We start from the raw sequence: 424,433 nt of genomic DNA, 5'->3' as shown, positions 1-424,433 counted from the left end.
AATGCACAGATCCATTTGGACATTACCCTGCAGCCATGTGAACATAACTGACCCAAATGTTTTGTTTTTTCTACATTGATTGTTGATTCGTATTCCCCGCTCCATCAACTCCGCAACCTCCGTGACCGTCCTGCCTAACCCAGAAGCGGTCGCTCCTCACGCTGCTCCCTGCTAAAAGAAGTGGTATCGTAGCGCTTCTGCCAGACTGCTCACTGCCACTAATTCGAACTGCGCACTGCTCGCTCTGCTTACTGTATTTATTTATTGTGCCTGAATCGCACTGCTCGCTCTGGTTACTATATTTGTTGGACCCGGCCTCGTGGCATGGTCCTACCCCTCCCGCATGGCGGGCCCCGGACGACATCGGCCCTCCATCCAGGCCGGGTCGCCCTCGGGCACACCTCTGCACGCCCTCCAAACCACCAGATCCGCCACCCGGCGGCCCACGACCACCGACACGGCCCCCTCGGGCCGCCCCAGCAATACCGGTCCGGTGCCCACCCCGGACCCTCATTCCAGGCCCGACGCCATCTTGGGCCCATCCCGTCACAGACACGTGGTCCCGGACCAGCCGCGGCCCCAGCGAGCCCGCCATCGAGGCACCAAGAACCCTCCGGGTGGTAGAGTGGCCACTCCACCAGAGACAAGGAGAGGGGAGTTTCGATGGCTCTCCAACCATCCCCGGATGCCTGGTTTCGATCACCCTCCGGCCTCCCTGGGCTCCGGCTCCACCCCCCTGCTGGGTGTCTGGACACCATCATCCCGGCCCCTCTGACCCCCAGGCGAGAGGGTCCGGACATCAAAGGACTCCAGACCTATATCTGGGCCAGCCCCGGAGTAGGACGGCAGTTGTATCCCGGAGTCGAGAAGCCCTGCTGACGCTGTCGCGGCTGACCCTGAGACGAACTCCCCTTGCTGCTCTACCGGGAACCTGCTGGCGCTGCCGCGGTCCTTCTTCGCTGTAACCACCTTGGAACCTGCTGGCGCTGCCGCGGTCCACACTCGCTGAACCATCTCGGGACCTGCTGGCGCTGCCGCGGTCCACACTCGCTGAACCATCTTGGAGCCTGCTGGCGCTGCCGCGGTCCACATTCGCTGAACCATCTCGGAACCTGCTGGCGCTGCCGCGGTCCACACTCGCTGAACGATCTTGGAACCTGCTGGCGCTGCCGCGGTCCACACTCGCTGAGCCATCTTGGAACCTGCTGGCGCTGCCGCGGTCCATACTCGCTGAACCATCTCGGAACCTGCTGGCGCTGCCGCGATCCACACTCGCTGAGCCATCTCGGAACCTGCTGGCGCTGCCGCGGTCTGCACTCGCTGAACCATCTTGGAACCTGCTGGCGCTGCCGCGGTCCACGCTCGCTGAACCATCTGGGAACCTGCTGGCGCTGCCGCGGCCCAACCTTCCGGAACCCCCCCAGCTCGAGGATTGAGAGCTGTGCGTAGGGTCCCATTGCAACCGACCATCTATAAGACTGTCCCGCTACCTTGCCCCTTGCCACGAGACTTTCCAGATCTCTGGATCTGCTGTATATATTGGACCGATACTTATTGCCCGATAAAGATTGAGAACTCTATCTACGTGTGGTGTATATTTGTAGTGGTGTGGTTACTCTGCTGTACGATCCTAGGAGAGGGCCCTCCCGTTGGAGGCCTCTCGACACCGCTCGGTCCCTTCTCTGAAGGAGGGGTAGACCTAGGGGTGGTCAGTCAGACACCTTCTGCCTCCCCCGGGGTCGCCTTTCTAACAATATTTAATCATTGTGCCTGTATCACACTGCTCGCTCTGCTTGCTGTATTCAATTATTGTGCCTGAATCGCACCGCTCGCTCTGCCTGCTGTATTTAACTATTGTGCCTGGTGATATCGACATCGTAGCGCTGTGCTGGTAGACTGCTCCGCATTTGTTTAGGAGCTGTGCACTGTTCGCTTTACCTGCTTTGGCTGTTTGTGCCTGATTGTGCCGGTGACACTGCCCATTTCATAGCGATTTTAGGTGGTGCCCCAATCTCATCCTGTTTCGCTTTTGGGCTCACTGCCATTTTGTTGTTGTTGTTGTGCCTCCCTGCCCATCTCTCCACCCCGCTCCCGCCTCCCAGCTGCTCCTCCCTCGCCCCCACCCCCCACTTTCTACATATGACAGATGCTTTCGCGCGCAGCGTTCACGCGCAGCGGACGTGCCCCATGCGCGCCAAAGGTGCGCCAAAGGTAAGCCCGTCTATGCCTGGACCGCGCCCAGAGCCAGACCCCCTGGCCTCCGCAAAATCCACTCCGCCCGCATTACGTACGACGCCGCAACCTTCTCAGCCCTTAATCCCGGCCGCCCACCCAACTGCTACCAAGCCGTCCCAGGACACAAACATGGACCCTTCACCTGCCACTCCTGCAAGATCGACTGCATCAGAACCCACACCAAATCCACAAACTCCAAACAGAGCTCCGACACCAACCACCTAAAGTGCATCCTGCTTAACGCCCGCTCGGTCCACAGACACGCCATTGAACTCTGGAACCTACTCGACACTACATCGCCGGATGTCGCCTTCCTTACAGAAACCTGGATGAACGCCTCATCAGCGCCCGACATCGCCATAGCCATCCCGGACGGCTACAAGATCATCCGAAAGGACCGCACTAACCAAACAGGAGGAGGCATCGCCATCGTCCATAAGAACACCATCCACATCACGACCAGTTCCGACGACTACCTCGCAACCGCCGAACACCTTCACTTCCAGATCCACACCGACCCCAAGACCACACTCAGAGGCACCCTCATCTACAGACCACCAGGACCCTGCACACAATTCAGCGAAGACATCACCGATTTCATCAGCCCACACGCCCTCCCCTCCGAGGACTACATCCTACTGGGAGACCTCAACTTCCACCTGGAAAAGAAAAACGACAGCAACACTACCACCCTTCTGGACAACCTGGCCAACCTCTGACTCGAACAACTTGTCAATACCCCCACCCACTATGCCGGACACACGCTTGACCCAATCTTCACCTCCAGCAAGCACATCTCCTTCAATCACACCACAGCTCTCCACTGGACGGACCACAGCTGCGTTCATTTCAACTACAAAAAGACCTCGACCAACAACCCCCCACAACCTATTCCCCGAAGAAACTGGAACAAAATTACCACCGACCAGCTCTTCACATCGCTTCACCAAAACCCCCCCGCCAAATCATCGGACCCAAACCAAGCAGCCACCAACCTCACACAATGGATCACCCACAGCGCCGACGAACTAGCACCCTTGAAAAACCATCAAATCAAGCAAGGCAGCAAAAAAGCCCCCTAGTTCAACGATGACCTTAAGAAATCCAAGAAGCTCTGTCGTACCCTCGAGAAAGCCTGGAGAAAAAACCCAACCACTGACAACATGACCACCTGCAAGAACGCCACCCGCAAACACCACCAACTGATCCGATCCACCAAGAAATCAGCATTCAAAGATCGCCTTGACAACAACGCCCAAAACAGCAAGGAACTATTCAACTTCGTCAAAGAATTTACCAACCCCACCGCCGGCACCAACGACATCACTCCCTCCCAAGACCTCTGCAACTCCCTAGCCTCATTCTTCCACAACAAAATCGCCGACATACATAACAGCTTTAGAAGCCAGTCCGAAGATCAGTCCACTCCACCCACCTCTGAACCTAAACCACCCTTTAACATCCTTTGCGACTGGAACCCAATCACCACTGAAGACACCATCCGCCTGATGAACTCCATCCACTTGGGATCACCAACCGACCCATGCCCCCACCACATTTTCAACAAAGCAGACTCCATTATCGCACCCCATCTCCGAGACGTCATCAACTGCTCCCTCAACTCCGCCACCTTCCCGGAAAGCTGGAAACATGCCGAACTCAGCGCCCTCCTGAAGAAACCCAGAGCAGACCCCACTGAACTTAAGAACTACCGCCCCATCTCGCTCCTCCCATTCCCTGCCAAAGTCATTGAGAAAGCCGTCAACAGTCAGATCGCCGCCTTCCTCGAATCCAACAAATCCCTCGACCCCTCACAGTCCGGCTTCCGAGCCAAACACAGCACCGAAACCGCCCTCATCGCAACAACAGACGACATTCGAACACTACTGGACAACGGAGAAACAGTTGCCCTCATCCTACTTGACCTCTCCGCAGCCTTCGACACAGTCTGTCATAGCACCCTCATACAACACCTCAGCAACGTCGGAATACAAGGAAAAGCATTGGACTGGATTATCTCGTTCCTCGCCGGAAGAACACAGAGAGTCCGCCTCCCCCCTTTTAGATCAGAGGCCACCGAAGTCATCTGCGGCGTACCACAAGGATCATCACTCAGTCCCACCCTCTTCAACATATACATGAGTCCCCTCGCATCCATCGCACGCCAACACAACCTCAACATCATCACTTACGCAGACGACACCCAGCTGATCCTCTCCCTCACCAAAGACCCAAACACCGCCAAAACCAACTTACACGAAGGAATCAAAGAAGTAGCCGAGTGGATGAAGAACAGCCATTTAAAACTGAACTCTGACAAAACGGAAGTCCTCATCTTAGGTTCATCCCCCGCTGCCTGGGACAACTCATGGTGGCCATCGGCCCTGGGAACCGCACCCATACCTACGGACCACGCACGTAACCTGGGCTTCATCCTGGACTCCTCCCTCTCGATGACCAGACAAGTCAACACTGTCTCATCATCATGCTTCAACATCCTACGCATGCTCAAAAACATCTTCCGCTGGATCCCCACCGAAACAAGAAAGACGGTCACCCATGCACTGGTCACAAGCCGACTGGATTACGGAAACACCCTTTACGCCGGAACCACAGCCAAACTACAGAAAAAACTCCAACGCATCCAAAACGCCTCAGCCAGACTCATACTGGACATCCCCCGTCAAGCTCACATTTCCGGTCACCTGAAAGACCTCCACTGGCTTCCAGTCAACAAGAGAATAACGTTCCGTCTCCTCACCCACGCACACAAAGCCCTCTACGACCTAGGACCCAAATGCCTCAACACGCGACTGTCCTTCTACACCCCCACCCGCCAACTACGATCGTCCAACCAAGCCCTCGCCGCAATTCCGCGCATCCACAGATCCACCATGTAAGGCGGAGGTGGGTAGGGAATTCCCTCCCTACCCACCTCCGCCTTACACAGAACCACCTCTCCTTCAGAAAGCAACTAAAAACTTGGATATTCGATAAGTGAAGTACCCCCTCCCCCAAGCGCCTTGAGACCCTCTGGGTGAGTAGTGCGCTATACAAATTTTCGAACTTGAACTTGAACCTTCCCGGAAGACTGGAAACACGCAGAGATTTCCGCCTGCTTATAAAACACGCAACGGACCTTAAGAACTTCAGACCCATCTTGCTTCTCCCCTTCCTGACCAAGGTCATTGAGAAGGCCATCAATGCCCAAGTCTCCGAGTTCATCGCAGCAAACCACATCCTAGACCTCTCCCAATCCGGCTTCCGAAGCAACCACAGCACCAAGACCCCCCTCCTTGCCGCCACAAGGACGTCTACACCCTCCTCGACCGAGGCGAAATTGCAGCCCTCATCCTCCTGGACATCTCGGCCGCCTTTGATACCGTCTCTTACCCCACCCTATGCATAAGACTCCATGTTGCCGGCATCCGCTACAAAGTCCTGGAATGGATCCACTCCTTCCTCACCTGCCGAACACAGAGAGTCCAACTACCCCTGTTCCTCTCTGAACCCCCAGAGATCAGCTGTGGAGTGCCCCAGCTGATTTTCTCACTCACCAATGAACCAGCAGTCGTCAAGAATAACTTTCACGATGGGACGAAGGCTGTTGCCGCCTGGAGGAAATGCAGCTACCTCAAGGTCAACTCAGAGAAGACAGAAATCCTCTTCATCGGCTCCATCCCCTCTGTATGGGACGACTCCTGGTAGCCCGCAGCACTTGGAACTTCCCCCACACCCACGCACAGAACATCTGCATCATCCTGAACTCCTTGCTCACCATGAACTGCTAGAACAACTCCATCTCATCATTCTACTTCCACATGCTATGCCTGCTCCAAAAGATCTCCAACTGGATCCCCACCGAATCCAGAAAGAAGATCACCCACGCACTCATCAACAGCAGAATTGACTACGGCAACACACTATGTCAGCATCACCCAAAAACTCCTCAACAAACTGCAAAACATTCAGAACGCCGCCGCCAGACTCATCCTTCACATACCCTGCTACACCCACATCACCAGCGAGACCACCACTGGTTCCCAGCCAGCAAAAGAATCACCTTCAAGCTCCTCACACATGCCTACAAAGCCCTACATGGTGCGGGACCTGTGTACCTCAACTGCCGCCTCGCATTCCATATACCCACCATGCAGCTGCAAGACTTGTTCTTATGTTACCAAGGAGAGCGTCTGCAAAGAAAGTTCTTGCCTCCCTGCACTGGCTTCCCATTAGGGAGAGAGTGAAGTTCAAGGCCATGTGTGTAAGCCACCGGATTTTACAGAAGAACGGTCCTGTGTATTTGCACAACCTTCTTACTCCCTATGCACCTACTCTACTGCTTAGATCAAGTGGGAGAGGAATGGTGCATATCTCTAAGATTAGGAGAGTGGTCACACTCTACAAGACACTGATTGATTGAAAATATTCAACTAGTGCATTCAAGTGACGTTGGAGAACGATTTCTCTAATGTCAAAAAAGAGGAGGGCAGAGTGGGGTCACAGAGTACGTAGGAGGTCATAGGGTACGTCACAGGGGGAATAGAGTGCATCACAGAGAGGGTCACACATGGGATCACAAAGAGGGCCACATGGTGCGTCACAGAGGGGGTCATGAAGGGCGTCACAGAGGGGACTCAGAGTATGGGTCAGAGGGTGGGTCACAGAGTGCGTCACCCGCATTCTCATGGCTGCCAATGAGGCGGGCTAAACTAGAATAAGAGGAGCGACAAAGGAGAACATTGCCTCGTGCCATTTTTATCAACACCTGCCTTTTTCCAACTGGGCAGTTCTCTTTTTGCAGCAGCTGGATACATTTTAAGAGGTCTGACTAATCCCAGGTGCCTCTAGTTTGTACTGTGAAGCTGAGGTCTGACTAATCCCAGGTGCCTCTAGTTTGTACCATGAAGCAGAGGTCTGACTAATCCCAGGTGCCTCTAGTTTGTACCGTGAAGCTGAGGTCTGACTAATCCCAGGTGCCTCTAGTTTGTACCATGAAGCAGAGGTCTGACTAATCCCAGGTGCCTCTAGTTTGTACCATGAAGCAGAGGTCAGACTAATCCCAAGTGCCTCTAGTTTGTACCTTGAAGCAGAGGTCAGACTAATCCCAGGTGCCTCTAGTTTGTACCATGAAGCAGAGGTCAGACTAATCCCAAGTGCCTCTAGTTTGTACCTTGAAGCAGAGGTCTGACTAATCCCAGGTGCCTCTAGTTTGTACCGTGAAGCTGAGGTCTGACTAATCCCAGGTGCCTCTAGTTTGTACCATGAAGCAGAGGTCTGACTAATCCCAGGTGCCTCTAGTTTGTACCGTGAAGCAGAGATCGGACTAATCCCAGGTGCCTCTGGTTTGTACCATGAAGCAGAGATCTGACTAATTCCAGGTGTCTCTAGCTTTGTACTAAGAAGCAGAGGTCTGACTAATTCCAGGTGTCTCTAGTTTGTGCCATTAAGCAGATGTCTGACTAATCCCAGGTGCCTCTAGTTTGTAGCATGAAGCAGAGGTCTGACTAATTCCAGGTGTCTCTAGTTTGTACCGTGAAACAGAGGACTGACTAATCCCAGGTACCTCTAGTTTGTACTAAAAAGCTGAGGTCAGACTAATCCCAGGTGCCTCTAGTTTTTACTACTAAGAAGCAGAGGTCAGACTAATCCCAAGTGCCTCTAGTTTGTACTAAGAAGCAGAGGTCAGACTAATCCCAGGTGCCTCTAGTTTGTACCATGAAGCAGAGGTCTGACTAATCCCAGGTGCCTCTAGTTTGTACCATGAAGCAGAGGTCTGACTAATCCCAGGTGCCTCTAGTTTGTACCATGAAGCAGAGGTCAGACTAATCCCAAGTGCCTCTAGTTTGTACTAAGAAGCAGAGGTCAGACTAATCCCAAGTGCCTCTAGTTTGTACCTTGAAGCAGAGGTCTGACTAATGCCCTGTGCCTGTAGTTTGTACCTTGAAGCAGAGGTCTGACTAATCCCAGGTGCCTCTAGTTTGTACCATGAAGCAGAGGTCTGACTAATCCCAGGTGCCTCTAGTTTGTACCATGAAGCAGAGGTCTGACTAATCCCAGGTGCCTCTAGTTTGTACCATGAAGCAGAGGTCAGACTAATCCCAAGTGCCTCTAGTTTGTACCATGAAGCAGAGGTCTGACTAATTCCAGGTGTCTCTAGTTTGTACCATGAAGCAGAGGTCTGACTAATTCCAGGTGTCTCTAGTTTGTACCATGAAGCAGAAGTCAGACTAATCCCAGGTGTGTCTAGTTTGTGACATGAAGCAGATGTCTGACTAAATGTGCCTGTAGGTAGTACTATAAAGCAGAGGTCTGATTAATACCAAGTGCCTGTAGTGTATACGTGAAGAAGTGATCTGACAAATCCGAGGTGCCTGTAGATTGTACTGTGAAGTGGAGGCCTGACTAATCCCAGGTGCCTCTAGTTTGTACCGTGAAACAGAGGACTGACTAATCCCAGGTACCTCTAGTTTGTTCTAAAAAGCTGAGGTCTGACTAATCCCAAGTGCCTCTAGTTTGTACTAAGAAGCTGAGGTCTGACTAATCCCAGGTACCTGTAGTTTGTACCGTGAAGCAGAGATTTTACTAATCCCAGGTGCTTCTAGTTTGTACCATGTAGCAGAGCCCTGACTAATCCCAGGTGCCTCTAATGATTTCCATTTAGCAGATGTCTGACTAATCCCAGGTACCTCTAGTTTGTACCATGAAGCAGAGGTCTGACTAATCCTAGGTACCTCTAGTTTGTACCGTGAAGCAGAGGTCTGACTAATCCTAGGTGCCTCTAGTTTGTACCGTGAAGCAGAGATCTAACTAATCCCAGGTGCCTCTAGTTTGTACCTTGAAGCAGAGGTCTGACTAATCCCAGGTGCCTCTAGTTTGTACCATGAAGCAGAGGTCTGACTAATCCCAGGTGCCTCTAGTTTGTACCATGAAGCAGAGGTCTGACTAATCCTAGGTGCCTCTAGTTTGTACCATGAAGCAGAGCTCTGACTAATCCCAGGTGCCTCTAGTTTGTACCATGAAGCAGAGGTCTGACTAATCCTAGGTGCCTCTCGTTTGTACCGTGAAGCAGAGGTCTGACTAATCCCAGGTACCTCTAGTTTGTACCATGAAGCAGGTCTGACTAATCCCAGGTGCCTCTAGTTTGTACCGTGAAGCAGAGATTTTACTAATCCCAGGTGCTTCTAGTTTGTACCATGTAGCAGATGTCTGACTAATCCCAGGTACCTCTAGTTTGTACCATGAAGCAGAGGTCTAACTAATCCCAGGAGCCTCTAGTTTGTACCATGAAGCAGAGGTCTGACTAATCCCAGGTGCCTCTAGTTTGTACCATGAAGCAGAGGTCTGACTAATCCCAGGTGCCTCTAGTTTGTACCATGAAGCAGAGGTCTGACTAATCCTAGGTACCTCTCGTTTGTACCGTGAAGCAGAGGTCTGACTAATCCCAGGTGCCTCTAGTTTGTACCACGAAGCAGAGGTCTGACTAATCCCAGGTACCTCTAGTTTGTACCATGAAGCAGGTCTGACTAATCCCAGGTGCCTCTAGTTTGTACCGTGAAGCAGAGATTTTACTAATCCCAGGTGCTTCTAGTTTGTACCATGTAGCAGATGTCTGACTAATCCCAGGTACCTCTAGTTTGTACCATGAAGCAGAGGTCTAACTAATCCCAGGTGCCTCCAGTTTGTTCAATGAAGCGGAGGTCTGACTAATCCCAGGTGCCTCTAGTTTGTATCGTGGAGCAGGGGTCTGACTAATCCACGTCCCTCTAGTTAGTACCGTGAAGCAGAGGTCTGACTAATCCCAGGTAAATTTAGTTAGTACCGTAAAGCAGACGTCTGACTAATCCCAGGTGCCTCTAGTTTGTACTGTGAAGCAGAGTTCTGTCTAATCCCAGGTGCCTTTAGTTTGTACCTTGAAGCAGAGGACTGACTAATCCCAGGTGCCTCTAGTTTGTACCATGAAGCAGGTCTGACTAATCCCAGGTGCTTCTAGTTTGTACCGGGAAGCAGAGAGTTTACTAATCCCAGGTGCTTCTAGTTTTACCATGTAGCAGAGCTCTGACTAATCCCAGGTGCCTCTAATGATTTTCATTTAGCAGATGTCTGACTAATCCCAGGTACCTCTAGTTTGTACCATGAAGCAGAGGTCTAACTAATCCCAGGTGCCTCCAGTTTGTTCAATGAAGCGGATGTCTGACTAATCCCAGGTGCCTCTAGTTTGTACTAAGAAGCAGAGGTCAGACTAATCCCAAGTGCCTCTAGTTTGTATTTTGTGGAGCAGGGGTCTGACTAATCCACGTCCCTCTAGTTAGTACCGTGAAGCAGAGGTCTGACTAATCCCAGGTAAATTTAGTTAGTACCGTAAAGCAGACGTCTGACTAATCCCAGGTGCCTCTAGTTTGTACCATGAAGCAGAGGTCTGACTAATCCCAGGTACCTCTAGTTAGTACCGTGAAGCAGAGGTCTGACTAATCCCAGGTAAATTTAGTTAGTACCGTAAAGCAGACGTCTGACTAATCCCAGGTGCCTCTAGTTTGTACCATGAAGCAGAGGTCTGACTAATCCCAGGTACCTCTAGTTAGTACCGTGAAGCAGAGGTCTGACTAATCCCAGGTAAATTTAGTTAGTACCGTAAAGCAGAGGTCTGACTAATCCCAGGTGCCTCTAGTTTGTACCATGAAGCAGAGGTCTGGCTAATCCCAGGTGCCTCTAGTTTGTACTAAGAAGCAGATCACAGCCCCTCGCCCCCTCTGGAGTAAGGCAAGTGTGTAATCCGGCCCCATATCGGTTTAACATTTTTATTAGTATTTTTCTCTAATTTCTTAATGTAATTTAGTCAAACCCACAGTGCCTGCATTAGCAATGACCAGGAGTTGCTGTGTGCTGATGATCTCACTTCAATGGATCACACAACTAGTGATCTCCTTTCAATGGAAAACACATCTAGGGATCTCCAGTCAATAGATCACACAGCTAGGGATCTCACATCAATGGATCACACAGCTAGGGATCTCACGTCAATGGATCACAAAGCTAGGGATCTCACGTCAATGGATCACACAGCTAGGGATCTCACATCAATGGATCACACAGCTAGGGATCTCACATCAATGGATCACACAGCTAGGGATCTCCTTTCAATGGATCACACAGCTAGGGGTCTCACTTCAATGGATCACAGCTAGGGATCTCCTTTCAATTGATACCACAGCTAGGGATCTCACGTCAATGGATCACACAGCTAGGGATCTCACATCAATGGATCACACAGCTAGGGATCTCACATCAATGGATCACACAGCTAGGGATCTCACATCAATGGATCACACAGCTAGGGATCTCACATCAATGGATCACACAGCTAGGGATCTCCTTTCAATGGATCACACAGCTAGGGGTCTCACTTCAATGGATCACAGCTAGGGATCTCCTTTCAATTGATACCACAGCTAGGGATCTCACATCAATGGATCACACAGCTAGGGATCTCCTTTCAATGGATCACACAGCTAGGGGTCTCACTTCAATGGATCACAGCTAGGGATCTCCTTTCAATTGATACCACAGCTAGGGATCTCACATCAATGGATCACACAGCTAGGGATCTCCTTTCAATGGATCACACAGCTAGGGATCTCACATCAATGGATCACACAGCTAGGGATCTCCTTTCAATGGATACCACAGCTAGGGATCTCCGCTCAATAGATCACACAGCTAGGGATCTCCTTTCAATGGATACCACAGCTAGGGATCTCATCAATGGATCACACAGCTAGTGATCTCCTTTCAATGGATCACACAGCTAGGGATCTCCTTTCAATGGATACCACAGCTAGGGATCTCCACTCAATAGATCACACAGCTAGGGATCTCCTTTCAATAGATCACACAGCTAGAGATCTCACGTCAATGGATCACACAGCTAGGGATCTCACATCAATGGATCACACAGCTAGGGATCTCACATCAATGGATCACACAGCTAGGGATCTCCTTTCAATGGATACCACAGCTAGGGATCTCACATCAATGGATCACACAGCTAGGGATCTCACATCAATGGATCACACAGCTAGGGATCTCACATCAATGGATCACACAGCTAGGGATCTCACATCAATGGATCACACAGCTAGGGATCTCCTTTCAATGGATCACAAAGCTAGGGGTCTCACTTCAATGGATCACACAGCTAGGGGTCTCACTTCAATGGATCACAGCTAGGGATCTCCTTTCAATTGATACCACAGCTAGGGATCTCACATCAATGGATCACACAGCTAGGGATCTCCTTTCAATGGATCACACAGCTAGGGATCTCACATCAATGGATCACACAGCTAGGGATCTCCTTTCAATGGATACCACAGCTAGGGATCTCCGCTCAATAGATCACACAGCTAGGGATCTCCTTTCAATGGATACCACAGCTAGGGATCTCATCAATGGATCACACAGCTAGGGATCTCCTTTCAATGGATCACACAGCTAGGGATCTCACATCAATGGATCACACAGCTAGGGATCTCACATCAATGGATCACACAGCTAGGGATCTCCTTTCAATGGATCACAAAGCTAGGGGTCTCACTTCAATGGATCACGCAGCTAGGGGTCTCACTTCAATGGATCACAGCTAGGGATCTCCTTTCAATTGATACCACAGCTAGGGATCTCACATCAATGGATCACACAGCTAGGGATCTCCTTTCAATGGATACCACAGCTAGGGATCTCCGCTCAATAGATCACACAGCTAGGGATCTCCTTTCAATGGATACCACAGCTAGGGATCTCACATCAATGGATCACACAGCTAGGGATCTCACATCAATAGATCACACAGCTAGGGATCTGACATCAATGGATCACACAGCTAGGGATCTCACATCAATGGATCACACAGCTAGGGATCTCCTTTCAATGGATCACAAAGCTAGGGGTCTCACTTCAATGGATCACACAGCTAGGGGTCTCACTTCAATGGATCACACAGCTAGGGATCTGACATCAATGGATCACACAGCTAGGGATCTCACATCAATGGATCACACAGCTAGGGATCTCACATCAATGGATCACACAGCTAGGGATCTCCTTTCAATGGATCACACAGCTAGGGGTCTCACTTCAATGGATCACACAGCTAGGGATCTCACGTCAATGGATCACACAGCTAGGGATCTCCTTTCAATGGATCACAAAGCTAGGGGTCTCACTTCAATGGATCACACAGCTAGGGGTCTCACTTCAATGGATCACAGCTAGGGGTCTCACTTCAATGGATCACAGCTAGGGATCTCACATCAATGGATCACACAGCTAGGGATCTCCTTTCAATGGATCACACAGCTAGGGATCTCACATCAATGGATCACACAGCTAGGGATCTCACATCAATGGATCACACAGCTAGGGATCTCCTTTCAATGGATACCACAGCTAGGGATCTCCGCTCAATAGATCACACAGCTAGGGATCTCCTTTCAATGGATACCACAGCTAGGGATCTCACATCAATGGATCACACAGCTAGGGATCTCCTTTCAATGGATCACACAGCTAGGGATCTCACATCAATGGATCACACAGCTAGGGATCTCCTTTCAATGGATACCACAGCTAGGGATCTCACATCAATGGATCACACAGCTAGGGATCTCCTTTCAATGGATCACAAAGCTAGGGGTCTCACTTCAATGGATCACACTGCTAGGGGTCTCACATCAATGATTTATTTATTTATTTATGCAATTTATATAGCGCATAAATACCCTGGGGTGTGCCAGCGCTGTGGAATAAATCAGCTGAGTGTGGAGACTACTGGTTGAGGAGCCAGGATCACACCGCTAGGGATCTCACGTCAATGATCACACAGCTAGAGAGTTGAGGAAATTGCCTCAGGATTGTTTTGTGCAGGAAGGCGCTCTTGCAGCATGGTGCCCGCACTAAGAGAGAGAGAGAGCAGAACTGCGCCATATCTTAGTAAAGATGGCGTTATTTCTGCTCTTTCCCTTTCACACAGAAAGTAGCTGTCCATGAAATGAACATGAAATATTACTAAATCAGCGCTTTGAGCCTGGATGACAGCATTGTGTTTCATCTAAAACATATACATGTTATAGTGCCCCTCAGCTTGCGCGACTTTGATCTACACTGGCCTAATTGTAGCAACATGTTGTGGTAAAACTGTGATCTTGGGTGTTGTTACAGGTGTTGAGTGCATTTATTCTTTTCAGCTCTCCAATTTCGATACATCAGGAGCCACAACTTTAAGTTGTGAACCATATCATCTACGAACGTACTACACTACATGGATCTTTACAAAACAGCAATACGTGTTCAGCATACACTGAAATCGCATACCTCCTTTACCCTACTTATATCCCCATTGGCGCATGTTAGAGGTGAACTATCCTTCGTACTGGGTCCAGTGTAGGGATAACAATCAGTGGTGATAGCGGACAAACCTTTCCTGTACCCCCTTGCGCAGGCTAGGTGTCTGACATTGTGTGATTCGTCCTCACGATAGCTCCACTGTAGGGCAGCACGATCCATCTTATGAACATCTCGCCAAGTCTGTAACCTGTAAACTGAGTCCATGCCCATGCGCACTATCACCGAAAGAAGGAGTCACCTACCTCGTGACTGGAAAGACTTCTTTGAGGAAAAACAACTTGCAAACATCTGGACCGAACACAAGATGGCAGGAGTATGCGAAGTATGTGATTCTACAGCTCTACATGCGAATGAACAGATGCTTACAGGGTAAGTAACAATCCGGTTGAGGTATGTGTGCTGTAGATACACATTCTTTGCATAGACTATACAGCAAAACACACAAGATGGTGGACAAAATGTTGCACATTGGCAGCACACTCACCCCTAGTCACAGATCTGGGTTTAATCCATCGTTATTTTGCTCACTATGCCACCCCAGTTCAGACATGGCCATATGCAAATCAGTTTTGACCCTGTGCCTCATGGGAACAGTCCAGCTTGAACTGGCAAGCCATGCTTTCCCTGGACCAGAATCAAGCATCCTAGGACCGGTTTCTGACCGCCTTCAGCCAGGATAGCTTGACTCCATGGCAAACTGAGCAAGGGACCCACGTCTGGGCATACCCTTCCCACATACGGTGAACAGCAAAACACACAAGATGATGGAATGGTATTGCTTTGTTTGCCCCGAGTTGGCAGGGTATGCCCAGACGTGGGCCCCTTGCTCACTCTACCACTAGAATCAAGATAGCCTGGCTGATGAGGATTATGAATCCGAAACCGGTCCCAGGATGTGTCTTTGTATTAATGTTTATGTGTATTACTTAAAGGGAAACCTTGTCTTACTCTAAAACGTGTGCTTAGGAGTATTAATTGTGTTTAAAGAGCTTGTCTCTTGTTTTGTGGAGTTAGGTGGGTCTCCATACCTTAAAGCACCGTTCGAACTATTCTCAAAAACTGATACATATTATAGTGCGACTCTAACCCTAAGGCGCCTTGTACCTATACGCATAACCACTTCATTAGCATTCTGAGCTAAAGAATGGTGATGGATTAAACCCAGATCAGTTGACTGGGGGTGAGTGTTTGATTTGCTCAAACGCTCCGTCCATCATCCCCTTTTGAATAGTCATACAGTCTGGTGGTAAATTTAAATATCCAAACTCTCTGACTTCCAGAGCCAAATCGCTAAATTGTACTTGTTGAGATTTGGATGTTTAATTTCTCCATGGTTCTGAGGGAGGAGACTGGAGGTGAGATTTCCAAATTGTGTGAGACAGTCATGAGAGTTTGGAGAGAGTGTGTCCCTCCTTGTTTTTGTATGTAGTAAATTGCTGTCATATTGTCTGTGTGGAATAGAACAACTTTGCCTGTGAGATGTGACTGAAAAGCTTTCAGCGCTAGAAATACTGCTGGAAGCTCTAGAGCATGGGTACTCACAAACTTTCTCTCGGGGGCCAAATTTACAGTTTGGTTTGTGTCCGAGGGCCGCATCGGTGAGGGCGGGGTCAGTGGGGGAGGGGGCGAGGCTAGAGCAACAAAAAAAACTGACCATGATGTTGAACACAGGCCCCTGCTGCGGGCGCCTTCGTCCACTGAGCCACCAGACCCGGCATACACACATCTCTCTCTCTCTCTTTCTCTCCCTCTCTCCCTCCCTCTCTCCTGTCTTCCTCGGTCTCACTCACTCTGACAGTCTCACTCTCACTCTCTATCACTCCCTCTCTCTCCCGCTCTCCCACTGTCTCACTCGCGCTCTCTCTCTCTCTTTCCCTCCCTCTCTCTCCCTCTCTCTCCCTTTCCCTCCCTCTCACTCCCTCTCCCTCCCTTTCACTCCCTCTCACTCTCTCTCCGTCTCCCTCCCTTTCCCTCCCTCTCACTCCCTCTCCATCTCACTCCCTTTCCCTCCCTCTCACTTCCTTTCCCTCCCTTTCTCTCCCTCTCACTCTCACTCCCTTTGTCTCCCTCCCTCTCATCTCCCTCCCTTTCCCTCCTTCTCACTCCCTCTCCGTCTCCCTCCCTTTCCCTCCCTCTTCCTCCCTCCCTCCCTCTCCGTCTCCCTCTCTTTCACTCCCTCTCCCTCCATTTCCCTACCTTTCCCTCCCTCACTCCCTCCCTCTCACTCCCTCACTCCGTCTCCCTAACTTTCACTCCCTCTCCATCTCCCTCCCTTTCCCTCCTTCTCACTCACTCACTCCATTTCCATCCCTCTCACTCGCTCTCACTCCATTTCCCTCCCTCTCACTCCCTCTCCGTCTCCCTCCCTTTCCCTCCCTCTCACTCCCTCTCCATCTCACTCCCTTTCCCTCCCTCACTCCCTTTCCCTCCCTTTCTCTTCCTATCACTCCGTCTCCCTCTCACTCCCTCTCCCTCCCTTTCTCCCCCTCTCACTCTCACTCCCTCTGTCTCCCGCCCTCTCATCTCCCTCCCTTTCCCTCCTTCTCACTCCCTCTCCGTCTCCCTCTCCCTCCCTCCCTCTCCCTCCCTCTCCGTCTCCCTCTCCCTCCATTTCCCTCCCTTTCCCTCCCTCACTCCCTCCCTCTCACTCCCTCACTCCGTCTCCCTAACTTTCACTCCATCTCCCTCCCTTTCCCTCCCTCTCCATCTCCCTCCCTTTCCCTCCCTCACTCCCTTTCCCTCCCTCTCACTCACTCACTCCATTTCCCTCCCTCTCACTCCCTCTCCCTCCCTTTCCCTCCCTCTCAATCCCTTTCCCTCCCTCTCACACCCTCTCCCTCCCTTTCCCTCACTCTCCGTCTTCCTCCCTTTCCCTCCCTCTCACTCCCTCTCCCTCCCTTTCCCTCCCTCTCAATCCCTTTCCCTCCCTCTCACACCCTCTCCCTCCCTTTCCCTCACTCTCCGTCTTCCTCCCTTTCCCTCCCTCTCACTCCCTCTTACTCTCCCCCTCCCTCTCACTCCCTCTCACTCCTCCACCCTCTTACTCCCTCTCACTCCCTCTCACTCCTCCTCCCTCTTACTCCCTCTCCGTCCCCCTCCCTTTCCCTTCCACTCCCTCTGTCATCTCACCCTGCCTGTGTGCCAGCCTGGGCACACACACACTCACAGCCGCACCAGAGCACTTCACAGGTCTTTAAAAGACCATTTGCATGTTAATGAAGCGGTGTTATATTTTACCTCTTCTTAGGCCCTGCAGCTTTACTCTGGCCATCACTAGGATCGCCCGGCCCCCACAGAGCAGCAGAGTCTCTTGCGCTGCTGCAGACACTCTTAAAAAAAATATGTAAAACACGGGTGCGATGTCTCAGGGGTCCGCGACCGCCACGGAAGGCTTGCCGGGCCGCTGGAGGCCCGCGGGCCGTACTATGAGTACCTGTGCTCTAGATAGTTGATGTGGAGATGCTTGTGTTTCTCATCACAGATACCCTGAATTGTGTAATGGCGGAGATGAGCCCCCAATCTGTGAGAGATGCGTCTGCTGCTAGCAAGATTTGTGGAACAGGGTAGATGAAAGGCCGCCCTTATGATACATTTTGTGGGTTCCACCACTGCAGAGAGCAATGGGTGCGGCTGTCTACCAATACTAGATCTGTTAATTCACTTTGTGACTCATTCCACTGCCGTGCTAACCATTGTTGTAATGGGCACATGTGTAGTCTTGATTGAGGTACTATTGCAATGCATGACACTATCATTCGCAGTAGGTGCATCAAAGTCCTGGCTGGCAAGGTGTGGTTGGTTTCGAACTGCAGCAGTAAAGTTTGGATTCTGGAAATTTTGGCTGCACTGGGGAAGGCTAGAGCTGTGTGAGTGTTGAGAGTGGCTCCCAGATAAGATTGTGAAGACTGTAGGTGAGACTTTTGATTTTTGACCGTGAAACCCAGTTGGTGAAGTAGGTATAGCTTGGTCTGAGTGTCTTGTAGACACGTTTGGTGTGATCTGGCTTTGATATGACAGCCGTCTACGTAAGGGAAGACATGAGTTTGTTGTCTGCTGAGATGAGCTGCTACCACTGCTAGGCATTTTGTAAATACCCTGTATGAGAAGTTGGCCTGGTATATGATGTCTACTAGTTAAAGTGGGCACCTTGCACCAGTCCAAACAACCCTTCTCATGATTTAGGTCAAAGATAACCTTAGAAAGCTATCCAAGTGGTAGCTGTGGAGAGCAGCCTTCAGGCTTAGTCTTGAAGGAATGTTAATCGGCTTGTTTTACCAGAATGCAACCTTAATGTATTGGTTAAATGAAAGGAGAACCACACAGTAGCTATAAAAATATGTATTTATTATTATAACACACCTTAAATACCTCACAGTATTTGCTACACAAAGATAAACACAAAGCACACAATACTGTAGCACAGAAACAAATGTAAGTAGCACTAATAAACAGTGGGCTCCAGGGGGAGACCAAACCATATACTAAAATAGTGGTATAAGAACCACAACTCGAGTCAAGACAGTGTCTAGAGGATGTAGAATCGCTGGGCCCCAAAGGAACCACCCTAGGTGAGTAAGTAGGGACCCCACGGAGGACGGGTGCAGTGTGAGAACACAACCGCGTGCTACGTAACATTCAATGGGGGGTTGTGGATACAGTTTTAAAGTTTAAGGACCCGTCCCAGTGGATTATGAAGAAACCCTTTAGGACATAGTAGGTTGCAGAACCACCCCACCCGTGGATACCAAAGTACCAGAGTTACCTATCCCAGGGAAGCCGGATGCATAGGGTCGAAGTGGTATCGGAAATGAATATGCTACTTACCAGTATGCATCTGTTCTTGGCATGTAGGGCTGCTAACATTCATATCTTTTGCATTAGATCGCCGCCTAGTGTTGGGTCCGGATGATCGCACATTGTTGTCCTGGAAGAGTCTTCGAAGTATCCTGAGATAGGTGGCTCCTCCCCTGGACTACAGTGCGCATGGGCATCGGCTCCATCCCCAGATTGTTTTTAGCCATTGTGGCAGAGATGGAGTGTAAAGTATAAAGGATGTCCATGCTAATGATTGAATGCAAGAGTATGTCTGCAGCTGCGACAGGCACCGGGGAGGAGGGTGGGCGATATGAATGTTAGCAGCCCTACATGCCAAGAACAGATGCATACTGGTAAGTAGCATATTCAGTTCGAGGCATGTGGGCTGCTAAATTCATATATTTTGCATAGAATATATAGCAGTCCCTCCATTAGCGGCGGTTGCCCGTGCCAGCTGCAGAAACTTGAAAAAGTGTTTTGAGAACAGCCTGTCCTACAGCAGCTTGCTGCTTGGAATGTACATCAACACAGTAGTGTTTTGTAAAGGTATGTGGTGTAACCCACGTGGCTGCTCTACAAATGTCCTCTAAAGGAATGTTCACCCAGGAAAGCCATGGATGCCCCCAATTTGCGTGTGGAGTGCGCCCTTGGGGGTATTGTTAAGGTGCGTTTAGCCTTTTGATAGCAGATTTGGATGCACTTAACAATCCATCTGGCTATTCCTGCTTTGGAAATAGGGTTGCCCTTGTGCTGTGGCGAGAAGGCAACAAAAAGTTGTTTTGTTTTCCTAAAGTGTTGTGTCCTGTCAATGTAGTACATCAACGCCCTCCTAACGTCCAAAGTATGGAGCATTCTTTCCGCCACCGTTTGTGGGTTTTGGAAGAATGCAGGCAAGTCAATAGTTTGGTTGAGATGAAACTGTGACACCACCTTCGGAAGGAATTTGGGGTTAGTACGTAGTACAACCCTATTTGGATGAATCTGAATGAATGGCTCTTGGATTGTGAGCGCTTGCAGCTCACTGACACGTCTTAGTGACGTAATAGCTATTAGGAAAGCTACTTTCCACGTTAGGAACTGGAGTTCACACGAGTGTAGTGGCTCAAAAGGTGGTCCCATCAGCCTGGTGAGGACCACATTGAGGTTCCACACCGGAGCTGGCGGTGTTCTTGGGGGAATGACTCGTTTCAGACCTTCAAGGAATGCCTTAATGGCAGGCACTCTGAAGACAGAGAGATGCTGCCTGTTCTGAGGATAAGCTGCTATGGCGGATAGATGTATCCGAATGGAAGTGTACGCTAGATTGCACTTGTAAAGATGTAACAGATAGCAAATGATGTTAGGGATAGATGCATCTAGCGGGTTGATGCTATTGGCCGTACAGTAAATGACAAAACGCTTCCATTTTGCAGCATAGCAAGCTCTGGTAGTCGGCTTTCTTGCCTCCTTGATGATGTCCATGCATTCTGGAGGCAGGTGAAGGTAGCCAAACTCTAGGACTTCAGGAGCCAGATCGCCAGGTTGAGCTGTTGCGGATCCGGATGCTGAATGTCTCCATGGTTCTGCGTCAAAAGCCTGGGCGTGAGGCGCAGCCTTTGATGCGGTACCACCGAGAGTTCTAGAAACGTGGTGTACCATGCTTGGCGTGCCCATGTTGGAGCAACTAGGATGAGTGTCATCGAGTGCTGCCTTCGTTTTCGTGCCACAAGCGGTATCTGAGGGGCTGGTGGAAAAGCGTACGCAAATCTGCCTGACCAGTTCATCCATATCGCATTCCCCTGCGACTGTGGGTGAGGGAACCTGGCGGCAAAGTGTCGGCATTTTGCGTTTTCGTTTGTGGCAAACAGGTCTATCTCCGGATGACCCCACTGCTGGAAGTACGGGTGGAGTACTGATGGGTGTAACTCCCACTCGTGCATTTGATGGCTGTATCTGCTGAGCAGATCCGCCATCTGATTGTCCTTGCCCGGGAGGTGTTCTGCCATGAGGAAAATGTTCCTCTGAATGGCCCACTTCCACATGCCCTGAGCCAGATGAGACAGCTGTGGCGAGTGGGTGCCCCCTTGCTTTTGAATGTAGTACATCGCGGTCATGTTGTCCGTCCGGACTAACACTACCTTGTTGCACAGATGTACATTGAAGGACTTGAGCGCCATGAAGATTGCCATCAGTTCCAGATAGTTGATGTGCATCTTCTGTTGCTGCGTCGTCCATAGTCCCTGCACTGTGTAAGTGAGCAGATGAGCTCCCCATCCCTGGAGAGATGCGTCCGTTGTCAGGATAATCTGTGGCACTGGCTCTTGGAACAGTCGGCCCTTGCAAAGGTTGTGTGGATTCCACCAATGCAGAGAGTCGTACGCCCGACTGGTAACCAACACTAGGTCTGTCAATTGTCCCTGAGCCTGTGTCCACTGATTTGCTAAGCACTCCTGGAGCGGACGCATATGTAAACGTGCGTGAGGGACTATGAAGATGCAGGAGGCCATCATGCCGATCAACTGCATGAACACTCTCACTGGAAGCGAGTGTTGTGGTGTGAACTTTTGGATTAGAGACTGCATGCTGTCTATCCTGACTTGGTTTGGCTGAGCCATGGCCGTCAGGGTATTGATCGTTGCACCTAGAAACTGCCGGACATGTGCCGGCTGGAGATGCGACTTTGGGTAGTTCAACGAGAAGCCCAGGTTGTGAAGGAGGTGAATGGTAGTCGACATGTCCGCGGCGCACTGTTGTTCCGACTTGGCTTGAACGAGCCAGCCGTCTAGGTAGGGGTAGACATGGATGTTCTGCCTCCTGAGGTGCGCCGCTACTGTCGCCAGACACTTGGTAAACACTCTTGGTGCTGTGGTCACTCCGAAGGGCAGGACCTTGAACTGATAATGCTTGCCGTGGATAGTGAACCTGAGGTATTTTCTGTGGGACGGGTGGAGTGGGATGTGGAAATAAGCATCCTTGAGGTCTAAGGTTGCCAAGAAGTCCCCTTGGTTTAACAAGGGAAGAATCTGTTGCAGTGTAAGCATATGGAAATGTTCTGACAGTATATACAGGTTGAGGGGACGCAGATCTAGAATGGGTCTGAGAGATCCGTCTTTCTTTGGAATAAGGAAGTACAGGGAATATACCCCTGTGCCTTCCTCCTCCACTGGCACGAGCTCGATTGCGCCTTTTTGCAGCATCACCACTACTTCTTGCTGCAATAAGTGCAAGTGCTCTGCGGACATAGGCCGTTGCCTTGGTGGAATGTTGGGTGGAGTGGACTTTAACTCTAGACAATAACCGTACTGGACAAGTTGTCGTACCCACCTGTCTGTGGTGATGTTTGTCCAGACTGGCAGGAACTGCTGGAGTCTCCCCCCGACAGGTGTTAAATGGTCGGGGGGCAGTGACAGAGAGTCACTGTTTGTTTGGGACAGAGGAACGGGAATTGTTGTTTCCTCTGTCACGTCCTCTGGTGCTGTTTCCTCGATAACCCCTTTGTTCTGCTTGGGGTACGAGGACTGTGCTCCACCTCTAGAGAACTGTGACTGTTGACCCATCTGTCCTCTGGTGACTCCACGTGCACCTGAGCGACGAAAAGTGTTGCCCCGGAACTGTTGTGATTGTAGGGCCCCCATAGACTTAGCTGTTTCGTTGTCTTTCTTAATCTTTTCGAGGGTGGTGTCAACATCAGGACCAAACAGTCTATCAGGATTGACGGGCTGATTGAGTATGGTTGTTTGAATGTCTGGTTTAAACCCCGATATGCGGAGCCACGCTTGTCGTCTCAGCATGACGCTAGTGTTAATAGCCCTAGCTGCTGTGTCTGCTGCGTCAAGTGCACACTTTATGGCTGCGTTGGAGATTAGTTTGCGCTCCTCTATAAGCAGTTTGGTAGCCTCTTGAAACTGCGGAGGCAGGTGTTGTAAAACTTGCTCTAGGGTGTCGTAATGCGCCCTATCATAACGTGCTAATAGTGCCTGTGTATTCGCAATACGCCAGAAATTGGCAGCTTGCGCAGCTACCCTTTTGCCCCCTGCTTCCAGCACTTTTGACTCCTTGTCCGGGGGAGGAGCTTCACCCGTCGTTTGGGAGTTCGCCCTTTTGCGGGCATTTGCGACCACAAGGGAGTCAAGTGGCAACTGTCCCCGAATGTATGCAGGGTCCGCAGGTGCTGGTCTGTATTTCTTCTCGATGCGTGGATTGACCACCCTCGCCCTGGTAGGCTCTTTAAAGATGTCCGCAGCATGCTTAAGGACACCTTTGAGCATAGGCAGTGTCTTCACTGTCCTTTCAGAGACCGAAAAAGTGTCAAATAGAAAGTCTTCCTCTACTGGGTCAGCATGCATGTCCACATCATGATTAGCAGCCGCCCTTTCAATGAGTGCATGAAAACCTGCAGAGTCTTCTGTTGGGGATGCACGTGCACTGAAAGGCTGTGGGTCCTGCCCCACATTCTGGGTGCCTTGGTCACCTATGTCGTCATAGGAATCTTGCTGTGCATCGGGTTCATTGATGGGGAAAGTGTATTGTTCATCTTCTCCATATTCCTCTCCCTCAGAGTGTTCAGGGGAAGGTGTAGGGCTCCTTCTAGGAGGAGGCAGGATAGGTTCCATCAGGGCTGAAGCGTCCTGTGCAAGCTTTTTCTTCTTCAGTGGGATAACAAAGGAGTCCACTGGTTGTGAAGTGATTTTTCTTTTGTAAAGGGTCAATTTGCCCGTGCCTGCGTCGATAAAACGCTCAGAATCTTCTCCTGAGTCGAGTAGTCGACCTGAAACTGCTGCAGACGTCGATGATTCCGATGTCTTTGGCGCCGTTTTTGGCGTAAAGGCCTTCGGTGCCTCCTTTGGCGGCAGAAGGAAGAGAAGTTTACCAGCAGGCTTTGCCGGCATGTCCATCGGCTTCTGGTGCGACGGCGTCCGAGCCGACGGCGCAGAGGCCTTCTCCCGAATTCTCTGTAGTGAAGAGACGATGAGGGACGCGTCACCCACAGCGGCACAGCGGCACGACGAGGAGGCCTTCACCTTGCCTTCGGATCCGACGTCTTGTGGGCCCTTTGGAGTCTTAGACGTCGATGCTGCAGCCGTAGACACAGAGTCCTTGGACCGATGTGTTGAGCTTCCGGCCTTCGAACTGTGTGATTTAGCAGGCTCCGTCTCCACCACGCGTCCGACTAACGACGTCCCAGTCGGTACCGGAGTCTTGTCACTGGCCTTGGCGGACTTTGACGGCGTCGCACCGGTCGACCCGTGCCGGACGCCCTTCTTAGAGGACGCCTCCTCTGCCGACGACTTCGACACAGTCGAATCGACAGTTTTCTTCGACTTCTGTGGACCGGAGGCCGACGGAGTCGATGAGGCAGCAGGTTTTTGTGTTTTTGGTGGTACGGCCGCCATCTTAGGTACGCTCGAATCCGTTAGTTTCGGTTTCGTTTTCGTTTTCGGGTCGGCCATTTTAGGTGTAGTCGATACCGTTGGTCTCATCCCCTGAGCTATCTTCCGCGGCCCCATAAACTTCTTCGACGTCCCCTACCTCGTCGACGTATTCAAGGCCTTGACCCACGACTCCGTCGTCGTCTTCCGGATCCGCCTCGATCTCCGTCGCGGGCGGTGAGATTTGAAGATGATGGCTCAGGCCCTCTTTTTCTTGGTCGCCGAAGATGTTCTCTGGATCTGGGGCCGCTTGTCTGGCCTCAAGGCGCACCGCGCGCCGAAGCTTGAGCGTCTTCTTTGACCTGAATCTGGAGCAGGCCATGCAGTTGTCCTCGTTGTGGTCCGGCGAGAGGCACTTGTTACACACCGGGTGCACGTCGATATGTGGGTATTTGGACCCACAGACGGGACAGTATTTAAACGGGCTCCGCTCCATGCTGAAAAGTTGCGTCGTGTTGCGATGAGAAGGCCTCGATGTCCGAAGAGTGATACGACTCCGTAGATTCCGACTCAAAGAGACGGAAGAACTCGAGACCGTACGCAAACAATACCGACGTAAGGAAAGTAAGGCCTTTTGGCCGTAAAAAAACTAGTTTTCTCGGTTCCGACAGAGAGACGTCGAGACCGCATCCGAACCCAATGGCGGAAAAAAACAATCTGGGGATGGAGCCGATGCCCATGCGCACTGTAGTCCAGGGGAGGAGCCACCTATCTCAGGATACTTCGAAGACTCTTCCAGGACAACAATGTGCGATCATCCGGACCCAACACTAGGCGGCGATCTAATGCAAAAGATATGAATTTAGCAGCCCACATGCCTCGAACCCACCGTTATTCTCAATGGGTGTCTTAAAAGAAATGCCACTGCTGGAAAGAAGAAAAGTGCCCAGTGGAACCCACAGGTGGATTCATGATGGAAGGAACCTGAAAGCAGAGGGGACAGAGTCTGGGTCACTCAGGAGTGACCAGGAGCTCGGTAGATGAATGCCCACCAATGTTGGGTGCTTCAGGTTCGAAGATGGAGACATTGACTCTACAGCTGCAGGGACCAGGAGACTTCGAGGATGAACAGGATCCGGGTACGAACTGTCTCACGAAGGATGTCAAGTGCTGAGGGGTCGATGTCCGGCAGGAGCACCAACTAGCCTTGGCAGCGGCAAACCAAGAAGAAGGTCAAAGAAGGTTACAGTCTGAACCAGCAAGGACCAGGGGACTCCCCACAGCAAGGGAAGTCAGGGCAGCCCTGGAGCAACCAGGGGAGCCCAAGAAAAGCAGTGTTGCTCCTCAAATGGACCCACAGGCCGAAGGCACAGGAGTTGCTAGGGGACCTCTAGCAGTTTCACAAAGCACAGCTTGCAGGACACAGAGTGAGAGGAGGCAGAAGTCCTTTGTACGAAATGTGCGCAGAGGTTGAGGCTATAGATAGCTTTACTTAGTTGGGGAACGCCAACTAGCATATGCACTTGTAAAAATACACTGTGCACAGGGGTTCGGGTTATGTGGTCCCCAAGAGGGATACTGGCCTCAAACTTGGTGAGAGGGCAGCTCGATCTCAAGGAACGTAGAAACCCACCTCCTGTGTTGCTGGAGCCTTCGGAGTCTGCAGGAGCTCAGGATCAGCAGACCGGTCAGTTGCATTACGGTACCTGCGAATGTAGGGGAGTGACTCCTTCACCCCAAGGGAGATACTTCAGTTGTCCTTGATGCTCCACAGGTCCTGCACGGAAACTGTATGGTGCACGGGCACAGACAATGCTTTGGACGGAGAGGGAGACGAAGTCGGGCCCAGTCAAAGTCCAGCCAAGTCCAGAGTGTCCAGACGGTCGAAGGTCAGTGGTTTCTTGTTGAGAATCTTGCCCACGTTGAATCTAGGGTCCTACAGCCAGGTAAGTCCTTTTGTACCCTCGGGAGAAGGTTGGACATGCTCAGGGACCTTCCCAGGGGAGGGTCAGGACAGTGGGGAGGCTTCTTCCCTGTCCTTTGTCCAGTTTCACCCCAGAGCAGGAGCCAACAGCTCCCAGGACTGGTTTGAACTGGACTATGCACAGGGACACCAAATGTGCCCCTTGTGCAGACTTTCAGGCACTTTGGAAATGCACCCACCCAGCCCCAATACACTAAATCCTGTCTAGGAGATGGTCACACCTCCCTGTGACAGGATGCCTATTGTGCTTCCTTCCCCTGATCGCGCTTGGCTCAGCAGCAGGAGGGTAGAAATGTGTCTTTGGTCGGCAGCAACCATTGTGTGCTGTCCGGGTCGAGAAGGCTGGTACCGGGAAGACCAGGGACCCCACAAAGCTTGCTTCTGAAGGGTGGAATCATACCTCCCATACCGGTTACCAGTGTGGAGGTATGATTCCAAGGTGTTTGATACCAAACACGACATGGTTTGTTGCAGCCACTTTCAAGATAGCATTTTACACGAGCATATCTACAGCTGGACTCCTGAGGCGAAAAGCCGGGAGCTTGATACTTGCTTTTAAAATTTTGTGTGTAATACTATGTTTTAAAACTGCCTACTTACTTGCACTTTCTGGCTCCTCCACAAACAGCGCGCGGACGCTGCAACGAACCACCTGATCCGGGTCGCCAGTCTCGAGGGTGAGGTGTGCCACGTGACACGCCCCCTCGGTCGGCCACGCCCCCTCAAAATCCTACAAATAGTGCGCGCGGCGCCCATAGCGCGTCACTACAGCTGGACTCCTGAGGCGAAAAGCCGGGAGCTTGATACTTGCTTTTAAAATTTTGTGTGTAATACTATGTTTTAAAACTGCCTACTTACTTGCACTTTCTGGCTCCTCCACAAACAGCGCGCTGACGCTGCAACGAACCACCTGATCCGGGTCGCCAGTCTCGAGGGTGAGGTGTGCCACGTGACACGCCCCCTCGGTCGGCTACGCCCCCTCAATAAAATAACCTGACAAATTTGCATAAATTATGTGCCTTGGGAGGAAGCGCAGCGGACGAGCGCAGCGGGCGCGACGATTGCGCGCCGAAGGCGCGCCTAAGGCAAGCCCGTCTGCGCCCGTCCGCGACTGGCCGGGGCTAGGGGCATGTCACTCTGCCCCGCGTATCATCTATTCCCCGGACCAACTGCGATGTCTCCAGGGACCTTGGCCTATTATGTCCTCTACATTCTTGAGCATCTCTTCTCTTGGTCTCTCCCCCACTACCACCCCCCTTATTCTCCCTCCCGTAGTTGGGACCCCCTTCCCGCCCTGTTGCACTGTCCCCCAATCAACTCTTAAAGCCCTTAAAGTTTTCTATCTTAACACCCGGTCGGCTGTCGCCCATGCGCATGAGCTCTCGGTCCTGTTAGATCTTCATGCCCCAGATCTCCTTTTCCTTACGGAGACTTGGTTCTGCGATGACTCCCTCCCCGCCCTTTTATCCACCCTACCGGCCACTTACTACGCCCTTAGGGCGGATCGCCCTCATGGCAAAGCTGGGGGCGGTGTAGCGGTCATCGCACGTACCGACCTACCTTTCCAAAGTTTATCTTTGCCTAACATCGCGACCTCCGAATTTTTGGTGATTCGTACTACTTCCATTTTTCCTCCTCTGACCTGTTTTCTTACCTACCGTCCTCCTCAAACCCCGCTACAATTTCTCTCTGATTTTTTGGATGTTTTGGCCACAATTACAATTAATAACTCCTCTATTCTGCTTCTTGGAGATTTCAATTTCTGGCCATCTGACCCCGCAGAATGCCCATCCTCCAAGGAATTCTCTGAAACTCTCCACTCCCTTAACTTTACATCCTTTGTTCAATCACCCACCCACATCAAAGGTCACACGCTCGATCAGATCTGGTCCCTGAATTGCCCTGTGGAATCCCTCTCAATTACACCCTGCCCATGGTCTGATCATCACTTGATTTCCTTTTCCCTTCCCATTCACTCCCCTACCAAGCCCCCCTGCCCCAAAAACACCTGGGTCCGATCGTGGGGCCGAGTTAACCTAGACAGTTTCTCCTCCCTTCTTAGTTCCTCCCTTCCTTCCCTGCACGGCCTCTCCACCTCTTCCCAGGTGGATGCCATAGATAAATGGCTCTCCTCTGGCCGCGACTCCGTTGCCCCGCTCAAACGCATTACCTCCAAACGGGAGAAGGACGCCAATCGATGGTTTACCGTCGAGCTTAAAACCATCAAACTAAAAGTACGTCGCGCAGAACGGGCTTGGAGAAGAAACTATTGCCCCATTCTGAAATTGGCGTATACTGACACTCTTACCCAATATAAAAAAGCCATCTTGGAGGCTAAAACATCGTACTTCTCCTCCAAAATCCTAGCCGCGGAAAACCAGTCCAAGGAGATATTTACAATCGTTCATGGCCTGGCATTCTTGGATAGAACAACCCTCAAGCCTGCCCCGTCTGAAGAACTCTGCCTTTCCCTGAATGACTATTTTATCAACAAAATTACCACCATCAAGGCCAACATTCCCCCCCCCTCCCCTTCCTTTGTGGACCCTCAATGTCCCCCTCCCAAGGGCGAACTCACCACTCTTCCGCCCATCACTAGAGAAAGTTTGGCCGCCCAAGTGTCTTTGGTCAAGTCTGGCTCTCCTCTTGACCCTTGCCCGGCCCATATCCTCCGTCACATCTTTGTTACCTGCCCGGATCCCTCCCTCCACCTTCTAAATAGCTCCCTTGCCCAAGGTGTAGTTCCCAATTCTTTGAAATCAGCGGTAATTGTGCCCATTTTAAAAAAACCTGGGGCCGATCCTTCTGTCCCCGCCAATTTCCGCCCCATCTCCCTCTTGCCTTTTCTGGCTAAGGTACTCGAGCGTCATGTCACCCGCGCTCTGAGCTCCTTTGTGGAGACGCATGGAGTCCTTGCCCCCCGCCAGGCCGGTTTCCGCCCCGCTCACTCCACGGAGTCCGTTGTCATCTCGGTCCTGGACAACCTCAGGGAGGGTATGGACACCAATCAGTATCAGGCCCTTGTGCTCCTCGATCTTTCAGCCGCCTTTGACACGGTTGACCATACCATCTTGTTGTCCCGTGTCGAGGCGGCGGGGATCGGGGGGACTGCCCTGATCTGGTTGTCCTCTTTCCTGAGTGACCGCACCCAGGCTGTCCGTCTGGGTGATTTCACGGCGGACGTCCGGGGAGTGCAGTGCGGGGTTCCCCAGGGTTCTTCCCTCTCCCCCCTCTTGTTCAATCTCTATCTCGCCCCCCTTATCTTTTCCCTTCAACAGATGGAGGTCGCCGTATTTAATTATGCGGATGACCTCCAGCTTGTTTTCAATCTATCCTCTTCTCCCTCTTCTGTGCTAAATTTTCAATCTGTCATGCTTCATATCAGGGACTGGATGAACCACAACCACCTTAAACTCAACCCTGATAAGACCGAGTTGGTGTTGACGGGTGGTTCATCCAGCCCCTGGTCCTCTCTCTTCTGGCCCCCCTCTCTTGGCACTTCCCCTGCTCCCTCCTCCTCTGTTAAAACCCTGGGTATAAAAATCAATTCGCAACTCACCCTTCACTCCCAGGTTAGCTCCGTGGTATTTTCTTCTTTTCTTTCCCTGCGAACTATTCGCAGAGTGTCTCGCTTTTTCACCTTTTCTGCTCTTAAGCTTATAATCCTGGCCATGGTGGTGTCCCGCCTGGATTACGGCAATGCTTTATATGCCGGCATCCCCGCCTACAGCTTGCGGCGTCTACAACAGATTGAGAACCAGGCGGCCCGCCTGGTCTTCAATCTCCCTAAATTCCACCATTCTACCCCCCTCTTGAAATCTCTACACTGGCTCCCTGTGGGTGCCAGGGTCCAATTCAAGCTTGCAACCACGACCTTTCTGGCTCGACTTGGATTGGCTCCGGCCTTTATCTCGTCCGAGATCACTCCATACATTCCTACTAGGGAACTTCGCTCGTATTCTCAATCCCTCCTCACTGTTCCCCGTTTCCGGAGAAAGAAGTGGGGAGGATCTAAATTCGCCACCCTTGCCCCGACCCTTTGGAACTCCCTTCCCCTTGAACTTCGTACCATTACACAGTACCCTCAATTCCGTAGGCACCTTAAGACTTATCTGTTCAAAAAGTCTTTTGACTAATTTTCCCCCTCCCTTCTCTGCCTACTAGCTTTGGATCCAGTTAGAGTCAGCGCCAAGAAACCGCTGGTATACGTGCGCTATAGAAATAATTTTAAATCAAATCAAAATCATAATGCACCTCTACCTCTTTGTCTGGCTGCACCGACAACCCGGGAGAATGGTCTCCAAAGGCTGCAGGGGTGATCTGCTCATGAAGAGACACTATCTCACGTAAAACCCAGCACCCTGCCTTCAGGATCATTAAGGCCTGCTAGAGGGATGACTTATAGGTTTTGAGTGTAGTGACCTATAGATATAGTAAACCTTTATGTAAAGTAAGTGGTGCATGCATCATCTTACAAAGGCTGCAATTGCAGGCCTTTAGTGCCATTTTGCATGGCCTCTCATAGGTGGCATAGTACATGCTTCAGCCCATGGGAGGTCTCTGGGGTACCTATGCCCCTGGTACTTGTGTACCATATACTAGGGACTGGCAAGGGTACCCCAGTATCCAATCTGGAATGTACCTAAGTACATAACATAACAGTTTAGGGAGAAAGCAGATAGACTGGGGTCCTGATTAGCAGGATCCCAGTTAGACTAGTCAAAACAGTGTAACATCAAGTAAAAAGTGGGGGTGAACAAAAGAAGCAGATCCTACTTCCCTACACCCTCGGAGCAGTAATGACTCCGAATTGAAGTACTTTGAACTGTTGGGGTTAGCCTGCTATCACAAATCTGAAATATTTGCGATGAGCTGGATGAATGAGAATGTGAAAGTATGCGTCTTTTAAGTCCATTGTGGACAAAAAATTGCCTTGCTGTAGAAGAGGAAGAACCTGTTGAAGTGTTACATTATGGAAATGTTCCGACAGTATGTAGTAGTTTAACTCTCTGAGATTCAACATTGGTCTTAAGGGACCGTCGTTTTTGGGAATCAGAAAATAAAGAGGGTAAACTCTTGAACCTCGGTTCTGAAACAGAACTGGATCTACGGCTCCCCTTTGTAAGAGAGATTGCACCTCTTGTTTGAGTAACTGTAAATGGTCTGACGACAATTTGTGGATGCGAGGTGGATTGGAAGTGAGCTCCAGGCAATAACCCTGTTGGATAAGGTCTAGCACCCATTTGTCGGTTGTCATAGATTGCTAAATGGGGGAAAACTGTTGAAGTCTTCCCCCGACAGGTGTTAAGTGATTTGGGGGGTGGGGGGGGGAGTGTGGGCAAGTTACAGTATACTGGGGAAGGGGTGTTACGTGGTGTGGCGCCTTCACCCCTGCATTTGGATTGTTTCTTCTATATCCTCCTCTGTAGAAACCTCTAGAGGGAAAGGATTGATTGTTGCCTTTGTAAGAGGAAGCAGATGGGTCTGAGGAGGATGTTCTGGACCCTGCTCTATGAAATGAGCAGCGAAAGGAGCCTCTACGTGATGGGGACTGGAGCCCTCCTATAGATTTTACAACTTCAGTGTTCGTTCAAATTATTTCTAAGGGTTAGTCAACTACAGGACCAAACAGGTGTTCCTTACCTAAGGGGGGGTTTGAAATGGACTGTTGAACCTCAGGCTTAAACCCAGAGATCCTAAACCATGCATGCCTTCTAAAAGAATGCTGGTATTGATTCCCCTAGCTGCAGTGTCAGCCGCATCTAAAGCACATCTTATTGAGGAGTTAGAGATGAGTTTTCCCTCAAGTCAATTAGTTTATTTGTTACGGAACTCCAACGGAGGTGCACAAAAATACACCAATACAATAAAAGAAACATGCTTTATAACAAATACAAAAGTCTACCTTAAGCAATCAGCAAAACATTACACATACCAACTGAACTAAAATTCAGAAATTCTAATAAATAACCAGAAATGTTTTAAAAAATTGAAATATTCTATGGCAGATCATTTCATTAGGAGGGGACAACACAAAAGATCGGGCCTCCTCAGCGGAACGAATATTAAATTTAATAAAAGAGGGTCTCAAAAACATACGCCTTGCCCTTAAAAGTTCTGGACACACAAATAGCACATGATTGAGATCCTGTATTTAAAGCACATCTTATTGAGGAGTTAGAGATGAGTTTTCCCTCTGCACCCAACTGCTGTGCCTTATTTTAGAGTCTGTCTAGGAGATATTGGAGCAGTTGCTGCATCTTATCCCAGTGTGCCCTGTCATGCCTAGCTAGTTGGCCCTGTGTGTTTGCGATGCACATGTGGTTAACGGCTTGAACAGCCACTCGCTTTCCAGAGGCATCTATAAGTTTGGATTCTTTGTCTGGGGGAGGTGCATTTACAGATGTTTGCGAGTTAGCTCTTTTGTGAGCTTTGGACACTAGTAGGGAGTCAAAAGGGAATTGTCCCTTAAAAAACACAGGATCTTATGGTGAGGGTTTATATTTCATCTCTAGCCTCGGAGTTAAAATATGTGCTCTGACAGGGTCTTTAAAGAGATCATCTGCATGCCTCATCATGCCTTTAAGCATAGGTGTTTGACTTGACCTGTGTGTGGACTCGTGTTTCAAATAAAAAGTCCTCTTCTAATGTTTCTTAATGTAATGGCAACCCATGATACTCTGCTGCTCTGGCAATGAGCTGTTGATGAGCCATATTATCATCTGGTGGTGATGGCTTTGCTGGGTAAAGGTCTGGCTCATTGTTTACTGGAGGTCAATGGTGTAATCATTCCATGGGTCTGCAGGCAGAGTATCATCATCCCTATGATCGACATCTAGATCTGTATGTGGAGATTCCTGAGGTGTAATATGGAAGGGGTCTTCAATTACCTGTGGGGAAGAGGGTTGTGGGACAGGGCTGGTAGACATGTCCTTCTTCCTTTTAAAGGGAATCTGATCAGCAGTGTCCTCTGTAGGAATCTTGTGTGTTGCTGCAGTTTAAGCAAAAAACTGTCCAGTATCAGGATTAATATAAAGTTTTTTTCTGTTTGAGATCCAATTTGGCCTTAAAGACATCTAAAATTGGTTTTGGAGGCTCAGAACACTGTCCTTAGATTTCAGCATTGAAATTGACTTGAATTTGGTAGTGGACTGTTTCGGCTCCGAAGCGTGTTTGCGTTTCAGAGCTGAAGGTTTTGGCGCCGAAGAATGTTTGTGTTTCAATGCGAATGGTTTTGGCTCCGAACCAGATTGGTCCTTGGAGCCCGATGATTTCCGATCTGAAGGTAATTTTAGCCGACTTGATCCCGAGCCAGAAGGCTTGATGGTTTGTTTTGGTGCCGAGCTGAGAGGCGGGCGTCGGAAACATTGTTTCGGTGCCGACCTTTGCCAGTAGCCTTCTAAGTTTAGGAAGAGGATTTAGGGGGCTAGGGGTCTTTAGTACTCATGGCACCCTGTCCTGGAGGCACATCTTTGGACTCCAGATCAATTTCGAGCTCGGAAATGGACTCTGAAATGGAGAGGTCCTCTTCTGCAAAGATATCTGGACTGTGTTGGATGCTCTGTTGCTGCATCTAATGTCATCGAGCCTGATGATCGCATAGAGTCTTCTTGGATGGAAACGACTTACAAGCGTAGGAGTCTTCCTCTTGTGCTCCGAAGAGAGGCACAAGTTACAAACTTGTAGATTGTTGTGAGGGTACTTGGCGTGGCACCCCGGGCAGAATTGGAATGGAGTCAGTTTCATCGGCAGAAGGCTGGACCAACGTGGCTAGGCAAGACAGCCGCCCATTAGGTTTTCAATCAAAAATGGAGAGTTTGTTCAGTGATTCGATACTTAGAGAACAGGGAAATGCGTACGGAAACAATACCTTTGAGGGTAGAGTGGATTGCGCACGGAAGGGAACCCGAAGAACTGTTTTTGTACCGGAGCGCAGCAATACACGTCCGTTGGAGTCGATGCCCATTCGTACTATTACCGAAAGGAGGAGTCACCTTACCTCATGACTGGAAAGACTTCTTCAAAGAAAAACAACTTGCAAACATCTAGACCCAAAACTGGATGGCAGGAGTATGCAAAGCATGTGTATCTACAGCACACATGCTTCGAACCAACCATTCCACCCACTCAAATGCCTTGTAGACTTCTGGGGTAACTACACCACATAGTCTGTGTATCTTCTGTATGTTCAAGTAGACATGTACTTCTAACATTGCAGGTCGTATGTCTTGTTTCCACAAAGCCTTTTCTTCTCCCACTAGAGTATGCATGATTTTCTCCACACGAAAATCTTTCCTAGAATTTTGTCAACATTTATCTACGACAGGGAATCACAGCAGTCACACACGGGGGGCTGGTCTTTTCCTGGTTTAGGTAGTATTTCTATAGCGGCTTCCATCATAGTATGTGACGCTTATTGAATGTTATATGTGTAATTGTACATCTCAAGCAGCAGCCTGAGTGGATGCTCACCATATATTTTAAAGAATTCTTCTGAGACCTTGACTGATTTCAACTGTGTGGCTGCTCATCGAATATCTCCCACTGTAATGGGTATGTAAAACATCTCATATTGAATATGATCTATCACCCGTAGGTCCACCACATCCAGCAGAGGCATCATTTGGATTAAGTCACCGCCCTTGTGTCTTTCATATGGTTGCTGATAGTACTCTGTGAACCTGTCATTCATCAACTTCTGACCTGTTATAATTTCAGCATCCGCGTCGATCCCGTTCTCTATGAACTCCCCATGCTTGCATCCTCCGTTCCATCTACCCCTTCATATTGGATGGCTGTGTACACTTTAGTCAAGTTTCCCCAGACAACCGGGTGCCTTCATTAATCCTACGTTTTTGGCGCTAAATGTTGGGTCCATTTTGTGGACCCGCACATCCTCCACATCCAGCCCCTTTCCACATTATTATTGTCTCTTTTTATTATGTCTTAAGAGGCTAGATCTCTCCTTACACCATGTGTGATGCTGTTAGATTTACCTCTAATGGCCACCTTAAGCCCCCCAGTCTACAGAAACATTATTAATGTAAACTAATTCAAAATGCGAAACTTTAATAAATTCTACTCTGTTTTAATTTGGTTTGGGATTGTTTAAACAAAATACCACCAAAATAACAAAAATCCAATAAGGGGAACCTGAGAAATGAATCTTTAAAGTTTTAAAAAGAAATAGCATCAAAAAGCACACAACGTGCAATTTGAGGATGACGGTGATGGAGCGTGGGTCAGATACATCAACCAGGTTCATCCAGGCAAAACCTTTTACCTTCTGACTTAGGGCCGGATTAAGAGTTTGGCGGTGTGGGAGCGAGCTGCTACGCCAGCGCCTCGCTCCCACACTGCCGAGCTCGTCCGCCAGATTAAGAGTACATTCGTGTTCTGGCGGGCAGAGCTTTGGGGGTCCAAGGCGATAAGCCTTAGAAAGGCACCGCAATGGGAATGCCAAAGCCTGTTCCTGCACCGCATGTACTAGTGCAGTCCATGCCATGCAGGAACTGGGGTGCATGAACATGGGGGGGGCACAACATGTGCCCCCCTGTATGCACCCCATGGGCCTGAGGCAGTCGGTGGCCCTGTAGGGTCCCCTGTGTTTCCTCACTGCCACAGTTTCCATGGCGGGCTCATCGCCATGAAAACTGTGGCCGTGAGGAAACTCATAATATACTTGGTGGTGCCGTAGCGGCACTGCCAGCATATTGCGGGCCTCAGACTGCTGCAAGACTGCCTGGGATCTCGGATCCCTGGCAGTAGCAGCGGTCGGACCACCCAACTTGTATTAACCTCTGGTGTGGTGGTAGCCGCACTGCAACAGTGTGTTTGGTGGTCCATCAGAACGCCAAACTCATAATCAGGCCCTTAGGCTTTTAAGTCCTAGTCCAGCAAAGAAGAACACTTCTAAAGCCCCTCAGGACAAATGGGGAGAAACAGAGATTCGGAGTTTCAGGCAGAGGCCAACAGCAGGATCCAGTTGCTACTGGTCAGCTGGGTAAAACCAAGAAAAGGCCTCTTGCAGCTAGTCTTTCTGTAGCCACCACCCAGGAGGTCAGTCAACAGACTCTTGTCGTCCACTATTAACAATACAAGAGGGAGCAGGTCCAGTCCTTCAGGGCTCCTCCCATGACACAAACACCAGGTCCAGTCCTCTTCTGATCTTCCACAGGTCCAGAAAGTATTCCGAAGTGCGTTCCAAGAATAAGCTAGTTAGGGGTGGGGGGGGGGGGGACTCCTGGCTCCTCCCTTACCAATGGTGAAACGTTTCCAGGTGTGGACCTACCTAAGTCTGCAATAGCTTCTGTTAGCCTTACTGTAACAACGCCTAAAGTGCAGTGTCAGGGAATTATCAAGATTGCGAAAGCCTTCACCCACAAAAAACTTGGGGAGTGGGAGAGTGTTATATGTTAATCCTAGTGTTCAACCTCATCTAGCTCTAACCCTCAACACACACAGAGACAGAAGTCTGGTAGGACAAATGGAGGGTCCTCCAACAACCAGACAGTGGATAAACAAGAATTGTCTTTGCATCCTGTTCTATTTAAAGTGTGTCCCAAGTGTTACATGTGGATCAACAGACCTGTCAAGCAGGATTTGACACTGTGTTGTCAAAAAGGAGGGCCACGACCCCCAACCTGCATATGCTGCTGAACTCAAGAGTTGTCGTCTCTGTCTGTTCAAGTCAGCCTATTGTCTACTCTTAGGAGGCATTTCACACCTATTGAAGGCTTTTCACTGGCTGAGAGCTGACAGAGGATTATGCTAATTAGCTTTTTGACAGGTCAGGCAGGTAAAGGGGGATTTCTAAAAGTAACTTTTCCTTATATTAATTAAACATCTGACTTCTAAATTGAATTCAATTGTTCTTTTTGCACCTATTGTGTTTGCCATCCATTCTTGTTCCTGGTCCAGGGAAGACATGTGTTTGAAAAGTTTCAGCAATCCATCTATCATCCCCTTTTGTATCGCTTTGTTCACCATAAGTTGGCAGGGTATGCCCAGACGTGGGTCCCTTGCTCACTTTGCCACTGGAGTCAAGCTAGCCTGACTGAAGAGGGCTGTTAGCCCAAAACCAGTCCCAGGATGTATGTTTCCGATCCAGGGAAGACATGGCTTGGCAGTTCGGGCTGGACTGTTCCCATGAGACACCGGGTCAAGACTGATTTGCATATAGCTGCGTCTGAACTGGGGTGGCAGAGTGAGCTAAAGAATGATGATAGGTTCAACCCAGATCCGTGACTGGGGGTGAGTGTTTGAAAAGTTTCAGCGCTCCGTCCATCATCTCCTTGTGTAAACACAATAGGTGCTACAATCCTCTAGTAGCATTTAACTTCCAGACCCTCAGTACATTTTGTGTCATATATCAGATACTTAGAGACAAGTTACAAATACCAGTTCACTATATTAAATGGGGAGCCCAACCACATTTTTTACGGAATAGCAGAGGTAAGGCGCACAGAGTTCTAAAGCGAGCAAACATATAGGGTCCAGCGTGAAAAATTCAATTGACCACGCACAAAAGGTGGATTTCCTATAGTGCTTTAGCCTGCAATCTCCACATTGGATCCAATGGCGATCTCTTGCTCAGGAGTCAGGTCATCCCCAACAGAGTATGCTCTGACATGCATCTGTCTAAATTATTTTAAATATATCTATGTATGAATAAGATTAATTTTGTGGCGGGGACAGCAAGAACAAGTATCCCCTAATATTACCATCTGCAGTGTGCCCCAATACTGTTAGACTAGTTTCAGCCATTATTTCTAGAAGGGAGGGCCCTGCTTTTCCCAGCATTCTACTGACTAACACAGAACTATCCTGTGTCCTATTGAGAATGCAGTTCAATAATCTGAGAAAGTGTTAATTGTCAATATCAAAAGCATAACTGTTCATAAATAGTATCGTCTTCCCATATAGTGACCCTGCTACCTCTATATATCCCTCGACTGCATCATTGAATACGGTTTATTCTCTTTGGGACATCTCTTCTCAATTACAGAACAAATAATATAGTCGATTGACAAAACCCAGCGCTGACCTCCCCAACGGTGCCTAGCTTAACATGTTTCCTGTGTGTCTTGTTTTTCCACGTATGTAACAGCAGATCCTGCATCTCTTATCGATATCTCTTATCGATACCTTTTATTCCCTTCATGTTGCAAGATAAGTGCATTGCATAAAACTATAAAGCATCCTCTTTAGTTTCAACCTCTGACCTGTTGCCCTATAGGAATAGATTTTGATTATATAGAGTGGTATTGCTGTATTACTCAAACATTCTGCGATTCCTGCCCCATACCTGTCTTTATAACCCAAGCTCCGATTTGGTCACAACAATGTTGTGTGATCCGTCACAACAATGTTGTGTGACCCATCCCATCCCTTTTCATTTAAGGGAAAGAAAAAAAAAATAACGAAGCACAATTTTATATATTAGTAAACAAATATGTATATTTTTTCACAGTTATGAACTTGTACCTACCTTTTACAACAGGGAGACTTGGAAAGCAATATCATGACCACCTTGTTATCATAAAAGAGACCAAACCATATAAGTTATTAACCATGTATACAGTGTGATTAAGACCCCAAAACACCTTTCCATCTTTAAACACAAAGTTGATGATGGCAATCACAAGTGACCTAATGCTTTAGCTTCTATATAAAATAGTGAGTATTTTATTTGCCTCTTCTAGATGTTTGAAGAAGTGCCTTTTACCCTGTTTTTTTATGCTCAACGTAGCTGCAAAGAGTTACGCACAAGCAATATTTTTTATCTCACAGTTTATTTCACCTCGTGAAAGGCTTCAAGGCTTTTTATGTATTCCTACTCAAAAGTCAGGGTAAAAAGACTGTTGTTGCCATTGTAGGAAATATCTTTTTGCTAGTTTGTCAATATCTTCATTTTTATCTCTACAGCTCAGCAAGCAGATCATTATCATACTCTGCAACTTCCTTGGGGTGGCCTTTGTGTAGGGGTTCTGTATGCTCCATTCACCTGAATGTCGACCTAGTCCACAACGATTCTTTGCAGGAAAAGTTCCAAGAATGTTTCACACAAGTCTGATACCATGCACTCTAGTAGTCCCAGAAGTCTTACATTGTTTCTTTGTGTCCTCTCCTCTAGGTTTGCAAGTTTTTCTCCTTGTCCCAACAAGATGTAATTCACTTATTTGGTCTGTACGCATGGTAGTTGTATCCTCCAGGCAGATATTTTATGTTTTGCATTTATTCACCCGTTTCAGATCTTTTCTGTGTCTTGGCTCAAAAATGTAATTCTTATAGCCACACTATCTATTCTGTGATCTGCTTGTTGCCATCTATGATTAAATATTGCTATTCTTTTATTAGTGACATTTGGTCTGTTATCTCATTCCCCCACACAAATGCCTTGCTTCCTGAGGGTGTCCGAGTCATCCTTGCTATGCCTTCTTATATAGCATTGTGAATGTACATTTGCTTATTAGCTGGCGTTTTCACCCTCTTGACATCACAATTACACACTGTGGCAGTAAAAACATTCCTAGGTACAACAGAGTGTGTTCATGCAACTGCTAAACTAAGGGCTTCTCATAGATGTCACACATCACCACAGGCCTTAACAAATGGTTTGTCTGTCTTTAGCAGATCTTTAAAAAGAAATACACTGTTTATTTTAACAGAGTATTGAGTGTTTGTGTCAGTCCTCATTCTTTTCCTGCATTTTACTCGCCTTGATGATATTTCAGATTAAATTGCACTATGCAGAGGTTCACCTCTACATTGCACTGTTTCACTTCTGATTTGTACCAGGCCTCTGCTCTCCCCGAGTGGGCCCCAATGGGCTGTTATTGTGAACCACATAACTCCTCCAGCCTATTGCTTTACTAATCGCTGCCTCAACACAGCTTTGTGCAAGTCAAGGAACGTGACCCCATGCTGCAATCACTGCTTCAGGTAGGAAGATCTTCACTTTGCTGGTACACCACCTCCTACTGTTCTTGTCCACCTCGCCATTTTTTTGTTCAATGTGGACATCTAGGTCAGTAGGGGATATTTCTATTGCTTAAACGTAGCCAAAAGGCAGTAAAGGTAACGAGTGATAGGAGAGGTAGCTGGTTTGCTGACTGATAATGCAGTAATTTGATGGATATGGAGCTGTTCCATTTCTTGGATGGAAAAGATATGGTGCTCTGTTTTTGTTTTTATTACACTTCATTTCCAGTCAGACGGTGTCTTGACCATGACCAGATGGGGGTTTTGTGTGCCTGATCAGTGGGGGGTGCTGCTTGTGAGGGCTTTTTTAAGAATGCAGCTGGCTATGAAGACGATACAGCCGGCAAAGGGAGCCAATAGAGTTCCAGCAGGGTGGAGGTGATATGATCATACTTCTTCAGGCCCTGCATACTCTAATTCAGCATATTTAATGTGGCTGCAACCATTCTTGTGTCGTTGAATTGTATCCACAAATGTAGCCCCTTTGCTCACATTTTACTATCAAGTAACCATTCAACAGTACTGCATGTTCCATTAAATCCAGTGAATTATTTCTTAACTTGGAACCTAACATGGACTTTTCTTACCAGAGGATGAGGCTGGAAGATGGAATATAAACTTTAAGGTTTTTGCTGCAGCCCCCAATGACGCTGAAATCAAGGTGGGGTTGCAAAGGCGATCTCGTCTTCAGTAATCAGCATGCTATTGGAGTAACATTGGCCATGTCGGATAGGCACAAACAAAACTGATATCAAGGATACGAATGTGATTAGTGAGAGTGTTTGTTTCCACTGTTGACTTCACTACTCACAGCTTTAATGTGACGGACATGACTGTCATTGAGGATGCTTGTTTCCAAAATGAAAATGTCAGTGTCTGTTAGACCTGTCAGCCTTAGGGTGGTCTCCCCTACATTTTTGCCCTTTTTGCCTCCTATTTTTACCTTACATTTTGTTGGACTTAGGACTCTGGGCGCCTCACCACTGCTAAACAGTGCTGAGGTGCAGGTGCTCTTCCCTAAAACCTTGTGAGGCTGGCATATCTGCCACAAGCCACTGCTACCGCAGTAAGGTTTAATCCTCCATAGGCTAACATTGGGAACCTCCCCTTGTGGAATAACTTTTGACAGGGACCTAATAAGTCTATCATGTTTGGTCTTGTTGGACTCGGGGCGGGGAACCCTTTCCAATGATATATAGGGTTTGGGCATTACTACGCTAGGGATCCCACTTTTATAAAGGGGACTTTTTCCTGCCTACACTTAGATTAGGCTGCAGACTCCCCCCTCCCCTCTGCATACTGATAGCCTGCCTGGGTTGGGAGGTGGGAGTGGTGATTCACACCTTCTTCCCTGGGATGAGCTGTGATGGGCTGCCCACTGTAGCCTTAACGGCCTGTCTCTCGTCACTGTGACAGCTAGGTCAGGGAAGGCAGGGAACATACCAGAACTCCCTGGACTCTTTCAGAAGCCCCTGCCCCCCAGACCCTTCCAGAGATTTCTACCACTTTCTAGCCCTTAGTCTGAAAGATATATAAGGGAGGGTCCTGGCCTCACTTCTTTGTTACACTGCTGGACCTGGAAGAATCCCTGCTGGAGTGAGGACTGCTGCGCAGGAGGATTGCCACTGGGAAGGAGGCTGACTGCTCCAAGGAACTGCTGCCCCACAACCTGCTGAGCTGCCCTACTGTCTGCTGATCGTGCCCTGCAAGAGGAGACGGAAGAAAACACCACCAGAGTGTCTCCATCATATTTACAAGAACTGTCTTTTTGGGACTGTACCCTTTTTAACTTAAAGAGAACTACCTTTCTTTGGACTCATCATTTTAAGGATTGCCTTTTGGGGGAACGCAACTGCCATAAGGACTTGTCCCTGCATCTCTGTGCCTGCGGACAGCATCACTGGCCCTGGGACCTTTAAAAAGTGCCTCTGCCGCCCAGGGGGTGTGGAATCCTTTCATGTAGCACCTCCAAAGTCACCGCCGCTGCCCAGGACCGAACTGTGATACGTAGCGCTGGGGGACGATCTATAGTGCTGGGAAGAAGAGCGCTGTTCCCACCCCTGAAATCATCATCGCGCCCGTGGGGGGGAAAGTGCCTCAACCTCTGCCCTGATTGAGCTGTAAAGCGCTGCCGGGAATGCGCTGAGGAGAGCTGTGCAAAAGTAGCGCTGTGCACCGCGATTGAGGCGCTGTGGCAGAGGAAGTGTCGTGCCCCTGTGCTCATCTCTGCTGGCGTGGGTGATACGTGATTTAAATTGGCCGCTTCACCGCCGCGGGCCCGAGCCAAGTGAAACTGTTCCCCTGGTCACCGCGCGGGCCCGAGCAGAAACGCATCGGAAATTCTTTTGAAACTCCCTCCAAAATCACCGCCGCGGCTCGGGAGCTACGGGAGCCCGGGGCGCGTCATCCCCAGCACCAGGAGAAGCCGCGCTGGGATTGGTGCGACGTCAGCCCCAGGCCGCGCTGTGATTGGCCCTGAGCCTCCGGGACTCCCTGCTCGTCATAGAAGGGCCGCGCTGGGATTGGTGGTTGCCTCGAGGGCTTCCCCAGCGCCGGCCGGAAAGGGGAGAGTTGCACCGAGTCTTGGGAAGTGGCTCTGATTCCCCGGGAGTGGCCCCAACAAGAGGGGAGAACCTCTGGGCGGAGGACCGCCCCGAAGCAGACTGCAGCCGAGACCAGCACTCCCAGGTAAACGTGTGCCCCGCAGGGCCTCTGACTGTGTTGATCGGGTGAGCTGGGGTGCCGGCGAGACTGCTCAGGGTGTGAATGGGACATAGTGTGTCCGCTCTGACCACGAAGCCGGTTGGTTAAAAGACACCACCCGGTTCCTGCTGATAAGCGCCTTGGGAGTTTCAGCCCTGAAGTTAAACCAGGAATAAATAGCGCCGCAGTAGCACCACGTGCAGGACAGCCGGAACATCTTCTTTGTGCCTCACTTGTGATGTATTCCTATAGGTTCTGTATCGATCCCCCTATTCCTGACCCTATTCTGGTTAACAAACTAACAAGTTAACTAGCAGCCATCCCATGAGGCAGAAAACCCCCATGATGCAGGAACCGTTATCTGATAAAGCCACACTACGGCACAGGAACGTGTTATCTGATTAGGTCATAACGCTTGCCATCTAATTAGACAAGCGATATTCCTCCAGCCCCTGATAAGGCATACGGAGTTCTCAAAACAAATCAAACCTATGACAACCTGGGAAAAACCCTGTGGCCATTGTTTTGATTTCACCGAGAACTTCAGCAAAAGAATGTGCTAACGACCTGGTCGTATGACATCCTTATTGACGTATCTATGTCCATCCTTACGTCAATCTCGGCACCTTAAAGGTATAAATATTACCGATATTGCCCTATGCAAACACACGCGGTGGTGACGAGATCGGAGCAGCCAGACTTGCCGAAGCCCAGAGCAGAGCAGACCCCGCTGGCGCAGCCCCGCCTTTCCTGACGCGCTGAGAACGAGACGCTGCTTTCTCCTGCCGAGAAATCCAGCTCCGGCGCTTCCGGGTAGCCCTCGCAGGCAGCCTGGAATATCGAGGCCAGATACGAGAGATACCATCCCTCATCCATCCTAGACTCCAGGTACAGAACTTAATAACCCCTCACAGAGAATTCTTTAGTCAGTCACTTGGCAAAACAAACTTAACTTAAACTGTAACTTTCTATTCCCGCCCACGCATTAGACATAGGTCAGGTACACGGGGTAGGCGTAGTTAGAAACACCAGTTGAGTACGAGTAGTCAAATGTATATGTGTATGTAATATAGCTTATTCATTTTAGACCTTCATATGGCTTAGAAACCATATCAATGTTTTTACAGTATTATTTTATACTTCTGCTTTTAATGTATGCACTTTACTTAACCATAAGTATTGCAATAATATCGATCCATTTCTCTTGTATGAGAAAAGAGACTGATCAATAAATAACATCTTTTATTGAACACGCCCGTCTCTTCCTTTTCTCTACAATCTGATGAGACTAAGAATGCACGTACTGACTGAGTAAAATAAATTGCCTTTTGTTCACACGACTCTCGAGATATACTCTTGATTAGGGGAGAGCAAAGTTGTCATGTTCTATGGTTGTCAGAAACTAAATCCCTTCTTGTCTATCCAGGGAGGTTCAACTCCTCCTTGCCTATTCGAGAAAGTTTCTAGTGAACTCTGAGCTAGCTGGCAAACCCAAAACTTTAAGTCTAATATCGACAGTAGTAGACCTAGTTAACGTCTGGTCTAGGCCTATACTATTGAAGGTATTATTCCAATGCGCAGAGCCTATTGGGATAATAGGAACTACACTACATGGCGCCCAACGCGTTTGGAAGGGCGATAAAACTAACGTAAGACATTTATAGAAACTCAGTCGTGCTTTCTCACTCAGACCCCTTTTCCCATAATACTCCAAAGACGTCTGGAGTGGGTGAAAGGTAATATCCGCCAAACCTCGCAGGAGGAAACTCCTATGTATGGTACTTGGTTTAGTCAACGTTGAAGGATAAACCGTTCCAAAATATTGTGCATCTAATCTTTGTTTCCATAAGAAACCTGATCTGCAAACAAAAGGAATAACCTTCCTGTCGGTAAAATGGTAGACAGTGATGATGAAAGAGAGGCAGTTAGGATAGCAACTGAACTCGCAGCAGCTGACAATGCGCTGCAAGACGCTGACCAGGATATAATACTCATCCCGGTCATCAAAAGAAAATCTATAACTTTAAAACTTATAGAAAATGGACTGACACCTAGAGGTGGCACAGTCATATTCGTAATTGAGGCACACGAATATCGGCAGACAGAGGTATACTATTCATGGATACATTTTCCAGCAGCAAATGCTGTAACAAAGTATTTCCACTATTACAAAACAGAGGATCCTCCAAATGAGTACACTCCTTTCGAGGAGGTGGAAGTACCACTTAAATTTCAAGAGCATCTGCTCTTATTTAATGGCGCCCTAAAACATAATAATCACATCACCAGGCTCGGTCCTTTAGGTAGACCAGGAGCAACGTGGCCGGTCCTAGCCGGATACACACCACATCCAGACATCGATGGGATGTCTGCAGCAGAGCTTTTAACACAGCTAAAACAATTAATAAAATTACATAGACAATTAGTCCAATATGTGATGCGGACTTCAACAATTCAGCCAGCAATTAAAATTCCACAGCTGACCCCTCACCAGGGGAACACAAATAAAATTACACCACAGAACATACAATCCTGCCTAGGTAAAGTACCAGCTAAACGGGAACAAATACCATTCTGGTTAGCACAAAAAATCACCCAAATAGAGGCTGTGTTTCCAGACACGACCCCGTTAGAAAAACACAGGATTCTGACTATCTGTCTTCCAATGGGAATCGCACCACACATTGAGGACTGTGACACTTGGGGTACAGTCTTTGCTTCCATCTACACAAAAACGCACGGTGTTCCATCCATTTCGGTAATACCAGATGTGCTAAAACAAATTCAAGACGAATATGGTCCAGAACCCGCTTTAACTCTTGGTATGAAATTACTAAAAGACTTCAAGCAGGTCTCGGCTATATTATTAGCCAACATAAAGGGAGAAGCAGCAAACGTGGCGATCCGCCAGAGGTTAAAGGAGACAGATATAGCAGACCAACCAGCTGAAATTGCCAGAATCATAGAAAAATCCTATGAGGAACTAGGTAGAGATAGTTTAGATGGAATACCAGTAAAACCACAACTGATTGAAAGTCCTGAAAAAATATTTTTTAATAATAACTCAGCATCACAAAAAAAGAGCTGGGATGGAAACAAACAATCCAATCCTAAAGAAAAGAAATTCCAGTCCAGAGGAAGGTCTCCTAGGCGAAGAGAAAAATCTCCGAACCAACGTCACAGGTCACCCCAGAGTGACCCCTCTGGGAAAAGATATAACCTTAGAAATAGGGATAATATAAAGAAGCCTGATAGATATCAAGACATTGATACACGTCCCTCTCAATCTTTTCAGACTTCCTCGCAGAAATCGGAAAGAAGAGGACGATCAGAACAAAGAGAAGAGCACGCCAAGTCCAAAGACAAGGAACCTGCTCAGCTAAAAAAGAAATTACAATTTCCAAAAAAGAAGGTAGCCAGTATCAAGGTAGTTAACAATGCCGAGAATACTGAGGACACAACTGAAAAACAGAGAATGGGCTCAGACAATGCTAGACAGCGCAGCAGAAGTGAGCATAGCTCGCAAAGTCCTTATGAATCATCTGGAGACAGTGGACACGAATGAATATCTTCAAGTGGAAACTGCAGACACCAGAGTTAGCAAACCTCACAAAATATATGAAATAACTTTACGTATAGAGGGGGATAAGACTAGAAAAATAAGGGGACTATTTTGGGATAATCTCTCCAAGGGCTATGACATCCTTCTAGCTGAAAAAGACTGGCCACCAGAGTTTGTCAGGGATTGCCCTCATGGCGAAGAAATAATTATGCCTGCCTTCTCAAATCACATCCCAATTCATAAAAAATACACACTTGCTAGGAAGTGGGCAGTAGCCCTAGCTCCTGCTTTATATAAAAATCACGTAGGATGGGATGAGGACTCTCCTCCTCACAAAATCCAGTTAAAATCACAACCTACTGCACAGAGACAGTACCCAATTAAGCAAGAAGCAAAAAAACAGGTAAAAGAAATCCTAGATCAGCTAGAATACCAGGGGGTGATTGAAACTTGCACCTCACAAATGAACAACCCTTTGTTTCCGGTCTCCAAACCAGACAATTCATATTGTCTAGTTTTGGATTACCGACACCTTAACTCATGTTGCAAAACTTTTGCAGTGCAAAACTCGCATAGTGCTGCACTAATGAATAACATAGTGCGCAAAAAATACAAAACAACATTAGACATCTCTAATGGATTCTTTTGTCAAAACATAGCACCAGAGAGCAGATATTTGTCTGCATTCTCAATAAATGGCACTCAAAAACAATTCTGTCGGTTAGCCCAGGGGTACAAGAACAGCCCGGGAGTATTCTCAGCGAGAGTAACAGAATTACTACAAACATATGACGACGAAGCATTATCGTATGTCGACGACATATACTTAACAGATGATGACTTGGAGACTCACTTGAAGAGAGTGAACACTATAATACTTGGGTTCGCAGCAGAGGGTTACAAATTCAACTTTAAAAAATTCCAGAATTGCCCATCTGACAGTCCTGTTCTTAGGATATGAATTATCAAGTGAAGGCAAAAGCCTGGCTGACAATTTTCTAGAGAAATGTGCCGTACTCCAAGCACCTAGAACACTAAAAAACCTACAGTCAATTCTAGGCTTCCTAAATTTCGGAAGAACATACATTGCAGATTACGCAGAAAGGGTCAAACCCCTTTATGATCTGATAAAACCAGATTTTAAAAGAAGCAATTGGACTCAAATACACACAGAAATTCTGAGATCCGTACAAACAGACATGCTAATTAAAACAAAATTAGAAACACGTGATAACACACGCAATCTTGTGATTCGAGTCATCCCAGAAAGATGCGGATTCACATACCTGACCTCTAATGAGGGAGAAAAGGTGCCAATTGCATTCAAATCACACTTGTACACTAAGGCTGAAATGAAATTCAGCCCAACGGAAAAAATTCTAACTGCAACACAGACAGCTATAGCAAAAGAACGAGCCCTGGCACAAGGTAAACGAATAATAATCATGACACCGATACCAGCCCTAGAGGCGGTAACAAAGGCAAGCATTCCAAATGCTAAAGCTCTCCATCCGAGATGGATACAATGGGCTAATTCTCTTGCTGCAACAGACGTGACATACGAATTTGATCCTAACTTAAAAACACAAGAATTTCTCCAATATGAATTTGAATGTCCTCCGCCGACCGAAATTCTGCCTCTAGAACATTACGACTGTATAATATACACAGACGGATCAGCACAACCCGCAGTAGGGGGTAAACAAGCCTACAGTGCTGCGTGCGCGATCGTTAAAGGTCGCTGGCACGAAGGGAAATTTAAACCAGCTGTCACTAAAACACAATCTCTAGGAGATTGTACAGCTCAGCGAGCGGAACTACTGGCGTTCAAGATGGCGCTTGAAAATACCGATCGAGAATTCCTCACACTCATAGTGTGCGATTCGTATTATTGCGTTCAATCTTACAATGAATACTTGCAGATCTGGCTTCAGAATGGTTTCAAGGATGCGAAAGGTGGCACAATCAAGCATAAAATGCTCTGGGAACAAGTAGTTCTTTTTCAGAAAGAACTACCAAAGACTCACGTGATACATACGCTGAGTCATCAACGTGATGGCGTTCACGTTGCAGGGAATTCATTGGCTGATGAGGCAGCGAAGGCAGCTGTGCAAACGGCTTCCGTAGCTGCCATCACACGGTCAAAAACAAAAATAGACAGCGAAATATTACAGGCTGTCAGCGCTACAGAAAAGGATTCGATAGAAACACTCCCGAAAGGCTTTCCAGTAAAATACTCATACATAACTGATGCAAACAATGTTCCTTTTGCTCGAATCCCTGGAGTGGGGGATAGGGCAATTCCAAACATGGAACATAGGTTAGGACTAATAATAGCGGCACACGAAGGACTTGCTTCTGTACATGCTGGCGTCTCAGCCACAGTATCATTATTAAAACAGAGATACTGGTGGCCACAAATGAGAAGACAAACAATGAACTATGTTTTAGAATGTGAAATATGTCAAAGAATGAAAGTAGCAACGGTGAGACGCCCAGCGCAGACGCCCCTTCTAATCTCGGATAAACCATTAGCCTGTGTTTACCTAGACCACTGTGGTCCCTTACAAAGGGATGGTAACTATAAAAATATCTTGGTTGCAGTGGACTCATGTACGAGATTCATATGGATGTGGCCCCAGCGAACGGCTGACGCCAGAACTGTTATAAAAGATTTGCGAGTCTTTATCGGCACATACGCAATTGGCATGCTGCATTCGGACCATGGTCCTGCTTTTAGCTCTAGAGCTTTAAGGAGGCCATGGTCAGCATGGGCGTGACATTGCGGTACTCTTGTCCATTTCACCCTGAGGGGAACGGAATTGTTGAAAGAAAAAACCGTGACATAAAGCAATCTATAACGGCAAAGGTATTAGGTTCGGGAGCTGGGTGGGTCAAACATCTAATAAGTGTCCAACGTAGTCTAAATAACCTGCCAAGAAATTCTCTGAAGGGATTCAGTCCGTACGAATTATTATTTGGAACTAGGATGTTAATCTCTGACCTTGACAGTCAGACTTCAGTGGTAAAGGAAAAAAGCTTTGATATCAAAGATCGTTTGGCTATTTTACAGGACTTAAACGAAACAAGAAAAGACCTGAGCAACATAAAGTTGAAACAGCAGCCAACAACCACTGAAGAACCACCACCTGTCCCAGCAAGACCTGTCTGGATTCCAAAAGTCGGGGATCTAGTCAGAGAAAAGATCGCGGTAAAGAAGGAATTTGGGCCTTCTTACAGAAAAGCAGTTCCTGTCTTGTCTGTCAACGGGACAAGATCAGTAGTACCACCGCCGCTTGATGGTAAAAAGGAGAACCGAGTTGTATCCATCGACCTGGTAAAACCACAACATGTGGCCGATAACAAATAGTAGGCCAAGTGGACTCCCGAGAAGTAGTAGAACACCAAGATTTGCTACTAACACAGAGGTTCAATCTAAGAGGCTAATCACATTCGAAACGCCTACAGAACTACAACAAGGACTATGCAACAATGCAATGGAACTTAGACCTCTGAATACCCAAATAAAAACATTTAGCAGAGACACACCAACCTATAATGAAGTAACAAACGACTATGCAAGAAACAGTAATCCTGAAGCAATTGGAACAATTGACAGAACCGCATCCGGCTACTTCATAAACTTCGATGATTCCTCCGAAGGTTTCACTGAATCAAAAACACAGCCATCAACAAAAACCTTTAAAGATAAAGTTAAAGTACTTTTGAAACAACTGAAAGAAACATATCTGATTTCTCCATGGATTGAATTTTGGGTGGGTTTTGGCGCATTTATCCTCATACTTTGGCTCATCATGGTACTAACTTTGGGACGCTTCATTGAGGGAAAATATGCTAAAATGGACACAGCAAGTCAGAAAATCAACTTGATCCTCAAACCACACACATCTTCACACGTCGAGAAAAGAGAACTTTCTTCAGTCAACTTCACAGCCAATCCTATACCGGGTGGAGTGGCATGGGACAACACTGACTACGAAATCTATGGTCCGGTTGAAATCCTGAAATATCCACACCAAATGAAAATCTCATTGAGTGACTTCGTAAAACCAAGCACATTTGCTGATGATTGGGACTTTGAAAGTATAAACAATATGATGTCTGACTTAGTGATGTCTGCTAAATTTACCAAACATGATTATTTGCAGGGTTCTACAAATTATGATAGTATGTACTGTTATAACCACTATGGTAACCATTTTCTACATAGATCTGCACAACCTAGAAATGTTTTAAATTATAATCAATGGGAACATTGTGCAACCCCTCCAAAAGGAAGCTCAAGAACCGTTTATGACAAATATTCATACTTTTCAGGTTTTAACATAAGTAATGCTGAAACATTTTATTTCAAATTGTCAAATAAGACAGGGACAAAGACCATGATAACCAACACAAAATTGATATATTCAGACTCATTCTTTGAACAAATGAATACTTTTGGTTTTGATTATTGGGACAAAAATGTTGAATTGAAAAGTGTTTGGGGCACAAAAGAATGGCAAGTACAGGGTATAGAATCTTTGTTTAGAGCCTGCATGATCCCAGAACAAATTATATTTTTAAATGACACTGTTCAACAAACTACCTGTCTTGGCCTAGCCAAAATCAAAGACTTAAATAAACCGTCTATTCCAAAACCAACAATGAACAGCAATAGCTCTACAGATGAGGAGATAGACATAAACTATGTATTAAACCAAAACAGAACACATCCAGATTGGAAAAAGTGGTTGATCTGGCCCACAGATACTAATAACTGTCAAGATAGATTCCTGAACAAAACACAGGGGTTCAAAATGACCAGGCCAGACCCTAGATATCCCCAAAGACATCACCCAGGGATAATAACCACCTACAGTGTGGGCAAATTATGCCTTCAATGGTTACAAATTTCCACACTGGCAGAAATTAAGCAACACCTAACTTTACTTACTGATGGTGCTGACTTGCGTGATTTCACTATGGGACCACGCAAACAGCGTCAAAAGCGTTTCATAGCAGCCTCTGTATATGCAGCATACAATGAGGCCTGGAAGGTTACTCAAATTGAGACAGCAGAAAGGATACGGGAAATTGACCGTATTAATTTGGAAAAATCACTTTCTGTAGTGGACAATGGGTTAATGACTCTGTCCTCCAGAATTTTTTCTCTGGACAGCATTGTGTCTTCAGCAATCGACATAATATCGCAAGACTTACTGTTGTTACAACACGGTCAGTCTCAATTGCGTTCTATTGTACAGCTTGGCTGGACGTTACAAAATCTGCGTTCAGGCTATGTGCCTTGGCGTTTAATCAACACAACGTCACTTTTCAATATCTTTAACCTAACTGATAAACAAATCAGTATGGCCCAGAAGGGTGCTGATTATACAATCCTGAGCATTGAGAAACTCGAAAGATTACCAGTGACAATGTCAGAACGACCTGTCAGTGAATGGATAATACATGGGATAATTAATATTCCAATATCAACCTTCAAGTTTCAATACTGCCAAAAATATATACAGGCTGGCATGTACGAAAAATTGGGAAAAGGGTACATTAAAACAACATGGAACCTGCCCTATTCACATGCATGTGTCAGTAATAAAGGACAGAAAGTGTTTCTTAGTGGCAATAATTGTGCGATGTCACTAAGCGGTACACTTCTGTGTAATGGAATTAGTTTGCATGGAGCCTGTGAAGGGAACTCAAATAACCTTTCATGTCACCAGCTAGGCACACCTGCTACAGAGATAGAACCATTCTTTCAAAGACTCTATAATGGAAGTTACATTCTAATTGTGGACCGCAGATGCTGTAGTCTTATGCCCGGGACTCCTTATCTCGTAACTACGACTGCGAAGGTCAAGTGCTGTGGACGCTTATTGTTCCCCAGCTCCTTTCCAGACAGGGAGGCAAGGGCATGGCCCAACTTGAAAATTACTTCTATTCGAATAGATACTTTAAGCAGAATGAAAACAGTGCTTCTTCAGACGCCGACAAGGCTCACGTCATCAAAAGAAACGTATGATCTCCTAGTCGCAAGGACGACTGCAGAGATACATTCATTGTTATCGACTAATTCCCCCATACATTTCGCAGAAATCATGAATGAAATCTTAAATATTTCTGATACCAGTGGAGTCTCAAAAGTATTTAAGACAGTATTTTCGAGGGCATTAACACCATTCAAAGCCATACTAGGTATTTTTCCAGATTTCGTCCATTCGATTTTTGGCGGACTTCCCCTCATTTTAGGACTAATTGCAGGAATCCTATTCTTGGTCCTTATATTTCGTTATGGCAAACCATGTCACAGACAAAACACCTGCGACAAGGGAAGAAACAATCCTAGCCATTGGATACCGGGACCGGATATCAAAAATCCTGGGACTATCCCGGCTTAGAGACCTGAACATGACTTGGTTTCTTTCATTTCGACCAATGTGGCATCGATGTGTTTTACCTGTATTAAGGTGCCTGCTATGCGGAGAAGAATGCGTGTTAGACACCTGTCTGACGCTACAATCGGATGCGCCAATGTATGCAGAAACATTGTTGAGTCCAACAAAGGCTCATGCTTTGTGCTGCCCTCAACGGCTACCAATCCTGATGACGGCATTCGTGGAAGCTTCACCACTACGATTAAGGGGTAGTGAAGTTCAAAATGAAAGCAGCATCGATCAGGTACGACCTTCTGTCAGCAATCCAAATCAGAATGTCAATGGAGACAATCATGCGCACGAATGCATGGTTACACCTATTTCCGAGTTAGTGGAACTCTCCCAGGAAGCTGTTGACAACTTTTTCGAGAGTCTAAATGATATGATGTTCTCACCAGAGCAGAAATAGAGACTTTTGAGCAAGCTCGTACACGGCGTTCCCTGAATTTGGCCTTCAACTAGAAAAGCATAATACCATGAACATTTTTCCCTCCAGTTCACGGACAGCAATTTTTACAGCAGCCCCAAAATATTTTTGCATATTTTTCGGGACACTATCTTCTGCTTAAAGTAAGAACTATTCTTAGAGAACTAAGATTTCTACCTTTTAGATAGCTTATAGATATTAGCTGCCCGCTGGTATGTTCATAATTATTTTATTCTGTGATGGAATGGTCTCGAACTTTTTTCTGTATTAAGAGCCATTTCATGTGTAAATTCTCATATACCATTTAGCAATAATGTATACAAATGCGTGATTACTTTAGCATTATTTCACAGCTTGAGTGCATACAATACATGTAAATGCTTTTTTTTCCGTATATTTGATAATTTCAAAATGCATTTATGTATTTTGGGGTGGTAAGGTATACACGATACTCTACCGTATGTTTTCCTATGCATAGATTAGTAAATATGTCCATAGTTAGCGTGGAGTGGGTGTGATGTATTCCTATAGGTTCTGTATCGATCCCCCTATTCCTGACCCTATTCTGGTTAACAAACTAACAAGTTAACTAGCAGCCATCCCATGAGGCAGAAAACCCCCATGATGCAGGAACCGTTATCTGATAAAGCCACACTACGGCACAGGAACGTGTTATCTGATTAGGTCATAACGCTTGCCATCTAATTAGACAAGCGATATTCCTCCAGCCCCTGATAAGGCATACGGAGTTCTCAAAACAAATCAAACCTATGACAACCTGGGAAAAACCCTGTGGCCATTGTTTTGATTTCACCGAGAACTTCAGCAAAAGAATGTGCTAACGACCTGGTCGTATGACATCCTTATTGACGTATCTATGTCCATCCTTACGTCAATCTCGGCACCTTAAAGGTATAAATATTACCGATATTGCCCTATGCAAACACACGCGGTGGTGACGAGATCGGAGCAGCCAGACTTGCCGAAGCCCAGAGCAGAGCAGACCCCGCTGGCGCAGCCCCGCCTTTCCTGACGCGCTGAGAACGAGACGCTGCTTTCTCCTGCCGAGAAATCCAGCTCCGGCGCTTCCGGGTAGCCCTCGCAGGCAGCCTGGAATATCGAGGCCAGATACGAGAGATACCATCCCTCATCCATCCTAGACTCCAGGTACAGAACTGAATAACCCCTCACAGAGAATTCTTTAGTCAGTCACTTGGCAAAACAAACTTAACTTAAACTGTAACTTTCTATTCCCGCCCACGCATTAGACATAGGTCAGGTACACGGGGTAGGCGTAGTTAGAAACACCAGTTGAGTACGAGTAGTCAAATGTATATGTGTATGTAATATATCTTATTCATTTTAGACCTTCATATGGCTTAGAAACCATATCAATGTTTTTACAGTATTATTTTATACTTCTGCTTTTAATGTATGCACTTTACTTAACCATAAGTATTGCAATAATATCGATCCATTTCTCTTGTATGAGAAAAGAGACTGATCAATAAATAACATCTTTTATTGAACACGCCCGTCTCTTCCTTTTCTCTACAATCTGATGAGACTAAGAATGCACGTACTGACTGAGTAAAATAAATTGCCTTTTGTTCACACGACTCTCGAGATATACTCTTGATTAGGGGAGAGCAAAGTTGTCATGTTCTATGGTTGTCAGAAACTAAATCCCTTCTTGTCTATCCAGGGAGGTTCAACTCCTCCTTGCCTATTCGAGAAAGTTTCTAGTGAACTCTGAGCTAGCTGGCAAACCCAAAACTTTAAGTCTAATATCGACAGTAGTAGACCTAGTTAACGTCTGGTCTAGGCCTATACTATTGAAGGTATTATTCCAATGCGCAGAGCCTATTGGGATAATAGGAACTACACTACACACTGAAGGGACTGGTTTGCCTTGGGAGAACTGTGCGCCGGGAAGGTCCAGAGATTGGCTTATTGGATTGTGTTGTGACTGGGAACCCCTCCACTGTTTGGACTGTATGTTTTGGGTGCATTTTGACTACGGATTGATCTTACCTGGAGACTGCATTCATGTTTCATGATTATTGATCTTGCCTGGGAACTGGGCACATTTTTAGTTGACGATTGATCTTGCCTGATGCTTAGATAAAGATATTTTATATTTTTATACACAACTGGTGTGGTGTCCTTTTGTGAGTGTTTTTACTGCGTCCTTGTTGTTGCGTGTTGCACAAATACTTTACACAGTGCCTCTGAAGTTACGCCTTTGCTGCTCTGCGCCAAGCTACCAGGTCGGAAGTGGTGGTCCCTACTTGGACTAGGGTGCATACCCCTGCCAACTAGAGACCCCGGTTCTAACATTGGTGGCAGCGGTGGGATAGGACTTGTGCTTGTGTAACACCACGCAGCGACGCAGTGTACACCGCAACCCTACACCTGACTCTACTGAATTTTTGTCTACCCTCTCCAATTGGCATTTTTGAATTTTTTTTAAATTCTCCCTGACTGGCTGCTCTTTTTAAAAGTCCTTTTGCCTAAGTCTCATTTGGTTTTCTCTACAAACGTCTGAGGCCCCACCTAGCAACATGGAATTCAAGCTGGCCAATCTGGAAGTTTACACAGTGGCGCAATTCAAAGAGTTCTGCGAGGAGAAAGGGGTGCCCTTTAAGCTAGGCGCTAAGAAGACAGAGCTTCAGAAAGCCTTGAGGGCATGGGTAACGGCCCACCCAGAAGGAGATGGAGAAGGGGACGGGCAGGGAGCGGAGCAAGGGGCCACAGGAGAACTTGACCTACTGCCCTTGGTGGAAAATGGCAACTTGTTACCAGGTACAAGGGTACCTTCCAGGGCAGGCAGTAGTGTGTCAGTAAGGACCCTGTCCTCAGAGGAATTGGAGGACAGGAGAGAGGCGAGACAGTTTAAATTGGAACTCGCCAAATTGGAAAGGGAGCGTGAGAAAGAAAGGTGGGCCATGGAGGAGAGGAAACTTACCCATGAGCTCAACCTGAAGGAACTGGAAATTCGAGCCCTACAAGCAGGGACGAACAGCATCAAGAGTGGTGGCAGCATACCTACGGAAGCTTCACGTGAGTCCAGGGTCTTTATGCCTAAAGATGTGATGGCCAGTTTTAAGGTGGGGGATAATATTGATAAGTGGTTAGCTGCCTATGAGGTGTCACTAAGAGCCCATGGGGTCCCAGAGAGTCACTGGGGGGGTGGTCTGTACAAGTACATACCTCCGGAAGTTAGGGACACACTCCTTAGCCTAGAAAAGGAAGACCAGACCAACTATTCTGTTATGAAAGAAGCATTGCTTAAGAGGTTCGGTCTTACCCCTGAGAGGTATAGGCAGAGGTTTAGGAATAGCCACAAACTTCCCACACAGAACTGGGTAGATTTCCTGGACTACGCTAGTAAAGCTTTAGAGGGCTGGGTGCGGGGCAGCAATGTGCATGACTATGAAGGATTGTATAACTTGTTTTTAAGAGAGCACCTTCTAGAGAAATGTTTTCCAGAGCTGCGCCAACACCTGGTTGACCGCAAGTTGACCAATCCTAGGAAGCTTGCGGAGGAGGCGGACACCTGGGTCAGTACCAGGGTGTCCAACAAGGGTTCTGGGGGGGACTCCCAAAGGGGTGGTCAGGGTTCCCACCAGAAGAAAGAGGGGGGAGATAAAAAGAAAGATTTCTCCAAAGGCCCCCAAAATAATTCACAAGGGAAAGGGTCTGGGTCCCAGCCCCAATCTGGCCACCAGAAGCCCACTTATCCGGACAAAAGTCAGCAGCCCAGAATTGTCCGGTGCTATGAGTGTGGTGAACTTGGACACTACAAGGGGGATCCCAAGTGTCGCAAGAGAGCACCACAGGCCTCTGGAGGTAAAACCCCCGGGGTGGCTAGTGTAGCGCTTGGGGAGGAGCTGTCCCTAGATGATGGGAGTGAGGGGGCCGGGCTTGTCCTAGTGTCTCTGGGAGACAGTGAGATGGTTCCTAAGGTCCACGTGCCCTCCAATACTACTAAGTATAGGCAGTGGGTCACCCTCAATGGTCGGGTGGTGGAGGCCCTGAGGGACACAGGTGCCAGCATGACTATGGTAAGGAGTCAGCTGGTGTCCCCAGAGCAAATAATTCCCGATGCAGTCCATCCAGTTGTGATGGCGGACAACCGGGGGGGTCACTATCCCATAGCACAGGTTCCATTTGAGTGGGGAGGGGTTTCAGGCCTTTTAAGAGTTGCTGTGAGCCCTGCCATGCCAGTGGACTGTCTGTTAGGGAATGACCTAGAGCATACTGCCTGGAAGGAGGTAGAGCTCAAAGCGCATGTGGAGATGCTGGGGTTACCCGAGTGGATTTGTGCTACCACACGGTCTATGGCTGCCCGGAAAGGGAGTCAGCCAAGGCTGGAGCCTGGAAAAATGGCCCAGCTAGCTGCTAAGAAGGGAGGAGCCCGAGGGCGTGGGAAGCCCGCCCCGGGGCAGTCACCCCGGGAGATGGATGGGGCACCTGAGGAGGTTGCACCGGAGTCCACAGAGGGGCACGTTGCTCCCTTGGGGGACCTACCTACCCCTGCAGAGTGGCAGGTGGAAGGAGGGCCCACCAGGGAGGAGTTTTGCCAGGCACAGAAGGAGTGTCCCACCCTTGAGGGCATGAGGCGACAGGCCGAAGCCCAAGCAGCAGGCAATGCCTCCGCAAAGTATCATATTTACTGGGAGGATGGGCTCCTTTACAGTGAGCCCAAGGCTCCTGTGCATGGGGCATCAAGGGCCTTAGTGGTCCCCCAGTGCTACAGGGCCTTTCTTTTGGAACTGGCCCATGAGATCCCTTTGGCAGGACACTTGGGCCAAGACAAGACCTTTGCTAGGCTTGTCCCACATTTTTATTGGCCGCAGATGAGGGTCTCCTCAGATACATTCTGCAGGACCTGTTTGACCTGCCAAGCCAAGCTAGTGGGAAAACAGGGACTAAGCTGAAGGCTCCCCTGGAACCGCTGCCTGTCGTTAGCACCCCCTTTGAGAGGGTGGGCATCGACATTGTCGGGCCTATGGATCCACCGACTTCTTCTGGTCACAGGTTTATCCTGGTTCTGGTGGACCACGCCACCCGGTACCCAGAGGCTATTCCTCTGAGAACCATCACTGCACCTGCAGTGGCGCGGGCCCTGATGGGGATTTTTACAAGAGTGGGTTTTCCCAAAGAGGTGGTGTCCGACAGGGGTACCAATTTTATGTCTGCCTACATGCAAGCCATGTGGAAAGAGTGTGGGGTTACTTATAAGTTCTCCACCCCTTACCACCCACAGACCAATGGTCTCGTAGAGAGATTTAACAAGACCCTAAAGGGCATGATCAGGAGTCTGCCTGAGGGCCTGAGGAAAAAGTGGGACATCCTCTTGCCCTGTTTGTTGTTTTCCTACAGGGAGGTACCGCAGAAAGGAGTGGGATTCAGCCCCTTTGAGCTTTTGTACGGTCACCCTGTTAGAGGACCTCTCAGTTTAGTGAAGGATGGGTGGGAGAAGACTCCCAGGAGGCTCCCCCAAGATGTAGTGAGCTACATGCTGGCCTTCCGCAGCCAAATGGCTAAGTTGTGGAAGCAAGCTTCGGACAACTTAGAGGCCAGCCAGGCGGTGATGAAGGAATGGTACGACCAGAATTCTCACCCTGTGGAGCTGGAGCCTGGACAGAAGGTGTGGGTCATGGAGCCTGGGGAGCTTAGTGCCCTCCAGGATCGCTGGACTGGCCCTTATGAGATATTGGAAAAGAAGGGTAAGGCCACTTACCTGGTGGACCTTAAGACCCCCAGGCAGCCCCACCGGGTGCTACACGCCAACCGCCTCAAACCCCACCATGAGAGGTCTGAGCTCACCTTACTGATGGTGACTGATGGGGCAGAGGAAGAGGAAAGTGAACCTCTCCAGGACCTCTTTGCTTCCAAAGAGAAGGATGGATCGGTGGAGGGAGTGGTCCTCTCCCCATCCTTGACTCCCGAGCAACAGAGGGACTGTCGCCAGGTCCTGGGGCAGTTCGCCTCAGTGTTTTCCCTTATCCCTGGGATTACCCACCTGTGTACCCATGATGTGGACACAGGAGACAGCCCCCCTGTCAAGTCTAAATCTTACAGACTGTCAGATAAGGTGAAGGCCAGCATCCAGAGTGAAGTCGCTAAGATGCTGGAGTTGGGGGTGATAGAGCCCTCCAACAGCCCTTGGTCCAGTCCGGTGGTTCTGGTACCAAAAGCTGCTCCACCGGGCACCACACCAGAACTTAGGTTCTGTGTGGATTACAGGGGACTGAACTCTGTGACCAAGACTGATGCTCATCCTATCCCGAGGGCGGATGAGCTCATTGACAGGTTGGGGGCTGCCCGATACCTAAGTACCTTTGACTTCACGTCGGGGTACTGGCAGATCGCCCTAACAGATGGAGCTAAAGAGAGGTCCGCCTTTTCCACCCCAGAGGGCCACTACCAGTTCAGAGTGATGCCCTTTGGATTGAAAAACGCTCCTGCCACCTTCCAGCGGCTGGTGAACCGGGTCCTCTCCGGTTTAGAGGCCTTCTCTGCTGCCTACCTGGACGACATAGCTGTCTTCAGTAGCAGCTGGGAGGACCATTTGGGTCACCTCCAGGAAGTGCTTCAGGCTCTGCAGCAGGCAGGCCTGACTATCAAAGCTAGCAAATGCCAGATAGGGCAGGGGTCGGTAGTCTACCTAGGACACTTGGTAGGCGGGGGCAAGGTGCAGCCCCTACAGGCCAAGATAGAAACCATCCTGGCCTGGGAGCCTCCCAAAACACAGACTGAGGTCAGGGCATTCCTGGGCCTCACAGGTTACTACCGCAGATTTGTCAAGGGCTATGGCACCATTGTGGCCCCCTTGACTGAGCTAACCTCTAAGAAATACCCTAGGAAAGTGATCTGGACAGAGGCTTGCCAAAAAGCCTTTGACTCTCTAAAGCAGGCCATGTGCACCGCTCCTGTGCTCCGGGCCCCTGACTTCTCCAAAGAGTTCATTGTCCAAACGGACGCCTCAGAGCATGGCATAGGGGCGGTACTTTCGCAACTCAATGAGGAGGGTAGGGACCAACCAGTAGCCTTCATCTCCAGGAGGCTGCTCCCCCGAGAACAGCGGTGGAGTGCGATAGAGAGAGAAGCCTTCGCGGTGGTCTGGGCTGTAAAGAAGCTGAGGCCATATCTGTTTGGCTCCCACTTCCTGATCCAGACTGACCACCGGCCCCTCAGGTGGCTCATGCAAATGAGGGGCGAGAATCCCAAATTGTTGAGGTGGTCCATTTCTCTACAGGGGATGGACTTCAGGGTGGAACACAGACCCGGAGTAGACCACGCCAATGCTGACGGTCTCTCTCGGTTTTTCCGCCTTAGTGATGAGAACTCCCTAGAGGTTGGGTAGTTCTCCCCACTTTCAGCTGGGGGGGGACACGTGTTAGACCTGTCAGCCTTAGGGTGGTCTCCCCTAAATTTTTGCCCTTTTTGCCTCCTATTTTTACCTTACATTTTGTTGGACTTAGGACTCTGGGCGCCTCACCACTGCTAAACAGTGCTGAGGTGCAGGTGCTCTTCCCTAAAACCTTGTGAGGCTGGCATATCTGCCACAAGCCACTGCTACCGCAGTAAGGTTTAATCCTCCATAGGCTAACATTGGGAACCTCCTCTTGTGGAATAACTTTTGACAGGGACCTTATAAGTCTATCATGTTTGGTCTTGTTGGACTCGGGGCGGGGAACCCTTTCCAATGATATATAGGGTTTGGGCATTACTACGCTAGGGATCCCACTTTTATAAAGGGGACTTTTTCCTGCCTACACTTAGATTAGGCTGCAGACTCCCCCCTCCCCTCTGCATACTGATAGCCTGCCTGGGTTGGGAGGTGGGAGTGGTGATTCACACCTTCTTCCCTGGGATGAGCTGTGATGGGCTGCCCACTGTAGCCTTAACGATACAGAAAAGGGGGTGGTGATGAACAGAGTGTCTGAATTAAGCAGACCACTCTTACCCAGTCCAAAGATCAGGGCTTGATCCATCACCGTTATTTATCTCACTGCCCCATCCCAGCTCAGAACCTGGCTATATGCAAATTAGTCTGTCCCTGGCCCAGTGCATCATGGGAACAGGGTAGACCAAACTACCAAGCCAATTCTTCACCAGATAGGAGACAAGCTACCGGGGACCGGTTTCTGGCATTTCAGCCTCTTCGGCCCGGCTTGCTTGAATCCTGATGGAGCAGTGAGAAAGGGACTCATGTCTGAGTATACCCTGCCACACCTATAGTGGCCAAAAACGATACAGAAAAGGGGGTGGTGATGAACAGAGTGTCTGAATTAAGCAGACCACTCTTACCCAGTCCAAAGATCAGGGCTTGATCCATCACCGTTATTTATCTCACTGCCCCATCCCAGCTCAGAACCTGGCTATATGCAAATTAGTCTGTCCCTGGCCCAGTGCATCATGGGAACAGGGTAGACCAAACTACCAAGCCAATTCTTCACCAGATAGGAGACAAGCTACCGGGGACCGGTTTCTGGCATTTCAGCCTCTTCGGCCCGGCTTGCTTGAATCCTGATGGAGCAGTGAGAAAGGGACTCATGTCTGAGTATACCCTGCCACACCTATAGTGGCCAAAAACGATACAGAAAAGGGGGTGGTGATGAACAGAGTGTCTGAATTAAGCAGACCACTCTTACCCAGTCCAAAGATCAGGGCTTGATCCATCACCGTTATTTATCTCACTGCCCCATCCCAGCTCAGAACCTGGCTATATGCAAATTAGTCTGTCCCTGGCCCAGTGCATCATGGGAACAGGGTAGACCAAACTACCAAGCCAATTCTTCACCAGATAGGAGACAAGCTACCGGGGACCGGTTTCTGGCATTTCAGCCTCTTCGGCCCGGCTTGCTTGAATCCTGATGGAGCAGTGAGAAAGGGACTCATGTCTGAGTATACCCTGCCACACCTATAGTGGCCAAAAACGATACAGAAAAGGGGGTGGTGATGAACAGTGTCTGAATTAAGCAGACCACTCTTACCCAGTCCAAAGATCAGGGCTTGATCCATCACCGTTATTTATCTCACTGCCCCATCCCAGCTCAGAACCTGGCTATATGCAAATTATTCTGTCCCTGGCCCAGTGCATCATGGGAACAGGGTAGACCAAACTACCAAGCCAATTCTTCACCAGATAGGAGACAAGCTACCGGGGACCGGTTTCTGGCATTTCAGCCTCTTCGGCCCGGCTTGCTTGAATCCTGATGGAGCAGTGAGAAAGGGACTCATGTCTGAGTATACCCTGCCACACCTATAGTGGCCAAAAACGATACAGAAAAGGGGGTGGTGATGAACAGAGTGTCTGAATTAAGCAGACCACTCTTACCCAGTCCAAAGATCAGGGCTTGATCCATCACCGTTATTTATCTCACTGCCCCATCCCAGCTCAGAACCTGGCTATATGCAAATTAGTCTGTCCCTGGCCAGTGCATCATGGGAACAGGGTAGACCAAACTACCAAGCCAATTCTTCACCAGATAGGAGACAAGCTACCGGGGACCGGTTTCTGGCATTTCAGCCTCTTCGGCCCGGCTTGCTTGAATCCTGATGGAGCAGTGAGAAAGGGACTCATGTCTGAGTATACCCTGCCACACCTATAGTGGCCAAAAACGATACAGAAAAGGGGGTGGTGATGAACAGAGTGTCTGAATTAAGCAGACCACTCTTACCCAGTCCAAAGATCAGGGCTTGATCCATCACCGTTATTTATCTCACTGCCCCATCCCAGCTCAGAACCTGGCTATATGCAAATTAGTCTGTCCCTGGCCCAGTGCATCATGGGAACAGGGTAGACCAAACTACCAAGCCAATTCTTCACCAGATAGGAGACAAGCTACCGGGGACCGGTTTCTGGCATTTCAGCCTCTTCGGCCCGGCTTGCTTGAATCCTGATGGAGCAGTGAGAAAGGGACTCATGTCTGAGTATACCCTGCCACACCTATAGTGGCCAAAAACGATACAGAAAAGGGGGTGGTGATGAACAGAGTGTCTGAATTAAGCAGACCACTCTTACCCAGTCCAAAGATCAGGGCTTGATCCATCACCGTTATTTATCTCACTGCCCCATCCCAGCTCAGAACCTGGCTATATGCAAATTAGTCTGTCCCTGGCCCAGTGCATCATGGGAACAGGGTAGACCAAACTACCAAGCCAATTCTTCACCAGATAGGAGACAAGCTACCGGGGACCGGTTTCTGGCATTTCAGCCTCTTCGGCCCGGCTTGCTTGAATCCTGATGGAGCAGTGAGAAAGGGACTCATGTCTGAGTATACCCTGCCACACCAATAGTGGCCAAAAACGATACAGAAAAGGATTCAAGCAAGCCGGGCCGAAGAAGGCTGTAATGCCAGAAACCGGTCCCCGGAAGCTTGTTTCCTTCCCAGTGTAAGAATTGGCTTTTGTAGTCTGGTCTGCCCTGTTCCCATGATGCACTGGGCCAGGGACAGACTAATTTGCATACAGCCAGGTTCTGAAACTGGGATGGTGCAATGAGCTAAAAAACGGTGTTGGATCTAGCCCTGATCTCTTGACTGGGTGAGAGTACTCTGCTTAATTCAGAGACTCTGTCCATCACCACCCCTTGTTGTAAATAACACTGTAGCCTTAACGGCCTGTCTCTCGTCACTGTGACAGCTAGGTCAGGGAAGGCAGGGAACATACCAGAACTCCCTGGACTCTTCCAGAAGCCCCTGCCCCCCAGACCCTTCCAGAGATTTCTACCACTTTCTAGCCCTTAGTCTGAAAGATATATAAGGGAGGGTCCTGGCCTCACTTCTTTGTTACACTGCTGGACCTGGAAGAATCCCTGCTGGAGTGAGGACTGCTGCGCAGGAGGATTGCCACTGGGAAGGAGGCTGACTGCTCCAAGGAACTGCTGCCCCACAACCTGCTGAGCTGCCCTACTGTCTGCTGATCGTGCCCTGCAAGAGGAGACGGAAGAAAACACCACCAGAGTGTCTCCATCATATTTACAAGAACTGTCTTTTTGGGACTGTACCCTTTTTAACTTAAAGAGAACTACCTTTCTTTGGACTCATCATTTTAAGGATTGCCTTTTGGGGGAAAGCAACTGCCATAAGGACTTGTCCCTGCATCTCTGTGCCTGCGGACAGCATCACTGGCCCTGGGACCTTTAAAAAGTGCCTCTGCCGCCCAGGGGGTGTGGAATCCTTTCATGTAGCACCTCCAAAGTCACCGCCGCTGCCCAGGACTGAACTGTGATACGTAGCGCTGGGGGACGATCTATAGCGCTGGGAAGAAGAGCGCTGTTCCCACCCCTGAAATCATCATCGCGCCCGTGGGGGGGAAAGTGCCTCAACCTCTGCCCTGATTGAGCTGTAAAGCGCTGCCGGGAATGCGCTGAGGAGAGCTGTGCAAAAGTAGCGCTGTGCACCGCGATTGAGGCGCTGTGGCAGAGGAAGTGTCGTGCCCCTGTGCTCATCTCTGCTGGCGTGGGTGATACGTGATTTAAATTGGCCGCTTCACCGCCGCGGGCCCGAGCCAAGTGAAACTGTTCCCCTGGTCACCGCCGCGGGCCCGAGCAGAAACGCATCGGAAATTCTTTTGAAACTCCCTCCAAAAGCCGCGCTGGGATTGGTGCGACGTCAGCCCCAGGCCGCGCTGTGATTGGCCCTGAGCCTCCGGGACTCCCTGCTCGTCATAGAAGGGCCGCGCTGGGATTGGTGGTTGCCTCGAGGGCTTCCCCAGCGCCGGCCGGAAAGGGGAGAGTTGCACCGAGTCTTGGGAAGTGGCTCTGATTCCCCGGGAGTGGCCCCAACAAGAGGGGAGAACCTCTGGGCGGCGGACCGCCCCGAAGCAGACTGCAGCCGAGACCAGCACTCCCAGGTAAACGTGTGCCCCGCAGGGCCTCTGACTGTGTTGATCGGGTGAGCTGGGGTGCCGGCGAGACTGCTCAGGGTGTGAATGGGACATAGTGTGTCCGCTCTGACCACGAAGCCGGTTGGTTAAAAGACACCACCCGGTTCCTGCTGATAAGCGCCTTGGGAGTTTCAGCCCTGAAGTTAAACCAGGAATAAATAGCGCCGCAGTAGCACCACGTGCAGGACAGCCGGAACATCTTCTTTGTGCCTCACTGAAGGGACTGGTTTGCCTTGGGAGAACTGTGCGCCGGGAAGGTCCAGAGATTGGCTTATTGGATTGTGTCGTGACTGGGAACCCCTCCACTGTTTGGACTGTATGTTTTGGGTGCATTTTGACTACGGATTGATCTTACCTGGAGACTGCATTCATGTTTCATGATTATTGATCTTGCCTGGGAACTGGGCACATTTTTAGTTGACGATTGAACTTGCCTGATGCTTAGATAAAGATATTTTATATTTTTATACACAACTAGTGTGGTGTCCTTTTGTGAGTGTTTTTACTGCGTCCTTGTTGTTGCGTGTTGCACAAATACTTTACACAGTGCCTCTGAAGTTACGCCTTTGCTGCTCTGCGCCAAGCTACCAGGTCGGAAGCGGTGGTCCCTACTTGGACTAGGGTGCATACCCCTGCCAACTAGAGACCCCGGTTCTAACAGTGTCTGACACAGTGTTCTTTAAGTCAGCGATAAAAAGGTATAACAACTATGTTTTCTTCTGGCGATTTCCTCTGTTAGCAGCGGTCCTGAGATGCAGATGAATTCTGGTTGTGGTGCAAATTTCCCTCCAGCGTAAATACCTTGGGCCAAAAGGAAGCTGATGCTTTATGACTCCTGATCGCTCCTACTCAGAACCCTGTGTCTACAATAAATACGAGGCTGAAGGTTTGTCTCACCTACCCAGTCGCTTGTGTCTACACACTGGTTTTCTTTTGTTTTTACCAAGGTTTGGAGACCTGCCTCCTTTCTTGACTTTTGTTGTTTGGCCAGTGATGTGGAAAATCCATGCGATCCTGTCACATCTGCGCCTTCGGTGACCAAGAACCTCGCCTAGAACCAGTGCCCTCAAATGAATGTTGTGTGATACACAAATGCTCCACAATAAAGCAGCCACTGCAAACACCAGCTTCGGTCATTGAAATTCAGTCATATCTGCTCAAAGATAAAGCAATGATCATTGCGGTTTTAAGACAAATTTATTGCTACAAAGGTCCATTTCTAGTCTTAGTACTGAGGCACACAAACCCCAGGATGAAATCCCCATTTTAGCACATTAACATCCTTTCACTTCGATTTTTGTTCCCGAAGATCACGTCACAACAGCTTCTGAGCATGAATCCTGACCATTGGTTTCAGATTACGACGCTGGAGCTGCTATATGACCTTCTTGAATGTTGAGGGCAAACCAGCTTCTACAATGCAGGTGTAACAGAGCCGCCCATGGCTCTCGCGTTGCAAGAACCAATTCCCCCCCTTGATCAGGCCCACAGTGTGATGGTAAACCACAGTCCTTGGTCCCAGTGTGATCATACCACACAATCCGTGGACCACAGTATTACGGGGGTGCACTACAGTACGTAGACCACAGTCTGTTGGTACACTACCTACCTGGGCTGCCGCGTGGTGTTGCACACAGTACTTGGCCCACACTGTGAGGGTGCACTACAGTGTTTGGCGATCGACGCTGCATTATACCACAGTCTATGGTCAAACCTTGGCCCACGTTCGTGGGACAGCACGAAAGTGGGCGCTTCGACAGGCGGATGGTGTATAGGTCTCCTGGAAGCGCTGCAATGAAGAAGGATCTCTGCAGCAGAGCGACGCCATTTAAGATTTGGCAGCACGGCTGGTTTTCCTGTGTTCCTGAAGGCATCGCGTGGAGCAGAAGGAGAAGTCCAGGTACTCAAAGGGTACCTTCCCCAGCAGGGTCTCACCGCACTGCCAGCAGCGCCTGAGGGGGGAGAACGGATAATTATTCTCACTCTGCAAATCTCACATTTCAGAATAGAATTAGTTTGTGCAGAAAAATAATGAATTCACAGTTCAGTGTTTTTCAGAGCTACCACCTTTAGGTCATAGTTGGGATTACCACCCCCCCCCCACACCAACTGTTAACGCGGGTCGTATCATTTGTCGGCTGCTCCTGTTTTAACGTGACTGCGGTCGCCATTACCTGTCCCACACAGGTGTTAACCCACGGATTCCATTGGATAAAAGTAAGTAGCAAAAAACTGTCCGTCATCCACAGACCCTGGGGGAGGGGCTAAGAATACAGAATAGACAAACTAAGATTTAGCTTTTTACATACAGGTCTCCATAAGGCTGCTAGATCCAGGCCTAGGTAAATAAAGTGAACTCAAAGCAGAGAAAGAGAGTACAAGGAATCCCACATAAGAAGGGTCATCACAAAGAAACGTTCTGGCAACTCCTCACAACACAGCATATTTCGACACTGAGGTCTCAGTCTCTTTGTTGTAGGTAGGGTGCGGTAAAGAGTCTGGGTATAGCTTGGGTTGGGATTAGTGTTTGGAGAGCTACAATTGTAGGCGTTTGCAAGAGGAATGATCCCCACAAAAGAAGAGAAGCACTGGCTGCGGCTCTATCCCGCACGGCCCATGTTTCAATCCAGTCTAGGTTCTTCTGACCTTATAAAGGGTAAGGAGAACGTGGCCACCTCTAACGGTATCTGAACCAACATTTCCACTGATGATGACAAAAGGTATCGATACGCTAGACATTTCAACCACTTAATTACAATTTATCTGAATCGTGCCGGGCAGGGCTTTGAAGCGGAGGCGAGAAGGTGGCAATTCTTCAGAGTTTTTCTTATGTTTGTCACTACAACACTAAGAGAAGTGGCATCAGGCACCAGGATGAACAGGAGCAGAGAAATCCGTGGAGCACCACGTAGAAGCTACAGTTCAGCCATCTTGTTGGCCCGGCCCCCATCATCAAAGACCTATTTGATAGCAGAACAAATTGAGGGCTCCGACATTTGAGAAAATCAAGGAACCAACTTATAGAAATCTATGAAATTCTGCATGAAAAGATTGCAGAAGCGTGAAGCCCCCACTCTTTTTTGGGCTTTTCTTCATTTCTTAGGGACAGATTGGCAGCGGGATGTGGCCGTCGCCCGAAGAAATCTAGTAAGGTGTTACAAATGAGAGCGGGTAGAAGCATTTGTCTGGCACTTTCTAGTTCTGCCTCTGCCGTGTGCTGGACTGTGCCAGGCAGCAGGTCAGTTATACAGAGATGGGTGAGCCACTGAAAGCTCGAGCCAGATGCCCGGCTCTGGCTCAGCTCCAGGCCCTCTAGGCACCTCGAACCAAAAGCGAGCCAAGCATTCATGTGGCGTCTCCACCCCAGCCTTCCATCTCGATCACCAAGCCCCGCTCTCGCTCATCTAGTGGATGAACTGTTCACGGTGATACCAGTGTAATCCTAGGCAATTACCTTAATGCACTGTACCTCCTCTTCCTTCATTATCATATTTAAGAGCACCTTAAAATACACCAGTTAAGGAAAATGGCTGTAAAAACACATCTCTTGATTTTTTCACAATTATTTTATTACATTGGCAATGTTTAAAAATGTCTAGAATTATTCAAACATTGCAGTAAAGTTCTGTTACAGTTTAAAAAATGTAATCAAATACATGATTCCCAAACATACTATTCTGGTCAGGCAGGCCTTACTAACGTATAAAAGTATCCACATGTGATTATTAGAAGTGGGGGAGTGGAGCTTTTGACAAATACTGCCAGCTAGGATTTAAATGACGAAAGATGCTAGTGATGGCCCATTACAGAGCAGCTTACTGCCACTCATTTTCCCTGTTTAAAACAAAACCAAGCAATTATCAGCATAATGCTCCTTTTGGCCTTAGCCTGGCGCCTCCCCGGGAACACTTCTCAAGGGGTGCTTGTCCCCCAGATTCAAGACCCTGCTGTAGGCTATGCTCCATTTCTGGCCTATATGTAAAAAAGAGGAAAAACTCCACTAGCGTAACAGCAACCACATAACTCCCCAAATACCTCTTCTCACAGGCCATAAGTTGGCACTTAGCCGCCTAATCACTCGTCACAAATCCTCCTACCTCACGCTGCCTTAATGTAAACATGTGTTTGCTGGCTGGGGGAAAAATAAGCCTGAACTCCCCAGCCAATCCAAGCACTGCTCTTATAATACCATGCAGCATAAGAGCAGTTTTAGGACTGGCTGGGCTATGCAAGCACAACGCTCCAAGTAAGACTGACGGGGCTGTGTCTCTGCTCACCCAGCTCCATGGTAGCCTTGAATCTGGAAGTTTTACAGCAAACAAATGATGGACGGAATGCTGACAATGCAAACATTCTACCCCACTCAAAAGATCTGGGTTAAATCCATCATTATTTAGCCCACTCTGCCACCCCAGTTTAGACCTGGCCATATGCAAGTCAGTCTTGACCCTGTGCCCCATGGGAACAGTCCAGACCGAACTGCCAAGCCAGGTCCTCACTGGACCGGAACAAGCATCCTAGGACCGGTGCCAGGGCATGTCACTCTTATTCAGCCAGGCTAGCTTGAATCCAGCCTTGAATGTGGAAGCCAGAACTGAGCATTTCCGGCTGGCCACCGCTAAAATACAGACCAATCTGACATTTGCAGCTCAGTTAACAGCCTCAGCTGCTCATCCCACCCACCTACTGCTTTTGTGAGAGCTCCGTAGCTCCGTACCATAAGGAAGTAAAATCAATGGAGGGATGGGGCTATTGAAAATGTAAAAATACTAAGCCTAGGGAGGGAAAGAACGGCCGCTGGACTGACCTGCATAAATAGATGCAGTACCGAGTTTCTTTGCCGTCAAGCTGATGGCCGCAACTTCAGATGGAAGACAAAAGGACTCCAGCAGGAACTCTACAGAGCTCTACTTAATCTCCATTCTAACACAAAGCTGATGCAAATGTGTTTAGCAGAGAAAATGACAAAATTAACCTGTAGGGATCCTCCAGGGAACAATTCACAGCGAGTGCATGGTGCAAAACTGATGATACTTCGCGTTCTGGATCTTGGCAAAGAAATCCATTCGATTCCGCAGTCTGGAGATCATGTCCATCTCTTAAGTGTGTAGCTCAATCCTCCAGAGAGAGAGGTCTCAGAGCATCAACTCTCACCCTGTGAGAAACCTCCAAGGTGTGACTCAACTGGGAAAATCCTCCACTGCTGAGCCCACGGGTGAATTGCTTCGCAAAGTAGCGTTCATACCCACCCCATGGTCCTGTCTGTTGATGTGAAAGATGGTGGAGGTGTTGTACTATGGAATCTAAATGGTGCTCCCTGAGACTACAGGGTGGAAAGCCTTCATCGCAAGTTATGTGCAGGCACTGCTCCTATACGTACCGCAGGCCCCAAGCAGTCATATTGGCCCGCCATCCCAACAAGTAGGTAGTTGTGACAAGTGTAGCCTGCGACTCCACAGGACTAGAGGGAAACGTTGCTGAGACACACCCACTAGTGCAGATCTAAAAAGAAATGGATGTAAGCCAAGCGGCTTCCTGGATGTTGGAGCCACTGGTGTCTCAGGCAACACGGAAGGTCTCCCATCCATAGTCTGGCATGAGGCACCTACCAAAAGGATGCGTGAGGCCATGAGACACACCGGAGTAAGAAGTGTAGGACCGAAATCTGTGCTAGACAAACATCGAAATCATCTCCTGTATAGTCATAAACCTTTGAGGAGAAAAATACTTCATACGTGTTGGGTCCAGCTTCGCACCCCTATGAAGTACAGCAGCCGTGTGGGAGTGAAATGAGATTTCCGTGAGCTGATTGTGAAGCAAGTCACCCAGTATGGGAATATATAGATTCCTGATATTTGTAGGAAAGCTGCCACAACTTGCAGCACATTTGCGTGGAGCGGCCGTCATGTCCTGGTGGAGGCCGGGTCGTCCGGCATAGGGCACAGGAAGGGGAGGGCATAGACTTTGTGGATTAGGTGGATGACCCAGCTATTCATTGAATTCCGTTCCCAACTGGTGGAAAACTAGGAGTCTACGCCCCCCCACTGGGAGAAATGGCACATCTGTTGGCATGTCTGCAACAGCTACAAAGTTTGGCGCTGTCAGGATACTTGTGACCTGGAACAGCCTCAACATTTTCTACATTGATGATGAAACTGCCTTTTTGAGGAGGGTAAGTCAAGCAAGCGAGCTGTCGCTTTGCTGTTTTACGAAGTGCTCGACAGAGAGGTCAGCCTTCTCATCGAACTGCTAATCGTCATCGAAGGGCATGACCATGGGGATTGCTTGGATGTCTCCTGAGAACCCACTAGTCAAGTCAAGTCAAGTCATAACATTTATATAGCGCACTACATACCCAGAGGGTTTCAAGGCGCTTAGGGAGGGGAGGTGGATTATTTGTCAAATATCCACGTTTTAAGCTGCTTTCTGAACGCTAGGTGATTCTGGGTGAGGCGGAGGTAAGCGGGGAGTGAGTTCCATGTTTTGGCAGCCAGGTATGAGAAGGATCTGCCTCCCATGGTGGACTTGTTGATGCGAGGTACAGTGGCGAAGGCTTGGCTGGAAGAGCGAAGTTGGCGGGAGGGGGTGTAGAAGGACAGTCGAGAGTTGAGGCAATCTGGTCCGATGTCGTAGAGTGATTTGTGTGCGTGGGTAAGCAGTCGGAAAGTGATCCTCTTATTGACGGGTAGCCAGTGGAGGTCTTTAAGGTGACCAGAGATGTGTTCGTTGCGTGGGATGTCTAATATGAGCCTGGCTGAGGCGTTTTGGATTCGTTGTAGTTTCTTCTGGAGTTTAGCGGTGGTACCTGCGTAGAGGGTGTTTCCGTAGTCCAGTCGGCTCGTGACTAGAGCGTGGGTGACTGTTTTCCTTGTTTCGGAGGGGATCCAGCGAAATGTTTTTCTGAGCATGCGAAGAATGTTGAAGCAGGAGGAGGATACGGCGCTGACTTGTCTGTTCATAGAGAGTGAAGAGTCCAGGATGACGCCAAGGTTCCGTGCGTGGTCTGTCGGGATGGGTGCATTTCCGAGGGCTTCCGGCCACCAGGAGTCGTCCCATGCAGAGGGGGATTTACCTAAGATGAGGACTTCTGTTTTGTCTGAATTCAGTTTCAGACGGCTTTGTTTCATCCATTCGGCGACTTCTTTCATTCCTTCGTGTAGGTTAGTTTTAGCGGTGCTGGGGTCCTTGGTGAGAGATAGGATCAGTTGAGTGTCATCCGCGTAAGAGATGATGTTGAGGTTGTGTTGGCGGGCGATGGCCGCGAGGGGGCTCATGTATACGTTGAAGAGGGTGGGACTGAGTGAGGATCCTTGTGGTACGCCGCAGATGATTTCAGAGGCCTCGGACTTGAATGGTGGGAGGCGGACTCTCTGGGTTCTTCCGGTGAGGAACGAGGTGATCCATTCCAGTGCCTTTCCTTGGATTCCGATGTTTCTGAGGCGTTGTAAAAGGGTGCTGTGGCAGACTGTGTCGAAGGCTGCAGAGAGGTCGAGGAGGATGAGGGCGACTGTGTCTCCATTGTCCAGTAGAGTTCGAATGTCGTCTGTTGCTGCGATGAGGGCGGTCTCAGTGCTGTGTTTGGCTCGGAAGCCAGATTGTGAGGGGTCGAGTGATTTGTTGGCTTCGAGGAAGGCGGCGAGCTGGTTGTTGACAGCTTTCTCGATGACTTTGGCCGGGAATGGAAGAAGCGAGATGGGGCGGTAGTTTTTGAGTTCGGTGGGGTCTGCTGTTGTTTTTTTCAGAAGGGCGGTGAGTTCAGCGTGTTTCCAATCTTCTGGGAAGGTAGCGGAGTTGAAGGAGCAGTTGATGACGTCTCGGAGGTGCGGAGCTATGACGGAGTCTGCTTTGTTGAAGATGTGGTGGGGGCATGGGTCTGTGGGGGATCCAGAGTGGATGGAATTCATCAGGCGGATGGTGTTCTCAGTGGAGATTGGGTTCCAGGCGTTGAGGGTGTTGACGGGGGGAAGAAGGTCAGCTGATGGTAGGGTGGGTTGGCTTCCGGGTTGGTTGTCAAAGCTGTTGTGGATGTCAGCAATCTTGTTGTGGAAAAAAGAGGCTAGGGAATCGCAGAGGGTTTGAGAGGGGGTGATGTCGTTGGAGTTGGCCGAGGGGTTGGAAAATTCCTTGACGATGTTGAAAAGTTCCTTGCTGTTGTGGGCGTTGTTGTCAAGTCGATCTTTGAATGCTGTTTTCTTGGCTTTTCGGATCAGTTGGTGGTGAGTACGGATGGCGCTTTTGAAGGCGTCCTTGTTGCTGGTGGATGGGTCTTTTTTCCAGGCCTTTTCAAGGGAGCGGCATAGTTTCTTGGATTTCTTGAGGTCGTCGTTGAACCATGAAGCCTTTTTGATGCCAAGTTTGTGTTGACGTTTTTTCAGTGGTGCTAAGGTGTCGGCGGTGTTGGATAACCAAAGGGTGAGGTTGGAGGCGGCTTCGTTGGCGTTAGAAGAGAGGGCTGGGGAGGTTTGAAGGAGCGATGTGGAGATCTGTTCTGTGGTGATTTTGTTCCAGTTTCTTTGTAGAGTTGGTTGGAGGTGGATGATGGGTTTCGGCTTGTTGTAGGTGAAGTGAACGCAGCTGTGGTCAGTCCAGAGGAGATCTGTAGTGTGGCTGAAGGAGACATGGTTGCTGGAGGTGAGGATGGGGTCGAGAGTGTGACCTGCGATGTGGGTGGGGGAAGTGACCAGTTGTTTAAGTCCGAGGTTGGCGAGGTTGTCTAAGAGGGTGGCGGTGTTGCGGTCGTTGATCTTTTCAAGGTGGAAGTTGAGGTCTCCCAGAAGGATGTAGTCTTTGGAGGGGAGCGCGTGTGGGGTGATGAAGTCCGTGATGTCTTCACTGAATTTTGCGCGTGGCCCTGGTGGTCTGTAGAGGAGGGTGCCTCTGAGTGTGGTCTTGGGGTCGATGTGGATCTGGAAGTGAAGGTGTTCGGAGTTGGCGAGGTTGGCATCAGAGCTGGTTGAGATGCGGATTGTTTTCTTATGGACGATAGCGATTCCGCCTCCTGTATGGTCGGTGCGGTCCTTGCGTGTGATCTTATAGTCATCAGGGATAGCGATGGCGATGTCAGGGGCGGAGGAAGCGTTCATCCAAGTTTCCGTTAGGAAGGCGACGTCAGGAGAGATGGTGTCTAGTAGGTTCCAAAGGTCAATGGCGTGCCTGTGGACCGAGCGGGTGTTGAGAAGGATGCATTCTAGGTGGTTGGGGTGGGGAATCTGTGGTGTGGTCGTAGCGGAGATGTTGTCGGTGCCGATGAATTTGCAGGAGAAGCAGGAGAACGGTCCATGGGTGCGTCCAGGAGCGGCTTGGACGCAGTTGGGGGCGCGACCGGGGTTAAGGGCTAGGAGGGTGGCGGCATCGTAGGTAACGCGGGGGGGCTGGGCAGCGCGAGGTGCAGGGGGTCTGGCGCTGGGCGCGGTCCAGGCGCGGATGGGCGTAGACGGGCTTACCTTTGGCGCACCTTCGGCGTGTCCGAAGCGCGTGGACGCTGCGCGTGGAGGCATTGGCCATAAATGGAGGGTGGAGGGGGCGGAGCGTGGGAGGGTCAGCAGCTGGGAGGCGGTGGCGGGAGGAGGGGCGGCAACAACAACAACAACACAAAATGGAGGGTCAAAGGCGAGAGCCTTACACGCACTAGCAGCTGAATATAATTTAAATGCAAAGTAACTGCCTCAGCGACGTCGCGTTAATAATTAAATAAAAGCGACAGTGCGGCGCTGATTAAATAAGTCAAATACACAGAGCAGCACAATTAATTAAATAATTAAGTAAATCCCAACAGTGCAGCGCTATGAAGCGATCGTGCAGCGCTATAAAATGAAAGGTTATCTGAGTCAATGCAGCGCTAGTATCTCGAGGTAGGATGTCAAACGATACCAGGCTGGAGCGTGGGGGAGCAACCGGGCTGAAGGAGGGTCCAGGCGGTCACAGTGATCTCGGGAGCAAGGAAGGATTCTAATCGTGGGTGGGAGGGTCAGCAGCTGGGAGGCGGTGGCGGGAGGAGGGGCGGCAACAACAACAACAACACAAAATGGAGGGTCAAAGGCGAGAGCCTTACACGCACTAGCAGCTGAATATAATTTAAATGCAAAGTAACTGCCTCAGCGACGTCGCGTTAATAATTAAATAAAAGCGACAGTGCGGCGCTGATTAAATAAGTCAAATACACAGAGCAGCACAATTAATTAAATAATTAAGTAAATCCCAACAGTGCAGCGCTATGAAGCGATCGTGCAGCGCTATAAAATGAAAGGTTATCTGAGTCTGGGACACACTGGGACACACCCAAGCCTGGTAATGCAGCGTGACGTCAGTGCCATTGAAGCAATCCATGATGTCGACAGAATCCAGGTCACACTTCAGGATCTGTTTGGAAGCATCAAAACCATTACTGACCCGATTGATGACAGGCAATCTTTAAATATGATACAGAAGACTAACATGCAGTCATGTTTGGCCTCTCCCAGGGGGTGTGGGCATAGTAGCCTAGAAGGCTGTATGGAGAAAGAGACTGCCAGAGGCAAAGACTATTCGGTCCACAGAGTACACACGTTTTGATTCTGGGGGGGCCATGGAAAGATGTTTAGGTTCACTCTTGAAGAGGAGAGGAAGTTATGGGCCTCTGAGCAGCCAAAACCCTTAGAAGGTATTTAATTTATTGAAGTGTATTTGGAGAGCAGTAATATACACTTGCAAACAGGCTCTTGGCACGATCGTGAGAGTACAACCACAAACACCTTGATGCATGAGAATAAGAGAGACTAGGATGTTCCTGAGTCTCGAATGGTCGGTGTTAGGATAACGGCAGCAGAGCCCATTGTTGAAAGGTTCAAGTATCTTGGACATGAAAAGCTCCACATCTCCATCGCTTGTATTTTCACTTTGGAACTTAAAATAGACATTTAAAGCTGGAGCTTGGATTGCATCACGTTTAAGACATTCATTTCTGAGCAAAACATTTAGGGCCTTGACCGTAAAAGCTTCTCTGCCTGATCGAAGAGGTTCTGAAAAGGATCTAAAGGGAGCTTGTGTAGGTTTTTAGGTGCGTGGATTATTCCCATTTATTCAGTATTAGTGAACTACTAGCATCCTCTGAAGGCAGCAGCTTGGTAGAAAGGAGGCCTCGATAAACTGCATTCCCAAAGTTAATGCGTAACTCAACAAGCACAACGGTTATAGTAACACGATGTGGGAATTATACAAAAAATTTAAACTATGATGGAGTCCGCAATGATGGCAGAACAGGATCTAGCCATGGCTGTTTTATTTTTTATCAAAGGCATAGTTGGAGTCAAGTAGAATTCTGATGTTTCTGACCATCCGGGCTGTGTCTGCCGAGAGGCCAGTACCTAACATCCCTATCAGTAATTCGCTTCTGGATAACCAAGATCTAACATCCTTAAAAGCTTCTTTCCATCCAAGTGTGATTAGATCACAAGGCCTGCGATAACATGTTTTGGTCTCTATTCTCTAGATCCTGACTGACTGACTGACTGCCTGAATATTTATTAAGGGCACTATTGCTGAGGTGTCTTGGCTCTGAGGTTAGTGTAGTCTGTGTACTTCCGGGTCTAAAGTATAGAGAAAAGCCGTGTTTTTATCAGTTTTCGGAAGAGGATCCTACTGGATTGTAGTCTCAAATGAGTTCCACAATTTGGCCGCTTGGGCAGAGAATCCTTTTCCTCCCCATCTTGCTCTTCTGATCTTGGGGACATGGACCAGTCCAGTATTGGCTGCTCTGAGGCAACGTGATGGCATGTAACGGGGGAATAGAAGTTGGATGTCATCTGCAATTCCTCCGTAGAGGGATTTATGGACTAAGCAGAGAGCCGTAAATTCTATTCTCCGTCTGACAGGAAGCCAGTGGAGATGTTTTATAATTTTGGATGTCGGATGATGTCTGGGAAAATCGAGCAATACTCTAGCAGCCGCATTTTGTAGTGATTGGAGTTTGGAAAGCTGTCCTACCCCTAAGTATAGTGCATTACAGTAATCTATCCTCGACAGGACTAAGGCTGCGATTACCGTTTTCCTTAGTGAGACGGCAATAAATGGAAGGATCTAACGTAGGACTTGCAGCGTGTGGAAGCAAGCAGAAGACACCTGGTTGACTTGGGAGGCAAGTATCAGGTCCTTGTCTACCAGAAAGCCCAATTCCTGGCCTTAGGGACAGGGACAGGACATGTTCCGGCTTCTGACGGCCACTACAGTTGGCACCAAACCGATGGTTTCTGGCCGAACTCTATGACCTCAGTTTTTCCTTTGTTTAATTTCAAGAAATTCGAGTTCATCCATGTCACTAGGGCCGTTATGCAATTCTGAAACCGTTCAGCCATTAGGTCCACGCTGTGTTTGACTGACACCACTAATTGGGAGTCATCCACGTACGACACTAGCGCGAACCCATGGCTTTTTATCAATCTCGCCAGAGGAGCCACATATATGTTAAACATGGTGGGAGACAAAGCAGAGCCCTGTGGTACTCCACATGGAAGAGTGAACTTTCCCGATTGAAGTCCATTCCACTGTATTGTTTGTTCCCTGGATGTCAGATAGGATGCTAGCAGGGCTAGGTCCTTATCCTGAATACCAACCTCTTCCTGGAGATTTAAGAGTATCTGTGGCATTGCAACAGCATCAAACTTTATAAATTCTTTCTTTCATTGAGACTCAAAAAGATTTTTAGGGGGGAGAGGTACTGAGGGACATAGATTTGCACTTTGACACTGAGATCCCACGATTCCCAGCGTACACGATCTTAGGCCTACCTAACAAATTGACCTTCCCACTCAAATCCATCCGGGGGAAGCAAATGAGGCTGGCCATGGGAGCAGCGACACACCACATCCTTTCACTGTGAGGCAGCACACGCAAACCCTCCCACACGGGATGGCTCCACAAAATCTGGTTCGTAATGGGCATGGAGCGCATACAGGCCTCTCTCACGCAGACCACGGACACATTCCGAGAGATATGGGCGCCTTTGATTGCACTACTCTCCACTGAATTTCACGAATTGACATGCCCCAAATACCTTCGAGTTCTCAGACTGGTTGATGAATTTCGCGAACCTGCTACTGCACAGGGGCGGAAGAAGAACAAGCGGAAACCTAGATGATCCCACTACTTAGACATTGGCAGAACACACCCGGGGGAGAAGGGGGGGGACAAGTTGGGTATCATGGTTGTTGAGCTGGGAGGGGACCTGGGTGGGGGGGGGGGGGCGGGGAGAGGGGTTAGTTGGGGTATTGGGTTACTTGAAAATGGCTTTCACTGCACACATGGACACACGGCCCGAGGCCAGTTGCCCCTGGGGCCCTCTTCCGGGGGCCTTGGGTGGAGTTCGCAAGAAACGGTGAATTGCTTATGCCCTATCACTGTACTGTATTATGCTGTTGCCAATAAAAACATATTTGATAAAAAAAAAAGATTTTTAGGAAGACTATACAATTTTTTTTGCCTCCCTGAGAGACCTGCTCCGTACGTAGGAGCTTCTGCAATTTCATACCCCTTTCGGCGGGTATGGGGAAGTATTTTTTAATCTTTCTCACTTTTGCGCTATTCCTTAGGAGAAAATGACATATTAAATCTACTAGGTTTTTTGTATGCTGGATCTGGGAATAAGGCGATTGGACTGTGCCTGCACACCGCGAGAGGGGAGTTAGTTATCTTCTGAGATAATGTGGTTAGCATCTACTGTGGACCTCACCTCTCCATCCCCACTTCCCTCTGATCCACATACAAGTTGTCTAGACTGGCTTCCACCATTGGCACTGTTGGGGAGTCTGGTAATTTCCTGCCCAAAGGACATTTGGCTCCAACCTTTGCTGCTCATGACAGATTCTGTGCAGCACAGTGATCCAGTAGATCCAGGGTCTTTGGCCCTCCACGCTCGATCACTCCTGTTCACTGCCTGTGTTTTGCTTGTGAAACGGAAACCAGTTGGTTGCCATCTTGTTTCTGGGCAGACTGGTGTGGTGATTTCGGATGTGCGGTCTCACAGAGCGCAGCACGCTAGTGGAAATGGCTTAAGGTACACTGGCTTCAAAGGTTTTGGAGTATGCTGTACGGGGCCCGTGTGTGGTAGTGGTAAACTGGCTTTTTATTGCACTATTTCTGTACGATGCATGCGCACGACTCGGTTTACTCGAACCGCTGATTTGAGCTCAGTTCTATTTCAACTCCACAGCATACACCCAAGTCATATGGCTCACAGTATCCATCCAGGTCTTATGCTTCTCATTTTGTAACAATATCACACTAGTCGCTGTTCGACTGCATCCTAGTTGTTTAATTGTATCAAAAATAGGGGATCATCTGGAAATGCTTACAATTAAGCAATTCCGATGGGTATGCATGCATAGAACAAATCTGGGTTATCAAGCTGAATAAAGCCAGTGATCTACAGTAAAAATCTACCAGCTTGAGAATAGCAATAGAACACAAACAGTACGCTAGATTAGTCTTAGTTAAAAACAGACACAAAACGGTGCTTCAGTGACGGTAAATACCTCATGCGACATCTTGGAATCACGTGTCTGGCCAATAGTAGCTTACCGATGATGAATGCGGATGGCTACAACCCCAGGGCTTGTTATTTACTATCTGGGACCTTTCTTCTGGTTGGCTACTTTCCTCCTGCTTTCCTGAGTGGATGCCTCTATATACCAGAGGCTGCAGCTCGCAGGATCTTTGTTCATTTTCAGTCGCTCTCTTGGTTTTCCCCTGCTTTGGTTTTCCTCTTAGTGCTTCCCTGTGGTGTGGGTGTCTCGTGGATCAGTGGTCTTTGGGGTCACGTCTGTGTGGCCTAACCTTCTTTGCTCCTTATGCATGGCTCTTCATGAGCACTGCCAATGGGTTGCCCACGTTTGGCATCTCGATCAATGCACCTCTTCCTAATTGCTGTGTCCTGATGGGTGAGGAATTCTTACTGGGAGGAGACAGGGGCACTAAAAAAGATTTTGTCGAGCTGGGGAGACAAGTTGCTGTTCTGTGGTGATCCTCCGCTGTGATCTTGTGGTGATCGACAGCGACCAGCGAGTGGAAGCTAGACTGGGTTGAAGTCAAGTAATCAAAGCACTACACCCGCCTAATTCTTAAATGCCATTGATGCAGCTCCCGACCCAAGAGTGTCTCTCTTTCTTATTACTTGGAAACAGTTTTAAAATGGAGCCTCAGTGGTACTTGCAGAACGGCAAAAGGAAAACTAAGACACTTGGTTAAAAAAAAAAGGGGACAAGTAACTAAGGGTTTGCTGTATGCAGGTACTGGTCATAGTCACAAAAAGTGATTGGCAATTCCTTTCTTTTTCAACAGTATCTTATTTTGAAAACCAATCTATGAACTATAAGGTTGGTTCGCAAGATTCAGATTCAGTCTTGGCTACCGAACGAGCATTGTGACTTACTCTGATTAGCCAGAGTCAAGGGGATGCAAGAGTCAGCACACCACCATCTATGGGACTGCTTTTGAAAAATATTGTTTTTTTTTTGGTTTTAATTGTTCAAAAGTTTCAGTGGGAGCTGGCAGTGGTCCCCTTGCCCACTACCTACTCCCCCTGAAACTTGTGCATTCACATTTACAAAGGGGAAGGGGTTCAAAGTGGACTTCTTCCATTTTGTGCACACATTCCCGCCTCGGATTTGGAGTGCCACTTTTCAAAGGTTTACAGCTGGACTTCCAGTCAGAAGCCATTGATCCATCTGGCACTGAATTGTAATTTAGAAAGGACGCCCAGAATACACCTCTAGCAAATTGAGATTCAGTACACAGTCAGAATACAGTCGCAATGCCGTTTTAGGATTCGGTAAAACCTTACCACCTCTTAAAATAGGTTTTGTACTCTTTTGCGGACACAAACTCTAAATTGGAGCCTTTGCGATGGTAAAAAGGTTTAGTACATCTGGTCCAAAACTCTAAATCTGTTATACTTTGCAGATGGCTTTGGGAATAAGTTAAAAAAGCACCCTCAAACTCTGAAACCAATGCCTGTGAATGATGCGACAGGATGGGTCCATGTGGGGGCTGAGGGGCTTCTGTGCAAAGAACCAATGGGACTGAATGTGAACTAGAGGGAAGCTCTGGAGCCGGGAGACCAGGGCATGAACCTCAGCTTTAGCATCTGATTGTGAGCAGTGTTGGCAAATAACAAGCTCCACATGGCCGAATTTTCAAGGACTGAAAACTAGAGGGATTGAGTTCATGGTGTGCACGTCAAGCAACTACATTCACTCACTCATTCATTCACTGGGCACAGCACAATACCAAGCACATTTTCAAAAGACTACGGTGAAAGAAGCAATGAATCTCGTGTACCTGGTGTTTGTTATGGTCGTTCCAGTACTGGACAGCTGGGCAGCGAGTCTTTTCTCAGCAGCAAGAGCCCTCTAAGACAAAAGAAACTGTCAGCAAGGATCAGAGATGTGTCAGCAGAGTATGTGGAGGCGAGGATGTGACAGCAGAGTATGTGGAGGCGAGGATGTGACAGCAGAGTATGTGGAGGCGAGGATGCGACAGTAGAGTATGTGGAGGCGAGGATGCGACAGCAGAGTATGTGAAGGCGAGGATGCGACAGCAGAGTATGTGAAGGCGAGGATGTGACAGCAGAGTATGTGGAGGCGAGGATGTGACAGCAGAGTATGTGGAGGCGAGGATGCGACAGCAGAGTATGTGGAGGCGAGGATGCAACAGCAGAGTATGTGAAGGCGAGGATGTGACAGCAGAGTATGTGAAGGCGAGGATGTGACAGCAGAGTATGTGGAGGCGAGGATGTGACAGCAGAGTATGTGGAGGCGAGGATGTGACAGCAGAGTATGTGGAGGCGAGGATGTGACAGCAGAGTATGCGGAGGCAAGGATGCGACAGCAGAGCATGCGGAGGCGAGGATGCGACAGCAGAGCATGCGGAGGCGAGGATGCGACAGCAGAGCATGTGGAGGTGAGGATGGGACAGCAGAGTATGTGGAGACGAGGATGTGTCAGCAGAGTATGTGAAGGCGAGGATGTGACAGCAGAGTATGTGAAGGCGAGGATGTGACAGCAGAGTATGTGGAGGCGAGGATGTGACAGCAGAGTATGTGGAGGCGAGGATGTGAAAATAGAGTATGCGGAGGCGAGGATGTGACAGCAGAGTATGCGGAGGCGAGGATGTGACAGCAGAGTATGCGAGGATGTGACAGCAGAGTATGCGGAGGCGAGGATGTGACAGCAGAGTATGCGGAGGCGAGGATGCGACAGCAGAGTATGTGGAGGCGAGGATGCGACAGCAGAGCATGTGGAGGCGAGGATGTGACAGCAGAGCATGTGGAGGCGAGGATGTGACAGGTGGAGGCGAGGATGTGACAGCAGAGTATGTGGAGGTGAGGATGTGACAGCAGAGTATGTGGAGGCAAGGATGTGACTGCAGAGTATGTGGAGGTAAGGATGTGTCTGCAGAGTATGTAGAGGGGAGGAAATGTCAGCAGAGTATGTGCAGGCTAAGATGTGACAGCAGAGTATGTGGAGGTGTGGAGGCGAGGATGTGTTAGCAGAGTATGTGGAGGCGAGGATGTGTTGTAGCAGAGTATGTGGAGGCGAGGATGTGACAGCAGAGTATGTGGAGGCGAGGATGTGACAGCAGAGTATGTGGAGGCGAGAATGTGACAGCAGAGTATGTGAAGGCGAGGATGTGACAGCAGAGTATGTGGAGGCGTGGATGTGACAGCAGAGTATGTGGAGGCGAGGATGTGAAAATAGAGTATGCGGAGGCGAGGATGTGACAGCAGAGTATGCGGAGGCGAGGATGTGACAGCAGAGTATGTGGAGGTGAGGATGTGACAGCAGAGCATGTGGAGGCGAGGATGTGACAGGAGAGTATGTGGAGGCGGGGATGTGACAGCAGAGTATGTGAAGGCGAGGATGTGACAGCAGAGTATGTGAAGGCGAGGATGTGACAGCAGAGTATGTGGAGGTGAGGATGTCAAAGCAGAGTATATGAAGGCGAGGATGTGACAGCAGAGTATGTGGGGGAGAGGATGTGACAGCAGAGTATGTTGAGGAGAGGATGCTACAGCAGAGCATGTGGAGGCGAGGATGCGACAGTAGAGCATGTGGAGGCGAGGATGTGACAGCAGAGTATGTGAAGGCGAGGATGTGACAGCAGAGTATGTGGAGGCGAGGATGTGACAGCAGAGTATGTGGGGGAGAGGATGTGACAGCAGAGTATGTGGAGGGGAGGATGCGACATCAGAGCATGTGGAGGCGAGGATGTGACAGCAGAGTATGTGGAGGCGAGGATGTGACAGCAGAGTATGTGGAGGCGAGGATGTGACAGCAGAGCATGTGGAGGCGAGGACGTGACAGCAGAGTATGTGGAGGGAAGGATGTGTCAGCAGAGTATGTGGAGGCGAGGATGTGACTGCAGAGTATGTGGAGGCAAGGATGTGTCAGCAGAGTATGTAGAGGCGAGGAAATGTCAGCAGAGTATGTGGAGGCGAAGATGTGACAGCAGAGTATGTGGAGGTGTGGAGGCGAGGATGTGTCAGCAGAGTATGTGGAGGCGAGGATGTGTTGTAGCAGAGTATGTGGAGGCGAGGATGTGACAGCAGAGTATGTGGAGGCGAGGATGTGACAGCAGAGTATTTGGAGGCGAGGATGTGACAGCAGAGTATGTGAAGGCGAGGATGTGACAGCAGAGTATGTGGGGGCGAGGATGTGACAGCAGAGTATGTGGAGGCGAGGATGAGACAGCAGAGCGTGTGGATGCAAGGATGTGACAGCAGAGCATGTGGAGGCGAGGATGTGACAGCAGAGCATGTGGAGGCGAGGATGAGACAGCAGAGCATGTGAAGGCGAGGATGTGACAGCAGAGTATGTGGAGGCGAGGATGTGACAGGAGAGTATGTGGAGGTGAGGATGTGACAGCAGAGCATGTGGAGGTGAGGATGTGAGTGACAGGAGAGTATGTGGAGGCGAGGATGTGACAGCAGAGCATGTGGAGGCGAGGATGTGTCAGCAGAGTATGTGGAGGCGAGGATGTGTCAGCAGAGCATGTGGAGGCGAGGATGTGTCAGCAGAGCATGTGGAGGCGAGGATGTGACAGCAGAGTATGTGGAGGCGAGGATGTGACAGCAGAGTATGTGGAGGCGAGGATGTGACAGCAGAGTATGTGAAGGCGAGGATGTGACAGCAGAGTATGTGGAGGTGTGGATGTGACAGCAGAGTATGCGGAGGCGAGGATGTGACAGCAGAGTATGCGGAGGCGAGGATGTGACAGCAGAGTATGCGGAGGCGAGGATGTGACAGCAGAGTATGTGAAGGCAAAGATGTGACAGCAGAGTATGTGGAGGCGAGGATGCGACAGCAGAGCATGTGGAGGCGAGGATGTGACAGCAGAGTATGTGGAGGCGAGGATGTGACAGTAGAGTATGTGAAGGCGTGGATGTGACAGCAGAGTATGTGGAGGCGAGGATGTGACAGCAGAGTATGTGGAGGCGAGGATGCAACAGCAGAGTATGTGAAGGCGAGGATGTGACAGCAGAGTATGTGAAGGCGAGGATGTGACAGCAGAGTATGTGGAGGCGAGGATGTGACAGCAGAGTATGTGGAGGCGAGGATGTGACAGCAGAGTATGTGGAGGCGAGGATGTGACAGCAGAGTATGCGGAGGCAAGGATGCGACAGCAGAGCATGCGGAGGCGAGGATGCGACAGCAGAGCATGCGGAGGCGAGGATGCGACAGCAGAGCATGTGGAGGTGAGGATGGGACAGCAGAGTATGTGGAGACGAGGATGTGTCAGCAGAGTATGTGAAGGCGAGGATGTGACAGCAGAGTATGTGAAGGCGAGGATGTGACAGCAGAGTATGTGGAGGCGAGGATGTGACAGCAGAGTATGTGGAGGCGAGGATGTGAAAATAGAGTATGCGGAGGCGAGGATGTGACAGCAGAGTATGCGGAGGCGAGGATGTGACAGCAGAGTATGCGAGGATGTGACAGCAGAGTATGCGGAGGCGAGGATGTGACAGCAGAGTATGCGGAGGCGAGGATGCGACAGCAGAGTATGTGGAGGCGAGGATGCGACAGCAGAGCATGTGGAGGCGAGGATGTGACAGCAGAGCATGTGGAGGCGAGGATGTGACAGGTGGAGGCGAGGATGTGACAGCAGAGTATGTGGAGGTGAGGATGTGACAGCAGAGTATGTGGAGGCAAGGATGTGACTGCAGAGTATGTGGAGGTAAGGATGTGTCTGCAGAGTATGTAGAGGGGAGGAAATGTCAGCAGAGTATGTGCAGGCTAAGATGTGACAGCAGAGTATGTGGAGGTGTGGAGGCGAGGATGTGTTAGCAGAGTATGTGGAGGCGAGGATGTGTTGTAGCAGAGTATGTGGAGGCGAGGATGTGACAGCAGAGTATGTGGAGGCGAGGATGTGACAGCAGAGTATGTGGAGGCGAGAATGTGACAGCAGAGTATGTGAAGGCGAGGATGTGACAGCAGAGTATGTGGAGGCGTGGATGTGACAGCAGAGTATGTGGAGGCGAGGATGTGAAAATAGAGTATGCGGAGGCGAGGATGTGACAGCAGAGTATGCGGAGGCGAGGATGTGACAGCAGAGTATGTGGAGGTGAGGATGTGACAGCAGAGCATGTGGAGGCGAGGATGTGACAGGAGAGTATGTGGAGGCGGGGATGTGACAGCAGAGTATGTGAAGGCGAGGATGTGACAGCAGAGTATGTGAAGGCGAGGATGTGACAGCAGAGTATGTGGAGGTGAGGATGTCAAAGCAGAGTATATGAAGGCGAGGATGTGACAGCAGAGTATGTGGGGGAGAGGATGTGACAGCAGAGTATGTTGAGGAGAGGATGCTACAGCAGAGCATGTGGAGGCGAGGATGCGACAGTAGAGCATGTGGAGGCGAGGATGTGACAGCAGAGTATGTGAAGGCGAGGATGTGACAGCAGAGTATGTGGAGGCGAGGATGTGACAGCAGAGTATGTGGGGGAGAGGATGTGACAGCAGAGTATGTGGAGGGGAGGATGCGACATCAGAGCATGTGGAGGCGAGGATGTGACAGCAGAGTATGTGGAGGCGAGGATGTGACAGCAGAGTATGTGGAGGCGAGGATGTGACAGCAGAGCATGTGGAGGCGAGGACGTGACAGCAGAGTATGTGGAGGGAAGGATGTGTCAGCAGAGTATGTGGAGGCGAGGATGTGACTGCAGAGTATGTGGAGGCAAGGATGTGTCAGCAGAGTATGTAGAGGCGAGGAAATGTCAGCAGAGTATGTGGAGGCGAAGATGTGACAGCAGAGTATGTGGAGGTGTGGAGGCGAGGATGTGTCAGCAGAGTATGTGGAGGCGAGGATGTGTTGTAGCAGAGTATGTGGAGGCGAGGATGTGACAGCAGAGTATGTGGAGGCGAGGATGTGACAGCAGAGTATTTGGAGGCGAGGATGTGACAGCAGAGTATGTGAAGGCGAGGATGTGACAGCAGAGTATGTGGGGGCGAGGATGTGACAGCAGAGTATGTGGAGGCGAGGATGAGACAGCAGAGCGTGTGGATGCAAGGATGTGACAGCAGAGCATGTGGAGGCGAGGATGTGACAGCAGAGCATGTGGAGGCGAGGATGAGACAGCAGAGCATGTGAAGGCGAGGATGTGACAGCAGAGTATGTGGAGGCGAGGATGTGACAGGAGAGTATGTGGAGGTGAGGATGTGACAGCAGAGCATGTGGAGGTGAGGATGTGAGTGACAGGAGAGTATGTGGAGGCGAGGATGTGACAGCAGAGCATGTGGAGGCGAGGATGTGTCAGCAGAGTATGTGGAGGCGAGGATGTGTCAGCAGAGCATGTGGAGGCGAGGATGTGTCAGCAGAGCATGTGGAGGCGAGGATGTGACAGCAGAGTATGTGGAGGCGAGGATGTGACAGCAGAGTATGTGGAGGCGAGGATGTGACAGCAGAGTATGTGAAGGCGAGGATGTGACAGCAGAGTATGTGGAGGTGTGGATGTGACAGCAGAGTATGCGGAGGCGAGGATGTGACAGCAGAGTATGCGGAGGCGAGGATGTGACAGCAGAGTATGCGGAGGCGAGGATGTGACAGCAGAGTATGTGAAGGCAAAGATGTGACAGCAGAGTATGTGGAGGCGAGGATGCGACAGCAGAGCATGCGGAGGCGAGGATGCGACAGCAGAGTATGTGGAGGCGAGGATGTGACAGCAGAGTATGTGGAGGCGAGGATGTGACAGTAGAGTATGTGAAGGCGTGGATGTGACAGCAGAGTATGTGGAGGCGAGGATGTGACAGCAGAGTATGTGGAGGCGAGGATGCAACAGCAGAGTATGTGAAGGCGAGGATGTGACAGCAGAGTATGTGAAGGCGAGGATGTGACAGCAGAGTATGTGAAGGCGAGGATGTGACAGCAGAGTATGTGGAGGTGAGGATGTGACAGCAGAGTATGTGGAGGCGAGGATGTGACAGCAGAGTATGTGGAGGCGAGGATGTGAAAATAGAGTATGCGGAGGCGAGGATGTGACAGCAGAGTATGCGGAGGCGAGGATGCGACAGCAGAGTATGTGGAGGCGAGGATGCGACAGCAGAGTATGTGGAGGCGAGGATGCGACATCAGAGCATGTGGAGGCGAGGATGTGACAGCAGAGCATGTGGAGGCGAGGATGTGACAGCAGAGCATGTGGAGGCGAGGATGTGACAGCAGAGCATGTGGAGGCGAGGATGTGACAGCAGAGTATGTGGAGGTGAGGATGTGACAGCAGAGTATGTGGAGGCGAGGATGTGACTGCAGAGTATGTGGAGGTAAGGATGTGTCTGCAGAGTATGTAGAGGCGAGGAAATGTCAGCAGAGTATGTGCAGGCTAAGATGTGTGTCTGCAGAGTATGTAGAGGCGAGGAAATGTCAGCAGAGTATGTGCAGGCTAAGATGTGACAGCAGAATATGTGGAGGTGTGGAGGCGAGGATGTGTTAGCAGAGTATGTGGAGGCGAGGATGTGTTGTAGCAGAGTATGTGGAGGCGAGGATGTGACAGCAGAGTATGTGGAGGCGAGGATGTGACAGCAGAGTATGTGGAGGCGAGGATGTGACAGCAGAGTATGTGGAGGCGAGAATGTGACAGCAGAGTATGTGGAGGCGAGGATGTGACAGGTGGAGGCGAGGATGTGACAGCAGAGTATGCGGAGGCGAGGATGTGACAGCAGAGTATGCGGAGGCGAGGATGTGACAGCAGAGTATGCGGAGGCGAGGATGCGACAGCAGAGTATGTGGAGGCGAGGATGCGACAGCAGAGCATGTGGAGGCGAGGATGTGAAAATAGAGTTGTTGGACTTGGCCCGCAGGGCAGGTTCACCCCTAAACTTTTTGCCTTATGTGTGACCCTGTGTCAGTGATTTTTGGGTCTCTGCGCACTTTTCCCTGGGTCCCAGAGTGAAAGTGCGTGCGTGTAGTATGGCTGGCCTGCCCTCCCATAGGAATGCATGGGGAATGTGTGTGTCCCTGGTAGTTCCTGATGCGTGGGGAGTGCAGGCTCGAGTTTAGTATGTGTAAACTCGTGAGAGTGAATGCTGCGAGATGGTATATGCGGCATGTATGTGTCTAGAAGAGAAGTGCTACTTCTGGACATTGATGTGCGTGTGCTGTGAGGGTGCTGGAGAGTGATTGGCTGGAGCTGGCTGGCATGCCAGGCTCCAGGAAGTCTGGATGGGTCTGCCCGGTGGTGAGTGGGAGATTAGCATGAGTGATGTGTGGGAGGAGTGTACCTGTGTCCTGGATGGGCTGGGTTTTCCCCACACAATGCTGGCTCCGCCCCCCTGTGGTGTGTCTAACGACCCTAGCCTCCCCAGTGAATGAAATGGGTGGTTGGGCCATTAAGAGTGCTCCAGAGCCAGCTGAAACTGGTTTTCCCCCCACCCTGCACCTTGAAACAAAGGATTTGTTACTATAAGAAGGGGCTGTGTCCCCTTAGAAAATGTTCTGCTTTTGGATCCTGCCAGAGGGAGCTGTTGCTGCTGCTGGGGCCAGGAGGACCGCCACTTGGGGTGTCTCCCTGCCTGGAGACCCAGTGTGCTGGCTCTGGCCCAGCCTTGCCCCCCCTGCCTGCCTCCAGCCCTTGCTGGAGCCTTGTCCCGTCCTCCAGTGCTGGGGAGCACTGAGGACTCCTTGCCTGCAGCTCTGAGAGCGCTGCTCTCTGCCCTTCAGCGCTGGGGAGCGCTGAAATCGCCTGCCTAGCGCTTGAAAGCGCTTGATTTTGGCCATAGCGCTGTGAGCGCTGTATTCTGTCCTGGAGGCGCTTGGAAGCGCCTGCCCTTCGTTACTAGCGCTGCTAGCGCTGGGTGTGCACAGCCGGTGCCCACCCGGCATCTGACTGCCCCGTGTGGCGAGTTAGCGGCGCGGGTGCCACCCCGCTCATTGCCGCTTTGTGTTGCCCGTTTTTGTTGATCCACGAGGGAGCCCACTCCTCGGATCACATGGGAGCCCGCCTGCCTGCCTAAGAAGCGAGCCGCCGCGCTGCCCGCGGCGACCCGGAAGTGATTGGGAGTCCGTCCAATCACCGAGCGGCCCGGGAGAAGCCGACCGGAAGTCCCGCCTCCGTTGCCGAGCCGGGAAGAGAGAAGCTACCGGCCGGATCCCCGAGGCTCCCCGAGGGGAGAGGAGAGCCCCGGGACCAGCGGGAGAGACCCGCCTCCGCTGGAGACCAGCCGGTGAGTGTGGCCGTTCTGGAGGGAGGGGCGCCGGGACACATTGTCGGTGTCCGCCCCCCCCTGCCGCCCTCGGCAGCGCGACCTCGCGCCCACGTGTTTGGAGCCTGAGAGAGGCTCTGGGGGCATTTTCTGTTGGCAAGCCTTGCGAGGCTCGATTGCCGGCACCGCGTCCCGAGCCTAAGAGAGGCTCCAACCAGTGGGAGCGTTCCCGTTGAGCCACGAGGTGCCCCGGGGGCACCAGTAGCGTTAGAGCCCAGCGAGGCTCTTGGCCAGCATTATTGCTTTGGGTCCCCAGAGCGAGGGACCCCCCAGCCCAGCGAGGCTGTACCTTTCTGTTGCTGGAGCCCTGAGAGGCTCAGCAGCCCCCCTTGCTGGTGAGAGAGCCTAAGAGAGGCTCACCAGTGCCACAGTGGTGGTTCTTTGAGCCCAGAGAGGCTCCAACTTTGCGCTAACTTTCCCTGCTCCAGTTGCCCAGCACTTTGTGGGCAACTGCCACGTTTAGGCCCTGACATTGGGACACCGGGACAGTCACAGGTGGTGACTGGTGAGTTTGGGGAAATTGGTATTTGTTCTGCACCTCTGAATGTATTGATTATGCGTCATGTGCCTTTACACCTCTGAATGTTACGGCATCATGTGTTTTGCTTACACCTCTGAATGGGTAGATTATTCATCATGTGTTCTCTTTGTCCTTTTACACCTCTGAATGTTACGACATCATGTGTGTTGCTTTTGCACCCCTACAGGTAGTGTGACGTGTAGGTGGTTGTTTTCTCCCTAGTACAGGTGGTGCTAGTGAGGCCCTGTTACCAGTAATTACTGGTTGTATGCTATTACTGAAAGTATTGCTTTATTACTGAAAGTATTGCTTTATTACTGAAGGTATTGCTGAAGTGCTATTACTGAAAGTATTGCTTTATTACTGAAGGTATTGCTAAAGTGCTATTACTGAAAGTATTGCTTTATTACTGAAAGTATTGCTGCTAAAAGTGTTGATACCCTTGACAGTGGTTCAAGTGGCCCTGTCCTGTACAAATATCCCTTGTAAATTCCGCCCGTGCCTGTTGGCACAGTGTAACAAGATGTGTGTTTTATCTGATGTTTATTTATTATAATACAAAGGCTATTTTTATATAACCTTGTGTGGAGTTTTCCTTTGTGGTGGGCCTTTAGTTGTTGTTGCTGGGGTGCGTGCGCAAATACTTAACCTACATCGCCTCCAAGTTTAGCCTTGCTGCTCGCGCCACGTTACCTAGAGGGTGAGTAGGGGTTATCTTGGCGTGTAACTCCCTTGCCCTGACTTGGGTGTGGTGGTCTCTGACTGACTTTGGCGAAAGCCCTGGCCAGCCGGGGAACCCATTTCCAACAAGAGTATGCGGAGGCGAGGATGTGACAGCAGAGTATGCGGAGGCGAGGATGTGACAGCAGAGTATGCGGAGGCGAGGATGCGACAGCAGAGTATGTGGAGGCGAGGATGCGACAGCAGAGCATGTGGAGGCAAGGATGTGACAGCAGAGCATGTGGAGGCGAGGATGTGACAGGTGGAGGCGAGGATGTGACAGCAGAGTATGTGGAGGTGAGGATGTGACAGCAGAGTATGTGGAGGCGAGGATGTGAAAATAGAGTATGCGGAGGCGAGGATGTGACAGCAGAGTATGCGGAGGCGAGGATGTGACAGCAGAGTATGCGGAGGCGAGGATGCGACAGCAGAGTATGTGGAGGCGAGGATGCGACAGCAGAGCATGTGGAGGCAAGGATGTGACAGCAGAGCATGTGGAGGCGAGGATGTGACAGGTGGAGGCGAGGATGTGACAGCAGAGTATGTGGAGGTGAGGATGTGACAGCAGAGTATGTGGAGGCGAGGATGTGACTGCAGAGTATGTGGAGGTAAGGATGTGTCTGCAGAGTATGTAGAGGGGAGGAAATGTCAGCAGAGTATGTGCAGGCTAAGATGTGACAGCAGAGTATGTGGAGGTGTGGAGGCGAGGATGTGTTAGCAGAGTATGTGGAGGCGAGGATGTGTTGTAGCAGAGTATGTGGAGGCGAGGATGTGACAGCAGAGTATGTGGAGGCGAGGATGTGACAGCAGAGTATGTGGAGGCGAGAATGTGACAGCAGAGTATGTGAAGGCGAGGATGTGACAGCAGAGTATGTGGAGGTGTGGATGTGACAGCAGAGTATGTGGAGGCGAGGATGTGAAAATAGAGTATGCGGAGGCGAGGATGTGACAGCAGAGTATGCGGAGGCGAGGATGTGACAGCAGAGTATGCGGAGGCGAGGATGTGACAGCAGAGTATGTGGAGGTGAGGATGTGACAGCAGAGCATGTGGAGGCGAGGATGTGACAGGAGAGTATGTGGAGGCGGGGATGTGACAGCAGAGTATGTGAAGGCGAGGATGTGACAGCAGAGTATGTGAAGGCGAGGATGTGACAGCAGAGTATGTGGAGGTGAGGATGTCAAAGCAGAGTATATGAAGGCGAGGCTGTGACAGCAGAGTATGTGGGGGAGAGGATGTGACAGCAGAGTATGTTGAGGAGAGGATGTGTCAGCAGAGTATGTGGAGGCGAGGATGTGTTGTAGCAGAGTATGTGGAGGCGAGGATGTGACAGCAGAGTATGTGGAGGCGAGGATGTGACAGCAGAGTATTTGGAGGCGAGGATGTGACAGCAGAGTATGTGAAGGCGAGGATGTGACAGCAGAGTATGTGGGGGCGAGGATGTGACAGCAGAGTATGTGGAGGCGAGGATGAGACAGCAGAGCATGTGGATGCGAGGATGTGACAGCAGAGCATGTGGAGGCGAGGATGTGACAGCAGAGCATGTGGAGGCGAGGATGAGACAGCAGAGCATGTGAAGGCGAGGATGTGACAGCAGAGTATGTGGAGGCGAGGATGTGACAGGAGAGTATGTGGAGGTGAGGATGTGACAGCAGAGCATGTGGAGGTGAGGATGTGAGTGACAGGAGAGTATGTGGAGGCGAGGATGTGACAGCAGAGCATGTGGAGGCGAGGATGTGTCAGCAGAGTATGTGGAGGCGAGGATGTGTCAGCAGAGCATGTGGAGGCGAGGATGTGTCAGCAGAGCATGTGGAGGCGAGGATGTGACAGCAGAGTATGTGGAGGCGAGGATGTGACAGCAGAGCATGTGGAGGCGAGGACGTGACAGCAGAGTATGTGGAGGGAAGGATGTGTCAGCAGAGTATGTGGAGGCGAGGATGTGACTGCAGAGTATGTGGAGGCAAGGATGTGTCAGCAGAGTATGTAGAGGCGAGGAAATGTCAGCAGAGTATGTGGAGGCGAAGATGTGACAGCAGAGTATGTGGAGGTGTGGAGGCGAGGATGTGTCAGCAGAGTATGTGGAGGCGAGGATGTGTTGTAGCAGAGTATGTGGAGGCGAGGATGTGACAGCAGAGTATGTGGAGGCGAGGATGTGACAGCAGAGTATTTGGAGGCGAGGATGTGACAGCAGAGTATGTGAAGGCGAGGATGTGACAGCAGAGTATGTGGGGGCGAGGATGTGACAGCAGAGTATGTGGAGGCGAGGATGTGACAGCAGAGCATGTGGAGGCGAGGATGTGACAGCAGAGCATGTGGATGCGAGGATGTGACAGCAGAGCATGTGGAGGCGAGGATGTGACAGCAGAGCATGTGGAGGCGAGGATGAGACAGCAGAGCATGTGAAGGCGAGGATGTGACAGCAGAGTATGTGGAGGCGAGGATGTGACAGGAGAGTATGTGGAGGTGAGGATGTGACAGCAGAGCATGTGGAGGTGAGGATGTGAGTGACAGGAGAGTATGTGGAGGCGAGGATGTGACAGCAGAGCATGTGGAGGCGAGGATGTGTCAGCAGAGTATGTGGAGGCGAGGATGTGTCAGCAGAGCATGTGGAGGCGAGGATGTGTCAGCAGAGCATGTGGAGGCGAGGATGTGACAGCAGAGTATGTGGAGGCGAGGATGTGACAGCAGAGTATGTGGAGGCGAGGATGTGACAGCAGAGTATGTGGAGGCGAGGATGTGACAGCAGAGTATGTGAAGGCGAGGATGTGACAGCAGAGTATGTGGAGGTGTGGATGTGACAGCAGAGTATGTGGGGGCGAGGATGTGACAGCAGAGTATGTGGAGGCGAGGATGAGACAGCAGAGCATGTGGATGCGAGGATGTGACAGCAGAGCATGTGGAGGCGAGGATGTGACAGCAGAGCATGTGGAGGCGAGGATGAGACAGCAGAGCATGTGAAGGCGAGGATGTGACAGCAGAGTATGTGGAGGCGAGGATGTGACAGGAGAGTATGTGGAGGTGAGGATGTGACAGCAGAGCATGTGGAGGTGAGGATGTGAGTGACAGGAGAGTATGTGGAGGCGAGGATGTGACAGCAGAGCATGTGGAGGCGAGGATGTGTCAGCAGAGTATGTGGAGGCGAGGATGTGTCAGCAGAGCATGTGGAGGCGAGGATGTGTCAGCAGAGCATGTGGAGGCGAGGATGTGACAGCAGAGTATGTGGAGGCGAGGATGTGACAGCAGAGTATGTGGAGGCGAGGATGTGACAGCAGAGTATGTGGAGGCGAGGATGTGACAGCAAAGTATGTGAAGGCGAGGATGTGACAGCAGAGTATGTGGAGGTGTGGATGTGACAGCAGAGTATGCGGAGGCGAGAATGTGACAGCAGAGTATGCGGAGGCGAGGATGTGACAGCAGAGTATGCGGAGGCGAGGATGTGACAGCAGAGTATGTGAAGGCGAAGATGTGACAGCAGAGTATGTGGAGGCGAGGATGCGACAGCAGAGCATGCGGAGGCGAGGATGCAACAGCAGAGTATGCGGAGGCGAGGATGTGACAGCAGAGTATGTGGAGGCGAGGATGTGACAGCAGAGTATGTGAAGGCGTGGATGTGACAGCAGAGTATGTGGAGGCGAGGATGTGACAGCAGAGTATGTGGAGGCGAGGATGCAACAGCAGAGTATGTGAAGGCGAGGATGTGACAGCAGAGTATGTGAAGGCGAGGATGTGACAGCAGAGTATGTGGAGGCGAGGATGTGACAGCAGAGTATGTGGAGGCGAGGATGCGACATCAGAGCATGTGGAGGCGAGGATGCGACATCAGAGCATGTGGAGGCGAGGATGTGACAGCAGAGCATGTGGAGGCGAGGATGTGACAGCAGAGCATGTGGAGGCGAGGATGTGACAGCAGAGCATGTGGAGGCGAGGATGTGACAGCAGAGTATGTGGAGGTGAGGATGTGACAGCAGAGTATGTGGAGGCGAGGATGTGACTGCAGAGTATGTGGAGGTGTGGAGGCGAGGATGTGTTAGCAGAGTATGTGGAGGCGAGGATGTGTTGTAGCAGAGTATGTGGAGGCGAGGATGTGACAGCAGAGTATGTGGAGGCGAGGATGTGACAGCAGAGTATGTGGAGGCGAGGATGTGACAGCAGAGTATGTGGAGGCGAGGATGTGACAGCAGAGTATGTGAAGGCAAGGATGTGACAGCAGAGTATGTGGAGGTGTGGATGTGACAGCAGAGTATGTGGAGGTGTGGATGTGACAGCAGAGTATGCGGAGGCGAGAATGTGACAGCAGAGTATGCGGAGGCGAGGATGTGACAGCAGAGTATGCGGAGGCGAGGATGTGACAGGAGAGTATGTGGAGGTGAGGATGTGACAGCAGAGCATGTGGAGGTGAGGATGTGAGTGACAGGAGAGTATGTGGAGGCGAGGATGTGACAGCAGAGCATGTGGAGGCGAGGATGTGTCAGCAGAGTATGTGGAGGCGAGGATGTGTCAGCAGAGCATGTGGAGGCGAGGATGTGTCAGCAGAGCATGTGGAGGCGAGGATGTGACAGCAGAGTATGTGGAGGCGAGGATGTGACAGCAGAGTATGTGGAGGCGAGGATGTGACAGCAGAGTATGTGGAGGCGAGGATGTGACAGCAAAGTATGTGAAGGCGAGGATGTGACAGCAGAGTATGTGGAGGTGTGGATGTGACAGCAGAGTATGCGGAGGCGAGAATGTGACAGCAGAGTATGCGGAGGCGAGGATGTGACAGCAGAGTATGCGGAGGCGAGGATGTGACAGCAGAGTATGTGAAGGCGAAGATGTGACAGCAGAGTATGTGGAGGCGAGGATGCGACAGCAGAGCATGCGGAGGCGAGGATGCAACAGCAGAGTATGCGGAGGCGAGGATGTGACAGCAGAGTATGTGGAGGCGAGGATGTGACAGCAGAGTATGTGAAGGCGTGGATGTGACAGCAGAGTATGTGGAGGCGAGGATGTGACAGCAGAGTATGTGGAGGCGAGGATGCAACAGCAGAGTATGTGAAGGCGAGGATGTGACAGCAGAGTATGTGAAGGCGAGGATGTGACAGCAGAGTATGTGGAGGCGAGGATGTGACAGCAGAGTATGTGGAGGCGAGGATGCGACATCAGAGCATGTGGAGGCGAGGATGCGACATCAGAGCATGTGGAGGCGAGGATGTGACAGCAGAGCATGTGGAGGCGAGGATGTGACAGCAGAGCATGTGGAGGCGAGGATGTGACAGCAGAGCATGTGGAGGCGAGGATGTGACAGCAGAGTATGTGGAGGTGAGGATGTGACAGCAGAGTATGTGGAGGCGAGGATGTGACTGCAGAGTATGTGGAGGTGTGGAGGCGAGGATGTGTTAGCAGAGTATGTGGAGGCGAGGATGTGTTGTAGCAGAGTATGTGGAGGCGAGGATGTGACAGCAGAGTATGTGGAGGCGAGGATGTGACAGCAGAGTATGTGGAGGCGAGGATGTGACAGCAGAGTATGTGGAGGCGAGGATGTGACAGCAGAGTATGTGAAGGCAAGGATGTGACAGCAGAGTATGTGGAGGTGTGGATGTGACAGCAGAGTATGTAGAGGCGAGGAAATGTCAGCAGAGTATGTGGAGGCGAAGATGTGACAGCAGAGTATGTGGAGGTGTGGAGGCGAGGATGTGTCAGCAGAGTATGTGGAGGCGAGGATGTGTTGTAGCAGAGTATGTGGAGGCGAGGATGTGACAGCAGAGTATGTGGAGGCGAGGATGTGACAGCAGAGTATTTGGAGGCGAGGATGTGACAGCAGAGTATGTGAAGGCGAGGATGTGACAGCAGAGTATGTGGGGGCGAGGATGTGACAGCAGAGTATGTGGAGGCGAGGATGAGACAGCAGAGCATGTGGATGCGAGGATGTGACAGCAGAGCATGTGGAGGCGAGGATGTGACAGCAGAGCATGTGGAGGCGAGGATGAGACAGCAGAGCATGTGAAGGCGAGGATGTGACAGCAGAGCATGTGAAGGCGAGGATGTGACAGCAGAGTATGTGGAGGCGAGGATGTGACAGGAGAGTATGTGGAGGTGAGGATGTGACAGCAGAGCATGTGGAGGTGAGGATGTGAGTGACAGGAGAGTATGTGGAGGCGAGGATGTGACAGCAGAGCATGTGGAGGCGAGGATGTGTCAGCAGAGTATGTGGAGGCGAGGATGTGTCAGCAGAGCATGTGGAGGCGAGGATGTGTCAGCAGAGCATGTGGAGGCGAGGATGTGACAGCAGAGTATGTGGAGGCGAGGATGTGACAGCAGAGTATGTGGAGGCGAGGATGTGACAGCAGAGTATGTGGAGGCGAGGATGTGACAGCAAAGTATGTGAAGGCGAGGATGTGACAGCAGAGTATGTGGAGGTGTGGATGTGACAGCAGAGTATGCGGAGGCGAGAATGTGACAGCAGAGTATGCGGAGGCGAGGATGTGACAGCAGAGTATGCGGAGGCGAGGATGTGACAGCAGAGTATGTGAAGGCGAAGATGTGACAGCAGAGTATGTGGAGGCGAGGATGCGACAGCAGAGCATGCGGAGGCGAGGATGCAACAGCAGAGTATGCGGAGGCGAGGATGTGACAGCAGAGTATGTGGAGGCGAGGATGTGACAGCAGAGTATGTGAAGGCGTGGATGTGACAGCAGAGTATGTGGAGGCGAGGATGTGACAGCAGAGTATGTGGAGGCGAGGATGCAACAGCAGAGTATGTGAAGGCGAGGATGTGACAGCAGAGTATGTGAAGGCGAGGATGTGACAGCAGAGTATGTGGAGGCGAGGATGTGACAGCAGAGTATGTGGAGGCGAGGATGCGACATCAGAGCATGTGGAGGCGAGGATGCGACATCAGAGCATGTGGAGGCGAGGATGTGACAGCAGAGCATGTGGAGGCGAGGATGTGACAGCAGAGCATGTGGAGGCGAGGATGTGACAGCAGAGCATGTGGAGGCGAGGATGTGACAGCAGAGTATGTGGAGGTGAGGATGTGACAGCAGAGTATGTGGAGGCGAGGATGTGACTGCAGAGTATGTGGAGGTGTGGAGGCGAGGATGTGTTAGCAGAGTATGCGGAGGCGAGGATGTGACAGCAGAGTATGTGAAGGCGAAGATGTGACAGCAGAGTATGTGGAGGCGAGGATGCGACAGCAGAGCATGCGGAGGCGAGGATGCAACAGCAGAGTATGCGGAGGCGAGGATGTGACAGCAGAGTATGTGGAGGCGAGGATGTGACAGCAGAGTATGTGAAGGCGTGGATGTGACAGCAGAGTATGTGGAGGCGAGGATGTGACAGCAGAGTATGTGGAGGCGAGGATGCAACAGCAGAGTATGTGAAGGCGAGGATGTGACAGCAGAGTATGTGAAGGCGAGGATGTGACAGCAGAGTATGTGGAGGCGAGGATGTGACAGCAGAGTATGTGGAGGCGAGGATGCGACATCAGAGCATGTGGAGGCGAGGATGCGACATCAGAGCATGTGGAGGCGAGGATGTGACAGCAGAGCATGTGGAGGCGAGGATGTGACAGCAGAGCATGTGGAGGCGAGGATGTGACAGCAGAGCATGTGGAGGCGAGGATGTGACAGCAGAGTATGTGGAGGTGAGGATGTGACAGCAGAGTATGTGGAGGCGAGGATGTGACTGCAGAGTATGTGGAGGTGTGGAGGCGAGGATGTGTTAGCAGAGTATTTGGAGGCGAGGATGTGTTGTAGCAGAGTATGTGGAGGCGAGGATGTGACAGCAGAGTATGTGGAGGCGAGGATGTGACAGCAGAGTATGTGGAGGCGAGGATGTGACAGCAGAGTATGTGGAGGCGAGGATGTGACAGCAGAGTATGTGAAGGCAAGGATGTGACAGCAGAGTATGTGGAGGTGTGGATGTGACAGCAGAGTATGCGGAGGCGAGGATGTGACAGCAGAGTATGCGGAGGCGAGGATGTGACAGCAGAGTATGTGAAGGCGAAGATGTGACAGCAGAGTATGTGGAGGCGAGGATGTGACAGCAGAGTATGTGGAGGCGAGGATGTGAAAATAGAGTATGCGGAGGCGAGGATGTGACAGCAGAGTATGTGGAGGTGAGGATGTGACAGCAGAGCATGTGGAGGTGAGGATGTGACAGGAGAGTATGTGGAGGCGGGGATGTGACAGCAGAGTATGTGAAGGCGAGGATGTGACAGCAGAGTATGTGAAGGCGAGGATGTGACAGCAGAGTATGTGGAGGTGAGGATGTCAAAGCAGAGTATATGAAGGCGAGGATGTGACAGCAGAGTATGTGGGGGAGAGGATGTGACAGCAGAGTATGTTGAGGAGAGGATGCGACAGCAGAGCATGTGGAGGCAAGGATGCGACAGCAGAGCATGTGGAGGCGAGGATGTGACAGCAGAGTATGTGAAGGCGAGGATGTGACAGCAGAGTATGTGGAGGCGAGGATGGGACAGCAGAGTATGTGGGGGAGAGGATGTGACAGCAGAGTATGTGGAGGCGAGGATGCGACATCAGAGCATTTGGAGGCGAGGATGTGACAGCAGAGTATGTGGAGGCGAGGATGTGACAGCAGAGTATGTGGAGGCGAGGATGTGACAGCAGAGTATGTGGAGGCGAGGATGTGACAGCAGAGCATGTGGAGGCGAGGACGTGACAGCAGAGTATGTGGAGGTGAGGACGTGTCAGCAGAGTATGTAGAGGCGAGGATGTGACTGCAGAGTATGTAGAGGCAAGGATGTGTCAGCAGAGTATGTAGAGGCGAGGAAATGTCAGCAGAGTATGTGGAGGCGAAGATGTGACAGCAGAGTATGTGGAGGTGAGGATGTGTCAGCAGAGTATGTGGAGGCGAGGATGTGTTGTAGCAGAGTATGTGGAGGCGAGGATGTGACAGCAGAGTATGTGGAGGCGAGGATGTGACAGCAGAGTATGTGGAGGCGAGGATGTGACAGCAGAGTATGTGAAGGCGAGGATGTGACAGCAGAGTATGTGGGGGCGAGGATGTGACAGCAGAGTATGTGGAGGCGAGGATGAGACAGCAGAGCATGTGGATGCGAGGATGTGACAGCAGAGCATGTGGAGGCGAGGATGTGACAGCAGAGCATGTGGAGGCGAGGATGTGACAGCAGAGCATGTGGAGGCGAGGATGAGACAGCAGAGCATGTGAAGGCGAGGATGTGACAGCAGAGCATGTGGAGGCGAGGATGTGACAGCAGAGCATGTGGAGGTGAGGATGTGAGTGACAGGAGAGTATGTGGAGGCGAGGATGTGACAGCAGAGTATGTGGAGGCGAGGATGTGACAGGAGAGTATGTGGAGGCGAGGATGTGACAGCAGAGCATGTGGAGGCGAGGATGAGACAGCAGAGCATGTGAAGGCGAGGATGTGACAGCAGAGTATGTGGAGGCGAGGATGTGACAGCAGAGCATGTGGAGGTGAGGATGTGAGTGACAGGAGAGTATGTGGAGGCGAGGATGTGACAGCAGAGTATGTGGAGGCGAGGATGTGACAGCAGAGTATGTGGAGGCGAGGATGTGACAGGAGAGTATGTGGAGGCGAGGATGTGACAGCAGAGCATGTGGAGGCGAGGATGTGAGAGCAGAGTATGTGGAGGCAAGGATGTGTCAGCAGAGTATGTGGAGGCGAGGATGTGTCAGCAGAGTATGTGGAGGCGAGGATGTGACAGCAGAGTATGTGGAGACGAGGATGTGTCAGCAGAGTATGTAGAGGCGAGGCTGTGTCAGCAGAGTATGTGGAGGCGAGGATCTGACTGCAGAGTATGTAGAGGCGAGGCTGTGTCAGCAGAGTATGTGGAGGCGAGGATGTGACTGCAGAGTATTTGGAGGCGAGGATGTGTCAGCAGAGTATGTGGAGGCGAAGATATGTCAGCAGAGCATGTGGAGGCGAGGATGTGTCGGCAGAGTATGTGGAGGCGAGGATGTGTCAGCAGAGTATGTGGAGGCGAGGATGTGACGGCAGCCCACCACGATGCCTGTCCCAGAAGCCCCCGTGTATTACCAAGGTGAAACTTGAGATGGGAAAGCCTATACTCTTATGAATACTGAAGACGGAGACTCGAGGAAGAACACAGAGTAGATATTTCAGAATAGCTGAGACTCCAAGGAAGGCTGAAGGAGGGAGGAAACCATAGATATTCAGGAGCACAGAGCAGGACAGCAGGAGGGGAAGCCTTAACTGAGGTGGACTGAGGCTCAACATCCTTTCCTAGTCACGCTAAGATCTGCATGCGTTCACTTCCACCTACTGCCCACAGTGCCACTGGCATAACAATAAAGTTAGCTAAGCTTGTTACCTTGGAGAAGAGTTGTGAAGATATGACACAAACGGAAGATACAACTGCTGATTACAGCTAGGACACAGAAATGTGATATCATTGGAGTCTTTTAGTGCCAGGGCTTCCCTCCAGGATGGTCAGACGTCATAATCTGGTGCCCAGACATAAAGATTTGTATATCAGAGTTGACAAGACTGCAGCGTCTATGAAGACAATGACACCCCGAAGGAGGTCTACATGTTTGGCACGTTATGTTTCAAAGTGTTGCACTCCACCTAGTGGCAAACCTCCACCATCACCCCCACCTAACCCCCACCCCCTTTTGCTGGTTTTGAAGAATTATGACTGCATCAGTCGGGAGACTAGGGAGCACTGTGATTGGATGGCAGAGTGCCTGGCAGCCAATCACTTCAAAGAGCTCTGTCACTCTGGGCCGCCCTGAAGGCCCATGCGGGCTCCGCGTTGAGGCCCATGCTTCCTCCACTGGGTTCTCCTTTTCAGGTGTTAGTTGTCAGAAGTTAGTGGTTCTACAAAGTAACTGGTGTGGCCTTTTTAAACTGCATAAGTAAAGAAGTTGAAGCCTTTACAATACTTAAATAATGTATAATTATGATCTAGTTTAGTCTCATAGTTTATCCACTGTGAGCTCCAAGCTGTAATTCATTTTGGAATTTACATTTTAAATAAGTCAACATAAACTGCAGTCTCACCTTTTCACGGTCACTCAAGGCTGCAAACCTCTTCTTTTCCGCCTCTTCGTCCTCTTTTCGTTTCTTCTCTTCCTTTTCTGCTTTCTCGCGCTGCTTCTTCAGCAGCTTCTGAGCCCGTTTCTTCTCCTCCTTCTTGGCTTCGAGCTCCGCAGTCAGGGGTTCTGGGATCTTGAAACAGGTGGTAGAGGAGAGACATGTTTACTACCAAAAGAAGCCCGAAAGCTGAAGACAAAAAGAGGGCTGAAGAGTGAGAGCTAAAGATACATGAAGATGGAGCAGAGACTAGAAGAAGGCCTAGTCTGTTAATGGTGGTAGAAGAAGATGGTTAGTGAAATAAGCGACAGAGAGAGTCAGAGAAGTGAGAAAGGTGAGGCAATGGTGAGATACTAGTAGCAAGTAGCAAAGAGATACCCAAAGAAGGAGAGGAAATCCAGAGAACACTAGAGAATCAAGAGAAACCAAGGGGATAGAAGTCTTTCCAGCCCCACTGAAGTGTGAACTCTATAATTTGATTTTGGATGACAAACTTATAGCTCAATTTAATCTAAGACCTGAAATCACCCATTTACCATTGACCCTCTAATGCCCCACATCAGGAACAGGGAGAAATAGTTGTCGAGAGGGAGGCTTTCAGAAATGATCAAGTGTGAAACAATGCTCTTGATACTGTTATTTTCTCTTGCCAATGGTTTTAAGATAAAACCCGTATTTATTTTCTTGGTTCTTTAGTAACATGAATATATAGTGAAAAATAAATTAGACCCTTTTAATAGCCTTGGGGGCGCATACTAGATAAGCGGACCTCCATCGGGCCCACACCAGGTAGATATATCTAACCTTGAATGACAAAAGATGCACAAATTCACTCAGTCATTATTTATGCGACAAAACATCTTCCCACATCCTGAAGCCTCCTATGAAATAATGCAGCCCTTGGCTCAGTAACGGGTGGACCTCCCTGTAGCAGTAAAACCTTGAAGTAAACACAGACTGTATCACACTCGACCATTACATGGGAGGATTTGTGGCTCACCTCACCTTACAAAACTGCTTCTGCTCAGTGACGTTGGAGGGCACTTCTTTATACACAGCTTTCTTTGGGTTCTGCACTTTGACCTTTCCAAATGTGATTCTTTCTCCGCTCAACTGGGTCAGATTGACTGGTGTGTTCTGGGTCAGCGTCCTATTGCATGATCCACTTTCGGCTAAGCTTTTGCTGTAGGCAAATGGTCTCAAACTTCCTTCTAGCATGTGCTGGACTCAGCTGTTGTGAGGAGTTCAGATCCCACAGCTGCAAAGCAGGCCAGACGCATCATCCTTCCACCACTATGCCGGAGGTTGATGTGAGATTCTTATAACCATATTCAAAATGTTGTTTTTCGTCAAAAGGTGCTGCATTACAGCCAAGCACCTCCACTGGGGTTTTATCTGGCAAGAGGCCAGAAGTTGGGTTTCATCCAGGAGCTGGTTTGCAAACCTAAGCCCAAAAGCAATGTTTTTTGGTGAGAGATTCTTTCCCTGAGCTTTAATGAAAGCCGCGTCTGTTGAGTCTTTTCCTAGAATCATCAACAATAACGTTCACCTAATTGACAGAGACCGGTAGATATCGCTTTGTGTTTTTTTAAGATCTTCAGAAGCAGCAAACAGTCTGATCTTGGTCTGAATTCACTAGGACATCCACTCCTAGGTAGATTGGCGATTGACTTGAAGTGTCTCCATCTCTAAATTATCTCTAATTGTGGAATGATGGCCTCATATGTTTAGGGAACAGCTTCAGAGTCCTTCTTCTACTGACAGCAGCAACAATTCTCCCTTAAGACCGTCACAGACACCTTTGACCTTTGGCAAGGTGTGTTACCACACACCTGAATGCTCCAGACCAAACTGGCAAACCTATACACACTGGTAGAAGCAGCTCGTGATAATCATGTGCACTTCTATAGCATCTCCTGATTTTAATGATATGGAAGCAGTAAAGTTGCTCTTACTTTTTTACACAATGCTTGTGAATGTTGGGTGTTTTTTCTGTTTAATAAACAATAACAGTGAAATGTGCATGCATTATTTGTCAAATTAAGTTAGATTTAGCTGTGATTAGGCCTTGGTGTCAAAGCATGACATTTACAATGGGTGTACGATCTGTTTGCATCACTGTGCATCACTGTGCATCACCTGCTTTGTTCCGTATGGGGGACGCCTTCGGTAGTGATGAGACACGTTTGCAATACTGAAAGCACCGTCCTTCTTACGCAGTCCAGAGGGCTACAACACCAATTTTCAGTATTTGCCTTATAATTGCAATTTCATTGAGGAAGATGGCGGTGTGAGAAAGTGCCCTCTTTCTTGCATGGCATGCCCCCACATAGGCCCTGGGCTCCTGCTAACCAGGCACCCAGGGCCTATGTTCCTTCCCTAAAACTGCATTGAAGCCTAAACCCAATTGGCATCTCCGGCATCATGTCAGCCCCTGGTAAATGGTACCACAGGTACCCAGGGCACTGTGACCAGAGAAGGCCCATAAGGGCTGCAGCACTTATTGTGCCACCCTCAGAGGCCATGTACCCGGACACTCGCACACACACTGCCCTTGCAGGTTGCGTATCTTGGTGCAGAACAAAGTGAAGAGTCGACATGGCACACATCCCTGTATGCCATGCCCACAAACCACTGCCCTGGCATACATCAGTCACCCCGCTAGCTGGGTGCCCTATGCCAGTGGTGAGGGTACAGGTGCATGAGCCCTGTACCCCGGTCCATTCCTGGGCACTGTAAGTGCAGTGCTGCCATTAAGAGTATATGGTGTTGGGAGTTTGTCATTACGAACTCCACAGCACCATAATGGCTACACTGAAAACTGGGAAGTTTGATATTAAACTTCTCATCACATTTAACCCACACTGATGCCAGTGCGGGACTTAATGTAAAATGCACAACAGAGGGCATCTTAGAGATGCCCCCTGAAACTCGACCAACCTCTAGTGACCTGACTGAGTGGCTGCGCAGGCTGCCACCACCAGACATGTTTTTGGACCCCTGGGTCGAGAGCTGCTGCTCTCGGGGGCCTGAAACAATGCACATCCTGGGATGAGGTGCCAAGCCTCCTCCCCCAGGATGGGCAGGGTTCACGAAGGAGAAGCTTCAAAGCCATGCCGCCTTTGTGAGCCTCTCCAGACCATTTGCTGCTTTCAGCAACTGGTCCCCACTGGTTCTAGCCCCCATTTTGGGTGGGAGAACCGGTGGGAAAAACAAGTGAGGAAGAGAGGTGTGCCCACCTCTGCCAACTCCACCCCTAAGGTGAGGGAGGCGAGGTGAAGCACAACCTTGAGTCCCCGTCATCTTGAGGATGGGGGACCCAACCAACCAGGGACAAGCTCCTGCCCCTCTCCCACTGGAGAGTGGCAGAATAGGGGGTGTACCCACCCCAGGGTAGGGACCCATTGGTCCCTGCCTTTACATACCGGTAACTCCCCTGAATGTATTATTTAGGGGCACCCTGAACCATCCTTCCTCAGATCCAGAAACCACAAGAAAAGAAGAGAAGAAGGATGAAAAGCCGTGCAGAGCTAACAAGAGGGCGATGCCCACTGACTTGGCCCCAGCCCTACAGGCATGTCTCCCCTCAAACCTGCTCCTGCGAAAACCTCAAAAACCCCGGAGGACCTGCCTGCATTCACTTCAAAGACTGAATATCCTGTGAACACAGGACTTGTTCAAACTGCAGCTTCTGGTGCCAGCTCACTCTGCACCCGCCAAACCCGGCTCTAGCTAGAGTGGAAAAATACCACAAGGTGGTCCCCTTGGCAATCCTGACCCCAGATCCGGTGACCCCTGACCTGCCTCAAGCCTTCAGACGAGGCCTGCAGCCTCAATCCAGAGGACCCCTCCTACCTCGACTAGAGCCGGTAAGAAAATCCAACATAACAAGGCACCCCTGCACCCAACACCCCACGGCCTTGTGTGCCCAAAACAACAGTGCCTAACCAACCCTCAACATCCCAACTTATCCCTCGAAGTGGTGGTCGCACCTGGAAGATCCTTGTCCCCGAGCCTGCAGTGTTTCTTTGTCCCAGAGGTTCTCCATTGGAAACAACAGGGCACCCAACCTCAAAATAGCACTCTGCACCCGGCCGCCCTAGTGCCACTGAGGGTGCACCTTTGGTGCTACTTTGGCCCCCAACTTGCCCTGAGCTAAACCCTAGGAGCTTTGCTCCCACAGCCTTGTGGCGTGCTCCAGTAGATTCCAATTGAACACATTGATGCCGCGAGGCATCATCAATTTACCATGTCAGACAGCCAGGACGTACCGGTGCCTCCAGTCCAGCACTACTCTTATTGATAAATACTGAATAAAATTCCATTATGATATTGTTTAACGGTGAGAAATACCCCATCAGCAGTGTATCCAGAGAGCCGGACAGTATTAGTCTCTGTGTGACTGTCTGAATGCCCAGAGTGTGCCCTGTGTGTGCCACCTCTGCACATCCACCGACAGCAGTGTATCCGAAGAGCTGGACAGTATTGGTCTCTGTGTGACTGTGAACACTCTGAATGTGACCTGTGTGTGCCACCTCTGCACAGCCACCGACAGCAATGTTGGTGGCTATCCTCCATAGGATAACACTGGGCCTCAAAACTCTGCACCGAGCCGCCAGAGTGCCGCTGATGGTGCAATTCCAGTGCATCACTGACCCTGGGAGACCCCCTGAGTCTAACCCCAGAACCTTAAATCCCACAGTCGTTTAGTTACCTGCAAACTGATAACATGTTTTTCCTCCATAGGATAACATTGACAATTTTCCTTCCAAAAAAACAACTAAGTGTGGAGTTTTGAAAACTGAAAATATTCTTTAAAAATTGCACGAATAACAAAAACGCATTTACTCACCTGTCCACAGGAAATGTAATAGTGCTGAATCTAGGTATCCAGCACTGCCAGTAACTTATTACTGAAAAGTATTCAATGCTTACCTGCACCAGGCTTGCTTGGTTCTAAAAATAAACAACTGTATATTTTTTATACAAAAAGACATGGGCCATTAGTTCTTATTGCCCCAATTCTTTTTTTTAGAATGTGTAATAAGGTGTGAAAAATGACAACAAGGCAAATTTAATTCGAATAATTTGAACGGGATGACGTCATGACCCATGCCTGCTTGCAGCATTGGCTCTCAAATCTTAACAAGGTCCTCTTTCATAAAGGCCTGACATCTCGGGCACAATTGGACGAAATATTAATTATGTTGTGTTTGACTCACAAGCTTGTTTCAGACTTTCCTGAAGTTGGGCCTTTGGTAGACTGTGGACAAAATTCAGGTATTCAGTTCCAACCAAACTATTCTTTAATCTGTATCAAGTCAACACGCTTACTATGATGTTAATATGAACTGAAGGGCCTACCTTAGGGGTGATTTGTAGGTGTAAAGTGCAGTGACTGGGATAGAAGGAAAACTTTATATCAAGAGTGAAAGGTGCATGCACCATTTCACACCGACTGCAATGGCAGCTCTGCAAACACAGCTTGCATGGGTTCCTATGGGTGGCACAATGCATGCAGCAGCCCATGGGAGACCCCTAGTGTATCAATGCCCTGGTACCTCAGTACCATATACTAGAGACTTACAGTGGTACCCCAGTATGCCAATTGTGGTGTGTACAAAGTACTGACCAAGAAACTTAGAGGAGAGAGCACTGCCACTGGGGTCCGAATTAGCAGGATTCAAGTGAACTACACTCAAAACACACTGACACCAGCCAGAAACTGGGGGTATCTATGCCAGAAAGATCCTACTTTCCTACGATATTCAGGTAACTTACCCGCTGCACACGGACGAAGGTCATGTGCAGAGGGGAGTGGGAGGTTGACTCGCAGGGCCTGGACGCTGGCCAGGCCTGTACCCAACCCCCCACGGGCAGCCATGGCCCACTGCGCGGAGCCAAAGGCCTCTCCAGCCATGCACTGCCCCCAACCTCGCTATGGGCACTCAACCCCCACATGCCCACGGGCAAAGGCCAGGCCGTGCATTCATTCCAGCCAAAGGCAGCCAACCCCCCACTGAGCACAAGCTTAGCCTCCAGCCAGGCTGCGCCCAACCCCCACAGGCGCTCAACTTACATTTATAGATAGATATGGCAAACGCACGCCATCAGCAGGCGTCGTCTACCGGCAGAGGAAGCGCTGACCGAGGCTCCCTGGCTGCAAATGTGGCTGCATACAAACCAACGTCTGACTACAGACTTCTTTTAGGCTCTATCCCGGGTCCCTGTCCACAGCAAGATATTGTAACAGCAAGTCAACAGCAGGCGTCCACTCCATATGGAGCAAGGGAATGCAGGTGGACAGCTTTCTGGGAGCTGAAGGAAGCAACACAGTCTGCCTCCTATAGCCTGCTGCACCTTTCCACCTTTACTAGTTGAACTGCAACTTTGCAAAAGATAGACCATATTGGCTAGAATGCACTTGGAGAGCTACTAAGTTGTGTTCACTTGAAACCCACAGCCGAAGGCTATTGATGAGTGCCAGTCCTGGTTTGAGTGCTGCCAAATTGAGGTTTCTGATGTTTATTCAGGTATGTGCACATAGGTAGCCGTCTACATCCATATTTCGGTTACTGTATGAATTTATCAACTAGCCTAGCATAGAGAGATGAGAAGGCATGGAGGGGGAGAGAAACTAAGGAGAGAGGAGAAAGAGGAACTGAAAGACCCAGAAGGGGACAAAGAGAGAGGCAGGAAAGGAGAGGGAGATTAAGAGAGAAAGAATAGAAGGACAAGGAGAGATGACAGAATCCAAGAGAAGGGAGTCCTCCCTGCTCAAGCTCCAGGAGCTGGGATTGACCCAAGATGCCCCGTAGTCGCCAAACTGCCCTCGCTTCTCCATCCCATAATGCACCTGGGCCTTCATATAATTGAACTTCTCTGGATGGTCAGCTCGGTACTTCCGAAAGGCGTTTCTGGTCAGTTTGTCTGCAGACATGGAGAATGGGGTCTGTCCCAAGTTATCCCTGAAATTAGAAACAGAAAGCGGTTGGTGGCTGTGCAGAGGTGGCACACACAGGGCACCCTCTGGGCATTCAGACATTCCACAGTCACACAGAGACAAATACTGTCCAACTCTTCGGATACACTGCTGTCGGTGGATGTGCAGAGGTGGCACACACAGGGCACACTCTGGGCATTCAGACAGTCACACAGAGACCAATACTGTCCGGCTCTCTGGATACACTGCTGATGGGGTATTTCTCACCGTTAAACAATATCATAATAGAATATTATTCAGTATTTATCAATAGGAGTAGTGCTGGACTGGAGGCACCTGTACGTCCAGGCTATCTGACACGGTAAATTGATGATGCCTCGCGGCATCAATGTGTTCAATTGGAATCTACTCTAATGTATTTAATATATTGGTGAGCGCTGTCAATACTAATATTTATTCGGGCGGTGCTACTGGATGACTGCATTCAACATCCTTGCCTATAGGCAAGCCTGGGCTGCTTCCTATCATTAAAGACATGTTTGATAAACATCTCTTCTCCCTCATGATTGGTGAAGCTATCAATATCATGTTCGTGTTTCATTGGCCCAGAATTATCCATTCGTCATTGGTGATGTAAATTCTAACATGGATACTGACCTTCTCCATTAAACATTAAAGATTTCGAATCAAAAGAAGTCTGCTCCTAATTTCGGACTATACGATATTTATCTACATTTCCGCTATTAGGAACAGGAATTATTAGAAGACCGCTTTTCGTCCTGATGATGGTCCCACAAATAAATTAGACATGCAGCAAAACATGGACTCTCATTGGACTCATTTTAAATTGTCTCCATTTTCATTTTGTCTTAATGTCCAATGTGACAAGAAATTTCCTAAATGTGTAATCTGTTTAAAATCTAATGAACAATTTTTGGATTTATTCCTTTTCTACCATATTTAATTAATTCTAATATATGCAATTGTGTGCTATTTTGTAATACTTTGAGGCAAGGCACACGTAACGTTGCACACTCTGTGACAAGACACACACTTGCTGACTTGTGCTAGGGTACAGAACTAGAAACCCGCAGAAACGACTCAAAATCAGTGAGTGCAGCCTTACACACACAAAGGGGGTGCTTTCCTTGTTACAGTCTGACAAACTTACAATGGACAATTTACCATACTCATAGGGAGCATTAAGGTACACAACCTGATACAAGGGAACAGAGACCAGAAAATGCAGAGGGATTATAGAGAGGGCACACAAAGACAACACCAGACCCCCACAGCCAGAAATCACACGGGGACAGCAGCCAGAATACCTAGAAAACAACCCAGGGGCACTACAGAGAGAATACACAAAAGGTAGCTTTGGTGAATACTACAAACAGAACAAACCCTAACACATGCAAGATGACCTCGTGAGGAGTAAAGACAGAGGGTACCCTCACAGCAGCACTGACTCAGAGGGTAACGGTCTTGTGTAAAGGGACAAATGCTCTTATTACACATTATTGGAAGATGTGTGTACTCTGAAGACAAGCACTTATACACGCAGGTCCTCAGTACTATTAGACTGAACACAGAGCTACATAGAGTACAGAAGCCTCAGGTCAAGCTTTAGCGCATGCATGGTCACCAATAAGGAGTCAGACCCTCCAGCCCCCGCTGGTTCCCCGGCAGCTTTACCTGAGAGCCGGGTCCCAGCCCGCGTCCATCAGAATGGTCACAACCCTGCTCTGCCCAGCTGTGGCAGCCACGTGCAGCAGCGTGAACCCTCCGGTGTCGATGCGCTCGTTCAACAAAGAGCGGACATGGGGGGCATCTGTGCTGGCCAGATCCCGTGTACGCGTCCTTTCATCTTCTACACCTGATGAGGGGTCAACCGCATCATCACCCCGGCTAGGTGTCAGGATCTCAGAATCGCCTTCGACCTGGGCAGTGTTCTGACCTGCGTTGTCATTGGTTGGAGTAGGCACCTTCTGTGGTGCAGCTTGGCTTGTGATGCTTGCAGAGAGGTCTGCGATGGCCGGGGCATCTGTCCGACCGTGGCTCCCGATCCCTGTGGTACAACCGGTCACCGCTCTCAGGAGGCGCTGCAGCAAGTCCACATCTCCGGTCTTGCAGGCTGTGAACAGGTCATTCCGCAGCTGGTAGGAAGCGTCATCTAAGGGAAGCAGAGACCAGAGACATGAAGATAAACCATACACAGCCATGAACAACTCAAACGGCTCACTCCTAATGATGCAACCCTTGTAGACATTGAGATCTGGTGGCCAAAAACTACAATCAATTCCTCCAGCAAGGAGGAGGCCCTGTGGGTGTCTAAAGTATCCACCCAGTACTCAACCTCGGTGATTGCTGGGCCGCACCAGCATTTGAATAAACACTTCAATGTTAAGATTCAAAGAAAATCAAGTGGGCACAGAAAGATGATCAAACATCTCTCTGGACCGTCAATAATCGCCTTGAATGTCCACGACAAAGGTTATTCTAAGATGACAGGTAATGGTTAGAGGTCCCGTGTAGTGTCTGCCACCCAACATAATTAGACCTATTTTTCTTTGCATTTATTTTCAGGTTTTTAGTATGACACAACTCTAAATGATCATATTTTCAACAATAAATATATAAATACTATTTTCTAGAGGATACTAATTTGTCTACATTGCCAGAATTTATCAAATGCTGTATGCAGTTCAAAACTTTACTGATAAATGTTTTTGGTTCAGGAAACCTGATTGGACCTTAGACTAAAACCAACACCCCTCATTTACTGGCTTACTTCATCTTTGGGTAGCCAATTTCCAAACATTGAAATAACAGGATAAAGCAATCAGAGTGACTCTCCAAACATTGCCAGGACAAAATTGTTTCAGAGTTTTGAGCTTGATCTGTATCCAAAGCTCTCTGGAACCCTCAACGGCTCCCTCAAGCAGAATCCTTAATTCGGAAACTGTCCTATCTTGGACATTTTCTCCATTTCAAGTGGACATTTTCTAGCCTCCTCTAGGACAATAAGTCTCTGTAAGATCTCCAATATTCACTTTTTGAAAACACTGCGATAGGAGTCTCGTACAGTGCCCATAGCATAGGATACCTTTCTTGTTTCTTTTTATTCTCTCTAGGCGGTGGTAAACATGTATTCAGAACCACCATTGGTGCTCCTTCTTCCTTGGGGTTCACAGACCGGGCCAGAAATCCTCCATTACAGTTTTACAGTCACTTTACTTTCAAGCTGACAGAGACGAGCCGTACCTGTGGATTGCAGTTTTCCTCTGTTTCGGTCTACTTTTAGTGATAATGAAGAATATTTTCTCTTTGACAAGCTTAACAAATCTTCAATATATATTGTTATTTTCTTAAAGGTATAATACTTTGCTGATAATTAACGACTGGGCTCTTCCTTCGCTCACAGTTCTACAGCTCATTTTCCGATCTTTTTAAGCATTTTGTGCTTCAACCTCAAAATATGGAAGTCGAGGAAGCCCTCAGGCCAGGTTCGGGACGATTCAAGTCACCTTTTGGAAAGTTAAAGGTTCCTACAATACTGAAGGGAAAAATCTGCAGGATTTATTCGGCTCCCTGCCCAGTGTCCACATTCAGACAGGTTAAGCCTCCATCTTCAGCATGTGTTTCAAGGAACATGGGCATAACAGAGGAAATAGGGCGGGTGCACTTTCAGGCAAAGAAAACCTATACAACAGGAATAGGGTTGAAGACCAGCCTGACCCACCACGTATACAGGTTTTGTGGAGGAGAACAGAGGCAGCGTACATGCGGGCTCGGGTGTTCTAGATGCATGCAACCAGCCCAGCCCCAAGGAAACCACCCTTCAGTGCTGCACACACACCCAATGGACCCCAGTACTGATCCACCCCAAACCTCCAAGCACAGAACAGGCATCCTCCCTATATGAAGGGTAGATCCTTCATGTATAGGCTTTCACGGGGGAAAACTGGTAGGCAGTCTCCCAGCAGAGTTACAAGCAAAAGTGCTGATGCCTCTGACTAGTCTCCCTCAGACTAACGTCCGTCACCAGTGCCTGGGTTGAGAAGAGGATCGCCTCTTTAATCCGCCATGGATATACACTCTGGGAGCTCCCCTCACATCAGAACCCACTCTGATGTCAACACTAATGTCAAACTCGAGATGGTGGAGCTGAACGACACAGGCGTACCTTCATTAAGGTATTATTATTATTATTATTATTTATAGCACTGCAGGTTCCTCAAAGGTAGATCTGCTTCATGGGGGTGAAATCCAAATATAGGAGAGCAAGTCCTTTTCACTGTATGGATTTGGGAGAAGCAAAGCTGGAGCAGTGCCACGGAGCAGGACGGCTGGACTTTCTACACGCGGGAGAGGTTCTACCATGATGTCTGGGTTTTGTTAGTTTGAAAGGTAATTCCACACCAACAATGAAGCCACAAGACCTTACACGTTGATGGAGAGATATTTGGTGCATCCATCCATCCCATCCATGACATTGAGAAGAGATCCACCATAAGCTGCCTGTGTACCCACAGATTAAAAACAGGAGATCCAGGGTCTAGACATACTGGGAATTTATCTGGATCAACGCACAAGAAACTCTGTTCTTCCTATTTTAGTAGGAAGTACTTCTTGGCTTTCAAGTGGGGGAAGCTCCTTTCATCTTCTTTTGTTTTTTTGTGTCCGGTAAAAGTACTTGATCACCCCGGGCTTCTTGATGCCGACGCAAGCAACAGTAAGAGTAACACAAGGTTCTGAGGGACAAATGCACTGGGGCTTGGTAGCTTTTATAAACACCAGAGAGGGAAAGCCTTCCTTTGGATACTGAATTTCTGAAGGAAGAGATAAAATCTTGTTTTTGAAGTGGGACATCTCGAGAACAAGACATATTCAACGTTATTACTTTCAGATTCATTGTCCGGGTTTGATATTTGCCTACGACGGAGCAAAGGCCAGCATCCCAATCAGACACCATTGCAGCAGAGACATATAAGGACGAAAGAGCTCACAAGTTAGGAGAAGATCATCTGAGTCAAACCTCCTAGTCATACAAGGCATTATCCTGCATAGAGAATAGCATGAAGCTCAGCTGGTGCGACACCACTCATGGACGCCTCAAGCAGCAGTAAAACAGTGTTGTCTAGCACGTGAGAAGCCCCCCCAGAAAGCTAACGATAGAACAAGCTGCCACCCACCCAGCCTCTAAACCCATCCTTCATCCAACGTATGATCTGAAGCCTGTGAGAGAAGCAATGTTCCCGGGTGCGTATCAAGGGATGGGAACAGAGACATCTGCGACAAGTAACATTAATTCTGTCTCTTTCTCATGTTACCATCAAACCCCAGTCAGCTGCCTGGTGGTTTAAAGGTGCATACTATGTAACTCACCTGTTTCATGCAACATGCATTGGTCTTTCGGGGCCTTTGGCTGCCTGCTACATCCCAGAACCAGCTCTGGGCCTTTCATCATCTTGGGGTCAGAGGCAAGCGGCTGTTGAAGGGTCACTGCGGCAGTGTCCTCCAATTCTTTAGCACGGGAATCTGTGATGAAAGACCATAAGGCAATCTGAAGAACAGCCCTCACCAATCTTCCAAGCTGAACAGACATTTGAAGTGATTTGTACATCAACCTCAGAACTTGCATCGACTTGTCTTTAATACAATCACCAGCACATCTACCCAGGAATCAAAAACCTGTACCGGTCTCCTATCCCCAACATTCCAACCAAAAACCCAGATACACATTCAGGTCTCAGAAATCAAGGATACACCAGTGTCTGTTATACTCTAATGTCAGAACCCAAACCCACATCTATGTTTCGGATCCCCGGCACTCCAACCTCATATTCCGGAGAACTGCCAATGCCTGTAATGCCCAGCACACCAACCTAAGAACCCAGAGACGCTTCCATGTCTCCAGTCTCAGCATGCCATCCTCAGAAGCCAGACATGTGCCCATGCCTCGATTGCCTAGGACACCAGCCTCACAATCCAGAAAGGAGCCAATGTCTCAAATCTGCAAGACACCAACCTCAGAAACCACAAACGAGTCCATGCCTCTCATGTCTAGCACACCAACTTCAGAATCCAGAGACGCACCAGTGCCTCACATATCCAGGATACGAACAACCAAACCCAGAGACACTTTCATGTCTCCAATCTCAGCATGCCAACCTCGGAAGCCACACACATGCTCATGCCTCAGACACCAGCCTCAGAACCCAGAGTAGAGCTATTGTCTCAAATCTGCAGGACACCAATTTCAGAAACCACAAACAAGTCCAGGCCGCTCATGCCTAGCACACCAACTTCAGAATCCAGAGACGCATCTGTTCTCACATCTGCAGAATATCAACAATGGAACCCAGAGGCACCTGCATGTCTCCAATCTCAGGATGCCAACCTCATAAGCCAGATACGTGCCCATGCCTTGAATGCAATCTGGGATCTGTGTTCTAATCGGGGTGGCGAAGTGGCTGGTATGATTTGAAATATTTGCTAATTTGCATACTCCCGCTCTTTGCACTGAACCTTCCTTTTAAAAAATCATTGTGGAAAATCTATTTTTTATTGTTGCTCATGCTTTTATTCACTTTTAATCAATTTTGATGAGCTCACCTCCGCCTCTCTGACACCCGCTGTCCTGTCCGCCGGCTCCCCGTTCCACCACGGGTTCTCCCGCTTGATGTGGAGGGAGTGAAGGCGGGACAGGGCTTCAGTCACGGGTTAGAGGTCGGGGGCGGGACCAACCCTGCTGGAACCCTCTTTAGACGGTCATGTGTTCTTCGCGCAGCGGACGCGCGCAGCGGGCACGCCAAAGGCAAGCCCGTCTGCGCCCGTCCGCGCCAAGATGGGGCTTGGGGCCACCCCCCCTGCCCGAAATCTTACAGCTCCTAGCTATTCCCGTGATGACTTACTTAGACTCAGGACAAAACGCAACGCCAATTGTGAGACGCTGCGCTTACAAATTCCTCCAGTTGGCTGTCCTTTTTGTAAGTTCTCTACTTCCCACTTTCAGCTAGTAATAACGGGGGAGAATGGAAGATGTATGAACAAGACCTCTGATATGAATAAAGTTCATGACAGACAGTTCAACTTCCTTAGCACTAACTGTAGATCACTGCCCAAACATAAAGAGGACATTTTTAATCTTTTAACCGATCAACAGCCGGATGCTTTATTTTTAACAGAGACCTGGCTAAATGCCAGCTCAGGGCCGGACATTGCCACAGCCGTTCCCCCAAATTACGTCATAGTCAGAAAAGATCGACTAAACCAAGGCGGGGGCGGCATAGGTGTTATTTTTAAAAAAACACTTCAATGCAAATGGGAGGATCTCAATTTGGCCAACTGTGAAGCTGGTCTTTTTAAACTTACCTTGACTCCCCAAACTACACTCCCTGGAATTCTGATCTATCGTCCACCAGGGGCGGTTGGGGATTGGGTGGCGGCCCTATCGGAAGTAATCACTCCACTTCTAATGGAAGCATCCATGTTTTCAATTCTTGGAGATCTCAATCTGCATTTGGAGGATCGCAGTTGTCCTATGATTCTCAATCTTCTCTCGGATTTAGAAGCCCTTAATGTCCAATTGTGGAACAATGGCCCCACTCATATTGCAAGTCACCTATTAGATCCAGTCTTTGCAAATTTCGATCGCATAAGATGTGAGCCCGCATTACCTATACCATGGTCTGACCATTATCTTATCCATTTTAATATTTGGGTTCCCATTATCAAAAACCTGATTAGATCGGACGTCTGGTCCAAGAATTGGCGAAAACTTGATATAAATGAGCTCAACACACAGATCATTCGCTCAAGCCCCGATATTGTTTTTAAGGAACTCAAAATTAGTGACCACAAAGAGATCAATAGCTGGCTAGCCAGTGCTGCACACACTATAGTCCCGCTCACTTTGAGCAAACGAAAATCATGTAATCCCACAGTTCCGTGGTTTACAGAGAAATTAAGGGAAGAAAAAAGTGAGTGCAAAAAATTAGAGAGGCAGTGGAGAAGAGACTATGCTTCAGCCATTAAAGAAATATATAAACAAGCGCTTAATGACTACCATTTATCCTGTAAAATAGCTAAGGGAAACTATACTAAAAAAAACTATTCTAGTAGCACAAAGCAACCCTGGCACTCTTTTTAAAGTTTTAAAAGACCTTACTGGAGCAGCTCTCCAACCAGAACCCCCGTCCCTGTCTCCCTTGCAATGTAATCTCGTAGCCAATTTTTTTAATGAGAAGATAACCAAAATGTATTCTAATTTTAGCAAAAATGACGATGCGGCAGACTCGTTAGCAATTGTCTCAATCCCTAATGGAAGAGCTATAAGAGAGAACTCCTCTGAGAACGTACTCAGTAGATGGCAGCCTCTAGACAACACGGCTTTTGTACAAATACTAAATAGCATCAGATCAGGCTCACCTATGGTCCGATTCCAGCGTTTATTCTAAAGCAGCTGGATTCTTTCATCCTGGGTGTGATCAGATTGTGGTAAATAAATAAATAATACCTCTCTTTTTGACTAGACATATATCATAACAGATAGCTCAATAAATAAGAGTCAAGATTCGAGGTAGTAGGAGTTTTGCAGGTTTAATACAGCATAAGGACAGGAACAGGACAACCTGCATAGGAATAGGATGACAGGGCCCAGCAGCTGCTGGGGCTGGATCTGGGATGAGCGCGCTGACTTTTAATAACAATACATGAGCATATATACATAACGCAAACACATAGCATTACATTGCAGTAGGCGTAGCAGTGGGTGGAGCAGAAGGCGTGACGCGTAGCAGTCGCGAAAGATAAGGGCGAAAAGAGGTGTAACAGGGCGTATACATAGACATGTGATGCAAACGTAACAGAATATGTCATGAATGGGGCGGAAACCATGGAGGGGGCTACCTAAGGAGCCGGGACCTCTAACCTGATGGTGCGCGCAAACTAGCAGTGACGTGTTACTAGGAGAAGCTGGGGGCTATGAACTCTGTGCTAGGAGCAGAGACTGAAGTCTGGAGAGTCAGGGCGACATGTACCTAAACAGTATCTAGTATCTGATGTTTAGAGAACATGTTGATATAAACTAGAAGTTAGGAGGGGAAAGGCTAACTTGATTCTAAGACTGGACCATGCATTATTCTACATGTAGTGCGTGATGAAGAATATTAAATGACCATTAAATGCAGTATTTCTCTAACGTGGAGACGTGAAGGCTAGACAATGACGGAAACTATTGATGCAGTTCAGTAGCTTAGGAATGCAGAGAAGGAGGACTGAACTGATAACTGGAATCATAACATATTCTTGGCAGACTCAGAGACTGAGCCAGGCACTGCGAGGCAGGAAGTAAGTGAAGGGTCGAGGATACAGGTGGGGGCTGTATCGCTCCTCAGCGAAGCTTCAGGAGACAGGAGCTGAATCTGGTGTCCAGGCCCTTTTGAGGCCTAGAAACGGAGACTTTATAATAGAATAACGTGCACACTGAGAAACGTGGCAACGTATCTTTACATAGGCCTGATATTCGTAGTATTCACGAGAACTGGAAACTGGCATACTAGAGGTGGACACAACTGTAATTGCGTCATTAATCGGACATGGGGAATGCATATGCATATTTAATCATGCACACATAACATATGATGGATGACACGTAGGGACACAGAACATGGCAAAATTTACTTTTCCACATTCCCTCCTTGTCACTACGTTTCCATCAGGAAACATCAATATTCATGATACCGTCTATCATTTCATACAGTAACATTTGCTCGTCTCGAATTTTCTTGGAACGGGATTTAGAACGGGACTTGGGACTAGGAATACAAGAGGTAGCACAAATGCCGCAAATCGCAGGGCCACATTGTATACAGAGGCAGCAGCTGAATATGATCGCTACTGCAATACCTAGAAAGGACAATATTTTCCATCCCCATGCGGAAATTATATTCCAGAACCAACCGGACCATGTCCAGGTGCCTGGATCTTGGTGTAACAGATGGGCAATTTTATGGAGTCTGGTTATAGCTGAATAAACAGACGGCGCGTTATTTGGAATGAAAATGCAGCAACTAGATCCGATGACTCTACAGGCCCCGCCCCTATCGGCCAGTATGACGTCAAGGACGAGACGATTCTGTAAAACGACAAATCTCATAGCAGATTGCTCTTCAGTTAAGTTACCTAGAGCAGAGGCAGTCTCATTTACTACAGCTTCGAGGGTTCTGGTTAACCTACGGATCAGTTTACTATTCTGGATAGGTCCTATAAAGAAGAAGAAACCTCTGTTGAAATCTGTATACTGTTCTAGAGCAGTTTCAGTATAATCGACAATTGGGGACTCCCTTCTATGTCTAATGTGTACTAGATGTGTATTTCTATGATAATCAGGTGGGGCTAGGAAAACTGGTGGCAGTAGGAAGGCAATGTAACAGGTTCCCTCCCAATCGAGGGGCAGACGAACATATGCGGTTTGACCACAAATAAAATAAGAATGACGTGAAGCTTTGAAAATAGATTTCCCACTGTCACTATACTTGACAATAGTAGTACAATCACTATGTCCTACATGTACAGAACCATAATTTCGGACACATAATTCACCTTTGACTGGCAGTACTGAAATAGCAGGTAAGTCTGGAGTAGTATCAGACTGAACATTCAGGACCATAAAATTCGAAGAATAATTACCTAAATTATACACTTCATTTTCTAGATCTAAACCTGTTCTGTGGGGAAGACCTTGCTTGTCTGGAAAACATGTACTGTTAAGAAAAGACATATCTGTTGAGGATGACGTTAACGTGGACCATGCTCCACACGAACCATTATGTGAGAATGGATAAGGAAAAAGTGGCAGGACTCCCTTCGGTGTCTGGAAAGGGGGGAGTCGACCACACACCCAACAATTAGTGGCATTGCTGGTCTGGTGTGAGTAATGTAACATGCGGATAAAGGAATTATTTCGCATAGCGAGGCGGTAAGAGAGTTCATGAGGAGGCAGATCACTAAACGTGTGCTCTACTGTAGCATTAGCAGACTTATTTACATGAAGAACTGGGAAATACAAGAAAAATGCATAACTGGTGCAGGAAATCATAATGCTGAGAAATAATATGAAACATAGAAAAACAATACATCGGATTGAGTTTTGACTAACTCTCTCACTATGGGGGTCTATTTTATACATGTCAGAAACAGTCTAACCGTTTCACCTAGGGGAGGACTTAGACAATCAAACTGACTGACTTATTTTACTAGACCGGAGTTTTAGTTTATACTCCTGTTGTGGAGTTTTCTCTAACAGGGGAGGGGTTGTAGCAATGTCTTTTGCGGGACAGTCCTTGAGAACAATATTTTGGCAATCCTTCAAATCCTGGGAAATGTTCTTTAAGACGGGTTTCAGTCCATTAAAAAGTTTAATATGAGAAAGGTGCACCCAGCCTTTGCGTCCTTCCAACTTCACGGCTGTACGGGTGGTGAGGAGGACCTGTCGGGGCTCTTTCCAGCGAGGCTCCAGCGGACTTGATCTGTCAAAGTTGCGGACCATCACCATGGATCCTGGAACGATTTCATGCGGTGCCACCTCGGTATTGTCTGGAAATGCGGCAGCAACCTGTGAACGACATGAGTTGAGGGCAGACATCAAGGAAGCTAGGTAATCTGTCAGCATATTACTTGAAACATCGGTAATACTTCGGGGTCTAGGAGTACCCCACATGTTAGGGGGGCGGCCGAATACGACCTCATACGGGGACAGACCTGATCTGGAATGTGCGACCATGCGCATATAAAATAAAGCGACTGGCAGAGCTACTAGCCAGTCCACACCTTTCTCTTTACACACTTTGGCAATTCGGATTTTCAGGGTCTGGTTATGTCTCTCTACGAGACCGGCTGCTTCAGGATGGCGTACACAATGGAACTTCCACTGGTACCCTAGCAAAAGGGAAACATGCTTCATGAGTTCAGATGAGAATGGCTGGCCGTTGTCAGAATATACGACTCTAGGGAGTCCATAACGAGGGAAGAACTCACGAACCAACTGCTTGGCAGTGGTCGCGGCTGTGTAATCTGGGACTGGATATGCTTCTGTCCACCTGGACAAAGCGCATACAACTACAAGAACATACTTGAAACCTCGACATCGCTCCATCTGAATATAATCCATCTGGAGGACTTCAAAAGGGTGGTCAGGGGGCTGGAATCCACCTTGTTCCACCGGGACACTTTTACCTGGATTAAACTGACAACATATCATACAGGTACGGACTTTCTGCTTGGCTGCAGCTCGTAAATGCTTGTTGAACCAAATGTTCTGGATACTGTCTAACATAGCTTTTTCTCCTAAATGTGCTGGACTATGTGCGGTATTAATAATGACTTGAACCATAGAGTCGGGGAGAAACCATGTGGCTCTACCCTTCGTTAACCATCCTTGATCTGTCTGGACCCCTCCTTGTTCGGACCATTTCTTGATTTCATCGGGAGTAGCATGTAACTGGATATCTATGACATCTTGTGTAGGGTCCTTAACTGTCATACATGTAGTCGGATCTGGAGTATGTGTCTGTGTCGGATTAACTTGAATGTCTGGAGTCTGTGCTGTAAGCTTGGCTGTGCGATCTGCTAGATCGTTACCTTGAGAAATAATGTCAGTAACTTTCGTATGTGCTTTGCACTTCATGATAGCGATAGATGTCGGTAAATGTATGGCGTCTAACAGAGCTTGAATAAGGAGACCATGCTGAATCTTGGTTCCATGAGAAGTCATGAAACCTCTCTCCTGCCAGAGCACTCCGAAGTCGTGTACAACTCCAAATGCGTAACGTGAATCTGTGTAAACATTAACTTTCAAGTTCTTGGCGTGTATACAGGCTTGTGTCAGAGCAACTAGCTCTGCTGCTTGAGCAGACAGGGTGTCAATACGGTGTGTTTCAATAACTTCGGTGTCAGTAGTCACTGCATACGCTGCGACTAGTTCTCCTGTACTTGTTCTCATACATGAACCATCCACATAAAGTGTCAGGTCGGGGTCTGGTAACGGAGTATCTGTCAGATCTTGTCTTGGCTTTGTCGTAATGTTAACTACTTCCACGCAATCATGTGTGGCTGGATTTGAATTAACTGATGGTAACAATGTAGCAGGATTTAAAATGTTGCAGCGTCTAATTTCTATGTGTGGCTGGAACAGTGTCAATTCATAACCTGTTAAACGTGCAATTGTCAAGTGCTGAGTTTGTGTTCGGTTTAAAAGAACTTCCACAGAATGTGGAACTTGTACTGTCAAGGTATGTCCTAAGACTATGGAATCACTTTGTCTGATAGCTAATGCTGTGGCTGCAACTGACTTGAGGCACGCAGGCAGAGCCTGGGCCACAGGATCTAATGTGCTCTAAAAATAAGCACAAGGCTTGTATTGTCCTGCTTGATCTTGTGTGAGAACAGATAATGCTGTACCTTCGCGTTCAGTAACGAAAAGTGTAAAAGGCTTACTGTAGTTCGGTGTCGCTAGAACTGGAGCTTGGCATAGGGCTTTCTTTAACTCATTGAAACTAAATGTATGTTCAGATGTCCAAGGGAGGACAGTCGATACGGCTGCCTCCTGTGTCGTTAACTGTATCAGTGGTTTGGCTAGAAATGCATACTGGGGAATCCATTGTCTGCAGTAAGAAGTGAGGCCGATAAAAGCACGTACCTCCTTCTGGGTCTTGGGCTGAGGAAGACTCGCTATTAACTGGATACGGTCTGGTGTCAACTGCCTACCCCTCTTGGACAGTAAGTGTCCTAAGTAGACCACTTGCTGGACACAGAATTGAAGCTTAGAAGGGGAAACCTTGTGCCCCATCTCGGCCAGGAAATACAAGACTGTAAGGGATGCTCGCTCGCAAGCACGTTCAGAACGGGCTGTGATCAGTAGATCATCGACATACTGGAGCAGGGCAGTGTCAGTTGGCATGTGAATGTTGTCTAGTTGTCTCTTGAGTGCTTGACTGTAAATACTAGGACTTTCTGTGAAACCTTGAGGAGCTCGTGTAAACATATAGCTCCTTCCATTTAAACAAAATCCGAAAAGAAACTGGCTGTCTGGATGAATAGGAACACTGAAAAATGCGTTCTTGAGGTCTATGACAGTGAAGAACGTGGCTTCGGAATCAATGGCCGTTAATAGGGAAGAGATGTCTGGGACAACTGGGTACTGAGGAATAATACATTTATTAAGCTCTCGTAGGTCAATCACTAATCGATATACTGGGGGTGCATTTGGATCAGTACGTTTCATGACTGGAATGATCGGAGAATTACATACATTGGAGTCAGTTTCTACAACCACTCCTTGAGCCATGAGCTCGTCAATAATTTTGGATAAGGCTGCTACAGCCTCTGGTGGCAATCTGTACTGTCTGATTCGTGGTAACACTACACCTGGCTTGAGAGTCACACGATAGGGTGTGATTTGCATATAACCTACATCAGTTGGACCTTGCGCCCATAAGTGCTGCGGAACATTAGACAGTCTTGAATCAAAATCTCGTAATACATAGTGACCCTTAAAGTCACGTAGGAACAATCGTATTCCCTCTGGGGAACAGCATATAACTGCACCTAACTCTTTCAGTGTTGTAATGCCTAATAGATTTTCTGGACATGACTTAGTAAGTAACAGATCAGTAGTGCGGGACAATGGACCTACTTCTAGAGAAACTGGTTTTGAAATCACATTTACGATAGGTTTTCCTGAAAATCCAAGGGAAACATTTCTTGAGCCTGAGAGCGGAGCCCCTGGAACTTCGGCGTGACTAATTGTGGTCCTACTTGCCCCTGTATCGATCAAAAACTTTCTGTCTTTCCCTAATACTTGACTGTGAACATAGGGACCTTCTTGATCTACAGGTATCTCGATGAGAGGCAAGCCTACCTCCCTCTCTAGGCTGTTTCATGAATACTGCTGGTACTCTGGATACTCAGACTGTGCATACTGGTACATCTGCGATGTAACATGCTGTGTTGCAGCAATAGGCTGCGGTGCGGTAACTGTCTGTTGTGCATTCTGTGGCTGAGGAATCTGTGAAACTTGTTCTTGTCTAGGCGGACGTGGTCTTTCTTTAGTCTTACCAGTAGCTATGTTGTGTTTCAGAACTGCACACTCATTTATAAAATGACCTGGCTGTTTACAATAATTGCAGTTCCCTTTAACGGGAGCTGCAGGATGACTGGCTTGATTCGGACCCCTCTTCTGACTGTCTTGAGGAACAGATTGTGCAACTAGTACTTTCATTTTCGTGTCTTTCATACGTTTTCTTTCGTGTTCTTGCTCTTCCCTGATTCTGTTCTGGTGGTATTGGAGCATCTGCAACATCTGGGACGGGGTATTAGCTTGCCAGGTACTTTCGACTTTCAAAACTCGATTTTTAATTAGTGGGCTTGAATTCTCGACTAATTTAGTAACAAAAAGGTGAGGGTATGACTCACTACTTGTCTTGAGGCCACTGTTGATACTGAAACATTTTTCAAATCTAGAATAAAAATCACTAATATCCTCATCTTGCTTCTGTTTACAGGCTGAGATTGCATCCCAGTCTTCTTTTCTCGTTGTCAATAATCTAGGTAAAACTTGTATTAATAATTCTGGTAATTCTTTACATTTATCTCCAAGACCGGTACCTGGTACTCGTGCCTTGTCTTCAGCTTCTAGAACTGCCCAATCGATCTTTTTCTCTCCCACCTCCCATTCTTTTTCCTTGAGCTTTTCATACACCCCTGCGGGCAGCAGAACCTTTAACATTTTAATTATATCTGGATATGTGTATTCTCCCATACGGAGCATGTCTTTTAATTCTCTATGGAACCCTGCTGGATCTTTGTCATGACAGGGAATTAATTTCTTCATCTCGAGGAGTTCCATCTTTGTAATTGGAGTGTAAACAAACACTCGTTCTAGTTCGCCACCCGTTCCTCTGACTGGGTGGACTTCTCGTAACGGATTCTGTCTCTCCATGTAAAATGGTTTACTTTCTGGGGGTGAGACATGAACAAAATGCGGGTTCAAAAACGTTCTATATTTGTGACGCTGTTCTAGAATGACACTAATTAAGTCGGTACCTAGACCTTTCTATCTATACTGGAGTAACTCGTTCAGGATATCATGTAACGGGCCTGGATCAGAGTGCTGACCCTCATACAATGTAATGAGGTGCTGAATCATATACATACCCACCAGTCGTTGCTCGGCTGGGGGCATTTTCAGAAACATTTGTGCCACTATTTCGTCTGGAAAAGTGGTAGAATCAGTAATCCATCGGACTGCTGATCGGGCTAGTTCTTGTTCATGCATGGTACTTAACTCACTGTAACCGATTCGTGATTTCAGAATGTGATCGGTAGCTTGAAACACTTGTTCTAGGGAACCTTGTTCTGGTGCTGGAGAATGAAAAATAGACTTGTGTTCTAGGCGTAAATGGCGATCTGGAAATCTAGATTTTCCTACATACGCTATTCTGGCGGGATTCTCGTCGTCTAACTCTTCAGGATCAGAGTTACTTTCTTTCTCGCTTACTTGTGCTGCTTTACGTTGTTCGTGTATCTTTATTATTTCTCTACGGATTTTCTTGTACATACTCTCCATAGCACCGACGGTCTTGTGCTTACCCTCGGCTATATTATCACTCCACCTTGTCAGGGTTCTCATTTCGGCTTGATCTTTAGACGGGTAATCTTGTTCTCTTATTAGACAATTGATCAGAAACTTTAATATCATGAGCTGGATCTCGGCTTTCCTTTGAGACATGGCCTCGCTAATACTTTCTGGATCATCCCCTGTACGGATGAAACGATATATTCTGTCTAGATCTTCTTTCATATTCGGTAAGGTGACTAGATACTCGGCCACCTTTCTTACGCGGAATGAATATAAAACCATATTATCCTCGCCTGGGACTGGATCATAGCCGCATTCGGCAAGGGATTTTCTTATTTCTGCTACAGTCTGATGTCTGGGCGTACGCTGTGACGCTTGTGCATGTAATTCGGCTGTCGTTAAACGCTTGTGTGGCGGCGGGGTTTGAGGAGTACCTCCTCCTGCGGCCCCTAAACTAGAGTCGTCTACTGAGGCTCTTCGTCCTGGCAGAGTGGGAAATGGAAATGCAGGCTGGACTTGTATGGCGGGCTGGACCGGGGGTACCGTAACAGGTACTCCGGTGTCTGGAGGAGCGGGAAGTGCCTGATTTACAGGGACTGGCGGAGCGCGAACAGGATTTGCATATTCTGGGACTGTGTCGTCCAAATAGGACGAAATAAAAATATCAGCTGCGGTCTGTTTGTGACGTAGCTTGGTCGGAACTAATGGTGGCGGGAAATTACTGGATGCCTCTGGGGTCGCTTTTGGCAAGCCCTCGGCAAGGAGAGGATACATACCCCTAATAAGGGCATGCCTCTGTCTGTCTGACTGTTCGGTTTTGACTTGTTCACCTATCTCGATTAGTTCTTTTTCTTGTGCTCGTTCTAAGGATTCTCTACTTAATTCTGACTTTCTGATTTCCTTTTCAGTTCTTTTATGAGCTTCTTTACGCCATAACTCGATGGCATCTTTCTGTGACTGTCTGGCTTTCTTTTTCCATAATGCTTCTTCTACTCGCATGATGCACTCGGCATCCCATGTACCCGATACGGGCCATCTATACTTTTCTTCTAACTGTTTGGTATACTCTACCCATAAATCTAGATACAATATGGCGCTTATGCCATGCTTCTGATACATAAAGTGACCTGGACTGTCCCTCGGCGGAACAGGAACTGCTTCTTCTAACAAACCCTTTCTAGTTCTTAGCTGACGTAATCTCGAAAAGAGAGACATTGTAAACTTGAATCGGAACACAATACAATACACGAGGAACAATAACAATTGGGAGAACAATTCAGGCATACCACGACATTGGAGATACATTGAACAACATCATAACATAACAGTTCGGACAGAATATTACCTGGAATACTGAGGACAGAAACACAAGAATTTCTCGAGAACGGAACAGACTAGAGTTTACTGGATGCACTGCTGAAACAGTACGGAACATACCGGTCCCATAAAGGGACGCATCAAGACCCGTATCCACCTAGGTGAACACTTCGTTTGTGAGTCTGTGTACCACCAACCCACGGACCAGAGTCAATTTAGATTGACCCTGTCTAGATACTACCCCAGTAATGGTACTCACCGGGCAGCAAGAACGGAAAGCCTCGGACTGGACTGGACTGCTACGACGACGGACGACGAACTTCGGACTTCAGTTACGGGTGGGCCTCCGGATACCTCGGACCTTGGACTCTTGGCTTGGGCTCTGGTCGGGACTCGCCGCGTTCCTCCACCGTCTCGTTTGGATGCTGGACCGCCTCCTCCGTCTCCTCCGTGGGCCTGAGGGATACTTGAAGCAGAAATATCTGCCGGTGCACAGAAGAGTTCCGTCACGACTGCAGAGGGTCAGGGGGTCGGCGTGGCTTCACCGACGCGTGGGGAAAGGGCAAGTCCCTATTCGGGCGCCATTATGTGGTAAATAAATAAATAATACCTCTCTTTTTGACTAGACATATATCATAACAGATAGCTCAATAAATAAGAGTCAAGATTCGAGGTAGTAGGAGTTTTGCAGGTTTAATACAGCATAAGGACAGGAACAGGACAACCTGCATAGGAATAGGATGACAGGGCCCAGCAGCTGCTGGGGCTGGATCTGGGATGAGCGCGCTGACTTTTAATAACAATACATGAGCATATATACATAACGCAAACACATAGCATTACATTGCAGTAGGCGTAGCAGTGGGTGGAGCAGAAGGCGTGACGCGTAGCAGTCGCGAAAGATAAGGGCGAAAAGAGGTGTAACAGGGCGTATACATAGACATGTGATGCAAACGTAACAGAATATGTCATGAATGGGGCGGAAACCATGGAGGGGGCTACCTAAGGAGCCGGGACCTCTAACCTGATGGTGCGCGCAAACTAGCAGTGACGTGTTACTAGGAGAAGCTGGGGGCTATGAACTCTGTGCTAGGAGCAGAGACTGAAGTCTGGAGAGTCAGGGCGACATGTACCTAAACAGTATCTAGTATCTGATGTTTAGAGAACATGTTGATATAAACTAGAAGTTAGGAGGGGAAAGGCTAACTTGATTCTAAGACTGGACCATGCATTATTCTACATGTAGTGCGTGATGAAGAATATTAAATGACCATTAAATGCAGTATTTCTCTAACGTGGGGACGTGAAGGCTAGACAATGACGGAAACTATTGATGCAGTTCAGTAGCTTAGGAATGCAGAGAAGGAGGACTGAACTGATAACTGGAATCATAACATATTCTTGGCAGACTCAGAGACTGAGCCAGGCACTGCGAGGCAGGAAGTAAGTGAAGGGTCGAGGATACAGGTGGGGGCTGTATCGCTCCTCAGCGAAGCTTCAGGAGACAGGAGCTGAATCTGGTGTCCAGGCCCTTTTGAGGCCTAGAAACGGAGACTTTATAATAGAATAACGTGCACACTGAGAAACGTGGCAACGTATCTTTACATAGGCCTGATATTCGTAGTATTCACGAGAACTGGAAACTGGCATACTAGAGGTGGACACAACTGTAATTGCGTCATTAATCGGACATGGGGAATGCATATGCATATTTAATCATGCACACATAACATATGATGGATGACACGTAGGGACACAGAACATGGCAAAATTTACTTTTCCACAAGATCGTTGTTAAACGCTTCCTTAGAGGAAGCTGTAGTACCCGATGACTGAAAGCGCGCTATGGTAATCCCCTCACTAAAAGAGGCAAACGGCGCCCGGGAGGTCTTCTCTAATTTTCGCCCAATATCGCTACTGCCAATATTCTCGAAAATCCTGGAAAACCATGTGAACAAACAGCTGGCAGATTTTGTCAATGATAATAATCTACTGCATCACTCTGAGTCAGGGTTTAGAAGAGGTCACTCCACGGAATCTACCCTACTAGGGGTTACTGAAGCTATCCGTAAGGAACTGGATAGCGGTGGTACGGCGGCACTCATTCTTTTAGATTTGAGTGCCGCCTTTGATACCATCTCCCACAAAACCCTGGTGGAGGCACTAGAGGACATAGGAGTAAGAGGTAAAGCGCGGAGATGGCTGGAACAATTCCTCTCACATCGGAACTTCCAGGTGTTTTCTAAAAACAACTCCTCCGATATCCTGGACGCCCCTTACGGGGTACCACAGGGTTCAATACTGAGTCCGCTATTGTTTAATATTTATGTTACCCCGCTAGCCAAAATTGCAGAGGAAATAGGCCTCACTATTTATTCCTACGCGGATGATAACAACTTGTGTTCTCCCTGACAACTACTGACAAATCCAATGTCTCTCCTCTTCGCTCTGGCATCTTGAGAATGGCAAACTGGCTGCACTCTAAGAAACTAAAGCTGAACGGGGAAAAAAACAGAGCTGCTTCTCTTTGGTGATCATAAGGATCTGTGGGGCTCTTCTCATTGGCCTGTAGAAATGGGCCCAACCCCGGTTGCGGTACAATCTGCAACCTAGGGGTAATAATTGACGAGGTTCGAGATTAGACTACGGGAACATCCTTTACTTAGGAGCAAATAAAGACACTATCAACCGACTTCAGGTCATTTAAAATGCCGCAGCTAGGTTGCTCCTTCGTCTCCCAGGACGCACAAGCAAGACGGAACATCTGAAAAAATTGCACTGGTTGAAAATCGCCAACAGAGTGAAATTCAAAGCACTCTGCTATATGTTTCGGATCAATGTGAAGGAAGCACCCACATATCTATGTAAACTGGCTCAGAAATATATACCCCCCCGGAATCTTCGATCCGTGTCTCAGGCCAAATTTGTCGTTCCCAGGTTTAAACGGGCACGCTTGGGCGGACGCTCATTCACGTATATGGCCCCAGTCTTGTGGAATTCGCTCCCGCTCAATTTACGTTTGGAACCTAACTACCTCCAATACCGGAAGGGAGTCAAAGCCTGGCTGTTTAATCAATAGTGTCCACTGTTCTTCTGCTCAGCTAACACAGATCCAAGGCGCCGGGAAACCCTCAGGATAGCTGTTGCGCCATATAAATGCAATAAATAAATAAATAAATAAATAATAAATGCCTAGGACACCATCCTCAGTATGGCAAGCCAAGTGTGTGACTTACATAAATTGCGAATATGGATATGCCCTAACAGCCAGAGCTGCCGACTTTGGATGTGGGGAGCCAGGTTCAAGTCCTGGGGTTGGCACAGGGCAAATCATTTAATCTCCTGTGCTTAACATACAATGAATGTGACCTTAGGTAATATAATTTGGTGCTTGTGCAAAGCGCTCCAATGCCCTTAGGCAGGCTTCGCGCTTATGAGATTCTTCAGAAGGCCTTGCGCTTTTATTGAACAGATGGCACAGGCTGGCTCCCCATTCTAAAACGTACTCCAGCGCCAGTGCAGTTCACCATCTCCCTCTTTTATAGACAGATCAATATCTTGTCCACAGTCATAAAAACATATCGAAGGGTGTGGTCAAGGTCGTAAATATGTACAAACAATTAGTAGGAGAGGAATGCAAAAAAAATACGTTTGGCAATTCTCTGCATTTTGAAAGCATATCTACTATTACATTTCAAACAAATCACATCCCCCTCATTTCCATTAAAGCTAGGTGGGTAGAAAATGTTTGTTCTAAAAATTGGGTCATGGTTCTAAAACGTTTGTAAAGCAATATTCTAATCAACCCATCCCAAACTCACCGTTCCTCTCTCTACTCTCCATTTAAACCCTGTTCCCCGACACCGACTTTCAGCATCCGCTACACTCAAGTTCCAGATCCACTTGCATCATTCTGCTCTCCAACCTCAAGCAAATCCCATTATCCCATAACCTAATGCACGATTCAGCTCTCCCCTTTCTCTTTCAATAGAAGTTTCCTTCCCACCCTCTGCCTCTACACCCACTCTACTCAATCCCAGCTCCCTCTGACCCTTCAGCCTTTCAGCCCTTCACCCTCTCTACTCAAACCTCTTTTCCCAGCTCTCCTACTCCAATGTCATTCTCCATCCTCCACATACAAACCCAGACTCCATCTTACCCTTTGTCTCTCCACCCTGCACTCAAATGAGCTCTTTCCGCACTTCAGCGTCCCTTTCAGATTTCATCATATCATTCAGCTGTTTGCATTGCTTACTCAAACCCCTTTCCAATCTTGCTGCACTCCACAGTATTCGCTAACCCTACCCGCTCACATCCCTCTGTCTACTCAGTTCCTGATCTCATACCGCCTTTTTGTGTGCTCTACCATCTATTCAACCCCGCTTATTCCACACATTTTAACTCTCTGCTCCCACATTCAATCACTGAGCTCCTCTCAGCCTTTGTCTCACTATGTGCACTTAAGCCCAGCCCCCTTCCACTCTTTAGCTCTCCGCTCTCTCCGCAATCTAAGTTCCTCCTCCCACTCTTTGGTTCCCAGTCGCCTCTCTTACCTCTGCCACTTTTCCTCCCACTTTTCTTTTTCTTCTTGTGGTTCCGTTTGGGCATCACTTCAAACTCACGGAGATCGAGTGTGCCGAGCGTCACCTCCACCATTTCCATCTCTCCCTCCACAACATCCTCATCCTCCTCTTCGGATGGCACTGGGGATGCTGCAAGGAAAGTAATGAGCACATCTTGAACGGCAGGTCCAGGAACACAGAAGGAGGCAGTGTAACCTGAGGGTCTCCCTGGGCTTCACAGCAGGAGGTGAAATCCGGTTAATCGGTTAACACCCATTGGAGCCAGCAACAGCTCAATGAGAGAAAAGAGTGAATCGCCAGAACTCTTGATGTAAGGTGTAGAACTGTCAGCTGCACATAGTGGCTGAGTGAAGAAGCAAACTTGAACCACAGGAAATATTAGGTTTCAAGTTAAAAGATTGCGGTCAGAACAAACCGAAGGGCACCCAGACGGATTAACGCAGAGTTCATAAAGAGCATGGGGTTGGGTGCCACTTGTAACAAGCGCGCAGAACTGCTGTGGCATGATTGGAGAGTTCAACAGAGATCACTGGTACCTAAAGAAAACATTATTTACCTCTGATAACAATACACCTGGTGGATGCTATAGATTCCACGTTTTCTAAATATCCTGCAGACCCCAGACTAGAGATGGAAACTTTTTCCCCAGCAATATCTCTGGGGCACCATCACATGGCACCAGGCAGCCTCAGTCATGACTTTGCCCACTTAGGCTGGGACATCATAATATACAAGGTGCCAACCTGCGCTCTGGCAGCAGCTACTGGTACTTTTTCCAAGCCTCATGGAGGCATACAAAGACGAACCAGGAGAGAATCAACAACAGTGACAATACAGCTTGGAATATCCCTTGGGATCTTACTCATCACAGCATAAATCCACAGAAGAAAAGGCAGGGTGGTCAGTAAACTGCAGGAAGATTTAGTATCCCCCACAAATATTACCAAAATTAAGCAAACTTTGATCGATCACACTCCTTCCCGCATGTTCCTCACCATATAAAGAAGTCCATAGCAATTCCCTGCTGAAAGTGTGGTGAGTAGTGCCAAGTAACCAAAGAAGTTGTGCAACACAGCTCTGGCAAAGTATCCATTACAGCGCACTTGACCTGTGAACCAAGAAATGATGATCAACTGGCAGCCAGGCCGATGTCAACCACGCAAACGCTTCTGGTGAGAGCAGTGGAAGGAGCTGTGGTCCTGGTAAAGAGAGCCTGAATGAGAGCCAGAGGATCTTTATTAGCCAAGGTATCGATGATCTTAATACAGAGGGTAATCCACCACAAAGAGGTGTGTCTCGTCACCACTTCGCTCGTCTTGAATTTGGAGGCGCCTACAAAGAGCTGTTCACTCTCTCTTTCCTCTTGTGTGTGGTTGAAACAGTAAGGCATTGCACTCCTGGGGTCAGTCTGTGAAGCCGCTCCTCCTCAGTGGGACGAGGAAGAAAGACTGAACAATAATGGACTGCCTCATGTGAAAGTTAGATACTACTTTTGATATGAAAGAAGCACCGGTTTACCTGAGTAGAACACCATGAATGGTGGTCGGCTGAGAGGGCTTGAAGTTCACCGACCCACCCAGCCAAAGTCATCACCGCTAACAAAACAATTTTCAGAGTCAAGAGTCAAAACGGGCAACTGTGCATCAGCTCAAGTAGCCGAATGGAGATGCCATAAGGAACATCAACATGGGCTTGAAATCACACTGAGGAACAATACATGAAGCAAGAGCAAGCACGTAAAATAAAACCGTGCATACAATGCACCACTAATGGTAATTTAAACAAAGAAGCTAGTCATGGAGATACATGAATGTGGATAGGGCTGCCAAATAAACCTGTACAGCTGCACCTGCAAGGCCTTGGAAAGCAAGAGACTGTGTGAAACTCAGAACATCAGAAAGGCAGCACTGAAAGGTGTTCACACTTTCCAACTCACATAGCTGAACAAACTTGTTCCAGCATTTGTTTATAGAGATTTTGTGGCAGGCTACCTGTCAGCCAAGATGATGCCCACACCTTCAAGCAGGATGCGGAAGGGCAGTAATTAATGAAGCTCAATCTCCACACGTGCAGCCTAAGTGCTTCGGGACTGGGATGAAGGAGCAGTCCACCCATCTCTGAGAGCAGGACCACTCTTGGGGGAAAGGAGAATTGTAGTACTGAGATTCAAGAGATCGGCATACCAAATCCTCCTTGCCTGGACGTGGGCAAGATACTGTGGTCGATCCTCCAGGACCTCCTGCAGGACTCTCAACATAAGTGGGATCAACTGGAATGCGTAAAGCAGGCCCCAGAACAATCGTGCTTTAAGGCATCGGTCAGGAAACCATTCAAAGGGAAGTATATGGCACAAAACCTAGAACACTCCCTTTTATGGGCCACGGAAAAGACACTCGCAAACATCACAATCTGGAACAGGTCATTCACATCACTTCAGAATGAAGTTCTAACTCTCTGAGCATCGAGCCTCAAGTTGAGGATGCCTGCAAGGTTTGCCTCCGCATTGCTGGGCTCGCTACCCCAGCTGAATCGTCTCCAAATACAGGGTTCATGTCTCCCACACTGCCGGCCGTGTTGAAGTAATAGACGGTGGTGGCGCTGACAGAACATGAAGGCACTCCCTGAGAAGAAGACCTTCATGGCAAGAAGGAGCCCAGCAGCTCCAACATACGTATGTGAAGGTGCTGCTCTAATGCGGATCAAGAGGCTCTGCTCTGTGATGTCACTCCAGATAAACTCCCCACCCAGGAAGGAAGTATTCATAGGTTCAGGAGCCTGCAACAGAGGACGACTGAAGAGGGTACTCAGAGAGGAGCACACCCAGCAGTGCAGATCTGGAAGGCTTTGAAAATCAACAGTGGAGTCGAGAGGCTCCTCTGACGCCGGAGCCACTGCTTCCTTAGATGCCACTGAAGGGCTCTCCGTGGCCACCAGGCATTCTGCATAAAGCGGTCAGGCCTAACAGGTGTGGGACATGCAGAACTCAAAGTCTGAGCTAGAAACATCTAGATTAAATGCAGTGTCTCCGCAATCCTCTGACCAAGGATAATGGCCTCATAAGGGACCCGTATAACACTGCTCTGATGAATGTCAGCCTGTGTGAGGGTGAGGCGGGATTTCTAGCTGTCGACAGTCAAGTCCATATCATGAAGCCATCGAGTGGTGAAGATGTTCCATGACCAGCGCAGGAGGCTCTGCCTTCACTAGCCAGTCATCAATGTCTGGAAGAACATCAACAGCCGACCTCTGCAGTGACATCGCCATCAACTTGGTGAATATTCGCAAACCAGTCATCAGTCTTAATGTCTGCACTGTGAACTGTTAGTGCTGAAACCACCCAGTGAAGCTCTGATGGTGCTTTTGAGCAGGTAGGATGAGTAGACAAAAGTTGGCATCCTGGCAGACGAGTGACACCAGTCAAACCTCCACATTTAGGGCCAGAGTCTTAAATTATCCAGCCAAATGAACACTTTCAAGAGGGGTAGGTCAATATGGGTCCCAAACCTCTATCTTCTTAGGGCTCAAGTAGTTTAGAAAGTAAATCATGTCCCTTTCTCTCAGGGGCACCACCTCTACGGCTCCTTTGTTCAGCGGGCAGGTGCTGTAGAGAAGGGCAGTCTGGAGAAGAGGCCAGAAAGTGTATGGCGCAGTTCTTTGGAATTAGCTGGATGACACACGGATCCATTATGATCGTCTTCCAATGGGTGAAAAAGTAAGCCCCACCAACCCTCGGACGCCAGAGGTTTCGAAACCACAAAGCCACAGGATGAAGGCAAGAACTGGACCTGCAGCTGTTGAGGGCATCCATTAGACCCACCACTGTCGTGAAAAGAGCAATACATTTGTTGAGGTGCATGGATCGGTTGTGAGGGCCGATGAAGTATGCCGGTATTTTCAGTACTGTTAGTGATATTACTTCGCAGGCCCTGCAAGCATGCAGTGACTCGGCTTTGAAGCATTCCCTGGAGGAGGAGTTCTGTCTTCTCTTGACACATCCTCTCGCCTTCAAAGGGCATGTCCATGAGTGTCGCTGGGACACCTCCCAAAAGCCAGTGGAACTCAGTTTGGCGACATCGCACAATAGCCACCACGTCCGCCTGATCCAGGCCGATTACAGAATCGATTTGGAAGTGTCAGAAACATCCTAGACCAACTCAGAGAAAGGCTTCTTTCAAATGTTCAGGTGAAGTTACAAGGGTTAGTGAGGCAGCTACCACAAGGTGTGTTTCTGGAGGCCTAAAAGGCACGTAGTATTCGCAGGTCAGGAAGCACAGACTTTTCGCCCCGTAGAGTCCATTCTTTCAGACTCTTGCTTTGGAGGAGCCAGAGGAAGAGCTCAACAAAATGGTCCATTCAGAGCTGCGGCTGCGCGGGAGGGCGGTCCGGAGGGAGGAGCGCGTGTCCACAGTGGGCACGTAGCACTTAGCCCGAAATGGAGAGGTGAGAATATGGGGCAAGGGGGTTATGTTTCCATACTACGTTTGACAGTCAACCTCAGAGAATATGAATCATGTTATTGGGATATTTATATCTGACAAACTCAGAACCAGCTTTGAGCAAATATCCTTAGAGTTCAAAGTAAGATGAGCTAGAAGACAGAACAACAGCATGGACCCTGGAGCTAAAATGAAACAACCACAAACACAAGGGTAAATGCAAGAGAATGAACTTCTCTGCTAAGGTGGACTATTCAGAAGCAGTGATAGAACTGACCCAACCCAGCAACGCAGAGGAGCAACTGGACAGTTCCACAACTCAGAACCCTGACACTGTAAACCCTCGCCCTTGTAAACTGCCCAATGTATGCACTTCTAAAATATTCTGAAGCACTCATGTGTCCTATTCTAGGGCAGCAAATGCGTTACGCGATACCTACAAGGAGATACGTGCGCACACCACAGCGCACGCCTCCTATGAAGGATACGCTGATCACACTGTCCTGATCACTGGTGTCCATGCTGATGTAGATTCTCATAGTTCACAGAATGGCAGTGAAGGTTTGTGCGGGGTCAGCCCCTTCTCCCCCCTTGTCCTGTCTCACCAGCAGATCATGTGACACAAGCTTTCCGCCCATCTGGACAGGTGACAGCAATTGGCCATCCGAAGCCCAAGGTGCTGAAGTAACATTTGGCCGCGGTGTCCACGTTTCCAAAGATATAATGGCATTGTTCATTTGCTGAAATGTAACCTTTTTAATAAAAGGACAATAAAGAAGCAGATACTCACTGCCTGTGGGTCCACTTGGCGTCTCTTCTGCGGGGGGCTTCTTCACCTTCTTCCATTCCTTCTTCTGCGGACTTGAGATGTCTGCGACCAACGTGTCCTTGCCTGGAGGACAAAAGCAGAGCATTTCCTTAGCTCCGGTTGAGCCCAGAGTAACTCGCTGAGAGCCCTTGTTTAATAAGAGGTGCCCTTGCAGCACACCTACCACCGAAGCAAGCCCTGGGAGCTTATTCTCTGGATGAAATGTAATCAGTCACTCAATCGATTCACAATAATCTTCCCACTTGTTTATGCAGTGTAGACTATTGCTATGCAGGCATGCTATACCTCCCTAGGTTTTGATAGCACTATGAATATGCTCATGTATTGGTTTATCTATTAAGCTGTCTTCTCACATCTCTTTGTCACACCAAAGCCAGTCAGACACTCGTTCATTCGATGCATCGCCTCAGAGACGTTTGTCTCACAGACCCAACACATCTCCCCACATTCGCCTTCACCAACCCGCTGCACCTCTCTTCAGACATCACCTTCATTCACACCCTATGCACCTTCCAAAGATCTTCCAATCACCAACACCCTCCACATCCATCTGAGAGCTCTACCTTGAAGTCCATGTGCTTCCTACTACGCTGTAGTGTTCTTCTACCTTGCCGAAGGTCACAGTAAAGGAGCAGTGTCAGATTTTTTAGCTACTTTGCCTTAATTGTGGGCATTTGGAAAGCGTAGAAACACTGATTTAAAAGAGGTCAGCTTCCTTGCGGCTGATCCACTCAAGATGGTCACTATAGTCTTGCTTTGCCTTAGTGCTACTTGGTGAATTTGGTTACCTTATGATCACTTTCAGGAGTGTCATTGCTGTGTCTGCAAACTTTTCCAAATGTTTTATTTGAATGGACCATGCCAGCTTCCAAGATGATAGGGATCTTCTTGATTTCTCTGTGAGCTCACTTGCTCTGCCATCCCAAGCGTACTTGCTGGTCCCAGAGGTTAAAGAGATGAAGGTGGTGGGTGGCAAACACTTTGACATGACTGTATCAACCTCTGAACCCCCCTATGGCCACGCCTCGGCAGCCTTGCTGTAAGGGACCTTGAGCACAGGCTTTAGCAAACCTGCCTGTGGTCTGCCCTCAACGTGGGCATGCAGGGCCTGCCGAGGAGAGCCAGGCCTGCTCTGGTGTGCCAGGCTGCAGCACAGGGACATTTCATATGAAGATCTGCAGTGGAACCAGCGCCACCGGGAGAAGTTTTAGCCGCCTGTGAGGTGCACAGGAGCAGGGAAAGACGCCAAGAGCGAATGACCACCATCCTTGAGGCCGTTTACACGTCCTAAGCAGGGGGCCATGGGCAGCAGAACTGAGGTCCGAGAGCTCCCTTTAGACACCCCACTGCGACACCAACATTGCTGATGCTGAACGGTTGTTGTTAAAGGGGCTTGCTCTGAAAGTTTGTCATTAAAGTGGAAGCCGTCTTGGAAAAGAAACATTGGAGAAATGTCTGCGAAGAAGAGTCCGGACCTGAAAGTAGGTTTTTTCAAGTAGGAGCTACATGCACAGGGGAAGTAGAGTTCCCGTGTGGAGAAGAGGCTGTCCAACCCATCAGCACCCGACACACCGAGATGAGAATCCTGGAGCCATTTTCCCAACAGTTTCAGCTACTGAGGCCAAACTGAAGAACATGGAGGAGCGTGAATGTGATGGGGGAAATGAAGGCTCTTCCTAGAGTGCTTCAACGCCACAAGACGACTGAAGTTTCCTCATCTAGAAAGCAGAAATACAGACACAGGGTGGTGGAAAATCTGCTGAAGCTGGATCCCAGGTTCCTAGGAGAACTGCTCTAGAGTCCTCTCAATGCCCTGGAAAATAAAATAAAGGAGGCCTACAAACTTTATTTTGTCAGCTAGAGGGGTCAGATCCCTCAATGGCTCTTTGCATCTAGAGGACCTACACGGGAAACCCAAAGTTGGTCCCAGAACTGATGGGGTGATTGTGGTGATCCAGAAGTCAGCTGCCCTGAGGAACTTCTTGAGAGAGATGATGTAGCAGAAGGGAGCCTTTTGTGGGGGTGGAAGTTCATATTCTTACTTCGTGACTCGAATCCAGAAATGTTGAAGAAGAGAGACCTGCTGTCTATTCAAAGGACTACGGATGCACTGGGCGCCAAGAAATTAATTTTTACAGAGGTGGCATCAGTGAGTGCCTTCTTGAACCGCACGGGAGAGCAGACTCCTGAGATGCGATTATTTTCTGACGGCCTACGTTACACTGACCCTGTTGTTGTGGGGTCCTTAGAGGGACCAGTTATTTGGAGGTGGAGTGTTGAATGGGATTGAAGAGAGCCAACATCCACATGTATTGGATTTCTTCCATTACCATTGCTCTTCATGTCCTATTGGGCTGCTCCGTTTCCTCAAACTGAATTTTGCTATTCAGAAAACATATTTAAAAGATAAAAATTGCTTTGCTGAAATCTGTGGTGGTATGCAACTGTAGCAAAATAGGATCTGCTTATTTAATTTTCCCGAATTTATAACTTTTTTTGATCATCCGGTTTTGGACTTTTTACCATGTGTGAGCCTCACAACTGGTGTTTCACCCGCGGTAATCACATGGTAAACAGACTGCATGAATTTACCGCTTTCTAAGATAAGGCCGCTGCAACGCAGCAATAGTAAGGGGTAACAAGCTGGTTACACATGAGCACGTGTGGGGACTGCACGCACGAGGTTACAATTGTGCGTAGTCCTGCAACTTCACAGAGGTAGCCTGGAGCAAAGAGGACTCTGCAGAGGTAGATATTGGCCTGAGGTAGGCCTTATAATACTAGTGGGTACTCATAGGTAAAGTCAGTATGTTTTACTGTTTTGTCTGGAATGACATTGTGCTATATACATGAGGGGAATTCTGCGTTAGAGTGGAGTTTTGCTTTCTTTTGGCATACAAAGTCCAGTAAATATTCAAACTGAGGATAAACCCAAGCAGCCAGTTTGAATTGACAAGTACCAAGCACATATATGCACACCTAATGGGTTGTCCACAATTTTTCACACATGTCTGGCTCAGCTCAGGATCAGAGTCCAGGCCTTTTGTCGCCCTGCTTGGCCAAGTTATTTACACTGCTAGCCAGAGGAGGGGAAAAATCTCCCCACATAAAAGGAGCCATTAACAGTGCTTCATCCAGGTCCTGAGGAGGAAGGGGTGGGGAAGAAAATCTGCATCCAGTAATAAGCGGTCATGCTGTATCAGGGTTGTGACAGTTGAGGCCTACTGAGCAAATAATTAATCCCATATTTCTGGAGTCAACATAGGATGGGATTCCCCTTTAAAGTTTTGTTGGGAATGTCCCTGGCAGTGTTGCAAGCAAGGAGTGCAGCTGATGTACCTCGAGGAGATATGAACAGTGACTTCTTGATAGCGCCTTCTTGAATGGTCCCAGCATGCTGTGCAGGAGGGTTGGGACTGGGGTGGAGGGGTGATGTGGCACCCTTTGATTGGCCAGCAGTGCCTGGCTTCTAGAACTTTCCACCCCCAATTAAAAACTCTTGCAGAAGGGAGCGAAAGTGGTTGTTGTTGGAGTTGGACACTGGACGTGGATGGCAGCAACATCAAGGGCAACTGGAAGGACTCACCCCATATGCCCTAATGGACCAGGGACTCTGCCTACAGTCGACCCCAGAAGCGTGGGTTTCGCCAGGACCATGGCATCTGATCCCCTTACAGGCCCAAAGGACCACCTGTGGAAAGAAGTGGACTTCTGCACCCTAACAAGAGGAGACGCGCACCAGAGCTCATGAACAAGGATAAAGGCTGGTTCAGGGAGGCAGATCCCTGCAAAGTCTGCTACCTTAGAAGCCAAGAGGCCAGCTGAAAAGGCTCAATGTGGCAAGGGCTCGCCACCAGGAGCAAAATTAGCCCACGATTGTCCAAAATGGTCCAATGGGGCCCAAGATATTCCAGGAAAAAGGATCAGAGTTGTGACTCCCTAGTCCAGAAACCAGAGCGCACGGAGATGCGAGAATGGGGATGGCAAGTCCTTAAAAAAAAAAAACCTGGGGTGGGATAGGCCCAGGGGGTCAATGCAAGCTACAGTAATAATTAATGAACCTTGGGAGGTAATGCTGCCTCCTCAGAGCCCTTAAGGTCCGGGGATCCCAATCCCTGGGCTGGTTTATGCAACAGAGGGCTCAAGACCCCCATCTCCAGGCATCTGATACTGCAAGAGGCTGAACACCGCCATGCCCCCAAGAAAGAGAAGAGACCCAGGGCCCCATCTCTGGGCCCCCGACACGTGATCAGGGTGGCCTCTGCACCATGTGCACCCTACCGGCATGGAACAGGCAGGGGAGAAGCAGGCTTCTGTGCAAGCAGAGATGGACACAGGGAATCTGGCAGGGCCAGCCGGAAGGTGGCTCACCATGGTACCCCCAATGTAGAAGCCAGTTGGGGTGCCTGGGTGGGATGCCCCACCGCCATCTACATTTTGAAACAAGAACAAAAGCAAAGAAGTTGCAGGGCACGAAGCCCTGCGACACATAAACAAAGCTGTGTGCGGAGCCGCTCGATTAATGTCCATGCTCTCTGTATGAGCACCTCATAATGCCCTGTGGGGCTCACCTTTGCCCAACATGTGGCTGTATGTGGTGCCTCCAGGAGGGCAGGGGCACCACCAGTGTCCTCAAGAGTGTGGGGGTTGGGAGAGCTGCAGGGTTGCAGCAGCCCCCGCCCCATCCAAAAGGAAATTTAAAAAGTACTAACCCCAAGTTTCCTGTGTCAGAGAAACTAGACCCCACTGCTGTTCAGCAAAAGATTAAGCACGGCTGAGGGTGGAGCGTTTTTTAGGCCTGCTTGATTTGGAGTGACACCCCCCGCATGGTGATGTGCTATATTGTACGAGAGGGGGTATCTCTGAGGTCACAAGTAAGTTAAAGGTATTTCCACCGGCACAATGTATGTTTGTAAATTACTGCACAGGATTAAGTAGTGTGTGGACAGTTGTTTATGGAGTGCCATTGTTGGTTCCCAGTGAATGGTGGTTACTAGCCCACAGCCCTCCCCTGGTAGCCCTTGGACTGCTCTGCTGCTCTACCCTGGAGTGCTTGGTTCCCAGTGAGGAGGTGACTGTGGACCTATCCCTGAAGCAGGCCTCGCATCCTGCACAACTACTGCTGGGTTTAACCACAGCTTCATGCTGGGGATTTGGTTGTTTTTGGTCTGTTGCTGCTCTGTCCTGCTCCTGCCTCCCTGTGCCTTTGAAGCTCTTGCTAGGATTCACGGTTCTTGCAGCAGACCTAGTTATTCCATTCTAAGTCACTTTAACTAAAACACAAAATCGGTCTGTCGCCATGTTAGGTTAGCGGCATTCCTGTTGCCGCTGGCCACTGCCTGTTTTCTACCTGTTCCTGTTTTGGCGTATTTGTACCTGTTCCTCTGACACCACCAGCAAGGGTGTCTGCTCACTGCTGGCCCTTCTTGGCATCACATGTTTTTGCCAGTTCCCCTTTCCATATTTGGGCTCATCCAGCCACTTCTGTTCACATTTCCAGAGTCAAGGCAGACTTTTCCTACAACTTCTCCGTTTCCTCATGCAGACTTCCAGAGTGCAACTCGTGCAGTCTGGTGCATTTTCAGTGCTCCTTTTATTTTAATCCTGATTTTCTGCCTGCAATGTTCTGCCTATTTGTCTGTTTTTGATTTCCCAATCCTGCATTCTCTATTATTGTTCAGTTTTGTTCCATCATTGTTATGATTGGCATCTAGAATCTGTTTAGTTTAACATCAGTGACTTGCTACAACCTGATATCTAAGGAAAACCCCCTGTGCCACTCCAGCAAAACCTGTGAAGGCTTTGCTATTCCTCTGCTTGGTTAGTTCTCTGTAGTTATTGATCAGAGACTGAAACCAGCTACTTCATTTGTACCAGTCCATTTCTCCCAGACATGTTAACCTCTGTAAATAAATGAATTTTGCAAGGTGTGTTGCTGTAACAAGAGTTGTTTTTTTAGCTACAGAAAACCTTGTGCCATTCCAAGGTAGTACAATTATTTATGGTATTAATGTATACGTAACCTTGCCTTCTTATTCTTCTTGTCTGTTCACAGACAAACTGCTGATCTATGGCGGACTCGCACTTCTGTCCCGCTCGCCATTGGTCTTCTTTCAAAATAAGATGCGAATGTCCTGATGCAGGACTCTTGTCCCTCTCCACCCCAGAGTCCCCAGGCATACCTCATGCGTCTCATCAGGATCTTCATCAAACACTCATCCCACGCACCGTCTTGATAGGGGTAGTTCCCTGCCGTACCTTTTATTCCCCCAGAGATCACCGTACACTATATATGAGCATAGCATGCAGATGATGGACGGCCTATTCTACCCCCCACACCATCCAGTAGATGCCCTTCAATACCCCAGCTCTGTTGGGACGACAAGCCCCCCATCAGCCGGTGCCTCTCATCGAGGGCCCCTTCCTTCCACTGAGCCCTCCTCCTAAAGCCCTCCCCTCTATGGTACCTGGCTGTAGCCACAAGCCCCCCCAAAGCCCCACCGCCTCTCATAAGAGGGCTCCTTCCTTCTACTGAGCCCCCCTCCTGAAGCCCTTCCCTCTATGGTAGCCAGAAGCTCCATAACTCACCGTACACCTGCAGCGTGGACAGCACGGAGTGAACCCGCTGCACCTCCTTGAAGGTAGCTCTCCGAGTGACAAAGGGGACACTGTACACGCGTGGGTCATTCTTCTGAAACAGGGCATTCTTCTTGCTGAAGAAGATGGTTTTGTTGTGGCTGGGGGCTCTCAAGAAGATGGCACGCGCAGTCCTGAGGTGTAGTGACCAACTCTCCAGGAGGTCCTGCACATCCTGCGGAAGGAGATGGAACAAGTCAGCGAGGAGGATATTCACCAACTCCAGGAAGACATTTTAAAAACAACTCTACAAATAGGCTCTCCATCCAGTTCACTAGACGGGCAGCCTTTCTGCATTTATATGGGAAGTATTTTCAGTGTCAAGTGTTCATTTATGCAAAAACAACAGTTGATAGACATCTGGGTCTAAATCCATCGTTCTTTTGCTCACCATGCCATTCCAGTTTGAACCCAGCCATATGCAAATCAGTCTTGACCCTGTGCCCCATGGGAACTGTCTGGTTCAGGTCCTCCCTGGACTGCAAACAAGCATCCTAGGACCGGTTTCGGGCTAACAGCCTTCATCAGCCAGGCTTGCTTGAATCCAGTGGAATATTTTGCCATTGTGCAACATTCCGTCCATCATCTTGTGTGTTCCGCTGTTCACCCTATGTGGGAAGGGTATGCCCAGACGTGGGTCCCGTGCTCACTACGCCGCTGGAGTCAAGCTATCCTGGCTGATGACAGGTGATACCAGAAACCGGTCCTAGGATGCTTGAATCCGGTCCAGGGAAGACATGGCTTGGCAGTTCGGGCTGGACTGTTCCCATGAGGCACAGGGTCAAGACTGATTTGCATATGGCCATGTCTGAACTGGGGTGGCTTGGTGAGCAAAATAACGATGGATTAAACCCAGATCTGTGACTGGGGGTGAATGTTTTGCCAATGTGCAACATTCCATCCATCATCTTGTGTGTTTTAAGTGTTAATTTATGCCACTGTCAGGATTATTCCAAACATGCTTGGCACAGACAGCGCGCTTGGCTCATACTCTCTTCCACGGAATTAAGGAATCCATGGTCTCTATGCCCTGCTGACTTGAGAGGTGCCGACAGAGGTGGGTGTCGGATAGGTGCTGGCCAACAGAGCTGCAGGAAAGAAGATATACGTTCAGGAAAAGGTCTAGGGATGGAGAGACAGAGCTAGAGAGAGTTATGGGCATGGGGTAGTATAGCCATACAGGCCTTGGTGTGCTGAAGACAATTAGAGGGGAATCACTGCCTATCTGATGTTACACCTTTACACTCTAAGGCCCCTCTGCTTCCTCCTGATACAGTTGGGAGACAGAATTATCAAGGTCCTGAAAAAGAGGTAGAACTTGTTTTTTTCCTCACTTTGCTCACAATAGCCCACATGACATTCATAACAGAAACAACCTTCTTCGCCTACTCAAGCACGTCCCAGTGCTCACTGGGATTACCTTTTCTGATCTCATAGCAGTCAAGTTTGCATCAATACCAGGCAAAGGGGCTTCGGGAGCAACTGTTACTAGGTGGTCACAAGAATCCCTAAGGGATTCAATTCTTGGGGAAGCCAGTTTCTTTAAAGACTGGGGCATAAAACTCTGGGTCCCCCCTCCCAACAGAAATATCCCCACGTACTTCTTCAGGATGAACAGCGAGGTCTTACACAAGCCTCCTGAAAGGGTCACTGGGTGCAACCCACGACTGGCTGCCAGATGCATCAAAAGCAGATAACTTCATTAACATTTCATATAACAACTACCAACGTTTGATGAGCTGTAAATCAACCTTTTCTGTCCCTCACAATAGTCACAGCCACCATGGGCATCCTCCAGCCCTCTGCCCCCAGCAGTATTCCTTCTAACAGATTAGTTAAGCATAGATTCTCGACTGACCATTTCCTCTTGAAACGCTGCCAGGTTACAGTCAACCCTTTCATCCAAATCAGCAGTGGACCATGTGAGCAACAGTGATATCATCTGCTTTCAAGAGACTTGGTCTTTGTTTCCATCAGCTCTCCACGGATATTAAGAATTCTTCCAACCAGCGTCCCGGCCTAATTCTTATGGCAGCCCTTTTGGGGGCCTCTCCATTTTCATTAAACATACCTGCAAGGTGGCAGCTACCCCCCTCTATAGGAACCCCTTGGCTGGACAAAATTTATTAATCACAGGTCTTTCAACACCAACCAGGGCCTTCCCTTTGCTTTTAATCAACTGCTACCACAACACAGTTAAAACTTCAAAGTCACTGGCAACAGCTCTTTTGATCAAGCATCCGGAAGAGCTCCTACTTGAGTTCGCTTCTGCTGAAGTTTTGTTATTCTGCGATTTTGACATCAGTGACCTGGGACTCAACGTTCATTAGTCACCAAAGAGCAAGAAGCCATGAACACTTTCTTAATCAATTACAATCTATGTTTTGCAAAGTAAATTACATTGGCACAGAATCCCAGTGTCCATCAATATGCAACATTTAAGAATCTCTCGACCACTGATTATAATTTTTAACACCATCTTTTGCAAATAAGCTAGTTAAAATGGAGATCCCCACTCGTACAGAGATCGATCATAGCCCTTTGACTGTAATAATGGACTTGCAAGTTCCTGTTGCTGCCGAAGTAACTGAAATGGGGCACTCAATGCAGACCAAACTCCACACTCTAGTCAGAAGAATCAAATGGGACTCTTTAGGCGCCGATAAGCTGGGCACTTGGCTCATGGAAATAACTCCAAATTTCATTCAATACTCTCCCACAGGCGATCATCATAATTGGGACACAGCTATTACTAAATTAAGAGACCTCCTAGCATACCCTGAAGCTCATCACAAATTCCCCAGGCCTCCCCCGCGGCAGATTTCCAATCCAGTTTTAGTCACCCAAAGAAGAGCCCTAAGGCTTGCAATAATCTAAAGGTACAAATCTTACTGCCAATAACATGTCTTTATTACGTAAAGCCTACAAACAATCAAAATGGGAAGCCAAGAAAGAAAAAGAACAGACTGACTGGCTAAAGATATTTGCTATGTTAAAGGAAAAAAACCTGACTCACTTTTGGCACCACATAAACAAACTTCGCTCCTCCAACAAGAGCAGGGGGAACGCGGTTTCTGAAGAAGTCTGGTCTCAGTATGTGATTCAACAATACTGCTGTGATACCCTGGACCTCGCGGAGGTCGTAATCAGAGATCCTGCCGACATTACGCTATTGGATACCCGTGAGTTGATTACCCCGGCCCAGGTCTGCAAGTTTCTGAAATCTAAGATAAACGATGGTGCTCCAGGGCCTAACGGCTTTCCATCTGCTGTATTCAAATGTGCGCCGGAAGAATGGGCTAAGCTATCACTTCCCTTATACAACTATGCGTTTACTACCTTTCAGATACCGGATTTATGGAAAGGCTCGATCTTATGTCCAATTCGTAAAAAATGAGACCCTTCCCTTCCAGCTAACTACCGACTCTTAGCCCTATTAGATCTTGAGGCCAAGGTCTAAGCTCGGTGTCTTCTCAAGAAAAATGAGTTGCGGAAAATAATATTTTACCATACTTTCAAACTGGGTTCCGAGCTTCTGCCTCCTCAATTGACAACATCACCGCCCTAGCCATTCTGAGTCAACAAGCAGCGCAAAAAAATCAGCTCCCCCTCTATTGCTGATTTATAGACTACACTACTGCCTTCGATAAAGTGTCTCGTAACACTCTATGGAGGAAATTTGAAAAGTGGTGATCCCACGGAGCCTGCTCGGAGCCCCTATCTCCTTGCATAAGAACACATGTGTGCGAGTCAGAACTGGCCCAACAGTTTCTGCAAAAATTCCAACTTCAGACGGCCTAAAGCAAGGATGTGTTCTTGCTCCCCTCTTGTTTAACCTCTTCACCGCCGACCTGGGGAGATTCCTGGAGCAAAGCAGCCTCCTTCCGCCAAAACTGGGCCACGAAAAAACGCATCTGTACATTCTGCAATATGCTGACGATATTGTCCTAATGGACCAGGCCAAGTCTGGCCTCCAACGAGCCTTGTGCAAGTTCAACAAATACAATAGAGCTAATGCTCTTCAAATTAACCAGGATAAGAGCAAGGTTTTGATTTTCGGCCGTTGGAAGAAAAAGAGAATTCTAACGTGCAACATTGGGCTCGCAAAGATTAAAACAACATCAAAATATAACTACGTGGGGGTTTCGTTTAGCGAGTCTTCTAGACCATCAGTCCACTTAGCTGCCCTGAAAAAGAGAGCTGGAGCAACAACATACAGCCTGGCTCGACTCAACCAGTCCCTGAGAAGTCCCTCCGTGGAACCCATACTGAAGGTGATCACAGCTACCCTTCTTCCTGCCCTAAGTTATGGGCACCAGGCCTTTCCTGATGCATGCTCAGCCAGTCTCGACCACGCCCAGGTTACCACTTATAAAAAAAATCTTTTGTCTCCTGAATTATATTCACAGGGCAAGACTACGACTGGAGCTGGGTCTCCAAAGACAATCCATTTTCTGTGAGGCGGACACCCTGACAAGATTGCCTTGTTAGAAACATGTGTTATGAATTTGCTGGTTTGCCTCACTTTGTTTTTAATGAGGTACAGACGCTATGGAGACATTTTTTATTGCAATGGTTTTAATTAACTGAGCTAACTTAATAAAAATTTGAGAGGGTGTTGGGCAGGACAGAGTGTGATGGGTGGGTCAAGTTGGTTGTGGCCATGTGTCCGAAAGTTGTCCTCTGGACTACTGTTCATCTGTTCATTGTTCTGCTCCCCATTGCACTGAGTCAATAATCCCTTTACCTTCTTTGAGGTGTCTTTACCAGCCTGGCTGGAGGGTCCCTGAGGGAGCATATATCCGGGATCAGTAGAGGACTTACCTTGAGCAGCGCAGCCTCGTTGTACCTCCGCAGCGAGGCACCTGCAGACTTGGGCATATTACTGCGGCTCTGCCCATCCCGCAGTCCCTGTGATGTGCCCCGCTTGGCACGAACAGTGTACCGGTGAAAAGTCTTGTGCTCCAACACCTCGTTCCTTACAGAGGAAACAAAACACAAACAACGCTATGCTTTAACAAAATAAAAAGTAAGATGAATGAATTTTTTCCATGCAACTATTACAGAAGAGAAGCACATATTGGGATATTAGTCTCAGGTTCAGAGTGACCTTGAAATACAAGATATCTCATTGTTCAGTGGTCTAAGTGGCTGAGAGAAACTACTCAATGTGTTCTTTACAGCACTCAAATCAAAGTGAAAGTGTCAAGTGCACAGAATGTAACTGCAGATTCTTCTGCATGCCATGAACGTCTTATTTAGATTTTAGTTACATTCCGATAGCGCTTCATACCTCTGAGGGTGATTCGAAGCACATTTCAGTGGAATGAGCAGCGGCTCCTTTATAGGTTGCAATGGAGAAGGAGGAGTTCATGGTGTGGCCTAGATGTGGGCTGTGTGTGATGTGTGCTCTTCTTGTGGTGTGATGACCCTGTACATGTGCAGACGTGTCCAGCGGAGCGAAGAGGATTCTGCGCTAGCTTCCCAGGTACTGACAGGTACCATCTTGTTCAATCCTCCATCTAGAAGACTCCTATCCACCCTCCTGCTCAACACGTGTATTCTGAACCTGGCTCATGAGCATCCCTCAGAAGCCACTTTGGGATCTGTTGTCAGTGATTTCAAAATCTTCCAGAATGAGAGGGATTCACTGTGTGAGGTTGAGGGAGATTGAAAGAAAATTGGGAAAGATAGGTGAAGTGTGGTTAACAATTTCTACGTCTGAGAGGGCACTGTAAACACTGCAAGGGGGGTTATGGGGCTGGTCACAGTGTCAGGGCTGGTTAGTGAAGAGTGGGGGAGCAGGTGAAGGAAGTGAATGAGGCATCAGAATCAGGCTGGCACAAGGATTTAGTACCAACAATCGAGTCGGCGTTTATGTGCGTACACAACTGCTACTGTACCACACCAATCAGGCCTGAGCACAACAAACGTGTCTATCTACAGCCTTCCAGTGACCCTGCCTGGGCCTAATGTGTTATTGACCACTGGGAAGAAGTTGGCATGTTTTTGGAGCATACAGTGGCTCCTTGTTCGTGTGGGGAGGTGGACGGGTCTGCTTGAATGGTCATAGCTGGAAACATTCTCCAGGTTGAAGACATGGAAGGGAGAGCAGCTGCGGGGGTAATATCCGAAGCGAAGCAGTGTGTCAGAGGTGTGCGACTACGGGCTGCTTCCAATGATTGGACACAACATAGCACTAGAGCAGGGAGGGTACACAGGCTATGCAGTCGAACCTGTTCTTCAATCAAAGCCGCCTTGTCAGATTTACGTGTTGTTTTTCAAACCTCCTGGCGTGGGTGGAAGGGAGACTACTCAGTGATCATAATAATGCAACAATACAAAGCCAATGTGCCTCTAGGGCGGTTGTCGGCACAGCAACGAGAACTCTTAGCAAGTGTTAGCAACAACCCGCAGAGAAACAAAGAAAAGCTTAGAAGGCTATAGCCCATCTACAGTAAAATAACACCACCTTTTGACACCCATTAGTACATCTACCCTGTGGTTGTCCGTGACAAACCCAGTTCATTCATTACAAAAGGGAGAGATAGGAATTTAAGTAGACTGCAAACCTCAGAAGTGAGGAATTAAGGAATGGTAACTGGGCAAGTAAAAGGGCCCAACAGGCCCAGACTTAGAAACAAGGATGAATCCTGCCTCTGTTAACTAGCAGAATCCTCCCCTTGTTGGAGACACCAGCCCAAAAGGAGGTTAGGTGAACAGTGCAGTGAACGTGATCAATATCAAGAGTGAATTATAAAGTGCGCTAGTGCTATATACAGAAGCAAAAGGAAAAAACAATGCTAACCCAGTAGTATTCTAATATACAAAAAAATTACTCAAAATCAGACTTTGCACATTAGTTCATGTCAGTCAGCAAGTGATTACGTTGACGTTTCAACCCTGTGTATTAATTTCAAGGGGGTCTTCATCAGAACGAATAAGAAAGCTATGTTGCAACCACAGGAAAGTTAGAGAAAGAAAATTCTGAACAGTCAACAGCAAATCATCGAGAGCGGTCTGGACCGGGTTTGAATTGCTATGTTTCCTGCCCTACTGCAAATGGGGTTCTGTCATCAGTAATGATCTCGGTGATCGGAGATGCAGATTGAAACAGATGAGTTGCTGTTGAATGTTAATTATTTATCTGTCATTTTGTATTCTTTCCACATAGGAAGCTTAGGCTTTAAGCATTCTTTGAGGGAACCAATGTTCCTTTTTTGAAAACTGAATGAGAGTTTGAGCAATGATTCACCTAAGACAGCCAGACTCACCTGTGTGCTACTGATAGGAACTATGACAACTTACTTACTAACCACTGTTAACAACCCCACTACTGAAGACCTTCTAGACTGAACCTCTGTCCAACTACCATAGTACAGATCACTTGGTCTTAGCCCCAAAACAACTTCCATTATGCCATTTTATCACACATATATAACACACTATACCCACCCCCACTTTACTCAAAAGTGTGCACGCAGGACACAGAGGAAAAGAAGGCAGGAGAATGAAGGAAGGAAGAGAGGGAGAGAGCTCATATCACTTACTGGAAATATATCAATTTGTTCAGAGACAAAATCAGCTGCCAGGCTATTAAAGAAGAAGGTGGTAGAGGGCATGTACTACTCATGAGCTTTGGTTATTATCAATAAATGAAATGTTCGAGAAACTACTCTTAAGACAGTGCTTCGCTTTTACTTCCATGAGGGATGAGACATTACGAAATGCCTCACAAAGAGCACCATCTGAGACCTTTTATGGAAAACGTTATTAAAAATCTAGCTCTGCAAGACCAGCACTCAATTCAAACCAGCGACAAAGCTAACAAAAGCAACAAAGATGCCAGGAATTGCTCCTCATCCAGAAGTATGACCTCTGAATGTGTAAACAAAGATAATCAAAAATCTTTCTGTAGCTGGGCTACTGCACCCTTCAATATAAATCATACAGCAAGAGGTCTGTGGATTCACATTTCTTACTCTTAAAAATAAACTTTCATTTAGGCGGATTGAATATATTTGTATAAACTCCTAATGGTGTGAGTCTCAACAGCTAACACCTACTCTGTTGGGTGTTTGCTTTACAAGGAAACAAGCACGTGATGCTCGACCTTCACCCAGTTACCCTTGGTGATCCCCCAGAAAGTTGTTAAATATGGTAGTAAATTGGATGGGTAATGTTAGAAAACATACAATTTAACCCATGATAACGCAACGGTTACATGAAAAAGGAGGACTGAAAATTAACTCAGAAAATTAGAACCCAGAGGAAAGAACTGTGGGATTCATTAAAAATCTGGGAACCATGTTATGCACGGATCATCAGAACCCTGGTGTGTTGACTCCATGTAGTCTTAAGGAACATGGAAGGAGCTGGAAGATAAGAAGACACTTTTGATCTACAGATCACTGCAACTGGAAAACTGCCCAATGTCTACACCACTGGATCAAGCTATCCAGGCTGATGAAGGCTGATAGCCAGAAACCGGTCCTAGGATGCTTGATTCCGGTCCAGGAAAGACATAGCTTGGCAGTTCGGGCTGGACTGTTCCCATGAGGCACAGGGTCAAGGCTGATTTGCATATGGCCATGTCTGAACTGGGGTGGTGTGGAGTGCAAAAAAACGATGGATTTAGGCCCAGATCTCCGTACTGGGGTGAATGTATGACAATGTTCTGTATTCTGTCCATTACCTGTTGTTTTTGCTTAGAGAAAAGTCTCAACAGAGGTACGATCATCAAGATCAATTTCCTCCATTGCATGGACAGCGCTGATGAGACAATGCATCAATGGAGTCTACTGTGTACTTAGAGTTAGCTATACAAAGTGAGGATTTTCAGTTTCCTCTACACTGTACACCAGATCCAAGCGTTAGAGTCACGGCACAGATGGTACCATGGCCGGCAACTATTCTGAACATGAAGAACTCTTGCTCTTTTCAAGCCAACTCATGAAAAAAACACATATACAAAGGGTGCTGTTCTATTGTAGTGTGTTCTGAAATATGTTATTCAGACCCAATCAGGAGCCGGCATGCTGTCTTACGCTTCTGTAGGCTTCAGTAGGAGTGTTTTTTCAAAGAGCAAACAAATGAAGAAAATACACCAAACAAGTTGAGAGTATGCTAATCAAGTCATCTGCTAAGGAGAGGGCAACAAGCAACCATCACATGGTGGGGCTGGAAGAGAGTTTAACCACAAAAGAAGCGATTGAAGATACAGGGAAGTTTATGATTCTATGGCGAGACCAGATAGCCTTATTAAGATTGTGCTTCCTGATTATGTAGCAGCAAACTCTGAAACAGCAAAACAGATCACAAACCCCCTGAAAGCCAGGCACACAGTAGTCTGAACAACAGCAACCTCTTAGTTGCCAAACCCTCTCCTAAGGCCTCATTTTCTGTTTCAGCGGCAGCCCCCAGTGAAAAGTCCTGACTAGCGAGAAACAGCAGTATGATGTTTCTTGGGAAATACCAATTTAATCTCCATGGAGAGAAGCCAAAGTTGGCTCCCAAAGATGAATGCAAGTTGAAAAAGCAGGCATTCTCCAAAGCATTTTTAAGGGAAGAAAGACCGCTGTTCTGAAAGTTCTTTCATAAAATAAATCAGCAAATCTGAGGCATTCCTTAGGCTCTAAACAAAGTGCACTTTTTCATCATGAGCTTTCGCTCCCTTCTGAGATTCGCCAGGGATGGAGGGGAAGCAACTTCTGTCCCATGTGTTTATGAGCAACAGCATAACTGGGAAGCATGTCTACAGATCCCTTGCAGACCGCAGACTTCTTAAAAACCTGCCTTGACCATACTGACCTGGTGGATGCACTTGGCTTCACTGGTAGATACTGCGACGGCTCTGAAGGGCGACTCCTCAAAGGGGCGGACAGAAGTATAGGATCTCACTGGAGGAGTTAGCCAGCATAGTAGGTTTGTTTCTTGCTTCCATTCAGGCTGTCTTCAAGGCCCGGTGAACTATGGGGCATGTCAACTGTTGAAAACACGGCACCTTCATCTTCTGCTACTCATGGAGGGAGGATGCCTCCCTATCAGAAACTCAGGTCAAACCTAAAGGGTCCTTGGACCACATAGGGGGGGAAATACCCTTGGCTTCTTTGGAACCTTTTCGGATTTGGTCCTAGCAGCAGATGGACAAGCTTGAGGGTGTTTTTAAGACCTCTCTGATAATGGGGAAGAATATTTGTCCAAGAAATTGAACTTCCATCATTTGTAACTGTCTTGTGCATTCCTTTGTAGCGAAGTGGCTAATCCGTTCCTGCAATCCGTTGACTAGTATAATCTGGATGTTTTAACGAATCTGATGATTTATTGTCAGGTGATACATACATTTTAATTTAAAAGCGAAACAAGTTTTTAGAAATATGAAACATAACCGTGGATAAAAAGAAGAAAACTGGCATGTATCCAAGAGAAGGTGGTTCATCACAACAGACGTTTTCAGATTCAGATAAGAGCAGAGCAATCCACAAACTTTTCAAAAACTGGTATCTGAACATTATCTTATAAATTGATTTTTAATATTGTACGGCTGTATTTGTTAATTCACCCAATGTGTGACCAGAGGTTTAGTTCTATGGTAACTATTTGGTGCAAACCAACTCACTTTCCATAAAAGAGGCTTTTCCCCATGTTCTGCTTCTGCAGATTCCATGCGTTGCTCCAGGATTTCAATTTTATAAAATGGCAACGATCTTCATGTTGTTTTAGCGCTATGGTTTCGTATAGTTTTCCTCGATAAGTTGGAAGTGCAGAAGGTTCCAAGCCAATAAGAATCTACATGTTCTTTCAATAGCTCAGGAAAAGCTTGCTTTGCCGCCGGCAGGGTTAACTTTGTATTGTGTACTGCAAGTAAAGCAACCAACAATACTGTAGCAGAACTAGAATTGGTTCCCAGAAGGATCATGATTCACATCCCGTGATCCATCCTGTTCTCAATTCTCTACCTTTATGTTTTCATTATAACCCTCCGCCTCTTGATTCAACGGACGACTAAGAGATGACCCAGCTATATGACTAAAGGACTCAGGAGACTGATTACTTTCATCCCTGGACAAGCAATAACTTGAGGAACATGACCTACGGCGGCATCAAGTGAATTTACTGAGGAAGCAAATTCTATCTGCCTTAAGTTAGGAATATGAATCGATACATAAGAAACGGAAGAAGTTAAAATCAAGTAACTGAATACTGGAATCTGAGCCCCATATTCTTTGAGACACCTTCTTCTAGAGGAAGAGGAGGCTGAACCTCCTCTGAAGTACCACCTTGACGCCTGAAGTATGAACTGAGCACTCTGTTTATGTTGCTTCCTTCATTAACACCCCTTGTTACAACTGCTTTCCCGAGTTAAACTACCTCACACGCCCCAATATTGTACAAACAGCACTCAAAAATAAAATAAATGAAGAAAGAAGCAATGACTTCCTTTCAAGCAGGCATACCGACTGAGGTTCCTGCTTCTTTTGTCTGCCAGTGTGACACAAGCAACATGCTTGTGTCACACCAGCGTGTGTCACACCGGCTTGCGTCACACCGGCTTGCGTCACACCGGCTTGCGTCACACCGACTTGCGTCACAGCGGCTTGCATCACACCGCCTTGCGTCACGCTATACCAGCACTGTTTCAAGCCTGCAGGCATCTCATTCAAACACATGGCTATACCAATGGCTGCTTTCAAGAGCCATCCCTCCCGCCCCCGACCAAACAGAAATACTGTGTGTAAATACAATGCCCTTGGACAGCAGGGCTCGGTAGGCCAGGCAGCCAGCAGATAAAGTGACAGAAACGCATCTTGCAAACTTTAGTACAGTGTGACTAGGGAGCCCTGTTTTGCTCCGACACTATAAACTCGCATATAAGTATATAGGGTGTCATATATATAAACATTTATCATAATAGCAAGAATCATGGCATTCCCCTCTCCACTGTATCTTGATAAATATTAGACAACAAACAGCCTCTAGGCTTCATAAGCGTTTGGTTGCTCCAGCCAGTAGTGTGTGTGATGTTCCATCTTCATCCTTAGTGGCAGAGACACTAAGCACTACAGCTCCAACTGGAAATTCTAAACCCGGGAGCATTGTTACTGCTGCACGGTGTGTTGTGCGCTAGTGGAGGTGTTAAGGCTCAGTAGGTCGAGTCTGCTGACGTTTTTACATCTGCCCAATGGCAGTCTGTGACAATAATGCACATCTGGAAGGATATTTGCCATCACCAACACTTGTGGGTTGCTTTGTGATGGGGATTCCCAATATATGGGAATTAGCAAGTTTAAAACTGCAGAGGGAGCGAATTCAGAGTGCAATTGTGGGAGGTCAAACAGGACAGATTCTCTCCAAGGGCGCAAATTACACCTACGACATTTGCGCCCTAAAGGTAGCTTTCTTGTGGGCTTGGTCAGTTTTTATGAGCATATCTGTATGGCACATAGCGATGCTGTGTCAGGGTTAGCAAATCAATAGACACTATTTAATGCTTTCTGGTAGGTGTAGTATTAGTTAGACCAGCCAAATAATCTGATGAAAATGATTTGCAAATGGAAAACCAAAAAATGTTTGCCCAGTGTGTAGTGCACATGGAGAGATCTGGTAAGCCTAGCTGCGCACCGGCCGGCTGGAAGCACTCATCAGGTGCAAGTGATCCTACACAAAGGTGGAAGCTGACTGCAGGAGTCCTTCGCAATCCTTGGGGGCCGCCAGTCCATGGTGGATGAGCCCTCATGGTCAACAGGATGGATGCGCACTAGAAAACGTCCATACAGCTAAACGCATGTAGAGGTCTGTCAGATGACCAGCACCTTCAAACTGGTAAAGAAGTGGACTGAGCAGCACTGTCCCCACAGGGACTGACCCTTCCTCCCACATGCACAAGTCAGCTTTGTACATTGGTGAATCCCAGAGTCTACAAGACTCATAAAAATGCAAACATTTCATAATCTGCCCAAATGAGCTGAAGCAACTCAACTACAACAAGGCAGCACCTCTCGTCTACTTACCCTCTGAAGACGGCACCTGCAAAGTGCCCGCCACCAGCCATGAGGACCACCCAACACGGCTTTCCCTGTAGGATCTTCAGCGACTGCACCAACTCACTGGCATCCATTGTGCGATCCTGCAAACCCATAAGAGCACAACATTAGGACGTTCATCAGAAGAGTCCCAAAGGGCTGTACGCTCACGGACACGTGTACGTGACAGTGTAATGTCCAACTAAAGTCTTGTAATGTCAGACAACCGTCAAACAGGACTTCCAATGGCACAAATGTGTTGCATAATAAAGTGGGTTGTGCTTAATAAACAAAATGGCACCAACAACGGCATTGTTGTGCTAAGTTCGCCCTCTTGTGAGCGTTTCTAAAGATATTGAATGAAAAAAATGATTTCCCAATTATTTAATCATTTTAGTCCCTGTTTGACAGCTTTTTCTGTCTACTTGACTACATTTAAACAACAGAAGGAAAGCGTGCTTTAGGTTGGCCCCTCCCCAGCCACCGTGGTGTCAGTCACGCTGAATCAACCAACCAGTGTTTCTGTATCAAAGAAAGTCGTGCTTTTGACTTTACTGCTCCGCCTCCTGAGCAGCGCCTCCATTTCAATGCAGGAGGTACATTGTTTTCAGCAGCAGCAGCAGCCGGCAGGGACTACTCTTCAGCAGAGAAGACGCTCCCCACTACTACTAACAGCAACACATTCTGAGTGATACACAAGCGATCCTCACACAGATATGACATCAAAATGATCATGGAGTTCCACGATGCACTTGTTTCTCCATGATGCACTGACATGGGCTGAGCCAATAGGTCTGTGTTCAGTCTGCTAATGTATGCAAACAGTACATGTTTTGCAAATGTTATCACGTGAAAACTAGGCCTACTGGCATTCCTAATGATTATTATACGGAATGGTCACTAGTTTTGTTCATTAGTGAGTGAAATGAAAAAAAAACATGGCTTCATCACAAAGGCTACACATTTCTGAAAACGAAATAAAAATCTGAACTCCGGAAGGTGTCGTTTGCGTAAACTGTGCATGGTTTCCCGACACCAAATTTTCATTGAATTCAGAAACTATGGTACATAATCCAAAACAATGCACCACTGTTGTTTATTTTAATAGTGCATTTTTTTAACGCAAACTAACAAAAATCTCACTTTCAATAAAAACAAATGGAAAGGTATGCTCGGCTGCAATTTCCTCTTTATAATTTCATAAAGGGTGCAGCTCCGAATACGCCTAATAGAAGCCCTTTGAGAACTTCACAGGGACACCTAAGAGCAGCCTGTGGTACTGCAATTGTTTCTTGTATTTTATTTTATTACTTATGCTACTACTGTTATATGCGGGATATTTCTTGACAAACAAAACAAAAAACAAAGAAACATTATTATTTGCAACGCTTATAGCTCAAACATTCAGTAATGCAAGACCTATTACATTGCAAATGCTTGTTTACATTTGTATTTGGGTTATTTATCTCAGAAGATGTTTATTGTATCCACCAAGAAGTTGTTGGTGGCATCAATTAAGGGTTGTGATCCTGGCAGTCTTTTTATGGATTGGGGTTTGGGTTATCCCTCATTGGTCATGGTTTAACTTAGTGATGTTCGAGTAGGTTCAGTCGATCCAGGGAGGGTTTGGACATCATCACCAGCTGTTGTTTTACAGGGTTAGCTATCTCAAGGTAGGATTTCCTTAAGGATCAAGACACTAGTATTGCTGTCAAGTTTTGGAATATTCACACAGACTATGTTTTTTGATTCTCCATTTTGATGACCTCTCTAGGTGGGATGGGTTGGTCACCACACCTTGTGGTTTGGCATATCTCTCTGGATGCAGATAAACCAACTGCAAAGATCCACAGAATTTCTGGAATGGGCAAGTTTAGATTTCTAATCACTTGACCAATACAAGTCTGCCCACCATCGCCGTGCCCATTGTTTTTCCTTTATTTACTACAAAGATACACATGCCAGTGATCTCAGGGGATTGTTTTAATAGCGTCTGTAAACTTATGATTTCATTCAAAGCACACAGAGGTTTGAAAGAGACTGCTCTTCGACAAGCAATCACAGGTGTGTTTTACATCTCAGGCTTTGGTTAGCAATGAAGTCACAGTAAAGTGTTTCTGGTCAGTTTGGTAGGTTAAACATGTAGGTTACTGTCCTTCCTTATGTAGGTAGAAAGGAAGCTGTGACTTGTAGTTAATGTCATACAGTACTGAGCCTGCATTATTCACATTACTAAATATTCAGACACAAACTTGCCTTTGCAGGGCCCAACACACATTGATTCACAGCTAGGAGCTGTCCCTCAGCGTTTCGGAACAGCAACTTGTTGGACGGGCCTTGACGGTGCGGTTTCTGCTTCGTCTGGTCCATCTGTGTTGAAATGGCCTCTACTTCATCCTTGCCTGACTTTTCAGTCTCCTCATCCTCAGACGAATTATCAGAGTCAGACCCAGAGATGCTGGACAAGTCGCCTGCACGGAGAGAACACAAGGGAAACAGGAGTGTTGGAGAGGAGGACAGAGCGAAACGCATAATGAAGAAGTAAACATTCACCCGTGCATGCTGAACTTAGACCCATACAAAGCCTGCTGAAGTCGAACCCGCATCCCTGAAGATACATGGTTGACATACGGAACACCAGGCATGACCGCCTGGACCATTGAACACATGCATGGCGCCACCTGCATGTACTTCATCTACCTACGCATCCCTTCCAATGCCATTATCCCTCTGACTGTGCAGGTTCACACTATTTCCATGGTTTGCTTTAGCTTATCACCAACATAGATCTCATCCTTCCTGCCTTCACACATTGTATATCAGCCCATATGTCCCCCACCTACTCAGGCACACCCTAGCCAGATCATACCGGCTTTCCCATTGCTCAACTCATGTCCACCAACCAACCCAGCCACCCACGTGAGAATCTAGGGTACCACTTTAAAATGAATGTATTCAAAATACATCAAGGAACAGGTTAAAATGTAACTTGGAAAGTAAAAGCAAAATACTGAAATGTGCTGCATTTCCATCCTTTACTTTACTTAGCTTCAAATTTCCCATGCAGCTGTTTTTGCAGTTCTGACTCCCTTGGAAGTGTCCAATGATTCCTTTCACTTCAGTTGTTAAGCAGGGAAACCTCCACCCTGCAAGTAGCTGACCATCCTTTCACACCCCACCCCCCCTTTCGTCTCCACATTCTACCCATCACAACTGCCCTGGAACTGGTTGGGTTCAGGATTCACACCTTGTGGGTAACTGAAGCTTTTCTTGAGGTACTCTAAGAAGAATATCTTTAAGCACCAAACCTCGTAAGTACTGTTGCCTGGTCATAAGACACGCATACAACAAAAGGTAACACCAAAGAGTGCATGGCCGCAATGAAAACTTGTATCATTTGAAAACAGCATTTAAATAGAGTGAACAAGTATATCAATATTTCAGCACTCTGGTTGTTTTTATAACTTGTGCTGTAGTTGCCTTACCATGAATCAATCAGTTCTTTTTCTTTAACCCCTTCGATGCTGATGACGGCCCCCAGCCGTCATGCATCACGGGGCTCGTGTGCTGATGACGGCTGGGGGCCGTCATGATCCCGCCCACTTCGACAAACGCCGCACAGCCGCAGAATCGCGGCCGCGCCCACGGAGTTAAAACCTTTTCGAACAAACAAGTTTTGAGCATTCCCATTAAATGTTTTTTATCTTCTATACCTGCTCAATCCACTTACTTGGCACACACATTCCCTCCATCCCACATCCACGCGTCCTCTATTATCACACATTCCCTCCGTCCCACATCCATGCGTCCTCTATTATCACACATTCCCTCCGTCCCACATCCACGTGTCCTCTATTATCACACATTCCCTCCGTCCCACATCCATGCGTCCTCTATTATCACACATTCCCTCCGTCCCACATCCACACGTCCTCTATTATCACACATTCCCTCCGTCCCACATCCACGCGTCCTCTATTATCACACATTCCCTCCGTCCCACATCCACGCGTCCTCTATTATCACACATTCCCTCCGTCCCACATCCACGCGTCCTCTATTATCACACATTCCCTCTGTCCCACATCCACGCGTCCTCTATTATCACACATTCCCTCCGTCCCACATCCACGTGTCCTCTATTATCACACATTCCCTCCGTCCCACATCCACACGTCCTCTATTATCACACATTCCCTCCGTCCCACATCCACGCGTCCTCTATTATCACACATTCCCTCCGTCCCACATCCACGCGTCCTCTATTATCACACATTCCCTCCGTCCCACATCCACGCGTCCTCTATTATCACACATTCCCTCCGTCCTACATCCACGCGTCCTCTATTATCACACATTCCCTCTGTCCCACATCCACGCGTCCTCTATTATCACACATTCCCTCCGTCCCACATCCACGCGTCCTCTATTATCACACATTCCCTCCGTCCCACATCCACGCGTCCTCTATTATCACACATTCCCTCTGTCCCACATACACGCGTCCTCTATTATCACACATTCCCTCCGTCCCACATCCACGCGCCCTCTATTATCACACATTCCCTCCGTCCCACATCCACGCGTCCTCTATTATCACACATTTCCTCCGTCCCACATCCACCGTCCCACATCCACGCGCCCTCTATTGTCACACATTCCCTCCGTCCCACATCCATGCATCCTCTATTAAAACACAAGTAGAGGTCCTGCACCTGCATTTGTTCGGTCTTCAAATTCCTCAGGAGTGATGGTGCTTCCGCCCACAATTCTTCGCTTCAGGTTAAACCGATGCCAATCTAGTTTGTAGTGTTCCGTCTTAAAGAGAAAATTGACAGAGTCAAGAGAGCGCCTGAGAGCAGATGGACTTGTACAAGAGTACCCATAAGGGTCAGTAAGCCAAAGGGGTCCTCTCGTTCCAGACGGTGGAAGCCTGCCTCTGTGCTTTGAATCAACTCTCTTTCTTCGCCTACTGTCTCTCCTCCTTCTACGATTCCCTTATCCAGCTTACGCAATATATCTCAGTTTAATGTATACTACTGAAGTGAGTCAAAATGCTGCTGCAATTATGGAAAGGAAGTGGACATCGTATTTTAATATGTACATATTTGATAAGGTATTTTTAATGAATTGTACTGTTACTTATTTATTTAGTTTAATATATATAATATTGAATTTCTTTGGGTTAAAAGGTTGCTGCTATTGGGGAAAGGACGTGGATTCCGTACTCTTATCATGCATATACTATAAGGAAGTTTTAATGAATTGAATTGTAATTAATTTATTGTGGTTTCCCGTTGTGTTTAAAGACTATGCTCTAAATAAACAAAGAGTTCAATTCATTCATTACTGTCTCTCAATTTACAGGTCTAATGCATGTGCACCTCTCTAAGGTCCTTCCATGAAAGACATGTGTGAAGGTAGCATCCGAAAGGAGACTGTAGCGTTTCAACATGTCAAACAAGCATACAAATCATGTCCCTGTGGGCCTGCGCAGGCAACAATCATTACATCAGCACGATGGCCTGAAGCATGATTGTCAGGGATAGAGGGAGTCTGATCACAGGACGCGCACATTCCTATGCGAGGGTCTCTCATAGTGCTGAAGGATTGTCCTGTGGTAGTGTATGGTCAAACTGCCCTTAGATACAGGTTCAGGGAAGAGTTCTCTCGCTTATGCAGCAACTGTCTTTGATATTTGCAACAATGTCATCCTCGTAAACACCCTGTTGCAGCGGGCAGGCATCAACGGAACTGTCCCTCGGTGGTTCGCGTCCTTCCTGATTCAACGCTCACAGTTAATCAGGCTAAACTACTTGACCTCAAAAGCCACGCCAATCTCACAAGGAATCCCTCAAGGGTCAATACCGTCTCCTGCCCTTTTCAACCTCCATAGAAACCCTTGTAATAATTCTGAAACAAGCCAACATTGCCTAACACCCCTATACAGATGATATCCAACTTTACATGAAAATGCCGTCAGTCACAGACATCCAGCACTTCAATAGCACTCTCTCCACAGTCCTGGCTGTCCAGCAACCATCTTAAGCTCAACCCAGACAAAACCGAACTCTTTTGTATCCAACCCAAAGGAAAATCCTTCTCCATAGACATCTGGCGTGACAAACACACTGCTTTAAACTGCAAACTATCCATCTCCAACTCTCTTAAATATCTGGGGATTACACTCGACAGTCACCTGAACACGAAAGAGCATATTAATGCCTCTGCTAAAAGTGCTTTCCTCTCGCAGGAACACCCTAAAAAAGTCAAACACTTCATCCGCATCGAAGACCTAAAGACTGTGGTGCAATCCTTAGTCCTCCCAAGGAAGACTACGGTAACGCAATGATTATGGGTGCACAAAAAACACACACCTAGTCCCTATGAAAGCCGCACTTCGCACAGTGGCTAGATTACTTTAGAGGAAGAGTTGATTCAACAACAACACTCCCACTCTTAGAAAACTCAACTGGTTACCAAGCTAGGCCAGAGCTTTACTCCAAACCACCGGAATAACTTGCATAGCTCTCAACACGGTCTACCTCGCAAATAAATGATCAAAAGCCGGTCAAAAGAGGTCTCTTCGAAGTTCTCACAGTCTTCGCTTGATACCACCAAAATTTAAGAAGGAGAAGTCTGGCAGCAGCTCCTTCACTGGTAATGCGGCAAGAATCTGGAACTCACTGCTTCTGGATTTACATGACAATCATTCATTCCCTCACTTCAAGAAACTGAAACTTCTTCTCTTCATCAAATATCTAAACCCTCCACCCTAAACCATCCGACTGGTCTGTTTGCTCCCACTCCACACCCTATGAATAACTTTGAACATCAATTCCGTGGGGAAAACTGTCCCTCTACACTCTGTACCTGCACAACATCCTATTTTAGCTACCCCCGAAGGTATATAATTCATCGTTTTCCCCGTGAGTCGCAAACCTACTTTGTATACTGTTTCTATGTTTTTTTATTTACCCCACATGTAGGTTGTGCACCTACTGTTGTGCTAACTCTGTAAAGGGCTATATATTTTTAGACTGCAACGACCCCAAATACCGTCTTATTTATGTATACCATTTCCACCTCTCCATACACAGAGTCATGGGAGCTGTTCGCCACCTCTCATACAGAGACATGGGTGCTGTACGCCACCTCTCCTTATACAGGGACACGGGAGCTGTACGCCACCTCTCCTTATACAGAGACACGGGAGCTGTACGCCACCTCTCCTTATACAGAGACACGGGTGCTGTACGCCACCTCTCCTTATACAGAGACATGGGTGATGTACGCCACCTCTCCTTATACAGGGACACGGGAGCTGTACGCCACCTCTCCTTATACAGAGACACGGGTGCTGTACGCCACCTCTCCTTATACAGAGACACGGGAGCTGTACGCCACCTCTCCTTATACAGAGACACGGGTGCTGTACGCCACCTCTCCTTATACAGAGACACGGGAGCTGTACGCCACCTCTCCTTATACAGAGACACGGGTGCTGTACGCCACCTGTCCTTATACAGAGACATGGGTGCTGTACGCCACCTCTCCTTATACAGAGACATGGGTGCTGTACGCCACCTCTCCTTATACAGAGACACGGGAGCTGTACGCCACCTGTCCTTATACAGAGACATGGGTGATGTACGCCACCTGTCCTTATACAGAGACATGGGTGCTGTACGCCACCTCTCCTTATACAGAGACATGGGTGCTGTACGCCACCTCTCCTTATACAGAGACACGGGTGCTGTACGCCACCTCTCCTTATACAGAGACACGGGAGCTGTACGCCACCTCTCCTTATACAGAGACACGGGTGCTGTACGCCACCTCTCCTTATAAAGAGACACGGGCGCTGTACGCCACCTCTCCTTATACAGAGACACGGGTGCTGTACGCCACCTCTCCTTATACAGAGACACGGGAGCTGTACGCCACCTCTCCTTATACAGAGACACGGGAGCTGTACGCCACCTCTCCTTATACAGAGACACGGGTGCTGTACGCCACCTGTCCTTATACAGAGACATGGGTGATGTACGCCACCTCTCCTTATACAGAGACATGGGTGCTGTACGCCACCTGTCCTTATACAGAGACATGGGTGCTGTACGCCACCTCTCCTTATACAGAGACACGGGAGTTGTACGCCACCTCTCCTTATACAGAGACACGGGTGCTGTACGCCACCTCTCCTTATACAGAGACACGGGAGCTGTACGCCACCTGTCCTTATACAGAGACACGGGAGCTGTACGCCAGCTCTCCTTATACAGAGACACGGGAGCTGTACGCCACCTGTCCTTATACAGAGACATGGGTGATGTACGCCACCTCTCCTTATACAGAGACATGGGTGCTGTACGCCACCTGTCCTTATACAGAGACATGGGTGCTGTACGCCACCTCTCCTTTTACAGAGACATGGGTGCTGTACGCCACCTGTCCTTATACAGAGACATGGGTGCTGTACGCCACCTCTTCTTATACAGAGACACGGGAGCTGTACGCCACCTCTCCTTATACAGAGACATGGTTGCTGTACGCCACCTCTCCTTATACAGAGACATGGGTGATGTACGCCACCTCTCCTTATACAGAGACACGGGAGTTGTACGCCACCTGTCCTTATACAGAGACATGGGTGATGTATGTGTTCTCTCACCCTGGCAAAGGCTGCTCGTCTTTTTTCTTTAAAAAGATACATGAATTGCTTGCCTGTTCCCTAGACAAACAGGTGGTAGGATGCACTTCTGTTTACCACAACAGGCATGGGGGGGGGGGGGGGGCGGGATATCTTCCCCACCCATGCAGCCATATGGGGAAGCATGGCTGCTTCTGCAGACTTATATACGAGGTCTCACCCCAAGGCTGGCAGATCTGGGGAAGGGAGCTGCACGACTTCTGCTGACTAGAGGCGGACAAGGATGCAGGTCGGTCTCCTTGTGTGATCCTGTGCACATTTAAACCCCTCACCCATGAGAGGTGGCAGCTTCCATGCTCTGTTAACCCTGAACTGGAAGTGTAAGTTGCACATACATACATGATGAAAACAGTGGTTTAAAGCCTCTTTTGTCCAGTGCTACACAGAAGTAGTAATGCTCAAACAGTACAACAGAAAACTGACCTGCTCGTCCCTGCTGTCGAAGCCACACTGACAGGTGGAGCAGAACATCCGGTCCGACACCTCTGGAGTCAACGTCACGTCCTTCTGTTCATTCAAGGTTGGCTCTGTGAGAGACACAAAACACGTGTGTGAAGCAGCCAGCTTGCATGAGATACAAGTGCCACATCCTGACATGGCTCAGCGATGGGCAGGTTGTGGGAGATCCAAATGCCCTGCATACTGGCATAGGCTAGCAGCCTGAGGGCATGGTACAAAGTGTCCTAGACACTGGCACAGGCCAGCAACAACTGATACATGAAACCCAAACCCCAACATATTGGGAAGGCTCAGCGATGCACATGGATCGAAGTGCAATAAGTACTGGCATAGGTCAGAGATAACCAATATTCAGATCTGAACACCCTCCATACTGGCAAGTGTCAGCCACAGCCAAGCTGCACGAGCGGCCAGGATACCTTTGCACATACACACGTGGGTTAGGAATAGCCACGCTGCATAAGCTGCTGGGATCTCTTTGTACACACAAACACAGGTCAGGACAAGCCCGTCTGCACGAGCTTCCAGGATCCCTATGTACACACACATACACAGATCAGGAGAAGCCAGGCTGCATAAGCTGCTAGGATCCCTTTGTGCACACACACGGGTTAGGAACAGTCAGGCAGCTGTCCGACATGCAGGCTGGGTTCCGTTCGGGTACAGGAACTATTGAACAGGCCTTTAGGCTTTTGTTGTTACACTGGAAGGTGGTGGTGCTGGGCAAAGGCAGTCTCTATCTGGCCTTTATTGACCTTAAGACTGCCTTTGACCTGGTACCAAGGGAGGAACTTTGGAGGGTGCTTCATGGTTTAGGGATGCCCCCGTACCTACTGAACCTCCTCATTAACCTGCACTCCAACACCTATGCCCAGGTTAGATGGGGGCTGAATGGGGAAAAGACCGATAAAATCAGGGTCGAGAGGGGAGTAAGACAGGGCTGTGTTTTGGCCCCCACCTTATTCTCCCTCTATATTAACGGGGTGGTAGATCATCTATTGGGCGAACCATCAGATGCTCCCAGCCTGGGTGGAGTAAAAATTCCAACTCTGTTGTTCGCCGACGACACCCTCCTCATCTCCAAAACCCCCCAAGGTCTACAGTTTTTGCTGAACCGCTTCCAGGATTTCTGTAGCACTAAAGGCCTCGTCATTAACATAGACAAGACCAAGTACCTAGTCATGCACCCACCCCGCAAACTTGGTCGCCCTCCAATCCTGAACTCCATACCCTTAGAAAGAGTGGCGGAATTTGATTATCTGGGGATCCGTCTGAATGATGCAATGAGCTGGACTGCCCACATCGATAAAATGACTCTGGCCCACAAAAGGGTGGGGGGCGCCCTTCTTAAGGAGTACAATAACTCCTCAAAACATTGTGTTGCACCCATACTGGAGATTTATAAAGCTCGTGCAGTCCCTGCTTCTCTCTATGGATCGGAACTGTGGGGCTTGGGCAAAGTCGACTCATTGAGTAAGGCCGAAAATAAATTTATCAAGGATCTTCTTGCTATTCCATCGAGCAGCCCGACCATCCCAATGCTTTTGGACACTGGCTGTAAAGCCATAAGGGACCAGGCTCGGCTTCGCCCCCTTCTGCTCTGGGCACGCTTGTGGAGGGTCCCGGAGCTACAATCGTATGCCAATGGTCTGGCAGAAGTGATGCATGCTGATGGTTGGAGCAGCATCAAATGGCTGAAGGACATAAAACATCTTTTAGGGGAACTGGGTTTGGCTTCATGCTGGCATAGTCACTCCGCTCCACCAAAGAAGATTCTAAAAAAACTTTTCTGGGAGTGGGTTGACGTGAAGCGCTCTAGTAGCCAGCAGCATTGCAAAACCACCGCAGCTTTCCTGTTGTTCAAAGACGTTGTCTTGTATGAGCCATATATGGATATTATAACAGTAGCTATGGATAGGTCCTTGTACATTAAATTTCGGCTAGGAACCTTGCCCTTGGCGGATCTCTGTTCAAGGTGGAATAAAGCCCAGCCCACATCACGCTTTTGTGCCTCTTGTCCGGACAAACCAGAGACGGTGCCACACTTCCTTTTCGAATGCCAGGACTATGGTCGCCCCAGATCGCGTTGGCTTGGCCCCATTTGCAGAGAACTGGGGACTCGTCAGCACTCTGTTGCCCTTCGGATTCTTTTAACCAACACAGCCCCTCCTATTGTTTGTGCTGTTGCAAAATTTTTAAAATGGGCTTGGTTGACAAGACTTAGAAGACTGTCCATAACAATTTAATTCTTTTTTATCTAATTTATGCTGACATACCGTGTTTTAATTATCATTCCACTTGTACAGTCTTACTTATTTCGACATGCTGTTTTTATCTTTTTGTACTGCTTTTATGATATGTGCATATCGAAATAAAGCATCAATCAATCAATCAATCAGTCAGGCAGCACGAACATCCAGGATTCCTTTGTGCACACACACACACACATGGGTCAGTGGTAGCCAGGCTACACAAGCTGCCAGGATCTCTGTACATACATAAATACATAAACACATAGACGTGCGCGCACACACACGCGAGTCAGGAACAGTCAGACTAGTATGGGTCCTTTATATAAGCATACGGTGTGAAGCCAAAATAATGTACACAATGTTACTGGTATACTGCCACATCAATCCAGTTTCTCTCCAGTATCGTTCCTAACCCGCACTGACGTACATAAAAAATTGCTCTCTTCCCTGTGCCTAGACTTCAACCCCCACCACTACACCCTCATCTTGTAAAAATCCCTAAAGGTATCTACCATGAGCAGGCTACACACTACGTACCACCCAGATAATTCGCATTGTGAACGTCGCAAAACAAGGCACCAAACAAGATATACATTCTGCCTGTGGGCCATGAAATCCAGGCTCCATGGCCCATCTCAGAGATCACCAGCAGTGCGCAAACTGTGCAGTGTCCCCACATCCTTATTATTGTTATATCCTCATGTCCTAAACACAGATATATCCTGATTGCACATGTTCCAAGACCAAAAGACATACAGGCCGACACGCACACAGAGCAGCTCATAGAGGCTCGAATCTGCAGATAACACTAGGTTAAGATATACATACAATCAATCAGAACATTTGTACAGCGCACTATTTACCAGTGAGGGTCTCAAGGGGCTGGGGGGGGGATAGGGGGGAGAGAGGCAGGGAGGTGCTGCTACTGCTCGAATAGCCAGGTCTTGAGGAGTCATCTGAAGGTTAGCAGGTCCTGGTTTGCCGTAGGAGGATAGGGAGTGTGTTCCAGGTTTTGGCAGCGAGACGAGACAACGATCTGACGCCGGGGGTTGCTCTTCGGATGCGGAGGACTGTGGCGTGGGCGAGGTCAGTGGTTTGGGGTGTAGAAACTGAGTCGTCCGTTGAGATACGTTGGTCCGGTGTTGTGGAGTGCCTTGTGTGCACGGGTGAGGAGCTTGAAGGTGATCCTCTTGTTGACGGGGAGCCAGTGCAGGTCTCTCAGGTGGGATGTGATGTGGCTGCGGCGAGGGATGTCGAGGATCAGGCGAGCAGAGGCGTTTTTAATGCATTGACGTCATTTCAGGAGTTTGGCCGAGGCTCCTGCGTAGAGTGCGTTTCCGTAGTCCAGCCTGCTGCTGACGAGGGCCTGGGTGACCGTTCTTCTTGTTTCGGTGGGGATCCACCTGTAGGTCTTGCGGAGCATGCGAAGGGCGTGAAAGCATGATGAGGAGACGGCGTTGACTTATCTGGTCATCGAGAGGGAGGAGTCCAGGATGAAGCTCAGGTTGCGTGCGTGGTCTGTTGGCTTGGGAGCAGTGCCCAGGGCTGGGGGCCACCAGGAGTTGTCCCAGGCAGAGGGCGATGGTCCCAGGATGAGGACTTCCGTCTTGTCGGAGTTCAGTTTCAGGCGGCTGTTCTTCATCCATTTGGCGACGTCTTTCATCCCTTCGTGTAGGCTAGTTCTGGCGGTGTCGGGGTCTCTGGTGAGGGAGAGGATCAGCTGGGTGTCGTCGGCGTAGGAGATGATGTTGAGGTTGTGTTGGTGTGCGATGGCTTCAAGAGGTCTCATGTAGACGTTGAAGAGGGTGGGGCTGAGTGATGATCCTTGCGGAACGCCGCACTATGGTGGACAGTGTTGACCTCCTGGACAAGATACGACTCCCCATGCTCACACACGAAGAAAGGGAGGAACTAGGTAGTGACATAATGGATGAAGAAATCTGCAGGGCTATCAGAGCACTCCAATCTAGAAAGGCAGCAGGGCCTTATTGTATACCCGTGGAACTTTACAAAAGAGTTGCAACCTTGGTAGCCCAGCATATGCTAACCATGTCTGAAGAATAGTTGACGCAGGGCAGTTTACCGGTAGACCTAAAAACAGCGACAATAGTGGTCATCCCAAAGCTGGGTAAACCCCCAGAGAACTGTTCTTCCTATAGACCAATATCACTGTTAAATGTAGAAGCGAAGGTCCTGGCCAAGGTAATAGCCAACAGGCTTACTAAAGTAATAACACGCCTAGTACATCCAGACCAGTCTGGCTTTATGCCTAAGCGCAACACTAGAATAAACCTCAGACGTTTATATGGCATGATGCATGTAAGAAACTCAAATCAGAAGAAAGTGCTGAAGTGTGTGCGTGGGCCCGGGGGTCTGTAGATGAGGGTTCCTCTAAGGGTGTTCTTGGGGTCGGTGTGGATCTGGAAGTGTAGGTGTTCGGCGGTGGTGAGGGTGTCTTCGGTGTTGGTTGTGATGCTGATGGTCTTCCTGTAGATGATGGCGATTCCTCCTCCGGTTTAGTTGACGCAGTCCTTGCCTGGAGGGTTCTTCAGTGGAGCAAGGGCGTCGGCGCAGTTGGTGATCCACTGTGCGAGGTAGCGGGCTGCGTCGTTGGTGTCAGAGGTGTCGGTTGGTGGGTTCTGGCCCAGTGATGTGGTTAGCTGGTCTGTGGTGACTTTGCTCTAGCTTGTGCGGGGGATCTGTTGCGGGTGGTGGTGGGATGTAGTCTTCTTAAAGGTGAAATGAATGCAGCTGTGGTCGGTCCAGTGTAGTCCGGTGGAGTGGCTGAAGGAGACGTGGTTGCTGGCGGAGAAGATGGGGTCGAGCGTCTGGCCGGCGTAGTGGGTGGGGGTGTTCACCAGTTACTGGAGTTCGAGGTTGGCGAGCAGGGTGGTGGTGTTGTTGTCGTTATTGTTCTCCTGGTTGAAATTCAGGTCCCCTAGGAGGATGAATTCTGATGTGGCGAGGGCATGCGGGCTGATGAAGTCGGCGATGGTTTCGCTGAAGTGTGTGCGTGGGCCCGGGGGTCTGTAGATGAAGTGTAGGTGTTCGGCGGTGGTGAGGGTGTTGGTTGTGACTCTGATGGTGTTCCTGTAGATGATGGCGATTCCTCCTCCGGTTTAGTTGACGCGGTCCTTACGGGTGATCTTGTAGCCGTCCGGGATGGCTATGGCGATGTCGGGGGCTGAGGAGGCGTTCATCCAGGTTTCCGTGAGGAAGGCGATGTCCGGTGCTGTTGTATCGAGGAGGTCCCAGAGTTCGACGGTGTGCTTGGGGACGGAGCTGGTGTTGAGTAGGAAGCACTTGAGGTGGTTGTTGTTGTTGCTTGGTCTGGGGGGCGGGGTGCAGGTTCAGAGGCAGGTGAATTTGCAGGCTTGGCAGGTGAAGGGTCCATGGGTGCGCTTCGGGGTGGCTTGGTAGCAGGCGGGTTGAGTGCGGTGTTGATTGCGTTGAGTGCGGCGGTGTCGTATCTCAATCGGGTTTCCTGGCTTCGGCGGGGGCCAGAGGTTCTGGCGTTGGGCGCGGTCCAGGTGCGGACGGGCGCAGACGGGCTTGCCTTTGGCGTGCCGGCGTCGCGGCCGCTGCACAAGGTCTTCATATGAGGGGCTGTGGGAGGGAGGAGCAGCTGGGAGGTGGGCGTGGGGCGGCGAATGGGAAACCAGGGGGGCGGGGCCACAGTGACGCAGCAGCGGGAAAGCGCGAGGGAGGGGAGCGGGAGACAGAAGGCAAACGGGGGCCAGGGGGGGCACAAAGGGTACAAAGCAATGGCAAAACAAAATTACAACAAACTCAGGACAAGAGAGGCAACAGATCAAGAAGGAGCGACGGAGTCAGACAGGACAAAAGTCAAAAACGAAATAAAACAGACAAATCAAACCAGCAAAGTAGCAGCGGGACAGCGGCACAGGGAGGACCGTGTGGCAGCTGAGGGGGGCAGCCTACCTGGTGACAGGGTCATGGGTCGCCGACCATAGGTTAAGAATCTTACCCTCCCACATCCCTGTGAGTGCTACGTACCTGCCCAATTGGTCATGCCATTTCTTTTGAGGAACTAATGGGAGCGTCACTGTCACCAAAATTCCCACCCCTCTGGACCTTGATGTGTACCCCGCATGTGCCAATAGTTTGTAGCCAAATCTGTCAAGTGCTCTGCATGTAATACCCTTTAAGTGCGTTTCTTGTAGTAGGACTACGTCTGGGGCATGTCTTCGAATGTATTGCAATACAATGGTGCGCTTAATTTTGTTGCCCAATCCATTGACATTCCATGTCATGAGCATCATTTCGCTCCCGGCGGGAGTGCGTGTTTTAGGTGGGGACTGGAGCTGCATTTAATTCTCCTTCAAAACCATTTGTGTTCTTTGGTGTAGCGTTGTGCAGAGTGTATGTCACTATCACTTCCTATTTTTAGGGATTCTGTGCTTCCCACCTCCCTTGCACCCCTATCTTTTCCCTCGTGCATTGTGTCTATGCATTTGAAACCTGTAGCAAATAACCTGTAACTTTGTAACTCTCTACTGTATAACTCTCCCCTCCCTCCTACCCTGCACAGTGGGCAAACAGCAACCCACCCCCCCAACTTGCAGAGCGCCAGTCGCCCCATAACTCTCGTTAATGCGTTGGGCGTGTCGAGCTAAACCTTTGCCCGCCGGGCCAGCTCCCACCCCCCTCCTATTTACCTCGACTCTATATCTTCAGTATTACTTAAAGGCATACTAAACTCAGATTATATTAGAAACCAGTTGCCCATGGTCTAAATATAGCTTAAGCAAATTGTCTTACATGAACGTCTACTCTCTTGCCAGAGTTTCTTCCATCGATGCCTCTGCCTCAATTGCTGCCCTTAGGCTGCCATCCGTTCCTCGCAGTCCACTGCCGGAACTAGGGTCGTATTTCACCTTAATCATCCGGTTAAGGAGTTTCCCAGGTGTAGGAGAGTAGGGTCTGCAATCCTATGATCACCCAGATTTTTGCTTTTTGCTGCACTGGTTTACGACTTTCCCTGGCTGTGGGCCTGCTAATCAGACCCACAGCCTAGCTGTTCTCTCTATCCAAATTGTACTCAGGTACTGAATTGGCACTGGGCCCTCTCCAAGTCCCTGTACCCAGGGCTGAGGTGCACCCAGAAGTCTCCCAGGGGCTGAAGCATGTATTATGCCACCCCTGGATTGACTAACTAAAACTGACACAACTGGCTGCACGACAGCTGGGGCAAGGTGGTGTACTCACCCTTTGCTTTAGATATAGTATACCTATATCTAACCCTAAAAATGGACACACAGATCTCCTATCAGTCACTCCTATAGCAGGCCTTAACAATCCTGAAGGCAGAGTGCTTGGAATCGTGTGAGATGGTGCTCTAGCATGAGCTGAGCCTGTCTGCGGCTTTCGGGATCCATCCCTTAGCCGTTTCCATGATATCGCATACCATATACTCTTAAGTGCATTATAATCCTCGCGGTTATGTGCCAACTCTGGTATCGCTTTATCAAAACATGTCGAGTAAGGTGTCATACGAATTGGAATACTAACCCCTCGCCAATTCTGGCGACGGGGTTAGCATTCCACCCTTCTAGAGGGACACGACATGCCTGTAACCTATAACCCGGTTAAAAGTCAGACAGAGCCTTAGCATCCACAAAATGGATGCTGCCACCGAGACACAAGTCTGCCCTCCTGCTGCTGGGAGTCCTCCCAGAGCAGGAGATAAGGACAAAGGGTTTCCTGCCAGGGGCGGTGCCAGCACCGTCCCAGACAGGGTTTTGTGTATTGTAGGTAGGCAGGGCTTTAGAGGAAGGTGACTGCAAGTGGCACCCCGGTGCTCACTGTGCATAGGCCGGCTGGAACCAGTTCCAGGGGCACTCCAGCCCCTGGCCTGGGGAAAAGCCCGCCAAGGAAGTGGGTGTAACCACCCCCCTCCTGGTCCCACCCATAGGGCAGGACCTAGTCGCGTGCCAGCCCCCTTTTACAGGATAAAGGTAGAGACTGGCCCCCTTCCAAATCAGATCATCTTTGAATCCTGAAACTACTTTCTGCGAAAGGAACTCAAGACTTCTTCCTAAGATTTCTCCCTTGTGACTAAGGAGTAGTCACCCTGCATCCGCAGGCACCATCTAAAGAACACTGCGGTCTGCTGTAAGTCCTTCCTCCGGAATCCGACTGCCCAGCTCGACGAGAACCGGCTTCCCTGGCACCTCTGACCTCTACCCACCTCTACAGCCCAGCTGAGAACCGTGGGTGCGACGAGACCTCAAGGGACCGGCCATCTGCAAGACTGCACGACTTCTTTCCAGCAAGCCCGCCGAGTAATCTACTGGTGAGTGCTTTGGGGTCCGAGAAGCCCCGACTCTGAGCAGCTCCAGCTCCGAAGTGCAGCCCCCCAGCATCTCCACGATCTGCGTGGGGCCCTTCTGCTTTCCGCTGCTCACCGCGTTGTTTGGCTACTAGCCCGTTGGCTTGTGGCCTTCCTGACGACGCCCGACGACATTTCTGCTGCTGGTCTGGTTGCTCCAGACTGGCCCTTGCTCCCTTCCAGAAGAGGAGCACCCCGGACCCTCCTGGTCCACTCAAGACGCCATTTTGAGTCCACCGCGTGGGCTTGAATTAGCCAAGGCTTGTTGCCCAATCCTGGGTAACTTCGACGCCAACGACTTCATCCTTCGTGGGACAGCTCGCACCTCCATCCTGGTCGCCGACAACGCCTCCTGGTCCGAGAGACTGCAGAGCCCAGCAGCGCCCACTCACCTGACTGCGGTGACTTCGCCCGGTGCCATCCTGGTGCCCACTTAATCACTGGCTAGTGATTCAAGAACTTGGTCCCCTCTGCTTTCAGGTTTTCTTCTTCCTTGATCCAGGCTTGGATCCATCGAACTTTCCTTCACTGGTCGCCTGCCAGCAACTTCTTCCTTCCAGGCTCCTGGTCCGGCAACGAGATCCCCGACGTCTTTTCAGACCTATGCAGCTGCAGCCCCTGGGCTAGGTAACTTCGGCACTCCGGTGTCCCAGCATAGCCTCACTATCCAAGGGTCAGGATCCACTGTCGTTTTCTCCCTACCAGGTCGGGTTCGCCCGTGAACACTAACTTTGTGAATTCTAGCTTCCATAGACTTTGTCCCGCATCCCACGTGAGAGTGCACACTCTGCACCCGAGTCCCCTGGGCCTCCTAGTAGTAATCTAACGATTCCCTAGTCCAGTCCTAGCGATTCCAAAGCCTATTAGAACTGTTACTTACCTGCTAGTAATTCGCATTCCACTTTTAGCGTATATGGTTTTTCGTGCCCCTCGGGCATTTGTGTAACGTGCTAACTTAAAAGTATTTTCGTAAGAGTTTTGTTGTGTGCTTAGCTCCCTGTCTCATAAAGAGCCAGGGTAGTCTTGTTATAAATAAATACACTGTTTATTTTCATAACAACTTGTGTGGTGTCCTTTCACTGGGTGTTCAAGGGGTAATGTGATGGTAAAACAGCTGGCTTAACACGCCCTCTAGAGTCTTAGCCTTAGACTGCTCGTATCCATGCTACTAGGATAGCTGGTCTATAAGGTTGACTTACAACCAATCATCAATAAGGGTTGTTTGGACTGATATATAGTGATCACTAGAATAGTGAGCACTGCACATCAGGCCAACTTCTCACATTGGTGAGCAGCGGTTGGGATTTGAGCTTGCTGTTGTTTTACCACACATGCCCTAAGAATATCTTGTGAAAGATCACATAAGTACTAAAGGTACATATAACTTAGCTTAGAATACTCTGAGTTCTACTGAACCAGCTGTTGTAGCTCCTAGGGCCTAGCACACCCTAAACTACAACTCTAGCAAGGGATCAGTAGGCAAACATATAGTGTAGGTAAGTGCACCACTTACACCTCACTAGAAAAGCATGTCGACTCAGGAGGACTCTACTGAGACTCCCCTGGTCAGTGTTGACCCTCCACAGGTCACTTCAAGATATGCAGCTCTCAGCTTTCATGAGATGAGACAGATCTGTGTCTCCAGAAAACTGAAGCAGGGGTCTAACCCCACCACTTCCTTTCTGATAGGTCTCCTAGAGACATATGATGCCAGAAAGCTTTCTCAGTTACATGAGAACATGCCAGCCTTAGAAGGAACCTCTGGGGATCCAGATCTCCACAACACTGATTCAGCAGTTGAGGAGGAGGATCAGGAGGTACTCTCTGGGGATGAGGTAGACAAGGGTCTTGAGGTAGTCAGAAGGCTAACTAGGACCAACTTAGACTTACTTGGGCTAGGATCTGGGGGCCCCCCAGTACTAACCCGAAGTGGGCCTAACCTTGGAGTTAGGAGAGATAGATCTCTTTCTAGGGACTCCAATAGATCTCTGCACTCTAATGCCTCTTCTCAGGGGAGAAGGAATCCTCCACAGAGGAGATTTACTTCCCCTCAGAGAAAGGAGCATGAAGCTAGGATGAGACAAGCTGAACTGAGGATTGAAAGGGAAGAAATTGCCCTGGCCAAAGAGAAGCTTGCCCTGGCAAGAGAGCAGCAGATGAGTGGGCTAGCTCCCACTGGTGGCAGCAATCTCCCAAGAGATAGAGAGAAGGGTTTAGATACTAAACACCTGACTAAAATAGTGCCCCCCTTTAAGCAAGGGGATGATATCCAGAAATGGATGGCTGCTCTGGAGAGGGCCTGCACTGTGCAGGGCATTCCCCAGAGTCAGTGGGCAGCTATACTGTGGCTCTCCTTTGATGGTAAAGGTAGAGATAAGCTCCTCACTACAAGAGTGGAGGATGCTAACAATTACCAGGTCCTGAAGAATACACTGGTTGATGGGTTTGGTTTAACCACTGAGCAGTACAGGTTGCTGTTCAGAGACACCCAGAAAACTCAGTCTCAGGACTGGTCTGATTTTGTGGATTGTGCCACTAAGGCTTTGGAGGGCTGGTTGCTGGGTAGCAAGGTTACAGATTACACAGGATTGTATAATCTAATGATGAGAGAACACATTTTAAACAATTGTCAGAACCAGTTGCTGCACCAGCACCTTGTTGATTCAGATCTGACCTCTCCCCAAGAATTGGGAAAGAAGGCAGACAAATGGGTCAGGACAAGGATCAAGCAGAACCAGAACCAGAACCAGGGTGGTCAGAAGAAAGCAGACCAGAAGGGTAATGTTAAGAATGAGCAAAATGACCAGAAGTCTTCACCAGGTCCCCAACAAACCAAAGAGGGTGGGGGTCAGGCTTCCCAGAAGAAGAAGACTCAAGAAGGCCAGTCAAAAAGGTGGTGCCAGTACTGCAAAAGTAAATCTCACTGGTTTAGTGAGTGCACCAAAAGAGGAGGAGGACAAACTCCTGCCACTACAGCTCCTAAAGCAACTGCACCCCCTAGTACAGTCAGTAGTGGTAGTGTCACTCCCAAGGCATTAGTTGGGTTAACCTTGGGTACTGAGGGGTCTGACAACTTAGTTGGCACACTCACTCAGGCTGTCCTTGTCTGTACAGGGGATGTGGATATGTCCCCTGAAATAAGTCCCAATACTTTGGGCAAATACAGGCAGACACCTTTGATTAATGGCAAAATGGCTCAGGCCTATAGGGACACTTGTGCCAGTGTCACCATGGTGACACCTAACTTTGTGGACCCTGGACAGATCATGCCAGGTACTGATTTCCTGGTGACCAATGCCAGCAATGTCACTACTAGTCATAGTGTGGCAATTGTAGCTTTCTCCTGGGGTGGAGTGAAGGGACAAAAGAAAGTTGTAGTCAGTTCAGACCTCCCAGTTGATTGTTTGTTGGGCAATGATTTGGAGTCATCACAATGGTCAGAAGTGGAGCAGAGGACTCACATGGAGATGTTAGGCTTGCCAGCACATGTGCTTGCTGTGACTAGGTCACAGGCCAGAAGATGCCCCACTGAACAGGTGCTGGATCCTGAAACTATGGACCAGACACCTCCCAAGAAGAAGAGCAGTAAGGGTAAGGCTTTGCCTTCCCCCTTGCCCCAGGTTGAGGATCAAGTCTCTGAGGAGGCTGATCTAGAAGGGCTGAGGGAAACTGAGCCTAAAGAGCTTGAACTTGATCAAGTTGAGTTTCTGGGCTCAGGGGGACCCTCCAGAGCAGACCTGGGGAAGGAACAGTTGAGCTGCCCTTCACTTGAACCCCTCAGACAGCAGGCTGCTGCTGAGGCTGCAGGGAATGCCACAGGTGCCCACAGGGTATACTGGGAAGATGGACTCCTGTACTCTGAGTCAAGAGACCCCAAGCCTGGTGCAACCAGGAGGCTGGTCATCCCCTTGTCTCTGAGGGGTTTCCTTCTCACCTTGGCCCATGAGATTCCCCTTGCAGGTCATTTAGGTCAGACAAAGACTTGGGACAGGCTTGTCTCACACTTTCACTGGCCCCATATGAATGAGAATACCAAGGAGTTTTGTCGCTCATGTGTCACTTGCCAAGCCAGTGGTAAGTCAGGTGGCACAACAAAGGCCCCCCTCATACCACTACCTGTGGTGGGGGTTCCCTTTGAAAGAGTGGGGATTGACATTGTTGGTCCAATGGAACCCCAGACAGCATCAGGACACAAGTTTATACTGGTGGTGGTGGACCATGCCACCAGGTATCCTGAGGCTATTCCCCTTAGGACCACTACAGCCCCTGTAGTGGCAAGAGCCCTAGTTGGAGTGTTCTCCAGAGTGGGTTTCCCTAAGGAGGTCGTTTCTGACAGAGGTACAAACTTCATGTCAGGATATCTGACTGCCATGTGGAAAGAGTGTGGTGTGAACTACAAGTTCACCACACCCTATCATCCACAATGCAATGGGCTTGTTGAGAGATTCAACAGGACCCTGAAAGGGGTGATTCATGGACTACCTGAACCTCTTAGGAGAAGATGGGATGTCCTGATCCCCTGCCTCTTGTTTGCTTACAGAGAGGTCCCACAGAAGGGGGTTGGCTACAGCCCTTTTGAGCTTCTGTATGGGCATCCTGTAAGGGGACCCCTGTGTTTGGTGAAGGAAGGATGGGAGAGACCTCTCAAAAAGCCTGCAACCAACATAGTGGACTATGTACTTGGCCTCCGCTCCAGGATGGCTGAGTATATGGAAAAGGCATCTAAAAACCTTGAGGCCAGCCAGGAACTTCAAAAAGCTTGGCATGACCAAAAGGCTGTACTGACTGTGTACCAGCCAGGACAGAAGGTGTGGGTGCTGGAGCCAGTGGCCCCAGCAGCTCTGAAAGACAAATGGTCTGGGCCCCACACCATCATTGAGCAAAAGGGAGAGGTTACCTACTTGGTGGACCTTGGAACTCCCAGGAGCCCTCTCAGAGTGCTCCATGTTAACAGGCTCAAGGCATATGTTGACAGGAAGGACATGAGCTTGCTCATGGCCACAGATGAGGGACAGGAGGAAGAGAGTGACCCTCTCCCAGACCTGCTCACTCAGAATCCTGATGATGGATCAGTTGATGGTGTTGTCTTTTGTGGCAGCCTCACTGAACATCAGCAACAGGATTGCAGGCAAGTTCTGCAATCCTTTCGACATATGTTCTCTCTGACACCCAGCCAAACTGATTGGTGTACCCATGATGTTGACACTGGAGACAGCCTGCCTGTCAAGAGTAAAATCTACAGGCAGCCTGATCATGTTAGAGACTGCATCAAAACTGAAGTGCAGAAAATGTTGGAACTGGGAGTCATTGAGCCCTCAGATAGCCCTTGGGCTAGCCCAGTAGTTCTAGTGCCAAAGCCTCACACCCAGGGTGGTAAGAGAGAGATGAGGTTTTGCGTAGACTACAGAGGCCTCAATGCAGTCACTAAGACTGATGCCCACCCAATACCAAGAGCAGATGAGCTTATAGATAGATTGGCTTCTGCCAACTTCTTAAGCACATTTGATTTGACAGCTGGGTATTGGCAAATCAGGTTAGCTGAGGAAGCCAAACCCAAGACAGCATTTTCTACCCCTGGAGGGCATTATCAATTTGTGGTAATGCCCTTTGGACTGAAAAATGCACCTGCCACCTTCCAAAGGTTGGTGAATCAAGTCCTCACTGGGCTGGATGACTTCTGTGCAGCTTATCTTGACGATATTGCTGTCTTTAGCTCCACCTGGGAGGATCACCTGGTCCACCTGAGGAAAGTGTTAGAGGCCCTGCAAAAGGCAGGCCTCACTATCAAGGCCACAAAGTGCCAGATAGGGCAGTCACAGGTTGTATACCTGGGCCACCTTGTAGGTGGAGGCCAGGTTCAGCCACTGGAGAGTAAGATACAGGCCATCAAGGACTGGACTCCTCCAATCACCCAGACTCAGGTTAGAGCTTTCTTGGGCCTGACTGGGTACTATAGGAAGTTTGTCAGAAATTATGGGTCCATAGTGACCCCCCTTAATGACCTGACAAGCAAGAAGATGCCAAAGAAAGTTCAGTGGACAGCAAGCTGTCAGAAAGCATTCAATGACCTAAAGCAGGCCATGTGCACAGCACCTATCCTCAAGAGTCCAGATTACTCCAAGCCATTCATTGTCCAAACAGATGCTTCTGAGTTGGGTGTGGGAGCTGTTCTGTCTCAACTGAATTTTGATGGTAATGATCAGCCTATTGCTTTCATTAGTAGAAGGTTGACACCCAGAGAGAAAAATTGGTCAGCTATTGAGAGGGAGGCCTTTGCTGTGGTCTGGGCCCTGAAGAAGCTGAGGGCCTACTTGTTTGGCACTCACTTCACCATTCAGACAGACCATAAGCCCCTCTTGTGGCTAAATCAGATGAAGGGTGAAAACCCCAAACTGCTTAGGTGGTCCATTTCCCTACAGGGGATGGATTTTACAGTGGAGCATAGACCTGGGACTGATCACAGCAATGCTGATGGGCTCTCCAGGTATTTCCACTTAGAGCAAGAAGACTCACCTGGTCAAGGTTAGTTTATTGTCCCAAAGTTTGGGGGGGGGTCATGTAGGAGAGTAGGGTCTGCAATCCTATGATCACCCAGATTTTTGCTTTTTGCTGCACTGGTTTACGACTTTCCCTGGCTGTGGGCCTGCTAATCAGACCCACAGCCTAGCTGTTCTCTCTATCCAAATTGTACTCAGGTACTGAATTGGCACTGGGCCCTCTCCAAGTCCCTGTACCCAGGGCTGAGGTGCACCCAGAAGTCTCCCAGGGGCTGAAGCATGTATTATGCCACCCCTGGATTGACTAACTAAAACTGACACAACTGGCTGCACGACAGCTGGGGCAAGGTGGTGTACTCACCCTTTGCTTTAGATATAGTATACCTATATCTAACCCTAAAAATGGACACACAGATCTCCTATCAGTCACTCCTATAGCAGGCCTTAACAATCCTGAAGGCAGAGTGCTTGGAATCGTGTGAGATGGTGCTCTAGCATGAGCTGAGCCTGTCTGCGGCTTTCGGGATCCATCCCTTAGCCGTTTCCATGATATCGCATACCATATACTCTTAAGTGCATTATAATCCTCGCGGTTATGTGCCAACTCTGGTATCGCTTTATCAAAACATGTCGAGTAAGGTGTCATACGAATTGGAATACTAACCCCTCGCCAATTCTGGCGACGGGGTTAGCATTCCACCCTTCTAGAGGGACACGACATGCCTGTAACCTATAACCCGGTTAAAAGTCAGACAGAGCCTTAGCATCCACAAAATGGATGCTGCCACCGAGACACAAGTCTGCCCTCCTGCTGCTGGGAGTCCTCCCAGAGCAGGAGATAAGGACAAAGGGTTTCCTGCCAGGGGCGGTGCCAGCACCGTCCCAGACAGGGTTTTGTGTATTGTAGGTAGGCAGGGCTTTAGAGGAAGGTGACTGCAAGTGGCACCCCGGTGCTCACTGTGCATAGGCCGGCTGGAACCAGTTCCAGGGGCACTCCAGCCCCTGGCCTGGGGAAAAGCCCGCCAAGGAAGTGGGTGTAACCACCCCCCTCCTGGTCCCACCCATAGGGCAGGACCTAGTCGCGTGCCAGCCCCCTTTTACAGGATAAAGGTAGAGACTGGCCCCCTTCCAAATCAGATCATCTTTGAATCCTGAAACTACTTTCTGCGAAAGGAACTCAAGACTTCTTCCTAAGATTTCTCCCTTGTGACTAAGGAGTAGTCACCCTGCATCCGCAGGCACCATCTAAAGAACACTGCGGTCTGCTGTAAGTCCTTCCTCCGGAATCCGACTGCCCAGCTCGACGAGAACCGGCTTCCCTGGCACCTCTGACCTCTACCCACCTCTACAGCCCAGCTGAGAACCGTGGGTGCGACGAGACCTCAAGGGACCGGCCATCTGCAAGACTGCACGACTTCTTTCCAGCAAGCCCGCCGAGTAATCTACTGGTGAGTGCTTTGGGGTCCGAGAAGCCCCGACTCTGAGCAGCTCCAGCTCCGAAGTGCAGCCCCCCAGCATCTCCACGATCTGCGTGGGGCCCTTCTGCTTTCCGCTGCTCACCGCGTTGTTTGGCTACTAGCCCGTTGGCTTGTGGCCTTCCTGACGACGCCCGACGACATTTCTGCTGCTGGTCTGGTTGCTCCAGACTGGCCCTTGCTCCCTTCCAGAAGAGGAGCACCCCGGACCCTCCTGGTCCACTCAAGACGCCATTTTGAGTCCACCGCGTGGGCTTGAATTAGCCAAGGCTTGTTGCCCAATCCTGGGTAACTTCGACGCCAACGACTTCATCCTTCGTGGGACAGCTCGCACCTCCATCCTGGTCGCCGACAACGCCTCCTGGTCCGAGAGACTGCAGAGCCCAGCAGCGCCCACTCACCTGACTGCGGTGACTTCGCCCGGTGCCATCCTGGTGCCCACTTAATCACTGGCTAGTGATTCAAGAACTTGGTCCCCTCTGCTTTCAGGTTTTCTTCTTCCTTGATCCAGGCTTGGATCCATCGAACTTTCCTTCACTGGTCGCCTGCCAGCAACTTCTTCCTTCCAGGCTCCTGGTCCGGCAACGAGATCCCCGACGTCTTTTCAGACCTATGCAGCTGCAGCCCCTGGGCTAGGTAACTTCGGCACTCCGGTGTCCCAGCATAGCCTCACTATCCAAGGGTCAGGATCCACTGTCGTTTTCTCCCTACCAGGTCGGGTTCGCCCGTGAACACTAACTTTGTGAATTCTAGCTTCCATAGACTTTGTCCCGCATCCCGCGTGAGAGTGCACACTCTGCACCCGAGTCCCCTGGGCCTCCTAGTAGTAATCTAACGATTCCCTAGTCCAGTCCTAGCGATTCCAAAGCCTATTAGAACTGTTACTTACCTGCTAGTAATTCGCATTCCACTTTTAGCGTATATGGTTTTTCGTGCCCCTCGGGCATTTGTGTAACGTGCTAACTTAAAAGTATTTTCGTAAGAGTTTTGTTGTGTGCTTAGCTCCCTGTCTCATAAAGAGCCAGGGTAGTCTTGTTATAAATAAATACACTGTTTATTTTCATAACAACTTGTGTGGTGTCCTTTCACTGGGTGTTCAAGGGGTAATGTGATGGTAAAACAGCTGGCTTAACACGCCCTCTAGAGTCTTAGCCTTAGACTGCTCGTATCCATGCTACTAGGATAGCTGGTCTATAAGGTTGACTTACAACCAATCATCAATAAGGGTTGTTTGGACTGATATATAGTGATCACTAGAATAGTGAGCACTGCACATCAGGCCAACTTCTCACAGCAGGCGGGTTGAGTGCGGTGTTGATTGCGTTGAGTGCGGCGGTGTCGTATCTCAATCGGGTTTCCTGGCTTCGGCGGGGGCCAGAGGTTCTGGCGTTGGGCGCGGTCCAGGTGCGGACGGGCGCAGACGGGCTTGCCTTTGGCGTGCCGGCGTCGCGGCCGCTGCACAAGGTCTTCATATGAGGGGCTGTGGGAGGGAGGAGCAGCTGGGAGGTGGGCGTGGGGCGGCGAATGGGAAACCAGGGGGGCAGGGCCACAGTGACGCAGCAGCGGGAAAGCGCGAGGGAGGGGAGCGGGAGACAGAAGGCAAACGGGGGCCAGGGGGGGCACAAAGGGTACAAAGCAATGGCAAAACAAAATTACAACAAACTCAGGACAAGAGAGGCAACAGATCAAGAAGGAGCGACGGAGTCAGACAGGACAAAAGTCAAAAACGAAATAAAACAGACAAATCAAACCAGCAAAGTAGCAGCGGGACAGCGGCACAGGGAGGACCGTGTGGCAGCTGAGGGGGGCAGCCTACCTGGTGACAGGGTCATGGGTCGCCGACCATAGGTTAAGAATCTTACCCTCCCACATCCCTGTGAGTGCTACGTACCTGCCCAATTGGTCATGCCATTTCTTTTGAGGAACTAATGGGAGCGTCACTGTCACCAAAATTCCCACCCCTCTGGACCTTGATGTGTACCCCGCATGTGCCAATAGTTTGTAGCCAAATCTGTCAAGTGCTCTGCATGTAATACCCTTTAAGTGCGTTTCTTGTAGTAGGACTACGTCTGGGGCATGTCTTCGAATGTATTGCAATACAATGGTGCGCTTAATTTTGTTGCCCAATCAATTGACATTCCATGTCATGAGCATCATTTCGCTCCCGGCGGGAGTGCGTGTTTTAGGTGGGGACTGGAGCTGCATTTAATTCTCCTTCAAAACCATTTGTGTTCTTTGGTGTAGCGTTGTGCAGAGTGTATGTCACTATCACTTCCTATTTTTAGGGATTCTGTGCTTCCCACCTCCCTTGCACCCCTATCTTTTCCCTCGTGCATTGTGTCTATGCATTTGAAACCTGTAGCAAATAACCTGTAACTTTGTAACTCTCTACTGTATAACTCTCCCCTCCCTCCTACCCTGCACAGTGGGCAAACAGCAACCCACCCCCCCAACTTGCAGAGCGCCAGTCGCCCCATAACTCTCGTTAATGCGTTGGGCGTGTCGAGCTAAACCCTTGCCCGCCGGGCCAGCTCCCACCCCCCTCCTATTTACCTCGACTCTATATCTTCAGTATTACTTAAAGGCATACTAAACTCAGATTATATTAGAAACCAGTTGCCCATGGTCTAAATATAGCTTAAGCAAATTGTCTTACATGAACGTCTACTCTCTTGCCAGAGTTTCTTCCATCGATGCCTCTGCCTCAATTGCTGCCCTTAGGCTGCCATCCGTTCCTCGCAGTCCACTGCCGGAATTAGGGTCGTATTTCACCTTAATCATCCGGTTAAGGAGTTTCCCAGGCATTCGTGTGGCATCTCCATTTGCCTCCGTCTCATTGTCTGTTGCATTGCCTTTCATGTGTCTTGGTTTGCTGACTTTCCTCCCTCCATCTAACCACTCCCATGCTTCCTCTGGGTTGGCAAACCTCCAGATTTTACATTTTGCTACCACCCGAAATCTGGACAGGAAAAGCATAGAGTATTGTATGTCTTTTACCCCTAGTACTTTTTTTACTTCAATGAATCCATGCCTGCTGCACTTTTGCTGTGAAATCCGGATAGAAAGATATTGTTGCATTACCTATTTTAAGTGGTGGGGCGCTCTGGGCTGCCTGCAGAATTACGTCCCGGTCCCTGTAGTTGAAGATATGCGCTAAAATGGGGCGCGAAGAGGCCTTGGCCTGAGTCTGGGTATTCTTTGGGCCCTTTCCACCGAAAAATATTTTGACAAGCGGTTAGGTTGGAGTTTTTGGACAATCAGGTCCTCTACATACAAATCGACAGAGGGCCCCTCCGCTCGTTCCGGCATACCTATTATGCAGACATTATTCTGGCGTGACGGCCCCTCTTGGTCTTTTGGAGTACTTCTAAATCTACTTCAGGGCAGTTTGCAACACTTTACAAAAAAAAAAACAATAAAATTCCTACTCTGCTTCTGAAAACATTTTAAAATCCAATCAAAACAACATCATTACTGTTATTGACAATCAACATACAATCATCATTCTTTGTTCTTAATCCAAATCATGTTGTTGGGGAGGCGTGAGCAGAGGTGGCCCCTATTCCCTTAACTACATGAGGGTCTGCAGAAACTTGGGGCATAATTCCACAGATGGTAGAGTGTGGAGTAGAGAAACAGAAGGGGGAGAATAAAGTGATGATGGAACAAGAGGGGGAGAGACATACCAGGAAAAAGCAGAAGAGGAGACATCTGAAGGAGCAAGAGGAAGGGGAGGTGAGATGGTGGGCAGAGGAAGTGCATTTGACATGGTCAGAGGTACATAAATTAGGGTAGGTTGGAGAAATGTAAAAGAGGGTGGGAGATGATAGGGTTAGGGGTAAGAAAGGGGAATTAATTGACTTTGCTGCCGCCATCAACACAGACTTCTGCTCGTTTATTGTCCAGACGCTTTGACGTGGCAATTTCCAAATAGGTTCCTAGATGGTAATGCTCCTTTCTGATAAACAGGACGTAATCTATTTTGATGACACCATATTTATTCTTCTGCTACATTGTCAACATGTGGGGCTTCAAAAGGTTCATCCCTAAGCCCAACTTTACTTAATGTTCATCCATCACTGCTCGGCTCTCTGAGACGACTCAGGTTATGGTAAACTTTTTGACATTCCTGATGCAGCAAAACAATTCAATGACTGCTTAATTGCAGTCCCGAACTGGATGCGTAAAACATGCTTGAAACTTAATGTTGATTAACTAGAGGTTGTCGGTAAACATCCCACCTGGTGGCCCCCCGAATTGGAAGTTACTCCCATGCCAGTTAGCTCACCCAAATACCTAGGTTTTCTCCCTGCATCCAATCTAGGTTCTTAGTGGTAGATTAAAGTAATAGGAGCCCGGTGTGATGACTACTGGGGAGAGGGAGCAATGGAAGTTCATGCAGATGTTTGTGGGGTTACTAGATGAGCTAGAGGAGATTAGGCAGTGTTAGTTGCACAGGTATCACTTTCCAGAAAAGGAGAGGTTGTGAGCTTTACAATGAGTTGTGGGCAATTTGCAGAAACGCATTATTAGAAATTAATACAAACACGCATGTGACTTGGAGAAGGTTGTGCTCAGACAGAAGAGGCATGCAGGGATGGGAGGAAGGGAGGAGTCAAATCAAAGAGAAAAGGAGAGAGGACCATCAGCAAAGATGAACTTTTCATGCCAGTCTTCAGGAATATAGAGGACATTATCTGAGATAGCATGCAATTTAAGGCTGCGAGACACCAGAAAGAAACATTATTTGCATGTGAAGATACGTTTAATGGGCACAAGGATCAGGTGAACTGTCTGTCCACTGCTAGGCTACCTCTAGAAAGCTGTTTCTGCCAGGAGAGCGGATCAGCAGCATAAAATGAAAGCTCGACGCAGAGGTCTATTGATGCTCAACCTCAGGTCTGGGTCACAGTATTACTCAGAAAGCACAGTGGGGTGCATTCAGGACGCCTCTGGATCGATGCGATCCAGGATGGAGTCTAAGGACAGCTTCCCAGACAGGGTAAGGGTATTGCCTGCATTCCTGTGGATGGAGGGTGGCCATTCAGATGCTGTGATTGGGTATCTTCGGCAAACAAGCAGAAGATGAATCCAAAGATGTCATCGGCATGGCAAAGGGGCACGAAGAGTCTTTTGGAACATCACAGAAAAGAGCCATGTGAGTGAGAAAAACAGAGTTCCAAAGGCACAGATTCATGAGAAGGTCTGGAGTCCAGGAGCTGGCATTCTTCAGGCTAAATGTGCCTTTTAACCAAGAGCACAAACAACATTTGCAGGGTAAGAATCTGAATGCAACACATCAGCAATAAACAATCATTCAGGTGTACACAAAGCAACATTTTACAGAAAACACTCTGCACTGTGAGAGACAATGCACTGACCAAAACACCAGCTAGCTTAAAACACGATTAGGTGAATCCAGTCATTTTCGCAACACATAAAACACAAACCTGAGGAAGAATTCAAAGAAAACTGGCAGACATGCGCAAACACGATCATAGGAATAACTAGCTGGGGGTCCCTGCTGGTAAATGCACACATCATGCTGTAGAGCTAGCCACGCAAGGGCATCGTGACACGCTTTACAGTGGGATACCTGAATGGCATAAAGTTTCAGTAACAAAGGTAGTCGGCGTACCTTTGGTTTGTCCTTCGATGTCATCGGGACTGTCATTCCTTGCCGACACATTGACCAGAGACAATCCGTCCAGGAGAGGAGTGCCCAGGGGGAGCTCAAACAATGAGCGGGACTCCATCTGAGGAAAGAAAAAGAGAAGCATGAAGCACAGACATAACACGGGCCGTGTAGAGACTGACAGTATGTAAGCATGAAGCATAGATATAATACGGGCAGTGTGGAGACGGACAGTGTGTAAGCATAAAGCACAGACATAACACAGGCAGTGTAGAGACTGACAGTGTGTAAGCATGAAGCACAGACATAACACAGGCAGTGTAGAGACGGACAGTGTGTAAGCATGAAGCACAGACATGACACGGGCCGTGTAGAGACTGACAGTGTGTAAGCATGAAGCACAGACATAACACAGGCAGTGTAGAGACGGACAGTGTGTAAGCATGAAGCACAGACATAACATGGGCCGTGTAGAGACTGACATTGTGTAAGCATTCAGCATATACATAACACGGGCCGTGTAGAGACTGACAGTGTGTAAGCATGAAGCATAGACATAACACGGGCAGTGTGGAGACGGACAGTGTGTAAGCATAAAGCACAGACATAACACGGGCAGTGTGGAGACGGACAGTGTGTAAGTAGAGCATAGACATAACACGGGCCGTGTAGAGACTGACAGTGTGTAAGCATGTAGCATAGACATAACACGGGCAGTGTGGAGACGGACAGTGTGTAAGCATAAAGCACAGACATAACACGGGCCGTGTAGAGACTGACCGTGTGTAAGCATGAAGCACAGACATGAGTATTAGAAATGGGGGGTCTCTAGTTGGCAAGGGCTTGCACCTTTCTCCAAATAGGGACCCCTCTTCCTAGTCAGAATAAGGGAGTTACACTCCTAAAATAACCCCTGCTCACCCCCTTGGTAGCTTGGCAGGAGCAGTCAGGCTTATCTTAGAGGCAGTGTCTAAAGCATTTGCACATAACCAACAGTAATACAGTGTAAGCACTACAAAAGGACACCACACCAGTTTCGAAAAATATCCAATATTTTTATAAACTTAAAACAAGACCAAAACAATAAAAACCCACAATACAGTACTTAAAAATCTTCAGTTATCAAAATAACCTTGAAAAACAGTTCCTTGATGTTGATAGCTCCATGCGGGGCTATCAGGGCGTCGTGAGCAAACAAATCCAAACAGTTCTGGCTGTAGATTGCAGAAAGTTAAGTCCAGTCCTTTCACTGCCTAAGAGAGAAGCAGCCACTGCAGGCCAACACAGCAAAGCACACAGCAAAATGGTAGTTCCTCCTCACAGGTTCTCCAGCTCTTCTTCTTGGCAGTCTTCTTGATCCAAAAGAGTTCTAAAGTTCTGGGGTTTGGGCCCCAATATTTATACCACCAAATCCTTTGTTCTCTGAAGGCAGAGAGTGTCTGTACCTAGTCAAAACCAGTTGTGGGTGCATTCTGCCAGTGCACAACTTCTTCCTTTGTCAGTGTGAGCCAGGGCCATCAGACGCAACAAAGGAGGTGGGGCCCAGCATTGTTGGAAGGCAGAAACAGCCCTATTCAGGACCAGGTGCTACTCTTCTCACCACTCCCAAAGCAGATAGGTCTATTCAGCCTAGTGCGGACTCAACCTGCCTCCTGGAGCCACCCTGGCCCCTGTCACTCACAAACCAGACATGCAATATCCAACCTAGCAGAGGCAGGCAGGATGGTTAGGCAAGAAAATACCTACTTTCTAAAAGTGGTATTTTCAAACACAGAATATTAAAACCAACTTCACTAAAAGATGTATTTTAACATTCTGAGTTCAGGCAACCTAAATTTGTTTTTCTACCATGTATCCTAGGTCAGTTAGGATTATAAGATGTTATAATCAAACTGCCCATTCTGGCCTATGGGAACAGATAGCCTTGCAATAGTGAAAAACGAAATTGGCTGTAATTCACTATCAGGACATGCCACACACACACCAGTGCATGTCCTACCTTTCACATACATTGCACCCTGCCGACAGGGGTACCTTGGCCTACCTCAGGGGTGACTAACATGTAGAAAAGGGAAGGCTTAGGACTGGCAAGTGTGTGCACCTGCCAAGTCGACATGGGAGCCCCAGACTGCACACAGGCTCTGCAATGGCAGGCCAGAGTTACACTTTAGGGGTTGCTTGTGTGGGTGGCACAATCCAGTGCTGCAGCCCACCAACAGCATTTGATTTATGGGCCCTGGCACGCGCAGTGCACTTTACTAGGGACTGACACAAAAATCAAATAGGACTATCATGGAAACACCAATCCATAACATAATTTACACAGAGAGCATATGCACTTTAGCACTGATCAGCAGTGGTAAAGTGCCCAGAGTCCTAAAACCAACAGGAGGTCAGGAAGAATAGGAGGAAGAAGCAAAAAGTTTAGGAATAACCCTGCAAAAAGGGCCATTTCCAATGATGAGCAAAGACATAACATGTGCTGTGTAGAGACTGACAATGTGTAAGCATGAAACACAGACATAACAAGGGCTGTGTAGAGACTGGCAGTGTGTAAGCAGAGTATAGACATAACACGGGCCGTGTAGAGACTGACAGTGTGTAAGCATGAAGCACAGACATACCACAGGCGTGTAGAGTCTGACAGTGTGTAAGCAAGAAGCACAGACATACCACAGGCGTGTAGAGACTGACAGTGTGTAAGCAAGAAGCACAGACATACCACAGGCGTGTAGAGACTGACAGTGTGTAAGCATGAAACACAGACATAACAAGGGCTGTGTAGAGACTGGCAGTGTGTAAGCAGAGCATAGACATAACACGGGCCGTGTAGAGACTGACAGTGTGTAAGCATGAAGCACAGACATACCACAGGCGTGTAGAGACTGACAGTGTGTAAGCAAGAAGCACAGACATACCTTAGGCGTGTAGAGACTGACAGTGTGTAAGCATGAAGCACAGACATACCACAGGCGTGTAGAGACTGACAGTGTGTAAGCAAGAAGCACAGACATACCACAGGCGTGTAGAGACTGACAGTGTGTAAGCATGAAGCACAGACATACCACAGGCATGTAGAGACTGACAGTGTGTAAGCATGAAACACAGACATAACACAGTCGTGTAGAGACTGACTGTGTAAGCATGAAACACAGACATAACATGTGCTGTGTAGAGACTGACAGTGTGTAAGCAAGAAGCACAGACATACCACAGGCGTGTAGAGACTGACAGTGTGTAAGCAAGAAGCACAGACATACCACAGGCGTGTAGAGACTGACAGTGTGTAAGCATGAAGCACAGACATACCACAGGCGTGTAGAGACTGACAGTGTGTAAGCAAGAAGCACAGACATACCACAGGCGTGTAGAGACTGACAGTGTGTAAGCAAGAAGCACAGACATACCACAGGTGTGTAGAGACTGACAGTGTGTAAGCATAAGGCACAGACAGAACAAGGGCTGTGTAGAGACTGACAGTGTGTAAGCATGTAGCACAGACATAACAAAGGCCGTGAGGAGACTGACGGTGTGGAAGGATGTAGGACAGACATTACACGGGCCGTGTAAAGACTGACAGTGTGTAAGCATGAGCATAGATATAACATGGGCCGTGTAGAGGCTGACAGTGTGTAAGCATGAAGCACAGACAGAACACGGCCCGTGCAGAGACTGACAGTGTGTAAGCATGAACATAGACATAACATGGGCTGTGTAGCGACTGACAGTGTGTAAGCAGAGCATAGACATAACATGGGCCGTGTAAAGACGGACAGTGTGTAAGCAGAGCATAGACATAACACAGGCCGTGTAGAGACAGACAGTGTGTAAGCATGAGCATAGACATAACATGGGCCGTGTAGAGACGGACAGTGTGTAAGCATGAAACACAGACATAAAAAGGGCCATGAGGAGACTGACGGTGTGGAAGCATGCAGGACAGACATAACACGGATGGCAGCTCACGCCTCATATTTAGTCTATGTCTAATGTGCTTGACCTCAGATGTCTACAGCCGCCCCTAGCATCAGAACCCAACTCCCTTCCCTGCCTTTATCCCTTGACTCTTGGTCAACCCATGGGCGCCAACAACGATGGATCTTCTTTTATCCCTTGACTCTTGGTCAACCCATGGGCGCCAACAACGATGGATCTTCTTTTATCCCTTGACTCTTGGTCAACACATGGGCGCCAACAACGATGGATCTTCTTTTATCCCTTGACTCTTGGTCAACCCATGGGCGCCAACAACGATGGATCTTCTTTTATCCCATGACTCTCAAACGACCCTACAAGTACCAGTAACCACGGTACCTCCTCTGCCCTGGGAGTATTCAACCCTCAGCCTGAAGGCGATACTATGTCAAGAGTAGGGTGAAGCCCGCTGAAAGCTGTGACGGATAAAGCCCACTCTAGCCGTCCATCACGCGAGGCGGAAGGGCTCTGAGCAGCAGGAAACCTCTCCGGATAGAAAGACAGAAGATTAGAAGACCTCAGTCTTGAACCAGTCTTAAGGGATCACCACTACACTATAGTTCAAGTTAAGTTCAAGTTAGAAATTTGTATAGCGCGCTACTCACCCAGAGGGTCTCATGGCGCTTAAGGGAGAGGGGTTCGCTACTGATCGAACAGCCAGGTTTTGAGTTGCTTTCTGAAGGAGAGGTGGTTCTGTGTAAGGCGGAGGTGGGTGGGCAGGGAGTTCCAGGTCTTGGCCGCTAAGTAGGAGAAGGATCTTCCTCCCATGGTGGCTCTTCGGATGCGTGGAATAGCGGCGAGGGATTGGTTGGACGATCGTAGTTGGCGGGTGGGGGTGTAGAAGGTCAGGCGAGTGTTGAGGTATTTGGGTCCTAGGTCGTGGAGGGCTTTGTGTGCGTGGGCGAGGAGACGGAACGTGATTCTTTTGTTGACGGGGAGCCAGTGCAGGTCTCTTAGGTGATCGGATATGTGGTTGTGGCGAGGTATATCTAGGATGCTCCGAGCGGAGGCGTTCTGAATGTGTTGAAGTCTTTTCTGCAGTTTGGCTGTGGTTCCGGCATAGAGGGTGTTTCCATAGTCTAGTCGGCTGGTGACGAGTGCTTGGGTGACCGACTTCCTTGTTTCGGTCGGGATCCAGCGGAAGATCTTACGGAGCATGCGCAGGATGTTGAAACATGATGAAGAGACGGCGTTGACCTGTCTGGTCATAGAGAGGGAGGAGTCTAGGATGAAACCCAGGTTGCGAGCATGGTCCGTTGGTCACTATGGAACTGTCCACTGACCCTTTTGAGAAGACAGCCTATCTACAGAAAACAAATCTTTTCTAGATACACCTTGGCTCCCCTTAGGCCGCTGGCTATCACTGCGATCCCCTCGCCTGTAATGACAGTGTTCAAGTGTCCTTATAAGGTACTACCTAATCAAGCATTGCCCCTTCCTCCGCCCTCCATGGATCAGTGACGCTGCTTCTAAATTCTTGATCTCTGCTGTGTTTCTTGTTACAAGAAATAAAGCTGAAATATGGCGCTGCTGTGCTAGCGAAATGTTACACAACACCACAAATAACCATTCATCACTCGCATTATTGCAGTGCATTCTGGGAGTTCCTTCAGCCTGACGTGGTCTAGTTTCATCTTAGGTGTGTGTGGTGTCTCTCTCTGGTGAGTAGTTAATGAAATGGTAAGCTAAAGGCAGAATGTCTTGAAACCTGTAAAACCTCAACCACTTCCGTCCAATCATAACGTGCGGTACAAAAACACAAGTCTGGCTGTTGTGAGTCCTGAACCCAGAACATAATGAGGTGGGAACTGGCGGGATAACAGAGAAAGCCCAATGTAGCGCCGAGAGGCCGGCGGGGCACAGGTGGGAGCTGGAAATGCATTAGAAGAGGTGGATTTCCAACCGCTGGCTGAAGTAGAAGCTGGTACTATGTGACGTGGATATATTGGCGGGGGTGTGCCAGCCTCGCCCACGCCCCACGGTCACTTCTCTGAGTCACCACCGGTGTGAACGTGTGACCTCCTCTGGAGGCCGCTCACAGGCGGTTGCACAAGTCTGACAGGCCTCTCTGTGAGTCACCGCCGGTGTGAACGTGTGACCTCCTCTGGAGGCCGCTCACAGGCGGTTGCACAAGTCTGACAGGCCTCTCTGTGAGTCACCGCCGGTGTGAACGTGTGACCTCATCTGGAGGCCGCTCACAGGCGGTTGCACAAGTCTGACAGGCCTCTTTGTGAGTCACCGCCGGTGTGAACGTGTGACCTCCTCTGGAGGCCGCTCACAGGCGGTTGCACAAGTCTGACAGGCCTCTCTGTGAGTCACCGCCGGTGTGAACGTGTGACCTCCTCTGGAGGCCGCTCACAGGCGGTTGCACAAGTCTGACAGGCCTCTTTGTGAGTCACCGCCGGTGTGAACGTGTGACCTCCTCTGGAGGCCGCTCACAGGCGGTTGCACAAGTCTGACAGGCCTCTCTGTGAGTCACCGCCGGTGTGAACGTGTGACCTCCTCTGGAGGCCGCTCACAGGCGGTTGCACAAGTCTGACAGGCCTCTCTGTGAGTCACCGCCGGTGTGAACGTGTGACCTCCTCTGGAGGCCGCTCACAGGCGGTTGCACAAGTCTGACAGGCCTCTCTGTGAGTCACCGCCGGTGTGAACGTGTGACCTCCTCTGGAGGCCGCTCACAGGCGGTTGCACAAGTCTGACAGGCCTCTCTGTGAGTCACCGCCGGTGTGAACGTGTGACCTCCTCTGGAGGCCGCTCACAGGCGGTTGCACAAGTCTGACAGGCCTCTCTGTGAGTCACCGCCGGTGTGAACGTGTGACCTCCTCTGGAGGCCGCTCACAGGCGGTTGCACAAGTCTGACAGGCCTCTTTGTGAGTCACCGCCGGTGTGAACGTGTGACCTCCTCTGGAGGCCGCTCACAGGCGGTTGCACAAGTCTGACAGGCCTCTCTGTGAGTCACCGCCGGTGTGAACGTGTGACCTCCTCTGGAGGCCGCTCACAGGCGGTTGCACAAGTCTGACAGGCCTCTCTGTGAGTCACCGCCGGTGTGAACGTGTGACCTCCTCTGGAGGCCGCTCACAGGCGGTTGCACAAGTCTGACAGGCCTCTTTGTGAGTCACCGCTGGTGTGAACGTGTGACCTCCTCTGGAGGCCGCTCACAGGCGGTTGCACAAGTCTGACAGGCCTCTCTGTGAGTCACCGCCGGTGTGAACGTGTGACCTCCTCTGGGGGCCTCTCACAGGCGGTTGCACAAGTCTGACAGGCCTCTCTGTGAGTCACCGCCGGTGTGAACGTGTGACCTCCTCTGGAGGCCTCTCACAGGCGGTTGCACAAGTCTGACAGGCCTCTCTGTGAGTCACCGCCGGTGTGAACGTGTGACCTCATCTGGAGGCCGCTCACAGGCGGTTGCACAAGTCTGACAGGCCTCTTTGTGAGTCACCGCCGGTGTGAACGTGTGACCTCCTCTGGAGGCCGCTCACAGGCGGTTGCACAAGTCTGACAGGCCTCTCTGTGAGTCACCGCCGGTGTGAACGTGTGACCTCCTCTGGAGGCCGCTCACAGGCGGTTGCACAAGTCTGACAGGCCTCTTTGTGAGTCACCGCCGGTGTGAACGTGTGACCTCCTCTGGAGGCCGCTCACAGGCGGTTGCACAAGTCTGACAGGCCTCTCTGTGAGTCACCGCTGGTGTGAACGTGTGACCTCCTCTGGAGGCCGCTCACAGGCGGTTGCACAAGTCTGACAGGCCTCTCTGTGAGTCACCGCCGGTGTGATCGTGTGACCTCCTCTGGAGGCCTCTCACAGGCGGTTGCACAAGTCTGACAGGCCTCTCTGTGAGTCACCGCCGGTGTGAACGTGTGACCTCCTCTGGAGGCCGCTCACAGGCGGTTGCACAAGTCTGACAGGCCTCTCTGTGAGTCACCGCCGGTGTGAACGTGTGACCTCATCTGGAGGCCGCTCACAGGCGGTTGCACAAGTCTGACAGGCCTCTCTGTGAGTCACCGCCGGTGTGAACGTGTGACCTCCTCTGGAGGCCGCTCACAGGCGGTTGCACAGGTCTGACAGGCCTCTCTGTGAGTCACCGCCGGTGTGAACGTGTGACCTCCTCTGGAGGCCGCTCACAGGCGGTTGCACAAGTCTGACAGGCCTCTCTGTGAGTCACCGCCGGTGTGAACGTGTGACCTCCTCTGGAGGCCGCTCACAGGCGGTTGCACAGGTCTGACAGGCCTCTCTGTGAGTCACCGCCGGTGTGAACGTGTGACCTCCTCTGGAGGCCGCTCACAGGCGGTTGCACAAGTCTGACAGGCCTCTCTGTGAGTCACCGCCGGTGTGAACGTGTGACCTCCTCTGGAGGCCGCTCACAGGCGGTTGCACAAGTCTGACAGGCCTCTTTGTGAGTCACCGCCGGTGTGAACGTGTGACCTCCTCTGGAGGCCGCTCACAGGCGGTTGCACAAGTCTGACAGGCCTCTCTGTGAGTCACCGCCGGTGTGAACGTGTGACCTCCTCTGGAGGCCGCTCACAGGCGGTTGCACAAGTCTGACAGGCCTCTCTGTGAGTCACCGCCGGTGTGAACGTGTGACCTCCTCTGGAGGCCGCTCACAGGCGGTTGCACAAGTCTGACAGGCCTCTTTGTGAGTCACCGCCGGTGTGAACGTGTGACCTCCTCTGGAGGCCGCTCACAGGCGGTTGCACAAGTCTGACAGGCCTCTCTGTGAGTCACCGCCGGTGTGAACGTGTGACCTCCTCTGGAGGCCGCTCACAGGCGGTTGCACAAGTCTGACAGGCCTCTCTGTGAGTCACCGCCGGTGTGAACGTGTGACCTCCTCTGGAGGCCGCTCACAGGCGGTTGCACAAGTCTGACAGGCCTCTTTGTGAGTCACCGCCGGTGTGAACGTGTGACCTCCTCTGGAGGCCGCTCACAGGCGGTTGCACAAGTCTGACAGGCCTCTCTGTGAGTCACCGCCGGTGTGAACGTGTGACCTCCTCTGGAGGCCTCTCACAGGCGGTTGCACAAGTCTGACAGGCCTCTCTGTGAGTCACCGCCGGTGTGAACGTGTGACCTCCTCTGGAGGCCTCTCACAGGCGGTTGCACAAGTCTGACAGGCCTCTTTGTGAGTCACCGCCGGTGTGAACGTGTGACCTCATCTGGAGGCCGCTCACAGGCGGTTGCACAAGTCTGACAGGCCTCTTTGTGAGTCACCGCCGGTGTGAACGTGTGACCTCCTCTGGAGGCCGCTCACAGGCGGTTGCACAAGTCTGACAGGCCTCTCTGTGAGTCACCGCCGGTGTGAACGTGTGACCTCCTCTGGAGGCCGCTCACAGGCGGTTGCACAAGTCTGACAGGCCTCTCTGTGAGTCACCGCCGGTGTGAACGTGTGACCTCCTCTGGAGGCCGCTCACAGGCGGTTGCACAAGTCTGACAGGCCTCTCTGTGAGTCACCGCCGGTGTGAACGTGTGACCTCCTCTGGAGGCCGCTCACAGGCGGTTGCACAGGTCTGACAGGCCTCTCTGTGAGTCACCGCCGGTGTGAACGTGTGACCTCCTCTGGAGGCCGCTCACAGGCGGTTGCACAGGTCTGACAGGCCTCTCTGTGAGTCACCGCCGGTGTGAACGTGTGACCTCCTCTGGAGGCCTCTCACAGGCGGTTGCACAAGTCTGACAGGCCTCTCTGTGAGTCACCGCCGGTGTGAACGTGTGACCTCATCTGGAGGCCGCTCACAGGCGGTTGCACAAGTCTGACAGGCCTCTTTGTGAGTCACCGCCGGTGTGAACGTGTGACCTCCTCTGGAGGCCGCTCACAGGCGGTTGCACAAGTCTGACAGGCCTCTCTGTGAGTCACCGCCGGTGTGAACGTGTGACCTCCTCTGGAGGCCGCTCACAGGCGGTTGCACAAGTCTGACAGGCCTCTCTGTGAGTCACCGCCGGTGTGAACGTGTGACCTCCTCTGGAGGCCTCTCACAGGCGGTTGCACAAGTCTGACAGGCCTCTCTGTGAGTCACCGCCGGTGTGAACGTGTGACCTCCTCTGGAGGCCGCTCACAGGCGGTTGCACAAGTCTGACAGGCCTCTCTGTGAGTCACCGCCGGTGTGAACGTGTGACCTCCTCTGGAGGCCGCTCACAGGCGGTTGCACAAGTCTGACAGGCCTCTTTGTGAGTCACCGCCGGTGTGAACGTGTGACCTCCTCTGGGGGCCTCTCACAGGCGGTTGCACAAGTCTGACAGGCCTCTCTGTGAGTCACCGCCGGTGTGAACGTGTGACCTCATCTGGAGGCCGCTCACAGGCGGTTGCACAAGTCTGACAGGCCTCTCTGTGAGTCACCGCCGGTGTGAACGTGTGACCTCCTCTGGAGGCCGCTCACAGGCGGTTGCACAAGTCTGACAGGCCTCTCTGTGAGTCACCACCGGTGTGAACGTGTGACCTCCTCTGGAGGCCGCTCACAGGCGGTTGCACAAGTCTGACAGGCCTCTCTGTGAGTCACCACCGGTGTGAACGTGTGACCTCCTCTGGAGGCCGCTCACAGGCGGTTGCACAAGTCTGACAGGCCTCTCTGTGAGTCACCAGAGGGCCCCAGGTCTTAGCAACAAGGCCGACCTCAGTCTGCCCATGTGTAGAATGACCTGCACTGAATTAGCACTTTAAAACACAATCATGCTGAAAGTGAACCTGCCGTGTGTGCCAGATCTGAGAGGCAGAGTCTGACAACTGGGCCCTCGCACAATCTGTCCTGGAGGAGTCTGCCCCCATGACCGAGTGAAATGTGGGTCACTGCCTGCTCTGTACCGATGTAATAATAACCATCGCGTCTCACTCACAGCAGATGTCAGCAGCGAAGATTGAACTCACTAGGCTACCCGGCAAAATAAACTAAGTGTAATATTCTGTGCGTTTTTATGTGATATCACCAAAATACCTCTGCAAAAACAATCTCCTGGAGTTTTCCAAACCAGCCTGTGAATGTGCTATTGTTGTTAATCCTCACTTAACCTTCCTCACTAGCCAGTTATCTTTCCATCTAGCACCCCTCCACCCCCCTTCTAGGTATCCTTGTGGTGTGGCTGCCGTTGGTGTACGTCCACGTCCCCACTGTACTGAGCTTTCTATCCCTTGATGTGGTCTGCCCCCTCACAGTACCTGGCTTCCTGCCGCCCCCTCTCCCAGCCGCCACCGCTTGGCTCCAGCCTTCATGGCGCTATACGCCCTTCACCTGAGCGCAGCCACGCGCCTCGGCGCCGGTGCCCGGTGAGAGCGGGGCTGTGGCCCTCACCCTGGGCCCCGGGGCAGTCACAGGGACTTTGCACTCTGCAGTCTTCCTGTAACTTGGACTTTACCTTCTGCCTGGCAGCCTCAGCCTGCTCTTAGCGCCTTATGTGGAGATCTTTTATGACCACGAACTTGTCAACTATTCTTTAAAACAAGTTCCATTCTTGCCGAGCCGCCCCATGGGGGGCGCAGGGGTCAGACTCCTGCTGGTTACAAGGCTTCGGCTGGTTAATCTACACCTGCCCAGTGTGCCCACCCCCCCATGTGCCCAACCCCTCTTTTGCATCATCATCACAACAAGAGAAGCAAGCAGCTGCCATGTGGCCCCATCATGATATTTTCAGCCACTAACGGATATTGCTAGTTTCTACTTATGATGCCAAGTGGGATGTATACTTGCCCCATTTAAAACGGGGGAGAGGATTTGGCAGGGCTCGAGTCGGGGTACCACGTGGGTGGATGGCGTCCCCCCACTTATTGTACCGGGTGGACGCCGTCCCCCCTGCCAAACAGCTGGACCTCACTCTTTGGCCTCTCTGGGATGAGATAGAAGCTCACAGCACGCTGCTCGACCTCGAATCTGGGGAACCGGGTTCGAGTCTCGGCAATGACGCTGAACATCTTGTGATTCTGGGCAAATCACTTCAATTCAATTCAACAAAGCTTTATTCGGTTGTGAAAAAACAGCCATAAAAGTACAATATATTAACAGATACATAAAAAATACGATTAAAAAGATGTAGTCAGCATGATAAAATATCAGAAGGATAACAAATTCAAAATTAGCACCAGACAGTTCTCTTCAGCTTCCATCATTTGAAGAACAGACAAATAGTTTTCTTAGGGTATAACTCTTAGCAAGAGAGCTACAATGTAAAATGTACAAAGTGCTAAGTGCGTACACAGAAAAATGACATTATTCTAAAAAAACAGGAAATTAAAAACAAGATAAAAGTTCAGTAGACCAGTGTTAGTGGAAAACACAACCAGGACTCGCGTTTATCAGTTACAGAGAATCTCAAGATAGAAAAGGAGCAGCCCATACTACTTGTTAGTTACTCCAGGTTCTGTCTATGTTTAACAACCAGCTTCAGGAATTTTGTTATCTTTTTGGCAAAAGGTTCAGCGTCTAAAAATTGAAGGGCGAGGAATGCCGGGCTGCACCTGCATAGGTCAAACACTTTTAAAAGCGGTATTAAGCACTGTTTCCTCAGATCCTGATCAAATTTACAAAACAATGTTGTATGGATCGTCATTTGAGGAGAAACTTCATCACAAGGACAACGTTTTAACGGTTTTTCCCAGGTGTGAATTTTTGGAAAAGTGACCAGGTGATGAAAGATGTTTAGTCTGAACCTAGTTAGCAGGAATCTATCGTAACCCGATAGATTGTAAATTAGATAGGGCTGAACCGCCAAAGTTGTTTGAATTTGTAGCGAGTGTTGCACTGTAACTTTGCAGACCCCGCGGGGCTAGCGGTGTGCGCTCCATTGATGACTAAACACAATATGGCTCCCTTGAGCTTTGGGCCGACGGGCTCTTGGACGACGCACCTGCGTGCCAGTTCTGGCATCGAGGCCTTTGACTGTTGTGTGGCGGCCTTCTCTTCCACCCCTAACGATCTTTCTCTACTGATGAGGGAAGTTATCCCGAAACCCGAGACATGTCTCGGGCGATATCCTAAAACCCGGGACATGTATCGGGTCTAGAGATTCATCAGTCCAACAAATACCGACTTGCGCCCACCTGGGTGATCCACTAAAGAACTACAAGTACCAGAGTCCCGAGGGGCAATCCGGAGGGGCTAGCGGTGTGCGCTCCATTGATGACTAAACACAATATGGCTCCCTTGAGCTTTGGGCCGACGGGCTCTTGGACGACGCACCTGCGTGCCGGTTCTGGCATCGAGGCCTTTGACTGTTGTGTGGCGGCCTTCTCTTCCACCCCTAACGATCTTTCTCTACTGATGAGGGAAGTTATCCCGAAACCCGAGACATGTCTCGGGCGATGTCCTAGAACCCGGGACATGTATCGGGTCTAGAGATTCATCAGTCCAACAAGTACCGACTTGCACCCACCTGGGTGATCCACTAAAGAACTACAAGTACCAGAGTCCCGAGGGGCGATCTGGAGGAGGGGCTAGCGGTGTGCGCTCCATTGATGACTAAACACAATATGGCTCCCTTGAGCTTTGGGCCGACGGGCTCTTGGACGACGCACCTGCGTGCCGGTTCTGGCATCGAGGCCTTTGACTGTTGTGTGGCGGCCTTCTCTTCCACCCCTAACGATCTTTCTCTACTGATGAGGGAAGTTATCCCGAAACCCGAGACATGTCTCGGGCGATATCCTAAAACCCGGGACATGTATCGGGTCTAGAGATTCATCAGTCCAACAAGTACCGACTTGCACCCACCTGGGTGATCCACTAAAGAACTACAAGTACCAGAGTCCCGAGGGTCGATCCGGAGGAGGGGCTAGCGGTGTGCGCTCCATTGATGACTAAACTTTGCAGACCTCGCTAGACAGTCTAAGAGATTCTAAGTGAGCCAGGCAGATTTTATTAAACTGTTTTCTCGGTATTACGGTGATTAAGGTAGGGGAATGATAATATTGTAACATGCCAAGGTCGCCGAGGAATTTCTTAATATAAGCGATCCAGGCAATCTTTTGGGCCTTATCTGGGGAAATACAATCCTCTATGAACCCCTGACACAGAGTAGTTTTGTTAGACGACCAAATGCGATGCCATAAGAGAAGGGGTTGGATCCTGATCAAGTCTGTTTTAAAAGGCAGACCCACTTCCAGATGACATGCATAGGTCGAAGTACCCCGCGGGAGTGCTAATAGAAATCTCAGAAAGATGTTTTCTATCCTTTGCACCTCCTCGACCTTGGCGTATCCCCAAACGCCAGCCCCGTACGTCACACTGGATATACATTTTGCCCTGTAGATTTCCAAAAGTTCTAGCGTAGGACGTCTACCCAATTTATTCGCAAAGTTAGCTAAGGCAGCTGTTGTCCTCGTAAATGTAAGTTTTCTGGATTTGATGGCATATTTCCAGGAACATTTATGGTCAAATACAATGCCTAAATAAGGATACGTGGTTGTGCTCTCTAATTTTTGGTTTTCAATGTACATGGCCTTAATGTTCTTGCTTTTAATCCTCGAACCAGCGGACATAACAAACGTTTTTTTAATGTTAATCTTCAGGTCGAGGGTGGCCATGAAGGTATAGTATTTCACGAGAGCACGCTGTAGTTCCATGGGGGTACGGGCTAGGATTACAGCGTCGTCCGCATAGAGTAAAACCGGTATAGGGCGATTGTTTATCTTGGGCAGGTCCTGGGACCCTTTTATCATGGCTTTTTCCAGGCCGTTAGTATATAGATTAAATAGAAAAGGGGCCAGGACACAGCCCTGGAGAAAAGGGGCCAAGGCACAGCAAATCACTTAATCTCCCCGTGCCCAACAAAAATGAATTTGTCATCATGTAACGCAACTGATGCTCATGTAAAGTGCTCTTATACCCGATACAGTCTATAAAAAAAAAAAAAATACCTGCAAGCTTGGGCTTCAGATAAAGCTCTCTCAGAAGAGGAGGGTGGGAGCACGCTGCCTTATCCCAGCACTCAATTTGTCCCAATGCATCATGATAAATGCAGCGCATGACAACATTTGCTTCAGCATTAAGTAACTCTTGTTGATGCAGCCTGTGCTGAGTGAGGTCTCTGTAGCACTCACCGGCTCAGTAGCTCATGGGAGCCTTTTCGAATAAGAGGAGGGTGAGAGCAGACTGCCTGACACCCCTGCGCCCAATGAATCATGATAAGGCAGCGCATGACAACACTCACTTCAGCAGCATTCTTTCATTTGTTTCCATTGTTGGTGCAGCCTGTGCGGTGCGACTCTAGGTATGTGTTTCTGGATTCATTCCTTCATCAGCAACAAGTCATTTTGGGGGGTGCTGGAAATGCTGCCCAAAGTCTTCTCTGGTCTCTGTACCACTCACGGGTGCAGGTGCATGAACACAAGCTCATCAGCTCAGTAGCACAAGGGAGCCTTTTCAAACAGGAGGGGGGCGGGCGCACACTGCCTCACACCCCAGCACTCAATCTGCCCAAATGCATCATGGTAAATGTAGTGAACTATGCCACTTACTTTAGATGAGACTGTGAATATATGTATATATATATATATATATATATATATATATATATATATATATATATATATATTTGTACTTTATAAATCACACAAACATGTTACTTAAAAAGACAGTAATAGGCGAAGATGTCATACAGCATAGGTGCCTAGCTACGCTAACCAAAGGTCTCCGAAACTTTTAGGCCGTGTTGTGCAGGGATGCGAGAGATTACCTCCAAAAACATTTTGCACTGTATTTCAGAAGCAGCAAAGAGCTCTTAAATTCAGAAGTCAAATAAGGGTTTCCCACCAGGACGAGACCAAAACTGGCTTTTCTGCTTGTGAAGCAGCCTGTCTGTCCATGATCGATTCCAGGTAGAAAGTAACCCTGTGCCGTGTCCAGCATGAAGAGTGAAGCATTGCAGCAAGGGGGCAACAGTCTGACCCCAAAACAAGGGTCTCAGGGAGCACACGCCTCCAGCATCACTCAGCCCGTATCCTGGCCTGGAAGTACCACGTCACACTTACAATCTGGACATACTCATGCGCGGCCCGACAATGACGCAGGACCGGACTACTGCGGTTTGACACTGACGCAACGCTAATCCGCCGTCCTGACCGCAAGGCTCGACTTCGACGCATCAACATGACAATGGAAATCGAAACCAACGCATTGTCCTCACTGCATGGAGAAGATCGACGAATCTCACTACTTGTGACCAGCAAAGGTAATTTGTTTACTGGGGCCTGCATGAGTCCTGTAGTCGGCTGGAGCTCCATCGTGGTCCGCCCAAACTTTGACTTTGCTTCAGTCCAGCAAAATCTAAAGGAACCTTTTTAGTGCTACTTGCTTCTAAGCGCATTATTGCATTTATTGCTTAAAAATTCAATATTTCAACTTCTACACGTTGGATTTTTGTCATTCTGGTCTTGTTTTGTTCAGAATATAATTATTTAGTTTTCTAACCTGATGCAGAGTCTTTTTGTGGTGTTTTTACTGTATTGTGGTGTGAATTATTGCACAAATACTTTACACATTGCCTTCTAAGTGAAGACTGCCTGCTCGGTGTGTAGCTACCAGAGGGTGAGGACAGGATAATTTAGGTTGTGTTGCGATTTACCCGGACTAGGATTAACAGGTTATATGTGTTTTTTTCCCATAGGAATCAAGATTGAATATCGCTCCAACTTATTGGGCTAGTAAGCCAGTTAATATGTGTAATTAGTGTTACATGTTTGTCTGTGCCCTTTAATTAAAGAGGTAAACTGGAAACTAGATCCCGGGGCACTTCTTTATTTCGATGAAAGCCCTAAACCCCAGTGGCCATCTTTTTACAGGCTGAAACATGTCAACAGATATATAGGGTAACAGGATGATTATTCCCCATCTTTACTCACACATTTGGTTTTTAGGTCGAGCCATAGCGGCAGCACACATGCTTTGCAAGGCATGCAGCTTTCGGTATGGAGTGGAAGCTCTTTTAAAACTCTGCACACTCTCCGTCCATCTTTTTTCATTGGCGTGTCTTTGTTATTCCTAAATGCTGCCTTCCAATTTGTTTTAGTCTTGTTAGTCCCTTCTTAAGACGGCCTTGTCGTCATTTGTATCCTTCCATGGCTACTGGTCCCTTTACTTCAAGCACGTGCCTTCTCGCTCCCCTGCCCCTCCCCGCACTCTGTTGTTTGTACCTCCTTGCCCTCCCGCAGGTCTGTTTGCAATGCAGGAGGTCTTGCGTAAATGCGAGTCCTATTGCATTGCAAAGGCTTGTTTTCCTTCCCCTCCGTGCACCTCACTCCTCTTGTTATTCCTCTTACTTACCTCCCCTCCCTCATTTTCATTCACCTCACAACCCCCTCCTCAATCGCATTTCTCACCTTTCCCTGGTCATGCCTCACTGTCTGGGGCGCAGTGTGTGCTCCCCGGATGCAACCTCCAGTCCATCAGTACAACCCGCGTCCCCCTTACAAATTACAATATCTGTCCCTCTCCCAGCGTTTGGTACTGCATGCGTTCCCTCAAGCACGTGCAGAACGCTCCAGAATCCCGGTTACGTGCGCAAGTAGCTTATCCAGCCCAGAGGGTTGCTTTGCATCTTGGGACTTGTAGTCCCATTTATTCCAACATGCACAGGGAAAAAACACTAACGGATCAGGTGCTTACTGGCACCCACAGAACGGGTAAATCAGAGCACTCGCTAAGGATGTGCTCGCTCGTGCCCATAGATAGCTTCTATGCAGGGTGTGCTCTCCTCTTACGCCCCCAACCCTAGACTGACTTACTCTTCTCTCTCGTCCCCTCTGGTAAGGCTATCTCCCTGCCCCCCTGTACTCCCTATGTGCGAGCTGGGCTCCCCTCGTGTTCTCAAGTAGTCTCTGTTGCACCTCTAACTCTGAGGTGCAGGTTGACATTCCCCTTTGCCCTTAGGTACAGGTTAAATCCCCCCCCCCCCTTTTTCCCCTCAGGTACCATCGTTGCTGCCCTCTTATCCTTGGGTTGAGACAGTGCTCCCTTCGTGCTCTCAGGTACAGTCTATGCTTCCCTCATGCTCACAGGTACAGACTATGCTTCCCTCATGCTCTCAGGTACAGACTTTGCTTCTCTCCTCCTGGTTCTGTTGTTTCTCTCTCTGCTCTGCCCAATCTGCCTGCACACCTTTAGAAGCTGCACCTACCCCTCTCGTCACCCCTCCCACCAGGACAGGCTCTATGTGTTGGGCTAATGAGACCAAGAGCCCTGCTGGCAGGATGTTTGTACTGGGGGTTGAGGATGTCCAGCCCTGGGTCGGCACATCTCCACTGCCCCTTGTTAACAGACTATTGTGTCTGTTTATCGCAAGCTTGCCCTGTCCCTCTGTAGCAGGGTCCACATTTCTAGCAGCCACTGCCCTCATTCTCAGACTGCATCCATCTTTAGCAGGCTGTGTCCCTCTTTAAGTTGGTCTTTAGTTTGGCCTCGTCCACATTGGCGGGTGCTTCGCCTCTAACAAGGGCCCTCGCTCACCTGACTGCCACCCTCTTTAACAGTATATGTCTCTTTTGGAGGCACTGTCCATCTCTCCAGAGCCCTCACATTGCTGCTGTCCGTGGACTAAGCGGTACAAAAGGGCGTGGTGATGGACGGAGCATCTGAACCAATCAAACACTCACACCCAGTCAACAGATCTGGGTTTAATCCATCACCGTTCTTTAGCCCACTCTGCCACCCCGGTTCAGACATGGCCATATGCAAATCAGTCTGACCCTGTGCTTCATGGGAACAGTCCAGCCCGACCTGCCAAGCCATGCCTTCCCTGGACCGGAAACAAGCTTCCGAGGACCGGTTTCTGGCATTTCAGCCGTCTTCAGCCAGGCTTGCTTGAATCCAGTGGCAAAGTGAGCAAGGGACTCACGTCTGAGCATACCCTGCCACACTTATGGCGGCCAAAAGCGGTACACAAGGGGGTGGTAATGGACGGAGCATCTGAACCAATCAAACACTCAAACTCAGTCAAAAGATCTGGGTTTAATCCATCACCGTCCTTTAGCCCACTCTGCCACCCCAGGTCAGACATGGCCATATGCAAATCAGTCTGACCCTGTGCCTCATGGGAACAGTCCAGACCGAACTACCAAGCCATGCCTTCCCTGGACCGGAAACAAGCTTCCGAGGACCGGTTTCTGGCATTACAGCCGTCTTCAGCCTGGCTTGCTTGAATCCAGTGGCAAAGTGAACAAGGGACTCACGTCTGAGCATACCCTGCCACACTTATGGCGGCCAAAAGCGGTCCAAAAGGGGGTGGTGATGGACGGAGCATCTGAATCAATCAAACACTCACACCCAGTCAAAAGATCTGGGTTTAATCCATCACCGTTCTTTAGCCCACTCTGCCACCCCAGTTCAGACATGGCTATATGCAAATCAGTCTGACCCGGTGCCTCATGGGAACAGTCCAGCCCGAACTGCCAAGCCATGTCTTCCCTGGACCGGAAACAAGCTTCCTAGGACCGGTTTCTGAGATTCCAGCCGTCTTCAGCCCGGCTTGCTTGACTCCAGTGGCAAAGTGAGCAAGGGACTCACGTCTGAGCATACCCTGCCAGGGCCTCTGGAATCATGCAGCAGGGGAGGACCAAATTATGCGGCATGAGTAACTACATTATGTGGTAAGAAAATTCAAATTATGAGGTGCAAGGCTGCACTTTTTGTGCTATTATTACTTCCTTGTGTTGTTTATTTTGCACGTTTACTCTGTCTGGGTAATGGTTTCACCTTAGTACCAGTCTAACACCTAAATACAGCAATGAGCAACAGAAGCTCGACCAGTCAACTTTTGCAAAAGGATTTCCACCTCGAGGCTAGCTACACATATTGCCCCGTTTTTATAGACCAAATTTGTGTTTTGTTAAAATATGCAGTTTATTCACCAGATTATGGATTATTTGGTAAATATGGCAAATCAATAATAATGCGATAACACAACAGCCCAATAAAATCACGTAATTCCAATTTGAGTAGCTCGAGTCTAAAGTAATTAATGAGCATTATTGGACTGATTTTCTTTTTTAATGAGATGAGGGGGGTGGGGGGCTAAAAAATCCCAGAGGACAAATGAAATCAGACACCGGATAAGCTACTCGTGTGGACCAGTGAAACTTGTTTATGCAGGGAGCTACTGCTAAATGTGCAAGTCAAGTAACGTCAATTGTACAAATTTCTACAGAAAAAAACACAGTACAGATTTCTTTGTTTTATTAAGGTGAGGAGCCCATATTTTTTACCAAGTATAATAATGTTGGCCGTTTACATCATGTATTATGTCATTTTAAACATATATTATTTGTTGGCGTTTTTGTGTTGTGGAAGGCAGCCCTCAACAGCACACCAAATCCTTTTACTCCAGAACACTTCATTCCACTCCACAACACAAAATACTATTCCACAAAATTACACTGCAAAACACACAATCCCACTACACTCAATAACATGTCATTACTATACACATAATTCCACAACACACCATGCCACATAATTCAGATACACAAATCCACTCTACACAATTCTACGCCACGGTTACACAACTAACTAATCAAATCCAACCCACATAATTGCACAACACACCACATATGAAATATGTACATACATACTCCTTAACACATAAGTAAAAAAAGAACATTGCCATTTACAAAGCCAATAGCTCCAACTCCAACAACTGCGAGACCTATTGCATTTCCAATGCTTGTTAATCATTGAGTGATTTACAAAAATAAGGCTGAGACAGTCAAATCACACCTATCACTATTAATAAAGTATGGATACTCAGCTGGTGCATCGATCTGGGAAACCAGCCTCCTAACTTCCCGTACAAGAACAAAGTTCCACACAGACAATTGTAAAAGGTGATCAGCACCCACCATGCATTCAATTAATTATATAACCCTCACAGAGAAGCAAAATTATTATGTAGAGCACAGACTCCTTTTCCATTTTCCTTCAGAATTTCCTTTATCTATATATTCTTGCTTTTTTACTAAAAATGTACAGTAGCCAACGCGTTTCATCTCTTAACTTAGACTTCTTCAGGGCTTAGAGTCCAGTTGATAAGCAAACTAGCCAGGATATTGGAAGGTCACAGCAGAAATTTCTCCCTCTCACCTTATTGAAACATCAAATGTATCGTTTGTCATCTGTACATGGCCTCAATTAGATCATGATGGTTTTTCTTTCTTTTTACTGTGAGGTTTATGTAATGAATTGAATGCATAGAGGGTGCTGATTGCTTTTGCAGTGGTTTTTAATCATATCTGAACAACTCCTAATAAAGGGAGACATTGGTGGTCCAAGGTATTTTTATTTTTTTTAAAAAGACCCTGTCTGATATTTATATTTAAAGAAGAGCTCCGTGGAATATAGTTAGACCCTTCTGGTCTTTAGGGACCAGGAGAAAACCTGATGATGAACCATACCACTACAGGAGTAGGTGGGGGTCTAACAAACAAACAAAAAATATTTGTTGTGAATAGGGTAATACTCAGAAAATCTGACTGTGCTAGGAGTAGAAGTTGGGTTTGGGATACTCATTAGTGTGTGATGATCCCACAATTTGGTCACATGGGGAAGACGTGGCTGGAGTCCAGGATTCCATATTGTGTAGTTCAGAGACTGTGGGGTTACATTCTTCCATCTAGCGTATAACGCCATGGGTCAGAGTTGTGCTCAGTTATTCAATTAGTGTTAATATGTGGACTTCAATGCATACAGTTGTCACACACATATTTATATCATGATTATTAATCCTGATGAGGCATTCAAAAAAACTGACACTAAACGCACATACATACATACATGTATATATATATATATATATATATATATACATACATATGCATGTATATATGTATATATATATATATATATATATATATATATATATATTTATGATAGAGCGCAAACAGCACACTAAATTGTATGGGTGCATTATACTCATGGTTCAAACATACTCACATGTATTTTTATCGTTTCCAGTGTATTATGTTTATCAAATGCATTTATTCAACATCCTAAGCATTGAAATGTAATGTGTAGCCTTAAGCAGGATTTACATGCATTAGAGACACTATAATTTCTGTATGTATAATGTGCAGATGACATTATATTCATATAAATGTAACTGTGTGTCATTTAAGTTGTCTGTATTTTAGGCCCAACATCGTAGGTTGTTGTTGATATTCTTTTTGGTCCCTCAAAAATTAATTAAATGAATCCTTTTTGAGGGGCCAAACAGTATGTTCTCATCCCACTGCAGGTGCAAGAATTTAACCTTGTTAATCTTAGATTTAAGGAGATACCCGGAATGTCTTTGAAGATGACTGGAAGGCAAGAAAGGGAGGATACCTCTTGTGTCTGGCTGCTCTAAGCATCAAGGTCAAAGAACAGGAGCTATTGTGGAAAAATACAACCAGGGGCAAAATGCAAAGTTTTAGATGACATAGTGTAGGGAGAAGATTGTCTTTTTGTATGATGTGCAGGGACAGAAAATTAGACTTCTACATTTTCGGAGGAGAAGGAGCATCTTAAGAGCGAGCTCCGTAGCCTTGAGCTATCTGACCCATTGGACGGGAGTACTTCTTAGGAAGTCTACATGTGCTGACTCCTTTGGGAAATGATTTAGGGAAAATAGGCAGGATCCTCAATGAGAGTATGTGGGGAGAGATAACTTATACTTTCCTTCCTAATTAAAAATTATTTGGACTCAGCTTCAATTCGGTGTTGCATTTTGATTTTGGAGTTCATTACATTATGCCTTCCGTGCCGAATTAATTATATTGGTAGGTACTTCTATTCGCTGATTCTCAGATGTGTTAATAGCCAATTATTTTGGCCTTATAATAAAATCCATAAACTGGAATTTGGAGTCTGTGGTCTTTTAAACATGACTAAAGTGTAAGTATAATTTTGAAGTGATTACTCCCCTCAACCACTTTCAGTAGGCAAATAAAAGACCTTCTGTGCTGAATTTAGTAGAGTAGGCAAGGACTAAATACTAAATTTAGCGTAATCATATATATATATACACACAGACACGCACACATACATGAGTGATCACAAGATTCAGCCTAGCCATCAGAAACAGCAGCATGGCATCCCCTGTCTTCCCTCACTCTCCTACTGTTTCAAGTCAGTTTCAAACATGTACATCTGGGGAATGATGCTGCCCCCCAGGCTCCTCCCCAGACAACAATCTGGGGGTGAAATACCCTCCATCCCAAAGGTCCCCAGGCTGCATCTCACCCTGTATCTGTCCTTTTCCATCCACACAGAGCGCCCGCACACCTCTGCCCCGTGCTGCCCACCGGCACCAGCTGCTGCCACTCACTCCTGGCACTCTCTGCTCCAGGCAGTCCTCTTTCGCGTTCACCCCGGAAGTTTAACGGAGTCAGAAATGGGACCTCGTTTTCGGGCTATCACTTACGGTGACCTCGCCTGGATAGGAGTGGCCAATAACGGCTCAGCGTTCCCACTCTCCTGCTCACCGGAGGCTCCGCCGTGGTCCACGCGGTACTGGACTGGGTTCCTCGAGCATGTTTCAAGATGGCCGCCGCGATTGTCCCCGCCTACCACTGCGCATGCGTCACGTACTCTTTCTACGTTTGATTGGTGGTTACGAAGTGCTGCTGTCTCCTTACAACCAGGCACAGCGTTCATGCAAAAGAACTGCCTGGCTTTAAGATGTCCGCTAATGAGCACGTTCGTGCCCTGTGCTGCCTTTCCCTTCCGGAGTGACGTCACTTCCGCATGCTGCTGTCAAACAAGGCTCTACATGCCCAGACCACAACAAACCGAAGCCCCGCCCCCAGGAAGACCCCACCCTCTCAGCGAGGCTCCTGGAAGGTAGCAGCGGCCGCGCCCCTGCACCGGTTGGTCAGAGCGGTTGTCAGTCAGCGGGACTGACAGAGACTGGCAGCGGACGGCGGGGCGGTGGCAGACCCAGGAGCCGGGCTGCTCGGTAAGGGGCTGGGCGGGGCGGGTGGCAGGACTGGCACCCGTTTGAAAGTGCCACCTCTTCTTACCCAATAGCATTGACGGTAGTCAGGCAGCCTGTGCCCGGCCAGGGCGGCAGCCAGTGACAGGCGGCAGCTTTGAGAGTGCCCTTCAGGGCACTGCTGAGGCAGGTGCCAGGCAGAGTCCTGGCAGGCAGAGCCTTGGCACAGTCCTGGCAGCTGGTCCCCAGCTGTCCTGGATGTCTAACTCTCTGTATTGGAACCGTGAGGCCCATGCATCTAAAAGTGAAAGTGAAACTACAACTCCCAGAATGCAGTCTTCAGTTTACAGGTGCCCCCTGTGCTCTGAGCCACTAGGATAGATGGGGCAAGTTGGGATCACTTGTAAGAAGGAGAATGTGTAGCACTGGGCCTGGGACAGTGTGTGAATGCTCACTGCTCTGGCCACAGAGCTCTTAATTTGCCACATGTGAGGCGTTAATACTTTACCCAGTAAGGTACAAGTCTGAACATATACATTGGGATCTATACTGTTGCATGGGTCTGGCGTATCCAATGGCATTTTCTTCACATGTGGCGTTTGAAGGGTTGGGAATAACTAGACACAATATTGTTGAATCATCAGGCTGTGTGGATGAAGGCCTCAGTGACACTGGGTCCCTGCTGAAGGTCAGTGGCATCTCTGAGGCTCCACAAAACAGAAGGTCCAATATAAACAATGAATATACAGGTGTACATGATTACTTGTGTACATTTATTCTTCCTGAACGTTGTCAGCTTAACTAGAAATTCTTAATTCGATGATGCAGTGCTGGATAATGCTGATCTTGGTGACTTTTTTGGGAGTGCTATGACTCTCTCCCAGATTCCTAAGTGGTTTATTAAGACTATCAAGCTAGTTTCAGAGCATTTCCGGTTGTGACAAGGAACTTGATAAGGGTGCATACACCTTGTCCCCTTTACTTTTGAAAATTATGTTGAAACCACTCATTAAAGCTTTCAGAACTACAAAAACAGTTCCTAGACATCAAGATTGTCACCAACTCCTATAAACTTGCTGTTTCACAATAGTATTTGCTCGATGTGAGAGATTGCTTTATGTGAGGCTACACTTAGCGGTATTAAAGACTGCTCCCTTGTCATGGGTTAAAAATTCAACCAGAATTAAATACAGTGTATGCCAGAAAAGGTATATTGTACTGTAAACTATGATTGCCGCCACAGATGGTGGAGAGGTCTATTACACTATTTGGGTGTATCCTTCATGAGCAGTACATCTTATAATGCAGACATTAATCCAGCTAGAATACCGGAGACCATCTCTAAAATTAATCAAAAAAGGTCTTCTAAATAGCTTTTCTGGTGGAGCCATATAACATCAACCAAAATTAAATCCTTTCATTAATTACTTAATCACTAAGTCGTTACCGTGGTTACATACACATTTTTCTAAATCTGTTGATAAGTTCATTTATGAATTCGTCTGGGCAAAGAAAATGCTCTGATCACGTTTCCAAAACTAAGATTGAATATGGACCGAGGTAGATTGAGAATCACTAGATTTTCTTCTGAGCAAACTGCCATTTTGAAGCCCAAAGGGATCGTTTGGTTTATAAACACACATTATCCACCTTTATTGATCTTGTATCGAGATGAACATACTAAAGCCATCTACACACACATCAGCCTTGTATATGGACCCTGCAATAACAAACATCTGTTGAGAATATTTTTGTATACACATCACAAGCTTATGGTGAACAATATTGTTAAAATTGTTTGTGAATGCTTTGTCAGTTCTGTGACGGAGTAACCACCTAACAAACTTTTTGAATGTCATTCCCCTAAGTGGGTGGAAACCAGTCTGTCTAGTTTCAGGGTTTATATTTTAGAATGCTTTTCAGTTATCCCTTTGTACAATTGCAGGATTGTTTAGGTCTCTTAATACTGAGATGGGCCGCAGGCTGGTGTTCTGCGGTGGGTGGGTCTGGAGATGGGTGGGAGGGCTGTGTTCTGTGGTGGGTGGATCTGGACTTGGGTGGGAGAGCTGTGTTCTGCGGTGGGTGGGTTTGGAGATGGGTGGGAGAGCTGTGTTCTGCCGTGGGTGGATCTGGACTTGGGTGGGAGGGCTGTGTTCTGCGGTGGTTGGGTCTGGAGAAGGGTGGGAGATCTGTGTTCTGCCGTGGGTGGATCTGGACTTGGGTGGGAGGGCTGTGTTCTGCGGTTGGTGGGTATGGAGATGGGTGGGAGAGCTGTATTCTGCGGTGGGTGGGTCTGGAGATGGGTGGGAGAGCTGTGTTCTGCGGTGGGTGGGTCTGGAGATGGGTGGGAGAGCTGTGTTCTGCGGTGGGTGGGTCTGGACTTGGGTGGGAGAGCTGTGTTCTGTGGTGGGTGGGTATGGAGAAGGATGGGAGGGCTGTGTTCTGCGGTTGGTGGGTATGGAGATGGGTGGGAGAGCTGTATTCTGCGGTGGGTGGGTCTGGAGATGGGTGGGAGAGCTGTGTTCTGCGGTGGGTGGGTCTGGACTTGGGTGGGAGAGCTGTGTTCTGTGGTGGGTGGGTATGGAGAAGGGTGGGAGGGCTGTGTTCTGCGGTTGGTGGGTATGGAGATGGGTGGGAGAGCTGTATTCTGCGGTGGGTGGGTCTGGAGATGGGTGGGAGAGCTGTGTTCTGCGGTGGGTGGGTCTGGAGATGGGTGGGAGAGCTGTGTTCTGTGGTGGGTGGGTATGGAGAAGGGTGGGAGGGCTGTGTTCTGCGGTGGGTGGGTCTGGAGATGGGTGGGAGAGCTGTGTTCTGTGGTGGGTGGGTCTGGAGAAGGGTGGGAGAGCTGTGTTCTGTGGTGGGTGGGTCTGGAGAAGGGTGGGAGAGCTGTGTTCTGCGGTGGGTGGGTCTGGAGATGGGTGGGAGGGCTGTGTTCTGCGGTGGGTGGGTCTGGAGATGGGTGGGAGGGCTGTGTTCTGTGGTGGGTGGATCTGGACTTGGGCGGGAGAGCTGTGTTCTGTGGTGGGTGGGTCTGGAGATGGGTGGGAGGGCTGTGTTCTGCGGTGGGTGGGTCTGGAGATGGGTGGGAGGGTTGTGTTCTGTGGTGGGTGGATCTGGACTTGGGCGGGAGAGCTGTGTTCTGTGGTGGGTGGGTCTGGAGATGGGTGGGAGAGCTGTGTTCTGTGGTGGGTGGGTCTGGAGATGGGTGGGGGCTGTGTTCTGCGGTGGGTAGGTCTGGAGATGGGTGGGAGAGCTGTGTTCTGTGGTGGGTGGATCTGGATATGGGTGGGAGGGCTGTGTTCTGCGGTGGGTGGGTCTGGAGATGGGTGGGAGGGCTGTGTTCTGCGGTGGGTGGGTCTGGAGATGGGTGGGAGGGCTGTGTTCTGTGGTGGGTGGATCTGGACTTGGGTGGGAGGGCTGTGTTCTGCGGTGGGTGGGTCTGGAGATGGGTGGGAGAGCTGTGTTCTGTGGTGGGTGGATCTGGACTTGGGCGGGAGAGCTGTGTTCTGTGGTGGGTGGGTCTGGAGATGGGTGGGAGGGCTGTGTTCTGCGGTGGGTGGGTCTGAAGATGGGTGGGAGGGTTGTGTTCTGTGGTGGGTGGATCTGGACGTGGGCGGGAGAGCTGTGTTCTGTGGTGGGTGGGTCTGGAGATGGGTGGGAGAGCTGTGTTCTGTGGTGGGTGAGTCTGGAGATGGGTGGGAGAGCTGTGTTCTGTGGTGGGTGGGTCTGGAGATGGGTGGGAGGGCTGTGTTCTGTGGTGGGTGGGTCTGGAGATGGGTGGGAGAGCTGTGTTCTGTGGTGGGTGGGTCTGGAGATGGGTGGGAGGGCTGTGTTCTGCGGTGAGTGGGTCTGGATATGGGTGGGAGTGCTGTGTCCCGCTGTGGGTGGGTCTGGAGATGGGTGGGAGAACTGTGTTCTGCGTTGGGTGGATCTGAACTTGGGTGGGAGGGCTGTGTTCTGTGGTGGGTGGGTCTGGAGATGGGTGGGAGGGCTGTGTTCTGTGGTGGGTGGGTCTGGAGATGGGTGGGAGGGCTGTGTTCTGCGTTGGGTGGATCTGAACTTGGGTGGGAGGGCTGTGTTCTGTGGTGGGTGGGTCTGGAGATGGGTGGGAGGGCTGTGTTCTGTGGTGGGTGGGTCTGGAGATGGGTGGGAGGGCTGTGTTCTGCGTTGGGTGGATCTGAACTTGGGTGGGAGGGCTGTGTTCTGCCGTGGGTGGGTCTGGAGATGGGTGGGAGAGCTGTATTATGCGGTGGGTGGGTCTGGAGATGGGTGGGAGAGCTGTGTTCTGTGGTGGGTGGGTATGGAGATGGGTGGGAGGGCTGTGTTCTGCGGTGGGTGGGTCTGGAGATGGGTGGGAGAGCTGTGTTCTGCGGTGGGTGGGTCTGGAGATGGGTGGGAGAGCTGTGTTCTGTGGTGGGTGGGTATGGAGATGGGTGGGAGAGCTGTGTTCTGTGGTGGGTGGGTCTGGAGATGGGTGGGAGAGCTGTGTTCTGCGGTGGGTGGGTCTGGAGATGGGTGGGAGAGCTGTGTTCTGCGGTGGGTGGGTTTGGAGATGGGTGGGAGAGCTGTGTTCTGCGGTGGGTGGGTCTGGAGGTAGATGGAGGGTTGTGTTCTGTGGTGGGTGGATCTGGACTTGGGCGGGAGAGCTGTGTTCTGTGGTGGGTGGGTCTGGAGATGGGTGGGAGAGCTGTGTTCTGCGGTGGGTGGGTCTGGAGATGGGTGGGAGAGCTGTGTTCTGTGGTGGGTGGGTCTGGAGATGGGTGGGAGAGCTGTGTTCTGCGGTGGGTGGGTCTGGAGATGGGTGGGAGAGCTGTGTTCTGTGGTGGGTGGGTATGGAGAAGGGTGGGAGGGCTGTGTTCTGTGGTGGGTGGGTCTGGAGATGGGTGGGAGAGCTGTGTTCTGTGGTGGGTGGGTCTGGAGATGAGTGGGAGAGCTGTGTTCTGCCGTGGGTGGATCTGGACTTGGGTGGGAGAGCTGTGTTCTGCCGTGGGTGGGTCTGGATATGGGTGGGAGAGCTGTGTTCTGTGGTGGGTGGGTTTGGAGATGGGTGGGAGAGCTGTGTTCTGCGGTGGGTGGGTCTGGAGATGGGTGGGAGAGCTGTGTTCTGCCGTGGGTGGATCTGGACTTGGGTGGGAGGGCTGTGTTCTGCGGTGGGTGGGTCTGGAGATGGGTGGGAGAGCTGTGTTCTGCCGTGGGTGGATCTGGACTTGGGTGGGAGAGCTGTGTTCTGCGGTGGGTGGGTCTGGATATGGGTGGGAGAGCTGTGTTCTGCCGTGGGTGGATCTGGACTTGGGTGGGAGGGCTGTGTTCTGCGGTGGGTGGGTCTGGAGATGGGTGGGAGAGCTGTATTATGCGGTGGGTAGGTCTGGAGATGGGTGGGACAGCTGTGTTCTGCGGTGGGTGCGTCTGGAGATGGGTGGGAGAGCTGTGTTCTGCGGTGGGTGGGTCTGGAGATGGGTGGCAGGGCTGTGTCCTGCTGTGGGTGGATCTGGACTTGGGTGGGAGAGCTGTGTCCTGCCGTGGGTGGGTCTGGAGAAGGGTGGGAGAGCTGTGTTCTGTGGTTGGTGGGTCTGGAGATGGGTGGGAGAGCTGTGTTCTGTGGTGGGTGGGTCTGGAGATGGGTGGGAGAGCTGTGTTCTGTGGTGGGTGGGTCTGGAGATGGGTGGGAGAGCTGTGTTCTGCCGTGGGTGGATCTGGACTTGGGTGGGAGAGCTGTGTCCTGCGGTGGGTGGTTCTGGAGGTAGATGGAGGGTTGTGTTCTGTGGTGGGTGGGTCTGGAGATGGGCGGGAGGGCTGTGTTCTGCCGTGGGTGGATCTGGACTTGGGTGGGAGAGCTGTGTCCTGCGGTGGGTGGGTCTGGAGGTAGATGGAGGGTTGTGTTCTGTGGTGGGTGGGTCTGGAGATGGGCGGGAGGGCTGTGTTCTGCCGTGGGTGGATCTGGACTTGGGTGGGTGAGTTGTGTTCAAAGGAGGGTGGATCTAGTGATAGATTGAAGGGCTGTGTTCTGCGGTGGGTGGGTCTGTAGATGGGTGGGAGAGCTGTGTTCTGTGGTGGGTGGGTCTGGAGATGGGTGGCAGGGCTGTGTCCTGCGGTGGGTGGGTCTGTAGATGGGTGGGAGAGCTGTGTCCTGCGGTGGGTGAGTCTAGTTGGGTGGGGGCTGCGGTGGGTGGGTCTGTCTAGAGCTGGATGGGAGGGTCAGTGGCGAGGTACACTGACCCCCATCCCTGCGCCTGCCCGAGGCCACCCGGTGGCCATCAGGAGGGCGGGCCCTTAGTCACGTAGGGCTGCCCCCGACCCCCAGCTAATGGTTGCCACCCCTCAGGGCAGGTTGCCCGGTGGAGGTGGGCGGAACTATGACGCACGTCCGGGGCTGGCAGGGAGAGGGTATATCTCCTCCTCTGGCCGTTGTGGTGGCCTCTTTGCCGCTCCGGACGTTGCGTCGAACACGTCGGGACACTCTTTCTCCTCACTCCGAGCACGCGTGGCCACTGCCTCGTGGGACACGCCGTTTGTCCGTCCCGCCATCTTCACTCGTGCTGAGTTTCAAGCCGTCTGAGGGAACTGCAAGTGGGGTGAGTGGCTGCCCCCCTCTCCCCGAAGCACCTTCCGGTAGGCCTGCCCAGCATTTGCTGGTTTATAATGCTTTCAGGGGAAGGGGCAGATTTAAGAGCTCCTCCGTACTTGGTCAGGCTCCCTGGTTTTGCGACGGAGAGGTAGAGATGTGAGAGGCTGGCGCCGATAATTTCAGCGTCCGCTTGGCGTGCGTACGGAGGGTGCAGGTTCGAACCCCTGTCTGCGAGTGTAGGAAAGCTTCAGTGCATTGGGGCATACTGCCGGGCGTTGGACCGCTCGTCTGTCTTGGCAGTTTTGCGTTATGAGTCGAATCCCCATTGCTAGATCTGTCCTCAGGATATGGCTTCACCCGGTCATCGTCGAGGTTGGACTGCCCGAGGGCAAGTTGGGGTGAGGGCCGCTCAGGCCATGTGTTTGGGCTGTGCTCACTCGGACATGTGGGTGTCTTGCCGTTGTTTCGTGCGGGTCCGGCGTGTATTGAGGCAACGAAGGCCAGGCTCCTGCCCTTGGGTGGCGGGGCTTCAGGACCGGGGGCTAGAGCGCAAGGTTCGCCCCCACCCTTCTTTCAGCCTGCGCTCTTGGGGTCAATAGCGCAGCTATAGGTCGGAAGGGACGAAAATCACCGCAGGGAGGCTGCACAGTGCCACGGTAGTTCATAATGGGGCCAGCGCTTCCCGCACTTAGCCGCTACCGCACTCCATGGGGACCCGTGCAGTGTGCCGGGGACCAAGACCGTCTCCGTGGGCAAGGCGGGGGGCCCCCGGAGTGTATGCCATCCTTTCCTTCTGGGTCATGGTGAGGGGCGGAGTGCATAATTATGCATGTCGTCCTTAAGTGGTCGCAATGTGGGCATAACAGGCGTGCAAATGTTTAAGTTGTGCTCAGGCCCGTAACAGGCGTGCAAATGTTCTAGGTTGTGCTCATGTTGTTACGATGCCTCATTGTCTCCCCCTCGTGGCTACCTTACTGATCCGGTGCTTTTGGGCAAAAGTAGATTCATCCACGCTTTATGCCGTTTATCGCATCGCCGCCAGTTGGGGGGAGTCAGCCTAGCATATGCACGAGGTTAGGATCGTTAGGCTACGTTGCCATGTTTGTTAGCACTGTTATGCTACGCTGCCATGTTTACCAAGGAGCTATAGCTCAAACGTAAGGCTCGTTCCTTTGGTGTGGACAGCCCTCACAGGCCAGGGTTCGAATCCTGCCAATGCTGTAGAATTTTCCCAAGGTAGGAAAATTATCAAAGTTTTAGTAAGAGGCACGAGGTGAGGACTGTTAGGCTAGGGGGTTAGTCAGCCTAACACGGGGATAAGGATTACTGTTTAGGCTGTGTTTCGAGTGGAATATGCAGGGAAATGTTTTATATCCTTTCCATGCTCAGTCTGCTATGCCGTAACATTAGGGAGAGAACGTGGCTTAACGGCTAGGGCGGTCGACCGCAGAGCTGAGGATAGGGTTCGAGTCTCGGTATGGGATTCAATTTCCCCGTGCCTTACAAATTTGAAAGTAGCCGTCGGTAACAGATCTGGTGCTCATTTACAGTGCTCTGATACCTTCAGGTCTAGTGCGTGCTATATAAAACTAGAAATGCAAATTATTATTTTCTTAACTTCCTTCGGTGTAATTAATGCAGGCAAATGTTAGTGGTGCCGATGCTCATTTGCTAGGCGGTAGTACTATCGCCATCGTGTGCTCATACTTGTTGGATGAGTCTGCCCAGCACGTGATAAGGCTCCGACTGTTAATGCTGTCCTGGGGCAGTATTTTGAAGGTTTTCACTGAGAGGCCCGAACAAAAGTTGGTCTGTTTCGGCACAGGGGGCCACAAAAAGCTGCGTGTGCCTCGCCTGCTCCGAGATCCGGTGATTAGTGTACTGCATGGCGGGCCTCCGGCTGTAAGTGGAGCCGAACTGGAGCGCTGCAACATGCTGTTGGGGGAGGGCGCCCTCGTGCGATGCCCCTCCCTCTTGTTCGGCCCCTACTTACCCCACCCGATCCACGAGCCTGTTCACGCACCACGTTCACAGCTGCTAAATACGGGCATCTGTGCGATCCTTTGCGGGTGCCAATTGGGCACAACCCCACGAGTATTGGTGTGGGTCATTCAGCAGCTAGCAGGCACAATGTCGCGCTGCTTGGTAACTCGGTTGAGCTTAATCCGTGAGCTTAATCCGCTGCGGTGGTGACCAATATCGTGACACTGACGTCGCTGATTCAGCAAGGACAGGGGTACCTTATTTGAGCTCCGACTGATCAGCGTTTCCAGGCTTGTTTCAGGCCTCTCCCTTGCGCGCTCCTTCCTGGAGTAATGTTATGCTTTGAGGGGAGGGGCGCGCCCAGGGGATTACGTGTGTTTTCTGGCCTGGTCGCTTGGGTGCCAGCTGTCTCAGCTGTGTCATCCAATGGGTGTCGCGGTATGCTTGTAAGAAAGACTTCCGTCATCTCACACACAGCAGCACTCCGCCATCTGTGCGGGGTGAGTGGTTTTGTTTTGTTCCGGCCCGGTAATGTCAGGGGAATGACCTCAGTAATATACTCAGTCCCATACATCGCACCGTCGTGCAGCCAGCCGTAGGAGCGCGGTCGGGCGGCGGGGAGGGGATCAGGGGCTCGCTTAATTATGGACGATCCCCTATATTTCTGGCACCCGTCGCGGCAAATTACTGAGGTGGGGGGCAGGCATGCGTGCGGTGTTGCGCCCGCCAATAGCCCTCCCTCGTGCCCGCTCCCCCCCCCTTTTTTCAAGGGTTTCGCAGTTCTGCTGGGGCGACACGCTTGGGGTTGGAGACCGATACAAAGTCTGTTTGAATTGAAGTGGACTGAGATGCAGTATACAGTGCTTTGGTATACTGAGGTATGCATCGTACAGTGCCCGCATAACATGCAGCGCTGTGTTTTACAGAGTGGCACGGTGCTGTGAATACTGAAATACACAGTGTACAGGTCTGGGCTCCACTGAGACACAGAGCGCTGTGCTATACTGAAATGCAGCGCCAGCCCTGAGCGGTACTGAGATGCACAGCAGCGAAGTGTTATATCGAAATGCACAGTGTAAAGCGTTGTGCTTTTAAGAAATGCACAGCGTCGTGTAATATAGAAAGGATGTTCTGAAATGCACAGCGTCGTGTAATATAGAAATGACTGTGTATATCGAAGGGCCCAGTGTTAAGCGATGTGCTCTACTGTAATGCACAGCGTCGTGTAAGATAGACATGTTGTTCTGAAATGCACAAGCGTCGTGTAAGATAGAAATGATGATCTGAAATGCACAGCGTCGTGTAAGATAGAAATGAGGATCTGAAATGCACAGCGTCGTGTAAGAGAGAAATGATGATCTGAAATGCACAGCGTAGTGTTAGATTGAAATGCACACTATATCTGTGTTATATCCAGATATAGTGTCCAGCGTGTGCTCTACTACAACACTCAGTGCGTTGTGATATCGAGAGGCACAGTGTTCGCGCTGTGCGGTACTGAGAAGCAGAGTACCGAGTGCGTGGTTATATCGAGATGCAGGGTCAGCGCTGTGCGGTACTGAGATGCACAGTGCTGCCATATCCTAGGCACAGTGGACAACATTGTGCTCTACTGAAACGCGCAACATTGTTATATTGAAATGCACAGTGTGCAGCGTTGTGCTCTACTGAGATGCTGTGTTATATTGAAATGTGCAAAAGCAACGCTGAGATGCGGTGCAGTATTAGATTGAGATACAGTGTGCAGCGCTGTGCTCTTCTGAGATGCACAGCGCTGTGTTTCGTTGAGAGGCACGGGGTGTTGCGCCGTGCTCCAATGTGACCCTCAGCGCGTGTATATCGAGATGCAGTGTGCAACGCTGTGCTCTAAGGTGAGGCGCTGTGCCCGTTCTATTGAAATACACGCTGCACAGTGCTGCGCGCTGTGCTCTAAGGAGAGGCGCAGTGCCTTTTCATGAAATCCACGGTGTGCAGCGCTGTGCGGTACGGAGACGCACAGTGCCCTTTCTTATATTGAAATGCACATTATTCAGCGCTGGGTTTTCCCAGATGCACTGGGATCCTTCCCAGCCTCGCCTCATCCATTTCTCGGGCCTCCTCCCGCCTCACACATTCTTTCATCGGCTCAGCCCTTTATCGAGGCTGTTCTTGACAATTTATGGCGGACCCCCCCCCTGACACTCACCTCTATTCGAGTTCAGCTGGGGTCTTCGTGAAATATTTGGGCCCCACAAAGTAGCCATTGTTGCATTCCTCACGCGTGGTTGCAAATTCCTCCTTTGGCCGGCCTTAATGTAAGACGAGTGTCTACGGCGCTAGCGTCCACCTCCAAGTTGGGGAACCGGGTTCGGTCCCTGCGGGGACGCTCAACATCCTGTGATTCTGGGCAGATCCCCCCCTTTACCTAACAAATATGAAGGTGTGAAACTCGTGCTTGCGTAAAGCTCTCTGATATCCGATGTCTTCGGGTCCAGTTCGCGTTAAAATTATTGTGGGATCCTACCTGGAGAACGAACCACACTTTTGTTATTTTGCCGACTTATAGCGCTTTGAGGCAGTATTGGCGCTACCTATCATTCTGCGGATTGGGATGAAGGCCCTGCACTCGTTACTCTGTAAGAAATATGCAGCATATGCTTACTGATCACAGAAGGTGTATATTCTCTATACACACGCCGGCGGTATCACAAATATCTGAAGGTAGCGCACTAAGGGGCGGATTTGCGGGTCCCTTGCGTCACTGTTCACATGTTAAAGTGATGCAGGGGTGACGCACGGGGCGTGCAAATGTGTCCCTATATACCGTGGGCCATTATTGCGCCTAAAGATGTCAGGGAACGGTACTATACCGTTTGTTTTAGGTGCATTTCGTCATTCGTCATTCGATTGCTTCTTAGTGTGGCTAGTAGTATTAGGATTGTCAGAGCGCCTCAGTATACACTAAATAGAAGGTGCTGAGATGATGCGTTATTGTGCATTGCACATTTAACAAAATATTCATAAAACAAACGATTACCGATTGAAAACAAAATTACTATCGTTAGGAAAGATTGGGGTATGAGTGAAGAGGTGCTACCAGGAATGAGTCTCCAGTGCACAGACCATCAACGGGGCACCCGAAGCAAGCCACGTGACCCCTAAAATGAATGCCATAGCGACATCTCCCAGCCCTACCTCCAGGTTGGAGAGGCCTGTAGTGTGATTTTCATTTCAAAGACACACAGATCATCAGCCAACTAACATGCATAACACCATTCTTATGGATGTGTGTGGTTCGGTGATCACGGGGTGCTGGAGGTCAGTGGTGCTAGAATAGCTCACTGTCGCCACCTGCTGGCTATCTGCCAGATGGTGATAGAGAAGAGATCCCATGGGTTATCTTTCTATGCGTCATATTAGAACAGTAGCAAAACCTAGGTCTAGCCCTGAGCTAAAAGGACATATATAACCTTGCGCATAACGATCCTGGGGCCTTACCAAGTGGTAGTCTGTCCTTCTTATGCGCATTCCCGGGACCTGCACTGTTTTACTTATCCTATGTAGAACAATAGTCAATTTGCTCTTCCTAATACTGCTGTCGTCTGTCAGTTCTCCCAAGGCTCTGGATGCGGGAAACCAGCCCATCCGCTGAGCCTTCAGCTCGGGTACACCAGCTGCTTCTCAGTAGTATGTAGGGTCTACAGCCTGCAGTTTTACTCAGTTCATGTACTAGCAGGGCAATTGCGCCACTGCCTGAGCCGGGACTGCCAAGCTTACCTATAGAGGTGGGCCCCCAGAAGACTCTCAATATAGAAGTGCCCAGGAAGTGAAATATCAGCCGTATGAAGGCACTGAATGTCTATCTGGTATTCCAGACCCCCTTTTCTTCGCTCTCCATATTAAGGCGTTGGCTTGCACATTGGGCTCCTAGCCGGAATTGGACCCACGGTTTCTCACTGGGTTAGCGGGGTTGGGCTCCCCGGGGCTGCGTTGAAACAGCCTTGTGTGAACTTAAGTATCCTTCAGATTCCCGTGTGCCCCCCCCAAGGTGAGGAGTTGGCCTATACTGGGAGCACCTTGGTTCAGCTTATTAATCCCTTAGGTCGGGGGTCGAAGTCAACGGTATAGACCAGATATTCATGAGGTAGCATGGTTGAGCTGCCCCCAAGTCGTAGGGGCATGGGATACCAGCTGTTTGCATTGGCAAGCCTGTATATAAAATGTAAGTCCTCCTAGGCTTGCGCACTGAATACCCCTCTGTACTTGCTGGGGTATAGTTGCATAAGCGTTCACGAAGCACAGTTCAGTGACTTTGGAGAACGGCGCCTCGGGGGTATATGCTCAGGCATGTACTGACGCAGGTAGGGATCTCAAGGGGGCACTTAGATCTGTCCCGGCAATCCCTTTGTGGTGGTCTTAAGTAATCCCACAGACAGCGATCTTAGTCAGATTTGGCTGGGGATGTCTTAGGGGTGGCGGACATAAGTTTTGAAGCTAGCCTGTACATCACTCTCAGACGTTGCAAAACAGATCAGACAGGCAAAGGGTCGGTTACCCGGTTGGCCCCCTTGGGTGACCCCTGCTATTACCCTGTAGAGACCCTCAAGTCCTTCCTCGCTCACGTCCTGCGGTCCCAGGTTACCTCTCAGCCATGCTGACCTGGGTCCCTTGACCAAATACCAAATGGATAAAAATATGCTTGCGTGCCTTGATTGAGCTGGTTTGCGGAGGCAAGGGAAAAGGTTCTCCAGCCATTCATCCCGTTGGGGGCTGCCACCTCTGCTCTCAAGGCTGGCATGCAGCCAGAGAGTGTTCAGAAAGGTAGCATGGCCTAAAGCTGTCCCCAGACTAAACCCGAGAGGGCGGGTGATGCCTGCTGTTATACCTTTTCAATCTTGTATTGGCACATGCAAGGTCATCGTCCTATTCATAAAAGGATATTATTATCCCTTCCATGCCTCTGTGCGCTTGTAGGATAGCAGCACAAGCGTTATTGTAGGCACACTGTCTCTATGTTGTGCGGAGAGTGGCGTTACAGCAGTAGTCATAACCTGGCTGGGTGTAGCCTGCTGTTGCTTGTCGTGAAGGGTGTTCAAGTGTCAGGGCTGGTGCTGGAACGCCGTTAATTTGACACGAAGCGCCTTCAACAGTAGGGGCCCCTTCTTCCCATTGTCATTCCTGGTAATATGACTCTCGAACCAGGGATGGTACACAAATTTTGTGAGGGATAAGACCCAGGGTATCGGCAGATTAGGGGCAGAAGGGCCTGCGTTTCGTCAGGCATGCTTCTTATGTCCCTGGTGAGGTGCTAAGTTGTGCCAAGCAATTATAAAGTTTAGGAAGGAAGCTCTGTGCCATGAAGAAAGTTACCCAACAGAGGGGTCGGGGCTTCTTCAGACATGAAATGATTCAGGACAAAGTAAAGGTTACTTCAAGGTGGATGGAGTCCTGACGCCGGTTGGCTTAGACTTATTCCTCCTCAATTTAAAAAAAGGCTCTGCTGAGCAAGGGTTGCAGGTAAAAGGAGTAGCGTTGGTGGGGGACCCGTGCGACGGCGGGGACCATCGCACAGGCTGTGGTGGAGTTACAGGGCAATCCGGAAACAGAGAGGTGCGAATCAGTACTTCAGCGGGCACATAGGGGTGCCAGAGCCTAACCTAGAACCTCATGTGAGGCTAGGAATCCGAGACGGCGCCCCAGTAGTCCTTCGGGCGGTTGTGGGCCTGTGCAACCGGGGGTTGCTTAGATACGCCCCGCAAGGGGCGTGAGTAGTTTATTACCATAATGATCAGCAGCGGGGTGGTTCGCCACTGTGCTGATTGGCTCATCAGGCGGGCAGGTGGCGAGAATGCGGCCTGCCCTTGGATTGCCCGTAAGATAACCCAACGTGATTACATAATGTTGTATGTAACAATAAACCTGCAGCAATTTTTCCCAATCTTAACACTTGTGTCTGTGTGTTATTTGCGGGATGTTGTTATGGGGGTGGGGGGTTCCTGTGGCCCTGAAGTGACTATGCGCCTGCCCGAGGCCACCCGGTGGCCATCAGGAGGGCGGGCCCTTAGTCACGTAGGGCTGCCCCCGACCCCCAGCTAATGGTTGCCACCCCTCAGGGCAGGTTGCCCGGTGGAGGTGGGCGGAACTATGACGCACGTCCGGGGCTGGCAGGGAGAGGGTATATCTCCTCCTCTGGCCGTTGTGGTGGCCTCTTTGCCGCTCCGGACGTTGCGTCGAACACGTCGGGACACTCTTTCCCTCCCTACCTCTAACCCTGAGTGTCAGCTATGGGGGGGCTCCTGAGGGAGTTTTAATGTGTTTTCCTTTTTCGTTGCAGGTGGAGTTACAGGGCAATCCGGAAACAGAGAGGTGCGAATCAGTACTTCAGCGGGCACATAGGGGTGCCAGAGCCTAACCTAGAACCTCATGTGAGGCTAGGAATCCGAGACGGCGCCCCAGTAGTCCTTCGGGCGGTTGTGGGCCTGTGCAACCGGGGGTTGCTTAGATACGCCCCGCAAGGGGCGTGAGTAGTTTATTACCATAATGATCAGCAGCGGGGTGGTTCGCCACTGTGCTGATTGGCTCATCAGGCGGGCAGGTGGCGAGAATGCGGCCTGCCCTTGGATTGCCCGTAAGATAACCCAACGTGATTACATAATGTTGTATGTAACAATAAACCTGCAGCAATTTTTCCCAATCTTAACACTTGTGTCTGTGTGTTATTTGCGGGATGTTGTTATGGGGGTGGGGGGTTCCTGTGGCCCTGAAGTGACTATGCCCCCGGACCTAATCAGGAGCTATCAGGTCAGGGTGCTGTGTTGAGGGGCCCCTGGAGTTAGGGGGCTCCAGAGAGGCTATGTTACCCCACGGGGAGGGTTGTGTTCTGCGGTGTGTGGGGGTGGGGGAGAGTTGGCACGTGCTAAGTCCCAACCATGGCCCTCCCCTCCTCCTGCCCCACACCCATCTCTTCCGCTGATGCCTTTGGTTTCGTTTTCATTTTGAAGCGTTCTTGACTTCCCCTCCCTTCCTGCCGGACTTTGTCCCCAAGGAGAAGCGGGAGATCACGAGACTTTACAGGGTGTTTATAGGGTGAGTCCTAAGAGGAGGTCATCAGCATTGGGGGCCCTGGACTGTGGCCTCAGTGTTCGTGCCGCAGAGAGGATGTGCCTGTAGTGTGTCTAAGTACTTACTTACTGTCTCTCTCTGTGCCTGTAGTGTGTACGGATCCCAGCTCTGTCTCAGTATTACTGTCTCTGTGTGCCTGTAGCGTGTACAGATCCCGGCTCCGTCTCAGTATTACTGCCTCTCTGTGCCTGTAGTGTGTACAGATCCCGGCTCTGTCTCAGTATTACTGTCTCTCTGTGCCTGTAGTGTGCACAGATCCCAGCTCTGTCTCAGTATTACTGTCTCTCTGTGCCTGTAGTGTGCACAGATCCCAGCTCTGTCTCAGTATTACTGCCTCTCTGTGCCTGTAGTGTGTACAGATCCCGGCTCTGTCTCAGTATTACTGTCTCTCTGTGCCTGTAGTGTGTACAGATCCCGGCTCTGTCTCAGTATTACTGTCTCTGTGTGCCTGTAGCGTGTACAGATCCCGGCTCCGTCTCAGTATTACTGCCTCTGTGCCTGTAGTGTGTACAGATCCCGGCTCCGTCTCAGTATTACTGCCTCTCTGTGCCTGTAGTGTGTACGGATCCCGGCTCTGTCTCAGTATTACTGTCTCTCTGTGCCTGTAGTGTGTACAGATCCCAGCTCTGCCTCAGTATTACTGTCTCTCTTTGCCTGTAGTGTGTACAGATCCCGGCTCTGTCTCAGTATTACTGTCTCTGTGCCTGTAGTGTGTGCAGATCCCGGCTCTGTCTCAGTGTTACTGTCTCTCTGTGAGCCTGTAGTGTGTACAGATACCAGCTCTGTCTCAGTGTTACTGTCTCTGTGCCTGTAGTGTGTGCGGATCCCAGCTCTGTCTCGGTATTACTGTCTCTGTGCCTGTAGTGTGTACAGATCCCAGCTCTGTCTCAGTATTACTGCCTCTCTGTGCCTGTAGTGTGTACAGATCCCGGCTCTGTCTCAGTATTACTGTCTCTCTGTGTGCCTGTAGTGTGTACGGATCCCAGCTCTGTCTCAGTATTACTGTCTCTGTGCCTGTAGTGTGTACGGATCCCGGCTCTGTCTCAGTATTACTGTCTCTCTGTGCCTGTAGTGTGTACAGATCCCAGCTCTGCCTCAGTATTACTGTCTCTCTTTGCCTGTAGTGTGTACAGATCCCGGCTCTGTCTCAGTGTTACTGTCTCTCTGTGCCTGTAGTGTGTACAGATCCCGGCTCTGTCTCAGTGTTACTGTCTCTCTGTGAGCCTGTAGTGTGTACAGATACCAGCTCTGTCTCAGTGTTACTGTCTCTGTGCCTGTAGTGTGTGCGGATCCCAGCTCTGTCTCGGTATTACTGTCTCTGTGCCTGTAGTGTGTACAGATCCCAGCTCTGTCTCAGTATTACTGCCTCTCTGTGCCTGTAGTGTGTACAGATCCCGGCTCTGTCTCAGTATTACTGTCTCTGTGCCTGTAGTGTGTACAGATCCCGGCTCTGTCTCAGTATTACTGTCTCTGTGCCTGTAGTGTGTACGCATCCCTGCTCTGCCTCAGTATTACTGTCTCTCTTTGCCTGTAGCGTGTACAGATCCCGGCTCTGTCTCAGTGTTACTGTCTCTCTGTGCCTGTAGTGTGTACAGATCCCGGCTCTGTCTCAGTGTTACTGTCTCTCTGTGTGCCTGTAGTGTGTCCAGATCCCAGCTCTGTCTCAGTATTACGGCCTCTCTGTGCCTGTAGTGTGTACAGATCCCGGCTCTGTCTCAGTATTACTGTCTCTCTGTGCCTGAAGTGTGTACGGATCCCAGCTCTGCCTCAGTATTACTGTCTCTGTGCCTGTAGTGTGTACGGATCCAAGCTCTGTCTCGGTATTACTGTCTCTGTGCCTGTAGTGTGTACAGATCCCAGCTCTGTCTCAGTATTACTGCCTCTCTGTGCCTGTAGTGTGCACAGATCCCAGCTCTGTCTCAGTATTACTGCCTCTCTGTGCCTGTAGTGTGTACAGATCCCGGCTCTGTCTCAGTATTACTGTCTCTCTGTGCCTGTAGTGTGTACAGATTCCGGCTCTGTCTCAGTATTACTGTCTCTCTGTGTGCTTGTAGTGTGTACAGAGCCCAGCTCTGTCTCAGTATTACTGTCTCTCTGTGCCTGTAGTGTGTCCAGATCCCGGCTCTGTCTCAGTATTACTGTCTCTCTGTGTCTGTAGTGTGTACGGATCCCAGCTCTGTCTCAGTATTACTGTCTCTCTGTGCCTGTAGTGTGTACAGAGCCCAGCTCTGTCTCAGTATTACTGTCTCTCTGTGCCTGTAGTGTGTACAGATCCCAGCTCTGCCTCAGTATTACTGTCTCTCTGTGAGCCTGTAGTGTGTACAGGTCCCAGCTCTGTCCAGTATTACTGTCTCTCTGTGCCTGTAGTGTGTACGGATCCCAGCTCTGTCTCAGTATTACTGTCTCTGTGCCTGTAGTGTGTGCAGATCCCAGCTCTGTCTCAGTATTACTGTCTCTGTGCCTGTAGTGTGTACAGATCCGAGCTCTGTCTCAGTATTACTGTCTCTCTGTGCCTGTAGTGTGTACGGATCCCGGCTCTGCCTCAGTATTACTGTCTCTGTGCCTGTAGTGTGTGCAGATCCCGCTCTGTCTCAGTATTACTGTCTCTCTGTGTCTGTAGTGTGTACAGATCCCAGCTCTGCCTCAGTATTACGGTCTCTCTGTGCCTGTAGTGTGTACAGATCCCGGCTCTGTCTCAGTATTATTGTCTCTCTCTGTGCCTGTAGTGTGTACAGATCCCGGCTCTGCCTCAGTATTACTGTCTCTCTGTGAGCCTGTAGTGTGTACAGATCCCAGCTCTGTCTCAGTATTACTGTCTCTCTGTGCCTGTAGTGTGTACAGATCCCGGCTCTGCCTCAGTATTACTGTCTCTCTGTGAGCCTGTAGTGTGTACAGATCCCAGCTCTGTCTCAGTATTACTGTCTCTGTGCCTGTAGTGTGTACGGATCCTGGCTCTGCCTCAGTATTACTGTCTCTCTGTGCCTGTAGTGTGTACAGATCCCGGCTCTGCCTCAGTATTACTGTCTCTCTGTGTGCTTGTAGTGTGTACAGAGCCCAGCTCTGTCTCAGTATTACTGTCTCTCTGTGCCTGTAGTGTGTACAGATCCCAGCTCTGCCTCAGTATTACTGTCTCTCTGTGAGCCTGTAGTGTGTACAGGTCCCAGCTCTGTCCAGTATTACTGTCTCTCTGTGCCTGTAGTGTGTACGGATCCCAGCTCTGTCTCAGTATTACTGTCTCTGTGCCTGTAGTGTGTGCAGATCCCAGCTCTGTCTCAGTATTACTGTCTCTGTGCCTGTAGTGTGTACAGATCCGAGCTCTGTCTCAGTATTACTGTCTCTCTGTGCCTGTAGTGTGTACGGATCCCGGCTCTGCCTCAGTATTACTGTCTCTGTGCCTGTAGTGTGTGCAGATCCCGCTCTGTCTCAGTATTACTGTCTCTCTGTGTCTGTAGTGTGTACGGATCCCAGCTCTGTCTCAGTATTACTGTCTCTCTGTGCCTGTAGTGTGTACGGATCCCAGCTCTGTCTCAGTATTACTGTCTCTCTGTGCCTGTAGTGTGTACAGATCCCAGCTCTGCCTCAGTATTACGGTCTCTCTGTGCCTGTAGTGTGTACAGATCCCGGCTCTGTCTCAGTATTACTGTCTCTCTCTGTGCCTGTAGTGTGTACGGATCCCGGCCCTGTCTCAGTATTACTGTCTCTGTGCCTGTAGTGTGTGCAGATCCCGCTCTGTTTCAGTATTACTGTCTCTCTGTGCCTGTAGTGTGTACGGATCCCGGCTCTGCCTCAGTATTACTGTCTCTGTGCCTGTAGTGTGTACGGATCCCGGCTCTGTCTCAGTATTACTGTCTCTCTCTGTGCCTGTAGTGTGTACGGATCCCGGCCCTGTCTCAGTATTACTGTCTCTGTGCCTGTAGTGTGTGCAGATCCCGCTCTGTCTCAGCATTACTGTCTCTCTGTGCCTGTAGTGTGTACAGATCCCAGCTCTGCCTCAGTATTACTGTCTCTCTGTGAGCCTGTAGTGTGTACAGGTCCCAGCTCTGTCCAGTATTACTGTCTCTCTGTGCCTGTAGTGTGTACGGATCCCAGCTCTGTCTCAGTATTACTGTCTCTGTGCCTGTAGTGTGTGCAGATCCCGGCTCTGTCTCAGTATTACTGTCTCTGCGCCTGTAGTGTGTGCAGATCCCAGCTCTGTCTCAGTATTACTGTCTCTGTGCCTGTAGTGTGTACGGATCCCGGCTCTGTTTCAGTATTACTGTCTCTGTGCCTGTAGTGTGTACAGATCCCAGCTCTGCCTCAGTATTACTGTCTCTCTGTGAGCCTGTAGTGTGTACAGGTCCCAGCTCTGTCCAGTATTACTGTCTCTCTGTGCCTGTAGTGTGTACGGATCCCAGCTCTGTCTCAGTATTACTGTCTCTGTGCCTGTAGTGTGTGCAGATCCCAGCTCTGTCTCAGTATTACTTCTCTGTGCCTGTAGTGTGTACGGATCCCGGCTCTGCCTCAGTATTACTGTCTCTGTGCCTGTAGTGTGTACGGATCCCGGCTCTGCCTCAGTATTACTGTCTCTCTGTGCCTGTAGTGTGTACGGATCCCGGCTCTGCCTCAGTATTACTGTCTCTGTGCCTGTAGTGTGTGCAGATCCCGCTCTGTCTCAGTATTACTGTCTCTCTGTGTCTGTAGTGTGTACAGATCCCAGCTCTGCCTCAGTATTACGGTCTCTCTGTGCCTGTATTGTGTACGGATCCCGGCTCTGTCTCGGTATTACTGTCTCTGTGCCTGTAGTGTGTTTGGATCGCAGCTCTTTCTCAGTATTACGGTCTCTCTGTGTGCCTGTAGTGTGTGCAGATCCCAGCTCTGTCTCAGTATTACTGTCTCTCTCTGTGCCTGTAGTGTGTGCAGATCCCGGCTCTGTCTCGGTATTACGGTCTCTCTGTGCCTGTAGTGTGTACAGATCCCAGCTCTGTCTCAGTATTACTGTCTCTGTGCCTGTAGTGTGTGCAGATCCCGGCTCTGTCTCAGTATTACTGTCTCTCTGTGTGCCTGTAGTGTGTACAGATCCCAGCTCTGCCTCAGTATTACTGTCTCTGTGCCTGTAGTGTGTGCAGATCCCGGCTCTGTCTCAGTATTACTGTCTCTCTGTGTGCCTGTAGTGTGTGCAGATCCCAGCTCTGCCTCAGTATTACTGTCTCTGTGCCTGTAGTGTGTACGGATCCCGGCTCTGTCTCAGTATTACTGTCTCTGTGCCTGTAGTGTGTACAGATCCCAGCTCTGTCTCAGTATTACTGTCTCTGTGTCTGTAGTGTGTACAGATCCCAGCTCTGTCTCAGTATTACTGTCTCTGTGCCTGTAGTGTGTACGGATCCCGGCTCTGCCTCAGTATTACTGTCTCTGTTCCTGTAGTGTGTACGGATCCCGGCTCTGTCTCAGTATTACTGTCTCTCTGGGTGCCTGTAGTGTGTACAGATCCAAGCTCTGTCTCAGTATTACTGCCTCTCTGTGCCTGTAGTGTGTACAGATCCCGGCTCTGTCTCAGTATTACTGTCTCTCTGTGTGCCTGTAGTGTGTGCAGATCCCAGCTCTGCCTCAGTATTACTGTCTCTGTGCCTGTAGTGTGTACAGATCCCAGCTCTGTCTCAGTATTACTGTCTCTGTGTCTGTAGTGTGTACAGATCCCAGCTCTGTCTCAGTATTACTGTCTCTGTGCCTGTAGTGTGTACGGATCCCGGCACTGCCTCAGTATTACTGTCTCTGTGCCTGTAGTGTGTACGGATTCCGGCTCTGCCTCAGTATTACCGTCTCTCTGTGCCTGTAGTGTGTACGGATCCCGGCTCTGCCTCAGTATTACTGTCTCTGTGCCTGTAGTGTGTGCAGATCCCGCTCTGTCTCAGTATTACTGTCTCTCTGTGTCTGTAGTGTGTACAGATCCCAGCTCTGCCTCAGTATTACGGTCTCTCTGTGCCTGTATTGTGTACGGATCCCGGCTCTGTCTCGGTATTACTGTCTCTGTGCCTGTAGTGTGTTTGGATCGCAGCTCTTTCTCAGTATTACGGTCTCTCTGTGTGCCTGTAGTGTGTGCAGATCCCAGCTCTGTCTCAGTATTACTGTCTCTCTCTGTGCCTGTAGTGTGTGCAGATCCCGGCTCTGTCTCGGTATTACTGTCTCTGTGCCTGTAGTGTGTGCAGATCCCGGCTCTGTCTCAGTATTACTGTCTCTCTGTGTCTGTAGTGTGTACGGATCCCAGCTCTGTCTCAGTATTACTGTCTCTCTGTGCCTGTAGTGTGTACGGATCCCATCTCTGTCTCAGTATTACTGTCTCTCTGTGCCTGTAGTGTGTACAGATCCCAGCTCTGCCTCAGTATTACGGTCTCTCTGTGCCTGTAGTGTGTACAGATCCCGGCTCTGTCTCAGTATTACTGTCTCTGTGCCTGTAGTGTGTACAGATCCCAGCTCTGCCTCAGTATTACTGTCTCTCTGTGAGCCTGTAGTGTGTACAGGTCCCAGCTCTGTCCAGTATTACTGTCTCTCTGTGCCTGTAGTGTGTACGGATCCCAGCTCTGTCTCAGTATTACTGTCTCTGTGCCTGTAGTGTGTGCAGATCCCGGCTCTGTCTCAGTATTACTGTCTCTCTGTGTCTGTAGTGTGTACGGATCCCAGCTCTGTCTCAGTATTACTGTCTCTCTGTGCCTGTAGTGTGTACGGATCCCAGCTCTGTCTCAGTATTACTGTCTCTCTGTGCCTGTAGTGTGTACAGATCCCAGCTCTGCCTCAGTATTACGGTCTCTCTGTGCCTGTAGTGTGTACAGATCCCGGCTCTGTCTCAGTATTACTGTCTCTGTGCCTGTAGTGTGTACAGATCCCAGCTCTGCCTCAGTATTACTGTCTCTCTGTGAGCCTGTAGTGTGTACAGGTCCCAGCTCTGTCCAGTATTACTGTCTCTCTGTGCCTGTAGTGTGTACGGATCCCAGCTCTGTCTCAGTATTACTGTCTCTGTGCCTGTAGTGTGTGCAGATCCCGGCTCTGTCTCAGTATTACTGTCTCTGCGCCTGTAGTGTGTGCAGATCCCAGCTCTGTCTCAGTATTACTGTCTCTGTGCCTGTAGTGTGTACGGATCCCGGCTCTGTTTCAGTATTACTGTCTCTGTGCCTGTAGTGTGTACAGATCCCAGCTCTGCCTCAGTATTACTGTCTCTCTGTGAGCCTGTAGTGTGTACAGGTCCCAGCTCTGTCCAGTATTACTGTCTCTCTGTGCCTGTAGTGTGTACGGATCCCAGCTCTGTCTCAGTATTACTGTCTCTGTGCCTGTAGTGTGTGCAGATCCCAGCTCTGTCTCAGTATTACTGTCTCTGTGCCTGTAGTGTGTACGGATCCCGGCTCTGCCTCAGTATTACTGTCTCTGTGCCTGTAGTGTGTACGGATCCCGGCTCTGCCTTAGTATTACTGTCTCTCTGTGCCTGTAGTGTGTACGGATCCCGGCTCTGCCTCAGTATTACTGTCTCTGTGCCTGTAGTGTGTGCAGATCCCGCTCTGTCTCAGTATTACTGTCTCTCTGTGTCTGTAGTGTGTACAGATCCCAGCTCTGCCTCAGTATTACGGTCTCTCTGTGCCTGTATTGTGTACGGATCCCGGCTCTGTCTCGGTATTACTGTCTCTGTGCCTGTAGTGTGTTTGGATCGCAGCTCTTTCTCAGTATTACGGTCTCTCTGTGTGCCTGTAGTGTGTGCAGATCCCAGCTCTGTCTCAGTATTACTGTCTCTCTCTGTGCCTGTAGTGTGTGCAGATCCCGGCTCTGTCTCGGTATTACGGTCTCTCTGTGCCTGTAGTGTGTACAGATCCCAGCTCTGTCTCAGTATTACTGTCTCTGTGCCTGTAGTGTGTGCAGATCCCGGCTCTGTCTCAGTATTACTGTCTCTCTGTGTGCCTGTAGTGTGTACAGATCCCAGCTCTGCCTCAGTATTACTGTCTCTGTGCCTGTAGTGTGTGCAGATCCCGGCTCTGTCTCAGTATTACTGTCTCTCTGTGTGCCTGTAGTGTGTGCAGATCCCAGCTCTGCCTCAGTATTACTGTCTCTGTGCCTGTAGTGTGTACGGATCCCGGCTCTGTCTCAGTATTACTGTCTCTGTGCCTGTAGTGTGTACAGATCCCAGCTCTGTCTCAGTATAACTGTCTCTGTGTCTGTAGTGTGTACAGATCCCAGCTCTGTCTCAGTATTACTGTCTCTGTGCCTGTAGTGTGTACGGATCCCGGCTCTGCCTCAGTATTACTGTCTCTGTGCCTGTAGTGTGTACGGATCCCGGCTCTGTCTCAGTATTACTGTCTCTCTGGGTGCCTGTAGTGTGTACAGATCCAAGCTCTGTCTCAGTATTACTGCCTCTCTGTGCCTGTAGTGTATACAGATCCCGGCTCTGTCTCAGTATTACTGTCTCTCTGTGTGCCTGTAGTGTGTGCAGATCCCAGCTCTGCCTCAGTATTACTGTCTCTGTGCCTGTAGTGTGTACGGATCCCGGCTCTGTCTCAGTATTACTGTCTCTGTGCCTGTAGTGTGTACAGATCCCAGCTCTGTCTCAGTATTACTGTCTCTGTGTCTGTAGTGTGTACAGATCCCAGCTCTGTCTCAGTATTACTGTCTCTGTGCCTGTAGTGTGTACGGATCCCGGCTCTGCCTCAGTATTACTGTCTCTGTGCCTGTAGTGTGTACGGATCCCGGCTCTGCCTCAGTATTACTGTCTCTCTGTGCCTGTAGTGTGTACGGATCCCGGCTCTGCCTCAGTATTACTGTCTCTGTGCCTGTAGTGTGTGCAGATCCCGCTCTGTCTCAGTATTACTGTCTCTCTGTGTCTGTAGTGTGTACAGATCCCAGCTCTGCCTCAGTATTACGGTCTCTCTGTGCCTGTATTGTGTACGGATCCCGGCTCTGTCTCGGTATTACTGTCTCTGTGCCTGTAGTGTGTTTGGATCGCAGCTCTTTCTCAGTATTACGGTCTCTCTGTGTGCCTGTAGTGTGTGCAGATCCCAGCTCTGTCTCAGTATTACTGTCTCTCTCCGTGCCTGTAGTGTGTGCAGATCCCGGCTCTGTCTCGGTATTACTGTCTCTGTGCCTGTAGTGTGTGCAGATCCCGGCTCTGTCTCAGTATTACTGTCTCTGTGCCTGTAGTGTGTGCAGATCCCGGCTCTGTCTCAGTATTACTGTCTCTCTGTGTGCCTGTAGTGTGTACAGATCCCAGCTCTGCCTCAGTATTACTGTCTCTGTGCCTGTAGTGTGTGCAGATCCCGGCTCTGTCTCAGTATTACTGTCTCTCTGTGCCTGTAGTGTGTACAGATCCCAGCTCTGCCTCAGTATTACTGTCTCTCTGTGTGCCTGTAGTGTGTGCAGATCCCAGCTCTGCCTCAGTATTACTGTCTCTGTGCCTGTAGTGTGTACAGATCCCGGCTCGTTGTAGGATTGTGCCGAGAGGTCAGACTTGGCTCTTCCAGCAGTCGTGAACGGTCTCTCCGCTTCAGCGCCCTGACACCCTCCCAGGGACTGAAGTTTGTGGTTTATAAGTAGCCCTGCTGCCCTCACTGGTGTGTTTACTCTGGAAGGGATCACTCTCCTCTCGCTTCTGTTGGCAGTCACTGACTTTTGTTGAGTTAGTTGTGTTTACCCAGGGGTGGAGGAGGGAAGGAGAGAGTCGGTCTTACGTGCACAGTGCTGTACTCTGACCTGCAGAATGGTATTGTCTTGTTGTGTGCGGGGTGGAGAGAGACAAAGGATTTGCCTATCCTGTGTGGACTTTAGGACCCCTCGTGTATATATACTTTGTTTGTCATATTTCTCTTTGGGCCTCTCTACCATTGAGCCTGAGTGAAGTGAACATGTGCAGCCTGAGCTCAGCTCAGCTTCCCTTTCAGAGGTCACTCTGCATGTCCATCCCCCTGATTGATACTGAAAACTCTCCTGAGGCGGAAGCCGGGAGACAGCACTAGAAAGCTATTTTTTAATCACTGTATTAGACTGCTTTTAAGTCACAGGCAACTCACCACTGGGCACTTTCCCACATTAATCGCCATCACCATTTCCCCCGCGCAGCAGATCTTAGCGCTGCCGCAGGATTAGGAAGGAAACCGCCGCCATCGCGCGCCAAGCCCCCTGGCCACACCCATTCAAGTGAGGCCACGCCTCCCACCACCCTATTTCAATGTGCATTCACCGGACGCGCAGCGGGCGCGCCGCCAGCGCGCCAAAGGCAAGCCCGTCTGCGCCAGGCCGGGCCCAGGGCCCATAATCCCCAGAGGAAACACACCTGCAGTAAGGGTTTATGCATCCGACATGCTACTCTCCTTGCGACTCCCTGTCAAGCAAAACTGTAAGATCTTACAGAATGACAGGCACAGCTCCATCTCGTGTCCTTCCTGCAACTTTCAGCTTGAGGTCCCTCAGCTTTGTCGGCCCTTCTCCACAGGCCGCAAGCCGGCACACACGTGGCTTCTCGGCAGCCTGAACTGCAAGTCTCTTAGCAAACACAAAAGGAACATTTATGACCTTCTATCTGACAACACACTGGATGCTTTATTTCTCACAGAGACGTGGCTACACGCCAGTTCAGGCCCAGACATTGCAGAAGCCCTACCGTCAAACTATGCCATTTCCAAAAAAGACAGAACCATTGGAGTAGGGGGTAGCATTGCAGTCATTTTCAAAAAATCATTGCAATGCACCTTGGAACTAGTCTCCATAAACACCTGTGAGTTGGCCCTTTTTAAACTACAACTTCACCCGAATTTCACCTTCACTGGCTTTCTGATCTATCGACCACCGGTCCTATCCAACCCTGGGCCACGCAACTTGTGGACCTGACAGCATCGGTTCGGGTAAACTATAGTAATCTGTCCATTATAGGAGACCTGAACATACACTTTGACTATCCACTGAACAAACCAGGCATTAATTTAATTCACGACCTTGCTGTCATGAACCTTACTTTGTGGAACTCGGGAGCAACTCACAAAGGAGGTCACCTCTTGGACCCTATTTTTTCCAGCATTCCCCTGTTACACTGCCATTCAGCATTGCCCCTGCACTGGTCAGACCACTTCCAAACTAATTTCAACGTGTCTGATCCAATGATTTCTAGCCCTTCTAGAATGGCAGGACAGTCCGGTACAAGGAACTGGAAGAAGCTTGACATAAATTACTTCATGTCCGTCCTAGACTCTGCACCTTTGGGTGAGATATTTAACACAGAGGATATGGAGATTGTAGCCACCAAAATCAATAAATGCCTTTTAGGTGCCTTAGACACTTGCCTTCCTTTGGCTCACAAAAAACACATAACCCACAACTCCCCAGCGTTATGGTACAACGAGTCCCTGAAGGCTGCAAAATCCAAGTGTAAGCGTTTGGAACGCCTTTGGAGGAAAGACTACTCCCCTACAGCCAGCTCAATTTACAGAAACAAACTCAAACTTTACCACAAAGCCTGCACCATAGCTAGAGCCAATTACGTGGCGAAAACGATCTCTGAGGCCACAAACAAATCAAAAATCTTGTTTAACCTTTTAAAAGAGCTAGCAGGCTCCAACACCTCAGCCAAACCCCTTCCACTGAATAATGTTCAATGTGAAGAATTGGCGCAGTTCTTCACAAACAAGATTGAGACCATCTACCAGGACATCGTCAAACAGCACCTGGCACAAGCAGCGACGTATCCGGATCTTGGCCTGAAGGCCCCTCCGCCAGACCTGTCCTACGAGCCTTTAACATCCTGGCCCAGGATTAACGTTCAAGGTCTTCAAGACATCTTAGGAATAGTAAAATCTGGCTCTCCCATAGACCCCCTCCCGATTTCCGTACTCAGACTCCTTGACACCCCACAACTCTCCGTCATCTGCCAGACTCTGAATCTATCCCTCTCCACGGCAAAGGTTCCATCCATGTGGAAACATGCCATGGTCTCACCTTTGCTCAAAAAACCATCGGCAGATCCGAAAATCTTGGCCAATTTCCGGCCAATATCCCTCCTACCCACTTTCTCCAAGGTCTTGGAGAAACATGTCCATGGACACCTCGTCAGGTACACGGAGGTAAATGATATACTTCACCCCTCCCAATCGGGTTTCCGCCCAGGCTTTTCTACAGAGACGACATAACTTGGTGTAATGGATAATCTTCGCCTCCTGGTAGACAGAGGGGATTCCGCTGCGCTGATTCTACTCGATCTCAGCGCAGCGTTCGACACCATCTCTCACAACATTCTGCTAAAATCACTCTCTACTCTGGGCATTAGGGGCAAAGCATTGGACTGGATAGCATCCTTCCTGTCACTCAGGACATTTCAAATCACTTCCAGTACCTCAGCTTCAAATGTCCATCTATCCACCTATGGAGTCCCACAAGGCTCGGTGCTGAGCCCTCTGCTTTTTAACCTATATGTAACCCTGCTCGCCCAGATCGCCGAAGCAGCAGTTCACCTATGCCGACGATTCGCAGATCGTTTTCTCACTCTCCAATGAAGACCATGACTCCCCCTCCCTCCTGCAGTCAGGCCTAAGGAACATTGCTACTTGGATGAGTGACAACATGCTCAAATTAAACGGTAGCAAAACGGAGGTGCTAATACTGGGTCCAAATCGAAATCTCTGGAGCCCAAGACATTGGCCATCTGAAATGTTCTCCCTACCCACTCCGTCGCAACAAGTACGTAACCTAGGTATTATCATCGACAATGGTCTAACCATGGAGCCCCAAGTCACTAACCTAACATCTACCTCTTTCACCATTCTGAGGAGGCTCAGGAAAATCATCTGGATGTTACCTGTCGACACACAAAAGTCTGTGGTCAACGCATTAATAACTTCCCGTCTAGACTACGGAAATATCCTCTACTTAGGCTCATCACAGGCAGTCATGAGACGCCTGCAACTTGTGCAAAACGCCGCCGCAAGACTACTCTGCAAGTGCCATAGAATGGAACGCCTGTCCGGCCACCTTAATGCACTCCATTGGCTACGAATCCAAAACAGGGTCAAATTTAAAACACTTAGTCTCATGCACAGAATTAAATGGGGCAATGCCCCCAGATACCTGCAAGCCCTCGTGCAAACCTACAGGCCGGCTCGATGCCTGAGATCCTCATCTCTAAGGCCTTTTCTATGTGCCTAAAGTGCGCTGAGCGAGGATGGGGGGAAGATCATTCTCCCTATTAGGCCCTAAGCTTTGGAATTCCCTCCCTCAGCACTTACGCATGGAAACTCGCTACATCCACTTCCGCAAAGCCATTAAGACTTGGCTTTTTAACCAGTAACTTGCTCCTGCCTCTCCTACTGAGTTCTACGATCTGCTCATGAGGTTTCAGTATCTCTTAGCGCCGGGAAACCCTTTTTGGGTAGCTGTCGCGCTTCAAAAGCCCAATAAATAAATAAATCCCTTGAGCCGCCTGTGCCTCCTCCAGAGAAACACCTCCTGCTCAGGACAGACAAGAGTACACCTGGAGTGAAGGCGAGGTGCTGGGAGCCAAGGTTCATGTGGACCTGAGTATTTAAACCCCAGCGACCGCTCACACCCTCAGGGCAGAGAGGACAATCATGAGTGGGTCATAGACAAGACACTGCTCGCCCTCAGGCCGAAGTGGACAATCACGAGGGGGTCATGGAGAAGACGCCACTCGCCCTCAGGCCAAAGTCGATAATCACGAGGGGGTCATGGACAAGACGCCACTCGCCCTCAGGCCGAAGTGGACCATCACGAGGGGGTCATGGACAAGACGCCACTCGCCCTCAGGCCGAAGTGGACAATCACGAGGGGGTCATGGACAAGACGCCACTCGCCCTCAGGCCGAAGTGGACAATCACGAGGGGGTCATGGAGAAGACGCCACTCGCCCTCAGGCCGAAGTCGACAATCACGAGGGGGTCATGGACAAGACGCCACTCGCCCTCAGGCCGAAGTGGACAATCACGAGGGGGTCATGGACAAGACGCCACTCGCCCTCAGGCCGAAGTGGACAATCACGAGGGGGTCATGGACAAGACGCCACTCGCCCTCAAGCCGGGTTGGACAATCATGAGTGGGTCATGGACAAGTCTCCTGGACGCCAGGTTCCACCTCCCTGAATCTGGATCCTCTTTGGACCCTTGTCCCCCCCCCTTATATCTCAGGAGCCTCTCAGCCATAGTAACACCGTCTATCACAACTCTCTTTAATCTATCGCTAGACTCGGCAAAGCTGCCACAAGATAGGAAATCCACGCAAGTTACTTCAATGCTGAAGAAAATCAATGTGGACCTCAGCAATTTGGCCAATTGCTGGCCTATCTCGCCCCCCCCCCTCTTCTAGGCAACATTTTGGAGGGGCTTGTAAATAAACTACTCTCTTCTTATTTAGAGGATCACAGCTTATTGGACCCTTCTCAATCTAGCTTCAGAGCTTTCCACAGTCGATGGACCACATTGGTGGCTGTAGTTGATTGTTTTAGACTTTCACTGGATACTGGCACGCCGGCTATGCACCCCGACTATTAGCCACTTTTGATACCACTCGATTCTGATCTGCAGGCTCTATGAGTCAGGCATCTATGGAAAGGCCTTGTATTGGTTTATACATTTTTTGGATAACAGGACGCAGACGATTTCACTTAACTGCTTTAAATCTTGAACCATGTCATGAACAAGGCGGCCCCCCAGGGCTCTTTTTTATCATCCATGTGCCCCCTTGCTTAGACTGTCGATTCTTGTGGCTTTGATATTATACCCTATGCAGATGACACCCAATTAATCATCTCATTTTGGTAAGATCCGGATAATGTGAAAATCAGGTTACGGGCTGCATGAGGAAAAGAGCCGCCTGGATGACGCATAATTGTTTACAGCTCACTGGACACAAGACTGAGATTCTGTTGTTTGGAAAGGCACAGGCTTTCTGGTCAGCTGATTGGCGTCCAGCCTAGCTGGGATCAGCTCCCTGTTTCAGGAGGGCTGTTAAAAATCTCTGCTTTATGGTCCGTGAGAGCCTCTCCATGGAAGAACGTGTGTGGTTCGTTTGTGGTACCTGTTTTGCTACCATACATTTGTTTAAAAATGTTTTCCAGTGGCTTCCATTGAGTTCCAGGAGAATTTGTATCCAAGCCCTGCTTGTGAGCTGCCAAGACTATGGGAACGCCCTATTGGTAGCTGCCAATGAAGCAATCCTTTCCAAAATGCAGGTTCTACAAAATAAAGCGGAGTGTGTGGCCTGCAGTTTTCCTCCTGGTACTCTTTTGATTCCCATTGAGAAAGCTCTTCATTGGCTGCTGGTCAGGAAACGGTCCCTGCTAAAGCTTCTCTGCCTGATTCATACGTCTCTGGCAGGAAAGGGCCTGGTTTAGCGACATAAGAAGCTCGCTCTATACTGCCCCAGCAGAAATCTCAGATCTAAAGGCAAAGCTTTGAGTCCCTGCCGTATATGTACTTTGAGATATGGCGGTCGGTCTCTTACCTGTCCCCCCTTTCATTGGAATACATTTCTTTACTGTGATTGGTCTTGTACTGACTTTGACAGATTTAAAAAACGTTTGAATATCTGGCTATTTCAATTAGTTGTTGTTGGACTTAAGCCTTTTCGGCAGGTTCACCCCTAAACTTTTTCCTTTAGCCTCTGGCAAAGTGGTAGTGATTTTAGGCCTCTGCGCACTTTAGCACTGTGGCCCAGTGTAAAGTGAGGGCGCGTGTGGTGAGAGTGGCCTGCCCGCCCATAGGAATGCATAGGGGGTATGTGTGTCCATGGTAATTCCTGATATGAGGGGAGTGCATGGTAAAGTTTAGTATGTGCGAACTCGTGAGAATAAATGCTTCGCAATGATGTGCTCAGATTTATTGTGTCTAGTGGAGAAGTGCCAATTTTAGAAGTTGGCATTTCTGTGTGTTGTGAGATGGGAATTGCCTGTCTGGCTTGTGAGTGACAGGGGCTGGCTGGTGTGGTTGGCTCCAGGAGCCAGGATGAGTCTGCCCGGTGGTGAATAGGGAGATCTGCATGTAGATGGTAGGGAGGAGTTGCACCTGGGACCTGAATAGGGCTGTGCCTTCCCTCCACACTGCTGGCTCCCCCTCCTGTGGTGCGTCTGATGTCCCTGGCCTGTCTTGTGAAAGGGAGAGGGGAGCTGGGCAAAACAGTTCTAACTGGTTCGACCCTAACTGGTTCGACCCTTGCCTGCACCTTTGAGACAAAGGATTTGGGTGTATAACAAGGGGCTGTGACCCCATGTAAAATGTTCTTATTTGTGGACTTGAATCTACCAGGGGTGTGCTGCTGCTGGAGCCCGGGGGAAAGCTTGCCTCTCTGGGCTCAGCCCTGGATGCCTGGAGGACTTATTGGGACGCTTTTGATCCAGTTACTCTTTTAAACTGGCTGTTTTTTTACCCTTAGCGCCTGGGAGCACTTTATCTTAATTTGCCCCTTATATTGAGGGAGCCTACCCCTCATTGCCGCATTTATTATTGCAGCGCGGGTGCCCACCCCGCTTATTTGATGATCTCTAGTGCGCAGGTGCCCACCTATGCATCTTCGTTGTATTTTATAGACTAATGCGGGTGCCCACCCCGCTTATGGGAGCCCTAGCGGGTGCCCACCCCGCATGGTAGCTTTATCTCTCATCTAGAGGGAGCCTACCCCTCGTTGTTGCCCCAAAGGAGAAATCACCGCCGTGGCCTGCGGCAAAACCGGACGTCAGGCGGCCAGACGCCTGGAGCGGGGCGGGACTTCCATTTGAAGGAAGGAAGGCCCGCACGCCGCCCGAGATCCACCCGAAGCCTCGCAGGCTCCGTCTACAAAGCCCGGTACCGAGGAGAGGGGACCAGGTGAAGCCTGGTGCCTACTTGTGCAGGGCTCCCATGCCTGAGGGAGAGCACCGCAGGCGCCAGCGAATGCCGAGCGAAGGCGGAGGGGGCTTGAGCCACATTGCCGGTGCTTGCCCCACCGCGTAGGAAGGAGAGACCTCCCCCGGCAGTCGAGAGATCAGCCCGGTGAGTGAAGCAGGGCTGGGGGGAGCGCAGAGTAGTCAGCTGATGGTGCCTGATCGAGGCACAGGGCTATTTTCACTACTGAGTGGCCCCGTCTTGCAGCGGGCCGCTCCAACAGTGGGCATGCTTTGTATCTGAGCGCCAGTCCGCTCCAATGCTTTGGCCATTATTTTCAGAGCCTAAATGGCTCCACCATGGGCACATTTGTCTAAAGCGCCAGCGCGCTCCACAGTGCTTGGGGGACAGTTCTTTCCCTAGTTGGCGCATAGTTATTTCAGGAGCCAGAGTGCTCCAAGACACATACTTTATTTCTAGAGCCCCCTGGCTCCAACGTTGGACCCATTTGTTCTGAGGGCCACTGAGACCCCTTGGCACATTTTTCCTACCTCACAGCTGCCCAGCAAGTAGTGGGCAGCTGCACCGTTTAGGTCTTTTCTGTCCTCTAGGGGACATGTGTTAAGTCCAGGAGTGAGACGCACTCCTTTGGCCCCATCTTTGTCTAGGCCCTGCATTTGAGACTCCCAGCTGCCCAGCAAGTAGTGGGCAGCTGCAACGTTTAGGTATGTGCCAAGTGCGCATCCTTGACTGTTGCTGCATTGGCAGCGCGCCCATACTTTGGAAAGAGGGCATTTGAGCCCCTTAGAGATGGCCAGTTGGCCCTGGGGACTATTAGATTTATAGGGCTCCAGGCCCTCGTGTGATTTATATGGGTGCTAGGAAATGGAATGTTTATAGTATGTTTTATGCATCTTGATTTATGCTTATAGATGTGCTTTTATGCTTATTAGGTTTTACCTACTGTCTTATGTTTTATTGTGATTCTCTGCTGAGGTCTGGGTTTGATTTATTTCCTACTGCAGGTTATGTTATTAAGTTTATTTCCGAATGCAAGTTATGTTTAGGAGATTGTGGTCTACTATATCTAGACTTATGAGGTTGGCGCAGAATAGAGTTCCCGCCTTATGTGATTTTGTGCGTGTTATGATTTATGTTACAGGTTGACGCTGAGTCTAGTGTCTGCCAGTGATTACTGGCTGTGTTCTAAGTTCATGATATATTCTAACTTTTACTATTTTTACCAAGTGCTGATTCTGACAGTGGCCCACGTGGCCTTGTCATGTGTAAATAATCCCCTGTAAATATTGAATGTGCCAGTTGGCACAACGTGTATTGTGTGATTACCATCTAATGTGTTTTATGATAATACAAAGGCTATTTTTACATATAACCTTGTTCCTTTTGTGGTGTGCCTAGTATGTTGTTACTGTGTGTGTTGTGCAAATGCTTTACACATCGCCACCTGGATAAGCCTAACTGCTCGTGCCAAGCCATCAAGGGGGTGAGCAGGGGTTATCTTTGGCGTGTAACTCCCTTGCCCTGACTAGAGTGGTCGTTTCTGCCTGGCTTTGGCGCAAGCCTCAGCCAACCAGAGATCCTCATTTCTAACAATTGTCTTGATTGTCTTGATTCAGGGAAAGGGCCGAAATACTCCTTCAGATCTTGGCTGCCAGGGAGAATGCACTTGCACCTGACCCTTACAGTTCTTATTGTATCTTGGACTCATCTATGTTTTAGGTTTTGATCAGCACCTCTTGTCAGCACCCCTATGACACAACATTCTTTCCCTTTCTCTTGAAGGCCCTTTGACCTCAAATGAGGAAGAACGTGGAAGCATGGCTCATTTTGAAACCGAGTACCAGCGCCTGGAGTCCTCGTACAATGACTCTCCGCCCGGAGAAGAGGACATGCTGGTCCATGTCCCCGAAGGCAGCAAATGTGAGTTGGAGTTTCATATGGATTTTGTTCTTCTAGGTTGCTCTAATCCCATAACCTTCAGTGTCCTGCATCCCGAGGTGACCCCTGCATCCCGAAGTGTCCCCTGCATCCCGAGGTGTCCCATGCATCTTGAGGTATCCCGAGGTGTCCCCTGCATCCCGAGGTGTCCCCTGCATCCCGAGGTGTCCCCTGCATCCCGAGGTGTCCCCTGCATCCCGAGGTGTCCCCTGCATCCCGAGGTGTCCCCTGCATCCCGAGGTGTCCCCTGCATCCCGAGGTGTCCCCTGCATCCCGAGGTGTCCCCTGCATCCCGAGGTGTCCCCTGCATCCTGAGGTGTCCCCTGCATCCCGTGGTGTCCCCTGCATCCCGTGGTGTCCCCTGCATCCCGAGACGTCCCTTGCATCCCGTGGTGTGCCCTGCATCCTGAGGTGTCCCCTGCATCCCGAGGTGTCCCCTGCATCCTGAGGTGTCCCCTGCATCCTGAGGTGTCTCATGCATCCCGAGGTGTCTCATGCATCCCGAGATGTCCCCTGCATCCCGAGGAGTCCGCTGCATCCCGACAGAGGTGTCCCCTGCATCCCGACAGAGGTGTCCCCTGCATCCCGAGATGTCCCCTGCATCCTGAGGTGTCCCCTGCATCCCGAGGTGTCCCCTGCATCCCGAGGTGTCTCCTGCATCCCTAGGTGTCCCCTGCATCCCGAGGTGTCCCATGCATCTCGAGGTGTCCCCTGCATCCCGAGGTGTCTCCTGCATCCCGAGGTGTCCCATGCATCTCGAGGTGTCCCCTGCATCCCGAGGTGTCTTCTGCATCCCGAGGTGTGCCCTGCATCCCGAGACGTCTCCTGCATCCCAAGGTGTCCCCTGCATCCCGAGGTGTCCCATGCATCTCGAGGTGTCCCCTGCATCCCGAGGTGTCCCCTGCATCCCGAGGTGTCCCCTGCATCCCGAGGTGTCCCATGCATCCCGAGGTGTCCCATGCATCTCGAGGTGTCCCCTGCATCCCGAGGTGTCCCATGCATCTCGAGGTGTCCCATGCATCTCGAGGTGTCCCATGCATCTCGAGGTGTCCCCTGCATCCCGAGGTGTCTCCTGCATCCCGAGGTGTGCCCTGCATCCCGAGACGTCCCCTGCATCCCAAGGTGTCTCCTGCATCCCGAGGTGTCCCCTGCATCCCGAGGTGTCCCATGCATCTCGAGGTGTCCCATGCATCTCGAGGTGTTCCCTGCATCCCGAGGTGTCCCCTGCATCCCGAGGTGTCCCCTGCATCCCGAGGTGTCCCCTGCATCCCGAGGTGTCCCCTGCATCCTGAGGTGTCCCCTGCATCCCGTGGTGTCCCCTGCATCCCGTGGTGTCCCCTGCATCCCGAGACGTCCCTTGCATCCCGTGGTGTGCCCTGCATCCTGAGGTGTCCCCTGCATCCCGAGGTGTCCCCTGCATCCTGAGGTGTCCCCTGCATCCTGAGGTGTCTCATGCATCCCGAGGTGTCTCATGCATCCCGAGATGTCCCCTGCATCCCGAGGAGTCCGCTGCATCCCGACAGAGGTGTCCCCTGCATCCCGACAGAGGTGTCCCCTGCATCCCGAGATGTCCCCTGCATCCTGAGGTGTCCCCTGCATCCCGAGGTGTCCCCTGCATCCCGAGGTGTCTCCTGCATCCCTAGGTGTCCCCTGCATCCCGAGGTGTCCCATGCATCTCGAGGTGTCCCCTGCATCCCGAGGTGTCTCCTGCATCCCGAGGTGTCCCATGCATCTCGAGGTGTCCCCTGCATCCCGAGGTGTCTTCTGCATCCCGAGGTGTGCCCTGCATCCCGAGACGTCTCCTGCATCCCAAGGTGTCCCCTGCATCCCGAGGTGTCCCATGCATCTCGAGGTGTCCCCTGCATCCCGAGGTGTCCCCTGCATCCCGAGGTGTCCCCTGCATCCCGAGGTGTCCCCTGCATCCCGAGGTGTCCCCTGCATCCCGAGGTGTCCCATGCATCTCGAGGTGTCCCATGCATCTCGAGGTGTCCCATGCATCTCGAGGTGTCCCCTGCATCCCGAGGTGTCTCCTGCATCCCGAGGTGTGCCCTGCATCCCGAGACGTCCCCTGCATCCCAAGGTGTCTCCTGCATCCCGAGGTGTCCCCTGCATCCCGAGGTGTCCCATGCATCTCGAGGTGTCCCATGCATCTCGAGGTGTCCCCTGCATCTCGAGGTGTCCCCTGCATCTCGAGGTGTCCCATGCATCTCGAGGTGTCCCATGCATCTCGAGGTGTTCCCTGCATCCCGAGGTGTCCCCTGCATCCCGAGGTGTCCCCTGCATCCCGAGGTGTCCCCTGCATCCCGAGGTGTGCCCTGCTTCACTGGCAGGAGGTCTCGAATAGCTGGTTGGCTTCAGAATTTGGGATACCATTGTGCTTTTACCCTTGAAGGTTGCTGGAAAGGCTTGAATCGACTTGGAAGTTGTAATGAAGCTAAGCAATAAATTGACGTTCAAAGACACATATTTATTAGGAACGTACTGATCAATGTCTGAACACGAAACCTCAGACACCTGTATATCCGGAATTGGCAAAGCCGGACTAAACCATTAAGGAGCCTGGTGTAGTGAAGAAAGCAAACAAAATTTATAGATTCTGTCTGCATTGTGTCCATTAGATAAAGAATGTAATGTGTGATGATTAAGTATTCTTTTAGATGCAGGATATTTCCTCATGCATTGTGTTGCAAGCACTACACACAACACTGAATGATGCATGACACAGCCAGCAGCACGAGGTGCGAGAGAAACACTCCTGTGGGTGAATCTAGAGCCCACTCTATGTGTGTTGTAATAATAAGAATTACAGACCGCTGCACTATCCTGCTGGACTCTGTGGTTTCGTAGCGCTACAGAGGTGGGTTCAGATTCAAGGGCCGGCGGAGCTGCCCGGGAACCAAGAGTTAAATAACTTGAGAACCTTAAAATACTTCTGCGGCTGAGATCCCTTCGGCTGCACCAGGTTCACCGTGTGTTCAGAGGGGGTGATTGCATCCTGTGGACCAGGGGTCGCTTTTAGAGGAGTCGGTTTGAAGTGAAGACAGAGCTACTCAAGGGCTACTCAAGACCCACGCGGGAGGCCGGATCGACAAACCAGCCGGGGGTCCTGCCTGTAAGGTTCCTCCCAGCTGAAACCGCAGCAGAGGCCTCTCCACAGGAGTGGGAACCGGTAGAGTCTGAAATACATGACAGAGAAGCCCCACACACTGTGAAAGGAGACCTTGGCCATCATAGGTCATGCGCAGGTATATTTACACATTCAGAAAACCTCATCGCTCTCCCACAGCAGAAATATTCCTGTAAGAGGGAAGTTCTGTGGAGTTGACCTGGAGAACCAGACATGCAAACCCTTCTTCAGCTCCCTGGTTCTTGGGGTGGTTGACTGCACGTGACACCTCAGGATTCACACAGACGTCCCATGAGGAAATCCAGCTGCAACATGAGTAGAACGCGCAAGTACTGGGTTACAATAGAGCTTTGTAATCAATGTAATAGGCTGTTGAATATTTGAGTTCACCGAATGACATCTAGAAGAATTCAAAACAATAATTCCAACCACACAAATAACTTAAGTCGAGATAGTCTGTAAGTCCAAGAACAGATTTTAAGTTGTTCAAGTAATTAGAACTTGTTTTATTCTAAAGTTTCTTCCAATCTTCATCAATCACCCTCTTTAAAAAAACAACTCTTTTTATTGGTTATTTAGTGAGGGCATACCCATTATCAGGGCCAGGCATAAAATCATGTCTGTATAATACAGATAAAATATAATCAATCAGGTATACAAAAAATAAACAAATTGTAATGAACAGAACACTCAGCGTTACAGTTGTTTAGTGTACACATCATCATTAATTGTAAGCTCAGAAGCATCCGAGGTTTTCATCAATCCTTAAAGTGCAAATGAAAAGATAAGGCATCCGACACGTGTTTCGTCAGTTTGACTTTTTCAAGGCTGCAAATCATATACATAAAGCACTGAAGAAAGGCGGTGGTAGCCAGGCAAAAATGGGCACTCCCCACAAAATAAATGGGGAAAGTGAATGAATATTAAACTAATGCACTGTGCTGCAGTGCAGGGAGTTGGCTGCCAAGCAACCCAAATGTAGCCTAAACAGAGGGGTTTGGAATATATACAAGCAATTGTCCTGAGCCTTCAAAGTCAAAGAAATTCAAACATCCAGCAAGGAGTTTTATTGTTTCCGTTGTCCTTTATTTGATCTGCAAATGTTCTCTTGATTCCTTATTCCCTTCACCACAATTCATGTACAGAAGTTATGCAGCTTACACAGCCAACACGGGTTTAGTCGGTATGGCTCTTTTGCACCCAGCTTTATCAGGGCTAAGTTATTAAACAATCATACAACAAAATAAATACAGGTACACAACACTAAGGTACCTTCACCCACTGGCAGGTACAAAATCCCAAAAATAAATAACACGTGACGCAGTGTGGCCAAAAGGAAAGATTATACAAAGTACAATGGAAATTATTAATCATATGTCATATTAATTATCATATCAACTGTCCAAGTGAATGACAGTTATATCATTGAGTAAGTTTCAAGTTTCGAGCCCACTTAGAAGAGGGTGAATCAATCAATCACGTTTCTTTTAAAGTGCGACTACTCACCAGTTAGGGTCTCAAGGCACTGGAAGTGCGGGTGGAGGTGAGGGGTGAATTGCAGGTTATTAGAAGATCTAAGTATTAAGGTTCTTCCTGAATTACGGCAGCGATGGTGATTGCCGGAGGTGCAGTGGCAAGGAGTTCCAGGTCTTCGCAGCGAGGATAAAGTGAACATTCATATCAATGAGATGTAGGTGCAAAGATAAAACATGTAGACAGTTTTCCCGGATTCATGTGGTCAGCCCTCCGTGCCAGAATGCACACCAGCCCATACGAGACAAAATAAGACGTTATTTTATACTGAAATTGAAAAGTATCTAGATCAATGTCTGTCTCCTAAAAGGCGAAAGTAAAAGCATTCCACAATCTACGCTCATGTAGACACTTACAGCCAGATTCATCAAGCGAAATGCGCTCGCAAAGGGCCAGATTCTGAGAATCTGGCCCTTTGCGAGTGCAATTGTTGCATTTGGGATTCATCATCCCAAAAGCAAAAATCGCTAATAAAGAATTCGCAAATTTGCGAGGATTAGCATTTAAGGAATCTCCATTAGAGATTCCTTAAATGCTATTCATGAAACATTTAAAAATTGCGAATTCGCAATTTAGGACCGCTATTTACCACGAAGTCAAACCTCGTGGTAAATAGCGAAAACTTAAAAAAATGCATTTAAATGCATTTTTCTAAGTTGCATGTCACACACACACATGTCCTTTGGACATGTGTGTGCACAACATCAGTGTGAATTCACATTTCAGGGGTGCCACAGGGTGTCCTTTGGACACCCCTGCACCCTTGAAATCGCATCCTTATTTGCGATTAGCTAATTGCTAATCGCAAATAAGGAATAACTCCCCATGCATTCCTATGGGCCTTTAGGCCCATAGGAATGCATGGGGAGTTATTCCTTATTTGCGATTAGCAATTTGCTAATCGCAAATAAGGAACATGTAGGAATCGCAACATTTTTTGCAATTCCTACATGAATCCCGTTTTGCAAGTCTTTAATAGCGATTCATAAGGAATCGCTAATAAGGACTTGCAAAACGGGATTCATGTAGGAATTGCAAAAAATTTTGATGAATCTAGCAGATAGTCCTAGGTGACAAGAGAGTCGTACCGCAGTGTGGATAGTTGCACATCACATGCGCACAACCTCTAGATGGAGGACAAACAATGACTAGACCGAGGAGCAAGTCACCAATCGTCTTAAGTTTAAAGCTTCCGGTACCCTGATAGTGCCCAATATTATAGCACAAATAGTGTCAGGACAGCCCTGGCGAAGGAAACAGCTGTACACCAATAGGTAGCATCGAGTATATATATATAAAAAAGCAAATCTGAGTAAAAGAGTCGCACTTCAGGATATGCGCATTAGTCAGAAGCGGGTCAAACCGCAACGTACATATGTAATGGTAGATAATGTGTGCTAGCTGGGTGATCCCAAGTCAGTGTTAAAGTTACATATAGGTGAAACGTCTACACAAAAAAATATTCGCTGTATAAGTGAATGTATAACATTGTAGACCCGTGCATGCGCTGTGGCACTAAAAATGATAAAGAAATAAAGAAGCGTGCCGGTCAGGTCGTAATTGTAATACAGGCAAAAATAAACCAGATTGCCTAGGTATCTGTGAGAGCAACACAAAGGAACACATTTGCATTAATAAACAGGATAACAATATTGAAAGTAGTTGAACAGGACGGTGAGCCGTAGTTGGCAGCGCATGTACAAATAGTCCTAATGGCCAAGTAAAAGCACGTGCATTAGTAAACACAGGTGGTTTGAACATGCCAGTAAGCCGTAGGTAAGAGTGCAGGTGTGAATAGTCCTAACGGCAAAGTTGTGGGGTGAAAATAATACAAGTGACGAACTCGCAGCTCGAAAGAACTTACTGAAATGTGCTTATGGGGTACAGTGATTTTCTGGCGTGAATGCATCATGCAATCTTGGATGATTTTAAATACCCATAACAGTAAATAGATTATACTATGACAAAATGCTCCTCCGAGCCCTGGACAGCACCCGTGAAGGATCCCTGACTCATCATTTCATAAAAATCAAAGATTCATACAATCTCGAAAGTGTGTTAGATGGCATGACTCCGGTGCTAACCAGAAAACTATTCCTGCAATGGAGGTACGGGACTCTTCCGCTGGGCTCTTTTACCGCAGGTTGGTCCGGTCGGGCGGCTGCGGAGATGTGCCCTGCATGTGCACACACAAAAGAGAACGATGTGCACATGGTTTTTTTCTGCCAAGCCTATCAGAAAAGCAGGAAATATTGGCTTGTCCCCCTTCTTAAAAAATGGGGTTCAGAACATTCTTACCAGCATACAGAGTTTTAAAGACTGATTTATCCCCACCAATCGTGTTTGCTCTGGCAAAATTCCTATCTGCAATGTGGTATGCCCACGCCCGATTGATAAAGAGGGCGACAGACTCTGGATAGACCTTTCTAATCTTTTCTTAAATTTTAATGTATTATTTATCAATGAAACGATGATAACTTTGATCTTTTAAATTTGATGTGATAAATCTGTATAACTTTTATGATCACGTGATCGAAATAAAGTTTTGGAAAGAAAGAAATAGATTATGGGATAAAGAGCGAAGGTCAGTGACCATCTTTGACTATCTTGAGTATAATCAAAGGTATATCTATCCCTTTCTACTCTGTGACAAGAACATAACAGTAAGTAAATAGAGCCATCAAGGCTTCTTAGGCAAATAAACATAATGTAAACAAACCACTGAATATAAAACTGGAAACCATATTTGTTTTCCATATAACTGTGGCCATCTTGTAACGTGCCATATAAATGTACGTACAAGCGCATTCTGTACCAAAAAAGAATGAATGCGGCGGCCATCTTAGAATAGTTCAAAGATATATCATTATTACATACAGATCAACCCAGTGTTATGGAACTAAGAATACTAGGATGTTACAAAAAAAAATACATCCAGGGTAATCGGCATGTTTACCCAGTCCAAATGTATTATACAGAAACAATACCAATCAAGAAGTCCAAAAATACATATAAAACCTACAAAATAGGCACAAATAAGGTATGGCTGGCAGAGAGCAGAGCCCACAGTACAAGGAAACCCACCCACAACAGTGGTACATGGTTGCCTAAAAAGTACTGGAGTTCATTGTCAATATCAAGCCTTGCTCAACAGTTTTACGTTTTATAATCCATGTCGCTTCATGCGTCTTAGTTTGAGTTCACTGTTGCCACCCCATACATCGTTCTTAATATGGTCAATCCCAGGAATTCTAAAATTCTGCTGAGCCTTGAGCCCCACATTCTGATGCATGGAGAACAAGCGGATACTTGTTGTCATTCTGTTTTAAAGCTCTAAAGTGTTCTGAAGTGCGTCCACGCAGTGTTTTAATTGTACTCCCAACATAGACTTTCTTACAATGACACTTTATTACAAAGACCACATATTGTGTCCCACAATCAATGTGAGTGGAGATGACATCATCGCCAGCATTGCCGTAACAGAATCCTAATGTGTTGTCCGTTTCCCATCTGCACACGTTGCAGTGGCCACATCTGTAGAAGCTCTTAATGCATTTTGATGTACATTTTAGGTGATGTACTTTGACGCTAGCTGACTTAACCGCTGCTCAACTATAACCCCTCTTAAAGAATCGGTGTTCAATATCTCGTAATGTCACAGAGGATTCTCCATCTTCACTTCAATTGTGTTGGGCTCTGAGCATTTTCTCAAATGCAATAGCTCTGATTTGTGTGTTGGGGTGAGAACTCGTGGCATGTAAAAGTGAGTTACACAATGTCTTTTTTCTTTACATCCTACCACATATGCTTGTCCCTTATATATAATAATAATAATAATCCACATTTGTAAAGCGCGAACATTCACCCGTAAGGGTCTCTAGGCGCCAGTGGGAAGATTAAGCAAGCTACTGCCCAGAGTCACATGGTGCTGGGCTGATCTGCTGCCGGAGCCGGGGATCGAACCGTGATCCCCAGATTCCAGCGTCAGTCGCCCTGGCCGCTGCGCCACATCTCTAGGAAAACAATGTGAGGATGACTGTACTCAAATGTGAAGGACATATTCCTATCACTAGAATTCAAATGCATCAAAAATCAATTCAACATAGCGATGTCCCCTTTCCAGATCATCAGATATTCATCTATGTATCTGCCCCAGTAATGAATGTGGTCCCTCCACCTAGCAGCGCCAGGGCCCTAGATCCGTTCCGCCTCAAACCAGCCAATAAAAAGGTTAGCGTAAGACGGAACAAACCTGAAACCATCGACGTGCCTCTAAGTTGTTTGAGCAGTCAACAGTTGTGATACTTAATCTGTCCATGGGCTCCGGCCGTCACTTAAATACAAGACACACAAGGCCATCCGGAAACTCACATCGGGGCCACTTACCCAACTGAGATGCAAATGGGAGGAGGAGTTTGAGAGGTCACTACAGGATAAAGAGTGGGAACGTACCCTAGAATTACCGGAGAAAGTATTTTGAAACTCTTATACATACAATTCTTTATCCTACACCAAACCTACCTGACACCGGCGTGACTTCAGCGCTACTACCAGGAGTCATAGTTTCCTGCCCCCTTTTCCAGGCCCTAGCGCAGCATCTTTACGTGTGTTCTGGGACTTCACAGCACTACTAGGGCGTCACCCATACCACACTGTGTGAGGTCACTGGGCTTCCTGACATTACTACCTGGGAGGCCTGCTCGTCTATCTAATTTCATTATGCAAGTTTCATACTCATTTAAATCTTCCTCTACAACATCCGTCAGATGGTGAAAAACTTCCAGCCCTTTGGACCCAAGGCAATATAAAAGTAAGGCAATTTTCCTTTTTGGAACTAAAAGATGTTCCACAAACTTTTGTATAGCTTTCTAAAACCTTGCTCCATTCGATCAGTGGCTCTCCTGGTGTTGTTAAGAAAAATTGTGGGGCGGTGACATTCTGCATGGTGAGTCAACCCTTACCCCAAAATATTTACAGCAAGCAAGAAATATTACTGTTAAACTAGTGATGACACTCCCTTCACCACCAATTGTCATACACAAAAATGTTTAGAATGTATTATAAGAAGGCATGAAACCAAATCCTGGTTAAACCAAAAACGTATGTTTACCAATTGAAATAAAACACAATCCAGTAAACAGTGTGCGTGTCACTGATGTTAACACCCTCTCACCACATGCCTGTGCTCGCATCAAGATGTGTCACTGCTCTCCTGGACACATCCTCTTAATAAGGCAGATAGTTGCAAGCGTGAGCATGTCACAGTAAGTAGTAACATGCAGATCAATTGCAATAAGGTAGACAGTAGAGCGTGTGAGTGTCACAGTCAGTAGTGACACACAAATGTGCCGGAAAGTGTACAGATCACTGCGTCCTTAGAAACTGAGATCGTGGAAAGTGTGAGTATCACTGCTGTTAGTATACGCAAAGAGAGGTTTTCCAAATCAAAATGATGCCCACGTCACACGCTGACATGGCACCAGATCCCTTGAAGAACGTTGAGTTGAATGCCGGGATTGGCAGGCACAGAAAATAAATGCCAGCACGGTCTGTAGTGTGCTGGCACATAAGACAACTCCAGAAAGACACCGACAATGGCGCTGACGGTAGAATGCCAGTGAGATTTGAAGGATGCCGACTCAGCTCTTGATGCACGCGAACAGGGCCTCACAAATATCAGGACCAGGAGCTCCTCGAGGTACCAGCTCTCAGACCATCGGGGACAGTTGGCGATAAGCTCAAGCAGTTTGTAATAAATGCCACGAGCACAAACACAATTGTAGTTAATGGCAGGCTTACTCGCACAGGGTCATCCAAGTTGGCTCACACTGGTAATGCAAGAAAAAAACCACAAACTTTATTTAGGTGAAGATTTGATTCATTTCAAACTTGAAGTAAGATGCTCCTTCAAGCAAATTTCCGATAAATCCCACTAAATAGGAAACCAGAAGTAGTAGTAGGTTGGCTTAAGTGATTTAAACCTCCTTTATCGCAATGTTCAATAGCACAACAGAATTCCCTTACATCACTCAGGATAAGTAAGGTTGTAGATTTTGTTAAAATGAGGAGACCTTGGAATAATTCCTTCTTCACATGTGAGACGCATCCCATCCATGTCGCCAGTGTAACGAGGTAGCTCCAACATAAAATCCAGGAGTCCCAGGATAGTTGAACTTGTAGTTTATTCCTACACAAATGTCCCATCCATCTTCACCAACTGCTCTTAATCATCTCTCTTACCACAGGCTAGGACTTCACCTACTTCCATCACCATGGTTACCACTAGATGCTGGTTTGTAAATACACCAGCATTTGAGATACCACAGATGTCTTTTTATAGGAGCACTTCTGTATCTACTTTATTGTTTGAGAGCTGTTCTCTCTATCTTGTCATCAAGCTTTATTATGACATGAGTACTTTAAAGAAGAACCTTGAAACAGTCAAAGTGACAAAACACGTGTCTGCCGCCTTTTCTTTTCATTTGCACTTTAAGGATTGATGAAATTGGAAGAAACTTGAAAATAAAACGAGTTCTAATTACTTAAATGCCTTGAAATCTATTCTTGGACTTGTAGACTATCTGAACAAAAGTTATTTGTGTGCGTGGGTATTGTTGTTTTGAAGTTTTTCCACTCTGGAGTTTCTGTTCCAGGGCTGGCATTTCACTCTTAGTTGCAGAGTGATCATAATATATGAGCACCAACCCTTGGACATTCTTCAAATTGTAAATAAAGGTATCTCCCACTTACTTTTGTCTCTACTTAGATATGCAAACTTATGGGATAGCCACCACTGTGTTTTTTTTATATCTAGAAAAGAACGTCCACAGATCTTAAGATGAACAAAGACCATGTTGTTCAGTGAGTTCCAAAAATATTTAAAAGCATTTTCTGCCTCGTGACACTCCATCTAGTTGTACATCCTATGACATATAGTTAGTGTGCGCAGGTTCCAATAGAGAAGAATTTTAAGTAATTAAATACTAAGGCAACTATGATAACAAACTATTTGAACAAAAGTTTACTCTCGCACAGAACAGCTGGAGAGAGATTGGATGTTGGTTGTAAAGTGATGTAAGATGATAGGACTGGCGGTGGTAAAACACTGTTGGTGGTGTTCATTGTAGTACTCAGGAAGCATATTTGCCTGTTTCTCTGTCTCACCATCTTTGGCTGCAAAGATGTCATATTGTTTGCCCTGTTCTTTTACCACCTTTCGTCAACCTTCATGCCACTTCAGTCACTCAACACTGGAGGTGTTTTCTTGGCAGCCGGGGCTAACATTGTGAACCAGATGGATGGGTGGTGCCAGCTTGGTGCTCTGAAAGGTTCTTACCAGCTCATTGTTTAGTTTCTACTCTTTTGGGTAGAATAGACTAGACATAACCTCTTTAGTTTTTGAGGATTTCTTTTGCTTGTTTTTGGTGAAGAGCTGGTGACGCGTTTGTTGCTTGAGAACCATGATGGCAAAGGCCATTTTGTTTTTGGGTGCCCTTGTAATTGATCTACAAGTCTAGATCTACAAGTGTCTGCACCATTCCATCGATGAAGCCAAACATTCCACTGATCCAGAGGGCAGTCGTTGCTTATTAGCGTGCTGTCTATTGCCACAAGCAGTTTTCAGTTCGGCAGGGAATCGAGCAATGCCGTAAACGCTTTAACCAATAATCATACCCAAAGCAAAGCTTGAGAAGTGGCCTTCAGCTTGACATTACATGAGGGAAATCTTGACTTATATTTGGTGCATTTCAAGGTTCTGCAGGACGTATGAACTGTTCTGAACTAGGAACCCCTGGTGCATTTGCCTAAGTGGTGGCGGGGAGTTTGAAAATCCCACAGGAGATCTTCTAAACAGCAAGCCCTGTGTCTTGGCTCATCAGATAGCTGCATAGAACCTTGTTGACAAAATGCTGTCTTGACTGTCTCCTCCTGTTGGGTGGGTCAAAGCAATCCTAACAGAGCTTGGAGAAGATCTTGATACTGATCCAAGGTTCCGCTCATCTGCTCTCTGGGCAGTCGGCCATCCCCACTCCCTGATCATAAATAGTGCTCTCTCTGGGGATTCCTAAAGACTCTGGCAACCATCCCATATTTGGAGACTGCCCCAGTTCATAGACGTTTATGGGTGGTCTGCAAACGCTACTAATCTTGATTCAGCAAACTTACTTTTAAGAATATTTGTTTGTTTGAAAACAACTGTAAGCAGTCACGTATTTTATTAATATTGTAAGAGATCCAAGATTTAGCACTGCAGGGATGCTGCCACTCTCTTATCTATATTTAATCTGGCCAGCGAGTTGTGAGTTAGTTCTGTGCTAGGACACTTTCTTAACATTTTCATAGTCAGGCAAGAGCTGTGCAGATTGTTCCATTTTTTGTTTATTAAGAAGGGCACATGTTGCTTGGCTTGCAGTCTTCACAAATTTACATGTGGGTCTGGCAAAGGTGGACAGAGCATGATCCTTAGCTAAGGTCAGCAATACAAACCGGGTCTGGAACCCACAACAGAGCCGCATTGTTAAGCCTTACTACATGCCAGACTAGGTGCGAATATCGACAGCTGTTCTACCTGGAGAGAGAAAAATGCAGCAGACTTCTGGCATGGCTATCGAAGCGGCAACGCCCACCCCCACTCATACTAGGGAGAGGATGTGGCACAGCGGGCAGAGCTACCAACTGGGGATCTGGGTTTGCATCTCTTCGTCGGCTCAACATCTCATGATTCTGGGCAAATCACTTAATCTCCCCTTGCCCACGGACCACGTTTGGATACCCTCACGAGTGATAAGCTGTGCTATATGAATCTCTAAATTAAATACTGACTCTCAGACTCCCCGATGGGGTAGAAGCCACCACCCTGGCGGGTATTAACTCCCTGCTGCAAAATCATTTGGCGACAGTTTATAAGGGGGGCACGCTGGTTGACCCGACTGAAATTGGGAGGTTTTTAGATGACTTGCTACTTCGGCACCATACTGAGGCACAGAGTGAAGGTCTTGGGGAGGCTCTCAGACTAGAGGACCTTTAGGAAGCTGTGCAGAGAGTGTTATGTTAGGGTTTTTTTATATAGCGCTCGAATCACCCGTGAGCATCTCGGTGCTTCACCTAGCAAATACACTGAGAACTATGAAGAAAGGATGGGGTTAGAACAAGAATGTTTTCAGGTGTTTTCTGAAAATCAGATAGGAAGTACATTTCCGCAAGGGTAAAGGGAGCGGATTCCAGTCTTATGGGGCGACATAGGAAAATGCTCTGCCACCGGTACGAACAAGGCGAATATGTGGAATCTTCAATAGAGCTAGGGAGTTGGACCGAAGGTTGCAACCCAAGATCTGTTGGAAAAGCAACCTTTGAAGGTACTTGGGACCCCTGTCTTGCACAGCTTTAAACGTCAGACAGCAGATTTTAAAGAAGGAACGTTTTTTTATTGGGAGCCGGTGTAGTTCCTTCAATAGGGGAAGTGATGGGGAGCCGAGCGGACAATTTAGTGTCATCCTGGCAGCCGTGTTCTGAATAACTTGTAATCTGGCCAATAGTGTCTCACCCACTTCAGCCAGTAAGGCATTGCCGTAGTCAAGACGGCTGATTACCAGCGCCTGGACCACGGTTCTGCGATGGCTCTCTGGCAGAAAAGGAATTATTCTGCGCAGAAGACTTAGGCTGTAATAACAGGAGCTCACTGTGGCTGAGATGTGGTCCTTCATGGTAAGAGCTAGATCTATTTTTAGGCACAAGTTTTTTACTGATGAAGCTGGAACAGGTGGTCGTCCCAAAAGGTCCGGCCACCACTCCTCTGTCCAAAAGGATGCTGCTTTGCCCATAAGCATCAACTCCGTTGCCCATAAGCATCAGCTCCGTTTTCCCAGGATTCAACGGTAGGCGATTTTCGGTCATCCGTATAGAGATGGCCAACATGCCCTCAGAGAAACGCAGTTTCTCCTCTTGAGGATTTGAACCAATTTGGGAATAGAAGCTGAGTGTCGTCAGCATATGAAATAATTTCAAACCCAAATGGTTCAACAATAGAGGCCAGTGGGGCCATATACATATTAAAGAGCATAGGGCTCAGACATGAGCCCTGGGGTACCCCTTTATCTAACGGATATTTTTTTGACAGGTAAGGCCAAGCATGATGGTTTGCCATCGATCTGTCAGAAAATCATTAAGCCATTTTAAGGCCATTCCTCGTATGCCACAGGCATGTAATCTCTCCGCAAGCATTCCATGGTCGATGGTTTTGAATGCTGCGGAAAGATCGAGGAGGATCAGAACCATTGAACCACCAGCATCTAGGGTCCGTCTCATAGAGTCGGTTACAGCGAGAATAGCTGTCTCGGTGCTAAAGCCTGGGCGAAATCCAGATTGAGATGAATGAAGGATATTATTCGCTTCCAGGTAAGAACTTAGTTGTCTGTTCACTGATGTTTCTAATAGCTTACCGAGCAGGGGCAGCAATGATAGAGGTATATAGTTACTGAGCACCTGGAGGTCCGCAGTAGCTTTCTTTAGGATCGGGCGAACATAGGCTTCTTTCAATACTGCGGGGATACTGCCCGATTGAATCGAACAGTTAAATATTTCTGCGATGTCCCGCGCACAGCTGAAGGGAAGAAGGGCCATGATTTTAGGAGGGCAAAGGTCCCTTGGCGAGGCCGATTTTGCCGATAGCAGAAGATTCTCTATCTCGTCCGGCAGGATGATGTTAAACTGGTCGAGACACCAAGCAGATGATGTAACCTCTCCTCCTCAGGACTAATAGTAACATCTATATTATCTGCCGTCGTGGTAGGGAAGTTTGCATAAATTAATGCGATTTTATTCTGAAAAAATTCCGCTTTTGAGTCGCAGACTATCTGCGACTCCACTGGTGATTCCTTACAGGCTTGAGGTGCCACAAAGTCTTTGACTATATTGAACAGAGCTTTGGAAGAGTTGGTCGCTTGTTCAATTTGATTTAAGATATATGTCCGTCTTGCCGTCTTTATATATTGATGATAATTGGCGAGTGCCAGTTTATAGATATGCCTATCTTGAGGACTTTTTGTACTTCTCCAACGTCTTTCCAGGCGCTTGCAACTGGATTTATCATTTTTCAATTCCCCCGAGTACCAGGTGGCAGATGGTCGTTGCTGAGTTGTGCTAAGATTAGATTGGGGGATAACTAAGTCAAATGATGTTGTCAGCTTAGAATTGAAATTGTCCAACCTGTCAGTGACGTTTTCATCAGTATTGTCTTTTTTTATTTTTATTTTCTTCCCTATGTCGTAACATAGCCACATTAAAAGACTCCAAAGTGAGTTTATGCCACGGTCTGCCTCGTTGTTTCTTTTCCTGTTGTGGATAATCGGAAGAAATAGGGGCAGTCTGGTATTTATCAGTGAACATAATCATGAAATGATCCATATTGGTGAAAATTAGGTCCAGCATATGCCCCCCCTGATGTGTAGGGCCCTCGACCTTTTGGACTAGGCCAATATGGTTGAGGCTGGAGACCAATTTATTCACTTCAGGGTTTGCGATATCTTCACCATGAAAGTTAAAATCGCCAAGTATAATAAACTTTGTAGCGGCGAGGACTTGCATGGCAATAAGTTCGATCAAATAATTAGCAAAATTTGCTTTTGGGCCTGGTGGCCGGTAAATTAAAGCACCGTTCCAGACCTCCGAGGGGGACCTGGTGATTTTAAAAATCCCTAGTTCTAGGGTATCGTTAGTTATGGAGGACTTATGGAGGACTTATGGATGATTTTTAAAGACAATGGCGATACCGCCTCCAACTTTACCCACTCTATCCAGATGAATGATTTTGTATCCCGAATAGCCAAGTAGATCGTGGGGAGATTAGTAGATGTCATCCAAGTTTCAGTGATGAAACCGAGATCGGGGGAAGGAGGGACAATCATGTCCCAGACCTCTACCGAATGTTTAGTTAATGAGCGTACGTTGCATAAAATGTGTTTTGGGGAATTAGGAGACCGGGGGGGTTTATTAAGTGAACCATACCACTCTTTAGTGTTCGCGAGTGTGTGGAAGTTGCAGGTGCTGCAAGCTACTGGGCCTTCAAGGGCTGCCGGGAACATTATAGAGCAGCAGATACTACGCACGGAGTCTCTGATCGCTCTAGCTCTGAAGTCATGTAACACAGAACCAGAATATGTTAGCCGGGTGGCACCTGGGGCAAGGGGGCTATTTTGTGCAGGGCTTCTAGTCTCTGGGCTCGTCCATGCGCGTCCGCCCTGTCGGTGTCATAAATAGTGGGAGAGGAGGAGCAGCTGGAGGTAGGCGCGTGCGCGCTGGCGGTGCAATTTATCTCCTCCCAGCAAAACAACTAGCCCGCAGACTGTGTGTCCCCCCAAGATTGCGGCACCAGAAAGGAGTCAGTGTCCTTCCCCGATCCCTCGATCAGCGCCTAATCAGCTGAGAGGGTAGGGGTAATGCTACGGTTTAAAAATGTAAAAGTACAAGGTACAAAGTGCAGTTTTTTAAAAACACAGCAAAGTGATAGCTTCGGTGGTGATAATTCCCGGCTTCCACCTCAGGAATTCGCTAGAGAAGTGGCGCAGTGCAAAGCCCTGGGCTTCCAGTGGAATACTACCAGACGTTCACTGACCCCCGGTAGCCACACTTGCAGTGGACCCTCCAGGAATCCAGGCGTGCTGGTGTCCTGCTGTCGTCCATGCGGGAGGCTCAGAATGTCTTGCTTCCAAAGCTAGGCAATGATGCACTTGACCGTGGTTCGTGACGTCCCCTATCCGTGCTGGGCATGGGCACAAAAATACTGGCAAAGGCCCTGCCGATGTATCTGGGCCATGTAGTGACCCATGTGGTCCATTCCATGAGGACCAATGTGGTTTTATGCCGGGCAGAGGCACACATATGAATTTGCGACAGCTTTCCCATGTAAATCACTTGGTGGTAGGTGTTGCAACGCCGGTGGCAGCTGTCGCCTTAGATATCAAAACAGTGTTCAATACCCTAAGCTGGGATTACCTCTGGGAAGTTTTGGGGAGTATGGAACTGGGCTAGGTGTTAATTTCTTGGGTATGACTGCTTTACAGCCAACCAATGGCACGTGTCCTCCGCTGGAACGTAGTCTCTGAGGGTATTCATATAGAGAGGGGCGTGAGGCAGGGGTGCCTGCTGTCCCCGCTCCTTTTCACCCTGGCAATGGCCCCCCTGGCTATACTGCTGCGACGGGATATGGCCTGGTCGGGGACACACTCATGTTGTCTCCTTATATGCCTACAAAGCATTACTATATGTTGGCCACCGAAGAGATCGTTACCCTTGCTCTTGGATGCATTGTCCTCCTTTGAGATGGTCTTGGACCTGCGTGTTAACCGCCAGAAGTCGGTTCTCTTCCCGCTGGCAGGAATGGTTGGGGTGGACGCCGCTACTCCGCCTGCAACGGAACTCCGTTGGGAGTGTGACCTCTTTCTATATCTGGGTATATTGTCGCCCATACGGCTGAAGCTAACTAAGCATTAAACATGAGAGCAGTCATGGGTCTAGAGGCCTCCATTCGATTCTGGAACTGCCTTCCCCTCTCTATTATAGGAAGGGTGGCCCTCAGTAAGATCGTCATGATCCTACCTTGCCTCTATGTCCTGCAAAATTCCTTTTGCTGCATTCCGCGCACCACTTTTATGACCTTGAACAGCCATCTGATCTCGCTGGTGTGGGCCGGTGGGCGAAGTAGGGTGAAGCTAGAGGTATTAAAGCCGGATATGGAGTCTAGAGGCCTGGGTCTTCCAAATTTTACCCTCTATTGTTTTTCAAGACTACTGCAGTATGCGGCACAGTGGTGTTCTGAGTTTCTGAATTCTGGAAGTCCCTGCTAGTGGAGTGAGGCAAGGGGGCTGACCTGCTGGGGTGTCTAATGATGAGCTCACATGTGTCTGCTGACTTCCCTGTACACAATACACAAAAATCTCGCACACAGCCCGCGGCATATGGGTGCCTTTTTACAGATGAGCCTGAAGAATCGCCGACATTGCTAATACTGCTTGACCTGGACTCCTCTAGGGAGCTCATTTCACGCATATATATAAAGCCCTGAAAGCGGACCGTAAGGTCGACGTGACGAAGATCTGGGACAGATGGTTGGCAGACCTGCCGTTGCCCATCACAGATTGTGAATGTTTGTGCAGGTCCGGGAGGTTGCCAGCAACGCCCACTTTCAGCTTACACAATTCCATTATTTGCATCGCACCTTTCAGACATCTCAGCGCAAGTATTGTTTTAATGAGGTGCACTCTCTGGTGTCCCCCTGGTGTGGTCTGGAGCCAGCGACGTCTCTCCATATGACTTGGGATTGTGCGAGGCTACAGGTTTATCGGGCAGATATGTTACGAGTGCTGTGGGATGTCGCGGGTATCCAGATCGAGCCGTCGGTTAAGCATTACCTATTGGGCGTTCTTCCGACCCCAAAAACGGGGACAGGAATGCGGCATATGTTTGCCTTACTGGGACTTGTATTGGCCAAACACTGCATTGCAACACTTTAGACCTCCCTACCCCCAGACTGGACAAATGATGGGCTGATTTGAGTGAATGGGGAGTGGACGAGGAGCGACAGCTAACCTTGACCTGCTCTGATGAGAATGTGGAACGAGACCTAAAGATCTGGGGTATGCGCTGGAAGAGGACTTCAATCCACCCTCTTCTAACGAAACCAAGACTGAATCCAGAGGATCCGGCCAACTATTGCCCTGTCTTCAAGCCACCGGTTCCACGGAAATCATTGAGAAATGATGAACACCCAATTAGCTCAGTCAGTTTATTCAGGAAAACAACCTGCTAGATCCAGCTCAATTCGGGTTTAGTCCTGAACACAGTACCGAGACCGATCTGATTATAATTTCCGACGAGCTAAAGACCATCTTAGATAAGGGAGGAGCCGAAGCCCTTGTCCATCTGGGCTTATCAGCGGCTTTTGATACGGTGGACCTCACCATCTTGGTCCAGCGTCTCAAGACACTGGGCATAAAAAGCAGAGCTCTGAAAATGTTTCAAGCTTTTCTATTGGGAAAGGAACACACAGTGATGCTGGACAGCTTCACCATGAACACCTTCTCCCTTCCTTGTGGGTCAGACTAGGGTCCTCACTCAGTCCAACACTTTTAATCTCTGTCACACAGAGCCTCTTTAATTCGATCATCTGTTTTCTCTCTCACCTCCTACGCTAATGACACAAATTGTGTTGTCAGCCTTTAACGATGACAACCACGCAAGCTCTCAGCTACATAATTGCATGAGAGAAGTTGGTGCTTGGATGGGCATTCATTGCCTAAAACTTAACTTGGACAAAGCCAACGTTATCCTCTTTGGGAACAGCTCTCAGTTTTTGACCCCATCTTGTTGGCCCTCAGATATAGGCCCTCTCCCACCGCCAACTACGAAAGCTAAAAGTCTAGGGGTGTTAATTGTTGACAAATTGAACTTCAGTAAACAAGTGAACGCTGTCATCTCCTCCTCCTTTAATACCGTGAGAATAATTACAAAGATTCTCCCGTATATTCCCACCGACACTGGGTAAACCATAATCTCACCAAGAACCATATCTTAAAAAATTGAAGCACTTGCAGAACGCTTTAGCCAGATCACTCCTGGTCCTCCCCAGACATCCATCGGTCACTATGACACTACATGCTCCTTATTGTTGCATTGTTCCCATATGCACCATCCTGTAATGTACCGTACTGTGCAAGCTCTAAATAAAAACAAGTAAAAAGAAAAGGTCAGAATACAAGGAAAGAAACACAGAAACAACCGTGGGGCAGACGTGGGGGAAGGGGCACCTGATCTTCTAAGTTATCCATCATGGTTTCCCGCCAGGTACCGGGTGGGTGTTTCTAGGATATCTTCTTTCGTTTGTTGTTTAACAATTAGAGTGGGGTGTGAATAGATAAGGATGACCATGTATCGAATTAATGGATTTTCTTTTTTTTTTTATAGTTGATTGTTCACTACATAACATACAAAACAATATTATACATCAAACCATTAAATCATTGTTCTAAGGATATTACACAGAAAATAAAACATACGTGTACAAAACCACTTACATTTTATATCGTCATCTCTATATGTTGTAGCATAGGCTGCCAAATTTTCATCCCCAATTGTTTCTTCCGCAGCGATTTCATACGATACAAACTAAATTAAAAATTAAATACATAGTAGAACTTTGCACGCCACATTTCATATGTTGGTGCCTGTTAGACATGTCTGCCCTTTGGGTAGTCCCTCCTAATTATTTATTTATTATGTCCCCTTTTTGCCCCTCAACCTCTTTATTTTTTATGTCCACTGGACTTTTTAGGTGTTGACCTAGGGGTTAGGTGCTCTTTGCCCTCATAGTCTTCTTCCTGAGGCCTAGGTGCCTCCCTGTCTGAAATTACAAGACCCACAAAATGGTGTCCTGCCAACTGCCAACTGCTACCTCAGGGCTTGGGCGATTGGGTAAACAGAGGGGCTCCAGAACTTTCTGGTCCACTCTAGACCCACTGGCCCTAGGCTATATATAGTGGAACGTTGTGCGGCCATTTTGTGTGGAGTACTGGTGTGAGAGGAGGTCAGCTGGAGTCCAGGCATTGGAGTGAGGAGGTGGGCACTCAGCAAGGAGTTGACAGTCCCCTGGGGCTGCTCTCTTTGTTGTCTGACACCCCCCCTCAGCTATAGATCTGACCCGGCGGAACCGTACCCTGAAAAGACTACAGGTTGGGAACTGAAGAGAAACTGCCAGGTGGAGGTGGAGAGGTCAACCTCCAGTAGGGAAGTAAGAAGCCTCTTCGTAATACGTCCCCCAGCAGTGGAAGCGGAGGGCTGACACAATCCTTAATTGGCTGTGGGCTTTGAAAAGCTGACCGGAGGTGCCCTCCCCTCACCTATCTCCTTACCGGGACTTTGCTGCATTATCCTAGCCCGGCGTCTGTGTGGTCTGAGGCGGCGAGTCTGTGGGGGCTCGGAGCGGAAGGGGTGCCGCATTGTGAGGACGAGTCCAACAGCACCTCCTGAAGTGAGCCAGGTGAGGAGGTGGCGGAAGCGCAGGGAGACGGGCTCCTGAGACGCTAGCTGCGGAGGAGTGGGCTGTCATCAGGCCGGTGCCCGGAGGTCTCCTGACAGGGGCAAACCGCAGTGTGGGAGAGCGGAGCTGGAAGGAGAGAGAGAGGCGGGGAGGAGGCGTGACCGGGAGGCGTGTGGCAAGCGAACTGCGCAGGAGCGGAGGTACTTGACTGCCGGGTGCTCAGCTACGAAGCTGGGGCCGACTCCTGCGTGTTGTGCCGCCTTGTGTGTAAGCCTCCTCAGAGGGAAGCCCTTGCCCTGTCCTCCGCCTCTCACAGAGACGTTCGAGGAGGGAAACGCTCGGGTTCAGAGCGTCTCAACAGGTACCAGGAGACGGGTTCTTTTCCCCTGCTTGATCCCCTCGTACTGTCACGTAATTATCCCCCGAGTGTCCACCGTAACCCCTGAAACCGCCTCACAGCAGCGAGATCAACCACTATAAAGTAAGCGTGGTGGTGGGGGGGAGTGAAGGAAGTTGTTGACATTACCGTGGGGAGCCTTCAACATTTAACGAGGGCTGTTGATTCACAGAGAACTGGGGAATCGGCTCAAACGGTGTCAGAAAAGGAAGCAAAGTGAATTATTTCAGCACAAAAACATCCTTGAATAGGGGGAACCAAATCAATATCAGAGTAGCAACAACCGTGTAATTGTGGAACCAGGAGGGAGGTGAACTAGACAAGGAAAGTTGTAATCAGACTGGAATGATGTCATACCTAACTAATTCAATGTGAGATTTTTATGTAACTGAAGTCAGAGGTTCCTTTTTATTGAATCTGGTAATAGCAACATACTAATGGACAGTAATAACGTACTCTTCTTGATTTGAAGGATTAGAATAATAAATGGAGGGAATGTAAATTGTTCATACCCGGGTGAATTGAAAATTGAAGCAGAAAGGTCTTACTAATACCACCCGAGTGGAGTTAAAATAGTGATCCACAGAGTCCAGAATGATGTTGGTGAATAGTAAAACAAGTAATGTAAATGCACTGTATGAATTGTAAATGTGGTCCTAGAGGCGACTAAAAGAAAAACAAGAAACTACCATAAGAGAGTATAAAGCTTTTCTACTTTTATAAAAATTAAGGTGTAGTGTCATTTTTGGATGGATGGACACTGAGTTACTGAGAAGGTGAGACGCAAGCTTAACACATGTACATTTGAGATAGGCCTTCCTACTCCGAGCCAAGCTACCCTATGTGGATTGGTAACCCCAGGTCCAACAGTGCCTCTGATTGAAGCCACATAGAAGCAACAGAAAGTCTAGCGACAGCAGTAGCCATAAATAAAAGATAACGAAGCGGGTAGTAACTCTGAGTAGATTCAGATCCCTACCCCACACCTACTAGCATTATCTCTCTAGAAATACACAGATTAACCGCTGTAATCTGTGATAAAAATTCTGAAATGCTCCTTACAGATTGTCTTAAGGCTAACAATCAAAAAATATATGTACAATGTCGGCTTTCTCCGCCGAACACCTGAAACATTTCCCGTCATGGAACCCACCCCTCCTCATCATTTTCACAGTGGCGTAGTATAAATTAAAGAAAGTTTTGTAATGTTGAGTGCGTAAATTTGCAGTCAGCATCACTTTAGTAGCCATATCAATTGATTGTTGTACATAAAAGTCAGTCTTCCCAAAGCGTTCACTCCACTTTGCTTCCTGCATCACAATATCATCCCGTTGAGTCTCCAACAATATATCATACAATACCTTCAATCTTAGCTCTTTTTATCAGAGCCTCTATTAAATCTTTAGGTATTATAGGCGTGTATCTACAATGTTTAACAATATAGTCACGAATTTGCAAGAATTAAAAAAAATCATTCTGAGGTAGCTTATATTCTTCAGCTAAATCTGCGAAAGAAACAATGATCCCAGCACTATACACGTCTCCTAGGTGTCTTATCCCCTTATCCCTCCAAATAGCCATCTTTCTGTCCCAAAAAAACGAAGGAAATATTTCCGCAGAGTTTAAATGCGTGTAATAACCTGTACGACTTATAGATATAGTTTTACGTATCAGCTTCCACGCCTTATATGCAGCAGCAGCGATTTTGAATCGTGTCCTTTTGAAATAGCTTGGTTCATAAAACTTCAGTAAAGCCTCGCTCGCCCGATTCCCCATCAACATTTGATATATATTGGGAGCTTCAAATGATCGCACTTCAGTCCTGATCACCAAATACTGCATATTCTGCAAAAGACAAACTAAATAATAAAATGTGAAATTCAGCACTCCCCACCCCCCACGTTCGATTAATGGAATTTCAGAGTGCTGAACTTACATTTCCTATTTTATCCATTGATGTGGGAGAGACCAGTTTACCATTGTCTCATGCTTCTTTCTTATATTTGCAGCTAACTGGCATCATATTGAGAACCTGGACCTGTTCTTCTCCAGAGTATCCTTTCCTCGGCCGGGAGAAGCCTTATTACAATTTGCTTTTCAGTTTGTTCATCCAACTAACCATTTTTATGTTAAGATCATTATTTCCCCTTTCCCCCTGAAGTGAGAGGACCTCAATAAAAGAAAATGTATGCGTCTGTCTCCAATTTCCGCTGTCCTGCACTCCATGGCCTGTCTATAGTCTGTTTTCGCTGTCTATATCCTGACCTGTTTTTTGTTGACTTCCTTATTCTTTCAGTTTGTATCTTGGCTGGGGCTTCTGGTCATGTGTTCAGCCTAACTCCTGAGCTGTGCTTGGTTAACCCTTCTCATTGTCCTGACCTTTGCTTGATGACCTCCTGTCTATATTTTCAGCCAGTTGACTACCTTATGCTTGACTGCCCAGCCTCCTCTCCATGTCCTCAGTCTGTTCATGACTGGTGCTTAACTGACTTTGTTTCAGTCTGTCCCGTGGAGAAATATCTATACCCTCAGGCTGGCCCCTCGCCTGTGCTTGTTTCATGTTTATGCTCTCAGCCTGTCCTCAGCTCGGCTTCCCTCCTTCTTGTTCCCAGTCTCTGCCTCGCCTGTGCTTGTTGCCTGTTTTTGCTCTCAGCCTGTCCTCTTCCCTCCTTCTTGTTCCCAGTCTGTGCTTCGCCTGTGCTTGTTGCCTGTTTTTGCTCTCAGCCTGTCCTCTTCCCTCCTTCTTGTTCCCAGTCTCTGCCTCGCCTGTGCTTGTTGCCTGTTTTTGCTCTCAGCCTGTCCTCAGCTCGGCTTCCCTCCTTCTTGTTCCCAGTCTGTGCCTCGCCTGTGCTTGTTGCCTGTTTTTGCTCTCAGCCTGTCCTCAGCTCGGCTTCCCTCCTTCTTGTTCCCAGTCTGTGCCTCGCCTGTGCTTGTTGCCTGTTTTTGCTCTCAGCCTGTTCTCTTCCCTCCTTCTTGTTCCCAGTCTCTGCCTCGCCTGTGCTTGTTGCCTGTTTATGCTCTCAGCCTGTCCTCAGCTCGGCTTCCCTCCTTCTTGTTCCCAGTCTCTGCCTCGCCTGTGCTTGTTGCCTGTTTATGCTCTCAGCCTGTCCTCTTCCCTCCTTCTTGTTCCCAGTCTCTGCCTCGCCTGTGCTTGTTGCCTGTTTTTGCTCTCAGCCTGTCCTCAGCTCGGCTTCCCTCCTTCTTGTTCCCAGTCTCTGCCTCGCCTGTGCTTGTTTCATGTTTATGCTCTCAGCCTGTCCTCAGCTCGGCTTCCCTCCTTCTTGTTCCCAGTCTCTGCCTCGCCTGTGCTTGTTGCCTGTTTTTGCTCTCAGCCTGTCCTCTTCCCTCCTTCTTGTTCCCAGTCTGTGCTTCGCCTGTGCTTGTTGCCTGTTTTTGCTCTCAGCCTGTCCTCTTCCCTCCTTCTTGTTCCCAGTCTCTGCCTCGCCTGTGCTTGTTGCCTGTTTTTGCTCTCAGCCTGTCCTCAGCTCGGCTTCCCTCCTTCTTGTTCCCAGTCTGTGCCTCGCCTGTGCTTGTTGCCTGTTTTTGCTCTCAGCCTGTCCTCAGCTCGGCTTCCCTCCTTCTTGTTCCCAGTCTGTGCCTCGCCTGTGCTTGTTGCCTGTTTTTGCTCTCAGCCTGTTCTCTTCCCTCCTTCTTGTTCCCAGTCTCTGCCTCGCCTGTGCTTGTTGCCTGTTTATGCTCTCAGCCTGTCCTCAGCTCGGCTTCCCTCCTTCTTGTTCCCAGTCTCTGCCTCGCCTGTGCTTGTTGCCTGTTTATGCTCTCAGCCTGTCCTCTTCCCTCCTTCTTGTTCCCAGTCTCTGCCTCGCCTGTGCTTGTTGCCTGTTTTTGCTCTCAGCCTGTCCTCAGCTCGGCTTCCCTCCTTCTTGTTCCCAGTCTCTGCCTCGCCTGTGCTTGTTGCCTGTTTATGCTCTCAGCCTGTCCTCAGCTCGGCTTCCCTCCTTCTTGTTCCCAGTCTCTGCCTCGCCTGTGCTTGTTGCCTGTTTTTGCTCTCAGCCTGTCCTCAGCTCGGCTTCCCTCCTTCTTGTTCCCAGTCTCTGCCTCGCCTGTGCTTGTTGCCTGTTTATGCTCTCAGCCTGTCCTCAGCTCGGCTTCCCTCCTTCTTGTTCCCAGTCTCTGCCTCGCCTGTGCTTGTTGCCTGTTTTTGCTCTCAGCCTGTCCTCAGCTCGGCTTCCCTCCTTCTTGTTCCCAGTCTCTGCCTCGCCTGTGCTTGTTGCCTGTTTATGCTCTCAGCCTGTCCTCAGCTCGGCTTCCCTCCTTCTTGTTCCCAGTCTCTGCCTCGCCTGTGCTTGTTGCCTGTTTTTGCTCTCAGCCTGTCCTCAGCTCGGCTTCCCTCCTTCTTGTTCCCAGTCTCTGCCTCGCCTGTGCTTGTTGCCTGTTTATGCTCTCAGCCTATCCTCAGCTCGGCTTCCCTCCTTCTTGTTCCCAGTCTCTGCCTCGCCTGTGCTTGTTTCAGGTTTATGCTCTCAGCCTGTCCTCTGCTCAGCTCCTTCCTTCTTGTTCCCAGTCTCTGCCTCGCCTGTGCTTGTTGCCTGTTTATGCTCTCAGCCTGTCCTCAGCTCGGCCTCCCTCCTTCTTGTTCCCAGTCTCTGCCTCGCCTGTGCTTGTTGCCTGTTTATGCTCTCAGCCTGTCCTCAGCTCGGCTTCCCTCCTTCTTGTTCCCAGTCTCTGCCTCGCCTGTGCTTGTTGCCTGTTTATGCTCTCAGCCTATCCTCAGCTCGGCTTCCCTCCTTCTTGTTCCCAGTCTCTGCCTCGCCTGTGCTTGTTGCCTGTTTATGCTCTCAGCCTGTCCTCAGCTCGGCTTCCCTCCTTCTTGTTCCCAGTCTCTGCCTCGCCTGTGCTTGTTGCCTGTTTATGCTCTCAGCCTGTCCTCAGCTCGGCTTCCCTCCTTCTTGTTCCCAGTCTCTGCCTCGCCTGTGCTTGTTTCAGGTTTATGCTCTCAGCCTATCCTCAGCTCGGCTTCCCTCCTTCTTGTTCCCAGTCTCTGCCTCGCCTGTGCTTGTTGCCTGTTTTTGCTCTCAGCCTGTCCTCAGCTCGGCTTCCCTCCTTCTTGTTCCCAGTCTCTGCCTCGCCTGTGCTTGTTGCCTGTTTATGCTCTCAGCCTGTCCTCAGCTCGGCTTCCCTCCTTCTTGTTCCCAGTCTCTGCCTCGCCTGTGCTTGTTGCCTGTTTTTGCTCTCAGCCTGTCCTCAGCTCGGCTTCCCTCCTTCTTGTTCCCAGTCTCTGCCTCGCCTGTGCTTGTTGCCTGTTTATGCTCTCAGCCTATCCTCAGCTCGGCTTCCCTCCTTCTTGTTCCCAGTCTCTGCCTCGCCTGTGCTTGTTTCAGGTTTATGCTCTCAGCCTGTCCTCTGCTCAGCTCCTTCCTTCTTGTTCCCAGTCTCTGCCTCGCCTGTGCTTGTTGCCTGTTTATGCTCTCAGCCTGTCCTCAGCTCGGCCTCCCTCCTTCTTGTTCCCAGTCTCTGCCTCGCCTGTGCTTGTTGCCTGTTTATGCTCTCAGCCTGTCCTCAGCTCGGCTTCCCTCCTTCTTGTTCCCAGTCTCTGCCTCGCCTGTGCTTGTTGCCTGTTTATGCTCTCAGCCTATCCTCAGCTCGGCTTCCCTCCTTCTTGTTCCCAGTCTCTGCCTCGCCTGTGCTTGTTGCCTGTTTATGCTCTCAGCCTGTCCTCAGCTCGGCTTCCCTCCTTCTTGTTCCCAGTCTCTGCCTCGCCTGTGCTTGTTGCCTGTTTATGCTCTCAGCCTGTCCTCTGCTCAGCTCCTTCCTTCTTGTTCCCAGTCTCTGCCTCGCCTGTGCTTGTTGCCTGTTTATGCTCTCAGCCTGTCCTCAGCTCGGCTTCCCTCCTTCTTGTTCCCAGTCTCTGCCTCGCCTGTGCTTGTTGCCTGTTTATGCTCTCAGCCTGTCCTCAGCTCGGCTTCCCTCCTTCTTGTTCCCAGTCTGTGCCTCGCCTGTGCTTGTTTCAGGTTTATGCTCTCAGCCTATCCTCAGCTCGGCTTCCCTCCTTCTTGTTCCCAGTCTCTGCCTCGCCTGTGCTTGTTGCCTGTTTATGCTCTCAGCCTGTCCTCTGCTCAGCTCCTTCCTTCTTGTTCCCAGTCTCTGCCTCGCCTGTGCTTGTTGCCTGTTTATGCTCTCAGCCTGTCCTCAGCTCGGCTTCCCTCCTTCTTGTTCCCAGTCTCTGCCTCGCCTGTGCTTGTTTCAGGTTTATGCTCTCAGCCTATCCTCAGCTCGGCTTCCCTCCTTCTTGTTCCCAGTCTCTGCCTCGCCTGTGCTTGTTTCAGGTTTATGCTCTCAGCCTGTCCTCTGCTCAGCTCCTTCCTTCTTGTTCCCAGTCTCTGCCTCGCCTGTGCTTGTTGCCTGTTTATGCTCTCAGCCTGTCCTCAGCTCGGCCTCCCTCCTTCTTGTTCCCAGTCTCTGCCTCGCCTGTGCTTGTTGCCTGTTTATGCTCTCAGCCTGTCCTCAGCTCGGCTTCCCTCCTTCTTGTTCCCAGTCTCTGCCTCGCCTGTGCTTGTTGCCTGTTTATGCTCTCAGCCTATCCTCAGCTCGGCTTCCCTCCTTCTTGTTCCCAGTCTCTGCCTCGCCTGTGCTTGTTGCCTGTTTATGCTCTCAGCCTGTCCTCAGCTCGGCTTCCCTCCTTCTTGTTCCCAGTCTCTGCCTCGCCTGTGCTTGTTGCCTGTTTATGCTCTCAGCCTGTCCTCTGCTCAGCTCCTTCCTTCTTGTTCCCAGTCTCTGCCTCGCCTGTGCTTGTTGCCTGTTTATGCTCTCAGCCTGTCCTCAGCTCGGCTTCCCTCCTTCTTGTTCCCAGTCTCTGCCTCGCCTGTGCTTGTTGCCTGTTTATGCTCTCAGCCTGTCCTCAGCTCGGCTTCCCTCCTTCTTGTTCCCAGTCTGTGCCTCGCCTGTGCTTGTTTCAGGTTTATGCTCTCAGCCTATCCTCAGCTCGGCTTCCCTCCTTCTTGTTCCCAGTCTCTGCCTCGCCTGTGCTTGTTGCCTGTTTATGCTCTCAGCCTGTCCTCAGCTCGGCTTCCCTCCTTCTTGTTCCCAGTCTCTGCCTCGCCTGTGCTTGTTGCCTGTTTATGCTCTCAGCCTGTCCTCTGCTCAGCTCCTTCCTTCTTGTTCCCAGTCTCTGCCTCGCCTGTGCTTGTTGCCTGTTTATGCTCTCAGCCTGTCCTCAGCTCGGCTTCCCTCCTTCTTGTTCCCAGTCTCTGCCTCGCCTGTGCTTGTTGCCTGTTTATGCTCTCAGCCTGTCCTCAGCTCGGCTTCCCTCCTTCTTGTTCCCAGTCTGTGCCTCGCCTGTGCTTGTTTCAGGTTTATGCTCTCAGCCTATCCTCAGCTCGGCTTCCCTCCTTCTTGTTCCCAGTCTCTGCCTCGCCTGTGCTTGTTGCCTGTTTATGCTCTCAGCCTGTCCTCTGCTCAGCTCCTTCCTTCTTGTTCCCAGTCTCTGCCTCGCCTGTGCTTGTTGCCTGTTTATGCTCTCAGCCTGTCCTCAGCTCGGCTTCCCTCCTTCTTGTTCCCAGTCTCTGCCTCGCCTGTGCTTGTTTCAGGTTTATGCTCTCAGCCTATCCTCAGCTCGGCTTCCCTCCTTCTTGTTCCCAGTCTCTGCCTCGCCTGTGCTTGTTTCAGGTTTATGCTCTCAGCCTGTCCTCTGCTCAGCTCCTTCCTTCTTGTTCCCAGTCTCTGCCTCTCCCCTCATCCTCATGTGCGTTTCCTTGACTGAAGGCTCCAGGTCTACAATCTTCACCAGAAGAACGGCTTCACCTGCATGCTGCTCAGGGAGATCTTTGAGTTGATGTGAGTAGAAGAGAGCGTCGGCCATGTTTTGTGAGACCCCAGCAGTCAAGAATCAGAAACTCTTGCAGGAGTAATGACCGTCTCACGTGGGATGATAAAGAATTGAATGAGTGAGGGGTGTGGATAGCTCTGTTTGAATACTGAATCGTTGGAATGTTTTTGACTGGAGAACCAGCGGAAAGTGTTCTCAGGAAAGAGTGAGTTCTGTGGGTCCTTTCTGGAGTGAAGGTTTGACCGTGTATGTCTAGCGCATAGAAACCTGCGGCTGCTGGTAGCGCACATGCACCACATTTATTTTATTTTATTTTATTTATTACGTTTTACTTAGTACGAACTTGATCCCGAAGGATATCAGAGCGCTTTACAATTTGAGGGAAATGAAGGTAACAGATCAATACATGAGTCAAATAGGGAATATACGTAGGCAATGAATCAAATAGTGCACACTTAAAACACCAATTATAAACCTGGGGTAGGCGAAGAATGGGCTAGTTGCTGAAACGTAATGACAAAGTGGAGCAAATACAATAGTATATTACAAGAATGACAACCAATCTTGTAGTATGTCCAATGCGATTAGAGCTGACAATCGCTCCTCTTGTTAAGGGAAGAACTTATTCATGAGGAATCTTTTTGCTTCCAGTTTGAAAGCAACCTTGGAAGAGATTCTACGGATTTCCGGTGGAAGAGAGTTGCAAATTTTTGGTGCAGAGCCCAAGAAGGCTCGTTGGCATGTTCTCTTTTTGCGGAAGATCTGGGGTTTCAAGAGGAGGGAATTAGCACTCCTCGACGGTCTACCCCCTCCGGATAGTTCTAACTTTTGCACCAGGTAGCTAGGGGGTTTTGAAGTGGAGGGCTTTGTGCAATAAGCAGGCAATCTTTAGTTGAATTCTAGCTTCGTAGGGCAGCTTGTTTAGAGATTTTAGGACTGGGGAGAGTGGGCATTTCGCTTGGTGCCTGTAATCAATCTGGCCGCAGCGTTCAATGATGCCTTTAGAGGGGCCAACGTGTATTTGGGGAGGCCACATAGCGTTGCACTGCTATAGTCAAGCCTTGGTAAAACAAGCGCTTGGTCCACTTGCTTGAAATCTGCTTGAGGTAGGAAGGGTTTGAGATTCCTGAGTGTTATCAGAAGGTGGTTAGCTCCCTTGCACACATTGCTAATATGAGTCTTCATATTCAGATGTTTGTCCAGGGTGATTCCTAGAGATTTAGCTGAGTCAATAATGCGGAGGGAGCAGTTGACCTGCTGCAGTTTTACAAAGCACTGTTGCCCCACTGTCTGTTAAAGGCTGTGTAAGCACTTTACTGCTTTATTTTCCCACCATGTCTGCTGGAAGCCTGTTCCATTCTTCACTGCTTCTCCATGAACAGGTGTTTTCAAATTCTGCCCCTGAGCCTCCTTCTAGGTTCAGCCTCTCGTCGTGATCTCTGGGTCCAGGAGAGCCCTGGTACTGTGGAGACATCTCCTGTCCTCTGCAGTCTCTCATCAGAGGCGATGGTCTCGGACACAACCCAACCCTTCTCTGCTCCAGCCCAGAGATTTATCTCTTGTTCAGTCTTACCTCATAGGACTTGTGTTCATGCCTGCCTGGTCTTTGCTTGCATGTCTGTGGAGAATCTGTCACCTGTTGTTTTCCAGTGTGACTCTATTATATGCACATGAATTATTTTACTGACCTCTTCTAGCAGTGTCTGTCCTACTAAACAGAGAGTTGAATACAGGTAAACCAAGCATTCACAAAGTGAATAGAGCTCACCTTTGTGCGTTGCCAATGCTTTTGCTGATGCTGTTCATCTTTGGGGAAAAAGGAAACAAATGGTTGTTGCAATAATCAGTGTGAAAAAAGCCCCAATGTGATGATGTATACACACACATGCTTCACCACACGTGTGCCAATTGGCGTCATGGTGCTGTGGTGGCGCTAGCATAATGACATAGTCACGTGCAAGTATCGATTATGGGCGTGCAGATGGCTTTTTTGTTTTTTATTTACCAATGCCCAGTTTGAAGCAGTAACTTAAGAAAATGAATAAAAGATGGTCCAAAGTGCATTCAATGAATGGAGTATCCTGGTAGGTAATTGCAGCCACTGGGCCCTCTTAAAGTGCTAAAAAGAAAGAGAACGACTGGGGGTTAGGGGGCAGATATGATACAGGAGAAGGTTTCCAGGAGCAAATAAAGGTCACAGACTTGCAGGAGAGACGGGCTGGGAAGTTTATTAAAAAAAAAAAGGGTGGGGCGAAACAACAGATCACCCAGAGAGGTGGGAGAGAAACAGAGAGCACTGTGAGCAAGGGTGTAACAGGAGAACCAGAACACACAGGAGAGAATGAGAGCGCAAGAAAACACATGCGCTCCCACAGGAATGCTAAAAGCGAAAGAAAAAAGTAGTTCCCTGAATGTACGCAGTAGATGGATACAAGTTATCCAATCAAAAGTAGTAAGTGTTGCAGGGGAGGGACCAACCCAGGAAGAGGAAGGAAAACCATTAAATAAGACTTACGGCCCAATTACGATGTTGGTAGACACACCACCAGTCCGCAGCTTTCGTGGCAACGCCAATAAGCATGCGGCATCCCAACCGCCATATTATGATATCACCGCAGGGCTGGCGGTGGGCAGTGGTCCCTGGACCGCCAAAGTCATAATTAGGCCCTTAGACAAATGAGACTGACAAGAATTGAAACCAGTGGGAATCAGCGGGCCGACCGAGAGCCCACTGCGAGCACTGGTATTGTCCACAATTGAAAGCTGAATCTGTCTGTAGATGAGGCTTGCAAAGATAGACATTTTCTAAAGAACAGGGTGAAAAGTGCAATTCAGGGCAGAATATCCAAAATGCCCAGAGCAGTAATACAGTTTTCATGTTCATCAACATTGAGTGGCAGAGTGCAGTGAGACAATTTGACAGAAAGTGTAAGATTTCGGATTGCTGAATAGGAACAAAGTTTAGTGTCCATATTTACTCGCAGTGTACAATGGTAATGCTATAAATATGATTGTTACATCTCTTATAGGGACAGTATCTGCTCTTCGTGAGGTTACTTTGGTGGACCTTTTACAGAAATTCTTAAGTTAAACTTGCTGGGGGCTGTTTACAAACAACATTTTGTAGTACGTTTAGTAGGATTACAGTAGGAACCCTAGAGTATAACAAAATGCTGTCCCCAAGCCTACACCTCTCTTGCCTTTCCTGTGGGGAGAGGCTCACACATGTAAGTTTGCTAATGAGTAGCAACTGTCAGGGTGATCAGAAAAAGTGATTGAAAAATAGGGCATACTTACTACAAAATAGGTGGTGTTTAGGAAGGAGAACTGAAGTTTAAGGATGGATTTAGTCAGGGACGTACGTCACTCTTAAGAGAGCAAGTCGATTGCTATTCACAGACTCTAGTTCTGAATTTACTGCAGCCAAAAAAGGATCTAAAACCGTAGTAAATGATTCTTGTTCAGAGCTGAAGAGAGTCCAGCACCACAGTTGGCCCGCACGGATGCTGCAACACTTCCCATAGTTAATAATGAAAGTAGGGACTTAAAATAAAAACCCATAGGAAATGATGTTAAGTAAAATGATTTAAAGTAGTAAAAGAAGTATAATTTAATGGACAGACAGGCCATGTGCCCATGGGTTGCATGATGTTGCTTACCTTCTGCTCTCTAGCGTGAATATGTGCCTCTATCCGCTACCAGACAGTACAGCGGCCCCCCCTGATGTACTCTCCTTCACTAGCTCCCTGTTGCCAATGTCCACTCCTCCCTGCTTCAGGACCTGCCCTTACACTTCCTCTCGCTTGCATTTACAGACAGTTCATCTTCGTGGTCGCCTTTACAACCTTCCTCGTCAGCTGCGTGGACTACGACATCCTTTTTGCCAACAAGCAGTTGAATCACAGCCAACATGCCGGCGAGCACAGCAAGGTCACCCTTCCAGATGCCTTTCTTCCCCCTGTCGTGTGCAGCACCAGGTAAGTCTCAGTGTTTCTCCTGATTCTGCAGCGGGTGGACATCCGTGGAAGGGGCAGCCTTTGTGCGTGTGTGAGAAGCCTGGTGAGACCGAGGGACCGGCACACATTGAGGGTTTGTGTGTGCCCACAAACCAAGGAGGGGGCTTCTATGAATGATGGCTTCGTGTATGTACGAAAGCTTGTGCAGACCACTTGGCTTGGGCACATTTACGGGTGTGTTTGTGTCCACAGGTCTGGAAAGACCAGGTGTCCATGTGCTGGTGTGTTTGTGTCCACAAGTCTGGAAAGACCAGGTGTCCATGTGCTGGTGTGTTTGTGTCCACAAGTCTGGAAAGACCAGGTGTCCATGCGCTGGTGTGTTTGTGTCCACAAGTCTGGAAAGACCAGGTGTCCATGTGCTGGTGTGTTTGTGTCCACAAGTCTGGAAAGACCAGGTGTCCATGTGCTGGTGTGCTTGTGTCTATCTGAATAATCTTATTCCAATCCTTTTTCCAAGAAGAACCATTTTGAAAATTCTGCATCGCTCTTTTATAGACAACAATGGGCCACCTCAGTGCAAAAAAGGCAGTCATCACTGGGTGGGGTACTATTGAAATATTCATAAGTAATGATAAATTCTGAGAAATTCCTCATTTTACTTTAATTATTTAGTAAGTTATGCCTTATGTAACGGAAACAAGTCACAATTCAAGCAACAAGAGTGGGGTATATTAGCATGGGCAAAAGCATGACATTAAGGAAAGCCCTCTCTGCCCCAGCATAGCCATGCAGACAAAAGCCCTCCACTTCCAATACCCATCTCAATATTGCTCATCTTATGTTGTGTATTCTGTGCCCAGTTTGGCTCAGCGCCTACCTCAGGAGTGACCAAATGGAAACTACTCAAATTGAACACTTCAGGGACAGTAGCCAAGTCAGGCTTAAAGTACTGGGTGGGTGAAGGCTGCCTCCGGTCGTCTTTTCTGTCGGTTTGGTGCAGTGAGAGGAAATGTTCTGGCAGAATATTGGGAGAGATGTTTGTTGTGTGTGTCTGATAGCCATGGCCTGTGGACGTCAAGCGGCCTGTGTTTCGGGTGCCATGGCTCGCAACTAATTTGCCTCTTCAGCTGCCACATTTAGATCATCGAAATATATTCCTCTGGGTCATTTAGGTCGATCGCTGTTTGAGTACCCAACTTTCTGAGGAATGATTCATTTTGCATATTTTTTCCCAAAATTGTGTTCATTTCTGCACACGACTTGGGCTAAAATCTCCTAACTTAGGGAAGGAATATAGTTGCTACTGTGTGCCCTTCTGGCGACAACATCCTCCTGCGAGTCTCCACAGTGCAGAGTTTGAGTTGAGACTTTCTACACCACCTTCCACTAGAACCGCCCCACAGAGAGGAATATGTGATTGACGTCATTAATGGAAGTGATAGGCATTTCTCCTTCCCATTTGTCTCTAATTCACTACTAGTTGTCTTGCATCAAAAGTTGGGAAATCAGGGACTGGGGCACGTTTTTCAACACCCTTGTATGAAATTGGGTCAGAATTGATCAGTGACTTCTGAAACAGAGGAACACATATTGTACCTTTGCAGAAGGGAATACATCAGTGGTATCCAGTGTCTCATTCTTTTTGCAATCTGTGGAGCTTGTTTCCGAGCCAAGGAAGACATGGCTTGGCAGTTCGGGCTGGACTGTTCCCTTGAGGCACAGGGTCAGACTGATTTGCATATGGCCATGTCTGAACTGGGCTGGTAGAGTGGGTTAAAGAACGGTGATGGATTCAACCCAGATCTGTTGACTGGGTGTGAGTGTTTGATTGGTTCAGATGCTCCGTCCATCACCACCCCCTTTTGTACCACTTTGTTCGCCATAAGTTGGCAGGGTATACTCAGACGTTGAGTCCCTCGCTCACTTTGCCACTGGATTCAAGCAAGCCGGGCTGAAGACGGCTGAAATGCCAGAAACCGGCCCTAGGAAGCTTGAATCCGGTCCAGGGAAGACATGGCTTGGCAGTTCGGACTGGACTGTTCCCATGAGGCACAGGGTCAGACTGATTTGCATATGGCCATGTCTGAACTGGGGTGGCGGAGTGGGCTAAAGAACGGTGATGGATTAAACCCAGATCTGTGACTGGGGCGAGTGTCTGAAAAGTTTCAGTGCTCCGTCCATGTTCTCTTTGTGTCGGTTTATTTCAAGCAATGCAAAAGGACACACAAACTTTCAAATATGGATATTATTAAAACTTTTTGCCAGAAAGAAAGTCACTGCAATAATGGAGCTCATGTTTATGTAGGTGCTGAAGCATCAGGCCCCAATACTTTTGCAATCTGGTGTTTTGCTTGTGCTTGCACATTGTTTCTTTTCCCGGACAAGTGACTGTGTACTGCTCACACCCCATGAGATGGAGTTAGGAGACCTAGACACTAAGGTGAGGTGAGTGGAGGCAGGATTCCTTTAGATTCTCTGTGTGGCCTTTTGTCTAGCCAGGAGCTGCTGATAAGTCTTCCTGAACACTGCTAAAGATCGTAGCGGTGCAGGGTGGTAGGGGTGAGGGGTGGTAGGGGTGAGGAGTAGTAGGGGTGAGGGCTGCGAGGGGTAGGGGTGAGGGGTGGGTGGGGTGAGGGGTGGTAGGGGTGAGGGGTGGTAGGGGTGAGGAGTAGTAGGGGTGAGGGATGCGAGGGGTAGGGGTGAGGGGTGGGTGGGGTGAGGGGTGGTAGGGGTGAGGGGTGGTAGGGGTGAGGGGTGGTAGGGCTGTGGGTGGTAGGGGTGCAGGGTGGTAGGGGTGAGGGGTGGTAGGGGTGAGGGTGGTAGGGGTGAGGGGTGGTAGGGGTGAGGGGTGGTAGGGGTGAGGGTGGTAGGGGTGAGGGGTGGTAGGGGTGAGGAGTAGTAGGGGTGAGGGATGTGAGGGGTAGGGGTGAGGGGTGGGTGGGGTGAGGGTTAGCAGGGGTGCTGGGTGGCAAGGTTGAGGTGTGGTAGGGAGTCTTTTTTATCTCACTTGTAGGTGTGCCAAGTTGAAGACTACCCTGCTTTAAAATGATTTATCTGGAGAGCAGCCTAGAAACGACCCTTGAAAGAAGCATTTCAAACCAGCTTTTCAGTTACAGGCAATGGATACATATCTCCTCTCTGATATGGGTGTATACAAGTGGGACCTCACTTGCTGTTTCAGTTCTAAGTACCCAGTGGTCAAGAAAGGAAGTACTGGGGGCGGTGGGTGGCAACCTGGCGGGAACTACAGCCTCCATGGCCTCTAACATGGTGCTATTGCTTCTTCTACCGCCTGCTAGACTTACGGCGGGGGCCTCCTCCTACTGGCTGCATCCACACTTTCTTGCTCTTAGTTACCATGGGCCGTGCCCTAGGGACTCCTAGTTTTAAGATCCTCTCCTGGAACGTCAACTAGTTGGGTGATAGAATGAAGAGAGGAGCGGTGCTGCAAAGCCTCAAACGATGCCCACCTGACGTAGTCCTATTGCAGGAAACGTACTTACAGGGGAACAACTACCGCACCCTGAATAGATGAGGTAGCCCATGCAGGATACACAGCAGGATTAAGGGGGGATAGGCATTCTTATGCATAAATCACTTCCATTCTTCATACAGAACACCTGGCCTGACCCACACAGCAGGTATGTAGCACTCACTGGACAATAGGAGGGCAAGACCCTTAACATCAACCCACTCTATATACTCCCAAGACCTAAGGATGCAGCATTATCTGACCTTAGCGTGCTTCTCCTCAAGCTTCCTGAGGGGGGCTTGTTGTTAGAGGGAGACTTTAACCCCTTCCACGCTCATGACGAGCTGGGCTCGTCATGAAGTAGCCTCCTCGCACGCTCATGACGAGCCCAGCTCGTCATGTTGTATGGGATTGACGATTTCTCAGCACAGCAGGGGAATATGCTGAGCATCCATGGGGTTAATACGGCTCTGTGTGATGCAAATGATTGCTGGCCTCCTCGCCAGTCACTCCCAGCCCGTTGACCGTTAGCTGACTTTATTATGGCGATTGGACTTGTCGATATGTGGTGTACCTTTCACTCCACAGCATGGCAGTACCCATACCAGTCAGGAGCGCATGGGAGCCTTTTGCACATCAATAGTATACTTACCCTGGCTCACTAATTTCCCCACATTGGTGAGGTTCACCACCTTGCCATAGGCATCTGCGATCACTCCCCAATCTGCGCAATCTATGGACTGGCGGATTGAAGTAATAGTCAAAGGGAGGTGCTTAATCCTTGGTACCTTCAGATACCACATATTGTGGCGGGTCTTCATGAGACCAGGGAGCAATATTTTGATGAAAGCGAAGGTTCAGTAGACTCTGCACATACGTTGTGGGAAGCTTATAAAACTGTCATAAGGGGTCAGGGACTAGCATTGATAGTAGGACATAAGAAGGAGAAGAGGGCCCGGTTGGATAAAAATCTGGGTGTTGGAAACCCAAGTAATTGCGAATGAACAAGAGGACCTACAGATAACCTATCTGTTGGAATCTTCCTATATGTTTATTATTCTGTATCTATTGTACACTCCCCAATGTCTCTAAACATGGTTCCACCCGGTCTCCCCTCCTTGATAATAGAATCTTTCTAAGGAGTTTACCTTAGAATGTTGGAGGTTGTCCGCTGGTGTCTTGGCGAGTGGGTGACTGGAATAAAGAAGTTTTTCTCTTACCTCGTTGTTGAGCATTCATACCTTTTGAACTTGCAATACTGGCGACAGTCACTGTGCCGGGGGCAGCCAGTCATCTCCCCTTTCAGTACCCTCTCCATCGTGGATCAAGTAGCGGAGCTGTTTTGGGTGTTTTCTGATGCTATTGCAGTACAGCCTGCTTACTGAGCATTCTCGACAGGCAGGCCCTTAAGCAGCTGACTACAGAATTTATCTTCGGCTGACAATATTTCAAAGCTTTGAGGCTGCTTTAAGTGTTGTATCGATCTGTTGTTACCATTTGTGCGCGGCTGCCTTCTCCGAGGGGTTTTCTGTCATCCCATGAAATAGGCTGTGTTCGGAGGAAGTGTTTGCGCCCTCTGGTTCCTTGAGGTGAGAGGGCGGTTCTCCCTCAGGAAACACTTGCCTTCTTCAGCGATGACCTATCCTCGCCGGTGCACTCATGTCTGACTGTCCACCTTCCTGAGGTGGAGGGCGTCCTCACACAAGAAGAACACCCCTCCTGGCGAGGACATATCTTCGTCAGCGCATCTCCGGCTGGGTATTGCTTCCTTGAGGTGGGAGTGTGGTTCTCCCTCAGGAAGTCTACATCTCTCTACGGAGTTGCCCTGTGTGTGTGTGTTTCTTTGAAGTGCTCTGTATATGTAATCGGCGTAGTGCCCTTTCTCTTTGCGGGCTGTTGGGCATTTCGTACCCTACTTGAAGTGATCGTCTTTAATCCCTAGTGTTTCCAGATACTTTCTTTACAATAGTATTCCATTTTCATGCTATCTGCAATACTCGTCGTTTCACTGTGACACACTCACCTATAACGTGTGTTGTGTGTGCCTCACGGTGGCACACACATCTCCTTTGTGTAAATCCAAATTTCAAGGTGATATACACACCAAAGGCTTAAGGTAGACTTAATAACTCTGGTGTTTTACTTACATATTTTCCTGAACTGGTTTAGTTTCTAGTGGACCTTTCTCCTTTCAGTGTGATGTAATTAGATGTAGTTAATTTTGCTTCACATTATAGCCGCTATATTTCCTTTCCTTGCTGTGTGTTTTAAATTAAAAGGGCAAATATCCATAGTTATTTTATAGCTTCTTTCTCAATTGCCTCTAGTTACAATATGGCAGTACTAGCCCTGAACTAGCCTCCCATCTTTTTTAAACGAGATAGGAGAACCAGAAATTCATTGGAAAGATTGGATAAAGTTATTCAAGTCATATGTAATTTCGATTGGGGGTGAAAGATGTTCTGCTATGTATAAGCAACACATTTTGTTACATAATCTAGGTGTTAAGGGTAGGAAAATATATGAGACCTTGCCTGATCCAGAATTAGAGGATGTTGTTCTTGAACAACATAAATGCTTCAGCCGTGTTCAAGGTAAACAAGAGTCTGTGACTAACTATGTGGCAGCTTTGAGGGGTGTAACCAAGCTTTGTGATTTTGATGACCCGAATTATTCGTTTGTGAGACATCAATTAGTTAGGTGCACCAATAATAGTAGAATCCAGGAGAAGTTATTAGCGAAGAACCCCACATTGAGAAAGGCTATTAGTTTAGCACAGTCTATAGAACACACAGCCAAATGTATTAAAGAAATAAAAACATCCAATTAAATAGTTGCCAATGTTCTGGATGGTGAAGCTCTAAAAGAGGTGTTCAAATTTAAAGCCAGAGAGGTAAATGTTAACAAAACCACGAAAGAAACTACAGTTTTGTAATGTTTTAGGTGTGACAGCAGTAACCACCAAGCTAATAATTTACAATGTTCTGCTGGGAATCTTACATGTAAGAAATGCAACAGGAGGGGACATTTTGCCAGGGTGTGCAGAGATGGCGATACAACCAGGTAAAGGCTATTACTAGGGAAGGAGAGCACTCCCAAAAGTTTCTGGTCCAAGTAAAAGAGAAAGGTAGTGACTCCATCCCGAGTTATCCTAAATGCACTGTATTCCTCAACAATAAACCGGTTGTTATGTTTTCAGATTCGTGTTCCCCATTCACCTTATTAAACAAAGCAGATTTCGAGGAAGTGTTTGGAGTTGCAGATCTCCCCATGTGTAAACCTGACAGTTCTTCAGTGGGTTATACCAAGGGACTCATACCACTGGTGGGCGTGGTAAAAATGCATGTACATTCAAAGGGAGATACACTGTGGGCAAAGGGTACATAGTAGAAAAAGATACAAATTTGCTAGGTTGGCAACATCAAAAGGAGCTAGGCATCATACTAGACCTGGATAACAAAGATCAAGTTATTCTTTTTGATTGCTCTAATGTCACTCCTAACATATGTGATGAATATCCAAAACTATTTTCTGAGAATCTTGACTTGATGAAAGAATTTCAGCATAGAATAAAAGTCAAACACAAAGCAAAACCTATAGTGCATAAACCACGTCCTGTTCCACTTTTGATGAGGGAACCGTTAAAGAAGGAGTTAAACAAGTTATGTGAGCTGGATGTTATCCAACCCATAGAATCTTCCGAATGGTTGGCTCCCATTGTCATAGCAGCCAAGGCTAGCGTAGATGGTATTCGTTTGTGTGTGGACTTACGCAGCCTTAATGAGAACATATGGGTGGAGAGATTTTCACTTTCACATACAAATGAGATGCTGAGCACTATGGGCGATGCTAAGTTTTTCTCTGTGATGGATTTGTCTATGACATACCATCAGGTGGAACTCAATCCAGACCGCTTACTACTTTTACTACTCCCTTTGGTGCTTATATGTTTGTGAGGTTGCCTTTTGGACTTGCTTCTGCTGCAGCAGTTTTCCAGAAAATAATGCATCAAATTCTGGCAGGCATAGATAACGCCCTTTGTTTCCAGGATGATATATTGATTTATGGATCATCAGTCGAAGAATATAATCGTATTTAAAGATTGGTATGTGAGAAGCTAATTGAAGCAGGCTTACCAGTAAAGCTTAATAAGTGCAAGATTAGAGTAAATTCAGTAGATTTCCTTGGCCATTTGTTTTCTCAGATATGGTTTAGACTCAAATACAGTTTGGTTCAAGCAGTTAGTGGTGCCCCGTGCCGTAAAAACAAGGAGGAGTTGAAATCCTTTCTGGGTCTAATTGAATACATGGCCAAATTTGTTTAAAATAATTCTGGGAAATGTGAGAGTCTTTGTGACCTTTAAAAAAAAAAAAGGTAAGGATTGTGTTTGGGAAGAGGAGCATAGCGGAGTTGTTGACCAGTTGAAAGACAAGATAATTCATTGACCTGAATTACGATCTTTTGACCCTAAGAAAAAAACCATCTTGACTACTGATTCATCTAATAAAGGTTTGGGTGCTACTTTGTCCCACATGGGAGAGGGTGGTGAAACAATCATAACTTTTGCGTCCCGATGCTTTAGCTCATCTGAACGTAACTACTTTGTAATCGAAAGGGAGGCCCTAGCCTGTTTCTGGACTGTCAATCAAATCACTTCAAGTTTTATCCATGGGGTATTCAATTTACCATTTGTACCAACCATAAACCCCTAACATTCATGTTCTTGACCACAAAGGCATACTATGGTTCTCCTCGCATATCGAAATGGGAACCATTCTTGGAAAAGTTATGTTTCAAAGTAGAATATTTACCGGGAGGAGAAAAAAAAGTTGCTGATTTTCTTTCAAGGGCATCTCTGGAGCAGTAGTTCTGGATTAACCATTAGATGTGCCCATCTTTGCTGTTCAGTTGCCTGCTATCACAAGTGTAGAATGGGAGGTGTGTATAAACAAAGATAGCAACATGAACATGCTCAAAGATTTGATGGTGAATAGTTGGCGAGACAAGCGTAAGGATATTGTCGATGATTTTTAGTGCTACTGGGAGGTGAGATTTGAAATAACTATAATTAATGATAACATTTATCGGAATGAGACGGTAATACCACCTTTTTGTTTCAGAGACAAAATTATTGATTTGGCTCATGAGGGACACCTGGGTAGAAGTATCACAAAGAACAAAGTAAGAAATAGTTTTTGGTTCCCTTACATGGATTCTAGGTGAATACAATGTAGTCCAATTAGAAAATGGACAGACATAGAGCGGTGACAGACATGTAAGTATGAGGGAATCCTGGACATTTGTACTCATGTTATGAAGGGATATGTATTGTAATCTTCCTATATGTTTATTATTCTGTATCTTTTGGACACTCCCCAATGTCGCTAAATATGGTTCCCCCACCCCTCCTTGATAATGGAATCTTCGACTAGTAATTTTCCTTAGAATGTTGGAGGTTGCCCGTTGGTGTCTTGGAGAGTGGATGACGGGAATAAAGAAGTTCTTCTCTTACCTCGTTGTTGAGCATTCATATCTTTTGAACTTGCAATGCTTTGCTTGAAGCAAAAGGTATACCAAGATGTCCCGACAGAGTCTGGAAGGACTCGTCATCACGCAACTCCACACCACCTCTTTGAGGTGAGTGACAGAGCTGGCAGGCTTTTGGCTTGGCTGGATAAAAAGGAGGCGGCGTCTTGGAGGGTCCTCGAGATCTTAAATGATAGGGGCAAATGTTTTAAAGACGGGCAAGGTGTGGCTGATGTCTTCGCGGAATGTTACACCCACCTGTATTCTCCGAATCTCACGAGCGAAGAATCACGCGAGTTGTTATCTGATTTTTCAGATGCCGGAACTCTCACAGACCGATAAAGAGTTTGTAGAACAGGAGCTGGCGGAAAGCGAAGTGATGCAGGCGATCCGTGTTTTGACATCAGGAAATTATATGGGCCTTAACAGGCTGCCTATAGAAAGCTACAAACTTAGTGCCAAAAATTTCCCCTTATCTTCTGCAGATGTTAATGGAGTGTAGCGATGACTGTGTGATGCTCAAAGAACAGAGAGTAACTAACATAGTTGTTATCCACAAAGAGAGTAAACATGCTGGAAATGTTTGACTTCTACAGGCCTATATCATTGCTTGTTGCTAAATGCGGAAGTGAAAATTCTAGCGAAGCTTTTAGCTACACGACTGGTTAGGGTGATTCGGTCGTTGTTCCACCTGGATCAATCCAGCTCATGCTGGGGAGGAGTACTGCGGCTAACCCGCGACGGCTACATGGGGTCTTGGGCCTTGCTGGGACAATTCAGGAAGAAGCTCTTGTGTTGTCTCGAGGCTTGGGAGTAGTTTGCGGAGTGTCGCTACGTGGAACTCTGCGAAGTGACTGCCGTTAGCGGTGATCTTTCTGCCGCTCGCGTACAGAGGGGCAGCTCGCGCTAGCCAACTTACCACCGTTCACGAGTGGGGGAAAAAAGTCTGCTGCACTATGCAGAACTGAGTTTTTTGCACTCCGCGAGCTCCTTGGAGTGCGGAAAACTCTGTGAACGGAGCAGAGTTCACCCCTCAGGCCTACTTGACTCTCGACGCACAGATGACTTTCAACACAGTGGAGTGGCCCTTTATCTCCTGGATACGGTTTTTATATTCTGACCCCCTTGCTCAAGTGAGGATGAATGGGGGCACGCAGAGGTACGAGGCAGGCCTATTGGCTTTCTCCCCTAATTTTTGTCTTAGTCCTGGAGCCGCTTGCCATTGGACTGCAGACTGGAAAGATGGAATCTCTTTTTATTCAGGCGATATCCTGCTGTATATAGCTGACCCCTCCTTCAATCTCGGCAGAATGATTCACATATGTGCACTCTTTCATCACTACTCGGGCTACAACATTAATTGGGACAAGTCCTTGATCTATGTTCTCCATGGACCTGCACTGCGCCTACCTGATGATTGTGCGGCGTGAGTGGCCACAGAGGGTTTCCAATATCTGAGGATCTTCGTCACTAGGGACCCTGATGCATTTTATGTGCACAATCTTGAACCACTGCTTACAAATTTGCGATGGGATGTCCTACACTGGAAGACTTTGCCTCTCTTCCTTCTGGGGAAGGCTGCCCTATTTAAAATAATGGCCCTCCCCCGTTTTCTGTATCTACTTCCAAACACACCTTACTTGGCAATAAACAGCGCTAGCTGTACACTTTTCTGCAATGGGGCCGCCCCTCGAATAGTGCTCCAGAATCTGACAAGGGGCTGGTACGACAGGGGATTGCTCTCGTCAGTCTCCATATATGCTACTGGGTGTCACCATTTTTGTCAATCATTGGGTTCACCTCCTGAAGAATGAACCGGCTTATAGGATGGATAGGAGTAACATGCAGACTAGGTGTTACCTATGAGCCATCTTTGGTGGAAGGTGTACTAAACCCCTCCATAGCCCTAAGGTGGACACGCTTGCTTGCACACAGCACTGGGTGCGTGTGCTGATGGGGTATGATCACACGAGCCAGTCCTTTATGGGATACCACGCAGTTGGGCACTCTGACCTTACAAGGGGGCTTTGATAGGTGGGATCTCATTGGCCTGTCTAGGATGGGTCTTGTGGAAGCAGGGTGAGAGACTCACATTTGCAGAATTACAAAGAGATTACCAAATGGCACCCACTGGGACCCACTGATATCTGCAGATCCGCCACACCCTACAAAAAGTACTCTCTAGGAGTGGGAAGCTCCCTGAATCCTCCCCATTTGAAGATAGGTTGTTGGATGACTACATTTTTTGAGAAGCGATCTCACTTACTATAGGGAGCTGGTTCCGTATGTACTATACTAAAAAGAGGTACAGTGTTCTCAGAATCCAGGGAGTCCTCAAACGTATAGCAGAAGATAAAGTAGATAATACCTTACTCTCAAATTAGTGGTAGCTGGGCTGAGCAGTTAGGCTTATCAGGGGATGGTGAGAATACATTTGTTGTACATACTCATTCAAGGAAGGAACTCACACTTAAGGACTACTCCAGGCAAAATGTTACTTGTATCTTAGGAACCACGGTGAACTGAGTTACAGGTAAGTAGACTTTTCAGAACTGTAATACTTTCAATATACAGTTGGCAAATGTTTGTATAGCATTCAGAATACTTTACAGATGCATGTAATATTTGTCAAGATCAAAAGAGATACTTTGTATTATTATCAGAATCAACACTTGCAGTAGAGAGAAAACCAATGCAATCCTATTGGAGGAAAGACAGGTAAGTAATTTCAGGTAAGTTCTCGACTTACAAGTTCAGTCTTCGGAGGGTTTGACCCACACTTGGCAAGGGTCGGACCAAGGTAGTTACTTTACCACTAGCATCACTTGGGCAGCCGGATGCAGGGGTCACTGGACCCAATGGTAGCCTATGGGAGCTAGGGGTATCTTGAAAAGGCACCGGTAGCAGGTAAGTACCCGTGGTTCAGTGACACAGGCCTAGGGGGATGAGGTCAGCACTGAGGGGGCCAACAAGTACCACTAAAGCTGCACCACCAACGACCTTGGGGCGGTCGGTGCATGGGGTAAAGGAGGAGTCAGGTTCCCTGTAGAAGTCAGTGGAGATCCTCAGTTAAAGAAAACAACTGCAGGCTTGGACCAAAAGACTGGCTGAAGGAATCCAATGACTGGAGAGGTGAGATGAATTGTGAGGGGATGCCGGGACACCATCTGTTGGGCACACCAAGGCTTGGGGGCTGCGGGTGCAGAGGTGTCTTTAGGCGTCGGGTTTCTCTCACCAGGTCCAGTCACGGTCGAAAGGACACTTCAAGTTGGGGCTGCAGGCATCTTGGGGAAGTTCAGGAGAGGTTGTCCATCACTGGATTCCAGGTCAGGATGGACGTGGAGATGTCACTGGGTCGGTGGGCCTCCTCAACTCGGGCCAAGAGTGTTGTGTGCAGAGTGGTGCAAGTGCAGCGGATCTGCCTGGATCCAGAGTCCTTGGGTTAGTTTCTTTTATGGACAAATCTGGTGTCCACGGGAGAAAAGAGTCTTGTTGAAAGCAGCTCAGGTCTCCGGGGTTCTTGGAGGTTACTGGCTGCGGGCCTCGCCGGTTCCTTGATGTTGGGACGTTGGAGGAGGCGACAGACCTCCAGAACATGTCTCAACAGCCAACAGTCAGTCAGTCAGAGGTTACTGATCAACCTCGTCTCATCGTTACAATCTTCGAAGAACCTTGAATATTCTGAGAGCTCGCAAGGCCCAGCTGTTGAATCATCAGCCTGAAGCTTTCTGGCTGATCCTCCTGGTTCTTTTTAACCCCCCTCACCCCAGTCCTGAGGAAGATCCCATTCACAAGGCATCAAATCAGCGGTTTACTTCAGGGGTCGAAACGTTGACATTTTCCTTTTGTTCAGACACTGATGACAGAGATTTATTATCTGCATCGCATACTCCGTATTATGATTTTTTATTTCTGTACTCGCCAGATATCTGGCTGGATAGTCTGTATATATTGATTATTGATGTCACATATGCACACTACCTTCCTTTTGCACATCACTTTCACAATCCTTTTCATGCACTCACTACCCCTCCCTTTTGCACCAGTTTTCAAAAATGTTTAATTTTGGCATACGTTGTTTATCATCTGGCTAACATGCATCTTTGTGATGCAATAAAATCACAACCATTGATGGTGAATGACTCAAATGGTGGCGTTAATTTTGATTAAAGTAGCAATGTTTCTCTTGTGTTCGGTATAATACGTAACTGTTTCCCACTGTGACATTACCTTTCTGTACCATAAGTTACCCGGGTCCAGTGGCCTTTCGGGTTTACCCCATTGTCCTATAACCCTCTTTTACGACTGTAGCAACAAATTACGAAACTTACGAAACCACAAGACCTCTTGTATCTGAATCTAATCTGGCAGCCACTGGGCAAAGAGATATTAGAGTCAACATTGATTATGCGCTTAATTTATAAATATATTTGTTTAGCGTGAACCTCGCCATAAGGACGGCTGACTGCTTTAAACACAACTGTGCATTAGATCCTAGTAGATTTGGAAAAGGAACAAACCGAGTTAGGAAGAAGTGTAGAAGAGTAGTCGAAGGTGGAAAAACATTAATCTTGAGTGGATGTAACTTCAATAGGTGTGAGTTTATTATGTTGCAGAAGAATATGAGAGCAGGAAGGTTTTACTCTAAGCCTTTTTATAGAGTGACTTTTCCTCAAAATAGCTGGAAAGACTCCAGGTTATCCAGAACTTTATGAAAGCCTCTCAGATAACTAGAAGAGAATATACTCCAGTCTTCGCGTGGCATTGGCAGTGTCCACTGGTGGACAGCAACAGAAGTATTCAGGTTGTTAATTGTTACCCATGGGCCCTACTGTGTGGGTGAAGACAGTCCAGGCAGATGGCAGCTCCTTCTGTCAGACTGCCAGGCTGTTCAGTTGACTGACACTTGATGTTCACCCTTTGGGATCTTAGAAGAAGGTAGCAAGGACATTTTGTTCTGCACTTTCTTTAGCCTCGACAGGCTTACCAGGTGTGGCAAACTTTTATGTGCAATAGGAAAGAAAACGTCACTGCCAGCATATGTTCTGTCCCCGATGGGTTTGCTGTTCAGAGTTTCCTTAGCGATAAAGGGTTTCAGGACCCTTTCTTTTCAACATTTTAGCTCCACGGGCCACGCGTAGTGGGCACCATAGATGCTGCCAGTGTGAGAAACAGCTGCACCCAAACCCCACACCTCAGACTGTTTTTTCTATCACTGGCAGATTTGTTACAGACTCAATGCATTGAATTCTATACCTTCTATGTTAAGGCATTTGTGTATTTAGATTTAGAGCTGGAAACACTTTTATCTCTACAGTGAGTTTGAAAGCTTGTGCAGCAGGCAAGAAAAGAAGTTAACTAACAACATTCCTAGTTTTGATAAATCACATTAACAGTTGTGCTTCAGTCCAGGGAGGTTTTTTCTGTGTTCTGTGTTCTGTGTTCTGCGTTCCAGTCGGTTGAGTGGGAGTTTTGAAGAATATTTGTTCATTTTTGTTGAATATGAATTTGTCCACAAGTTGACCATTTTGAGGGGGAGGATCCCTCTCCTCCACATATAAGGATTGCTGTGGGTAAAACTCGCATAGAGCAGAGGGTTAAAAAGTGTTAGAATTTGACACCTCTGAACAATCTGAACTCCTCTGATGTTTTTTTCAGGATACAAGAAAATGGAATCCTCATCACAATGCTGATAATCGCTGGTGTTTTCTGGTCGCACCGACTGATCAAATTCATCTACAACTTTTGCTGCTATTGGGAGATCCATTCCTTTTATGTCAATGCCCTCCGGATCTCCATGGTAAGCCAGCTCTAGGTAAACGTAATCTTCCTGTCCATCGCGTCTGTATCTGCCTACCATGATAGGTTATGTCTTCTGAGAATGGTGCTCACCAGCAGTCAACGCTTCTCATTTTGTAGCTCAGTCATGCCTTATTTGTTGACTCGATGTTCTTACGTTTGTGTCTTTCTTTCTTCAAAGCGTTGGTACAGTGCCCCCTTGTAGATTGTGTGAGAAACTTTGACAAATCTATCTGTAGTGAGGTCAAAAACTAATGCATGTTCACCCATGCACCTTGAACCGTGTCTGCCTCACCAAGGCACCCACAAATGGTAAAACCAAGACCAAAGACAACCTGTTCCATTCTGATAGTTTTCTGAAGCCTGTGGTGCTGAGGAGAATTCATTCTAATGCTCACCAAAAGCGCACCTCAAGCACCAAAGGCCCAGCAGACTTCTGCATTAACTCCAGAAGGTCCATTTGTTTATAAACTGGCCCTTATGTCACTGGTCCTAGGTTGCTCTTGTTCCGGTTCAGGGAGCACCAGGCCTGGCAGTTCGGGCTGGACTGTTCCCATTGGAGCAGGGTCAAGACTCATTTGCATGGCTGGATCCAAGCAGAGGTGGCCTGGTGTAGAAACCATATTGGAGTGGGATTCGACCTGAGTAATTACCAGTGGCTGAAATTAATTCAAGCATTCCTTCCATCACTTTTTTTTAATACTTTAGTACCTCACTGATTAGGCTCCAGACCTTATTTGAGGCCAATCCTCTCCACTCAAAACATGAATCAGGCTTCAGAAGTGCAGCTCTCCAGGTCCGGTGGAGCTGACCATGACTCCACTCAGCCAGTTCCGGTAAACAGCTGATCATGTTTGGGTATCAGTCCAAAGTGAGGATATGACCAGTAATAAATCGATGAGGCCGCTCTCAATCAAAGCACTGGTGGTGGTGGAATCTTGGTCAGGGGTTAGATGGCCGTAGACTTGTCCCAACCACTGATGTCTGCAGGAGCAGCAGTGCGTGAGACCTTGAGGCATTGGATTCAATGCTACGGATTGGGAACTTTGCTTCCCTAATATCGATTCCTGAATATACTGGAGACTGGGGAACCATGTTGCTCAGCTCATAACCAAACAGGCCACATATCAAAAGATATGTTTATGTATTGGATGTGGGCATCTTTGAAAATGTAATTTATTTTCTTTCGCAGTGTATGATCAACCTTTCCCCTCTGGTAGCCATCTTAATTGCGACATAACTTCTGTATAATTCAAAACCTTTCACCAATTAGAAATTAGCAAATCTATCAACCGGTGTCTAAAGCTAATACCCTAAGTCAGTGTCCCAAGACCCACTGCCAGCTATCAATAGAGAAGTACCAGCATTCCAACAAAGCCAGGAAGACAAAACTAACCTATAGTGCGGGGTTCTCCAATGAGTAGCTTGTGAGCTACTGGCAGCTTACCATCCACCTGTGAGTAGATCTACTATGTGCTGCCCAGCATACTATATTAGAAGCTTTTGCTTGGTTGATTTGATGTATGTATTCCAAAATTTCAAAGTGTTTATTCAAGGCAATAATGTTTGCATTTTCAGAACACATAAACTGATGTTTGGAGAAAAATGGTTGAATTTCCAAAATATACTTAACCCTGGAATTTGAATCACATGAAATTAATGGAAGATCTTTTGGTCTTAGGCAGACCTATTACTGATTTTATGAACTTGCTGCCAGGAATAATGTAACTATGGCTCTTATGTATTACACTTACAGAGGCATGCCACATCGACAAAGCATTTTTTACTTTACTGCCGGCCACCCCACCTGATGTACTGACGTGAACACTGCTGGTAATCCTTCATATGGTGGCCACTAACGCATGGTGGCTGATATTGTCACTATTAGTAGCTCAGGATGATTTTCATTGAACATAGGTCGCTCTCATTACAGAAAAGGTTGGAGACCCCTGATTTAGTGCCATTTTTTGCCAGCCCTCAAGTAGGTATTTCAAGTCAGCAATCCTTTCAAGCAGTGATACTCAAAGTACGACCTGGGGGCGCTTGCAGCCCTCTTGACCCCCCTAGTGAACAGCAGCATGAGTTGCTGTTTAATTGCTGAGCACTAATATTTAAAATAAACGGGCAGGCATTTATTACCCTGCAAATAAGTACATGCCTGTTTATTTAACATTATTTTAGACCTCCTTACCCAATCCCTGACCCACCCAGATCCCCTACCACCACCCTGCTGACATCAGTGCAGCCCTCGGTCACACCACAGACCGCACTTTGCGGCACTTGGGCAAATGTTTGCGAGTACCCTTGCTTTGAGGTGTATTGAAGGGGTGTAAGGTATGAGAGTAAAACGATCAAATATCTTCGCTTTGGACTAGACGTTGCCCGCACATGCACTAAAGTCCACATCTGTGATCAGCACCCCACTCTGTCACTCCAAGATGAATCCCAGTACTCCTCGTCTAAAGTGCCGCTGTCGACTGTCTGTACTCTCTTCCCAGGATCACAGCCTAACATTCCAGCCCACCTTACCCATGTTGACATTTACTAGCAGGCATTTCAACAAGCCAGCGCCAGGGTTAGGTCACTGATATGTTTTGAGCAGTAAAACAGCAAAGCAGAGGATGAAACTGCAGCTTCATGAAAACTGCACAGCACGCTGCACTCATAATGCGGGCTGGAAGTTCACCCGACTCCTACTGTTGTTTGCTTCATATACACATTTCTATGCAGGCCCCACCAGTTCATATTAAAGTGCCATTGTGTCTGGGTTGGAACCCCCAGGCTGTCCCATCGTCGGGTTATATCCCGTCTTGCAATCATGAGACCTAGATTGTAAAAGGTGATGATATACTTTGTTATCCTAATATCACTCCAACACTCCAAACCTGCAAGGTTGGCTGTCAGACAATGATAAACCTCACACTAAAACTCCCTCACTTGAGGGCATAATCACACTCCTCACCTCTCCACACCACCTCCGATACAGGCCCGATCCAACCTTTCTTCTTTGGTCCTGTATTGTATACCCAGTGCAACACCTTGACCTGAGCTAGTCTGAAACCTGTGCGTATATCCACCTCTCCTGGGTGGTGCAGTTCCTTCTCTGAACGCGAATCTCCTACGTCTCCAAGATCTGCCTCTCAGTTAGTCCTCAGGTTTCCAAGGTCTTCCGGGAACTTATTCACGCGTGTTCCATAAGTCATGGAGACTGCCTTCTACACCAGGTGTACCAATAGGCGCCTGTGGTTCATCGGGTATAATTGGGTATCTTGGCATCCCCTTTTGTGTGGACCCTCAAGACATTAGATATGATCACTTTTATGGGCACAATGTGGAACTCTTCTTCGAGTTCCTTGTCTAACGTCTGTCCATCTGCATCTCGCACATCCCTTAACAGGGTGATGGCCACTATATCCTGTTCCAGAAAACTTTTCAGCAAACTCAGCTCATCTGGGTTGTCGAAAGGGGAGCTTATTCAATCAGTGTTCCTTCCCATCTCAGATTTTACATCCACTCTCTACGTTTCAGTTATCTTGGCCCAGTTATTCAGCGTTACCAAGTAGATCATCCAGTAACATTTTTATAAGTACAGCAGTGCTATTCCTTTGTCATAATCTGCTCATGTCCGTTTATTTAATGGGATATTTCCACAGCGGTGTTAGTACCGCTGTGTTTTGTCTTTGGCAGAGAGCCTTTAGAGCCCAGTACTGTGTGTTATGCAATGCAAGAATGTAAGAGCTCTATCATCTTCAATAGTGCGCCTGACCCCCCCAGGAGCCATAGCAGCAGTGCCGGCAGGTGTTGCACATCCCTCTGACAACCTGACTGGATAGTATTTTAAATACATTTGTGGACATCCTTCACTTTTCTTGTAATGTCGACGCTCAATCAATCAATCAATCAAGACATTTGTATAGCGCACTACTCACCCGTAGGGTCTCAAGGCGCTAGGAGGGGGGGGGTGCCGTCACTGCTCGAACAGCCAGGTCTTGAGATTCTTCCTGAAGGAGAGGTGGTCTTGGGTCAGGCGCAGGTCGGTTGGGAGGGAGTTCCAGGTCTTGGCGGCCAGGTAGGAGAAGGACCTACCTCCTGTTGTCGTTCTTCGGATGCGGGGGACGGCGGCGAGGGCGTGGCTGGTAGATCTGAGGTGGCGTTTGGGAGCGTAGAAGTTGATTCGGTTGTTGAGGTAGTTCGGGCCTTGGTCGTGTAGGGCTTTGTGTGCGTGGGTGAGGAGACGGAAGGTGATTCTTTTGTTGACGGGCAGCCAGTGCAGGTCTCTCAGATGTCCGGAGATGTGGCTGTTTCGTGGGATGTCGAGGATGAGTCTGGCTGAGGCGTTCTGGATCCGCTGGAGTCTCTTCTGGAGCTTGGCGGTGGTTCCGGCGTAGAGGGCGTTGCCGTAGTCCAGTCGGCTGGTGACGAGGGCCTGGGTGACAGTCTTCCTGGTCTCGGTGGGGATCCACCAGAAGATCTTCCGTAGCATCAGGTACATAAAGTTGTGCACAGCTTGGCCAGGTGAGACATAACCCTTCATTTGGTCTCATGCAGAAAGGGGATACAACTCTGAATTATCTCTGTTAATACTGAATGCAGAATACTTCCCAAAGAGCCGGAATACCAAGAGCATCCTACCTATAGTGGTCATTGGGTGCGCTATGTAAAACAGCATATCCCTGCGTACAGTGATATTCTTTCTTCCCTCCCAGTATCTGCTTCATCAGAGCTGCCTAACCATGCGTCTCCCCTGACCCTGTTCGCCTGTAGCATCGGCAAGAGAGGACACGTGTGCTGGGCTCCTCTTCCTATGGCAAATGACTCCGCTAAGATCCACCAGCTAAGGTTCTTGCTGTAGAGCCGGTATCTCGGAGTGAAGCCTAGGGTAAGAATTGTGAGCCAAAGGTTATCATATATGGCCATTGAACAGTCTCTAATTATTTTGCTTCATCAAGTCATAGGATCACCATTAATTCCACAATTCTGTTTGCATACTCTAAGCACATAAATAGGTGCCCAAGATTACTCCGAACAAAGTGGATTAAGAGGGTCCCGACTGCTGTCCTCTGATCTCCTGAGACTCTCCCTCAAGTGGATCCAGCGACCCGTATCCATTGCCTGCACTTCGGGTGGCACCCCACTGCTATTCAGATACGCGTGCAGGGGTCATGCGATCGCTGACAGTTGCCGGAGTCCACCACCATGGCAGCAAAACCCGCACTACAGGAAAGCAGCGCAGTGTACCCCGACGTCCTTTCCGTGTATCGGCCCTGCGGAGCTCGCCGTTCTACCCCCGTCTTGCCAGATGCTGCATATTTGTGGTCCCAGAACCGCTACCTGTGCTCCACCATGTCCAGTTGACTGGTAGTCAAGAAACTGCCTCACCGGAGATGGAGATGGACCCATTCGGCACAGGGTCAAGACTGATTTGCATATAGCCAGTGTCTAACCCAGGGTGGTGTGGAGTGCAAAAAAACGATGGATTTAGGCCCAGATCCTTGTACTGGGGTGAATGTATGACATTGTTCTACATTCTGTCCATCAACTGTGTTTTTTGCAATTTTCACCCCGAGTGGGCTGGGTATGCTCAGACGTGAGTCCCAGGCTCTCCACACCACTGGAGTCAAGCTATCCAGGCTGAATGAAGGCTGATAGCCAGAAACCGGTCCTTGGATGCTTGATTCCGGTCTGGGAAAGACATGGCATGGTAGTTCGGACTGGACTGTTCCCATGAGGCACAGGGTCAGAGCTGATTTGCATATAGCCAGTGTCTAACCCAGGGTGGTGTGGAGTGCAAAAAAACGATGGATTTAGGCCCAGATCCTTGTACTGGGGTGAATGCATGACATTGTTCTACATTCTGTCCATCAATTGTTGTTTTTGCACCTGAGATGGAGGCATGGATATTGTCCTCACGGTGAGCCCGCTGCCCCCCCTTGACTTCGGTGCCCCGCAGATCGCCTCAGTCAGCTGGCCGCCTCGATCCCTAGACCGAGTGCTGGGGCGAGATCTGATCAAGGAAACTCCCGCATCCCGTATTAATACCCTGCATATGGCTGCAGCCAGGGAGATGCCCACTAGCGCTGGGAAGCCCTTGGGCAGCTATGCGCTCTATAAAACCATCTAAAATAACACTGTGTGGAGGAGTCCATGTCGTCGTCTCCACTCAGAGCTTTCCCAAGTCAGGGGCTCGACTCCTACAACTCCGAGGGTCTTCTTGTGATGTTTGGCAGAAATAGAGCTGTAAATGGGCTTTCCATGGCTGCTTGATGATCAAGCAGTATAAGAGAAGGCCCCTTCAGCATGCGGCTCCTGCAGGGGCATGCGTGCATAAGGCAATTAGGCTCCCGAAATGGTGAGAGCGCCTGACGTCAGCGCTGATTGCTGTCTCCAGGTGGCCGAAATTAATATAATGCTTATATCTGTAGTGAGTGTAAGCAGGCCTGTGTTTGTGCCTTTGATTGCCTCTTAATGTGAAGATACTGCTTAGGGCTAGCTGGGACAAGTAATATGGAGATGTGTGTGACTTTTTCCTCCTATTGCAATTCTCTTAGATGTATATTTTGAAACTGCAAGGGGAAAAAATTATTTCAGCTCCCCTGCAAAATGAAACATGTTACATGCTGCCTTGTTTGTCTGCTGACCAGATTTCCACAACAGCTCCCTCTCCTCCCATAGGAGCCATCCTCCTTCTATGCCCCTCTTGTCATCTTTCTAATAAAGTAGGAAAAAAATCCCAAAACCAAGTAAAGGACATCAGCCCCAGTACAGCTCTAATCCCATTGCCTGGAAAACCAAAAACCTCAGCCCTGAAGCTCCACCTAGTGGCCAATCCATTAATGGTGACTTTCACTCTCCTTCAAAGAAAGTGAAAATAATCCCCAAAATAGAGAAAGCTCTTTGCCCCTGCTGCTGCCCTAACCTCATTACCCAGCACAGCAAAGAGGGCTATGCCCTTACCCCATCCCTGGAACTCCACCTGGTGGCCAAACCTTTTATGGTGACTTTCACAGTGAAACCCTCAGAAACCTTCATTCTTCATATTACGTCTGATCTGTCCTATGGAATTTAGCCCTTTCCATGCAACTCGCTCCCAACTGTGGCCTCACATGGAAATGTCATGGAAAGCTATGGTTGCAATTCCTACCGCATAACATTTCCACCAAATCTCTCCAAACATGCTGTGAAAAATTACAAGCACAAACTCTTCAGAGAACATCCAGAAACTCTTTCATCAGATATCTACTACAGGTCAATGCTTGGAGGCCTTATATCTGGCTACACCCTCTGCACCAAGACACCAGCCAAATGGAGAATAATGTTCCAACAGCATCTACATGTTACCAACACAATCAGCATCCCTAATGGATCCAAACTCACCTTATCCCCACCCCAAAATTTTAGCGGAAAACTGTCCATATCCATATCCAGAAGTGGATGCATCCTAATCCAAGCCTCTGAACAGAACTTCTCCATCTTTAACTGCCACCTTCCCGCTCTCTGCAGCTCTTTGTCATCTGCTCTCAATCTTACTCTACCTCCTAACCCCACACAACACATCCCACACTCTCGCCTCACCCAGTAGAACCTGCCACCCACCAATCCCCACGCACCAACATTATTGATGCCCCCACGTGCACCCTCCCCTTTCCTTAACCCCCACGAAGACAAGGCTCTACCACATGAATTATCTCCCCCTCCTTCAAGATCCACTTCTCCTGAACACTCAGACCAAACTACACACCACACCTGATTCCCCACAGTCCCGGAACCATCTCAGGCCAGAGCCAACTCTAACCCCTATTATAGCCTACGATGACAATCCGTTAACCCTTCTCTCTGCGATAGAGTCAACGGCGTCTCAGAAGATCCCCTTAACCACCCGTCTGGAACTTAAAATCAACACTATGCTAGAAGAACTCGCCTCACTACGACAGGGCATCAAGATCTGCCCCAATCACGCAACCATAGCAAACACCGACTCAGCCGCAATCATACCCTGGACTCCTCACACCTTATCACACCCCCAACTATCCCCTATACTAAGTACCACTGTAAACCCAGATGCACCACAGCTGTAATGTCACAGCTGGAAGGGGAAATGCTGAGCCACACATATGCCACTGCTTCCAGCTAACCCTTCTACCCGAACTTTAAGGATTTCCTTGGCACTAACAGGATTCCCCCAACTAATCACCTTCTCAGGCCAACTCACATCCATCTAGCTTACTCAATCTGAAATGAAAACATCACCCAAACGAAGCTGCATGTTATTAAACTGTACGTCAGCAGTCAAGCATGCTACAAAAATAGCGGAAACCATCCTACTTCATAAAATCGACATATGTTTTCTGACTGAAGCCTGGCTAAACGTCCACTCATCCTCCATTATCAATCTCCTCACCCCACCGGGCTTCTTAATCATTCGCTGAGACCATATAGATCATATTGGTGATGGATTAGCCATCATACACAATAGTGATTTGTGCCAAAAACCCTTCCACACAGTTGAATACGATTCTTTTGAATACCTAGGGGTCAATCTCTCCTCCAAAGTCTCTAACCCACGCCATCTATCACCCACCAGTGAGAAATTAAATTCTTTGAGAATTTAAGAGACCTAATAAAGCTCAACTTCATCAATGACTCTACTAACATTATTCTAGGAGACCTACACTTGCACTTGAACAATGCTGATGATTTAACAGTACAAGCCTTATCCTCACTCCTGGAATCAAAAGGTGTCACTCCACATTGCAAGCATCAAACCCACAATAAAGGGTCTACTGTCGACACAATTATTTCCAACCGCAATATCATTTCCCTCCATCCCATCCTACCCATCGACTGGACTGACCACCACTTAATTCTATTCAATCTCAATGTCAACCAACCTAAGCTCCCTATCCAAACCCATCGTCCTAATCACTGGGCAAGGATTATGTATACAATCCCTCAATCAGAGCTAGAATCCCTAATCAGTTCCCAAATTCTCCCGCCACCCAACCTCTCTAACACAGACGTCCTCACCTCCCAGTATAACTCAAAAAGGACAGAACGTCTCGACACCATCGCCCCCCTAAAACTCAAGAATTCTAGAAGTATCCCTTCCAGATCCTGGTTCTACAAAGACCTTAACAAGGAGAGGCAACAACTGAGACTGACTGAACGAGCTTGGAGAAAACAACCCCTGCTGATTCAATTCTCCATCCTCCATGCTGAATGCCTAAAATACAAAAAACATATCTACAGAGAAAAATCTTCCTTCTCTCGAGCCCAACTTGATCATTCCAGCAACAGACCTAAGGACCTTTTCAACATAATCAAACGCTAAACCTTCTGTCTCCCACAACATTCAATTGTCATCTCTACCTTGCGCTGTGAAGTGTTTACCAAATTATTCTCAGATTAAATGGCAAACATCAAACTCTCTCTAGACCCCACCACCTCTTCGCCCGCTTCTAATGACCCTTCTACCAAAGATGGCCCTCTAATTGTTAGCTCCCCAACCAATAGTACACCCATACCCACCCCCTCAGTGAGCAATTATTCCAACAACAGCTACTTATAATTGAAAATCACTGCAACCTATACCAAGTTTGAAAACATCTCTGAAAAATGGAAGTCCTTGAAAAACTTTCATGCATGCTGACTTCCAACCTCTCTGGCCCTCTTCCTTCTTCTCTTGTCAAAAATTTCAGACACGTCCTTTCTCCAACTTGGGCTAAAATCAATAATTCCGCCTTATCCAGTGGCTCTGTCCTCGCCTCTCTAGAACTTAACAAAGCCAATCCCCTTCATCAAAAAGCCAGAGGCTGACCCGAACGACCTTTATAACTATTGACCTATAACCAACCTCCATCTTCTTGTCAAAATTATAGAAAAATGTGTGATCTCACAACAACGACATTGAAATATTTAACCTATATAACACCGTCACCGGGTTCAGGAAAGGCTGCAGTATGGAGACTGCAATCCAGAACATGAATGAAGATTTACACAGATCTCTTGACGACGGTGAGGCCTGCCTCCTAATACTCTTGGCCCTCTCAGTGGCCTTTCACGCCATTAACCATAAAAGTCTCCTAAACACCCTCTGACAGCGAGCTGCCATCAACAGAACTGTCCTGCAGTGGTTCGCCTCATACCTAAACCAAAGATCCCAAGTAGTCAAAGTAAGCAACTCCACCTCGCCAGCAGTATTGTTCCCACAAGGAGTTCCCTAGGTTCAATCTTGTCCCCTGCTCTGTTCAACCTCTGCATGAATAGAACCCTTTGCAATTGATCCTGAAACAGGCCAGAATTGCTTACTGTTAGAATTGAGGGTCTCTGGCTGGCGCAAGTATTCACTTGTGACAAGCAGGGACCCTCTCCTCTAAGTCAGGGCGAAGGTTGACCCCTTAGAATTACCCTTGCTCACCCTCTAGGTGCGAGGCGTGAGCAGCCAAGGCTATTCTTCAGGCGTTATTCAGTTAAGCATTTGTAATAACACACACAGTAAAATGTACCAATCCCCCCGCAAATGAACACCAGGCTGTGAATATATAAAAATACGTTCCTTTATGTAAAAATATATATGCAGGTAAGACTTATCACAAGACCAATATAACGTTTTTTAGGTAAGCCACAAGATTGTAAATAGGCAAGCTTTTCTTTAGTTTCAAGTTCCAATGTGGATTTCCTTGTTGAATCACTTCTTTATAGTTCTTTCAGTTACAGTTATGTTTAAAGCACCTCCTTGCACCAGTTCGGGTGACCTTAGACGCGCCCTGGGCCTCTGGTGCGCTTCGCAGCACTTCCCCCGCTCTCCTGGCGGAAACTGACCCGGACCCTACCGCGGCTCACGCATTGGACGTGAGGACGCCTGCGTCACGTAAGGCTCTTCCCAGCGGCTCGGGGACAGAGCTAGATGCGAGCCGAGCTCGGCGGTGCGACTTGCAGTGCGGTCAGGTAGGGAGGCGGGGAACTGGGAGGCCCGGTGCGCTAGGCTGCACACTCACTCGTACTCACGGTTCCACAGAGGCGGGTGCGGCCGGTGCGATGAAGGGGAAATAACAACGTTGCGGGCCCCTAACCCGATACCACAGCTTTGGGGACTGTTGCGGTCTCTTGGTGAGAGTCGGCACGGGTCAGTGCGACTCCGATGATTGGGGGCGCTTCTGGATCCTGACGTCAGCGGGCATGTGCAATCAGGCAGGCACGGCCCGCGACCCTTTGCACGGCGGTGCGGGGGTCTCCTCAGCGGGGGCGGCGCGGCCTGACGAGTCTCTGGGATAGCGAAGCGGGGTCACAGGGCACGGCCCGTGCAGCTGTCGACCCGGCGTGGATCGCGATCGTCAGAGGAATTCCGGCGGGAGGGGTGAGAGCGTCTCAACGCGCTCCAGTAGCAGGCAAGGGGCAGAGGAGCAGGAAGCCTAGCCCGGTGGCAGAGAGCGACTCCGATCGGAGCGAGGCTCTCACGGGGACAAAGGCAGGCAAGCTCCCGAGTGCCACAGCCCTAGGAGGGGCGATGAGGAGCGCAGTCTGGTTCCAGCGGAATGCACACACGGCTCAAATGTCAGGACGAGCAGAAGCACCAAGAACCCACTAGTCCTGGGGTTCAGATCAGGGGGCAAGCTCCAACAAGCCCTTGGAGAATGTTTCAAGCACAAGTCAGCAAAGTCTTTTTAGCAAAGTCTTCTCCTCTCCTTCCTCAGCAAGGCAAGCAGCAGGCCAGTCCTTCCAGCGTCTTCTTCTCCTTCTATTAGGCCAGAGGTTCTTTGTGGGAAACAGGATTCTGATTTACAAGGAGCAGGGCTCCTACTTTTATTCAGCATTTCTTTTGTCTTTTCAGGCCAGGGGGGCCTTTGCATAACTGCTTTCAGTCTCTGAGTACTTGTTGGGTGTACTTCTGGCTTCTGCTTTCAGTGTGATGGCAGGCACATCAGACGCTCCACAGGGAGGTGGAGCCAGCATTGTGTGGACAGGGGCAGCCAGGAGTACCTTGATGACAGTGCTTCACCCTTCCTGGGCCAGGTGCAGGCTGAGTCATCAGTCGCTCCCCAGGGGGGCGGAGCCAGCATTGTGGTGGCAGAGCACAGCCTGATTCAGAGTCCAGGGGCATTCCTACCTCCCACTAAGATGTAATCCTTGCCTTCACCACCTGTCATCCCCCAGCCCTGTCACTCACACAACCCAGACAGTCAGATACACATCCTGCAGAGGCGGGCTGAAATGGTTAGGCAAGCAAATGCTAACTTTCTAAAAGTAGCATTTGCAAACACAGGATATTAAAATAAACTTTACTAAAAGAAGTATTTTATTATTCTGAGTTCAGGCATACTAAACACTATCTTCTACCATGTTCCCTGAGCCTGGGATTATAGAGTGTAATAATTCCAGCAGCCCATCTGGCCTAAAAGGAACAGGTAGCCTTACAATAGTGAAAAACGAATTTGGCAGTAATTCACTATTAGGACATGCCACACTCATCAGAGCATGTCCTACCTTACACTTACAATGCACCCTACCCTTGGGCCTACCATAGGGGTGACTAATATGAAGTTAAGGGAAGGTTTAGGGGCTAGCAAGTGTGTGCACTTGCCCAGCCAGCATGACAGTACCAGACTGCACGCAGGTTCTGCAATGGCAGACCCTAAACACATTTTAAAAAGCTGCTTCTGTGGGTGGCGCAACCAACGCTGCAGGCCCACTAGCAGTATTGGCATTTACAAGCCCTGGCACTCCTGGTGCACTTTACTGGGGACTGACAGTAAATCCAATGAACCAATCATGGACATCAATCACAGTTACACTTTACATAGGGAGCACTTGCACTGCGGCACGGATTGGCCGTGGCGCAGTGCCCTGAGCAGCGGACACCAGCAAAAACATCTGAGGCACATCAGCAAAAAGTGGAAGGGAAACTCACGCCAAGGTGCCAGGTCTAACACGTGTCCCCTCCAGCTGAAATGTGGGGGGAACTACCCTTCCCCAGGGAGTTCCTCATCACTAAGGCGGAAAAACCTGGACAGACCGTCAGCATTGGCGTGATCTGTGCCAGGGCGATGTTCCACCGTGAAGTCCATACCCTGTAGGGAGATGGACCACCTCAACAATTTTGGGTTCTCACCCCTCATTTGCATCAACCATCTGAGGGGCCTGTGGTCTGTCTGAACCCGGAAGTGAGACCCAAACAAGTAGGGTCTTAGCTTCTTCAGCGCCCAGACCACAGCAAATGCTTCTCGCTCTATTGCACTCCACCTACGTTCCCGTGGAAGTAACCTCCTACTGATGAAGGCTACAGGTTGGTCCCAGCCCTCCTCAGTCATCTGTGAGAGAACAGCCCCTACACCATGCTCTGAAGCGTCTGTTTGCACTAGAAAATCCTTGGAGAAGTCAGGGGCCAAGAGCACGGGCGCCGTGCACATGGCAGTTTTCAGGGTGTCAAAAGCCTTATGACAGGTGTCAGTCCAAATCACATTCTTCGAAGTCAGCTCTGTCAAGGGGGCCACAATAGTGCCATAGCCCTTGACAAACCTCCTGTAGTACCCAGTGAGCCCCAGGAAGGCTCTCACTGCAGTCTGGGTCTTGGGGGGCTCCCAAGCCTGGATGGTCTCAATTTTGGGTTGCAAGGGTGCCACCTTGCCACTCCCCACTTGGTGTCCCAAATACCCTCTGAACCCTGCCCAATCTGGCACTTGCTTGCCTTGCTTGTGAGGCCTGCCTTGTGCAGCGCCATCAACACTTCCCAGAGGTGTCGCAGGTGTTCTGGCCAGGTACCACTGAACACTGCGATGTCATCCAGGTAGGCGGCACTGAACTCATCCAGTCCAACCAACACCTGGTTGACCAACCTCTGAAAGGTGGCAGGGGCATTCTTCATTCCAAATGGCATAACCCGGAACTGGAAATGCCCATCTGGTGTAGAGAATGCTGACCTCTCTTTTGCCCCATCGGTCAAGGCGATCTGCCAGTACCCAGACGTTAAATCAAACGTGCTGAGGAACCGGGCAGCCCCTAGCCGATCAATGAGCTCATCAGCTCTGGGGATAGGGTGCGCATCAGTCTTGGTAACTGAATTGAGTCCTCTGTAGTCCACACAGAACCGGAGTTCAGGTGTGGCTCCCGGCGCAGCAGCCTTTGGGACCAAGACCACGGGGCTGGACCAAGGTCTGCTGGAGGACTCAACCACCCTAAGAGCAAGCATCTTGGAGACCTCCTCCTTGATGCAGCCCCTGACCCTGTCAGTCACTCTGTAGGCCTTATGCTTTACAGGTAAGCTGTCTCCTGTGTCCACATCATGGACGCACCAATCTGTGACACCAGGAATCAGGGAGAACAGATCTGGAAACTGCCCCAGCAATTGGCGGCAGTCTTCCTGTTGCTCAGGCGTCAGGTGGGTGAGAGGTTAACTCCATCCACTGACCCATCTTTCTCAGAGGCTACTAAGAGGTCAGGTAGGGGCTCAGACTCCTCCTCCATTCCATCATCAGTTGCCAACAACATGCCCACTTCGGACCTCTCCAAGTGGGGCTTAAAGCGGTTAACATGTAGGACCCGCAAAGGGTTCCTGGGAGACTGCATGTCCACCAAGTAGGTTACCGGACTCTTGCGCTCCACAACCTCAAATGGACCTGTCCACTTATCCTGAAGTGCACAAGGCTCCACTGGGGCCAAGACCCACACCTTTTGCCCAGGTTGAAGCTACACCAGAGTGGCATTCTGGTCGTACCACCGCTTCATCTCTTCCTGGCTGGCTTCCAGATTTGCCTCAGCAAGTTGCCTGAAGCGCCTGGTCTGGTTTCTGAAGGCCAGCATGTAACTGTATACATTCTGGGGACGTTTCCTGGGAGATTGCTCCCAGCCTTCCTTTACCAAACTCAGAGGTCCTCTCACTGGGTGACCATACAGCACTTCAAAGGGGCTGAACCCTAGAGACTTCTGTGGCACCTCACGGTATGCAAAGAGAAGGCATGGCAAGAGGACATCCCAATAACGCCTCATTGGATCTTCCAGGCCCATGATCATGCCTTTCAACCAACCCATTTCCTTGGGGATGGTAAGGGGTGGTGAACTTGTAGGTTACACCACACTCTTGCCAAAGGGACTTCATATACTTGGATATGAAGTTGGTCCCCCTGTCACTCACCACCTCCCATCAGTGCACGTCCCACCACGGGGGCCGTCACTGTCCTCAGAGGGATGGCTTCAGGGTACCGGGTGGCATGGTCCACCAAGACCAGGCTGAACCTGTTGCCCATGGCTGTCTTGGGGTCCAGAGGCCCAACAATGTCAATACCCACTCGCTGGAATGGCGTACCGACCACTGGGAAGGGTTGCAGAGGAGCCTTGTGCCTCCCTCCGCTCTTACCACTTGCCTGGCAAGTCTGACAGGACCTACAATGAGCGTCTGAGCTCTTGTGCATTTGGGGCCAATAGAAGTGGGTGACAAGCCTGTCATAGGTTTTGTCCATCCCCAAATGTCCTGCTAACGGCACATCGTGAGCCAACCCCAGTAGGAAGGCTCTGAACTTCTGGGGTACCACCAGCACACGGGCTGACCTAGGTTCAGCAGCCTTAGGCTCTGAATACAGGAGGTCATTCTCCCAGTACACATAATGTGTCTTGGCCTGAACACGCTTGGCGCCGAATCTATTCTTAACCAGCCCTTTGACCAAGAGCATCTTTTTGGGCCAACAGTTGATACATCTTTAGAAAAGATGAAAAAGGACACAGTGACTGCAAAGTCCATGGGTGCCTTGCAATACCCTAGGGGTTCATTTTGTCGCTCCTTTTACATGGCTGGCTCCAAAACCATTAGCTCAGAACATCCCTCTTCTTCCTATAAAACCCCAATCAAAACAATTCCTCCAGAGGATACTGTCGTGGAGGGTACAGAGGCAACAATGGTAAGGGAAGAGGTCGCAGTAACAATACCCGCACCTCCCCTACCACCAAGCAGTGACTTCCCTTCACTTACCCCCGACTATCCCACTCCTGTCTGGAATTCCATCACCACAGACAAGTGGGTAAGACAAATTATCCAGTATGGTTATTGCTTGGAACTCACTTCTCCCCCCCCAAATATCCCTCCCTGACAACGTCCAATGTCCCGGGAACAGCTCACTCTCCTCAACCAAGAGGTTCTTTCTCAATTACAAACACATGCAATAGAACCCGTTCCCTTACATCACCAAGGCACAGGAGTTTACTCCCTCTACTTTCTAATTCCAAAAAAGGACGGCACTCTCAGGCCAATACTGGACCTCGGACCGTTAAACCTCTACATTCAGTCAGCCCACTTCCACATGGTCATTCTCTAACAGGTGCTCAGACTACTTTAACAAAGCGAATTTCTCTCTCCACTCTAGATTTAAATGGCGCCTACTTTCATATTCTCATTCACCCCGCTCACAGAAAATATCTCATGTTCGTGGTGGACGGCCAACACTATCAATCCAAAGTCCTTCCGTTCGGAGTGACTACAGCACCCAGAGTCTTCAACAAGTGCCACGCAGCAGTGGCAGCTCACCTACGAAGACAACACATTCACGTGTTCCTTTATCTGAATGACTGGCTCATAAAAGCCAAGTCATAGGGCAGCTGTGTGCAGTACACACACAAGACAATCTAGCTGCTTCACAACTTGGGCTTCACAGTGAATCTCACCAAATCCTACCTACAACCATGCAACACACAACAATATCTAGGGACTACAATAAACACTTCAAAAGCTTTAGCATGCCCTAACCCTCTCCTGATAAACAGTATGCAAGCTCTAATATCCAAATTTCAGCCTCAACACTCTTTACCAGCGCGAGTGTTCATGCCGTTAATCGGGATGATTGCTTCTTGCATTCTCATCGTCACTTATGCAAGACTCCAGATGCGCCCCCTACAGGAGTGTTTGGCACGTCAGTGGAACCAGGCTCAAGGTCAGCTAACAGATCTGGTGTTGGTGGACAGCCACACCTATCGCTCACTACAGTGGTGGAACACACAAAACCTTTCCATAGGGCGGCCGTTCCTCGACCCAGTTCCACAGATAGTGCTAACAACAGACGCATCGCTCACCGGCTGGGCAGCTCATCTTCAAAACCTTACCATTCAGGGCATGTGGACCCCTCAGCAAAAACAACTCCACATAAATTACCTGGAATTGTTGGCAATCTTTCTAGAGTTAAAATCCTTTCAACTCCATTTCGTAGGCAAAGCTGTCCTAGTCTGTACAGACAACATGACAGCAATGTACTAGCAACTAAAAACAAAGGGGGGGACATGCTCTCTACACCTAGCTCAAAGCATGTGGAGATGGGCCATTCCGCAAAACATATATCTCATTGCAGAACACCTCCCAGGAGTACACAATCAGATTGCAGATCTGCTCAGTCGTCAAACACAGCAAATTCACGAATGGGATCTTCATCCTCAAGTTCTTCTTCCATTTTTTCACATGTGGGGCCAGCCACAAATAGATCTGTTCGCCACACATCAAAACACAAAATGCCCAAGCTTCGTGTCCAGGTATCCACACCCATTGTCCAAAGGCAATGCGCTATGGATGAACTGGTCAGGCAAATTTGCTTACACTTTTCAGCCTCTCTCACTAATCCCGTTAGTGGTTTGGAAGCTCAAGCAGCATTCCCTCACAATGATCCTGGTTGCTCCAAAATGGGCCCCACAACCTTGGTTCACAACCCTCTTGGAACTGTGAGTAGTTCCTCATCAAAAACTGCGCCTCTCACCCAAGCTTCTTATACACAACCACGGAGAGATAAGACATCCATATCCAATCAACTCAACCTTGCGATCTGGCTCCTGAAGTCTTTGAGTTTGGTTACCTCAATCTCCCACCAGACTGCATGAACATCATTAAGGAGGCTTGACGTCCTACCACCAGAGCATGTTACGCCGCAAAGTGGAAACCCACTAGATGCTTCTATACAAAACATTATATGTTATCTATTACACTTACAACAGTGTAACCTAGCATATACATCCATAAGACTACATCTCGCAGAAATAGCAGCTTATCTCCAAAACAGAAAACACCTATCTTTGTTTAAGAGTACCCGCTATTAAAACATATATGGAAGTACTAAAAAGAATAATTCCACCTAGAGCTCCACCCTCTCCAGTATGACATTTAAATGTTATCCTTACCAGACTCATGGGTCCTCCTTTTGAACCCTCGCACACATGCAAACTACAATTCCTCACTTGGAAACTAGCCTTCCTAGTAGCTATCACATCTCTCACAAGAGTGAGTGAAATCCAGGCATTAACCATACAAGAACCATTTTTCAAATTCATCATAACAAAGTGGTTCTTAGGCCTAACCCAACATTTTTACTTAAAGATGTGTCTGCCTTCGATCTTAACCAGTCTGTTGAACTCCCAGTCTTTTTCCCACAACCAGACACAGTGGCAGTACGAGCTCTTCACACGCTGGACATTAAAAGAGCACTACTCTACTATATTGAAAGAACAAAATCCTTTGGAAAAACTAAACAACTCTTTGTGGATTTTTCCCCCCCTCATAAGGGCAATCTCATTTCAAAAGCAGGAATTGCAAGGTGGATTGTTAAATGCATCCAAATATGCTATGCTAAAGCTAAACGTACATTAACTATTCCCCCTAGAGTTCATTCCACACACAAATTAGGGGCTTCTTGTGCAGGCAAAACAATAAGCTAGTGTTTTCCCAGGCTGTATTAAGAACACTTTTTCAAACCACTGCAACAGATACAGGTAGCCACCGCTAAAGAGATAACTGCTGTATAGTCTATGCACAAGTATACGATCTACAGCTGATATGCCCCGAACGGAAAATGCTACTTACCAGTATGCATCTGTTCTTGGCATGTAGAGCTGTAGATCACACACGCCCACCCACCTCCCCGGATACCTCTATCTGTTCCAGTGCTATCTTAGACACATTACACATGGACATCTTTTCGATTTCTTACTAACTCTATCATCAGGCTCTGCTGTGACTTTTTGGCTGTGCTTTTAGCGCGTCGCTCCTCAGCGCTGCATTTTAACTATAACGCGCATTTATATGCGTTTATTCTTTCTTTGGTCTGCTGCTTGCCTGGGGGAAGGGGTTCCCACTTACCCGCATTTAAAACATTAGCGCACCGCCGCTTTGGCGGGCCCGGGTCCCGAGGGTGGCATATTTGTTCAACTTTAGCCGCCATTTTGGATTGGGGCTGTTGGCGCTTTTGGCGGGCGCCATCTTAGAGCGTCCTGACGCTCGCTTCAGTCCAGGGGACGCCGTCGCTTAGCCGGAGTCGTGCCTGAGTCCTGCCCGTCTGCGCCCGTCCGCGCTAAGGACGTGCAGGACTCGGGCTAGGCCCTGCTGGTGCGGTGCGCGGGTGGTCTTCTTCAGCCATGCTGACATATTCCTGTGACACCTTGCGAGACTTAGGACGCCGGACTGCTAGGTGTAGTATACCTCTCTTACATCCGTTAGTTGGTCCTTATTATTGTGCTGGCTGTCAGTGGTTTTTAGAGCGAGCCACTTCCATCGCTCCTACGTATCCGGTGGCAGCCGTTTGCAGTAACCGCCCTGAGCATGCTCTCCGCATTTTTAGTTTTAATGCTAGGTCTCTGGTGTCGCACTATCAGGCAGTATTCGACCTGTTGCAGGATGAAAGCCCAGACATCGTGGCCATCACCGAGACATGGCTGAAAGACGAGGACGCGGCCATTATTAATCTGGCATTCCCCTCGGACTATACAGTCCTCACCCTTAATCGATCTTCTAGGGGAGGGGGAATTGCCCTGGCTATTCGTTCTAGTTTTACTTGCTGCTGGTCTGCACTGACCATTGCGGGATGTGAAAGTGCGGTGTTTAAGATTCTTGTTACCCCTCATTTTTCACTCTCCGGGATGGTGGTCTATCGCCCCCCAGGGAGCGAGGCGGCGTTTCGCGCTGCTTTCCCTGATGTGGTCAGCTCCTTGGTGGTAGGGTGTCCCAATTTTTCTATCCTGGGGGACCTCAATCTCCATTTCGACAGACCCAACTTACCCGTGGTCAGTGGCATTCTCGCGGATTTGGAGGCTTTACAGCTGACGCAACTTGTTCAACAGTCCACTCACACCGGTGGCCATACGCTAGATCCCTTCTTCACTAATTTGGCAGATGCTTCTGTCACCGTCGTCTCGCCCCTGGGCTGGACTGACCATTCTTTGGTCGCCATTAGTACCCCCTTACCAGGTAGGACTGTCATTCCTCCTGCCAAGCTGGTCGTAAGGCGGCATTGGGGTAAACTACGGTTGGAAGATCTGCACCGTGTCCTCGCTGCAGAGCCATTAGATCCGTTTGTAACTGTTGATTCAGGTTACGATGGGTTCTGCGCTTGGATCTCTAAGGCGCTAGATGCGCTTATTCCTCTTACCGCCTGTAAGACCAGTGCTAGAGAATCTAGCCCGAGGTACGACGGTGCCCTACGTGCGCTCAAGGGTAGCTGTAGGCGTGCAGAGAGGGCTTGGCGGAAGGCGTACGATTCGGGGAAAAAAGCTATCTATCTCGCCTCCGTCAAAGTGTACCATCGGGCTGTGTGCCGTGCTCGGGCAACTTACTATACTGCCGAAGTTGGCAACAGCTCTAATCCCTCGAAAACTATTTTCAAACTGATGAAGGACCTTCTAGCTAAGCGCCCTGGTGCCCCGACGATTGGCTCCACCGCACATTGTGAGGCCCTTGCGGTGTTCTTTCAGGAAAAGGTCCAAAACATCTATAAGACCTTTCCATCTACAGGACCCCCAGTTGAGTCTCAGATTATCATCTCTGGAGATACGGCCCTGCACGCGCTGCCCCTGTTGACATCTGAAGGGTTCGACATCTTGGCAAAGCAGGTGAAATCTGGGTCCCCCGCTGACCCTCTTAGTTCGGCTCTCTTCAGAGATGAGTCGTTCTTGGGCCGGACCGTGGTACACTCCTTGATCAACATCTCGCTGGAGTCGGGCACTGTCCCCCTTAGCTGGAAGCGGGCGGTGGTTTCTCCCATTCTAAAGAAACCCTCATTAGACCCAGATAAGCCCGAAAACTATCGGCCTATCTCTTTGCTTCCCTGGCCTACCAAAGTAATGGAGGCCCATGTCAACAAAGTTCTCTCGGCCCACCTTACCCAGGTTAACATCTTGGATCCCACCCAAAACGGCTTCCGTGCTGGTCACAGCACGGAGACCGCCCTTCTCTCCATGGCTGAACACCTGCGCACAGTGATGGATGCGGGGCAGACAGCGGCGCTCGTTTTATTAGATCTGAGCGCCGCGTTCGATACCGTGTCCCATCCTATCCTGTTGCATCGCCTGGAGGAGATCGGGCTGGGTGGCTCTGCCCTCCAGTGGTTTCGCTCCTTCCTGAACGATCGTTTCTTTAGCGTTGCCCTGCCACCGTTCCAGTCCCAATTCCTTCCTCTGAGACAGGGGGTCCCGCAAGGCTCCTCGCTGAGTCCCACGTTGTTCAATCTGTACGTGAGACCGCTGGCTGAGATCGTCAAGCAATGGGACATGACTATGGTCTCCTATGCTGACGATACTCAGCTAGCGGTTACTATCAGCGGGGATGCGGACCGGGATGCCCCCAGGTTTCAGAGTGGACTTAGGGCGGTGGCAAGCTGGATGAAGAACAACTGTCTCCAGCTCAACGCGAAGAAAACCGAGATCATGATCGTCGGCAGGAGGGCGGAACTGTGGGGGGACAAGTGGTGGCCCGTTGAACTATGGCCGGTCCCTCTCCCGGTCACTGAACTTAAGAATTTGGGAGTTTGGATGGACCCTGCTCTTAGTTATGAGGGCCATTCGAAGAAAATCGCGGCCAGCTGTTTTGGTATCTTGCGGTCGTTGAGGCCCATTCTTAAGTTCTTTGACCGTGGTACCAGGCAGCTGATAGTCCAGGCCACGGTATTATCTCGCCTGGACTATGCTAGCTCGCTTTTGGCAGGGACCAATGTGGCTGAGACCACCCGCCTCCAACGCGTGCAGAATGCCGCGGCGAGAGCCATTGTTGGCTTACCTCGAACGAGTTCTGTCTCGGGAGTCTTGAGATCTTTGCATTGGCTCCCCATCAAATCACGCATCCAGTTTAAGGTGTTGTGCTTGGCGTTTAAGATCTTGAGGGGAGTAGGTCCGCCAATTCTTGCTGATCTCCTGTCGTGGTATGTTCCTTCCCGCGCTCTGAGATCGGGAAGTCAAGCGCTCGCTGTGGTCCCCCGATACAGGTTGTGTCGGGTTGGTGGTCGCTCTTTTCGGGTTAGGGCGGCTGAACTTTGGAATTCCCTCCCAGCGGACTTGCGGCTATTGGATGACCTTTTGGCCTTCCGCAAAGCATTGAAAACTTTCCTTTTTAAATAAATTCTCTTTTATCTGTGTTGTGTTTCTGCTAACTGTTGCACATTGCCTGCCATGCGCCAGGACGCCCCTTAGCTGGGGCAGCTGTGCGCAATACAAATGTGCATAACATAACATAACATAACATAACCCTCCACGGCAAAACAATCTGAAGATGCAGTTGATGCCCATGCGCACTATCGTCCTAAGAGGAAGTCACCTACCTTGTGACTACAAAGACTTCTTCCAAGACAAAAACAAAGTGCAAACATCCGAGCGCAACACCAGATGGCGATCTATGCACAAGTATACAAAAATACAGCTCTACATGCCAAGAACAGATGCATACTGGTAAGTAACATTTTCCTTTTCCAATTTGGCATATTGTGTCATCCTGACTGTTCTGTCTCACCCCTGATGGCTATACAACAAATAATCTTTTTCCAGTAATAATCTAGTTTTGGAGTCTACTTCAGGACAGACGCTTACCCAGCACACGCCTTATGAGGGGCTCAGTTTCATATTCTTCGAATGGGCTCCCACCACAAATACTTGGCACTATGGGGCCCACAAGGCAGGTTCAACAGAGAAAGATGAGGTTTGGGGGATGAGGGGAAGAGAAGGCTTGCCCACAGAGCCTTTATATTAGGCCTCTCAATCACGGTCCATCACACTGACCTAAAAAATGGTTCTGATATACGTCTCTCTCTCTCTTCCTCTCTCCCTCTCTCTTCCTCTCTCTCTCTCTCTCTCTCTCTCTCTCTCTCTCTCTCTCTCTCTGACTTGCAGTACTTCATGTGGCAGGATGTGTAGGCTGCACCATGTCCATGGTTCTGATATCTCTCTTGCTCTGTCTGTCTCTCTTTCTCTCTCTCTCGCTCTCTCTCCTGTAGCAGGAGCTGCATGCTGCACACTTCCATGGCTCTGATAATCTGTCTCCATCAGTCTGACAATGTCCATGGTTCTGATATCTCTCTCTGTCTCTCGCCCTCAGTCTGACCTGCAGTACTTCACGTGGCAGGAGGTGCAGGCTCGCATTGTAGAGATCCAGAAGGAGCACCAGATCTGCATCCACAAGAAGGAGCTGACCGAGCTGGACATCTATCACCGCATCCTCCGCTTCAAGAACTACATGGTGGCGATGATCAACAAGTCCCTGCTGCCAATCCGCTTCCAGCTGCCCCTGCTCGGGGACACCGTCTTCCTCACTCGTGGTCTCAAGTACAACTTCGAACTCATCTTCTTCTGGGGTCCAGGATCACTCTTCCAGAACGAGTGGAGTCTAAAGAGTGAATACAAGAAGGGCGGCAATCGGCTCGAGCTGGCCGAGAAGCTGGGCTACCGCATCCTGTGGATCGGGGTGGCCAACCTCCTGCTCTGCCCGCTCATCCTGGTCTGGCAGATCCTCTACGCCTTCTTCAGCTACACTGAGATGCTGAAGCGCGAGCCGGGCAGCCTAGGGGCGCGCTGCTGGTCCCTCTATGGGCGATGCTACCTGCGCCACTTCAGCGAGCTGGACCACGAGCTGCACTCGCGCCTCAGCAAGGGCTACAAGCCTGCCTCCAAGTACATGAACTGCTTCATGTCTCCACTGCTCACCATTGTGGCCAAGAACGTGGCCTTCTTCGCTGGCTCCATCCTGGCTGTGCTCATTGCACTGACCATCTATGACGAGGACGTGCTGGCCGTGGAGCACGTGCTGACCACGGTCACACTGCTGGGCGTTGCGGTCACTGTCTGCAGGTCAGTCGGTCATTTGTGGGGATATAACGAGTTGTAGAACAGAAGGAAGAAAGACTGCTGGCATTGACCCTCATTAGCAGGGCTGGATGCTCAGTCACTCTCTGGGGCAGTGGGCTGAGAAGGTTGGTCATGGGGAAAGTCTTGTCTCATGATTTCTGGGTTCATGTGAGTTTGGGGGTCCACTGATAGTGGAGGCCGTGTAATGGTGAGGGCCTTGATGGACCCCGGTAGTGCAATACACAGGTGTTAACATAATGAGTTTTTTAGTTGTGTGATGTATGTTGGAATGTAACCCAGTGAGCTTGTGTGTCATGCTATTCTTGTATTGATGTTGGTGTGATCACACTGGTTTTGTGACTGTCATTTCCTGGGGTTGCATTGTTGTTACTCAATCAGTGGTGGGCTTCTTCCTGTTAGCAAAGGAGAAATCCCATCAAACCATAATATCTCCATGCATTAAGTCAAGAAACGTTTTATACTCCGAAAGACTAATTCTTTAACTACTGATTTTATTTAAGAATTTTTGTCTCCATTGCTATATATATCAAAATGTTACACAACTCAAATAGATAGTGAATGATAATGCAGATCACAGTACAAAAGATATGTTTATCCAAAAGCACTTCACCATACTCGCTACTGTTCATCCAGCACACCAACTCTCATCCCAATCAGTTCATCCTTCCACTTTCATAAAAACATAAACATCTGATGTGGACCGTTCTCATTTAGAAAAAATGAATGCAGTTATTGTATACACCCGTTATACATGTTTCTTTTCCATAACCTTTACTTTATTGGTTGTAAACAATATTCATATGTTTAGTGGCTATACATATTATTCTATCCACGTTTTGGAGAAAAAGAACTATATGTTTGAGTTGTGTTCTATATTGATATATGTAATAATGGAGATAAAAAATTATTACATAAAATTGGTAATTAGAGAATAAATCTTTCTGAGCATAGAAAGTTTCACAACCTAAATGTGTGGAGATATTATGGTTAGATGGGATATTTCCTTTGCTATGTTGTCTTTGCCCTGCCCCGGGATCCTATAGTTGTAGGTTTATGATTGTGCTTCTTGCTGTTGCCACTCACAGGTCCTTTATTCCGGACCAGCACCTGGTGTTCTGCCTGGAGCAGCTGCTGAAGGTTATCCTGGCCCACATCCACTACATGCCTGACCACTGGCAGGGCAACGCCCACCGATACGAGACACGGGATGAGTTTGCACAACTTTTCCAGTACAAAGCTGTGAGTACTCAGCCAGCCTCATTTTTCCATCACACACCATCAGTTTTATTAACCTTAGCAGTTCCTAAGAGTCACCACTTGATGTCCGGGGGCAATTGTGCCCTCCCTACTAGGGCCATGACTTCTTCCATAGCTCTCGCCAGCGGTGTTCTAGTGGCTTACATCAGCCAGGAGGTCACATGGTAATTTCTGCATATGTTTGCTAAACATTACTGCCTCACAGCCCAGCATGCTGTGGTGAGTGCTTTGCCAGGGCTTAGGACCGGGTTGGAATTATCACCGGTCCGACTACACAGCCCTCATCCTATTACTCCTCAGCCCTGAAGAGTCACGGGTTCACCCCGATATTGACGAAACACGTGTCGGCTGGTTTTGTTGTAAAACAAAGACTCATATTGGATGAATAAACACCCAAGAGGTTATGAACATTGGAGTTGGATCTTATATTTGCTTTGACTGACTACGAAACTAAATCGATTAACTGATGCAGGTTGTGTGCGTTTGACATTGTTGTACTTTGCCAGGGCTCTGTTTCATGACTTGCTTGGGGAAGCAGCAATACTTCATCCAGCCTCCAGGACAAGGTATTGCTTTGGGACTCCCCCTGAAAGTGAGGAATCTGCAGGAAGGTGTGTCCTTCCAAAGGAAAGTTTCTTACCTTCGCTAATGATATGTTCGAGGCATATGTGCTATAGATGATATGCTTTAGCATAGATCGCCATCTGGTGTTGGGTCCGGATGTTTGCACTTTGTTTTTGTTCGAAGAAGTCTTGTAGTCACGAGGTAGGTGACTCCTCCTTTCAATGATAGTGCGCATGGGCATCGACTCCATCCTTAGATTGTTTTTTTCTTCCATCGGGTTCGAATGTGTATTGCTGTGCTCCAGTTCGGTACCGTTTTCGTACCCCTTTGACGCGCCACCCACCACCCTCAATGGTATTGTTATCGATCGCGACCCATCATTCGACGGGCATCGTCTTACTTCGGAAAGCTTTTCATTCGAAACCTCGAGGCAGGCCATTGGGCCTACCCGTGCCGACCGCGGGTGTCGTGCTAAATTTCCACACACCGACTTGCACGAAGTATGTAACCTCTGCTTGTCCCCGGAACATGACAAAAAAGCTGCTGCTCGTGTCTATCCTTCTGATCGAAAAAGACACTTCATGATCGTCGGGCTCCGCGCCACGAAATGCAGCACCAGAGCGACTCCCTTCTGGACATCTTTGGAGAAGATTCCGGCATCCAACCTCCAGCTTCGGAGCCAGAGGAAGAAGAGCAGGTCTTAGTGTCCGAAGCCGACTCCGACATGGAGGAAGACGAAGACATCACTGCGGGATAGCGTACAGTGAGTACAAACCCCTGCCCATCCCACAAAAGACAAAGGCTCTGGTCCCTCCTTCGCCCTCTGGTTCAGGTTCACCGACAACACGTTTCCGATGCCCCGCCCTTCGACTCGGCTCCAAAACAAAAAGACAAGCCTTCGGGCTCGAGCCAGCCCCGCTCCGATGCCAAACCGACACCTTCGGCTTCAAAACATAAGAGCAAGATCCCTTTGAGATCGAAGGTTCTACCTGCTACGCCGAAAGGCTCAGAGCCGAAACCCTACAAGCCCAAAGACTCGGAGCTGAGACATCCCAAGTGCAAAGACTTGGAGCCGAGACCATCCAAAGCAAACACTCGGAGCCCAAATCCTCCAAGACTAAAGAGTCAATACAAAATCTTCCAAAAACAAAGACATAGCTTACGGGCTAGATAGGGTGGAACTGGGAGACGAATGCCCGTACCGTGCACTGTACAACATACTGCGGACACTGCAGGGCCCGACGAACCACACGATCCAGATATGGCATACAGTGCGTAGAAAACTGGGATGGCACAACACAATCATACATGCGACGCCGCTTTGGGTCACAGATTGATTGGGCAGGCTGGGCAAGAGTAAGGGGTTTCAGCATTGGGATGCGGGCATCTCCAAAGTCGGGGATCTCTGGGTACGGTGGAAGGTGCTTACATTTGAACAACTTCAGTTCAAATATGAGATGCCACCGGCAGAACGATTCAGGTATTGCCAAATAAAACACGCCTTGGAGGCATCAATTCCGCCTGCCACTAATCTGCCTGAGGCCTCACCACTAGACAGACTACTCACGGAACATGGATAAAAAGGCAATTTCCATGACGTACCGGAAAATTATTAATAATGTGCCGGACTTCATGCAAAATCTCTGTGACAAATGGGCAGAGGAGTTGGGAGAATTAGATGATTCGAACTGGCAGGACTGGCAGGACGCACTAGCTTCACCTAGGGAGGTGGAAATCCCGTCCAGACTCCGCCTGATACAACTTAAGATCCTACATAGAGTTTACTTCACACGACCGACACTTTATAAAATAGGGAAAACTGATAACCAACTTTGTTTGAGGGGCTATTGGGCAATCGGCACATTTTTCCACACTATCTGGGACTGCCCTGCGATAACAATATACTGGAGATCAGTCATGGACAAGATCACACGATTCAGTGGCAGTCCAGTCCCGCCTGAGCCCAAACACTGCCTGCTAAACATATGGGAACCCACAGACCTTAACACCACAAGGCAAACATGGGCAACCTTAGGAATGATGTTAGCTAAAAGGAATATCTCTAGACATTGGGGAGCTGATACCACCCCACACTCACAGAGTGGTATAAAGATATGCATGTGGCTATGGTGGCGAAAAAAACTGTGTATGTACGCAGGGGTTGCCCGAAAAAGTGGATACGACTATGGTAAGGGTGGAACACTTATAGGGGAGGGCTGTGCACCTTACCAATCATACCCCAAGATCCAGAAGTATTGGAATAAGGGTATTAATAACCTTGTAATGTAATGAACATGCACTGCATTAATGTACACTTATGAATGTGCAACTGTTGATACACACCCTGAAATGTAGCTCTACCAAACCCACTAAATGAAATGATGAGTAATTGTAATACTTTGTATAGGTGCCATTTTCTTTGCGGAAAAATAAAATATTAAAAAAACAAAGACTCAAAGCCGAAAGCCTTGAAAACCAAGGACTCTTTTTAATAATCAAAGGAAAAGAAATCGACATTACAAGGTATATCATAGCAAAAAGTATTTTCAATGCAATACAATTATTATCAGGCAGTTGCAGAAATTGTTATTACGGTTTGGTAGCTGAATTACGGCGACGGTGGATCGTCATGAGTCGGACGTCGGTGGGGGGGGGGTACAAATGTTACCTCGAAATACGTTCCAATCATTCCATATTTGGGACCACTTCTTGGGGCATCCCCTTGCCACATACATTGTCTTTTCTCTGAACATTCCCCTATCCATGTCCCTCTTCCATGCTGTAACGGTCGGTGTCGGTGCCACAGCTGGGCAATATTACACTTCGCTACCATCAATGCCAGTGCAACTCATGTAATGCATTTGTTTTTCAGATCAGTGGGCTCCCGCACATTTAGAAGGCATCTTCTGGCTTCCGGGTGAATAGTGAGTTCAAGGACCTCACTGAGAATGCTGTGCATTTTCCGCCAATACCGCTGTATGTGTACACACTCCCATAGTATATGTAGGAATGTTCTCTCACCCTCACAGTGTCTCCTGCAGTCCCCGGCATCCGCTCTCCCCATTTTCACTAGGCTTGACCCTTTTATGTATATACGGTGCAAAATTTTAAGCTGTACCAGCCGTAGTCTAGCAGATATTGCCACCTCCTTCGGAGAAGCCACTGCCACAGTCCAGTCCTCATCGTCAAGGAGTATGCCATCTCTCTCCCATTTCTCTCGCTGGCCCTGGAGGGGATCACTAGAGTTATTTTCCAGCTTTTTATAAGTTATGGATATGGCTTTTGTTGGCAGGTAGCCATCTTGGGCCAGATGTAGATAAATTCAATTTAGCGAGTCCTTAATAGCGATTTTTACTGAATCACTATTAAGGACTTTCTAAATTGAATGTAGGTAGGAATCGCAAAAATGTTAGCGATTCCTTAAAATTCCTTAATAACGAATCGCAAATGGAGATTCGTTAATAAGGAATACCTACCCATTCATTCCTATGGACTAGGAGGCCCATAGGAATGAATGGGAAGATATTCACTATTTGCGATTCGGTATTAAAGAATCGCAAATAGCGAGAGCTATTTCAAGGGTGTCAAAAGGACACCCTGTTGCACCCCTGAAATGTGCATGTGTGCACATGTGGCGCACATGCATGCCGTAAGAGCATGAATGTGTGCCACATGGCACTTTAAAAAAAGGAAAAAAGTGCTTTTTTACAGGAAATCGCTAATCACCACCAACATAAAGTTGGTGGTAATTAGCAATTCCTTAAGGCTAAAGTGCACTTTCTTTTGTGCTACTTACATTGCATTTAAGGAATCGCAATTTCCGATTCCTTAAATGCAAGAGTAAAATAAGGAATCACAATTTTGCGATTCCTTATTTTGCTCGTAGATTTAAACTCCTCTACATTGCTCTCAGCCAAATACCGATCACAAACGCTGAAATAGCGATAAGTATTTGGCCACCTACATCTGGTCCCTAGTATCCTGTCCTAGAGAGGCGAGGACTCAGGGGGAGCGGCCCCTTCTGGAGGTGCGTCAGTAGCGCATGTCTAACCTGGATATATATGTGAAGTGTTCAGTGGCTGCCATATCATACTCTTGTTGCAGGGAGGTGAACGACATGACATCCCCCCGCATCCAGAGGTCTCCTATCTTGGAGATGCCTATGAGGTCCCACTTGTCAAAGCCCTTAAATTTCCACAGGTTCCCAAGTAGGCCAGAGTCCCACAGGGGGGCTGCCAATGTCACCTTATGCTCCCACCCCAAGCTTCTATTGGCGGCATGCCAAACTTGTACCGAGTGCTTAGTGGGTCCCGTCAGATTACATTTCCCAGCCTTCTAATAGAGAGCCCTATTATAGTTCCCGCCCGGTAATAGCCATCTATCCATCTCCCTGTATTTCTTAATTCCCCAAAAGGACGCCTCTCTCAGGCTTATACCAGACCTCAGACAGTTCAACATCTACATAAAGTCGGACCACTTCCACATGGTCACACTCCAACAGGTGCTCCCACTACTTCAACAAGGCAACTTCCTATCCACTCTAGACCTAAAGGATGCCTACTTCCATATTCCCATTCACCCTGCTCAAAGGAAATATCTCAGGTTTGTAGTGGACGGACAACATTACCAATTCAAAGTCCTCCCATTCGGAGTAACTACGGAACCCAGGGTTTTCACCAAGTGCCTAGCAGTAGTCGCAGCTCATCTAAGAAGACAGCACGTTCATGTCTTTCCTTACGTAGACGACTGGCTGATTAAAAGCCAGATCACAACAAAGCTGCATACATCACACTCTAAAGACAGTGCAACTGCTTCACAACTTGGGTTTCACCGTAAACCTCACCAAGTCTCACCTCCAACCATAGTTTCAGACTCAACACTCACTAACAGCCAGATTGTTCATGCAACTAATCGGAATAATGGCTTCTTGCATTTTAATTGTTCCATATTCAGGACTTTAAATGCCTCCCCTACAGGATTGCTTTGCCTATCAGTAGAACCAGGCTTAAGGTCCGTTATCAGATCTGGTGTTGATAGATGGCCGTACTCCTCATTCTCTGCAGTGGATGAACATACAAAACCTTTCCAAGGGGCGGCCATTTCTTGATCCGGTTCCACAGATAGTTCTAACAGCAGATGCATCCCTCACTGGTTGGGGAGCACATATGGGAAAACACACCATCCAGGGCATGTGGACTCTGCGACAAAAACAACTCCACATAAACCATCTAGAACTGCTGGCAATTTTTCTAGCATTAAAAGCCTTTCAACTTCATCTAGTAGGCAAAGCTGTCCTGGTTCGCACAGACAACATGACATACAAAAACAGGGGGGGACACACTCTACAGCTGTCACAGTTAGCACAGAGCATCTCGAGATGGGCCATACCTCAAAAGATATATGTCCTTGCAGAACATCTTCCAGCAGTACACAACCAAGTTGCGGATCTGCTCAGTCGTCAGCGACAGCAAATACACAAATGGGAGCTTCACTCTCAAGTTCTCCTCCTGTTCTTCCAAATGTCGGGCTTCCCAGAGATAGATCTGTTCGCCACCCACCTATACTCAAAATGCCCAAACTTCGCGTCCAGATATCCACACCCATTGTCCGAAGGCTATGCACTATGGATGAATTGGTCAGGGATATTTGCTTATGCTTTTCCACCTCTCCCAATCATTCCATTAGTAGGTCAGAAACTCAAACAACACTCCCTGACGCTTACCCTAGTTGCTCCCAAATGGGCCCGACAACACTGGTTCACAACTATGTTGGAACTATCAGTAGTTCCCCACCAAAAACTACACCTCTCCCCCAGGTTCCTTACTCAGAACCATGGAGAGATAAGACATCCAGATCCCAATAAGCTCAACCTTGCGATTTGGCACCTGAAATCCTAGAGTTTGCCTACCTTAATCTTCCGCTAGACTGTATGAATGTTATCAAAGAGGCTAGATGCCCTACCACAAGAGCATGCTATGCAGTAAAGTGAAAGAGAAGTCTTGTTTATTGTAACAACAATCCGATAAATCCACTAGATGTTTCAATACAAAACAATTTGTTATTTATTACACCTGCTATGTTCTAACTTAGCGTACACATCCATACGCTTACATCTCGCTGCAATAGCTGCATATCTGCAAAATAGACAGCACTTGTCTCTTTTTAGAGTGCCCGCTATTAAGGCTTTTATGGAGTGCATTCAAAAGACTAATTCCTTGCAGTCTTGGAGAAGATGGGTTTTGGCATAAACTTTATAAGGTGGCTCCGTTTGCTCTATGCCCACCCTACCGCGCAGGTGGCCGTCATCAACCACTTCACGATACAATTCCCGCTGGGGAGGGGTACTAGGCTTGGGTGCCCCCTGTCATCCTTGCTATTTGCCCTAATTCTTGAGCCACTGGCAGTCTGGATCAGGGGTGACCCGTGGATTAGGGGACTGAAATGGACGGAGGACCACGAAGACAGTATCTCCCTATATGTGGATGATATTCCCCTGTATTTGGCCTCGCCCTCGCGGTCTCTCCTCCGGGTCCTCCATATTTTCCATATCTTTGGCACACACTCGGGGTATACCATCAACTGGACTAAGTACCAATTCTATGTGTTGTGGGGTGCACCACCGTAAAATCCGAGGGGGTATGACATACTGGTGGCAACAGAGGGCTTTTGGTATCTAGGTATTTATATTACACCGGATCCGAATTTATTTGAGTCCAAGCTACTCGCACCCCTGACACGTCTTCCATCTGATGCCAAACCCTGGCGATCCCTCCCCTTACCCTTCTGGGCCGTGCAGCCCTCTTTAAGATGCTAGCACTGTCGCATTTTCTCTATGCATTACAGAACACCCCGTATAAGATTCCTGGCAATTACTTTGCTAGCATCGACGGCATTGCACAGGGACTACTGTGGGACGGACGGGCCTCAGGCACAGGCATGAAAAAGTTGGCGATGGGGTGGTTTGATGGGGGTATGGCACTGCCCGACATGAGACTCTACTACCAAGCGTCCGAACTGGCCCCAATCAACAAATGGGCACACGGGGAGTATGACGACCCAAATGTCCGCACGGACCGGTGGCTACGCCAGGCACTCTATGCAAACCCTTGCAAGCTCAATCTCACGGGACCCACGGCACGCACAGTGGAGGTTTGGCACTGAGTGAATAGAAAGTGGGGTTGGCACAATAAACTCACAAAGGCCGCACCACTCTGGAAGCCGGATCTCTTGGGGAAGCTCAGCAAATGCCCTGGCTTCAACAAGTGGGATATGATAGGTATCATGACAGTCGGTGACATGTGAGTAGGGGGAAAATTGACCACATTCTCAGACCTGCAGATCAAAGGCAGACCTCTACCCGAAGCCTCTCCATTAGTAGACCGACTGATACTTGAACCCATGCACATAAAAGGGCATATCTCACATACAAAAAGCTAGTGAACAATCGCCCAGACCCCTTAATGCGCTTGCGACAATACTGCGAAGTAGACCTGGGGGACTTGGAGGTTGACGAGTGGAGCGATGCCCTGGCCTCCACCAGAGAGGTGGCTATCCCAATGAGGTTGCGCCTGGTCCAGTTGAAGATCCTTCATCGCGTGTACCTCGACGCAGGGCTCTTGGTCAAGATAGGAAGGAGGACTAACCCCCTGTGTCTACGGCAATGCCTCCAACCGGGAACCTTCTTTCATATCCTTTGGGATTGCCGTATAATACAACAATATTGGAATAAATTCACAAAACAATTGGAGAGGGCAGGCAGTAAGGCAATGAGGGCATCTCCCCCAATTATGTCTTCTAAATATCTGGGAAGCCTCTGACCTAACACAAACAGAGCAAACGTGGGCCTCACTCGTGTGGGCCATTGCCAAACGTACTATTGCCCAAAAATGTGGGGTGGAGGCGGTCCCGACCCTGCGCGATTGGGCTGTTGACATGGATAGGGCAATGATTGCCGAGAAAGATGTCTTCAAACACAGGGGCTGCCCCAGGAAATGGGACTCTAAATGGGGGAGGTGTAATAGATATAAGGGAACCATTTGCTTGTCCCCTACAATTGAGCGGCAACGTGAACGAAATAGACTACTGGATATCTCTGGTCTCGATGACATGTCCTTACATGGTACTGAATAAAGGAATTGCTTGCACGCCACGTGCTAAATGCACTACATTTTTGTTTCATGATCTGGTCCTCCCACTTGTAAATTATTTAATGTATTTGCAGGAAAGTATTACTGTGACTAAGTGGAAGGGTTTGTACTGTGTCTCCCAGATTCCAACTGTATTGCAAAGTGTACATTCATGCTTTGGACTCCTATGCTGTCTCAATGCTGTTTTATGTTTTTCTCTTTCTTTTATCAATAAAAAATGTTTAACCAAAAAAAAGACTCCTTCCTCCCAGGCTTCTACCTTCTCCAGTGTGGAACCTTAACATAGTCCTTACAATGGGTCCACCATTCGAGCTGTTGCACAAATGCGAAATACAATTTCTCACCTGTAAAGTAGTCTTCCATATAGACGCCACTTCTCTGAGGAGAGTGTGTGAGCTTCACGCACTAACCATAGAGGAACCATTTTTTCTAATACACTAAAGCAAAGTGATCCTTAGAACGAACCCCAAATTCTTACCTGAAGTCATCTCTGCCTTTCATATCAACTAATCTGTTGAGTTGCCTGTGTTCTTCCCTCAACCAGATTCAGTGGCAGAACGTGCCCTTCACACATTAGATGTCAAAAGAGCACTGCTTTACTATCTACATAGAAAGAACAAAGCCCTTTAGGAAAAAGTAAACAACTCTTTGTTGCTTTTACTCCATCACATAAAGGCAATCCCATTTCAAAATCAGGCATTGCAAGGGGGATAGTAAGTGCTTTCAAATATGCTACATCAAAGCTAAACGCACACTAACAATTCCTCCTTGGGCACATTCTACATGCAAACAAGGGCCTTCTATGGCGTTCTTAGGGAACATACCCATAGATGACATCTGCAAAGCTGCAACATGGTCTACACCTCACACATTCACAAAACACTATTGTGTGGATGTGTTAGCAAAATGACAGGCTAGTGTGGGCCAGGCAGTTTTACAAACACTATTTCAAACCACTGCAACAGCTACAGGTCAGCCACTGCTCCAAAATAACTGCTTTATAGTCTATGCTAAAGCATATGATCTACAGCCCATATGCCTCGAACGGAAAATGCTACTTACCCAGTATGCATCTGTTCTTGGCATATAGAGCTGTAGATTCACATGCACCCACCCGCCTCCCCGGGTACCTTTTTCTGTTGCAGTGACATCTTACTTAGATACAATATAAATGGACATCTCTTTTATTACTTTACTAACTACATCATCATCTTTTATGGCACAACAATCTAAAGATGGAGTCGATGCCCATGCGCACTATCACCGAAAGGAGGAGTCACCTACCTCGTGACTACAAGACTTCTTCGAACAAAAACAAAGTGCAAACATCCAGACCCAACACTAGATGGCGATCTATGCTAAAGCATATGACTCTGCAGCTCTACATGCTAAGAACAGATGCATGCTGGGTAAGTAGCATTTTCTTTCTGGTGCAGACATAGTCCCCCTGTATATTCATGACTCTCTTCACCCCTTTCCTGATGACTCGGTGCCGCATGTAATAAGGTGTGTTTTCTGCTGGTATAGTTGCTGGTGTTGCTGTCTTTGTTCCTGTCCACATTCCTTGCTGGAGTGTGGATATGGATCGGGAACTGAGGTCACCGTGCAGGTTAGTGCCATTTATAGGACAGTGAGTGGCATTATGTCCGAGGATAGAGTAACGGCTGGGACCATGTCCTCCTAACCAGATGCATTTTAGATCTTGAACTGGTAAAAGCTGTTCTGGACCACCTCAATGTTTTGGGGCGGAATCTAAAGGTAAGGAATGTCCGGGGTTATTATTATCCACCTGAAATATTAGTATTGAAGTTCAGTAACTTTTGCGTTAAAGGGGGGCTCTCAATGCCAACAAATTGTGAAAGTAGGTACCTGGGCTTCCTGCACCTTTTCCTTCACGTGCTGTTGTATGCAAACAGGCTCCCAGCCAAATCCCAATCTCATGAGAGGAGGTGTGGCATAATGCCCTGAGCTGCTCATCCTGGAACTTAGGAACCAGGTTTGAATCCCGGCGTCGGCTCAACATCATGTGATAATGGGCAAATCACTTATTCTCCCTGTGCCTAAGAAAAAAGATCTGACCTTGTGTTATGTAATCTGGTGCTACTGTAAAGCACTCTGATGCCTTTGGGCCAAGTGTGTGCTATATAAAACGTCAAAATAAACTAAAATTGTCAGCCTGCTCCTTCTTTCCTGCAGCTTCTTTGTCTTGCACCATCTCACAGCTCAGAGCAGCCCCTGGTCTAACCCACCAACAAGCCCACCACATTGCCTTCTATTGCCCTTGTGTTGCACACCGTTCTGGTCCATGGTAGCATAACAGTAGAGTGTGGCATTTCTCCCTGACACCACTGAAAATGTCACCCTCGCTCCCTGATAGCACTGTACATGCCCTCTCCACTGCCTGATACCACTATGAATGGCGTCCTCTCTGCCGCGCTGTGTAATCTTGTCTTTTTCTCTCCCACAGGTGTTTATTTTGGAGGAGTTGCTCAGCCCCATCGTTACCCCCTTCATCCTCATTTTCTGCCTGCGCCCCAAGTCTCTAGAGATCATCGACTTCTTCCGCAATTTCACTGTGGAGGTTGTTGGTGTGGGGGACACGTGCTCCTTTGCACAGATGGACGTCCGCCAACATGGCCACCCCGCGGTAAGCAGTGCGCAGTGCCTCTCAGTGGGGCTTACTTGGATTCTTGATTGCAGGATCAAGTGTGGTAGAATGGCATAAAGTGGGACATAGGACCTTATGTAGAGTTTGGCGGAAGGGATACATGACGGATATCCCGTCCGCCTTGTTACAAGGCACATTGCAGTTGTAGCACAGCAGGTGGGACATCCACCGCCTTCGTGATGGAGTAACCTGTCCGCCAAACTCTAAATAAGTCCCTTAGTGCAACAGTTACTTAATCTAAAGCAGGAGGCGCCGCTCACTCACTCACTTCTCCTTGGGGCACAGTTGGAAAAGGGCACAAGTGGAGAGGGAAAGTGGTAACAATCAGATGAGCAATGTATACCAACCAAAGTACTTTCAGCTGCTTGTGACATGGTGGTGATGTGTAGCTTGTGGCTTCCAGCGGAATGTTTTCGAAGCAGTTGGCACCCGTTATCAGGAGTTGACTATTAAACATCATTGTCAGAAGTTGGCTATTCAGACACTGTTGTCAGAAGTTGGTCGGTCAGACCCCATTATCAGGAGTTGTTCGATTAGATCCCATTATCAAGAGATGGGCATTCAGACACCATTATCAGGAGTTGGTTAATCAAACCCCATTTGCTGCAGTTGGCGACACCAATCCCTTATCAGAAATCAGTCACAGAGATCTTGTTATCAGGAGTTGGCCAATTAGACCCTGTTAGTAGGAGTTTTCCATTCATAACCCGTTATCAGGCGTTGGTCAATCAGAACCCATTGGGAGGAGTTGACCACACTGATCCCTTAGAAGAAGTCAGTCACACATCACACTATCACAAGGTGGCCCGTTATACCATGTACGGGAGAGTTGGCTGCACTGACCCTAGCAGAAGTCCACCACACAGCTAGAGGTGGATTGTCAGACCCTGTTATTATGACTTGTCAATTCAGACTCCATTAGTAGGAATTAACCATTTCAAGCCTGTTTAGGGACGTTGCCCATTCATGGCATGTTATCAGTCTGACCACATTATCAGGAGTTGGACAGTCCGACACCCTTGGCAGGAGTTGGCCAGTCATACCTGTTATCCGGAGACCGCTGCACTGATCTCTAGCAGAAGTCAGCCACACAAGTCGCTTTAGCAGAAGTCAGCCACACAAGTCGCTTTAGCAGAGGTTGGCCACACTGATCCTTGAGCAGAGGTCAGATACACAGCATCTGTTTGAAGGAGTTGGCTGCCTTGATCCCTTCACAGAAGTCAGTCTCACAGCTGCATTATAAGTAGTTGGTTTTATTCATTCTGTGTGCCGGAGCTTAAGTTAGTTTATCCCCTGCCTTGTCAGTCTGCCGTGAATGTGTGGTGAAATCCATTTTTTGTGGAAACCACATTTGCAATGATGGCCCACCGGGCAGTATGAACGAGAAACACAGCTGAAAGGATAGATACGGAAAGGTTATTTTAAAGTGGATCTCTTTTTGGAAAGGTGGTATCTTGAGATGCAAGTGAGTTCTGCTTTTGAGATATCTGGTTCAGTTGGTGATTGAGTTTTCTCACAGGGTATCTTCACATGGATATGTCTAGAGTTTTGTAGCTAAACCATGTTGTTTTGTAGATGCCATAGGATTCCATGGAAGCCATTTCAGAGTCAAGAAGTGGATGATGTAGTCCAACTTTTTTGTAATAGATATAAGATGCACTGCAGAGCGGAGCACTGCTTTTACGGCCATTGACCGAGCTTCTGGAGGCTTTAATCCTTAGGTAGCATTTGGTGGTCTTTTTGTTGGTTTAGTGTGAAGTTAGTGCTTTGTTTCTGGAGTCGCAGTGGGGAGTAGATAAAGGGAAAGATGCTCCTCTGGTCCCAAAGTTGTGGGTGGAATATAACGAGGGAAGATAGGGCGGTCACTTTCTTGGTCTCGTGAAGTTGGTGCTATTTTGATTTGCCTGTCCTATATTCCTTTCCAGTGGATGTCAGCCGGAAAGACCGAAGCATCGATCTATCAGCAGGCAGAGGACGGGAAGACGGAGCTGTCCCTGATGCACTTCGCCATCACCAACCCCAGGTGGCAGCCCCCGCGGGAGAGCACAGCCTTCCTTGGCCGCCTGAAGGAGAAGGTGCACCGGGACAGCAGTGGGGCCCTGGCGCAGCTGGCAGCGCTGCCCGACAATGCCCTCTTCTGCTCCATCCAGTCTCTCCAGTCGGAATCTGAGGTACGACTCTTTGAAATTTTCTTTTAACCTCCTGGGCTTGTAGAAAGACAGAATAGTTAGGTGGAATGGACAAACGAGAAGCGCCAGATCAGAAGCAGGAAGGAAAGTACAAATGAGGTGGAGACAGGTGTAGTCTGACTTTGGAAACGTAAAAAATAAAGATGGAAGATTATCTTTGAGGATCTGGGAGGAAAAGAGAGAAGGAAGGAAGACGGAGAGCAAAAATTGTGGTTAATGGAATAGACAATTAATTGAAAAGGAAAGGTTAAAAGACACTTAGAAATGAAGACCAGGGGCCAGATTACCTTTAAAGTTTAGTTTGAGGCCTACATTTGCATTGAACATATAGTGGTAAAATGACATTTGTACTAGCTGGTTTTGTGCTAATTTGTTGCTGCAAATGTTAGTGCCAATTTACACTTATTTGGTGAGGTTATTAAGTGTTCGAGGCATGTGGGCTGCTAAATTCATATCTTAGCATTAGATCGCCGCCTAGTGTTGGGTCCGGATGATCGCACATTGTTGTCTTGGAAGAGTCTTCGAAGTATCCTGAGATAGGTGACTCCTCCCCTGGACTACAGTGCGCATGGGCATCGGCTCCATCCCCAGATTGTTTTTTTCCGCCATTGGGTTCGGATGCGGTCTCGACGTCTCTCTGTCGGAACCGAGAAAAACTAGCTTTTTTACGGCCAAAAGGCCTTATATTCTTTGCGTCGGTATTGTTTGCGCACGGTCTCGAGTTCTTCCGTCTCTTGGAGTCGGAAGCAGCGGAGTAGTTTCACTCTTCGGACATCGAGGCCTTCTCATCGCGACACGACCGCAACTTTTCGGCATGGAGCGGAGTCCGTTTAAGAACTGTCCGCTCTGTGGGTCCAAATACCCACATATAGACGTGCACCCGGTCTGTAACAAATGCCTTTCACCAGACCATAACGAAGACAACTGCATGGCCTGCGCAAGATTCAGGTCCAAGAAGACACTCAAGCTTCGGCGCGCGGTGCGCCTTGAGGCCAGACAAGCGGCCCCGGATCTAGAAAACATCTTCGGCGACCGAGAAGAGGAGGACCAGAGCAATCATCTTCAAATCTCCCCGCCCGAGACGGAGGTCGAGGCAGATCCGGAAGACGACGACGGAGTCGTGGATCAAGGCCTTGAATACGTCGACGAGGTAGGGGACGTCGAAGAGATTTATGGGGCCGCGGAAGATAGCTCAGGGGACGAGCTATGCCCCGAAGGTTACGAAAATGAAGATCGGGTCACGGGATCGCCTGTCGGCCTTACCCAAGACCCCGTACCGCAAGCCACGGCCCCGCCTTCAGGCCCGGCCACGGACATACTTGCTGCGCAGCCAGTATCGAAACCGAAACTGAAACCTACGGTATCGACTACACCTAAAATGGCCGACCCAAAATCGAAACCGAAACTTATGGATTCGAGCGTCCCTAAGATGGCGGCCGTACCACCAAAAACGGCTAAACCCGCTGCTTCATCGACTCCGTCGGCCTCCGGTCCACAGAAGTCGAAGAAATCTGTCGATTCGAAATCGGCGCCAGAGGAGGGATCCTCTAAGAAGGGTGGTCGGCACGGGTCAACCGCTGCGACGCCGGCAAAGCCCGCCAAAGCCAGCGACACGGCTCCGGTTCCGACTGGGACTGCGTTAGTCGGACGCGTGGTGGAAACGGAGCCGACAAAATCACAAGGATCGAAGGCTGGAACATCTGCGCATCGGTCCAAGGACTCTGGGTCGGCGGCTGCGGCATCATCGTCCAAAACACAGAAGGGCCGACAGGACGTCGGATCCGAGGGCAAGGTCAAGACCTCCTCGTCGGTGCCAAAGGCCACTGTAAGTGACGCGTCCCTCATTGCTTCTTCACTACAGAGAATCAGGGAGAAGGCCTCTGCTACGTCGGCTCCGATGCCATCGCCACAGAAGCCGATGGTCGTTCCGGTGAAGCCTGCGGGTAACCTTCTCTTCCTTCTGCCGCCAAAAGAGGCGCCAAAGGCCTTTTCAACAAAATCGACGCCTAAGAAGTCGGATTCTTCAACGGCAGGGGCTCTTTCAAGTCGGGTACTCGACTCAGAAGAGGATTCTGAGCGTTTTATCGACGCAGACACAGGCAAATTGACCCTTTACAAGAGGAGGATCACTTCACAGCCAGTGGACTCCTATGTCATCCCCCTGAAGAAGAAAAAGCTTCCCCAAGACGCTTCAGGCCTCATGGAACCTATCCAGCCTCCTCCAAGAAGGAGCCCAACTCCTTCTCCAGAACACTCTGAGGGTGAGGGATATGATGAAGATGACCAATACACTTTCCCCATCAATGAACCAGATGCACAGCCAGATTCATATGATGACATTGGTGACCAAGGCACCCAAAATGTGGGGCAAGACCCACAGCCTTTCAGTGCACGTGCATCCCCTACAGAAGATTCTGCAGGTTTGCATGCACTCATTGAGAGGGCAGCTGCTAATCATGATGTGGACATGCATGCTGACCCGGTAGAAGAAGACTTTCTATTTGACACTTTTTCAGTCTCTGAAAGGACAGTAAAGACACTGCCTATGCTCAAAGGGGTCCTCAAGCATGCTGCGGACATCCTTAAAGAACCTACCAGGGCGAGAGTGGTCAATCCACGTATCGAAAAAAAGTACAGACCAGCACCTGCAGACCCTGCATACATTCGGGGACAGTTGCCGCTTGACTCCCTTGTGGTCGCAAATGCCCGCAAAAGGGCCAACTCCCAAACAACGGGTGAAGGTCCTCCCCCGGATAAGGAGTCCAAAGTGCTAGAGGCTGGAGGCAAAAGAGTAGCTGCACAGGCTGCCAATTTTTGGCGTATTGCAAATACACAGGCACTCTTGGCACGTTACGATAGGGCGCATTACGACACCCTAGAGCAAGTTTTACAACACCTGCCTCCGCAGTTTCAAGAGGGCACCAAACTGCTTATAGAGGAGGGAAAACTGATCTCCAACGCAGCCATAAAGTGTGCACTTGATGCCGCGGACACAGCCGCTAGGGCCATTAACACTAGCGTCATGCTGAGACGACAGGCGTGGCTCCGCATATCGGGGTTTAAACCTGACATTCAAACAACCATACTTAATCAGCCAGTCAATCCTGATAGACTGTTTGGTCCAGATGTTGACACCACCTTAGAAAAAATTACAAAAGACACCGAAACTGCTAAGTCTATGGGGGCCCTACAATCACAACAGTTTCGTGGCAATAATTTTCGTCGCTCAGGTGCACGTGGAGTCACCAGAGGACAGATGGGTCAACAATCACAATTCTCTAGAGGTGGAGCACAATCCTCATTCCCCAAACAGAACAAGGGGGGTTACCGAGGAAACAGCACCAGAGGACGCGGCAGAGGGAACAACAACTCCCGCTCCTCTACCCCAAGCAAACAGTGACTCTCTGTCACTGCCCCCCGACCACTTAACACCTGTCGGGGGGAGACTACAGCAGTTCCTGCCCGTCTGGAGAAACATCACCACAGACAGGTGGGTGCGACAACTTGTCCAGTACGGTTATTGTCTAGAGTTGAAATCCACTCCACCCAACATTCCACCAAGGCAAAGGCCTATGTCCGCAGAGCACTTGCACTTATTGCAGCAGGAAGTGGTGGTGATGCTGCAAAAAGGTGCAATAGAGCTTGTGCCAGTGGGAGAGGAAGGCACGGGGGTATATTCCCTGTACTTCCTTATTCCAAAGAAGGACGGATCTCTCAGACCCATTCTGGATCTGCGTCCCCTCAACCTGTATATACTGTCAGAACATTTCCATATGCTTACACTGCAACAGATTCTTCCCTTGTTAAACCAAGGGGACTTCTTAGCAACCTTAGACCTCAAGGATGCTTATTTCCACATTCCACTACACCCGTCCCACAGGAAATACCTCAGGTTCACTATCCAAGGCAGGCATTATCAGTTCAAGGTCCTACCCTTCGGAGTCACCACAGCCCCAAGAGTGTTTACCAAGTGTCTGGCGACAGTAGCAGCGCACCTCAGGAGGCAGAACATACATGTCTACCCCTACCTGGACGACTGGCTCGTTCAAGCCAAGTCGGAACAACAGTGCGCCGCGGACATGTCGACTACCATTCACCTCCTTTACGATCTGGGTTTCTCGTTGAACTACCCAAAGTCGCATCTTCAGCCGGCACGTGTCCGGCAGTTTCTAGGTGCGACGATCAATACCCTGACGGCCATGGCTCAACCAAACCAAGTCAGGATAGACAGCCTGCAGTCTCTAATCCAGAAGTTCAGACCACAACACTCACTTCCAGCGAGAGTGTTCATGCAGTTGATAGGCATGATGGCCTCCTGCATCTTCATAGTCCCTCACGCACGGTTACATATGCGCCCGCTCCAGGAGTGCTTAGCAAATCAGTGGACACAGGCTCAGGGACAATTAACAGACCTAGTGTTGGTTACCAGTCGGGCATACGACTCTCTGCATTGGTGGACTCCACACAACCTTTGCAAGGGCCGACTGTTCCAGGACCCAGTGCCACAGATTATCCTGACAACGGACGCATCTCTCCAGGGATGGGGAGCTCATCTGCTCACTTACACAGTGCAGGGACTATGGACGACGCAGCAACAGAAGATGCACATCAACTATCTGGAACTGATGGCAATCTTCATGGCGCTCAAGTCCTTCATTGTACATCTGTGCAACAAGGTAGTGTTAGTCCGGACGGACAACATGACCGCGATGTACTACATTCAAAAGCAGGGGGGCACCCACTCGCCACAGCTGTCTCATCTGGCTCAGGGCATGTGGCGGTGGGCCATTCAGAGGAACATCTTCCTCATGGCAGAACACCTCCCGGGCAAGGACAATCGGATGGCGGATCTGCTCAGCAGATACAGCCATCAAATGCACGAGTGGGAGTTACACCCATCTGTACTCCACCCGTACTTCCAGCAGTGGGGTCATCCGGAGATAGACCTGTTTGCAACAAAAGAAAACGCAAAATGCCAACACTTTGCCGCCAGGTTCCATCACCCACAGTCGCAGGGGAATGCGATATGGATGAACTGGTCAGGCAACTTTGCGTACGCTTTTCCGCCAGCCCCTCTGATACCGCTGGTGGCAAGAAAGCTAAGGCAGCACGCGATGACTCTCATCCTGGTTGCTCCAACGTGGGCTCGCCAAGCATGGTACACCACGTTCCTCGAACTCTCAGTGGTGCCGCATCAAAGACTGCGCCTCACGCCCAGACTTTTGACGCAGAACCATGGAGAAATTCAGCATCCAGATCCGCAACAGCTCAACCTGGCGATCTGGCTCCTGAAGTCCTAGAGTTTGGATACCTTAACCTACCTCCAGAATGCATGAACATCATCAAAGAGGCAAGGAAGCCAACTACCAGAGCATGCTATGCTGCGAAATGGAAGCGTTTTGTCATTTACTGTACAGCCAATGACATCAACCCGCTAGATGCATCTATCCCTAACATCATTTGCTATCTGCTACATCTTTACAAGTGCAATCTAGCGTTCACTTCTATTCGGATACATCTCTCCGCCATCGCAGCTTATCTTCAGAATAGGCAGCATCTCTCTGTCTTCAGAGTGCCTGCCATTAAAGCTTTCCTTGAAGGTCTGAAACGAGTCATTCCCCCAAGAACACCGCCAGCTCCGGTGTGGAACCTCAATGTGGTCCTCACCAGACTGATGGGACCACCATTCAAGCCACTGCACTCGTGTGAACTCCAGTTCCTAACGTGGAAAGTAGCTTTCCTAATTGCTATTACGTCACTGAGGCGTGTTAGTGAGCTGCAAGCGCTCACAATCCAAGAGCCATTCATTCAGATTCATCCAAATAGGGTAGTGCTACGTACTAACCCCAAATTCCTTCCAAAGGTGGTGTCACAGTTTCATCTCAACCAAACTATTGACTTGCCGGCATTCTTCCAAAACCCACAAACGGTGGCGGAAAGAATGCTCCATACGTTAGACGTACGGAGGGCGTTGATGTACTACATAGACAGGACACAACCCTTTAGGAAAACAAAACAACTTTTTGTTGCCTTCTCACCACAACACAAAGGCAACCCTATTTCCAAAGCAGGAATCGCCAGGTGGATCGTTAAGTGCATCCAAATCTGTTATCAAAAGGCCAAGCGCACTTTAACAATACCCCCAAGGGCGCACTCCACACGCAAATTGGGGGCATCCATGGCTTTCCTAGGGAACATTCCTTTAGAGGACATTTGCAGAGCAGCCACGTGGGTTACACCACATACCTTTACAAAACACTACTGTGTAGATGTGCATTCCAAGCAGCAAGCTGCTGTAGGACAGGCTGTTCTCAAGACACTTTTTCAGGTTTCTGCAGCTGGCACGGGCAACCGCCGCTGATGGAGGGACTGCTATGTATTCTATGCTAAGATATGAATTTAGCAGCCCACATGCCTCGAACTGAATATGCTACTTACCAGTATGCATCTGTTCTTGGCATGTAGGGCTGCTAACATTCATATCGCCCACCCTCCTCCCCGGTGCCTGTCGCAGCTGCAGATATACTATTGTATTCACTCATTAGCATGGACATCCTTTACACCTTTCACTCCATCTTCTGCCACAATGGCGAAAAACAATCTGGGGATGGAGCCGATGCCCATGCGCACTGTAGTCCAGGGGAGGAGTCACCTATCTCAGGATACTTCGAAGACTCTTCCAAGACAACAATGTGCGATCATCCGGACCCAACATTAGGCGGCGATCTAATGCTAAGATATGAATGTTAGCAGCCCTACATGCCAAGAACAGATGCATACTGGTAAGTAGCATATTCAATTCCGTCCCCCGATCAAAAGTAGGGAAAGCTGCAAGATAGAAGGGTTAAAATAGAATGGGTACAAAGTGGGAGGAAGGTGTAAGATGATGGAGTGTAGTCGTTGACCTTTCTGATATCTCATCTGTGAATCTTAAAAAAAATAAACAGATTGGAAGTAGGGGAGAAAGAAGTTGCACCACCTTATTATACACGTAGATCCTATTAGATCACTCAAATTTTAGTTGCCCACCTCTTTAGTCCACTGCCACAAGACCATAAACATTGAATCTAAATACATGCAAATAGAGAGGCAACCATGCAGATGTCTTTCAAAATACTGTAGCACGCTAAAGAAATGAAAATGTCCCTCAATGATGTCAAGCAAATGATCTCTTTAATACATCCTGGAAGTGTTCTTGACGCAAGATGGTCAAATTCAACATTCACCGCGCAGCCAACGCGTTTCGCTCAAATGGGGCTTCCTCAGGGCATCAAATTTGGTCAAACCAATATAGTCTTTTCTGCTCATGTTTCAGATCAATCTGATAAAAGCTCCTCGTAGGGGTATCCCATCCAATAAAAGTTAATTTTCGCTCAGGGGAAGTTCAACTAGGAACTGCACACTTTGTACAAATGATTCACGAATGCTTAAAAGCTCCACGTTTAGGAGCTATCGATGTTCCTCAAGTGAGTCTGTGTACGCTGTGATATGCGACACTTAATAAACGTAGATGCTCGTCAAAGCGGCCCCTGTGCGACGCCGAATCTCGCAATCCTCCGTCCGCCCGATTCGAATCCGGAGAGGAGCGCATATCACAGCGTACGCAGACTCACTTGAGGAACATCGAGTCATGAGTGGCACTATTTATTTAAACAAGTAAACAATAAGTGTCCACGACATATCATTAATCAAAAATAATACCATACAATCTAGCAAGTTGCAAGTGTCAAAGACACATCTCTGATCAAGAGTAGAAACATGTGGTCTGGCAAGTATAAAATCACGGAAATTCAAAGAGCGAGTGAGAGAAATTGAATATCAAAACACAATGAGGCAGTATAACCTTGTCAAATGTTTAACGCACGCAACCTGGGCTTCATCCTGGACTCCTCCCTCTCGATGACCAGACAAGTCAACGCCGTCTCCTCATCGTGCTTCAACACCCTGCGTATGCTTCGCAAGATCTTCCGCTGGATTCCGACCGAGACCAGGAAGACTGTCACCCAGGCACTCGTCACCAGCCGACTGGACTACGGAAACGCCCTCTACGCCGGAACCACAGCCAAGCTGCAGAAAAGACTCCAGCGCATCCAGAACGCCTCCGCCCGACTCATCCTGGATGTCCCCCGACGCAGCCACATCTCCAGCCACCCGAGGAACCTGCACTGGCTCCCCGTCGACAAGAGGATCACGTTCCGGCTCCTCACCCACGCACACAAGTCCCTCCACGACCTGGGCCCCAAATACCTCAACGACCGCCTGACCTTCTACACGCCCACCCGCCAGCTACGGTCCACCAGCCTCGCCCTCGCAGCCGTACCACGCATCCGAAGAGCCACCGCCGGAGGAAGATCCTTCTCTTACCTGGCTGCCAAGACTTGGAACTCTCTCCCCATCCACCTTCGGCTGACCCAGGACCATCTCGCCTTCAGGAAACAACTCAAGACCTGGCTGTTCGAGCAGTAGCATACCCCCTCCCCCCAAGCGCCTTGAGACCCTCCCGGGTGAGTAGTGCGCTATACAAATGGCTTGATTGATTGATTGATTGATTTAATTAATCAATAAATCAATCAGCTATCTGGGAGCACCTCGACGTGATTACACTATATGAGGTGCTCAACCAGTTGGTCAGTGGACAGTCCTGTTATACAGTTTTAATGAGGAACTATTGACCGCACGTGTTTGACCGCAGAACATAACAAAGGCTGAACATTTTATTGTACACAATTTGCATCACTTCTCGGAGGCTTTAAAGCAGAAGCTCCTTGTAAGGTAGATAGTTAATCGAAAGGTTATTGTTTATTTTAAGCCAAGTCACTGTCTTAGTTTCCAAAGCTAGCAAAACATCAGGTGAGAAGCTGCGGAAAGTCCCAGTTGGGCCTCACTCCTACTCTTAGCCCATCTTGTTCTTCTAGATGACAGATGCAACCTATTATTGCTACATCTTCTTGATGTTCAGAACGATGTACACGCAGAGGACAGGGACTCAGAGACTTGTTCATGAGAAAGACAGTGGCCTGAGGTTATTGGCCTTCATAGGAGCGATACAGCTGAGGTCACAGGAGGACATGATGCCTACTGCCTCTGTAGACGCTCAAAGCAGTATGGACAATTTAGCACAACCCTGTCTATGGGCTGGCAGGGACATTTGAGACTCTCATGCTTCGGATGTGGATAGAATGGGCCTGGGGCAATATATGGTAAAACTAGACCCTTCTTCACTTCTCTGAAAAGACTACTGCATCGTAGCTGATGTCAGGTCTGCGGGGATCCACCAAGGTACAACAGAAAGTAAAGGAGGGATAAGTTACATGCTTGTAAGCCTTTTGTGCATTATGTTATATTAACAATATTTATACTGAGCACAGCTGCCCCAGCAAAGGGGCGTCCTGGCGCATTAGAATATTCCCGTCTGCATGACGGGACCCACTTAAAAATATCATTTTGAATAGTGAGCCTGGGCATGTATAAATTACCCAGAATGCCCTCCCATTTGGGGCCACCCATGAAACCTGGCGATACATCTGTGTTGAACGCAGAAAGGGTGCCCCATTTTCTAATCTATGTGCCTAAGCACAAGGAACATTAACAGCAGGCTCTAGGGAAGTGACGGTTCCCAGTTGTCGGGTTGAACGGATTGACCACAATTAATTCATAGTTTCTTTTCAAAAGGAGCTCTAGGAAAGAAGGGTGTGTTCTTTGCCTTATGGAACCTGCTTATAGACTTAGTAGGGGTAATTTGTCTCCGGCATTACCAGTGTGGGTATCCTTGTGTACACCGCTTCTCTGATTGAATGTAACACACCATGCTCAACATACATGGAGCTTCTCGCAGCGGCACGTGATCTGATTCTCTTAGTATGGAGAAATGTCCCCTGTTTGCAAGAATGGTAATGTCCGCATCAGCGGGTGCTGTACCATGGATATCATCTCTAGACGTGCATTTGTGGCAGGCATATCCTCATAGCTCCACCCACAAGACTGGTATATTGGTAGTTGGTTGAAATAGGTTCATTGTGAAGGAGGCTCTGACTTTATCCCTTACTATTTGTGAGTTTTCTGGTGAGCCAACATTTCTTGGATTGGTACGTAAATACTTATGCTGCTCATAAGCCTGTATGAGGCACAAACTCCATAAGCAGGCAGGTTTGTTGTGCTTGTCATACAAGCAGGAGCAAGTGAGGTTTACATGGTACACATCAGGTTGATGCAAGTATTGCTCTCGGAAGAAATAAAAGATTGCTATTGGGTTTCTGCCTTAGTATATTTAGGGACTGTGTGACATAAGATTACACATTCTTGGACCATTCTGGTATAAGCAATAAGTTATATGTTCGAGGCATGTGAGCTGTAGATCACATGTTTTGCACACTCCTGCCATCTATTGTTGGGTCCGGATGTTTGCAAGTTGTTTTTCTTCAAAGAAGTCTTTCCAGTCACGAGGTAGGTGACTCCTCCTTTCGGTGATAGTGCGCATGGGCATCGACTCCATTGTTAGATTGTTTTTTTCCACCATCGGGTTCGGACGTGAATGGCTGCGCTCCGGTTCGACACCGTTTCTCCGGTTTCCCTCGGTGCGCAAGACACTCCCCCTCTACAGTATTATTTTTGAGTGCGTAATCCAATTCTCCGCATATCATATTTACTGAAAAAACCCTCTTTCGATCAGGTAGCTCGTGGAAGGCCGTCAGGCCTACCCGCGTCTGTCCACTATGCAGTAGAAAGAACGGACTTCATTTAAATTCTGCCCTCGATGCCACGCAAAGTTTCTGCACACTGACTCACATGAACTGTGCAACCTGTGCTTGTCTCTGGAGCACAGCGAACAGGACTGTGACTCATGTAAGGAATTCCGATCGAAGAAAGCGCTTTGCAACAGTCTGGCTCGACGTTGCGACATGCAGAGCCAATACACAAGTTCTATCCGGACCTCTTCAGAGAAGATTCGGAACAAGAGGCTGGAGACCCCATGGGAGCTGAGGAGAAACTACGGCTCCGAGGGGGATGAAGATATCCCTCAAGGGCAGCGTACCGTGAGTACAGATCCTCCCTTGCCCCAAAGTACACCTCAGCCCAAGAAGAAGTCTCCGGTCCAAACCCCACCTCCGGTCCACGGTCGGCACTGAGAACATGTTTCCGATGCCCAGCCCTCCAGCTCAGCATCGAAATATGCCCAAAAGCCTTCCGGCTCTGAACAGAGCCTTTTGAAAACTGGCACGAAGCCGAAACCTTCGAGATCGAAGTCAAAGACAGGCTCCACCCCACCCCCTTCGACGCCAAAAACGTCTTCGGATCCGAAATTCACAGAATTCAAAGCCCTGGCACCCAAAACTCCAACACCGAAGCCTTCCGCATCAAAACAAACGGATGTACCGATTCCATCCAAAGAGCAACAGTTCGATGTTCCGCCCTTGAAACCGAATCCGAAACAGCGGGAGCTATATATTCACCCAACAAATGGACATATTACCACAAATGTGACAATAAAACACAAACCTGAGATAGACGAGTCGACCACAGTCCTTTAAAAAAGAAAAATGTCGGCACTAATCCTTCTCCTCCTCCTCTTCCATATCCTCCTCCTTCTCATTTTCGACCATTACTGATTTCCCCTGAGCACTTACCACCACATACACCTGAAGATCAAGATGGGGCTGGGGACAATGAGCCAATACCCGCAGACCCTTGGACAGATTACAACACCAATTCCCCCACAGGGAATGATCCTGATCTGTTCCCTACCAAGCCTTCCCCACCGGATGACAGTGTAGGACACATAGAACCGTTGGGTAGGGCTTCTAACTACCATGGGGTTCAGCTTCATTAGGAATCCCAGGAAGAGGATTTCCTTTTCGAGACTCTTAGTAGTACACAAAAGTCCTCGCACACACTTCCCATGCCCAAGGTTATGATCAGACACGTAGATGATATTTTTTATGATCCCGTCAGGGCACGTATCCTCACCCCTAGGGTAGACTAGAAGTATAAGCCAGCACCATCAGATCCTGCATACATTAGGGGGTAGTTACCATTGGATTCCTTGGTAGTTTCCAACGTACGCAAAAGGGCCAATTCACAAACAGGAGATGCTCCACCCCCAGACAAAGAATCTAAGCTGATAGACGCTTCGGGGAAGAGGGTAGCCTCACATGCTGCAAACATTTGGCACATCTCTAATACACAAACACTGTTACCTAGGTACGACAGGGCGCATTGGGATGAATGGAACAGTTGCTCCAATTTCTACCTGATGAGCACAAGCCCAAGGCGCATCAACTAGTGCGGGAGGGACAGCTCATTTCCAATAATTCTATCAGTTGCACCCTAGAGACTGCAGACACTGTAGCCAGAGCTGTCAACACCAGTGTCCTTTTAAGAAGGCATGCCTGGTTACGTATTTCAGGATTCAAACCAGAGGTTCAGAGTTCCATACTGAACACACCATTCGACAAGGAGCACCTCTTTGGCCCCATGTAGGTTCCTCACTAGGAAAAATGAAGAACACAGAAGTGGCCAAATCCATGGTAGCCCTTCAATTAACCCCAGGACGTGGTTCCTTTCGGCTCTCCTTCTACCGCGTATGGTCCACAAAAACCTCTTCAGATACTGCCACCACCACCTATAAAGTGTTACAGCAAACAAATGATGACCGAATGCTGACAATGCAAACATTCTCCCCAGTCAAAAGATCTGGGTTAAATCCATTGTTCTTTTTCCCACTACGTCATCCCAGTTTGGACCTAGCCATATGAAAATCAGTCTTGACCCTGTGCCTCATGGGAACAGTTAAGCCTGAATTGCCAAGCGAGGTCCTCCCTGGACCGGAAACATGCTTCCTGGGACCGGTTTCAGGGTATGTCACCTGTCTTCAGCCAGGCTAGCTTGAATCCAATGGCATAGTGAGCAAGGGACCCATATCTGGGCATACCCATCCCACTTAGGGCGAAAAGTGTTACAGCAAACAAATGATGGACGGAATGCTGACAATGCAAACATTCACCCCTAGTCAAGAGATCTGGGTTAAATCCATCGTTCTTTTGCCCACTACGCCACCCCAGTTTGGGCCCACCCATATGCAAATCAGTCTTGACCCTGTGCCTCATGGAAACAGTCCATACCAAACTGCCAAGCCAGGTCCTCCCTGGACCGGAAACAAGCATCCTGGGACCAGTTTCAGGGTATGTCACCCTTCTTCAGCCGGGCTAGCTTTTGGCAGCCATAAGTGTGGCAGGGTATGCTCGGACGTGAGTCCCTTGCTCACTTTGCCACTGGATTCAAGCAAGCCGGGCTGAAGACGGCTGGAATGCCAGAAACCGGTCCTCGGAAGCTTGTTTCCGGTCCAGGGAAGACATGGCTTGGCGGTTCGGGCTGGACTGTTCCCATGAGGCACAGGGTCAGACTGATTTGCATATAGCCATGTCTGAACTGGGGTGGCAGAGTGGGCTAAAGAACGGTGATGGATTAAACCCAGATCTTTTGACTGGGTGTGAGTGTTTGATTGATTCAGATGCTCCGTCCATCACCACCCCCTTTTGGCCGCCATAAGTGTGGCAGGGTATGCTCAGACGTTAGTCCCTTGCTCACTTTGCCACTGGATTCAAGCAAGCCGGGCTGAAGACGGCTGGAATGCCAGAAACCGGTCCTCGGAAGCTTGTTTCCGGTCCAGGGAAGACATGGCTTGGCGGTTCGGGCTGGACTGTTCCCATGAGGCACAGGGTCAGACTGATTTGCATATAGCCATGTCTGAACTGGGGTGGCAGAGTGGGCTAAAGAACGGTGATGGATTAAACCCAGATCTTTTGACTGGGTGTGAGTGTTTGATTGATTCAGATGCTCCGTCCATCACCACCCCCTTTTGTACAGCTTGAATCCAGTGGCACAGTGAGCAAGGGACCCACGTCTGTGCATACCCATCCCACTTAGGAAAGGGTGATGCCCTGAAACCGGTCTCAGGATGCCTGTTTCCGGTCCAGGGAGGACCTGGCTTGGCAGTTCGGGCTGGACTGTTCCCACAAGGAACAGGGTCAAGACTGATTTGCATATGGCTGGGTCCAAACTGGGGTGGTGTGGTGAGCAAAAGAATGATGGATTAAACCAAGATCGTTGTGACTGGGGGTAAATGTTTACATTGTCCAGCATTCCGTCCATCAACTGTTTCTTTTGCATATGTCGCCCTTAGTAGGAAGGGTATGCCCAGACATGGGTCCCGTGCTCACTCACAGGATTCTTGTTTCTGGTCCAGGGAGGACCTGGCTTGGCAGTTCGGGCTGGACTGTTCCCACAAGAAACAGGGTCAAGACTGATTTGCATATGGCTGGGTCCAAACTGGGGTGATGTGATGAGCAAAAGAATGACGGATTAAACCCAGATCGTTGTGAGTGGGGGGAATGTTTGGATTGTCCAGCATTCCGTCCATCAATTGTTTCTTTTGCATATACCGCCACCTATGAAGGTGACAATCAACTCTCTGCCTCTAAGGGTTACTTCAGAGGGGGTTACAGACGCAACAATGACAAAGTTAGAGGCAGAGGCTCCAATACACCCGCCTCCCCCTCTAACATCAAACAGTGACTTGCCTACTAACCCAGAGGCTGAATTGAGCAGGGAAATCACCAAAGACTGTCTGCAAAGGGACAATGCAATGCAAATCCCCTGGCTAAGATATGTTAAAAATACTTTAATAACTATTGACCAGTCGCATGTATTCTATGACCCGTCGTAAATTACAAACAATTGTAAAATTACCATAAAGAAATTGCTTCTAGAAAAGTTTGCAAACACCAGAGCAAATGCGGCAAAGGTCAAGACGTCAGTAATTGCACATGGTTTAGTGGCCAATGGGGTGGGCATGGAACCTTATTTGTTCCTGATGTATAACCAACAGGCAAGATATTTAATTTGTCGTTTTAGGCTCAATCTTTTACCTAATATTTTAGCCAACCCTTCCGGTTTTACTACAACGATTGAGCAGAAGGGTGCCTGCGGCTGCGACAATAGGTCTCCGCAGGACACCCTTCATTTTGTACTTTTATGTTCATTTTATCAACTCCCTAGGCGCCGATTCCTGGTCCATATCCTTAGAAAACAGAAACTACGCCATGCGAAAGCAGCCCTGTTATTCCTACAGAAAGCAAATGATATGTATACCTTGTGTGCCATCTCAAGTTTTTTAAAAGTAGCGGTTAGACTGAGAAACACAAGAAATTGATCTAACTGTGAATTGGAACTCATGACTACCTCTATTTTTTGACTTGTATCCCTTGCTGCTGGTCCTTAATTTTATTCTAAGTGTTTTTAAACATTACTGCAAAGTTCAGAAATGCAATTTAATGATATTTTAGTGCCTAATGTATGGTTACAATGTATTGTTATTATGTATTTTTATGATGATTTTTAATTGTCGAAATAAAAACTAACTGAACTGAACTGACTTGCCTACTCTCCCCCTGACCATTTAACACCTGTAGAGGCGTCTTTCACATTTCCTATCCATCTGGCAGCCCATAACTACAGACAAATGGGTACTTGAAATTATCCAATCTGGTTATTGCCTGAAGTTCTCAAAAAACACAGTTGATGGACAGAATGTAGAACAATGTCATACATTCACCCCAGTACAGTGATCTGGGCCTAAATCCATCGTTTTTTTGCACTCCACACCACCCTGGGTTAGACACTGGCTATATGCAAATCAGCTCTGACCCTGTGCCTCATGGGAACAGTCCAGTCCGAACTACCAAGCCATGTCTTTCCCAGACCGGAATCAAGCATCCAAGGACCGGTTTCTGGCTATCAGCCTTCATCAGCCTGGATAGCTTGACTCCAGTGGTGTGGAGAGCCTGGGACTCACGTCTGAGCATACCCAGCCCACTCGGGGTGAAAATTGCAAAAAACACAGTTGATGGACAGAATGTAGAACAATGTCATACATTCACCCCAGTACAGAGATCTGCGCCTAAATCCATCGTTTTTTTGCACTCCACACCACCCTGGGTTAGAAACTGGCTATATGCAAATCAGCTCTGACCCTGTGCCTCGTGGGAACAGTCCAGTCCGAACTACCAAGCCATGTCTTTCCCAGACCGGAATCAAGAATCCAAGGACCGGTTTCTGGCTATCAGCCTTCATCAGCCTGGATAGCTTGACTCCAGTGGTGTGGAGAGCCTGGGACTCACGTCTGAGCATACCCAGCCCACTCGGGGTGAAAATTGCAAAAAACACAGTTGATGGACAGAATGTAGAACAATGTCATACATTCACCCCAGTACATAGATCTGGGCCTAAATCCATCGTTTTTTTGCACTCCACACCACCCTGGGTTAGACACGGGCTATATGCAAATCAGCTCGGACCCTGTGCCTCATGGGAACAGTCCAGTCCGAACTACCAAGCCATGTCTTTCTCAGACCGGAATCAAGAATCCAAGGACCGGTTTCTGGCTATCAGCCTTCATCAGCCGGGATAGCTTGACTCCAGTAGTGTGGAGAGCCTGGGACTCACGTCTGAGCATACCCAGCCCGCTCGGGGTGAAAATTGCAAAAAACACAGTTGATGGACAGAATGTAGAACAATGTCATACATTCACCCCAGTACAGAGATCTGGGCCTAAATCCATCGTTTTTTTGCACTCCACACCACCCTGGGTTAGACACTGGCTATATGCAAATCAGCTCTGACCCTGTGCCTCATGGACACAGTCCAGTCCGAACTACCAAGCCATGTCTTTCCCAGACCGGAATCAAGCATCCAAGGACCGGTTTCTGGCTATCAGCCTTCATCAGCCTGGATAGCTTGACTCCAGTGGTGTGGAGAGCCTGGGACTCACGTCTGAGCATACCCAGCCCACTCGGGGTGAAAATTGCAAAAAAACAGTTGATTGACAGAATGTAGAACAATGTCATACATTCACCGCAGTACAGGGATCTGGGCCTAAATCCATCGTTTTTTTGCACTCCACACCACCCTGGGTTAGACACTAGCTATATGCAAATCAGCTCTGACCCTGTGCCTCATGGGAACAGTCCAGTCCGAACTACCAAGCCATGTCTTTCCCAGACCGGAATCAAGCATCCAAGGACCGGCTTCTGGCTATCAGCCTTCATCAGCCTGGATAGCATGACTCCAGTGGTGTGGAGAGCCTGGGACTCACGTCTGAGCATACCCAGCCCACTCGGGGTGAAAATTGCAAAAAACACAGTTGATGGACAGAATGTAGAACAATGTCATACATTCACCCCAGTACAGAGATCTGGGCCTAAATCCATCGTTTTTTTGCACTCCACACCACCCTGGGTTAGACACTGGCTATATTGCCTGAAGTTCACCAACAATCCTCCAAACATTCCTCCACGTTCACCCAAACTGTCACCGGATCACTTACTTACACCTCCTCAAACAAGAGGTTCAGTCTCTCCTTCTAAAAGGGGTTATAGAGCCCTTACCACTACAATACAACGGGTCGGGCGTATACTCCTTTTACCTCCTCGTACCTAAAAAGGACGACTCTCAGACCAATCTTGGACCTCAGAGAATTAAATCTTTACATACAGTGAGACCATTTTCACAAAGTAATACTTCAACAAGTGTTCCCACTCCTGCAATAGGGCGACTTTCTCTCTACTCTAGACTTAAAGGACGCCTATTTTCTATTCCAATACATCCCGCTCATCGCAAATTTCTCAGATCTGTGATAGAGGGGCCGACATTACCAGTTCAAGGTACTCCCCTTCGGAGTCACCACTGCTCCCAGAGTCTTTACAAAATGTCTGGCAGTAGTCGCTGCTCATCTAAGAAGACAACACATTCATATCTTCCCCTACTTGGACGACTGGCTCATCAGAGCCAGTATTTATCCAAAGTGTTTCCAACATACTCACAGGACACTACAGTTACTGCACCAACTAGGGTTCACAGTCAAAGTGTTGAAATCGCATCTCCAACCTTCCAACACTGATAATTACCTAGAAGCCACTTTAGATACTCAAAAGGTTCTGTCCTTTCCCAATGCGGCCAGAGTTTTCAACATTCAGGCTCTAGTTCTTCAGTTTCAGTCCAATCACTCGCTTCCAACTCGAGTGTGTATGCAACTACTGGGAACGATGGCATCTTGCATCATGATCATTCCCCATGCCAGGCTTCACATGCGCCCACTTTAAGAATGTTTAGCGAGTCCGTGGAACCAATCGCAGGGTCTGTTAACCGATCTAGTGTTGGTAAGCGGCCGTACTCATCGCTCTCTGCAGTGGTGGAACACACAAAATGTATCAAAAGGACGGCCCTTCATAGACCCAATTCCACAGACAATGCTAACAGCGGACGCGTCCCTCACTGGTGGGGGGGCTCATCTTCAGCACCACAGAATACCTTTGGAGTCAACAGCAAAAACCGCTACACAGACAGCAAATTCACGAATGGGAACTTCACCCGCAAGCTCTACTCCCATACTTTCAAAGTTGGGAAGTTTCTCAAATAGATCTCTTTGCCACACACCAAAACGCCCGAACTTCGCCTCCAGGCACCCACACCCGCTCTCCAATGGCAATGCACTATGGATGAACTGGTCAGGGATATTTGCCTACGCTTTGCCGCCTCTCCCACTCATTCCATAAGTGGTTCGGAAGCTCAGGCAAACATCCCTCAGACGGATCCTAGTAGCTTCCATATGGGCCCGTCAACCGTGGTTCACCGCCCTGTTGGAGCTGTCAGTAGTTCCACATCAAAAGCTGCACCTCACATCCAGTCTCCTCACACAGAGCCATGGAGAAATCAGACATCCAAATCCCAAAGAAATGAATTTAGCGATCCAGCTCCTGAATATATTGAGTTTGATTATCTAAATCTCCCACCAGACTGTATGAACATCATCAGTGAGGCCAGAAGGCCTACGACAAGAGCCTGTTATGCAGCAAAATGGAAAAATGTTGTTATCTATTGCAATAACAACAGCCATTCTCATGATGCTTCGATACAAAATATCATTTGTTACCTGTTACACTTGCAGCAGTCAAGATTAGCTTACAATTCCATCCGACTACTTCTCCCTGTAATAGCTGCGTATCTACAAAATAGACTACATTTATCGCTTTTCAGAGTGCCAATAATCAAAGCTTTCATGTAAGGACGCAAAAGAGTTATACCACCAAGACTTTCACCTGCTCCAGTGTGGAATCTTAACATAGTCCTGACAAGATTAATGGGCCCACCCTTTGAACCCATGCATAAATGTGAGCCATTGCAATCACTTCACTGAGGAGAGTGGGTGAACTACAGGCACTACCTATAGAAGAACCTTTTTTTCCAACTTCACAGAGAGAAAGTGGTTCTTTGACTAACCCCAAAATTTCTACCTAAGGTACTAGCTGCCACTCACATCAATCAGTCAGTTAAATTACTGGTATTCCTTCCTCAACCTGATTCTGTGGCAGAACAAGCTCTACGCACCTTAGATGTCAGAAGAGCCCTTTTATATTACATTGAAAGAACAAAATCATTTTGTAAGACTAGACAACCTTTTGTTGCTTTTACACCACCACACAAGGGCAGTCCTATATCCAAGCCAGGTATAGCCAGATGGATTGTTAAATGTATTCAAACTTGTTATGCAAAAGCAAAGAGAAAGTTATCAATACCCCCTAGAGCGCATTGCACTTGTAAAATAGAGGCTACAGTGGCTTTCTTAGGAAACATCCCCATCCACATTTGTAAAGCTGCAACATTGTGTACACCGGACACATTCACCAAACACTAGTGTGTAGATGTTTTAGCGAGACAACAGGCTAATGTGGGCCAGGCAGTACTTACAACACTATTTCAGACAACTCCAACAGCCACAGATTAGCCACCGCATTGGGAGAATACTGCTTTATAATCTATGCAAAGCATGGGATCACCAGCTCACATGCCTCGAACGGGTAATGTTACTTACCCAGTAAGCATCTGTTCTTGGCATGTAGAGATGTAGATTCAAATGCGTTCACCCACCTCCCCAGGTTCCTGTACCTGTTGCTGTATTAACTTATTTAGATACATACCCATGGACATCTCTATTCTACCTTTACTAACTCCATTCTCACCCTCTGCGGGAAAACAATCTAACAAAGGAGTGATGCCCATGTGCACTATCCCCGAAAGGAGGAGTCACCTACCTCATGACTGGAAAGACTTCGAAGAAAAACAGCTTGCAAACATCCGTACCCAACACAAGATGGCAGGAGTATGTCAGCATGTGAATCTACAGCTCTTCATGCCAAGAACAGATGCTTACAGAGTAAGTAACATTATCCTTTTATAAGCAAGGTGGAGTAAGTTGCAGCCAATACGTTTTTTATTTTTATTTGGGCTGCCTAGTATCCTGAGAGCCAATCTGTCTGATTCTAGGCCTCTAAGATCCATTTGAAAACCTGAGATCCCAGTGCAACCAGTGCATAGATCATAAGATGTGATTTATACCCTCGAAACACCGGGATCCCAGAACAACCAGTGCTGTGGCACACAGATCATCCTTCAGTGTGACGAGTGTTGAAGAAAGTCCAGCCAATATTGAGATTGTTGTCTTCAGGAGGGAGGTGACAAAGGACTGTACTATGGGCCATAACACGTAGACCCTAGATGTATGTTTTAACTCTCTTAGAGCACTAAGAATAGAATGTATCCATCTGATCAGTGTAAAGATTGAAGTTTAACCCTCTAGGTAAATGGAATTGGAAATCTGCAGATTGTGAAACTGAACTGATTTGTCCAGTGACTACAAGCGGACCTAGCATAGGATGAGCTGGGAAAAAAGCAAACAAAAATCATATAATACAAGCTTCACCATCTCTGAACACAGCAGTTCCTAGCATGCCTTTCGTAAGCAACCAAAGAACGACACATTTCTACTTGCAAAAAGTCTTCTTTCCCAAGTTTGATAGTTTTAGTGTACACTATCGCTCCCCCACCCCCAGCACACACTTTTCACACCTTACTTTACACTTAAGGTGCATTCCACGTTCCCCCATCCTCCTCTTCCCCCACCTCTTCTGCATGACTCCTTGAGACCTCACGGTGATAAGTGCGCTATATAAAAACCTTTGACATTGACATGCATCAAACTTAAGAATTGCGATTCCTAAATTGCGATTCTTAAGAAAACGCAATTTAGGAATCGCAATTCCTTATGCATGTAGGAATCGCAAAAAAATGTGATTCCTACACTTTGCTTATTTGTGATTCGCAAATTGCAAATCGCAATTAAGGAATGGCTTCCCTTTCATTCCTATGGACCTCGAGGCCCAGAGGAATCAATGAGAATTACATGCGTAATTTGCGAGTACCAAATAGGTACCCGCAAATTGTGCATGCATTTTCAAGGGTGCTTAAAGGAAACCCTGATGCACCCCTGAAATTGCAATTAAAAAACATGTTGCACACACACATGCCCCAAGGGCATGTTTGTGAGCAACATAGAACTTTGAAAAATGCACTTTTGTGCATTTTTCAAATTTTTCGCATATTTCCATCAACTTTAAGTTGATGGTAAATTTGCATTTCTTAAATGGTAATCGCTAATTATTTTTTTTGTTGCATTGCTTTTAGGGAATCGCAATTTGTGATTCCCTAAATGCAATTGCAATTTAAGTAATCGCAAATTTTGGGATTACCTAAATAGCAATTTTTGCATTTGGGATGATGCATCCCAAATGCAAAAATTGAGGTCGAAAAGGGGCAGATTCTTCGAATCTGCCCCTTTGCGACTGCAAAAAACAATGATGCATGTGCCTCTTACTCTTACTCTCTCTCTCTCGCTCTCACTTTTGACTCTCAATACTTGGCTGGATCTCTTGTTTCTCTTTTGAAGAATCTTCCCCTCTTGACATTGGCTGTTTCAGTTGCCTGTATCCATCACTGTTGCAAAAGATACAGTATTTATGGAAAGTGGGGTGAAACAAACTGCAAACGGTGTTTTTTTCTGCATGAAGGGGCACCTGAGGGCCCCGGCGTAATTTGTACGGTCACGGTCCCCGACAGCCCAGCATTGTCTTTGAAACCCTCAGTTCTGCATATGATGTGACATATTATCTAGTAGTTAATTGTGTGACAGCCTTATTCTCTTCATTCACTAGATAGACTTCGGTAATCCAGTATGTGTGTGCGCTTAAGCTGTTTCCTATTCAGGGTGTCTGGGCACCCTTCCTCTCCTTCAGCCTGAGAGGGCTGTTTCGATGAGGCGCGAGCTTCTTCAGGGTCCAAAGGGTCTGCTGCTTCTGCATGGAGTGGAGGGACATATTTCAGGAGACTTCCTTCTCTTACAGATCCTGTTAACCTGAATTGTTTCCTTGCAGCCGCACAGCCTGATAGCCAATGTCATTGCCGGCCCCTCGTCGCTGGCTGCCCATGTGGGAAGGGATGCGCCAGTCGGCCGCCATGTTTCCGCGGTGTCCGAAGTGGCCTCTGCTCTCAGATCTCTCTCTCCGCAGCAGTCTAGTCTTCAGAGACAGAGCGGCTTCCAGGTCCCTGATGTGCTGAACGAACGGTCTCGACCGCCACCCCCTGGAGGAATGGTGGGATCAAGGTAAGCCAACTAGGTGTATGATGAAACTCCAGTTTATGATGGTCAGAGCTCTCTCCCACAGTCGTGGGGCCCTATGTAGAGTTTGATGGATGCAGGATGCCCTCGAAAAGCTCAGATGTCCTTTCCGCCCTACTTAGAGCCTACAGGGCCTCGAACTTCAAGTGAAGCTCTTGGAGAGGGCTCACGACATTAAAACTTCTGCAGAAGCTGTGTCTGCACTATTGATTTCTGAAGGATATGTATATGATGTGTTCCTATGAAGTGGACTACTAAAGATCCAACTTTGAGCAGAAGAAATAGGTGGACAAATAAGCTTTGGCAAATCCAACAGGACTGACTTGTAACTGAAACCTTGCAACTGAAAACTTGTAGCTGAAAGCGTGTCAGCTTTCTGATGCTCGTTTGTAGAGATCCCTCTAAGCAGACATTCATTCTTGCTGCAGGAGGCTGCAGTACCTTAAGTAGGTACCAGAGGTCCCCGGGCTCAGGCATACATCTTTTCTGTAGCAGACCCCTGGATTAAGACACAAAACCTTTTCTCTAGCAGGCTGCAGTGCCTTCATGCTTTACTGAGGCCCCTGACATCAGACACAAACCCTTTTTTTCTGTAGACTGTAGTACTTTAGGTCTAGAGACAGAGACACATCTCTGGAATCAGGGTAGTAGTTTAGGCTGTTTTCTCACACTAACATTGTTAACTAATATCCGGTATTGGTAAACCGGAAAGTCACCAGTGTCGAGAAACTGAAAACGCAGAATCCAGGGAGTGAGGAAGTGAGGCGCAGCAACAAAAGCCCCCCAGCTTCCACAAGTAAAACATAATAGTCATTAAAAAAAAGAATTTTCTTTTGGCAGGTGTACAACTCCTCCAATCAGATCTTTCTGTTGCAGGCTGTAGGACCCTAAGTCATTGCCAGTGGCCTCTGGACTCAGAATTCTGTCCCACTGGTGGCCACCACTACCACGTCATCATCAGTATCCCTGAGAATTATGACTAGAATAAATGCCCTTCAAGGTCTTTCCTCTGTTGAAAGAAAAGCTGGCAAAAAATTGACTATGAGTTTTTTTCCAACAGGGCAGATCACAGGGGGCGTGGCATCAAAATAAATTAGCACAGTCACTTTTGAAAGTCTATGGATTGTTTTTTTTTGCTTGGTTTTCTTGCTAAATAAACACGCTAATGCTGGGTTGAGCTGATAATCATAATGACGACTGTAAATGCATTCCTATATGTTTTGGAAAAACTCTACCTCCTATTCCAAGCCCACGGTCTGCACTTGTTTCTAGACGTTAGCAGCGCTGGAAGGGAGTGAAAGTGAGAGATCAGAAAGGGGGGGGGCAAGTAGGAACAGAAACATGCCATCAGTATTGCCAGATTGGGCTTCTTCCCACACAGAGAGGCGGCCCATTTATGTAGGAAATAAATTCTCTTGGTGGGTTGGCTGAATGTGCGCTTTCATTGGCCCTTTGTGTGTGTGTGTGTGTGTGTGTGAGAAGCTTGTGGATGCGGTGCCGCTGCTACCCCGGCATGCCTAGGCGGTGCTCCGCCAGGCCGCTGGTCCAACCGTAGCAGTGGTCAGGATGCGGTGTCGTCGCGACCCCGCATGCCTTGGGTGAACTGATACTGAGAGTTACGTCTGCGTGCAAGGTATCAGATGCTGCGGTGTGTACAGATGCTCCAAGTTACATCTGGATGCAAAGGACCATGTTGTTTCTGAGAATGCAAAAGAATCCACCGTCTACAGACACCTCCAGGCAGTAGGTACTCTGTATCCTTTTATATACTGCACAAGGTATAAGGGTGTAAGGCCCACATTTAGGTTTCACCTGGCGTCCACTGCGCAGCAGTGTTCGCGCAGGCGAAATCTTTAGTTTAGCAGTACGGGGCTTTGTCCCGCCTGTCTCTTCCATTGGCAAGCTCCATAAATGGAGGCTAGCCATTGGAAGAGAGATCTGTCCGTTATTCTTCGAGCAGATTCATGGGCGTTCCGTAGATTTTTTCTCATTCCGCCCCTTTTAGAACGTCATGCGGTGGGCGGTAGTTATTTATTTATTTTTTTACGCCATGTTTTTTTCATTTCCAATGTGTCTGTTGCCGGGATGGGCTGCGCGATTTTACTGGTCCTGCCCCACGCTGCAGAGCAATGTTCCAAGGTCTCTCGTATTGGCCAATGTCAAATGAGCGCTGGCCGTTATGAAAGAATGGTGGCCCAGTAGCATTTTAGCCACACTACAAGGTCATGTCGGCAATTAAGAGTGTTCCGGCGAGCCTGAGAAAACATCCGACGAACCGCAGCCCTCCCCGTCCCCATGAGGCCGAGGGTAATGTGAAAAGTACAGTGGGAGTCACTGCTCCCCAAACAGCTTGCCTTACAAATGGACAAAAGGGGCCACAATCCCTAGAGTAAGGGCCTGTTTTACCCCCCTCGCTTATGGGGGCAGCTGCCTCGCAGCGATGATCCTCATGATACGCGAATGCGCCATTAAATGTTTAGCACCCAATAGGTCTGCTCCACGCGCCATAATTACCGGGGGCTGGGGAGCGGCGTAGGAGGCAGAAACAATTCAGGGGGGAAGAGGGTTGGAGCGCTGTGGTCGCGGCTTAACCCCCCTCTTCCCCATTAGTGGCGTGGTCGTGTAGTCTGCACCCACCAGGCTCCCCAGGAACTGCCGAGGGTCGCCGGAGAGTTCATCAGATCCGGCCGCCCCACCGCGCCCCCACTACCGCTGGGGCACCCCACCTCCCTGTGGACTGCGTTTCGCCCGCACGGGCATCCCTGTCCTGGTGGGGGGGCTTGTGCATTGTTCGTTGGCAAGTGGCTCACAGTGCTCCAGTCGTTCCGCCCCCCTCCCTCCACATCCTAGTGTCGGGTCAAAGCATTTAGCCAACCCGCGCCTGAACGTGTATGCTAATAAGGTGCTCAGGCGAAGCGCTCCAATGTCTGTGGGTTGCCTGAGGGACCAGACCATGGGAGCAGTTATGGCCGCCCACCGAGGTCACAGCTGGCGGGGGCCGCGGGCAGCGGCAGACCTCACATTGCGGACCCCCCACCTGATGAAATGGTCTCCTCATGTATCAGGTCTGTTCCTATTATGAAGCGCTCTGACACCTTCGGGAAAAGTCTGCGCTATATAAAAACGCATAAAATTAATAAATAATGGTGTGGAGGAACTTGGAGTCTTGCGAGGCCTAGGAGCTCCAAACATGTAAATATATTGACTGACACAGACCAGGAAATATTTCAACAAAATCCCACCATGTCGCAAATTCACAGCGAACGTTCTAAAGTATGCTGGAACCATCTGATCAGAATGTTAGATTTATGGGTAGACTCAGGATTTATGTTAAAAACATATTTCAAAGCTTCAAATGGGAATGTACTTTCAGCAGCATCTACCAGGGAGTTAAACATGCGGCACAGTTGGGCTTTCAACGACGAGCCCCCGCCGCCCCCACTGGCGGCTAAAAATGGCTTGTTGTTTGAAGTGGGCAACAGAAGCCAGTTAGTTTGCACCTTCTCGAGCGCACTGATATTCAGCGGGATCTTGTCGCGCTATATAAAATTAATAAATAATGGGATGAGGGTACCCACCCGCAAGCCATAATTAAAATCCCAATCCGGCTGTGTGCGTGTCTGAGGGTGTTCGCGGGCCCCACTTCTGCAGCCGTTGTTTGATCTTCAGACACGAGTAATACCGAGAGCTTGTCTCACCAGGCAGTCGCCTCTCACGTCCCACATCAGTGTTAGTTTGCACACGCTTTATCCGAATGGCTCTGTTTGTTTGTGCGACTTGGAATGCTTCAAGCGTGGGAATTGGGCAGCACAGTTTCATAATATTAGCCTTATCTGTTTTGTTCAATGAAAGTCATTATTTTACCTGCTTCAAAAAGTCACTACTATCTCATTGAAAGCATAGCGGCCCCGGTGCATCGATTCGCACAACCCATTGCAAGCCTGTCCCATTGGTAAAAGCAGGAGTTTTCCTATCAAACGTGGAAAAACTTTACCGACTTTTGTCTGCACTGTCGCTATTAAAGTGTAATAGTTCTTGTCTGCTCTTTTTAAAATGTTAATAATAGCCTAGCAACTTTACCAGAAAAACCGAGTACGTGTGAACTATGTGGCAGTACTGCGAGCCAGCCACCCACTCTCCATGTCCAGCACTGTCTTGACCCCTCCCCCCACCCACCACCTCCCTGCACCGACGGTCCGCTGCACTGTGCATTCCCATCATCTCACCCCCGCTGCAGTTTAGCCCCCCCCTCCCGATGAGTCAGGATGTGACTCCCATACTCGAGCCCGTGTTGCTCTGTTATCCAGTTAAGACATGTTTGCCTTCATCACCTGATCTCATCCGTGCATTTCTGAATTTACTGCCTTTAAATAACTCTTTTCGTCTGATCAGGGAGGCTAATGGATGAGTCTCTTTCGCATGGCTGGTCCTTTTGCAAGCAGTAAACAAGATCAGAGAACTCTTTTGAACGTATGCAAATCTTAACTGTGTGAGCAATTCAAACTCATTTGTGCAAAGTGTTGTAATGGGCTTATTGGAGAGTTAGAGAAACATGCTCACAAGTTACATGTTGATGCAAATCATCTGAGTAAATAAACAATAGCATGGTGCAGTTTGTGTCCTTGACTTGATCTGGTTTTTATTTTTATTTTGCTATGATTCTCACAAAGGCTAAGGTCTGCCTACTTTAGTAATAAGTGCTATACCCTAACTGAATTGTACCTAGAGAATATCCTGTATCTGCTTTGCCACACAATGCAAACACTGTCATGTATATAATATGACTGATTGTTGTTTGCGTCCCTGCAGGGCAGTGTTCTATCGGTATGACGTCACATTTTGTTGTCTAGGTGTGACTTTCCCGCTGCTGATTGCAGACTGATTAGGCTAAATTAGATGCTTCAAGTAGTATTTCCCATATTAGGCGAATGTGTCCACTTCTGTGGCAGTGAATGAATGGGTGAATGCAGGGCTTTGAGTGGGATGAAAAAACTGGAGGGTCTCTCAAAGGGGCGTGGCCAGTGTAATTAAGAGCATGGCTTAACATAGTGGTCCGCCGAACTTGTATTTTGCTGTTTGTCATTGCATCTAGATACATGATACAAGAAGTCAGGACTATTGGCTTTGTCTATCGTTGTTAGTTGCATGTGACACCACGACGTGTGTGTGTGTGTGGCTCTGTGTGTGTGTGTGGGTCCAAATGTAATAGGTCTCACATTTGCGAGAGATTATGCTATTGGCATTGTAAATGACAATGCCATTTATTTATCAGTTTTAAAAACCAACGCATAAACAAAAAAATTGTCATTTACAATGCCAATAGCTCTATATTTTGCAAAGGCGAGACCGTTGCATTGTAAATGCTTGTTTAGTTTTTTTAAAGCACTATTAGGAGCTTCGTCCAATGAACGTATTGAATTAATGGCTCTGATCACCGCTCTAATGATATCTGAAAGTGGTCAGGTGTTGCCTTACTTTTGCATGCTCCTTAAGGCAGTAAAGTGGTTGTCGGACTCTTGAAGTCCTGGGTGCGGGTCTCGCTGACGTCACTGTGCCTTGGGTTGCCTCCTGCCAGTAATACTTCTTCTCTCTGCAGTATGGATGTCCGGACAGCGAGCTCAGGAAGCAGTGCCTGGGAGGGGCAGTTACAGAGCCTGGTGCTGTCGGAGTACGCGTCCACTGAGATGAGCCTTCACGCCCTCTACATGCACGAGGTATGTCTTTCATGTGCAGGAGCTTCTCTATCAACCGCTGAGACCACCTACTTTGGGGGCCAGATGCCTCATGTAGGAGACCACCTCATGTGTCTGAGACCCCCTCGTGTGTAAGACCACCTCATATGTCTGAAATCTCCTTGTGTGGGTGACCTTGTGAGCCTGAAACCACCTCATATGCGTGAGACCCCCACACGTGGGCCACGCACCTCGTGTGGGAGGCGCCACATGTGTGGGAGACCACCATATGTGTGCATAAAGTGCCTTCTATGGTTCAGAGGGTTTAAATAATCAGAAATCTCCTATGCTGTATTTTAGGTTTTTATTTCTTATGCTTGTGTCTTTCCTGCTTTTTATCTTCCTTTCCACCTAGTTGAAGATTTATGCCGGGTTAGCACTGTAAAGAAGGCCCCGGAGAGTACCTCTCGGCATACCCATACCCAATGCCACCTGTGTGTCACCAAACATTTTATCCAAGTCCATTCATGGTAGGATCCGACTCCAGTCAAAGTTAAAGACGGGTCTGGTCCGGACGGTAACCCTTGACCTGGACACAGCCCTGGTACCTTCATATTATTGCAATGCCAGGACCACCCCCTGCTGCGAGACCCTCCAGCGCCCGGTTGAGATGTTCAGCCTCCTGCTGCACACGCTTGTGAGTACGTCCTGCAGTGTCAGGCGACCAGTTTACAATGGATAGGAGGGGAGTCTGGGCGCCTCCCCAGTCCTTGCACCAATACCAGTTCAGTACATCGTCTGCCTGGGGCGGGGCCTCACGCACACTAGAGCAACTACTGGGCGGAAGGTGATACTTTTGTCAGATTATAAACCAGTAAAGACCAGAGTTTACCTCAACCCAATCTTCTCTTATTGAAGAGCACGTAACGTATAATAAAATGGGTCAAACGACGAATGAATCAAGATTTATAAGTATTATTCTTGGCTACTTTCAAATATTTCCTCCCAACCAAAAGGGGTGCTTTACAGATATTGGCATATCTTCTGCTATAACTTTGCTACCTCATCTGTTGGTGTCCCTATGATAGACTTTGAAGAGGGTGTTAAACCCTCAGACAGTACCACCATCCATTGATGAAAACTTTTCAAACTTTCATTAGAGAAGGTTTTACAATTCCTGATTTTCCTACCTTCAGATTTAGCCTTACTGCATGGGGACCCCACTTCTTTATCTGACATATGTTTACTTAATGAAAGCCATTTTATGTCGTAAAGCCTTTTATTTAATAAGTACAGGGTTTGAGGTCTCAAAATGGCTTTTTGGTATATGCTGGACCCATTTTCCAATTAATTAATACATTACCGAATCACAAAATGGGTTTAGAAACCCAAAACAAATTGTTATTTGGAAGGGGCGTGTTTAAAGCCTCCCTTCCAAATGCATATTTGTTAAGATTTGTAGCAATGGTTTGCGACCAAAACCTGATCTCAAAACACTGACATTTTACTGAAACCTCAAAGGAGGTGTTATCATTCACAGATGGGAAGGGGTCCCTGTGGGACCCTACCCCCTTTGTGAATTAAAAAAAAATAATGTTGAGGTGTCAACCACGACACACTGATCCTCAGACTCTGGAGTCTAGGAGTGACAGGCAGTGCCATCACCTGGATACTGTCCTTCCTAGGAGAACGATCTTTCTAGGTCGTCGAAGGAGATGGTGTATCCAAACGTATGCCCCTCAGCTGTTGTGTGCGTCAAGGTTCCTCCCTGAGCCCCACGCTGTTCAATGTTTACATGAGTCCTTTGGCAGAGATTGTCCGTCCATTTGGCATAAATATCATTACCTATGCTGATGACACCCAGCTTGTGGTGGCAATTAACCACCCCGAGACATCACCAAGCAACCTAGGAAGTTGTTTAGAGGAGGTAGCCAAATGGATGGAACTCTCTAGCCTAAAACTCAACGGGGACAAGTCCGAGGTTATGCTCCTCGGTAACTCTCCTTCTTTTAATCCCGAGCTACTTCGGCCGAAATGCCTTGGCCCCGATCCAGTACCCAAAGGCCAGATTATATGCCTCGTCATCTGGTTGGACTGCTCCCATAGCTTCAACCACCAAGCGGCAAAACTATCGGCCACCTGTCATGGCCTTCTGAGGATGCTACGCAAAATACTTCCTCTTCTCCCATATCAGGCACATAAAATCATGGTCCAGCCTCTCATTCTATCCCGCCTGGACTATGGGAACACCCTTTATTTAGGAGCCCCTCAATCCACTTCACACAAGCTCCAGATCATTCAAAACTGCGCAGCTCGCCTGCTCCTCCAGACCCCTCATCGGCAAAACGCAAAACCAGCACTGAGGAGCCTGCACTGGCTGCCTGTCAGGGAAAGAATCCAATTCAAAGCCATGTGTATTGGTCATAAGACCTTCTGGAGGAACGGCCCAGCAATCAGCCGATCAATGATAATCCCTTATCAACCAAGCAGAAACCTTCTTCTCGGCGTCCTCTTCCCTCGCCCATCTCCCAAAAATAAAGAGAGCTAGATGTGGTGGACGCTTCTTCTCCTATAACTCCACCAAGTTATGGAACGCTCTTCCCGCACACCTACGGGCAGAGCCTAACCTATTGCCCTTTCGTAAACACCTAAAAACATTGCTCTTTATCAACTGCTTCTAACCACTGGGCTTTCCTGGTTGTCCGCGTTCGTCTGCAGCGCTGGGATCGCGCTATATAAATCTCATTTCAAATATTTTTTTCATTTAATTTCAGGAGTAAAGTCGAATTTATTTAAAATGCAATCACAGACATGGTGGTCTACTGACCCCAGCAGGCCACCATCCCTATGATGACATCCAACCACAGTGAGTCGCAGTTTACCAGCTACCCGATAAACATTTGTTCAGTGCGATTGGATTGTGACTACGATTAGGAATTTTTTCAATCGACCTATTAGTACATATGTCGGTTTGCAGCAGCCTTTACATAGGTCCTTTATTGAATCAGTTGCGTCCCCAGCGCCTCCTTCAAATGCAAGAGAGACGCTACCGCTCTAATGTCTGCAGGAGAAAGGCGCTTGAAGTAGTCTTTCCATGGAGTTCACTCTTGTCGGTTTCACCCTCCTTCATCTGTTCAGCAGATTATTAGTATAATTCAGCCTCAAAAGAAGCACCTTCCTCCTCAGGGATTTGTATTGGTTTTTCAGGTCTGGCAGAGAGAGCTTAATATCCGGGCCTTGTGACTCTTCAACAGAGTCACCAAAGGAGACCCCAGGGTGACCCGGATGGTCAGTCAGTCAGTCATAAGCTTTTATTCGATACACAGAGATATCTTATAAGCACATACATAATACAATCAATACAGTATACAAAAAAGTTTATGCCATAAGAAGTCAGTAAGAGATATTAGAATGTTTAAGAGTGATAAAAGGATATAAAGTCCGTTAATAAATTAGCTAAAACAAGAATTAAACAGCTACTGACAATCTCTTACATCGAATATGCCAAAACTGCTTTAAAAATTTAGCTATTCCACAGACTATTGGGGGGGAAGTGTCCGTGCTTAGGATACGCAAGGCTACTAAATGACTGCGTGTGCCCATGTTACGGCAGAGTGGTTTCAGCCAAGAGCTCCTAGGCCTTGCATAATCCGGGCATTCAAATAAAACGTGCACAATAGACTCAATCTTAGTCGGGCAACATGCACAGTTGGGAGAAGTGCGATCCGCTGTTGACCATTTCGATACCAGGGCACCTAACGGGAGGGAACCAACTCTAAATTTAAAGTAAAGAGCACGGTCAAAGGGGAGAGTAATCAAGTCCAAATAAGGTTCGAAGGCCACAGTGTCTTTAATTTGTAAAAAGGTGGCAGTGGACCTGCAGTGATTTGGGCTAGAGATTAGACGCTCAGCAGTCCATTTCCAAAAAAGCGCCTTGACAACTTCTTTTGGAGGGGCTGAGCGGGATGACCAACAATCCCCTAGTCCTATATTCTCCAACAGCTTTTTGGTGTCCTTTAACCATTTTATCTTGGCCCAACCCCCCTGGCTCATTATGTCTCTCAGGGCATCAGCATAGGATTTTAATTCTTCGCACCTCCAGATCCGTGTCCACAACAGGAGCGGGCGAAGCTGGGCCTGATCTTTAATGTTTTTACATCCCGTGTCCATCCTCACAGGTACTGACGGTGTGCTCAGAGGGAGAGCGATGAAGGATTTTAATAGCTTGCTCTCAGCAGTAACTAGGGCATCCAGACGGCAGTGACCCCACAGTTCTGCCCCATACAAGGCTGATGTCGCTACTTTGGCCTTGTAGATGTCAAGTACTGGGGTAAGTGATCTCCTAGTTGAGGCCCTGTATTCCCTCATGAGAGCTCCTCCTACTCTCCTGTGGTTAAGGACCATTTTTTCAATGTGGTTTGCCCAAGTCATCCTGTCCGTAATCCGAATGCCAAGGTAGTCGAATTCGGCTACTTTCTCCAGGGGAATAGAGTTGAGTGTAGGTGGGCGGCCCAATTTTTTAGGTGGGTTAACAACTAGGTATTTGGTTTTGTCCACATTTATTGTTAGCCCTTTTGCAACACAGAACTCCTGGAATCGTGTTAGAAGTTTCTGTAGTCCTTGTGGGGTCTTCGAAATCAGGAGCGTGTCGTCCGCAAAAAGCAGGGTTGGGATGTGGACACCTCCAAGACAGGGGGCGTCAGCTGGTTCTTGTTGAAGGTGTTTTACCACCCCATTCAGATATAACGAGAATAGGGTGGGTGCCAGGACGCAACCCTGTCTTACGCCCCTAGACACTGGTATTTTTTCCGTGAGCTCTCCGTTTTTACCCCAGCGGACCTGTGCAAAAGTGTGGGCATGAAGGCTTATAAGAAGGGACAAGATGTAAGGTGGTAGCCCCAACTCACAAAGGACCCTCCAGAGCTCTTCCCGGGGAACTAGATCAAAGGCAGTCTTCAAGTCTATAAAGGCTAAGTAAAGACTGCCCTTGCCCAGTTCCACCACCTTCCACCTCAAGAGGGACAACCTAAACACCTGCTCTATAGTCCCCATACCAGCCCGGAAACCTGCCTGAAAGTCTGATAGGATTTTATTCTCCTCCACCCAATGGAGGATCCTACCAAGGATAGCTTTGCCAGCTATCTTTTGGGTGGAGTCTATCAGACTTATTGGGCGATAGTTTCCCGGGGTTTCCCTGCACCCTTTTTTATAAATGGGGACTACCACCGCCCCTTTCCAGGATTCTGGTACTACTCCTCCCCTCATAATATCATTTAGGAGAGCTGCTATGATCCTTCCCCATTCCATTGGGTAAGCCCTCATCAAATCACCCGGAAGGCCATCCGGGCCCGGTGCCTTGCGTGGTGCCACCCAGCCTATAACCCCCTCAATCTCTAAGGGAGTGAAAAGGTCATAGGCATGAGGTTCGATTGCTAGTGTGAGATCCATCCCCACAGACAGTTCCCCGTCTGGTGGGAGGTATAAAGACCCAAAGTGTTTTGCCCAACTTTGAGGCGGGATGCTGCAGGGTCTCATGGCTGCATCGGATTTGGTCCGTTTCCTTATAAGATTCCAAAACACCCCTGAATCCCTAATTTTGCTAGCCTGGAGTAGGTCCTCCCAGTATTTTTCTTCCCACTCCCTTCTAGCCGAACTAAGGGTCTTTTTGTAAGCCTTCCTAGCCTCCTGGATCGTACTTTGGGATTTAGATTTAACTGCCTCAACTAGCTTTGCCTTATGGGTCCTGCAGGCTTGGGTATACCACCCCTCAACAAATTTTTTAGTTCCTGTAATGCCCGGCTTTTTAGAGTACAGGGTAAACACATTGGTTAGGGCTTCAATCAGAGAGAGAAATAACCCACTCACTTTACCCACCCCTTCTAGCGAGGATTCCAGAGATATTACCGCGCGGTTTAGATGGGATTGAATTTCCCCAACCTTCGCCTCGGATAGGACCAGTTTCGCCCATTTAATTCTTCTACCACATGGGGAGACTTCAGATTCATCTAGTGGTACGAGTGCCTCTTTAAAGTTGGCCTTCCTTAGGGGTTGCCACCAATGTTCCATTTCTAGGGAGAGAGGGTTGTGATCGCTTTCTGTCGAAGGGACCACCTGCATGTCCTTCACATAAGGCCATAAGCACACGTCTATTAGGACATAATCCAGCCTAGAGGTGTGCCCTGGTCTGTTGTAGGTATGTGCACCCCCCCTATCCAAGGAAGTCCTCCCATTCGCTGCCCTTAAATTAAATTCAAGAGTAAGGGAGTATATTTGGAGCGCCACTTCTGTCCACCTTTTAATCGGTGCGATGTCCAGAGCCGGGATCCCCCACCTGGCATCCTCCTCATCCTGGTCGAGGGAAACATCCGAGCCCAAAGGCTCGAACGTGCAGTTCATATCACCAACAACCAGGGTGCGGGTCTTATGGGGGGTGTTGTTTAACAGGGTCTCGAGAAGAGCTATCACAGGAGACTTTCTCCCACCCTTTGTACCCCGAGCATACACATTAAAGATGTTTAGAACAATTCTTCCCCTTTGGTCTATAAGGGTAATATTTTGTATGTCCGGGGAACCTGTGGGATAGTCCACTACTCTACAGTTTAAAGAAGCCGCGACCCAAATAAGAAGGCCGCCCGCTGGGCGGCCTCTCCCGGATTCCGAGACCCGCGCGGGAGAGGAGTATGAGGAAAAACCCACCCTATGGACCGGTATCAAGCTCCAGGTTTCCTGGAAAAGGCACAAGGAGTGCTTATCAACCCATGCAGTAAAGTCTGGGAGGGCCAGTTTTCCAGCAATCCCTGCGATGTTCCAGCTGAAAACCTTAAAGACTAGGTCCGTCACAGCTGGATGGTCGCTGGGCGCTTGAAAGCCCCTATCCATAGGGCTCCCCCTATATAACCGAGGAGAGCAGGGATCTTGTGAAGTTGTTATAGGGTCTCCCATTCCACTTACAAGGTTTATTTGGGTGGGTGGTGCTTCTACTTGTTCTGCTCTCCTCACTGATTCCAGTCAGCAGGGGCCAATTGCCCACATTTGTTTCTCCCTATCGCCTCCTACAACCCCGGCCCAGTTTTGGCCCGAATTAAGAGAACTTTCACTTCCTCCATTTGGGCTAACAAGATGCCTAGGGTAAAAATACGAGAGGTCTACCAATTTAACCCCCGGGGCCCCCATATTTTTAATAGGAGTACAAATGGATGGCACCACTCTGTAATCTTGGAAGTTTATAATTACACAGTCTCCCTCCAGCATTTTTTTCCCTTGCCCTACCCATCCCACTCTACGGACACTTAAAATAATGCCGTCCATACCCGGGGGGATTGGTTTATTTGCCTTCAGCCAGTGTATACACTTGTTCTTGAGTGATTGATGGTTTTCCAACTGGCCATCCTTTAGGGGAGGCACATTAACCATGACTGCAACAAATGGTTGACAGTCTGGTGGGAGATTAATTGGGGGGATCCGTCGTGGGGGGATACTGGGGGCCTGTGGGAAGATTGTTGGGGCAGAACATTGTGTTGCAGGCCTGGGGGCTTTCCTAGTCGTTGGGCCGCTGGGTTTACTGCTACCTTCTAATTTTTGTTGGACTTCCTTATTACCCTCAGTTGTCTGTTGCTGTTTTTGAGAAAGAGATTTTGGCTTATTTTTCTCAGGCTCTTTATTTGTTGGGAGTCCCTTGTGGCTTGGATGGTGATCTCAAGACTCGAACACGGAAAGGAGAGAGTCTCCTTGTTTGCTGAGTTTGGTACTGGTTCGATCCAGGCAGGCCTTTCACTTGCTTCTTTCTGCATTGTCTAAGCCAGCCTCCCCAGAAGGTCTGAATGACATTTAGGTCTGGAAGCACCCTGAGTTCAATATCCAGTTGGTGCTTGGAAGAAGTGGCATTCTGTACTGTTAAACACTAAATGTCTGGATTGAAATACATGACACCGATACAGGAGCCCTCTGTGGTTTAGGGCTGTCGTCTGCCGGCATATCCTTTTCCTTTGGGTGGGTGTCTGGTGTGTTCGCTTGCAAAAACATTCCGTTGCTGCTTTTATTTGTAGAGGTTTAGCTTTGAGAGCTTCTATGTTGCTAGTGGCTATTGTTCTTGTTAAAAAGTTCTTTTCTTGTTGGTTTTTCTTACAGAGAGGGTTTTGAGGTCTTGAGAGGTTTCGTTGCTACTGTAGTCAGTTGTGCAGTATTTCTTTGTTGCTTGTGCCTTTTGTGATTGAGGTTTTTAGAGGTACATTTTGTCTTAATATGTTCTGTGGGTAGTTTGTAGTGCAGTTTCGGGTGCCTGTCGATTGAGGTATCTGTTGTGGTGTAGTACTTGTGGAGGTGCCTGTTTATTTCAGTGGCTAGAGGGTCCTTGGTTGTTTGCATCATTCCAGCTTAAGCAGTGCAGTGTCCCCTCTGTTGCCTTGATTGACTACTGACAGTTTATTCTGTTGATAGCCGTTTGTAGTTGATTGTTTCATTTGTTTTTGATATGTAGGTTTTCAGTGCTCATGTGTTTTTTGTTGCTCCTGTGTTTAATTGTGGTTGAGTAGTGCAGATTGCCTTTGCTGCTGATGTCTATTGTTGTTGCTTGTTCAGTGAGTTGGTTCTGCTGATCTTTGTTGGGTGTTTAGGGAGTTTTCTGTTTTTGTTGTGTTTGGAGGCTGCTTTGTTGCCTAGATTTGTAAATTTGAGTATTGAGATCGTCCTCTTTTGCTGGTGACTTGTGGCTGAGGAGCAAAGGGTTCACCTTGTTGTGGATTATTCTGTGACTGTGTGTTGAGCGGTTCCTTTGTTGCTTATGTTTAATGTCAGCTAATTATTAGTGGGTACCATTGTTGCTACTTTGATTTGATTAGACTATATTTTCTTGGTGTCTGGAGCCTTGTATTTAAACTCTTACGAGCTTCCTGTAATGTAGATTTGTGTGGTTGTGTTGACAGAATTCTGTGGCTGTTAGTGTTGTGTTCAGAGGTTTCTGTGTTGCAATGATCTGCTTTAGTTGGTGTTTCCTCTGCTGGTGAGACCGTGTTATAGGTTCTCTTCTGTTACTCTATAATATTTATTTATTTAACAGTCCTATATCATGCTAGCTCTTACACAGGGGACGGCACACTGCTTTACATTCAACAGATCAAGAGACCAAAGCATCAGACATGGGTGGAACAAGGGACGTAGAATTCTTCCAGGCTGCAGAGGAGTAAGAACCGGGAAGGGGAGAGCTGGGGTAAAGTAGAATGAACAAGGAGTTTGATCTCCATCTTTCGAACAGGAAGGATGAAGGGCAGGAGAGGAGAGAGGTGAGAAGCAGCAGATGACATGGAAATTGAATGTTCGAGGCATATGAGCTGCAGATCGTATACTATGCATTAGATCGCCACCTGGTGTTGGGCTCGGATGATTGCAGGTTGTTGTCTTCTTGGAAGAAGTCTTTGAAGTCACGAGATCGGTGACTCCTCCCTTGGACAATACTGCGCATAGTCATCGAATCCATCTTCAGATTGCTTTTTTCCGCCACTGGGTTCAGATGAAAGTTTTCCTTGTTTTTTGACACTGTTGATCCATCCAGTTAGTTTCACCTTAAAGGTGAGATCGTAGAAAACGAGTCAGTCGCGGCTACGATTAGAATTTTTTCGATTCTAACTGGAAAGCTTCTTAGGGATTTGTCATTTCCAGATATTTTTAGAGTTAAATGAAGGTTTATAAGTGATTGATGTTTGATGACTTTGAAAGTGAAGCAAGCCAGTGGGAAGCCTGTGTGGCGCAATAAGAGCCTCTCACTCACCGGTCCATGAAGGTGAGGCTGGTACCCATCATTTGACATTCGACGGCTTCTGAATGCCATTAGGAAGCAACTTACCTCCTGTCTACAGGGGTCAAGCCAGAAATCGGTCTGTGTTTTTGCACACTCACTCGTTGCGTCATGCTCTGCTGTATGCAATGAAACTGTTGCTCTGATCAGTTGCATCACAAAGCATATATCCACAGGAATTACAAAATCTCTGTTTCAGTGGTGATTAATGAAGCAAGGGGGATTTTGTGAGCCACAACACATGTCTGCAAATGCAGGGGTGAAGGAGTGCAGAGGATGGCAGACCTCCATCTTTGGGTGTCGCTGAGGCTCCTCTAGAGCGCGCGTCTGTTGAGATTGCTGCTGTTTTTCTCTACTGCTGCTGTAGTTTGAACGTTCGTCATCTTCTCTGCCAGAGAGTAAGTTCATGTGTTGGGTGTTGCCTGTAACCGTGCTTGCTTTCTTCTCACAGCTGCATAAACAGCACACACGCATGTTGCCAGAGCGCCACATCTGGCACCGCGAGGACAGTGACGAGAGTGGCGAGAGCCTGCATGAGGACACGGAAGCCCTGAAGGGAACCCCCACTGCCATCCCACGCTCAGCCAGTTACCCCTTTGCCTCCAAGCAGCCGGCGGAGGAGTCCGGAACTCCACAGGCAGGATTCCAGAGGAAATATGGCGGCATCACAGGTAGGCAACAGCTGTGGCACCTCTGCCCTCCCCTTGGTGTCCTAGGATGCATTGATTCTCAGAGCGACTCCCTAGGTGGGGAGTGCTTCTGCAGTTGAGCTCTCTCAGCCCCTAGTCATTACTACTAGTTATTTTATTAAATGTGTTTCTTACGTCTATCCTTTCCTTAGACTGAGTGACCTCTCTCCTCTCACCAGTCTGTATCTCTGGAGTGCCTGCCTTCTTCTCTGATTCTTCTCCCTCGCCCTTCAGGTCCCTCGTTGTCTCCTATCGCTCTCTGCTCTTCCACATCCTCGGCTCTCGGTTCCCACTCACCACCCTCTACTTTCAGACTACTACCTCTGTCTGCACGTCCATCTACCCCATATCACGTGCACTCTCCTCCAATTCATCGACCTCTACCTCCAGAGCATCACTTCTCCATTCCATTCACCACCCTCTAATTCCAGATCACAAGTTCTCTTCTCCCACTCAACAGGTGCCTTATAAGTGGCAATATTCATTCATTCATTTACCCTTCACTTGAAGGGTCCTAGTAGTTTGCCCCCAGTCACTCTCTTGTTCCTCAAATGCACCAGCTCCTTACACCATCTTCTTCCAGAGCCCTGGCTTTTGAATGTATTTACCCTCCTCAAACTCCAGATCGCCAGCTGCTCTGTCTCTAAAGATTCTCCTGTCTCTTCCCACTCACCGCCCACCTCTCTCCTCCCACTCATCATCTCCTGCCTCTCCCCTACCACTCACCGGTCCCATGCCCCTCCCACCCACCGCCCCTGCCTCTCTCCTCCCACTCACCGCCCCCTGCCTCCGGAACACAAGCTCTCTCTCCCCACCCATATTGTATCCACATTTCACCAGCTGTCTCCCCCCTCTCACCATCCCCTGCCTCTCTCCTCCCACTCACCATCTCCGCCTCTCTCCTACCACTCACCATTCCTGCCTCTCTCCTCCCACTCACCATCCCCGCCTCTCTCCTCCCACTCACCGCCCACCTCTCTCCCACTCACTGTCCCCTGCCTCTCTCCTCCCACTCCCCGTCCCTTCGCTCTCTCCTCCCACTCCCCGTCCCTTCGCTCTCTCCTCCCACTCACTGTCCCCTGCCTGTCTCCTCCCACTCCCCGTCCCTTCGCTCTCTCCTCCCACTCACTGTCCCCTGCCTCTCTCCTCCCACTCACTGTCCCCTGCCTCTCTCCTCCCACTCACTGTCCCCTGCCTCTCTCCTCCCACTCCCCGTCCCTTCGCTCTTTCCTCCCACTCAGAGTTGCCTTTCATTCATTTTGCTCTCAGCTTGGCATATGACATTGACAGTGTACTCCACGATACAAGCATTTATTCTCTGGTCTATGGTGCACAATGATTACAGTGTGAAACCAGTGGACCTCGGAAATCTCAGTCTCCTGTGCCATATATGTGCTCAGGTCGAGGCAGCACTCCAGAAAATTGAAGACGGAGGTGTAATTGAGAGAGTAACAGTCCCCTAATCATGGGTTTCCCCTGTGGTCATCACCAGCAAGCCAAAGCAAACAGCAACAGTGAGAAATAGTATTGACATGCGTCTTCCCCGTAAGGAAAATGTCTTAACTCCAAAGAGTGACGATCTGCTGGTGGTCCTAAACAGGGCACAGTATTTCCCCAAATTAGACTTAAATGTTACATATTCCCAGCTGCAGTGAGTTTATGGTTCTGTTAGTGGATGTGTACAAAGGCTGCTTGCATGGTATATTAGCATGTCTGGGTGCATGTGAGGGTGAGCGGGTGTGTACACAGGCTGCTTTATTTATTTTATTTATATTCTTATATAGCGCAGGATTCGACCCCCGAAGGGGTATCTCCGCGCTAGCACTTTACTACAGATGTTAGACTGGGTCATGAATTTAAGAGGCTGCCATTAGTTAGGAAGTCGAATATAGGTAGGTTTTAAGAAACTTCCTAAAGGTTTGAAAATTAGAGTTTTGTTTTAGGGTGAGTGGCAGTGAATTCCAGAGAATGGGGCCTTTATAAGAGAGGGATCGGCCTCCCTGCCTAACCCTCCTAGTCCTAGGGACCTAAAGCAGCTGCTGATTACTTGAACGCAGGGAGCGTCCAGGGCTGTAGGGAATGAATTTGTCAATTAAATATTTAGGACCGGACCCAAAAAGACATTTGTGTATGGTACAGCAGATTTTATATTTGACACGCTGCCCGACAGGCAACCAGTGGAGTTTGTCCAGAAGAGGGCGTGAGGAAGTCCTGGGCAAGGCATTAAGAACCAGTCTCGCCGCGGTATTCTGGACCACTTGCAATCTGTTAAGTTGTTCCTCGTTGGCTGAGATAAGCAGGCCATTACAGTAGTCCAGCCTACTGACCACCAGGGTCTGAACCAAGGTTTTTCTGTGACAGTCAGGCAGGAATGGAAAGACACGTCGCAAAAGTCCGATGGTATGGAAACATGATCCAGCAACTTGATTGGCATGTTCTTTAAGCGATAGTGCCTGATCTAGACGCACACCAAGGTTTTTTTACTGTCTGTTTTGGACTTGGTACTGGTCCAAGCTCTAGGGGCCACCAATCTGGACTCCCCAAATAACATCACCTCTGTTTTGCCTACGTTGCATTGGAGGCAATTTATAGCCATCCAGTCTGAGACCGCTCTCATACCATCCGCAAAGGATTTTTTTATTGCGGGCGTGAGGGACTGAAAAGGGAACAAGAGCTGGGTGTCGTCAGCGTACGACACCGGGGTGAACCCATATTCCCTCACAATGTCAGCCAAGGGGGCCACATACACATTAAAAAGTGTAGGGCTTAGACATGAGCCTTGTGGCACTCCCTTGGTGAGCTCCCTTAAGGTGGAATGAAGTGGTATATGCACGTCTGGGTGCCTGTGAGGGTGAGTGCTTGTGTACGAAGGCTGCTTGCATGGTATATGCATGCCTGGGTGCATATGAGGGTGAGTGGGTGTGTACGAAGGCTGCTTGTATTGTATATGCACGTCTGGTTGCATGTGAGGGTGAGCGGGTGTGTACGAAGGCTGCTTGTGTGGTATATGCACGTCTGGGTGCATGTGAGGGTGAGCGGGTGTGTACGAAGGCTGCTTGTGTGGTATATGCACGTCTGGTTGCATATGAGGGTGAGTGGATGTGTACGAAGGCTGCTTGTATTATATGCACATCTGGTTGCATGTGAGGTTGAGCGGGTGTGTACGAAGGCTACTTGTATGGTATATGCACGTCTGGTTGCATGTGAGGGTGAGTGGGTGTGTACGAAGGCTGCTTGCATGGTATATGCACGTCTGGGTGCCTGTGAGTGTGAGTGGGTGTGTACGAAGGCTGCTTGCATGGTATATGCATGTCTGGGTGCATATGAGGGCGAGTGGGTGTGTACGAAGGCTGCTTGTGTGGTATATGCATGTCTGGGTGCATGTGAGGGTGAGTGGGTGTGTACGTAGGCTGCTTGTATGGTATATGCACGTCTGGTTGCATGTGAGGGTGAGTGGGTGTGTACGAAGGCTGCTTGCATGGTATATGCACATCTGGTTGCATGTGAGGGTGAGTGGGTGTGTACGAAGGCTGCTTGCATGGTATATGCACGTCTGGGTGCCTGTGAGTGTGAGTGGGTGTGTACGAAGGCTGCTTGCATGGTATATGCATGTCTGGGTGCATATGAGGGCGAGTGGGTGTGTACGAAGGCTGCTTGTATGGTATATGCACGTCTGGTTGCATGTGAGGGTGAGTGGGTGTGTACGAAGGCTGCTTGCATGGTATATGCACGTCTAAGTGCATGCGAGGGTGAGTGAATTTGAATTTAAAATTATTTATAAGAGCGCACATACACCAGCGGCTTCTTGGCGCTATCACTAACAGACTACTGAGGGAAGAAAGAAACAGGGGGCCGGAAGGAACTATTCAAAGAATTTCTTAAATAGATGGGCCTTGAGTTGTTTCCGAAAGTGTGGATAAACAGTGAGGGATCGAACTTCCAAAGGGAGAGAGTTCCACAGGGATGGAGCCAGAGTGGCAAATTTAGAGCCTCCCCACTTCTTCCTCCGGAACCGAGGGACCGTAAGAAGGGCCTGGGTGGACGAGCGGAGCTCTCTACCCGGAACATACTGGGTGATCTCTGAAGAGATAAAGGCTGGAGCTGAGCCTAAACGAGCCAGAAAGGTGATGGAGGCGATCTTAAATTGGACTCGGGCCTGTACAGGCAGCCAGTGTAGAGACTTCAGGAGAGGGGTAGAATGATGAAATTTTGGGAGATTAAAGGCCAGGCGGGCCGCCTGGTTCTGGATGAGTTGGAGACGCCGTAAACTATATGCAGGAATACCCGCATACAGGGCGTTCCCGTAGTCCAGGCGGGATACCACCATGGCCAAAATGATAAGCTTGAGGGCGGAGAATGAAAACAAACGGGACACCCTGCGTATAGTACGTAGTGCAAGAAAAGAGGCAGAAACCACAGAACTAACCTGGGAGTGAAGGGACAGTTGAGAATTAATTTTAATGCCAAGGGTTTTAACTGAGGTAGCAGGAGTGGGAGAGGGACCAAGAGAAAGGGGCCAAAACAAAGGGGTCCAGGGGCTGGATGAACCACCTGTCAACACCAACTCGGTCTTATCGGGGTTGAGTTTAAGGTGGTTGTGGTTCTTCCAGTCCCTGATATGAAGCATAATAGATTGAAAGTTAAGAGCAGAGGAGGAAGAAGAAGACAGATCAAAAACAAGCTGGAGGTCGTCCGCGTAATTGAACACGGCGACCTCCATCTGTTGGAGAGAGAAAATGAGGGGGGCAATGTAAAGATTAAATAAAAGGGGGGAAAGGGAGAGTGGGTGTGTACGAAGGCTGCTTGTATGGTATATGCTCGTCTGGTTGCATGTGAGGGTGAGTGGGTGTGTACGAAGGCTGCTTGCATGGTATATGCACGTCTAAGTGCATGTGAGGGTGAGTGGGTGTGTACGAAGGCTGCTTGTATGGTATATGCTCGTCTGGTTGCATGTGAGGGTGAGTGGGTGTGTACGAAGGCTGCTTGTGTGGTATATGCATGTCTGGGTGCATGTGAGGGTGAGTGGGTGTGTACGTAGGCTGCTTGCATGGTATATGCACGTCTAAGTGCATGTGAGGGAGAGTGGGTGTGTACGAAGGCTGCTTGTATGGTATATGCTCGTCTGGTTGCATGTGAGGGTGAGTGGGTGTGTACGAAGGCTGCTTGCATGGTATATGCACGTCTGGGTGCATGTGAGGGTGAGTGGGTGTGTACGAAGGCTGCTTGTATGGTATATGCTCGTCTGGTTGCATGTGAGGGTGAGTGGGTGTGTACGAAGGCTGCTTGTGTGGTATATGCATGTCTGGGTGCATGTGAGGGTGAGTGGGTGTGTACGTAGGCTGCTTGTATGGTATATGCACGTCTGGTTGCATGTGAGGGTGAGTGGGTGTGTACGAAGGCTGCTTGCATGGTATATGCACATCTGGGTGCCTGTGAGGGTGAGTGGGTGTGTACGAAGGCTGCTTGCATGGTATATGCACGTCTGGGTGCATATGAGGGTGAGTGGGTGTGTACGAAGGCTGCTTGCATGGTATATGCACGTCTGGGTGCATATGAGGGTGAGTGGGTGTGTACGAGGGCTGCTTGTATGGTATATGCACGTCTGGTTGCATGTGAGGGTGAGTGGATGTGTACGAAGGCTGCTTGCATGGTATATGCACGTCTGGGTGCATGTGAGGGTGAGTGGGTGTGTATGAACGCTGCTTGTATGGTATATGCACGTCTGGTTGCATGTGAGGGTGAGTGGGTGTGTACGTGGGCTGCTTGTATGGTATATGCACGTCTGGTTGCATGTGAGTATGTTGTGGGTCATTGGAGGCTCTGGTTGCATTACCTGTGGACTTTGTGATGGACTCTCTGTAGGAACTATTGGAAACCATACTGGGAGGGGCTTTATTTCACTGTGCGGTGTTACGTCATGTTAGTATTTTTTGTAGCACTGTGGGCCTGCTTTTGAGGTAGGTGGGTGGTTTACTCACTCACAAACGTGGCGAGTCTCTTATCCGTCTTTACAAATGCATTATATATATATATATATATATATATATATATATATATATATATAAATATATCTGATAAGTGGGACATACTCTACATCAGACTCTATGTGCCTGCTTGTGGCAGCTTCAAGGCACTGCTGAGGAACAGAAGAGGAGACAAAGAGGTCACAAGAGAAAGAGGGACGAAGAGGACTTGTTATTGTTATTGTTATTGTTAATGTCGGTTTATATAGCGCCCAATCACCGACAGGTCTCAAGGCGCTTTTGACCGCAATGACATAACAGCCCGGGCAGCAACAGGAGGCGCGTTGGATCTATACTGAGCTCAACGCTGTTCTAAATGTTGACCTTTTTGGATTTTGAATAGCGCACCATGCTGTCATTTACCCTCTTCAAAGCACTGTACTGTGACATAACTTGCTTCAGGTGGAGATTAATATTAAATGGTTGGCCAGAGACCTACAAGTCTCAAAGAAATGAATCAAGAGGAAACAATGTGATATAATGAACTTATAATTCCCCTAAAGAGAGAGGTTGGTAACCATGCTCACAGAGACAGCAATGCCTACGGGCCTCTCGGAGGTTCTCTGGAAAGGAGGGAGTTTTTCTCAAATTAAGGTGTCAGTAAAGTGCTTATCTTGTACTTGCACCTTTTTGTTTTGTTAGTGTGCTCTTGGATGTAGGCGTGTGTGCTTGTGGTGGTGGTGGAGGGATGTTTAATGGCCTGTCTGTGATGCAACACTGCAGGGCATTGACCAAACATAGTTCTTTCAGGTAAGTACAGTTCAGAAGCAAAAAATAACTTTTCTTAACCCGGTAAAACCCGGTGCCCCTTTTCATGTGAGGGCTCTGTGCTTGGATTACCAGCAGACAACTGCTGTCCAGACCATGAGGCCACTCCCTTCAGGAGGACATCCAGTTTGCAGCCTTGTACCTTCTGCCCAGTCTCTGTCCTGTCCCATTTCTTAGATCTCATTATTAGACCCTGCATACATTATTCTCATAAGACGAGTTGAATAAGCAGTTGCTGCTGGAGATAAGTGTGTGCCCTAACATGCCAGATACCATAGAGTCCAATAAAGCCTGATTTCTTTCCACTCAATAGTTTTTCATTTTTACCATTTTTAGCAACTAACACCTTTTGATTTTACAAAAACATTATATATTATATACTTAAGTTTTGGGGTTTTCAGGCAGCCATCCTCATCCATTGGTCTGTTCAGCTGTTCCGCCCAACTCTGCATAGTGCATGAGGCAAGAGTCCCGCCCACTGCAGCCATTGGCTCTCGTCACTGGTAGGGACAGTATTTTGCTTGTGCCCAATGTGCACATTCACTGTAAAGATAATCCTCTTCAGTGGAACAATTTGTGTTTTTCAATACAATATGTTTTACACTTACAAAACTTGCTTTAAGACACGGCCGCGTTACGTGCACCCAGAGGTAGTCTGTGGCAGCAGCACACTCATCCACTCACTCACTTATCCCTCCAGTCATACACTCATTTCCACATTCACCCAATCTCTCTCCTACACACCCACCACCACATCGAGGTGAGGCTTTGTGTACTTTGGGGCAGGGGTAGGGAATGAGGGCTCTAGTTTTGTTACTCCACTGGCTCCATGGCCAACAGACTATTGTTGTGAAGCAGGCAGCCAGGGTCACACCATCGGCACATCATGGCTTCACAGCTCCTGAACCCCAAGGAGAAGCTTTGTCGTTGTTTTCAAAGGATCTCACCTCAAACAAACAGTGGTCAGCTTGGTAACTGGCCCTAGGGCAGCTGTGCGATCACTGTGAATTGGTTATTTGAAACTCCCATCTCTTCTTCTCTTTCTTGTCATAGATCCTGGCACAGTCCACAGGGCTCCATCTCACTTCTCACGGCAGCCATTGGGCGGATGGACTGAAGACGCTCAGTCTTCTACGACAAGACACCCAGAGACGGTGCCAGAGGAGGGATCCGAGGACGAGCTGCCTCCTCGCGTCCATAAGGTATGTGTCCGGCCTTTGCTCAACGTCACGCCTATCAAAAGATTATCATGATGATATGATAGGAGACCAGCTAGTCAATGTCAGCCGAGCCAGAGATTGGTCTGAAATTTGCCTTTCAGCGCCTGTAATGAATATGCTTTTCGCTAAAATAACACACCCTAACCCAACACTCCCAAAAGGCAAGGCGAGACCCTTCACTTCGTTAATGGAAAGTTAAGAAAACAAACCCAAATGTAGGTTAAGTAACACACACAAGTTTATTAATTCAACATTTTAAAAAGGCAGGCCGAATATATCAGTGATGGCAGACTCAAAAAAACTGTTGATTAATTCAATGTTCAGAAAGGTAAGACAATATATCAGTAAATGCAGATTCCCAAATGTCAAATGAATGATTAAATGAACAATTGAAGTAGCAGACACAAATGAACAATTAAAATAGAATGCACTATATATACACTAGTAGCAAAGAGTAGAAAATATATACAAGAGAGTGGTTAGGAACACCTCACCGATTGAATTTGCTTCATCCTTGCCAGCTCAAGCTGGGGAAAGACCGTCAACAGCCCACAATGGACTTTCAATCCGGACTCATGTTCTGTCACCATTCCACAGCAATACGTCTATTCTGTGGTGAACTTCCCACCCGGCCCCTGCAGGTTCACAGCTTAAATATCAGTACTAAACGTAGGACGAAGCTTCTAGAAAACCTCGCCCCTTTCTCATTCGAAAAAAACAAGCTGGCTGTACCAGTCGGCGTCAAGGCCAGGACGGAGGCTGGCCAAGCTCCCGTATTTTGACTTCGAGGCAGAGTTGCACATTCCACAGACACTTCCACAACATATGCCAGTTCACTCTGGTCGGTGAGGTGTGAAAAACAAGTGAGGAGCAGAAAGACCTTGACTATGAATCGCAAGCACTGCTGTGCACGCAGAAGTAAGGCAAAGTCAGAAAGCAAGATGACATGAGGCCATGTCAAAGCCAATAGTCAAAGTCAGAAAACCAGATGACATGAGGACATGTCAAAAGCCAATAGTAAGCACTCATAATTAACAAGCAAGGCAAAGTCAGGTCAAAGCCAATAGTAAGCACTTATAATATAAATGTACTGTTCTACTCCATGACAGCTCTCACTAAAAGACAACAAATTACAAGACAGAAGAGAAGCAGGCATATGCAGAACCGTCCTACATTAAGGCTAAGGTAAAATAACACACTAAAGTCAGTTAAAATGGTGGTAGTTGAAGGTTATCATAGGGTGCCCAACCACAAGAGTGGCTCTTTCACAACAGCGCCAAAGCCAAACAGCTGAAGGAACAGCACTCAGCAGCTTGCTGCTACATCTTTTTATGCTATTCAAAGCCCCACCATGCACCTGCCTCCTTGCTTGGTGTCGGCTTAGTCACATTAAAGCAGGGTTGCTGTATTTGCAGAATGGAGTACAAGTCGTGCGTTATCTGGTGATGGAGGCCTGCTTGTTGTCCAGATGATGTGTGTGGAGCATTGAGGGTGTCCCTAACACCTCCTTGATTTTCCCCTCTCAGCCTACCTATCCCCACACCAGTGGTTCTTAATTTGCCCCTTGCTTCAGCACAAAGCAGATACTTATTTCTCTTATTTAGCCACACCTTCATGGATAGTTGAGGAAGTGACTGTAGGTGTTGTTTTCCCTTATTTTGGGGCCCTTCTACCATGTCCAGCTTTGCTATTGTGGCATCCTGCTCCTTTGGCACTCCCCTTCTTTGGCTGGGTTTGTTGGCTTAGGAAACTATTCATCCACTGTAGGGGCCTGTGTTTGATCTTATGCTCACAGGTTCAAATCCCGGCAGGTCCACTCAGCCTTTCATGCTTCTGAATGTCGATAACATGAGTACCATTGAGTTGGGTAACAATAGAAATCTGTTGCACAGCATCAAGATATTCTTCTTGGTGAACATGTGCTTAAAAATACACATGTGATGTTGTGTTATGTAAGAAAGTGCAACCCTCGGTCAGTCAGGTAAGTTGTATCCATCAACTATCCACTCAACAAATCGAATCTTGCGTTACACCCATACAGAACCACCCAAACTGCTAAAGTACCCCACAAAGGTATTTTCAATGTTGCCACATACGCCTTTTCTCTGCCCCCTAAACTGCGCACATACTTACCGTACTCATTTATAGACGGTAAAAGATATCCTCTTCGGGGTGACTAAGTGTTATGAGCTGGACATGCTTTCCTTCAGGAACCTACTATTTAGATGCTCACTGACCAGCCCTCCCTGCAGCGTAGCTGAGCTGCGGTTCAGTCAGTTCCCTAGTGAGTGTCCTGGTCAGTGTCTGCAGTGTAGGTCGATCATGCATGTCAATGGTTGCCACCTTGGCTCCATTCGTTCCTTTTCCAAACCCCTTAATGCTTTCTCTGTTTGTGGCCTTTTTTGTATAAATTACAACAAATCAGTGCAGTTCCATAATACTCAGACTTGTAGGACAATCCCCAAACAGTGTGCAGTAGTACAGCAGAGCGAGGCAAGACTGCACTGTCTCGTGCATGTGTTGTTTCGGGTAGGCTGCTATTTATAAACATGCCTTGCATAAGGAAAGGGAAGAGGTTGCGTCTGAAAAAGAAGTGCTCTCTGACCAAGGATCGGGCCTACAGGAGTTTACGCATAGTGATCTCAAGAAAGTAAACCTTGCTAGCTTCACACATCCCTCACCACCTGTGTGAAAACCCAACACACAGCAGTGGTGTCTAGTTATGCATATACTCTATAAGCCATTGCTTCAGTAGAAGTGTTTTTCATGAGCAAGAATTCCATGAAAGGTCCCCTGATGCCTTTGGGCCTGGCTGCAATAAGTTGCAGTTTAACAAATGCATCAAAGAGCTCACTGCATAGGGTGGGGTCTTTAATTCAGTCTTTTGCTTTTCACACAGGGCCCCTGGTCCATGACATTACTGCTGTAGGCTTAGCCAGAACCCAGCAGTATGGCAGGTAGCCTGAAAACAGATTTGGGTTTTTCAGGAACATCTCCCAGGTGCACACTGTTGATGGGAAGACATGATGTCTTCAAGGCTCCTGCTACCTCCCCTCAAAATCTGTTCAGAGCGGGAGGAATGCCAGGCCATCCGTAGGAACTCATCAGAGATTTCTGAGCATGTGGAGCCGTGCGACGGCCTAGACTGGTCAATCTTGTATAGGAAGACAGGAGTGGAATATAGTCTATGTAAGAAATTGTAGTGAACAAGCGTATGCCTACAGTGATTGGGCACCAACGTGGTCTGCTTGCAGCAGTAGCACCATGCCGTAAGTGCACTTGTTGCGTAAGCTACGACTCTGGTATAAGAAATACTTTTAGTTAAAGGTGTTTGTTCTTCTTAGTGCTATGTGTGTAATACTGTGAAGAACAAAATAGGTTTACTGTTACCACGTTGCCCCTGATATCTTTTTTGGGGGATTGTTATTAACCCAAAAGCAATGATTTCATTTCCACTATGCATTGAGTGGAGTTCTGTTGGACTACAATAACCTGTCTTCCACATTCACTGCTAGGGCATTGAACTAAGTTCCCCTGGGTCGCCCATGGGTGTGAAAGCAAACCTTGTAGAGCTACGCCAGTGTCTTAGCTTACGCAGTAGTTGGTGCCCACGGTGGGACTTGTGTCTTATGGTTACACCTTGAGTAATTCCTTCACTATTTAAAATCACTTGAACTATTATTATGCTCTTACGGAGATGTCTGTTGTTTTTTTTTAATGTCAAACTTTATTGCCATTTTCGTAATATAGAAGCATACATTGTCTTTATTCGTGACATTAAATCGAGCATTATGGTAAATAGGCAAATTTGATGAGTTATAACGGAAGAGAAGAGAATGCTTGTGTGACAAAATGAAAAAGGAAATCTTTACCCACGCGTATCATGCAGGGCTTAGGTAATTATAAATGATGTGTATTACCACAAATTATATAACTCCCTCCCACCCTTCCCAGCTCTTCTCCCCACTGGTAGCCCTTGTCAAAATTACAGCATAAGAGTGTTGTGCAGGGTCCCTCTCATTATTCGCATGTGGTGTGCGAATTGTTAAGAAGAAAAAAAACTGCTTGTGTCCCAGTTTGTGTCCCACGGATGCCCAACCACACAAGGAGTCCGGTTTATAGTGGCTAGGGCGCATATGTTGGCAGTACTATTTGACCGACCCCTTGCACGTTTTTGTACTGGCTCTTTGATCCCCTCCGGTAACGGAGTGTACGGAGATGTCCATTGTTATCATGGTTCCCACAAGAGAATCCTCTCCAGATGGATTGTCCTCTGTATAAAAATCTACTACGAAGGGAAAACAAACAACTGGGCTCAGATCCTCTCCTGTTAGACTTAGCTCGGTATCAGCCGCGGCGGTTAGGCAATCTGTCAGTCTCCGTCACAATCTTCTGACCGTTTCTTGGGCGAAGGACCTGTCCAATCAAAGGGCCACTCGATGAGCCTTTTATGCCATTGATCACTGATCTCATAATATGTGGGGAATTTCTGGCATAACCTGTGTGCATCATTATGCTAGTCTTAGACGCATTGATATATTCAAATATTGTAAACATATATAAATTCAGATTTAATTAATTATGTTTTTCCTATAGCTGACCTTGAAATATAGATAAGAAGTCCTGTGTCCTAGACTGATGTTGCATTAGTGGTTCTTATCAATGTCACTGCCTGGATGATTTGAAACTTGCACAGGTTCTTGGAAGGGACAGAAGGCACGTATGTCAAAGATACCCATGTCAATGACCAGGCAGAAAATCGAGGTCTCGGCCTGCTCAAAATGGAGTCCGACCCTACTGACTATAATGCCAGCTAGAGACAAGTGCACAAGTATTTGCCATGTTCAAAGGAATAAAAGGAGTTTGCCTTGGTCCCATTCTTAAGCTCATACCATTCATCCAATAGTCCATCCGTCTCAATCATTTTGCGAACGCCACTGACAGAGAGCACTGTGGGGGTTGGAGCTGTCTACAGTGGGGCCTACAATGGTGAAATCCCCCTATTCAAACCCCCTCCCAAGTAACATATGTGATGGTACGTCTATATCAATGGATAATGACTGCCGAAGAACTCTGAGGACTCGGTTTAGGGCATAAATATTTATACGTGTGACAGAACAATCTTGTATGAAGCAAGATATGGATTTAAATCTCCCCGCAGGGTAGGTATATACATAGTTAGGCTTGCACCATAGCATCTTATGACTCAAAAGTGTCAAAGATTTAGTGAGGACACTGAGGAATAAATACCAAGCCATGATTAAACAGGAAAGAGGAGTTGAGGACAGAGGCTTGGTCGGATCTAGAGGCTGCAGGGTCTCTTAAAGCCATGAAGAAGGTTTGGGATGTTATTAACCCTCCGATGTTTGCCGACGTCCCCTCTGATAAAAGGGATTCACTAATTATAGGGGACACATGGGCGGCACATTTTCAGATTTTTTTTTATCCTGCACATAGGGCAGATGATCTAAGTGACCCGAAACTTGTAGGGACCCAATATATGGAACAATCAATTCTTTAAGGTAATTTTTTTTCTGTAGAAGAGGTGGAGATTGCCATTACTAAGGGTATTTCTTCGCTCGAGCTTCGTATGGGATTCCCATCAACCTTTTTAAGGAAAATGTAAGACTTTGGGCACCGAGGTTAGCAACATTTTTAGCGATGCTACCATTGGCCCCCTGCCAGCCTCATGGAGAGAGGCAATAGTGGTGCTAGTGTTTAAGAAGGAAGACAAAAATGATCCAGGGTGCCACAGACCAATTACTTTGATTGACTCAACCTTAAAGTACTGGGCAGGGTCATCCTGGCGCCATTAGAAGACTGGGCCTTAGCCAATAATGTGTTGTCAAAAACTCAATTTGGTTTTAGGCGAGAAATGGGCACAGTAGAGCAGTACCTCAGTCTCTCACTGATTGTGAGCAAATATGTTAAGTCCATGAAGAGCTCCTTACATTTGCCTATATGGACATATCATGTGCGTTTGATTCAGTCAGTCGTGATAGATTGTGGTCTGTGCTGGAGTGTGGGGGTAGAGGAACCATTAGTTGCTCTACTATGCTGGTTACATCTGGAGACCACAGTTGAGATCGGCAATGGCCCCAACGGTGAGAAAACTAAGCCCATTCTATCGACGGAAGGGTCCGTCAGGGCTGTATACGGGCCGCTTTCCTATTTCTTATCTGTACTAATGGTTTAGAGGCGCATCTGTTGGAGAAAAACCTTGATTACCCTAAGATTGCTGTGATTGCATCCCAACATTCTTATATGCAGACAATGCTCTCCTCATTGCTAGGACTGCAAATAACTTACAGCAATCCCTTGATGCATTTATTGGCTTTATGACATCACTGGATCTAAACGTTCATCACAGAAAATTGCATGTAATGGTTGTGGACCTGAAAGAACGAAGTCTAGAACATGTGCGGTCCAAGGAAATATATTTGAAAAAGTACAAATAAATACCTACCTTGGAATTGTCTTCAAGTCTCAGCTTTCGTGGGACTCATTACTTACTCTAAGAGCCCTGCAATATTCTAGAGTAGTGAAGGCACTTTTTCGTTTCGCTGCCAATTGGGTCAGACGCCAGTTAAGGAGTTGTTGACTCTTTATAAAGCAAAATGTCTATCGATTGCCTCGTATGGTGCTGGTGTTTTGGGTTATAGTAATTGCTCTAAGCTCCAGTTAGTTGATAATAATTTTATCAAAAGGCTATTGATGGTACCCAAAAGTGCGTTGATACTTTTTTGCCATTTTGAATTGGGTCTGAAACAAATGGAGGATAGGCTTGCCCATGGTCCTTTGTCACAAGATCCATTATTCAAGATTGTCTGTCCCTCTCGAATGCTGATAAAATCCCATGGTTTAAATATTTGAAGTATACCTTCCCAGACCTGTGTCTAATATATTTTTCAATAATCCCGCAACAAGCCCCACCAAGCTGCATACGTTTCATGATCTCGCTTACATCGTCTGCAAGTCCTGAACCAGCAGAGATCAGTGACTTGAATATCAGAGCCCTGACAACCCAACCTCAATTAACATTTAGTTTCTATTTCAAAATCTTTTTATGGGTTTTAAACAGCCACAAACTAACTGTAGTTGCACCAAGCACAATTCGCAGAAAACACACAAAGACATTACAGCTTGTTCACAAGGTCTCAGCGTGGCTTAATTCCTTTTATTTATGTCCCTACTGTCTTCAACCTGGCGTTGCAAGGCTACCCAAACAGAGTGTGCTTTGTTTTGATACTGGAATATGTTTAGCGCTCGTGCACCTTTAACAAACAGCAAATTTCAGGATAAAATAATACATGAACAAAACAACGGTATCATGGTGATTGTGGTACAGAACTGGCCAAGTCTGGGGGTGGTCAGAAGAAACAATGCGAGGCTTGAGGAGGCCTCGTTACACGGTGAGCGAGAGAAGAACCCTGGTCTAATATATCTGAAAGAGGTGGAGGGCTCTTAGTCTGGGACCACACGCAAACGGGGGCAACCCCTCTGACAGATAACCCATCAATAAAGACCAGATATAGTCAAAAAAGTTTTTGTCCTCTTTCGTGGGCAGTTTCGTTTTTGCAGGGGCGTATCTTATCATTTATGGACTACTTCATTGTGTTTTGTTTTTTTAAAGCACCATGGCACATGGTTCACCCATAGCGGCCTGCGCCTTTCTTTTGTTTACTCAATTTTTTTTGTAGCATGCAGTTCCCCTAATTCACCCACTATTGAGTCCTGCTAGCGCCTCTAACTGCCATACCTTCCCAAGCGCGTCCTCTTGGTTGACTTGGATCCTGTCTCAGATCACATAGCAGTTTACAAGCGAGTCCCACCCAAGGGCTGGGAGAATTGTCCATTGTCCGGCGCCATTGCAGCCGTGCAGCTCTTAGAAGCGAACCACGCAATGCGCTGGAGCTCTTGCGGCCACCTCCGGGGTAGAGGGACATGGTAAGTTTGGCTTAATATGTTAGCTTTTGTGGGGTGTGTTGCTTACTTGTTAGTGGTGGTTAAATTGTAGGTAACCCAAAAAGTGATGTTCGCAATCAAGCATCATCGTTGTTTACATGTGTGCGAAATAATTAAGGGCACAAATATATATAGCCGTTGTTTAAATGACAGCTCCCCTCTTTTTACTTTGGCTCGTGTACTCCCCATGCTACGCAGACGCCACTCATCTGTTCGCCACACAGCCCTTGGACACATACACATTGTGAAGCCTCCTCTGGCCGGCCCTTTCTCATCGGCATACCACAAAAAACCTTCAGCTTTATCTACTTCCTACACACCTTCTTACAGCTATCTGCATCGTCTGCACAGTCACCTTCGGCCTGGAGACTCCCACCCACACACCACATATCCCTTTGATCCTTCTGCACTGCACCCAGCCATCTGGATCATGTGCACCCCACACAACCACTGTTCCAAACCTCTACACACCACACACATCCCTTTGACCATCTGAAAACATGACCCAAGTGTCACAATAAAAACAAGCATTTGCAATGCAATAGGTCTCGCATTTACGCGTTTGAGCTATTGACATTACAAATAACAATGCCTTTTATTTTTGTTTTTGTTTTAAAAACATAAATAAAAGTCATTGTCATTTACAAGCCCAATAGCATAAACTCGCGTAACTGCGAGACCTATTGCATTGCAAATGCTTGTTATGTATTGAGGACCGTATGATACCGATGCCTATATTGTATTGATGATTGTATATTGAATTAATGCTGACATTACTATCCTTTAAATTGCACTTGGTTGAATTTGTTTTTATGATGAAATATATGTATGTGCTTTAATGATTTATTTATTTAATCGAATAAAGCTTGTTTCGGCAATCACAAAGAACCAACGGCGGACTCCAGTAGCCGCACCTCTTAGCTGGGTTCCCTTGTTAGTTTGTAACAGTATAATAGGAGTTGGTGTGCACACCACGAGGCCAGGTTCAACACTGGGCTTCTATGGGAATTCACAAGTGCATATTATCAAGCTCATTATCGCCGCTTTAGCAGTAGTTTCCTGTCGATAAAAGCGGCGAAAATGTATCGCCCATGCTTGATAATATGGCCCTATGGTTTTTGATTAATCAGTTGTGGAATAGACCAATTAGCCACGTGAGGCCCAAGATCAGTGTTAGTGGAGGTGAAGTCACATGTCAATCGGTGACTCCACGTACAGCGAGAACCTCCTTGATAACGGCCCGGTATAACCTGGAGCAGTAAAAGTGGATAGCTCCTTCCTTGTATCACCTCATGGCAGTGTGAAAGCTTGTTTTGAAATGGACGCCATAGTGTTCCAAACTTTGAGCGGTTCTCTCACTAACCTGCATCCGATGCCAGCATTTACGCAGTATCACTTGCTTGCCCCGTTGTTTCCTTTCATGATCCAGCACTTGCCAATTTGAGCTTGCTGAACCTCATAGCCTCTTAAGAATACATAAACTACATGGTGCGACGTGGTGTACAACTGGCAGAGTGTAGCTTGATACAGCATGGCATCATTGACATCTGAGGCACGATGGAGCTTCATGGCATCTGTAAATGCACGCCTGGCCTCCTGGATGGCAAGTGTGAAGTCCGGGTACAGCAAGGGTTGGGCACCCCTGCTGTCCAGCAAGTTTAGTGCGTTGTCTCTAGCTTTGGTTCCACGCACCTCCTTAAGGCAGTGTGGCTCAAGGGTGCTCTCTCTCCATGCTGGTGCACTTCCGGCTGTTGTGTCCTGCTGGACACAGTCTAGTGTTTTACCAGCCACTCCCACGAGGGCTGGCCCATACACCCACCCCCATCAAACACATGCGTCACCGGTCTGGTGACCCTGCCAACAAAGGAGCCCGAGTGCACGTGACCCGTTCTAAGCACATACACCCTGTGTCTGCGTCTATCATTTCAAAGAATGTGGGGTAAGACCCACAACTTTACACCGGCATCAAAGGTACCACAGTCTGACAACGCAGCCCCACTAGCATGTGCCCGCTGCTCACACCCACTGCGCACGGGCAGTCCAGGGGTCAGACAGGCGGCCAGCCCTGCCCTTCAGAAACTCCCTACAATTCAAGGTTTTTCCCAACAGCTACTTCCGTACATTCAAATGCCTTTCTCTGGAGCTTCAAGTGCAATACTGCCCCCCTTTCAGATTTCATGCTATCTATCACCCGCCTGGTGACTGCGCCTTCTTGGAGGAATTCATCGACTTCGCCAGTGACCAATACGCTCAAAGTGACAGACAGATTTTTCTGGGAGACTTTAATCTTTGCTGGGGCTCTTTGGAAGACTGAGCTGCCAAAAGGCTTTCCACTTTTCTCTCAATATATGATCTTATCCAACACACTCTAAGCAACACACTCTAAGCACTCTATATCCAAAGCAGATTTGCTAACTACTGCTGACCCTATTCAAGTAGACTGGTCCGACCACATCCTCAACCCCTTCTCTCTGCACCTATCTCACCCTATAACTCTTGGCCACCTAAAAGGACTAAAAGGAAAACAATCTTCTCGACAAATTCCAATCTGGTTTCATGTAAGACTACAGCACTGAAACAGCCCTGCTGCAAGTGATCGATGTTGCCATGTGAGTATTTGACTCGGGAGAGTCTTGTCTTCTGATCCTTCTAGACCTTTCTGCAGCCTTTGACACTGTTAATCACAACACTCTCCTACACACTTTAAACAGAGAATGGGCTTGGAAGGCACAGTGTTTAAATGGTTTGCTTCATTCCTCTCGGACAGATTTCAAGTGATTAAAATAGCTAACAGCCTTTTGTCTTCACTGGCGGTAGGTCAAGGCTTCCCTCAAGGATCTATACTCGCACCCACTGTGTTCAATCTTTACTTAGAACCATTGGGAAATTTGGGATCCTTTACCACCTCTGTGCTGATGACACTCAAATCTACCTTAAGGTGTCTTCCGCACACGACATCTTAATCCTCAACACTACTCTCAACTCTATCCGAAACTGGATGTTATCTCATCAACTCATTCTGAATCCTTCCAAAACTTAATTCCTCCTTCTCTCTACCTCACTTTTTTCCTCCTCCTGTTCAATCGTGGCTGGATACGCTGAATTTACTTAACAACAAACCTATTGTTGTTGACAGCGCTAAATCCCTTGGCGTCATACTTGACAAAGGGCTCAATCTACACTCCCTCTTCAACTCCATTGCAAGGAATGCAAGTTACCAACTGCGCCTTCTCTGGGGGATTCAACGTTTCTTTCCAAAGCATGACCTAAAAACCTTGGTCCAATCTCTGGTTCTCTCTGGATTGGACTATTGCAATTGTCTCCTTGCTGGCCTCCCAAATCCCACCTTTCCCCTCTTAAATCCATACTCCATTCAGCAGCTTGTTTTTTTTTATGGGGCCAAAAGAAGTGATCACCTCTCGCCCATACTGTTCTCCCTTCGATGGCTTCCCATCACAGCTAGGTCAATCTACAAGACCGCCTGTATCACCCACAAAGCCTCGCACACTTCCTCCCCTCGATACCTGGCGAATAAACTTTAAATCTCTGGAGGCTCTAGACCTTCACGTAATGCTGAAAATGTACTGCTCGAGCGCCCCCCCGCCCCACCTTCAAAAGGGAAAGATCGATGGCTCAATCCTTCTCAGGCAACGCGGTGAGAATCTGTAACTCGCTTCCTCCATCACTCCGTGCCACCACCTCCACCCGGACCTTCAAAACTGACCTCAAATCTCTTCTCTTCCAAAGACACTTCCAGAATTAATACAATGTTGTAAATATGTATTCTATGCCTGGACTAACCTTATTCTTGTGTGTTTTTTTTGTGTGTGTGATTGTTTTTACTTCTTCAACTATTCAGTTTGTATCTGTAATGTGTAAGTATGTAAATCTCCTCATGTAACATACTTGGTTCTATTGGGTAAAGTCTGCGCTATATAAAAGTGCATTAAATAAATATATTACAGCCTGCCAGCCACAAATACAAGCCCGCCCTGCTCGCAGATCGTGCCCTGCTGGCGCCGCAGCCAGCCTGCCGGTATATCATAAGCCCGATTCGAACCAGGCAGGCACAGTGGATTTAAAGTTTTAGGGATTAAACATGCACGATTTGACAGATGTTTTTGGGTGATTGACAGCCGGGGACTGGAGCTCCCAGATAAGGCAGCCAACATGGTTGGCAGTCAGCCACGCGTGTCTACATGCTTCCTCGCTGCCTGGAAATACAGAGACCTGGATAATCTGAAACTAATTTAAAAGATTTCAGTGTTGGTAATTTGCAAATTTTGAAAATTCTGCAGGAAACTAAGACATCTATGTTGTCTGCTGCTTTCTTTGAACTGTCCCTGGTAATGAAGAACTCGTTATCCGGGGCGCATGGCAGACAGACACTCACGCTTGCATTATTTGTTTGAGAGTAGTGCTTAATTTGTAAATGGATAAGTGCTGGTGCCCAAGCTCTGCTCAGACGCCCCCTGCCGATGGAATTAAATGTCGGCGGGCTGAATTCCATGGCAGCGCAGTCTTGAATCCGCCTTTAATCGACTACCAAACACTCCCTGTCCTTCAGTCTCGCTCTTGCTTTCTTCCTTTGTGATGGTTTTTCCGTCTTTCTCTTCCTCTGTCTTTCCTCTTTGTGTGTATTTTTCTTTCTTGCTCTCAGTAATTGCCTGAAACTGAAAAATAAGTGCCTATCCGTCTTATGTACAGTTCAGGAAACAGCTGAAGACCTGGCTGTTCTCCCAGGCGTATGACTAGTTAATTCCCTACGGCTGCATCCTCCCCTTGGATTCCAGCGCCATGAAACCGCTCGGTGTACGTGCGCTCAACAAGTGCCTTTAACATAACATAACATAACATATCCTGAAAAATGAGACCCGGTGGCCCCCGCAGGCAACCACCTGCTCAAATTAAGCACTGCTAGGGAGAATAAACTGTTGCTTAACATAGATGGAGAATGTGCCACTATATTCCATAAAATTCATGAGTTGTCAAGTTTCAGGAATATGTAGGCAAGAATAATTCAATTGAAAGCAATGCCTTACAGTGTCTTTCAGAGGAAAGCTGGTGAATTCCACAGGTCCTATCCCAGCAACATGGCGTCAGTACTTGTACCATTTCACTGAATGTTAGCGCTGTAGCTGTTCAATAACACTCTTTCTAGCAAAGTCGCCTGCCAGGCGTATGTGCTAAAGGGGTGGAGTGGGGGTGATCTATTGAGAGTGATTCCAGCTCTGTTTACAAATCCTGCATCCCCTTCCTCAGAAGTATCTAAGAGTGCAGAATTGAACACCATTACCAGCAGTAAATAAAGCTGCTCTGTTGTCACACGATCAGCTGTGGAAAGGGGTCTGGGTGAGAATTTACTATTTACTGGTCTTGGCAATCTGTGCAGTCAAAGCCAAGAAGGATGGGGTAAGGTTAGCAGGACAGGTCATCATCTCCTCAACAGAAAGCTGGTGGTTGTATGAAATCACTGTACTGTTGAGAAGCCTGTGTTCAATTGATATTTACATTGATAAAGGTATGTGCAAAGTCTGCCACAGAAGTACAGAGGGAGAAGAGAACGAGCAGATCCTAGAGAGAAGCCTTTGGTGGATGAGCCATCTTGGAGCCCACTCTTGACACCTGGCTAGGCTTTTTGCTTATCACCCAAGCTGAGCACCTTGAAGGGAAGTTCCAAGTCGCAGTCTGTGTGTTACTGCAGGGCAAGCTCAGCAGCTTCGCATTCTGTGGCCCGGGTGGGGCAAACAAGGAGGCATTCCCCCACTAATGCAGAAACAACAATTGATGGACAGAATGCAAAACAATGTCATACATTCACCCCAGGTCCATCACCTGTTGTTTTGCATTTGTCACCCGAGTGGGCTGGGGATGCTCAGACGTGAGTCCCAGGCTCTCCACACCACTGGAGTCAAGCTATCCAGGCTGAAGAGGGCTGAAAGCCCGAAACCGGTCCTTGGATGCTTGATTCCAGTCCAGGGAGGACCTGGCTTAGCAGTTCGGGCTGGACTGTTCCCATGGGGCACAGGGTCAAGACTGATTTGCATATAGCTGGGTTCAAACTGGAAAGGCATGGTGAGCAAAAAAACGATGGATTTAGGCCCAGATCTCTGTACTGGGGTGAATTCTGTCCATCACCTGTTGTTTTGCATTTGATTCCCCCACTAAACAGTGTCTCCCTACTTTGTACCCCCTCAGTTTAGGAAGGTGGGCATAATGCCTGTCTGGAAAGCTTCAAGTTGTAAATTAGGGGCGTGTTGATTGCAGCGTTCTATTGCAATGTGCCTTTGGTGTTAGATATTACACACTTCTCTGTACAAACTGTAAACTCTGCTCTCTTACCTTTGTCCAGGTGTAGTGTTGGTGGAGAGGAGTGCTCCAGGATCTCGGCCTTGCGACCGGCGACAGCAGAAGTGTTCCTGAGGATGTAGAACATGCTGAGCACTCCTGCATGGGGCGAGCCCATCACACCTCATTATCCATGTACTGCACTGAAGGGACCAAAGACACAAAGCACATTCAGACCCCAGCTCCTCATGGATCTGACGAAGCACCCCTTGGTGTGCGCAGGAAGGACATACGTGCATGGGTGTGTAGTGCCCATCTGTTTCTGCACACATGTCAAATGTATGTGCACGTGGTTCCAGTTTCCAGAGCAGACGGGGGAGTTTTTGGGATACTTGGGGGAGGGGAGGCAGAGGAAGGAGGATCCTTTAAGATGGGGAATAATTTAGCACTATGTGACTAGGTTCATGCCCTGGAGTTCTATGAGATGTGATACCTCGTCTGTAGTATATTGTTGCGTGCGGGATACAATCTAGATTTACTTTTTATGACTTTGTGTTCAAATGCACTCTGCCAAAATACCAGAAGCCAGAAGCAGGTTTCAGTCATGGATGGCACGGTAAATGTTTGAGGTTCCATGGGAGATGTTTGAGGTTCCATGGGAGATGTTTGAGGTTGCATATACATGTTTGAGGTTGCATGGAGATGTGTGTGTTGCATGGAGATGTTTGAGGTTGCATGGAAATGTTTGAGGTTGTATTGAGATGTTTGAGGTTGCACGGGAGATGTTTGAGGTTGCATTGAGATGTTTGAGGTTGCATTGAGATGTTTGAGGTTGCATGAAGATGTTTGAGGTTGCATGGGAGATGTTTGAGGTTGCATGAAAGTGTTTGAGGTTGCATGGGAGATGTTTGAGGTTGCATGAAGATGTTTGAGGTTGCATGAAGATGTTTGAGGTTGCATGGGAGATGTTTGAGGTTGCATCGGAGATGTTTGAGTTTGCATAGAGATGTTTCAGGTTGCATGGATGATTTTTTCGGTTGCATGGAGATGTTTGACCAGGATCAATCCAAGGCTGCATTGGCAGGCTGTTGAACAATTTTGCGATTGTGGCGTCTGAGACACGGGTGTTTGGACATGGCTAGGTGTAGAGAAGCAAAACGATTGGTCAGTTCCATGCCTGAAGAGCACAGTTTGGCAATATTTGTACTATTCTGGTTTTGAAGATTGGATGGATACTTTGTGAATAAGTGCAATCCCAAGGAACAGACATCATGGGTGGTGTTATACCAGGACTAGTGATGAGAACCAAATGTCTGGTGTTGTTGAAGCAGCTGTACTGGGAAGAGGGTTGGCCCGCATTACCGGCAAAATGACTGCATTTATACAAGTCTAGACCATGGACGTGAGAAGCATGGGTGACGCATGAACAGGCCCGCGTCTCATCAGTGAGTGATATTTACATTTTAACAGGTGCAGCCGTAGGAAGAATTGGGAATACTGAGATTTTAACAGGTCTGGTTCCTGAAGAGGCATTTATGGTGTTTCAACATGTTCATTCATCAGGAGCCGGTGGAGTGGATGACATGTTGTCGGGGCCTTTCTGGGGTGGGTGGCACAGACAGCGTTTGATAGATACGTTACCGGAAGATTGGAATGAGACACAGTTCTGAGGAGTGAGCTGCATAGGAAGCTTTCAAGCGCATGCCGTGTGGAAGGGGCCGCAGAAATGCCCCTTGAATAGTTCCAGGTCGCGAGATAAATCAGCGTTATCAACATTTCAAGAGGGCTACTACTGTGGAGCTGGCAGTGATGGGACCGGTAGTACAGGAGTTGGTTTGACAAGTTGGCAGCTTTGGCAGTGTTTGAAATGCTCACAGGATCCTGGCAGTACTGATGGCATTAGAAGAGATGTAGTCCTGAAGAGCCAGAGGCTTGGGCAGCCAAGCTTGAACAGAGAGTGGTGTGGACAGCATTGTAACAGGATCAGCCCTGATGGCGTCAACTAACGTTGAACTGACGTGGATCCTAGGGGATGGCAGGATGGACATTGCTTGAGCAGAACACGTCTGTTCTGTGGGAGTGGATGGCATGGGTGGAGGCTGAAAGTTATTAGGTCCAGAGCTCTTTAAGACATGTTTGCACCATGAGGAAGGACGTCATCTAAGACATTCAACCTTATTTAGTCCTGAGTAAGTGCTCCATCTGCAACCTCTAAATTGGACTAAATCCTGGCGCGCTACTAGTGTAGACAAAAAAATCAATTCCTCCATCCTGGGCCAAGTGTGGTGTTGGCAATCTTTAATAGGTTTGGGTCAGACAGTGAATTGAATAGAGCAACTCTAGAGTGTTCACGGGCGTTCAGCATTAAAAATGGTTGAACTAGTCTTGTCACGGGGAGAGCATTGCATGAAAGGGGAGCTTGAATGGGCCGGGTCTGGGGTGGCGCAAGTGATGTTCAAACGAGTCTAGCCCTTAGCTACGGCAGCACAAGCAATCTTGAAACAAGTTTAGATGATAGCTTTGGGTAGCCTGGCCAAGATTTGAACAGGTGTATTCTGGGGAAGGAGAGCCTAAGCCACGTTTAAATGTGTCTGCTAGATCTTCATGTCATATCATAGAATGGTGTGTGTGCATGTGTAAACCTGCGTACGTGCACGTAACTGACCCCTACGGCACTAGGGATTCTGTGTGCCAAATACTTATCAGCTCTTTAGGTGTAAGCAGAGGCTTGAATACATCATCTGGTTGCACCTGGAGTTTCCACCGGTGTCCTTGCTGTGATGGAGAAGGTACAACCGTTGGCAGATCAGGATTTCCATGACCCTCAACTCTGGCCTCCAGATAACCTGGATTGTGCATCTGTGACCTGGAGGTCTTCCCTCTTCAACTGTTTCTGGTTGTGTCTTATTCCTGGACAGTTCTTCGTGCTCGACTTGTGGGGACATTGTAAAGGAGAGATATGTAGAGGTTACTGTTTTCGTGAAGCTACAGACGGAATCTCCGTTCACTGAGTTAACCATATCACTAGCGCCCCTGGAAACTCGCTCCTCAGGGCCTTCGATATGCACCAGACACAGATTTCCATCCCGAGGGCAGGGAGTGAGCATTTGGGAGAGTTTGGGGATAAGGGCAGCAGACACCGCTCCACCTATGGTCATAAAAGGACAAGACTCTCTCAGGGCGTCAGTCTTATCATTCTGGTTTTTGTATATTTACCACTGCTTCTTCGGATTCACAACCGGAAGATACTCGTTCTCATATTATCAAGATTTAGAAGATGTTCCTAAACCACATCTCCCTTGTCGCACATCAGGCCGGATGGAGGACAGCTGTGGACACAGACCCTCTCCACAGACGGCATAGGGCCACAGTTCACCAGTGGCTCTACAGCACCCAGGGCCTCTACCAGACCAAACTATTTACCACTACAAGCAAACCTGGGTGCAAACCTCCTCCTTTCCCTGTAGGGTTGTCCATTCTATGCACCTGTCTCCTTGTTCCAGTAGTCAATAGTGATCTGAATAGGCGCCTTGAATTGTTTTCCACATCACTCCTTCTTGCTTCATTCACTTAAAGTGATCTGTCCTCTTCCTGTCCTGGGACAGGATAGCCTGCATGTGTTCTGTATTGGGCCACAGTGCGGAATGAACACTTTTTATCCCATTGCTGAGCTGAAAACTTTGATTCCTGGGGAATTGGAGGCTCAGAAGGGCAAAGTCAACCAGATCACAGAACAAGAATACTGACCCACACTTTATTACTGAGCAAAAGAAAGAGTAAACTGTTTAAATAAGTTTGCTTATTGCCCTTTTGGTGATGGTATATGGCTTGCTACTAATTAAGTATAAATGTTTTCTAGTTAATTTCCATAGCACTTATTTAGCAACCAGTGAGGTTTATAGAAATATTCCAGAAAAGTGTAGTCCTTATTGATAGTGTGGCTGTGTAAACTCAACTTGGTGAACTTAAGGACCTGTCCTAGGGGTTCACAGTTCTGCAGAAGAATTTTCATTTATTTCATCTACTTTCTTTTGAGTCTGTGGTCCATTGGTCCTTTGACAAGACAGTCTGTATGGTGTTTGTCCCTCTGCCGGAACATTTTAGATGGAAATTTCCAATGGAAAGCTATTGTCCTGAAAATGTATGTATTTTAAAATATTTTTTAAACGGGTGACTTACTATTCTCTGTTCTTTTAGCCTGATTACTTTGTGTTCTTTTTTGAATTTTGTTTGCTATTCTGGTCATTCCCTCTCTTTCCTTCTGTAGCTTGCTAACAGGACCACTATTTTAAATTTTACCTGCTAAATGAAGGCAGTTTGTGTGCCAAAGAAGGCCCTGAATGGCAAGTAGTTGAAAATGATATTTCAAAAATTTGCAGATCTTTGTTTTCAGTGGATACCCCACCAGGCAAGGTAGTGAGTTTGAGGATAGTTAGGCTCAACGGCTTACAGTGGTGAGCCGTAGAGCCTGCGACAACTCTGTAGGCAAAGTTCATCATCGCAAAGTTTCATTTGCAAGAAGAGTTGCACTGTCTAACTCTTGTAGGCAATTTGCTAAATGAGTATGGTGGGTGTCTTTAAAAGAGGTCCTAGTTTCTAGAAGTCTGATCTCACGCGGTTTTCAAAAATGGGAATACAAGCAGGTGACACACTTTCACTTGTGGGAAATCAGGGACTTTCATATCTATAAGTGGTGAAACAAGTGGGTAATCTCTCCAAACTTCAGGGGTTCAGAAGCTTGACCGTGCCAGGTTCGAAGGCTCATTGACCTGATTGGGCGTTTTAACTACCATGTGCCCTGGGATTTGTGCCCTCATGTTCATGATGGGAAAATCCAGTCTATGCTTCTGTGAATACATTTGGGTGAGATGTGGAATGCGGGGTGACCAATGATGTCCCTCCACAACTGGATCTGCCCCGGGACATCTTCCCTTCAGGCTCATCAGTGGTAGTATCCCCAACACAAGTCTCTGGTGACGCTAACCACACATAACCTAAGGTGTTGTGGAAGACACTTGTAGCTGAAGAAGGGAAACATTGTCATGTTTTATATAGATGTTGTAGATTCATATTGCATATTTTGTACAGCTGTATAGCCTTGAATAAAGGAGAAATGTCTCCAGTCTGTGTATATCCCTTGGACTCTGGATTCTTTGTTGTGTACAAGCTCTTGACTTTGGCAGCTTCTGTGCTTCTGGGGCTGTTGGAATTTAGAGCTATAGTGTGACAGGAGGCCTATGAACCGCCAACTTTTGGTCTACTGTACACGTTAATACTGCTGGTTTATACAAACATCATACATACACTGTGCATCTCTGAATACTTTGCGGTTACACTTATGGAAATTGCTTACTTCAATATAGAATTGACTCATTCACGTAACACTAGACAGACCTGTCTTCTTATGATTACCTTTTGGGCCACCGTGTTTTCTGGAACTTACGACCATGTATAAGTGATACACGACTCGGAGAAGTAGATTAGGGTGGATACGTGCCTCTTCTAGTCAGCACGGCTGTGCTTTATACTGACCTTTCAGAGAAATTCTGAGCCCTGATGAAGCCGATACATTCGACAAAACACGTGTTGACTACTGGGAAGAATCTGCTGTTTCACCATTGAAAATATCCACAGTAAAAGAACTTTAGAGTCCAAATTTGGAACATCAAAACCTTTTGTGTGGAGTTGCTAACACTCATGAGCTGATTATTGATAACACAACATTGTGTATACTTGTATATAAATCGTACATATAGTGTGTGCCACAGGGGTTCGTATGACCATGTGGCAGTTCATGCCCATAGGCTGTCTTTTCGTATAAATGCTTATTTTTATGATGTGATAGAAGTATGCTGTTGTTGTCCTAAAAGGAAGAAGGATAGTAGTTTCCTCACAGACCACCTGATTGACACCCCAGGGATCCAGGGTACACTGCCCTCCAATGTTCCTGCTGCACCCACTCATCCTGTTGATGACTATTGCTGGGACCACTGTCTGTCCCCAAGGTATGCTGCCCTACTGCCAACAACATACCAGCTGCACGCAGGCTCCATGTTGATGTCTTTTGCATGCAGCGCTGTCTGTCACCCCTGATACGCTGCCCTGCTGCCCACCAACGTACCCGCTGCAACCACACATCCTGCTGCTGTCTGTTACCCAAAGTATGCTGCCCACCAATGTACCTGCTGCACCCATGTGTCCAGTTGATGTCTAGTGCTTGGACTGCTATCTGTCCTCTACGGTACGCTGCCTTTAACAAGCCTCATACCTACTATACTGCGAACAAGTTTGTGGCTAATCCAAATAAAACTAAAGAGATGACTTTTGGCAGCTATAAGAACTAGAGAACTCTGGGCAATCAATAGATCTCTCAAACAGCGAGGCATCATTATCTTAGTGTCTGGTTTATGGATGCAGGATAACCAAATTTACATCTGAATCACATTTGTAGGAAGGCCCAGGCAGTCACATTTACCTTCTGTAGATGATACCATCAGCTGTATACTCCTTCCGCGAAGGCCATCTTGCGAGTCACACAGGCAAAGCTGTTACCCAACCTTTCCTGGGCTTATCATTCCATCTTCCAAAATACACTCACTGCTCGCTGCTTCAACTGGAGTTTGGCCTGAGTGGGCAAAATCTTGAATGTAAGACCCTCTTCGTTAAGTACTACTATGCCATACAACAAGCTAAACCAGATACCTTAAAAAAGGTACTTCAAGTAAGCTAAACCAGATACCTTAAAAAATGCCCTTCAAGTGATTTTACCGCCTCGACCTATCCATGGTCTTTATATTTCAGGAAGGCGTTTCTGAATCTAGACGTTAAGACTGAATACGCTGATGATCCTTATTGTTCCTGTCTCCAGTATAATGGCAATCTTGAGGAAACAGGTTGCACACGTCTCGAGGAAGCACGACTTGGCAACTGTACATACCATCACATATGCAGCCCCAATTATAAAATCGTATGGGGAAATAAGATTGCAACCACTCTTAAAGTCAACACTAAGTAAGGAGACCAGGCACAGAATCCTTAGAGCTTGATCCATGGTCCTTCCAATCAACGAGTTTCAGCCAGTGTGGGCAGTCCGGCAGTAGGCCTTGCAGATACTGCAAGTATAGAAAAGTCTCTGATTCATCTGCTATGCTGTTGCCTAAAATTGTTAACTGCAATCAGTCAATCAATCAATCAGGACATTTGTTAATCGCGCTATATACCCGTGCGGGTCTCAAGGCACTGGGGGAGTGGGAGGGAAGGGGTGCTGCTACTGATCGAAGAGCCAGGTCTTGAGAAGTCTTCTGAAGGCCAAGAGGTCTTGGGTCTGCTGTAAGTTGGTGGGGAGGGTGTTCCAGGTCTTGGCGGCGAGGTGGGAGAAGGATCTGCCACCGGCGGTTGTTCTTCGGATGCGCGGGACTGTGGCGAGGGCGGGGCCGGCGTTGTGGAGGGCCTTGTGTGCGTGGATGAGGAGCTTGAAGGTAATCCTTTTGTTGACGGGGAGCCAGTGTAGGTCTCTCAGGTGCGGTGTAATGTGGCTGCAGCGGGGGATGTTGAGGATCAGTCATGCCGAGGCGTTCTGGATGCGTTGCAGCCGTCTCAGGAGCTTGTTTGATGTTCCTGCGTACAGGGCGTTTCCGTAGTCCAGCCTACTGGAGACGAGGGCCTGGGTGACTGTTCTTCTTGTTTCGGTGGGGATCCACTTGAAATAAAGCGATACAAAAGGGGATGATGGACGGAGCGTTTCAACAAATCAAACACTCACCCCCAGTCAACTGATCTGGGTTTAATCCATCACCATTCTTTAGTTCACTCAGCCACCCCAGTTCAGACATGGTTATATGCAAATCAGTCTGACCCTGTGCCTTATGGGAACAGTCCAGCCCGAACTGCCAAGCCATGTCTTCCCTGGACCGGAAACAAGCATCCTGGGACCGGTTTCGGATTCATAATCCTCATCAGCCAGGCTATCTTGAATCCAGTGGCCAAGTGAACAAGGGACTCACGTCTGAGCATACCCTGCCACACTTAGGGCGAACAAAGCGATACAAAAGGGGATGATGGACAGAGCGTTTCAACAAATCAAACACTCACCCCCAGTCAACTGATCTGGGTTTAATCCATCACCATTCTTTAGTTCACTCAGCCACCCCAGTTCAGACATGGCTATATGCAAATCAGTCTGACCCTGTGCCTTATGGGAACAGTCCAGCCCGAACTGCCAAGCCATGTCTTCCCTGGACCGGAAACAAGCATCCTGGGACCGGTTTCGGATTCATAATCCTCATCAGCCAGGCTATCTTGAATCCAGTGGCCAAGTGAACAAGGGACTCACGTCTGAGCATACCCTGCCACCAGGATGCTTGTTTCCGGTCCATGGAAGACATGGCTTGGCAGTTCGGGCTGGACTGTTCCCACGAGGCACAGGGTCAGACTGATTTGCATATAGCCATGTCTGAAATGGGGTGGCTGAGTGGGCTAAAGAATGGTGATGGATTAAACCCAGATCAATTGACTGGGGGTGAGTGTTTGATTTGCTCAAACGCTCCGTCCATCATCCCCTTTTGTATCGCTTTGTTCGCCCTAAGTGTGGCAGGGTATGCTCAGACGTGAGTCCCTTGCTCACTTGGCCACTGGATGCAAGATAGCCTGGCTGATGAGGATTATGAATCCGAAACCGGTCCCAGGATGCTTGTTTCCGGTCCATGGAAGACATGGCTTGGCAGTTCGGGCTGGACTGTTCCCACGAGGCACAGGGTCAGACTGATTTGCATATAGCCATGTCTGAAATGGGGTGGCTGAGTGGGCTAAAGAATGGTGATGGATTAAACCCAGATCAATTGACTGGGGGTGAGTGTTTGATTTGCTCAAACGCTCCGTCCATCATCCCCTTTTGTATCGCTTTGTTCGCCCTAAGTGTGGCAGGGTATGCTCAGACGTGAGTCCCTTGCTCACTTGGCCACTGGATGCAAGATAGCCTGGCTGATGAGGATTATGAATCCGAAACCGGTCCCAGGATGCTTGTTTCCGGTCCATGGAAGACATGGCTTGGCAGTTCGGGCTGGACTGTTCCCACGAGGCACAGGGTCAGACTGATTTGCATATAGCCATGTCTGAAATGGGGTGGCTGAGTGGGCTAAAGAATGGTGATGGATTAAACCCAGATCAATTGACTGGGGGTGAGTGTTTGATTTGCTCAAACGCTCCGTCCATCATCCCTGTTGGAAATGGGATCCCCGGCTGGCCAGGGCTTTCGCCAAAGTCAGTCAGAGACCACCACACCCAAGTCAGGGCAAGGGAGTTACACGCCAAGATAACCCCTGCTCACCCTCTAGGTAACGTGGCGCGAGCAGCAAGGCTAAACTTGGAGGCGATGTAAGTTAAGTATTTGCGCACGCACCCCAGCAACAACAACCAAAGGCCCACCACAAAGGAGACTCCACACAAGGTTATATAAAAATAGCCTTTGTATTATAATAAATATACATCAGATAAAACACACATCTTGTTACACTGTGCCAACAGGCACGCGCAGAATTTACAAGGGATATTGTACAGGACAGGGCCACTTGGACCACTGTCAGGGGTAACAGCACTTTTAGAACTTTGTAGAAATAAAAATCACTGTAGCACACAATATAAAAATAGCGCACACAACCAGTAATCACTGGTAACAGGACCTCACTAGCACCACCTGTACTAGGGAGAAAACAACCACCTACATATCACAATACCTGTAGGGGTGTAAGAACATAACACATGATGCAATGCATAACATTCATTCAGAGTGTAAGAAGGGAAACCACATGATGCATCACAATACATTCAGAGGTGTAAAAGCACACAATTGCGCCAAACTCAGATAAGTCACCACCTGTGACTGTCCCTAGGCCAACTGGCCTCTCTAGGGCTAGGACGCCCTGTGTCCCAAAAGTCAGGGGGCCTAAACGTAGCAGCTGCCCACGAAGTGCTGGGCAGCTGAATCACTGTTGGGCCACTGCTGGAGCCTCGCAGGCTTTGGCTAGATCAATGTGGGCAACAAGGGAGAGCCTCTCAGGGCTCTGGAACAATGTTGGCTGTGAGCCTCGCTGGGCTCTAAATAAATGAAGGCACTAAAGAGCCTTTCTGGTCTCTAAAAGACGCTGTGGGCGGGGAGCCTCTCCTGGGCTCTGAAAGCAAGATGTGCCCCTTGAGCCTCTCAGGGCTCTGCAACAAGCGATCTGGCACCTGGAAGCCTCGTGGCTTCCACAGAACAAATGGGGGGCGTTGGAGTCCCTCACGGGGGACTCTGCATCCAAGAAAAATGCCCCCAGAGCCTCGTGGCTCTACACAAAGAACTGACCTCGAGCCTCTCTGGGCTCAATGAATGGATTGCCCCCAGGAGCCTCGGGGCTCCTCACCACTGTTGCGGGCAGCGGGGCCCCTCACAGGGGACCCTCCAACACGTGGGGCGCTTTGGTTTGGAGTCCCCTCCCCTGGGGGACTCGAGATGCCTGCAATGCCCCACTCTGAAAACTAGCGCGAGCTCGCGCTACCGGGAAGGGGGGGGGGCGGACACCGACAATGTGTCCCGGCGCCCCTCCCTTTCTGTCACTGCCCCACTCACCGGCTCGGTCTGCGGAGGTCCGGGGTTCTCCTCACAGTCGGCGGAGACTCTGCAGGCGGCGGCTGGGGCTGGAAGACTCTCGTCCCGGGGCTCTCCTCTCCACTCGGGGAGCCTCGGGGACCCGGCCGGCAGCTTCTCCCTTCCCGGCTCGGCTGCGGAGGCGGGACTTCCGCTCGGCCTCCCCTGGGCCGCGCTGTGATTGGTCGGGCCCACAACCACTTCCGGGTCGCCGCGGGCAGCGCGGCGGCTCGCTTCTCAGGCAGGCAAGCGGGCTCCCATGATCCGAGGAGTGGGCTCCCTCGTGAATCAAATAAATCACGGACCTGGGCAATGCCGGGTGGGCACCGGCCTCCTAATCAAATATAAAGCGAGGTAGGCACTCGCTATGCACCGCAATTTCGTGCTGATGCCGGGTGGGCACCGGCTGGGCTCTCATAGCGCTAGCAGCGCTAGCATCCAAGAAAAGGCGCTCCCAAGCGCCACCGGGCCAAATAAAGCGCTCTCAAGCGCTAGCCAAGGGATTCCAGCGCTCCCCAGCGCTGAAGGGCAGAGAGCAGCGCTCTCAGTGCTGTAGGCACAGCACAAGCTCCAGCAGGGGCTGGAGGCAGGCAGGGGGGGCAAGGCTGGGCCAGAGCCAGCACACTGGGTCTCCAGGCAGGGAGACACCCCAAGTGGCGGTCCTCCTGGCCCCAGCAGCAGCAACAGCCCCCTCTGGCAGGATCCAAAAGCAGGACATTTTCCAAGGGGACACAGCCCCTTCTTATACTATCAAATCCTTTGTTTCAAGGTGCAGGGTGGGGGGAAACCAGTTGCAGCTGGCTCTGGAGCACTCTTGATGGCCCAACCTCCCATTTCTTTCACTGGGGCTCTGGAGCACTCTTGATGGCCCAACCTCCCATTTCTTTCACTGGGGAGGCTAGGGTCGTTAGACACACCACAGGGGGGCGGAGCCAGCATTGTGTGGGGAAAACCCAGCCCATCCAGGACACAGGTACACTCCTCCCACACATCACTCATGCTAATCTCCCACTCACCACCGGGCAGACCCATCCAGACTTCCTGGAGCCTGGCATGCCAGCCAGCTCCAGCCAATCACGCTCCAGCACCCTCACTGCACACATATCTCAATGTCCAGAAGTAGCACTTCCCTTCTAGACACATACATGCCGCAGACACCATCTCGCAGCATTCACTCTCACGAGTTTACACATTTTAAACTCGAGCCTGCACTCCCCACGCATCAGGAACTACCAGGGACACACACATTCCCCATGCATTCCTATGGGAGGGCAGGCCAGCCATACTACACGCACGCACTTTCACTCTGGGACCCAGGGAAAAGTGCGCAGAGACCCAAAAATCACTAACACAGGGTCACCAATAAAAGCAAAAGGTTTAGGGGTGAACCTGCCCTGCGGGCCAAGTCCAACACAACCCCCTTCCAGCCAAAACGCAGGGGAGAACAATCACCACCGTGACGGACTTCCCTGCTTGGGGCGATAGAACACGGACGCAGGCCCGCCACTGCCGGGACACCCTCCTGTTCTATGCCACGGTGAACCCCTATGGTTCCTTCTAAAGCTACTGTAAGGACCCACTGGGCTACCCCACTGGTACTCCTCAGCTGTCCGCGGCCAGGACCAGGCCCCAGGCCACCCAGGTGCCACTGGTTCCTGCCTACTCACGAAGTGGGGGGTAGTAACCCCAGGCCCATAGTAGCCACTCTCCACTCTTCCTGTCTGCCAGACAGGGCTAGACTGCCACTGGTTCTCCAGCCTAGGGTCTACAACCTCAGGCGGACCAGGAGTCTCAGGGAAGGCTCTCCTCCCCTTACCTCTTCTTTTAGGGTTCCTCCTCCCCGTGCGAGGGGGACACCTAGAACGCCATTCCAACCCAGGGTTTAACCCCTCAGGCTGCACCGGGGTCAGAGGTGGGCTCTCTCACCCTCTGCACCCCCTTCCAGAGGCCTGCCCTCTCCCAACTGGAGAAGTTCCTCTGGAAGAAGAACCGGTCAGGACACTGTTTACAGTCGTCCTACCCTTCAGGTCAGGCTGACCCTGAACATGGCCTTCCAACCTCTGGTCTAAAACCTTCGGTGGAACAATTGCCTAGCACTCCAGGACTTCTGGGGACTCACACACAATCCCCCTGAGGCCAACAAATGACACATCTGTTGTGTGACTGTCTGTCTGGCGCAGATCTCCCGCCCTCTGTCCACCTGACAGTGCGTGACGATCCCCCAGACCAGAAGTGGCACCACCCGGGTCCCTCCAAGAAGATCTAGCCCAACTGGCTAGTCTCTGGTCCACTGGTGCATCCACTGGGAAACTCATCCCCCAATCACTCCTCACTTCGGACTTCTGTGCCCTCCCAACTGGAGCGACACTGCCGGACTCTAGAACCACAGGAGCTCTGTTTACAGACGCTCCAGGTCCTCTACTCACTGGGCGATTCTCCTCAAATGGGCTAACAGGACAGCCTAGGTCCCCAACCTGGTGTTCCCTCAAGAAACCACCCAGGTTCTGAGACAGGGCTTCGGGCCTCTGGGGGCTCTCAGCCACCCACTGACTCCTGCTCCACTGAGCCAGGTAGTCAGCCCCTCCACCCTTCTCACTATACTGGGACCTAGCTGGGCTACACTGAGCCTCTTCCACCACGCTGGGCTGGAAGATCCCTGAACCACTACTTTTGGAGTCACTCACCAATGACTCTAGAGAACCTCTGGTCCCTTCCCAGCGGTCTGCTTCCTCTGCCAGCTCATAAGGATCAAAGCATTCCAACCTCAACAGGTACTGGCGCAACTCTGGACACAAAATACTGAGGAACTGCTCTTTGAGAACCATGTAGATCACTCCAAGCCACTCCTGTTGCGGGTTAACCTCTAACCAATCCATCAGTGCACTAATACAGTCATCCACATAATTTACCCAGACCCGGTGAGACGGCTTCCTCCTACTGTTCCTGAATGTCAACCTATATTCCTCCTCTTGGGAAACAGGTACCATACTCGGGGCACTGGGAGTGGGACTTCCTATACTGGAATCTAAATAGCTGCCACCACTGGACTCAACCCTCCCTGGGGGATCCAGAAAATTATGACTGCAGTCAGGGGATAACCTACACTCTAGGGCTATCTTCTCCCTGGCCAAGGCCCTCTCAGCCTCTGCAATCCGCTCATTCACACCCAGCTGCGCCATCTCTCTGGCATACTCTAACCGGAGTTTCTCCATGGCCAGCTGGTGTTCCCTCTCTTCTCTCCTATCCAACCACTCCTCTGGGGACAGGGAAAGGGATGGGGTGCTACATCTGACACTGGACCCAGCAAGGGACTCCCTATCTAGGGGGTACTCGCTCTCTGCTGGCGCCCATCCACTGTCAAACTCACTCTCCACATCAGACACTTCAGGGCTCCCCTCAGACCCACCACCCTCATGGTGTGCGGTCCGGGCCCTCTCCCTCTCACTGTGCTCACGCTCCCAGTCACTCTTCTGCCACAGGATCATGTTATCCCTAAGCTTGGACTGGGTGTCTGACTCACTCACAGGGATGTCTCTCTCCTTACATAACCGTACCAACTCATGCACACTGTACTTAAACAGGCCACAGAGGTTAAAAGGAGATTCCATCTTGACAGGATGCTCAAAGACACGTGCAACACAAGGGACCTAGCAATCTGAAGTAAGAGTACACAATTCCAAAATTTCAACACTCTCCTTATCAAAGAGAACTCATACTCATGCGTCCAGGAAAACACACCATTCATCCACACACACCCTCCCCTCGGATCGGTAAGGCAGTTTCTACCACCCCTGACTTCTCAACCTGACCAAAAGCGACACAGGTACCAAACTCTGGAAGCAGGGCAGGGGACAAATGTACTGAACACAATTATCAAATGACACTCTTCAGGAGAAGAAACAATGGAATTTCACCAAAAACAATAATCCCCAAAAATGTGGTCATCTAAAATGCAGAGTTTTGTGGTGCAGCCAGCCGCTACTAAGGTACAAGGCAAACACAAATCCTTATCCCACCGCTTGCCGCCAATGTTGGAAATGGGATCCCCGGCTGGCCAGGGCTTTCGCCAAAGTCAGTCAGAGACCACCACACCCAAGTCAGGGCAAGGGAGTTACACGCCAAGATAACCCCTGCTCACCCTCTAGGTAACGTGGCGCGAGCAGCAAGGCTAAACTTGGAGGCGATGTAAGTTAAGTATTTGCGCACGCACCCCAGCAACAACAACCAAAGGCCCACCACAAAGGAGACTCCACACAAGGTTATATAAAAATAGCCTTTGTATTATAATAAATATACATCAGATAAAACACACATCTTGTTATACTGTGCCAACAGGCACGGGCAGAATTTACAAGGGATATTGTACAGGACAGGGCCACTTGGACCACTGTCAGGGGTAACAGCACTTTTAGAACTTTGTAGAAATAAAAATCACTGTAGCACACAATATAAAAATAGCGCACACAACCAGTAATCACTGGTAACAGGACCTCACTAGCACCACCTGTACTAGGGAGAAAACAACCACCTACATATCACAATACCTGTAGGGGTGTAAGAACATAACACATGATGCAATGCATAACATTCATTCAGAGGTGTAAGAAGGGAAACCACATGATGCATCACAATACATTCAGAGGTGTAAAAGCACACAATTGCGCCAAACTCAGATAAGTCACCACCTGTGACTGTCCCTAGGCCAACTGGCCTCTCTAGGGCTAGGACGCCCTGTGTCCCAAAAGTCAGGGGGCCTAAACGTAGCAGCTGCCCACGAAGTGCTGGGCAGCTGAATCACTGTTGGGCCACTGCTGGAGCCTCGCAGGCTTTGGCCAGAACAATGTGGGCAACAAGGGAGAGCCTCTCAGGGCTCTGGAACAATGTTGGCTGTGAGCCTCGCTGGGCTCTAAATAAATGAAGGCACTAAAGAGCCTTTCTGGTCTCTAAAAGACGCTGTGGGCGGGGAGCCTCTCCTGGGCTCTGAAAGCAAGATGTGCCCCTTGAGCCTCTCAGGGCTCTGCAACAAGCGATCTGGCACCTGGAAGCCTCGTGGCTTCCACAGAACAAATGGGGGGCGTTGGAGTCCCTCACGGGGGACTCTGCATCCAAGAAAAATGCCCCCAGAGCCTCGTGGCTCTACACAAAGAACTGACCTCGAGCCTCTCTGGGCTCAATGAATGGATTGCCCCCAGGAGCCTCGGGGCTCCTCACCACTGTTGCGGGCAGCGGGGCCCCTCACGGGGGACCCTCCAACACGTGGGGTGCTTTGGTTTGGAGTCCCCTCCCCTGGGGTACTCGAGATGCCTGCAATGCCCCACTCTGAAAACTAGCGCGAGCTCGCGCTACCGGGAAGGGGGGGGGGGGCGGACACCGACAATGTGTCCCGGCGCCCCTCCCTTTCTGTCACAGCCCCACTCACCGGCTCGGTCTGCGGAGGTCCGGGGTTCTCCTCACAGTCGGCGGAGACTCTGCAGGCGGCGGCTGGGGCTGGAAGACTCTCGTCCCGGGGCTCTCCTCTCCACTCGGGGAGCCTCGGGGACCCGGCCGGCAGCTTCTCCCTTCCCGGCTCGGCTGCGGAGGCGGGACTTCCGGTCGGCCTCCCCTGGGCCGCGCTGTGATTGGTCGGGCCCACAACCACTTCCGGGTCGCCGCGGGCAGCGCGGCGGCTCGCTTCTCAGGCAGGCAGGCGGGCTCCCATGATCCGAGGAGTGGGCTCCCTCGTGAATCAAATAAATCACGGACCTGGGCAATGCCGGGTGGGCACCGGCCTCCTAATCAAATATAAAGCGAGGTAGGCACTCGCTATGCACCGCAATTTCGGAATGATGCCGGGTGGGCACCGGCTGGGCTCTCAAAGCGCTAGCAGCGCTAGCATCCAAGAAAAGGCGCTCCCAAGCGCCACCGGGCCAAATAAAGCGCTCTCAAGCGCTAGACAAGGGATTCCAGCGCTCCCCAGCGCTGAAGGGCAGAGAGCAGCGCTCTCAGTGCTGTAGGCACAGCACAAGCTCCAGCAGGGGCTGGAGGCAGGCAGGGGGGGCAAGGCTGGGCCAGAGCCAGCACACTGGGTCTCCAGGCAGGGAGACACCCCAAGTGGCGGTCCTCCTGGCCCCAGCAGCAGCAACAGCCCCCTATGGCAGGATCCAAAAGCAGAACACCTTCATGGGGACACAGCCCCTTCTTTATACTGTAAAATCCCTTTGTCTAAGGGTGCAGGGTGGGGGAAAACCAGTTGCAGCTGGCTCTGGAGCACTCTTGATGGCCCAACCACCCATTTCTTTCACTGGGGAGGCTAGGGTCGTTAGACACACCACAGGGGGGCGGAGCCAGCATTGTGTGGGGAAAACCCAGCCCATCCAGGACACAGGTACCCTCCTCCCACACATCACTCATGCTAATCTCCCACTCACCACCGGGCAGACCCATCCAGACTTCCTGGAGCCTGGCATGCCAGCCAGCTCCAGCCAATCACGCTCCAGCACCCTCACTGCACACATATCTCAATGTCCAGAAGTAGCACTTCCCTTCTAGACACATACATGCCGCAGACACCATCTCGCAGCATTCACTCTCACGAGTTTACACATACTAAACTCGAGCCTGCACTCCCCACGCATCAGGAACTACCAGGGACACACACATTCCCCATGCATTCCTATGGGAGGGCAGGCCAGCCATACTACACGCACGCACTTTCACTCTGGGACCCAGGGAAAAGTGCGCAGAGACCCAAAAATCACTAACACAGGGTCACCAATAAAAGCTAAAAGTTTAGGGGTGAACCTGCCCTGCGGTCCAAGTCCAACAATCCCCTTTTGTATCGCTTTGTTCGCCCTAAGTGTGGCAGGGTATGCTCAGACGTGAGTCCCTTGCTCACTTGGCCACTGGATGCAAGATAGCCTGGCTGATGAGGATTATGAATCCGAAACCGGTCCCAGGATGCTTGTTTCCGGTCCATGGAAGACATGGCTTGGCAGTTCGGGCTGGACTGTTCCCACGAGGCACAGGGTCAGACTGATTTGCATATAGCCATGTCTGAAATGGGGTGGCTGAGTGGGCTAAAGAATGGTGATGGATTAAACCCAGATCAATTGACTGGGGGTGAGTGTTTGATTTGCTCAAACGCTCCGTCCATCATCCCCTTTTGTATCGCTTTGATCCACTTGAAATATCCTGCGGAGCATTTGTAGGGTGTTGAAGCAGGATGATGATACGGCCTTGACCTGATTAGTCATGGAGAGGGTGGAGTCGAGGATGACCCCCAGGTTGTGTGCATGGTCAGTGGGTGTCGGGGCTGTTCCCAGTGATGTCGGCCACCAGGAGTCGTCCCAGGCTGAAGGGGTGGAGCTGAGGGTGAGGACCTCCGTCTTGTCCGAGTTCAGCTTCAGTTGGCTGTTCCTCATCCATTCGGTGACGGCCTTCATTCCTTCGTGGAGGTTGGTTTTGGCGAGGGAGATGATCAGCTGAGTGTCGTCGGCGTAGGAGATGATGTTGAGGTTGTGCTGTGGGGTGACGTAGGTGAGGGTGCCATGTAAATGTTGAACAGCTTTGGGCTGAGTGAAGAGCCCTGGGGTACGCCGCAGATGATCTCGGTGGCGGTGGAGCGGAAGGGGGGGAGGCAGATGCTCTGAGTTCTGCCGGAGAGGAAGGAAGTGGTCTAGTCCAGGGCCTTCTCTTGGATCCCGGCGTTGTGTAGGCGTGTTCGTAGTGTGCGGTGGCAGACTGTGTCGAAGTCGGCTGACAGGTCCTGGAGTATGACGGCTGCTGTTTCTCCGCTGTCCAGCAGGGTCCTGATGTCGTCGGTGGCGGCAATGAGGGTGGTTTCGGTGCTGTGGTTGCTGCCGAAACCGAACTTGGATGGGTCCAGGATGTTGTTGTCCTCGAGGTAGCGGGTCAGTTGCTTGTTGACGATTTTCTCGGTGAGCTTTGCCGGGGAACGGGAGCAGGGAGATGGGACGGAAGTTTTTGAGGTCTTTGGGGTCTGCCTTGGGCTTCTTGAGTAAGGCGTTGATCTCAGCGTGCTTCCAGCTCTCCAGGAAGGTTGCTGTTTGGAAGGAGATGTTGGTAGCTTTCCGGAGATGGGGGGCGATGATTGTGCTGGCTTTGTTGAAGACGTGGTGTGGGCATGGATTATACGGGGATCGGGAGTGGACGGAGTTCATGATTTTGATGGTGTCATCGTCGTTGACGTTGGACCATGTGATCAGGCGGCTGGTGGTCGCGGCGGTGGGGGTCTCGGTGGTTGGCAGGGCGGTCGTGGCGTTGAAGCTGTCGTGGATGTCTGCGATCTTGCGGTGGTAGTAGGTGGCCAGTGAGTCGCACAGGTCCTGCGAAGGGGGGATGTCGTTGGTGTTGGAGCTGGGGTTGGAGAGTTCCTTCACGATGCTGAAGAGCTCCTTGCTGCTGTGTCCGTTGTTATCCAGGCGGTCCTTGAATGCGTCCTCTTGGCGGTTCTGATAAGTTGATGGTGTCTGCGGGTGGCGTTCTTGAGGGCCATGTAGTTGTCTGTTGATCGTTCGCTGAGCCCGTTCTTCTCCAGTTTCCGGCATGTATGCTTGGAGGTCTGGAGGACTTCAGTGAACCAGGTGGCTTTCTTGCTGGTGTGGCTGTTGGAGGGTGTCTTGAACGGGGCGAGAGTGTTGGCGCAGTCGTCGATCCACTGTCGGAGGTTGAGGGCGGCGGTGTCGGGTTCGGTGGGGTCAGCTGGTGAGCTCTGGGCGAGGGTGGTAGCTTGCTGCTCTTCGGTGACTTTGCCTCAGCAGCGGCGAGGCATCTATTGGGTGCGGAGGGGTGTGGTGGGCTTCCTGAAGGTGAAATGGACGCAGCAGTGGTCGGTCCAGGGGGGTTCGTGGTGTGGTTGAAGGAGACGTGGGGGCTTACGGAGAATATGGGGTCTAGCGTGTGACCGGCGCATGGGTGGGTGTTGTCACAAGCTGTCTGATTCCGAGGTTGTCGAGCAGGGTGGTGGAGTTGATGTCGTTGTTGTTCTCGAGGTGGAAGTTCGGGTCCCCGAGGAGGATGTAGTCTGTGGAGGCGAGGTCGTATATGCTGATGAAATGAAATGAAAAAGAAACTTGATAAAGCGCACTGCGGCCAAGCGGCTTCCTGGCGCTGAGACTAGACTTAACTCTGCGGGGGAAATCTGAGGGAGCTAACAGGGAAAACCCTGAGAAAACAAGAATGTTTTCAGGGCCTTACGAAAGTGAGTGTAGATGGGGATAGAGCGAATAGAGAGAGAGGGAGAGTATTCCAGAACCGTGGGGCCAGAACCGAAAAGCGGGTGCCACCCGTTCTGGATTTACGGAAGCGAGGGACGTGCAGCAAAGAGAGAGAGGAGGACCGCAAAATGCGGGTCGAGGTATAAGGAGTGATCATAGAGCAAATAAAGAGGGGGGCAGAGTGGTTGTAGGCCCGAAAGGCTAGACAGGCCAATTTAAAAAAGGATCTAAGGTGCACAGGGAGCCAGTGGAGGGACTTAAGTGCAGGCGTGATGTGAGAAGATTTGGGAAGGCAAAGAATGAGTCGGGCGGCCTGATTTTGGATGGCCTGTAGACGTCGGGTTTCATAAGCAGGAATACCCACGTACAGGCCATTCCCATAGTCAAGGCGAGAGATGATGAGGGCCAGGACTATGGGCGTCCGCTGAAAAATACCGGGAGATCTTCCGAATGAGACGAAGGAACAAAAAACAAGAAGAAACAACGGAGCTGACTTGGGCATGCATGGTAAGGTCGTGGCTGACCTTGATGCCCAAGGTCCGGACGGAGGGGGCCAGAGAGGGAGGGGGGCCAAAGGAAGGGGGCCAGTGAATCGAGGACCAGGGATTGGAGGGGCCACCCCTAAGGACAAGCTCCGTTTTATCAGGATTGAGCTTTAAATGATTGGAGCTCATCCATTCAGAAATAAAAACTAAGGTGGAACAGAATTTAGGAAGAGAATCCAGAGGGGAAGAAAGATCAAAGACGAGCTGGAGGTCATCCGCGTAATTATACACAGAGACCCCCAGCTCGCGAAGAGAGATGATAAGGGGGTGAATATAGAGGTTAAAAAGAAGAGGGGAAAGGGAAGAGCCTTGAGGGACCACGCAAGTAACTGCACGAGGGGGTGCGGAGAAGCCCGAGAGATGGACCGCCTGGGACCTGCCTAGAAGAAAGGACGCAAGCCAGGAAAAGGCTACGCCCCGAATGCCCGCTGCGCTGACCCGGTCGAGAAGGATGGCATGATCGACCGTGTCAAACGCAGCGGACAGGTCGAGGAGAACCAGGGCTTGGGGAAGATTGATGTCAGCTTTCCCCTTAAGTTCGTCCAGGACAGCGGTGATCACTGTCTCCGTGCAGTGTCCTGGTCGAAAGCCCGCCTGATGGGAGGCCAAGAGGTGGTTCTCCTCGACATAGGAGGACAGGCAAGATGTAACATAACTTTCAAGGATCTTCCCCAAGTAAGGGAGAAGAGAAATAGGCCTGAAATTAGAGGGAAGGGAGGGGTCTAGTCCGGATTTCTTAAGAATAGGAAGAACCATAGCGGTTTTAAAGGAAGAAGGAACAGAACCCAGGGCCAATGAGGCGTTAAGAAGGGCAAAGGGGGGAGCGGGACAACTGGTGAAGAGGGTTTTGAGGATCCGTGCAGGAGCACAGTCCGCCGGAGAACCGGACTTGACTTTAGCAAGCAAGTTAAGAAAACAATCGTTGGAAATGGGAGGAAAGTGATCCAGTGAAGAGGAGAGCAGAGGAAGGGGGCAGGGAACATCGGGTTGCCGCACCACTGGAATATTGGCCTTTATGTTGGTGATCTTGTCAATGAAGTAGTCGTTGAGTGAGGAGCAGAGGGACTGGGTAGGGACAAGACAAGTGCTGGTGCGGTCAGAAGTGGCGAGTTGATGGACCAAGGAGAAGATTTCACGGGGTTTGTTAGCAGAGAGAGCAACTCTCTCTGTGAAGTAGTTGGATTTAGCCGTCAAGATCGCTTTTTTATAGTCATTTAGGAGAAGTTTGTATTTAGCACGGAGAGTGGGGCAGTAGTTTCGTCTCCAATGGCGTTCCGAACGCCTGAGGTCGAGTTTAAGATCTTTGAGCTCCCTGGTGAACCATTTATGTGCGTCGTAAGGCCGGACGGATTTAACCTTTTTGAACGGGGCAACCTGATCGCAGGAGGAAGAGAGCCAGGTGCTAATGGCTTCAGTCTGGGAGTCTATGGAAAGACCAGAAAGATCAGGCATTGAGGAGGCCAGGGAAGACGAAAGTAGGTTGAGGTCCGTTTGGTTCCAGCTGCGAGTTAATACGTTTTTAGGAAGGGGCGATTTGACGACAGAGGCAGAAAGAATGGAAAAAGAAATAATAGAATGATCGGACCAAATACAGGGAAGTATAGAAGGGGGTGAGACATCTCGGCGCAATGACCAGATTTGGTCAAGGGTATGACCCTTGACATGGGTAGGGGCCAAAATGTGAGACGAGAAATTCAGACACTGGAGGGTGGCAGAAAAGTCTTTGGAAGAAGAATCTTCTCTGACGTCACCTGGCCAGAAGTTAAAATCGCCAAGTAGAATGACCGATGAATTATTGACCACCAGAGTGGCCAAAAGATCCTGCAAGGTAGCTACAAATAGAGGCGTGGGTTGAGGGGGGCGGTACATGAGGACGACGGTAAGAGGGTCAGGGAGATTAAGGGATCGGGCCACCAGGTAATCCACATTAGGTATGGGTGAGTGATCGAGAAGCTGAAATTTCAGGGTGGAGCGAATAATCATCGCCACACCACCCCCAGCCTTCCCAGCCGGGCGATCCGCTCGAAGGGCATAGTAGGTGTCAGGGAGAGTAGCCAAAAGATCCGGGAGAGAATCGGCAGAAAACCAGGTTTCAGTGAGAAATAAGTAATCAGGAGAATCAGTGCTCAAAAGATTGAAGAGTTCAATCTGATGCTTGACAGCCGAACAAGTGTTGAGTAGATAGGCAGCGGCTGCAAGAGGGATAGGTGAAGAGCAAGATGTAGACAGAGGGCCAGGAGAGAGGGGAATACGGCTGTGAGTGGGAGGGGGTGGGCAAGGAGAGTGAGGGGCAAGAATGCCGAAGGAGTCAAGGCGTTGCAGCAGGGGAGGGGGGAGAGGGAGGGGAGCCAGGAGTGCGGAAAGTTGGGCTGGAGAGTAGACCAAAGGACGGGCAGGGTCGGTGGCCCCTGGTACCGACCGGTCGCGGACGGGCGCAGACGGGTTTGCCTTAGGCGCGCCCGCTGCGCCCGTCCGCTGCGCGAACATAGGAGACACATGATTTGTAGCGAGGTTCAGGGCGTGGCCTCGGACAGGTGGGCGTGGCCTGCGGGGAGGCTCGCTGATGGCGGCGACTGGGGAGAGCCTGTCCCGCAGCAGCGTTCATCTCGGCTGCGTGGGGGGCAGGGGGTGAGCAAGAATCCCTGAAGAAAGTGAGTAAGGTAAGTTTAAAAACAATCAGGCAGGCACGAGTTATTTAAAAAAGTGACAGGATAAGGGTTTAGCTGTGCTCCCGGAAAAGCCTCGGGAGAGTCTAGTGAGGATCCGAGCTCGTAGTCAGCTCCTCGTTAAGTGTGGAAGTGGGCGTGGCCTCGGGCAGGTGGGCGTGGCCTGCGGGGAGGCTCGCTGATGGCGGCGACTGGGGAGAGCCTGTCCCGCAGCAGCGTTCACCTCGGCTGCGCGGGGGGCAGGGGGCGAGCAAGAATCCCTGAAGAAAGTGAGTAAGGTAAGTTTAAAAACAATCAGGCAGGCGCGAGTTATTTAAAAAAGTGACAGGATAAGGGTTTAGCTGTGCTCCTGGAAAAGCCTCGGGAGAGTCTAGTGAGGATCCGAGCTTGTAGTCAGCTCCTCGTTAAGTGTGGAAGTGGGCGTGGCCTCGGGCAGGTGGGCGTGGCCTGCGGGGAGGCTCGCTGATGGCGGCGACTGGGGAGAGCCTGTCCCGCAGCAGCGTTCACCTCGGCTGCGCGGGGGGCAGGGGGCGAGCAAGAATCCCTGAAGAAAGTGAGTAAGGTAAGTTTAAAAACAATCAGGCAGGCGCGAGTTATTTAAAAAAGTGACAGGATAAGGGTTTAGCTGTGCTCCCGGAAAAGCCTCGGGAGAGTCTGATTAGGTCGGCGATGGAGTCGCTGAACTGTGTTCTGGGTCCAGGGGGTCTGTAGATTAGGGTTCCTCTGAGGGTGGTGTTGGGGTCGGTGTGAATCTGGAAGTGCAGGTGTTCGGCGGTGCTGAGGGTGTCGTCGATGCTGGTCTAAACGCTGAGGGTGTTCTTGTGGATGATGGCAATTCCACCTCCTGTTCCATTGGTGCGGTCTCTGCGGGCAATCTTGTAGCCTCCCGGGATGGCTATGGCGATGTTGGGTGCTGAGGCGGGGTTCAGCCAGTTCTCCGTCAGGAAGGCGACGTCAGGGGCGGCTGAGTCGAGGAGGTCCCAGATTTCGATGGCATGTTTGCGGGCGGAGCGAGTGTTGAGGAGGATGCACCTAAGGTGGTTGGGTTCGTTGGTTGGTGGTTTCACGGGTCGGATACTGGTGAAGCTGCAGTTCTGGCAGGTGAAGGGCCCTTGGGTGCGCTTCGGGCTGGCCCGGTAGCAGGTGTGTTCTCGTCCGGGGTTGAGTGCGTGGAGGAGGCTGGCGTCATAGCGTAGTCGGGTGTCGTGGTGTCTTCGGGGTCCAGGGGTTCTGGCGCTGGGCGCTGGGATGGGCTGCACGCTGCTCTTTATTAAAACCAATGTTCAGGCTCAATCTGGTCTCCACCTGCAATGATGCCCTGGAATTTTGCATGACTACCACTGTCCCCATATACATGGCAAGCTTTGGGAAATTTGTTAACATCATTTTCACCGCCATCAGGCAGCAAAGGACTCGAAGACCCCGACTACTGTCACTGCCGAAGGACTGTTATTGTAAACTATGTTAATTAATTGTAATTCTTTTGCTACAGTCATATTACGTAGTCTTCCTCAATTCTGTGATTGCTGCTCATATGCTCTTATTTGATATTATCGTTTTAACCGATTTCTTTAATTAATTGTATCAATTATAATTGACCTAAATCAATGTATTCATTCATTCGTACTGCCCACCAACGTAACCTCTCCACCCACAAGTCCTGTTGATGCCTAGTGTTGAGACCGTTGTCTGCCCCCTAAGGTACGCTGCCCTACTGGCCACCAACGTACCCACTACGCCCACATGTCCTGTATATGTCTAGTGTTGGGACCGTTGTCTGCCCCCTAAGGTACGCTGCCCTACTGGCCACCAGCGTACCTGCTGCACCCACATGTCCTGTTGATGTCTAGTGTTGGGACCGTTGTCTGTCCCCCAAGGTATGCTGCCCTACTGGCCACCAACGTACCTGCTGCACCCACGTGTCCTGTTGATGTCTAGTGTTGGGACCGTTGTCTGTCCCCCAAGGTACGCTACCCTACTGGCCACCAATGCCAAGTACCACTGCACCCACATGTCCTGTTGATATCTAGTGCTGGGACCGCTGACTGTTCCCCAAGGTATGCTGCCCTACTGGCCACCAACGTACCCGCTGCACCCACATGTCCTGTTGATATCTAGTGCTGGGACCGCTGACTGTTTCCCAAGGTATGCTGCCCTACTGGCCACCAGCGTACCCGCTGCACCCACGTGTCCTGTTGATGTCTAGTGTTGGGACCGCTGGCTGCCCCCTAAGGTACGCTGCCCTACTGGCCACCAACGCCAAGTACCGCTGAACCCACGTGTCCTGTTGATATCTAGTGCTGGGACCGCTGACTGTTCCCTAAGGTATGATTCCCTACTGGCCACCAACGTACCCGCTGCACCCACGCATCCTTTTGATGTCTGCTGCTGGGATGCGTTCTGGGCTACTCCGGGCCAGACCGCATCTCAGTAGGCTCCTATACAGTGTTCTCGCCACAACTGAAAATGTTCCAGGCCAAACTCCGTAACACTTGCTGCAGAGGAAGGAGTAACACAAACTACGCAGCAGGCAGCCATATTACTAATTCTTAAGCCAGGGAAAGAGACGTTGAGGACTGCTTGTCATATAAATGTGATGCTTTTCACAAACATTTTAGCCGTGTGGCTCAATAACATGATGCCTTTGCTGAAAGAAGCAGACCAAGTAGGTGTGACTACACAAAGACATGGCCTCAATAAACTTAGGAGAATAGCACACATTGCAGGAAAAGCAGCAAAGAAAGAATTTCAACCATGTTCTGGCTCCATGCTGGAAAGCATTTGATTGCGGTGACCTGGGCCTATTTGAATCACATCCTGTCTGGGGTAGGCTTTTACCCCAAGATGATGGGTTGGATACAAGAGAATTATAAGATGCCTGAGCAAGAGTTACAGTAAGCTGGATATGGAAGGTGGAGCCAAGGGGGCTCCAGAATGCTATTTGATATCTTCACTCATGGCTGTAACAAACTTCTACAGAATTTAAGAATTCCATGGAGGAGAGAATGCTAAGATGCAGTCCACCCATATATAAATATACACTATAAGTACAAACACTTAAAAACGGATATAACACATATTCCCCTTTAACAAGGAAAAGATAGTGGATTAATAAGCAGCAAAATCTTTGAACAGGTAAGGTGTTTGTCTCAGCCTGGATGCCACAGACTCACAGGGAGCGTGTATAACCTGACATTGCCACTACCATACTCCCCCACGGGACCACCACCAAACCGTGGAAACTTATCAAACTTCCTCCTCATTATCTTCTTCCACAACAACCCTATAACCCATTTCCTCCTTGAACTTTGCACATGTCTGACATTCCATAGCATCCCATCCTGTGTGACCCCACTGTTAGTATTCACCTTTACCACCTTCAAAGCTTTGCTAAATCTAGGCATGCCCTTTGCTATAATACCTGGTAACCGGATCTTAACTCCGTCACCCACATGGAAATTCATTTTTTTAACTCTACATTTAGCATCATACCACTCCTTCATTTTATCTTGCTTACTCTCCACTCTTCCGCACACTAGTTCAATATCCACACCACCACTTCTCCCATTTTTTCTTGAACCACCATGGACACAATTTTGTAGTAGGATTTCTCCCTTTGAGCAGTTTAAATGGACTGACGTCAGTGACCGTGTGTGATGTTGTCTGATACATCCAGAAGTTCTCCCTTAACACATTCACCACCACACTTGTGTGCTCCAACCACCCAATCCTTCAGCACACGGTTGAACCTCTCAACCTCACCATTCCCCTGAGATTCATGTAACGCATTGGTAATATGTTGAATACTACAATGTTTGAGAAAATCCTCAATTTCTCTGGACTTGAGTGGAACCCCATTGTCTCTGATCAACACTTATGGATATCCTTCTCTGGCAAATATTTATTTGAGAAATTCAGTAACCACGCTGGTTGTGATTTGCATGACAAACTTAACGCCAGGCTACTTCGAATGGTAATCCACCAATACTAAGGCAAACCGTGTTTCCTATGGTAAGGAATAAAATCCTCCTGAAATATTCATGGCACCCTTCTGCAGAGAAAACTCTGGCCACCCTACAGGTTTTAATGGTTCCAGGTTTTAATGGTTCTGGAACCACTTTAAGACCCCTTTCACTAATTACACACTCCTCACAATCTCTGACTACACGGTCCACCATCCTGTTCTAACCCGGCCACCGAATACTAGACATACCTACATTTTGTTTATGGGACAGCTGGAGAATCACCTCCTGCATCCCCACCCGGGGAATACACTTACCATCTTTAAACAGTAATTCCCCTGCCAACTCTAACTCATCAGAAATCTTCCAAAACGGTAAAAACACAGGAGACAAATCTCCTTTCTTAGGCCGTCCTCAAAAAAAGGAACTCTCCCACCTTGCCACAAATCCTCTTTCTTACTATTCTCCATCCACAATACTTCATCAATCCATTCAAACTCCTTCTCAACAACATCCTCAATGGTGACAATCATAACCTCTTCTTGCTTCACCTCATTCTCATATTCACCGCTACATGGTAGCCTGGAGAGACAGTCTGCCATAACATTATTTGTACCCGGTGCATACTCCACTTTGAAACAATACTCTTACAATCTGGACATTCGCCTTGCAATGCGGGCAGTGGCATTCCCGCGACCCCCCCCCCCACCACTCCCCCCCCCGGTGATAAAATATAAACAAGTGGTTTGTGGTCTGTTCGTAGAAGAACATAACCTTCCCACACATAGTTGCGGTAATGTTCAATGGCCCAACACACCCCAGTAATTCCTTCTCTATGACTGCATACCCTCTTTCTGTCTCATTTAAGGTCCTTCGGGTAAACGCCACATTCCATTCTTCTTCCCACACTTCTGGGGCAAAACACCACCCAACCCATACATGCCACCCAATCCACTGTTATACATTCTTTTCCCATACAAAAAGGTTTAAGTGTGGGCGCCTCCAAAATATAATTTTTCACATGTTGAAAAGCAAGTTGTTGTTCGTCAGACCACTCAAATATTGTATCCTTCATTCCTGCAAAGGAAAGTAATTTCTCTTTAGTGTCAGGTGCAGAAACTTTTACAATGTCATCTACCAAAGATTGTTTAGGTACCACCCCTTCTCCAGATAATGTGTGACCCAAATACTCCACTGAGGTGCAGAACAATTTGCATTTAGTTTTCTTGAGAGTCAAAACATGGTCCTCTAAATTTTTACAAACTTCTCCAAGATGACTTAAATGCTCATGATTTTTTTTTAAATATCTTTATTGCATTTTATTTTTTCTGGTATAGTAGTATACAGGACCCACATATATTCCTCTTCAGCTACAATATCACTTACTCGACATCACTATGCATGTAAATCAGGGCATTTCCTTCTCATAGATTCAGTGTCATTCGCGTCTATGGTATGATGTTACGGGGAACATCGTTTACGACGCGGTTTTTACACCGCAGTGCCTTTACCCCGCAGCTATTACAACGCAAGTCGTTACTACGACTTGTGCTGGATGGCGCTGTGGGATAAGGAATCTTGCAATTTTATATTCCAACACCTTCCCTACTGTTACGGGGACTGGTGTTGGAATATAAAATTATAAGATTCCTAAATTCACGCCCTCCAACGCAAGTCGTTGTAACGACTTGCATTGTAAGACTTGCGTGGCAAAGGCATGCGTTGTTACAACATGCGTTGTAACAACGTACATCCGATGTTACTCATGCGTTTGTAGGTCGCTTCGGGCTCCTACAGCCCGCACATTCTGTCATCTCCAATTGAGGGTCGAAGTAAAGGTGTTTAGTGCGCCTCCTCATAGCTGTGAGTAGCAATACGGGAACACAGCAATGTATACAGACCAAGGCTATTCATATTTGGACTCAGCTCTTGAATAGCATCAGACAACGTTTCATAAGCAAGTAAAGCGATATACATGTGGATGCCGAGCCTGTTCATTAGATATTAGCTTTTATAACAATTCAACCGCACCTAACAACAGCAAATAATAAATCAAAACAAAAGAGACATCAAATGACCGA

The 424,433-nt window shown here is 48.8% G+C and overlaps 2 protein-coding genes across 6 annotated transcripts; one reads left to right on the top strand and one right to left on the bottom strand.

The window, feature by feature from the left end:
- Nucleotides 1–66,993: 66,993 nt before the first annotated feature.
- ANKZF1 (ankyrin repeat and zinc finger peptidyl tRNA hydrolase 1) lies at nt 66,994–212,051 on the bottom strand. 3 transcript variants are annotated; one of them, XM_078679153.1, is made up of 16 exons: nt 211,743–212,051; nt 188,602–188,719; nt 166,352–166,455; nt 161,931–162,033; nt 159,472–159,686; nt 157,204–157,319; nt 149,018–149,171; nt 144,146–144,368; nt 137,519–137,620; nt 132,263–132,421; nt 115,139–115,291; nt 111,446–111,923; nt 109,664–109,775; nt 102,775–102,942; nt 82,124–82,194; nt 66,994–67,767 (listed from the first exon to the last, which is right to left on the bottom strand). In XM_078679153.1, the coding sequence occupies exons 1-16, from the start codon at nt 211,761–211,763 to the stop codon at nt 67,644–67,646; spliced, it is 2,421 nt and encodes an 806-aa protein (XP_078535279.1). In that variant the 5' UTR covers nt 211,764–212,051; the 3' UTR covers nt 66,994–67,643. The 3 variants fall into 3 exon arrangements, with proteins under 3 accessions (XP_078535279.1, XP_078535278.1, XP_078535280.1); XM_078679152.1 differs by lacking the exon at nt 211,743–212,051 and adding an exon at nt 199,706–199,882; XM_078679154.1 differs by lacking the exons at nt 82,124–82,194; nt 211,743–212,051 and adding an exon at nt 199,706–199,875.
- Nucleotides 212,052–212,321: 270 nt separating this feature from the next.
- Nucleotides 212,322–400,476, top strand: ATG9A (autophagy related 9A). Of its 3 annotated transcripts, none has more exons than XM_078679150.1 (15): nt 212,322–212,457; nt 246,687–246,824; nt 270,938–270,981; nt 276,655–276,719; nt 280,527–280,688; nt 295,324–295,465; nt 318,773–319,521; nt 320,625–320,778; nt 331,975–332,154; nt 334,101–334,346; nt 356,684–356,913; nt 362,525–362,642; nt 372,842–373,061; nt 380,924–381,072; nt 395,408–400,476. In XM_078679150.1, exons 2-15 carry the CDS (start codon nt 246,722–246,724, stop codon nt 395,411–395,413), a joined length of 2,568 nt encoding a protein of 855 aa, XP_078535276.1. In that variant the 5' UTR covers nt 212,322–212,457; nt 246,687–246,721; the 3' UTR covers nt 395,414–400,476. The 3 variants fall into 3 exon arrangements, with proteins under 3 accessions (XP_078535276.1, XP_078535277.1, XP_078535275.1); XM_078679151.1 differs by lacking the exon at nt 212,322–212,457 and adding an exon at nt 227,807–228,035; XM_078679149.1 differs by lacking the exon at nt 212,322–212,457 and adding an exon at nt 227,947–228,046.
- Nucleotides 400,477–424,433: the final 23,957 nt, after the last annotated feature.

Source organism: Lissotriton helveticus, chromosome 3_1, assembly GCF_964261635.1.
Source record: "Lissotriton helveticus chromosome 3_1, aLisHel1.1, whole genome shotgun sequence".
Classification (NCBI taxonomy): Eukaryota; Metazoa; Chordata; class Amphibia; order Caudata; family Salamandridae; genus Lissotriton; species Lissotriton helveticus.
The sequence above is the reverse complement of the archived record's forward strand: the minus strand, read 5'-3'. Positions and strand labels throughout refer to the sequence as shown.

Excerpts from the sequence above, each read along its gene's own strand:
- ANKZF1 (XM_078679152.1), bottom strand. The coding sequence starts at position 199,759 with ATGAAGGCTGGAGCCAAGCGGTGGCGGCTGGGAGAGGGGGCGGCAGGA. Across the intron at positions 162,034-166,351 it reads TCGACAGCAGGGACGAGCAG|ACGGAACACTACAAACTAGA; the intron begins GTCAGTTTTCTG and ends TTTCTCTTTAAG. Across the intron at positions 102,943-109,663 it reads TCAATTATATGAAGGCCCAG|ATCCCAGAACCCCTGACTGC; the intron begins GTGCATTATGGG and ends ACCTGTTTCAAG.
- ATG9A (XM_078679150.1), top strand. The coding sequence starts at position 246,722 with ATGGCTCATTTTGAAACCGAGTACCAGCGCCTGGAGTCCTCGTACAAT. Across the intron at positions 276,720-280,526 it reads AGGGAGATCTTTGAGTTGAT|ACAGTTCATCTTCGTGGTCG; the intron begins GTGAGTAGAAGA and ends TTGCATTTACAG. Across the intron at positions 332,155-334,100 it reads GCCAACATGGCCACCCCGCG|TGGATGTCAGCCGGAAAGAC; the intron begins GTAAGCAGTGCG and ends ATTCCTTTCCAG.